This window comes from Felis catus, chromosome D2 (assembly GCF_018350175.1).
Source record: "Felis catus isolate Fca126 chromosome D2, F.catus_Fca126_mat1.0, whole genome shotgun sequence".
Lineage (NCBI taxonomy): Eukaryota > Metazoa > Chordata > Mammalia > Carnivora > Felidae > Felis > Felis catus.
The window spans coordinates 54,912,582-55,399,949 of NC_058378.1; the positions used below are offsets into that span (position 1 = coordinate 54,912,582).

Below are 487,368 nucleotides of genomic sequence, written 5' to 3' on the forward strand. Positions count from 1 at the left end.
TTTTGGGCTGAACAAAACTGACTTTTGCCAGCCGCCCTTGGCAAGAATCTTCAGCCAAAGCACGTTTCCAGTTAACAAGCTGTGTGTGGTGAGGTAAAGACAGGCCTTAATGACTGCACAGGCTGATGGGAACCACATCTGCTAAGGTTCTTAGATGTCAAGGAACAGTGACGAGTTTTTGCTGAGCACCGGCTATCCTGTGTAAAGAAAAAAAAATATCAGAACACTCCTAGCCACCTGGGAGCCTACTGTACAAGAGAAGACAAGACACCACCAGGAAACCACTCAATCTGGGGAGCTCTCAACCCATGTCTCCTTCCACTCTCACTTCATCCTGCTGCTTTGCAAAGAAGACTAGACTAGGAGTCAGGCTTCCCAGTCTCTACATTAGCTTACCCCCTGATCTAGGCAAGATAGTTCCTTCTGACCCTGTAAAGTAATAAAATGACTTTTAATTGAGCACATCTAGTCCACTATGCACTATTCTGTATTTGTGCTGAGAGTTTTACATGCATTAACTCACACCACACAACAACCCCAGGAGAGAGTTATAGTACAACCTTATGGCAGAATACCATACAACCATGAAAAATGAAAAAGTACAGTGACACTGACACATGAAGATGTACACAATACTTGACTAAATAGAAAAGTAGCTTGAAAACTACTTTTTAAACATTTTTTGGGGCACCTGGGTGGCTCAGTTGGTTGGGGGTCCGACTTCGGCTCAGGTCATGACCTCGCGGTCCATGAGTTCGAGCCCCGCATCGGGCTCTGGGCTGACAGCTCAGAGCCTGGAGCCTGTTTCAGATTCTGTGTCTCCCTCTCTCTCTGACCCTCCCCTGCTCATGCTCTGTCTCTCTCTGTCTCAAAAATAAATAAATGTTAAAAAATAAATAAATTTTAAAAAATAAACATTTTTTAATTTTTAATGTTTATTTTTGAGAGGGAGACAGCGAGTGAGCAGGGGAGAGGCAGAGAGAGAGGGAGACACAGAATCCAAAGCAGGCTCCAGGCTCTGAGCTGTCAGCACAGAGCCCAACACCGGGCTCCAACTCATGAACCATGAGATCATGACCTGAGCTAAAGTCAGATGCTTAACCGACTGAGCCACCCAGGTGCCCCAGGTTGAAAACTACTTTAATACTGTAATCCCATTAGAAATATTTCTTATGGGATTACGAGTAATTGGTTGGGTTTTTTTTTTTTTTTTTTTTTGCTCGTCTATATTTTTCTGATTTTTTTTCATAAACATCTACTAAATTGTTTAATTCAAATAAAACAACGGGTGCCTCGGTGGTTCAGTTGGTTAAGCGCTCAACTCTTGATTTTGGCTCAGGTCATGATCTCAGGCTTGTGAAATCAAGCCCCATGTTGGGCTCTGCACTGAGTGTGGAGCCTGCTTAAGATTCTCTCTCTCCCTCTACCACTTGTGCTTACTCTCTCTAAAAAACAAAAACAAAAACAGAAAAAAAGATTCTCTCTCCCTCTGCCCCTCCCTGCTCATGCACATGTGTTCTCTCTCTCTAAAAAAATAAAATACAATAAAATAATTTGAAAATGAAAAACCAGATTCTACCTGTGGAAATTTTATCTACAGGCAAGGCCATCCCTGTAAGTGGGAAAGTGTCTTGAGGAATCTTGTGGTCTGTCTTCAAGTCATCCCTCGGATATTGAACTCTGCTGGTTCCAGTCTGTGTGTGTGTGTGTGTGTGTGTGTGTGTGTGTGTGTGTGTGTGTAAATTTATTTTTTTGAGAGAGAAAGAGAGAGAGAGAGAGCGTGCGCAAGTGGGGGGGGGGGAGGGGCAGAGAGAGAGGGAGACACAGAATCCAAAGCAGGCTCCAGGCTCTACGCTGACAGCACAAAGCCTGACGTGGGGCTCAAACTCATGAACTGCAAGATCATGACCTAAGCCAAAGTTGGATGCTTAACTAACTGAGCCACCCAGGCACCCCTCTAGTCTGTGTGTTTATGAGACAAATGGAAAAATAGTGTAAGGACAGGAGTGAAGAGAAGAGGGAGAGCAGAAAGAAAGAAAAATCCTACTATCCTTCAAGACTCATCTCAAATGTCTCCTCCAAGAAGTGTTCAGGTCATGGTCTAATAACATCTTAACACTGAAAGCCACCCAAGAAATCAGCAGGCATAACTGTGTCAATTCATTCTTGTCTCCGCTTCACTGATTTACCTGAGTCACAGACCCTGTGCTGGGATGGTGAGACCTGGCTCCCTACCTCCCAAAGGTAACCCCAGAGGAAGCAGAGGCCCAGGTCCGAGGCATAGGGAAGGCCAGGTGCACAGTCTGTGCTGAGAAGAGTCCCACTCTCAGTTTATTGCCATCTTGAAATTCATTTTTTAACAAGGGGCCCCACAGTTTCATTTTGTATGGGCCTTGTAAGTTCTGGGGCCTGTCCTGGGGGGAGAAACACCAAGGCCTTCTCTGTGTATCAGTGACCAAGCCTGGAGAAAAGCTCAGGGCTTTCCATTTTCCATCCCATCTCTTATGTCACACACTCATTCCTGGTTCCCAGGGAAATGGGGGCACTTCTGCCTTCCAGCCCTACAACATTTCACTTTTTCCTTTGTCATGGAATTTACCATATTTGGCATGAACTCATATACATATGTGTATAGTCCTATTCCTCATCCTCTCTACTCACCAGATTATAAATTCCATGAGGTTCTGGCTTGTGTCTGCTCATCTCTAACAATGCTTAGCGCTGTGCTTTTACACACTGTTAAAAATGTACTTAAACTTAATTTAATCTTATTAGTAACTCCTCACTTTCTCTTCATGTGCATCAGATTATTCCCAGCAGTCCTTCCACTGCTGGAGAGAAATAAAAATATCAGGCAGAAGAGTCGATCATAAACATGCTGTAGGATGTTTATTCCCTCATCCCCCAAGCAGGCTGTAGTGTGAGGAATTAGGGGATGAGGGAGGAGGATTTTGCAGAGGATAGCCCAGAGTTGTCAGCCTTTCCTCCATCTTTAGAGTCATGCAGACTGGAGGAGAGGGAAATAAGCAACACGATCTAGAGATGGCAGTGAGCATGGTGGTTGAGCCTGTGGACAGAATTCTGGCCCCAACACCTAATATGGAACTCTCATGTAAGCTCTTGGATCCCTCATCCGCAACGTGAGGAAAACACAGCCCTCCAAGGGTCACTTGTGAGCTGTAGATGAAAGCATGCATATAAAGTGCTTACACACTGCCTGACGAGTGAGTACTTGGTAAGGGGATATTTTTACTAATATAACTAGGAAGCCAAGTTGTGAAAGATGCTTTCCTAAAATGCGTTGGCTTTGTTAACTTGTTTCCCCAGTTACACAAAAGAGGGGCCATTATCATTTTCAGACATATAAGCTGGAGAACACCAGGAGGGGAGGCAGAACAAAATAGGATGAGGGAAAGGGAATTATGTATCAAAGAGTTTAGCTGATACATCACTAAAGCCCTGGTGACCATTTGTACCTAATTTCTTTCTTTCTTTTCTTTTAATGTTTATTTATTTATTTTGAGAGAGAGGGGGAGTACACATGTGAGCAGGGGGAAAGGCAGAGAGAGAGGGGAAAGAGAGAATCCCTAGCAGGCTCTGCATGGTCAGTGCAGAGCTCGATGTGGGGCTCGAACTCACAAACCATGAGATCATGACCTGAGCTGAAATCAAGAGTTGGATGCTTGACTGACTGAGCCACCTAGGTGCCCCTGCACCTAATTTTTTTGGTAACATCTTGAAGAAAGTGAAGCAAGTAGTGGAAAGAGCAAAACATTCTTAAAGAATAGATTTCTCTTGTTTCTTGCTGATTAATGACTGAGAAAAATGAATCTATACTTTCATGCCTCAGGGCACAGAACTGACTTGGAAGATTGTGGAATGCCAGACCCAAGAATTCCATATTCTTTGGAGGTCGGCACTGGCAGATGCTACGTTAGGGAGGTTTGGTGAGATGTGTAGAGGTTGGTCAGGAAAAGTCTATGGGACCAGGTGGAAACAAGAGGAGCTGTAGGGATCACTGTACTTGAGAGGCAGGGCCGAGATGAGTTTGAACCAGTAACCCCAAGTGTCTCGAGACGGGCCTCTGTTTATCAGTCTAAAGCCACTTGCTCCAACATATCTGGTGTTGTTGCTTGGATGAAAACACGTGTATGTAATAGAATCCCAATTCTGTACAATTGTATTTGACCAAGTGCATAAGGTTTGGTTTTGAGATTGTTTTATGCTAGTAGTCAAAATAAGACATTTAAAATGTTGACCTAGGTGGACCTTTGAGAGAAATCACAAGTACAGAAACACACTTCAATCCACTGTCACTGAATTAATGGAAGAGCCTGCACTAGGTCAGGAGTTTGGGAGAAGGACAAGAGGAGGGGGCCACCTGACTGGGCAGGGGATACACTGATTAGAATACTCTGGGTTTACTTTAGAAGTCTTACTACTCTGAAGTAATTTCGTTAATGAAGGGTTTATCTGAGGGAAGTATTTTTAGGGTTGGTGGAACCCAGTTGCCAACTCTTAGACATTTCTCTGAGAATGAAAAGGAGGAAGCCAGGAAGGAGGAGTGAGGAAGGAGGAGGAAAAAGAGGGTGACACGGGAAGAGCAAGAGAAAGTGAGAGAGATAGCAAGTGAGGGGAAAAGACAGCATGGAATGCCCTGAGGCACAAAAAATGTATACAACTTCAGAAACAGGGCAACTAGCCTCACTAAACTATTGTAACCTTAACAAGGTTAAAAAATCAACAACAATGGTGTTAACAGAATAACTGACATTCTGGGAGCTGTTGGAAGCTTGTCAGGGGTGACTGGAAGAGTTCACTGAAGGAACTCATTACACAGGGCCAAATTGAGTCACATGGGTGCCCTGGGAAGGTTAATAATTCTTTGCCAGCATTTATCAAGAGGAGATGCCGAATGCTGTGTGGGGAAAGGGCAGAAGAGAAGATGGCAGGAGTGCCTATCAGGTGTCAGCCCCTTCTCTGTTACCTCAGCAAATCTGTTCTGTCCCCAAACTTGCCTTCCCTATCTCCTAAACCTGTCTCCTAAACCTTGACCCTTACCTTGACCCACTTTTGTGAACAGTGGTTTAGTGACCACCTCTAGTCACTATGCCATCACCTTAGGCATCTTACCACCTGCATCTCCAACAGGCCGAACCAAGCAATTCATCCTGACATACGTGGCTCTCTGTGACAGGAGGTCTGGGGAAGTCGCCTATTTCCTGCGATGTTTGGAGCCCTCTTCAAACTGGCAACTTCAGCAGTGTTCACACGGCCTACCTGTCTATCTGGCCCTGTAAGAAGGAGGAAATCTGAAAGAGTCATGTCCTACAGCCAAGGAATTGAGGGCAACTGGACTTTATACAAGAGAGTCACGGACAGAGATAACTATCTCTTCCCTTGGTCAAAAGAACCAAGGACTTTTTCATTTGACCCTAATCAGAAGTAGGGAATAACCAGAAAGCCTATTAAAATGAGGTTCCCAGAATCTGTTGCCACCTCCAAAGAAGGAGGGTTATTCCTGGTGAATACTGCAATAGGGGGAGAGTAAGGACCCCCGAGGGGTCAGTGGCAGCCCTTTTACTGAACTCAATATGCCTCCAAGACAAGCCTCAATGGGGTCAAACAATGTGATCCCACCAGTTGGTATTCAAACCATAAGCCACACCACTCTTTGGTTCCAGAATATACTATACCTGGATTAGAGTTTCTAACACCCAGATGGTTCAATGAGGGTGGGGAGAAGAGCCAGCCAGGTAGCCCTGGGATTGTGGGAAGAGGACTCTCAAATCATTCAGTTAACCAATATCATGTGCCCACCGTGTTCCAGGTCCTCTACTCAGTGTTGGAAAACCAGAGAACAATGACAGCACCTTATCCTCAAGATGCCCACAACCTCCTGGGAGAGACGAATACATATACAGGCAATTACAAGACAGTGTTCCAGAACAATTTTTTTTTAATTTAGATATAGGGGCGCCTGGGTGTCTCTGCCGGTTAAGCGACCGATTCTTGGTTTCAACTCATGTCTCGCGGTTTGTGAGTTTGAGCCTTGCATAAGGTTCTGCGCTGGTGGTGTGGAGACTGCTTGGGATTCTCTCTCTCTCTGCCCCTCCTCTGCTCTCTCTCTCTCTCTTGAAATGGATAAACATTTTTAATTGAGATATAATTCATGTACCAGAACATTTATCCTTTTAAAGTATATGATCCAGTGGTTTCAGTATACTCATAAGGTTGTACAACCATCACCACAGTCAAATTCCAGAACATTTTCATCACCACAAAAAGAAACCTTATATCTATCAGCATTTCCCTTCTCCCCTCAGTCCCTGGCAACCACTAATCTACTTTCTGTCTGTAGATTTGCCTATTCTGGACATCTCATATAAATGGGATCATACAATATATGGCCTTTTGTGTCTGGCTTCTGTCACTCAGCATGTTTTCAAGGTTCATCCTTGCTCTGGCGTGTGTCAGTATTTTGTGTTCCTTTTGATGACTGGCTAGCCTTCCACTGTACACATTACCACCATTTGTTCATCCTTTCATCAGTTGATAGACATCTGGATTGTTTCCACTTTATTATGAATAATGCCGTTATGAACATTTTTTTTGTGTCGGCATATGTTTTCAGTTTTGTTGGGTATATACCTAGGAGTGGAATTGCTGGGCCATATGTTAACTCTGTGTTTAACTTTTTTTTTTTTTAATGTTTATTTATTTTTGAGAGAGAGAAAGACAGAGTGAGAGCACGTGCGTGGGTAAGGGAGGGGCAGAGAGAGGGAGACAAAGAACCCAAAGCAGGCTCCACACTCAGCGCAGAGCTTGTGGCAAGGTTCCATCTCATGACTGTGAGATCACGATCTGAGCCGAAATCAAGAGTCGGACACTTAACTGACTGAGCCACCCAGGTGCCCCTTGATGTCACATTTAAAAAAACATTTTTTAAATGTGTATTTATTTTTGAGAGAGAGAGAGAGAGAGTGTGAGCAGGGGAGAGGCAGAGAGAGAGGGAGACACAGAATCTGAAGTAGGTTCCAGGCTCTGAGCTGTCAGCACAGAGCCCGACACAGGGCTCGAACTCACAAACTGCAAGATCATGACCTGAGCCGAAGTCGGACGCTCAACTGACTGAGCCACCCAGGTGCTCCCCTGTCTAATTTTTTGAGGACTTCCAGGTTAATTTGAATTAGGTTTCTGGTATTTTAACTGGCAGAGGCCAATATACCCTGCCAAATGAAAGGCACAGGCCCCTTTATTTACATGTGTATTATTACTTTATATATTTCTATAAAATTTTTCTCAGGATAAATATACTACTAATCACTTCATACAGTGTTGAAAATATAGAAAACCTTAGGAAAAAAATGATAACCACCCATATCCTTACTGCTTGAAGCTACCACTATCCCCACTCAGCCTTTTTCTTCTGAATCTTTTTTTCCCCTCCGTATACTTTTTAGGAAGCAATATCATGTTGTACGTTCAGTTTTAGTATATTCTGTATTTTGTATTTTATATTCTGTTTTTGTCTCTGACCCTCATGTTGTAAGGAGTTCAGCGTTCATTGTTTTATAAGCTAGTCTTCAAATTTATTTTATGTGTTTCTTTTAAAAATGTTACCTTTATTCTTCTTACCTTTGGAGGGGGTCTGCGGTGACAGAGAGAGAGGCATTTGGGGAGGGAGATATCAAGGTGGATACATGGGAGAGAAAGAAAAAAAAAGGGCCTGGATGACCCTTGTTTGCTTTCTTGTGGCTCCATATTTTATCTTGCCCGGTTGCAGAGAAAATTTAAGGCACTGCTGCCTTTGTGGCCTCAGACCAGCTCTCTAGTCTCTTCTTCTGGTGGTGAAGGCTACAGCAATGGCTGCTGTTCATGTGCTCCTGCCCCTGAGGCTGAGCCGGGGCTGGCTTCTGCAGGCTGCAATTCAAGATGGCCAATTCGCAATCCTAGCAAAATCAATCTATTGGAAATTAATGAGGCACAAATAGTTCATGCACTTTGAGGCTGATCTGCCAAATGAGATAAACAGGGCTCAATCAGCAGGGAAAATCAATGATGCAAAAGTGCATTTCAACCTCCCGTTATTTCCCCCTGGGATGCCCACGACATCACATTCTATTGTTTTGATGCTTCTGTGGCAATTCTTGTCTAAGCTTCTGTAGGCCAGGCCAGGAGAGCTCCCTCACCCGGGGTTTCATGCGCGCAGGGGTTGATAGATGCCAGGATCTGGTGGCTATGACAGAGAGGCCTGGGCAGACAACATGGGAGAAATGAGGACTTCCAGTTTTGTAAGCAAACACTAACCTCTGTGTTTCTAAGACACCCCCTCTAACAGGTGATATAATCAGCAAGGAACATAATTATGAACTCTCTGAAAGAGAAAATGACAAAACTATTGTGTTAGTAATTCACACTTATATAACATAAACTATACAGTGATGTTTTTAATATCCCAGCATTTTGTGCCACCAAGTTTATTTTTCCTTAAATATTCTCCTGGTAAGATATGATCATTGTGGGGGCGCCTGGTAGCTCAGTCGGTTAATCATCTGACTTCAGCTCAGGTCATGATCTCATGGTTCATGAGTTTGAGCTCCGCATCAGCTCTGTGCTGACAGCTCAGAGCCCAGGGCCTGCTTTGGATTCTGTCTCCCCCCGCTCACACTCTGCCTCTGTCTCAGTCTCTCTCTCTCTCACAAAAACAAATAAACATTAAAAAAATTTTTTTGTAAAGATATGATCATTGTGAAAAATTTAGAAACTATTGATGAACAAAAATAAAGAATTAAAAACCGGGGCGCCTGGGTGGCTCAGTCGGTTAAGCATCCGACTTCGGCTCGGGTCATGATCTCGTGGTTTGTGGGTTCGAGCCCCGCATCAGGCTGACAGCTCAGAGCCTGGAGCCCGCTTCAGATTCTGTGTCTCCCTCTCTCTCTTTCTGCCCCTCCCCCGCTCACACTCTCTCCCCCTCTTTTTCTCAAAAATAAACACTAAAAAAATTTTAAAAATAAATAAAACCTCTCCATTATAATTTTATGTATATCTTGCCAAATTTCCTTCCACGCAGAATTATTAAAAAAATAAGACCAGGTGACATATGTCTGTTCTATAACTGTTTTTTTAAAAATTTTATGGGGCACGTGGGTGGCTCAGTCAGTTAAGTGTCCAGCTCTTGGTTTCGGCTCAGGTTACGATCTCGCAGTTTCGTTAGTTTGAGCCCTGTGTTGGGTTCTGTATGGGCAGCGCATAGCCTGCTTGGGATTCTCTCTCTGCCCCTCCCACACTCACACTATCTCTGTCTCTCTTAAAATAAAAAAATAAACTTGAAAAATTATAATATATTGGAGTTGCTTACTCTAAAATGGCCTTTTCCACAGTGTCATGATGTCACTTGGGAGGGCAAGGCCCCCCCCCCTGCTGTCCTGTTCGTTTGGAAGTCCACTTAGTCCTTGGTAGGACTGACTGGAATGGTTTGGGTCAGGGACCTGGGGAAGGAAATCGATAACACAAAGTCTGATTCCAGACCAGGGGTGACCTGTAGGAAGGGGGGTCCAGACAAGGAGCTGCATTCGATAGCCTTCGCCGGTCAGCTAGCTCCAAGGCAACCACTAGGGATAAAAAACAACCCATTTCCCCTGCAGGGTCAGCAGGTTAAACCCAAGGGTGTCCAGAAAACTGAGGATACAGGTTAACACCTAAAACTCAGTGTGACCAAGGAGGCTGAGGGTGAGGCCGTTCCAGGGTTCCGGAGAACCTGTGGACGGTCCAAAGTACCTGACTCTCTCCTTGGAAGCAAGGGCAGGATCAATATGCATCAGCCTCCGTGGCCGCCAGAGTGCAAATTCAGCAACTATTTGTTAAATAAGAGAGTGATGGTTCTCCTTCCAGTCATGCTTCTGGTGTTAGCTTAGATATTCCCTCCTCTGGAGAACAGGTGAAAATGGCAATGTCAGTCCAGACCGAGGCAGCGGCCTGAAGATCGTCACAGAGATTGTCAAGTACGAGACGTGTGAGAAGAGAACAGAGGGTCTGGGAATGTGCGCAGTTTAGGCACAAAGCTAGAGCACAGTGGCCTTGTAAGCCAAGCTCGTGATTTTCAATTTGATTAGCCAGTGAGGAGTCACCAAAAGTTTTTAAATAAGGGAGTGGTACGACAGAGGTGGCATGTAAGAACAACCTGTCTGGTGGCAGCAGCAGGGTGAATTAGCACCAACAAAGGCCAGAGGCAGAGCAACCAGTTGAGAAGTGACTGTAATAGTCTGGGTATGAAGTAATGAGAGCTAGCACTAGGGAGGTGACTATGAGAATGGAAGGGAAGAGACGTTTCATTCATTTACTCATTCCGTCATTCGACAAATGTTTATTAATCACTGAGAGCCAGAAACTGACTCCCTGCTAGGCACAAAGTAGCCAAAGATGATCCCCTAGGTGACTGATATCACCATGTTGGCATTAAGAGAAATAGAGAAGTCCCAAGAAAGACCTAGCGTGGGCATCTAAGAAATAATTCTGATTTCAGTTTGATGGCACACTAGGACAGGAAGATGGAACTATCTAGTAGGCAGGTGGCAATGTCGGACTTGAGCTGGAGAGGGCAGTGAAGGCAGAAGATGGACACGAGGGTGCCTCTGTGAGGAGAGGGGCTGCAAACCTGTGGGAGTACTGTGACTTAGGAAGGTCTGAACTGGCCTGCCTGAGCTCCATCCCAAGCTCAGAGCAGAGAAAGAACACTACAGACCTGGTAAAAAAAACCTGCTGCTTCTCTCCTGGGATTCCTGACACTATGGCCGCATCACACATGCTGAGGTGAGTTTTCAGAAGCCGATTATTTAAAGCCTCCAGTTGGACTCCTGTTTCACCTCTGGTTTGAATAGTGTTCTTTCCCCTCCTGGCTAGAAAAGGGTGTGCTGCAGCCAGATGGTAAACTGTGAACAGAAATAAACTCTTCACATGTAGCAAGTATATTTATATCCAATCCTATAATATCACTGCAGGCATAATTATAGCCAATCCTATAATTGCGTTGCGGGTATCAGCACCAAAAACCAACCAAATGTGCTGCGGAGGCCAGGAAGACAGGGCTATTGGGAGGGGGTTTGCTAGATCAGCTGCTGCCCCATGAGATGAATGGATAAAAACAGGGCAGGGCTGTTTACAGATCACCAGGGGCTCTGCCAACAGAGGTGGGAGGGAGGTAATAGCTCCATGGGACACACAGCTCACATTTCTCTCAGTAATACAGTATGTTTTTAGTCTTATTTCTTACAACACACACACACACACACACACACACACACACACACACACACACACAATGCTTATTCACTGTATAAGGTTTAGGAAAGTGACAAATTATCCATAATCTCACAATCCCAAAGTAGTGGTGTTAATTCTTTTAGATTTGTCATTGCAGCATTTTATTTTTGTATGCATGTGTTTTGTGTTATACTATAAATAATGTTTTATATCTTGTATTTCTCACTTAAATCATGAATACTTTCCTGTAGCATTAAGGTATATTCCAAAGCATTATTTTAAAACTTCTTATTGTGACATATTCATATGATGGAATAGTATACAGCTATTAAAATGGGTAAACTTGACCTTCATATATAAACAAATAATTCTTAATACAAGATTAATAAGGTTATTTTCAGATTCAGATATACAGTTCAATTTTTGAGAAGTAAAAGATCAACAACAATATTAATGTTGATAATAATGTTTATCAACATGTTAAAGTTGATAAACAGGTAAGAAGTATAGAAAAATAAATGGAAGGAATTTTCTCAGGACAGGGAGGATAGAGGTTGAAATTAGGACAGATATAAAGAGGCTTTGTTTCTATAATTTGTCATTTCTTTGAAAAATGATCTAAAAACAAACATGGCAAAATCTTAAGACATTAAGTCTATGTGGTGATTGAATGTGCTCATTATCGTCTCTGTATTTTTCTGCATGTGTAGAATAGGGTTTTTTTAATTAACAGACTTTATTTTTTTTCTAAAATTTTTTTAATGTTTTTATTTATTTTTGAGACAGAGAGAGACAGAGCATGACCAGGGGAGGGGCAGAGAGAGAGGGAGACACAGAATCGGAAGCAGGCTCCAGGCTCTGAGCTGTCAGCACACAGCCCAACGCGGGGTCCGAACTCATGGACTGTGAGATCATGACCTGTGCTGAAGTCGGACGCCCAACCGACTGAGCCACCCAGGCGCCCCAGACTTTATTTTTTTTAATGCTTATTTATTTTGAGAGAGAGAGAGAGTGCACGCACACACATGAGTGAGGGAGGGGCAGAGAGACAGGGAGAGAGAGAATCCCAAGAAGTCTCTGTGCTGTCAGTGTAGAGCCTGACATGGGGTTTTGATCCCACGAACCGTGAGATCATGACCTGAGCCAGAATCAAGAGTCAGACAGTTAACTGACTGAGCCACCCAGGAGCCCCAACAGACTTTATTTTTTAGAGTAGTTTTAGGTTCACAGAGAAATGGAGCAGAAAGGATGGGGAGTTCTTCTGTACAATCTCACCCTTCTCCCAACATGCACACAGTCTCCCCCATTAGGAACATCTTGCCTGAGTGTGGTGCTTTTGTTACAGCTGAACTGGTATTGGTATGTTATTATTAACTAAAATCCATAGTTTACATAAGGGTCCATTCTTTGTGTTGTATATTTCATAGGTTTTAACAAATGTATAATGACATGTATCCATCTTACGATAGCATACAGAATAGTTTCACTGCCCTAAAAATCCTGTGCTCCACCCATTCATTCCTCACTCTTCCCTCCCTCCACCCAAGGCCCTGACAACCACTGATCTTTTCCCCATAATTTTGCCTTTTCCAGAATGCCATATAGTTGGAATCAGCATGTATGGCCTTTGCAGATAGGGTTCTGAATAAATTATTTTTATTTTTATTTATTTTTTTAACACTTACTCATTTTTGAGACACAGAGTGAGACAGAGCACAAGCAGGGGAGGGGCAGAGAAACAGGGAGACACAGAAATCTGAAGCAGGCTCCAGGCTCTGAGCTGTCAGCACAGAGGCTGACGCGGAGTTCTAACTCACAAATTGTGAGATCATGACCTGAGCCAATGTTGGACACTTGACCGACTGAGCTACCCACGTGCCCCTGAATGAATTATTTTTAAATCAAACATTTAAAGCCAACCACAGTAAAGAAAACAAAAACCACCAGGAATTTCACTATTTTGAAGTAATCACCATTAGCTGGGAACACCATGTATCTCCTTTTCATGTAAATGGTTGCATAGTATCCAATCGATATATTATGAAACCCATGTAATTCAGAATTCTTTTTAAGCTTTCAGGAATGTTTCCTGGCATGGAATATTTTATCAGTGAGCTAACCAATCCTTTACTGTTTTCATTTGTGGCAAGAAGCGTTTCTGGCCTTGGAGAGCCCCTCAAACTAGAAAAGGTCCTTGAAGTCTCTCCAGAGAATTAGGAATAGTCAGCCTTCTAGACATGTGTCACCTGGCAACGTGCTTGGCATTAACTGTGAGTTCCCTGTCGTCAAGGACCATGTTTACCAATGTTCCTCAACTCACTGCAAACTCAGAGTCTAGCACAAAGCAAGACTTGGTGAACACGGGTTGAATGGATCTGAAGTGCCCCTAATTAAATTATTTTGGCTTCATCTTTAAGGAAATTCCTAAAGCACCGAGAGAGCAAACTTCTTCAAGAGCTTGCATTGTTCTCTAGGAACCTAAGAATGGGATCAGGGAGCCCTGCTTTGTGGAGCAGAGCTAGACAGGTGCCATGAGGAACTGGGTCGCTGGGGTTGGGTGGGAACAGAGGGTAGTGGGTGCGTCTGCTGCAAGGCTCTGGCAGGTGTGGGTGAGAACCAGCCCTGCTGCTCTGGGGCTCAACACCACTGGGAGGGATTGCAGTTTTGTATAGGCAGAGGAAGCACTCAGGCTCCAACTTCTCTTCAGTTGGTTCCATCATACCAGTGGAGAACTTGGGGCATGGCATGGGACTTCTAGTTCCTATCTCATCTCAGCCACTTTTGGATTAGTTGGTTCTGCACAAGTGGCTAAGTTGTGATGGCTTCAGCCCCCAAAGGGGCTACAAGAGCACCGCCTGGAAGAGCTGTTAGATGAGGTTATACATGCAAAGGACTAACCAAACCGCCTGGCACTTAGCAAGAGCTCAGTTAATCAGCAGAATGACAACAGCTTAGCATCTGTTCTTTAAAAAAGCAAGGTTATCAGTCAGCAAGAGCATGAGAGAGCCAAGCCAGAAGGCCAGCAAACACTTTCCTCCTAGACAAAGGCCCAGCACACTTCACAAGGCCAAGTATGGTCTGGATTCAAGCGGTAGGGACCACCGAAGCAGGACGTGGAAACACTCTATTAGATGACTCAAAAGGAATTTGGGGTGCTTTGACGATTTCTGCAAGCTACATGCCAGTCTGTGTGAGTTCCCTGTGTTTTTATGTCTGCTCTCAGGTGTACCTGCCCTCAGCTGCTATCTTTTGATGCTAAATCTCGCCATCGTGGATGTATTTTCAAGTGGATACATGGCTTTTGGAGTCACCTAATTCTACTTTCCATTCAATAAGTGGATTTCTATCCATAATATTCCTACATATCTCTAGGAGACACTCTGGATTCCCTCCTTTCTCTCAGTCATTTCCAAGCAAACCTTGTCAATTCCATCTTCAAAACTGATCTTAGATCCCTCCTCTTCCTGCTATTGCCATTGCCATGCTTCTAGACCAAGCTTCCTCCAGCCCTTGCCTAGACTACTAGCCCCAACTGGCCTCCTTACACCCACACATCCAACCCTCCAGTCTCTTCTCCCTCAGGAACCAGGATACTTATTTATTTTTATTAATTTTTAAATTTTATTTATTTTTATTTTGAGACAGAGAGAGAGCACGAGCTGGAGAGGGACAGAGAGAGAGGCAGAGAGAGAGGGAGGAGAGAGAATCCCAAGCAGGCTCTGCACTGTCATCACGGAGCCCAATGCAGGGCTTGAACTCACGGACTACGAGATCATGAGCTAAGCTGCCATCAAGAGTCAGTTGCTTAACCGAGCCCCCAGGAGCCCCCAGGATACTTTTTAAAAGTGTAAATCTGATCATGACTCTCTCCCTACCCGAAGTTGAGTTCCCAGAAGCACTCCCTGAGACAAGGATTCACGAGCAAGTATTTTCATTAAGAAGTGCTCCAGGAGGAACCAGTAAGGGAGTGGGGGAAGCTGAACAGGGAAGCACAAGACACCAAGCCAAAAAGAAGCCTGGAAGCCTGCATTGCACCCAGAACTTTGTTTCTGCTGAAGACAAGGGCCGGGCTTTCACACTCCTATTCTGCTAGCTGAGTCCGGAGCCAAGGAGGGTTAGGAGCTCTCTGTGTATGTGGGCCAAGAGCTCCAGTGACCCAAGGGTTACCTTTGGAACTAAGTTGCAAGAACTGGTCCTTTTAGCAAAAGTGCATAGAAGCTGGGAGACAGGAACACAGAAAGCATGACAGGGACCCTTGGCAGAACACTGACTGGGTCCACTCCAGTTCCTTCCTTTAGTTCCTATCTCAGGTCCTCCTCGTTCATTTCCTTCGTAACACACACCCTGCTTTGTAAGTAGTTTATATAATTATTGGTCTCTCTCTACTTGTTTATTGTCTGTTCTCCCCACTAAAGTGAAATCCCTGGAGTGTAGTGTGTATGTTTGTCTTGTTGCCCTTTGTGCCCCAGTCTCTGGAAAAGAGATGGCACATTGTGGATCCTCCACAAGAATTTGTACGAGTGGACGAATGAACAATGGGAACTTGGTTTGGACATCTTCAGGAATGGGGAGCTTCTACAGAATAAAGTGGCTATAGAAAACCTCAACGGAAAGCCTGTTCCAAGACTGAACTCTACTCTGCTTCCATGTCACAGCAACCGGTCTCCTCCCTGGAACGACTCAAGAGATCATTGCCTCTGCCACGTCAGTCCCTTAAATATCCAATGACCCACCTTTCTCACTTTCTCACTTCTAGACTAATCAACCCAGCTCCTCCAAAGCTTCCTCGTATAACATGGGTTTTACAGGGTTGGCATCCATAATTTTACTAGTCTGAGAAAATTCTCTTTACATATCTACACAACGCATAGCCATCTGTCCCCTACCACACTGAATACACCCAATCCGGGAAGGCAAATTGGGTCAAGCCAGATAAGAATTTGGAGGAGTGAAACTGAAGATTACCCAGCCAGGGCTCCAGAATCAGCACACTCAGGTTTGAATCCCAGATCCACTTATCGTTAAAGGACTGCTCTTGAGCAAAATACTTCATTTCTCTAAACCCCAGTTTCTTCATCCATACAATGGGAAGAATAAAAGCACCTACATAAGAGTGGGAGCAAGGATTAAATTAATAAAACAACAGATGTTAACCACTTAGCAGAGCACCTGGCACATGTTTCAGGCCTGCAAGCTTCCCCAGACTTTAGCTCTGATCCAAGAGCTCTCCTTTTTCCCAATTAAATCCTCCTGCTAACCCAGCTCCATCTCAGACACCTCTGTGCTCCTTCAGTCATGATGAGGCTTGCAGGTCCTGCATTCAGATGTTTTTTCCGGCTATTTTCTCCTCCTCGCTCTCCGCTTCTGGATTCTACTTCTCCTACTCCTTGCTGCTCACCCATATCTACCACATAGCCACTGTCCCTTTCCTTCTTATTTGTCCTTCTTGCTCCCTTAATTCTTTCTTGCTTTTTGTATTCCCCCCCCCCCCCCCCCCCGTTTATGCCATGGAAACCTAACCAGAAAGTCATTGTTTTTCCCCTCCTCCTCTTTCTTCTCTTTTCCATTTTCTATTCTGCCTCCTACCTGGGTTCCACAGAACCAAGAGGAAATGATCAACCTGGTGACAATAAAATCAGTACATGCCACTTCTCTCACCACATAGTTATTTTAAACTACAGGCCATTTTCTATCTGCTTCGGCACAGACTGAGTGGTAAAAACCAAGGTTGAATGAGGAGCCAGCAGCAATGAGGGCAGAAGAAAAACAGGAAGCCCTCTTTCCCCCTCACTTAGGCATATGCTTCTCATTCTTTTGCTTGCCCTCTGCATTGGTACACTACAGTGATAGTTGTCTGTCTTGTTTTTTACTTTAATGGAAATGCCTTTAATGTTTTGCCATTAATTATGATCCCCACCTCCCCATAGGCTTTGCGCTAAATAGCCTTTAGCTAATGGGGAGAGTTCTCTTCTATGTCTAATTTGCTAAGCTTACGTGATATGTCATTGTGGTTACGAGGCTTGAGTTTCTAGGTTGGAAGTGGAGCACTGAAAACCAGGGAAGCAGGGTGATAAGTAGGTTGGCTTGGGAGGTATCCCAGGCATATCAGAAGAAAGAATTGAGGCCGAGTGGGCAGGCTGGGGGACGACGCAGCATCCTGTCCTGAGGGACTGTCATGGTACTGCAAGTGCTCACACTTGCTCTCAAACTGTGATACTGCGATTCAAAGACTCTACCGGACCCTTGAGAGTAGCAATGACAGAACTTGGCTCCAGTTATAGTTCTCATTTCTTCTTTTATTAACTTAAATAAGCAATTCTGGATTTTCAAGAAGCCTTTGGAGCTTCTTGAATTGGAACAGATAACTGAAACTTCATCCCTTTCCACGTGAAAGCTTTTCGGAGGTGGATCTGATTCTGGTTTTCCATTCCAATCAGTTGCGGTGAAAGCCGCTGTTTGTTCTTGCTGTGGGCAGATCAAGCCTCTTTTTCCCCCGTGATGGAAATTCAGGAAGGAAACCAAATAATTCCCAACAGAGACAAGAGCTGACCACAGTACCATCCAAAAGGGCTTTTAAAGATTTCAATCTTGCATGTGAGAACATTGGCAACCAAGGTTGGTTGCTCACTCTACATTGTCAGCTTGACAGAGATGTGGTCCCACCATTTTGAACAGGAAAATCTTATTTGACGGAGAAGACGTTGCAATCGAAACATTGCTGAGGTGCACTTTAACACGGAAAAGCTTCAGTGAAAGTGTTTGTGACAAACATCCAAAATAAAGTACTAAACATTCATAGATATTTCTCAGTAAACCAACCTTAACATTCTGAGGAATCAATGTAAGGAAGGGATGTTCTAAGCCAAATCACACAGTGTGGTATTTACCAATAGTTATTCTCTTCCTATTATATGGTGGCTTTGTGATTTTTTTGCTTTGTTTTTGCCATGATGGATGGAAAATTTGCCAGTCTGCTCCTGGATCACCAAGAGTTGACTGTGGTTGACTTCTTTAATTAGTTCCACTCTTAACTGAAGAGGGGTGAGCAAAGTCAGTGCTTAGCAACCTGTCATAAAGGGAAAATTTAAACCAACTGGTAATGTGTCAGACAGTTTTAGAATAGTCGCAGAAGGTGACAAGTAAATAAAATCTATGAGGAAAAGTTGAAGGAACTGGCATACCTCAGCCTTAAAAAGAGAAGGTGACAGGCTAATACAGTGACTGTTTCTACTCTAGTAAACTAGATCATTGACACACTCCCAAAACACCTTCTGTGCTCAGCTGACAAGCTGCACCTTCTGTGCAGTGGAAAAAGCAATGGACTTAGCTGAGAAGAACGAGGTTTCAGTCCCACTTCTGCTGAAAGGTGACCTTGGCAGTTTCCTTGTCTACCTCAGTTTCCACCTCTGTCAAATTAAAAAGTTGGACCACTTTGGGGTTCCCAGCCATGCCTTCCTTTAATGCTCTCCAAAAGAAAAATGCTTGAACATTTCAAATCATTCCAAAGAAACAGTACTTTTAAATTATTACATAATAAATGCATTTATTTAGTGATGAGAATCATTCAAACATGAATCTCACTAGGAAAAAGAATAATAAAAGAGGTGATGGTGATAAGAGTTTGGGAACCAGGCTGTAAGATACTCTAGTGGAGGGACCACACCTGCTTCATCTTAGAGACCTTAGCAGACAGCACAGCACCCCCTAAAGTGCTCATTAAGTTTCAATCATATGCAAGTACAGAGAGACCCACAGTAAACTACTGTGTACCCATCACCCAACTCCAAGAATCTTTCCTCATGGCCAAACTGGCTTTTCTGTGATCCTATCCAAGTGACTCCTTCCTCTTTTTTTTTTTTTTTTTTTTTTTTTTTGAGAGAGAGAGAGAGACAGAGAGAGACAGAGAGAGGGAGGTGGGAGGTGAGAGATAGAGGGTGAGAGAATCCTAAGCAGGCTCCATGCTCAGGCAGAGCCCAAGGTGGGGCTCAATCTCATGACTGTGAGATCATGACCTGAGATGAAATCAAGAGTTGCTTAACCAACTGAGCCAACCAGGCACCCACCCCTGCAAGTGATTTCTAAACCTCCTCACAGATTTTTTTGATGTAAGTTCCAGACATCATATAATTTCACCCACAAACATTTCAATGTGTCACTCAAAAGGTAAGTATTTTGTAAACACAATATCATCATACCTAAAACAAATAGCATCGATGTCAATTCTGTGTTCAAATTTCCCTGATTGTGTCCTAAAAAAATTTTTTTAATGTTTATTTATTTTTGAGAGAGCACAGCAGGGGAGGGGAAGACAGAGAGGGACAGAGGATGAAGCGGGCTCTGCACTGACAGCAGCGAGCCCGATGTGGGGCTCGAACTCACAAACTGTGAGATCACGACCTGAACCGAAGTCAGACGCCGAAGTCAGACGCTTAACAGACTGAGCCACCCAGGCACCCCCTACAAAAAATTTTTTTGTAAAGATTTAAGCTCTAAAGATTGCAATGGGATGAAATGTATATTAACTTCTGTTTAATCTAGAATCATACATATTCCTTGTGATTTACTTGTTGAAGGAACCAGGTCTCTTGTCCTAGAATTTTCCAAAGTCTGGATATTGCTGGTTGCCTCTCCATAGTATCATTTAACGTTTATCTTGTATTTCCTACAAACTGGTAGTTAGATCAAAAGACTTAATCTGGTTCAGGTTCTCCTTCTCCTCCTTCTCCTCCTCCTCTCCCTTCTCTTCCTCCTTCTTTTTTCTCTTCTTCTCTAGAATGCTTTTTGCATTTACACCGGGAAGGCATATAATGTCCTGTTATCTATCTTTTTTTGATGTTAGCAGGCATTGATGATCACTGCATCGATAGATCCATTATTTCATTAAGATTGCAAAATGTTGGGGTGCCAGGTGGCTCAGTCAGTTAAGCATCCAACGTTGGCTCAAGTCATGATCTCATGGTTCATGAGTTCGAGCCCCACATTGGGCTCTGTGCTGACAGCTCAGAGCCTGGAGCCTGCTTCCAATTCTGTGTCTCCCTCTCTCTCTGCTCCTCCCCAACTAGTTCTCTCTCTCTCTCACTCTCAAATATAAAAAAAAAAAAACATTAAAAAACAAACAAACAAAAAAAGAGTTGCAAAATATTAATATGCTAACTTCGTGTCTTAGCTTCATTTCTTCATTTACTTCTAACAAGAAAAACTCTATATCTGGCATATTTCTATACAGAAAAACTTCCCAATATCAACTATTTCATTATCCTGGCACACAGCTAGAAAAAGAACAGCAAAATAAATGCTATTTCTTTCTTTATTTACTAGTTTCAAAATAATAGGCTGCATGCCCTAGCATCCTTCAAAAGATGACAAAAGAGAGTTTGTTTTTTAAGCACTACTATGAAGTCATGGGTTTAAATATATTTAAGGAGTTTGAGTTTGATGGTTATGATTGTTATGGATTATCCCATCACTGGCCAGTGGCATGGTGGGAGCCTCCAATCTGCTCCTGAGTCCTGTGGACCAACTGTGGTAATTTGGTAGATTCATAGTTCCTGTAGACTCAATTTTGGAGATAATCTCCAAGGTCCTCCTTAGTTAGCACTAGCCTCAGACCAGGAAAATAGGAGCCCTTACCCTTGGCCACACATATTGTATACATTGAAACAAAAAGTATATTTTCTTCTTTTCAGGTCTCATAGGAAAGTTTTCTAAAAGGTAGGTAACAAATTGAATCAGGAAGGGAGGGGACATGTGTGGGCCCAACTGGTCCCCTCAGGCCAGAGGATGAGGGCTGAGGCTGCCAATGAGTGGGAGGGATGAGAGACAAAAGTCACAGCTTCTGCCCTGGGAAATCAAGGAAAGAGTGCCTACTTCAGTTTAAGTTGGAGCCCCAAGTCAACCTAAATGGGTGTCGAGACAGAACTTATCCCTCTCTAACTACCCTCCTGCCCTTCCCCCTTCCCCACTCTCTCCTGGGTTGGGTTGCTGTAGACTTGGGAGGCACTTAGAACTGCCTGGAACTCTTGAATTGAATTGGAAAAGTAAGGTGTGCAGGAGGATAATCCCCTAACTTTAGGGGAGCTTGACTGAGTCAGTCTATATCCTGGGATTGGATGCATCCAGCCACCACCCAGGGGCCTGGGACCAGCTCCTGCCCTGCTCTGGCATGTCTGTGGTACCTACAGCTCAGATGGCATGAACAACCCAGGGAGAACCTTATTACTTTAGTTTCCACATCTCAAAGCAGTGGGCTGGGGGAGAGAGAAAAGCTTGATTGGAGCCCAGGACATGAGTGGGCATAGCTTAATTTATAACTTTTAAACATTTAGACATTTGGACACATGGGACCGTTTGCATTTTTGCAAATGTTAGGGCAGCATTGGTCCTTCTGGCTGGACATTCCAAGTCAGTGTTTGGATGCCCTGAGAAAGGACCTCTAGAGTCTCCTGTCCAGTCTAGTCCCTTGCCCCATTCTTCCTCTTCCTTTCTGAGACATCCTGAAAAAAGACTGTCTTTGGCATTATTGAATTATGAGCATGTTTAGAATTTGGCCTGGGGCTGCTGCTTTTCATTTAAGGTTGGTGGAAACCTGCAGTTTTGGAAGGGCATGGTGGCAGCACAAGGCCCATTTTGGGCTCACCACAGTTTTGTCTTGTTTCAGAAGGGTCCTGATAACCAAGTGTGACCTCCCTCAATTGTCACATCTGTGTGACTCTGCCCCTAGGCCATAGCTGATTACTCTTGGTGCAGACACCTCACCCAAACTCTCTCATCTGAGAAATCCCGATGGAGAGATGCAGAGACATACATTTCTGAAGCAGTCACATCAATGGCATGAGGTGCATGGATGCTAGCTGCTGAGGTGTCTGGAGTTGTCCTAATTCCTTCCTTGCCTAGATCTTCTTTGTTAATCTCTTCCTTTAATTGAGTGACATACTCAACAGTCTTTGAAAAGATTATTTTTTTGCTTATTAGTTTGCGCTAACCCAAGTTAGTTCCTATTGCCTGTGAGTGCATGCGTGCGCGCACGCGTACACACACACACACACACACACACAGAACCCTTAATTAAAACCATTGTTAGAAGGAGCACTGGGCAAGGAGCCAAAGCACCTGGATTCATTCCTTTACCTCTGACACCCCCATCCCTATCATCACATCTCTATCTATCTATCTATCTATCTATCTATCTATCTACCTCTCTATCTGTTTAAAATATGGAACGCTCACGAGTTTGGGTGTCATTCTTGCGCAGGGGCCATGCTAATCTTCTCTGTATCGTTCCAATTTTAGTGTAAGTGCTGCCACAGTGAACACTATCATCACATCTTTAAATGTCAGACTTATTATCCTCCCCTATAACCAGAGCTGAAACTCTAAGTGAAATAGAAATAATAATGATAAAAAGCAATGATGATAGCAATAATAATACCTGTAATTTCTTTTAGCACTTTTATAACAGGAACTGTGCTAGGTGCTTTACTTAAATTATTTTATGAACCGAATCCTCAAAAACAATATTGGCTCAAAGTAGCTTAAACATAAGGAAATGAGTTATTTTATTTGTAACGTGCAGTTCCCAGCAAGGGCAGCTTGAAGCTTGGTTAACTTAGAGGCTCATGATGTTATCAGGGACCCAGGTTCTTTCCACCTTTTTGCTCATTTGGCTCTGGTCTCCAGGGTAGTACCCCTCATGACTGCAGAATAGCTGTTGAATTTCCAGGAGCCACGTGGAACAAGACAAAGTTTAGCAGAGGGATAGTGTCTTCCTTGCGTCTCTTTTTTAAGTACAAGAAAAGCTTTCCAAGAAGCTTCCCCTGGATCATCCCTCTCATCTCAATGGCCAGAACTGCACCATACACACATACCTAATCCAATCGTTGACACGAGTAAGATCACTGCAATGGGCTAGATGAAGCACAATTCAACCCAAGTTGAGAGGGAAAGAAGTGAAACACTCTGAGAAAAAAAAAAATGAGGCCTCTCCCAGCAGAGAAGGGAAGAAACTGCTAGTTAACCAGCAGTGCTTGCTACAAACTTTGTGAGATGCACAGGGGAGATAAAGTGACTTGCCCAAGGTCAGACAACCAGTTAATGGCAGATGTGGGATTTGAACCTAGAGCTGTCTCTAAAACCTGCTCTCTTAACCTATGCTGTGGGAGGCAGTTGTTCTCGCTAGATTCTTTTGCCTTTGAGGAACTTAAGTCACTAAAGCTATCCTGGCTGCTTCTGGAGAAGAACTGGTGTGGGGACTACCAGTCAGTCAGATACAAGAGACTTAGCAACAGAGAAAACTTACCCAGCTACGCGGACACCTCATTCAACCCCTTCTCTCATGGCTTGCTCAATTCTCTTTAGCCACAGTGGGGAGCAAACATAAAACAATGCCAACTAGCAAACAGCAGGCTTCAGTCTCAGATTTCTGGCTTTCTGAGTATCATAAGTGAACAAATATCCCTTTCCATGTCCTTCCATTTTTCCTCTTATGCTGGTATTGCCTCCTTCAGGGAATTCTTCCTAAACTTCAATCATTTGGTTCTGGTAGGGACTTTCAATGACAGTGCCAAGAAGTGACATCAAAATACAGCAAAACCTTGGTTTGTGAGCATAATTAGTTCTGGAAACATGCTTATAATCCAAAGCACTTGTATATCAAAGCGAATTTTAAGAACCATTGGCTCAGTTATGATCACGTGACATTTGGCATAACATACTACTCATATTGCAAGACATCGCTCATTTATCAAGTTAAAATTTATCAGAAATGTTTGCTTGTCTTGCGGAATACTCACAGAACAAGTTACTCAAAACCCAAGGTTTTACTGTAGTTGACGATGGGAAAGTACAGACGCCAACCAATCAGAAGGGAGATTTGCATCAGTAGTGTAGCAGGTCCTGGAGGCCCCTGACTGGATCAGCTCTAAACTCTGGAGTTGCTGGATCATGAGGAAGTCCAGGCTGTCCAGGGAGGGCCACATGGCCATGGAGGGGGAGGATAGGAAACTCAAGAGGCTTAGGCCAGTAGGTATTAATTAACAGGTATGGAAATATTTCTTTTAATCAGTTCTTAATTTCAGATACTGCATTTATCAGTTCTAGAATGTCTACTCGATTTTTATAAGATTCTAATTCTCTGTTGAAATTCTTTATCTTAACATATATCGTGTCCTTTTCCTTTAGTTTCTTAAACATGTTTTATAATACTTATAATAAAGTCCTTGTCTGCTAACTCAAATATCAGAATCATTTGTAGGTCTGCTTTCATAGTCTGATTCTTCTCTTTATTATGAGTCATATTTCCCTGCTCCTCACATGTCTCATAACTATATAAAGGAACCATAAATGCTGTAGATGATATTATTTTCCTCCAGTGGTGATTCTCTTTTTCTTCTGTTACCAGGTGGGGTAAGAGGCAGATTGTCCCAATCTAGTCAGGGATTCAGCCACATGGGGGCTTGACTGCAGCTTTATTAGTCTAGTCCAACACTGGGTTATCTTGTTACTTGGAGGGAGTCCATGCAAGGTTTTGATTGATAGCCTGGCAGGTCTCTGTCTTTCCAACGCTCAAAGCAAATAGAAGATTCAGTCTGTTCTTAGGAGCTCAGGCTCTTTGGTCTCTTGCCCCACACAGTTTAAAATTTTAGCAAATATTGGGGCGCCTGGGTGGCTCAGCCGGTTGAGCGTCTGACTTCGGCTCAGGTCATGATCTCACAGCTCGTGAGTTCGAGCCCCGCGTCAAGCTCTGTACTGACAGCTCGGAGCCTGGAGCCTGCTTCAGATTCTGTGCCTCCCTCTCTCTCTGCCCCAACCCACTCTCATTCTGTCTCTGTCTCTCTCAAAAATAAATAAACATCAAAAAAAATTTTTTTTAATTTAGCAAATATCTTGAAGGGGACACCCATCTTATGTTTGATGCAGCCCTCCTCCTTCTAATAGGACTTTGTTTCCTATGTACTGAAAGTCTGGGAAATTTCCCTGTGCTATTAGATACTTCTAGTGCAGTGTCTCCCACTCCATCTCGGAATTCAGCAAATGTCCCCCGTGGGGAAAACTAAGCATGTGTTTAGAGCTACTCTAGATTCCACTGTTAGGCTCCTCCAGATCACACCGTCCAACAAAAGCTCTACTGACTTCTTCGTCCCAGTAAAAACCTTATGCCTGGGTCAACCTCTATCCTTGGCCTGTGCCCAGTTTTGGCAATTTCCCCAAGGGAAGAAAGTGGTCAGAGATTATCAGTTCATTCAGAAAAGGCTCTTTTCTCTCCAGAATTTTAGCTCATCAGTCCTTGTTGCTACCAAAACTCTCTAATATCTTTTAAAATAGTATTTCTGTAACTTATCCAGCTTTTTTTCTAGTTGTTTCAGCAGGAACATTGAATTGTTGCTACCTACTGCATTCTATCCAGAAAAATAAGTCCTATTAAATCATTTCAAAATTTAGCCATGGCATGGTCCTAAAGGCATATGTGGCTGAATTAGCCCAGATCATGCCATGGCCCCTCTTCTGCATCTCTACTACAGCAAGGACAGGTGACCCAAGTAGACCAACTAAAGTTCTTCTGCACTGGAAGGGGGAGCCAGAACTTTTTTATTTTTGCAGTAGGTGGGAGGTGTGGGACTAAGGCATGAGAATAAGTCTGGAATATTCCACTGGCTCAGTCTTTCATGCTCATGGAAGAAGCCAGTCTCCAGTAGGAGGAAATGAAGTCTTCACGCAGAAAGGAGAAGCATAGGAGCGCCCAGACGATGTTGGAGTCCCTGGTTACCTGAGCCACAAATTTCTTTTTCGCCTGAGCTAGTTCCAGTCTCTTGAGAGGCTGGGCCAGCTTTATGTTTTTGCCCTTGGCTTTATGAGACACCCTAGGTCAATCCTTTTCTTCTTAAGCAAGGTAAATGTGGCTTATGTTACCACCGGTAACTCAAACAGTCTTAGCTAAGACTGCTCCTTTAATGATGGGCGGGTGTAGAAGGGCCGAGTGAAAGGGGTCTCCCTCACTGCACAGAAGGAAGAAATGGAGGATGGGTGGTGATAGTGCTGAGACCTCAGTTTGAAATCATGAATCCTTACCCCAAGGACAGATGGTGCTTCTGGACTCTGGACACCTAGCCCACTGTGGGAGGAACATCAGACTTGCCCAAGTTATCTGAGTCTGTCTGCCAAAGCCACGCTGTTTTATGCTAACCAAACTGGGAAGCTGTTTCCCACTCTCAACAATATTCAACAATGGGAAGGAATGGAAACAGGAAGATTCCTGTGTTTGCACATTTTACCTACTCCTAGGGCTCCTGACTTGCAGATGAGCCTGAAGTTTACACCAGAGGGTAAACAAGATAGCTATTTGGACATCACACACCACTTTGCCAGTTTCCGTTCTCTTGAATTATTTACCATCTAATTGTCTGCATTGAAACAGAATCTGGAAACACAGAGTCAGAGATGTAGCCTTATTTGTGAGTCAGAGAAGGAAAACTAGAGTCCAAAGAAGTACCTGGAGCAGGAAAACTTCATGGCTTATTGAAGTTCTCTTGCTTTGGGAGGGCTGTGAGTACAAAAGGGTAGGGGAACCAGAGCATTAGCTGATAGAGCCACAGGCTGGAATTGTCCTAGAACTAACTGGTTCGGTCTCTCCTGTGGGGCCACAATCCCTGAGCACCAGTCTGGATGTACCCTCTGAGCCTTGATTTCTTGTCTGCAAAAGACAGACTGCAAAGGGGGGTGGGATGGAAAAATAAGCCTCTCTTATTTGTTTGTTTGTTTATTTTTAATATTTATTTATTATTTCTGAGAGACACAGAAAGAGAGAGAGAGAGAGAGAGAGAGAGAGAGAGAGAGAGAGAGAGAGAGAAACAGAGCATGAGCAGGGGAAGGGCAGAGAGAGAGGAAAACACAGAATTGGAAGCAGGCTCCAGGCTCTGAGCTGTCAGCACAGAGCCTGATGCGGGGCTCGAACCCACAAACCACAAGATCATGACCTGAGCCAAAGTTGGACGCTTAACTGACTGAGCCACCCAGGTGCACCCCTCTTTAGATTTAAAAGATGTTATAAAAAACTTTATTTTCACCATTGTACCAATTATTTCCCATAGGAATAGATACTAGTAGCTGTGAAAAAAAAAGAGAAAAATATGCTAAAAATAATTCAAGCAGTAACACAGAAATTTAGAAAAGCTTAGAAAAGTATAATAATAAAACTCATTAGTAGTCTCATTGCTTGATGAGAATCCATCACTCATTATATTTTGATTTATTTTCTTCCAGTCTTTTTTTCTAACCAAATATCTATAATACAATTGGAAAATATTAATTATATTATTTAAATATTATTTAAAAATCTTTCAGGGGCGCCTGGGTGGCGCAGTCGGTTAAGCGTCCGACTTCAGCCAGGTCACGATCTCGCGGTCCGTGAGTTCGAGCCCTGCGTCAGGCTCTGGGCTGATGGCTCAGAGCCTGGAGCCTGTTTCCGATTCTGTGTCTCCCTCTCTCTCTGCCCCTCCCCCGTTCATGCTCTGTCTCTCTCTGTCCCAAAAATAAATAAATGTTGAAAAAAAAATTTAAAAAAAATCTTTTAATTTTAGAAAGAGAGGGGAGAGGGGCAGAGGGAAAGAGAATCTCAAGCAGGCTCCACATTCAGTGTAGAGTTGGTTGCAGGGCTCGATCCCACGACCCTGGGATCACGACTGGAGCCAAAATCAAGAGTTGGATGCTCAACTGATTGAGCCACCCAGGCGCCCTAATATAATTATACTATTTAAAAAAATTATACTGTTATATTGCCTAGTTTTTTCTATTCAACATTTTGTAGTGAACCTCCCCCTCCCCCCAGGTCAATAAATATTCTTTAAACACAAGATTTTTAATGGCTAATTGTTTTCAAATAGTTGGTTGTAAAGAGATCTATGATTAAAATATTATTAGCTAGGATTCAATGGATTCAGTTTGACTTCACATAAAATCTAATTGGGGTACTGTGAAGGATGCTGATAATAATACGGAGTCACAGATTGGATACAGAGGATCAGGAGCAGAGGTGGAAATGACTCTTCACTACCAGGGCAATTGCCCTGGTGAGAGAGAGAACGTGATGGATGGATGGTCAAGGCAAGGGGTGGATGTGAGCAGCCAGGTGAGTGGGGAGCAGATCCTAGAAAACCCGTGACCCTAATCATTGGATTTAGTAATAACTGCTATTGTGCTATTTCATATGCTATTATGGGCTAAAATCTAGAGTCCAAGTGCCACCTTTATATTCGTATTTCCTTCCAGTCTTTTTTCTAAGCATAATTTTTTTTTACATAGGTGTAACCTATACTATGAACATTTTTATTAGTTACTGTTTTTTTTATTTATACATATACAGTCTTCTAGTTTGACTTGTATAAGCTTAGGATAGGGGAAAAGATACTGTATATCAATAGAAAAAGACAATTTATCCATTTACTAGTTAGGGTCTTAGCTACACCAATTTCCACTCAAATCAACATGATTTTGAAATTTGCAAGGGAAACAGTCCACAATTTTTGGGAGGAGAGAGACGTACACATTGTGGAGAAGGCTGATAGTTCCTTTTCCTCATAGGCAAGTATGTGGAGGGAAAAGGGGTAAGTAAAGGCATGTCAGGGAAAGTCAGAGAAGCAACCACACCTGCTCATTATATCAAATGTCTAGAGACTCTCTAAATAATTCAGGGGCAGCCAGCTCCCTCCAGGGGCAGGTGCTGCGGAGAGTTTCCAGACAAGCATCTCCTCTTGCAAAACTGGAGCAGACCTAGGATCTGATTACTTGAAAAGGGGTCTAGTTAGTAGCCATGGCAACCCCCTTCTTCAGCCTTACTACTTACCTTGGGTTAAGGTACAAGAAACTACTACTGCTACAGCCCGCTGTGTTGGGGAAGAGTTCTGAAGCCCAGCTGCCTGGGTTCTAATCTAGGTTCTACTACTTCCTCACTGTGTGACCTTGGGCAATTTACTCAACCTCTCTTATCCTCGGTTTCTGTACTTGTAAACTAGGGATAACAATTCCTTCATTCACATTGTGTGACATCGTATGCAAGGCTCCTACTATAGTGCTGATACACAATAGCTATCTCCTTAGCGGGTCCCCAACCACATTTCCTAGGAAGAGATGTATGGACTTTAAATAAAAGAGGAGTATCCAGAATTAAGAGAAAGATATTCCTTAGAACAAAATAAATATAACAGCTAACAGTTATTGAAGGTTTACCATAGGTTGGACACTGTGCTGAGTGTTTTACATATAATCTCACAAAACCCATTTATGGGTAAGCATTATCAAAGTTCCAAGAAGTTAAGACACTTACCCCAGGTCAAACAGCTAGAAGGTGGTAGAATCAAGGCCCAAACCCTGTTCTGTCTCTTACCTGAAAAACAGCCTGCGTTCTTACCTTTTAGGTAAATTGGTTTCTGGAAGTTATTTTACTGTGCCAGCACTTCATCTCCAGGTGAATCATTTGAGGATGGCAGTGGGGTATAGGGCAGACCTCCTTAGGTCCATGGGGCCAGACTGCCCTCTAGTGTTAGAGGGATCTTAGGGCTAGACAGAAAAAAGAGTGAATTGCTTTTCTTCTGAGATGGCAGTGCACAGTCCTCCCTTCCAGCCTGGAGTGGGTCTGTCTAGTTTAGTGCCTTCCTATTAGCCAAAGAGTTCTCCTAGGAACGGGAGTCAAATAGGTTATAAACACTGGGAGTTAAGGAGAAGAGCTATCTTGGGGTAGGGCAGCAATTCCCTAGACAGCTTAAGCTTTGAACCATTGGACAGAAGGAGTGTCTCCTATTCTCAGCACATGGGACATAATAGGTGCTCAGTGAGTATTCAGTGATGTTTTAAATATCATTCACTAAAGAGGGAGTTCTACCAGCAAGAGCAGTTATAAAGTTGTTCCTTGACTTTTGGCAGAAGCACTAGCAGAAAAGACACTGTAACATGTAACCCACCTTCCACTCCAATAGACTCCAAGAGCATGTTCACGTTCATGACTAGATGAGAATGATGGCGCTCCTCAGTTGTTTAGAAGTGAGTTGGGGTCAGCAAAGATGTATGATCATTTGAGGCTGCCACTCTCATACCAAGACCCTAATGGTCCAAGGGTCTCAGAGAGCACCCTCCCTCCCTTCCATAACTCTGCCAAAGTAGTCTGTTTCACTGGGTGGTCAGGGAGCACCTATAGGCATTGGTCCCAGCTGGGCTACTGGGGAATACAAAGACAGATACACCAGGAAGGGCCCTATTGCTAATTTTGTGGATAATGTTGATGGAGCCTCTTCCCTGAGCTGTGTGTTCAATCCATTGCCGGAATCTCTCCTGACAGGTAGGTGTTAGTCCTCTACTTGTTCCAAATAAGGAAACTGAAGGCCATTTTGGTAAAAGTAACTGTGCTAAGTTCACACAATTTATAGGTGACAATGCAGGTCAGTAGGACTCCCAAATGCAAGTTCTTTCCAATATGTCACTGGACTACTTCTGTGGAATAACTGGACTCCTGTTACTGTTGCCTTTCTCTAAAATTTGAGAACCTCCAAGAGAATTACCCCCATGGAGCCATCAGTTTACAAACAGATGGCTTTTTTAATACTTTGGTGGTCTAGCTCTCTCTAGTCTAATCTCCTGCAGATCCTCAGTCTGTACTCTCTGCCTGGGGCAAGTCTTAACTCCCTTGCTACTCTCCAGGAGTGCCCAGGAATTTCGCCCTTTCTCCATCTCCTACAGAGCAATTAGGCTTTCCCACATCCTACCACAAAACGTGATTTACAAAACTCATCAATGAGCTCAAGGAAACAAAGGAGGCTTCTAGAAAAATCCACTCCTTAGAGGGGGTTTAAGGTAATTGTGACAAACAGTGCTAGTAGCTTACCCAGTGGTTACCATTTTCTCTTCCTTGTGAAGAGGATCCTGATTTTTGTTCAGGTAGGAGTGTGCTCAACTGTAAAGCTGTATTTCCCAACCCCCCCTACAGCTAGAGTTGCCCACATGACTGCATGAAACAGTTCCTCCCTATCAGCCATGTTGTTTAGGTGAATGGATCCCCCTTCCAGTTCCCTGAGTCAGGATAATTTTCCTCCCCTAATTTCCCTTCTTCCTTATCAATAGACTCTTACTTCTTGGTGCTACAATATGGCCAGGTAAAAAAGTCACTTCCCAGCTCCCTTGTAGAAGTGAGGAGGGGTGTCACGAACCAGTTCTGGACAAGCAATTGGATGGGTCTTCCTGGAAAGTCACTTAGATGAGGCAGCTGGCACATACTCCTTTGCCTGAGGTTCCTCCTCCTTCCTGCTATCTGGAACACAGTACCGAGTGTAGGGATACCACTATCATGTGCAAGAAGGCCTTGCCCTAGGATGGAAGAGTGGAAACCAAAAGGAGCCCGAGTGCCTGATGACATCACGGAGCCTTCACCTCAGCCTCAGCCCTGGGATGCCTACCTCCAGACTTCTTACATGAGACAAAAAATGAACTATCAAGTTCGAGTCCCAGTTGTTTGGATTTCCTGTGACAAAGCAACTCAATTCCTACATTTACTACAGTGATGGATTCAGGCCAGTTTAATAAGAGTGGAGCTTAGGACTTTTGTTGGATTGTAGTTTTATTTGATGCCCCCTCCCACCTCCCAATCCCCCAACCCGCAACACAGCCAGCTTGCCGCTGGCAGATGTCTGGAACTGTGGTTCTCAAAGTGTGGTTCTTGGATTGGTGGTGGCAGCAGGAGCTGGAAATTTATTAGACATGCAAATTCTCAGCCCTTACCCCCGACCTACTGAATCAGTGATCTATTCTAATAACACTGCAGGTGATTCTGAGATTCTCAAGTGTGAGAACCACTGACTTATAGAGATCTATAGAGAAACAGAGCCAAACCCTGATCAAATCCTATCTGAACTACGTGTCGACTTCCTCAGTCATATAACCTAATAAATACACTTTCTTTTGTTAAACTAGTTTGAACTGAGGTACTTGTACCTGAAAACACTCCCACAGTTGCTGCCTCATGGGCACTATCCACACAGGGCCCAAAATACTACCCAGAAATGTCTGTTCCAGGTGCATTTGAGAGACAGAACTGAGTAGTAATCCTATCAACAACTGCCCTGAGTCAAAAAAGAGACCTGATTAAAGTCTTAGGCAAGATTGCCGGAGGATTCATCTGAATATGCAAAATCTTCGTGTTTGCTTGGAGATCTGGGAATGGATTTCTAGTTCAGAAGCACACACGCTGCACATATTCTACTTTGTACTGCAGCACTCACGTGTTAAGTGTCTAGAGACCCATGGTCCCTTGCTTTGCTCTCACCCCCTGCATAGAGCAGGCCTGCTCCTCTCGGACAAACAAGGACCACCTCTTCTTTCAGGCAGAGCATGACATTCACCTTCTCTTTCCCAGACCCCAAATCAGGTCTCTGTTGCTCACACTGTTCTCAGTAGCATCTGCCCATGTGCTCTACATACTGAAAGGTTTGATCTCAGGCTCAGTGCTGTTCCTCCTTACTCACGTGGAGGGCAAGCTGGGCTTCTAGTGACCAGATAAAGCGGGGATGGGAAAGTCTGGCTTCTGAAAACTGCTTCATGAGTAACATGAGAAAATTCTGGTTTCTTGTGGAGTACAGAGCCAAGCCCATAGCTGGGCACCCCAAAAAAATCACAAGTGATCAACTTGCGCCTATTGAGCGCTTGCTAAGTGTCCATGCTGTGCCAAATACTTACGCTACCACCTATGACATAGGAGGTGTTATAGTCCCAGAAAACCGAGGCTCCCAGAACCTAAGTAGCTTGTCCAAAGTCACTTGTTTAATAAGTGGCAAAGCAGGGATTTGAACACAGGTATATATATATATATATATTCTTAAAGTGTTTATTTACTTTTGAGAGGGGGCGGGCAGAGAGAGAGAGGGAGAGAACCCCAAGCAGGCTCTGAGCTGTCAGCACAGAGCCCAACATGGGGCTCGATCCCACGAACCTTCGAGATCATGACTTGAGCCAAAAATCAAGAGTTGGATGCTTAACTGACTGAGCCACCCGGGCGCCCCTGAACACAGGGATATTTATCCAGAGTCTTCTAAGATAAAGGGATAGAACTCAAACTCAAACTCAACCCAATTCAAACTAGCTTGAGCAAAAGAAAAGGAAATCATTGAGTCCAGTGGTGGATTTCAGGCACTGATGAAACCAGGTGGGCAAAGTCTCTATTTATCCCCCGGTTCCCTTTCCTGTGTTGGATACTTTCCTCTACATGGAAGGATGAGGACAATTTGTTTTTCCTAATAAGTGCAGTAAAAATTTAGTTCTACTAGCATGCCATTTGGCCAAGTTTAAATCATCATATGCCCAGTCCTGAAGCAATCAGTATAAGCAGGGAAACAGAGTACTCTGACTTATCAGAACCATGTGACTGCCACTAAAAATAGTGAGGTTGGGGGGGGGGGAGGGGCAGATCAGCATTAACCTCCCCTGAATCACAGAGACTGAGTGGGATTACTGCAAAATGCAGGAGATGATTCCACAAAATAAGGGATACATAGCAGACAAATAACACTTACTATAATCTAGTCCTTGGCTGCCCACCTTTCTCTCCATCTAAATACTTTTCTAAATGCCACATAATCTATGTATATACTGTATCACTGACATACTTTTGGCTGTAACAGAAACCCTAAACTCAAGTAAACTTGGCTTCAAGAACATTTGTTATCCCAGAGGGCTTTTTTTTCCCCATTGGTGGGGGAGGTGGGAGCTTCAGAACTGGTTGTTTCAACAGCCTGTTTGTTGTCAGGAGTTGGTAGCCAGGAAAAGGGAAGGCCCACAGGAGGGATTTCAGAATAAAAGCCAAACAAGTAAGTACTGAACACTGCCTAGATGGGGGTACTTGTGAGGCTCTGGCTGCCTCCCAATCCTCCTTTGGCGATCTCTTCACTTTGGGTTGAAAATGGGAGAATGCAGTCTGCTCATGGCTTCTGTAGAAAAAGACCAAGCCTGAGGTTGCTCCACAGGGGAAATGGCCTTGTTGGATGACTGGGCTTTACCAGTGTTTTCCAGCCCAAACCCCATTCCCATGCCCTGCCCTCAGAAGGGCAGCTCCCCTCGGGATTGTACCCGTCTCAGCAGTCTGGGACAGAACACCTTTCTGTACACTGCACGAACTTCTGCCCCACGTCGGCGTATTCGCTGCTGCAGACTTGTGTTCCATCCCTAGCTCTGGACTTCTGCCTGCACCAGTCCCCTGCCTGAATGCCCTGCCCACTCCTTACTCCTGTGACTCATCTTGCGCAGGGCCCAGATCCAGGCCTGCCTCCTCAGTGGAGTCTTCCCCAAGGGCCCTGGCCTTCTTGGGTCACTTTCTATTTTTGACTCCAGGGGTATTTGTTGTCTGGATGGGAGCTGATTGTGGTATTTGCCATACAGTTAAGCAGGACTTTGTTTATTGCCTTTTCAGGCAAGCTATGCCAGAATTCCCCATTCAGAGGGCAGGGCAGGCAGGGTGGCTTGCCAGACCATCTAAGGGTCTGGATGTGAAGTAGAGTTTGGAACGAGTCTGGGAACATGTTCCACACGACACTGTAATTCCTCTGCTCGTAACACATCCTCAGAAGATAAGAAGCATAGAAGTGAGTGCGTATTTCTTTGGGAGGACCCCCACGAGACAAGAAAGCTTTCAACTGCAGACCATCAGGCACCAGGGACCCTAATAAAACAGGAGCTAGATGGAGGGAGGGAGGGTCATCCAAAGTGAACTAAGGATGTCGGCTGGGGCTGTGGCCAAGTGGACGCTGTGTGGACCTTGGCACAATGGCAGCACATCTGTGCCATACGTAGCCGCTCTTCAGTCCTTCCCTTTTCAGTCCTTATGCTCCTGGGCTCCATCTCCTGTTTTCCTTCCCCCTCTCTCAGTCTGGGTCCGTCCTGAGATCTGCCTGTACCGCCTCCATTGACACATGTAGCAGATGGACTCTCCCCAACCAACTTCTAGAGAAGAGCCAGTGCATAACAGCGGGGTGTGAGGACCACGGGGAGGGCAGAGGAAGAAGAGGGCAACAGCAAGTAAGGACGAGAACGTTAACCATGCACACAGGCTTTTCATAAGAACTTTATTTCTCAAAAAGGGGGAGGAATCCAAAGTATTAAAATAACCCTTTAATTTTTGTTTTGGAGGGAAAGGGCAGGAGACAAAGTAATTCATATAAAAATTTCAAGCATGATTGCTATAGGTACTTCTTCCTGGGACTCGCAGCTCCAGGTTCCAACTGCATTCTGGGTAACGCCGGGTCCTCTGGGTCCGGACAGGGGTGAGCATCTGGAATGCTTCCGTAGATTTACTCCACAATAAATACAAAAAGTCAATCTTCCTGGTGGAAATGATTCAGTCCATTTTTGCAACTGTTTCTGATGAGAATGCCAAAAAGGAGAGCTGCCCCTCTTCTAAATTCCAAATCTTTCCTTTCTGAAACTGACTGTAAGCGTGAAGAAATGAAATGTGGAAAGACATATTAGGTGTGATGGGCTCTAGCGCCAACCAAACGCCAGGGGAGACATTACCTCATTGAGGCGATAAAAAGGTAAAAGTGGCCATGATTTTCCATTGCCTTTTATGGGGGGAAGCTGCACCTTTCTGCTTCTATCCTTGCAGGGAACTGGACTGTGAGAAGCAAAGTCCCCGTCCACGGTGGTTATTTTCTAATGTAGACAAGGGTGAATTGGAATACGCGCGTTAGCCAAGAGCGGTGTTGTCACACTGAGCCCAAAAGCTTCGTGGTACACTTTCCCAGAGGCAGACCCTTCTAGGAAGTGGGAGAAGGCATCTGGCTCATCCAGGACACGACGAGATGCTTAAGACCATCTTAACTGTGAAGACCTCTTGAATCCTTCCCAGCTCTTCTCAGTTGGTGTTTCTCTGAGGCACAGGGAGGTTCTCGTGAAGATATTTCAAACTTCCGTGCTCAGAGAAATCGGAGACCACGTGGTCCTGCCCCCGCAGTAGCCACTTTGTAGTGAGCAGTCCCTCCAATCCTACTGGTCCCCGTGCGTGGATCCGTGACGTACTGATGCCCACCTCAGCTCCTGAGAAAAAGCACGGATGAGGCTGCGGCTTCCCCAGCCTCCGCTTCCTGTCCGTCCACCAGACCCACAGCTCTCTCTTCTCCCGACCTGGCACCCTCTCGCCCTGCCCACTCCATCCTCCCCAGACCCGCCTGAGTTCCATGGTCCCTGTCAATGTGCTCTCTGGTTACTATGAATCACAATGGAGTCCCCTCCTAATGAAACACACTGTGTGGGCCTCTTTTGTGCACTTTTATCCCAAATGCATTTTGACAAGACTAGGAGTGCTGGCTCTGATATCTGCTTAGGGTCTGGACTATGTATCACAATTTGACATTTGGGCATTTTTTGAGGTATACAACAATGTCCAGTATAAAGATGAAGAACATTTCCCCCAAACTTTAAGTTCCAGAATGTAAGGGACATGTTCTCAGTATCCCCCAGAATTCTTAGCACATGTACTCATTTGACAGTTACTGAATACACAAGAGGTGACTGCTCATTTTCCTTCTCTCTTGCTCTAGGCCTAGACTTCGGGCATTAAGGGTCTTCCTGAGTCTAGGTGGGCGTTCTGCATGGTACACAGTGGAGGCAGGGTTCCCTTGTGTGTCACAACTTTACTGAGCAAGTACTATGTACAAGGCACCGTGCTGGGCCTGGGGGAGGCAGTGGTGAATAAATGACGTGAGGTGGTGTTTTCATGGAGCTTATACTTTTGTGGGCAAGGCAGCCAAAGAACGGTTCAGCAAATGATTTCATGTGGTGATGGGAGTGCAGGGAAGGGTGCTGTGACAGACCGTGTGGGCAGGGTGGGCTTCACACAGGTGGAGTGGTTCGGGAGAGCCTCCAAAAGCTGAACAGTGACAAGGAGATGGGCAGGGGAGGGGCAGGTGGAGAGGTGGTGCAGGCAGAGACCAGCAGGGGCAGAGACACCTGAGTGGGGATGTGCTTGGGGGTGGTGGCTGGCATGGACCATGTGACCACTGGATTCAAATTCTGCTTTAATAGCGTAGAGACCTCATGACATCGGGCATGTTGCCTGTCTCTCGTGCTTCAATTCACTTGGAAAGTGAGGAAAATAATAGAATCTGTCATGTAGAACTAAGTGAGACAATGCATGTGATATACTTAGCACAGTGCAAGGAATATGTAAATGCTCAATAAACATCACCTGTCACTGTTATCAACGCGCTTCATAAGAATTTAACTCAACCAGCGTTTGAGTGTTTGCTCTATGTAGGCGATGGAGACAATGGACTTTTGCTCTCTGCTATCGTGGGCTTTCAGTTGAAACCTGGGCACCTCAGTCCTTGAAAGTATGCTGCTATTTCTTCTTCCAATAACATGGAATACAAAAATCAGTGCAACTGATATAATTAAATCAAAAGCCCAACATAACAGAAACAGGCAACTAACTATAAAGGGTCTAATGATTAAGAATAACTGAGTAAAATTCTCTTTAACTACCTTCTGTAATTCAATGAGAAGTACTTCTCTAGGCAGATCATCTATTTAAGAGTTCAGAAAGATTAAAATGTTTTATTTTCAGTGTTGAAATAATGCTCAGATGTGTCATAAATGCCTTACTGGAGCTCTGTATAATGGCACCCCTGAAAACCAGACACTGAAAAATCCTTATACTGGGGAATAGAGATTTTCTTTCTTTTTATTAAAAAAAAAATTTTTTTAAGATTTTATTTTTAAGTAATCTCTATACCAATGTGGGCTTGAACTGCCAACCCGGAAATCAAGAGTCGCATGCTCCACTGACTAAGCCAGCCAGGTGCCCCTGGAGGTTTTATTTCTAAACAGAAGGGGAGAGGGTGTCTTTCTGAAGCTTATTATTTCAGAGGTCTGTTTTAGAAGTCACCCTTGCACCTCTGGGCTCACCTGTTTATTTCCAATGCCCAGCATACGTATTAACCCTTCTTATGTCCTGTCCTCATGGGGAACTCCTCACTCTCAGGCAACCTGGCTACGTCTCTTTGAAGCAGTAAGTCTGCCACAGCAGTGCTCTTGAGAGACCTTGGCATGTACACCTGTCACAACCTGTGCATGTGGACATGCTGTGGTCTGCCATACAGTAGTGGGAGCAACCCAGGCTTTGGACTTGTACAAGTTTGGGTCTAAAAGACAGCTGGGTGACTTTGGGCAAGTTACTTCACTTCTCTGAATCTCAAAGAACTATGAAAAAGAAAAGACAAGTACCTACCTTCTTAGCATGCAAAATGCTTATAGACAGGACTTCTCCTGGCTCATTGTTGTTACTATTCTTTCTCATCAACCTCCCTCCCACAATTCTGTCCCTATCATCTTGATCAAGCATGTGACTGTAAAGCAGAGGTGTCTCCTCCACCCTCACTATGCTCTTTGTAACACATAGTGATTCACAAAGGGTCTCCTTTCTCTCATGACCAGAATCTTTCTTACCCAGTCCAAAGCGGTAGCCATCAGAGAAGCGAGTGCTGGCATTCCAGAACACACAGGCACTATCTACGTGCTGGAGGAAGAACTCTGCTGTTTTCTCTGCAGCATAAAGAGAAGAAACCGAGTTAAGGTGACCAACCCATGGAGAACATCCCTCCTTCCAGTCATGCACTGGTGACTGATCGGGGCTGGGCCCAGGCCCCTGAAGAGCTTCTCCACACATTAAACACGCAGACTTGTAAAAAGTCTAAAGAGGAAGAAGGTTAACCAGCTTCATCAGTCCCTGTTATGGAAAGAGTAGCTGCCTGGGAAAGACTGGGTTGGAGTCCAGATCTCCTCCTGTAGACATACCCTTGATGCTGCAATGGCCTGACTATATTATTTATAGGCTCCAGTGTGAGAATGCCTAAGTCTGAATTCCAATTCCACACTCAATAGCTGGGTGACCTTGGGCAGGTTTCTGAAGCTCTCTGTGCCAGAGCAAAATGCAGACTGGCAATATTACCTAGCTCATAGGGTTGTATAGAGAATAAAATGATTTGGCATCCACAAAGCACTCATCCCAGAGCCTAGCACACGTAAGTGCTCAGTAAACGTCAGATATTCAAACTGGTGGTGTTGTGATTCCCCAATAAACCGTCTGTAGATCCTTGGAGGAGGCCATTTACCACTGGCTGCCTTTACTGCTGGGCCTCCAGTGCCTGACACCTACGTGTATCTCTCAGTACTTATCTGTGGAGTGAATGAGTGTGGTGAGCTGCTTCTGCCATTAACCTCCCGAGCCTAGGTTTCCTCAGCTGTAAATGGGTTTATTCCCATAACCTGGAAAGACTGCTGTAGAAGTTCAAAGGTAACACCTGTGACACAGAGGGAGTCCTCTTCAGAGTGGAGCTAACCATCTCTTCCCCACCTCCTCCCCTGGGGCTGCTGTGACAATATAATGTGGCAGATGTGAGAGCACGCAGCAGACCCGTGAATCCAACCAACGCCAGGTATTATCATTAGTGTATTCAGACTATGCTTTCCTGCAGCCAGAAGGGCTGAGAGGTGCTGGACCCCACGGAGACCAAAGCAGAAAAAGCAGGTGCTGCACACTTGAAGCATGTGTACACACGCACACTGACCATTCTCCGTGATGATGACATCTGTGTGTGAGCTGCCATACTTGTGGATGTGGTCGATGGCCTCCTGGACGCTGTCCACCACTTCAATGCACAATTCCAGGTCCCCATACTCAGTTCGGAGGGACTTAACTTCGGAGGGGCTGAAGGTCAGATAGGAGGCGAACTTGGGGCCCGCGTGAATTTTCACCTGGAACAGAGGAAGTCGAGGGGTAACAATATAAACCCAAGAGCAGTCAGTCAGTTCACTCTTCTTCGTCTAGAATCAAACAGCCAGATGAGCCTGCAGGGGAGGAGCCCATGGCTGCTGTGGCCTGGACAACTAAACCAGCCTTCCACTTCCTTTTAGGAGCCGCCCACCACCCTCCAGGATGCTCTGCTTTCGAAAATGCTGACTGGCCACTTGCCAGCAATGGGCCTTCAGTAAAACTGGAGCAGGGATTTAAGCAGGAAGCCTTTGAATGTTAAGAATGTGCAAGGCATTTAACAGGCTACTGACATAAGCCTTGACTGCTGGCATCTTACTAAAATGAACACTTGGCTATAAAAATCCCATTCCCTGCATACGGGACACGTAGTCTTGGGACTCACATGGAAAGGAGGAGATGGCCTGTATATATTTCTACTCCCTTCTCTCTGGATAAGTCCTAAGTGTGCTTCAGAGGAAAAGAGCACTTGGTAACCAACCGCCTCAAACCATGGTTACCTGTCAGATTTCCAACTTTGTCAGTCAGGCCCCAGCTCTAGGCTCAGCTCAGCACCATCCTGCTCCTGGCTGGAGGAATTTAAGAACTGGAGGCTGGTCACTGAAGGCCCCAGTCATAAGTCTGATCCCACTTAGGCTTCACTCTCTGAGACCTCCCATGGCTTGGTTCTTTGGGACCAAGCTTTTGCCTTTGCTCAAGTTACAACAAGCAGAGCATGTCCTGTTCTTGTTGCTCCTGAGGCCCTTCTACCTGCAACCCCACTTTCTCCGGGCCTAGGGTCCAACCACCTTCTTTGTGGACAGGAAACCCATCCCTGAGCCCTCACTCTGGGCAAGTCACCCTGCTGGTTTACCTCCCGCAACACAAAGATGAGGTACACACATTGACTGACGTTGATCTGAGGAATTTCAAGGCAATCTTGACTTGAACGACTAAGAATATCATAGGTTTGTGTCTGAATCGGGACTGGAGGGGTTTATTCCCGGCTAAAGGAGAGTTTCCTCCTGTCTAGTCCAGCCCAGTCCAGTGTAGTGTTTGGCATACATAGGTGCCAGTAATGTCAAGTAAGGCTCCAAACATGAGTGATCACGTGATCTGACCCCATTTTAATTTGTGGTGTATTTTCATTTTCAAAACAATCCTTTCAGGTTCTCACAGGGACCATGTCCATTTACAAGCTGACTAGAGCCTTCTTTTCCAGCTAAAGGATGAAAGGGAAGTGACACACACTCAGGGTCAAAGCAACCAAGGCCAGCAGCCACTTTATCCAGATACTGTGTTTATTTACATAATTCTGAAAGGGTGCCATGGCATCAGATATTAAAGCTTACAATGTGTTCTGCCAGAAAGCTTAAGACTATCCATTTTTGCCTGGAGAGCATCTTTTTTTTTTTTTTTTTTTTTTGTGCAATTAGGAATTTAAGATGGAACATACACTTGTGTGAAACTTACTGGCACTGGTTTTTATAACCTCAATGGAATGGTAATAAAATATTCCAGAGAGAACATCATACAAATTGTGGACTCCCAAATACCACTGTATTAAGTACGTTCATATTGGTTAATTGAAGGCCCTAGTGGCAAGGTGGACACATATAAATTTCTGGTTTGAAAACTTTTCTGCGCAATCTTTTCAAACCAAATCCAACAGAAACGCGTGTTCAGAAACATAAACTTTAAACTATGCCGCCTGAATAAATGGTTCCAGAAACAGTCCTTTTAGTGGGCTGCCATGTGATCTGTCTTATCTTTGACCTCTCTTAGCACTTACCACATTCCACTTTGTAATACAGCTATGTGAGCATGGGTTTCTTCTGTGCTAGACTGTGAGAAGGCAGGGATAGGTTTTACTCCTCTCTGTGTACTTAGCATAGAACTCCGTACACAGCAGATGCTCAAAAGTATTGCTTCTTAAATTGCCTTAAATGGTAAGGCAGCTACCCACAGGCTTCTAAATCTCAAAATGGAAGACAGGAAGGGACACAGGAGTCCTGTGGACTTGTACCTGTTCCACTCTCAGCATGTCAATGATCTGGTCAAATAATGGTGTTCTCAGCAGATCTCGGTGAATTAACAGAGTCTCCAAAGCATTACAGGCAGCTGGATATTCACATTTAGAGTCTCGGACTGAAAGAAGGAAGACAAATAATTGTTTCTATTAACATGCTCCCAAGTCACAGAGGATCTGCTAAATATTCTGCCTGCACACAGCAGAGGCCCCATCTAGCTCACCCAGTCTGGTGGCTTTATCGACGCTGGCTTCTGAATCCACATACATGTGGCAGATCCCCTCACTGTGTCCCATCACCGGGATCCCCTTAGCAGCTTTCTGGATATCTCTGACCAGCTGGGAAGAGCCACGTGGAATAATCAGATCTATCATTTTATCTAGGCGACAAAGATCTTCCACTTCTTCTCTGGTATTCACCTGATGAGGTAGAGAATAAAAACAGAAAAATGTCATCTGACCTCATGAAATACAAAGTAGCAGCACCCCTTTTACGGATAAAAGTCTGTACAAAAGTCTGTACCTCGGGAGAACTAAATCAGGTGCTGTGAAAACTTATTCCAAAAGTAAGAGTCCTGATATCATCTACCAAATACTTAACCAAACACTACACATTAGGTGCTGTGCTCTGCATTACAAAACAGGAGGACATGTCCCAGCTGTCTAAGAGCTCAGAGTCTAGCAGGAAAGATACGACTAGGACACAACGCACTGCAACTCAGGGCATTTAATTTTCAAAATGGTACCAAGGTACCAAGTGCTACCTCTGGAAGTCAGAGGAGCTACAGATTATGGTTGGCCTGGAGGATCACAACGGAGGTGCTGCCCTGTGGCTTCTCCAACCACAGCCTTCAGGACCGGCTGGGTCTTGCTAAGGAGTCCTGCTTCTCCACGGGTGCCGCTGACAAGCTCTCCCCTGGGGTGAAGCCCTGGTTTCAGGACACTGAGATGATGATGGCCTTTTCTCTTCCTCTTGATTTTTAATTCACCCATATGGTCATGTTATTTACAGGAGAAACACAAATACATACGCATGAGAATGTTTGTAACAATTTTATTCTGCATAACCCAAAACTGGAAACAACCCAAAAGTTAGCCAACAAAAGAAAGGATAACTGCAGTATACACACATACATGGAATACCACATGGTGATAAAAAGAGAAAACTACTGCTGGATGTAACAATATGGATGGTTCTCACAGACACAAAGATACACAAAAGAAACATAACACGGAAGAGTGTATTTTGTATGATTCCATTTATAATGAAGTTCAAAAATAAGCGAAAGGTGAATGTGAAAGAAGTAAATAAGGGGCTACTTGGTGGTGGGGGGGCATACTGATCAGGAAGGGCACAAGGGAGCCTTCTGGGGTGCTAGAAGTGTTCCACAGTTGGATATGGCTGGTGGCTACGTATGTGTGTACGGGGATATTTGGATAAAGTCACAGAGTTTTTCAGGTAAGATTTGTATACTTTACTGTATGGATGTTATACATCAATAAGAAGAGCGGTGGGGGTGGGAGGAAACCTGTCTGATTAAGGTAGGATGTGGTAGAGCTGGGATCTGAATCCCTAAAATCTGTGCCCTTTCCACCCCCTGTGGTGCCATAAAAAAAACAAAAAACAAAAAAACCTAATTCCTATTAGGGGGCACGTAATGCAGTGGGTTTATAGACACTGCCCCAGCAACCAGCAGAATCCTGGAATGTCAGAGTAAGTAGGCCTTGATGGAGAAAGAGAAGGATCTGGAATTAGCCCAGGTTCAAATGTAAACTTTACAACAGACTGCGTGATTTTAGGTGAGTTACTTTCACCACTGAGCCTGTTTTTCCCCCTCGTTCTGATGGCACATTCCTGTTATGGGTTATGCGAAGACTGAATGAGACAACGGACGGAAACTGCCTTGCCCACAGCAAGTTTTCAGTAAGCTGTACCTACTACTGTCTAGTTCAAAAACTCCACTTGATGACTGAGGAGAGTGAGACAGTGGTTAAAATAATGAGCATAATAAAAATAATGATAATAGCATGACCTCATTCTTACATGCTGCACGATGGTTTATGACAAACTTTCATAAAATCTGTCTCATCTGACTTGCCCTAAATCACTAAGCCACTGAAGACCCATGTGGACCAGGAAGCCCCTGTTCCGGTCAAGCTTGCCTATAAAAATGGCTTGGCCTTACGTGACCTAAGTAAGCTTTGCTTCAAACACCCAAACGCCAAACTCAACCCCTCTGGGTCTGATGTGGCTCATTCCCAGGGACCTACCAGCTGTATGGCCTCCTTGACTCCATGGATTGAGAGGGCCTCTTGGGCCAAAAGATGAAGAATCCGGTTGCTGTGTGTGGCCTCCTTCCCTCCTTTGAGTAATAAGCCATTACCACTTGCTATAGCCAAGGCTGCCACCTGCAGATCAAAGGGGAGAGAGCAGTGAACCAAAGAGAAAACGCAGTAATAATAACAGCATTCACCGAGCACTTTATATACTATAGTGATTTTTATATAATATAGTAACAGTGTTTGCTGAGCACTTTTATAAGGCCTGTCATTAGGCCCTTATAAGGCCTAATCTGTTCAAACTTCATGATATCCCAGTGAATTAAATACTTGTTTTATCTCCTGCTTTACAGATAAGGACACTGAAGCCCAGAGAAGTTGGTGACTCCCCAAAGTCTCATAGCTTATAACCGGCAGGGCCAGAAGTCTTGACTCCAGAGCCAAAGCACCCAATCTCAGGAACTAAACTATACAGCTTCCTTAGCACCATTAGCAAAGTAACCTAAGTGGCCAGCGTCACATGGCCCCCTCCCCACTTGGGCCCTGGTGGAGGACAGGGAGCTTAGCTGCCTCTGGCTGAGGCTGGGTGGCCTCTCTGGCCACATCTTCCTCTGGCCCTGTAACTATTCTGAGAGCTCTAAATGTTGGTGCTGAGAACCTGGAGCAGACTAGAGACCCGTCAGACCCTGGACAAGCTGTGGTGGAGATTTCTGGGAAAGGAGCACAAGCAGGGAGCACAGGGTGAGCACAGGAGCCTGAAATGCTTTGCGGTGAATACTCCCTGACATGACCTAAAACCAGCTTGTTCACCAAGGACTCCCATACCACGGGATCTGTCCTCAGCCCCTGGCTGGTGCTGGCACACTGCCCCCTCTGGGCACACACCTGTTTGCAGAAATACTCCAGTGAAAAAGCAGGCCACCCAGGAGGAGGGTTAGTTACCCTCTTAAAGCAGAGTTAATGACTCTGACCTGATTATCTAAGGCCTAAAGCTTAACTTTTTTTTTAAAGTTTATATATTTATTTTGAGAGAGAGAGAGAGAGAGAGGGAAAGCACGCATGCACTCACACGTGGGGGAAAGGCAGAAAGAGAGGGAAAGACAGAATCCCAAGCAGGTTCTGCACTGTCAGCATGGAGCCCAATGTGGGGCTCGAACTCATGAACTGCGAGATCATGACCTGAGGCGAAACCAAGAGTCTAGGATGCTTAACTGACAGAGCCACCCAGGAGTCCCCTGAAGTTTAACTTTCTGAATGTTCTTGGGATGAATGAAAATCTTCCCATTTTTATAATGTAATAAAAGGAACTTTACTAAAAAACCTTGCCTGAGCATGTTAATCTCAATTAGTAGCTCTTAATCCTTTATTGGTTTTGTTGCTCATGGACCCCTTATAAAAAGTAATGTAAATCTTCTCTATATAAATGCACTAGCACACAGAACTGCATACAATTTTTTACAATTCATGGATTCTGTGATGCCATCCAGAGTTAAGATCCCAGGTGAGGAACATGAGCTGTAGTTGGCTAGAGAAGAAACCTTTCTTTTTTTTTTTTTTTTTTTTAATTTTTTTTTTAATTTTTTTTTTCAACGTTTATTTATTTTTGGGACAGAGAGAGATAGAGCATGAATGGGGGAGGGGCAGAGAGAGAGGGAGACACAGAATCGGAAACAGGCTCCAGGCTCTGAGCCATCAGCCCAGAGCCCGACACGGGGCTCGAACTCCCAGACCGTGAGATCGTGACCTGGCTGAAGTCGGACGCCTAACCGACTGCGCCACCCAGGCGCCCCGAGAAGAAACCTTTCTCCACGTGAAGTATCCGTTAGTATGGATGAAAGGCAGCAAAAAAACATCACGTACTCATTCCTACTAGCAGATTCGGGTTCTACAGTTTTCACTTGGTATTTCTGCAAACAGGTGTGTGGCCAGAGGGGGCAGTGTGCCAGCACCCACCAGGGGCTGAAGACAGACCCCGTGGTATGGGGTGAACAATCTGGTTTTAGGTCATGTCAGGGAATATTTACCACAAAGCATTTCAGGCTCCTGTGCTCACCCTGTGCCCTATGGCAAAGAGGTGCTGTTTTTGTTTTGTTTTTCTTTAGATATTTATTTGTTTATTTTAAGTAGGCTCCATGCCCAACATGGGGCTTGAACCCACAACCCCGAGATCAAGAGCTGCACACTCTACTGACTGAGCTGGCCAGGCACCCCTGTTTTATGTTTTTAAATAGATATTCTCTTTGAGATTTTGAGGCTAGTGAAAAGAAAAAGCTGGTATCATCCTACTGGTCAGTCTGATGGGAAAATTATCCCCAAATTTTAAAGTGTTTAGGGTAACCAGTGGGACAACCCTCTAATGCCACCCTGTATCAAGGCATGGCTTCTTGGAAAAAATCTTTTCAACACATGATTTCTCAACATTGGCCTGTAATATGTCAAATTCCTTAAAGAGGGTTGCATTCTAGTTTTCATTAACTACTGGAAGTTCTTCTTCCTGAGAGATTTACCTACAGGAGGCCATCTATGACATGAGAACAAAGGGGTGTTTTTCACATGGGTAAAACCAGCTACAAGATGAATGACCTTGCAGTAAGCTAGCAGGGGTTCTGTGGTCAGGGAACACAGTGTCCCAGTGAGTGAAGACATACAGAAATGTGCTCCTGCACTGTGCTAGGGAAGATGCATCTGTTATAAGTGTGACAGGAATAGTAACTTCTATAAGCTTCAGTTTCTTCAACTGTAAAATGGACATATGAATACCTACTTTAGAATCACTGGAAGAATCAATAACATAAATTACTTTAAGAACCACCTGAGAAGTCTCAAAAACTTATCTCTGGGGGAGAAAAAAAGATAAGAACTTCTCACCAAACAAAGAAAAAAAGAAAACCATCTTTGGAAGATTTTGGGTCCTGAAAATATATTCTTTCCCTACCCCAATGGCAGGCACATACCTGGGGTAGACAGTCTGGGCGAGACTCAAAGATGACCAGCAGGACTCCAATTGGGACAGTCACTTGTTCTAGCTCCAAGTTTTTGGCAATTCGGGTTCGACGCAAAACACGCCCCACGCTGTCCTGTGAGGAGGCTGCGATCTGCCGTAGACCGATGGCCAGGCTGTTCAATTTAGATGTGGAGAGGCTCAAACGTTTCAGCAGAGGAGCTGCGAGTCTCCCTGAAGAGGTGTGAGGAACACATGATAAAGGAGTGGCTCTGGACAGGCTGCAGCTGCTTTACCGAACACACGGCACTGTGTTAGGAACAGACACGAATTTAGCGGGTCTTGAGAAGACAACGACATGCCACTTAGTTTTTCTAGGGGGCTTTTGGCAGTATATTTCACACGTAAAGGTATGTACACCAATACCCTCTGTGCCAGCAAATTCAATTCCAGAAATTTGTCATTCGCATGAGCAAACTTGCATGTAATGAGGATACTTGTCACAGTATTTATATAATAAAATCAAATTCTGCTTAAACATTTAGACGATGAACTACCAGGCAGTTATTACAAATATCTATATGTACTGACATGGAAAGCTGTCCAGGATATAGTTTTTGAAGAAGATAAACTACAAAAGAGCATGTATGATAATATCCTATTTATCAAATATTGCATATATGCATGTGGAGATGTCTGGAAGCCATCAAGAACAGTGATGATCTCTTTCTGCATTATTTTAATTTTTTATAACGATTGCTTATTTTTATAATCAGAAGCAATAAAGATGTTTCCTTTTGAAATAAAAACTTAAATAGAATTATAGTAAGTTCACTTTTTTCTTCTTTTTTTAAGTAGGCTTCATGGCCAGTGCAAAGCCCAACACGGGGCTTAAACTCATGACCCTGAGATCAAGACATGAGCTGAGATTAAGAGTTGGATGCTTAACCAACGGAGCCACCAAGGTGCTCCTAATAATGGTAAGTTCATATTCAGAATTTTCTTTAAATTTAAATACAACTGTTTGCATGGTGTGATTCTCTCTGCACACACACACATATTCATATATACACATGTATATGTACCAGGGAAAATCGTGTGGAATCACATATCACAAATCATTACTATGGTTAATGCTGAAATGAGATGATGAAAAATTTCTTTCTTTTTTATAGTCACACCCACTAAGATAAAATAATACAAAGTTTTCTACTTAGGAAAGGAGGAACCTACCTTATATTAAGAAAAAAGCTGAATCATCATTTTACCAACCAATTATATCAACCCGTTTTCTTCACTTTTCCCTATGTGTTAATATCAAGTTTCAAACACAGTGCATGTTAAATGTTACATTCTAGTTTTCCACCTCACAATGCATATTTGCTTTCCATGTTGCCAAAACTGTTGTAATTACTACTACATACTCCACTGAGTTGATAGCTTAACACATTTAACCAGACCTATGTTGTTAAACACTGAGGTTGTTTCTAATTTTCAGTGTGATAAATAACCCTGCTCCAAGAATCTTTACATACAGAGCAGTTTTCTCTTCTTGAAATAGTTTCTTATGATAAATTTCCTGAAAAGGGCTTAGCAAGTCAAAGGGGACCACCACGCTCACGTATAGCCAGGACTTTGTTCGTAAGCCATTGTGCGTCCTTATGAATTTCCAGAGAGAACTGAGGTCAGAAGTCAGACTTCTGCCAATAACTGTGTGACCTTGAGCAACAGCTTTAACCTCAGTGGGTCTTAATTCTTTTACTTTATTTTTTTAAAAAGAAAAATTTTTTTTTTTAACGTTTATTTATTTTTGAGACAGAGAGAGACACAGCATGAACGGGGGAGGGGCAGAGAGGGAGGGAGACACAGAATCGGAAGCAGGCTCCAGGCTCTGAGCCATCAGCCCAGAGCCCGACGAGGGGCTTGAACTCGAGGACTGCGAGATCGTGACCTGAGCTGAAGTCGGATGCCTAACCAACTGAGCCACCCAGGCGCCCTTAATTCTTTTACTTTAAAGAACTGTATAAGATTATCATCAAAGATTTCTTCACACAGAAAGGCCTTACTTAGTAGGTGTTGGCTGCTATTAGTGAAATGTCTAAAATAGTCCTCAGTATTTTTCTTTTTTGTCCTGAAACTGCCATAGTATCTATGGCTCATGACCTGTGGGTACAGAAAAAGCTCCTTTGGAGGGCTGTACTAGAGTATCTGGGAAAGGAGCTGGAGATTGTATACATAATTTGAATACTAGCAAGCTGCCTTTAATAAAAATGATGCATAATATAAAATTTCTTCTATAACAATCTTTTTTTTTTTTTTACATTCCTAAAAGTTTTTATTTATTTATTAAGAGAGAGAGAGAGAGAAAGAGCATGAGGAGGGGAGGGGCAGAGAAAGAGTAAGAGAGAGAATCCGTAGCAGGCTCCACACAGCGCAGAGCTTGATGTGGGGCTCAAACCCACGAACCATGAGATCATGACCTGAGCTAAAGACAGATGCTTAGCCAACTGAGTCACCCAGGTGCCCCATATAACAATCTTGTCTTTAGGCAGACTACACTGTAAGAATTATTAGTAAAACAAAGAACAAAAACCAAAACCAAACGCTTCATAACACTGACTCCAAATCACGTGGTCCTTACCCTCTGCCTCCTCCAAGTCTTTCTTGTTGGCTAACAGGATCTCATCACGCTGGTCCGTCAACAGATCAGCCAGATGATGGATAATCTCTGCTCTCTAGGAAGAAAGGTAAAACAAACAAGCAAATACATTAATCCGAGAAGAACCCATACCATTAAACCTACTCCTCTGAATGAGCCAGGCCTTGCTCCTAAATCCAAAGTCATCATCGACTGAAATCTCCTTACATCCTATCAACCATTACACACCTCAGCTCCCCTCATTTTTTCCTTCCTCTCTCACTACTAATCACCTTCTACTTCTTGTATTTCTTCCTCTTTTACCATTCCTGATTATTATGATTAGCAGACCACGGCGCAGTAGTGGGGAAAAGGCACAATGAATTATACAATCAGTCCCCAAACCCAAGATGGGGGCTAGCATTTTGAATTGGCATGATACATACATCTCTGCATACTCAGTTTCACTGGCTATATAATTTATTAAGTAAATTTTGACAATTACTTATTTTGACAATTTTGACAATTACTTATTTAATGAATTCACTCAAAGGGGAAAACCCAGTCCTGGATGCTTGAAGGGACCTCAATCCTTACCCACCTAGGTTAAAAAGTGTGGCAAATCAGTGTGATCACTGAAGAAGCCAAGGGAAGTGGTTTAGAGAGACAGACTAAGCTCTTCCTTTGCTTTCCTTTCTCTACTTGTAGTTATTTAAAATTTTCTTTTTTCTCAGGCCTAAGTGTTCCCTAGAAAAAATCTAAACACAACATCCTTAACAACACAGGCTTTGAGAAGCCAATCCCCAGCTTCCGTGACTGCCTTGTTTCCAGACCTGCAGTGTCTGCCACTTCACTGTGGGCAGGCCTCTGACTAGAGGGCAGGCTCTGGAGCTTCCATCTAATGGGTAAGTCAGGGGACTCAGATGTGTTAGAATAAGCAGTTTTCCTACATTTCCATGTCCAGTATGTGGCAGGCTTAGGAAACCTCCTTGGTCTCACCATGTTCATGATGTTTTTGATCAAAACATAGTGATAAAAAGCTACCTTAGGCCACAGACTACAAAAGACAAAAGGGAAAATAAAATTTAGAGAGAGAAAAGGCAGAACAAATCTGAATCTCACTTGTAACTAGAATAACTCTGTGGGGACAAGAGGAATGGAGGGGGACATGGCAGCCTTGACTGTGCACTAAGCCTCACAGCATGACTCAGTCTGAAAACCAACCGAACTATTGGCTAAGGTTATTACCTGCTCAGGTTCCAAAGTGGCCAACATCCTTCCTCCTGCTCGAGCCATTTCTCCCTGCTGTTCAACGGTAGGACCTGTAAGAATATTTGCAAACATCAGATCATGGACAGCAACCCAGCACGTGCACAGACTCATAACGTGCACGAAATGAATGCTCAGTGTCTTGGTGTGCTTGCTTCCTAGAGGTCACTCAGACAAATAAAATGGCAAAAGAATACACTAGATTAACTCGGGCATAAACACAAGAAACTTGTCTATATTTCCGGGGTAAGTTACATCTCGTAGAGTTCTTTTCAATTCCACTTTAGCTTATATTCTCTAATGTGTTTGCATTTCTGAATGTAGGTTATATGGCAATATCTTTGCGAACAATTGAGAGTACATACCATGTCTTACTGTCTTAAGTGTCTTTGCATTTCTAGGCCTCTAGCATAGGCCTAGCAAATGTTTCTTAAGAGAATGGATGCTCATATTCTTTAACATAGTGGTTTTAGAGAGAATGGGAAGCCTAGTTGGGCAGGTTCGCTAAACTTTACAAAAGCAAAGCAAAGTCCAATTTTGCAAAGAGTGTCTGAAACAACACCGTACTTCAGAATATCAACACGTCAATTTTGTGATCTCTACTCCTAGAGGAGAGCTCAATCTTCGGTCTCATTTAGGCCATGGTGTGACTACTCAATGAGGAACTACTTACCTGCAGGCTTTACTTCAGAAAAGAAGGTGCCAACTTTCTTTCCCTCCACAATGTCTGTGATGACATGTCCAGACACCTTTGGGTGGGTTCCGTTGGCAATAACCACAGAAGTGCCACCTTGCAAAGCCCAGAGGGCCGCTTTCACCTAATAGGTTAGATCCCAAATAACATTCAGACTTTTGCAGGGTCTAGTCATCCATACTTTAAACTCGCAAAAAGAGAATACAATGTGATAGTGAGCAATTGAAGTATATGCAGGAATGTTTTGAACAACTCAGAAGCTCTGAAAACACACTCAGCCCTTGCTCTCTCTCTCTCCAGCCCAACTCTGGTACGTGCTAAAGATGAGCCAATCTGCCTTTTGTGCTCAGTGTTCAAAGACTCTCTAGTACTAGGACTCACAACTTCTACATTTGACTTACTGTGCCTCGACATAGTGTCCAGCCTGGTGTTTAACCAGAATCTGATCCTGAGTTCTTTTAACTTTTGTAGATCTCTTTTGTAGTTCTTTGCCATTCCTACAATTGATGCTGTATCTTAAGAGTATTACTTTTTAGAACAATTAATGGGAGAGAAAAATTTTTGGAAGATTTCGTAAGAAATAGTTGAGCGGGGGGCACCTGGCTGGCTTCCTCAATAGAGCATGTGACTCTTGATCTCAGGGTTGTGAATTCGAGCCCCATGTTGGGTGTAAAGATTACTTAAAAAAAATAAAAAATCTTGGGGTCCCTGGGTGGCTCAGTCCATTAAGCACCTGACTTATGATCTCAGCTCAGGTCATGATCTCATAGTTTGTGAGTTCCAAGCCCTGCATCAGGCTTTCTGCACTGACAGTGCGGAGCCTGCTTGGGATGCTCTCTCTCCCTTCTCTCTGCCACTACCCCACTCACACTCTCAGTCTCAAAATAAATAAACTTAAAAAAAATTTAAGAAAATCTTTAAAGTAGGGGGTGCCTGGGTGGCTCAGTCAGCTAAGCGTCCAACTTTGGCTCAGGTCATGATCCCACAGCTCGTGGGTTGAAGCCCCACGTTGGGCTCTGTGCTGACAGCTCAGAGCCTGGAGTCTGCTTCAGATTCTATGTCTCCCTCCCTCTCTGCCCCTCCCCTACTCGTGCTGTCACTCTCTCAGAATAAACTTAAAAAAAAATTATATATATATAGAGGGAGAGGGAGAGAGGGAGCCTGCCCTTGACGACTTTATAACATGAACACACTATGTAATATTAATGAAGAGAATACATATACAGACATGACAAAATATAGGTACACAATATGCATTATACCTGTATTTAGACATGTGCACATTTAAGTGTGTATGTGCCTAGTATTTTAGCCATTAGCCCCCAAACAATCACAAAAGTCAAAAGGGTAGGGGCACCTGGCTGGCTCAGTCGGAGAAGTGTGCAGCTTTTGATCTGAGGGTCGTGGGTTCTACCCCATGTTGGGTGTAGAGATTACTTAAATAAGTAAAACTTAAAAAAAAATCAAAAAGGGTAAAATATTGTTTGGTTTTTTTAGCTGTTACAGGCAGTAACAGTATCAGACCCTTACCTTGGCTTCCATGCCACCCATGCCTACTCTTGACTTGGTTCCAAAGGTCACAGACTGCTGATCTCCGGGATAAAATATATCAATGAGCTTTGCATCATCTGACCCTGGGGGGCTGTCAAAGAGACCTAAAAAGTAGACAGGAGTTGGCAGTATTGCTTTAATGGAAGGCATGCCCCCCAAGACAGACATCCCCCTGGGCACTTGCCAACCACTCTGTATGTGACTGATCCAGATGAAGTCTGTGTTCTACCAGCTCTAACCAGAAAAGAGAACAAGTGATCTGTATAGTCCACCCATGCTGAAAAGCAGCAACAGGACTTTCCATACATACTTTTATATTCTGTTTGCCAGCATCATAGCATGTCCATATCCTTGGTGCAACACTTATCAGCCCTGCCCACTCCACTGTCTACTGGGAAGCTGTCCTCACATCTGCCACTGCTACTTAAGATGCTGAATTAAGGAAGTAACTGAAAAAGATGAGTGGCTACTGCAGAAACAGTGTAGTAGCCATATACTATAATGTAACTATTTCCAAGTGGGATGAAATGCGAGACAGGTTTTCATGAACTCTCACAACATCCTTTGAAACAGTCACTAATTTTAATCCCTGTGTTATGGGGAAGTCATTGTGAAGGTTATGCTGAGTCAGCAGAAGAGCATACAACTCTTGGCATTCAGTCTGGACTTATCACCATAAAGCCTATGTCCCTTTTATAGTTGAGTAGAATAACATAAAATATGAGTTACATGAAATGTTATATGCATACAATCCAAGATTAAAAATCTACACCATTTCACTTGTAAACACAGCCAGCTGGAGCCTTGGAAAGAAAAATGAAGGGCCTGTGAAAATGGAGTCACATCAAGGCCTAAGTACAGGGAGGAACTGCCTGGGGTTGGGGACTGGCTCAAGGACATGTGGGCAGGGATGTTTTTGGTTTAAGTTACTACTTTTCCCATGTGAAAATACAGCCCTCTCTGCTTCATATTCTAAATCTCTAATGCAATACTGCTATATGCATCACCTCCAGGAAAAGGGGAGTCAGAGGAGTGAGGGAATCAGGGTCCGGTATAAAATGCAGCAGTGCTAACCATGGGCAGCAATTACAGGGAGAGAAAAACTACCTCTCCAACCTCTGTCCATTGCAACCCAGCACTCCACGGCTCCTGGACTCAGGGATGGAGTTTTCTCAGAAGGCACTACGATATGAGATCACAGGCTTGGATTCTGACGCTATTTTGGTTTCATACAAAAATAACATGGGCAAGGTTATACAATCCTAAGCCAAAGTTTCTCCAGAGATGCTGAGGAGTGCCTAGAGTTCTAATAGTCTGCCTACTCCTCTTTTTCCCTTATAGCAGCTTCTTTTTTTTTTTTTTTTTTTTTTTTTTTTTTTTTTTAAAGTCAGGATCTGGTTAGGGACATTTTCTCCTCTTTCCTTTTTTTTTTTTATTATTTTATTTTTTGGGGGGACAGAGAGAGACAGAGCATGAACGGGGGAGGGGCAGAGAGAGAGGGAGACACAGAATCGGAAACAGGCTCCAGGCTCTGAGCCATCAGCCCAGAGCCCGACGCGGGGCTTGAACTCACGGACCGCGAGATCGTGACCTGGCTGAAGTCGGACGCTCAACCAACTGCGCCACCCAGGCGCCCCTAGCAGCTTCTTAAAGCCACCAAGAGCATATTCAAAATTCTATCATTGTGCTAAAAATCAACATTCAATGGATAACTAATTAAGAGTTAATAGTACAAGCCTGTTTTTTGTACATTCATGTACATTTGCACACAAATGTGGATAGCAGCATTAGTTATAAATGCTCACATGTCTATCAACTGATGAATGGGTAAATAAAATGTGGTGTATCTACATGGTGGAATATTGTTTGGCAATAACAAGAAAGTACTGACATATGCTATCAACACTGATGACCAATTTTGGTGTTCAAGGCTACATTAAAAATGTTTACTAGAGGGGCACCTGGCTGGCTCAGTCGGAAGAGCACGTGACTCTTGATCTCAGGGTCATGAGTTCGAGCCCTTGTTCAGTGCAGAGACTACTTAAAAAAAAAAGTTTACTAGACTCTAGTTGAAATTGGGCTTTATGTATTAATCTCTCAAACTCATGTCTTTTACCTTGCAAAGCAGTATAGAAGAGAGGAAGAGTGTAGATTTTTAAACTGAACAGATTTAGTTGTGAAACCAGCCTCTGGTACTATGTGAATCTGGATACACTATTTAACTGGTGTGAATGTAATTTTTAATTTCTTCATCTGAGTAAGCTAAGCTACCTGCTTTGCAGGATTGCTATAAGGATTCAATAAATTGACATTTATAAAGCACCTAACACAGTATTTAAGCATAGTAGAAATTCAATATAAATCTGTTGAGGGGCGCCTGGATGGCTCAGTCAGTTGGGCGTCCGACTTCAGCTCAGGTCATGATCTCATGGTCCGTGGGTTCGAACCCTGCATTGGGCTCTGTGCTGTCAACTCAGAGCCTGGAGCTTGCTTCGGATTCTGTGTCTCCCTCTCTCTCTGCCCCTCCCCCACTCATGCTCTGTCTCTATCAAAAAATGAATAAACGTTAAAAAAAAATTTTTTTTTTTAAAATGTGTTGATTAACTGAAAAGCATTCATCTCCAGAGTGGCTCACTCTTACCCCAACTTAGCTGTTCCTGTCCTGAGATTTCAAATTTACAGTGGATAAACATGGTACCAAGATTTCTTATAGGTAAAAATACTGACATGCAAGTATGATATATCGAACTTCCCACATGGGCAGAAGACAGATCAACCCATCTATATCTGCCTCTGCTTCCGCTAGGCAGGCCCCCGCCCTTAATCTTGCACCACTAGAGTGTAAACTGGAAAACAAGTCCTGCCAAAGAAACCTGCCTTGGGTATGGGTTGGAAACTAAATAGGTTTTCCTGATCTCCTGGGAATGTAATGGTGGACTTTTGGGATCCTGTAGATTTGGCCTATTTCAGACACAGCTACCATATTCCTTATGGGTCAAAATGTAAAATGGACATAGCTTAGGAAAGTGAGCATAGTGAATGGAGAGTCAAACTGGAGCCAAGAGGGACCCTTCTCTGAGGAAGGGGACAGCAGAGAAAAACAGATTAACACATGAGACCACAGTGGCCCCATAGCTTGGAATTCTGCAGTGGCTCCCATTTAACGTGTCTCATGATTTATGTTACAAACTGAAAGTGATCAAAACCACAATGAAATAGCATTTCACACCCACTAGGATGGCTATAATGAAAAGGCAGATTATAAGGGTAAGTGTTGGCAAGGATCTGGAGAGACTAGAGCCCTCATATGGAGCTGGCAGGAATGTAAAATGATGCAGCTGCTTTGGAAACCAGTCTGGCACTTCTTCAAAAGGCTAAACACATACAGAATTACCAAATGATCAATTCTGCTCCTAGGTAAACAAAAAACATGTTCACACAAAAATGTGTACATGAATGTTCACAGCAGCATAATGTCTATCAACCGATGAATGGGTAAATACAACGTGGTGCATATACACAATGGAGTATTCTTTGAGAAGAAAAAGAAAAGGAATACTGACAGATGCTGTAACATCGACGAACCTTGAAAACATTATGCTAAGTGAAGAAAACCAGTCACCAAGGATCACATACTGACGATTCCACTAATGTAAAATGTCCAGGATAGGCAAATCCACAGAGACAGAAAGTAGATGAGAGGCTGCCTAGGGCTGGAGAATTTGGGGGGAAGTGAGGAGTGATCACTGATGGGTATGGGGTGATATAATCTGGTGACAAAAATGTTCTAAACCTATTGTTAGGGTTGAGCCACTGTATGAATACACTAAAAATCAATGAACTAAGTCTTAAATAGGTGAACTATTGGTTTACTATGGTATGTGAATTATACCTGTATAAAGCTGTTCTAAAAAAACAAAAGTGCCTGGAAATGACAACATTTCAGCATTCAAACTGCATCTCCCAGACTCCCCCACCTTCTTTGAGCCATAAAAACCCTCTGTCAGACCATATGGCTCAGAAAATAAGGGTCTATATTTTTAAAAAATCAGAAGGACTCAAACAAAGACAGGAATTCATGTGCTCACGCATTTAGTATTTAAAACAAAAGTTGGATAAAAGGAAAAGGCATTACTTTGTACCTTCTACATCTGAAAGAACAATCAAGAGGTCAGTTTTCATTTCCACAGCCAGACGGGCAGCCAGGCTATCATTATCTTTAACACTAATAACCTGGAATGCAGGTAAAAAGTCATTAAGTGAGTGAACTACGCAGTTCAAAAAGACATTCACAGAAGCACTCTGCTAAGTTCTGGCAGGCAAAGTTAATGATAGAATGCACAGATGACAGCTCTTGTAGGCCCCCTCTGTCTGCAAAACACTGCGCCTCCTGGCCACCCCACTTCCAAACATGCACCTGGCACACACAAGCCACGCTCATAGCACCATCTGAAATCACTACTGCACCTCACCCTGTTGAATGAGACCCCCTGACTTCAGAAGAGCTTATGTAGCCCCCGCTCCACGAGGCCAGCTTCTCTCTCAATCCTTCCATCTTGTTTATGCCAAACTTCCAGTGTTAGTACATGCAGCATAGCGTGGCGTTAGTCTCCAGCATGCTCAACCCTTAGGAATATTTTACCCACATTTACCCCCTGGAGATCACTATTGGGCTCAGCTGGGGGCACGACAGCATCATTTGTGTTGACAATGGGAACGATGTTCATTCGGAGGAGCTCATGAAGTGTCCCATTAAGGTTCCGGCGCTTCTGCTCATCATGGAAATCCAAGTTGGTCACCAAAATCTGAAAGTAATTAAATGCATCCAGAAATGCAGGAAGGAGGAAAATTACGAACTTCCTAGCAGCAACATACAAAAAATGCTAACAGGAGAGGAGTTAAACTCTAGATTTCTGGATCCCATACACATCGGAATGGAGCACACATCTTTGGATGCTCATCCAATTCTTTTAGAGATGGGAAAAATTAATCACTTGGGATATTAAAGGATGCTCAAGACTTCTTGTAAAAGTACTTCGATTCTCAGAGAGCTACTAAATCTTTTCCATTTACAGGATTAAGAAAATTAACCTATAAGGGGCACCTGGGTGGCTCAAGTCGGTTAAGCATCTGACTTCAGCTCAGGTCATGATCTCATGGTTTGTGAGTTCGAACCCCACATGGGGCTCTGTGCTGACAGCTCAGAGCCTGGAGCCTGCTTTGGATTCTATGTCTCCCTCTCTCTCTCTGCCCCACTCCTGCTTGTACTCTGTCTCTCTCTGTCTATCAAAAATGAATAAACATTAAAAACAAATTAAAAAAAAATTAACCTGTGAACTTTATGGGGCACCTGGGAAGCTCAGTTAAGCATCTGACTCTTGATTTCAGCTCAGGTCACGATGTCATCATGGTTTGTGAGTTTGACTCCCACATCGGACTTTGTGCTGCCAGCGTGGAGCCCGCTTGGGATTCTCTTGCTAGCCCTCTCTGCCTCTCCCCTGCTTGCACATGTGCATACTCTCTCTCAAAATAAATAAATAAACATTATAATTAATGTATGAATTCTAGAGAGATACACTTTGGGGGAAGTGATTAATTGCTAAAATATCTCTGTATCTAGCATCTGATTCAGGGGCTGGCCACAGAAGGCACTGAAATATTTGGTGAGTGAGTCAAAGAATGGTTTGCTCTGTTCGGAGAAGTGTATGAGACAAAATGGAACAGGCCTGTGTGGCCACTGTTGCTCGGCAACTGACCACTGGTGCCGTTAACACAGACTGTGTTTGAGCCTGTGGGATTGGTTGGAGAGATTTATAGAGGTGAGTCTTCAGTCACAAACTGAAAGAAGAGCTGGATGTAACTTAGTTCAGCACAGGGGATGAGCATAAGGTGCTCAAAGGTACAGTGGCGAGCTGGGTATGGGGGTGGGCAGACAGCTCTGCTTCCTTGCTTACCTCAGAGTATTAGGCAATAGTTAGCAGGAGAGAAGGTAACTGAGAACAACAGCAAGAAACTAATGGCAATAAGCCCTGAAACTCATAAATCAATGTTTCAATGAAATCCTTCAAATGTTTAAGGAAGAAGGGTTCTTGCAGGTTGAAGAAGGAAAGGCTGCAGGCAGACTGTCAAGAGGTAAGGTACCCAAACAGTAACAGTGGGAATGGTTAAGCCCTGAGCTAGGGTCTGGCTATGGGAACTGAGAAGATAACAGCAGCCTTAATGACATATAAAATGTAGGTGAGGAAGATAAAATGGTAACATGACTAAAGGAAATAATTCACTCACTCAAAATTTGTTCAGTACTTTAGAAATGTCAGGCCCTTCATGAGCTGCTGAGCTAGAGAATAAAACTGTTGACGGTTTGGGGAAAGTGGAATGGGGCACATCTTTTGTAAGAATAGATCATGAACTCCTTTTCAGGAAAGTCCAGTCCTGCAGGAAAAACAGGACTGGGTCAAACAGAACATACAGATTCTAGCCATGCAGGTGAAAGGTCAAATGATAAAGTAAATGTGTGTAGGAGAGGCAAATAGGAGGTATAAAAGTCCAGTGAAAATACTTGTTGCTCAAATAGTTTAACAAAAAAGGGATAGAAGACAAGAGCCCTAAAGAGAGAAAAGTATGTCTGTGGAGAAGGGCAGTCTGTTAAGATGCACATTAATTCCATTTCTATGAAGAAAAAATAAGCTGCTGTACTTAAGTCTTTAACGTGACAAACAACTTAGTGGAGATTTCCAAAAGCCACTGATAATGGTCTTTACAACAGGATTACTAAAGACAACAAGAAACCATAGGAGAAAGTACAAAGGGCAAAGATTTCTTGCAGTAAGATCCCCAGGGAAGGCAAACATGTGACAGAGAAGGGCCCATGGATGGATGCCTGCTGGAATGGAGGGGACAGAACTCTTCCACATCAATGTTAATGGAAGCCATGGCTGACATGCGGTGACTTTTAAAGCTACTTTCATTACAACAAACCAAAACACCTGAAAAACCATCATACATGGGAAAAAACAAAAGCACAGATCTTAGACCTAAGTTTCCTCATCTGGCCCCAGGCACTTATAAAAAACATTAAAGACTGAAACTGTCATTGGATTGTGGAAAAGAGAGCTGACAATAATGGGTGACAGAAATGAAGATTTCTATTGTATTCATACTAACAGGAAAAAAAAAAATCTAAGACAGTGGGGTCCTCAGCTATAGGCAACAGGTGGACAAGTCCATGACTTTGTTTCAGCTCACTTCACTCAAGGACATTCTGGCACAATACCACAACATCACTGTGGATAACACTGTGAAGATTATGGAGAAAGAGAAGAGCAGCAGGAAATGAAAGAGCAAAACCTGAGAGGATATATACATATAACATCACCTATGTCAAACAACATCTGTGTAAATGTGGGATCAGAGGCAGCAAAGGTGTCTGAAGATAATAACTTGGGGAGTTCAATTTTTTCAGTTGTTTTGTGAAGTGACTATTAGCTGCTTTGTAACATTTACATGTTTCTGGTGTGTAGTTGTATCGATGATTAAAAATACAATTGAAAAAGTACAATGTGGAAAGAAGGCTCTAGAACATTTGGAGCAACCACTAAAAATGTAGAAGTTCCATAAGGACTGGAAACATGGTTGATTTGTTCACCACAGTATCCCCAATGCCTAGCATACTTCTTGGTACACTGTAAGTGCTCAACAAATATTTGCTGAATGAATGAAAACCCACCAAAAGCATCTTTCTTTCCTTCAATGCTTATTAGAAATTTATTGTAGAAGGCAACCAGGTGCAAAGAGAGGCAAGCCACCTGAAGTCAAAGAAGCCCATGAAATAAAGACATCTAACTTTTCTGTCTTCAGGAAAAGTATAAGCACTTAGAGTAGTAGCTAGAAGAATTATCAGTATAGGGGCACCTGGGTAGCTCAGTCGGTTAGGCATCTTACTTCAGTTCAGGTCATGATCTTGTGGTTAGGGAGTTTGAGTCCCATGATGGGCTCTGTGCTGACAGCTCGGAGCCTGGAGCCTGCTTCCGATTGATTCTGTCTCCCTCTCTCTCTGCCCTTCCCCTGCTCACTCTCTCTCAAAAATGAATAAAAAACATTAAAAAAAAGAATTATTAGTACCATAACAAGTACTAATAATTACTGAGAATGACACTACATTAAATGCTTTCCATGTGATTTTCTCATTGACTTTTTCCAAAAACCCTCTCAAGTAGGCACTGATATTATCTTCTTTTTTCATATGAGGAGACTGAAGCACAAAAAAGTTAGACCAAAAGACTTTCTCCAGGTTTCCCAACTAACAAGTGATGGAGTTAAGACTGTATCTTGGCAGTCTGGTTCTAGAGCCCCCCACTCATCACCCTCTTGCTCCACGGCAATCACTCTCACGGGCCCCACACCTCTCTAAAAGGTGAGTCTCTCACCTGGGCGGCACAGATGCTGTACTGGGTAAACATGGCCTCATACAAGGCCATCAGCCCACTCTGTCCGGCGGCTGCACAGGCTCGTGCTTCTAAGACTGGAATTGCCTGTAACACACAAATAGATATGGTGTGACTGGGAGTGAGGGAAGGAGGCCTGCGGACCCCTGTTACAGGTTGTGGGGAAGCACCACTCACCATCTCTTTCAACTGGTTCTGCCCTGAGTGCAGGGCCTGCCGCACGCTCTGAGACAGAAGGATCTCATGGCGCAAGCGTTGCTTGCCAAAGGCCACGGCTCCACTGGTCACCAGCATCATCTCTCGGCCTTGATTCTGTAGCACTGACACCTGACATCGATGAAGGAAAAGTCACCACAAATCACTGTTATCATCTCCTTCCTCTCTTCAGAGAGGTAGAGTCTACCTTACCGGCACAAGAGACTCAGGTAGGGTAGACAGACAATTGGGTGGATCCCAGATGCTGGCTTATGGACCAGCTGGGCTGGCTGTGGAAGAATCACCCAGGTTGTTTGGTAAAAATACAGATTCCTACATGCTGCCTCAAATCTGATGAGGAGGTAGCAGAGATCAGAAATTTTTAATAAGGAGATTCTGGTGTGCAGGCAGATTTGACATCCACAGAACTTGATGGTATCTGTTGGAATCTATAATGCAGAAGGCCTAGTTGTCCCAGAAAAAGAAGTCTAAGAATTGCAGGGTAAACTTAGCAAATGGCTTCTTAGGTTCTAAGGTATAACCTGGGAGATTGAGGCTCTTTCTGTTGTATGTTGATCCCTATGAGTCCCCTTGGGCTAAAGCAGGGACAGATGCTGACCTTGTCCTGCTTTGTCTACCTAGAACTAGCTGTGGTCACTTTGTTCCCTACTTTGGACAGATCTACATTGAAAGAATCAAAGATTCAAGCTGCAAATAGAGTCCATAATCCTAACATGTCCATTCTTCCTGATGTTTGAGCCCTATAAGCTGGCTCAGAAACTCACAAACACCTGTGATAAACCATGATTATAAAAAATAACTTTTTATAGTAGAAAATTTCATACTTAACCACAGTGGTAAAAACAGTTTTATAAATCCCCATGTACCCATCACCTAGCTCCAACAACTATTTCTCAGGGCAATTTCCCACTCTCTAGTACTGCCTTTACAGGTAGCCTCCCCATTATTTTAATACAAACAAATCCCAGGCCCTAGATATATTATTTCATCTATAAATATTTCAGCAGTACTGTAATTGCTAAAAGACAGGGAATATATATGCATAGCCTCCCCCCCCCCAAAAAAAACCACTGTCACCTAAAACATTTCAATTAACTTTTTAATATAAAAGATCCAAGGGTGCCCGGGTGGCTCAGTCGGTTAAGCGTCCAACTCTTGGTTTTAGCTCAGGTCATGATCTCACAGTTTGTAAGTTTGAGCCCCACATTGTCTGTGCTGACAGCATGGAGCCTGCTTGGGATTCTATCTCCCTCTCTTTCTGTCCCTCCCCTCTGCCTCTCTATCCCTGTTTCTCAAAAATAAATAAACATTAAGGAAATACATATATATAAAAGATCTGATCAGTGTTCACATTGACCCAATTTTTTTAGCTTGTCAAATGACTGAGGGGACCAGAGATGGGAAGTTCAAATGAGAGTGTAGTTATTCTTGAGGCCTCCTAGGAGAGTTGGTACTAAGCCTGAGCCTTCATGAGTGGTAGGATTTGCACCAACAGAGGGGAAATGTTCCCTGCTGCTAAGTGCACAGTGTGAGTGGTGCCTAAGGAGTTGTGTGATTCTAAGGAAGGGGAGGCTGTATGAGTGAATTCCAGGTGGGGGACAAGGACAGGAATGAGTACGTCATGTTGGTGGGCCAGAGAGGAAGTAAGCCTGAAAGTGGTGGTGGTCTCACCAGGGAGAATGGGAAATGAAGTGGATCATTTCATTAGGCAAGAAGCCATGTAGAGGAATTGTGGTGGTCTCCAAAGCAGACTGAAGATATTGTGCAGAGGAGAAACTTGATGGTAACAGTGGGAAGACTCCAGTAATGATTTGCTTAGGTCGCCAGATACCCACAGACCTCATGGAAGGGCTTTCTAGATCAGGGCACTACTAATATGCAGAGTCAACTGTCTCATCCAAGGCATCTGACCATGATAGACAGACTCAGGAGCCAACAAAGTGGCCTCCACTGGCTGGCCAAAGATTGCAAGATACGAACATCAATAAAGGTTTGGGCCCACTTGCTTGATTACTTACTGCCTTGAACAATCACCTAAGTGCTTTGGAAGTCCTGATTCTGGCTCCCCAAGGGCAGAGATAACAGTTACATGTCTGTGAAGTCTCTCACAATGTAGCCTTTTTATACATATCTGTTCAACTGAATTGATCTGATGGACTAAATCTGAGACGCTGACTTGATAAAACTGCTTAATACAAAAAATATTGAAAAGAAAATTCCATCAAGTTTTAGTTAGCAGTCACCAACTCATCAGAGAAATTGTTTTTTAAAAACTAAAAATATGGTCATGGAGGACACAGTTGAGTTACAGATAGAATGAAAAAGTTCTAGTTTTATCTCCGTAATGCCTGGATGTCTGGCTTTTGACTCTCGGTCAGGAGCTGGCAAACTATACGCAGCAAGTCCAATCTCACCTGCACCTGGTTTTGTAAAGAAACTTTTTACTAGAACACAGCTATGTCCATTCATTTACGTATTGTCTATGGTTGCTTTTGTGCTACAATGGTAGAGACATGTATTTGAGACAGAGACCATCTGGCCTACAAAGCCTAAAATGTTTACTATCTGGCCTTCTGTAGAAAAAGTTTCCTATAGAAAAGTTTACTGATACCTGCTCTTGGCAAAGATAGGTAGTGGATCTGCAATGTGATGTTTAAAGTCTAAAAGTCCCATGTCGACCCCTAAGGTAAGTTTCTTTACTGATAGTCTACAGTCAGCCTGGCTTATTGGCATAGTCAGTGGGACATAAAATCCCCAATGGAAACTTCTGCTTGGAGCCCTTCCAAAGGTTAAGTAAGATTCCCTGTATAAAGATCTCTTTGTGATTCGATGTGAGACAGACTGTGCAAATAAATACCTTGGGGGGCTTGTGCACAGATGTCTCTTGGACACCCGATGCTTGCTTGTACTCTCTCTCTTGCTGCCTTATATCCTTTGCCTTTAAATGAAAGTCTTACGTGGGTATCTCTGTGGAGTTTGATAAGTCTTTTCAAATATCTGAACTTGGAAAATCTTTGCAATGATAGCTCATATTTATTTCAATATTATTGGCCTAATTAAAAAATAAAAGGCTTAGCAAAACAGAAACAAAAAAAAAAGCTTAGCAAAACAGGAACAAAAAAAAGCTCAACATCCATCTGGATACTCAACCCTGACTACATGTTAGTCACCCAGGGAACTTTAAAAATCCAGGTGCTTGAGCCCCACCCCAGAGACTGAGCGTGAAGCCAGGCCCCTTAGACAATTTTAATGTGCAGGCAGAATTAAGAATTACTGACATGTACAGCTCCTTATCACTAAGAAGCCTGAGGCCATGAAATGCATGAAATCAACTTTACTCCTTGACATCCCCCTTTGCTTGCCCTGGGATGTTGGGTCCACTGGTATCTTCACTGGCAAAGGGAGTTTTCAGATTGTGTTAAATCTATTACACTCAGAGTACTTTTACAAGCTGATAAACCTGAACTGATGGTTAGGGTGGGTTGGGAATAAAGTCAGGGTTGAAAAAGACAAACAAAACTGAACTGAGAGCTTAAAAACTCCATTATTATTTTTGTTCACGAGAATTTTCCATCTTGGCAATTACCTGCTCAACAATAGATGCCAGGCGCCCCAGTGCAAGGCCACACTCATCCCCCCGGGTTACTACGGCACTTCCGAGTTTCACCACGATTCTCTTGGCATGCTTCAGCTCACTGCGGTGGGCAAAAGACTTGCCATGTGTACGACTGAGGGGGACAGTGATAAAGGGGATGTTGCTCCAAGAACGAACATGTCTGATGGCTGAAGGCTGGACACGGTCTGTAGCTCCCAAAGTCAAATGCGAGCAAAAAGAGAAATGTATAACTTCTCATTAAAAAGATAAATATACAATATTAATCAGTTTAGCCAAAAAAATAGCTTTATCATTCTTGATGGAGTAAAATCAGTATATCAAAAGGCAGTATATCCAGCATGTTCTTATTCCAGTATTGTGTGGAGTTTACACCCAGTACAGGTCCCAGATACACTCAAACACTGTGAAGAGTTTAAACAAAACAATCTTTCCTGAAGACATGTTGGCAAAATGTATCAAAAGTCTTAAAAATGTTCACATCTTTTGATGCAGTAACTCTAAGTTCAAAAATTTATTCTGGGGTGCCTGGGTGGCTTAGTTGAGCGTCCGACTTTGGCTCAGGTCATGATCTCACCACTTGTGAGATCGAGCCCTGTGTCGGGCTGTGCTGACAGCTCAGAGACCGGAGCCTGCTTCGGATTCTGCGTCCCGCTCTCTCTCTGCCCCTCCTTCGCTCATGCTCTCTCTCTCTCAAGAATAAATAAAACATTAAAAAAAAATTTTTTTTAATTTATTCTAAGAGACCAACTGGAGATGGAGACAGATTAATCACAAGCCTGTTCATCAGTGTTATACATAATAGGAAAAATCACAAGTGGAGTAAACACCAAAAAAAGTCAGAAGGAATAATGAACTTTGTAAGAATTTTTAATAACATAGGAAAACACTCATGATACGTTAATTCCCCCTACGTGTCTAAATGCATGGAAAAAAGATGAAAATAAATCAAAACATTAATGTTTTTATTTTTTATTGAATTACAGGTGATTTTAATTTTCTTCCTAATTCTTATCTATGTCTTTCAAATTTAAGCAACAAAACACATTGCTTTCATCATCAGGGAAAAAAAAAGCGTGCTTTTGAAGAAATCACACCATTATAAAAAAGAGAGTGAGCCTGACTAGCAAAGACATTAAAGAACAAAGTAATTGGTACTGGCACAAAAACAGACACTCAGATCAATGGAACAGAATAGAGAACCCAGAAATGGACCCACAAACGTCTGGCCAACTAATCTTTGACAACGCAGGAAAGAATATCCAATGGAATAAAGACAGTCACTTCAGCAAGTGGTGCTGGGAAAACTGGACAGCGACAGGCAGAAGAATGAACCTGGACCACTTTCTTACACCACAGACAAAATGTGATGGAAGACCTAAACGTAAGACAGGAAGTCATCAAAATCCTCGAGGGGAAAGCAGGCAAAAACCTCTTTGACCTTGGCCGCAGCAACTTGTTACTCAACACGTCTCTGGAGGCAAGGGAAACAAAAGGAAAAATGAACTATTGGGACCTCATTAAAATAAAAAGCTTCTACACAGCAAAGGAAACAATCAGTAAAACTAAACGGCAACCGACAGAATGGGAGAAGATATTTACAGATGACACATCAGATAAAGGGTTAGTATCCAAAATCTATAAAGAACTTATCAAAGTCAATACCCCAAAAAACAAATAATCCAGTGAAGAAATCGGCAAAAGACATGAATAGACACTTCTCCAAAGAAGACATCCAGATGGCCAACCGACACATGAAAAATGCTCAACATCACTCATCATCAGGGAAATACAAAGCAAAACCACAATGAGATACCAACTCACACCTGTCAGAATGGCTAAAATGAACAACTCAGGAAACAACAGATGTTGGTGAGGATGTGGAGAAAGGGGAACCCTCTTGCATTGTTGGTGGGAATGCAAACTAGTGCTACCACTCTGGAAAAGAGTGTGGAGGTTTCTCAAAAAATTGAAAACAGAACACTACAACCCAGCAATTGCACTACTAGGTATTTATCCAAGGGATACAGGTATGCTGTTTGAAAGGGGCACATGCACCCCAATGTTTAGAGCAGCACTATCAAGAATAGCCAAAGTATGGAAAGAGCCCAAATGTCCATCGATGGATGAATGGATAAAGAAGAAATGGTGTGTGTATACACACACACACACACACACACACACACACACACACACACACACACACATACACAATGGAGTATTACTTGGCAATCAAAAAGAATGAAATCTTGCCATTTATAACTGCATGGCTGGAACTAGAGGGTATTATGCTAAGCAAAATTAGTCAGAGAAAGACAAATATCATATGGCTTCACTCATATGAGGACTTTTAGATATGAAACAGGGAAGGGAAACAAAAATAATACAAAAACAGGGAGGGGGACAAAACATAAGAGACTCTTAAATATGGAGAACAAAGAGGGTTACTGGAGGGGTTGTGGAAGGGGGGACGGGTTAAATGGGTAAGGGGCATCAAGGAATCTACTCCTGAAATCATTGCTGCACTATATGCTAATTACTTGGATGTAAATTAAAGAATAAACAAATTAAAAAAAAAAAGAACAAAGTAATTGGTATGAGTGGTAAAAAATCATAACCAATCCACCTATAAATTTTCTCTCCGACATGGTAGCCTGATTTTAGGTGTCTATAACAATGATTAAAAAACCTGACAGCTTCCTAAAGGACAAGGAGTGTTGGAGTCAGACACTTTCAATCCCTTTGGATATCCGCTTCTAAGCAATCCTTTGCTGATTCTTTCTTCTTGCAACACTACACAGGATTTCTAAGGAAGCAAATATTGCACACACACATACACACATACACACACACACTCACATATATTGCATAAAGTCAAAAAAGTAAAGCAGTAAGAGCTGAATGGCAAGCACTGAATCCCTTCCCCACTTCTCACAGATGTAACTCCTCCTCCTGGCTGCTTAATAATTACCCATTAGCCCTTTCTCTCACAAATTAAGAGACTTTGAGCAGAGCACCGTCACCAGTCAAAAAACTATGTTTCCCAAACTTTCTTGTACAGCTAGACATTGCCATGTGACTAAGTTCTGGTTAATGAGATACATATGAAAATGTTATGGGGATTTCTAGAAATTTCCTTCAAAAGAGAAGTGCTTCCTTCTTCCCTTCATCCATCCAGCTGCTTAGAACACGGGTATGAGGCTGGAGCTCCAACATAATTTTAGACTGTAAGGAAAACATCAAGAACTTTGGAGTAACTAAAAAGGAGGAGTGTGGATGCCTAATGATTTCATAGAGCTATTCTGAAAGCCCTGGACTTCCTCCCTTCTTAGAGAACCTCAGGTTCCTTTCAAAAGAGAGAGGGATGCCTGGCTGGCACAGTTGGTAGAGCATATGACTCTTGATCTCGAGGTTCTAAGTTTGAGCCCCACGTTGGGTGTAGACATTACTTAAAAATAAAAATCTTTAGGGGTGCCTGGGTGGGTCAGTTGGTTAAGCATCTGGCTCTTGACTTCAGCTCAGGTCATGATCTCATGGTTCATGAGTCTGAGGTCCACATTGGGCTCCGTGCTGGCAGTGCAGAGCCTACTTGGGATTCTCGCTCTCCTCTTTCTGCACCCCGTCCCCCAAAATAAATAAATACACTTAAAAAAAACCTTTAAAAAAAAAGAGTGAGAAACAGACTTCTATCCTGTTTGAGCCATTTTAATTTTGGATTTTCTATTATGCACACCTGACCTAACTGTAACTGATACAGAAGAATGAGTGCATAGGCAGAGAGGCAAATGAAGCCTTGCTGATGGATGGTCTTACTCACAGCAAATGGACATTCTCTTGGTGGGACTCCTTGATTACAAGAAGGAAGTCAAGATGAGTAATAGAGGTCCTCAACAGGACTAAACTTTACGCACTTCCTCCTCAAAGAGTTCTCTATGTGTCATTACACGCAATTCATAAAAATTTGAACGAATTACTATAGTAATCATTCCAAGCCACTTTTTGGACCATTCTAAAATGGTACTATTGCAAAGTAACTTACTCCACTCAAATCAACCATTATCGCCCTCCTTTACATTGACAGATTTCCCAGATATCTCTAGACCCACTACCTCTAACTCCTGACCACTAACTTCTCTAACTATAATGTGACTTCTATCATTTTCTCTATGCCGTAACAATGGTGGGTAAAGTGCGCAGAATCTTATTCTCGCGTACCAGAAGATCATGTGTGTTCTCCTCCCCTCTGCTTCCTTCACACACAAATCTTAGAATGAACATTTTTAATGAAGCAGTAAAGAGTCCTTTTTTGTGTCTCTTAAATTACCATTTTTAAAAGTGATTATGCTTCAGCTTTGTGGAGATACAAGATGATATGGTCTTTTTTTTTTTTTTTAAGAACTTTTTTTTAACGTTTATTTATTTTTGAGACCGAGAGAGACAGAGCATGAACGGGGGAGGGTCAGAGAGAGAGGGAGACACAGAATCTGAAACAGGCTCCAGGCTGAGCAGCCAGCACAGAGCCCAACGCGGGGCTCGAACTCACGGACCGCGAGCTCGTGACCTGAGCCAAAGTCGGACGCTTAACCGACTGAGCCACCCAGGCGCCCCAATATGGTCTTTTTTCACAACAGCTTGCAGTCTAGTTCCTGGCACAAAGCTGCTCACTAGGTCCATCCTCTGGGATAGAACTCGGACTCGGCACTTTACTAGACTCACAGGTGAGTTGTCTCTTCCTGCTGTGGGAGTCCCAGGGACTGCAGGGCTGGTTTGTATTGGGGCTAAGTTCTGTGGAGAGTTCCCTTTTTTCACTGAGTTCACCAATACAGGTACTGTGGCTCAGTTTCCAGGGATATTATCACAAGCAACATATACATCTAGGTTTAAGCTTAAAAGCTGTACACATAATAATTCTGGCCTCAATGACTTATAGACAGGGGGTGGTAGAGGGAGAGACTTACTCCTCTTCGGTGTGGATCTGGGATCATTAGCGACTATTTACAAAGCTCTGGGCTACACCCAAGTATCATGCAACCCTTTGATAGCTATCAGGACTAGGACTGATAGCCATTTTTCTTTCCTGTCCCTGAAGAGCTTATCGGGTCCTGGAGAGTGCTGAGCATGGGTGGGGCAGCGTAAGAGGGTACCTTAGGGACACAGGTAGTGACAAGCTTGTCAGTCCAGGTGATCAAATGGCAGAAACCAATCACAATCTAGCAGACCAGGTTAGCATGAAAAAGGTTCCTGACTCACAATCTTTATCAGCAGAGATACCAGCACACCTTGGTGCCAGGCGGTCAAGGGTCATTCTGGCTGCAGCCAAGTGGGTCACAGCCGATCAGAGCTGACAAGGTTCAACAAGAGGAAACAACTATGAATAAGGTTTCAAGCACATCCAGACAAGCTCAGTCACATCCAGTGGATTCTAGCACCAGGGACAGTTCTGTGGGATCCAGGGCTTTTTGGGTTTCCTGTTCAGCAATGCTTGTACTCTGCCAGATTGACCCTACCCTTCCTGGGGGCATTTTTTATGTTCTAGAGTATCACACTTTTTAGGGTCCATACTGAGGACCACGAAGGCCCTGATTAGTTAGAAAAAAATCTAAGATTACCCTGGATGGGTAATCTCTTCCCATCTTCTAAGGAACCTTTAGGGCCCTAGGTTCCTCAGAAAAGCCATCTCCTCCTGGTTAGAATGAGGGGATACTGAGTGTGTGTGTGTGTGTGTGTGTGTGTGTGTGTGTGTGTGTGTGCGCGCGCACGCGCACGTGTGTACATGTGTCTGGAGTGGGGTGAGAAGAAAGTTGTCCATATTCCTCAAAAGTGCCACACACCATACACCAAGGGAAGAGAAGTAAGCTACCCTTTCAGCATTATGCACTGATGCTCAGCAATCAATGAGCCTGTGTTCCAGGCCTGAACAAGAGGGGACCCTGATAGGATTTCTATCTCCCTTCCTGGCCTTCCATTTCCTTCTGTGTTTACATGTACATACTTTCTAACTTTGCTTTTCTTATTTCTTTTCTGCTCTTCTGCTTATCATGTCAGCGAACACCAGGCTCCAGAATCCAGAAAAATCTGGACACAAAATTGAAAAATCTAGGGAAAAGATCAGAAAGTGCCTCTTTCTGTGAATGAGACCAATGAGAATAAGCAATAGTAAAAACTATAAAAATACTGAATATTTAGTATATACAGAGAATTGTGTTAGGTATTCACACACCTTTTACAGAGGCAGAGGATATATAAAAGGACGAGTATAGGTTCTGGAGCTAGACTGACTGGATTGGAATCTCAACCCTTGTGCTTATTTGCCATTACCTTACCTGTTGTAGGGGATAAAACAACTTGATGCATGAACAAAAACTGGCACAAAATAAAGACTCCATAAATATTAGCCGGTATTATAAAAAAAGGTGTCACACTGAATTCTCGTGAGTTAAGTATTATTACGAGTTAGTTGTTAGTATTATCACTCATTTTATAAGTAAGGAAACTGAGGCCCAGAGAAGCTGAGTAACTTGTTAACGTTACCAGACTGCAAAAATGGCCACAATACCTTAAAGCTTCTCCCATCAACAGATGGATTCTGTTTTCCCATCCTCTGACTCTGGGCCAGCACTATGACTTGTGTTGACTACTACAATGTAGCAGAAGTAACACTGCATAAATTCTGAACTTAGGCCTCAAGAGGTCTTGTGGCTTCCCTGCATGTTCTACTTGGGAACCCTGAAAGCATCATATGAAGAAGCCGTATTTAGCCTGCTGGAGGATGAGAGACCACATGGAACAGAGATGATTCATCATCCCAGCAGAGGCCACCCAGATCTCAACAATCAGACCTGAGCCAGTGAGTTCTGACACAGACACAGAACCACCCTGCAGCCGAGCCAGGCCCAACACAAAATTGTGACCTAAATCTACAGTTGTTTTATGTAACTAAGTTACTTAGTAAGTAAGTAGCACAGCTAGTTTTAAAACTCAGGGAACCTGGCTCTAGACCCTGATCCTTTATCCCTTATATTCTTCTTTATGTGAATGGGAAATAGAGGCTTTTTTCCTCTGGATAGTGATAAGTTTGATTAGTTGATAAGTATGACCTCTTACAATAAGATCTAGAGACAGATTACTGATAAGATTTACTTGATATCAGGGAAAACAGCCCCGCAAAACATGACAAATAGCTTTCCAACAAATGCTGCTGGAATCACTAGATGTCCACAGGCAAAACCATGACCTTTGACCTAAACCTTACACCTTCTACAAAAATTAACTCAAAATGGATCACACTCCTAAATGTAAAATGTAAAGCTATAGAACTTCTAGAAAAAACACAGGAGAAAATCTTCAGGATCCAGGGCTACACAAAGCTTAGACTTGACCCCAGACACACAATCAGTGAAAGAAAATACTGATAAATGGGACGTCATCAAAACAAAAAGACCTTTCCTTTGTGAAAGATCCTGTTGAAGGACTGAAACAACAAGCTATGTGTAAACTGGGAGAAAATCCTTCAAACCAAGGGTCTGCCAAGGACTAGTATCTAGAAGGTAAAGGACTCCAAAATCTCAACAATAAAAAAACAATCTATTTAAAAATGAGAAAGAAACATTTCACTAGAGAGGATATAAAGACAGCCAACTAGCACAAGAGAAGATGTTCAACATCATTAGCCATTAGGGAAAAGCAAGTTAAAACCACACTGAAGGTATCCTTTCACACTTATCATGATGGCTAAAATCAAAGAATGACAACATCAAATGTTGGGGAAGATGAAGAGAAAGGTCACTGCTGGGGTGAATGTAGACTGGTACAGCCATTCTGCAAAAAGTGTTTAGTAGCTTCTTATAAAACTAAACATGCAACTACCATATGACCCAGCAATTGAACTCTTGGGCATTTATCTCAGAGAAATGCAAACTCTGTCCACACAAAATCCTGTACACAAATGCTCACAGCAGCCTTATTCATAACAGTCAAAACTGAAAACAACCAGATGCCCTTCAATGGATGAATAGTTACACTAACTGTGGTATACTCATATCATTAAATACTATTAAGTAATAAAAAAGACCCAACGTGGATGGCTCTCCAGAGAATTATGCGGAGTAAAAAAATCCATCTCCAAAGATCACATACTATATGACTTCACTTACATAACATTTTTTGAAATGACAAATTATAGAAATGGAGAATAATTAGTGATTGCCAGAGGTTAGGGATGGGGAGGAGGAGCATAGCTATAAAGAGAAACGTGAAGGATGTTGTGGTGGAAACATTCTTATATTGATTATATCAATGCCAATATCTGGGCTGAGATATTGGAAAAACATGTAAAGGGCATCAGGATCTCTCTGTATTAGTTCTTACAACAGCACATGAATCTATAATGGTCTGAAAATTCAAAACTTAGTTACAAAAAAAAAAGTAATGAACAAAAATAGCCTGTAGAAATTTTTGGGAGAACTACAGGTAACACCTTACTTGAAAAACTTTTAATTACTTAATCAGGCGGAAAAAACTACATAAAATTAATGTGTATAATTTAATGATTCTGTAGATAAGTATATACCAGTGAAACGATCAGCACAATTAATGCCATAGAGCTATCACCTCCAAAAGTTTCACTTTATTGATAAGTACAAACACTTTCACCAGTAGGCTGCTTCCTTGCTTACTGTCTTTGCCCAATTCTGCCAAGTTACTTTTTTTTTCTCCTTTAAAACCTTGCTTGAAACACACTTCCAAACTTCCCATGTATGTCTAAGTTTTCTATGGTACATACGAGATCTGGAGAGGGCTATGGACTGGACCCAGGGCAGGAGACGCTGGCGGAAGGAGACGCTCTGGAACCCAGAGCGGTAGACTTGACTCAACATGATGCGATGTGGTCACTGATCAAAGTATCTGTCGAAAGCAGTTTTAAAAAAGATGAAAATGAAAATAAGACACAATTAATTTTATTTTCTTCCACTTCCTCATACTCTCAGAGCAAGAACTGGACTCTTCTGCTCCAACTCCTCTGTATCAGGGACACTCCCACCTGTTCTGTATGTAGAAAAGAGACAACAAATGGCTCCTTCCCAGGTCCCAACTCTATCCTTCCTTTCCTAGGACCTTAGTTTTTATGTAAGCAAATGAAAACTAAGGATTATAAATGTTCAGAGTGACAAAAAGGTATAATGTTGCTGTATGGATACTTAATCTTCACTACAATTCCTACACGATTAGGGAGTCTTAAACAAACAAAAAACAGATCTAGCATCCAATCAGTGGCCTTCTCTACCTTCCTGCTATCACCTCCCAAAAGAACTCTGTAAACCACATATTTCAAATGTCTGCTTGACCCTAGCTGGCACAAGAAGAGGCTGGAAAGGCCAGAGGCTACTGCCATCTTTTTCCCTCCTGCCCACAGAAATCTAAAGCACACTCTTGCATCCCTGGGAGGGGGTGCCATGCCTGCGAATGACTGGCATTTCAAATGACTATGGGCACATCTTGTGGAGGATGAGCACATGGCTAGAAAAAAACTTGAGCTGGGGATATGGTAGTTATGGGTTATGGTTAGGGGCTCCCTCCTACATATACTCAGAGAATAAGTCACTCATTATTGCAGCTCTCATGCTAAAGAGAATTGCTGTTTTCACAAGAAAGATGCTGCACTCTCTTTGCTTGCAGGCTTCTTTTTAACTTTTGCTGTACAGATTGGATGGATTTTTTCCAACCCTCTTGAATGTGTCTCAAAAGACCAGCAGTCAGCCCCATAGTAAAGTGAAACAAGGAGTGGCATGTGTTGCTCTACAATTTATACTGCCCAAAGGCACAGAAAGAGGAGAGAAGAGATTGGCAGGATACATCTACTGTAAAAGACAGGACATCCAATAGGCATCAGAAAGTGCTAAGTGCTGTCTTTGTTGACTTCAGTTTGTGACAGTCTGGAAGATCCCAAGAGAAAATTATTTGCATTAACACTGAGCATGACAAAAGCCCACGGTCTTGTGTGCTGCTTATATAAATCCCTTCAGTAATTGTTGCTAAACAATTATTTACATACAAATTCTCTAAGAGGAACACCAAACCAGTAAAATAATCAAATTGTGACACTAAAATTCTAGTTCCATCTCCTTCATGAAAACTTCCTCGGCAACCCTAGCATCTGAGGTTGGATATAATTCTACAGATCGGCTTGTAACTGCTTCATGTATTACTGTTGCTTTTCCCAACAGGATCATAAAGTTCCCACTGACAGCATGGTAAACTGTACAGGGAACATAGATTTTGGAGTCAGACAGATTTGGGTTCCAGCTCTGCACTTGCTAGCTGTGTGCCTTTTGGAAGGTTACTCACCTAGATTTCTAAGCCTCAGTTTCCTCTTTTGTAAATCAGGAACGGTAACAGTAAGGACCTCGTGGGATTACTGCGAGAATTAAATGAGACAATACGTGGAATGCGTGGGAGCAGCATATGCTCAACAAATGTCAGCTGTGCTCCTTCTTTTAGGCACTAAGGATGGCCTACCACTTCCTCTTTATTTCCTTCAGGATGTGTCACGAGCACAAGAATTCAATAAATATTCTGACAGACATAATCAGTAATTATACTGACTGTTTACCTCTCTCTTATCTAAGAGTAACTGAGAGCTCTGAATGTTCAAGGTCACTAACTTACTAGGTTCAGCGCTGACCTAAAACCAAGCCTTCCTGGCCTCTCCCCCGTAACACACGGCCTCTGACTGCAATGGATGCGCTCAACAAGCAGACAGCTGATTCCAGGGAGCAAAGGGTACGTTGTGTCTGTGTGTCTAGACTCCATGTCATCCATTGGAAAAAGTTTCCATGTTTTGACTCAGGACATTTCTCAAGTACCTCTTTTACTCGTTTTAAACAGAATGCCCTTATCTTACTGACTTAGAGAACTGAACTTTAGTCCCAACAAACTTCACCCAGGAACACGGGCTTGGTGTAAGGCTCACCACTTCAAGACAAAGACCCGGTGATACATCTCGCCCCCTAAGAGAGCAGGGGCGAAAGATGCGGGGGGGGGGGGGGGGAGGCAAAGGGGGGGGAAGGCAAAGGGGGGGGGAGGGAAGGGGGCGGGGAGTCTGGCGCGCCCTGGTGTGCCACACTGCAAAGGGCGGTCGTGAGCGAACTCCCCCGCTGCTGGGGGCCTGGTTTTGAAAGGGAGGGGGTGACGAAAGCCCAGGAGGGCCGCGGGGGACCGCACACGGAGGCCGCCGACAGTCGGCGTGTGGCCAATTACAAACCAGGGCACATCACCAGCAGCGAGGCAGGTGCACTGGAAGCTGGCTCCGGACTCGCGGAGCGAGAGGTGTCCCCCAAGCCTTCGGGCCTCCACTGAAGGAGCCCTCAGCTCCTCCGTGTGGCTGTACTCAAGGGCGGCCGCGGAGGTCGGGTGTCCCAAGCTCCTAAGACCCTAAGGCCTCCCCGCCCGGCCACCTGGGAGCGCCCCGGCGGCCAGCGCACCCCGGGCTGCTCAGCCAGCCGCCATCGGTCGGCGCGCGCCCACACCCACTCGCCGGGGTCGGCCTCCCGCCCGGCAGGAGCCCTCGCAGCCCCCGCGGGCCGGCGCGCACCTTTCCCCGCAGCGGGCCAGGCGCCGCATCAGCCACCGCAGAGGCGCCGGCGTCGCGCCATCCCCGCCGCCATCCCCGCCGCCGAGTGCCTACCTCACAACCAGCACCCGACCCCGCCGCACGGCCGGCACTGCACGCCGGGCCGATTCTGGCGCCGGCTTACTCCCCTTTTGCTTCCGTCCACGTCCCGCAAGATGACGTTACGTCAGCGGCGGTGGAGTAAACGCAGGCCGCGGGGCCTCCGCTGCTGACGTGGGGCGAAGGGCCAAGCCGGAGCTACGCCGCGGCAATCGCGTAGGCGCCTTGGAGAATACGGTCTGCGCTCCACGTGGCGCGCCCCGCCCCGCCCCAAGGCCTCGGCAGACGCCGGGAGGCGGGGCTCCACATCTCCGGTGCACGTCCACGTCCCTTAGGGAACGGGGGAAGGGGCGGGGGGGCCCACGGGGCTTCCCAGGGAGGCGGGAAGGGAGCCTGACTCAGGTAGCTGCTGGTAGGTACCCGTAAGGAGTGTTTGTCAGAGTTGACCTCATCTCCCACGCGCACCTTAAATAGGTTGGATCAACTCGCACATACCTGTATTTACAGAACCCACGCTCTTTTGCTGTTTAAATGCGAAAATGTTGTCACTGTGATAAAATGACTTGCCCCCTAGTCGTTGGGGGTTTACCCAAGGGTCCCAGCCCAATTCTTGTTCAGCAAGGGCATTGGTGAAGTATTGCATTTAAAAAGTAGTAGTTAATCCCTGATAATTGGAACTATTCCAAAGGCGAATGAGGATCTACCCTTAAAATTAGAGTTCAGGGTCTTCCTCTTTCCTACTTGCTGTGTTTTCGTCACAGGGTACGTTTCGTATAGACAAAGGTGTAGGGGCGGGGGCGGGGGGCGGGTAGGGGTTGCACAGCACTTGACGCGGGGCCAGTGACAAGGAAGGCGTCTACCCCTTCTCCAGAACATTGCTGGGCCTCCTTATTCATTTCCTCATTTATTAAACATTACTTTAGGTGCGGCTGGGTAGTTCACTCAGTCCGTTAAGGATCGGATTTTGGCTCAGGTCACGATCTCCCTGTTGGTGGGTTTGAGCCCCGCGTCAGGCTCTGTGCTGACAGCTTAGAGCCTGGGGCCTGCTTCAGATTCTATGTCTCCCTCTATCTCTGCCCCATCCCTGCTCACGTGTGCTCTCTCTCTCTCAAAAATAAACATTAAAAAAAATTTAAAACAAAAAAACATTGCCTACTTTATGTGCTAGGCATTAGCTAGACGTGGAGGCAGACACCCTCCCTTCCCTAGATGAGTTCAGTCTTTTTTTTAAATTTCTTTTTAAGTTTTAGTTTTTATATTTGAGAGAAAGAGAGAGAGCACGAGCAGGGGAGGGACAGAGAGATGGAGACAGAATCTGAAGCAGGCTCCAGGCTCTGAGCTGTCAGCACAGAGCCTGTCGCGGGACTCTAACTCACAAGCAGTGATACCATGACCAGAGCTGAAGTCAGACGTGCAACGGACTAAGCCACCCAGGCGCCCTGATGAGTTTACAGCCTTATAGGAGAGACACATGTTACCAAATGATTACAACACTGTGATTTGTGCTAGAGGAGGAGGTGCCCAGGGATTTCAGGCAAGGCTTTTAAAAAGAGAGTGGACATTCAAATTATGCTTTGAAGGCTAAAAATGAAGTCGTTCACCTAGAAATGGGAAGCAGGATCATATGAGGAAGAGGGAATGCAATAAGCAAAGGCATGAGATGTCCTATGACAAGAGGCTGCAGGTGGGACATGACAGGAGAGGTGTTTGGTAGGGGCCACCTTGCAAAGGGATTTCTGTGCCATGCTAAAGAGCTTGAAATTTATCATCCCCAAAGATAGAGACCCATGACTTTTATAGTATCAGCTGGGGCGCCCGGGTGGCTCAGTTGGTTAAGCATCCGACCCCGGCTCAGGTCTGATCTCACGGTTTATGAGTTCGAGCCCCATGTCGGGCTCTATGCTGGAAGCTCAGAGCCTGGAGCCTGCTTCAGATTCTGTGTCTACTTCTCTGACCCTCCCCCACTCACACTCTGTGTCTCTCTCTCTCTCTCTCTCAAAAATAAACATTAAAAAAATTAAAAAAAAAAAGTACTGGAATGGCACAATGATGAGATCTGTGCGTCAGAAATCAGTGAAGAGGGGTAGAAGCAGAGAGGCTGGTTAGCTAGTGCAAAGGCCCAAGTAAGAAATGATGGCTGGCAAAAAGACTTCAGCAGTGGGCATGGGGAGCACAAATCGGGGAGAGCTGACAGCACTTACTGCTTTAAAGTGGGGGGTGGTGTGAGAAGAGGAGGGATTCTTGCAAATCTAGTGGTACTGCAATATAGCGAGTTAGGAAATAGATGAGGGGAGTTCTTTGAGATGAACAATGAGAACACTGAACATGGATTAGTTTGTCAGCTCTTTGGGTTTGAAGTTGGGTGGAGGATACAAAAATAATAAAAGTGCTTTCTAGTAAGTTTCATCTGGCACTTCGGGTTTTAAGATTCTCACCATGAACTTAGAACAAATTAGGTAACTGTGGGTATAGCTATAGCCATTAAAAACAGTGGCCTTCTCTACTTGGGAAATCCTATTCTAGTTCTTTTAAACCACACATCAGGGGCGCCTGGGTGGCGCAGTGGGTTAAGCGTCCGACTTCAGCCAGGTCACGATCTCGCGGTCCGTGAGTTCGAGCCCTGCGTCGGGCTCTGGACTGATGGCTCAGAGCCTGGAGCCTGTTTCCGATTCTGTGTCTCCCTCTCTCTCTGCCCCTCCCCTGTTCATGCTCTGTCTCTCTCTGTCCCAAAAATAAATAAATGTTGAAAAAAAAAATTAAAAAAAAAAAAAAAACCACACATCACCTTATGGTAATTGCTTGTCTGCCTTCCCTGCTAGAATATAAGCTTTTGAGAGTAGAGAAGTATGTTGCTGGCACATAGACAATAAATATTTGATAAATGGATGAATGAATTTCTTTGGGCTTAGTTAGTTCTAAGTGTACAGATGCACTTCCTCCTACATTGGTAGTAACTGCTATGGGAACCTTGCCACTTTTCTCCAGGGAGGTAGGTTCCTTTCAGGGTACTTTGGAATGGGGCAAAATGATTAACCCATCAGAGATGGTGTTTACAATGAGCATTTTCTGCTCATGAAGTGGGACTAATTATATCTAAGTACATGCTTTATTAAAAGGCAGATTTAGATTCAGATCATTAATATGTTGTGGAAAAAAATAAATTCCCCCAGTTCTCTCTGCCTGGCTTTCAAGTCCCCATATGAGTTCCCATCTTTCTTATCCCATCACAGCACCTATTTTGCCCATTCAGTGTTCCTACTACAGTCATGTTAGTCTCCCCACCCTCTGGCTCCTGGCATCACCTCCACCCTCCCACACTCCCTCCCCCCTATCCTGCTATGTTTAGCTCCAACCTCAGGAAAAGAACCACGTTCTTTGATTTGAATGCTATTTTGCCATGTATGAAAGGTTCCCCCCCCCCCTTTTTAAAACTCACACACAGATAAACTATCACGAGGTGATCACATGTCAGCTTCTGTGTGCTGCTGGAATTAGTACAACAAAGCTCTCAATCAGTTTTATTTCCTCTCACCACAGTGGAAGGAAAAATGCAGAAATGAGTGGTAGGGTCATTTGCTAGTGAAAAAAGGGGGACTAGGATTCCACATTCATTTTGGAAACTGACTAGAAACAATCGCTCTCCCCACTCATGCCCAGGCAAAGAGAGGGGCCGGATGAAATCTATAGACAGCAGTTTTCTGTGAACAGTCAGCTGCTCTCAAGTCCAGAGGGCATCTATTCCCAAGTTCATCCAGGGGACAGCAGGAGCATGTTCCTTTTTATGCTGGGCCCATGTGTGGCTGTGAGCAGGTGGATGAAGATCTTGCAAAACTTCAGTCACGTATAACACAACCTGAAGGGCTGGAGGAAGGGCTCTTGATGTTCTCAGCTTGAGAAGTAGAGAACCTTATGTGTACTTGGTGGTCTGCACAGTCCTAAGCAGAGAGCCAAGACAAAGATATTTGTACTGCTTTTGAAAAATCCCTTCTTTCATACACATTCCTTCAGTTAGGTCCTCTGTTATCCTGAATGCTCTCCTCTGGTCATGAGCAGGTAAGGGCCTATTTTGCCAAGATAAGTAGGCTGTCTCAGAACTTCCCATAGGGAAAACTAAAATCAGATACTTCTTGTTTCACTTGGTCTCTAGCTTGAGAACTCCAAGTACTAAGAGACACAGGATAAGGATGAGAGAGGCTGAACCTTTTTGAGAGTCTACTCCTCTGCTGAATGCTATTTTCAAGGGAAAAAAGAAGTCGAATGGTAGTTTCCAGTCTATTCTGGGTTGGCCCCTTGGAGGCTCTGGCTTCTGGGTAATGTCCACAAAAGTCACAACAGTTGTCAAAGCTACTTCTGTTACTTGTTGGGAATCCTGCAGGAAGAAAATCCAGGACAGGTGAGTGCTTGGTATCCATTCATGCGGCTCTCTAACTTGACTGTTATTATCACTTTTCCTGAAAAAAGACCAAAACCAAATTGCTCTAAGCAAGATATACCTTTTTCTCATATTGGTGCTACATAGTTCTTGTTCTATAATATACAAGGAAATTAATTTCTTAGCAGCAGTCCATGACACCAGAACGGTGAACAGTTACATCTACCTAAAGTCTGAAAGACTGATTCTATAGTTTCCCCCAACTGGGGAGCTGGCTGATATCAGAGAGGCCACATGGCAAAACTGCTGCTGTTACGCTCTTAGCAGCTTCACCTTATCAATTCCCAGAAGGCTCCAGGCTCTGAAGCAGAACACATGTGGAAGGAGTAGTGGCAATTCTATTCTGTCTTCAATTGCAGAAAGAAATGTGAGACTTCAGGGAAAAACAAAGAACTCCGTAATGTAGATAAAAAGCCCATTAGAGTCACAGAATCTCAGGGTCAGAAAGGATCCTCTAAACCACCCATCAATTCAAGTCAAATGAAACAGATGCTCCCAGAAAGGACCTTGTCAAGCTGATTCAAGTATCTGGTCTAATATACATAGCTTTTGGTAGATGTCGTCGTAGCCTGATGACTGGAACATGTTTATCTAAAAAGAATTCCTTTTGTTCTAAGTCTGTGCTTACCAAACTTCTAATTATAATTGGACAGTAAATAAATACCTTGTTGAACCAGAAAGGAGTATTTTCTCCACTTACCTTTGTTTATTCCGATGCTACATATTCTCTACTGTGGTCTTTGGCAACAGTAAATACTAGCTGTGGGAACACAACTTGGCTTAGAATAACCTTTCTAGGTACTTACAAAAATGGGTATGGGGCCAGTGCTGTGATAATCTTGCAGGTCATATTAACTCTTTGGAATCTTTTTTTAAACAGTGAAGTCCATGAGGGACTTGTCACAGAAATAATGTTACTTCTGAGCCACTGAGAGAACCATATATATTCCAGAACAGTCAGTGTAGGCTAAAGCTGACGAGGGAATCCTGATTCCAGCCAGGCATGGAAGACTGGCTGAAACTAACCAGACAAAGAAAATGGGGAGGATAGGGTATAACATGGAGGCACGGATGAGGTAAGGATAGAAAGTGATTCCAGAGTGACACCCCCCTCAGTGTGATCATGCAACTACTCCTTCCCCACCTCAACAAGAGATTGGACAATTACACAAGAGAAATTCTGGATTAGGGACAGTGGGCATAAAGAAGGACAGAGTGATGTACGGAACTAAAAATGGGGAAATTCTTCTGTATAATGAAATCCCTTCCCTCATCTAGTTCCAAGATGCTGACAGATGGGTCTTACATCCATACCCTTCAGTCAGGAATCAAGAGGATCTTTTATGAAGAAAATGATCAGTTCCAGCAATAAGACAAAAAGATAATGACATCTGGCAGTTCTATAACCACAAAAGCAACTGCACCAAACTGTTCTACTGTGAAGGTCACCAGTCAGCAAATCTCACTCATGATGATCACAGAGCTTTCAATGAGCTTAACAGCTTACTTTTATGTTAGACAGCTAGAGATTGCCAGATGTATGGGGGAAGCTTCTCACATTAAAGAGAAAAACTGTACATGGGCGCCTGGGTGGTTCAGTTGGGTGAGTGTCCGACTTTGGCTCAGGTCATGATCTTGCAGTTTTTGAGTTCAAGCCCTGAGTTGGGCTCTGTGCTGACAGCTCAGAGCCTGGAGCCTGCTTCAGATTCTGTGTCCTCCTCTCTCCCTACCCCTCCCCTGCTCACACTGTCTATAAATAAATAAATAAATAAATAAATAAACAAACAAACAAACATTAAAAAAATATTAAAAAAAAGAAAAACTGTATCAAATGAGAATAAACAAACTCAGAGGAAACAAAGAAAGATGAAGATGAGAAGTTGTTAAGATCTTTACTTTTATTTTTTTTTAAGTTTTATTTAAATAATCTCTACAACCCAGTGTAGGTCTTGAACTCATGACCGAGATCAAGAGTTGCAAGCTCTTCCAACTGAGATAGCCAGGTACCCCAGATGTTTAAATATATAGAAGAAAAGGATATTATGAAATGAAACAGAAAATAAGCGCTCCTAGATATTAAAAATGTGAGAGCCAAAAAAAAAAAAATCAGTAAAAAGGTTAAAAAATAAAGTTGAGGAACTCTTCTAGAAAGAATAAAAAAGTAAAGAGATAGATAATATAAAAGAAAAAAAAAATCAGAGAACCAATCTAGTGACTCTGTAACAGATTAACAGGAGTTACAAAAAGAGAGAACAGAGAAAATAGTTGGGGGGGGTCTGATTATTAAAAAAATAGTGAAAATTGAAAATTCTCAGAGTAAAAAAAAAAATAAAATTGTTTGGTATAATTAAAAATGAATGAAGAAAAAAAACCTGTCCAATGGCATAATATTATAGAAGCTTTGGACTACTAGGAGCAAAAAGATCTTAAAATGGCTTCTTAACAGTATTGGAAACTAGAAGACAATGGAAGAATGCCTTCAAATTGTGAGTGAAAATCTAGAATGCCTGGTCAGGTGACCAATCATAATTGATATGATAATGATGATGGTTGAATAAAGCTATCCTTAGACATGTGAATTAAAGAAAAAATGTACATGTGCATTTTTTTTTCAGAGGTTATGAGATTTTGAGCTCCACAAGAGAGTAAACCAAGAAGAAAAAAGTAGTGTCTAGTAAACAGTGAATCTTAACATAAGAAGCAAGAGGAATTCTAGGATGACAGGAAAGGAAAGTTCCATAACAACTGCTGGGCAGTAACTCGTTTACACTACCTCAGGTAATAGAGGTCACCATGAGGAAAACACATAGGAAAAAGTAGAACTGATAACATCATATGGCAAGTTCAACTGTTTAGAAAACTGCATTGAGAGAGATTTTATGGAGATGTTGTAGAGTGTGAGACGTTTTAGCCTTTAGCTCAAAGAAAACTAAAGCAATGATATATGAGGTAGTAATTTCAGAATGAATAAAAAATTTTACAAAAATTTAATGAGTTGGCTCAGCATATTTATAAAATCATAATGAGACACTGAATATTGATTTAATAAAGTATTTTATTTTTGGAGAAATATAGTCTTTTTAAATGTTTTTTTTTTAATGTTTATTTTTGAGGGAGAGAGAGTACAGGTGAGGGAGGAGCTGAGAGAGAGAGAGAGACTGAGGATCCAAAGCAGGCTCTGTGCTGACAGTAGTAGAGAGCCCTATGTGGGGCTCAAACCCATGAACCATGAGATCATGACCTGAGCCCAAGTCAGATGCTTAACTGACTGAGCCACTCAGGTGCCTCTGATTTAATAAAATATTTTGATGTAATAAAATATTTTGATGTAAATAATAAAATATATTGGGAGAGTGGTAGGAGGAGAAAAACAGAACTAAACTCATCTACCAAAACAAGAATTCAATAGATAACCTATAAACTCATGATCCAGGAGGTAATTATTCAATATTGCTTAGAATCAAGGCTAGAGGGGATATAACATTTTAGTTTTTGTTAAGATATCCTCTTTTCTGGCATTTTTTGACTTTAAAAACATGTATTATTTTGATAAATTACACAATTACTAATTAATTTGATAATTTACACCATTATCCAGCATTAACCCAATCTGCAGGGGAACTCTGAAATATAAGGTAGGCTTCACGGTCCCAACAAGTTGTGTTGTCTCAACCCAAACAAAGTAAGGAAGCAAGGGAGGTGAGTTTTTCTTTTCTTTCCCTTTCTTTCTTTTTAATTTGAGAGAGAGAGAGAGTGCCAGTGGGGTAGCGGGGCACAGGGGGGAGGGAGGGAGGGAGGGAGGGAGGGAGGGAGGGAGGGAGAGAGAGAGAGAGAGAGAGAGAATCTTAAGCAGGCTCCATTCTTCGTATAAAGCCCATTACGGGACTCCATCCCATGAACCATGAGATCATGACCTGGGCCAAAATCGAGTCAGACTCAATGGACTGAGCCACCCAGGCGCTCCAAGAGCTGGGATTTTCTATTCCTGTATCCTTCAGTCATTGGTTAAGGGCCATTTGGGAGATGTGTATTTCAAGGCACTTTACAGGTAAAGTGGGTCTAGTAGCATGAGGGCAGTCTTTCACAACAGACATAACAAAACACAACAGAAAGGGGAAGAAAACCTTCGGCATACCCACCAAATTAAAAAAAGGAGAGGGTGAAAAATAGAAAGGTAAGTGCAGAAAGCAAAATTACATTTGGTAGTCAACAGGGTATCACATATAAAATAGAAAAGAAATGAATGGGATGCTCAAACTGAAAACATATCCATTATCCTTGACTCATTCTCCCTCAACCTCTGTATCCAAGCAATCAAGTCCTATCTGCGACACCCCTAAATCTCCTGAACTCTACCTCCTGCAGCCCTCACAGCCTCCACCTGGGCCCAGCTATCAGTGTCTCCTGATGAATTCCCATAACAGTATTCTAAATTTCACCTCAGTATTGTCCTTCACTTTCCATAAGCAGGGATGATGTTTATCTTGTTTACCACACTTTACCTAGAGCAGCAACCATGGTATTTGGCACAAAATAGGCACTCAATAAAGATTTTTTTTTTTTTTTGACAAATGAGTAGAGGTATTTTGGATAGGACACTAATATAAAGTAACAAGAGATAATAAATCATAAGGAAAAAATTATGCCATAGCTATTTAATAGTAAGTACAAATCACTTCGACCCCTTATCCCTCCCACAACACCCTAATTAGGATCCTTAAAGTTTGTGCTTCCTTCCTTCCTTATTTGTTTATAAACTAATATTTCAAATTAAATGCTTACTCTTCATATATTAAGAATATTGCCTCCATAATTGTGTGGAAGTTGGGAACAAACACAATCTAATGGTCCAATACTTAAAAGGAATTTGAATGCACTTATCAGGTCATTGGATAATACTGAATGTTACCGACTCATTTTAGAATTTGTGTTTCAGTACCACATGAAGAACAAAGTTTTTAAGTTCAGTGTGTTATACATAAATTTTGAAGACCAAAGTTTTTCTATTTGCATTTTATCTTTTTTTTTAAGTTTATTTATTTATTTTGAGAGAGAGAGAGTGTGAGCCGGGGAAGGGTAGAGAGAGAGAAGGAGAGAGAGAATCCCAAGCAGGCTCCACAACTGTCAGTGCAGAGCCCCACACAGGGCTCAAACTCAGGAACCAAGAGATCAGGACCTGAGCCGAGATCGAGTTGGATGTTTAACTCTGGGTGGACTGAGCCACCTAGCCGCCCTCTATTTGCATTTTAAAAGTGATGTATAAGCAAAATTAGAGAATTCACTGTTTAGTGAATGTGTAGCAAGGACACGGGAAAAAAAACAATACTCAAAGTCTAGTCATCCCCTTTCTCTTATCAAAACAAACAAAAGACACATAGCCAAGTTAGCACAGTTCTTGTACTGTGGATCCAGTTCTGTTATGTATGGTTAATTTATTTCTGCCTTAAACTATCATATTTTATGATATTTACTTCAGAAATTACCATCAACAATTCTGTTTTAACACTTTGGGAGGTTTAGGAGCTTTATTTGTTTCAATCCAGTTTATATTGAGCGAAATCCTTTGTCCCCAAATAAGATTTACTTTGTAACAATATGAAAAGTTCAGATTAGGTTTTGTTTGGCTTTGGTAATAAGAAGTACACCTGATATATTACTGTATTACATCTTTATAATCACAAATTATATATATATATATATATATATATATATATATATATATATAAAATTTTTTTTTTATCTTTATTTTTGAGAGAGAGACAGAGTGCGAGCAGGGAAGGAACAGAGAGAGATGGAGACACAGAATCCGAAGCAGGCTCTAGACTCTGAGCTGTCAGCACAGAACCTGATGCGGGGCTTGAATTTACAAACGGCAAGATCATGACCTGAGCCGAAGTCAGATGCTTAACTGACTGAGCCACCCAGGTGCCCCTAAACCATTGTATGTTAATCCTCTATGTCAAATCATTACAAATGAAAAGAAACTATCATTATTAGAAATAGAGCCATGAATACCATCCCTTAGATTTATGTTTTTGTAACTACACATTTCATCAGCTAGAACTATGAACTAGAACAAATTCATCTTTGCTCAAGTGTGTAATTCATAACTGAGCTCTGAGAGCTCTTTATTCTACATACAAGAACCTTGTCAGAAACATTTATTGCAAATATTTCCCCCTGATCAGTGGCTTTTATTTTCAGCTTTCCTGTGTCTTTTTAACTTTTTATTGTGGTATAATTTGTGTACAATAAAATGTACACATCTTAAGTGTTTGGTTCAATGAGTTTTGACAACTGTATATGCTGTATAGCCCACACCCAAAACAAGATCTGCAATATATCCATCATTACAGAGGGTTCCCTTGTGTCTCTTTCCAGTCTGTCTCCCAGAAGCAACCACTTTCTTTTATCGCTAAAGATTATTTTTGCCTGTTCTTATACTTTGTATAAATGGAACCTTAAAATATTATTTTTGTGTGTGTTTAGATTCTTTCATTCAAGACAAATGTTTCTTTTTCTTTTTTTTTTTTTTAATTTTTTTTTTCAACGTTTATTTATTTTTGGGACAGAGAGAGACAGAGCATGAACGGGCGAGGGGCAGAGAGAGAGGGAGACACAGAAACGGAAACAGGCTCCAGGCTCTGAGCCATCAGCCCAGAGCCTGACGCGGGGCTCGAACTCACAGACCGCGAGATCTTGACCTGGCTGAAGTCGGACGCTTAACCGACTACGCCACCCAGGAGCCCAAGACAAATGTTTCTGAGACTCATGTATACTGTTTTGTGTACAAGTAATTCATTGTTTTATTGTAAGAATTCCATTGTGTGAATATATCACAATTTTCCCATTCTCCTGATGATGGATATTTGGATTATTTTCAGTTTTGCGCTATTATGAATAAGGCTGCTATGATCATTCTTTATAGGTCTTGTTTTGGACGTATGTTTCAATTTCCTTTGGGTAAATACCAAGGAGTAAAATTGCTGAGTCACAGGGAAGATGAATATGTAAAAGACTAAATGGTTTTACCATTTTCATCCCCATTAGCAATGTGTGAAAACTGAGATTTCATGTTATGTCTTATTGATTTTAGTTACTCTAGTAAGTATTATACTTAATTTCCTAGTGAGTGCTATCTCATGGTTATAATTTGCATATCTCTAATGACTAATGACTTTGAGCAGCTTTTCAAGTTTACTGGCCATTTGTTTATTTCCTTTTGTGTAGTATCTGTTCAATTTTTCCATTTTTAGTTAATTAATTTATTTATTTTGGTCCTTGATTTATTTGTAGGCATTCTTTTTATATTTTGGATATTAATCTTTGGTCAGATAATGCACTGAAAAATATTTTCTACCAAACGATAGCATGCATTTTCATAGAGGTGTCTTTGATTAGCAGTTATTTTAAAGTTTGATAAAGACCTATTTATCAAATTTTTAGTTTTATGGTTTGATATTTGTTTCTTATTCAAGAAATAATTGCCTAATTTAAATGTGCAAAAACATCCTCCTATGTTTCCTTTAAAGCTTTGTGACTCTGGGTTTTATATATAGGTTTACGATGCAAGCATAAGTACTTTTTGTGTGTGGAGTCAATTCATTTTTTCCCCTATGTTCATTCAGTAGTTTCAGTTTTATCCAGTTGTTTCAGTAGCAACTATTTTTTAAAAAGTCCTTTTCTCATTGAATTGATTTGATTTGTGGATCTATTTTTGGACTCTATTTTGTCTCATTGGTCTATTTGTCTTTCCTTAAAAAATTTTTTTTAATGTTTGTTTATTTTTTGAGAGAGAAAGACAGTGTGAGTGGGGGAGGGGCAGAGAGAGAAGGAGACACAGAATCCAAAGCAGGCTCCAGGCTCCAAGCTATCAGTCATCACAGAGCTGAACGCAGGGCTTGAACTCACGAACTGCGAGATCATGACCTGAACTGAAGTTGAACGCTTAACCAACTGAGCCACCCATCCACCCCTATCTTTTAAAAAAAAAAAAAAAATTTTTTTTTCAATGTTTATTTTTGAAGGAGAGACAGAGCATGAGAGGGGGAGGGGCAGAGAAAGAGAGACACAGAATCCTTAGCAGGCTCCGGGCTGTGAGCTGTCAGCACAGAATTCAGGAACTTCGAGATCATGACCTGAGCCGAAATCAGACACTCAATTTACTGAGCTACCCAGGTGCCCCCATTTGTCTATCCTTATACCAGTACCACACTGAGATTTAGAGTATAGCCTGAAATCAATAGTTAAGTCCTCCAACTTTGTTCTTCTTTTTCAAAATTGTTTTGGTTATTCTCTTTGCATTTTCATATAAATTTTAGAATCAGGTTGTCCATTTCCACAAAAATGCCTGCTAGGATTTTTGAGGGTTTGCATTCATTCTGTTAGATTCATTTGGGAACAGATTATCTCAATGCTGAGTCGTCTTCTCCATGAAAATGGTATATTTCTTCATTTCTTTAGGTCTCCTGAAATTTCTCCCTATGTTTTATAGTGAATAGGTCTTTTGCTCTTTTGCTAAATTGGTTCCTAAGTATTTTATATGTTTTCCATGTTATTGTAAATGAAACTGAATAAATTCATCTTTAAAATAACATCTAGTTATTTCTAGGTGTTTTCCTAGTGACTTTAAGAAAGTTTAATTACAGGGGCGCCTGGGTGGCTCAGTTGGTTAAGTGACTGACTTCGGCTCAGGTCATGATCTCGCAGTTTGTGAGTTCAAGCCCTGTGTCGGGCTCTGTGCTGACAGCTCAGAGCCTGGAACCTACTTCAGATTCTGTGTCTCCCCCTCTCTCTGCCCCTCTCCTGCTCACGCTCTGTGTCTCTCTGTCTCTCAATAATAAATGTTAAAAAAATTATTTAAAAAAGGAAGTTTAATTACAAAAGCAGTGAATTATAAAAAGTTAAGACTATTGGTAAGTAAAAATGAGAAATGAAAACACCATATTTCCATCTCTAAGAATACCAGTAATAACATTTATATCTTGACCTACACATACCTAGATCCATATATATATATATTTTTTTTTTTTCAATGTTTATTTATTTTTGGGACAGAGAGAGACAGAGCATGAATGGGGGAGGGGCAGAGAGAGAGAGGGAGACACAGAATCGGAAACAGGCTCCAGGCTCTGAGCCATCAGCCCAGAGCCTGATGCGGGGCTCGAACTCACAGACCGCGAGATTGTGACCTGGCTGAAGTCGGACGCTTAACCGACTGCGCCACCCAGGCGCCCCCATATATATGTTTTTAACCATGTGAAATCACATTGTTCAGGCTGCTTAGAAGTTTCTTTAAAAAAAAAGAAAAAGAACCTCTACCTTTTCCTGTTAGTATTTCTTTCTAAAATGTAGTCCATACTCAAGTTTCCCAACTATTACAAAATGTGATTTACAATTGTCCAGATCAGAATCCAATGCAAAAAAATGAACTGTATCTGATTGTTTATTCATAAGTTTCTTTTAATCTAACACAATCAGATATGGTGATTTCTATTATGATGATTAGAACTTATTCAACTATAAAGCATATTGTAAATATCCATGTAAAGGTAATTTTTCCTCATATAAGTACATGATCTTTAAGAAGTTAGCTGGTACCTGATATTAATATTATGATTTTGGGGGTGGGGGAGAGGGGAAAGTGGGTGATGGGCATTAAGGAGGGCACTTGTTGGGATGAACAATGGGTGTTCTACGTAAGCCAATTTGACAATAAATTATATTTAGAAAAACATAATTTTAGGAGAACTAATGATTTAAATAAAGTGAAGTTAAGGAAATAATTTCTAAAAAAAATAATGAATTATTTATGTACAATACTCTGCTAGATAATGTACACATTAGCTCTCCATGTTTTTTGGGGCCAAATATAAATTTGAGGGAGAAGCCAATGAAAAATTTTAAATTCCCTCAGTATTTTAAAGATGTCAGTGAAATTATCAAGATTTTCAAATGAGCCAAACAGAACTAATACGTTAAAGAATAAATGTGGTTAAACATTATGTATCAGGGAGACACCCCAAGTGGGTATACATTTTAACATATGGAACAATGAGCATAACTTTCAAAAGTTCTTTTAAAAAGGTAAAAAGAAAACAACCCAGTCAACTAAGTAAGGTTCTTCTATAAAGACTATTAGGAAGTACAGAAAGGGGTCAAGTGCTTCTATAGTCTTATCATTCGTTAAGAGATAAAGGCAAATGGTGGTTGATTGATCCCTGAAAAGGAAAGACTTTGGTGATAGAAATTTTACAGACTGTCACAGTGATCCAATGGTGGTGATATTCTCTAAGACCTCAATAGGTAAGAGAAATCCCAATCCAGCCACTTCCTAGTCCTTTCCTTTAAAGCAACTGTTTCTAAAATCAAGTATATTTCATTTTTATTTAATTTAGTGTTCTTTACCTTTCCTAGTATAGATCTTGGCTTGGCTTCAAGAAATCAATAAATCCCTTGAAACTATATAAAGAATATTGCATGTCTGTGCATTTTTCTAGTAAGTGAATAGCTTTCAACAGATTCTTAGTGGGGTCCATAAGATTAAAAACCACTAAAACAGATTGGGAGCTTGACTGGCAGTTATTCTAGCATATGCTATTTGACAGAGATATAAAACACTGCCAACTTTCAGTTATAATGAATAAAATAAATTAGTAAATAAAACAATACAATTAGCTTTAAAACGTAGTCAGAGATGTATTTTCTTTTTTTCTTTAAAAAATTTTTTTTTAACCTTTATTGATTTTTGAGACAGAGAGAGAGAGCATGAACGGGGGAGGGTGAGAGAGAGAGGGAGACACAGAATCTGAAACAGGCTCCAGGCTGAGCTGTCAGCACAGAGCCTGACGTGGGGCTCGAACTCACGGACTGTGAGATCATGACCCGAGCTGAAGTCGGACGCTCAACCGACTGAGCCACCCAGGCACCCCCAGAGATGTATTTTCTAAAAGTGTTTTTCAAATTGCAAATTATGACTCATTAGTGTCTAGCATTAAGAAAAGAACAGAACAGGGCACCTGGGTGGCTCAGTCAGTTGAGCGTCCGACTTCGGCTCAGGTCATGATCTCGCAGTTTGTGAGTTCAAGCCCCGTGTTGGGCTCTGTGCTGACAGCTCAGAGCCTGGAGCCTGCTTCGGATTGTGTCTCCCCCTCTCTCTGCCCCTAGCCCACTCGCATTCTGTCTCTGTCTCTCTCAATAATAAAAAATAAATAAACATTAAAAAAAAAAAAGAACAGAATAAGCTACAACAGAATAGACAACATCACATTGTGCATTGCATAAAAACATTGTTTTATATTTCATTTTTATATATGTGTGTGCTAAAAGGTAGGTTGTTGTAAAATACATAGAGACTAGTAATTTCAGTTGCTTCTGTGGAAGGGGCAAGTTTCTCAAGTCAGCCCTTAAGGTGAAAATTTTTGTATAGTCACAATTCCCTTTGCAAATCCTTTAAATCATCCTAAGTAAAGGCACATGATTTGGTATAACCCATACCACGTCCAGTAAGTTCAACACAGTTAATTTTTGCACCATGACTGGAAGAGATACTGTCTTCAGTTATACATGAATGAAGCACAACTGAAGTTTTCAATTGTCAACCAATTAGACCAGTTAGATGTGACTGACTGCAAAGTGTGATTTTGTAGAGGGGGCAAACTAACCCAAAAAGCCAACTTCTACTAAATACTAGAAAAAAGATAATGATTAAAATATCTAGATAAGAGATAAGCCACTGGGTAGCTTCCATGCCTAGGAGAACAAGAGATTCAGAGAGAAAAGAACAGTCCTGTGGGTATCTTTCCAAACTTGCAAATAAATACAGTTTAGAAAAACAAAACCATATGTTCAGTGCAGGATCTCTAACTGATTAAATGAAGCTTATAGAAGTAGTGCTTTGTTATTCAGTAATACAGAGAAAAAATGGAGTGCCTTCACTAACAGTTTCTGGTAACCTGAGTTTTAACCCCATTTATAGGCATAGAGAGCTAAGGTACTCAACTCTGTCGTAAGAAGGAGCTACAGATATTTTACTTCTGGCCTACATGCAGTCTCTAGTTCATTTCTTTTCTGGGATGCAAATGCAATGACATATAGATAATAATTTCAGTGAGTTTTAAGTATCATTAAAAGTTGATACACTGGCATGCCAATTTATATGTGAATCAGTTCACCAGATCTTAATCATTTCTCTGTTTTTGCAATTTTAAAGCTAAGGATTATATACTAAAACCAAGGCAGATGTTAAAGTGGCTTAACACACATCATAAACAATAGGTATATGTTTACTGCACTACTAAAATTATTTATCTTAATGGAATGCAATCAACTAAGAACTGATGACTACAAACTAGCCACAGCAATATCTCTTTAAGCAATCAACAGGCTCACAGACTCTGATAAATGTGTGACTATCATACTGAATGCACAGTTATGGAAAATGTTCTCTGTGCTTAAATCAACTGGTATAGTAACACTGGTATGATAATTTTTTTAAAAAGTTTATTTATTTATTTTGAGACAGAGACAGCATGAGTAACGGAGGGTCAAAGAGAGAGGAGACAGAAACCTAAGTAGGCTCTTTGCTGCCAGTGCAGAGCCCAACAATGGGCTTGAACTCACAAAATCATGAGATCATGATCTGAGCCGAAACCAAGAACTGGATGCTTAACCAACTGAGCCACCCAGGTGCCCCACACTGGTATGATAATTGAAATGAAATTAACCTATAAGATAGTCTGGGTTCAGGAAATTAAAAAAGAAAACTGGGGAAAAATATATACACTATTTATCATGACAACATGCTAATTTCAATAATCAGGCAGGGAGGTTGACTTGAAAGTTGTATCAGCTCTCTCTAACCAAATGTTGGCTGGTAGCATAAATTGGCTCTCAATGTTAAAAAGTGACCCGCTTCTCATATAGCTGGTAAGACCATCTAGGCATTTCAAGGCTTAGCAGTACTTTATGAGCCATAACTTACCTTTATAGACTGGCACTGGTATAGGAATCGGGCTCCTGACACATGAGCTTGTGGGTTGGACTGGAGGCCTGTATATGCCCACAATACCTGGATCTCCAAGGAAACTGGTATGACACAGCAGGAAGTACAATGCATAGCCTGTAGAAGGGTAAAGAAGCATCTGCTTGAATTGCTGATGGTTGCCTACAGTCAGTTACCATGCATTAAGTAGCCATTGTTTCTTAAAAATTATACACAACAAAGGAGGTAATAGGACTTAGAGAAAGAACACAAAAGTTCACAATAGACCATACTATTGTCCTTGATCTTAAAAAAATTAATATTCTAAAATGGAAATAACTAATATAGAGATTAATAAAATGTGAACCCACGTACAAGGGTTATAAGAAGTGCTCAGTAGCGGTGCATAGTCAGTGCTGTGGACTGCTAAAAAAAAGCCATTTCTGGCTGAGGATGGCTTCACAGGACTGGGATGAGTAATGTGTGACTGGAAGAAATGGTGATTAAAGGAAAATTCAGGTAGAGAGATGGCACATAAAGAGGTGTGGAACTAGGGGTGCCTGGGTGGCTCAGTCGGTTGAGCGTCTGACTTTGGCTCAGGTCATGATCTCACGGTTCATGGGTTCGAGCCCCACATCAGGCTCTGTGCTGACAGCTCTGAGCCTGGAGCCCGTTTCAGATTCCGTGTCTCCCTCTCTCTCTGCCCCTCCCCCACTCATGCTCTGTCTCCTTCTGTCTCAAAAATAAACATAAAAAAAATTAAAAAAAAAAGTGGTGTGGAACTAGACCAGCACATGATGTCATGGAGAGATATTCACTGATTAATTTGAATAATAGTTACTGAGTGTCTTCTATGTGCCAGGCATGATGGAGGCACTGGCCTTGAGCAGACCACTTGACTAAAGCAAAGGATTTGTACACAGAGCAGTGAAAGGTAAAGGAAGACATTTCAGGGTTAGATTATGAAGTCCAACTCCAGGAAGATTAATTCCAAGAGGTAAGAAGGATTGCCGGAAGTGAGGACATCAATCAGGAGGTTACTATAACCTAGCAGACACAAGGCACTATCCTCAAATATGCCTTGTGCTTTCCTAGCTTCACACCTTTTTAGAGTAAGGCTCAGACACTGGCAATAATAATATAGGAATGGGGGAGACAGACAGACCATATTTAAGCTTACTTTATTCAGGAACTAACAAACTGTTTCCCAAAGTGACTGCATCATTTGCAGTCCCATCAATAATGTCCGAGGGTTCCAGTTTCCACACACCCTTGCCAACACTCATTAGTGTCTCTCTTTTAAGAATAGCCATCCTCATGGGTGTGAAGTGGTATCTCGTTGTAATTTTGCATTTTCTTAATGGCTAACAATGTTGAGTCTTTCATGTGTTTGTCCCAAATATTTTAAAACATCTTTCTTTTCATTTATTCTACATTAGGAATACTTTCCTATGTTGTCAAATGTTCTTCAAAAATGTGATTTAAAAATACAAATTGTAGGCTTAAGGCAAAAAAAAAATAAATAAAGAGTAGTTCCAGTATAATCTGAACCTTGTCACTAACCATCCTCTTCCTGTTCTCAGCTACAATCACCCCAAACCACACTTCCTCTGTAGGGCTCTGTGGGAGATTTACAAGAACTCGATTGGACTTCAGTTGCCCAAAGCCTGGATCAAGTACACGTGTTTACTTACCCCAAGACTTTTTAAAAGGAAAGAAGTATATAAGGAATAAAGTCATAATAGTGCTGCAGAAGAGAAAAGGGAACTTTCAAAATAATCTCTAAAGAGAAAGGCATTTCAAAGTCTGAACCAAAACTGAAAGGTTAAATAAAAAAAGTAAATTGATATCTTTCACAATATAAGAAAAAAATACCACAAACAAAGTCAAAAGACAAATGACAAACTGGGAAAAAATATCTGCAAATCATACCAAAAGAGTTCATTTCTCAAATTTGCAAAGATTTCCTATAAGCCATAACACAGTAATTCAATAAAAATGGACAAGGAATATAGATAGATAATAGTGAATAAAATACAAATTGTTCAACCATATATCAAAATACTCAACCTTACTCACAGTGAGAGAAAAATAAAACTACACTGAGATACTAATTTTCACTTATGAAAAAAGATTAAAAATTTTTATGACATAGTATTAAAGAGGGTTAGGGGAAAAAAGCAGTGTCACAGATGAATGATGGGACTATAAATTCATGCAACCTGTATGGGGAATAAATTGATAATATTTATTAAAATTTTAAATGCATATACCTTTGATCTAGCAATTCTACTTCTAGAAGTTATCATATAGGTTTATTCTCTCATGTATGAAATGTTGCCTGAACCAGGATATAAAATGCTGCATTGTATATAACAGCAAAAGACTGAAAACAACTTGAATGTCTACCAAAAACGCTGCATAAATAAATTATGGCTTGTCCATGTAATGGAATATTATGCAGCCATACTGTGCAAAGAATGAGGAAGCACATTATGTACTAATATAGAACACACTCTATGATCAAGTGAGAAAAGCAAGGTGTAGGACAGTGTCTACAATGTTATATCATGTGGATAAAAAGAGTACAAGAGTACATACTTGTGTGAGCATGCAGTATCTGTGGAAGGAAAGAAACTAGTAATTTCAGTTGCTTCTGTGGAAGGGAAGAGCTGTCTGAGACACAGATTTTTATTTTGTACTTTTTGAATTTTTAGCCAAGTATATGTATTACTTATACAGAAAAATAAACAAAATTTTAATATATACATTTTAATACTTACTCATTTCTTTGAGAGAGAGAAAGAGACAGAGCATGAGTGGGGGAGGGGGAGAGACAGGATGGAGACACAGAATCTGAAGCAGGCTCCAGGCTCTGAGCTGTCAGCACAGAGCCCATTGTGGGGCTTGAACTCACAGACCGTGAGATCATGCCCTGAGCCGAAGTTGGTCACTTAACTGAATGAGCCACTTGGGTGCCCCAACAATTTAAAATTTTAAAAGAAAAGAAAAGAAAATTAAAGGTACAGCTGAGACTAAAGTGAGAAGATGGGGGTTAGGCAAAAGAGGAAGAAGACAGAATAGGATAGCAGATTTACTTATGTCACTTGAGCTGGAGTCCAGAAACACACTTGCTGGCACTGATCTAGTGGGCCACCAGGAAAAGTGCAAACAGAAACAGCTAAGTGAGTTTCCTTCTAGGGAAGGGGGTGTTAGGGTTTTCACTCTTCATTGAATACCATTATATACACGGTTTGAATTTTTAACCTATTAATGTATTTTTATTAAATATAAATATGTAAACTTTTGTAACAGAAAGAAAACACAATTTCAACCTCAAAGAATCTGTGTTGATCAAACATTCAAGAATATAAGAGAATACCTGAAATATATACTTTCTCTTACCATAAGTAAGGTTGATTTTGAACCACAGAACAATCTCTAGATTTTCTACCTTTAAATTTTTTTCCAAGTAAGGAAAGTAAGTTAGGTATAAACCTAACCTGAAATAATAACTTCAAATGGCATGATTTTTTGTAGTCTTCCTTTTGTGACAACCGCATTATCTTCCTTCTATGAGGGTCACATCATCTATGGAAACAGGGCTAGTTTTAATTTTAATATCCACAATTTTCAAACAAAAGGGGCAAGTGAGTTTCTGTGAGAACGTGTATTTCTCTCCTTACTGAAACATTGCAGTTCCTGCTGAGAATCCTTGTCCACTCTCTCTTTTGGGCTGGGTCAGCGTTACCAAAGATGGCAACATGTTCTGGGCTGGTTTTTCCATGAAGAGTCTGATAAATTTCCTGCTGTAAGTGGCTGCAGTCCACCTTTTTCAGCCTGAAATGAAACACCATGGAGGCTGGAGTTCAATGCTAACATATTGATCCAAACGTTAAAAATAATATTATAGGAGCACCTGGGTGGCTCAGTTAGTTGAGTGTCCTACTTCAGCTCAGGTCATGATCTCACAGTTCATGGGTTCAAGCGCCACATCCGTTCTGAGCTGACAGCTCAGAGCCTAGAGCCTGGAGCCTGCTTTGGATTCTGTGTCTCCCTCTCTCTCTGCCCCTCCCCCGCTTACACTCTGTCTCTTAAAAATAAATATGTTAAAAAAATTTTTTTTTAAATATTACAAAATAAATTGGAAGAAATAATCCTTATTAGTAGGTATAAGAGACTGTCAGAAAACTTTTAGCAATATTACTATTATATAGATTATAAAACTACTACTAACTAGCATTGTCATTCAAAATATAAAAGTTGTCCTTATCAACATATTCCCTACAGAGAGAGGCAAAATTGTGGGAAATGATGTGGAAGCAAAGAATTACCTGAGCTTGCATCCAGATATTGCATTCACTCCAAATTGCACTTCATGTTTCTTAACAGAGCAGATTCCATCACCCTGGCTCTGCAAGAGGGTCATCTGAGGTGGAAAGTGATGGTCAAGGAGAGTGTAACAGAAGAAAAAGAAGGCAGATTGGAAAATTTATGCTCTTATTATTCCTTTAACACTATATTTTACTATTATCATAACATTGTTCGAGTTACAAATTTGTTTTTTCCCTCTAGTAGTTAAAAAACACAAGAGACAATTACTATTTTCCCCCAAATGTCTACCCACACACCAGTATATAACTATTTCCTTAAAACAAACACCTTCAGCTTTTGGTAGCAACGGCTTTGAGAATATAATGTATTAATGGTTTGGTAAAGGAAGTCCTGAATTCCTAAAAAAATCAGGGGACCTCAGAATTGGCAAACCCAAAAGATCAGCAGCTGCAGCTTTTCTGCAAGAGACTACCCAAGTCCCAAAAAGGATACAGAGTGACTTTTATCACCAGTTAGGGCCAAAAGTGGCTTCCCAACAATATAGCCAGGATTTCCACTTCTAGGACCAGTAAGAGAAGCAACTGTGCTCTGTTGAAAAGCCTGCACAAAGAGCGAAGAAAAGTCACTTGCACAGAAAAGCACGCTCCACTGTGTGGCTTCATACCCTTCTCCAGCACTGAACAATCTGGCTCCCTCACACAGTGGAGCATTTTGCAGAAATTTCTACTCCCCAACATCTTTTACTTTTTCATTCACTACAATAGGTCCCAAGTGATCTGCGTATTGAAATTCACTGTATGCTACTCCTACCAAGGATTACAACCAAGGATCTACCAACCTTTTGTTTCTCAAAAACTTTTATCAGTTAAGGAATTTAAACTTAATTTAGAAATATCTTTTAATTAATATAGACGTTCCAGTGATAAACTGTGAGAGACATGAGACTTGATTGATCATTTGAGGGCAGAGTTGAGAAGAAACCAGATTCTGCTGGGGTCAAAAGAAAGTAGAAGAAAGCCAAAAGAGTGGGTGATGGGCATTGAGGAGGGCACCTGTTAGGATGAGCACTGGGTGTTGCATGGAAACCATTTTGACAATAAATTATATTATATATATATAATAAGAAGAAAGCCAAAAGATCGTGATCAAGATTAGAAAATTAGATTAAGTGGGAAATGAATAAAATGCTAAATGTCATCACATAATAATTTGACATGTTTATAAATACATACAGGCAAAAATTCATTATAAGCACCTAAATAGTACAGAAATATAAAGAGTAAAAGTAAAAAACAAACAAAAACTTGCCAAATGCTCAGATATATAAGAAAAGCTAGTTAAAAAATTTCTGTGGGAGGTTGGCTGAGTTTATGATTCAAAGTGACTATTTAAAAAAAGAGTTTGGATTTGAGACTAAAGTCCTGCTTCATTGGGGCCAGATAGAGAGTCACAGAAACTTTACTGGATAAATGTTGTTGAATCTCTATCACTTGTAGTTAAATTATGGAATAGCAAATGTTGAGGCCTCAGTTGACAGACTGAACTAGGCCTTCATATTCTTAATCTATTTTGCATGCATCAGAGAAGCCCAGGAACTATTTCTAACCCACTATTTCTTGCCCTCTCAATCCACTATAGAAGAAGGGCCCTAACCCTGAAGCGAATGAGGAAATGTTGCTGTAAGGAAGTGTCTGGCTCCACAGTCAGGTTGGTTTGTCCAAAACTGACAGAGACTTTCTGGATTCCAAAAGTCCCATTGGTCTCTATCTCATAGATGACCTGAAATACAAAAGTAAAATCAATTAATAAAATTTATTTATTCACTCATTTATTCATCTATTTAGAGAGTGCATGTGTGAGAAGGGGAGGGGTAGAGGAAGGAGAGGAAATCTCAGGCAGGCTCCATACCCAGTGTGGAGCCTGATGTGGGGCTCAATCTCATGACCATGAGATCATGACCTGAGCCAAGAGTTGATCGCTTAACCAACTGAGCCAACCAGGTACCCCTAAAAATTATTTAATGGGCCAATTATACAGAAGATTTTCTGTCTTTAAGAGTTTTATTATAACTAAATGAGTGTACAGCATAGTGAATACAGTTAACAGTAGTATATTTATATTTGAATGTTGCTGAGGGTAGATCTTAAGTTCTCATTGCAGGAAAAAAATGTGTAACTGTGGTAATGAATATCAACTAAACTCAACTGGTGATCATTTCACTATGTGTGTGTGTATGAAATTATCATGTGGTGTACTTAAATATGTACACCTAAAACATTTTAGGTACCTTGTGTACCTAAAACTAATACAGTGTAACATATGAAATTATCATGTGGTATACCTAAAACTAATACAATGTAATATGTCAATTATATCTCAATAAAAGGAATAACTGAACGAGGGAAACTAAACAAGTAATCTTAAAAATGCTAAACGCAAATACCATGAAAAGATAAAGTAGACTTCATATTATATCTACACATGCAAAAAGATACTGGATCTTTGAAAGGGTTTTGAAAGGGTTTGAAAGGGTTTGAAAACCCTTTGACAGGGTTCATGGGAGAAGTGAGTTTATGGTAAGGATCGAAAGGGAAGAAAAATGAGTTCTGATTGTGTGCAGAGAAGATGAGTAGAGAGGGGAGCATGGAATGGACACCAGGTTTACTTGATTCTCCCAATGTCTGAGGATGAATGAAGATAGTAGCTGGAAATGGAAGTCATAAGCAATTGAAGGTAACCTTAGATTTCTGACTTTAAAATGATGCTTAAGACAAATCTTCCTTCTGTAGCTTGATTAAAAGGGAAAATAGAGGGAAAGAAGTGGAATCCTCTATTTCAGATTTTCAGATGATACTAGTTTTTTTCAGGAGAAGAAAATGTGGTATGAACTATAATAAACTGCCAATAGGTAAAGGTAGAAAAGTCAGAAGTAATCTTAGTCTTTTGGGTGTGAAATATGGGAGAAAGGCAGCAATGGAAACTGAAACATGGTAGGAGGAAGGTGATGGGCTCAGCTTTTGACATGTTACGTTCCATGCACAAAAATTCCTGTGGGGTTGGTCTGGTACTTAATGGAAGATGAGGCACCTCTGGTAATGTTGATCAACAACCAACAAACAGTCCAGAATCTGAGATCAGCGTCCTTACCTGGGAAACCACATTCTGACAAATGTTTCCAGACAAGAGAGGAGAACCAGCCTGTGAGACAAGGGTTACAGGAACCTGGAACTAGCAAGGAGAAGTAAATCAACTGAGATTGAAAGCAGTATTTTCTCTTCTAGCTACATATTATATTGAAATGAGTATTTTTCATTTTTCATCACCACTTTCCTCTCTCCTTCCCATTGCCAGCCTACAACTTAAGATTAAAAAAAAAAAATCATTTTAAATCAGCACTTCTCAAAACGTATTTCTCAGGTCCTTAATTTTACTGGATATAAAATAAAGGTTCTATGGTCAAATAAATTTTAGGAATACTATATCTGGTATTCCCCTTAGAGAGTACCAGGGTCCTCTAGCACATTAAAGACTCCAAGAAGACCCCTCTAAATATAATGTTTAACTTTACTTAACCCAATGTTTCTGAAACTTATCTAACACCTTGTGAATTTTTATTTCATGTGATGCTTATTAATCATAAGGAACTTACATGGGAAAATGTTTTACGTCCACACCTAACAGTTTGATACATCACACACAGATTTCCTTTCACAACTACAATCTAGACTGAAACTGCCTCAGATGCAAATGGACCAAATAGTCTCCTTATTTTTTCCTGATAAACAACGTCATACCTTCGTATTCTGCAGATCAGTCATACCTCTTGGAACCTAGAATAAGAGAACAGCAAGAACCGTGAGTGTGCATAGACCTCAGAGAAAATTTCCAGGGGCTTGTGGTTTCACATGTGGGGAGGAAAAATTAACATATTAGAATGATTCTTCTCTTCCACCTGACTCTTCTTTTTTTTTATTTTTTTTTTTTAATAATTTTTTTTTAACATTTATTTATTTTTGAGACAGAGAGAGACAGAGCATGAACGGGGGAGGGGCAGAGAGAGAGGGAGACACAGAATCGGAAGCAGGCTCCAGGCTCTGGGCCATCAGCCCAGAGCCCGACGCGGGGCTCGAACTCCCAGACCGCGAGATCGTGACCTGGCTGAAGTCGGACGCTTAACCGACTGCGCCACCCAGGCGCCCCACCTGACTCTTCTTAATACTAAAATGCCATGAGTAAAGCTGAGGGGAGATTGGACTGTGACACGCCTGCTCTGAGTAGAGCTCTACTGAATGGCAAAAGCAAGAGGTTTTGGTGAAATAGTGAAATGATATCCCCTCCCACCGTCCAAGCCAATCCCATTAGCCAGGAGGGTAGAATCTCTTATCTTTGGACGTATATCCTCAATTCTTCCATCTTTCTTTAGATGACAGGGTTTTTGGGCCCTCTGCCTTTTTTTTTTTTTTTTCCAACATTTATTTATTTTTGGGACAGAGAGAGACAGAGCATGAACGGGGGAGGGGCAGAGAGAGAGGGAGACACAGAATCAGAAACAGGCTCCAGGCTCTGAGCCATCAGCCCAGAGCCCGTCGCGGGGCTCGAACTCACGGACCGCGAGATCGTGACCTGGCTGAAGTCGGAGGCTTAACCGACTGCGCCACCCAGGCGCCCCCCCTCTGCCTTTTTTGTAGCTCTTAGGCATTCTGACTTTCAGTTCAGGGCTTTTCCCACAACCCAATGGTGGGAAGCATGTTGACTTGGAGGGTAGGGACACCACCTTTAAGACTGTGAAGTTATAATAAGAGGCAGCATTGAGGGCTGGATCCAAGGTGCAGCTATTTGTCAGGTTCTTGAAGAAACGAGCACAGGTTGTACTTTTACTCTCCAGGAAACCTTAGAACACAAAGAATTAAGGGAGTGATAAAAAAGAAAGTCTATTTTCTTTTTATTTAAAACAACTTTTTTTAGGGTTTTTTTTTTTTTTAAACAATTTCTAAGAAAGCCTATTTTTCATTTTTATTTTATTTAATTTTTTTTTTAAATGTTTATTTTTGAGAGAGAGAGAGAGAGAGAGAGAGAGAGCGCGCGCGTGAGTGGGGTAGGGGCAGAGAGAGAGGGAGACACAGAATCCGAAGCAGGCTCCAGGCTCTGAGCTGTCAGCACAGAGCCCAAAGCGGGGCTCGAACCCACGAACTATGAGATTGTGACCTGAGTCGAAGCTGGATGCTTAGCTGACTAAGCCACCCAGGCACCCCCAAGAAAGCCTATTTTAAATTGAACAAAAATGTTGGCACTTTTGTTTTGGACTCACCTGCAGGATTGCTCTCAGCACAGAGCCCCCCAGCACCAACTCCGGCAGGCTGCCTCAGCAAGCTGATTACAGACCACTTGGGGAAATATGTCAAAATGGGGTCCCCAGCCTGAATAAAGTACAGTAGAAATTTATCCACAGTGAGATTGGACAGAACTCTACCAGAAAAGAAAAAGTAGAAACAAAAATTAACTCAATGACTTGTTAATATGGACAATACTGCCTTCTAAAAGAGTTGACAATGGTTTACCTAGTTGCAGCGGGGTACCTCAAAGATACCCCGTCAATTGTCAGCTATGAGGGAAAAACCACACCAAACAATCCCATCCCTATCCCCAGGCTCACCCTGTAAAAAGGTGGTGGCGACTGGGTTTGGAATGTTGAAGTGAATGATTCGCCTCCAAACTCTGTAGCCAAGGCCTGGAAGTTGGTTGCATTGACCTTTTGGAGCTTCTGGAAATAGTTTAATCTTGCTAGAATGTTGTGGTTTTTTTTTTTTAATGAAAAGGGGTTTAGATAAAAGAAAAACATTTATTTTAAAATATCTGGCATGCCAAGTAACTACTTAAAAAAATATTATTGGGGCATAATATATACATAGCAAAGTATGCAAATGCACTCATCTTAAGTGTAAACTCAAAAGATTGTTTACATATTTATATACTTTTATTCCCGCTACTCAGTGTAAGCTATAGAACATTTTCCCAGAAAACTCCCAATCAATAACACTCCACTTTCAAAGAGAACAAGTGTGATTTTTATCGCCTTCTATTTTATGTGTAATCTGTTGAAGGAATTATTGTTTTACTATTGACATCTAAGATAAGAATATGGCCAATGAATACCAGTCAGTTCCATGTCCTTAATGCCAGGAATGTGAGTGATTAGCAGACTGCGATGAAGACAGGAGGTTCAATAATGTTCACATTTGCCCCATACCAGATGAGACTCTAGTACAACAAAAAGGTACTGTTTCCGTGAGAACATGGCAAAGCTAGAGACAACATTCAATTTGTCCTCTCCTTCCTGTTTCTTCTTCTTTTTTTTAATGTTTATTTATTGTTGAGACAGCGAGACAGAGCATGAGTGGAAGAGGGGTAGAGAGAGGGAGACACAGAACCTGAGGCAGACTCCAGGCTCTGAGCCGTCAGCACAGAGCCCGACGCGGGCCTCGAACCCATGGACTGAGAGATCATGACTTGAGCTGAAGTCAGAGGCTCAACTGACTGAGGCGCCCAGGCGCCCCATCCTTCCTGTTTCTTCTAAACCTCAACTGACCAGTCCTGATAATAATGTTTCCACCTCTCAAGTAATTGGCTTTATGTTTCCCTCCTTTCACTTCATAATGTCTACATTTAAAATTTCAGACACTCCAAAGGGGTATATTTTGTAACAATTCTATAACTTATATTAAACAAACATGTAAATCTATCTAAGTTCCTGTAGCCAGCTCCTTATGTCTAACAGGGATGACTGAAATTAAAGTTTTGTACAGGTTTTCTGATCCACAGCCAACAGGGCAGAAGAAACTGCAAACGTTCACTACTAAGAGAAAGAGAGGGAGAAGGTGGAGAGGTAGAAGAGGGCAGATGATGGAAATTCAACAGAAAAAAAAAGTTAAAAAAAAAAAGTCATGTTAGGTAACATGAACAGCCAATACATTTCTACTCACAGTTGTTCACAAGGACACAAAACTGCCTTACTCCACCTGAATCCATGAAAACTCTCGAAGGAAATGGGGAATTACTCCTGAAGATAAGAGAGTTGTCCACACACATCCAACTCGAAGACCTGAAAGGAAATAGGACGAAGAAGAGATACATTTAGAAGTGGAGGGTTTGGTCCAAAGGACGTGCCCCATGGATGTCGGTCAATGCCTAAGAGAGGCCTCCTTGGGCATCCATAGGACAACACAAAGGTCCTATTCTATCGGAGGGTCCTACTCTAGAGAATCCGAGGAGTAACTTCACTCCTGGGAAAAACCAAGGTAATTCTCCTTACAGAAGTGGAAGTGGGGGTGGAAGGCAGGAAGGATAACTCCTCCTACTTCCAAACATGACTTATTACAATTAGACCCTACAGGGTCTCAATCTCCTTTAGGATTCTACCGGCACACTGCAGCTCACCTCACGCTGCCCGGAAGGCAGAAGGAGAAAACTGTCCTCGGATGGAGAAGGTAGCAGTCCCTGTCGCAACAGCAATTTATGTCGCAGGTACCAGGAGTCAAGTCACAGACACAGACCGGTAAGGCTATGAAGGTAAAGCAGAGGGAATGGGGTGAGGATTCCCAAACTTCCGAGCGCGAATTCCCATCTTGCGACAGTCCCACTCCTCACTTAGTGGCAATCCACTTTTTCCACAGAATTTTAGATCTAAGGCAGTGGTTTTCCATCCCCACATCTCCTCCCCTCACCTGGGAAGAGGTCTACGGTCCCATTCTCAGGTGCAGAGGGGGTCACAACCGTAGGGCCCGCCGTAGAGATTCCAGGCACAGGCCAGGGAGTTTCAGATCCCTCCGAGGAGGATTGAAGGGTCCCTCCAGGCGACGCTGGCCCCACGTCCGAAGGGGTGGGGGCAGCCCCTGACGGAGAGGAAGGCTGAAGCCAGACGCCCTCGGGAACCATCAGGAAGAACACCTGCAGTAGCATGAGCTGCGAGATGCACATGGGGGCAGTCAAGACCCCCACGAGTTTAAAGTGGGTTTCAGCGGTCCCGAGGCGCGTCGGTGGAGGATGGTGGAAGGAGTCGCATCGCATCTGACGTCTTCCGCATGCACCTGCTCATTGGCTCACGGCTATGGCCGAGAGTTTTTCAGCCAATAGAAAGCGGCGTTGTTACAGCTCTTTTAACAGCTGTTAGTGTGCGCCCTCCTCCTTAGGCCGGCCGCGCCCCGCCTCCGTCGCTTGGTAACGGCCAAACTCTCGGAGGAGCCCTTGCCCCTTCTCTCCGCTAGGTGACACTAGAAGGTCAGCGGAAAGACAGGTGGCTCGGAGTGTGGCGCCGGCGTCGCGGCCCACAGGACTGGGGCCTTCCTCGATAGAGGGAAACCCTAGAGGCTGGAACGAGAATTGTACATCTCTTCCACCCGGGGTTCTGAAGGTGAGAAACTCTTTCTAAGGAAAAATAATGATCTCGGGGAAGAAAATACACTGAAGTTCATATATACCTTAAAAAAAAGTCACCTCTAAATATTGTATTTTTTGGAAACAGAAAGATTCGGCTTCTTAAATTTTAACATTGAGAAATATTAAAAAAGTTAAACCTCAATAAATGTTGTAATCGTTACCTGTGGACTGTGTAGCTGTTATTAGAAAAAATAAAGAAGGGGGTGAGAAATGGGGTAGGAAAAAATGTGAGAAGCGAGGGAGAGAAAGAGTAAAGAAAGGAGAGACAGATTTTCTAGAAGAAGCAGGGATGGAAATAGCCAAGGGAGAGAGAAGAAAAATTAGTTTTTGCTATGATAGTCGCCACTTTTTGTAGCCCTCTTGGGAAAGTTTTGGTCTTTCCCAGGAGTGGCAGTGTTTTCTACTCATTCTCTGAAACACCATCTGATAGAACGTTCTGCAATGTTGGAAATGTTCTCTATCTGCATGTTCAGTGCTATATATGTGGCTATATATAACAGGCTATATGTGGCTGCTGTTCCCTGGAAATGTGGCTACTTTGACTTAGGAGCTTAATTTTAAATTTTTCATTAATTCAAAGTTAAATAACTACATGTGATTAGCAGCTACCATTTGGACAGTGCAACTCTGGATGATCAAAATCTTGCTCCAGCTAAGACCCAATGTTCTCCTCAGTCTGCACAGGTCTGACATCTGTATTATTTCAGTTGCTTATTTTGGAGGTAGAAACAGATCTGGTAGGAGTTACTTAAAATCTGGTATACTTACCTAACCTCTAGCCACTACCTCCTTTTCCAGGTGAAAAACATAGGCAGATAAATTTTAGGATCCCTGACCTTTCTCACATTCTCTGACAAGGTATTGATATTCTAATGTTTTGAAGTCAGTAGCTAAATGTGTGTCTGGGTATAAATGTTCTCAAACGTATTTTTATTTAGTTATTTACTTAGTTTTTATTGAAGTGTGGTTAACATAAATGTTACATTGGTTGCAGGTGTACCACATATTAGTTCAACAATTCTATACATTATCCTGTGCTCACAATGGTAAGTGTAATCACCATCTGTCATCCAACAACATTACGATATTACTGATACACCCTATGCTGTACCTTTCATCTCTGTGACTTATTTATTTTATAGCTGTAAGTCAAATATATTTTCATGTGATCGTGTGATGGACTGATAGAAGAAACATGCATATTTGTGTTTGGGCATAAAGCATTTATCTACCTTATTAGTAATTTCTGGATGAAAGGGCAAAGTTTAGATCATTCAAATTATATGTATTTACTAGAACATAAACACAAACCAGGGGGTTTTGTCTCTTTTGTTCACTGATATATCCCAGGCCTAGAATGGCACCTAGGACATGCTAGATGTGCATTAAATATTTTTCTTTTCTTTTTTTTAATGTTTATTTATTTTAGAGAGAGAGAGAAAGACAGAACATGAGCAGGGGAGGGGCAGCAAGAGGGGGAGACACAGAATCCGAAGCAGACTGCAGGCTCTGAGCTGTCAGCGCAGAGCCTGATGTGGGGCTTGAACCCATCAACTTTGAGATCGTGACCTGAGCTGAAGTCGGACACTTAACCGACTGAGGCACCCTAGCGCCCCTAAGGTTTATTTATTTTTGAGAGAGGGAGAGAGAGAATGCAAGCTGGGGAGGACCAGTGAGAGGGAGGCAGAGGATCTGAAGCAGGCTCTGTGCTGACAGCAGACAGCCTGATGCGTAGCTCGAACCCACGAACCATGAGATCATGACCTGAGCTGAAGTTGGACGCTTAACTGACTGAGCCACCCAGGTACTCCTAAATATTTTTTAAAAGAGTGTTTTGTTGAACTCTTTAGATTTAGCTCTGAATATTTAGAGTTTATATTATTTTGGGATTGCATGTGTTTATATAAAATTTCTATTGTACAACCAATTGGAGATTATTTTAGATTTACAATTTTGGAATTTACACTGTAACATCAATGGTAAATCAGTGATAAATTATTCCTGAATTTATTAGTATTGGCAGAAGAGTCTGTTGATTGAGTAATTTTAGGGTGGAGTACAGAGAAATAACATCTCAGGATCTTTCTTTTTTTTTTTCTTTTTTTTTTTTCACCTCAGGATCTGAGTTGCTCTTTCTTATTTTTAATTTTAGCACTTAACAAAGTTTTTAAAATAGCTATTTTTTAAAAATACTGTTTTTTGTTATAGTTGAGCAAAAATATTATTTGTGTTGTTACTGTTATATGTTAGTAGGAATCTGTAATACAGAACTCTCAATTCTTTTGAGATCTAGTATTAATATCTAAAAGGTAATTTTCGGGGTGCCTGGGTGGCTTGGTCGGTCGAGCGTCTGACTTCAGCTCAGGTCATGATCTCACAGTCCATGAGTTCGAGCCCCGCGTCGGGCTCTGTGCTGACAGCTCAGAGCCTGGAGCCTGTTTCAGATTCTGTGTTTCCCTCTCTCTCTGCCCCTCCCCTGTTCATGCTCTGTCTCTCTCTGTCTCAAAAATAAATAAACGTTAAAAAAATTTTTTAAAAGGTAATTTTCATGAAGGAAAATGAAATTTATTCACACGTGTCATGCAGATGCCAGTTTTAGCATGGAGACCATGCTAAATTGAAATAGCTTAATATGACATCACTTCAGAACCAGAGATTTCCACATTAGATCATATGATACTAGCAGGTGTCTGTGTTTGGTATTAAAAGAGTTCAATATGTGCTTAAAAATTTAGCTGAGATTGAATCAAGATGGCCATTTGAGAGCAAGTTCTTGCCTCTCCCAACTCCTCCCTTCTTTCCCAAGTCTAAGAATTACAAACAAGTTACATGGGTTCACAAACTCATGTGTATCCATGCACATACTTTGACATTGAAAAACATGAAGGAGTGCTATCAATGGACCAGACATTGTGAGAATCCTTGAAAAAATAGGAAACAGATGGGATTGGACTGAAGGTAGACAGACAAAAGTTGCATAACATAGGCTTAATGCAGAAATGCGGATGGGTTTTGGGGATATTCTATGTACAGAGAAAAAAAACTATTGGTATCAGTAGGGTCCTTGAACAATGTGTGAGTTATTGATTGAGGTACGGCTATAGAAGAGACAGGTGGGGCAGCCTCTCAACCTTACTCCCACTCATACATGCAGTGGATGGCAAAAGGACTTGTTCCTAAAGGGAACAGGGACAGTCCATGTAGGTACTTTTGCTGAAAAGCTGTGATGGCTTTTGATATCTGGGAGGAAGAGGGAGGCCTCACATCTTAAAGACTGATACTAGCTCACCTTGTCAAGCTGCACATGCAACATTCCTCCACAAATCCTTGAGGCAGAATGCAAAGAGAAAATCTATAAATAATATGCATTAAAAGACATTACCTTCAAAAGAGAATAATAAGACACACGTCACTTTTTACAGAAACGTGGAAAGCTATAAAAAGTTAAATAATGTCTTAGAAGGAGCTAACCTAGTATTTTATACCCAGCAAAATATCCTTCAGACATGAAGTTAAGATAAAAATGTGTTTAGAAAGCAAACATTGAGAAAGATCTCCACCAACAAACCCACACAAAAAATTGCTAAAGGGAATTGTTCAGGCTAAAGGAAAAATGATCCCAGATGGAAGCACAGATGCAGGAATAAATTAAGAGCAAGGAAAAAGATAAACACAAGGTCAATATATAAAACTCAGTTGTGTTCCTATATTACAAATATCATCTAAAATTTTTAGATGATAGAGTTTATAATAACAAAACTAAATACTTAGGAATAAATCTAAAATAGTGCAAGATCTCTGCATATCAAACTGTATACTATTTCTGAGAGGAATTAAAGCCTAAATAAATGGAGAGCTACACCAAATTGATGGCTAGGAAGACTTACTAATGCAAACATGTCAGTTCTTCCCAAATTGATGTGTAGATTCATTTCAGTCCCAGTAAAAATCCCAGCCTTTTTGGGGTAGAAATTGACTGGCTGATTTCAAATGTCATGTATAATTGCAAAAGGCCAAGAATAGCCAAGAGAATTTTGAAGAACAAAGTTGGAAGGCCTACTCCTACTATGTATTACCTCTTATTATTAAGACAAATAATGTTTAGAACAAAATGGCATAGCTTTGGCTATAAGATAGACAAATAGACCAATGGAAAAGCATGGAGTCCAGAAACGGACCTACACATATGTGGTCACTTGATCTGTGACAAAAATGGTACTATAGTGCAGTGAGGAAAGGGTGATCATGTCAATATGTTGTATTGGGTCAATTGGATAGTCATACAGACAACAGTGTATCTTAACTAGCTATACATACCCAAACATTAATTTCACATAGACTGTAGACAGTTAACAATAAAGTTAATAAAAGGTAACATTGAAGAATATTCTCATGATCATAGGGTAGACAAATATTAAACTGGACAGAAAAATAACTGATCATAAAGAAAAAGATTGATTAAATTGTATCTTATTAAAATTGAGAACTTCTCTTAATGCAAAGACATCATTAAGAAAGCAAAAAGGCAAGATTCTAAATTTGTTCCCTTTAAAAATATTAGCTATGAACATGTGTTGAATCATTTTCATCAATTTGTACTTTAATTTTGGGAAAAGTGTAGATTCACATGAAGTTGTAGGACATAATACAGAGAGATCCTGTGTACTCTCTAAAGGTAACACCTTGCAAGACTACAGTACACATCATCAGAATATTAGCATTGATATAATCCACTCATCTTCACTTTTTCCCAGTTTTACTTTTAAGCCTATATGTGTGTCGCAATTTTATTACGCACGTGGTTTCATGTTTCCAACACCACAGAGCAGTTCCCTCAGCACAAGGATCCCTCCCATTGTCCTTTCATAAACATTCCGTCTCCTCCCCTCCCACTTCCTCTCCCCAGGATCCTTTTTTTTTAACCATTATTAATTTTTATAATAATCATGATTAAAATAACTATAATTTGAACAGCAGTTCACAGCATTGATCCAAGTAAATAAAATAAATAGTATTTACATTTCTAATAGAAAGTAAAAGTTTGGTAGCTCTGGAGGAACTAATTTCCTTGCTTACTAAGAGATTAATAAACAATGCAAACATTATAGAGGAAAGAAATATGTTTTCACTTTGAAATCTTAAAAAAAAAACGCTTCTTTAGTTGTTTGTATTAATTGCAAGCACTGTACTAATTAGACACTGATTACCATTCCTAAATGAAACTCATTTGTGATAACCATCTTTTTCTTTACATTAAAGAAACAGAATTACATGCTATCTTTTTCTTCATATTAAAAGAAAAAGGTCGTGATCTCATGACTTAACATTTTGAGAAATACCACCAAAAAGACGATACTAACTTAGTAAGTCCCATCAGTCGAGTGCCTGCTTGCCTACACTCCCACCAACACTGAATCCTTAATAATTTTGTCACTCAGACAAAATTTATCTTTCTTTTCTTTGATTATTGATGAGGAGGAACATCTTTTCATATGCTTACTGGCCATTTGCATTTCTTGTTGGGATTTGCGTTTGCCTCTTTTTCTTTTTTTAATGACGAAAGTATAAATAACTACCATCTCATTGTACAAAACTTAAATGACCCACAAGTAAAAGAATAAAGAGTGACACTTTTCTCCATTGCATCCCATCATGTTCCATTGCCCACAGTTTTGTGGACATCTATGTAGTCTCCTTCCAGACATCTCCATATGAATATACATATAATACAAATTCTATTTTTAAATAAATCGGATCATATATATGTACTGTTCCACAACTTGCTTTTCTTTTTTTGTCTCAAAAACAGATCCTGAGATCTTTAAATTTCTTTAATGGTTGAATAGGATTCAATACTACAAAAACCCCATTATTTAATTATTCCTTTATTTTTTCTCTTGCTATTACATTGCCATAGCAAATATCTTTTTCATATATTTGTGTGCTTGTGTGTGAATTTCTTTGGATAGAGTTGTATAAGGTAGATTGTTGGGTCAAAGGATGTGTTTTCTGATAGCCTTCCCAAAGGTCTGTATAACTTACTACTTCCACCAAATGTATGGAAAGTTCTCATTTTCCCATATAGCCTTACCTACACTTGATAACTTTTATCTGATGGGCAAAAAAGAATAAAAGAATTATTTTGCATTTCCCTGGTTAATGGTGAGGTTGAAGTTATTTTCATGTTTATTGGCCATATAGTTTTATCATGAATTGTTTCTTCATATCCTTTACCTGTGGAAGCTTTTCCATTGGGTTATGTGTGGATATATGTTGTTTTTTGTTGAGCATCTCCTTCCCCATCCCCTGGTAACAATTCTTATTTATTGTGGGAACCCATTTCCTGTGGCTTAGATGATGAGTACGTGACCAGGTCTGGCCTTCCAGTGTCCTGCAGCTCCTTAGCCACAGTGATTAAAGAACGGGCATGTGACTCAAGGTAGGCTAAAAAGAGCTCTCAACAGAACTTGTGCTGGGACTGTTGAAAGAAGTCTCTGCAGAGATCCCATGAACTAAGGACTATGGAAGCCTGAATTTGTACCATGTGGAGAGAGTCTGAGGAGAAACCAGAGGCTAGCAGTAATGAACAAGAACTAAGTTCTGTTGTTATTTTTCTGGAGGCCCTAGATCCCACTGGGCCAAAAACCTGCCCTGCTTCTGAACTTTAAAGTTTTGTGAGCAAATAAAGTCCCTTAAGATTATTGAATTTTTCTGTCCTGATTAACATAGGTTATTTGTATTTTCTTATTGATTTCTAGAAAAGCTTGTGATTTAAAATTCTAGACTTATACTTTACACATTGTATAGGTTTTTTAAAGAATGTTTATTTATTTTTGAGAGAGAGACAGAGAGCACAAGCAGGGTAGGGGCAGAGAGAGAGAGGGACACAGAATCCGAAGCAGATTCCAGGCTCTGAGCTGTCAGCACAGAGCCCGACATGGGGCTCGAACTCACAAAGTGTGAGATCATGACCTGAGCTGAAGTTGGCCACTTAACCAACTTAGCCACCTGGGTGCCCCTACACAGTGTATAGGTTAATAAAATTAGCATGGCCTTCCAAAAAAAAAACCAAAAAAGGGCACCAGGTATTTAAATCATAACATATTTTAGTGGCTTACCTATATTTACATACTAATTGAAACTCTCAAAGACCAATTCACGTGACTATTTTAAATATATTAGTAAATATTTAAACTAGAATTTCTACTTGAAAATAAACTAGAAATTAAACAAGCATTTAAACTAGAATTAAACTAAAATCTCTGTTCTAGCATCTACTGATTATCTTTTTTCATTCAGTTTGTGGTCTTTTTGGTTATTGGCATGATGAATGATTTTTGGTCAAAACCTGGACATTTTTTAATGTTTATTCATTTACCTGGAGAGGGAGAGAGTGCATGTGCACTCCCAAGCAGGTTCCGCACTGTCAACACAGAGCCCATCGTGGGGCTTCATCTCATGAACTGAGAGATCATGACCTGAGCCAAAATCAAGAGTTAGATGCTTAACCGACGGAGTCACCCGGGCACCCCCAAACCTGGATATTTTGGGTGTTTATAAGACTGTCTTATTTAAACCTTCTGTTTTAGCTAGTTCACTCTGACACTGCTCTGGCAGTGGAAGTGGGGCTCTGCCCCATTATTGACAAATGACAATAGAAATCTGGTTCCTCACTTGGCTTCCGTTAACACTGGAGGGGGTGAGGGAACAGCATTGCTTGCTATTTCTGGCATGGTGGTGGGTCAGAGCTAGCTTCCTCCAAATTTGGGATATATAAAGCAAAAAGAAAACTCAGGGAGTTCACCACTATGTCATTTCTAGGGACCCAAGGTCCCTAGCCAGTCTGCCTTCTCTCCACCTTTTAGAGTTTTCTTCCTCATATACATATAATGTCCAGGGTTTTTAGTTGTACTTACTGACAGGAATATGGTAAAATATATCTATCTTCTCTAAAGTACGGGTATAACTTATTATAGAAAGGAATTGCCAGTTCCTTCACGCTGTTGTAACTAGAAGGCCCTCTTTCTTCTTTTGTTTCTGAAATTGTTTTTCCTTCTCTCTACTTTTATATTTTCTATCACTGGTTTAATTAATAATCATTCTCAATGATATAAGTTAAAAAAATGTAACTCTATTCAAAGCATTCAAGTTATCTGTCGGTGTGTAACAAACCATCCCCAAATTGGATGGTACAAAATTACAACTATTTTAGGGGCGCCTGGGTGGCGCAGTCGGTTAAGCGTCCGACTTCAGCCAGGTCACGATCTCGCGGTCCTTGAGTTCGAGCCCCGCGTCAGGCTCTAGGCTGATGGCTTGGAGCCTGTTTCTGATTCTGTGTCTCCCTCTCTCTCTGCCCCTCCCCCGTTCATGCTCTGTCTCTCTCTGTCCCAAAAATAAATAAAAAATTAAAAAAAAATTACAACTATTTTATATTGTTATGGATTCTCTGGGTCAGGAATTTGAACAGGGTACAGCAGAAGTGGCTTTTCTCTGCTTCATGATGTCTGGAGTCTGAGCTGCCATGACTCAGATAGTTGGGGGAGACTTTCATGGCGGGGGTGCAGAATCATCTGTAGGTTTCTTCACTCACTTGTCTGGTATTTGGGATGGGAATATTTGAAAGCTTGGCTTAGTTGGGACTATTAACAGCAATGCCTGCATGTGGTCTATTTTTTTTTTTTTTAATGTTTATTACTTTTTGAGGGAGAGACAGAGTGTGAGCCGGGGAAGGGCCGAGAGAGAGGGAGACATGGCGTCTGAAGCAGGCTCCATGCTGTCAGCACAGAGCCCCGGCACAGGACTTGAATTCGTGAACCATGAGATCATGACGCTTAACTAGCTGTGCCACCCAGGCACCCCATGCATGTGATCTATTCTTATGGCTTACACTTCCTCTCAGTATGGCAGCCCCAGGATAGTTGGACTTTTTAAATGGAAACTCAGGGCTTCAGGAATGACTGTTCTGGTGAGCAAGGCAGAAGCTGCAGAACCTAGTCCGAATTCACCTCAAAAGCCATGTCGTGTCTCTTTCACTGTACTCTGTTGGTTGAAGCAGTTATAAGCCCATCCAGAGGGTATATGAACCCCCTACCTCTGTATGGGAGGTGTGTCAAAAACTTTGAGTCCAATTTTTACAATTGCCACAAAAAGGATATGAAACTTAAATATCTTGTTATACAAAGCATATATGTTTAAGAAAATGTAAAAATTTTTTAAATTCAGTGTCTTAAAAAATTATTTTTCTTCTAATATATTAAATATTATTTGCGGGGCACCTGGGTGGCTCAGTCAGTTAAGCGTCTGACTCTTGTTTTTGACTTAGGTCATCATCTCATGGTTTGTGGGTTCAAGCCCCGCGTCGGGCTCCCTGCTGGCAGTGCAGAACCTGTTTGGGGTTCTCTTTCTCTCCCTCTCTGTCTGCCCATCCCCTGCTTGTGTGCTCTCTCTCTCTCTCTCTCTCTCAAAATAAATAAATTAATTAAAAAGTTTAAAAACATTAAAAAATTATTTGCTAAATGTAAAGGCAAGGCAAAAAATAATAATGAATATCAAATTTTAATTTTATTTAAATGTAAGTTTTATTTAAATGTAAATGTAACTGTAAGTCAGTTTTTAAAAAGTTAATTAAGTCTTGCTAAATATTTCTGTAAGCCTGAAACTATTTATAATTGTAGTTTGTCAATGAGAAGAATAGGCATTGTGTCTCACATAGGTTATATCTAGACTTATATGCATACAAATTTAGGGTATAATTATCAAGTATATATGTTATATAATATTTAATTCTTCAGCTGCCTGTACAACTGTTATAAAAACTGTACTAAATTATGAATGGCGGATATGAAGAGTTCGAGAAAACGAATACTTTGCTCTATTGGCAAATATTTCACTATTCAAAAACTGTATTGCAGTCATGGTATTTGAGAGGAAAGAATTATAATCTATTTTTCCCTAATTATTTTCCAGCTCAAATCCTCCCCACACTATGAAATAATGCCCATTTCTTCTTCTTTTTTTAAAAATGTTTATAAGTTTATTCATTTTTGAGAGAGAGAGAGAGAGAGAGAGAGAGAGAGAGAGAGAGAGAGAGAGACAGAGCATGAATGGAGGATGGTCAGAGAGACAGGGAGACACAGAATCTGAAGCAGGCTCCAGGCTCCGAGCTGTCAGCACAGAACCCGATGTGGGGCTCAAACCCACAAATTGTGAGATCATGACCTGGGCGGAAGTCAGATGCTTAACCGACTGAGCCATCCAGGTGCCCCAACAATGCCCATTTCTGATATCAGCAGTGCCTCAGTCTTCAATTCTTCATTTGGATACAGTCATCTTTTCTTTCATGGACACAAGAGAAGGTACATGGCACAGTGTTTTTCTGGAGCCTGAATTGTGTGAAGCACAGCAGCAAATGTAGAACATTGTGAGTTGCCCAGTGCCATCACTGAGCCCCTGGTCCTGAGTGACAGAAGTGACCATGTAATTTTCACTAAATTTTCTGGTTTATGGGTCCCTGTAGGATGCAGGACTAGGGCAGGGGCCCCTTGCCTGGGTTTGAAGGTGGTGCCACTTCTCTGGGAGCATGAACTTTTAAATTTTGCCTGTCTGTCTGGTCACTCTCACTGCTAGCTCTAGTTCAGAGTTTATAATCTGGGAAGCTTTCAAGAACATAATATTCCTTTAATAGTGTTTCCACAGTAAATTATGACCATGTTAAGGTTCAAAAGTTGATGGAATGCCAGTTTGTTCCCTGGAGTGCTTGGTCCAAGGAGTCCAGTCAAATGGTGGGATTTGTTTGGACAAAATGTGGAGCTCCAACACCTGGTGATGTGATCACACTTGGTACTCCCAAAGTTTCCTGACTTTTAGATTTGAGTTATAGTTTTGGTACATTGAATTTTCTTATTTATTTGAGGGGGAAAGGATTCATTTAACCAAGAGAAACTCTTAATCAATGAGCCTTGACAACCTCCAAAAGGTGAGGCCTCCATTTAAATTTACTTTCTAGAAATTTCTTCTCTATATCTGAGAATTATAGTAAGAATTCAGTCTAGAGATGACTCAAGATCTTTGCCTCCTATTTGCAAGTTGTCTAGGAATTTCCTCTGGATAACCTGTATGCAATTCATACTTCATAATCATAAAGATTTATTTTAATTAATACCCATTTCTTTGTTGAAAGATTTCCTTACTAGTTAATCATCCATAAGAAGGACTCAGAATGTGTTATAGGGACAGTGTAATCTCTCTAACCCCTCTCTCACCATTTATCGGTCAGATCAATATTTATATTCATATCAATATTTATAATTCATTTAAGTACAGGCATTTCCTTCTATTTTAAACCTAGAATCTGTTGTTACTTTTCTCATGGCTGTTTACAACTAATTGTGAAATAAAATAACTTGTCCACTCACAGTTAAGGAAATCTAAGATATTAGCAGGCAGGTAGTAGACATATTTTTATTTTGACTGGGGCTCTCATAGGAAAAAACTCTAAAGGCTTGATCTATAAGGGAAGCAATCTTAGAGTTCTTTCTAAGTCAGTCTGAATGTACATAAACTTTGTTTAAACCAAAAGCCTGACTTATGGCCCACCAAGCATACATTATACACCTGCTTTGTAAATGAGTAGCCTAAAGGAAAACCATCTTGTCCTTAAGATATGGATCAACATTCCTACCTGCTGAATTCCTTGATGTTAAAACTTGTGATCCCCGCCTATATGTGCATCTATAATCTTTTGAGATTTTAAAAGATGTAAAAAAGGGCATAACCCTGCAAAAACTGTTCATTCTCTTGAGCACTTTCTTTCCTGTGATGAGTGTGTTCCCTGGGCAGCTGTCCTAACTTGAATAAAACTCTTTTTTTTTTTTTAAATTTCAGAGATTCTAAAAGGTTTGTTCTTGTTCATTTTGTATTGACTGCAGCACCCTAAAATTAACATCAAAATAACATTATCTATCTATTTGATTACCCCTAGCAGTCTGATGCCAAAACCCAAATGAATTTAAAATTTCCATATTTGGAGTGACAGTTGTATAAATATCAGAGAAGTCACATAAACATTCTGTGTAAATTAGATTATTTGAGTATTCATTCCATCCCCCCCCCCATTTTTTTAATGCTAATGTAAGTTTTTGTTTAGGTATTACAAACTGGAGCAATCTTTAACAAGTTTAGGAATATAAAAATAGTAGCTTACTAAGGCTATCTAACCACTGAATATATTTAATTTTATTTGAATTCTCAGTTCTTTCCCAGTATTTCTCTCTCTCTCTCTCTCTCTCTCTCTCTCTCTCTCTCTCTCTCTTTAAACACGTATTAGATATTCTAGCATTTTAAATAGGAGTTCCTACCAATTAATATTTCAGATAAACACAAATATGGACAGTGAAAATTACCTACATGGAAAATGGCTTGTCATATTCTAGAGAGTTTTAAAAATTAGTTCCTTTAGCCTTACTGGGAGGTGGATCTATGCAAAAACTTTCTTTCCTTGAGTGGTGAGCCTGAGCTGTTAGGCTTCTTACCAAAGTTCAGGAGGGCAACATCTATTTTCTCAAGATGGTGTGATAATGGGGTATTATAATGTTCCTGGTGTGAAGCAAAGAGATAACAGCCAGAAGCCTAATTAAAAAGAGTTGACTTGCTTTAAGGAAAAGGGCAAAACCTTTTCCTTCCCTCTACTTTTAAATCTTCTGGCTCCCACCCACACGAAGACTTAAAACAATAGAGCCAACAGTAAGAATGACACCTTTATGTTAACTCTTATGAAATATCTTCTTTTTGTTTTCTTAATGAAACATTTGTCTCCATCTTCCTCTGCCTTCTTCCTGTGGGTAACAGCTGACAAATGCTTGTTTTCCCAGTGGTGGTACATTAAAAACAAACAAACAAACAAACAAACAAACAAACAAACAAACAAATCCCATCTCTTCTCCCTTAAAGTTCCTTTTGTTAAAAACTTTAAGCCAGCCAAATGAGGGACTACACTGTTACACTGTTAGGGATCTTAAGGCAGTAAAGTTTGATAGCCCTAAAGGAAATATTGTCTTTTGTTTCAAGATTTTTTCTGGGTTGGTGATATCTTAATTCCTGATTTGTAACAAGGCAGAAACTCTGAAATCCCCATTTAGGAACAATAATTATGATTTCATTAATTCATTAATTTCTTGGATTTGATGATTTCACATAGAAGATGTTCTGTCTAAACTTAACAGAAAAAGTCATGGGGGAGGGGAAAAATAGTTACAAACAGAGAGGGAGGGAGGCAAACCATAACAGACTTAAATACAGACAACAAACTGAGGGTTGGTTGGAGCGGGGCTCGGAGGAGAGGAGAAAATGGGTGATGGGCACTGAGGAGGGCACTTGTTGGGATGAGCACTGGGTGTTGTACGTAAGTGATGAATCACGGGTATCCACTCCCAAAACCAAGAGCACACTGTATACACTGTATGTTAGCCAACTTGACAATAAATTATATTTAAAAAAAAAGAAGATGTTCTGCCTAGCACTCCTTACTATAAACGAATGGTATTTTGTCATTAGGCCTATTTTCTACGTTACAAGGGAAGTGAAAAGAGAAAGGACAAAGAAGTGTGATCTTGGGCATAATTACTGGATCATCAGAAATGTTGAATCACATAAAGATAAAAGAGGAAGTGGTTAAAAGAGTAAAGCACACTGTCAAAAATAAAAGGAAATAACTACTGAAAAGAAATGACTGTCAGATACTGATATGCAATTAATTGGATGTAGTTTTTTTGGTGAGGGATTAGTGGTAAGAAAATAATTGTATGAAAATACTGTTAGTTATTTATGCCCTGTTTCATTTAAAAAAATGATGGTGATAGATATTTGTGTGAATGTCTTCCTAGTAGAAAAAAACACAGTGTAACACAATAGTGGCCTTTCCTTCCTGAGTGTGTTTAGAAGTGACGTTGCTTGTCATCTGTCTGGAACAGGGAGGGTATACTAACACTTCACATTTGTTTTATTTTTTTATTTTTTTAAATGTTTGTTTATTTTTGAGAAAGAGAGACAGACAGAGTGTGAGGGGGAGAGGGACAGAGAGAGAGAGAGGGAGACACAGATTCCAAAGCAGGATCCAGGCTCTGAGCTGTGAGCACAGAGCCCAATGCGGGGCTTGAACTCACAAACCGTGAGATTATGACCTGAGCCGAAGTCGGACATCTAACCAGCTGAGCCACCCACGTGCCCTAACATCTCACATTTGTAATTACAGAGCATTTCACATTCTTTGAATTTTTACAATAACTTCATTAGATTGATGCCTTAACAAGGAAACAGCCTGAACTAAGTGACTTGTTCAAAGGGGCATCGTTCCTAATTATTAGAGCCAGAACTAGAACTTAAATCTCTTCTCAGTTAGGTAGTGCTTGAACTCATTTCTGCTGCTTGAACTCACAGATAAGTTTACCAAGGTCCTTTCCAGTCACAAGGTCTTTTCTTTGGTTTTAATAAATATACAAATGTATCACATTATGTTTATAGTCAGACAGTGCTTTTATAGTCACATAGTGTAATATTTTAAAGTCAAATGTGCTTTTAAATATAGGAATTTGGAAACAGTGGAAGGCAGATGTGCTGGGCACTCTTGGCTCTACAGATCTGCTGTTCATTCTCCTCCACCCTGCTCTGTGTCCTGAGAGTGAACTGCATCCCTGGGCTTCTGGTTAGGTTCAGCAGGAGATGGGAGGGTGGGGAGAACAAGGTTGGGTATTTATTCCTCAGCTTCTTTCCCTGCTGGGCCAGATTGGCATTAGCTATCCTCTTTAACTGAAGGTGTAGCCGACCCTGTGGGGCCCCCACCCATGTACCCTCAGTCCTCACCACTCTTTATACATGGTGGTGGCTATTTCCTGTGTAAACACCTGCCACTTTCTGCCTGAGACCTTTTTCTGGCCATGGAAGCATGCACAGCCCATGTACAACCCAGTGCAGTTCAGTGGTGCTGGACAGTTGATACCCCAGGGAGCAACTCTTAACCAATGATATGTGGGAATTGGTGAATTAACATTGCAGCCTCCTTTCCCCTAGTTGGGAAAACTCTGGGCTGTGGTCTTTACCATCTCCCAGGGGTTCCTATCAAGACTGAGCCCTAATTGCACTCAGTGGTGATCTACTAATCCATTCACCTGGTATTGGCCTCCTTCCCTGTCCTGTCTCACTTGCCCATCTCCTTCCAGTACCTCCTGGGATTGCCTCCTAAATAAACTATTTGTGGTGGAATCTTAGCTTCAAGGTCAGCTTCAGGGTGACTTTAACCCAATATAGAAGACATGGTTCTTGTCAGGCAGCCATCTCCTACAGCCACAGCTTACTCTGTGGGTTCCAAGAACCTCTTCCTTCCTCTCCTTGACCTTCAGACCAGATTTAGTCATGGATACCCATTGTTGCTAGCCCCAAGGTGATTCACCACTCTATGTACACACAACTGCAAATCAGGCTGGGCACTGTAATCTTTATGCTGGGTGGCTAAACAATAGATATTGTTTTAGTTAGGAAGAAAATTATAATAAGAAGAGCGAACATCTTACCCATCTGCCACAGAGGCACACTTCAACTTCAAAAAATTTTTGAGACAGACTGTGAGATAATTAAAGATTTAAAACAACACTAATCAGGCCAGCAATGATTACAAAGCAATGGCTACCACCATAATGTCAATTAAAGCATCAGGGTTATCTATAGGTTGCTCTTCAGGATGATTGCTGTTTGAGAAGATCTGGCTCTGCTCTGGCTCTTCTTGGAGGCAGAGTTCTTTCAAAGTCTCTGCAGTGCCAATCTGATGATGTGCTAACCTAATACTCTTAGTTACAGCAAAGCTGCTCCCACACCCAGCAGCCTCATGTACTTAGTTTCACATGTCAGGCATTGCTGTGACAGTATTTATTCTCAATTGTGGCAAAATAAGTTTTTTTTACACATCAACAAAAATTTGGAGGGATTTGATTTCTTGAGAACATGGGGGAAAATCCCCATGTTACATATGTTAGAGGAATGAAATGAGTAATAAATAGTCCCTGCCCTCCAGAACTCCAAGTCTAGCAATGGAGGGTGGGGTGAAGACTGAAGGGAAATTTGGGGTGGGAAGAAATCACCACCAGTATTAAGTGGTAGAATACTTTAAGATGTTAATTATTGTGGGTGCCCAGTCCTACCCTGGCTTGTTGAAATTACACAAGGTGCTCTGAAACCTAGGGTAATGGGGAAGAAATAAAGGGGTACCCTTGAGGGCTAGGAAAGAACAGAAATTCTGGAGCACTGGGAAGGGGATGGAGGTTGGTGGGCCATGGGTAGTAGGGGCCCTTGCTTATTCCATGGTTGTGTCCTGGTTGTTAAGACCTCAGAAAGGGTCGCCTTATGGCACCTTAGGGAGGCTCCACTCTAAGTACCAGGGCTTCTAGCTGAGGCACAGCCCCTTTTCAGCCCTACCCCACTCATGGTTAACATTGGAACAGATAGCCTGTCACATTTCAAGGTTGGGCAGTGAGAATAACAAGAGGTTAAGGTAGGTGAGAGATTAGAAGTCCTTCCACAATTTTCTTTTCATTTTTTAAAAATTTTGTTTATTTATTGGGAGAGAGAGAGGGAGGGAGGGAGAGAGAGAGAGAGAGAGACAGAGAGAATAATGGGGCACAGGCAGAGAGAAAGAATCCCAAATAGGCCCCACACTGTCACCACAGAGCCCAACTAAGGGCTTGATCCCACGAACCATGAGATCATGACCTGAGCTGAATTCAAGAGTAGATGCCTAACTAACTGAGCCACCCAGGTGCCCCACCTTCCCCCATTTTCTGATACATGCACTTCTGTCAAATTCTGGTATAAACCAGGAAGGTAAGGGAACCTTAGTAATGATTGTGATGGGCTTTCTTGCCAGCTCAGAGGGTGCTAATATTGGACTTAAATTTATGTAAAGAAAATAAAGATAAGAAAAATGTTTGGATACCTAAATGTCATGGCTTAAGATTGAATCTGTTCCATGCATATGTAAGACAAAAAGTAGAATATGACAAGGGTTCCACAGGAGGCCAAGCATTATAGCATAGTTACAATAAATCATGGCATATTTTTAGCTGTTTGTGAGGACTGCAGTCTCTCTCTCTTTTTTTTAAAGTTTATTTATTCATTTTGAGAGAGAGAGAGCATATGCAGGAAGCAGAGAGAGAGAGTGAGAGAGAGAATCCCAAGCAGGTGCTGCACTGTCAGTGCAGAGCTGGACGCGGGGCTCAAACCCACCAAGGGTGAGATTATGACCTGAGCCAAAACCAAGAGTCAGACGCTTAACCAAGTGAATCATTCAGGCACCCCACTGCAGTCTCGTTTTCACAGTTTTGATTTTTATTCCAGGCTAGTGCAGTTAAATAGAGGAGGGGGTATAATTATTTTCCTCACTGATTCTGTTCCAGCTTGCTCCGTTTCGTAACACAAAGTGTAGTAACAAATAATTGTACATGTGGTAAAAATTTATGTGTTAGTCAAGTATTGATGAAGTATTTTCTGGTAATTCTGTCTACTTTCCCCTAATCATTATGTATCATTTGAGAATATGCATCATATTCTGTAAAATCCATGTTATCCATCTTCTAGATTATAGAGGCAGAAAAAAACTGTTTAGTTTGCAAGGCATTATGGCACAGAGAGTGCACATCCCTTTGCTCCCCCATCTCCTCCTCCCACAGACACCTTTCTTAAGCGGCAGCTTTCTCTTTGTCATTCCAGAGGCTTCAGAGCAGAGACCTCTATGCAATTTCTGTTTTTCCTCAAGAAATTATGGCGAACAGTCGAGTGGGTAGGCTTAGAGACATTTTCTATATATAGTCTGTGTATCCTTGATTTTAAAACACTTGATAAAAACAGATTTGTAATGTTTTGAAATTCAGAATGTGTCTTGCAATCAATGTCAAAAGAAATCTGTCTGTTTCCAGGCAGAACTGTAAGTTTTGCTGTTTGTCATTGTGCACGAGCATGCCTAGTGTTGTGTGGAAAGTATCTTGCCATCTGGTTGCCAACTCAGATGAGTTATTTGTAACAGTACTTTATGCAGGTGAATTTTATTTGTACATTTTATTTTATTTTATTAAATAATTTTTATTTTTTACCATAGGTATTTGCATCTTTTTTCTTTTTATCTTTTCACTTATCTCCTACCTCCCACCCCCACCTCTGGCAACCACCAGTCTGTTCTCTGTCTCTATGGGTTTGTTCTTGGTTTTGTTTTAGATTCCATATACACAGGAGGTCATACAGTATTTGTGTTTTGCTGTCTACCTTATTTCACTTCACGTAATGCCCTCGAGGTTCATCCATGTTGTTTGTTACAAATGGCAAGATATAATTCTCTTTTATGGCTGAATAATATTCCATTGTGTGTGTGTGTGTGTGTGTGTGTGTGTGTGTGTGTGTGTGTATGCACATCTTCTTTATCCATTCATCCACTGATGGAGATACTTAAGCTGCTTCCATATCAAGGCTATTGTAAATGGTGCTGCAATGAACATGGGGGTACAGATATCCTTTTGAGGGTATCCTTTTCATTTTCTTCAGATAGATAGAAGTGGAATTGCTGGATCATATGGTAGGTTTATTTTTTTAATGGTTTTTTTAAATTTATTTTGAGAGCGAGAGAGAGAGAGAGAGCGAGCAGGGGAGGGGCAGAGAGAGAGGGAGAGAGAGAATCTAGAGCAGACTCTGCACTGACAGACCCTGACGCAGGGCCTAAACTCACAAACTAAGAGATCATGACCCGAACCAAAATCAAGAGTCAGACGTTTAACTGACTGAGCCACCCAGGCACCCCAGTAGTTCGGTTTTTAATTTCTTGAGTAATTTCCATACTGTTTTCCATAGTGGCCGTACCAATTTACATTCCTACCAACAGTGTGAACAAGGGTTCCCTTTTCTCCACACCTTTTCCAACACTGGCCATTTCTTATGTTTTTGATGGTAGCCATTCTAACAGGCATGAGGTGATGTTGCACTGTGATTTTGATTTGCATTTCCCTGGTGATTAAAAGATGCATTTTCCATGTACATGTTGTCCATTTCTATATCTTCTTTGGAAAAATGTCTCTTCAGATCTTTTGCCATTTTAAAATCACATTGTTTTTTTTTTTTCTTCTTCTTCTTTTTTTTTTTTTTTTGCTGTTGAGTTGTATGAGTTCTTTATATATTTTGGATATTAGTGCCTTATCAGATATGTGATTTGCAAATATTTTCTCTTATTTGGTAGGTTGCCTTTTCATTTCATTGATGGTTTCCTTTACTGCACAGAAGATTTTTGGTTTGATGGTGTCCCGCTTGTTTATTTTTGTTTTTGTTGCCTTTGCTTTTGGTGGCACATTCAAAAAATCATCACCAAGGCCAACGTCAAGGAGCTTATTGCCTATGTTTTCTTCTAGGAGTTTTATGGTTTCAAGTCTTATATTCAAGTTTTTCATCCAAGTTGAGTTAATTTTTGTGTATGGTATAAGATAGTGGTTGAGTTTCACTCTTTTACATGTGGCTGTCCAGTTTTACTAGCAATTTCAGGTGAATTTTAATTTAATTCTAGACTCCCATTTGACTTTTAAAGATTATAATTCAGCAAACCTAAACTCTTTTTTTTAATGTGGAAGATTGCCCATTATATGTCAAACAATGAATTTAAAAATGGGGGGTTGTCACATACTTTGGACTAGATAAGAAGACTTTCAGAGTGGGAAGAGATTGTGTGACCAATTCATGTGCTGAGGAGTTTTACTTTGGAATGGCACGCCTGTTAAAGGGTTCTAGCTAACTTGTTCCCTGAAAGTTTTTATGAAAATGTTTAATATTTAGTGCAAATAATATAAAAATGTATAAAGAAAAGTCAGTAAACTCCTTTCCCACTCCTCCACCCATTTCTACTCTCTCGTCCCCTAGAAGGAGGATCCTTCCATGTCTTTCTTTATGTTCATGCGTGATGTGCCTATATAGATTTTTGCAATGATATTATGCTAATCCCAAGACTCCCTATAGTGGATTTGTCAGGGTTGCATCCACAGGTCCTCAGATCTCTTTACTGTTTCTGTGTGCGCTGGCTCCTGGTGTAATCACCCTCCCCACAGCCTGCACCTGGGTTGCCTTGTGGGCAGCCCTCAGGTTGCTGGAACATACTTTGCTTGTGTTCATAGGAGCCCAGAAGCATGTAAGAATTTACACCTCACCCACTAGCCTTGGCTATTCACTGATAAATGCAAAGTGTAAACTCTAGCTCTCCTGCTCCCCTCATGAATATAATTGAGTCAGTCATTCAGGTAGTTTCCTGACTTTGTTTTGTTTTGTTTTGTTTTAGACACTAAACACAATGCTAAAATGTACAGCTTTGTACATATATCCTCTGCTCGAGTGTACGGAGTTTGAACTAAGCCACTGCACACTACTGAGATAAAGTGGTAAACCTCTAAGTCTGCAGAATGGTCTAAGGGAGAGAACTAGGCAACAGAATTTTGATTCTTTCCTTCAACAAATATTTACTGGTCTTCTTTCATGTGCAAGTTCTGTGTAAGGCCTACATGTTCAGTAGAGAACAAAACAGAAATGGTTTCGGCCCTCTTGGAACTTGTGTAGTCAGGGGTGGGAGGGAGACATTCAGCAACAATCTCATAAGTAAATCTTTGCAAATTGAATAAATGTTATGAAGAAAAAATTGAGTGGTCTGCAAGAGTGTAACTGAGGGACTTAGATTGGGAAATCAGGAACAACTTCTCTGGGGAAGTGAGTTATTAGAAAATAAAAATAAAAAAAATTTTCCAATGTTTAGATTATTTACACAATCCTAAAATTCATTCTAAGGAATTTTTATTTTACTTTGTATTTACTTGAATTCAACAGACATGAAATTGACCTTTGCTTCAACTTGCAATGTCTGCAGAATAGCCATCTTTTTGCTGAATTCTTTGAAACTGCCTTTGCTATCTTGTCCTCTCAATCCCTTCCCCTGTCCTTTCATGTTTATCTCATTTAAAAAATTGTGATAATATTTCCAAGGTGGCATTTTCTGACCTTCTAGCCCACCTCTTTTCTGGCCCACATCAGGCTGATATATAGAGGGAGATTTTTGGTGAAGCAGTAAACAACAGGAGATCTATAAATATGAAAGATGGTCATACTGGCAGGAGAAGGTGCTGCGGTATCTGGAGGTTGGAATCCTACTACTACTACCACTACCTAATCCTACTGCTTCCTTGTAAGAGGAATACACCTGATGTAACTCATTAACTCGTGCCTGGGACCTCCAGGATAGGTGGAAAGGGAAGGGAGTGAAAATGAAGGAGACCACAGAGAGCAGGAGAACGCTGATGCCACGATAGTCCCTGACACAGTGTAGGTGTTCACTAAATATTTGTTGAGTAAATGAATGCATGAATGATGCTCACTGGAGTAAATAGCGCATGAACTGATTGATCAGCAGCCTCACATGAAAAGGCAAGGTGCTGTTTTGCATTAGGCCCTGGACTCACTCACTCACTCTGTGAACATGATGATCTAGTGATTAGAATGTTTTCTGGCAATTCCTGTGCCTAGGTTTCTAAATGCTAAGGGGTCAGGTAAGAACACATGCCATCCTTTCTCAAGATGGGGGAAATTTCAGATATGAATGAGATAGGGGAGAGGAAGCAAACCCAGGGCACAGGCAGGGGTGGGTGCTGGGACTGAGCATCCAGGGTTGAGTTCATTTGACATGATCAGACCAGAGGTCACTGTCTGGAGGCTAAGATAACATCATCTTCCTGCACCAAAACCGGATGCAGCAGTCATTTGTCTGGGAACCAAGGAGTCCTGTGTCACCAGAGTCGTGAAAGGCTGGTTTGGGCAGGGAAATGCATAACCCTGTTGGTGACAGCCAGGGCTCTTCTCACCTTAAGTAGGCTGGACATAATCATAATGACTTCTTGGGTGTTTTGAGTGGCTACCCAGAAGGGTAAGATGTGAAGAGGATCTGATTTATATTTAATTTTTTAATGGCAATTTGAGAGAGATTGGAATAGCCACTCAAAATCAGCTATATATTAAGCACATATGCAAAACACTAGACTAGGTGCCGTAGGATATGAAAGGATATGGATGAGGAGGAGAGAAAAAGAATTTGGAGTCAGACTCAAGAATTTGAAGTCAACTCTAGGTTATATACATGAGATATATTACACATGAAAAGAAGCTGGCAATGCAAGGCATTGAGCAAGTACCAAGTAACTCGGCACTTGTGAGAAGAGAATTATGCTCTCAGAATTTGGAGGAGGGAGGCTTAGCTGGAAGACTGAAGATTTAAGGTTTGAACTAGATCTTGAAGGATGAGCTGCGAGAACCACCTAGGCTAAGTCTGAAAACTACTATTATCTTTTCTTGCTCTCCTATTCATCCAGGCTCTGCTGGCCCTCAGTGGATGAGGGGCCTAATGTAAAGGAGAGCAGGACTTTGCCTGACTTTGCCTTTGTCTCCAGGGCTTGTCACCCCTGGCTGATCTCTGCAAAGGCGGAGGCAACATGCAAGCTTCCTGCTATAGACTGGCCTGGTATTGTGGGCTATTATTGTCTTCAAAAACTGGGTGTGTGAGCCATGCTGCTAAGGTCTTGAGCATAAAATTCTAGAGGCTATGTGTTCTTTAAAAATTTCCCCTTCTTCTTAGGACCAGTAATGTTCAGAAATTCAAAGACAGAGACTTATGCCCTTGGGAATCTTTGATTCGTTAGCAAGCACAACCCTGAACACTTAGGGTTGGTGAAGTGTGGTACATTTTTCTTAACTCCAATTTTTTCTCAATCTCAGAGCTACTTTCATTTGTCTGGCAGTGTCCCCATATAAGGGGGCACTCTGGAGAAGTGTAAGTATTTTCCCTCCTTTTATTATTATTTTTTTCAAATTCTGGAACCAGCTGTCACTTACTCCTTCCTGCCCTGCCCTGGTCCCAGAGTTTCTGACTTCTCCCTAGAGGCACTTATTGGAAACTTTTTGAGCCAGTGGAGAATCAACTTAGAGGCTTTTCTACTTTTAGACCAATGGGAATATTGTGTGTCATGGATGGAAAGATTTGAATACTACAACTATCACATTGAGGCTACATAACAAGGCTAGTTCCATGTCTTGGCACACAGCCAGAGTTAACTTTGCTTTGCTGGATGTAGATACAATGAATTCTGTTTGACCAAGAAATCATGTGTAACAAATGCTTTTGCAAAACCTTGTCCATTTAGCAGTTACTTCAATAAAGATGTGCTTCAGCAAGGGGTTTTTGTATAACAGCTGTGTTTAAACACCTATCTTAACATCTTAAAAAAATGAACTTTTTATTTTAGAACAGTTTTTTGATTTATAGAGAAGTTGTGAAGATAGTATAGAAAGTTCCCATATACTTCATACCCAGTTCCCCCCATAATTATTAACATCTTAAATTAGTATGGTACATTTGTTACAATCCATGAACCAATACTGATACATTATTATTACTAAAATTCATACTTTATTCAGATTTCTTTAGTTTCTGTATAATGTTCCCTTTCTGTTCCAAGATCCCATATTTCATTAATCCTCATGTCTTCTTAGGCTCCCCTTGAATGGGAATTTTTTTTTTTTTTTTTTTTTTTTTTTTTTACTTTCCTTGTTTTTGATGACCTTGACAAATTTGAGAAGTACTGGTCAGGTATTTTATAGAATGTTCTTCAACTGGGATTTATCTGACACTTTCCTCATAATTATACTGGGGCTATGCAGTTTTGGGAGGAAGACCACAGAGATGAAGAGCCAGTTTTATCACATCACACCGAGGGTATGCACTATCAGCATGACCTATTACCGTTGGTGTTATCTTGGTCACCTGGCTCAGGTAGCATTTGTCAGGTTTCTCCACTGTGAAATCACTTTCTTCTTCCCTTCCCATGCTCCACTCTTTGATGTAGTAACTATGTGTAGCTCATGCTTAAGGAATATTAGGCCCCATCTCCTAGAGGGGAGAGTATCTACATAAATTATTTGGAATTCTTCCTGTCAGAAGATCTGTCTATTCTCCCTCATTCATTTATTCAATAATTTATATCAGTATAAACTCATGAATATTTATTTTATACTTTCAGTTATAATTGACTACAATTTTATTTTGTGCTCAAATTCTTCCAGTTTTGGCTATTGTCTCCTGTGTCAGTTTGATCTACACTGTCACTGTGGGGTTTTTTGATCACTCCCTTACTTTCTGGCACCACAAGATATTCCAGGCTCACCTTGCGTATTTCCTACCCCAGTCCCAGAATCAGCCATTTCTTCAGGAGTTCAAGAGAATTGTGTTAGAATACAAAGATCTAGGGGCTGGCTGTGCTTCATGCTACTTGAGTATCATTGGTTAGAGGCCCTCACAGCTGACAGAGCGAGGAAGTATCTATGTACTCTGAACCTTGTGTATATACACAACTGTAAATATTGCTATATTAAGTAGTCTATATGTTAAAGTAAACTTCATGAGTTCGTACTGATGTCTCCAACTATAGTGCATTACCATGTGGGTCATTCTAGACACCTCCCCTTGCCTTGTAACCTTCCACCCCAATAGTAGGGCCACTGACTCCTACTGTCGTCCATTTACTTAAGTGTTCAATTCCAGTATACATGTACAGCGAGCTGTCTCTGAATTATAGAACCAGTAGCCTCATGGGAAACTTTATCAAGTAGAGTAATGTATTTTGTATAATTCCTTTTGCTTTTAGTATTGCAAACTTCACTTCTTTCCAAAGTCAGCACCCCTTTCTCTTCAAGTCATACTTCACCACCCATTCCCCTCTCTCAACATGGCCCCAGTCCCACAGTTGCTGTTGAATATATAGAATTGCTTTAAATTTGGGGAAGAGAGGTAGAGAGATCCTTTGTGCTATAGGATGGAAGGGACTTCTGCTCTGATTCTCCTCAGGTACCCTGGGTTTACTTCTGAAAAACAAAAGGATGATGTTGGAGGGGAAAAAGCAAGAGACACCAAAGAGAAGATAATGTTTTCTTTAATATAAACATAGATCTAGCATATAAGTGAATAGGAAAGGAAGACATACTTGTTGAGTGCCAGCCATGTCCTAGAGTCTCTGTTAGGAGTGAGTTCTTATATTTTTTTTTTCCTTTTCCCCGTACAGTAATATAGATTAAATATACAGATATAGAATCTATGATATAGATTAAAAACAAAATCTTGTGGTGCCTGGGTGGCTTAGTTGAGTGTCTGAATCTTTATTTTAGGCCAGGTCATGATCCCAGGGTCTTGGGATGGAGCTCCACACTAGGCTCCACACTCAGTGTGGAGCCTGCTGGATTATCTCTCTCTCTCTCTCTCTCTCTCTCTCTCTCTCTCTCTCTCTCTCTTCCCATCTGTCCCTTTCCCCGTCTTGCGCCTGCTCTCTAAATAAATAAATAAATAATAAATAAATACCTTTAATAAAGTAAATAAATAAAACCAAATTTTTATTTTGCATATAAAGGAACTGAGGTGCAGAGAGGCTTCTTAACTTGTCTAAGATCACACAGTGAGAATTTGAACCTAGATCTCCTTAACTCTGAAGCTTTGGCAGCACATCAAAATCATCTAGGCCTTTGGGGTGCCTGGCTGGCTTAGTCAGTAGAGCAGCCAACTCATGATCTCAATGTCTTGAGTTCAAGCACCAAGTTGAGTGTGGAGTCTACTTAAAAACAAACAAGCAAACAAACAAACAAAAGTTATCTGGGCTTTTAAAAAAGAAAATAAATAAACAAACAGAAAACCTTGCCTGAGCCCTATCCCAGACCAAGTTGAATCCCAATGTCTGAGGGTAGGGATGGGCATTAGCATTTTTAAGTGCCCCAGTTGATTATAATGTGCAAGCCAAGGTTGAGAATCATGGCTCTGCTTGGAGAGACAGTCTCTCTCCTACTTTTCTCCTAAAAGAAGGGAAAGGGCATTCTCTGAACCAATGTGCATTCTAAATACTCTCAGAGGATCCACCTCTATTCCCTATTTCCTACTCCATACAGGGGTTCTTATCAGCTCTGAATAACTGCTAGCAGGAAGACAGAGTCAGAGCAGAGGTTATTATGGATGGAAGAGAAGTAGAGATTCAATCCAGTAAAGTTAATCTGTGTTTCTCTTCTCATGAGACATGTATGCATAGTGCTGATAGATTGTCAAAGCACAATGTCAAATAGTGTCAAGAAAATTTAATATGATTTTCAAAATGTGCAGGAAAATTTTGTTTGTTGAATATTCATACACCAATACCAAATAGTACTGACTTAATATCTTGGTTTATATGGAGTGAAAGAAGATGGAGCCTAAGTCTATTGCTGGTGGACAAAAATGTATGAGTTCCTGAGATTAGATCTGTAAGATATCTAAGATATAACATTGTACCACATGATTTTCAAAGTACTATAATGTACCATTCCTATCAATTATAAAAACCCATTCTTTTACAGTCTCCTTTTAGCCTTGAAAGCAACTATAGCAAGGAATATTTTAAAAATATCAAAACGGCATTAATGCTTTGAACACTGTTTCAAATATTATGAAGAATATTTTATTTTTTTTAATTCAAAAAAATTTTTTTAAATGTTTATTTATTTTTGAGAGAGAGACAGGCATGAGCAGGGAAGAGCAGAGAGAGAGGGACACACGGAATCCCAAGCAGACTTCAGGCTCTGAGCTGTCAGCACAAAGCTTGACATGGGGCTCAAACTCATGAATGGCAAGATCATGACCTGAGCCAAAGTTGGCCACTCAACCAACTGAGCCACCTAGGTGCCCCTATGAAGAACATGTTAGTATATTCAAATATAATAAAAGCTAAATGGATAAGTGCAGGTATTCTTGGAGTTGGCAAAACATGTCATTTTTCTAATAGTTACCCATGACATTTATTTTAAGATACATAAAACCAGAGTACCTCCTAACATGAATTTTATCAATAGACTTTTGTTTTATTTATTTTTTAAATGCTTTATTTATTTTTGAGATAGAGAAAGAGAGAGAGCGCTCGACTGCACGCAAGTGGGGGAGGGGCAGAAAGAGGGGGACAGAGGCTCTGAAGCGGGGCCCTGCACTACTGATAGAGGTGAGCCCGATGTGAAGCCGGAACTCACGAATTGTGAGATCATGACCTAAGCAGAAGTCCGATGTTCAACTGACTGAGCCACCCACGTGCCCTCAACTTCTGTTTTAATGAAGAAGTAGAAACAGTGTGGAGACCAAAATGCCCATCCTCCACCCCGTTCTACCAGCCACCTTCCATATCACCACCTACCAGTAACTCAGATGCTACCATCACTACTCCGATTTCTGTGATTCCTGATTGCTTGGTCATTGTTGGGTGGATAGAGAGTTCCTCAAGTTGTCAAACCATACTGTGGATATTGCACATTAAAGAGAGTGCCTGATTATTGTGCTACAAACTGCACAGCGAATATATTTCTTTGGTTTACACTGGTGTAACAGCTTTTTAGCTTTGACCAGTTTGTTGTTCGGTTACTTTTATTTGTCTTGCGGATGATCTCTTTCATCTGACTATTTGCTCCTCAGATGAAACGCTCAGCCTATTTTGTCATGATCATCTTGCCAGATTATAGCAGTTTTTTCCATTGAACCTTGCTATCTTTCAGTCCCAAGCCAGTTTTGCATTAGGGTTACTAACTCAGTGAATATTCAGCCATGTTCTTTAAGACCCTGGAGCAATTCCCTCGTATAATTATTGCACATCATCAGGTAATCTCCCACGTTTTGCCCAAGATTTTCTTTCTTTCTTTCTTTCTTTCTTTCTTTCTTTCTTTCTTTCTTTCTTTCTTTCTTTCTTTCTTTCTTTCTTTCTTTTTTAGTAGTCTCCACGTCCAGTATGGAGTCCAACGCAGGGCTTGAACTCACAACCTTGAGTTCAAGAGCTGAGCTAAGATCAAGAGTCAGATGCTTAACTGACTGAGCCTCCCAGGTGCCCCTGAGATTCTTTTTTATCAGAAAATTTCAAACACACAAAGTGGAGAAAATAGTAAATCAAATTCGCATCTAACTTCTGCAGCAGTCACCTCGTCCTTACTCTTGTTTCAGCTGTGCCTTACCTGTTCTTCCTCTTTTTGAAGTGAATTCAAGATTTCTTTTGAACATATTTCACTATGTATCTGCAAAAGTTAAGGATTTCTGAAAAATTATAGACACAATACTATTAAACACATTTAAAAATGAATCATTCTTTGACTTTAGAAAATAATATCCAAATAGTGTTCAAATTTCTTCAGTTACCTTGGAGTTTCTTTTAAATTGGTTTAAATCAGGGGCGCCTGCGTGGCTCAGTCGGTTAAGCGCCCGACTTCGGCTCAGGTCATGATCTCGTGGTCCGTGAGTTCGAGCCCCTCTTCGGGCTCTGTGCTGACAGCTAAGAGCCTGGAGTCTGTTTCGGATTCTGTGTCTCCCTCTCTCTGACCGTCCCCTGTTCATGCTCTGTCTCTCTCTCTCTCGAAAATAAATAAAAACGTTAAAAAAATAAAAAAAATTGGTTTAAATCAGAATTTCAAGGTCCAGATAGTACATTTGGGTTAGTATATCATTTAAATCTCTTTTATTCTGTAGGTACCTCATCCTCTTTTGACTTTACTGCAATTTATTTTTATTTTTTAATTTTCTTAACATTTATTTATTATTGAGAGAAAGAGAGACACAGAGCATGAGCAGGGGAGGGGTAGAGAGAGGGGGCGACATAGAATCTGAAGTAGGCTCCAGGCTCTGAGCTGTCAGCACAGAGCCCGATGCGGGGTTCAAACTCACGAACTGCGAGATCGTGACCTGGGCCGAAGTCGGCCGCTTAACCAACTGAGCCACCCAGGCGCCCCGCCCCCCGCTCCTCACCGAAATTTATTTGTTGAGGAAATTGAATTGTTTGTAGTATTTCCTCAAGATTAAATTATACTGATTGTTTTCCTGAAGTGTCTTCTTACATGGTTTTCTATGCCCTATATTTCCTGTAAACTGGTATTTAAATTGAGAGGCTTCAATTTTTTGGCAAGACTACTTCAGAAGGTGCTGTGTGTTCTTCCATCAGGAAGCCTTCAATGAATGTTTGTACCTCCTTTTGTGATGTCAGCAGTCATTGATGATTATTACCTAGCTTCATCACTTAGATGTTTATATAATGATGATACTCTAATGCTATCAATTTGATTCTTTCATTATCTGGAATACTTTAAGGAGAAACTTTCCCTCATCAGTTATTTGGTTGTTGTGTGGTACAGTTTTGTGCAGCAAAGCATATTGACTGTTGGTATTTCCTCCTTTTATTTGTTTTCTGAATAATGAATTGGTTCCAAAGATGAACAATGATTCCTTTAGATTATCATTATGAACACATAGGTATCAACATATCTGATGTGTTTCCATTCTTATTGCTGTTCAAAGTTTTACTACTTTGGCTAGTAGGAGCCACTTGAAGTTGGTTCCTGAGTCCTTTTGACACAACCCTAGTAGTTTTAGATAGTACCTTTGCTTTCTGATATGACAAAATATTCCAATCTCGTATACTTCCCACCTTAGGCTTGGAATCAGCCATTTTCCCAAAGAATTTGGTTCATTGTAGTAGAAAATAGTATTTAGACATCACAATCTTGTGCTGAGGCAGAAGGTAATATTTAGTAAAGACCTATAGGGAATGAGGGAAGGAGTTGTGTGGATATTTGGGAGAATAGCATTCCAGACAGAAGGAACAGCAGGTGCAAAGAATATGAGGCTGGAACAGAGGGAGCAAGAAGAGGAAAGTAGTGGGAAAGAAAGAGGTGATGGGGAGCAGGCTAGGGAGGGCCTTGTAGGCTATCTGAAGGACTTTAGGTTTGCTTGGCATAGATGGGAGCCATTGGAGGGTTTTGAGCAGAGGAATGAGGAATAATCTTTTGTTTTAACTGAATCACTAGTGCTGGGCTGTTATTGGACTGAACAGGCTTCAAAGCAGAATCTGGCAGACCAGTGAGAAGGCTATCACAGTAAACCAGGTGAGAGGTGATGTGGCTAAGGCCAGTGTGGTAGCAGTGGAGATGATAAGGAGCCAGGTGCTAGATATATTTTGAAAATGGAACTCACAGAGTTTGCTGAAGGATCTGACTTGGAATGTAAGGAAAGAGGATTCAATGTGACTCCAAGTTTTGTGGCCTGAGCTATAAGTGAAATCATAAAACATCATGATAATATGAGTGGCATCTCTTCTGTGGGTCAGTGCTGTGTTTGGGGGAGGGACAGTAGAGGGGTCAGGGAAAGCCCCACAGAAGACTAAATACTTAAACTAAGTCATGAGGTATATGTAGGAGGACCCATGAGCAAGAGGGGAAAGAGCATTCTAAACAGAGGGAGTGACCGAGGAAGTAGAAGGTTAAACTTTGGAAGAGGTGCGTGTCTTGCATGAGTACAACTTATGTAAATGCAGAGTCCTGAAAGGACAATGGGTTTGGAATTATGATTTGGTTTTGGAGTACAGGGATCTATGGCAGGAAATGAGTCTAGAGAGGTAGAGGGGGACCTTATATATTTCATGATAAGAATTTGAATTTTGCTTTATGGATGATAAGGAGACTAGGACTTTTTAAGCCTGGGAATGTCATTATCAGGTTTATACCTCAGAAAGATCATGTGGGCAGTTCAGTGAGAGAGATTGAAGATAAAGAAAAAATGAAACTTCAATCATTTTGAGAATTCATCAAAGATCACTTTATCATTAAAAGAAAGAGAAATATCTTCACTTCTTCCTAACAACTCTGTCTCTGAGTGCAGTTTTTACTTTCTACCTCTCATTACAAGTAACACGACCATGAGCAATTATAACAATTTTTTAATTCAGATTTAGTTTTTAAGATAAATTCTCAGGCCTTTGGAAAGACACACACAAATCCCATCTGTTTTGTAATTATTCTTGGATGAATAACACTGAACTATATAGTGTTTTCATATGCCAAGGAGGGTGTGACCACCAGACAGTATGTTTTAACTGCTGTATGTTTTAACAGAACATGTTACCATAAGAAGCATTTGATATTTAGTCAAAGGTTCACATAATATGAGTTGGGGGCTAAAATCATGGTTCTATTACAGCATATTGAATTTGGATGAACTTCACATTTTTGTGAAGAGCTAGTTAACATAATGAGATTTTTATCTCTTCTGGTTGAACTAGAAGTTGAGTACTTTACTCCTGATAGTTTCTCTCTCTGTGATGACATTAACAAAGAAATGAGTCATTTGTCAAAATGACTTTTACTCAACAATGTGATGTCCAAGTAAAACAGATAGGAGTTGCTTTGATTTTATTTTTGTTTGAAATAGAGGACTATTGCCACAGTGCCCAATGTGGAGCTCCCCTTGACATGTTCGGTGTTTGTTTGTTTTTCCCACGTAACCCCTCACCCACTCTGATCTTCCACTTGATCATTCCCTTCTCCTTCTAGCTTTGACGGTCTGTTTTCCATTCTATAGTTCACAGGATGTTTGGGGACATGCTGTTTTTCAAATCTTTCTTCAAAACAGTGATACCAAACAATCATTAAACCCATTATAAAAATTGTTGATTTATACAAATATCTCATTATCTTTCTTAAAAACAATTTTATCATATAAGACAAATATCAAACCAATATTCCCTGGTAGAGATGGAGTCTAAACTGGCTCTGGAAGGCATCCATTGGATTTTTCATTTAGCATAATTAGTTAATATAAATGCAAAATCATGTAACTAGGGACCATTAGTAAGATAAAAGAAGAGTTTTGTTGGACAGAATCAGATTTATTAAAAATGAAACATTTATTGAGCACATACTATGTGCCAGGCAATGTGCAAAGTAACAGAGATGCCTGAACTGGAAAGGCAGCCCTTGCCTTTATTAAAGTATCATGGAGAATTTATTTTCTATATAGAGTCAAAAACAATCTGGAGGGAGGAGTTCAGATGGTGGAGTAGTAGGGAAACCCTGGGCTTGCCTTGTCCCTCAAACACAGCTAGATCAGCATCAAATCATTTTGAACACCTAGGAAATTGATCTGCAGATTAAAAGAACAATCTGCATAATTTGAGATAGAGAACCTGGAAGGCTTATTTTAACAAATCAAAGCACACCTAGTTAAAGGTCCAAACACTCCCCACTGCAAGCAAGGAGGAACTCTGCAGAGGACTGACCTGGGGGAAAGAGCAGCCAAATCACAACAGCAGAGTGCACACACCATACACCAGAAACACTTCTTGAAGTGTCAGGCTCTGGACAGTGTATGACCCCTTCTTAATATAGTATTACTTTCAGGAGCAGGAAACATAACGAGCTTTCATAACATGCAAAAGACAGAGACCTGGACAAAATGACAAGACAGAGGAATTCTCTCCAAAAGAAAGATCAAAAAGAAACCACAGCCAGAGATTTGTTCAAAACAGATATAAGCAATATATCTGAACAAGAATTTAGAACAATAGTCATAAGAATACTAGCTGGGCTTTAAAAAAAAAAAGAGCTAGAAGTCACCAGTGAACCACTTGCTGCAGAGATTAAAGACCTAAAAACTAGTCAGGCAGAAATAAAAAATACTATAACTGAGATGCAAAACTGACTGGATGTAATCACAAGGATGAAAGAAGCAGAGGAATGAATAGATGACATAGAAGACAAAATTTTGAAAATAATGCAGCTGAAAAGAAGAGGGGGGAAAAACTATTAGATCATGAATATAGACTTAGGGAACTCAGTGATTCTATGAAGCACAGTAATATCCATATCATAGGAGTCCCAGAAGAAGAGCAGGAAAAGGGGGCAGGTTTATTCGAACAAAGTATAGCTGACAACCTCCCTAATCTGGGGAAGAAAATAGGCACTCAAGTCCAAGAGGCACAGAGAACTCCCCTTAAGATCAACAAAAACAGGTCAACACCAAGACATATCAGAGTGAAACTTGCAAAATACAAAAATAAAAAGAGAATTCTGAAAGCAGCTAGGGACAAAAGATCCTTAATCTACAAGGGCAGTCAGATAAGAGTAGCAGCAGACCTGTTTACAGAAACTTGGTAGGCCAGAAGGGATTGGCACGACATATTCAATATGCTAAATGGGGAAAATATGCAGCCAAGAATACTTGCAAGACTGTATTTATCCAGCAAGACTGTCATTCAGAATAGAAGGAGAGATAAAGAGTTTCCAAGACAAGCAAAAACTAAAGGAATTTGTGAACACTAAACCAGCTCTGCAAGAATTATTAAAGAGTACCCTTTAATCAGGAGAGACCAAAAGCAACAAAGAATGGAAAGGAACAGAGGCAATCTACAACAACCGTGACTTTACAGGAAATACAATGGCACTAAATTCATAGTACCCTGAATGTAAATGGACTAAATGCCCCAATCAAAAGACATAGGGTATCATAATGGATAAAAAAAAAAAACAAGGCCCATCAATATGTTGCTTACAAGAGACTCATTTTAGACTCAAAGACACCTCCAGATTGAAAGTGAGGGGATGGACATCAAAAGAAAGCTGGAGTAGCCATACTTTTATCAGACAAACTAGAGTTTAAGCCAAAGACTATAGCAAGAGATGAAGAAGGACGCTATATCATAACAAAGGGGTCTATCCAACAAGATTTAACAATTATAAATATTTATGCCCCCAACTTGAAGAAGCCAAATATATAAATCAATTAAGAACAAACTTAAAGAAACTCATTGATAATGATACCATCATAATAGGGAACTTTAACACTCCATTTACAACAATGAACAAATCATCTAAGCAGAAGATCAACAGGGAAACAATGGCTTTGAATGCCACACTGGACCAGATGGACTTAACAGATATATTCAGAGCATTTCACCCCAAAGCAGCAGAATACACATTTCTTTTTGAGTGCATATGGAACATTCCCTAGAATAGATCACATACTGGTGCAGAAATCAGGCCTCAACAAGTACAAAAGGATTGAGATCATACCATGCATATTTTCAGACAACAATGTTATGAAACTTGAAGTCAACCACAAGAAAAAATTCGGAAAGGCCACAAATACATGGAGGCTAAAGAATATCCTACTAAAGAATGAAGGGGTTAACCAGGAAATTAAAGAAGAAATTACAAAAATACATGGATGAAAAAGTGAAAACACAACAGTCCAAAACCTCTGGGATGCAGCAAAGGTGGTTGTAAGAGGGAAGTATATAGCAATACCAGATCCTTCTCAAGAAGCAAGAAAAGTCTCAAATATACAACTTAACCTTACACCTAAAGGAGCTGGAATAAGAACAGCAAATAAAGCCCAAAACTAGCAGAAGAAGGGAAATAATAAATATTAGAGCAAAAATAAATGATATTGAAACTAAAAAAACAGAACAGACCAATGAAACTAGGAGGTGGTTCTTTGAAAGATTAACAAAATTGATAACCCCCTGGCCAGACTTATTAACCATCAGAGAGAGAGAGAGAGAGGACCCAAATAAATAGAATCGTGAATGAAAGAGGAGGATCACAACCAACACCAAAGAAATACAATTATAATGCTCATATTATGAGCAATTATTTGCGAACAAATTTGGCAATCTGGAAGAAATGGATAAATGCCTAGAAACATATAAACTACCTGAAACAAAACTAAAACAGGAAGAAATAGAAAATTTGAACAGACTCATAACCAGCAAAGAAATTGAATTAGTAATCAGAAATTTCCCAACAAACAAGTCTGGGGCTGGATGGCTTCCCAGGGGAATTCTATCAAACATCTAAAGAAGAATTAATACCTATTCTTCTGAAATGATTCCAAAAAATAGAAACAGAAGGAAAACTTCCAAATTCATTCTATAAGGCCAACATTACCTTGATTCCAAAACCAGACAAAGACCTTAATAAAAAGGAGAATTACAGGCCAATATCCTGATGAACATGGATGCCAAAATTCTCAAGGTACTAGCAAATCGAATCCAACGGTACATTAAAAGAATTATTCACCACAATCAAGTGGGATTTATTCCTGGGCTGTAGGGGTGGTTCAATATTCACAAATCAATCAACATGATATATCACATTAGTAAAAGAGAGCATAAGAACCATATGATCCTCTCAGTAGATGAAGAAAAAGCATTTGATAAATATAGCAAAGTAGGGATAGAAGGAACAGACTTTAATATCATAAAGGTCATATACAAAAGACCCACAGCTAATATCCTCAATGGAGAAAAACTGAGAGCTTTCCCCCTAAGGTCAGGAACACAGCAGGAATGCCTGCTCTCATCACTGTTGTTCAACGTAGTACTGGAAGTCCTAGCCTCAGCAATTAGACAATAAAAAGAAATAAAAGGCATCCAAATTGGCAAGGAAAAAGCCAAACTTTCACTCTTCACAGATGACATGATACTCTATGTGGAAAACCTGAAAGACTCCACCAAAAAATTGCCAGAACTGATACATGAATTCAGCAAAGTCACAAGATATAAAATCAATGTTCAGAAATCTGTGGTATTTCTATACACCAATAATGAAGCAGCAGAAAAAGAAATCAATGAATCAATCCCATTTAAAATTGCCTCAAAAGTCATAAGATACCTAGGAATAAACTTAACCAAAGAGGTAAAAGATCTGTACTCTGAAAACTATAGAACACTTATGAAAGAAACTGAAGAAGGCACAAAGAAATAGAAAAACATTCCATGCTCATGAATTAGAACAAATATTGCTAAAATGTTCACACTGCCCAAATCAATCTACACATTCAATGCAATCCCTATCAAAATAACACCAGCATTTTTCACAGAGATAGAACAAACAATTCTAAAATTTATGTGGAGCCAGAAAAGACTTCAAATAGCCAAAGAAAAACAAAGCGGGAGGCATCACAATTCCAGACTTCAAGCTGTATTACAAAGCTGTAATCATCAAGACAGTGTGGTACTGGCACAAAAACAGACACGTAGGTCAATGAAACAAAGAAAGAACCCAGAAATGGACCCACAACTATATGGTCAACTAGTCTTTGACAAATCAGGAAGAAATACTCAACGAAAAAAAGACAGTCTCTTTAACAAATGGTGTTGGGAAAACTGGACAGTGACATGCGGAAGAATGAAACTGGACCACTTTCTTAACCATACACAAAAACAGATTCAGTGGAATACTACTTGGCAATGAGAAGGAATGAAATATGGCCTTTTCTAGCAACGTGGATGAAACTGGAGAGTGTTATGCTAAGTGAAATAAGTCATACAGAGAAAGAGAGATACCATATGTTTTCACTCTTATGTGGATCCTGAGAAACTTAACAGAAGACCGTGGGGGAGGAGAAGGGGGAAAAAAAAGTTAGAGGGGGAGGGAGGCAAACCATAAGAGACTCTTAAAAACTGAGAATAAACTGAGGGTTGATGGGCGGTAGGAGGGAGGGGAAAGTGGGTGATGGGCATTGAGGAGGGCACCTGTTGGGATGAGCACTGGGTGTTGTATGGAAGCCAACTTGACAATGAATTTCATATTTAAAAAAATAAAATAAAATGCATTCAAAATGGAGGAAAGTCCTAAATGTGAGACAGGAAACCATCAAAATCCTAGAGAACACAGGCAGCAACCTCTTTGACTTTGGCTGTAGCAACTTTTTACTAAACACATCTCCAGAGGCAAGGAAAACAAAAGCAAAAATGAACTATTGGGACCTCATCAAGATAAAAAGCTTCTGCACAGTGAAGGAAATAATCAACAAAACTAAAGGGCAACCTACGGAATGAGAGAAGATATTTGCAAATGACATATCCGATAAGGGGCTAGTATCCAAAATCTATAAAGAACTTACCAAACTTAACACCCCAAAAAGAAATGATCCAGTGAAGAAATAGGCAGAAGACATGAAAAGACATTTCTCCAAAGAAGATATATAAATGGCTGACACATGAAAAGATGCTCAACATCACTCATCATCAGGGAAATATAGATCAAAACCACAATGAGGTACCACCTCACACCTGTCAGAATGGCTAAAACGGACAACTCAGGAAACAACAGATGTTGATGAGGATGCAGAATAAGGGAACCCTCTAGCACTGTTTGTGGGAATGCAAACTGGTGCAGCTACTTTGGAAAACAGTATGGAGTTTCCTCAAAAAGTTAAAAATAGAACTACTCTATGATCCAACAATCACACTACTAGGTATTTACCTAAAGGATACAAAAATACTGATTTGAAGGGACCCATGCATCCCAATGTTTATAGCAGTACTATCAACAATAGCCAAATTATGGAGAGAGCCCAAATGTTCATCAACTGATGAATGGATAAAGAAGATGTGGTATATATATACACAATGGAATATTACCCAGCCATCAAAAGGAATGAAATCTTGCCATTTGCAACAACATGGATGGAACTAGAGTGTATCTTGCTAAGTGAAATAAGTCAGCCAGATAAAGATAAATACCATGATTTCACTCATATGTAGAATTTAAGCAAAACAGATGAATATGGAGGAAGGGAAGGAAAAATTAAAAAAAGATAAAAACAGAGAAGGGGGCAAACCATAAGACTCTTAACTATAGAGAACAAACTGAGTTTGCTGGAGGGGAGGTGGGTTGGGGGATGGGCTAAATGGGGGATGGGTGTTAAGGAGGGCACTTGTGATGAGCACTGGGTGTTATATGTAAGTAATGAATCACTAAATTCTACTTCTGAAACCAGTACTATACTAGATGTTAAGTAACTTGAATTTAAATAAAACCTTTAAAGAAAAAGAAGTAAAACTCTATAGTGGTCACTAATTTAGTAGTTTATATGAAGAAAAATGTCTTATGGTATAATTGCATTTAGACACAAATTCTCATGCTAGAGAGGCAACGTAGAAAAAGCATGAAGTAGGAATCAGAAAATCCTATCTGCTCTCTGCTTTGTTATTTATTCGTTAATTCAACCATCTATCAAACATTTATCGACAGCCTACTCTGTAGAGCAACTTTATTACGTGCTGGGGAGCATGGTAGCAAAAAAGAGAGACCCCTCCCTGCTTTCTTTGTGTGAACATGAGCAGATGGCATAACTTTTCCTCCTCTCTAACCTTGGTTAGACTAGATGTCTGTGTGATCTGTTTTCAGACCTAAAATGCTAAGGTTTGTGACAGCCATGTGGAGGGAGAATTTGCCCAAGGAGCGAGCCTTGGGCCTTGAGTACTTACCTTCCTCTGGGAGAATTAGGTCTTTTCCTGATTTCAAAATAACATAAATACACAATTTGAAAATGTTTTGGTCAGCCTCTTATCTGCATTTGACTCATCTTGGCAAACAAAGCCTGAGTGTGGCAGTTCATGCTGCGAAGACTTCGGAGGTGGGACGTTAAAGTTTGGAAAAGGTGGACGACTTGCATCAGTACAGCTGGATAGCGGTTCCCAGCCTCTTCTGCCTTCCCACCAATAATGTGGCTTCTCCTGCCACAGTGACTTTTCCTGCCACAGCATCCATCCGTGACAGGACTGTTGCTCTTGTGGTCTAATGAGCCTGGGAAAGGGATTGCTCTTCAGCCGACCAGAGGTAATCAGCTTTATGGGGCAGGAAGAACTGTTCTTGAGTTCTTCTAGTTTTTCTAGTGGGTATCAGGTAACAAGCTTCTAGTTATCTGGCTTCAAAACTGCAATAAGTAAATAGCTTTTTTGCTTGCAGCCAAGATAACATTTCTCGAGAGAAAAAAATGGATTTCTGTAACAAAATGAGAGGGAGAGCGAGATACTTGAACATACATAGCTTTAAGAATGCGAAAAATGACCACCCCAACCCGGTCAAATCTTCGTGTGCTTTAGGGAAATGAGCAGCGGGACTCAGCCAATCTATTCTTTCCAGTCAATGAAAGAGACCTAGGGTTTGAAGTTCCTTCCGAAACGGGGCCGGCTAATTTAGCCCCTCCCACAAGCCCGAGGGTCTGTTATATCTCGGTTCCTTGAGTACCTCTCTCACTGAGACCGACCACAGCAAGCAGAAGCTGAAAAAAATAAAGAGCAAAGAGGAAGAAAACAAAAGCTGCCAATTATGGAAGATAGAAAGGGTAAGAGCAAATTGATTTGATCTGAATCCTTAAGAACAAACCAAAGAAAAAAAAAAAAAAAGAAGGAAAAAACCCCCAAAAACCCAGACCAAAAGCAAGTACTTGAAAGAGCAAGAGGCATAAATCCCCAAATGAACTTTCCCACCCTCTCCTTCAGAGAGGAGGCAGAGAAAGAACTTTGGGAAACTTTTTAGGAAGCAAAGCCCCGGGGTTTTAGTGAAGGGTGGCTCTTGAGTAAGCTGGAAGGGCTTATGAATATTCATGATCAATTTGCATTCAGCTCTAGTGTTTTAGCGGCAAATGACTCCTTCCATCCCTTTGCGGTTTTAAGAAGCAGCTGCCTCATTTATAGTCCAGAGTCATCTTGCTTCGGGTCTGTACCTCAGCGAGTTTGCTTGAAGATGCTGGGCTCTGTGTGTAGGAGATTTGTTTTGTTCTCAAGTTTCCTGCGTGCTTTCCTGTTGTTAAATTAGCCAAGGGTTCTCTGCCAGGAGTTAGATAGAGAAGTTAATGTGGCAAGAGGCTGTCACAACAGGACCTCACAGTATGTCTTAAAAAAGACGAACCGCTTCTTGGGATGTGTGTATATGTATGGTGTGTGTCTGGGTGGGGGTGGAGTGAAGGGGTGGAGGGGTGAACAGTTTTATCTTTAAAAAGCAAGGCATATCTGGGTGACTATATTTAGATTTTGTCTAAAAACTGTAAGAGCAGCCTAGTTTGCACAGATGGTGTGCACTCTCTGTCTTTTACCTCTTTTGGGCATTTTCTGCCACGATGGAGAGCCAGCTGCTTGCCAGCCCATGGGAGTCAGGGAGAGTCTCCACAGCAGTGTGGTTATGTAGGGTTGCAAACCTTCTTCTTCATCTCTAATTTCTGATAGCCCCACACGTTTTTATCACATAGAATGCAGAGCAATGGGATGAGTAGTCAACGGGTTCTTAATGATAGTGATAAAAGCTATTAATGTTTACTAAGCCTTTACTCTGTGCCGGGAGCTATTCTAAACACATTACCTGTATTATTTATTCCTCACATCAACTTAAGAGGTGAGTGCTATCATTATCATTCCCATTTTCCACGTGGTGGTGATATAATGAGAGTGTTGCTTGCCTTGGGATCACACTGTTAGTGAATGGTGAATTTAGATACAGGTCGTTGGACTCAGGGTCTATAGGCTTTTTTTCTATACTCTCACTGTTACACCTCCTGAAGGCTCTGGCTACTACGGCCACATGTGGTTGATTCGGAGTCTGCAGAGCTTTGAGCTACTGGGAGAAATGATACTGATGAAATCTCAAGTCTGAGAAGGAATCTGTGCTTTGCTATCAATTCACATACATTTTCTCACTTGGTGCTCATGGCCATTCTCTATGATAGACCCCAGGTATTGTTAGTTTTACCCTTTACAAAAGGAAGAGAGTGGGACCAGGAGGGGTTATGTGACAGTAATCACACAGCTAGTTTTTCCAAGTCCAGACCAGAAATACCCTCCCTCTGGTTTCCCTTCTAACCTGCAGAGTGAGCCCAGTCATCTCTGAACTTCGGTCCCCACCCCCAGCCACTTTCAGTTCCCCAAGTGACCTTGTTCCTTTCCGCCCTCTCAGACTGTTACATGGCACTTGCTTCTGCCTTGAAGGCCTATCTGGCCTTCTCCTTCCCCTTCAGTCTGGAGCCCCACTGCCTAGATTTGAATCCCAGCTCCACCATTTACTAACTGAGTGCCTTGGTTTCTTCATCTATAAAATGAAGAGAATAATAATATCTACCTCTTAGCGTTATTATAAAGACTAATTGAGGAATTTATGCAAAATTCTCAGAATAGGATCTGACGTATAGAGTATGTGTTCAGTAAATGTGAGCTGTTGCAATCATTCTTTCAAGCTTTATCTTGGTTACCAACTGCCACTTCATGCCTTCTCCTTCCCTTGAGCCTTAGAATAACCCCTGACTTGGATGTTTCTACACCTCCACTGCTTACGCCTAAGCTGGTGCTCATGATACTCATCCATATTGCTGTCCTCTGCATTTCCTCCCCCTTACCCTGATTATAATTTCTTTATTCACCTTTGGATTGGCAGTGTCTAGTACAATGTTTAGCACATAATAGGAACTCAGCAAATATTTAGCAAACTAAGTATTATTTTTTTAGCTGATGTCTATCCAAGAATCAGAAGGCTAGTTTAAAAGGGGACCCTATGACTCTTTTCTGATTATTGTGGTGCGTGGCACCATGAGCAACAAAGTCTCCCGTGACGCCCTGTATGAGGCGGTGCGGGAAGTCCTGCCCAGGAACCAGCCAGCCCAAGCACCAGGAGTTTTGGGAGATGGTGGAGCTGCAGGTCAGCTTGAAGAACTGTAACCCTCTGAAGGACAAATTCTTCTTGGGCAACGTCAGGCTTACGTCCACTCCCTGCCCCACATTCTCTGTATGTGTTTTAGGGGACCAGCAGCACTGTAATGAGGCCAAGGCTATGGTTATTCCCCACATGGACATTGAGGCATTGAAGAAACTCAACAAGAATAAAAAATTAGTCAAGAAGCTGGCCAAGAAGTATGATGCCTTTTTTGCTTCAGAATCTCTGAGCAAGCAGATCCCACAAATCCTGGGTCCAGGCCTGACTAAGCCTGGCAAGTTCCCTTCCTTGCTGGCCTACAATGAGAACATAGTGGTCAAAGTAGATGAAGTGAAGTTGGCCACATGAAGACGACAGATGATGAGCTTGTGAACAACATCGACTTAGCTGTCAATTTCCTGGTGTCATTGCTCAAGAAGAATTGGCAGAACCTCCTAGCTTTGATACTTCAAGAATACCATGGGCAAGCCCCAGTACCTGTACTAAGGCACAGTTTAATAAACCCTAGTGCTGCCAAAATAAGTAAGTAAATAAAAAAATAAATGAGAAATAAAAGGGGACCTATGAGTTTTCAGTAGAGTTCCCGCTGGTACATACCGCTCTTTTATTCACTCTATTAAGATACCCCCCTAAGTGAATACGCCGAGAAACAAGATGCATCCCTTCTAGGAGGCTGTTCATCAGAGCTGATGTGGCCCCATGCCAGGGTACCCAGGTTGGCCAGTCCAGCTCTGGCAGAACTTTAGCCCCCACTCCCCATTCAGCCAGGGGCCAAACTGGAGATTTCAGATGCCTCATAGCACAACCTCACTATCTCTGAACAGAGCATCTGGTTCCAGAAATAGTGCCTCCCCAGCCCCTTTTAATAGCAACCTTATAGTCCGAGACAATGTGTTCTGGTAATAGAAGAAAAACATACACTGCAGAGGTTGGCCCTGAGTAAAATCATAAAGTACGTTAAACTTGTTTCCAGCACCCTCCCTTTCCTCTTCCTGGCATACCTTCAAAGCAATTTGACAAATATTATTGTGTGTCTACCATTTGTAAGTCCCCATGCCAGATGGGTGAGATGTAAACAGTTTGCTCACAGTCTAGTGAAGGAAGACAGACATATATACAACCAACTCTAACTGAAACCAGACTCTGTGAAGTGTTAATAATAAGAGCTAACATTGATTACTATGTACCAGGCACTGTAATTTTTATATGCATTGTGTCATAGAATCTTCACAACAAACCTGTGATATTGGTTTCTGCATCTCATAGCTGAGGAGGGAAGTCACTTGGCCAAGGGCCCAGAGATAGTATAGGAAGAGGGGACATTTATTTTATTCAAGTGTAATTAACATGTGGAGTTATATTAGTTTATATTAGTTATATTAGTTTTATTGATTCAACAATTCTATACATTACTTGGTGCTCATGATGATAAATGTACTCTTAATCCCCTTTACCTAGTTCATCCCCCGCTCTGGCAACTACCAGTTTGTTCTCTGAATTTAAGAGTCTATTTTTGTTTTTCCCTCTTTGTTTGTTTTGTTTCTTAAAATCCACACGAATGAAATCCTATGGTATTTGTTTTTCTCTGACTTATTTCGCTTAGCATTATACCCTCTGGATCCATCTATGTTGTTGCAAATGGCAAGATCTCAGTCTTTATTCTTTTTATGGCTGATTAATATTCCATTGAATATATATAATGCCTCTTCTTTCTTTATTTCATTTTTTTAAGTAAGCTCCATGCCCAACATGGGTCTTGAACTCACAACCCTGAGATCAAGAGTTGTGTGTTCCACTGACTGAGCCAGCCAAGTGCCCCTACCATCTCTTCTCTATTCATTCATCTATTGATGGATGCTTGGGTTGCTTCCATATCTTGGGTCTTGTAAATAATGCTGCAATAAACATAAGGGTGCATATATATATATTTTTTTCAACGTTTATTTATTTTTGGGACAGAGAGAGGGAGAAGGAGAGGGAGAGAGGGAAGGGCAGAGAGAGGGAGAGGGAGAATCCCTAGTAGGCTCTGCACTGTCAGCATGGAGCACAATGCCGGGCTCAAACTCACGAACCTTGAGATTATGACCTGAGCCAAAATCAAGAGTTGGACACTCAACTGAGTGAGCCACCCAGGTGTCCCTGGTGCACATACTTTTAAAAATAGTGTTTTCATTTTCCTTGGGTAAATACCCAGTAGTGGAATTACTAGATGATATGGTAGTTCTATTTTTATTTTTTGAGGAAGCTCCATACTGGTTTCCACAGTGGCTGCACCAGCTTGCATTCCCACCAACAGTGCATGAGGATTCATTTTTCTCCACATCCTCACCAACACTTATTATTTCATATGTTTTTGATTTTAGCTAATCTGACAGGTGTGAGGTGATATCTCATTGTGGTGTGATTTGCATTTCTCTGATGATGAGTGATGTTGAGCATCTTTTCGTGTATCTGTTGGCAATCTGTATGTCTTTCTTGAAAAAATGTCTATTCATGTCTCCTGTCCATTTTTCAATTGGATTATTTTGTTTGTTTGTTTGTTTGTTTGTTTGTTTGTTTTGGTGTTGAGTTGTATAAATTCTTTATATATTTTGGATATTAACCCCTTGTCAGATGTGTCATTTGCAAACATCTTCTCCCATTCAGTGGGTTGCCTTTTTGTTTTCTTGATGGTTTCCTTTGTTGTACAAAAGCTTTTTATTTTGGTGTAATATCAATAGTTTGATTTTGTTTTTGTTTCCTCCGCCAGAGGAGACTTTGAGTCACAGATTACCTATGTCATTGCAGGATCATGGGAAATGTCATTCATTCATTCGTTCGTTCATTCATTCAGCCAGGGGCCATTTATGTCTTCAATAAATGAAGGGTTTATTCGTTTATTCAATACATGGCCTAGAACAGGAAGCTAACCTCTAATTTGCCATACAAGAAAGAAGTCTGAATTTATCGCACACAAACTATTATTACTAAAAAGGCCCTGTGAAGAGTTTCTAAATATTGCCCACTTTTTCTCCATGGCTCCAAGTCTCCCTGCTTTTATTCCCTGTCTCCAACCTGAGAAGTACTGGAGAAGTATTGTCTCTAGAACCCTTTCCTGGATGTTTGGAGTACCATGGAGTAGGGGTAGCAGGGACTCAGGGCTCTGAGACTGGGAATAGTGTGCCTGGGGCATTGTACCCACTCTGCAGAAGTGAGGTGGGAATGATTCTAGGTGCAAAGGGGGGAAGTGGGTGCAGAGAGGACCAGTGGAATTTCTTTAATTTGGAAAATTGACGGAATTATGAGGAAAAAAGAAGCTGTTGGAGAAGAAGGCAGAGGAGAGTTTGTGTAACATGCTTCCATCCTGTTGTGTTTGTGCTAGAATATCAACATGACTTTAGAGACCCAGGAACAATGGCAGTACATGTCCTTCATAAAGAAGTGTTTCCTTTTGATTCATAGAAGGGATGTGGACAATTCTTTATGACCGTGAGAGTGTAAGTAATATGGCACATGCCCGTTAAAGAAAACATGAAAATATAGATTAGGGGAGAAAAGAAAAACAATCATTCCCGACAATATCTTGGTGTATTTCCTTGCAGTTCCTTTTACTATGCCTGTGTTGTTTCTCTTTTTGCATTTTCTTGGCTAGGATCTTGAAAAATTATGAGATGGCATTATGATTGTTAGGCTGTACATACAGTTTTAAAGCCTGGATTTTAGCATAGCAGTGAAGCACGAACATTTCTATCTTAGCCTCGCTCTGTTATCATAATTTTTATGGTCCTATAATTTAATAATTTTCCTGTTATTGAACATTTAGGTTGTTACCATTTCCAATAAACGTCTTTATGCATAAAGTTTTTCCATACGTAGGGATGCATGCTAGGATAGATAGAGTCCCAGAAGTAGAAATACCAGATTAAAACTTGTAAATAGTTTTTAAAGTTCTTGATTACTGTTGCCAAGTTGCTTTCTGTAAGGGTGGACATTTCATGCTTCCACAAGCAGCTCCTGTTTTGTTGCATCCCTGACAGCTTTGGTGTTTTTTCAAAAAATAATCTTATCTACTTTTATGTTGTTTTAATTTGTGTTTTTTAAATTTTGTTATTAATTTTGAGAGAGACAGAGAGAGCATGAGCAGGGGAGGGGCAGAGAGAGAGAGTCCCAAGCAAGCTCTGCACTGGCAATGCAGAGCCCAACATCGGGCTCAAACTCATGAAACTGTCAGATTGTGACCTGAGCCAAAATCAAGAGTAGCACGCTCAACCTACTGAGCCACTCAGGCACCCCGAATTAGTATTTCTTTAATTACCAGTAAATTCAGTGTTTTTTAACATAATGTCCTTCTTTTGTATACTGTTTATATCCTTTGCCCTTTTATTACTTATTTGGATTTTATGTTTTCAATTTAATTTATGTGAGCTCTTCATCAAATAAAGATATTCAAGTTTTTCTGCCATATTCACAACAGTTTTTCTGAGTCTTCCCTTAGTGTTTTTTTTGTACAAAGACTTATAGCTGTAAATAGATCCAATACACATTTATCAGTGGTGCTGTGGTTTTCAAAATAGTTTGATACTGCATTTTTATGGTCTCTTTAACCCAGAATAATATATATTAAGTTCCAAGTGATTGTTATTTTTGTTTAAACTATTAATTTTAATTAAAATTTCATTTTATTTCACAATGGATAGAGAATATGGCTTTATAATTTCTGAGGTTTCTTTGTACTAAAGCATGTAGTGAATTTTTTGTGAATGCTTATAAAGGAGATATATTCTGTTTTTAAGACATAAGGGTGGGTATTTGGACAAGAAGGTGAGAGGAAGTTCTCAGGTGACACCTGAAGCAGCTGAGCCTCGTATGGCTAGGAAGTATGCAGTGGCTGTGAGTGAGAATTACCCGGCCTCTCTGTTTCATGTAACCATGGCAGGTTCCAGGAGGCCAGAGCCAGGATGTGGGACTGTTTGGCAGGATTTAAGAGGTGGGGTCAGAATCACTGAACCATAAAACTGAAACAGTATGGCTTAAGTGGATAAAGACTCAGACACATGCACAAAAAGACACCTGAAGTGATGCGTCATCAGTAAAATAATTTTTTAGGCTTTGTGCTCAAAAGACAGGGTAGATAGGACCTGAACAACCCTTGTTTCCAGTGAACAGGGTTAGTTAACAGAAATTAATAGTGCAGTACTCATATTTTCAACGTTTTTTATTTATTTTTGGGACAGAGCGAGACAGAGCATGAACGGGGGAGGGGCAGAGAGAGAGGGAGACACAGAATCGGAAACAGGCTCCAGGCTCTGAGCCATCAGCCCAGAGCCCAACGCGGGGCTCGAACTCACGGACCGCGAGATCGTGACCTGGCTGAAGTCGGACGCTTAACCGACTGCGCCACCCAGGCGCCCCGCTTAATGTCTTCTTTTAAATATATATTTTTTAATTTATTTATTTGGAGAGACAGAGAGAGTGCACGGGAGGGGCAGAGAGAGAGAGAGAGAGAGAGAGAGAGAGAGAGAGAGGGAGAGAGAGAATCCTGCTGTCATGCTGTCATTGTGGAGCCTGTCACAATTGTGGGGCCTGCTGTCATTGTGGGGCTCGATCCCACGAACCATGAGATCATGACCTGAGCCAAAATCGAGTCAGATGCTTCACTGACTGGGTCACCCAGGAGCCCCTGTGTTTTCTTTTTATTGCTTTCTTTTGGTGAGTTGAGAAATAGATTTTTTTCATAGAAATAGAGCTTTTCCCCATAGATTTACTTTCTTTTTCTTCTTTTTTGGTCAATATAGTAACCGAGGTAAGCTGCAAAGATTATAGCTCCTAATCTTTAGAATTCATGCATGTCCTATTGAAAAAGAGTCTTCAGAGATGTGATTAAATTAAGGATCTTTAACTGGGGAGAGTATCCTGGATTAGCCAGGCGGGCCCTAAATGCAACCAATATCCTTGTAAGAGGGAGGGAGTGGGGGATTTGTCACAGAAGGCAATGTAACCACTGAGGCAAGATGCTGTGCCTCTGGCTTTGAATGTGGGGGAGAGGGCCACTAGCCAAGGAATGCATGGAATGGAGTTTAGAAGATGGAAAAGGAAGAACGGCTCTGCCGACACCCTGATTTCAGCCCAATGAAGCTGATTTCAGACTTTGGACCTGTGAAACTGTGAGAGAGTAAATGTGTATTTTGCTTTAAGCCACCAAGTTGGTGGTAATTTGTTATGGCAGCTGTAGGAAACGAATACAGTAAGTTTTTAATGCGTGGAAGTGGTGGTGACTTTAGTTAACCTACAGGTTCCGTGTGTATTGGACCACCTGCTGTTCTAGTCACCTTACAGCTGTTAACTCAGTTCTCAAACAAGTTTTGGAGATCAGTACTGTTTACTGTCCCTGTCTTACAAATGAGAGACTGAAGAAGTGAGTTAGCAAAAGTCTCTCCATTGGTCAATGTTGAAGTTGAGATTTGAACTCATAGTTGTTGATCTTACTATTATTTTGAGATATAATTCACATACCACATAATTCACCCACTTAACATCCACTTTTCGGTGTTTTTTACTACGTTCACAGAATTGTGTAGTCATCGCTACAATCAATTTTGGAACATTTTATCACCCCAGAAACTCTGTACCCATTAGTCGCTTCCATTCCATCTCCACATACCGTTTCTTCCCCAGCGTCCTTTCTGCTAAAGTTTTGCCTCTTCTGAACATTTCCTATCATATATTCCACTGTATGGATAAACCACATTTTATCCATTCATCACTTAGTGGATATTTGAGGTGTGTCTACCTTTTATCATTATGAATAATGCTGCTCTGAGCATTCATGGACTAGTTTTTGTGTGGATCTATGTTCTTAATTTCTCTTGGATATATACCAAGAAGTGGGTCATATGTCTATGCTTAACCATTTGAGGAACTGCAGACTGTTTTCCAAAGTAGCTGCATCATTTTACATTCCCACCAGCAGTGTGTGATGGTTGCAGTCTCTCTCCATCCTTACCTAGCCCTTTTTATTTTTTTTATTGATCTTTGATTATAGCCATCATATTGAGCGTGAAGTGGTGTCTCGTGGCTTTGATTTGCATTTCCTTGATGGCTAATGATTCTGAGCATCTGTTTGTGTGTTTAATGGGTATTTGTAGATCTTCTTTGGAGTAGGAACCTTTGTCTAATCCATAGTCATGAACATTTGCACTTATGTTTTGTTTGAACGATTTTCTGGTTTTAGCTCTCACGTTTAGGTCTTTGATCCATTTTGAATAATTTTTGGATGTGGTATGAGGTGGAGGCCCAACTTCATGTGAATATCCAGTCGTCCCAGCACTATTTACTGGAAAGATTATTCTCTTCCCCAGTGAATTTTCTTGGAGCCTTGTTGAAAAGCAATTGACTGTAAATGTGAGGACTCTCAGCTCTATTCTGTTGATCTGTATGTCTATCTCTGTGTCAGTTCCACCCTGTCTTGATTACTATAACTTTGTAGTAAGTTTTGAAATCAGAGTCAGTTCTTTTTTTCAAGATTGTTTTTACTATTTGGGGTCCCTTGAATTTCCATATGAATTTTAGGATCAGCTTGTCAATTTCTGCAAAGAAGCCAGCTGGAATTTTCATTTTATTCTCCATGTATCCTTTATGAACCATTGGCTTTTAAAAAAAAAAACTTTTTTACATGTATTTATTTTTGAGAGGCAGAGAGAGAGAGAGAGCACAAGTGGGGGAGGGACAGAGAGAGAATGAGGCACAGGATCCAAAGCAGGCTCCAAGCTGTGCACAGAGCCTGATGCAGGGCTCGAACTCACAAACTGTGAGATCATGATCTGAGCCAAAGTTGGACGTTTAACTGATTGAGCCACCCAGGCGCCCCATGAACCATTGGCTTTTTAAATCCAAGTTGAGTCTCTGGAGTTTTCATGGAGGAATTTATATTCACATTTATTTTACGTACCATTCTTGTTTTATTCTCCCTGGTGTTGAATGTTTTCTCATATTATGCTTTTTGCTATATGGACTCTGCACTTTTGCTTATTTATTTTTATATTTCTAGAAAGCTGTGGATAACAGATATCTTATTTTTTTTGTCTGTGGATATATTAAATGAAAATAAAAACATTCCTGAGCTTAAGTTTATCTTAATATCAAAGTAAAAACAAGAGTAATTGTGGCTGTGTTATGAAAGGTAAGAATTTAAGAGCTTTTGCTTCCCTTGGTCTTCCTTTCTTATTTTAATTATTTAATTTCATAATATTATAAATTCCAGTATCTAAAACTATATTAGGCATTTATTTAATAGGTTTTTCCTTTTTTATTTGGATATTAATAATTATACTCATCCCTCCATGGATTTAATTGGTTTCAATATAGTTCTTTTCTCATTATGCGTTCAATCCCATCCTTGAGTTCTTAATTTTGTTTCTCTTCATAATGCTCTAGTCAGCATACCAAAGTAATTTTTTAGAAAGGGCATCAGTGTGGTAAGAGGGTGACAATTTGTCTAAATATAGACATCTTATCCCCTCCTGTACTTGGAAATATTCTTCTACTGTCTTGAGGTGTCTGGTGCTGAGAAGTTTGAAGACAGCTGTTTTCCAGCCCTAACGTTCTTCTGTTCTCTAGTCCTGACATTTATACTTCTTACAGCAAGACAACTGAGTACAGACTTCCTTTCACAGATTTTGCCTAGAATATGGTAAACCCCCTTGATTGCCAAATTCAGGACTTCTTTAGGAGCAAGAAAGATTTCTCTTGGCATAACTCCTATCAGTGTTCCTGCTTTGTTCATTTTTTCCCTCCAGGACCTATTATTTGGATCTCTAATCTCTGAACACCATCTACTTTTCTCTCTCTCTTTCTTTCTCTTTCCTTTCCTTCATTGTTTTTTCTTTGTATTCTGAGAGTGTTTTCCTACAATATGCTCTACATCACTGATGCAATTTTCCTTAATTATCTCCAATATAAACTTTTCATACAGCTGCAGTGTTTTTGGTTACCATGAAAACTTTTATCTTAGTCTGTTCTCTTCTCATAGCAACATCCTCTTGTATCTAACTAAAAAATAAACAAGGAAAGATTTCTCTCTCATTCTTGCATCATATCTATTTTAGAGGCAAGCTTTTCCTTCATCGTTCTTTCTACTTTACTGTAAAATTTATTTAGTCTAAGGCCTTACCCTAAAAAAAAAAAAAAAGATTCCTTTTGTATGTGTGTGCAAATGAATGTGTGTATTTTTCACCTTGTTCTAAAAAGAATTGAAGGAAGTGTTGGGGGAGATTCATCCTAGCCCAGTGTTAGAGATGATTGGAATGCATAGTCTCCCCTTGGCCCCCTCAAATTCCCTTTGGATCCTGGAAGAATGCAGTCACTAAGTGCTAGATCCCCTTCTACATGTGGGAAGATATTTCAATCCTCTAGCCAAAAAAAGCTAACTCAGATCCAGGAAGGAAGGCAAATGTCCTGTCACTATTTAGTCATGTTTGAGAGGACAGTCTATAGTTGTCAGAATTCTCTCAATGTTATTGTCCAGAGGCATAAAGACATCCAGGAAGGACCCTTCTTAGGACCTGTTTTCTTCTCTTGTCCCTTCCCTACTGACAGCAAATTTATGTTGAACTGAAGAGTGAGCAGCTGTTCCACTGCTTAGTGCCTTGCCTGAGTAATGCCTTTTTTTTTTTTGGAGATCAATTCTAAGATCTCTTTATACTCATGGTAGACACATGGCTGCCAATTCACAGAGGCAAAAACAAACTCAAACAAACAAAACAAAGCGAGACAAAACAACCAACCCGGGGCTTCTCAAAGAGTTACCCTTGCCTCTCCCATCACACTCTGCTGCTCTTCTCCCGTAATGTGCGTTTGTTCTTTCTAAGTTAATGGGTGTTTAGGAGGGCCAACTAAGGCCTCTACTTACTTGTGCCTGGTTATGCTGCCATGTCTCAGAAGAGATGATGCTGACCATTAGTGTCATGTCTTAATTCGAATACAGCGGCTTTTCATTTGGGAAAAAAAATCCCATTTCTTTTAAGGCATAGTTGTAGATTTTCACAAAAATGTGGGAGTGTGGCAAAGTATTTTCACTTATGTTACCATCATGCTTGGTGGTCATGAGACTTGGCTTTGTGAAATCATTCTGGCAGCAGTCTAGTGAATGAACCAAGATTGGTGAGCGATGGAGGGAGACTCGTATTGGGTTTCTGCAGTAGCCCAGTAGGCGAGAAGTGATGGGGACCTGCACTAAGGCATTGATGGTGCAGGGTGTGGGGGCAGGGGAATGAATGGGAGGGGCTGGATTTAGACAATTTTCTGAATTATAGAGTCTGAAGTAGAGAGCTAAGTGGTTTGTTGGGAGAGAAGGAGAAAGAGATGTCAAGACTTATTCTCAAGTTTAGATTTGAATGATTGGGTCAGTAAGTGCTTATAAAATAAGGCTAGGAAGTGGGGAAGGAGAGTAGATTTGACAGAGGAGGAGAGAGATAACAAGTTCATCCTGGCACATGCTGAACACGAGATGGTTATAAGACATCAAGCAGAGATACTATGTTGATTGCTGGAAATTTGGGTCTAGAGCTTAGAGAGGTCTGTCCAAAATCCAGAGATAATGAGAGTTGGAGTTGGAAAGGATGGTCATGAATAAATCTCCCTGGAAAGGGTAGAGAATGAAAACATAAGAGGATGAAGAATGATACCTAACAAGTACCAACGTTAATAAAGGGATGGGAAGAGAAAGGATTTGAGAAAAGAGATTCAGAATCTCTTCTGGTATTTGTGCTTTCTGTTGCTTATTTTGGTAGCTGAGTGCCTTTTTTTTTTTTTAATGTTTATTTTTGAGAGAGAGACAGAGAGACAGAGTATGAGTTGGGGAGGACCAGAGAGAGAGGGAGACACAGAATCTGAAGCAGGCTCCAGGCTCTGAGCTGTCAGCACAGAGCCCAATGTGGGGCTTGAACCCACAAACTGTGAGATCATGACCTGAGCCAAAGTCAGCCGCCCAGGTGCCCCATGAGTGGTTTGCTTTCTTACATTCCTGCAGGGTTGCCTTCTCCACACCATCGTGATGTCACAAGTTTTGGTTAAATCCATATGCAATGTTTCCTTTAGCATGATTAATTATTGTTTGTGCCTCAGATGTTCTTTCCTATAGGACTTTTTATTTTTACTGACATTAATAAGGCCTCTCACTTCTTTATATGCTTAGTTCTCAGTGTCTCTCTATTAGTAATCCTTTTTTGCAAACCCTTTGATACACTTTCCTACGTAGTCAGTAATTTTTCTTTTTTGTCCTTCTTTTCTTGTCTGTTCTTTTTTAAAACCTCCTCTCTGAACCTGTTGTCCTATCCCCATCTAAGCTCATTACTCTTCTAGACTGCTGCATGGTTGTCTTCCTGGACTTCTTCCCCTGACCTTTCTACTGTTGATTTTGATTCTCCGTTTGTACTACATCTTTTCCTTTTCCTAGGTACACTACCTCATTTGGGTGGAGCACATCCTTTGGTACTTCCTGAGAAAAGGTGCATTGGATTAAAAATGAGGCCTTTGTGTCTTTTGGATTTTTGAAGTCTGATGCTATTCTTATTCCCAATTATTTTTATGCCACTTGTTCTTCCCACCCCACCCTCTGTTTTCTAGGAAGCATTTAGAATTTTTTCTTTATCCCTTATGTACTAAACATGTATAGTGATGTACTTTGGGGTGTGTTTATTTTCACCTATTGTGTTGGGCATTCAGCCCCTCCCATCTGGCAACTCAGGTCCTTTAGTTCTGGGAAATTTTCTCATATGGTTTCTTTGATAATTTTCTTTCTGTGGTTTTCTCTGATCTTTCTTTCTGGAAGGTGTATTAGTCAGGTGCTGTCTCTCTTGTATTAATAATTTTAATTTCTTGTGTTTTCTCCCCATCCTCTTTGGCAGTCAGCTCTACCTTCTAGGATATTTTCTCAACTTTATCCTTAAAATTTCAAAGACATTTGTCAAGTTCATTTTTCAGTTATTGTAGTTTAAAATTCTAAAAACTTGTTTTTATTTTCTAATTGTTTATTTAAACAAAATTGTACTCTTTTGGTCTCACAGATGCCATTTTTTTCTCATCTCTGTGAGGATAATAATTGAAATTTTCCCCTCTGTTTCCTCTGGGCTTATTTGTTTTCATTTTAGTCTTTCCCATTGAAGTCTTTTCCCACATATTATTATTATCTTTACACAATTCTGTCAGGTCAATGTTATTATTATCCTCATTTTATGGTTAATATGTCTTAGAAAGTATATCACTGCTTTATTTTTCTTACCAGGGATGTCTGAAAAAGTTATCAGAAACCAGCCAAATCCACAGTCCAGTGTCTTGATCAAACTGAATTCTCTGTTGAGTCGTAGAGTCTCTGCTTGCCCTCCTATACTTTACTTTTCCTAAATGCCAGATAGAGTTCTCTTACTATATGAGATAGATCTGTTACAAAGATTTGCTCTTTTTAAAATTTAACTGAATGTTTCTCGTTTCCTGCATCTTCCTTCTGCCATTTGCACTGGTACTTCCCTCTGAGCCATAGAGGTGGACCAGATCTAAATCCCTTTCCGTGGGATAGTCCCTCAGATATTTGAAAGGATATTGTCATGACTCCTCCGTGTCTGCCATTCCCCAGCTGAAGAGGCCTCAGCTTTCCTACTGTATTTCACTGTTTTGTCAAGTTCCAGTTGGCTAACACTTTTGTTTTTTGGGAAGCTTCAGATCAGTTCTAGGCTGTTAAGGTCTCACTTTAAGTATGTTGTCTGAAACTTAATACAGAGTCCAGATGTGCTTTGAAAGCCTGAGCCTTGACTGGGGTCCTGTCACTTTATTCATGTGTCCTGCAGTTGGTTTAGTTTTAACTTAAAAGAGTGTCATATGTTCTAACATCTTTTCCTAGTAGGTTATAGTTTTGATAAGCATCTCACAAATTTTAATTTCTGAGACTCTGAGCTGCTTACTTTTACTTACTTCCTTTTGATTAGGGCTATGAGTATGTTGTCCTTCTTGGTTATTGCTTTTACTACTTAGGATTTCCTTTATAAGGCCAATTGCTCTTGACCTTAGATATTAACCCCAAATGGAGGTTCTAAGGTGATATTAAAAAATGGAAAGATCTTGTTAATGTAAACTACATAAATAAAAACTATCATATGCAAATTTGAAAAGGAAGATACAATGTAAACAGGAGTTTTCCAGGTACCATGTTAAGCACGTTGAACCCATTACCTCATTTGACCTTTACAAAAATCTTATGACATGAGAAATACTGTTATTCCTGTTTTAAAACTGAGGAAGTGAGGCCAATACCATATAGCTAGGAAGGCCAAAGGTGTGATACAGTCCTAGAAACGCCATGCTCAAGGCTGATAATGCTATTACCTAGAGAATTGAAGCTCACACATTACATTTTGTGCTAATTATAGCTAATATTATTGAATGGAATTATCTTATATAACCTACTGAGGTGTATTACATCTGTTTCTTTTAACAGAGCATACCAAGGATAAAAACGTTTATTTGACAGATCAAGGCGATGACATTGACATTCTGAACGTTAATTCTTACAGTTCTTTAAGAGCAGGGATTATTCATACTTTATATACCTTATTAATACTTATATATATCTTATACATACTTATGTATATCTTATATATCTTATAAAGTCTTATTCATACTTTATATATCCAGTACCAAGCACATTCCAGACAATCAAATGTTATTCAAATCAGTGCAAGCGTGAATATATAAATGAGTACATAATGAATGGATGAATGAAATTATAAGATATCAGTGACTAGTAAAGTTTTTAGGTCTATTAAAGTTTTGAGGCCTATTTGCCCCATACATCTTCAATAAATTTGTCCCTGTATAAATCTTCAATAGGTTGCTTTGCTTTATGAGCTCATATGTTTGCTCTTTGTAATGTTTTCATCTCATTGTCAGTGTTCTAAATGGAACATCCATAGATATGACATGTACCTGAAGCTCTTTGTAGATTGGGAGAGTAAAAGGAAGTTGCTGTAGGTAGCTCAGGTCATTATGTCCAAGGGAGACAAAGTCATGTTTGATCCAGACCATGGGTGTATTCAAGGGCTTTGATCCAAGGTGGGGGTCCAGCTGCAGGGGCATCTGGGAAGTACATCCTTGGTCTGTTGCCAAGTCATTGGGCAGAATTGTCTGTCTGAGGTCACTGGAAACTGAATTCAGATCCTACATGAAAGTAGTGGACTGAAACCAGCATACAAAGTCACTCCCCTACCAATTTGGTCAACATCTGTGGTCTGACTCTAATCCTAAGGTGGAAATGAAGCAAGGACCAGGAACTGGGTGGCCAGACTCTAATGTACTCTATGATGAATTTACCTAAGGAGGTTTGCCCAGATTCTCCCAAAGGGGTGGTTAAATTTTTTGCAGGACACTTGACCCAAGGCATGGAAGCAACGTGGGTTTTCAGATGCTCTCCCATTATGGTGAAGAAATTCCCAATATACTGTAGGAATTAGGTGGAGTTGATCCTCAGGAGATAAACCTATTGTGTCTTTACCAGAGTAGGGCAAAGCTGGACAGGCACGAACAGAGAGGGACAAATTGCTAATGGAACTTTTGTGAGTAGGAGCTTCTGTCTCTCCTTTGAAACTTCTGCCCTCCAATTTATTGTCTGTCTCAAAATACACTGCTCGGGGGGTGCCTGGGTGACTCAGCTGGTTAAGTGTCTGAATTTTGATTTCAGCTCAGGTCATCATTTCGTGGTTTGTGAGTTTGAGCTCTGCATCGGACTCTGCACTGACAATGTGGACCTGCTTGGGATTCTCTCTCCCTCTCTCTCTCTGCTCTTCCCCTGCTCATGCTGTTTCTGTCTCTCTCAAAATAAATAAGTAAACTTAAAAAAATACATTGCTCTGAACTGAAGATAATACTTCAGAGAGAGTGCAATGAAGGCATTGATTTGCAGGGAGTGGTTCATAAAAGGACTTACATTGTGCCAAGACCTATGCTAAGTGCTTGACTTTCACTATCTCATTTATCCCTACAACAACACTTTTTGACCCATCAAGCTATATATAGAGTATTTCCACCACTCAAAAAGTTCCCTCATGATTCAGTGCAAATTTGTTTACTTTTAATTGATTCATTGAGTAAAGAACTGGAAATCACTATGGGTGGTACATTCCCTTTCTGCATCACATTGGAAGTGAGATGTTGACAAAGTGGGTGGGTGGGTATGTCCAGAATGGGAAAGGATTCAGAGACCATGTTGTATAAAGAACATGTGTCAAAAGAAATAGTGACATGAATATGACTGGTACTAATATGGTAGTTCTAAGAAAAATTGGAAACCTGCGTTTGGTCAATCAAGGTTAGCCAAATATTTTAAGAGACTTTCCAATATTGGAGGAAAGGGTTATTATAGGGCCATTTGGGGGAAGTCCGAGGTCTTAGGACAGTCATGAGCAGAGAGGATATGAAGGAGGGAGAGAGAATTTTCCCTGTTGTGTTAGTGACTGCATCCTGCATTAGTTCATCTCAGCTTTGTTTTTTCTTCCCACCCCCCCCCCCCACAGTCTTTCCATTATTTTATCTGTTTATGAATTGCTTCTCTAAGAACTCTTAAGTCTGCCTGTTTAACTCCTGGTCCTCTGTATCACAAATTCTACTGGTTTCAGGATTCTTGGATGATAGTAGGTGGAGGCATAAAGAATATTCAGGATAAAAAGACATGGGACTGGAAGTAGAAGACTTGGTTGAGTTGTACACCCAGTAGCATATAGGTGGGGCAAGTGTCCTTGCTCTTCAGCCTCAGCTTTTGCATACTTGTAAAATGGAACTCTGTGGTGTGTGTGTGTGTGTGTGTGTGTGTGTGTGTGTGTGTGTGTCCTAGGGAGTTTCTCTGAGGATCAAAAAGAGAGGGAACATAAATGTGTTTGCAAACTGTTGTTGAGATAATTGAAATGTAAAGTTTTCTATCACTATTGCCATTGTGACATTACCATTTGCAAGACCTCCTTTAATTTGGAAGCCCCTTAAGCCACAATGATTTGTGTAGTGGGGTCATTACTGTGTTGGAGCCTTAAATGGAGACTTTATCCATGATTTCTGAAAGGTCACCCACCCCAGAGACACATGTGAACAGAAAACAAATTTGTTTGTTAATTGGTTTCAGTTCTGTTGGCTTCAAATAGAGATCTCTGGGAGTCCTTGGCTGGCACATCAAGGGGACATTTCGAAGGAAATCTGTATGAGACCTCAGAGCAAATAGGCACTCAGCTATTTCCTTTCTAAAAAGGAAAAAAATTCTGCTTGTTTGGGTGCATGAACATATGTATAACAGCTTGCTCTAATCCTTTCCCCCATGCCTTGTTCCATTTTAAAGATAGAACAATCTAACACCCCAGTTTTTATATTATCTTCCACTTTAGGATTTTCACAGTATTTCTGGAAATTTTGCCTAAGCAGCATTACACCTTCTTTATTTCACAGGTATGCATAAAAAAGTAATATCCATTAACATTCTTCATGGCATTTTGATGGTAGGAAAAATATCTGAGTTTATTTTTAGGGAAAATCACATGGCAGAAAGAATAACAAATATTTGTGGTTGCCTTGGGAACTCAACTTCTAGATATTATGATTATGGAAAGGAGGAACAGATTTGGAGCTGGGGCAATTGGTTACCAAGTAATAGAACAGCAAGAGAACCTGCAAGAGAGTTAGAAAGAAGTAGATCTATGTAAAAAAAACAGGTGCCTTGTCAATTATTTTTTCTTTTTGTCTATCCTGCCTTCCTGAGAGAGGAATGTGATGGGATGCTTAATATAACCAAGTGATTTTCTTGTTCTCTCTCTCTCTCTCTCTCTCTCTCTCTCTCTCTCTGTGCGTGTGTGTGTGTGTGTGTGTGTGTGTGTGTGTGTGTAAAGGTCAAGTTACCAATTTGACCTTTTGCCAAATTGTCCTCAGAGGAGAAGGTTTCCAAGGGGAGGCACTGGAGCCAGGAAATCAAGCTTTTTGTATTCCTGGATCTTTCTTGGAACAGCTCATTATGTGTGACATTTACAGATGTAGCCCCAGCTGCTCAGGAGTGTAAGTTCCTCAGAATACACATGCTTTATAGGAGCATTAAAAGTGTCCTATGTGTTGGGAGGAGCACTGGGTGATGTATGGAAACCAATTTGATAATAAATTTCATATTAAAAAAATAAAACAATAAAACTCAAAAAAAAAAGTGTCCTATGCTGCTTGTTGCCAGCATTTCTAGCACTGATACTCACTAGCAGCTTGTTCCTCTGGCCAACCTCAGAGACAAGGGGACTTCTGTGAGCTCTGATGTCTTGTGCAGACAGTGGGACTAACTGTGGGGTTTGAAGGCCTGGAAGAGGATTCTAGTTTCATTCCCCAGTCACTCCAAGGCCTTGGTGGGCCCAGGATATGGAGGTTCTGTACTTGTATGGCCTTCTGAGTTGCATACGGCATTTGACTTGCTGTTCCCCCAGAAAACATTTGATGTACACCCCAAACACTCAGGGCCCGTTGGAAAGCACCCCTAGGCCTAATACTCTTTCTCTTGGAGCTGGCAGACAATGGAAGGAAAGAGTTACTTGGGGAAAGAAGTAAAGCTGGATGTCAGAGTGGGGTTAGGATTCAAGCATCAGGGTCTACAGGGCTCCAAGACTCTCGCCACTCCATTCCCACAGGACAAGATAGTGATGGGGTGTGTTATTGGGAGTTTAAGCCTAAGGGAGGGATATGTGTGAGGCATAGGTGACAAGGACTGGGTTAGGTTATCTGGGGTGATAGGGGCTGACAGGCCCATTTGGAGAAGTCAGAAAACACAGGTAACAGACTCTATTGCTGCATATAAGCTGGCAGGAACTGCTTTGATGAGGGCATAGTGCCAGCCCGCATGACTGGGCAGCCACTGTGGAAGTCATCCTCCCTGATTTCTCTTCCATTGCCAAAACTCAGCTCTTCTTTGATTCTGTCTCTGTGTCTCCTGCTGCACAGGATGCACTGGCTGGAAAACTCCCTTCTATTGTCACAAATTGTATTTGAGAGGGTTTCTTGTTCCAGGCCAACTCCACTGATCTCCTAAGAAAAAGAGGTAGAGCCGAATGTTCAAGCATTTGGATGAACCAAACCTCCAATCCTAGTTCTGCCTCTTACTAGCTATATCATCACCACAGGCAGGTAACTTAACTTTTCTGAGTCAGTGTTCTCAACCAGTACAATATGATTAATTTTGTATTGGTTTGTTCAGAGGGCTAAATGAGGTAATGCAAGCCCAACCGTGGCTCAAGCAGTGGTTGTTGGCGTAGTCTATTGTGGCCAAGATCATAAGGTCACAGGACATGAAAAGCAGCCACAAAACCCAACCTAGACATTTATGAGGCAGAAACCACCTGTGGTGGCCTTCTTAGAAGATGGCTATGTTAACTGGCCATACTTGACTGAAGGAAGTGGTAGGTGGTAGGTGGGGGGAGGGGTAGGAGGAGATAGAAAAGGGAAGAGTTAAATGAGTGTCAGTTCCTCCTAATAACGAAGAGCATAGTGTTCCCACCATCACACAGGCTTGTGCTTACATTCCAGCTCTGCACTTACTGTGTGACAATGAGCACATTACTAAACATCTGACCCCCAGTTTCCTCAAGTGCAAATTGGCCTAATGATATCTATAGTGTTGTGAAGATTTCATGGATGGTGCACGTAGTGTTTAGCATAGTGCCTGGTAACCAGCAAGCACATAACAAATGGTAACTGTGAGGATGAAACAGAGTTTTCCAGTGCTGCTCTTTCCATCCAAGGAGGCAGGAAGGAGACAGGGTGGGTACTTGGTAAAACTGGGTGCTGGTGAAGTGGATGTGGTATCTGAGAGCTTCATTTCTGGACCTCTCTTCTATATCCTGAGCCTTATGTCCTCCCACCCTGCTGCCCAGTGCCTGGGTGCTGCCAAAGTCCCTTTCCTCCAACCCATCCCAAGGGATAGTTTGTCCCTTGCCCTCCTCCTATACTGCCTCCAAACCCATGTTCTTTCTATTCAGCTTTTCCACAGCCAGGTTTGGGGAACACAGTCCATCTCAACATTTCACGTTAAGGTGTGAAGAACCACACAACTCCCTTCCACTTTAAGGCCCCAGAGTATTTCTTTACTCCCCTGAATTGGAAATGAGAATGAGAAGCAGTGGAGTAGAGAGTGTACTTTGAGCCCAAGGACTTCCATATTGCCCTGCAATATGGAGCCTGCAAGACAAGCCTGGAGGAAGGGCAGAATCAGCAGGGGAGGGAGAAGGTGTGGGTTTCCCTAACCTCCCTACAGCATCCCCTTTCTTTGCCTGAGAAGGCAAACCCTAATTCTAGAACTTGAAGCTGATGTTGCTTTCCGAAGAATAGGGTGACCCAGGACTGATACTCACCAAGCCAGGCTCAGTCCTAGATTCTAGCTTCCAATGTACTGTCAGCAGCAAAACCTGGTTCCCAAACCACCAAGTCTAGTGAGAAAAAGTATCAGCAAATGGTGAAGTGACAGGAATCTTTGTACCCACCCTAGACTTTTCTATCATGAGAAAAAGAAGAATCCTGGAAATTTGGGAAATTAAAACACTTTTCAACACCATTTACAGATGTAAAAAGCCTCTGGTTACTTGGGTATTGCGCATTTGCATATTTGATTTTATACATTGATTCAAAATGAAGTTATGGCCTTGCAAGCTATAATCATCATTATCATAATAATCATAATCATTGAATTTACCGTTCATATGGGAGTTTCTTAAAGATTATTCAGTTTAATTCTTTTAGCAACTCCATCAAATAGGTAGTACTGTTAATCCTCCTTTTTTTTTTTTTCAACGTTTTTATTTTATTTTTGGGACAGAGAGAGACAGAGCATGAACGGGGGAGGGGCAGAGAGAGAGGGAGACACAGAATCGGAAACAGGCTCCAGGCTCTGAGCCATCAGCACAGAGCCCGACGCGGGGCTCGAACTCCCGGACTGCGAGATCGTGACCTGGCTGAAGTCGGACGCTTAACCGACTGCGCCACCCAGGTGCCCCAATCCTCCTTGTACAGTTGAAGAAACAAAGACTGAGAATGTGACTTACTCAAGATCCCAGCTCCTGTAACCTCTGGGTGTTGTTTTGCTGTTGCTTTTTCATTTAGGTAGTCTGCTGCCAACTTTAGAATAATTCATGGAAAGGTGTGAGGCTATGGCTCTTTGGCTTTTCCAATGTGAAGCATAATAAGCTGCATTAATTTCCAGGAAAAGGGCTGAGAGAGAAAACAGGAGAATACATCTATGATTCATTGATACAACTTTTAAGGAAATTTGATAAGTCTAGAATTTCAAGCTTTCTTTTGACCATCTTCATTTTTTTTTCGAATCAAAGTTTAACCTATTGAAATAAATATACTTTTACTCTACCTAAACATGAAGCTCCACATGTCACAGGGCTTAGAAGGGTGGGTCTCCTAACTGATTGGAGGCAGTGAGTTCTATTTCTTATTTAAAGTCATAAATGTTTTAGAATAGGGAGGGAATGTTAAGATATTGTTTGTATGAAAATACAAAAGCATGAGATTGGAAGCTTGTTGCAGGGCTTTGGATGAGAACAAAGGAGGGAGAGTGAAAACCGACATTGTTGTATGAGTATAAGATAAAACCACCCTAGTCAGGTGGAAGCTTTGGATGAAGTATTTCTATTAAAAAGCAAAGACAGAAGCAAAATAAACTGTGAATGGAGTTTTCCAACTAAAGGAGGTCTTTGCAAACCAGATATTCTAATAATTAGTATTTCAAAGATACTATGCCAGCTTGGTCTTGGGGAAGTTGCTTAATCTGTTTCATTTGCGTTTTCCTTATCTGTAAAACAGGAACTAAAACAGTAGTTAACTTATAGTTCCTTTAAGAGTATTAAATGAGAAAAAAAATTTTTATGTGGTGTGCCTAGTACAGTGCTTGGCATGAAGATCACAGTAGATGTTGGCAACACTTTCCTTCATTACCCCCCACCCAAACCCTTTCAATTATGAAAGTTTGAAACACTGTAACTTTACCTAGATATTGATTGGAAATCTAATTTTCCAAAAATATATGAAAAATTCTTAATATTCCTCATAGATACTTTTTGCAAGTTAGAGGAGGATTTTAGTGCCCTTCTTCCATCTTCTTTGATTTAATTCTGATTCAAAAGAAAGATATGGCTAAGAAGTAGGAGAAATGAATAGTTGATTTAGGCATTAATAATCTTGAAGGAGGAAAACAAGGCAACCAGCACTTGGCCTCAATTTTTAGGAAGAAGGATTAAAAAAAAATCAGAAAAATGATAGGTGAGATCTCATGGTTAGATTTGCTAAAGAATATGGCTCAAAAGGATAGGAGTCTGAAAGTGATATAACCAACTAAATGAGCAATCAGATTATGTGATCAGAAGTAATCTTAATGGGTAAGGGAAGTGAAAGGCATTTAAAATACTTATTTGACCAGAGGGACCTTGATAAGGAGTTTAGAAATTAGGGGTGAGTTTAATTTTATTTTATATATTTCTCCATTTTCTCAAAATTTCTATGATCACCATGGCTTTTATAAAATAAAGTCCTCCCCCCCCCCACCCAAGGATTTGTACAATATAGAAAAAAGATGGCAAGTAGTCGAGAAGAACGTTTAGAAGCTAGGAGAATTCTTTTAAAAGTAGCATCCCTTGGGCTAAGTATCACTTGGAGATGAGGCGTGCAGGAAAAAATGCCAAAGATAACAAAAAAAGTTATTTTGATTACGGTTCAGTGCAAGACATGAACAGGAAGAGGGATTCACAATGGTAATGGATTATGCGAAAGAATTGGAACCTCTGAACTTCTATTTTGCTTGAGTCTAGAAAGATGCAGTTCAATCAATTCAAAGTGAAACATACCTCATTAAGAAGTCATTGAAACAGATGAGAAGTTATTAAGAGAGTCCATGATTTTTCTAAATGAATTTAAAGAACTTTATAGGCATGATGGTCTTTAAGTTCTCAGAGTTAGTAACCTAAATCATAAAATATGGGGAGGATAGGTTCAGGAAACTCCACATGAGGTTGATTCTTGGCACAGTCTTAAAATAAATATGGAAGATTTGTTAGCAACTAAAAAAGAAAGCCCCAATCACTTGAAACTGGCATGGATTTATTAAATCAAGTTATAGGGGCGCCTGGGTGGTGCAGTCGGTTGAGCGTCCGACTTCAGCCAGGTCACGATCTCGCGGTCCATGAGTTCGAGCCCCGCGTCAGGCTCTGGGCTGATGGCTCAGAGCCTGGAGCCTGTTTCCGATTCTGTGTTTCCCTCTCTCTCTGCCCCTCCCCCGTTCATGCTCTGTCTCTCTCTGTCCCAAAAATAAATAAACGTTGAAAAAAAAAATTTTAAATCAAGTTATATCAAATTGCCCCAATTAGGAAGATGCCCCAATTAGGAGGATGTTAGAGTTAATGAATTTGGAAGTCTCTCAAATTCATAGAAATAGTGTATTTTATTTCAGCAAGAGGTTCATAAAATTTTTTATAGAACATTTAAAACAAAACCAAAAAGAATAATATACCTCTATATACCCATTACCCATCTTCAACAGCTATCAATATTCTGAGATTTTTGTTTTCCCTGTTGCTCTCCCCTCCACCAGGTCTTTTTATTGTTGGTATTGGAATACTTTAAAGCAAATCCCAGATATAATATCATTTTACTTGTAAGTACTTCAGTATGAGAAAAATGTATAATATACAACAGTATGAGAAAGACATATGACGACGTCTTTCATGATATGCTTAAAGATGAGTTGGAGAAACATGGATTGGATAAGAACGAACTCAGAGGATTGGTATTAGTGTGAATCATGGCTAAATCATGTTGACAAACGGTTTGAAATCCACCTTGAGGAAAGGTTATAGGGGAACATACCACAAGGTTCTGCACTTGTCCCAGTATTATTTGGCACATTTTATCAATGATTTGGATGAAACCATAGGAAGCACATTTAGCAAATTTGCCAGTAATACACAGCTTTTAGTGAGAGTGCAATATATTACATAAAAGAATCAAGTGTCATCAAACCAGAAAGATGGGCTGGAGCCATAAGGCTGACATTTAAATGATATACACACCCCAAGAGAGAATCCTGACTTGGAGATAGTTTGTGTGAAAAAGATCTGTAGGTTTTACTGGACCGCAGTTTTCAATATGAGTATCTAAAGCAACTAGTCATACTAGGTGGCAGCAATTAAAGTTAAGTTTCCAAATCAAGGATATAATAACTTCACTCTCTCTGTAGTACTATTCTCAGTTCAGAGCAGTGTTTTGTCTTAATTATTTTTAATGTTTATTTATTTTTGAGAGAGAGAAAGACAGCACAAGCAGGGGAGGGGCAGAGAGAAAGGGAGAGACAGAGTCCAAAGCAAGCTCCAGGCTCTGAGCTGTCAGCACAGAGCCCAACACGGGGCTCGAACCCATGAACCATGAGATCATGACCTGGGCCAAAGTTGAACCGACTGAGCCACCCAGGTGCCCCCAGAGCAGTGTGTTTTGAGAGAGACATTAACAAACCAGAGGGCATCTAGTAGTGGGTAATTAGGGTGACATGAGATCTGGCAAGGTGAGACATGAGATCTGTAAATGTGGTTAATGGAACTGGGGTTATTTGTCCTCAAGAATGGGAAACTGAGTATCTTTGTGGATTAAAATTGTTAATGAAGAGAAGTAAACATACTGCATTGCATCATAGCTTAAAGCTGAAATCAGTGGGTGGGAGTTAGAATGAAACAAAACTTGCATCGTGATAAAGAGCTTCCTAGAGATTAGCCATGTCTGCCAAAAGCATGCACTACATGGACATGTATTTCTGTCAGTGGAGAAGGATACTGCAGAGGTTAAATACCCAGCTTTCAAGAATTCCGTAGAAGTAGATTTTCTGCTTAGAAGCAATTTGAAACCTTGGCTGCACATTAGAATTACCTGAGGGGTTTTGAAAATGACTAGTGCCTGAGCCCTAAGCCCAGAGACTCTGATGCAGTTTCTCTGGATGGGACTGGAAAAAGTTCTAGGAGATTCTCCTGTGCATTTGGGGCTGGGAACCTTGGAGTGCATGAACTCTAAGCTTCTTTCCACTTTGAGATTTTTTTTGATCTGAAAAATATGTACCACATTCATGGAGTATTAAAAAGTCAAAATGGTGGAAAGCCTAAAGATGACAGTGAAGTCAGACACAAAACTGAGCTCAGGGAAGAAAAGAGAATTGATTAAGCGAGACTGAAAGTGCCAGAGGCTACGAGGAGAGAGTGCATCTTAGAAGAGGGGGTGCCCCTGTCTTTGGTAAGAAGGTAAGAATGAGGCTGAGTGAGAATGGTAGAGGGGATGAGAGCATGACTAAAGAACATGGGGGTCTGAAGAAAAAGCTAAATTCAGGATGGTCCCGGGAAAACTGGGATGGTTGATCATCCTAAAATTGCCCCCTGGCCCCTAAATGAGGACAGCACAAGAGACCTTTTCTTATCTTAGTCCTCCCCCTCGCAGAGTGAAGCTGTGTTGTGTATACATCTGAGTGGGTCATACTGGCATAGTGAGCATCAGCAGAGGTTACAATGCATGCTCCCTCTAGCTGTTGGTTCCTGTCACGGGGTCTTGCTTGCCGGGCATCTTGCTGGGGTGCTAGTGTTGGGCTCACTTCCTTTGGGCTGCCTGCGAATCCCTTACCCTACCTCTCTCCCAAATCCCTGCTGAAACCTCTTAGAGTGATTTTGAACCTTGTTTCTCTGAAGAGCTTCCTAGAAGTTCCCTCACTGTTATTTCAGTCCCCCTCTCACCATGATGTTAAACAATCTCGAAGGTGACTTCCCAAATCTGGCTGGCTTCAGGGATAGTGAACAAGGGCTGCCTTTAAAAAGTAGGCTAGATGGGGCGCCTGGGTGGCTCAGTCGGTTAAGCGTCCGACTTCAGCTCAGGTCACGATCTCACGGTCCATGAGTTCGAGCCCCGCGTCGGGCTCTGGGCTGATGGCTCAGAGCCTGGAGCCTGCTTCCGATTCTGTGTCTCCCTCTCTCTCTGCCCCTCCCCCGTTCATGCTCTGTCTCTCTCTGTCTCAAAAATAAATAAACGTTAAAAAAAAAATTTAAAAAAAAAAGTAGGCTAGAGGGGCGCCTGGGTGGCTCAGTCGGTTAAGCGGCCGACTTTGGCTCAGGTCATGATCTCCTGGTCCGTGAGTTTGAGCCCCGTGTTGGGCTCTGTGCTGACTGCTCAGAGCCTGGAGCCTGTTTCAGATTCTGTGTCTTCCTCTCTCTGACCCTCCCCCATTCATGCTCTGTCTCTCTCTGTCTCAAAAATAAATAAACATTAAAAAAAAAATTTTTTTTTTAAATAAAAAGTAGGCTAGAGGTAGCTGAGGGATTCCCTATTAAGAACAGGCTAGAGGCATGCTGCTTTCACGATCTCTTTCTCATCAAAAGAGAAATATGGGTGGGAGATGTTGAGTCATTTACAAAAATAGCACAGAGGAAATCCCTCTGAAATCATAGGAGAAATGCCCAGAGTTGTGCTTTAAATATAAAGAATAAATTGGATGGTCTTCACTGACTGTACCCCTAGTACGCCTCACAAGTGCTGTGCAACTATTTTTTTAAATATCCACCATTGACTAGGGTGTAGTTAGAGTGCATTATGAATTAAAGCAGTAGTTTTCAAAGTATGATTCCTGGAGTAGCCACAGCAGCGTTACCTGGCAACTTATTAGAAATGCAAATTCTCTGGCTTCACCCAAGACATAGTAAATCAGTAACTCTGAGCATAGGGTCCAGCAGTTTTGTTTTAACAACACACGTAGGTGATTTTGAGTGGGTTTATGGTTGAGAACTGGATTACAGAAACTGTGTCTTTAGAATGTTCTCTAAAGGACTTGCCCAGAGCCTGCCCTTTGACGTAGGCAAACTGCAAGCCAAAGGAACTTCAGTTCTAACCACCGAGCCAGGGTGGGGGTGGGGTTAGTATTTTGCTTAGTAAAATAGGTCATGTGACAGGAGAGAAAAACTACAAACAGGGAAGAGTAAAATCAAATAGAATCAGAGTGATAAAGCAGTGGACAATCCAATTAATTCATGTCATTACAAAATTCGAAAGTCATTATTCAAATGACTATAATTATGAATACATACCTACATAAAAAGGAATTGTATGATATGAATTGGATTTTTAAATATGCTGTATTTTGTTTCACCTTGGAGATGTGATTTATTGTGAGAACATTATATAGTAGGTTCTGGTCAGTCCTCAATTGAAGGTCTATGTTGACAGGAAAATGGAAGAAACGTGCTGAATTTTAATAATTCAGCTGATTTAATAATATCAGCTAAAAGATAATTTAGCTGCTACAGGTTTATTTTCTTGGAGTTACTTGGTAAAGAATCACAGATACCAAAAATGTGAAAAAGTTACGATCTTAATCATAACCATATCAGCCACAACAATAACAATCATAACTACAATTGCCATTTATTGAGTGCCTATACTGTGTGCACACACTGCTGTGTGCTTGGCACTAGGGATGAAGTTGTGGACAAGCAGACATGGTCCTTGCCCTCTGAACCAGTGGTTCCCAACCTCGGCTACACATTAGATGTACCAGGGAGCCATTAAAAGATTGCAATGTGTAGGCCCCACCTGCAGTAATCCTGATTTAATTTGTCTGGGGTGGAACGCAGGAGTTGGTATTTTCTCCAGTGAATTTAATATGCAGCCAGCATTGAGGCTGGTGTGGTGGAATACTTACGTATGTAGATAATTAATTACGATAGCTTTAAGTGATAGAAAAGTTTCGAGTGTCATGCAGAGTGCCTGCTAGAGTGAGTTCACAAAAGGGTTCCCTGAGGCGTCCTTGAGGGAGTCACTTTCAGTTGGGATCTGAAGGCTGAGTAGAAAATAGCTAAACAAAGGAAGTGGGAGGAGAATGTTCCAGGCAGAGTAAAAAAATTGTGCCAGGACCTTGTAGCAGGGGGAGAGTGGTGAAGTGAGGCTGAGGGGAGGCAGAGTGAGGGGAAGAGTGGTGATAAGAGAGTCTAGAAACCCAGAAAGGGTAGAGCATGCAGAACCTATGGCTTGCATGAAGGTTTCTGGTTTTTATTCTAAAGTAATGGGAAGCTCTGAAGTGTTTTAAGTAACTAGTGGGTGATGTGATCATATAGGCACCTTGAAAAGATCACTCTGGCTTCAGTATAGAAAGTAAATTGTCGAGAGGCAAGAGTGGATGCAGGGAGATGAGTTAGGAGACTGCTGTGGGAGGTGGTGGTGGTTGGACTAAGGAGGTGGCAGTGTGATGGAGGGGGATGGGGAGGCATCAGAATCTTTGGGAGGCAGGACCCAGGACAAGACACAAAGTCTCAGAAAAATTTCCTGAATAAATGGGTTGTTTGGGTGTGAAGGGTGAGGGTGAAGAAGAAATGGAGGATGATGCTGTTCTTGGTATCACAACTGGGTGAGATCTCAGTAGAGATGTTCACTGAACTATAAATGTTGAACTATGGGAAGTCGGAGGAAGAACAGGTTTGGGGGGAGGGGAGAAACATGCATTCTGTTTGAGTAGAATGGGTTTGAGGTGTCTGTGAGTCATCCAAGCTGAAAGGGCAAAGAGGGAGCCAAAAAGTCAAGAATATGTATATCTGGACTAAACATAAGTTAAACTATTTCCCACACATTGACAGTAGTAACTGAGGCCATGGGGTCCGTTGGGATCACTCTAATCACTCTTTTCATACAGAGCTCACTACATCTTCACATCAACTTCCCAAAGTAAGTGATGGATGTTTTAAAAATTTTAGTCTAGAAAATGAAGATTTAGAAAGTTAGAAAGTTTAGAAAACCCAAGTCACACAACTAGTAAGATGCAGAGTTGAGAGTTTATCCTATGAGATTATTACATAGTCATAAAAAAGGAGATGCATTACTACTTAATCATACTCTCTTTAATCAGAATGACTCATTGCCAGAGACAATGTAGAGTTAACTTGCTTAGAAAGAACCAGCCAAATGTGGAGTTCCTTCTATTAAAAACCTATCATTTAGGGCTATTATTCTTTGTAATTTAGTGAGAAAATATTCCATGGAGTTTATGACTAAGCACTGGGATCCAGATTTGGGATTTACTACCCAAACATTTGTCTTCTTGCTTCCTACAGTACATGCAGACTGAAGTTGAGGTTTCCTGGCAGCTCACTAAAAATAGTCAGAACCATGGAGTTGAGAAGTAAAACATTTGAAATATTCGAGCCCCCCACCCTTTTTCTTGATGGAAAATGTTGTATACTAAAAATTCAAATCAATCTTATCCATTCATTTATTCAACTGAACTGATAGATGGAGTATTGACATAGGCCAGACCCTTTGCTGGTTTCTAAAGATCTAAAAGATACTCTGGGGCGCCTGGGTGGCACAGTCGGTTAAGCGTCCGACTTCAGCCAGGTCACCATCTCGCGGTCCGCGAGTTCGAGCCCCGCGTCGGGCTCTGGGCTGATGGCTCAGAGCCTGGAGCCTGTTTTTGATTCTGTGTCTCCCTCTCTCTCTGCCCCTCCCCCGTTCATGCTCTGTCTCTCTCTGTCCCAAAAATAAATAAACGTTGAAAAAAAAATTTATAAAAAAAAAATAAAAAAAAAATAAAAAAAAAATAAAAGATACTCTGTGTTCTCAGGGCACTTATTCTCATGGAGGAAACTGACACAAGTTAAAGGCCATTGTAGCACTGTGCACGGGTGCCATGAGACAGATGCAGAGGAAGGGCCAGAGGCTTTCAGGAAGACTTTCTGGAAGCAGTGACACATAAACTGCTTATTCTCTCTCAGCCTCCATTTCCCCAGAAGATAGTTAGATAAAGAAGTGAGAGGAAAGAATAGTGTTTTAGACCGAAGAAAGAAGCAGAAACATTGTGTAAGGCATAAGGATATGAAAAAGGGCCAGTGTAGAAACTAACACCTTGAAGTATACCGGGGGACATGGCCTCCAAACTGTTGTTAAAGAGTTTTGCTTTTATTTTGAGATATTGCTCAGAGAATCAGAAGTTCACACTGGTGGGATTGTAGAATCAGGTTTGCATTTTTAGGATGTTCATGCTGGCTCTAAAGTAGAAAATGGACTGGAAGGGGAAGAGCCTGGATATGAGAGGGCCTCTATAGAAGCTGTTGTAGAAGTCCAGGCAAGAAGAGATAAATGAAAGGATTTGAGAGATATTTAGTGGGTAGAATCAATAAAACTTGGAGCTTGATCAGAGGGAGAAGAAGGAGTTTAGGGACACTGGTGGTATGGTGGTGACCTTCACTGAGCAGATTACAGAGAAAAATTAGTGTGGGGAAGACAGTTAAGTTTTAAACGTGGTGATTTTGGCTGTAGAACATTAAAGCAAATATGTCCAGTAGGTGGCTAGAATTACAGATTTGGAGCTTAAGAGCAAGTTCTGGACTGGAGATAATAGATGAGAGAGTCATCTCCATACAGATTAGGGAGTCATCTCCATACAGATTAGGGAGTCATCACCCTTGAGTTGAGTGTATGTATATAAAATGAAATGAGCCAAGGTTCTCAGAACACTATGAAACATCCCTATTCAAAGGGTATGGTGAGAAAGAAGAGCCAGTAAACCAGGGGTCAGAGAAATAGGAGGACTATTACAAGAGAGCCTGGTGTCATGGAAGCCAAGAAAGGAGAGACTTTATGTAGTAAGAAATTAACAGTGTCAAAGTCTATAGGAAATGTAAATACTGAGAAGCATCCATTGACTGTTTCTGTGAGTGGCTTTAGTGGGATGGTGGGACAGAAGCCAGGTGTGGTGGATCAAGGAGGGAGTAGGTTGTGAGGAGGTGGAATTTAGGAATGCCCAGAGTATACCGAGAAAAAAAAAACAAGTTAGAGGAAGTCACATCTTAAGAACTGCTGGGGCATGACGGGTCAGGTCACTGGAGATGCTGGAGGGAAAGAGCTGGAGGCAAGAGAAGTGGAATGAACATACCAGTAACCATATAAAAATCTAAGAAGAGAGGAAGTGGCCTTTCCCCACCCAGTCCTGAGAGAATAGGTAGAGGGTGGGCCCAATAGTTTCTTTGTTATCTAACTTAACTATCCCATCCCTAAAGATGGGTCTACCAATGTGTCATTCCCAGAGGTCAGTTCTAGGCAACAAAGACTTTCCCAAAAGGTGGAGTAAAATTTTCCTTTTCAACTCAAGTGTTCCCCAGAGTACTTGGGTTTTCAGGAATTTCTTTAAAGAGTTTGAACTATTTTAGCCATAATTTCCAAGGACCATAATGTACGCTTCCTTTTTTGTGGTATGCTGAGGTAGAGACACTTTCCCTTTCATTCAGAACAATATTATAACTCCAAAGAAGAGAAAGCATATGGAATCACTCTTGTCTGCTTTGGCCCCCCAAGTCTGTTTCCTTGTCTGGCTGCACTCCTCCTACCTCTGTAAGTCTAAGCAAGTAAGATAGCAGACTGTATGGGTGTGAGCAAGAAGTCAATAGAATGTGCTGTACACATGCCTTTGGTGGTCTCTGCGTTGCATCCATATTCTACAGACAGCCTGTATCTTAAAGGGAAAGACAATCTATTTCGCTTTACGGAATAAAAAGAATGACAATCCCATGAAACTCAACATGCAAATGATGAGTGTATAAGGCATAATACCCACTGATTGTTTAACAATGATCAGCTCATTTTTTACCCTGTTAGTTGTGGCAAGACAGCTTGGTGGACATGAAATCATAGTCAGGGAGGTTAGTCTCATTATCTTAGAGGGGTCATCCTTCATCACTATGGAGAAAGAACTTTCAGGGAAGTGGCATACTTGATTCCATGGCGAAGGCAGCTTTCCCCCAGACCATGCTGGAGACACACCATGCTGTCTGATTCTTTTAGTTGCCATTTCACTCCTCACAGATGACTCCACCTCACCATATTTACAAATTCTTTCTTCATTCAGGGTACAAAATTGAGTAGGACACCACTTTCTTAGTTGTATTCTGGATTTGAGGAAATACTTAAGTCACAGGACTGAACATACACTTAAGATAAAAAAAAGTGTGGGCAATTTTGGTAGGACCTGCTCTCATCTGGTTATGTGTTGGTCTTACTAGTTTTACCCTAGAAGGACACCCCTTTCTCCAAGATCCAGGGACCTTTCTGTAACCCCTCCTGCCTTCCGCCTCCCTAAGTGAATACAGAAAATAAACTAAAAAAATCTGGGGGACTCTTAGGTTGTCCTTCCCAAATATCAGTTGTATCTGTTACACCCTTGACAGGAACTAGATACTTATTCAACTTAAGATTGAGTTCTCACATAAGTATCTAAAGTGCAGACATTCTGTGTTGCTGGTTAAAGAGAGAGCCAGCTGCTTAATACTGATGATCTGTGATGGTTACCAGAGAATTTAGAAACTTGACTATATCTTATCCAGAGAGGTGTTCCCTCTTGTATTTACATAACAGCAGAGGTACCTAAGAGGAGATGCCAAATTTCCCTCAAAATAAAGCTCTGAATCCACCCAAAGTTCTGCCTCAAAGAATACAAAAGAGATTAAATGACCTGAGAAGAATGAATGAGTGGGGATCCAGAGGTGGCTACTTGGCCTCATCAAGGTTGGTCAGTGGGTAGCAGGGTGGCAGTGAGCAGAGAATCCGTAAAGTCAGCATCAAACCACCAATGCAAAACTTCCCATTTACTCATTCCCTAACTTCTGGGCTCCTAGCATCTTTGCCACTTTACTCTAAACTGGAAACCCTCTGTAAATATTTCTTCTTCAACTCAAAGCCTCTGGGTTTTCAGGAATTTCTATTAAGAATTTTAAATTACTCAGGGAAACGAGGAGGGAAGGGGAAGAGGAAGGAGGAGAAGGAGGGAGGAAAAGGAGAGAGGGAAGGAGTAAGGAAGGTCATGTGGTAAAATATTTTAAGAATTGCTTGGTGCAGAAGGGAATCAACATGCAGACCTGGGACTGCTGTCCTTGAGAGGACCTGCTTGCTGGGTTGAATCCCTTTGATCGTGTCTGGGGGCTTGGGTTTCAGAAGAGTTGTCACCATTCTGAGGATTGGTGGGGATGGCTTGCTGTGCTTGTGCTGTGCAGGTAGCGTGGTTTGTGCTGAGCCCCTGCTTTCCTTCTGGGAAAGGAATTCCGTCTGGAATATTGGTGTATGCTGAATTGAAGGTGCCTATGTATCAGCTCCCAGTGATAGCCCTGGGCACTGGGTCTCTGGTGAGCCTCCCTGGTAGGCAATATTTCACATATGTTGTTCTAACTCATTGCTGGGGGAATTAAGTATGTCCAGTGGTCTCCACTGGGAGAAGACTCTTGAAAGCTTGTACCTGTTTTCCCTAGACGTAGTCCCATGCTTTTTTTTTTTTTTTTGTCTTTGCTGATGCTTCATATCCTTTCACTGTAATAAATCTTAAGCCATGAGTATGACTATATGCTGAGTCCTGAGTCCTAGCGAATCCATATTCTTCCAGAGATGTCTATGCCTTTATCCAATGGGAACATACTGTACATATTGCTCCACATTTTGCTTTGCATATATAAAATATTTTGAAGACAGTTTGTATCAACATTCGTAGATCAAAATCTTTTTTTTCATGCCTGAATATTATCTGCTGTGTTTTAGAATTTTAATATCCAGACCCCAATTAATGGACCTTTGTCATTTTTAGTCTTGCTATTACAAATCATGCTGCACCAAACATCCTTATACATTCATCTTTTCATATATTCATAAGTATCATTAGCAGGTTAAATTTTTAGAAGTAGAATTCTTAGGTTACAGGATATGTACACTTCACTCTTTCATACATATTACAAAATTGCCACCCACCAAAGTTGTATGAATTTTTACTCTCACCAACATGTAAGAAATGCCTGTTTCCCCACTTCCTTGTTATTTCCTTGTTGATAAATAGACTTTCTCTATTGAATTTCCTTACTGAAAACTCACCCTTGTTAGGTATACAGTTCTATGAATTTTAAACAAATGTATATAGTCATCTAACTACCCCCACAATCAAGATACGGAGTATTTCCATGATCTCAGAAAGTTCCCTCATGACCTTTTGCATTTTGTAGTCAGTCCTCTGTTCCTGAACCTCTACCCATTGATCTGATTTCTGTCCTTAGTTTTGCCTTTTCCAGAATACTGTATAAATGAAATCCTACAGTATATAGCCTTTTTGAGTCTGGCTTCTTTCACCTAGCATAATGCTTTTGAGATTCATTCATGTTGTTGCATTTATCAGTAGTTTATTCCTTTTTTGTTGCTGAGTAGAATTACACTGTATGATTGCGTCATAATTTGGGTACATTCACTAGTTGATGGGCATTTGGGTTATTTTGAGTTTTGGGTGATGTTACAAATACTTAGGTACAGGTTTTTGTGTAGGCTTATGTATTAACTCTCCTTGGATAAATACTTAAGAGTGGGGTTGCCTGGTCATATGGCAATTATATGTTTAACTTCATAAAGGACTGCCAAACTCTTTCCAAAGTGGCTGTGCCATTTTGCATCCCCAGTAGCAATATGAGAGTTCTAGTTGCTCCACATCCTTGCCAACATTTGGTATTGTCAGTATTTTTTTGGGGGGGGGCATTCTAATAAGCATTTAGTAATGTTATCAAATAAAAAAAACTTTTCTATTCTGATAAGTGATAAAAGTTATCCCATTTTTTCATTTGCATTTCTTTAATTAAGGACACTGAAAATACATTTAATATATTAAGAATATATTTCTTTGAAGTGCCTATTCATGGTTTTTGCTTATTTTTCTATTAGATAGGTTGATCATATTCTTAATGATTTTTAATGACTCTATATATTAAGGAAACTAACTGGTTCATAGCTGTTACAAACATTTTTCGTACTTTGTAACTTTTTACCTTGTTTATGGCATATTTTGCTGCAGAAATATTTTTATGTTGCTTCTGACTTTTATATCTCATGGGTGCAAAGATGTGGAGATAGAAATGAGAGAATTTATGAATGTAAGGTATAGAACACAGGGGACTGTAAGTCTAGGTAACCTGAGTGAGTCAGTTTACTCCACCTTGCCTCTGACCCCCTACTCTGGTGATATATGGCCAGTACAGATTTTCATAGTCTTTGTCACTGGCTGAAACTAACCAAAGCTTATTGACAAATGCAGCTGCTCTGAGAAAGGGCAGAGTCCCCAGGGTGCATTTCTTCAATTCAGTTGTGGAAGAGGATTCATTTAGTGAAAGCAATGTGCTTAGTGCAAAGACCATCAATACATGAGATTGTTACACTTGTTGGCTGGGACACAGGGAATTCCTGTCTGCAGTCTCAGTGATGTCACTTTGCTGGAAACAACCCTCTTCCTTGCCAGCCCTATACTTGAATATGGGATTCCATGATGACCACAAAGACTTATTGTGCTCCATGCAGTCTATGGGCAAAATAATTCAGGAGAAGCCAGAAGGGGTGTGGGTGAGGTGGTAGATGGTATGGTGGGAGGAAGTAAGGAGAAGAGCGAGGAAGGAGACTCCTTTGCTTCCTTATTTCTCATACATAGAGCCCCTATTGGCATTTGATTTTTGCAGTCATTAACAATTTTTCCAGTCAGGCACACCAAATGCAAAGTCAGTTACTTGCTGCTAATCTGAAAAGAGCACAGCTCACAGCAAGAGCCTTGGAGAGGGGAACATGGGGGTGGCAGAATCCAATTTGCAGGAAGAGCTCAGCACCCCTACTCGCATTTCCACTGCCTGAGTGTCCCTAGCTGGGCTCCTCTTGCCCAAAGCTGAGCCTCAGATGGGGCTCACTCAGGACCAGCCAAGCCACTTTGTTAAGATAAATGTGCTCCTTTTCTAAAGAGTTGTGGGCTGAAATTAACCAGCTAATTAACATTTCAAAGATTAGGAATAAATGATCATAAATAGAAGCAAATAGCTTCCTCTGAAGTCTGTGGTTCAAGGGATCAGTAGGACAGGGCATGGGTAATTTACTCAATTAATCATCTCTCCCTCTCTTTCCATTCCCATCCTCCACCTCTCCCTTCCCCTCTTATTCTCTGGATCTGTCTTCTTGCCCATGTCTCCCAAGCCTGGGTCAATCGTGTTTTCCCTCCCTCTCCTTTGCCTTTTGCCCTTTAACTAACTAGTCATCATTGAGGCCTTTCAGTTTATTTTTAGCATTTGTGTATTTGTTGACATTGTACTGACTTCCTTGACTTAAAAACACAGGAAAAAACCCCACCAAATTAAACAGCTTTGTCCTCAAATTTGACTCTGGATTTATTAATTGGGAAAATATGGGGGGTGTGAGATGAAATATGATCTTTCCATTTGAACAGAACTTGGGGTGTGTTCTTTTGCATTGAGTCAAGGAACGAAGCTGAGTAATTAATTTCTACATGTCCCTAATGCAGAGCAATGGCTGAGGCAGTGGAGTGGACATGAGAGACTTGGATCGAAACACTCTCTGCCATTTGCCACATGTCTGTATGTATGACTTTGAGGGGCACCAGGGTGGCTCAGTCAGCTAAGCGTCTGACTTTAGCTTAGGTCATGATCTCATAGTTTGTGGGTTAGAGCCCCATGTCAGGCTCTGTGCTCACAGCTCAGAGTCTGGAGCCTGCTTCAGGTTCCTCTCTCTCTCTGCCCCTCCCCACCCCCCCAACAAACCAACAAACCAACAAACAAAATGTATGACTTTGACCAAGTCCCCTTAACTTCTTGGGGAATTACAATCTCAGCCTCTGCTACTTAGCTCCAAGCTTCTGACTCCTAGGGACCAAAGACTCTATTTTAAAGGTAAAACATTGTCTGTTTTCACCTGTGACAACAGTCCAGACCACTCTTATAGCCAAATCCTTAAAGTCAGTCACTTTTCACTTCTGGATAATGGGACTGGCTCCCACATACAGCACCAGTACTATGTGCCAAGCACTGTACTAAGCCTCAGTCATGTGCTGCAGAGTAGGACAGTGGTTAAAAGCCTGGCCTCTGGGTCCAGAATACCTGTGCTTACTTCCTGGTCCCAACATTTACATCGGTGTAACTTTGGGCAACTTACTTAGCTTCTCTGTGACTCACTTTCCTCACCTGTAGAGTGACAGTAATGATGATAATAGTACCTACCTGTAAATTGTGAGCTTATTTAGAAAAAGGGTCTTTGCTAATGTAATTAAGGATCTTGAGTTCATTCTGGATTTAGGGTGGGCCCTACATCCAATCACTGGTGTCCTATAAGAGAAAAGAGAGGGAAATGTAGCACACACAGACACAGGGGAAAAGGCCATGTGCAGGCAGTGATTGGAGAGATGTAGCCACAAGCCAAAGAATACCAGGAGCCACCAGAAACTGGAAGACGCAAGAAAGAAATCTCCTCCAGAGACTTTGGCCCTGTTGACACCTTGATTCTGGACTTCTGCCTTCCAGAATTGTGAGAGAATAAGTTTCTATTGCTTTAAGTCACCAAGTTTGTGGTAGTTTGTTGTTGATAGCCCTAGGAAATTGATGCAGATGATAATAGTACATCTACTTCAGAGGATTGTTGTGAGGGTTAAATGGGTGGCTATATTCAAAGTGCTAAGAGCAGAATCTGGAGTACAGTGAAGGCTCTTGAAGTATAGGCTGCTATGTATTGTTTGCTCATCGAATCTTACCTAGCAACCCTATGAAGTAAGTACTATTATGGACCCCATTTTGCACATGAGGAAGTGGACACTCAGAGAGGCTGAGCAAAGGTGAGCTTGTCTGGGCTCTGCTATATCTTGAGCCACTCTTCAGACGTTTGTGGAGTTTAGCATTCTGCTCATGGATCATGGTGACTATTGGCTCAGTGAACCCTCATGATGATGTTCTCTCAGCAAAGATTCTCTGGTCCTGATCCACCAAGGCCAGAAGGTATAGAGAAGACCTCCCACGTGATAGTATTTATTCCTCCTGGATCCATCTCACCTGGTCTTGGCACAGTCTTTTCTTCAACAGAGCCAGGTCTGCCTATATTTGGTTGTGTGATTGTGCTGTGACCTGACCTCATTGGGGTAGCCTCAGCACCTCATCACAAGAGGCAGGTGTGTGCTGCCTAAAAGGCCACATCCTCCCTTTCCAGGGACTTTAAAGGCCCTTGATGATTTCTTATTTACCTTACGGTGCTGAGTGTAGATAATACAAATGACTAGAAATAAGTCAGATCTCTTAGAATAAGGCAAAACCTTGCTGGAACCTGCAAGGTCCTATAAGCAAGCAACCCAGTTACCCACCTGACAATCTTTTATTATTCTCCCCTGCATCACTCTTCCAGTCACACTGACCTCATGACCAGGCACTGTCTCACCCTCAGGGCCTTTGCACATGCAATTCTGGTTGCTTTAAATGCTCTTGCTCAACAGGTATGCATGCTTTCTTTTCACATCTTTGACTGTCATCAATATCACCATCTCAGAGAGACCTTTCATAATAAACTTATCCTTTATCTTCACCTTTCCTGCTTTTTTCTCCTCCTTCCTTAGCCCTTATGGTTATGTAATATACTCTAAATTTTACTTATCTTGTTTATTGTCTTTTCTTCCAGACTAGGATATAAGCACCATGCGGATGGGGATGCTTATCTGTTTTGTTCATTGCTGTAGCATAGAGCCTAGGGCAGGTCTAGTGCACAGTATAATACATTCCATAAATATTGAATGACTAATTGAAAAAACAAATGAAGCATAGCCCCTCCCCAAATAGCTATAGACCCCCCAAACAAATGGCTCAATCCATTAAGTATCCAGAAGCAGCACATGGAGAGAGAACTACTGGAACAATTGAGCTTTGAAGCATATGGATGGGAACATAGCTTCCTATTGAGCTTGATTTTATTTTTTTAATTTTTATTTACTTTGTTATTTTATTTTTTAAATTTACATCCAAGTTAGTTAGCATATAGTGCAACAATGATGTCAGGAGTAGATTCCTTAATGCCCCTCACCCATTTAGCCCATCCCCCCTCCCACAACCCCTCCAGTAACCCTCTGTTTATTCTCCATATTTAAGAGTCTCTTCTCTTTTGTCCCCCTCCCTGTTTTATATTATATTTGCTTCCTTTCCCTTGTGTTCATCTGTTCTGCGTCTTAAAGTCCTCATATGAGTGAAGTCATATGATATTTGTCTTTCTCTGACTGACTCATTTCGCTTAGCATAATACCCTCCAGTTCCATCCACATAGCTGCAAATGGCAAGATTTCATTCTTTTTGATTGCCGAATAATACTCCATTGTATACATATACCACTTCTTCTTTATCCATTCATCCATCGATGGACATTTGGGCTCTTTCCATACTTTGGCTATTGTTGATAGTGCTGCTCTAAACATTGGGGTGCATGTGCCCCTTCGAAAAAGCATACCTGCATCCCTTGGATAAATATCTAGTAGTGCAATTGCTGGGTCGTAGGGTAATTCTATTTTTAATTTTTTGAGGAACCTCCATACTGTTTTCCAGAGTGGCTGCACCAGTTTGCATTCCCACCAGCAAAGAGGTGGTGACAAAGAGAGGTGACATTCCTCTTTCTCCACATCCTCACCAACATCTGCTGTTGCCTGAGTTGTTAATGTTAGCCATTCTGACTGGTGTGAGGTGGCATCTCATTGTGGTTTTGCTTTGTATTTCCCTGATGATGAGTGATGTTGAGCATTTTTTCATGTGTTGGTTGGCTATCTGGATGTCTTCTTTGGAAAACTATCTATTCATGTCTTTGGCCCATTTCTTCACTGGATTATTTGTTTTTTGGGTGTTGAGTTTGATGAGTTCTTAGAGATTTTGGATACTAACCCTTTATCTGATATGTCATTTGCAAATATCTTCTCCCATTCTGTCGGTTGCCTTTTAGTTTTGCTGATTGTTTCCTTCGCTGTGCAGAGGCTTTTTATTTTGATGAGGTCCCAGTAGTTCATTTTTGCTTTTGTTTCCCTTGCCTCCAGAGACTTGTTGAATAAGAAGTTGCTGTGGCCAAGATCAAAGAGGTTGTTGCCTGCTTTCTCCTCGAGGATTCTGATGGCCTCCTGTCTTACATTGAGGTCTTTCATCCATTTTGAGTTTATTTTTGTGTATGGTGTAAGAAAGTGGTTGACGTTCATTTTTCTGCATGTCGCTGTCCAGTTTTCCCAGCACCACTTGCTGAAGAGACTGTCTGTATTCCATTAGATATTCTTTCCTGCTTTGTCAACAATTAGTTGGCCATACGTTTGTGGGTCCACTTCTGGGTCGTCTATTATGTTCCATTGATCTGAGTGTCTGTTTTTGTGCCAGTACCATCCTGTCTTGATGATTACAGCTTTGTAATACAGCTTGAAGTCTGGCTATTGAGCTTGATTTTAAAAGAGACAAGGAAAAAGAAGTGGAGAAAGAGGGGAATAGAATTCTAAGTGATAGAAATTTCAGATTCTCAGGAGAAGAATCTGAAGATTTATTTATTCATTATACTGGGAATATGGCAATGAACAAGCCAGAAGAAAAGTCCCTGCACTCAGGATATTTACATTCTAGTGAACATGATGTCAGGCAGTATGATCTTGAAGAAAAACATCTGCTTCTTGGAATGGTGAGATAGAAAGGGCTTACATTTCCAGAGGGTTGAGAGGTCTAGGTAGATCAGTATGGCTTTCATCTGGCAGCCCACAGGAAGCTACCTTAGACTCTTGATCAGGAAGAACCATGGGAATGTCAGTTATGGGAGATTTCTGCAGCCATACATGGATGGATTCTGATAGGGAAGGGCACTGGAAGGGGTGGAAGGTATAAGAAAGGTCTGTCGTAGCAGAGGTGGAAGTGACTGGACCAGAGTGGATATCACCACAGAAGAGGGTGGGTCTAAGGCACCTGGAATGAACTGAGAATTGAGAAAGATCTTAAAACCCTGAAGTGTGAGAACAACCTAAATGTGTGTCACCAAGAACAACTACTTGATGGAAAAGAAGGGAGATAGGAGAAATGGAGCAGGGACTTTGATGCTGGGATTTGGGGGAATGGTGGGGCCAGATTAGGACCAGTCCCTTGAACTTCAGTGACTGTCCTGTCACTGGGCTTTGTCAATGCCCACATCAAGGGCCACAGCACTCTACTGGTGTTTACTCACCAGTGCTTGTCTGTGTTTGCTCTTCTTCTATGTGATGAGCCAAGCTTAGTCCGGATGTGACCCATCAAATTGGAAACGGTCTGAATCTAGTGAGTCACACAGGATCTGCAGAGTAAAACTTGGGTTGTTTTTGCCTGAAAGCCACCACATCTGCCAACACTCCAAATCTTTTTATTCATATAGTAAAATTTTAAGATATTACATCTTTGATATCATGAAGTAGAGATGCCAGGATTTCTCTGTTCAGCAGAATTTTCGCTAAGGACAAAACTAAATAAGACTGATCTTCACTTTAATAGGATGCTAACTATAGATGTCAGGATGGCTGTTGCATAAGAATAAAAACATCATTTTTTGTTTTTGTTTTTTTTCCTCAGACATAGCTGATTGGCTTGAAATCAATCGGTTTTCTCAAAGCTTGGGTTTCCTTCAGTTTTGTGTCTCAAGTGAGAGCTGAACTTTCTACTTGGTTCTCTCATCTTAAATAGAAACATTTCCCTGCTCACCATATGAAAGGGGAAAATGGAAAGGAAGTAATAATCTTGAATTTTCCAGTATAGTGAGACAATTCAAAGGAAAACAAACACAACACTTTGCCATTAGATATTCTGATATAAAATGTTTCTTGAAATTGGTTTTTGAAATCGTATTTCACATGGTGTGATAGAAACCAAATTTCTGTTATCCACAAGGCAAATTAAGGGCTTTTCAAGGAGTCTGGGAGACACAGTCACTGTGAATTTTCCATAACAGGATTTGATAAAAGCAGTCATGACATCTGAAAGGTTTCTGGGGGCCAGAGAAGAGGGGTAGTAACCTAAGTGGTTCCCTTTTTATGAGCACAACACAGCTAAGTCCCACCTGGACCCTTGTGTTTAGTGGTACATCTAGGACCACCTCCTAAGAAGAGTCTGGCTTCCTGCATGTGATCAGGGCTTTGGAAAACTACCTGCCATAATCCATAGAAAACATGGTAGTATTTTAATTACTCCTCCCTGGGAATCTAGCCAGTTACATAAAAAACAAACTGAGCCAGGGCGCCTGGGTGGCGCAGTCGGTTAAGCGTCCGACTTCAGCCAGGTCACGATCTCGCGGTCCGTGAGTTCGAGCCCCGCGTCGGGCTCTGGGCTGATGGCTCAGAGCCTGGAGCCTGTCTCCGATTCTGTGTCTTCCTCTCTCTCTGCCCCTCCCCCGTTCATGCTCTGTCTCTCTCTGTCCCAAAAATAAATAAATGTTGAAAAAAAATTAAAAAAAAAAAACCAAAACTGAGCCATTATTTTTTTGGTTTATTTTAAAAAACGTGTATGAAAAGTTCCTTAGCTTTCTCTTCAAGTTCTTTTTCTTGTCTTATCTTTAATAAGAATATGATGAAAGTCTTCAATACGTTCTAATAATATGGATGTCATCGAAAACCTGGGTAAATGTGGGAAAGTATATTTCCAACTGTTCAGGAATAATGATGTTAGTAAATAATCTCATTAGGAAATGGAAGAAACAGTCACATTGAGCTGTTTCCTACTTCAGGGCTTTTGCAGTTGCTGTCCCCTTTTTCTGAAATGTTGTTACTCATTCTCATAGCTCAACATCCAGGTCTCAGCTCAAATGTCACCTTCTTGGAGAGGCTTTCCTGCTTCAGTTTAATTCTCCCACCACAACTTTGCTGCATATCCGAATACTTAATTTCCATTAAAATGTAAACATTCCTTAGTTTAAATTTCTTCTTAGCATGTATCATGACCTGAAGTCACTTATTTGTCACTTCTGTTCTGGTTTATTTATCTCCCCAGCTAGATTGTGAACTCCAAAGAGTGGGGACCTTGTTGGTCTTCTCCACCACTAAGATTAGTGCCCAATGGATGTGGAAGGAAAGTGAGAAAGCAAAATTGTCATATTTATGAGAACAAAACAACTTAATAGGTAGATTTTTTGGGAACAGCTTGAGGGAGTAGAGCATTCAAAATTCAATTAAAGTAGAAACATTGCTGCAGTGCACTACCCTTGGTATTTGATTTGTAATTGTTCATCCAAAGTGCTGCTTGTTACGAGTTGTGATTGTCAATATCATAACTTTGGGAACTGAGGCAGGTAGTACCTAGGGGATGCTCTTTTCCAGACTCCAGAACCCTGGCATCAAACAGACTTCTGTCATACCAGTTATATTAGGATGTTTTGGCTTCAAAGTATTAAAATATTGACTTTAACTGGGCCAAAGCATAAGTCTCATGGGAGGACTGGATCAGGATTTGTTGTTTCACCAGTACAAAATGCCATCAAAAACTTAAGTTCTCTCCATCTCTGTGTTCTGCCATCATTGGATGTCATCCTATCCAGGCAGGGCAATGTCTGAGGAAGACGAGAATGCTGCCTTTCTTTTCCTGAACTTGCCCCAGCAGCCTTCCTCTAGGATCTCATGGACTATTTTTGGGTACATATCCATTGTTGAACTAGTCATTGGTGAGGGAATGAGATTATGCACAACAATCAGGCTTGACCCTGAGCTGGAGGGTTGTATCCTTTTCTCATGAGGTATGTGGACCGCTTAGAGGAATGGCAAGCATCTGAACAAAATTGAAGTTCTTTTGAGAAGGGAGAAGGGGTGGGGAGAGTGCTGTATATTTCATCTATTGTTGCTGTGTTTGGAAGCAGTAGCTAATGATTTTGTTAAAACTTTTTCTCCTAAGTTTTGTACTGTTTGGTCTGATGGGTAAAGATTGGTCAAGATACTAGAGGTTGATGAGCAGACTGGAGACCCATGCAGTTACAATTCTTTGGATTAAATCCAAGCTTCTGCTCAAAAGCTTAAGGAGGAACTCCTGTTTCAGTATGCAGTAGCTGCTGCTAATCAAGAGGGAAACCCAGAGGGAAAGACTCAATTGGGCTCCTCTTTCAGCTGTTTTAATCCCATGCCCTGTCTTTAGAGAAGTGCAGTCTCTTCGGTAGAACCCATCTCATTTCACGTGCTTCTTTATTGCTTTATCCTATCCTTCTTCTTCAAAGTCTAAGAAAAACATTTAGGGATAATTTGGGAAGTTGAAAGAGGAAGAGAGTGAGTTGTTGGAATGGAGGGAGTGGGCAGCATTCCATTTCTTGTTCACTTCTGCTATATGCTGTCTTCATAATGATCAAAGTAATTTTTGCCTTTTATCTAATTCTTTGCTTGGAGCTTTTTTATGTCCCATGACAGGTTAAGAACAGAATAGATGAGATAATGGGAATGATGGTATGTTCAAAACTCCACAGCCTCTATGCTATTACCAATTACGACATATAATGTGGCTGAAATGCAAGGGGATATCAAGCCAGAAAATATCTTGAGGTAGTGGGAGTTTCATGTTTGATGATATATTCTGAATACTTTTTAACATCTTTTTTTTTTAAATACTTTTTAACATCTTAAACATTTTGTGGTATATTTGAGAAATGAGGACGATTCTTGCTTTTTTGTTATTTGTTACTTGTGTCCTGATAGACCTATATGACCTATTAAACTGCCAATTTGGGATTCTTCTGTCTCCTCATTCCTTATCTGACCACTGACCCAATTCTGTCCATTCTCCTTACCAAAGCCACTAATTCAGTCTTGGTCCTCATCACAGAACAAACAAATCCTTTTGTTCTTGAATTATTTACCTATTACTTTGCAAGTGTTTTATGAATAAAGATGGACCTTTATCTATCTTTGATGTCTCCAGATAGCTAGCACAAAACCATACAGAAAGTGGAGGAAAAGTCAATGTTTGTTGACTTCTTATTGATATTTCCTTTTCTGCTTTTGATTTTAGAGTCTGAACTGAAGAGTTTTTGTTCTAGAAATATACTGATCATCCTTGGCTTCTCCTCTATCATGGCTGTGATTGCTTTGATCGCTGTGGGGCTGACCCAGAACAAACCATTGCCAGAAAATGTTAAGGTAAATCAAATCTTGAGGGGGTCTGGTTGGGGATGGGCGAGGGAAGGAAGTTATGGTAAGTCAGAGCTTTCAGGAGGAGTGGAGGTTCTGGCAGGTCAGGAGCAAGTCAATATCCATTGAATTAAGGGGGTAAAATGGAAACAATGTTCATTCTGGAAGAGAGAATGCCTTGAATCAATTACTGGTAGGAAGAGAATTGTGTTTATGCTTGTTCAGCAATAATTATTATTAGTACTTTAACAGAAACAGATACTTAATTCACTACATCCAGATATGCGCTAGTATTTTGTGGGAATATTTTGTGCTGATATTCTCTGATCTAGTACTATCTCTACTTCTTACTCATTGTTTCATTGTGGATGTGTCACAACACTGTACTCTTTGTTCTTCTTATTCAATTACTACTGTCACCAAAATAATAAAATTTATTAGCATTGTATAAAGCACTTTGAAGGTCAAAGAATGTGGAGAAGATCTGTTCCTCATCTCCAAAATACTAAAGAAAGAAGCAAAATCAGTTTTAAAAATGCAAAGAAAATATACATGTATCGAATATAGTAATTTGAAATGAATTCATGGGTGGACAGATTTCTTGGGAAATTTCCAACATTTGAAGAGCTAGTTAATATCATTGAAAATAAGAATGAAATTTTGCCATTTACAACAACATGGATGGCACTAGAGTGTATTATTTAAGCGAAATAAGTCAGTCAGAGAAAGACAAATATATAATTACACTCATGTGGAATTAAAAAAATTTTTTTAATGTTTTTATTTATTTTTGAAGGAGAGAGAGACAGAGCATGAGCAGGGGAGGAACAGAGAAAGAGGGAGACGTAGAATTTGAAGCAGGCTCCAGGCTCTAAGCTGTCAGCACAGAGCCCAATGTGGGGCTCGAACTCACAAACTGTGAGATCATGACCTGAGCCGAAGTCGGACGCTTAACCGACTGAGCCACCCAGGTGCCCCACTCATATGTGGAATTTAAGAAACAAAACAGATGAACATAGGGGAAGAGAAGGAAAAATAAGACAAAAACAGAGGAGGCAACCCATAAGAGACTCTTAAATACAGAAAATAAACTGAGGGTTGCTGGAGGGGAGGTAGGTTGGGGGGATGGGCTAAATGAGTGATGGGCATTATGGAGGGCACTTGCTGGGATGAGCACTGGGCGTTATATGTAAGTGACAGAATCAATGGGTCTACTCCTGAAATCAATGCTACACTGTATGTTAACTAACTTGAATTAAATAAATAAATTTTCAAAAATAATTAGGGTCATTAACTCTGTTGTGATTTATTTCTGCTTCCTTTCAAACTCATCAAAGTAAAATTTCTAAAACATGAATGTCTCATGGGTGCCTTATAATGTGGTCATTATTTAATCTGTTAAGTAATAAGCATATGGTAAATGTAAATTTATGTTGTAAACACACCTTTTTAAACTTTCATTGAAATTAATCTCCAAGTAAATAAAACTAAAATGGCCCAGAATATATCAATATGCTAATGTTGTACATATTGGCACGTATGTACATGAACTGTACATATGTTCAGAAGTTAACTTGACCATGGAGGCTCTGGAATACATCTTCAAAAGTATATTTTCTTGTATTTGAAGTTACTAAACTGTGAGCCCAGAATATATCAATATGCTAATGTTGTGCATATTGGCACATATGTACATGAACTGTACATATGTTCAGAAGTTAACTTGACCATGGAGGCTCTGGAATACATCTTCAAAAGTATATTTTCTTGTATTTGAAGTTACTAAACTGTGAGACTGGAAAGATGGATGCATATGCCGGGCTTCTAAAACTTTTGCCACCCACCCAAATCAGTTGCTGTATGGCAGAGGCCTGGATATTACATTGGCATTCCTTTGCAACACAAACTCAACTCAGTGGAACTGTGTACAGCAGCCCCTTTGTCAGCACAGAAGGCTGATATTATCTCATTGTCGATGGTCTCTTGCCTTTTAATGTTGAGTGATGTCGGCTCTCTTGGCAAAACTTCACTCACAGTTGAAGTCTCGTGACATCTTGGTTCTGCTATTTGTTTACCAGCTCCAAAAGTACATGCCTTCTTGATTTGACCTTTTTACATGTTCATTATTGCATCATTGGAGAGGGGGACTGTCTAGGAGGCAAAATCCATGACAGACCTGAGCTCCGTGTTCCCAAAGAATACTTCTGCAATCACAGTGGTCACCATTGACTCTGTTGTGATTCTGTGTTGTATTGGACCCACAAAATGGAACAAAGTCTTTAAATAAAAAGTATGAGTATTTGAAGAGTAGGCACTGGCATATGAAAGGAATCTTTATAGCAATATCACTGGTTTATTTAACACAAAGATCAATTTATATATGCAAGTTAGCTATTTATTAAGGTCATACATTAATTTTAATAAGATTGCTGGCATATACTGAGGGCAAAAGTATTTTAGGCACTTGTCTTTGGTGATGGCTTTAAGCTATGTATGCTACCCAATTTGATAGTCATTAGCCCTATACAGCTATTTCAACTTAAGTTAATTAAAATAAAAGATTTTGTCTTTTAATTGTGCCAGCCACATTCCAAGTATTTAATAGCCTCATGTGGCTGGTGGCTACTAAATTGGACAGTGCAGACATAGAACATTTCCATTGCTGCAGAAAATTTAATTGGACATTGCTGCTTTGGAGCATACTCTTTGATAATATCTCTTAAATCATTCAAAACTAAGTTTGATGAATAAGGTGTATGATTAAATATTATATAATCTAAAATAAGGAGCAATAAACGAGACTCTTTTCTTGGGTGGTTTGTAAACTAATACCAGGATCATCCCAAATATCATGAGCTACTTGAGTGCTTTGAGTAGTTTGTTGGAATCAGTTTATTTCCTTTCAAAAATGATTTAAAGAATAACACTTATTTTGATATTTGTACCTGGTACATTTGTTTAAAAATGTATAACATCAAACTTCTGGGGAAGATGTGGAGTAGGAGGACCCTAAGCTCATCTTGTTCCATGGAACAAGATAACACCTACATCAGTGTAAGTAACCCAGAAAGTGATCTGAAGACTGGCAGAACAGACTTTCCACAGTTAAATGTAGAGAAGGGGACCACATTGCAGAGGGTAGGAAGGGCAGAGATGTGTTTAGAAGCTAAATGGAACTGTGCGACTGTCTGTGGGAGGGAAGAACAATACAGGCATGGAAAGGGGAGAGGACAAGACTCTCACACCAAGCACCTCAGGCACGGGGATCCTGCATGTGAAGCAGGGGCCTACACCTGGAACTTTGAAAATTAGTGAGCTCAGTTCTGGAAGAGCTGGGATGGTGAGAGGAAACTAAGTCCCCAGCCTTAAAACGATAGCACAACAAACAGCCCCTGGAGATACAACCTAGAAGCAGCAGTTTGAAAATCACCTGGGGTGTGCAGGAGGGAGATTTGTTTACTAATCTCAGAGAATGTGCTTGGAAGGGTAGGGATCATTGAGAGACTTCTCCAGGAACAAAGGAGCTGGTAGATGCCATCTCCCTCCCCCACCTCCCAACATAAACACATGGGCACCTGTGAACCAGCACTGTTCCAACACTAGCTAACTTGCTAACAGCCTGCCCCCACCCTTGTGTTCTCCTGAGGACATGCAGGTGTCTCACTCCAGGTCTATCACAACAGACCTTGCTAACACAACCCACCCTGCTCCCAAGTGCTTCTTGGGATCCACTCCCTCTAATCCAGCCAGCCTTGGTTCTGGTGGCTACAGGTCCCCTTCCACAGCAGACCTACACAAACCTTGCTAATGCTGTTTGCCCCAGGCCCCCAGCCCCACATTCTTCTGTGTACCTGCCCCGTCCAATATGCCCTTGACCAGAGCCCATCCAAAGTGGTGCAACAAGCCTAGCAATGTGTAAGCAGCCCTGATGACCCAGCACCACTCCAAAGTGACTCCTGCCCCAGGGAGAAAAGATAACCACACACACCAGTCTGCCTGCAGCCCTAGCAGTGGGCTGAGGCAGATATCTGGTCTGACTGTGGGCCCCTTCAACCAATGAAAGTCTCTCAGAAGACAACACAAGAAACACCCTGCAGTTTGTGCTAATGCATCTCTGGCCAACCCCTGGTCTGACTCAACTCAAGCCAAAGGTGGCCCCAGACTGGTCCACTAATAGCACAGGGACCAAACCCTGACCACAACAGGCAAAGAGAGCCATCGCAGACAATTGGACTGAAGTAAAAAGTGGCTCAGCAGGGCACATGCATCACACATAGGAGACACCCCTGAAGTGCCAAGTTCTGGTGAACAGGGAACACTGCACGCCAGGGCACTACAGGACCTCTTCTTTATAAGGCCATTACTTTCAAGTACAGGGGATGTAGCTATCTTTCTTAACACAGGGAAGAAAAAAAATGCAGAGAATTAGATAAAATGAGGAGACAGAGGAATTTGTCCCAAAGAAAAGAACAGAACAAAATCACAGCAAGAGATAACAAACAGAGATAAGTAATATGCCTGACAGAGAATTTAAATTAATGGTCATAAAGATACCCACTGGACTTGAGAAAAGAGTAACACCCTTAACAAAGAAATAGAAAACAAAAAAAGAACCAATCAGAGATGAAGTACTCAAATTGAAATAAAAAATACACTAGATGGAATAAATAGTAGACTAGAGGAAGCAGAAGAATGGATCAGTGACCTGGAGGGCAGAGTAATGGGAAGCCATCAAGCTGAATGGGAGAAAAAAATAAAAACAGACTTAGGGAACTCAGCAACACCATCAAGCATAAAAACATTTGCATTATAGGGCTCCCAGAAGAAGAGAGTGTAAAGGGGGGCAGAAAATTTATTTGAAGAAATAGCTGAAAACCTCCTGAATCTACGGAAGGAAACAGAAATCCAGATCCAGGAGGATCTCTTTGAGTGGTAAGGAAAGATCATAGGCAGGAGTAAGAAAAGTAGGAAGCAAGAACCCATGAACAGCGAGATCATGACCTGAGCCAAAGTCAGACACTCAGTTGACTGAGCCACCCAGGTGCCCACAGAATACACATTCTTTTCAAGTGCACACAGAATGTTCTCCAGAATAGATCACATATTAGGCTACAAAGCAAGTCTCAATAAATTAAAAAATACTGAAGTCATACCATGGATCTTTTTGGACTACAACACTCTGAAACTAGAAATCAACCACAAGCAAGAATCTGGAAAGAGCACAGATATATGGAAGTTAAAGAGCATGCTACTAAACAATGAGTGGGTCAAAGAAATCAAAGAGGAAATAAATACATGGAGACAAATGCAAATGAAAACATAATTGTTCAAAATTTGGGGGATGCAGCAAAGTTGTTCTAAGAGGGAAGTTCATACCAATACAGGCCTAACTCAAAAAACAAGAAAAATCTTAAATAAACAACCTAATCTTACACCTAAAGGAGCTAGAAGAATAAGAAACAAAACCCCAAACGAGTAGGAGGAAGGAAATATTAAAGATTAGAGCAGAAATAAACTCAGTGGCAACTAAAAATGACAATAGTGGGGTGCCTGGGTGGCTCAGTCGGTTAAGCGGCCGACTTCGGCTCAGGTCATGATCTCACGGTCCGTGAGTTCGAGCCCCGCGTCGGGCTCTGTGCTGCCAGCTCAGAGCCTGGAGCCTGTTTCAGATTCTGTGTCTCCCTCTCTCTGACCCTCCCCTGTTCATGCTCTGTCTCTCCCTATCTCAAAAATAAATAAAATGTTAAAAAATTTAAAAAAATAAATAAATAAAAATAAAAATAAAAATGACAATAGAACATATCAATGAAACCAGAGCTGGTTCTTTAAAAAGATCAACCAACTTGATAAACCTTTATCCAGGCTCATCAAAGAGAGAGAGAGAGAGAGAGAGAGAGAGAGAGAGAGAGATGACTCAAATAAACAAAATCAAAAAATGAAAGAAGAGAAATACCAATACCACAGAAATATAAAGGATTATAAGAGAATATTATGAAAAATTATATGACAACAAACTGGGCAACCTAGAAGAAATGGAAAAATTCCTAGAAACATAGCCTCCCAAATTTGAATCAGGAATAAATAGAAAATTTGAGTAGACCTATTACCAACAAAGAAATTGAAACAGTAATCAAAAAACTCCCAACAAACACAAATCCAGGACCAGACGGCTTAAGACGTGAATTCTACTAAACATCTATGTATGTAGGTATGTGTGTGTGTATTTTAAAGATTTTATTAAATAATCTCTACACCCAACGTGGGGCTCGAATTTACAATCCCAAAATCAAGAGTCACATGCTCTACCAACTGAGCCAGCCAGATGCCCCTCTACCAAACATTTAAAGAGCTAATACCTATTTTTCTAAAACTATTCCCAAAAATAGAAGAGGAAGGAAAGCTTCCAAATTCATTCTATGAGGCCATCATTACCCTGATACCAAAACCAGATAAAGACACTACAAAAAAAGACAACTACAGGCTAATATCTCTGATGAACATAGATGCAAAAATCCTCAATAAAATATTAGCAAACCAAATCCAACAATACATTAAGTCATTCACTACAATCAAGTGGGATTTATTCCTGGGCTTTAAGGTAGTTTAATATTCACAAATCGATCAGCATGATATATCACATCTGCAAGAGAAAGGATAAAAACCATATTATCATCTCAATAGATGCAGAAAAAGAATGCAACAAAGTATAATATCCATCTATGACAAAAACCCTCAACAAAGTATGTTTAGAGGGAACATGCATAAACATAGTAAAGACTGTATATAAAAAGCCCACAGCTGGGATGCCTGGCTGACTCAGTCAGTAGAGCATGTTACTCTTGATCTTGGGGTTGTGAGTTCAAGCTCCACTATGGGTGTAGAGATTACCTAAAAATAATATCTTTAAAAAAAACCCCACAGCTAACAGCTCAATAGTGAAAAGCTTTCCCCCTAATGTCAGGAATAAGACAAGGATGTCCACTCACCATTTTATTCAACCTGGTACTAGAAGTCCTAGCCACAGCAATCAGACAAGAAAAAGAAACAAAATGGTATCCAGATTGGTAAGGAAGAAGGAAAACTTTCACTATTTGCAGATGACATGAATACTATATATAGAAAACCCTAAAGACTCCACCAAAAAACTACTAAAACTGATAAATGAATTCAGTAAGGTCAGAGGATACAAAATCAATATACAGAAATCCATTGCATATCTATACACTAATAAGAAGTAACAGAAAGAGAATGTAAGAAAAAAATCCCTTTACAATTGCACCAAAAAAATAAAATGCCTAGGAATAAACTTAACCAAGGAAGTGAAAGTCTTGTACTCTGAGAACTATAAAACACTGATGAGGGGCGCCTGGGTGGCTCAGTCGGTTGAGCAGCCAACTTCGGCTCAGGTCATGATCTCGAGGTCCGTGAGTTCGAGCCCCACGTCAGGCTCTGTGCTGACAGCTCAGAGCCTGGAGCCTGTTTCAGATTCTGTGTCTCCCTCTCTCTCTGCCCCTCCCCCGTTCATGCTCTGTCTCTCTCTGTCCCAAAAATAAATAAACGTTAAAAAAAAAATTAAAAATAAAAATAAAAAAAATAAAACACTGATGAAAGAAATTGAAGATAACACAAACAAATGAAAGATATTCCATGCTCATGGATTGAGAGAACCAATATTGTTGAAATGTCCATACTACCCAAAGCAATCTACAGATTTAATGCAATCCCTATCAAAATACTAATAGTATTTTCACGGAACAAGAACAAACAATCCAAAAATGTGTATGGAACCACAAAGACCCTGAATAACCAAAGCAATCTTGAAAAAGAAGAACAAAACCAGAGATATCAGAATCCCAGATTTCAAAATATACTACAAAGCTGTACTCTTCAAAATGGTGTGGTACTGGCACAAAAATAGACACACAGATCAATAGAACAGAATCAAGAGCCCAGAAACAAACCCATAATTATATGGTAAATTAATCTTTGACAAAGGTGGCAAGAATGTGCAATGGGAAGAAGTTTCTTCAACAAATGGTGTTGGGAATACTGGACACATACATGCAAAAGAATGAAACTGGACTACAAAAAAGAAACTCAAAATTGATTAAGGACCTAAATGTGAGACCTGAAACCATAAAAATACTAGAAGAGAACACATGCAGTAATTTCTTTCACATCAGCTATAGCAACATTTTTCTTGATATGTCTTCTGAAGCAAGGGAAACAAAAGCAAAAATAATCTATTGGGATTTCTTCAAAATAAAAACTGCACTGCAAAGGAAACAATCAACAAAACTAAAAAAAGACAGCCTACTGGGTGGGAGATGATATTTTCAAATGACGTATCTAGTAAAATGTTACTATTCAAAATATATAAAAAACTTATACAGCTCAACACCAAAAAACCAGATAATCTGATTAAAAATGGACAGAGGACGTGTACAGACATTTCTCTAAAGAAGACATACAGATGGCCAACAGACACATGAAAAGATGCTCAACATCACTTATCACCGGGGATGTGTCAATCAAAACCACGAGATATCACCTCACACCTGTTAGAATGCCTAGACTCAAAAACACAAAGAACAACAAGTGCTGGTGAGGATGTGGGAAAAGGGAACCATTGTGCACTATTGGTGGGAATGCAAACTGGCACATCCACTGTGGAAAGCACTGTGGAAAACACACACATATATATGATATATATATCATACATATGGAATATTATTCATCCATAAAAAGAAATCTTGCCATTTGCAACAACATGGATAGTGCTAAAGATAGAGAGTATAATGCTAAATGAAATGAGTCAGGGAAAGACAAATGCCATATGTTTTCACTTATCTGTGGAATTTAAGAAACAAACAAAAAAGAGACAAACCAAAAAACAGACTCAACTATAGACAACAAACTGATCGTTACCAGAGCGCAGGTTGGGTGGGGAGATGAGTGAAATAGGTGAAGGAGATTAAGAGTACACTTACCATGATGAGCACTGAGTAATGTGTAGAGTTGTTGAATCACTATATTCTACACCTGAAACTAATATAACATTGTATGTAACTATACTGGAATTAAAATAAAATAAAAATATATAACATCATCTCTTTATGACCATACCTTACTTAGCAGATCTTTGTTCACAGATTCATGTATCAACAATTATGTATTAAGTATTTGTGTTGGGCACTGGGCTACACAATTGGGAAGCCAGTATAGATATGATTGAACTTACTATCTGGGGAAGGAAACACATTTAATAGATGGCACAAATTATTAATTATAGTTGTGATGAATGCCACCAAGTGAAAGCCAGGCAGTCTTCCTTGAAAGAAATCACATTTACAATAATGTTTGAAGGATGATTAGAAGTTAGCTGAGTTAGGGGTGCCTGTATGGCTCAGTCGGTTAAGTGTCCAACTTAAGTCATAGTCTCAAGGTTCATGAGTTTGAGCTCCGTGTCGGGCTCTGCTGACAGCTCAGAGCCTGGAGCCTGCTTCAGATTCTGTGTCTCTCTCTCTCTCTTTGCCCCTCCCCCACTCATGCTCTCTGTCTCTCTGTCTCTCTGTCTCTGTCTCAAAAATGAATACACATTAAAAAAAACACCTTTTTTTTTTTTTAAAGGAATGAACATACCTTACTTTTCGAAGTTAGCTGAGTTAGGGGCACCTGAGAAGCTCAGCCGGTTAAACATTCAACTCCTGATCTTGGCTCAGGTCTTGATCTCAGTGTTGTGAGTTCATCCCCCAAATTGGGCTCTGCACTGGGCTTGAGTCTACTTTAATAAATGAATGAATGAATGAATGAATGAATGAATAAATAAATAAATAAGAGGAAGTTAGCTGAGGTAGAGATGGATAGAGAGTATTCCAGGCAAAAGGAAAGCAAGTCCAAGAATCTCACAGATAAAGATGGTGAGAGAGGTGGTGCAGTCTGTTTCTTGCAAATCAGGTTGAGGATTTTAGTTTTAATCCTAAGAGCAATGGGAAGGACAGTAACATCAGATTTGTGTTTTGCAGAGATCACTCTGGCTGCAATGAAGTAGAGGGTGGGAGGATAAGAGCAGATGTAAGAGAGTAGGCTATTACAGTAATTTGGAAGGGGGAGAAAGAAGGTTTTGAGTTAAGTTTCTGAAGAAAAATGTTTTTGTTTTTGAGGTCTTGGACATCCAAGGAGAAATGTCAAAGCAGTTGGATAATCAGATCTAGACCTCATAAGAAGAGGTGTAGACCCACACTGCTTATGAGAAGTATAATGCAAGCCACATTTTAATTTTTCTAGGAGCAGCACTTTTAAAAAGTAAAAAGAGGTGAAATTAATTTTAATAACAATGTAATTAATTAAATGCATTAATTAAATTTTAATGTAGTTCAATTCATTACATCCAAAATATTATTTCATCATTCCATCAAAATAATTATTAATGAAACATTTCCCATTCCTTTTTTAATGCTATTTTCAAAATCCAATGCAATTTTTAACTTAAGTCACATGTTAATACAGACTATGGTTGGCCCTTGAACAACATGGCTGGTTAGGAGTACCATTCCCTGCCACACAGTCAAAAATCCATGTATAACTTTTGATTCCCTAAAAACTTAATTGCCTACTCTTGACCAGAAGCCTTACCAATAACATGAACATAAAATATGATTCACACATATTTTGTATGTTGTATTATATACTGTATTCATACAATAAAGTGAGCTTGAGAAAAGAAAACTTTACGAAAATAAGAAGAGGGCACCTCGGTGGTGGTTCAGTTGTTAAGCATCTGACTTCAGCTCAAGTCATGATCTCACAGTTTGTGGATTCAAGTCCCCACTCGGATGAGCACAATCCCTGCTTCTCTGTCTCCTCTCTCTCTCTCTGCCCCTCCCTCACTTGTGCTCTCTATCTCTCTCTCAAAAAGAAAGAAAGAAAGAAAGAAAGAAAGAAAGAAAGAAAGAAAGAAAGAAAGAAAGGGAGAAAGAAAGAAAGGGAGAAAGAAAGAAAGGGAGAAAGAAAGAAGGAAAGAAAGAAAAGAAAGAAAGAAAGAAAAAAGCAAATCATAAGAAAAGAAAAATAAGATAAAAAACAGAGAGGGAAGCAAACCACAAGAGACTCTTAAATACAGAGAGCAAACTGAGGGTTGCTGGAGGGGAAATTAGGTCAGGGGATGGGCTAAATGGGTGATGGGCATTAAGGAGGGCACTTGTTGGGATGAGCACTGGGTATTATATATAAGTGATGAATCACTGGGTTCTATTCCTGAAACCAAGATTGCACTGTATGTTAACTAACTTGAATTTAAATAAATAAATTTAAAAAAGAAAATCATAATAAGGGAAAATACATTTACAGTATTGTACTGTATTTACTGAAAAGAATCCATGTATAAATGGACCTGCATAGTTCAAATCTGTGTTGTTCAAGGGTCACCTGCAGTCAACATTTCAAGGGCTCAATAGCCACAAGGGCTATTTCAAGGGCTGCCTTATTGAACAGTATGGGTCTAGACTAAAGATATGGTTCTTATGTCATTGATGTATTGAAGTCCTAGAAGTATATGAGATTATAGGAAAGGGGTAAAAAGCAAGAAGAGGGCAAGGACCAAGTCCTGAGGAATTCTATCATTCTAATATAGTGCTTGCAGTTTAAAAATAATTTCCACTTTTTCTTCCAGGACTGCTCTAAGGAATGAAAGATTATCCTCATAGATAAACAAAATGAGGGCCTTTGAGGTTCTCTTGCACAAGGCTCAGTATCTCATGGGTTACCGCAAGAATTAATTGGGATAAATAAATGCAAATGTGAAGTGCTGAGCAGGAGTCCTGGCCCACTGTGGACACTCAGCAATTGATAGATCATATATTATCATCTTTGCAGCCTGTCTGCCTGGTGACAAATTGCCATTTTATCCCTGCTTCTTCCCATCTAACCCACCCTTGTCTAACCCAGCCCAGGTCAACCCTCCCATTCTGCTGATGCAGTCCTGTCATCTTCCTACCTAACCCAGTTTGGATTCTGCCTTAATGGAGAAGTAGTGGCCTCATGCCCACGCCACATCTAGAAAAACACAAGAACTCCTTCTCGTACTGATGTGTTGTTTACTTGCCCAGCTACTGAGGTGGTAAGCATGTTGAGGACAGGGCCTGGATTTCATATGTCGTTGCATGCATTTTATTATTCATTCACTCAACTTATTCACTTAACAAATAGTCATTGACCATCTACTCTTTTTTAAAAAATTTTATTTATTTTTAATTTAATTTATTTTTAAATTTACATCCAAGTTAGCATATAGTGCAATAATGATTTCAGGAGTAGATTCCTTAATGCCCCTTACCCATTTAGCCCATCCCCCCTCCCACAACCCCTCCAGCAACCCTCTGTTTGTTTTGCATATTTAAGAGTTTCTTATGTTTTGTCCATATATGAGGATTTTAAGATACAAAACAGACCATCTACTCTTATTTTAGGTCCTGGGTATATGCCAATGAGCAAGACTGGCAAAGTCCTTACTTTCATGGAGCTTATAGTCTAGTGGAAGAGATAATCATTAATCAAATAATCACAAAATCCATGTTAAATTATAACCAGCACAGCATCTGACTTGGTTGCCTCATAGAAGTTTGCTGGCTCAATGAATAGAGTTACGCAGGTAAAACTGCCTCCTACTTGGATGTGAAGAGCATGTGAAGGACCAGATTGATGGCAAGATTTGTCAACATGGGAGGCAGGCCTCTGTCTCCAAATCCCCTGGAGGCCAGGGTTCCCTATTCCACCCCCGTCCCCCCAGCCCCAACTCAGTTTGAACCTTCAGGTTGAAGGGTTTGAAAAACCTACCTGTTGAATATGCATTCTGGGACATTCCCATGCCCTTAAAGTCTGGGAACCAACTGTCCCATAGATATGCAATGATGACTTTCAAAAAATAGGCCTTAGTGAACTACGTGCCCCCTGGGAAAGTGCCTTTATCCTAGTGGACCTGGATGGGGAGGTAGCTTTTCAGATCTGCTCAGTTCATCACTTCCTTAATTTCCTGCTCATTAGTGAACACTGGCATTTAGCGAGTTACCAGATATTCCTTATAGCACAAACATTCCACATTCTGGCACACACAGATCCCCGCAGGGTTCTCTCAAAGGCACCAGACTGACCCAGTACCAAACCACATGCCTTCGTTAACAGCTGCCACTTCTGTGGAAAGCCTGCTGGCTCAGGGACCAGATGGTTTTGATTTCAGTCTCAGATCTGCTACTTTCTGCTATGAGACTTGGGCAAGTAGGATTCTCTCTCTATGCCTCAGTTTCCTCATATTAAAATGGAAGTGGTTGTGAGGATTATAAGGAATAATACCAGTGGCTCACTTATCAGAGTATCTAGCACATCAGAAGCCCTCGTGGAGACCAGCTGTCCACACTACTTTGAGGGAGATGAGTTCTAGGGAAGGCTGTTAGCTGCTAATCTGTTAAGGTTGTTGAGCCTGTCCCAGTATATCTGCTTTTTCACAGGGAATTAAAGTGGTCTTTTTCGTTAAGCATTTGTGATTGTGCGATTGTATCTTTTTATGGAGAATTTGGAAGGATTTGCTCCAATTGTCAATCTCAAATACTCCCGGAAAATGTCTATATTATTTGTACTCCACTGGATTTTAATGTTGTCTTGTTTAAAAAACAATCCCTGGTGATGGATGGTGGTGGTGTTTGCACCAAAGTGTGAATGTACTTAATGCCACTGAACTGTACATTGAACGTACACTTAAAATGGTTAAGTTTATGTTCGGTGTATTTTACCACAATTAAACAAACAAAAGCAATAAAACTTTGGTTTGTATTGAAGGTCTAGTAATTCCAATTAAAGGGGAAAAAAAGGCAGAAAATGGTCTCCAATTGTTTATAGGCCCTGCCGGCATTGCTGTAGCTAATGGAGACCTGATTTGTTTATAGAGTACTAGAGTCAAGTTCAAAAGGATTAGTTTTGTTTATTCAAAAGGGCTCACTGAAACAGACTGAGGAGGCTGCTAAAAGTACAACTAAAGCTACAGAGACTTTTAAGAAAGATTCTAAAGAACCAGTATGTTTGAAATGACCAAGAGAAGTTAATTATCCCATGGCTGCCCATATTACCTGGCTTACGGGTTTTTTTTGGGTGGTGGTGGTAGTGGTGGTGGAAGTCAACCCCAATGGCACTACTTTATATTGGGCTGTGAATATTAACTTCTTTTGAGACTGGAAGGAGTGCAGGAACCATATAATTCTAACCCCCCTCATTCATTCATTCGATACAACAATTGTCTGTTGATTCCTTCTTTGTGCCTAACACGTGGTAGTGTATAATGTGGTGGATGCTGGCTATACCATGGTAAGCAAAATAGAGCTGCCTGAACAATGTACCACATCCTTATGGGGAAGACAGACATGAAGCAAATAGCCGCACAGACATGTAGTACACGTCATGGTAAGTGCTGTCTTTAGAGCAAAAGTACAGATACTCTGAGCCATGGATTCGGAGGGTAGAGTCAAATCTGAGAAGGTCAGAGAAGGCTGGCATCTCAGGTGAAGGGCATTCTGGGCCAAGGCTGTGGAACAGAAGCTACCTGTCCTCCAGGGAATTGAGGGCTGGTCAGTGTCATGGCAGGTGCTTCTGAATGAGAAGACTGAGGTTGAATATCTCACTTCTGCAGAGTCAGGAATACAAGTAGATCATCTGATGCTCCAGTTTTCTGTTTACCCCCACATCTAGGGACATTTACTCAGACTCTTGGACTTGTGACATTTGTGCAGGTAGAATTACTTCCATCTTAAGGAGAGTTTTGGCCCACCTCCACATGACCCCTCTCGGTGGGCTCAGGGTCTGTTGTCACCTGTACCTCCAGGTCTTCACCAAATGCCCTACATTGGCCTCTCCATGAACCAAGCAAGGTCATTTTTATTGTTCCTTTTTCTTTTTTTTTTCTTTTTCTTTTTTTTAATTTTTTTTTAACGTTTATTTATTTTTGAGACAGAGAGAGACAGAGCATGAACGGGGGAGGGTCAGAGAGAGAGGGAGACACAGAATCTGAAACAGGCTCCAGGCTCTGAGCGGTCAGCACAGAGCCCGACGCGGGGCTCGAACTCACGGACCGCGAGATCATGACCTGAGCCGAAGTCAGACACTCAACCGACTGAGCCACCCAGGCGCCCCAGTATTGTTCCTTTTTCTAGAGCACTGCTTCTGTTCACTCAACATAGCTTAGGAAGATTGGTTATGATTTTAAAATCGTGGACATGATCAAAAACTAGCCTAAGATAAAATTGTATACAACAGTAAGATTTCAGCTATATAAAAATTTATGCATTTAGGAAAGACTGGAAGGAGATAAATCAAAATGACGGTGATGTCTAGTTGGTAGGATCTTAAGTATCTTTTTACGCCTCTCCCCTTCATTTCCTAGATGCTATTTAATAAATATTTAAAATATAAAGTAATATTGAAATAATACTAAGGGAATATCGTATCTCTTCATCATCACACAAATCTTTGGTGTTTCTTTAATGTGAACAACAGACTCACAGGGGCTTTTAGAAGTGTTTTAAATATGAGCTACAGAAGCACTGGGTAAGAGTGATAGGATGCCACAAGACAAAGCATTTGTCAAAGCATTTCTGTTGGGTGGAGATTTTTATTTTAAACAGAATTCTGTTGTCATGGAGTCTAGGGAATGCTGGCTCAAACAAAGTTAGGCAAGTTTCTCCACCACCAGACTTCTGTGAAGCATTCACTACCTAGTGGGTTTATGAACCCAGGAGAGAGAAAGAGAGAGAGCACATTCAGCTTTCCCCAGATTTCTGGGAAGGTTTATTTGCCTGGATCCTTGCAGGCTTTGTGCTCGCTGGAACATGCACTGGAAATGCTGCTGTGAAAAAGAAACAAAAGGCGGTGGCCACCTGGGCCCCACATGGGTCTCTAAGGCCTTCACTATCTGGACTTGTTAGGCAAGTTGTCAAATTGTACCGGACATAGTTTCTCATCTATCAAATACAAAGATTAGATGGAATGAACTTCTAGCTCTAAGATGGGAATGTGTAAAAATGCTGACAGTTTTGTAACAATGAAAGGCAGACTTCCAAAATGTTCAAACAGAATGTTCATACAATCAAGCTTTATCTGTCCCTCAAGCAGCAAGCGATGCCAATTCTTTACTCTGCAAACCACTTCCGAAGACAAAAAATATTTGGCACCGTTCAAAAGATTAGCATTCCAGTCTGCTGTATACACAAGGTGAAATGTCCTCAATGCCTGTGTTACAGTATACACTCCACCTTCTCAAACACTTGACAAGCGAAATGTAGTGAAAACAATCGTTTCTTAGCCACCTCCTTGTGTAAGGCCTTCGAGAAGCAGGCTGATAGAAGTAAGGCTGATTCCTTTGCTTTACTGGAAGAGTGACCTTCATGTCAACAAAGAATAGAATGTCCTGATTCCAGATAGAGGCTGCGTGCTGCTGCTGCCTTGATAGATTTTATCATCTGCTGCTGTGTTTGGAACATTTTCTGGCGGGAAGGATTCACGGACCCTGCTAGGGAACAACAGAATTTTCTGCTGTGCAACCTCTGAGACTCTTTCTCCACTCTAGGAGGCTTCCCATGGTTCCAAAGGCCCCAGACCCCAGGCATTCCCCTCTCTGCCGGCAGTGGTCAATACCTAAGTCAATTCGTGGTCTCTTCTCACTGCAAGCCTGCTTGCAGAGGAGTCTGTCCAGCTTGCTTTCTTGCCAAGCATACAGGCACTTTTCTTTTTAAGGGCATAATGCTCATTGCCACAGGGAGTCCTGCTGTGTGTAACTAAGCTGAGAACACTGTGGAGGTTATGGAGGGTCAAGGATCCTCCCACTGCTGCACACTGATACTCCCTAATCTGGAAAAACAGAATAAAGCTTGACACCTCAGCAGAGTCCACTTGTAGCTCTTCCCAGTGGTCCAGGGAGGTCTCTTGAATCCTCATTCTTGTCTTCTTTTCTCCCTGGAAGTTCTTAGGTTCTTACCAAGTAATAAGACAGTGTGAGAGGATATATATAAAACAGCTGCTGAGCTGAGCATTATCAAGAGGCAGACCACACTTTGAGGTCCACAGTAGCAAAGTGTGATGAGAGTGATTGGCTCACATTTTAGAAATGCTTCCTCTTTTTCTCTTCCTTCTGCTTCCCCGTTTGCTTTCCTTCATGTTTCTCTCTAGTATAGGGCTGATAAATAAAAGTACATGTGCTGTCATGCTCTCCTCACAAAATCATGGCAGACATTGTTATTCAATCATGGCATTTTTCCTGATTGAACTTAGGGATGTAACCAAAGATGAAGATGAGATGATCAAAAAGGGCACTCGGGGGCTGCCTGGTGGCTCAGTCAGTTAAGCGTCCGACTTCGGCTCAGGTCATGATCTCACAGTTCGTGCGCTCGAGCCCCGCATCGGGCTCTGTGCTGACAGCTCAGAGCCTGGAGCCTGCTTCGGATTCTGTGTCTCCCCCTCTCTCTGCCCCTCCCCTGCTCATGCTCTGTGTCTCGTCTCTGTCTCAATAATAAAGAAATGTTAAAAAAATAAATTAAAAAAGGCATTCGGCAGTCTACTCCTAGGTCGATATCCAAATGAAATGAGAGCTTATATCCACAAAATGACATGTGCAAGAATGTTCCTGGCGGTTATATGCCCAGTAGTCCCAAACTGGAAACAACTCAAATGTCCACCAAAAATAGAATGGATAAAAATATAGTGCATGCAGTAAAAAATGAAATATTCCACAGCAACAAAAAGGATGAACTATTGCTGCACACAGTCTGGAAGCATCTGAGAGACAGTATAGAGGAAAAGAAGCTACCCATAAAGGAGACACACAGTGTGAGTCTCTTTACCGCAGCTCAGAAATAAGCAAAACTCACCTGTGGTGATAGAAATCAAGACAAAGGTTACCCTCAGGAGAAACTGACTGAAAGGGGCACTAGGAAGCCTCTCAGGAGTAGAAAATATTCTGAATCTCGATATTGGTGGTGGTGTATATGGATGTGCACATATGCAAAAATTCATTGGGATGCACACCTAAAATCTGTGCACTTGGCTGCAGTTACCCCTTGTTAAAAGCCTTTAATAGGGGATCAGTTTGAGAGCTGTTGTTCTGCCCTTGCTCCTGTGTTTGTCTGTATATACAGCATGAGGTCTTGGGTGTGACTGTGATCCAAATCCAGTCTCTGTCACATATTGGCTCTGTATCTTGAGTAAATTACTTAACCTCTTTGTACTTTAGTTTCTTACCTCTATAGCACGGATAAAAAGAGTACCTACACTACAGCACAGTTTTGACAGCACATCTCCCTGGTACATTTAACATACTCATGAAATGTAATGTGAGGACTTTGTTCTTTCCCCCTTTCTCCTCTGACCATCTAGTTCTTTCTCATACTGACTTCTCCCCCTGTCTTCCCATCATCTTTCTTCCTTTATTCTTGCTTTCATACCCCCTAGATGCAAAAGCCCAAAACATGAAAATACATATTTTAAAAGTTTTATTGAATACAATATATAGTTATATTCATAATTAAAAAGCAAGCACGCTTAGTATTTTCCATGTGTCTCTTCCAAAGCCCAGGCCACATACCAGACCAATTAAACCACATATCTGGGGATGGAACACGGGCATCAGTAGCCTCTGAGGCTCTCTAGGTGATTCTGACATGATTCCAGTGTGTACATAAGTTTGGGCACTGCCGGTTTCATGGCTGTCTGTTCCATCCATATTGTCTTAGCTGCTTCAGCATATGGTTCTGATTCCTGGCTGGCCATTAGAATCACCTGAGAAGCTTCCAACTCATACTGAGTCTCAGGCCCCATCTTGGGTAAGGCCTGGATATTTCTAATGTGCAATCAGCATTAAGAGCCACTGTTCTAGAGGGATTGGTATCCTGGTAGGTCTTGTGATCAGGGCGACACCAGGCATACCCCCTCCACCCCCATGTCTGTCTTGAATTAAAATCCTTCTCTTCGTTTTTGAAAACTCCTATCTTTGTCTCCTTTCTGTTGCAAGCTGAGTATGGAGAAGAATATTGTAATGCTGATAAATTCTTGATATGTTTTACTCTCAGTATGGGATTGTGCTGGATGCAGGCTCTTCTCACACGAGTTTGTACATCTATAAGTGGCCAGCGGAAAAGGAGAATGACACAGGGGTGGTGCACCAGATAGAAGAGTGCAAGCTGAAAGGTAAGATGAAGGAGAAGGGGGGACGGGAGACAGTGGGGCATGAGAACATGAGGAGAACATACATGAGAACATGTGTGGCAAGTGGAACACATGAGAAAAAGGAAGTTGGGTAAAAGAACATAGTGGAGCTGCTGTTGTTGCTATTTTATTGTCATTATAAAAATAATATTGAAATCAGTCCTTAATGATGGAGCCCTTGAGGAAGAAACAAACTTAAAAACCCTTGAGTAATATGGTAGCTCCCATCACCTGGACACTTCTGTGTGCCATGCACCAAGTGCTGTAGATGCATTATTTCATCTTCACGGTCTCCCTTTGACATATGGAATATTAGTCCCATGGTTTAAAAATGAGGATCAGGTGCCTGGGTGGCTCAGTTGGTTAAGTGCCCAACTCTTAGTTTTGGCACAGGTCATGATCTCATGGTTCATGAGTTCAAGCCTTGTGTAGGGCTCTGCGCTGATAGCACGGAGCCTGCTTGGAATTCTCTGTCTCCCTCTCTGCCCCTCCCTCACTCATGCTATCTCTTTCTCAAAATAAATAAACTTTAAAAAATAAAATAAAATAAAATAAAATAAAATAAAATAAAATAAAATAAAATAAAATAAAATAAAAATGAGGGCATTGAGCTTAAGAGAGGTTATGCCACTTGTTAAGGTTGCTTTGAGCTAGTAATTGATGGAACTGGGGTTCAAATGGAGATCTGCTCAACTTTGAACCCACGACTTCTCCAGTGGTTCTCAAATTTGAATCTTTAGCAGAGCCCCCTGGAGGGTTTGTTAAAACACTGATGCTGGGTTCCACCCCCAGAGTTTCTGAGGTAGTAGGTCTGGGACAGGCCCCAGAATTTGCATTTCTAACAGGTTCCCAGGTGATGTTGATGCTGTTGGTCCAAAGAATTGTTACTCTTAATCTTGGTCCCCTAAGCTACAGCTTGGAAGAAATTTTCAAAAGCCTTTAGTTTTCACATAGGCACGGAAGGCCAAAATCATAGACTCCTAGGCCTGGAAAAGGACCTCGTGGATCATTTCAATCTTGTTCTCAGAGAAGGAAGCAAAAACCTGGAAGACTAGTGACTTATTGGTAGCAACAGAACCAGGAAAAGAATCTAGGTCTCTTAACTGCACTCCAGGCTCGCTGCTACTTTGAATCACCGCATTACATACTGACTTTTGTTCCTAGTTAGTTTTCTCCTAAGGTCACAGAACAGGTTAGAGTTGTCCATTCAGCTCCTTCCACTCCATCCACCCAATACCCCAACATGCACTGAATGTTACCACACTGCACCATCCTCTTTTACCTTTATCTCTCTTGGCCTTTTGAGTCAGGGGCCCATTGTATATTTTTAGTCAGACAGGTAATCTAGCTCCAAGAAGATTGACTTTTACTTTGATGGCCTGTGGGGTCCCCCAATTTTCAAAGTTTTCCAAGAAAGTGGTAGAGAGGAGATGTTTTCAAGAGAGCAAGTCATTTTACCCAGTAGCTTGATGTCCTCAGATGTTGGCCTCGTCCATTTTGAGACAGTACTTTAAGCATTTCTTAAAGCCCAAATCCCTCATTTTATTGACTTCTAGTTAATTCACTGCCTTCCATTTTTTTAAAGCTTTAAAAATTTTAATTTAGTAGCTTTTTTAATTTAGTAGCTACCTTTCTTCTGAGACTCATCCCATGTGTGTCTGGCCTAACACGCGCAGGGCTTTTCCCTTCTCAAAAGAGAGAATTCTCTTTAGATGAAAGTTGAGTGGAAAGCCTCCAGTTCTTGAAGGCTAGCCTTTTTGAATCAAAACGGTTAGCTGATAACTTAGAGCTGATTTTTCATTACTGTTAAGTAAATAGGCTCTTTTAAAAACCTGTGAAAGATATGGATAACATATCTGACCATTAGCTTTAATTCACATTTTCACTAAAAAGCACTGACGGTGTAGATGTTTATTTTAAAGTGAGCTGAAATTGTTAAGCCTAACTTCAAAAAGCTTAAGGAATCTTGGCTCTAATCCTCTTCTTAGCAACAGTTAGTTTTGCTCTAACACTGGAAAAAGAGTTTCACTAGGGGGACTTGGTTTCAGAGTGGAAAAATCTCTGAGGAGACACATATTCTAACAAAGGAAGAAACTCCACTTCAGAAATTTTAGGTACTGGCCATGATCACATAGCTAGTTAGTAGCGGTTCCTGTCTTTTCAGTAAAAGCCAGTGTACCTTGTGCTTATTTTAACTTTTCTAGGCATTAGTGTTAGTTACAACTTTACAGAAGAATCATCAAAAAGCAGCTCTCTAGGGTAGCTGTCTATGAGATCCCCATTAAACTTTGAGAGAACCTGTAAGGAAGATTACGCAATTGAATGTGAAAATTGCGCCATCCAGTGGCAAAATTATTGAACAGTGGACAGACCCAGTCTGAGGCCTGAAAATAGATCTTATCAAGGCCAGGTTCAGAGAGTCACCCTCTAAGTACACCAACTTAATATATCGTAATATATCACATCATATATAACTTAATATATCACACCAAAAAGCTGTCTTCTTTGATGGTCTCTAAAGACACCAGTGTTTTGCTCTAATGTTATCAAAGTGTGTCCTGTACTTTTAAAAAAGATTGTCATCTGCTTCTACATCTTTCCTTAGGTCCCGGAATCTCAAGATATGCTCAAAGATTAAACGAAATAGATGCTTATCTGACTGAATGCATGGAAAGAGCCAGTCAAGTGATTCCAAAGTCCCAGCACCAAGGGACGCCTGTTTACCTGGGAGCTACGGCAGGCATGCGGTTGCTCAGGTATAGCAACAGGTGGGGACAAAGAGGGCTGGGGGTTAGGCTTGGCATTGTGAGAGCCTCTGAAGTTATGGGATAGTGCCACACCTCCCTAACACCCCAAATTTAGATATCCTGAATGGCAACACTTTAGAAAGAAGATCTCAGGAAGTGGGTAAAACTCCCAAATTCTTAGTATGTGTAATGGTGAAGCTTAAAGTATGATTTTAAAAAGTCCTCTTGCCCGTCTGCCCCCAGAGAATTCAAGGGGGCAGGGGCACAAAGAGAGGAATGTTGAGCCTCTGTACTCTGGGATTTGAGACTACCAATTTAGCTATCCAATATCTGGGAGGAGGAAGACCAGAGGAGACCCACAGAGGTCCCAAGACACAAATAGTCACAACTAGCACATCTTCATTGTTCACCACTGAGTACCCGTGTGCGTTATCTTTTGTTCGTTCATTCATTCATTCAGCATGTTTTGCCTGCCTACTCTGTCCTGGGACATGAAAGTAGGTGACTCAGCTCTCAAGGAGATCAGAGTTTCGATACAGGCAATCAGTTCTTCAACAGAGGAGTGTTCAGAGATGCTGTGGGAGCACATTTGGCCCTGCCCAGAATGGGAGGAGGAAACACAGGAACTGATTCATGAAGGACAAGCTGGAGGGTGGGGGAAGGGCACATTAAAGGCAGAGAAGATGTCACGCATTCTATTACCTGTGTTTCTCCAACATCTGTTATGTGGCAGACACTGTTCTAAGTGCTGGGGACACAGCAGTGAAGAGGACAGAGTCCCTGCCTTCCTGAAGCTTGCGTTCTAACAGAAGTGCAAATATAGGGATGAGTGAGAGACCAGGGCATATTCAGAGGACCATAAATAGTTCTGCATTGATAGAACATAGACTGCATATAGTAAAATAATAATAATAACAATAGTAATAATAGCTATGAAGCAGCTTGTATTTGTTGATCCATTACTATGTTAGCGCTGTGCTTTAATTTAATCATTATAACTCTTTGAGGAGGTATTATTGGCTATTCTTAGCCAGATAAGGGAGCTGTGGCATACACGTGTAGAGTAACTCACCCAAATTCACACACGTGGTAAGTGGGAGGATCAGGATTCTAAGTGGAATTCTGAAGAGGCAGGGTCCAGCGCATGAAGTGCCTTGTGGGCCACACTGGGAGTTTGGTGTTCATCTGGGAGATAATGCGTAGCCGTTACAGGATGGTACACAAATGACGACACTGGAAGAGAGGTAGATTGGGAGGGAGGAGAACTGGGGATGAGGCAGCCACAGGAAGGGTGTGAAGCTATTCAGATGAGTGATGAGAGGATTCAGCTGTGGTTGGAAGACAGCATTCTCTGACCTAGAGGCTCTCAACATTGTGTAGTCTAGATCTCAGAAGCAGATGTATCCCATCTTCGTTATGACAACCCTGGAAGATTCCTTCTTTAGGTCCCAATGTCTCAAACAGACCCAAGAACTGAGATTCAATGTGAATAAGATTTTTTTTCCCAGTCTGGCTCCAATGGAGGTTTGGTATCTGTCCCAGGACATTTGCCACCTGGTGTCTACTACAGCCCTAATTAAAAACCTCAAGCAGAGCCTGACTCTGGAACTAGCTAGAAGCCACCAGCAATGGCTAATGTAGCATTCGTCATCTATAGGTGTGGTGATAACCAATATCCAGCCATCACCGCCCCCCAAATTAAAATTACTTTGATAATATCTTGGAGCCAGGGAGCAACAACAAAAAATGGTATTTTAGGAAGATCAGTCTATGTAGGGACTGGAAGGATTTGGATTTGGAAGGGGGGGGGGGCAAAAGACTAGTTCTGCCTCACCCAAAAGGAGGGCTCCTCAGACAGCTGTGTGTGTGGATCTCTATCTCTGTTTCTTCCAGTGAGTTATGGTTCGCTTCCTAGGAGTGTTGCTGGAAGCTCTGACTGAAATGAGTACCTGTAGTTATTCAACAAAACCGGTAAATTCAGCTCTTCTTTGTGCAGGATGGAAAATGAACACTTGGCAGACAAAGTCCTGAGTATGGTGACCAAGAGCCTCAACAACTACCACTTTGACTTCCATGGTGCTAGAATCATCACTGGCCAAGAGGAAGGTGCCTATGGCTGGATTACTATCAACTATCTGCTGGGAAAATTCACTCAGGTGATTATCTCACAGCACCCAAGGCAGGTAGCTCCCAGGAGGTCAGTGCCATTGCTGTCTCAGGCAGGATTTGGATCAGTAGCCAGAATGAATGATGGATGAATGGATGAAGTAATTTATCCCCACAATTGCAAGGGTCACCAGCGGTATTCTGATAAATTTTAGTATAAGAACGTTTCCTCTTGGAGGATGAGGAAATCATACCTTCACCTTAGGGAGACAGAGAGGAAGTAAAAAATCTGTCATTAAAAATAAAAATAGCAAATATTTGCCTAGTGCTGTGTGTCTTGTGCTGTGCTAAGCACTTTCCATGTACTGTCTGATTCCATCTTCAGAACAATATGAGGAATTCCCTCATTTTAGAGTCTCAAATTGAGGCCTAGAGAAGGTAATTATTCTGTTCCAGGTCACATAGCTAATGAGCAAATGAGTGGAGACTTGAACTTGAGTCTTTTCAGCGCACATTCCTTGTTCATAAACACTCGCTATGCCACTTCTATGTTGCTGCAGTCTGAGCCCTATCTTCAAAGTCCCTTAACCTGCTGTTGATCTTATCCAGATTCAGGAGCCTTCAGTGACCTTTGTGTCACCTTATGCCCCCTTTTCTTCACCTTAGAAAGTCCCTGAGTCCAAGATATAGTGTGAAACAAAGGTGTCCAGAAACTGCTACCACTGATGACTGTACTCTCTTTCAGAAATTGAGCTGGCTCAACCTGAAGCCAAATGGAGGCAATTCTCAGGGAACCTATGGAGCTTTAGACCTTGGGGGAGCCTCTACACAAATCACTTTTGTGCCCCAAAACGAGAGGATTGAGTCTCCAAGCAACGCTCTGCACTTTCGCCTCTATGGCAAGGACTACAGCGTGTACACGCACAGCTTCTTATGCTATGGGAAGGATCAAGCGCTCAGGCAGAAACTGGCCAAGGACATTCAGGCAAGTTTAACTGAATCCAGACCCACCCTCCCCACATCTGGGCCACCAGCCCCCACATCCTGTTGTTGTCTCTTTCTACTTCAGTAATTGGTCTGAACTTGGTTACTGTACTTTCCAAACCTTTTCAAACAGGATATCTAACTACATCTGGTCGACCCCTGTGAATCGTCCCATCCAGACATCACCTCCTGTGTTTGTTTACTGCACTGTCTCCAAGGACACAACTCAAATCCTTTCTTGGCAAATAATTTCTCACCCCTGTGGGCTTGACAGTGAAAACTACATGCTAGAGTATTGTTGGGGGATTGTGCAACTTATAAGCTCTTTAGCACTTTTTAGTCTCCATTTCCAACAAACTGCAGAAAACAGGGCTGTTAGAAACAACCTGGAGAGAAGGAGAAAAACATTCAGGGAAAACAGAATTTATCCATCAACACTTCAAGTCTTTTCCCCAGACGCTTTTTGTTTCTTGAAGGCAAGAAAAGTTAAACATACTCAAAATCATGTGAGTACCAGGCACGCCCTGACACACACAGCAAGGATGTCACATCCAGCTGAGTCTTGTCTCCCCTAAAAGGACAACCAGTTCCCTGCTCTCCTCCAAAGCTCTCACTCTGGTTCTCAGAAGCACTGTCAATAAGGCACCTCCCATTGGAATAGGAGCTACTGAGAGATACCTACTGAGCCCCAAGGCTCTACTAAGCCTTTTTTCATACCAGCCCCCTTTCTTCTCTTGAACATACTGAGGTGTGGGTATACAGTCATTTTGGTACTCCTGGCTTAAATGCTCTAAGGCATTTTCAGCTGTTGGAGCTTCTGATTTTTTGCTTGAAAGTGGGGATGGGGTGTGGGCAGACTCCTCCTGGAGAACTACCCCAGCTTGGACTTGTGAGAGCCTTGGGAGTTTTCCTTATGAATCTTTCATTTGTACTAAGCACTGGGGACATTCCAAAATAATGGCATTTCTTCCAGCTTGAACTCTATTAACTTTCTATGAATAGTGAAAGTTCATTTACATCTGATACCACTTCTGGTGCCTATTATACAAATCTGACTATTCCTAAGGGTGAAAAAGGCATGGCAAGGGTATATTGATGCCAGCGCTAACATATTGTAAAATTCCTACACATTAATGAAGGCAGAGTGGTGCTTTTGTACCCAACATATTTGCACATGATGTCTTCATGTGATTTTTCCATTCAGGGTACAAATGGAATCCTCAGGGACCCATGCTTTCACCCTGGATATGAAATAGTAATGAATGTAAGTGAACTTTACAGTGGCCCCTGCACCAAGAGATTTGAGATGACTCTTCCATTCGATAAGTTTCTAATCCAAGGCACTGGAAACTATCAACAATGCCATGAAAGCATCCTTGAACTCTTCAACACTAGTTACTGCCCTTACTCCCACTGTTCCTTCAATGGGATTTTCTTGCCACCACTTCACGGGGATTTTGGGGTAAGTTGTAAAATAATAAGGTATATTGATTAGGATGATTTGGGTTGCAAGTTATAGAGTATATGTCTACATGGTGTTTAAGTAATAGGATTTATTTTTCTCTCATATGATAATAAGCCTTGAAGTAGATAATTCTGGGTTAAGTCTTTGTTTTAACAATGTTAGGACTTGGATCAGCTTTCTTATTATCTTCTTGCCCTTTTTTGTGGTGCTAAGATGGCAGCTTCTGTTTCATATGCAAAACTAAAGCAGGGGAGGAGGAAGTTTCTCTTGCATACATTTCTGTCCAATTTTGCAGAAGTGCCAACAACTGTCTTTTCAGATGCCACTGGCCAGAATTTGATGAAATACACACTTCTAACCCATCTGTGAACAAGGGGGAATGGATTACCATGTTTGGTTTAGACTAATCATTGTTCATCCTTGGAAGTAGAGAGTCTTTCTTACACATATTGTGTTCCTCTACATGGGTAAAATCAGGAATCTGTAAGCCAGAAGAACGAGCTGGCTGATGGATAGGCACGCCCATTGGGATCTGCCATAGGTGGCTTCGTGAATGTCAGAAGAAGGAGAGGTAGCAGTTAGATGTCTTGGCTAAAGGTTTTCCTCTATAAACTCAAGTAGAAACTTAGGAAATCCCAAGGAAATATTGAAGATAGTATAATTTATACTACATTTTGATCAGCTGGGGGACTAGTTGAATCCAAGCTCCAAATTGCTTTTTAATTACTCTAGAATAAGACAAAATATTTGAGCAGAGGTAGAAGAGGTGCTGCTTGAACTACTCATAATTCAGATTTCATATTTTGGTCCTGGAGACCAAGCATTATAATCATAGTTTAGTAATAGATTGCAAAATTAGCTACCATCAATTAAGACTAGTTATTAACTAATTACTTAATTACTTAAGATATCACTCATAGAAAAAAAAGGACTTTTATCTGCCTTCACACTCTTTCTCCCTTTCCCAGAAAACAGATCAGCATATGAGGAGAGAGGTTCAACTCTCCTATGGGACTCCCGCAGGAGAGCTTCACCCAAGGTCTCCTGGCTCAGCCCAATGTCACAGAAAGAACTCCCTGGATAGAGCACAGGCCCTGTAGTAAGAGTACCTGCTTTAAATTCTGGATTTGCCACTTGTCAACTATATGAGCTCTTCATTCCCACGGTCTCTGGGAAAACAATAATGGGTGGTACCATGGATCCAGGCTTACCTTACCCATGGCCCAGACCATAGTTCCTCCTCCCCTCAAGGTTCCTGAGGGAAATAACGTACAAGAACAATGCCTGGCAGAGTAAGGCTTGGTGATTAGTTAGTTCCGAACCTAAATTTGTTACCAACTAGAACCTCACCTGGATGCCCTAAAGCTGAACTGGCACTGGCAGCCCATATTGGACTTTTCTGAGCTAATGCAGTTGCCTTGGATCCAACTGCTGGAAGATAAAAGAGGGGGACACAAAAAGGAGGAAGGTAGCGAGGGGTGCTGGGGACAGCCAAGGGCCCTTTCCATTCCAGTCACTGATAGGAAGTACATCTGGAGGAAAAGAAATGTACTGTTGTGTACTGACTTTTTAACTTTTCTGAAAGTTTCACCTCCAGGGAAATATAGCCCAATTCTTGTCTTCAAGCATGAGCAAACCCTTTCTACTTGAGGGTGGTGGTGGTGGAATTTCTTGCCTTTGAATGTGATTCTTCCAACCAGGTAGGGAGAAGCGGAGTTGAAGGGGTAGAGGAGACTTGAGTTCCCCTTGGATGCCTTTTTGTTTGGTCTCTTTGTCCCTCGCTGAAATTGTTCTCCTTACAGCCTTCTGAACCTCTACTTGGCAGTCTCCTTAGATTAGCTCATTGTTTTCCTCTGAATGAGATCTTTTTTCTCTGAATATAGCCCTTAAGGTCAGCACTGTACCTGTACCTATTCCTGCTTTGGCAGTTTCTGTTACAGAACTTTTTTTTTCCCCTCTGTAATTTCTCCCTAAAGCCTACAAAAACTTTTTTGGTCTGCTTCCTCATTTATAAAATGGGGACAGAATTACCTGTCTCCTTGCTAGTTGTGTGTGATAAGCCAGACAAGTGGTGGTGGACTAGTAAATGTCTAACAACCAGCTCTCTGGGGATGGAGGGGCTAAATTGTGGCATTTGCCAGTTTACATGGTAGTACTCCTACCATGGCCCATTTTAATCACCATAATATCAACTGGCCCAAAAAACTCTTGAAATTTTAACAATTAGCTCTTGTGAGTGGATAAGAGCCACCTCCAGCATATCACCACCAGTAGCAGAAAGCTAATGTACCCTAGCACCATGTGGGCCCTTAGTAAGGTTAGCCCTTTGTCCTAATGGTCCTCACCCTCGGCTGTTATACCTGCAGAAGTTCCCACTGCCAAGTTCCTCATCTGGAAGCATAACTATTTGCAACACAAAAATCCAGTTGCATTCCAATTATTTCCAGGACCAATTAGCCTGGGTATTCTCAAGCCACAGAGAATTTGCAGGGAGGGAATGTTTGCCACAATTACATTCAGCGCTGGTGATTTAATTCTTACTCTTTAAATAAGGTATTAAAAAACTGTCGATGTTGTTTTTCTCAGTTTGACTACATTGGTTGCTAGACAGAATCCAATTTGTAGGCAAATCAGAAACACCAAAAAGGAAAAGGGAACATCTGTAGAGAATTATTTATGAGGCAATTTAGAAAAAATTTTTAAAGATCACATTGTATCATTTATATAAACAAGAAAGAATGTAAAACAAATTCAAGAGGGAACTGGAATTAAAGAACATTAAACACTTGTTTGTTTCCCTATGTATACATACACTTGTGGGGGGGGGTGGTGTGCGCGCGCGCGCGCGCGTGTGTGTGTGTGTGTGTGTGTGTGTGTATTTAGCTCTGAGCTTCTGAGTAGCCAAGGGGAAAAATAAGACATAGCAAGATACATAGTTTTCATTATACCCAGCATACTGGGTCCCAGGACAAAGCAGAGCTATTCGACAATTGATTCCCAAGGATATTTTATAAAGGAGATTTCATTAGACAATGTCTTTGACCATATTTTTTTTAATTGCAATTTCTTATAGCAACTATAAGCTAGAGGCATAATATTAAAAAGCCAACTCAGTCATAGCAATTCTGTAATGGACTGAGGCAGTAGGTCTTTGATAGATACTCAGCTTGATAGAAGGGAAGAATTCAGAGTAGCTGGAAAAGGGGGAGACATGTATCTTTCAAGTCCTCTTCCATAAATATCTAAGCTGGAAACTGGAAGATGGGGAGCTGACCTTTTGAGACTATATGTTCTCTAAAGATGGCCTAGAATGTTACTATTCTCAGTTGCTGTTTCAATATGGGCCCACAGGTTATAGACACCAATCAATTAAAGGTTTATAAAGTAAGGCTAATTCCTAACATGGAGATTAAGAAGCTGATCACAGATTTTGACCTCAGTAGTACAGGCCATCCCCCTTAGTACCTAAAGGCAAAGTCAGGAATTCCTAGAACTAAGTCAGCATTTCCCTTAATAATTGCCTTTAGGTCCATTCTGGCAACAGAATGTCTATCTGATGTATGGAGTCTCCTAAATCATACCCCAAGAACAGAATCAGAATGATTTTTTTTCTTCCAGACTTTTAAAGAGTCATCTACCACAGCCATAGGAAGAAACTTGGTGATGTATCCTTGAACCATCTGATTTTGAGCAGTGTATCCTCATGAGGTATTAAAAGAAGAAGGTGGTTTTGTCATTCAGTATTATTCTTGGGATTATGAATAGAAGCATTCTTTTTTAAAAAAAACTTTTAAAATGTTTATTCATTTTTGAGAGACAGAGACATAGTGTGAGTTGGGGAGGGGCAGAGAGAGAGAGAGAGGGAGACACAGAATCTGAAGCAGGCTCCAGGCTCCAAGCTGTCAGCACAGAGCCCGATGCATGCAGGGCTTGAACTCACAAACCAGGAGATCATGACTTGAGCTGAAGTCGGACACTCAACCGACTGAGCCACCCAGGCGCCTCCCCAAATAGAAGCATTCTGAATAGGGTTAAGATTACTTTTTAATTACATAATATAAATAAATAAAGGAAAAAATACTCACCCTAAACGTTATCATCCCATCCCATCTCATCAGCACTTAATTTTTGTGAGTTCAATTCCAATGCATGTTTGTATAAACAATATTCCACCCTAGAAGAGACTTTTCCAAGGGATGTAAGAGGCAAGCTTAGATATTAAAACTCACCTGAGTGGGTTTCTGAAGAGCATATACAGCCAGGAAAACTATCAGTTAGGCCTTGACACATGAAGACTTTCAGAAAAGATTGACAGATATATAAAATGAAAAAACAAGTATGAATTTGAGTATGAATGGTTCCTGAGCAGAAGAGAAATAGATGACCTTATTCTGGAGCACAACTGCCCAAGAAAGAAAGATGAATAAACATATTCCCAGCTCAAACAGCAAGCAGGATTTGCCCCTGATTCTAAGACTTGAACTCTATTGTGGCTACAGAGAAATAGTAATTTCTATAGTCTATTTCTATACGGAATATAAAAATAACATTATGATCTGAAAAAAAAATAAAAAATATGTAAAGGAGATGACTTCATCAGGATGCAGGAGACTGAAGGGGAAGGACCCAGAAAGGGAAGCTGGTCAAACATCTAGAGCCAAGATGAAAAGCTAAGACAGGTGTTTCTCATAATGATCCATAAACAGATTCTGACAGTCACATTCAGGTGCGTGTTAACAAGGCTTTTCTTCCTTAAGGAATATCAAAACCAGACTGCGGATCGGGTCCAGCCAGGACACCTAAACTATGAGCAGTTTGCTGAAGGCGTCCTGCAGGGATAAAACATTAAGAAAGCTAACTCTTTATCTTCCCAGTTCCTGTGGACATAGATGTGGCTGAGGAGATTAAGGCTGAGAGAGTTTAAAACATTACTTCAAATTTGATTCAGGTATTTGTAATAGAAGGGCATATTTGTATTTATTTTATTTTCTATTCCTTATATAATGGCATTATTTCACAGTTGCATATTGCTTACTTGATTCTATTTTGAGAGAGGACTCTGAATCATAACCTGCACAGTCAGGTCAACAGCTGGCAGCAAAATATAAGGGTTGTCTAGACCAGCCATGTGTGTGTGTGTGTGTGTGTGTGTGTGTGTTAAAATGTACATAATAGAAAATTACCATTTCAACTACTTTCAAGAGTACAATTCTGTGGAATTAAGTACATTTACATTGTGCATCCATCACCATCATCTACCTCTAAAACTTTTTTGTCTTCCCAAAAACAAACTCCACTCATTGAACAAAACACTAATTCCCCACTCTTCTTCCCCTCTGCTCCTGACAATCACCATTCTGCTTTTAACTGCTCTGAATTTGACTATTCCAGGTACCTCGTATAAGTGGAATCCTATATTTGTCTTTATGTGACTGGTTTATTTCACTTAGTATAATGTCTTCAATAGACCCATCATTCTTAACTCTTCAGGGGATCACAAGACTCTTTGGAGAATGTGTTGAAAGCTAAGGATCTTCTAAGCAGAAAAATGGATGCCCAAATTTTGCATACAGTCTAAAAGATATCATGGTTCCTTGAGATGGACCTTTGAGCCCCACATTAAGAACTCTTAATCTAGAACAAAAGGTACCTAGAAGCCAGAGATTAAAGTAGAACCACAAGCCCAAGCAGGGCAGTGGCTTGGAATGAATGTCACACAAGCGTTAGAGGTGAGTCTGTTTAGATGGATGGGAAGCAAATGTAGACACATGTGCCAGAGGCAGATGATCCTGAAACTGATACTATGCCTGTCTCTAAAATGCTTCCTGCCAGGGCAGAGCAAACCTAATATCTAGTAATACAAGCAGGTCTGCCACACTAGAGAAGCGAGTTTACATGTGTAGTCAGGTGAGAACAAGGAGGGTAGGAGAACATGTCAAGTGGTCAGTTTGGGGTGGAATCTTGAGACTAAACTGTAATACTTGGTCCTTCTGTGACTACAAATACTTCATTTAATCTTTATTCCAAAGTACTATCAATAGGTTTTTCATTGGATCTTTGGAAAATGATTTGACAAGCCCCCTTCCTTCCTTTATAGACAATTTTGGCTTTGGGTTAATTTTCTGGATTTGTTTCCCTGGAAACGTGATAAAGATGGGAGTGCCAGTTATATTACTAGGCAACCGTTGTTCTTATGAAAAAAAAAAAATGACCCCTGAAACAAATTGCATCTGGACTGGAAGAAATTAGAAAATGAACAATACCTACTCTATGGACTTCTCTAATCTGAATAAAGGCTCTGTATATGTGGAGTATGTAACAAAAGGCTTTATTTTTATAGCACTTATTTATTGTCCATCATACCATCTGCTACTTGTTTGGGTTGTGCTGTCTTCCACTAGAGGGCAGGGATTTTCATCTATTTCCATCACTGCTTGGAACATAGTTGTTATTCAGTAAATAGTTGTTGAATGAATGAATGAATGAATGAATGAATGATATGCAGCCAAAAGTCAAGGAATAGGTGGAATGAAAAAAAAAGACTATTGAATTTTCCAATTAGGAGAGATTTTAAGGAGCATAGTTTCAGAAGCCATGTCAAAGTAAACAGAAAGCTCCCTGCGAGATGTTCCAAAGTTGGGGGAGCAGGGAGGAGGGTTGGTAATTGATATCACAAAAACAAGAAGAAACTTGAGAGAAGAAAGACGCTGCACTGAAACCAGCTAAATTAAATTGAACAGGAATACATGTATTGCATTTTTGTATAGATTAAAAGTTGCACAAAATTTGGCTGGCTGGCATGGGCATGGTCTTTATAGGTTGACATGTCAGTCTCCCCCACTGTGGGGAAGAAGAGAAGGATGGTATACTTTTTATCTTTTTATTTCTAGGCCTGCCAGAATGCCTGGAATATTGTATATTTCAGTAAGAGCACTTTAGTATTTGGAATATTCTAGGGAGATGACCAGCATGCACAGAATGGAGGTGGAAAAGCATGTAGCATGTTCAGAGACCTATAAGTACTTCAATTTGTTTCCATGTGGGCAGGCAGGAGACTTGCCTCTAGTATTCCAAAAGTTTTCCCCCAAGCTTAAAGATAACGTTTTGATCATTAGATGCCTTTGTCTGAGGTTTATGATCTGTAAACTCAGTTGTGTGTAGTACAGGAAAATGATGGTAATTTTAGGAAGATTAAAGATGAAGATATGGTTCAGGGGTTTGGAAAGAAATAATTCCAGGCTTTGGAGGAAATGAACAACCCTGTTTGAGGGGCTTATAAAGTACCATTTTTGAGACTCAAAGAAAATAGAGCATATTTTAAGCTTTAGGGAAAAATTATCTCCTACAGTTATAAAGTGTTAAGAGTCTTTTTGAAAGAAGATCTCATAAGATCTGTATAGATATTTTAAAATTTTTAGGTCTGACATACTTGCAGTAAAGTGTGTACATTTTAAGGCCATAGCCTGATAGTTTTTAAGGACTACACCTGTGAGTCCATCATCTAGATGAAGATATAGAACATTCCCAGCATCCTAAAAGGTTCCGTTATCCACTCTCCCAGTTGACACACTCCCTCTAAAGATACTTACTAGCCTGACTTCTATCCGGATAGATTAGTGTTGCTAATTCTTGGAATCTTAGTATGTATTCTTTTTTGTCACACTTCTTTCACTCAGTATTGTCTGAGATTTATCTATGTTGTTGCATGTAACAGTAGTTCATTCTTTCATTGCAATGTGGTATTCCTTTCCATGAATACACTAAAACTGGGGTGCCTGGGTGGTTCAGTCAGTTAGGCACCTGACTTCAGCGCAGGTCATGATCTCAGGGTTCATGAGTTCAAGCCCCGAACTGGGCTCTCTGCTGTCAGTTCAGAGCCTGCTTTGGATCCTCTGTCTCCCCTTTTCTCTGCCCCTCCCCCCTCTCAAAAAATGAATAAACATTTTTCAAAAATACACTAACATTTATCTATTCATTCTATAGTTAATGGACATTTAAGTTGTTTCCAGTTTGGGGATATTATGTACCACTTTATGAACACTCTTTTAGTGCATATTTCTACTCACAAAATATATTTACCTTATGACCAAACATTTTGCCCTCAGGAAATTCTCTCAACGCAAAGGTTCAAAGATGTAAGTATATTGTGGCATTATTTATCATAGTGAAATATTACAAAGCCTAAATACTCATGAATAGGAGATTAAGTAAATTATGATATAGCTATACATAGTAACATTTTATATTTATTTACATGGGTAAGGTAAAATCTACAGGGAAATTTGCCCATGATGTATTATTATCAAGTGGAATGAAGTAGGATTATAAAACAATGTGTCTAGTATGATAACATTTAGGTAAAAATATATACATATATTTTAATATTTTACATATATATTTGCTGCAGGGATTAAGCAGCAAAATTGTTAAAAATTTTTAAATTGTTTAAATTGTTAAAATTGTTTCTCTCTAGGGAATGGTTAGATGAAGGGGAAACTTTTACTTACTTTTTATTTTTTTAATGTTTATTTTTTAGAGAGAGAGAGAGACAGAGTGTGAGCAGAGGAGGGGCAGAGAGAGAGAGAGAGACAGAATTGGAAGCAAGCTCCAGGCTCTGAGCTGTCAGCACAGAGCCCAGTGCAGGGCTCAAACTCATGAGTGGTGAGATCATGACCTGAGCCGAAGTAGGATGCTTAACCCACTGAGCCACCCAGGCACCCCAGGGAAACTTTTATTTTTAACTTGTAATAATTAAATTCTATACAACAAACATGTGTTAACTTTCTAATAAGCCAGAATTATTAAGACATATGTATTTTGAAGGGAAAGAAATGAAGAGGGTAACTTTCATATATTTAAAAATAAGTAAGAGTAGGATTGAGATGCTAAGGGAGGTTTCTGTAGTTCAGGCAACAATCTTCAAGAGTCTATGGCATGCAGAGCTTTGGGGGTAGGTGGTGGCATAGACCGGGAGTTCCTGACGACAAACTGAAGACTCAATATTTTGCATTATCCGCCTACACAAATTTTCTATTTGTTAATGTTTTTCACAATAATTTACTTATCTAAAAAGCAAATGTCATGCCTTAGCAAAAGCAAGAGGGTTTTAGATGCTTAACTCATTAAGCCTTTTGCTGGTAGAATGAGCTCTAGGGGTAATTTCAGAAAGTGTTCTGAAATGTAACAACTTAAGGAAATATTAATTATAAAAATTAAGACATGCTTATTATTAAAAAATCAAACTATACAAAAAGCTTAAAGATCCAACTATATGTTCCACAAGAAACTCACTTTAGACTTAGGAAACTCGCATAGGCCAAAAGTGAAGTGATGGAAAAAGATATTCCATGCAAGTGCCAACCAAAAGAAAGCAAGGGTGGCCATACTTAATCAGACAAAATATATTTTCAGTCAAAAATTTTCACAAGAGTCCAAGAAGGATATTATATAATGATAAAGGGCCAATTCACCAGGAAGATACATTAATTATAACTATGTATATACCCCAAATCAGAGCACCTGAGTCTTTAAAGCAAACATTGATAGAACTGATGGGAGGAAGAGACAGCAATATTATAATTGTAGGAGAGTGCATGAGCAGGGGAGAGGGGCAGAGGGAGAGAGAGAATCTCAAGCAGGCTCCATGCTCAGCATGGAGTCCTATGTGGGGCTTGGTCCCACAACCCTGGGATCATGACCTGAGCCAAAATCAAGAGTCAGATGCTCAACTGACTGGGCCACCCAGGCGCCCCAGTGCCTCACTTTCAATAACAGATAGAACAATAGCAACTTGAACCACTCCATAGACCAATAGACCTAACAGGCAAATACAAAACATTCCACCCAAGGGCAGCAGAATATATATTCTTCTCAAGTGCACATGGAACATTCTCTAAGATAGATCACATCTTAAGTCACAAAATAAATCTCAATGAATTTAAGAAGACTGATATTATACCAGGTATCTTTTCTTTCTTTCTTTCTTTCTTTCTTTCTTTCTTTCTTTCTTTCTTTCTTTCTTTCTTTCTTTCTTTCTTTTTTCTTTTTATAAAGTTTATTTATTTTTGAGAGACAGAGAGCACAAGCAGGGGAGAGGCAGAGAGAGAGACACAGAATCTGAAGCAGACTCCAGGCTCTGCACTCTGAGCACAGAGCCTGATGCAGGGCTCAAACCCACGAACTGCGAGATCATGACCTGAGCCAAAGTCAGATGCTTAACCAATTGAGCCGCCCAGGTGCCCCACCAGGTATAAAATTCCCCACAATGGAATAAAACTATAAATCTATAGCATAAGGACACTGGAAAATTCACATGTGGAAATTAAATAACACACTTTTGAACAACCAAAATCCTCAACAAAATACTAGTAGACTGAATTCAACAGTACATGAAAGGCTCATACACCATGACTAAGTGGGATTTATCCCTGGGATGTAATGATGGTTCCACATACAAAAATCAACTGGTGTGATATACCATATTAACAGAATTAAGGATGAAAACCCACATGATCAGCTCAATAGATACAGAAACAGTGCAGAGCCTGCTAGAACTCACAAATGGTGAGATCATGACCTGAGCTGAAACCAACTAAGTGCCCCAATACACAGTTTTTTAAAGACGGGATTTTTAAAACCTGTTCCTCTCTCTTCTCTTCTCCTCCCTCAACGTTCTTTCTCCCTGACTCTTCCATTAAAATTATAGAGAAAATTAGTTACCCGGTAGCTCAGAAATGCACATCAGCAGCAAAGCAGCAGCAACAAAATGATACCTCTTTCAGGAAGGAAGCAGCTTTGGGGGCAGGAATATCACTTGGTTCGTTAGTTTACTCAACAGAGATTTCCAGGCACCTTCACTACGGGTTCAGCCTTCTGGAGAGTGAGTCAGTGTCCCCCTGTGTTGGACACAGTGCAAAACTGCATTTTCTGTTGCAGGCATTTTCAGCTTATTACTATGTGATGGAGTTTTTAAACTTTACATCAGAGGAAACCCCTACTCAGGAAAAGGTGATCGACAGTATGGAAAAGTTCTGCTCTCAGCCTTGGAACGAGGTAAGTGACTAGAAATAGCAGCTTTCAGTATTGCCCCATGCTCTTGACGTCACAGAGGATGTAAGTCTGTTCTTTAAGTCCTGCTAACCTGACCAAGATCCAGCAAACATGTTAGACAGGCCCAGAGGGTGCTCTTAGGTAGGAGTGAGTGCATCAGCCATTTCTTAATAACTGGACACACAGTGGCTTAAACAAACATGGTCTTACTTTTCTCACGTAATACCAAGTCTGGCAGTTGGCAGCTGCCGGTATGGGGTCAGCAGTTGCCTCTATCTAAGCCATTACTTCTTCAATTCTGGTTTTGTTTTGGTTTGGTTTGGTTTTAGTTTATTTATTTATTTTGAGAGAGAGAGAGCACAAGCAGGAGAGGGGCAGAGAGAAGGAGAGAGAGAGAACCCCAAGCAGGCTCCACACTGCCAGGACAGAGCCCAAAGTGGGGCTCAAACCCACGAACCATGAGATCATGACCTGAGACAAGATCAACAGTAGGATGCTGAACCGATGAGCCACCCAGGCACCCCTTCAATTCTCTTGTCATGCCTATCTTCTCATGGACACAAGTTGTGGCTTCAGAGATCACAGTTACGTTCAAGGTCAGAAGGGTAGAGCCAGATACATCTGTTCCATTTTTCAAGAAACTATAAGCTATCCTAGAAGCTTCTGAGCAGTCTTTCTCTTACTTGTTAGCCAGGACTGGCTGGGAAAGCAGGGTGCAGGATATTAGGACGGGCTTAGAGCCTTAGATCCAGTGTGAGGTACTCCCTGGACTGGGCATGTTGTCACACATTCCCCTTCCCAGCCCCCAATCAGAGTTGTATGAGCAAGGAAGACAGGGAATTCACAGAATCTGCTATAAATGCCGTTGTGTTAAGACCCTTTCTCCACTGCCCAGGTCCAAGGTATCTCCTACTTTTTCATAAATTTGAAGCACAAATTTTTTCTTGTCTGAAGCACTGAGTCATTCAAAATCTAGTACTTCTTTTTTTTTTTTTAATGTTTGTTTATTTTTGAGACAGAGACACAGCATGAACCGGGGAGGGTCAGAGAGAGAGAGGGAGACACAGAATCTGAAGCAGGCTCCAGGCTCTGAGCTGTCAGCACAGAGCCCGTTGCGGGGCTCGAACTCACAGACCGTGAGATCATGACCTGAGCTGAAGTCGGACGCTTAACTGACTGAGCCACCCAGGCACCCCCAAAATCTAGTACTTCTTGATGAAAGTTTCCAGGGAGGAGAGAGGTATGGGGTCTACTCTAATCAAAAAAGATCATCTAGGGGTAGGTCAAAACAACAGCTGTTTTAAGTTGACAGGGTTGCAAATGTGAATGGTGCTTTCATTCTGAAGAGGTGTAATTAATTAAAAATTGGTGCTCTTCTCCTTGGCACTGACCAGAAAAGGAAGGAAGATTGTGCAAGAGGCTCGGACTTCTCCCTCATATTCCGTCTGAGTTAGAACAGGAAGGAAGGGTATTCAGAGCTTTCTGAAAGAGCCCCTCAAAATACCTCAGCACTTTACAGCTAACAAAACACTCAGGGGAGCACGTATTACTATCTCATAGAACCCAGTGGAGGAAAAGCTTGCATAACAGACCCTAAACTGTGAGCCCCTGCATCCGCTAAAGGAGTGCAGCCCCCTCCTAAGGCCCTCTGGAGAGGCCAGCGCTCAGGCCTGGCTGAGCTGGGCCTTTCTCCTCAATTGCTCAGCTCCGATGGTGAAAAGAGGGCCATGGAGAGGTGTCTGTTGTACATGTGTGATATTTCCTTCACTTCACTTCCAGCTGAAGACATATTTTGGTGATGTGAAGGAGAAGTACCTGAGTGAATATTGCTTTTCTGGAGCCTATATCCTCTCTCTCCTTCTGAATGGCTATCATTTCACAGCTGATTCCTGGAAGAATATTCATTTCATGGGCAAGGTAATTTGGGTACTTGCTGGGTTGTGGGCTGATTGGGTGACTGAGGCAGCTTTGGGCTTGAAAGAGGTAGGAGTCAGCCTGTTAAGTTTGGCCTGGTGTCCTGTTCTACCATTCACCTGTAACCCAAGCTGACATTTTGTGTCAGGCCCTCCTATGTTGACCGGCCAGTTGAGGATAACCTATCTAAGGAGCACTACCTGCACAGAATCCTTTCTGCTCATATAACAGTGACTAATTCCTTATAAAACAAACAGTGAGATATTAAAGTAATGTAACAGAATTTCAGTAGACTCATTGATTCTGTTTGCTGACCTCAACATCCATCCCAAAGGCCATCATCCCAAATGATTATCCCAAATCATCCCAAATGATTATCATGGCTTCTCATCAGGGCCCATCAAGATTGAGTAAATTGAAAGCTTAGTGTAAAGAAGGAGATGAGTAACTGTGAATGGGGGTCTTTGCTTAGAAGTCAGGTTAGCGTCAGCCTTACAGAAGCAGCCTCACGGCTGTGCTTTACCAGAGCGCCACCTGCAGGTATCCAGGCATAGAGAAACATTTACACTGATGGGCAACTCTCTACCTTTTCGACCCATACCCACTAATGGCAAAACACAATACTCCTTTTATTAAATATGGTGACTTCAAGCCAAGCAAAGCATTGAAGCACAGGGCTGTAGCAGCCTTAAGAATACTGTTTTCACTATTCTCTTGTCAGTGTTGACCTTGCTAATTCAAATGCAAATCTTTTCCTTGTTTTAATATCCTGGTCTTTCATTTTGTCACAATTTATTTTGTCTCTCTGAAGGATGTGTTTATGTCAAATTTATGAGTGATTTCTATTCTTTGAACTTCGGTGAATGAGCTAATATGTCTAAACCCCAGGTGGTAACTTCTCTGAGCCTTCCTTGACCCTGCCCCCGCCCCTCCACCCCCATAAAGGGAAGTCAGATAAGGTTCCTGTCCCCCACCAAGAGAAGTGGACCTTTTACAAACTATTCTCAGCACTGGTAAAGGTTTGGGGAGAGGAGCATTTCCACATGGAAATTGGTTGGAATGTGAATTGGCACAACCTTTCGGGAGACTGTTTTGGCAATATGTGCTAAGAGCCTTAAAATACACACATCATTTTATCCAATTACTCCATTTCTAGGATTTATAAATAATTGGATAAAGTGAGTAAAAGTAAACATATAAGGCGGTTCATGCCAGTGATGATGCCTTGAGACATGAGCTATACAGTTTAATTACATGTTCTGTACGAAAAAACATGCACAGAGAAGACTTGGGAGGCCGCAGCACAAAAAGGTAATAGCAGCAACTTCTGAGTGATCAAGTATAGGAAGTTTTAATTTTCCCTTTTAGGGTTTTCTGTACAACCTCATTTTCCCACCATGACCATGCACAACTCATGTAATAAAAACATTTTCAAAATTATTTATTATTCATAGACTATCTGTATTCCAGTATGTTTTGAGGTGACTGGAAAATATCCAAGATGGCAGGCCCAGGGCGTGTTTTTATCTTTAATAAGAATCCTTTCTCATGCATATGTACAGTCTTCCAACTTCCACAAAGTAACACAGACTTGCTGGGATTATTCCCCAGTCTTTCCTCTTTGAATCATAAAGATGTCCTGGTTACATATGGATGAAGTTCCTGGGCCTGACATAGATGGTAAAGACCAGAAACAGTCTTTATTCTCTTCTCTTTTGACCAGAGAACTTTGTAAGTTCTTCTTGGCAGAAGCAGGAGAATTGAGCAGTTATTCACCAAATTCCCTTCTGAATTTCAGGAATGTAACAGTGAGGCTCCCCAACTCACCTTAATCACATGCTCTGGCTCCATTTTCCCCACAACCATATTCCCAGCTTAGAATGTAAACACGATCCATTAAGAGAACTGGACACGGCCCTCTCCACCTGCTGCATCAGTGTTATGGATGGGATTGTGTGAAAGCTCATCTAACCCTCTGGCCAGAAACAACAGCCTTTCCCCCCCTTGCAGATCCACAGCAGCAGTGTCGGATGGACTCTGGGCTACATGCTGAACCTGACCAACATGATCCCCGCTGAGGAGCCGCTGTCCACACCTCTCTCCCACTCCACATATGTCTTCCTCATGGTCCTCTTCTCCCTGATCCTGGTTGCAGTGGCCATCATAGGCTTGTTTATCTTTCACAAGCCTTCATATTTCTGGAAAGACATGGTATAGCAGGAGCAGCTGAAATCTGCTGGCTGGAGTGAGAAAAAAACTTGCCCAGGGAGCATTTTCCTCCACAGTGGTGTTCAAAGTCATCCCTCCTTGCTCACCAAGGCCAGTCTTGACCAGCACGGAGCTTCCCTGGCTTTTGCTGCTGCCTTTCCATGGGAGGTATTCACCACCACCTGCCTCAAGGACTACCCTGCAGACGTCGTCTCTTTTGTGAGTCCTTCCCATCTCCCCTTTTCTCTTTTGTACTCTGTGCTTGTGTAGGTCTGGAAGACCTGCTGCCTTTCATGATCTTAGCTCTATAAAAGAACAATCCTGACTTTGTCCTGAAGAACTGAGGGTCCTGCGTCCTGCGCTGGGAAGCTGCGCTGGCTGAAAGAAGAATCTCAGGAACCGGTTCAGCTGTACTCACAAAGACCCTTTCTTTCTCCTGTTGCCCATTTATTAAGAACGCCATACAATGCCTCTGGAGAGGGCAAACACACATCTCATTCCCAGCCTGCTGTTTGCACAGGAGAATTTTCTAGACGAGACAAATATGTGCTAGAGCCAAAGAGTCTCGCAAGGGAATTTATGTGCTTGTGTAATTAATACAATACTTGAGCCAATCCAAAACAGGGATGTGGATGAGTTACATGTTCCTCGGTGATGCCAAAATGCTACAGAACAGGACCCCCAGACTAGAGATTTTTTTTAAAAGCTGACGTGACATATAAGCATTCAGATATAAGGGCATACTACATGGTAGGTAAACATGTCAGGAAGAAAAATACAATTACTATGAAGAATTTGGAAAATGCAGCCTTCAGTATATCTATTGGGCTTTTATTTTTATTGTAATAAAAATACATATAACATGGAGTTCACCATTTTAATGTGTACAATTCAATTGCATTTAGCATATTCACAGTGTTGTGCAACCATCACCACTATCTAATTCCAGAATATTCTGCCCACCCAGAAATTAGCTGGAGACAAGACCACCCCTGGGTGGGTTCAAACCATCAACCTTCTACTTAATAGCCAAAGATGCTAATCAATTGCACCACAAGACGCCCACTGAGTTTTAAAGCCACTCCAGGCCTTACTGTCACAGGGTTTAATTTAGTGAGAGCTACAGCATGCCTTTTCACTGCCATGGCATTTACTCATCAAAGTGTGCCAGGAACCAGGTCTGAAAGTGTTGTTGCCACTCCTGTCACACAAGAATGGGATCTCTTTACTTATTCCATGGACTATTTTGTGGGAGAAGCAGCAGCTATGGACCTTGTCACATAAACGTGAAGAGACCCTGTACTTTCTTCCTTTAATGACTGCTGTAAGAGTTACCTGTTGAGTAGCGTGGAGTGGTGACGTGTTACTCTGATGTTGTCCCAAGCTCCCATCTCTGGATCTGGGGACGACTGTTGAGCTGATGCAGGGAGGAGGTGGGGTGGGGGAGGAAAAGCTTTCCCACAAACTGGAAGCCAAATGCCCTTATATGTCTTGGATAACTAAGTCATTTTTTTTTTTTTTTACAACATCCAGGTGAATACAAGCTTAATAAAACTGAGAACAGGAACTTTCTCTTTTCTGCTACTCACAATTGAACTTGTTGTACTTTGATTAGGAATAAGAAGCCAAGTTTGGGCACGTTTAAACTCTTTTTATTAGTCGAAGTGGCTCTGTTGTCACAGCTAGTATTTATGGAGCATTTGTTGTGTCCCCATGTTCTGTGCTTCCATGCATTACATCCATTCTCTCATTCAATCCCTACAACAATCTGAAGAGAGCCACTACCACTCCCATTTCACAGAAGCAGACTGAGGCTCAGAGAGGGTAAGTCACTTGCCCAAGTGGCTGACCTAAGGCCTGCAATGCACTTAGCCATTATTTTCTCTCCCAAATATACTAGACTGGCTCTTTATAACTTCTAAGGACACACTTAACTCTGTATGAATACAGGGATCACAGGCATGGTAGAAAGGAAAGTAGACACATGATCTCTTCCCTGATGGACCTGTGATTTAATATTGCTTTAAGTCCACAAAGTCTGTCATGGCGACACCGATACTCTGTTCACATACTTTGCATGGTGATATATGTGGCATACGATGCTAATCAAGGATTCCCCATATTCCTGGCTTCTTAATTATAGTGCTTGCTCACTGCATAGCAGTTCTGCATCAAATAAATAATAGTTGATGATACCGATGAAAATAAAAAGTCATATAACTAGAGCCAACAGCAGCTCCTTTCTTCCTTATGTCTACATACACAAAGCCCTGTCACGCACATGCTCTATTCTGATTCTTAAAAAACCCCATGAGGGCATAAGTGCTATTTCTATTTTATAAATGAGGGTCACACAGACGAGTAGATGGTAGAGTGGATATTCAAATTCATGTATTCTGTCCCAAGTTTATTGCTCTGTCTTTTCTATAAGCACCGTCCCTTGGCAAATTGGAATTATAATCCACAATTTTCCTTCAATAAACATGGAAATCTTTTCTTATTCCATTTCTGTCTTGCGGCCTGGGTCCAAAACAAGTGCATTAAGGTATTCGGGAGCCAAATTCCACTTGTTTTAAGTCTCAAGTCATGGAGATGATCAGCAGGCACAACCTAATCTCATTTCTGTTGGAGGGAAAGATGGTTTTGTGGCAGATTCAGGAATCTGCTTTGGGCCATTCTGTATGAGAAAGGCTAAATAAAATGGGTCACTGTCAACTGATTTTAATACTGAATTGGCCGCTGGTTATAAATGATTACCATTCCTTCCTGGCCCTTCACCTAAACTTAGTTCCGCCATTCCTTTAGAAGGTGGGAAACTTTTTTTCTGTGGACCACATCAGAAATGGTTACTTCTGTAGACAAAAGAATGAAGTGTGTGTGTGTGTGTGTGTGTGTGTGTGTGTGTGAGAGAGAGAGAGAGAGAGAGAGAGAGAGAAAGTTTTCTCCTTATCCAATTCTTTAATAAGAAATATAAAATGCAATATAAATAAAAGTGTTTAAAAGTATACTTCATTTTAATGTTGTATCAGTCAAAATCTCTGCAAGTAAGAGATGGTGCAAAGTAGGGAACTAAGAAGAGTTTAAGAAATTGACTGTATCCAAGGTATTATCATTTCAACATGTAGTTAATATAAAAATCACTAACATTTGTTTTTTCACATTAAGTTTTGAAGCCCGCTGTTGTGCACTGCAGTTACAGCACATCTGAATGAGGACCAGCTATGTTTCAAGTGGTCAACAGCCACGTATGACTAGTCACTACTCCACTGGACAGCACATGTCTAAAAATACGTTCAAGGCTTAAAAAGACACAGGCAAGAATCCTTTGTCTTTCTACTGAGGGGGGATTAAAAGAAACAGCTATAGACACTGTAGCATCTTGCTATTATTTATTATATATGAAGTTAAAACATTATTCTTAAACATCATTCTTCTTTAAGATCTCAGCTCAGAATTTCACTTTATTCCTCAGGTCTTGCTGCCTTTTTTTGTGAAGGCAGAGATGCCTGTTGTTCAGGCCAAGATGCCTGATGAAAGACCTTCGGGAAGTTTAATCTGGATTCAAAGATGACACAAGATAATTTTGATGATTATATCCTATAATCAAATTGTAAATCTGAATATTAAAGGTTAGTTTCTTAATAGCTCACAAAGGTTACCACATTATTGTATTAAAATTACTGTTAAAATATATTCTTATTTATCGTCAGCTTTAAAGATGAGCTGAATTTCACCCAGATTGGTCTGGTCTCTCTCTGATTCAGGTTCTAATAATCATTATCTCGTTAGAACAGGACAGTTGCTTATAGTTAGTTGTGCTCGCTAACCATGATTCTTTTCAGTTTGTGTGAGTTTTATCTTTTAAACTTGTAACAACCTTAAAGTTTGCATGGCTTACCACAGTAAGCCCATGTCCATGATTCTGCATGTCCATGGGTTGATTTTCATGTCCTTGGGTCTGCATGTCAGCTGGGCAGCTCTCCTCCAGGCAGTTGGTCTGGTTCAGGCCTGCTCCAATGTATCTTGCATTCTCCTACGAGAAATGAATGGCAGGGACACAAGAGAGTAAGAGGAAACATGGGAGGCCTCTTATATAGCCTTGGCCAGGACAGGCCCCTGTCCCTTCCATTCACATTCTATTGACCACAGTAGGTCATGTGACCAAGCCCAACATGACAAGTTGGAGAAACACTGGGAGGAATGGCGAGGTCATAAGGCAAAGGACACAGATGATGGATCCCAATACACAAGAGGAGTGAAGCAGGGGGCACAATGATTGAATCCACCACAGTGTCTCCTTAAACTAAAACATGAAGTGTGTTTTCTATAAATTATAGTCTACTTATCTTGTCAAGGAATATTCTTCTTTAAAAATGTCATTACTTTCAAGTAATTGACAGTCAATCTGCCACTTCTTTCCACAGCCTCAATCAGGATGCTCTAGCTTGCAAATTAGCCATATATTCCCAAATGGTAGATTTCCTAAAAGAACATGTGTCTATTTTCCTCATTTTATGTGTTTAGGACAATGTGTAGTTAACTACCCGAGTTTTTATTTGTATATGAACTGTAATACAACTGAATATAATTGGTTTTTATCACAGGTATGATGGATTTTTTAGTAACGGGGAAAGGAGTACCTCCATGAACCTTCTCTTTAGAAAACTGGCATTTAAGACTATACATGTGACAGAAGCACTGCTATACCTTTTGTGTTTCTCTATTTTATTTTTTTAAGTTTATTTATTTATTTTGAGAGAAAGAGAGAGAGAGCCTGGAAGGGGCAGAGAGAGGGAGAGAGAATCCCAAGCAGACTTCGCACCATCAGCATGGACCCCAATGAGGGGCTTGAGCCCATGAGCTGTGAGATCACGAACTGAGCAACAGAGCCACCCAGGCGCCCCTTGCATTTCTCTATTTAAAATTTTTTTTAATGTTTATTTATTTTTGAAGGAGAGACAGAGGATGAGCAGGGGAAGAGGAGAGAGAGAGAGGGAGACACAGAATCCAAAGCAGGCTCCAGGCTCTGAGCTGTCAGCACAGAGCCCGACATGGAGCTTGAACTCATGAACTCACAAACCACGAGATCACGACCTGAGCCAAAGTCAGACGCTTAACTGACTGAGCCACCCAGGTGCCCCTACATTTCTCGATTTTAAATTTAAGTTGATACAGTAGTGGCATCACCCTCATCAGCACCTGAGTTGACTTTTTATTTTAATATCCCTATTGAATGTGTGTTGAAGAGCAAAGCTCACCAGAGAATATGGATCAGTCGATGACAAATGAGACACAGTCACCTAAGAAACAACATCATTCCTTATAATGAAGTTCTAAGAAGAAAGGGGAGGCAAGCCTTGAGAGCTAGGTAAGGAATGCTGTGACCTAAACCATACTGGTTCTCCTCCTAAACCTGCCCTGCCTGAACTGTATACTTAAACTTAAAGCCACTTAAAGCCACTACTGCCTCAAGTAACCAGGATAAGAATCAACTTCATTGGGGCGCCTGGGTGGCGCAGTCGGTTAAGCGTCCGACTTCAGCCAGGTCACGATCTCGAGGTCCGTGAGTTCGAGCCCTGCGTCGGGCTCTGGGCTGATGGCTCAGAGCCTGGAGCCTGTTTCCGATTCTGTGTCTCCCTCTCTCTCTGCCCCTCCCCTGTTCATGCTCTGTCTCTCTCTGTCCCAAAAATAAATAAACGTTGAAAAAAAATTTTTAAAAAAATCAACTTCATCAACAGCACCTGCACACTTTGCCACGGCAACATTTTTCATTCTGATTCCCCTTTCCAATCTTATTATCACCCCAGTAAAGACCTGATACCAGGAATGGTGGTCACGTCTCCAACCTATTAAAGCCAGAATAAGTTTTATAAAAAGCAGGTTTTGGATGCCTGGATGGCTCAGTTGGTGAAGTGTCTGACTCTTGATATCAGTTCAGGTCATGATCTCGTGGTTCGTGAGATGGAACCCTGTGCTAGGCTCAATGCTGACAACATGGCGCCTGCTTGGGATTCTCTCTCTCTCCCTCGGCCACTCCCCCCTTCAAAATAAATATATACATATATATTTAAAAAGGAGGTTTTATCACATTGCTTCCTAACAAAATTGCTGGTGGCTTTCCATTGCCTACAAAATAAGGTCAAACTCTCCAACAGACATTCAAGCTTTTTGATCCATGCCTATAAGCTGTCTCCAGGCTTACATTCCACTCCACCCCTCTGACATTACCTACACTCCAAATACGGTAGACTGCCTCTTCACCCAACACTGTTCAGGTTTTTGCTCAATTTGGAACAGCTTTGCCCCACTCTACCTTCAAAGCTCAGTTCAGATGCCTTCAGTGAAGTCTTTTTCACATCTCCAAGTCAGAATAAACTTCTTCCCTGTGCTAGGGCAGCCCTTTCCCTGGGCCTGCATTAGAATACTTAGACCAGGGGCGCCTGGGTGGCTCAGTCGGTTGAGCGTCTGACCTCGGCTCAGGTCATGATCTCGCGGTCCGTGAGTTTGAGCCCCGCGTCAGGCTCTGTGCTGACAGCTCAGAGCCTGGAGCCTGTCTCGGATACTGTGTCTCCCTCGCTCTCCGCCCCTCCCCCATTCGTGCTCTGTCTCTCTGTCAAAAATAAATAAACATTAAAAAAAATTAAAAAAATAAAAGAACACTTAGACCATTCTATTTGTTCTATTCGGTGTCTGAGTTAAGCTCCTCAGGGGAAGATACGTGACTTCTTTCTTTCTGAAAAGTTGGCCTCAGAGGTATTTTAGCAGGAACTAAGGTAATAGTCCTAGTTAATCTCTATCTCCACTGCCAGGAAGTCTGGTCCATACCACTATTTCTGCTTCGGTATCCATATTTTTTAATCTTTGACATGATCTACGTCTTCCGCCAGCTTTTAAGGACCAGCTCAACTCCTGATTCTTTGGTGGTGCCTCCTTGGATTACCTACATTGAACTTTTCCTTCTTGGACCATGCATTTAGTTTCTGTATAGCTCACCACACAGCACCTGATCACACATATTACTTAAGTAGAATTTTAAGGATTAGAATGCACCCTAAAAGTCATGCTTATCAAAATGTAATGTGTATGTAACTCACCTAAGAATTACTACTAATTTTTTTAAAGTTTTTATTTATTTTGAAAGAGAGAGAGAGAGACAGAACGCGGGCATGAGCAGGGGAGGGGCAGAGAGAGAATCCCAAGCAGACTCTGCGCTGTTATCACAGAGCCTGACAACGGAACTCCAACTTACGAACCACAAGATCACGACCTGAGCTGAAATCAAGAGTTGGCCGCTTAACAGCCTCAAGCCACCCAGATACCCCAAAATAGATATTAATTTTAGTTAATCAAAAAATGATTGCATAGGTCTGCGGTGAGGCTGAGGTTCTCCATTTCCAACAAGCTGCCTGGTAATGCCACTACTTTAGCATTCCATGGAGTTCCTTCTGCTGACTCTCAGATAAGTGGTCATCTTCAGCCTGAATGCCATTTGGCAGCCTGTCCCAGTGGGCCAGCTCAAGTGCAATTTACAAAGCTTACTCTTTCTCTTACACAACATTCCTCAAGGGTTTCTTTTTGGGTCAGTTTTCCATGCCTCTGGAGATTTCTGTCTGCCTTGCTATCTGCCTTTGGGGAACAAATGCCCTGCACTCACTGAAGGCCTGGTGTGCCTCAGAGAGATTTCTCCCAGCTCTTCTGCCCTGTATCAACATTCATAGATCAAAATCCTTTTTCTCATGTCTGCATAATATTATCTATAGTGTTTTAGAATTTTAATTTCCAGACCCCAATTAATGTACCTTTAGTCATTTTTAGTCTTGCTATTACAGAATCAAGAATGTTCGTGAGATAGTGAAGAGATGGTTTGTTGTAGGAAACAGAGAAGAGTATGATGAGAATGGGGCCAGATTAAATTGGGCCTTGAAGAATATGGAAAGGAGTTTAGATGAAACACATTAAAAACAATGCAGAGGGCAGAGAGAACTGAAGTTTTTTTTAGGAAGGACCTGGAATGGGTATGAAAATTACATTTAGGCACAACTGGTCAAAAAAGAATAAAAGAGACGAGCTGCTGAATAATCAGGTAAAAGACCTGGAGAATATGAGACACGTTATAGAAGAAAAAAATCTATAGGTTTTAGCCCTTGACCTGATATAGGATACCAGAAAGACAGAGATGACTCAAGGGATTTGAAGTTGACTGACAGGCTTAACAGTGGTGCTTTCAGGAGAAACAGGAAAGTGAAAGAGTTTGCTAATTTGTATTTTTGGGAAGGAGTGGTGTGGAAGTAAAGAAATGATTATGTTTGGTTACATGTATGTTGAAGTATGACATGGCAGCAAGATATCCAAGACAAAATGTCACCTAATCAGGGAAAAAATGACAGATGACACCTTTGATGGCACCAATCCAATTGAACAAGGTTCAAGAGTTATTTTCCTCTACAACAAGGTTTTAGGGGAGCCTGGGTCACTCTGTTGATTAAGTGACTGTAGGAGGGGCCAACAGGAGGGGAAATGGGTACAAGGTTTCTTTCTGAGGGAAAGAAAATGATCTGGAATTGGTGGCAATGATTACACAACTCTATGAATATATTAAAAACCACTTGCCTATATACTTTAAAAGGGTGAATTTTATGGTATGTGAATTATATCTCAATATGTTAAAAAAGTAACTTAAAGACCAATGAAAGAAAAGGCTGAGTTAAATTGGGGGTCAGCATAAAAGACTCTGAACTATGTGCTCATATGTTCCCAATGTCAGAGCAAGTAGGAGAAAGCAAAGCTGCCATGCATCTGAGGTCATATTAAAACATAGCATGGGTTTCAAGTATTTTGAATTTTTTTTTTTTTTTTTAGGAAGTACTACACACAGGATATGACAAATTAGTAAAGGAGTGCTGATTTCGGGGGGAAGTACTAAAAAGTTATCCATCTTTATTTCTGGATTATTTTGGATTTGATTAAAAACAATTTTTTTATTAGTTTTCTTTATTTTTGAGAGGCAGAGAGAGAGAGAGAGAGAGAGAGAGAGAATGTGAGTGGGGGAGGGGCAGAGAGAGAGGGAGACACAGAATCCGAAGCAGGCTCTAGGATCCCAGCTGTCAGCACAGAGCCCGATGCAGGGCCCGAACTCACAAACCGTGACATCATGACCTGAGCTGAAGTCGGACGCTCAAACGACTGAGCCACCCAGGCGCCCCTGGATTTGTTTTTTAAATAGGTCAAAACCTAAAAACCAAAAATAACATTAGGATTAAAGATATTTTTGCTCAAAAAATTTAATCTTGTCAAATTTTTTTTCAATAAAATAAATTGAACCATTGAAAAATTAACTTGGCAAGAAAAATAAATGAAGTGTGCCATACACTACAACATAGGTCAATCTTAAAAACATTATGCTAGGGGCGCCTGGGTGGCGCAGTCGGTTGGGCGTCCGACTTCAGCCAGGTCACGATCTCGCGGTCCGAGAGTTCGAGCCCCGCGTCGGGCTCTGGGCTGATGGCTCAGAGCCTGGAGCCTGTTTCCGATTCTGTGTCTCCCTCTCTCTCTGCCCCTCCCCCGTTCATGCTCTGTCTCTCTCTGTCCCAAAAATAAATAAACGTTGAAAAAAACCAAAAAAAACAAAAAAAAACATTATGCTAAAGAAGCCAATCACCAAGGGCAGATACACCATTCCATCTACATGAAATGTCCCGAGCAGTCACATCTATGGAGACAGAAAGGGGATTAGTGGTTGCCTGGGAGGTGGGGGTGGAAGCTAGGGGAAAGAGGAGTGACTGCTACTGTGCTTGGGTTTGGGGGGAGGGAGGGGTGATGAAAATGTTCCAAAATTGTGGTAGCAGCTGCACAACATCATGAAGATACTAAAAACCACAGTTTACATTAACCAGGTGAATATGAATAGGTGAATTACACACCAATAAAGCTGTTATTTAAAAATTAATTCAAAATACTCCCTTCCACTAGAATGAGCAATTAATAATTACATGTGTGAAAACGTCTACTGTTACTTCCATAATGTCAAACATTTGCTGGAAACTTACAATTCACATATTTTTATGAAGAAAAGCATAACATTAAGTAAACATGGATCACATCAGTCCCAATTCATCTCCTTACATGATAAATAAGAAAATAATTTACATATTCCCTTTAAAAATACTTTAAAGACAATAAATTGTGTCCCAGGTAGAGGATGTCCAATTGGCATCACAGTGCTCCACCTGCAATGAAAATAACAATTATAATAAAAATAGTTTAATAACTCAAGATGATAAAGAAATTATTCTTTAATAAATAGGGCCTAATTTGTTGGTTAGTTGCTTTCTGAGTGCTATCATGTATGAAATTTTAATTTACTGCTTCCTCCCTCAAAAAACACAAAAATAATGGAAGGTTTTACATATGTACAGCACTTCTACAGTGAATAAGGTAGTATTCATTCCTGATATAAACTTTCAATACCCAAAACAATATTTTGTCTTTGTTTTTCTTGGATAATAGGTAAAAGAAGGAAAATAGTTTATGAATTTTACATCATCATCACTGATTTATACTAAGTGGTAATATGTATTAAATGTAGGAATAATCAAAGTAAAACATGAAAACCTACAGTGTTTTAGTAAGCAGGAAACAAAGTCACTTCTTCAACATTATTTTGGAGATGTCTTGTTTTAATTTCTGATTAATCTTGAATTAAGAAGTACAGTTCATTGGGGCGCCTGGGTGGCTCAGTCGGTTGAGTGTCTGACTTTGGCTCAGGTCATGATCTCGCAGTCTGTGGATTCAAGCCCCACATCGGGCTCTGGGCTGACAGCTCAGAGCCTGGAGCCTGCTTCAGATTCTGTGTCTCCCTCTCTCTCTGCCCCTCCCCCGCTCATGCTCTGTCTCTCTCTCTCTCTGTCAAAAATAAATAAACATTAAAAATTTTTTTAAAAAGAAATACAGTTCATTAACTTTAAACATCTTTATAACTTTTTATGAAAAACAAAGTAAAGAAATTGGTATTAAAAATAATTGTCATCTAATGATTTCCTGTTATTTTTTATGAATTCTAATTTTAACACATGAGTATTTCTTAAAATGAGCATTTTAATGCCCTGCTTACTTCTCCAGCTTCATTGCTGTTCCATTTTTTCCTTCCCCAGTCTGGCTTCACCTGGTTTCCTTTCCTCAGTCCTCCCAATGTTCCATGCTGTTCCTTCTGCCCCTTCTCCCATGTCACCCCTTCAGTCATGCTCAGCTTGCAGCTCCTATATCAGTTCTCAGGAAAGTGTCTATCATCCATCCACCTATTCTCTTTAGACATACCTTTTACCTTCCTTCCTGGCACTTAACAGAGTTTGTAACTACACACATGATTATGTGAATTTTTTTTCTGACAAATCGTGGTTTCTCTCTTGACCATTAACTCTGTGAGAGTGACCATGTCTGTCTTTCTTCACAGTACAGTACCTGCCATACCACAGATACTCCATAAACATTAAATTAATATGGAATAAGTTTGGCTTCATAAAATCACTACCTAATGTACTGATTAGATGTGATTAACAGCTGACTTATCATTAGGAATAATGACTGTCAGAGGTAGTAGGATGACATTCAAATGCTGAAAGAAAAATTCTAGCCAACCAAGAAGTCTATATCTAGCAAAACTATCCTTCAAAAAGGAATGATTACTATGTTCCAGTAGTCCTTTGCTTTGCAAAAACAGAAATTTGATTTTGATAATTTATCTAGAATTGAAAAATACAGTTTCTCAAGTTTTTAAATACAATCCAAATGGCACCAAAATCCAACAAAGCAATGATGTTGGATTAGGCTTCTTTCTCTTTAAAAATTAGAAAATAATTTCTATCAAAAGTAAATAAAAGGCCTCATCTCTAAATAAAAGGCCTCATTTTTAAGTAACTCATTAACTCTTAGATTTTTGCTTGTGACATTTCTAGAAGATCATTTCTTTGATGGAATTCTTCATTGTGGAATAAGATACCCATGAATAGTTATGACATTTATTCTTTCCTCGATAGCATAACTCCACCATTATGAATGATATTCAATTATGACCATGATAATTCTATAAACATGTTCATCTTTGGTTTTGACATCCAGTTGGAAGCTGTTCTTTTAGCATTAACTATACAAGGAAACCATATGAAAGGAATTTTAGATCATCTGCTAATACTGCAAACATTACTATAACATGCACTTTTTTCAATTCATTTATTTCCACAACTAATGTTTCCACAATAACATAAATGATGGAATCGAAATAAACTGGTGCTTCATTTGAATTATCTAGTCAGCTACTTTTTTTTAAAAAAGTGAGTCTATATACATTCCCAATTTTTGCTTCTGGAATGCAATACTTTTGGGTTTCTGGTTTTCAGACAGATAAAATTTTATTGAGCTCCTAAAGAAGGCAGAAATCTTTAGCGTACACTATACAAAAAAAAAAATGCTTACAGAATTCTTGGACACATTGTAAGATAAAAGGCAATTACCATTGCAAAATTAAACAATTTAAAAAAAGGTAGAGACTATATGGAGAAAAACTATAGTGTTCTTAGCACTACTAACAGATCAAGAAGTTGTTAAGCTGTCAATCATTCAAGCTATGTGAATGGATGAAAATACTAATTTAAGATTATAGAGGCAGGGACAGAAGGATGTTATAGACAATGTCTACTAGAAAAATCTTTCCACCTATTCAAATACTACTCTGTTGTCAATTTCATTTTTTTTCAGGGACTTCCCCCCCCCCCCCCCCCCCCCCCCCCCCCCCCCGGCATACACAGCTATAGCTGTCCTTCTCATGGCGGACCCTCTGGTTTTGTGACAGCTCTGAAAAATGGGCAAATGAGTGGAGGAAGACATAGTATAGGACTGAGAATCACAATTATTTTGAATATGAATGTAGTGGCTTGAGATGGAAAAATCCTCAGTGTGATTACTTTGTCACGACATGTATAAAACCCATCAGGGCTCTTACAGCGATGCACAGAATTTTACTTGGAAAAGAGACTGGATGCAAAATACAATCACCAGGAGTTGCTGTTATAACAGAGGACAGTTTCTCAAAAAAAAAAATAATAAGGCAGAGAGTTTAATTAAATTGTATTCTAGGGGCGCCTGGGTGGTGCAGTCGGTTAAGCCTCCGACTTCAGCCAGGTCACGATCTCGCGGTCTGGGAGTTCGAGCCCCGCGTCGGGCTCTGGGCTGATGGCTCAGAGCCTGGAGCCTGTTTCCGATTCTGTGTCTCCCTCTCTCTGCCCCTCCCCCGTTCATGCTCTGTCTCTCTCTGTCCCAAAAAAATAAATAAATGTTGAAAAAAAAAATTTTTTTAAAAATTGTATTCTAATTGGATCAAATAAACAGCACATTTCTGAAAAACTCATGTTAAAATATTCTATAATTTAAAAGGGCAATTGTACATTTTTAAATTGTTTTCCAAATCTATCCCAATTAGAGTATCTCTCATCTGTAGCCCTATATATTTCTTCTCTTTCTTAAAAAACAAAATAAAACAAAACAAAAAACTTTGGGAAGAGGGGTCACTGGAAGGTAAAAGTAAGTCTATACCTCCAGACAAGAAAACTGCTGTTTTAGAGTTACTGCTACTAGTTTGTTTAGAGGCTTTAGTTTACAAAGCACTTTCACTGTCACATTTCACCATAATCCCAGGTGGGAGGTAGGACACTGAAAACTATGATCACCCAGGCTGTTCAGATACTAAAACTACAACTCACCAAGTGAAGGGCCTCTAAGCATATTTAAGTGGAGTCATCTTATGAGGTTCATAATAGGGCAGGTAACCACCCTTTTTGACAAAACAGTCCTTCACAGCACCGCCTCGCTGCACTCAATATGACGTTTTATTCTGGAAACAAGTAATATAATAAACTTCAGTTCTTTCCTCCCATTTACCCTTTACAGCTGGAGTTACAAATTCAAATGCCAGGCAGGCTGACATACCTAAGTAAGACATGTCCCAAATAAAGATATGATTTAAAAAAAAAAAATCAACGAAACTAAGTCTTGGTGCTGCGGAGGCTACAGGGGGATGGGACACTTGGACTGAAGAACCGGAGAGGCTTACTCTTCACGGGGAAGACCCTGCAAATCACGGACTATTGCCATGTACAGATCTGGTTTCCTACATCTGATTTTTCAAGAAATCTCGATTTTCATGTGAAGTTCCTGATAATGACAGCAACTTAACAAAATTAAAATAAAATAAAAATAACTTAAGTACTTTGGAAGTGAGATTGGGACTACTAAACGGAGATATCTGCTAGACCAATACTATTTCCCTTTAAACCTGAAAATATTTAAGTCTGATATATATATATATATATATATATATATATGTGTGTGTGTGTGTGTGTGTGTGTGTGTGTATACACATACATATACGTGTGTGTGTGTATATGTATATATATATACATATTTTTTTTTAATCCCCCCTAAACTACAAACTGTCCAGTATTAGATCTCAAATCCTACACTGCCTCCTTTTAGCCTGTTGTATATTCAGGCCAATATACTTCATAACACTTAGGTGTAGTTATAATACATCTCAGTAAATACACGCTATCAGCGCCCCCATCCGCGCCATCCGCCGCGCACACCGGCGGGAGGCCACTCGACGCACGTTGACTTTGGAGAAGCGGTCTCGCGCGCACGTCCCCCAGGACTCCGGTTGTCGCTGCGGACCCGTGCGCGCCGGGAAGCTCGCGGCAGGTACTCACCCGTTGGGGATACGGTTCTTCACCATGACGAGAGAAGTTCAGGGCTCCCACGCGCCAGGACAACCAGCTCTCAGGCTTCTTCCAGAACAGACCCTCAGGCAGCTGCGGCCACCGGAGCGCGCACTCAGCCCGCAGGTGATCAAAGCCGGCGTTCCTGCAGGAACTATAAGCCAGGGCAGGAGTGACAGACTCCGACGCCTCAATTCGAGTCACAAGCCCAGGCTGCGCGTGAACAGACGTAGCGCACCGAAAACTCCCGAAGACTCCCGAAGGCGTACGCTCTACCCCTCACGAGCCGCATCGCGCATGCTCCTGGACCGCCTTGACGTCAGTGCCCGAGGAACGAGCGCTGGGCAGGCGGCGGGCGCGGTGGTCGGGATCCTTGCTGGGCGGTTGGTGACCTTCCCAGAGTCCGCAATAAATGGCGTGTCCTCGTAACATAACAAGAGTGCACTCTCCATCCAGGTGAATGTCATACTGCCTGTTAAAGCCCCCTGGACCCCACTATCTTGTCTGTTGGAGTCCTGCTCTGTGGGCAAAACCAGCGGCGGCCCCCAGTAACCAGAGACCCGCACAGGCCGCTAGAAACTTGTAGTCCCCAGAACCTGGCCGACCTGTCAATCATGCCCTTTGGGAATTGAGAGGGTTGAGAAACACTCCCATTTTCCAGCATTCGAGAGTCGAGCTTGATTTGCAGCAAATCCAAGACCATGTTATTTATTGTCTACTATGTGCTGAACATCTTGTTAGGATTGGTGGTGGACGGATGAGTTCGTACCCCAGCTCTCATCCTCACGTTATGGTAGGCAGAAAGCTGAACTTGCAAAGTAGGATGTAAGAAGAAAAAGTGCAATCGTAAGTGCTCTCTCTTCAAGGTCACAGAAGGGTCAGAGTAACAATTTCCTGGAAGATGCGGGGTTTGAATTAGGCTTTGAGACGTGAAATGCTCTAGATTAGAGGAAAACTGCAAAAATCAAAGGATGGACGTGGCAGAGAGTGGCAAGAAGAGTGGTCAGGCTATAGTGGAAGGTGTATGTTGGAGAGTGGGAAGCAGGGCTTAGCTGAGGAGGCAGACCAAGTGGTCTTTTAGCCTCACTTTCAGAAAGGGCCCCTCGTTTTGACTTTCTCTCGGACTGAAACTCAAAGCACAGGCACTGCGATATGTTGTCAGTTTTAAATAAAAGACAACATCACAGGACTTACCTGTGTCCAGTTTCTGGACCTACTATTGCTCTATGAATTAGTACATTTTTTATAAATCCTGTAATTAACTTGGGAGTAGCAAAATTACATTACATTGTGTGTGTGTGTGTGTGTGTGTGTGTGTGTGTGTGTGTGTGTGTTATAAACTTTCAAAATATGCCATAGTTTTTGTAACCTGTTTTGGCATTATTCAGTTTTTATGTGCCTGAAGACTCAAGGGAAGTGAACCCAAATCTTTCTTGACTTACAGGAGCAGCTTACGATGATTTGGGGGCTTAGTCCTGTGCAGTGGATGATTCCATTTTGATGCCTTTCCAAGACTTCTATATGAATTCACAGAAAATCTTTGTTAGGCCACTTGTTCCTAGTTTTTTCTTTTAGAAAATAAGATTATAGTTAACTAAAAAGTATTTGTTTTCAAATTTGTCAGGTAATGAAACACCTGGAAGCCATGATGCTTTTTGTAACATCTTGTGAAATAATGCTGTTATATTTAACCAATTGTAGAATTTTTTGTTAAATTCCACCTTTTCCACATCTTAGTACCAGTATATTTGCCATATATTTAATAAATTTTGATGTTGGCAAAATGCTATCCATTACCTTAATTGTATCATAACTTTGAGTGAGGTTTTAAGTTTTTTGCATACCATCATAATGCAAATCGAAGAAGTCTGGGAAAGCATTATTTGAGAAACACTGCTATACGGGAGTTCAAAAAGGACTGATCAGACTCTGTGACAATCGATGAACTAAGAGATAAAATTGGATTTGAGACTGAATTCAGTTCCTCTAAAGAAGGAAGATGGATTAAGACATTTGGAAAGATTTCCAAGAGCTGGGAGAAAACTAAAGGAAAAACAAACTTCTAGTTAGTTCATAATTAACCAAAGAAATAATACTAGGTAACAGAATATGCATTTTGTGACTATTCCATATGCTAGAGGTTTTTTGTAATTTTATTCTGCTAACACTCCTGAAATCAAATGGCATGTGACAGAAGTAATCAAAGGGATTGAGTGTTAAATTTACACACAACATAAAATTTCACTTCAGGAATCACCTTGGTGATAAAGGTGTAACTGGATAAATTGGCAGAACACAGAGATTTCTAAATGCTAAGCAAGTGGCATTTATACACATAAATTGCCTTCTGTTTGCTCTGGATCAGAAAAGAATGAATGAACTATTTGATTTTAATTCTCAGGTTTTGACTATGGACCTCCAGGTCATCTTATACAAAAAAAAAAAAAAAAAAAGCTAATCCTCAATTTCCTTACCCTTTAGAAAGAGCTTTAACTGCAAGAATTGTAAATTAGCAATAATCTTGAAGAGAAGATTGGGTTTAACTGTTGGAGCCAATTTTTTTTAAATTTTTTTTTCAACATTTATTTATTTTTGGGACAGAGAGAGACAGAGCATGAACGGGCGAGGGGCAGAGAGAGAGGGAGACACAGAATCGGAAACAGGCTCCAGGCTCTGAGCCATCAGCCCAGAGCCTGACGCGGGGCTCGAACCCACGGACCGCGAGATCGTGACCTGGCTGAAGTCGGACGCTTAACCGACTGCGCCACCCAGGCGCCCCGGAGCCAATTTTTTTTTAATATGAAATTTATTGTCAAATTGGTTTCCATATAACACCCAATGCTCATCCCAACAGGTGCCCTCCTCAATGCCCATCACCCACCCTCCCCTCCCTCCCACCCCCCATCAACCCTCAGATTGTTCTCAGTTTTTAAGTCTCTTATTGGAGGCAATTTTTTAATAAAGAGGAGTGAATTGCCGTAAGAAGGTATGAGTCACAATTTTCCCTTAGGCAAATTTTCAAAAAGCAAATGCAGTTTTTTCCAGATCTTCAATTTTATCTAATATTTTGTCTATAATCATTTATTTATCTTATGGAATGATAAATGAACCAGGTTAGAAACATCACTAAGTCTGCAAAACAATATCTGGTTAAAAATTTCTCATATGATAAGTTTTTTATTTGATTTATTGTAATTTAACTATCTGTAGGATGTGTTGTCGCTAATGTTTCCCCAAGCTTAGCAGATACAATTTACAGGTGTAGGCATTGGTAAGCCAGATATTGATTTTAAGTTCATTTTAGATGTTCTTGCAGAATGCAAAGTAAGTTAAAAATTGTGTTCCTGACATCATATTCCTGTTGTGCCTAATTTAGGTATGTTGTTAGGAAGAATTTTAAAGATGCTTTAAAGAATCTTAAATCTATTTCCTAAATGTCTATTTACTGATTAAACAAAGAATTTTGCTAATTTAGACTTCTGTTCTCTTCTATACAGTATTTTTATTTTTTTATTTTTATACAGTATTTTTAATCATCTTCTGGATGTCTCACCTGAATGTCCTATAAACATCCATTAGTAACACCCAAAAACTGAACTTATTGATTCCCTACTCCACCTTCATTCCTACATTGACAACACTTGGAATGATACTTCTTCTCGATGACTAAAACCAAACACCTAGAGTCCTTGATTCTTCCCTCACTTTGTCCTATGTTTAATTGCTCATGAGATTTTGTGACTTATACCTTTTAAATGAATCTTTCTCCACCCTCCATTCCCACTTACATTTTTTTTTAGAGAGAGAGAGAGACTAAGAGAGAGAGAGAGAGAGAGAGAGAGAGAAAGAATCCCAAGCAGGCTCCATGCTCAGCAAGGGGCCCAACGTGGGGCTCTATCCCAAGATGGTGAGATCCAGACCTGAGCCAAAATCAAGAGTCAGACTCTTAACTGACTGAGCCACCCAGGAGCCCCACCCACGTCTATTTTTGATCCAGATCTCTCGTATCTCTCACCTCCACTATTATAATGGCCTCTTAACCAATCTCCCTGCCTCTGGTGAATATCTCCATGTTTAATCAGATATTTTTTCTCACTAAAGTTTTATAGTTTGGGAGGGTTCCCACATATTTTAATTGAAGTTATTCCTAGGTATTATGAAAATGTTTTTGTATTGCTATTATGAAAGTGTTTTTTTCTGTCATATAATATATAGGGAAGCTATTAACTTTTATATACATGATCTTATATTCTGCCACTTAACTTTCTAATTGTGTCTAAACTTTTTGATTGAGTGTCCTGGGTTTTCTACATATAAAAACCTATCCTCTACAAACAATGATAACTTTGTCTTCTCTTTTCTAATAGTTATACCTCTTCTTTTACATGTCTTATTACATTAACCAGCATTTTTACTGCATATTAAAAGTGATGGCATATTTCTTTTAGTTTCTAGTTAAATTTAAGTAGCATACTTTTAAATATCACATCATACTTTCAGTAATATATCATCCTTAAGACTATTTTCTTATTTATTTAGAAAGTAGAAATGAAAGAACCATCATGAAAAAGATCTCAAAGAGGAGAGAAGATACGGGAAAAAAGGTAAGGGATTGATGGAGTTTATAAGGATCTTGATTATACTAATAGCCCAATTATAAATGTAGGATAATCCTGAACAATGTGATATATTTGGTTCTATATTCAAGTCATATAGTTCATGTGGAGACCACTTTCAGGCAAATAGGCTTGAGCAATGAAACACAGACAGGCCCATCAGGCCACCGGCCTCAAAATATCCAGAGGCCTTAGCTGAAGGGCTACTTACAACCAGGCACAGTTACTAAAAGGGAAATTCCATACATTGCCCCACCTCTTCACCTTCCCTCTTTAAAAACAGCCCCCTCCCACTGCCTCATGGCAAACAGCCTCTCCTCTACTGTCTTGTGCGCCTCCTCCTTGTGGGGAGTCAGTAAACTTCTAGCTCCTTTGTTCTGCCCCAAGTGAATTCTTTCACGTTCTGCATCACTGGCTTTTTCCGGATGGTCACCCCACATTTGGGGGCCCTTATCCAATTGAGAGACACCATAGTTCATATGTTAAAAAAATAATAAACTTAAGAATGAATTGTACTCTTTGGTCAGTTAATTGTACAATAGTATTAGAGGTGAAGTATTTATTTGTTTATTTATTTATTCTCTTATATAAATGTTAATTCAATTACCTGTTTTCTCAGCCAGCAGTCCATTGCTGCTTTGCTCAAAAAAAAAAAGTTTTCTTTTTTTAGTTGGTGGATTAAACATATATAGGACCAATATCTACATGTCTTTTGGAGTAACTTCAGTTAAGATTCCTGTTTTATCACTGCCTTCTAGAGGGAAGTTAGAGAAATGTGCAGAACCCTGAAATGCTGGATGAGTTTATTAGGAATTAAAGCGAGACCTCTATCAGTCACTTGCCAGGGTTAATATTCCATCCCACCTTGAAGGATTGCTGTTCCTTGGTCAAGAGTAGAATTAGGTATTTTTAATTTATTTTTAATTTATTTTTAATTTATTTTAATTTATTTTTAATTTTTAATTGTGTTGAGGAAGATACTAAAGGTTTAATAAAAACAGAACATCTTAGTTTATGTTGGACTCATTCAGTAGTTCTTTAAAAAAAATTTTTTTTAATGTTTATTTTTGAAAGAGAGAGAGAGAGAGAGACAGAGTGCAAGCAGAGGAGGGGCAGAGAGAGAGGGAGACCCAGAATACCAAACAGGCTCCAGGCTCTGAGCCTTCAGCCAGAGCCTGAAGCGGGGCTCGAATTCACAAACTGTGAGATCATGACCTGAGCCAAAGTCAGACGCTTAGCCGAAGTCAGACGCTTAACTGATTGAGCCACGCAAGCACCCCTCAATACTTCTTAAGTGTGGTCCAGGAAGCACTGGTAGATTTTGAAGTTCTTTCAGAAACTCTGTAGACGAGGCTCTTACTGTGATAACGTCTTTTATTTTAGTTGTAATTTAAGGAGTCTTTTGCCATTGTATTTCTTAAACTTGAAATGAAAAACAAACTCATAATCTATCTTGTCCTAAAAAAAGACTTAACATTGCTAGTATGGTGTAACTTCAGAATATTAAGGCCTAAAAAACTGTAAAAGAAATAAAAGCTCATTTGAACATATTGAGTTTTTGATAATGGTAAGATATTCAATCAGAAAAACCAGTAGGCAGCTAGAAATATGATATTCAGGATAGCAGTCAAGATTAGACAGAGATTTGGGAAGCCCTGGGAATGCGTGCACACATTCTCTGAGGCCTTGGAATATGCCCACATTTAAGCTATGAAGAGAAGTGTGACCATTGAAGAATACACGGGATAAGGCACCAGAGAGGTAGAAGAGTGGAGAACAGTGACATACAAAGTTTTCAGAAAATAAAGGTGCCCAACATCATCAGAGGCTATAGAGTAATCAAAGAATAGCTAACACTGATAGTGTTGGGTTTCAAAGTATTTTCATATGTCTGATCTTATTTGACCCTCCTAAAAGATATGTGAAGTTGGCAATACGTGAACACTAAGAACTTACCCATTGGATTTTATCATTAAAACGTCCTTTTGGATATTACAGAGTGCAGTTTCTTAATTTAAAATCCACCATATTTAAAGAGCTCATATCAGTTGATAAAAAGGTGAAATTTAAGAAAACAGGCAAAGAATAAGACTTGGCATACTAAAGGTGATGACTTTCAAAGGGCTGATGACCACATGAAAAGATAAAACAAAAAGATGCAAGGTAACCCCCCACCTCAACTTCTTTGCAGATACCAGAAGATAACAGTACAGAAGAAAATATAGACAAGCATCTCCAAAAAGCTTCTCAATAAGTATACCACCACTCTGATACTGTTGGTTTCTGTTTTTTAAAGATGTACATCTACATCTAATTCTCAGGTTTCAGCTGGGAACCCAAGTTTCTTAAGAGATGGGTTCAAACAGAAACGAAACTACTTGGATAATGCAAGATGGGCATAAGAAAATACATAGTAAATATGTGTAATAAGGCCAAGTTTTGTTTTCTAACCCTTTTCACAAACGTGGAGAAGCCACTAGTGCTTGAGACTGTGTTAGACCGTAAAGATACATAGATACAGAACCTGCTTCGGGAAGGTGTAGAGCTCAGGGAGAAACGCAGATAAATATGGTTGAACCCTGGTCATCCATCCATCAAACATTTATTGAGCACCTACTTGGTGGCATCTGCCGTTCTAAGTTCTGGGAGTAGAGTATAAAACCAACCAGCAATTTTTAAATTTACCAAGGAATACTGAAGTAAGATTCTCATGACATACAGTGATTTAGCTTTATACTTAGCCTTTATTTCCACCAGCCTCTGTGCAACCTTTGAGTACTCAAAGGAGAAGAAAAAGACAAATGCTAGGTCAAATAACTAATAGGCCCTCCATTTTCTAAGGTACATAGGACAGCACAACCCCTGTCCTTCTCAGGCCAACTGGTGGATTGTCGGGTGGATAAGCAGAAAATTACACATGGGTTGGAGTGCACACAACACTGGAATCTTCTTTATACCCTATGTTTCATATCCCTAAGAGCTGGCAGAAGTGGGGGGTTGGTAGTATTATATTGACTTTACAGAACCGACATTAGTAGTTAAAATGGGTACCTAGAAACTTATCTCTCTTCCTTTCAGATTCCTTTTTCTCCAGTTTAATCAGATTGAAATAACCTTGCTTTGTTATTTGTATATTCTGCGGGACAGTTTGTATAGAATATGACTATTCTCATGCTTATCTGAGCTTGCTTTTTTTTTTTCTTTTTTTGCCTGACTACAAAGAAAAACTCTAGCCGATAGCTGAGGATACAGGAGCTAGGGGAAAAGTCACAAAAAGAAACAAAATTCCATCCTGTTTTTAGTCCAGATTGAAAAAGAGGGAAGGGACAACAGCCATGGTCTTAGGTTCTGAGCTCACATGGGGCAATGACCGAGTCTTCATAATTGTCATAATCTTTAGAAATACATGCAATTTAGCTATTTAGTAAGTACTTTTGCCACTATTGCTATTTAATTATGTTATAAGAAAGCGTTATGGGGGCGCCTGGGTGGCGCAGTCGGTTAAGCGTCCGACTTCAGCCAGGTCACGATCTTGCGGTCCGTGAGTTCGAGCCCCGCGTCAGGCTCTGGGCTGATGGCTCAGAGCCTGGAGCCTGTTTCTGATTCTGTGTCTCCCTCTCTCTCTGCCCCTCCCCCGTTCATGCTCTGTCTCTCTGTGTCCCAAAAATAAATAAACGTTGAAAAAAAAATAAAAAAAAAAAGAAAGTGTTATGAACTCTATATTATTATGTTGACTTCTTGGTAGATTTAGATGCAGAAGAAAATCAAAACGTAATAGAAATGTCGAGAGGCAAAGTAAGAGAAAAACTAAAAGATGTTCAGGTAATGCTTCTTTTTTCTTTCCTATTTTCAGATTTACTGTTTTCTGCAATATGCATCATAATAAACTTTTCTTTGTCAAAAAAGAGTGAAAATTCAGCCTTAATATATAGCTCCTTAAATCCCAACATCTTCAAGTTCTTTTCCATGCTTTTTTTCTTCAAACCTAAAGCCAAGAAAAGTTGAGTTGGTCATGCTAGATGACATCTCAAGGGAAAACATGTATGTGTTTGTTAAAAGAAAAAAAAATGAAAAAAATAAGAAAAACATTGAGAAAATTTGATTTTTATCCCTTTGGACAAAAGACTTATGAGCACAATCGTGGCCGTACTTGTGAAGATTAACTTTTCCATACCACTTATTTATGTTGTGTTTCAGATTAACCAAGGCGAAAAATCTTTAACTCACCTACTCATTGATGATAAGATATCTCAATGGCCTAAGGTAAATAAATTTTCTTACACTTTTTTTTAATTTGAGAGAGAAAGAGAGAGTGCAAGCAGGGAAGAGGGGCAGAGGGAGGAGGGAGGGAGGGAGGGAGAGAGAGAGAGAGAGAGAGAGAGAGAGAGAGAGAGAGAGAGAAAATCTTGAGCAGGCTCCATGCTCAGAATGGAGCCAGATGCTGGGTTCAATCCCACAATCCTGGGATCATGACCTGAGCTGAAATCAAGAGACAGACACACAACCAACTGAGCCACCCAGATGCCCTGTTTTTACTTTTTTTTTTTTTAATTTAAATTCCAATTAGTTAACATACGGTGTAGTATTGGTTTCAGGAGTAGAACCCAGTGATTCATAGCTTCCATATAACACCCAGTGCTCATCCCAACAAGTGACCTCCTTAATGCCCATCATCCATTTATCCCATCCCCACCACCTCCCTTCCAGCAACCTTCAGTTTGTTCTTTGTATTTAAGAGTCTCTTACGGTTTGCCTCCCTCTGTTTTTAATCTTATTTTTCCTTCCCTTCCCCTATGTTCATCTGTTTTGTTTCTTAAATTTCACATATGAGTAAAATCATGATACTTGTCTTTTTCTGACTGACTTATTTCACTTAGCATAATACATTCTACTTCCATCCACATTGTTGCAAATAGCAAGATTTCATTCTTTTTGATCGACCAGTAATACTCAATTGTATATATATACCACATCCTTCTTTAAAAAAATATTTTTTAATGTTTATTTATTTTTGAGAAAGAGAGAGACAGAGTGCGAGCTGGGGAGGGGCAGAGAGAGAGAGGGAGACACAGAATCTGAAGCAGGCTCCAGGCTCTCAGCTGTCAGCACAGAGCCCAACTCAGGGCTCGAACCCACGAACTATGAGATCATGACCTGAGCCAAAGTCAGACGCTTAACTGACTGAGCCACCCAGGCGCCCCATACCACATCTTCTTTATCCATTCATCAGTTGATGGACATTTGGGCTCTTTCCATAATTTGGCTATTGTTGATAGCACTGCTGTAAATATTAGGGTGCATGTGCCCCTTCGAATCAGCATTTTTGTATCCTTTGGATAAATTCCTAATAGTGCAATTGCTGGGTCATAGGGTAGTTCTATATTTAATTTTTTTGAGGAAACTTCATACCGTTTTGCAGACTGGCTGCACCGGTTTGCATTTCCACCAACAGTGTAAGAGTGTTCCCCTTTCTCCGCATCCTCACGGACATCTGCTGCTGCTTGAGTTGTTAATTTTAGGCATTCTGACACCTGTGAGATGGTACCTCATTGTGATTTTGAGTTGTATTTCCCTGATAATGAATGATGTTGAGCATTTTTTCATGTGTCTGTTAGCCAGCTGGATGTCTTCTTTGGAAAAGTGTGTATTCATGTCTTTTGCCCATTTCTTCACTGGATTATTTGTTCTTTGGGTGTTGAGTTTGATAAATTCTTTATAGATTTTTGATACTAACCCTTTAACCAATATGTCATTTGCAAATACTTTCTCCCATTCCATCAGTTACCTTTTAGTTTTGCTGATTGTTTCCTTTGCTGTGCAAACTTTTTATCTTGATGAGATCTCAGTAGTTCATTTTTGCTTTGTTTCCCTTGCCTCTGGATATATGTCTAATAAGAATTTGCTGCGGCTGAGATCCAAGAGGTTGTTGCCTGTTTTCTCCTCTAGGATTTTGATGGCTTCCTGTCCCACAGCTAGGTCTTTCATCCATTTTGAGTTTATTTTTGTCTGTGGTGTAAGAAAGTGGTCCAGGTTCATTCTTTTGCATGTCACTGTCCACTTTTCCCAGCACCATTTGCTGAAGAGACTGTCTTTTTTTTTCCATTGGATATTCTTTCCTGCTGTGTCAAAGATTAGTTGGCCATATGTTTGTGGGTCCATTTCTTGGTTCCCTATTCTGTTCCATTTATGTATGTGTTTTTGTGCCAGTACCATCCTGTCTTGATGATTACAGCTTTGTAATACAGCTTGAAGTCTAGAATTGTGATACCTCCAGCTTTGCTTTTCTTTTTCAACATTATTTGGGCTATTTGGAGTCTTTTCAGGTTCTGTACAAATTTCAGAATTGCTTTTTCTAGCTCTGTGAAGAATGCTGGTGTTGGGGCGCCTGAGTGGCTCAGTCAGTTAAGTGTCCAACTTTGGCTCAGGTCATGATCTCATGGTTCATTATTTGAGCCCCGTGTTGGGCTCTTAGCTGATAGCGCAGCACCTGCTTCAGATCTTCTCTCTCCCTCTCTTTGCCCCTCCCCTGCTCCCTCTCACTCTCTCTCTCTCTCTCAAAAATAAATAAATGTTAAAAAAAATGCTGATGTTATTTTGATAGGAATTGCATTGGACACGTAGATTGCTTTGGGTAGTATAGCATTTTAACAATATTTGTTCTTCCAATCCATGGAGTGATTCTCTATTACTTCTTCAATTTCTTTCGTAAGTTTGTATAGTTTTCAGCATACAGATCTTTTACCTCTTTGGTTAGGTTTATTCCTAGGTATCTTAGGATACCTTCTATCCTGACTTTCTTGAGGGTTTTTATCAAGAAAGGATGCTGTATTTTGTCAAATGCTCAAAACCCAAAGTCTTAAAGGACCTGACACCACGTGGATCCATTCCCCTCCTCCAGAGTAGAGCTTCTCCACACGGTGTCTGACACCCTCTGTCCCTGAAAAACAGCCCCCCGCCTGCACAGTGCACAGAATCTATGGAGTAGCACTGCTAAAAGTAGCAAAGGTTATACCCCCTGGATGCACCTCTGTGACCTGTTGATGAAAGGTCTTTGGCTGGCACCCTTAGGGTCTTTTGTCCTTGGGGAGGCAATAAACCCTCTTCCAAAAGTACTCCAGGAAAGGGAATGTTCTCTCACAATGCACCCCAGAGATCTCTGTACCACACTATGCACTCAGGGGATAGCTCCCTCCTCCCCAGGAGCACATGTCACAGCTCTGCTCCAGAGAAAGTTGCACACTTCCAAAACCTCAGAGTTTGAGCTCCAATTGAAGTTTGTGGAAAAAAAAAAAAAAACCCTGTGGAAAACAAACACACTGACAGACAGACAAACAACCCTGTGGAACTCAGCACTTTTTGCTCCCCAGTCTGTGATCCAGAGAGGTTTTCCTTTTGTGAGAAATTGATGCCACACTTTCTCAATCTCTCTCTCTCTTTCTCTCCCTTTGGTCTCTCCATGGAAAGGGTTCCCTCCCCTCCGTGGCGCCACTGTTTTTCTCTCCCCCAATTCGCTTCCATGCACCTCACACCTACCATGCTGTCTCCCTCCAACTGTGGAGATCCTTCTGCCAGTCGGCAGGTCGATTTCCTAGGTGTTCCAAGTGATCTGACCACAATACAGCTGTATTTGAGGCACAAGGAAAGTCCAGGGTCCCCCATCTTAACCCCTCCCTCTTTACACTTTTTAAAACAGCTTTATTGAGATATACTTTATGTTGCAAAAATTCACTCATTTTAAGTGTATGATTTAACGATTTTTAGTTAACTTACAGAATTATGCATTCAAAGGAGGAGAAATTGGCTTCTAAGACTCTCCATACCAACCACTAGATAGAAATATCTGCTCAGGAAGTTGAGGATTTTAGCAAGTGGTTTTGCAATGAGCAGAGATGAAGGGAAGTAAAGTGTATACTGAAAATTTAGATATGCAGCATTGTTGCAGGGTGAATTTTTTATTTTTTATTTTAAAGTTTATTTATTTATTTTGACGGGGGAGAGAGAGATAGAGAGAGAGAATCCCAAGCAGGCTTTGCGCTGTCAGTACAGAGCCTGAATGTGGGGCTCGGTCTCATGAACTGTGAGATCATGACCTGAGCTGAAATCAAGAGTCTGATGCTGAACTGACTGAGCCACCCAGGAGCCCCAGGGTGAATAACTTTTAAAGTTAATGTGACAGTTGCATTGTAGATACGAACAAGGTATAAAGTAAACTTTGTATTTTACATATTTTAAAATTATTTGGCTTCTAGTAACTATGAGTTTTACTTTTTTTTTAATGTTTATTTAGTTTTGACAGAGAGAGAGAGAGAGAGAGAGAGAGAGAGAGAGAGAGAGAGAGATCATGGGCACCAGCGGGGGAGGGGAAAAGAGAGAGGGACAGAGGATCTGTAGCAGACTCTGTGCTGACAGCAGGGAGCCCAATGCAGGGCTCCACCTCATGACTACTGTGAGATCATGACCTGAGCCGAAGTGAAGTCAGATCCTTTAACTGACTGAGCCACCCAGGCGCCCCTGAGTTTTATTTTTTATTATGGAATTAATTCCTCTCCCAAATCTCCCTACAAACAGTTCATTTTAATATGTGTGTGAGAAAGAAATGGTGATTTACATTTAAAAGATTCAGACTTGACAGTATTGAAAAATGAGAGCTTATTTATCAGCAAACTTATAACTAAGAATATGCCTCTTTTAATACTTTGAACTACCTATAGCCGCAAAGGCTGTAGATGCCCTGCGGTGGTACTCGTGTGTTAGAACATCAGAGCACCCAAAAACTGGGAGAAAAAAGAGTTTGCCCTGTGCCTTCATTTTGGTCAAACTATAAGGTAATAGTATTAGTACTCTTAGTAGTGAAGAGATAGTTTGGGAAACAGAAGAACTGGGCTCTACATCATTGTTTCTTATTGCAGTTACCAGAACCTTCAAAACAAAACCCAAAAAACTTAATGAACCAAACAGACTCTTGGTGCTCCTTGCTCACGACTAAGATAATAATTAGTGTTTACCACATTACACAAAAGTTTTTCTTCCACTTAGAAGCAGAAAAAAGTATTTCCACCCTGAATACCGGTTTACCATTGTTTAATCCACAGACTGAAGTCTCATTCGATGAAGGCCTTTGGTTTTTCATGCCGTGTGGTGACAAAGGCTCCGATTCAGGCCGGTGTTCAGAGCAGGTTGGATTTGTTCCCCTTCCTCTTGTGCCTCAGGACAATGAACTCTTTATTAAAGGCATAGAATGAAATGCTTGGATGGGAGATGAAATTTTTATTACTGAGTCACCTTCTTCTCTTTTAATTAAGAATATGTTCAAAATAATAATTCTAAACATTGATTGAGTGCTTACTGGATGCCCAATGCTGTACTGAATTTTTAATATGGACCGTATCATCCAATCCTCATCCTAATCGTGTGAGGCAGGTGTTACTATAATCTCTATAGGCAAGGAAGCTCAGGCACAGAGGGTTAAACATCAATAGAGCTGGAAGCACCGGCTTTCCCTCCAAAACCCGTGTTTTCTTTTTCTTTTGTTGTTCCTGTCCTTCTCTCCAAGTGTCCCACGCTGTTCTCCATGATCTCCATTACTCTCTGTGGATAACTGATTCTCCCTCCCTCCCAGTCTGATCCAGGACTCTTGTAATTTGTAGCAGTTCTTCCGCTTCTCTCCAAACTCCTCAGCCTCCTGTTACTCCCTGGTGGTCCTCTCCTCCGGTACCAGTTAGTCTCACGAGTCTTTCCCCATCTCCTGAGTGTCCATCCCCCCGCCGCTGTCCCTGCCTGCTTCTGTTCTACCCTTTCTCTAACTCCTCTCTGCCTTCAGTCTCTGCACAGTTTCCTTGGTCCTCTCCCCCAGCACTACTGGACCCAGTGTCTCTTGACACCCCTCAGCTGTTTTCTAATCCCTCAGGCTTCAGGAGTCCCTCTTGGGCACCCATTTGCATTCTGATTTACTTCCCTTTCCCTTCCATCCCCGTTTCTCTGCATCCTGCCCCGGTCCTTTCGGTCCTTCTTTGTTATTGTTGTTTTTTCTACAATAAAAAGAGCTTTATCTTTTAAAAGTTTAAAGAAAGTATGTACAGTATTTTTAAAAATTCAGAAAACATGTGGAAGAAACTGAAAATCACAGGAAATCCCACTGCTCTGAGATAAACCACTATCATTTTTCACATCTTTCTCTATTCTTATGCCCATACTTGCATGGACACGGGCTTTTATATGAATAGAATCATATTTGTAAATGGCCATTCCATTTTCCAGTTGCTCAGCTGAACCTTGGTGTCATCCTTGGATCCTCTTTTATGGATACGGGTATTCTTTTATTTTCCCAGAAAAATTCATTCTTTAACCCATACTATGAGACTCTGGGAGGTCAGATGACTTGGCGGCGCATGTACATGTTTGAAACTCATTTATTCAACACTCATTGGAACATTCATTGAGTGCCTAATGTGTTACAGGAAGAAGATAAATAAACAAATGACAATATACCTCACATCCAATTCATCACAAATCCTATTGGTTCTACCTTCAAAGTATCCTAGAATCTGACCCACTTTTCACCACCCCCACTGGTACAACCCTAGTCTAAGCCACCATAACCTCTCATCTGGATCACTGTCAGTGTCACCCTCTGTTTTCACTATTACCTCAACAGGCTATTTTCCGTGTCATACAGTGGGCAGAGTGATCCTGTTAAGATCTAAGACCATGCTTTCGCTTACACCTTCTAATGGTTTCCTATGTCACTCAAAACAAAACCTCAAGTCCTCCAAGGCCTATGTGACCTGGCCCCCTTGGTACCTCTCTGACCTCATTGCTCACTTCTCTGCCCTTCTCCCACCCAACTCCAGACAGATTGACCTCCTTCTTATTCCTCACAGCATGCTCCTGCCTCAAGGACTTCTACCTTTGATTTGTGTAGGAAGATTTTCCCTTATCCTCATGCTCTCTCTCTCTCACTACCTTTGGGTCTCTGTTCAAGTGACACATAATCTAAGATACTGTGTCTGACAACTCTGTCTAGTACCCCCACCCACCTGGCCTGGTATTCTCTAACCCCTTATCTTGCTTTTCTGTTTCTCAACATACTTGTCACCACCCAACCTATATCCCTTATCTATTTGTTTATTTTCTTCCTGAAACGTATTAGGCACTCAGTGAATAGTCCAACGTATGCTGAATAAGTTTCAAACATGTGCATGCTCTGCCAAGTCATTTGATGTCCTGGAGTCTCACAATATGGGTTAAAGAATGCGCTTTTCTGAGAAAACAAGAGAAAGGCCAGCCAGCAGAGTATACCAGGGTCAGGTGCTCTGGTTATGGCTGCTTTCCTTCTTGGAGGGCAGGCAGGAGAGCAATTAGGTCAGTGAGGCAGACCAGCTACTTGGACTTCAGTGAGTCCGGGTTTAGGATTATTTAAATTTTTTTCAATGTTTATTTATTTATCTTTTTTTGAGAGTAAGAGGCAGAGCACGAGTGGGGGAGGGGCAGAGAGAGGGAGACACAGAATCCAAAGCAGGCTCCAGGCACTGAGATTTCAACACAGAGCCTGACCTGGCACTCAGTCTCATGAACCGCGAGATCATGACCTGAGCCAAAGTCAGATGCTTAGCCAACTGAGCCACCCAGGTGCTCCTAGGTCTGGATTGTTGAGAGGAGCTGTCTGGAGAAGCCATTGCCCTGATGACTTCCTTGTCACATAGAGAAGAAAGCCACTGTTTTGTTGGGGGTTGAGTTTCTTCCTGCTGGGAGAAAGGGGAGTCCTGGTCCCAAATATATTGTCTGGACAGCCCAAAGTGAGGTCCAAGGTTATTTTCAGACAGTTCTGCCTATCACACCACAATCAGCAAGACATGTTCCTGTGACATGGGGGGCGGGGGGAGTCAGTGATATCTCTTTTCTACCACACCATACTCAGGTGTATCCATCTACACTTATGCATGGAAAGTTAGGTGGATGCTTCTGACCTCATACTCCCTGTCACATAACACCTAACAGCACAGACCCTGCTCTGCTGTGAGCTGCACAGTAAAGACCAGGAAGGTGATCTGGTCACCTTCCTGAATGGTGAAAAAAAATGCAATTTAAGACTGCATGGCCTGATGTCTCTGGACTTTGCCCTACAACTGAATTCTCAGTGGTTGAAATATCATAATCCAGTATCTCAGGACATTCTCCATGAGAGAGGAAGGGCTTGAATTATAGTTCTCTTCCAGTAATCTTTCATTGTGAACTGCAAAGAAGGGATAGAGAAAAATCATACTGCATATTGTTAAGCCTTAAATGAGTTCCTCTATGTTCAATGAAATTTTATTATAACAGTTTCAGCTCGAACTTGAACTAGGTGGCATGGAGCAGAAAGACAATTCACAGCAAGGTCCCAATACATCTCATTTATCTATGTATTAATCTTGGGGACAACACATTTACTTATTTTTCTTCTTGGTATTCAACAGAGATCAGTAAATGACAGCTATCCCAAACACTTTTCACTTGATGATAATTTACAAAATTTTGCTGAAGACCAAGGTGAAGATTTTATGCAGGAAGTCATTTTTCCAGATTTACTTGAAGTAAAAGCTGCTGAATATGAAGTTGATCAAGAACAAATCAGAAAACAACAGGCAAACATTTTTGTGCCAAGTAATTCTCCAGGTAAAATTCCTTACAATGAAATATTTAAGTCATGAATGAATCATATGGTAGAATAATAGCTTTTTTATGCTGGATAGATACAAACTACCGAGCTAAAACTAGAGCAAGTTTTCTGTATTTGTTCCTCATGTCTTCTCGGACTTTAAGGAAACTGGTTAAAAGAGCTCATTCATTGTATGTATACATTTAGACTTCCTGCTAGACTTTAGTGGTAGGGGATATGATAATTACCTTTTGCTTCTTGTTTAGTCAATACCAGTTTAGGATTTTGGACTTTAGAGTAATATCAAGGTTTTGTTATGAAGTGGCCAACGAGCGTAAACTGCCAAAAGATACGATGCCACGCATTTTAGAAGATGAAGGATTCTATATTCAGAGAAAACCAAAAATCCATAAAAAGACCTGCAACAAAATGGAAAATCGCCTACTTACTGTAGAAGAGGCAAGTACGCCAGCTACCAAGTTACATCACTCATTCAGAGCATGTGACGTTTGTTTTTAGCGAAATATCTTATTACTCTGTTTCTTGAATATTTTTGACAGGGGAAGAGTTGGTTTGAAGAAAGTGGAGAAATTATGTCATTACCGTCACCCATCAGACAATCGTGGAATTTCAGGCTAAACACAAGCAAGGGATCTTTAAATCCAGCACTAAAGACCATATACAGAAAGGTAACCGGCAAGTTTATTTGTAATGATGGTTAAAAGAATTCTTGTAGTATCAATGGTAACTTATGTCTTTGTGGTGTTAATTCACCCCTTATTGATATTAGTAAATCTAGTAATAAATGGCAAAACTATGATGAAATGTAAAATAGTCATGAAAATTATGTTTTTGAGGAATATTCAGTGATGTGGGGGAAATGCTCAAAATAAAATGCCAAGTGAGAAAAAAGCAGAATGCAAAGTTATATGTGATCCTAATTTTATAAGAATAAAGAATAAATGAATCAATGAATGACTAAGTGTACACATACATGTGTAGATATATTAAAAGTGGAAAAATATATCAAAGTTAATAATTATCTCTTGTAGGGCATAGGATTATTTTTGCTTTATTTCTCTGTTCTAAATTTTAAAAATGAATATATATTATAGTCAAAGAAACAAATTTTATATGTATTCCAAGACATTGTGAAAATTAGCAGTCCATCAACCTAAGAGAAGAAATACTTAGACAGAAATAGTTACATTTAAAAATTGGTTGGGGCGCCTGGGTAGCTCAGTTGGTTAAGCTTCCAACTTCGGTTCAGGTCATGGTCTCACAGTTAGTGAGTTTAAGCCCCACATCAGGCTCTGTGCTGTCAGCGCAAAGCCTGCTTGGGATACTCTATCTCCCTCTCTCACTGATCCTTCCCCACAGGCATGCGCACACACTCTCTCTCTCAAAAATAAATAAACATAAAAAACTTGGCCCAAAAAATTTAAATCAGAACTGTTTACAAGACTCAGTTGCCCATTCACTTGCCTTAACTATTCCATCTATAAGAGATTTGGCTATAAGTAGATACAAAGTGGAAATAATATTAAAAATACTTACAGGGTGTTATTCTTTACTCCCTCTGTTGCTTTGCTCTTTTTTTTTTTTAATGTTTATTTATTTATTTGAGGGGAGAGGGGCAGAGAGAGAGGGAGAGAGAGAATCCCATGCAGTATCTGTGCAGGGTTTGAACTCACAGATGGGAAGATCATGACGTGAGCTGAAGTTGGACCCCTAACTGACTGAGCCATCCAGGTGCCCCTAAATTATTTTTTATTTTTAATTCTTTCTGTCACTTTCCGTCTGTCACCTGATTTCTCTATTTTTCTAATTCTGATTTATGTTCTTTAATGTCATACAATTTTTCTCAATACTTTTCGCTCATTTGGAAGTACATTTCTATTTTTATCTGTTTCTGGATGTCTTTGTGTTGTACTTTGTCAGTGGGGATAGTATTTTACTGTTTATTCATTATTCTTATTTCTATAGATTTAATCTTGAGTCTTTTTTCTACTACTCATTTTAATTTTTTTTTTTCAACGTTTATTTATTTTTGGGACAGAGAGAGACAGAGCATGAACGGGGGAGGGGCAGAGAGAGAGGGAGACACAGAATCGGAAACAGGCTCCAGGCTCCGAGCCATCAGCCCAGAGCCTGATGCGGGGCTCGAACTCACGGACCGCGAGATCGTGACCTGGCTAAAGTCGGACGCTTAACCGACTGCGCCACCCAGGCGCCCCTCTACTACTCATTTTATATTAAATTAGTTTTCCTGAACTTTTAGAGAAAAGGCTTGGCTTTCCTAGAAAGCTTTTTCTTTTTTTTTTTTTTTAATTTTTTTTTCAACGTTTATTTATTTTTGGGACAGAGAGAGACAGAGCACGAACGGGGGAGGGGCAGAGAGAGAGGGAGACACAGAATCTGAAACAGGCTCCAGGCTCTGAGCCATCAGCCCAGAGCCCGACGCGGGGCTCGAACTCCCAGACCGCGAGATCGTGACCTGGCTGAAGTCAGACGCTTAACCGACTGCGCCACCCAGGCACCCCAAGAAAGCTTTTTCTAATAATGTCACAGAACTCTATTGTTCTTGTGTAGGGTTAAAAAAATATAGTGGCTTGATTTCTGAAATTTCTTGGCTGTGTTTCTCTTCCTAGATATTTTTCTGTACCTTCTCTTTCTGTAATCTCTGTGATCCCCGGCCTTTTCAATTTGTATTCCACTCCTAGCAGTTTCTCTTTAGTATGAAGACTTGTCCTAAAACTTCTTAGGAAGTAGGTGCCTCTAAGCCCCTGTAGTCCTTAGCAAAACCCCTTGCACTCACCCACAGTTGGAGTAGATAAAACCTCTTCCAATTTTACCTCCTGTTTCTGAGTTGGGATGCTGTACTTTCTGGTGAATATCTGTTGGCCCTTTGGGGTTCTCCTGCCGTCAGGGCCTTCAGTGGCTTCATTGCGCCTCTCTTCCACACAATCACCAATACCATGCAGGTCTTTTTACTGTCAATGGTTTGTCTCCATCCACTTATATTTTGGGTTTCACGGAGGATTCTTGAGATCTAGTTTTGTTATGGATCTTGTCCATGGATTTTGAGCTTTGCTATCTAGTTTCTCTGCCTGTTTTATTTATTTTTATTATTTTTTAAAATTTTTTTAATGTTTATTTAAACATTAAACATGAGAGAGAGAGAGAGAGAGAGAGAGAGAGAGAGAGCACAAGCAGGGGAGGGGCAGAGAGAAAGGCAGACACAGAATCTGAAGCAGGCTCCAGGCTCTGAGCTGTCAGCACAGAACCTGACGCATGCCTTGAACCCACGAACTGAGAGATCATGACCTGGGCTGAAGTTAGATGCTTAACTGACTGAGCCACCCAGGCATCCGTCTCTGCCTGTTTTAAAGGTAGAGATTTGGGAATATGTAAAACTATATTGCCATGGAATTCCCAGAATCACCTGTCTAATGAATTCTTAATTTCAGATATTTTCAGTATAATTTTAGCTTTAAAATGTTCTTTTGACATTTGATTCTTATGTATATATTCCAGTTTTCTTCTAGAATACTCCCATTTTTTTCATGTATTTTCCCTTTAACTCTGTTTTTTAAACTTTTACTCTATTTTTTAAAAGGCTTTTTATTGTATCAAAGCATGTATGAAAAGTTATAAAAGCTCTAGATTATATCTTTTTTTCAGAAAGGTTCTGTCCTTTGCTTTGTTAGGCATATTGAGTGGGGATAATAAATCTTAACCCAGTTTGAGACTTTATTGATTTCAGACTGGGTTGCAGTTTTGTTAAGGTTCAATCTGTATCTGTATCCTCTGTTTACCTAATCTCTTTCCTGCTTGACTGAAGAGAGTGGTATTTTCTTTCCTTTTTTTTTTTTTTAAATCAATTGCTAACACATATCCAAATGCCTAGCATATAATAGACACTCAATGAGTGCTTGTATTATTTGTAATGCAACCTCAGTAGATGTCAACTTTTATAGTCCTAGTATACATCAGAAGAGAAAGACATCAGCTGACTGCCATAATCTTGGAAAATATTATTTTTTGCACGGTGCCTGTCACACCATGAGAGACTGGTAATGTCTCTGCCCTATCCTAATTTATAATATTACACATTTACTGACATTTTTTAAATGAGCTTTCCATCCCCAACACACATACACACCCAACATTGCAATATCTTTCTGTTTTTTCCAGTTTGGTTACTATAAAAATCCATATCCATTAAACATAAAAATGAAAGAATGAAAGAGGGAAGAGGGAAAACCCCTAGACTTTATCTCTTCTTGTTCTTTGCTCTTATGTGGCATAGCATTTACACCTTATAGCGACAATATGTTTTATCTAAATATTGCTGAGGATAAAACACAGATATTTTGACATAATTATCTGAGATGATTCTTCTTAGGGAGAGAGATCCTTGAAACAACTCATAGTTTGCTGAATGAATGAACGAACAATTGTATGAAAACAAATATATGCAAAATGTATAATTTTTGGAGAAATATTAACCACCATCCAGATTAACCTTTGTAACCACCAGATTCCCAAGTTGGAAACCACTGGGCTGAACAAGTACCTTTTTCCTCAAATGCCTGTGTTCTCGCTTTATCCAAGCACAATTTCAGTATCTCATGGACTCTTAGACTTGGAAGTAAATGAAAATGTCACTTCACCAAGCATCTAAACTGAGTATTCAAATTCATTCTGTAGCATCCTTAACAGATAATGTTCTGGAATTTGTGTCAGCCAAATGCTTCTGCCTGCTTTCCCCTTTTATCTTCTCCACATTTGTTACTCAGCCCAGCTAGCCTTGGAGGCAAGACTCATTTGGGGTTTCTCACCAGAATAAAAGAAATATGAGGGCGACTGAAGCACAGGTAATAGCTGCCCAAATACCAAAGTCCTGTCTTTGTTCTTGCCTCTGCCAGATTCCTCTACCCCAGGACTTATTTGCCTGTTTGCTGAGTAGTTTTGCCTGACCATTTGACTCTGCCCTTTACTCCCTCTTCCAACATTCCTCTTATGCGTTTGCGCAGATTTTATACTTGTCGCCAGCTTGGATTTTTTTGCATTTATCCAGCCTTTGATTTATTGTTGCCTAGATCTTTGTGCTTTTGGTCTAACACACTTACCTATTTCTAGAAGTTCTCTTAATCCTCTGACTTAACTGACCCGTGATGAATCTGCTCAATAAAACAGGCATCTCTAGCTTAGGAACTCTAATTTTCAAAAGTTTATTTATAATTTGGTTGCTTAATACCAAAGCCGTTTATTTCATTGGTGTTTTTGCCTGGTAGATGACCATTTTATTACCAATTAACTAAATCTTATAAGTGGAATCAAGAACAGGTTTTCTTCTCTGAGTTGGTCCTTACATAGAACATAGAGACTTACAAGATAAGGATAAAACAAAACAAAACAAACTTTATGGCTCTTCTCTTGCCTCCCCTCAGGCCAGTGAGGAAATAGGGGAATATTCCTGGCTCAGGAGAGAGTAGATAGGGAGAAATGTAGGCATCATACTGGTAACCTACAGTCCTTGAGAAGCACTGGGTCTGCCACACCAAGTCAAAGGTACAACAGCAATTTTTCAGTGTAACAGCGATTGTAATAACAATGGCACAGACTGGGAAGCACAACCTATTACACCAGACTGATCCAGAAAGAGGGCTCGAGCTCTCCTTTTTAGGTGGATGCAGTCATGGATCTTATTGAGAGTGGCTAGGCATTCATGAACTAGGCTATCTATGCTGAGCAACCTCTTAACTCTCTCAAATTACATCACTAAAAACTAGTCACGTGCATATTCAAACACATGTACTTAAATTCAGAATAGTGTACTAAAACATAATTGAATCATTTGGTATATTGGTTAAGGTTTACAGACTTCAGCTAATTTAGGGGCAGTTTGGTTTACACGTGGAGACAATCTCATATATAACAAAAGATGGTCTCCTTGTTAGGTAGCATTTATTTTGAGGGTCCAGGCCCCTCCAGGGGATTTTCCAGGGCATTACCAATATATTCACATAAGAACAATGTTTTAATAAGGGTTTACCACTTAACTCTGGCCCATGGATGACTATTAGAGATCATCAGGTAGTCGAACTATTGACCCAACAGACCTAAACTATTAACCCAACAGACCTAAACAGACCATTTGTCATAATGTTTCTATAGGAAATCATTGTGGGGCTTATAACTTGAAAGTCTAACTTCTACCAGCACACAACAATAAGGTATGTGACACTAATTTATAGAAAGAAGATTAAAATGATGCAATATAAATATATTTTATGAAATCAAGGGCCATAATCAATTTCAAGGAAAAAAAAGCAAATTATTTATTGCTTTCCTGTATCCCTTCATTTTCTTACAGTTAATGTGTTACTTTTATAAGGAAAAATCACTTATAATTTCAAAAGACATACAAAGAATAAAGTTAACATTATGTACATATTTCTCTTTAAAAGGCAGTGAAACCTGATCTGGAAAGCTCTATGAGGAACAAGATGGAAGGTCAAAGGGAAATGTATCAATTAGATCTTAACATTGTGGGTTTGCAGTTCAGCCATCATCCTCTCTTCAATCAAGAACAAGTGTTATGTGCTAGGCTGCTTCAACTTTATGAGTGTTTTCAGGACAGGCAGCAACAGAATTTACCTCAGCTGCTTTATGAGAAGGTGAGAATGGTTTTTATTCTATTTATAGAGTTGACCATTTAATATTGAAAGAGAAAACAAGTCATGCAGAGCCAGCTATCACAGAACCGAAATCAAGAGTCAGATGCTCAACAAACTGAGCCACCCAGGTGTCCCTAGTCCTGCCCTGTCTTAATTACTATATTTAATTGTTAAATTATAATGCAGTAGGACAAGTGACTCCTCATTTTTTCTAGGATGTTTTTGTATGCTCTTAAAGATTTGATCTTCCATGTGTTAGAATTAGCCTGTCAACTTCTATTTTTAAAATTCTATTACCGTATTTACTGTGATTGCATTATATTATTATATTAGTTTCAAAAGAAATTTTATCTATAAAAATTGTGTTTCCTTATCCAAGACTATCATATGTCTTCCTATTTGTTGAGATCTTCTCTGATTTCTTCCAGTAAACGTTTATATTAATTGATTCTAGTCTTAGAGTTCCTACAAACTGTCCCTGTGACAGATTTCTCCTATGCATGTTTAAGGGTACAGTTTCCTCCAGTTTTATTTCTCTAGAGATATTCTCTATGGATATTTCTGCTTTATACTTTCCTCAGTATATCTTTTTCTTTTCATTTTATTTTTTCTTGTTTTCCTATGTTATACATTTATTTTTTATAGAGAGATATAGATATAAATGCAGTCATAAATATACATATATAGATATGGATGTGATGTTGGCAGGAGATATGGACAAAGACAGATAAACATATCTTTTCTGTAACCATGGAAGAACCCCAATGTAACTGTGGAAGATAAGGTAGATTCCTGTGCTCAATATGCCATCTTAATTGGTTGGCATTTTTTTTACATTAATTAATGAACTGATTAGAAGGTTCTAGGCATAATGTTTCTTTCTTTTTTTAAATTCATTTTGAGAGAGGGAGAGAGAGGGAGGGAGGAAAACGGAGAGAGGGAGAGAGAGAATCCCGAGCAGGCTGTGTGCTGTCAGCACAGAGCCTGATGCAGGGCTCAGTCCCATGAACTGTGAGATCATGACCTGAGCTGAAATCGAGTCAGATGCTCAACCTACTGAGCCACCCAGGTGCCCATAGGTATAATGTATTGAGGTTATTTTCAGTTCTGCCCCAAGGTACTTATATGAAATATATTTTGGAAGATAAGACAGTAATACACAAAAGGTTATACAGTTGTGCTTCTGCTGCACACACCTGGACCTTCAGAGAAATTGGAGTATTGGTGACAGTGGATGAAATGCACTAAAAAGCTCTTTTCTTTGTTGTAGCTGATAGCACTGAGAGACGCTACCAAATTAGCAAGTGAAAATTTGGAAATAAGTCAGCTAACCAAAAAATCTTTACAAGATTATTATTGGCAGATAAGGTAGGTTTTTGACTATTCGTGTATTTCTCAAGCATTTATTAAGAAACTCCTTAGAGTATTGCACTTGCTATGGAAGATATAAAATAAGAAAAATACAAGGTCCTCACTCTTTAGACAGCTACAGAAATGGTTCCAACCTTTCCTTAAGACCCAGTTTTGAAAAAAAAAATTTGTGTAAAAATATTTCATAGAAGTGTCACATGAAAGTAGTTGTAATTTACACATCCATTGATTTGAAAAAAACACATGCTAATTAAAAACCACCATGAGTTCACTAATATTTTTTGGAACATATTAGCCTCAGGTGTTTGTATATATTTGAGAATTAATCCATGTATACGTATGTACAAGATAATTAATTCAGCTAAAAACATTACTCAAAGAGCATATAGATTTAAGGATCCCTGTAAAAAAAAAAACATGCTGTACAAGTTGGGAGCCATCAGCTTATAGAGTAGTTGGGAAGATAAGTTAGGAAAGTATGAAATAACTAAATAAAGTACGTCTCAAGGACACTCCAAAAGCAAGAAATCTCACTGGGAGGTACTTATTGTATAGAAAGTTCACTTATGCACAAAGATAAAATAAATGTCTAGGGGCGCCTGGGTGGCGCAGTCGGTTAAGCGTCCGACTTCAGCCAGGTCACGATCTCACGGTCTGTGAGTTCGAGCCCCGCGTTGAGTTCGAGCCCCGCGTTGAGTTCGAGCCCCGCGTTGAGTTCGAGCCCCGCGTCGGGCTCTGGGCTGATGGCTCAGAGCCTGGAGCCTGTTTCCGATTCTGTGTCTCCCTCTCTCTCTGCCCCTCCCCCATTCATGCTCTGTCTCTCTCTGTCCCAAAAATAAATAAAAACGTTGAAAAAAAATTAAAAAAAAAAATAAATAAATGTCTATATAAGAGAGTGACTTGATAGTTAAAGAATTTCCCTCACTCCCTGCCCATTGACCTGACATGGTTCTACAAACTCTAGAAGCAACAGTCAATTTAAATAATTGGTTTCCCAGAATAATCTAGTTAAACACAAACAATGTTACCTGAGAAAGTTGATATATACCTTGCACAAGTCCTGGCACATAATGAGTTCTTGATAAACATTACTTGAATGAATGAATGAATGAATGAATGAATGAATGAATGAATGAATAGAAGCCACCAGTATTTACAAAACCATAAACTGGTGTTATTTATAAGATTAACTAAAATTAAAGGCAAAGAACAGACATTGGCACAGAGCAAGTAAGCTTTAATGAAGAAAAGAGAAAAGTAGGCTTTAGATGGGATCTGATGGTGGTAGATAAGGGCCTACCACTATGCACGTGTGCACGTGTGTGTGTGTGTGTGTGTGTGTGTGTGTGTGTGTGTGTGTCGGAGGGTCATTGAAGATATCATTGGTTTATCAAAGCAGAAAAAAAGCAATGTAATAGATTTACATTCAGGAAAATTCTTAGAGTGGTGTTGAAATGCTGCAAAGAGTAGTTTGTGGACATTTGAAAAACAGTGTTTCCATTAGAAAAGATATATTTAACCTTTTATGACTATCTAACCTTTTATGTGCCTGATACCCACAATGAGCTGGTCCCCAGGATAGAAAGCTGTAAGTCATTCATGAACCCCCTTCTTGCCTCTCCTCTCATCCCTCACCTCCAAACAGTAAACATTCCCACTGATTCTGCCTTATTTCAGGTGCTTATCTCATAGCCTGACTACTCAGTTTCCTAGAATACCCCTCTTTAAGCCATGCTCTGTATTGAAACCAAAGTGATTTTTCTAAATAAATAAGCCACAATTAGTGGTTTCCTATTACCTTCACAATAAAATTCAATAGCTTTAGTATGATCTGTAAGGCCCTATGTAACCGGACTCCTGCTTCCCTCTCAAGTTTCATGTTAGGGGATTTCTGCTTTGGAATTTCATAGTTGAGTGCCCTAAATGGACTATGTTGTCTAATATCTAAGTATCCTTGTTTTAATGCCTCTTGTTTCTAGAAGGTTCTTTCATTGTTTTCTACCTGACACTTAGGCAACATATGCATTTTATTCAATTTCAAGTTTCTCAGGGAGGCTCTTACTTGCCCATTAGATTAAATTCTTTCTCTCTCTCTTTATTTTGTATATTCACATGGTATTTACATATTCCCCCTTTCATAATATTCATTATATTTGTAATTACTTGTTCTGCATTTTTCCCTGTTGGGATATTAGTTATCAGCACCCAAAATATTCCCTACCACATAATAGGTATTTATTATGTGTTTGTTGATTTGAATTGAGTGTCACATACTCTTAAGTTTTCCCCTGCTATTGTCTTTTAGCTCTTATTTATGCCCACACTCTAGCTGTGTGGACTTCTGTTATAACACCTATAACATTTTATTGCATTGGTTAGTTGACGTGTCTGTAAGCTTCTTGAACCCAGAGAGTATATCTGTTTATCTTTGTATCCCTCTTAACTAGCACAGTGCCTGGCATGTAGTAAGCATTCAGTGAATATTTGCTGAATGAATAAATGGCAATGGGCTTCTATTTCTGGTAGACTAGATTTCATGAATGGCCCTTTTAATGAAAACAACTAAAAATGTCTGATAAAATGTGAATGTTATCTTTATAAACATATTCCCAAAATGGCAAAAAGTAAGGAATCTGCAAAAACCAAAAACAAACTGAAAGGAAAAATCATAAAAATTAGAGAGGGGTAAAGCCAGCTTTTATGCTGAGGATATTTGTTAAATATTAGTAACCTTGAGCTATCATTCAGATGGCTTCAGGGAGTACCAAAAGTAGAAGATAAAGAAAGCGAAGGTCAACTTAATTGGAAAGTCTAGTAAGAGATCATTCTATAATGGGTGTTAAACCTCATGAAGGGGGAATATAAAGAGGATGACAAAAAAATTTGTCTTGGACTTTGTCACTAGGCAGAAGGGGGAAAATGCTCCTTTGAAAATTCATAACCACAATCCAGCATTCATACAGATTTATAATCTGACTTCATAGTACTTATGTGATCTAAAATATCAGATTTAGAACTGAATTTAAAATAGTCCCAGATTAGTAGTGACAGCAGACAATTGGCAAAGCCAATAAATATTCTTTCTGGAAGAGCACAAATTTAACCTTAGCTCAGAGATTTTCACAGATTTGGAATTCTAAGGAACATGAGCTTACAGTAAAAAATGAATCAGGAAGTATTGAGCAGCAATAAAGGTGGTAAATATGCAGGCAATTCTCAGTGAACAAGTGATGTAATGGTGTCTCATGTGTACACAAGCATAGAGAGAGTTCAAATGTATCACTTGTAGAATGGAGTAAAGAATGGAGGAGGATAAGAGTAATTAAAGATATTTGCATTGTTCAGAAGGAGAGTAAGGGTAAAGCTTAATATTAGACTTTAATAAATCAAGGGCTCAGATTTTAACTTACAACATCTAAAAGAAAATACAGCTTTCAAGTCAATAGGAGAGGAAAATGAGACAATAAAGGAATATTCAAACAATCCAAAAGAAGACAAGAAAAGAGAGAAAAAGGAACATAGAAACATATGAGACAAGTAGAAAACATAAAAGTAAATGGAGTGAAACCTAAATATATCCAAATGAGCTAAGTGCTCCATTTTTGTCTAGGTTGGTAGACTGGATTAGAATTTAGAAAACAAAATCCATGGGGCGCCTGGGTGGCGCAGTCGGTTAAGCGTCCGACTTCAGCCAGGTCACGATCTCACGGTCCGTGAGTTCAAGCCCCGCATCAGGCTCTGGGCTGATGGCTCGGAGCCTGGAGCCTGCTTCCGATTCTGTGTCTCCCTCTCTCTCTGCCCCTCCCCCATTCATGCTCTGTCTCTCTCTGTCCCAAAAATAAATAAAAAAGGTTGAAAAAAACACTTTAAAAAAAAAAAAAAAAAGAAAACAAAATCCATATGGAACAACCTAAGTGTCCATCAATAGATGAATAAAGATATGGTGTACACACACACACACACACACACACACACACACAGGCATAGACACATACACACATATACCACAGAATATTACCGAGCCATAAAAAAGAATGAGATCTTACCATTTGTGACAACATGGACCTAAAGGGTATTATGCTAAGTGAAGTAAGTAAGACAGAGAAAGACAAATACCATGATTTCATTTATATGTGGAATCTGAAAACAAAACAAATAAATGAACAAAAAGCAGAAACAGACCCATAAGTACAGACAACAAACTGGTGGTTGCCAGAGAGGAAGGAGGTAGGGGATGGACAAGACGGGTGAAGGGGAGTGGGAGGTACAAGCTTCCAGTTATGGAATGAATAAGTCACAGGGATGAAAGGTACAGCATGGAAAATACAGTACTAGTGTATTGTACTAGTGTTGTAAGGTGACATATGTTAGACAAATTTGTGGTGAGTATAGTATAAGTTGTAGAATTGTTGAATCATTATGTTGTACACTTGAAACTAATGTAACATTGCGTGTCAACTAAATTTCAATAAATTTTTTTAAAAGGAGGAAAACCAAAACTAAAATCTAATTGTGTATTATTTATAAGAGACTTATCTAGATCATAAAGATATAAAAAGTTAGGGAATAGAAATAATGGGAAAAAGTACCATACAAACACTAACAAAATAAAGCCAGCATAGCTATATTAATATAAGGTAAAATAGATGTTTAAGGCAAAAAGTTTTACTAGGTATAAAGAAGAGTACATCAAAATAATGCAGTTTAATTAAGATGTATTTATATATATGCATACACACATATACACATATATGCATATAATAATATGGCTTCAAAATATATAAAGCAAAATTGATTAGAAGAGCACCTGGGTGACTCAGTTGCTTAAACATCCAACTTCACCTCAGGTCATGATCTCGCGCTTTGTGAGTTCGAGCCCTGCATTTGGCTCTGTGCTAACAGCTCAGAGCCTGCAGCCTGCTTTGGATTCTGTGTCTCCTCCTCTCTCTGCCCCACCCATGTTCATGCTCTGTCTCTCTCTGTCTCTCAATAATAAACGTTAAAAAAAATTAAAAACAAAAACAAAACTTAATACAAAAACTCTTGCAACCCAATTTAACGCATGAACATAGTTACAAACATGCTAAACAGAATTCTGTCCATTAATACAGTGAAGTTGTTGGGGCCATTCCAGGAATGCAAGGGTGGGTGACTTAACGTTAGAAAGTCAGTGTAATTTGTCATACTAATAGTGTGTTTGCAAAGTCATAAAACAGAAGAGGCATCTTTAAAAACTGTAGATTACCAATATCCAAATCATATGATCACTACCCCATCCAGCAAAGTACCTCTAAATTTGAAGCAATAGTTTCAATTGTTGATCTGGAAAAAAAGTATAATAAATACACTGCAGAATGGCCAGAACATCTGGAAAAGTCTGGCTTTTAGCAGGGCACTTTTGAATAGTGAAAAATCTTCCAGTCGTAAAGGAATTTATCTCTTAAGTGGAATTTCTATAGCTATATCAAGACGTGGGTAAAATGCAAAAAAAAATCATAAGGTGGGGGTATCCAGAACAATTCATCAGTACATTCTTCCAGGCCATTTTTAATGATTTCTATTAATGACCAACATATTTTTGATCTACCATTATTGTTGTAGTAATACAAAACAGCTTTATGATTTAGAAAGAGGAAAAGACTTCTCCCTATTACACAGTATATCACGGACTTGGAAACAAATAAAATCCCTCCGACAACAGCAAGGGTTTACAAGCACCCCAGTAAAGTTACAGTTTCAAAGGTGAGTGGCTACTCTGTTTGTTCTTATAAGTCTCCTGAGGAACCGGCCATGAATAACTGGACATTTACAGTAACTGGGAGAAAATCCAGAAGCTAGACATCTACTTGATGTCGTCAACAAAGGACTTGTATTTTGAATACATGAACAATCCTTAAAACTTAATGAGACAACTTGATTTCTTAAATGGGCAAAAGATTGGGGTGCCTGGGTGGCTCAGTTGATTAAGTCAGACTTCGGCTCAGGTCATGATCTCATTGTTTGTGGGTTCGAGCCCCGCGTCGGGCTCTGTGCTGACAGCTCAGAGCCTGGAGCCTGCTTCAGATTCTGTGTCTCCCTCTCTCTCTGCCCCTCCCCGCTACTCACACTCTGTCTCTGTCTCTGTCTCTCTCTCTCTCAAAAATAAATAAACATTATTAAAAAAATTAAAATGGGTGAAAGATTTGAACACTTCACTAAAGAAGGCAAATGGATGGTAAATGGACACATGAAAAGATGCTCAGCATGGCGTGGCATGTCAGTAAAGAAATGTAAATTAAAACCACAGTGGGGTAACTATACACCATTTAGAATGGCTAAAATCCGAAACAAGACAAAATTAAAATGGCAGTAACAAATATTGATGAAAATATTGAGCAGCAGGAAGTCTCATTCATTAATTGCTGATGAGAATGTAATTAGTGCAGCCATTTGAAAACAGTTTGGCAAAAAAAAAAAAAAAAAAGAAAGAAAACAGTTTGGCACTTTTCTTACAAAGCCTCACATAGACCCAGCAATCATACTCCTAGGTGAAATGTATAAGTCATAAAAACATGGTTAGTGGAGGAGATGGTTACAGTTCAAATCTGTATTTACTAATCACTTAAGCTGTGTGTGAATACATTGAAATAACTAGTTCCCTCCCCACAACCCATGTCTTTTTCAAAACTAAGAAATTAGTGTAACTTCAGCCTATTAAGAAAGACATTTACTTTGTTGATTTTTTTTTCCTGCTACAGTGGTTTTTAATGAAAGTGCTTCTTGTGGTTTTTCTTTTTTTTAATTTTTTATAATGTTTGTTTATTTTTAAGAGAGAGAGAGAGAGACAGTGCGACAGGGGGAGGGGCAGAGAGGGAGACACAGAATCTGAAGCAGGCTCGAAGCTGTCAGCACAGAGCCCGACTCAGAGCTCAAACTCACGAACCCCGAACCACGAGATCATGACCTAAACCATGAGATCATGACCTGACCTGAGCCTAAGTCAGAAGCTTAACCGACTGAGCCACCCAGGCGCCCCAGCTTCTGACAGTTTCTGAACCTAACCCAGCATGAAACATTTTCGTAGAGTTCTGAATTCACGTAAACTTGCTGACTTGCCTCCATTCCTTTAAACCAGTCTGATATGCCCATGCATTATGAGCCCCTGGGCGGAAAAGGAGAGACAGAGGTGCCATAAGTTTGTTCAGAACAGCAGTTCTAGACCAATACCGCCTGCTCACCACTCACTTTTACTCTCACTACTAATGTTCTTGGGGTGTACAATTATTTGTTGTAAGAGATTGGTCGTGTGTGTGTATATGTGTTAAGAACACCTCTAACAGATCTCACATAGTCCCATTATTTCTGCTTCAAATAATTATGTTTATTATCAATTAGGGTAAAAATGAATAAATGTGAAGAGCAAAACCAAGAAGAACTGTTAGAAATGTCTGAGACTCAGAAGAAAACTGAAGGAAAAGCATTTAAGAATGGGGATAAATGGGAGGTATTTATATTTCAAAATAACATTCAACTCCTCTTTGCTGGTTATAACATTTAATTGTTTGGTAGAATAGGAAATCTTGGTATTTGTAACAGTTACCCAACAAAATGACAAACCTAAGAAATAAAAGTGTAATTTCAAGAATTCTTGTCTTAAGCAGTGAACTTATATTGTAAATTATATATTTATGTTTTGGTTTCTAGAGCCTCTCATACTTAGCTTCAGAACTTGAAGAAACAGATATTGAAAGAATAAGACCAATTACCTTGATGCCACAACTTTCTTTCACTATAGAATTAACAAACTTATCCAAGTGTTCACTGTAAGCATTTTAAAGGATTATTTCTTCATTATATATTGTCTGTTGTGTTGTTTTAATAATAGTATTAGACTAATAGTATTAGAGTGAGTACCAGATGCCAGGCACTTTACTAAGGTTTTAAATACATTTGCACATTTAACTGCAACCATATCTCGGTGGTATTATCCCATCGTAGATTTGGGGGGAATTTATGCTTATGAAGGGTAAGTTGCCCAGGGTCACCTAATTCATGACTCAGGTAGGACATAAACCAGTTTGGTTTGGTGATTGTTTTTTGTTTTGCTATGGTACTAATTTTTGTTCAGGTGTAGATAGCCACTGTAGAAAATAAGAGTATGTGGTTGCCCACCTCTTGCTTCCATAAGTATTCTGTATCTGGAGGAAAATTTTCTGCTTTATACAAACTTCTTTCCTTTCCAGTTGTGGTTTTTTTCCTTGAGCTGTGTTTTCTCCCTATTCCTAGGACATTCATGCAAAAACAGATCTCATACAGATTCCCATTTCTCCCATCTCTGAGCCCATGGACCTCATCTCCTTTAAAGGAGATGGATATGGCATCTTGGGACATTGAACTAGGTCCAACTTTTCAACATCTCTGCCCCATGGGACACTTTGTACCAATTCATCTTTGAGTATTGTATGAATGTGCATCATTTAATACAGCGTTGGAGGGTAGTAAATGCCCGATAAATATTTATACTTATGAAATGAATGGATGGATGATTACATTTGAAATGAACATAAAGAGTAGCAGACACAAAGACACAATTACCACTACCCTCTTTCTGACTAGCAAAGTGCAGCAGTGAAGCAATGCTTTATTTGTTCTGCACCTACTTCCAAAGAGGGCCTGAGATAATTATTATGTAAGACAGGCATACAAAAGGACCATCTAAATGAGGATGAGAGAACAAGAGCCACAAAATAGAAGTTAGAAGTAAAGAGTGGGAAGAGAAGGAAGAAGATATATGTGCTGGAAAACCTAGGCTAAAACTTAGTGGAAATCAAGGCAAAAGGAAAGGGGACATGTTCTGTCTTTTCAAAGCCAATGCTATTATGGGGCACTGCTGTCATTATTCCTTTAAAATGTCCAGTTGAATAAGGATTGATTCTCTAGAAAAGAAGAATATACCGGTCTCAGGGATAGAGATGAAAGGAATACAAGGATTAAAGAAGAATTATAAAGAGTTTATACGTGACAAAAAAGGCAAGATTTCCCAAAGATAAATATAATCCTGAATTAATGGATTTTCATAATCAGTTCATGAGCTCATTGTTAAAACTACTTTCAGAGGGCAACATTAAAAAGTAATTTGTAAAAAGTAAAAAGTAATTGGTAAGATGCTTAGAAGAGGCCAACAGGAAGATAAGAAAAATAAGTAATCTTTTGTCTCCTGAACCTCTGAAAAGGTTACAGAGAACATGGGCAGATATGGAGGCTGGGAGATGCTGGGCCCCTAGGACGATTACGGTGGAGAACAGAAGGGCATGTTATGTTTCATCCCAGAGCTTATCTTCCAACCAGTCTTCTCCCTTCTGAAAAAGAGAAGCCCTAAACATCATTAGGTCAGTTGCCTTGCAGCTGAGAAGATAATTCAATAAATGTTGGTTGAATGAACAAATGAATGAGTGGCCGGAAGACTCTCTTTAGGAGTTTCATATCACTTAAGGGATCAGTTTAACTTCCCAGCAAGTGTTTCATAGAAGCCCCAGGGAATCTGGCTTGCCTCTCTGGTCTTTGGGGTTAGAGAAAGAACGCCCTAGAGAAAAAAGAGTGTGCAGCCTAAAGCCTAAAGGGGTTTATAAAGACCTTTAAGAGGACACAGCAACTCTGTTGACTTAGAGCTGCCTCACTGAGGTTATTGAAAACATGGTGTATTTCTTTTAAAAGTGTGTCTTTCTTCTAGAAGTTAGAAAATATTTTTGAGTTTTTAATTCAAGCTCCCCCCCCCCCATTCCTAAGTCCCTCAGTTTTCTCCTCTTAGGAGACTAAGTTACAGTTTAGTAAAATAAATAGCAGAGTGATATATAGTACCTTGACTTTACTTCTTTCTTTATTTTTAAGTAAATATCTTAAAAAAAATATTTGAGTAGGAGAGGCTATTATCCACACATAGGCAAGCATTATTTGGCTCAAAGATAGCATTAAATGGTTTCAAAAAAGGTCATACTTTAACATGCTTAGGTACATTTTGAAAAGAACAATATTTTGTACCTGTCTTGCTTTTCAAGGATCCTTTAAATACTTATTTAATTTTTAGGCATGAACAAAAGAGGAGAGCCAAAATTCAGAAGCTTAAATATTTTATTAAAATATTATCCAACGATAAACAGGTTTCTTGCACGTCCGTTTCTCCCCTACAGTTTGATTTTAAAGTCATGTTTCAGCAAATTTTCAATATTCAGATAGTATGTTGGCCAGAAACAATTTGCTTGGAGGTATGCCATTGTCATTTACTTCTGTATCTTATTTTATGTCATACATACTTTTATATTTCTTGGTAGCTACTGTTATATGTGACAAGTAATTTCTGTTTAGAGATGATCGATCTGTATGAGTAGGCAAGTCATTTATAAATAACGTATTTGTAATTCAGCAATAGTCTTTTATACTACAAGTATAAATTATTTGATTTGTGGTTGTTCTAAATATTTCCATTCTCTCCTGCTGAAATTCCTACCAACCCTGGATGTGCAGCATTACTATTCACTTGCTAGCAAGGTGTAAGGCAATTATTTAAACTAAAATGGGTAACATAGCTTTTGTAAGTGCTGTTTGATTTCTCCAAATAGTCCCAACCCTGACTTGGTGATTTCAGTCTTTTGCTGAATTTGTAAGTAAGTATGTATGTATGTATGTATGTATGTATGTATGTTATTTATTTGTCTGTTTGTTTATGTTTTGGATCCCTTTAAGAAGCTGATGAAAGAACATACATATAACAGACTCCTAATTGCTGTCCAAAGGTCCCATCATCAGAACCCCTGCACTAAAGGAAGAAGAAAATAGGACAATGGAGAAAAATTAAAGACAGTAAAGGAGTCTAGATAGGAAGTCTTGGCTATTATGGGGGTTAAACTTGCAACTAGACTTGAAAGGAAAGTTAGGAGGGAATAAAGATTTGTGTATATGAGCATGGGCTGAGGTTTGAGGAGTGAGGAAAGAATTACAATTATAAATCTAAATCAGAGGTATGTTTACAATACCTAAAATAATTTTTTCTATCTCTGCTCAGAGGCTACCTTCATTTTGTTTATCTAAACTTTACAAGTTTCTATCATCTTAAAATGCACCTCTGTTGAAATTCCTATTTTAAAAATATGCTAAGATATATACTGACTATACTTTCCTGTTGTACTTAAAATAAATTGTGATACAATAATCTAACCACTTGAAGTTTAAAACTTGCCCCCACCCAAGTAGACAAATGTGTATTTTGAGTCCTTCATCATCATACTACCACTTAGAACATGATCTTAACAAACTAAAAGGCAGGGAAGGAAGGGAATCTAGCTAGGAATAAAGTGCACCATGAGCTACTGCAAAAATTGCAAAATAAATCTATTTATTTAGATAGCCTAACAGATGCTAACCTACATTTTGAATTTAGGAACTCCTTGCCGTTCCTCTTTATTCCTTTCTCACCTTAGTCAAACTGAACTGCTTGTTTTTTTCCCCATACATCCTTGCCATTTCCTACCTCTGAGCTTCTGAACATTCTAGTTCTTCTACTCACAAGGCCCATTTTCATTCTTGACACTCCATCCCAGCCACGCAGTGGTCCAGAGCGCTGCCATCGGGGGACAAGGCTCTACCAGGAGACTTCACAGAGGTGGAACTCTCTACCTTTACAGTTACTACCCAGGATCTGGTCTCCAGCCCTACAGTCTCAGAACCTGAATTTGACAGTCCCGTGAGAATACGTCTATATCCCCTAAACAAAACACAAGACTGATGTGTAAAATCAAAATGCCAATTTTACATTTGAATATAGTTATCAGTGCATCACCTCTCTTCAGGTAGCCAATTTACTGAGTTGCAATAAGAAATTTCTCTCATAGACCTGAATCCTATAAGGCCATTAACTACACCCCTATAAACTTTTCTACATTAGGGATGCCTTTGTCAAGGAACTAGTGTGCTGACTTATATTCACTCTTACAAGGACAGTGCTAAGATGACCGGAAAAAACATTTGCCTCTTTGACTCTCCTTTTTCTCTACTTTTCTGGTTAACCACCCATCCTTTTGATTGACACGTTCTTATCTTTCAGGAAGCATTTTCTCCCTCCTTGATTTCCTTCTTCTTTGAGCACCTATCGCTGTTTCCCCAAACACTGGCAACACAGTATAAGTCAAAATACGATTTTTCTAAGAAACCCGTTAGGTTTGTAGTTATGGCAGTGATGGGATTGTAGTATAGAACAGCACGCAGAATCAGAAGTCCCGGGTTTAGTATGGAACTGTCTACTCAGCACCTCCCTACTCCTTCTTCTGGGACTCTTTCTCCCTCCCGTACCTCCTATAGCTTATTTAACTTGTCCTTGGACTCCATGAACCGATGGATCTCCCCTTTTGTTGAGCAATTCAACCTGGGTTTCTATCATTTATAATAAAAACTAATGTAGTTTCATATAGAGACTCAGTTTCTTCATTTATAAAATTGGAAGAATAATGCCTATTTCCTATAATTTTTATGAGGTTTAAATGAGATAAAGAACTTTAAAAGTGCTATCCAAAAGCAAGTTATTCAGATATTGTGTTATATGTACCCATATGCTCAGAACTATATTTGTAATCCTTTTATTCAATTCATTTTCTTTGAAACCACTAAAAGGCATTGTATTCTTAAGGACATATGATTATTTCCTTTTCTTATAATCATGTGAATGAAATGCTATACCTATTTTATATTCTAGTATTTTTAAAAAAGAATAAAAATGTGTTAGTGAAGATTCTTATTTTAGCTTTTAGCTTTTTTTTTTTTATTTACTTATTTATTTGGTACTTCCAGTGAGCTATCAACTGTTTCTTTTATATTTAGGTTTATGAAGTAAGTCAAAGGACAAACTTACTGGCAAAACTGTATTTACCTTTACCTAACAGCACAGAGGTGAAAAGCAAAACTGTTTTGGAATATGTAGAGTTTAGCTCTGATGAGCTGGTCACACCTGCATATGGAGAAGTAGGAAGCAGTAAGTTTATTTAAAACGTCCCCTTCCCCACCTCTATTCCCTTTTTGAACTCTGTATCCCACGCGACCCTGGATCATTTATGTGAGTAAAGAATGCTGTGTGTACGGTATCAGGTTTGAAATGTGTTAAGCTCTCCTTTCAGATGTTAAACCAAGATTTTTTACACTTTGTCTTGAATCATCAGATCTTTGGGAAATCTAAAATTTGGAATCAGCACCTGTGCTTTTCCTAAATTATCTGAAACAGGAGCACGGTGCTCTGTGGAACAGGAGTCTGATCCTGAGTGGAGAGACTGCTCTGCTTCTACCTCTCCTTCAGTGAAGCCTAAAGAAGCTCCAGGACGTGTTGATTTGTCTTTGAACTGAATAGGGAAGGGAGAGAGAAGGAGGGAGAGAAAGAGAGAAAAGGAGAGAAGGGATGTATTGTTAAGCCCCCTGGAGACTGAGAAAGAAAATGGGTAAAGGGAGAAGACTCGGGAATGTAGGGAAAAAGGACGGAGTAGTAGCTGGTTTGGTGCTTGACCTGCTGCCAGTGTCCTTTCCTTCTGGAAGCCACTTCCAGAAAGAATGGTTAAGAAAAGTTCTGGTTGTAAGGAGAAGACAGTAGAGACGTTCATCCCTAGGTTTTCCTCTCTCTTTTGTAGTCTGTTTGAAGTCGTCTGCCTTGAGGTACCTTAGATGGGAAATGAGGGAGAGCTCTAAAATTAGAGCCTGGGGTCACTACAGAACAGCCTTGGGTTCCACAGGTAAAAGTCAGGGGAAAACATCTACAATGTGTTAAACTCTGTGCTTTATTTAAATTGCATGTTTTTAATGCTTTTTATATACAGATGTGCCTTTTATTCTTGAGGGAAATGCAACTGAAGAACTTTGTCTTTTGACATCAGGAAAACTTAGCTACTGTCTATCATGGGCTTTAGACGAAAATGGTATTCCTCTGACACCCAAGTCGCAGTCCTTAAGATCTGCTTGCTGCAGGTAATAAACTTATTTCATTTTATTTTATTTATTTATTTTTTAATTATTATTTTTTAATATGTAATTTATTGTCAAATTGGTTTCCATACAACACCCAGTGCTCCTCCCAACAGGTGCCCTCCTCAATGCCCATCACCCGCTTTCCCCTCTCTCCCCCCCCCCCATTGACCCTCAGTTTGCTCTCAGTATTTAAGAGTCTCTTGTGGTTTGCCTCCTTCCCTCTCTGTAACTTTTTTCCTCCCCCTCCCCTCCCCCTGGTTTTCTGTTAAGTTTCTCAGGATCCACATAGGAGTGAAAACATATGGTATCTGTCTTTCTCTGCCTGACTTATTTCACTTAGCATAACACTCTCTAGTTCCATCCACGTTGCTACAAATGGCCAGATTTCATTCTTTCTCATTGCCGAGTAGTATTCCATTGTATAAATAAACCACATCTTCTTTATCCATTCGTCAGTTGATGGACATTGAGGCTCTTTCCATAATTTGGCCATTGTTGAAAGTGCTGCTATAAACATTGGGGTACAAGTGCCCCTATGCATTAGCACTCCTGTATCCCTTGGGTAAATTCCTAGCAGTGCTATTGCTGGGTCATAGGGTAGGCCTATTTTTAATTTTTTGAGGAACCTCCACACTGTTTTCCAGAGCGGCTGCACCAGTTCGCATTCCCACCAACAGTGCAAGAGGGTTCCCGTTTCTCCACATCCTCTCCAGCATCTGTAGTCTCCTGATTTGTTCATTTTAGCCATTCTGACCAGTGTGAGGTGGTATCTCAGTGTGGTTTTGATTTGTATTTCCCTGATGAGGAGTGATATTGAGCATCTTTTCATGTGCCTGTTGGCCATCTGGATGTCTTCTTTAGAAAAGTGTCTATTCACGTCTTCTGCCCATTTATTCACTGGATTATTTGTTTTTCGGGTGTGGAGTTTGGTGAGTTCTTTATAGATTTTGGATACTAGCCCTTTATCCGATATGTCATTTGCAAATATCTTTTCCTATTGCATCGGTTGCCTTTTAGTTTTGTTAATTGTTTCCTTTGCAGTGAAGAAGCTTTTTATCTTGATGAGGTCCCAATAGTTCATTCTTGCTTTTAATTCCCTCGCCTTTGGAGATGTGTCGAGTAAGAAATTGCTGCGGCTGAGGTCAGAGAGGTCTTTTCCTGCTTTCTCCTCTAGGGTTTTGATGGTTTCCTGTCTCACATTCAGGTCCTTCATCCATTTTGAGTTTATTTTTGTGAATGGTGTAATAAAGTGGTCTAGTTTCATTCTTCTGTATGCAGGTAATAAACTTTTATGAAATAATACCAATCTTCAGCAAAGCATCACACAGAATCTATATCTGTAAAAGGGAAAAAAACTCTAGCAGTGGTTAGAGCAGGTCAGTTTATTTGGACTATTTATTTTTATTTGCATTTACATGTAAGTGACTGTATCTTTTTAATGCTTAGGTTAATAGCTACATGGATGATGACAGAGACGGTTCCATAGCTCTTGCAGGCAGGGGCCAAGTACTCCCAAGGATTTTATTTGTGAAGCCTTTATATCTCCCAAACATTTTGGATTATGAAAGAATCATTTATGCATTATCAGTTTGCTAGAAGAAAAATCCTAGAAATCTTATTCATATCCCAGGACTTCTTTATTTTTTTTAAGTTTATTTATTTTGAGAGAGAGTGAGAGAGACAGAAAGAGTGAGCACGAGAGTGCAGGGTAGGGGCAGAGAGAGAGGGAGAGAGAGAATCCCAAGCAGGCCCCATGCTGTCAACACAGAGCCTAACATGGGGCTTGATCCCTCGAACTATAAGATCATGACCTGAGCTGAAATCAAGAGCTGGACGCTTAACCAACTGAGCCAGCCAGACGCCCCTATGTCCTAGGACTTCTTAGAGAAATTGGGATTAATTTCTAGATTATACCACAAAAAGGATTGCTAGAATTAAGTACAGTAAAATTCTGTAAAAATGATAATACTGGTTTATATGTTTGCTGCATTTAAATAAAATAGTAAATGTAAGCGGCAAGTGGTTTCCATCATTTAAAAATTAATGAATGATGATAACAAAAAGATGGTCTTTTTCGCCTCCCCATCAAAACACATATTTGTTATTATTTTTAATAGTATGGAATTTTTATGTGTTTTTTTAAGTTTATGTATTTATTTTGAGAGAGAGAGAGAGCACACACAAGCAGGAGAGAGGCAGAGAGACAGGGAGAAAGAGAGAATCCCAAGCAGGCTCTGTGCTGTCAGTGCACAGCCTGACGCAGGGCTCAGATTCACAAACTATAGATCATGACCTGAGCTGAAATCAAGAGTCGGTCGCTCAACCAGCTGAACCACCCAGGCACCTCTAAACACATATTTTTAAAGGACGTAGTTATATATCCAACTATAGGACATTATGGAAAAGTCAGAACTGTGGAGACAAAAAAATATCAGTGGTCTCCAGGCATTAGGAGGAGGCGGGGATGAATAGGCAGGACACACAGGATTTTTAGGGCAGTGAAACTACTATCTATATGATATTATCACTGTAGATACCTGTCATTACATGTTTGTCAAAACCTATGGAATGGAATGTATAACACCAAAAATAAACCGTAATGTAAACTGTGGACTTGGAGTGATGATGATGTGTCAACCATTGATTGTAACAAATGCAAGTCTTTTATTGTGATGAATGTACTAAATTATACATCTGTTAAAGGATGTTGATAGTAGAGGAGTGGCATTTTTTGGGGGGTGGGAGCGGGGGTAGGAGATACATGGAAACTGTGCACTTTCTGATCAGTCTTGCTCTGAACCTAAAACTCTAAAAAGTCTATTTTTAAAATAAAATAATTTTTAAAATTTAAAACATTGCTATAAATAACGGGTTAAACAGGAAATCAAGACTGAAATTAGAGACTATTTTAAAAATAACAATGAGATCACTGTGTATAAAACCAGTGAGATATGGCCAGAGTGACAGTAAGAGTTCAAAAATGCTTTCCTTGGCAATAGTTTTAGAGAAAAAAAACAAAGTGTCAGTAGCACTCAGCAATTGATATTGAGGAAACTGAGGTCAAGAAGTTTTAAGAAGAGGCTGAAAATAAGAGAGACAGTAGAATCAAAGTATAGGTTTCTTGAAAGTTGAGGCAATCTTTATCTTCCTAGAACAAGTGATGAAATCCATAGAGAAAGAGCCAGAATGTACTAGAAAGAGTATGCGATCCTTCACAGAAAGAAGATGTTGAACCAGAATGCAAGTGAATAGCTATAGCTTCAGAGAAGAGGAAATATCTCTTCAAATCAGAGGAGACAGAAATAACTATGTAGACAGAAACAAATTTTAATGATGTCCTTGTTTTGCTGAGTACACAAGGTCATCTCCTTAGAGACCTGAGTAAGGGCATTTTAGAGAAAAATGGAAAATTAATAAAGGTAATTCATTTGGAGCTAGTGAGTAACCTTTTAATACTCTGAACCATTATTTGTTTTTATTTCTTAGTTTTTCCCTAGCATAGTCCCCACTGCAGCTATTTCCAATCTTTGCCTCATCATACTATTCCTTGCTTTTTTTCTTGGAGTCAAATGTTTGTTCTCCTTACTCTGAAGCTTTTATACAGGTAATTTGGAACTTTGTCCCCTTTAGGATCCTGATGATGTATTTATATCCCTTTTTCTTACATTATCTTTAACTATTCCATTTCCCTAAGCTGTTAGTCTTTGGTATCCAAGAAGCCTTCTTTGTTTTAAAACAAAGAAAAACCCAGGCATTTGATTAAACTCTGAAGACCTGTCTTGACCATTTTTCCTGTCCAAGTCCTCATTTGTATGGTCTACTCATCTTTGTGCTTTGCCTCCACTTTTTATTCACACATTCCCTCTCTAACTTAACCAATTTATTCCTGAATGCTACCAGTGACCTTCTGGCCATATTCACTGGCCTGTCCATATCATTTCACTTCTTGAAGCTTTTTCTCTGATGGCATCTGTGATGCTGCAGGTAGCAGTTCCTTTACTTGGGAACTCAAGTTTACAAAAGATTGAAAGCAGTTCTGTGAAAGATCAGGACAGATGACAGATTTCAACAGGAAGTGAATTGCAAGAGAAGGTTTCAAAGTCCAGAGTGCTCTCTAAAGTAGTTAACTTGAAGTAAAACTTTATAGCTGGGGCCTCTGTGATCAGCATGATTGGTTCCAGAACTCTTCTCTACAGTTGTGGGTGCTCAAGGACTGGTGCTGAGAAGGTGTTCCAGAAGCCTAGGATGGGTGCTCCAAAAAGCAAGGCTGACTTGTGAGAGTCAGAGCGTGGAACCAAAGGAGATCCAAAATAAAGGCTTCATTTATTCTCTGATTTACTCATTCATTCATTCATTCATCAATGAGCTGGAGATGAAGCAGTGAATGAAAAGAAAATCTTGGCATGTTTTAATACCACACTGAGCACATCTCTCTAATCTCAGTGATTGTTGTCTAGAGTTTTGGTTTAACACATTTTTAAAATATGAAACAGTTTTTCTTATGCTCATTAGTTAATTTACTTTTCTGACATGATTGACTTTTGTATTTGCACCTGTTTATCTTTCACACTTTCATTCTACATTTACTTTTCTTACTGAAAATTTGCTCCTTTAATGATTCTTCCACTCACTTTCTGTGGCTAGCAAATTTGTTTAGTTATTGTATATATTTATTTAGTCCTCCTACTTCTTTGAGAGAGAGAGAGAGCAGGGGAGAGGGCAGAGGGAGAATCTTAAGCAGGCTCCCTGCTCAGTGCAAAGCCCAGTGCAGGGCTGAGTCTCATGACCGTGAGATCATGACCCAAGCCAAAATCAAGAGTCTAACACTTAACCAATGGAGCCACCCAGGTGCCCCCTTTGTCCTCATTCTTGAATAATAGTTTGGGTGTAAAATCTGAGGTTGATTTTTATTTTATTTTCCATTGACACTTTGAAGCTAGAATTGCATAATTTTCTGGGATTTATTATTCCTGTTTAAAAGTCTGCCGTGTTGGTGTTTTGTAGACAGTCTGTCTTTTCTCCCTTAATAACTTTACCTTTTTTTTAATTTTTTTTTTGGCTTAATTCATAGAGACAAAAGCCAGCAGTTGAAGGGAGGGAGGAATGGGGAGTTGTTGAGTTGCTGTTTAACAGAGTTTCTGTTTGGAATGATAAAAGTTCTGGAATGAGATAGTGATGGTGGTTGTACAACACTGTGAATATACTTAATGCCACTGAATTGTGTTACTTGCTTGGCATTTGGTTGTGGAGAAGGAAATACAGGTGACAGGGATTTTGCCGTAGCCCACAGCTGAACACCTATGAGGTAACTGGAAGAATCACTGTAGCAAAGGTAGGAGATGTTCTGAGGTCTTTATTACTGTCCATGAGGCAGAAATCATGGGTAAGTTTCTCTCCTTAATCTATGTAAGCTTTGCCTCGGGCTTTGTGACCTAGGCTAGGGCTCTTCCTAGGAGAAGGAAAATTTCCTGTGAGAAGGAAAGTTTCTTACATGATAACGTCAGGGGTATTAGGCCCTAGAGATCTCTTGTGACAAAGATATCAAAACAGTTCGAATACAAGGACAGAAATAGGAATTAAAGAAAGAAGAATACTCATACTTCACCTATTTGTAATTGTGTTTACATCCTATCAAACCAGGCATTGGCTTAGTTAGCCATAGCTTCTAAAGATTCATCAGAGAAATATGAATAGAAGCTGATGGAAAGTAGACAATATAAGATAGTGTCCCTGTTTGGATTAAGACATTATTTAATCTGAGTTAGAACTGTATTTCTGGACTCCCAGTTTATGGACTGGAGCGTTTCTTGAGTTACTTTATGGAAAGGATCTTAGAGATTTTCTGGTACAAATCCCTCTAATTACACATGATGAGGCAAATTATCTATGAAGAGAGAGATGAAATAACGGATAATTGATGGCTCCAAAGAAATCCTTACTGTTTGGGGTTGAATTTCTTTTGCACTTAGCCTATAGCTGAGGCCACCAAGAATGAATTATGAGTCTAGATTCCTATAGCTCTCCAACTTCTCCAGATGGCCTCATATGAGCAAAGATAGTCTTCTGGCAGAATATGTCCCAGTATTACTCTATATTATGTTTCAATTGTAAAGATAGAACCTAAAGATTCTTTTTATATTGTGGACTTTATTAATTTTGCTAAAGCTAACATCTTGATTAAATTTCAATATTGTGCGTCCTATAGAAAGAAAATATTTAACAAGTTACTTTCCTCAGGGTTTACAAAGTACGTTCAGTAAGCACTATTCACTTGGGCATCTACTATGTTTTAGCTACTACACAGGGTGGAGATGGCAAAGATGGATATTTATAGCCATTACTGTTAAGAAGCTTATTGTCTCTTAAGGAAGGTGGTAGACACATTGATCAACAAGCTATGATACAAGTTAGAATGTGCGAAGAACCAGGAGAGAGATCACACCCAAATCTTCTGTTTTATCCTTAAATGCAGGGGAAGGATAAGTTTCATCTTTAACTACCTGGAATGGGTAGGTTTTACCCAGCATAACAGACACACAACCTGTATATAGTATGCAAAGTCACCAAATACTTTTCTCTATGTTAGTGTGTTAAGGAATGTAGATGCAAGAGGCGTTCCTGGAATTCCAAGGCTCATTAATGCACGGAAGCTTTTTGAATGGGCAAACGAAGTAAAAATTGATCCAAATAATCCAGAATATTCTGATTTAATGGAATTTGTCATGGTAAGTTATAGCAAATATCAATACTACAAATATATTCTATTTTGTAAGCTCTCCTCCCTCATACTTCAAAGTTTGCTGTATATTTTTCTAGGCACCACGAGGCATGTAAAGATAATTCTGGGGACATATAACTTTCAACCAGTTTACAGTACTGTAAAGGCGATTAGAAAGTTAGCAACTGAAATAATTGCTAGTGGAGACCTGATGGTTGGTACTCTGCCCTTCCTTAGCAGCCTGCAGTACACCCTACAGGCTAACCTTCAAGCTAACATCTCTTATGTAACTACTGAGGACCAGTGGTATTATAGATGCCAGAGGTATAAAGATGATTTATAGACACATTCTTTCCCTCAAAGGCTCCATTATCTGTTCACTTCTCTTTCTTATAGCCATCTGAACTGCTCTGTGTGCCTCAAACGTGCATTCTTCATACCTTTATGCGTGTCATTCCCTCTGCCCAGAAGGGCACCCATGGTGACTGTCTCACCTACCATGCAAGTCTGGTGAAGGTTTCCTTGATAACCTCAGTTAGATACCGGCCCTTCGTTCTTTTCGCTCCTGTTAACTTTTTTTTCTTCTTATAACTTCTATGACTCTGATATCATTCTGCCTTTTACTGTAGTTATTCATTCTGTGTTTTATTTTTCCTTGTAGAACTACAGCGAATAAATCTTTGGCAGCTAGCTCTCTTCTTTACATGAACCATGTACTCACATGTGCATTTATAGGCTAAAACAATGCACAGATCGTTGCAGTTAAGCTTCCCTAGATCGGAGCTCCCCAACTAACGTGCTCAGTTGGTTACAGGTGTACAGAAATTTTGATCCTTTCTCAACAGTTATGGCAACCAGATATAAATAGTCTCCTCTTTTAACCCAGTGCGCAATACGAGTATTTTCATTTTTCGCTCAAGTCACAACCAGGAAAAGGTTGGGAAGCCATATATGCTGGATTCTGTTTTTCCTTTTCTTTCTTTCTTTTTTTTCCCCCAGATTCTATCTCTTGTATAGATTCATTGCTCCATTTCCTACATCTATGGAAACTCTCACATCTCACAGTTGGGCAGGGGGAGGGAGAAACAGTGTTTTGAAATAATTCTTAAATTCAAAAAAATTAATATTTTCAGTAAAGACTTTACATTATTTATGTTTTATAGTACATGAAACATAAAGGACAGGACATTCCAAAGTATTTTCGTCTTGAACAGATGCAAGATGAATTTAACTTTGTCTCTGAAGAGGAAATGGAAAAGAGTAAACGTTTCCAGCTATTGCAACTTAGAAATGCAGGTCAATTAGATGTTTTCCTTCTGCAGCAAATGCCTCTCTATGATAAAGAGATTCCAGATTTAGTCTTCCAGGTACATGGTTTCTATTTGAATATGACTTATTGTGTGATAGATTAATATTTTTGCTGCTTTAAATCTATCTTATTTTTTCTTTTTTTTAACTAGTAAAATACGTTTCCTTTAAAAGTAGGTTAAAATAGGTTTTTTAATTTCACTTGGGTTATTATCAATCAATGAAAAAAAAATGAATAAATTCTTTGATATTTGTTTTTGTCCTGGGCTGAAAGGAAATTGCAGTACACCACTTAATATTAAATATAGTAAAACTTGTTTTAAAAAATAATGTAGGGGTGCCTGGGTGGCTCAGTTGATTAAGCATACGACTTTGGCTCAGGTCAAGATCTCACAGTTCGTGAGTTCAAGCCCCACGACTGGGTCTGTGCTGACAGCTCAGAGCCTGAAGCCTGCTTCAGATTCTGTGTTACTTGCACTCTGTCTCTCTCTCTCTCTCTCTCTCTCAAAAATAATTACACATTAAAAAAAAATAACGTAAAGAATTCTGTATGCTTGTTTTTGTTGCTGCCACTTAGCCATCCTTTAGCTTTTATACCCTAATTTAGAGTATATGCAAACAAATATATACAAGACTCATTACATTTAAAACTCAAGTTATAGGGAGAGGTTGGGAGACGAGAAGGCACCACCTACACACCCACTGGATGATTAGATTGAGTTTCAGATGTAATCAGCCAGGGATGCAGAAACATACAGAAGCAGAGCAGAACATAGGACAGGACACCTGCAACAAATTTTGATGCTGGTTTTTCCTGGGCTTTGGAACCCTAATGGGGATTAAGCTTCTTGTGACATGTCCACACAGAGTAAGGTTTTGCCAGAGTTAACAAAACAAAATGAAACAAACAAACAAATCAAACAAAAATCCCCTGTACACAATAGGCAAAATTTACATAACTACTCTAGGAGAATTAATACTTATATGGTAAATGCACTTCCATTTAAGGGAACGTTTACAAACTTTGGACTCTTCTGGCTCTTGAACCCAAGTCAAGGCCATATTATCCTTCAAGAAAAGAAATAGAGCCAGCACCTAAGTGTCCCTGAACAAATTCTCTGTCTCCAGCTTTCTAGCATTCTGGAAAAAACCTGTTCCTTATAATCGGTCCCGTGAGTATGATTCAGTGACCCTACTGTCTGTGTGGTTCTGAAACTGAGTTGGTGTAAGGATCATGACCAGAAATCTGTTTCCTCATAGGCTCCTAGACAAATATTATACTCAGTGGATAGACATCAATTTTCCCATTAATCTGAACAACATAAGGATGGCCACTATTATCTCTACCAGTAAGAGCCAATACATTAAGACAAAAAGAAGAAAGGAAAGAAGGAAATTAGAATTAGAAAAGACAAACTGCCTTTGTTTGCAGAAAATACATTTGTCTTCATGGAAAACATAAGAGAATCTACAACAAACTATCAAAAATAACAAATTTGTTGAATATAATGTCCATATTTTAAAATGAATAGCAATTTTGTTAGAGCAAAAAGAACATTGTGCCTCTACAATGAAGAAATCTAGTTGTCACCATCTCGACTCAGTGATCCAACTTAATCTTATTAATTGTGGTAGACAGAATAATGACTCCCTAAGGATGTCCACTCCCTAATCCCCAGAACCTGTGAATATGTTCTGTTACGTTGTTTAAAACAGGGAGATTATCCTGGATTACCTGGGTGGACCTAATCTAATTATATGAGCCTTTAAAAGCAGAGAAATTTTTCCAGCTGGGAGGAAAAACAGCAGCAAGAGAAATCAGAGATTTGTCAAGAGAAGGATTCAACATGTGGTTGCTGGCTCTGAGATTTAGAGACCCACCTACCTGTAAAGACTGGAGATGGGTCCCTGGAAGCTAAGAGGGGGCCCCAGCTGACAGCAGCAAGGGAATCAGACCTCAGTCCCATAGCTGCAGGGTCCTGGATTCTGCCAACAGTGTCAGTGAGCTCGGAAACAGATCCTTCTGGAGCTTCCCAATAAGAACCTGGCTGGCCTACACCTTGTGAGGCCTGGGGCAGAGAACTAGAACCTCACACCTACAAAACTGTGAGAGGATAAGTTTCTGTTGTTGGAAGCCACTTAATCTGTGATAATTTGTTACAGCAGCAATAGAAAACTGATATACTAATAAAGGACAGCCAGATATTGCTGGCCCTTACATGATACAGTATAAAATACACAACATTATAATGAAGTATCCTTGCCAAATATGTGTAATCTGATTCCAATTAGGACTTTAGATGAATTTGTTTACAAGAGATAGGAGGACTAGAGAAACAAGCTAAGTGGCACCACTGAAACAATCAAATTTGCAATGTGGGACAACTGTTTTAATCTCTTTAAAAAGGCAGAGTATTCTAGATTAAAAAAGACTAAAGGGACAACCACAGGCAACATGATCCGTAATTAGATATAGATTTTGAGGGGGGAAAAATGGCAATTGGTGAAATTTGACTATGGGATGAGTATTAAATAATACTGGGAAATTGTTAATTTTGTTGTCTGAGATTATGACATCGTGGTTGTTAGTCCTTAGTTTTTTGAAGATTCATGCTGAAGTATTTATTTAGGAATGAGGTATCATGGTATCTATAATTTATTTTGAGATATTTTAGCCAAAATAATAAAAATAATAAAAGAGATTAAGCAGATGTGGCAAAGTACACAGTTGATCCTGTAACAACTTGGGGGTTAGGAGCGTCGAACCCTGAGCAGTTGAAAGTTTGTGTATAACTTTTGACTCCCCTCAGACCGAACTAATAGCCTGTTGTGGACTAGATGTGTTACCAATAACACAAAGCATTGATTAACACATATTTTGTATGTTACATTATTATATGCTGTATTCTTACCATAGAGTAAGCTAGAGAGAAAAGAAAATGTTATTAAGAAAATCGTAATGAAGAAAAAATATATTTTCAGTACCATACTGCAAAAAAAATCTGTATCTAAGTGTGCCTGCACAGTTCAAAGCCATGTTGTTCAAGGATCAACTGTAATTACTTAATCAAGAAAATGGGTATATGGATTTTAACATTCTTGGTAATTTTCTGTAGGTTTGAAAAATCTGAGGAGAAAATAAAGACAAAAATAAATAGCATTCTATACATCAGTAAAAACCTACTAAAAATGTAACTTAATGAAGATACCCCTTCAATGACAATAAAAACTCTAAGATACTTAGGAGTATATTTAACAAAAAGATGTTTAAAAACTTAGTGGAGACAAATATAAAACATTTTGAATGATGTAAAAAAAATCTAAGTGTTCACTGATAGGAAGTTGTAAATGCCCACATTGTAGGATGCTGGTCCTCCCCAAGTTAACGTGAAAATCTAGTAATACAATCCCAAACCAGTGAAATAGAGCAGAGGGCCTCCAAACAGACTTATCATGCATGTGTGGAAACTTCTATGTTTGGCAGAGGTATCGTCACAAACCAGTTGGAAAAAAATGGACTATCTGTTAAGTGGTTCTGGTCATCTCTGTAGAAAGAAGTAAAGTCAAATTCAAATCTCACAAAAGGAATACATACCATGTGTAATGAAGATTACACGTGAATTATGTTACCTATACTGGAATTAAAATAAAAAACTTCATAAAAAGGAAAATGTGAAAAGCAAAACTTAACTGAATATCTTAATCTTGGGGTAAGAAAGTATTTCTTAAAACACAAAAAGTATAAATTAAAAAGGAAAAGCTTAATAAATTTGATACTAAGATTAAAACCCTACAGATTAAGAAAATATATTTATAACACATATAACAAAAATTAATATCTAGATATAATATTTAAGTAATTCCTATAAATTAATACTTTAAAGAACGAAGTGATATGAAATATTTATATATTTTTAAGTAAAAGTTACCAACCAACAGAATTAAATTCAAGATTTCTTGCAGAAAATTGGAAGAACAAATAAGTTACTTTCAGATAAAAGAATGTTCATTGTAATATAGCTGAAAGTTATAAAGTATCTACTTCATTATTTTTGGGTAGTGTTTGGTGATACCCATAATGTAAAACAATTTCCATGTGCACTAAGGATGTATCCCACAAATGCAGATATAACAGATGCAGATTTATTCTAAATTATATAGATGACACAGCCTGACAATCTTATACCAACTGTTGGATGTAAAATTAAAGTTATCATTAACTTTTTTTTTCAATATATGAAATTTATTGTCAAATTGGTTTCCATACAACACCCAGTGCTCATCCCAAAAGGTGCCCTCCTCAATACCCATCACCCACCCTCCCCTCCCTCCCACCCCCCATCAACCCTCAGCTTGTTTTCAGTTTTTAAGAGTCTCTTATGCTTTGGCTCTCTCTCCCACTCTAACCTCTTTTTTTTTTTTTCCTTCCCCTCCCCCATGGGTTTCTGTTAAGTTTCTCAGGATCCACATAAGAGTGAAAATATATGGTATCTGTCTTTCTCTGTATGGCTTATTTCACTTAGCATCACACTCTCCAGTTCTATCCACGTTGCTACAAAGGGCCATATTTCATTCTTTCTCATTGCCACGTAGTACTCCATTGTGTATATAAACCACAATTTCTTTATCCATTCATCAGTTGATGAACATTTAGGCTCTTTCCATAATTTGGCTATTGTTGAGAGTGCTGCTATAAACATTGGGGTACAAGTGCCCCTATGCATCAGTACTCCTGTATCCCCTGGGTAAATTCCTAGCAGTGCTACTGCTGGGTCATTGGGTAGGTCTATTTTTAATTTTTTGAGGAACCTCCACACTGTTTTCCAGAGTGGCTGCACCAGTTTGCATTCCCACCAACAGTGCAAGAGGGTTCCCGTTTCTCCACATCCTCTCCAGCATCTGTAGTCTCCTGATTTGTTCATTTTGGCCACTCTGACTGGCGTGAGGTGATACATGAGTGTGGTTTTGATTTGTATTTCCCTGATGAGGAGCGACGTTGAGCATCTTTTCATGTGCCTGTTGGCCATCTGGATGTCTTCTTTAGGGAAGTGTCTATTCATGTTTTCTACCCATTTCTTCACTGGGTTATTTGTTTTTTGGGTGTGGAGTTTGGTGAGCTCTTTATAGATTTTGGATACTAGCCCTTTGTCCGATACGTCAATGGCAAATATCTTTTCCCATTCCGTTGATTGCCTTTTAGTTTTGTTGGTTGTTTCCTTTGCTGTGCAGAAGCTTTTTATCTTCATAAGGTCCCAGTAGTTCATTTTGCTTTTAATTCCCTTGCCTTTGGAGATGTGTCGAGTAAGAAATTGCTGCGGCTGAGGTCAGAGAGGTCTTTTCCTGCTTTCTCCTCTAGGGTTTTGATGGTTTCCTGTCTCACATTCAGGTCCTTTATCCATTTTGAGTTTATTTTTGTGAATGGTGTAATAAAGTGGTCTAGTTTCAATCTTCTGCATGTTGCTGTCCAGTTCTCCCAGCACCATTTGTTAAAGAGACTGTCTTTTTTCCATTGGATGTTCTTTTCTGCTTTGTCAAAGATGAGTTGGCCATACGTTTGTGGGTCTAGTTCTGGGGTTTCTATTCTATTCCATTGGTCTATGTGTCTGTTTTTGTGCCAATACCATGCTGTGTTGATGATTACAGCTTTGTAGTAGAGGCTAAAGTCTGGGATTGTGATGCCTCCTGCTTTGGTCTTCTTCTTCAAAATTACTTTGGCTATTCGGGGCCTTTTGTGGTTCCATATGAATTTTAGGATTGCTTGTTCTAGTTTTGAGAAGAATGCTGGTTTAATTTTGATTGGGATTGCATTGAATGTGTAGATAGCTTTGGGTAGTATTGACATTCTGACAATATTTATTCTTCCAATCCATGAGCACGGAATGTTTTTCCATTTCTTTATATCTTCTTCAATTTCCTTCATAAGCTTTCTATAGTTTTCAGCATACAGATCTTTTACATCTTTGGTTAGATTTATCCCTAGGTATTTTATGCTTCTTGGTGCAATTGTGAATGGGATCAGTTTCTTTATTTGTCTTTCTGTTGCTTCATTATTAGTGTATAAGAATGCAACTGATTTCTGTACATTGATTTTGTATCCTGCAACTTTGCTAAATTCATGTATCAGTTCTAGCAGACTTTTGGTGGAGTCTATCGGATTTTCCATGTATAATATGTCATCTGCAAAAAGTGAAAGCTTGACTTCATCTTTGCCAATTTTGATGCCTTTGATTTCCTTTTGTTGTCTGATTGCTGATGCTAGAATTTCCAACACTATGTTAAACAACAGCGGTGAGAGTGGGCATCCCTGTCGTGTTCCTGATCTCAGGGAAAAAGCTCTCAGTTTTTCCCCATTGAGGGTGATGTTAGGCGTGGGCTTTTCATAAATGGCTTTTATGATGTTTAAGTATGTTCCTTCTATCCCGACTTTCTCGAGGGTTTTTATTAAGAAACGTTGCTGAATTTTGTCAAATGCCTTTTCTGCATCGATTGACAGGATCATATGGTTCTTATCTTTTCTTTTATTAATGTGATGTATCACATTGATTGATTTGCGAATGTTGAACCAGCCCTGCATCCCAGGAATGAATCCCACTTGATCATGGTGAATAATTCTTTTTATATGCTGTATCTATTTATATGCTGTATCGATTTGCTAGTATCTTATTGAGAATTTTTGCATCCATATTCATCAGGGATATTGGTCTGTAGTTCTCTTTTTTTAATGGGTCTCTGTCTGGTTTAGGAATCAAAGTAATACTGGCTTCATAGAATGAGTCTGGAAGTTTTTCTTCCCTTTCTATTTTTTGGAATAGCTTGAGAAGGATAGGTATTATATCTGCTTTAAACGTCTGGTAGAACCTGGGAAGCCATCTGGTCCTGGACTCTTACTTGTTGGGAGATTTTTGATGACTGATTCAATTTCTTCGCTGGTTATGGGTCTGTTCAAGCTTTCTATTTCCTCCTGATTGAGTTTTGGAAGCATGTGGGTGTTTAGGAATTTGTTCATTTCTTCCAGGTTGTCCAGTTTGTTGGCATATAATTTTTCATAGTATTCCCTGATAATTGCTTGTATTTCTGAGGGATTGGTTGTAATAATTCCATTTTCATTCATGACTTTATCTATTTGGGTCATCTCCCTTTTCTTTTTGAGAAGCCTGGCTAGAGGTTTGTCAATTTTGTTTATTTTTTCAAAAAACCAACTCTTGGTTTCATTGATCTGCTCTACAGTTTTTTTTTTTTTAGATTCTATATTGTTTATTTCTGCTCTGATCTTTATTATTTCTCTTCTTCTGCTGGATTTAGGCTGTCTTTGCTGTTCTGCTTCTATTTCCTTTAGGTGTGCTGTTAGATTTTGTATTTGGGATTTTTCTTATTTCTTGAGATAGGCCTGGGTTGCAATGTATTTTCCTCTCAGGACTGTCTTCGCTGCATCCCAAAGCGTTTGGATTGTTGTATTTTCATTTTCGTTTGTTTCCATATATTTTTTAATTTCTTCTCTAATTGCCTGGTTGACCCACTCATTCGTTAGTAGGGTGTTCTTTAACCTCCATGCTTTTGGAGGTTTTCCAGACTTTTTCCCGTAGTTGATTTCAAGCTTCATAGCATTGTGTTCTGAAAGCATGCATGGTATGATTTCAATTCTTGTATACTTATGAAGGGCTGTTTTGTGACCCAGTATTTGATCTATCTTGGAGAATGTTCCATGTGTACTCGAGAAGAAAGTATATTCTGTTGCTTTGGGATGCAGAGTTCTAAATATATCTGTCAAGTCCATCTGATCCAATGTATCATTCAGGGCCCTTCTTTCTTTATTGACCGTGTGTCTAGATGATCTATCCATTTCTGTAAGTGGAGTGTTAAAGTCACCTGCAATTACCACATTCTTATCAATAAGGTTGCTTATGTTTGTAATTGTTTTATATATTTGGGGGCTCCTGTATTTGGCGCATAGACATTTATAATTGTTAGCTCTTCCTGATGGATAGACCCTGTAATTATTATATAATGCCCTTCTTCATCTCTTGTTACAGCCTTTAATTTAAAGTCTAGTTTGTCTGATATAAGTATGGCTACTCCAGCTTTCTTTTGACTTCCAGTGGCATGATAAATAGTTCTCCATCCCCTCACTCTCAATCTGAAGGTGTCCTCAGGTCTATAATGAGTCTCTTGTAGACAACAAATAGATGGGTCTTGTTTTTTTATCCATTCTGATACCCTATGTCTTTTGGTTGGCGCATTTAGTCCATTTACATTCAGTGTTATTATAGAAAGATATGGGTTTAGAGTCATTGTGATGTCCGTAGGTTTCATGCTTGTAGCAATGTCTCTGGTACTTTGTCTCACAGGATCCCCCTTAGGATCTCTTGTAGGGCTGGTTTAGTGGTGACGAATTCCTTCTGTTTTTGTTTGTTTGGGAAGACCTTTATCTCTCCTTCTATTCTAAATGACAGGATTCTCGGCTGCATATTTTTTCTGTTCATCACATTGAAGATCTCCTGCCATTCCTTTCTGGCCTGCCAAGTTTCAGTGGAGAGATCGGTCACGAGTCTTATAGGTCTCCCTTTATATGTTAGAGCACGTTTATCCCTAGCTGCTTTCAGAATTTTCTCTTTATCCTTGTATTTTGCCAGTTTCACTGTGATATGTCGTGCAGAAGATTAATTCAAGTTACATCTGAAAGGAGTTCTCTGTGCCTCTTGGATTTCAATGCCTTTTTCCTTCCCCAGATCAGGGAAGTTCTCAGCTATTATTGCTTCAAGTACACCTTCAGCACCTTTCCCTCTCTCTTCCTCCTCTGGAATACCAATTATGCATAGATGATTTCTCTTTAGTGCATCACTTAGTTCTCTAATTTTCCCCTCATACTCCTGGATTTTTTTATCTCTCTTTTTCTCAGCTTCTTCTTTTTCCATAATTTTATCTTCTAGTTCACCTATTCTCTCCTCTGCCTGTTCAATCGGAGCCATGGTTGTCTCCATTTTATTTTGCAGATCATTAATAGCATTTTTTAGCTCCTCCTGGCTGTTCCTTAGTCCCTTGATCTCTGTAGCAATAGATTCTCTGCTGTCCTTTATACTGTTTTCAAGCCCAACGATTAATTTTATGACTATTACTCTAAATTCACTTTCTGTTATATTGTTTAAATCGTTTTTGATCAGTTCATTAGCTGTCGTTATTTCCGGGATGTTTTTTTGAGGGGAATTCTTCCGTTTCGTCATTTTGGATAGTCCCTGGAGTGGTGTGGGACTGCGGGGCCACTTCCCCTGTGCTGTCTTGAATAACTTGCATTGGTGGGTGCAGTCAGACCTGATGTCTGCCCCCAGCCCACCACTGGGGCCACAGTCAGACCGGTGTGTGCCTTCTCTTCCCCTCTCCTAGGGGCGGGATTCACTGTGGGGTGGTGTGGCCCGTCTGGGCTACTTGCACACTGCCAGGCTAGTGGTGCTGGGGATCTGGCGTATTAGCTGGGGTGGATCCGCAAGGTGCACGGGGGCAGGAGGGGCAGGCTCAGCTGGCTTTTCCTTAGGATATCCACTTGGGGAGGGGCCCCTCTTCCGTGGGCCTCTTGTCTACACTTGCCTCTGGAGAATCCGTTCTGCTAGTCTTCTGGCGATTTTCTGGGTTATTTAGGCAGGTGTGGGTGGAATCTAAGTGATCCGCAGGACACGTTGACCTCAGCGTCCTCCTACACCGCCATCTTCCTATCATTAACTTTTTAAAGCTAGAAGTTAAGGGGCACCTGGCTGGCTTAGTCAGTGGAACATGCAACTCTTGATCTTGGGGTTGTGAGTTCGAGCCCCACATTGGGTGTAGGGTTTACTTTAAAATTTTTTTTAAAAATAAGGTTATAAATTAAAAATTAAAGTTATTGATACTATACTATTTCCTATATGTTTTATTTTCAGTGATTGCCAGGTAAATATATGCATAAAGAACATTTCTCAATCATCTTCACATTTTTTCATAATTTCTCAATCGTAATTTTTTCCTCAACATTACTCTATTTTAAAAGATGAATGGACTTTATCCTAGAAGCAAACAAAAGAATCAAAAGCTCTTCTTAGCTAATGCTCAGTGATTTCCAGCGTCTCCTATCCATGAACCAAAGTGAACATTTAATATTTTATTGTAGTGTATCATAGCTGAACTCTGTGACATTGAAGAGGTGAAACTAACTTAATTCTCTGTTTAGGAATATGAAACTCAGATAGAGAAGGATATCCCCATTTCAGATGTCAATTCTATTACTGCACAACGGATTAATTCTGCCAATTTTCTGAAAAAGGTAACAATGGCAAAATAGTATCATTAATATGTTTGCATTCACTTTTGTGAAATCCTCCTAATCTCCTTTTCCATTCATTGCTTGCAAAAATTAGGAGTGAAAAATAGTGGCACCATTACCATTGTAAATACTTAATCTTCAAATAGAAACTGTTATTTCTTTAAATTAAATTTATTTTTTTGTAGATGAAAAAGTTGATAATGAGAAGAATTGTTAAAGTTAGCAAAGTTAACTTATCGGATGTTGTGGCTGATTATGAAGAAATTGTATCTGCAAGGTACATAGTAAAAATTATTATTTAAATATGAAATATAAAGCTGTAAGATAATGCCTTCAAATTTCTCTATGTTCTCTGTTCTAATATTAAGTTACATGCAAAGGATGCATTTACAAAGCTTGAAGTGAAATATAGTGACTTAAAATATATTATTAATTTTTTTAATGTTTATTTATTTTTGAGAGAGAGAGAGAGACAGAGTGTGAGCTGGGGGAGGAGCAGAGAGAGAGGGGGACACAGAATCCAAAACAGGCTCCAGGCTCTGAGCTATCAGCACAGAGCCTGATGTGGAGCTCTAACCCACGGATCACGAGATCATGACCTGAGCCAAAGTTGGATGCTTAACCAGCTGAGCCACCCAGGGGCCCCATTTTGTTATTTTTTTATTAGGTTTTTTTTTTTTGGGGGGGTTATTTAAAATTGCACTTTGGACATATCTATATGATATGTATTTTCAGTTGCATAGCATTTTAATTTTTTTAATGTTTATTTTTTGAGAGAAAGCACAAGCCAGGGAGGGGCAGCGAGAGACACACACACACAGAATCTGAAGGGGGCTCTAGGCTCTGAGGTGTCAGCACAGAGCCCGTTGTGGGGCTTGAACCCAACAGCCATGAGACCATGACCTGAGCCGTAATTGGACGCTTTAGCTGACTGAGGCACCCAGGTGCCCCGGTAGTATTTCAGTTTTTAACCCTCTCCTTATTGATCGTTTTTAGGTGAGAAAGAAAAAGAAAAGAAATACCTTTGTCCCAAATTCGTTTTGTCCTAAGATTTTCCTGTCCTGGAACTGCTACTGGAAAAGTCACTGCTGGCAGCACCACACATTAAGCCTACAATCTCCCCCTTTCAAAACTGAATCCTCAACCATACATGGGTGCTGTGATCCACAGACAGCAGTTGGGGGAGCCTTTGGCTGAACTCAATTCTTATATCATTCTGTCTCTGAAACTTAGCAGTGGGACCGGTACTATGCATGCCATGTTTCTGGGAACCCTCCCTGGGGCCACATGCAGATTCCTAATGTTACTAATAAGGCTTTAAATTGGTTTGGATGCAGAAATCTATTGTATTTTATTTTCATTTTTTTGGGAGGGGGGAATGCGTGTGGCCATAAAGCTATAATTCAATGGATTTGTGTTGGCAGCCTGTGTAACTAACTCCTGTCTCAAAGCCATGCAGAAAAGTTGAGTGTCTAACCACTTTCAAGAGAGCAATTCCTGAAAAATGAATAATATTCTGAAAGAACATCATGTTTTGTGGAATTACCTCTCCTTGTCTCTTCTTGGACCATGTACCCAAAGGGCATGGAGCAATCACATTTTCTCATAACATGACAGTGAGCATAGCATCTCTTCTATGCTCCAAAAAAGCTTCTTTCCTTCGGTTTAAGACAACTCTGTATCCGCTCCACAATGGAGAACATATGGGTTCAGAATAATGGCCTTATTTACAATAGTTAACTTTAAAAATTGATGTCTTTTGGGGTGCCTGGGTGGCGCAGTCGGTTAAGCGTCCGACTTCGGCTCAGGTCACAATCTCGCGGTCCGTGAGTTCGAGCCCCGCGTCGGGCTCTGGGCTGATGGCTCAGAGCCTGGAGCCTGTTTCCAATTCTGTGTCTCCCTCTCTCTCTGCCCCTCCTGCTTTCATGCTCTGTCTCTCTCTGTCCCAAAAAAATAAATAAACGTTGAAAAAATAAATAAATAAATAAATAAATAAATAAATAAAAATTGATGTCTTTTAAAACAAAGTAATCTTGTGTATATGCGGATGATCACTTTTTTACTCTTTAGCCAGTTGACATATGCAGTTTGTAAGATTGTTGAACGACAAAGAAAGTTAAAGCCTCAGAGGAAAGAAAGGAGAAAGGTGGCCGCACAGACTATCTGTGATGGAGATATTAAGATTCTTGTTAGAATACTGCGGGCTTACAATATTCCTACCAGAAACACAACAGTTAATAGGTAAGACAGTGTGCACCAGTTTTTACAGTTGCAAAAGCTCTGTCTTAAATATAATTTCCAAACTGTCCTATGTGTAAAACTCTGCACTTTATTAATGCTCCATATACAGAAATGGAATGAAAGCTGAAGTCTTCATTTGGATAGTCATACTGTCATTGCCATGTCTTAAGAGTTTTCAGAAGTTTGAGATGCACAAAGTAACTTCAGCATGTGTATTTTGGGGTGACATATCAAATAAATACCTTTGTCCCTATTCCCTGTTGTGGAAACTTGTGATGCTGCTCTTGCCAAGGGCACTGTTCTCTGCACTGGCCCCTCTTAGTATTGAAAGTAGGCTCTGTCTGAGACTTGTCATTTTGGTTGACCTCTGCAAAAATCAGATCTTACCCAACTCTTCTGCAGGCACTCTCTGTGTTTTATTTATGTTTCTTGAGCCAAGGATATGTGGGGCCAGAATAGACATTGCCATTTAGTGACCAAATTAAGGCATCATGAATATTAAATGCTCATGTATATTTAGTGTATCCTGAATATTGAGTGTCTTATGTGTTTAGTCTCATGTATGAATCGTATATTATGGATATTTAGAACCCAGGTATCTCAGGAATATTAAGTATCCCTTCCTATGTTTAACACCTATGTGCTCTTTTTGTCTTATGTTAACCACATCCCATGATTTCTACATGTGAAAAAATATTTTGCTTACTAGGTACTAATCTATAGATTATCTATAAAACCTAATTTATAAAACCTCTCAAAAGTTTTTCCTATGTTTTATAAACAACATCCTTATTTATCCAATAGAACTGATGTTCTCAAAACAAATGCACATTTCAAAGGCTAACTTTTATGAAATAAGGACATCATAAAATCACCACCATTTTCTGTAGTCATCAATTTGTAAAAGACAGAATATTATAATACCTAAAACAGGAAGGATATAATCTCCATGTATCGCTTACCTTATTTTTCTCCTTTGCAAAGTCCAGTGAAAACTTATCGCAAACTGGATCCAATACATAGTTCCGCACTTAGGAGCCAGTCTTCCAGAATAGTGATTATCAAATGTTTAGCTCTAACCACCTATGATAAGAAGATACAAAGCAAATTTTCAGATCCAGGGTAACTGAATTCTTTATCTCCATGAACATAGGCAAAACGCTACTGATTCCCACCAACACTAATGTTAAAATTTACCTCTAACTCGTTTTTCCTGAAGAGCCTTGGATCTGCCCACTTATTTGATATCATCCGTATCTCACCTCAGACATAAGGAAACAGTCAAATCAGTATCTTCAGATGAGATCTTAAATGAGGTAAGTATTTAATAACACTTCTATAAAGTTCAATTTTGATTATGTTTGCCCTGAATTGTGACTGGCTGCTATCTGGCCTCTCCATCTCTAGCGTCTTGAGCTTCCAGTTGACTTTCTATAACGCAATGAACGTGCTCTTTATAAAATGTAATCCTAACCAATTCATTCCATGCTCCCCTGCTCTCAGGGCCTACAGAATAAGGTACAAGCTCCTTTAGAATACCTGCAAAAATCTGTGATGATCTGGCCCTTACCTACAAATCAGCCACATCACTCTCCACCCCACGACAGTATCATATCATATCATATCATATCATATCATATCATATCATGTCATGTCATGTCATATCATATCATATCATATCATATCATATCATATCATATCATATCATACTTCTACTTCTAGAAGGTCTCTTGCCCTTTCCTTTACCTGGAATGGCCTCCACACAGCTCCATGTTATTGGCCACATGAAACTTCCTACTTAACATTTCAGAGCTCAAACATGTTTTCTCTGTGAAGCTCTCCTTTTCCTTACCCCAGAAAATTAATCATTGGCCTTCCTGAGTAACTATTCTACCTTGAATATATTTCTTTTATTTTTCACATTTCATTGCAATTTTATTTGTTTACCTGTTTAACTTCCCCTGACAGGCTATACAATCCTTGAAGGTAAGTTCCATTTATGTTTTGATCCTAGAAAAGTACCTGATATTGAATAGGACCAATAAATATTTATTAAATGAATGAACCACTACTGGCTGTTTGAAAACCTGGAAAAAGTAAGCCATCCAGTTGTCAGTCAGTAACCAAGTAATGTCCTAGCCTTCTCCCTCTTACCAGCTTTATAAAATATTTCAAAAATCTAGTCAGTGTTTATTATGTGTTTCAGGGTACTATATACCCTTTTGTGGAAGTTTCCTTTCAACACACTGTATACCGAACCAGTACTGCAAGTGGATCTCATCCATGCTGGAACGAAGAAATTAAAGTAGATTTTATGTAGGTTGGAATCTATTTCTCTTCAGCTTCTAAAAACGAGCAATAACAAAATTGTTCTCTTACGCCATTTATCAAAAATAATGATTGAGATATGATTTATTTTTTAAGCTTTTAAATTATGAAATAATTTCTTAGATAGGCATGAATATATATGCAAATGTAAGTTCTGAGGAAAAATGATAGTATGAATACCCATGTATTGGCCATCCAGCTTAAGTAAAATATGACCATTACCTTTGAAGGCCAGGACCTCATGGTATTCCCTCTCCTTCCCCCTGGAGGTAACAACCACTAATCTGTGTTAACATTCCCTCTCTTTATGATTTTATATCATTAATATTTATCCCTAACTATGTATTATTTACTTGTGGATGTTTATATAAATTGAATCGTCTTTTGCAATCTTGTTTATTTGCTCTCAGTTATTTTGAGAGATTCATCTGTGTTCATACTCCTAGCTTTCCTCTCTCCTCCTTCCTCCCTTCTATTTTCTTTCTTTCTTTGCTACCTCTTCTCCCTTCTTCCTCTTTTCTTTCCTTCCTTCTTTTATTTTCATTTCTAGATAGTATCCTACTGGACTAAAATGCCATAATTTTTTCTACTTTTTCCTGGTGATACACATTTTTCTTGTTTTAGGCTTTTTCTATTGCAAGTAATGTTGCTCTGAACATTCTTGTACTTGTCTTCTGGAGCACACGTGCAAGAGTTTCTTTTTAAGACAGTAGTGCTCAAATGTTTTTGTGTCTTAGAATCACCTGTATGGCTTCTTAAACCATTGCTGGGCCCCACCTTCATAGCTTCTAATTCAGTAGGTCTGGGGTAGGTCTTGATGATTCCATTTCCAACAAGTTCCCAGGTGTTACTGATGCTACTTAGTGAGGAGATATTTTGAGAACCTCTGCTCTAGGATATATGTCCAGGAGTAGAATTGCTAGGTTATAGTTGAATTCAGCTTCAGCTTTACTAGATAATACCAAACTGTTTTCTAGTGACTGTACCAATATACACTCCCAATAGCAATATACAAAAGTTCTATTGTGTGTCGTATCTTCAGTAATATTTTGTACCTTTAAAATTATGTTTTCCAATATGATAGATCTAAAATGATATTATCATTGTGGTTTAAATTACATTCCCTGTTTTCTAATGAGATTGAGTTTTTTCCCCATTTTAAAAAAATCAATAGACTACTTTTTAGAGCAGTTTTAGGCTCACAGTAAACTTGAGTAGAAAGTGCAGAGAGTTCTCATATACACCCTTCCCACAATACACACACATACAGCTTCCCTCAGCATCAGTGTGGTATGTTTGTTACAATCCATGAACCAATGTTGACACATCATTATCAACCATTACTTGAGAGTTCACTCTCATGTTGTGCATTTTATGGGTTTTGGCAAATGTATAAGGACATGAACCCACCACTATAATATCATACAGCATTGTGTTACTGCCCTAAAAATATTCTCTGTTTCATCTATTCATCCCTTCATCCTTCCCCTGGGACCTCTAGCAACCACTGACATTTTTACTGCCTCCATAGCTTTTTCCCTTTTCCAGAATGTCATTGCATTAACCTATGGGTAGGCCTTATCCAATCAGTTGAAGGCTTAACAGGAAAAAGACTTACCTCCCCCTAGGGAGACTCAAACTGCAACTCTTCCCTGGGCCTCCAGCCTGCTGGTCTACCCTGCAGATTTTGGACTTGCATACCCCACAATCACGTGAGTCAGCACTACAGAAGGTAATTTGCTTTACTCAAGGTCTACTAATTTGTTTTTAATGTAGAAATAACACTTCACATGAATCCTACCCCGTTAACCTTTAAAGTGTGCAGTATATTACTGTTGGCTGTAGGTACAATGTTGCACAGCAGATCTTTAGAACTTACTCGTCGTCTTGCTTAACTGAAACTTAATGCCTATTGATTAGTAACTCCCCATTTGCCTCTCCCAGGCCCTGGCAACTAACATTCCACTCTTTGATTTTTTGAAGTTGACTGTTTTAGATGTCTCATATAAGTGGAATTATTCAGTACTTGTCTTTTGGTGACTGGTTTATTGGTTTCTTTTAGTTAGCATAAGGTCCTCAAGGTTCATCCATGTTGTCGCATATTGCAGAATGTCCTTATTTTTTAAGGGTGAATAGTATTTATTTCATTGTGTGTGTAGCACATTAGCTTTATCCATTCATCTGTCAACAGACATTTAGGATATTTTCGTATCTTGACTATTGTCTGCGCTACAATAAACATAAGAGTGCTAACATCTCTTTGAGATCCTGATTCAGTTCTTTTGGATAGATGCCTAGAAATGGGATTGCTAGATCAGATGGCAAATCTGTTTTTAATTTTTTTGAAGAACCTCCATACTGTTTTCCATAGCAGCTGCATTGTTTTGCGTTCCTACTGGCAGCGTGCAAGGATTCCAGCTTTCCACATCTTTACTAACACTTGGCATCTTTCCTTTTTTGTTAAAAACAAAGCCAAAAAATTTGTCCAGGTGTGAGGTGGTATCTCATTGCTGTTTTGATTTGCATTTCCCTGATTATTAGTGAGCATTTTATTATTGGTTAACAATTATTGAGCTTTTTTTTTTAAAGATTTTATTTTATTTTATTTTTTAAGTAATCTCTACACCCAGCTTGGGGCTTGAATTTATAACCCCGAGGCAAAGAGTGCATGCTCTAGTGACCGAGCCAGCCAGACGCCCTGAGCACTTTTTCATATACTTGTTGGTCATTGTAGATCTTCTTTGGAAAATGTCTACTCAATTTTCAGCATATTTTAAAATTGGATTATTAATTTATTATTGAGTTGTATAAGTCCCTCATATGTTTTGGAGATTAACCCTTTATAATACATAAGGTTTATAAATATTTTCTCTCATGCCATACATTGCCTTTTCACTTCGATGATTGTTTCCTTTGCTGTGATGAAGATTTACATTTTGATATATTTCCACTTGATTATTTTTGTTTTTATTGCCCGTGCTTTGGCGTCATATCTATGAAATGAAATCATTGCCACAACATATGCCATGAAGCTTTTCTCTTGTGTTTTCTTCTAGGAGCTTTACAGTTTTAAGTCTTTAATTTTAAGTCTTTAATCCATTTTGAATTGATTTTTGTGTGTGGTGTAAAACAAGGGTCCAATTGGACTATTTTTGCATGTTGATAGTTTTATTGATACCATTTGTTGAAGAGACTATTCTTTCCACGTTGTGTATTCTTGACATCCTTGTCAAAGATCGGTTGACCCAATATAGATGCGGGGATTTATATCTGGGCTCTCCATTCTGTACCATTGGTCTGTATGTCTGTCTCAATGCCAGTACCATAATATTTTGATTACTGTAGTTTGTAACGTATTTTGAAATCAGGATGTTGGATGCCTTCAGGTTTGTTTGTCTTTCTCAAGATTTATGTTTGATGCTAAATCTATGTAAATAGGCTTTTGTTACTGGAAATAAGGTACATTGATCAAGACAAATTTGAAACATAGAACTTAAAATTGTTCTCTAAACTCAATAAGCAATTTTCAGTTGTCACTTCCTATGTATCTTTAGCTCTCACTGGGGTGAAAGTAATATAGAGAACTGGCAACTACATCCATTATCAAACTCCTTTCTCTTTTCCTGGTGCCCTTTCCCCCTTCTCCTGCCAATCTTGTTCATCTCCCTCAAGTTCTACAGATCATGTGGTTCCTGACTATTGGCATGGTTCTCTGATGGTGTCACTGTATTAAATAAAAAGATTTAGGAGAACACAAAATTGTAAGATAAATAAACTTACAAGTGAACCGAAGAGAAGAAGGCTGTAGAGTATTTGCAGTTACAGCAGCGAGATAAGCCAGGAACACATTTAGAGAACAACCAAGTAGATCAGAGGATTCAGCTAAGGCACAACCATTCAGTTACCCACTTTTCGTTCCATGACATACCAGAGCTCTGTTCCCTTCTCCACAGGACATTTTAGTGAATAAAGACCACATGCAAATGGGATAGATAGTAATAATAAATACATAGTAGATAGTTATTAGCCTTGTGAGCTCTACTGTGAAGGAGAAATTGTGAAATATGAGTAAGTTTTGAGTAGAATACAAAATGCAGAACAATGCAGGACTTGAGTGATTGAAGGAACATGCTAAGTTGACACACTCAAAAATGTTTGAGGATAACAGTTATCATTTCTCCTACTAGCGTAGTGCTGTAAGTATTCATGGCCTCCTCTGTCCTGTCATAAGCCTTTGCAACATGAACTCTGGAGGAGTAGGGTAGGGAAGTCAGCTTATCACTTAAAAATATAAGGAAACTTCAAACTGTTCTGTAATCTCAACTTACATTTTGCAATTGTCACTGACTGTAGGTCTCAGAAAGGTACAGAAACTGTCAGAGATCCTTTGAAATAGTTGCTTCCTTAGCAACAAGCTTCAATAATATTATCGGTGGCAGTTGGTATAGTGAAATGAGTTCAGGTAGGAGCTCTGTCATTTGCTCAAGCAAGTTATTTAACTTCTCTGAGCTGTTAGAAGTTTGATCATGGTCAAGATTCCATGCACAAGCTGGAGCTAAGAGTGAAGAAAGTTCATTGCTTGTGGTATACCACACTCTCCTTTCACTACCTCCAGAAATGTATCTAGTCAAGTAAACCATCAACAGACAGCTTGCAAATGCATTCCTCTGTCCCAGTTTCTAGTTGGAGAAAATAAATGCGGGAAAGAAAAAAAGCTTTATGGTTAAGCAGTCGTATTTTTTAGCTGACAGCAAAAGAGCAGTTTAACTGTATGTGGGAACTAGCAGAAGACAACAGAATTTAAGATATTTGGACAATCTTAATGCACCATACTTTGGATAATTTGTTTGCAATGGATTGCTGTAGTAAATTCCTGCTTGACATTGAAACACTTTTAATGCAAATTACCTCAAGAGAGGTACAGGATAAATTACAAAGCACATACTGGCTTAAAGGAAGATAACAGTCATCTGCAAAACACATAGCTTTTTCTTAGCCTACACTTTGTAAAAGAAAAGAACACAGGTAATTACATGGTTCTTTATTAGTAATGCTCTTATAAAACAAGTTAAGCAATTTATATATATATTTTTTTATTTACAGCTCACCAGGACATGATTATAGCTTCTCAAGCTTATCTAAAATAAAAGATAATATTTATATCAACATTTTTGATGAAATGATTATTGAAAAACAGGTAATTTAGAATAATTATAACAATCAATGGTGAACTAATTTTAAGGTCAGACTGAATAAACCCTAGTAACATCTTTGTAAATTTGCTTTTAGATGCAATGTCTTTTTCCAACATTTTCTAAAAAGAACTTGGGGCAACTTGAAATAAAATCAGACATGTGACAAGTCAGTTAAAAAATATCAGAGATCATAAACCACGTATGAGAGGCTAAGAGAAAAATTACCAGGTATACTCACAACAGCAAAGAAAAGATCTTTCCCCTCCCCCCGCCGTTCCCGAAACCAGCCAGGGCGTGCCCAGTTGTAGTCTGACCTAAAGGCGGGAACCAATCAAGTTCTGCTGAGTGGTTTGAAATAAAGGCGGGAACCAAACAAGTTCTGCTGAGCGTTCAAATTTAAATGTCAACCAATAACAGCTCTGTAACCTCAAAAAATCCCTAACTTGTTTGTGCCTGTCTATAAAAGAAGCTGTAAGATCCTTGCTCGGGGCCTCTTAGCGACATCGGCAACGAGTGCGTGGAGGACCAGGTTCGAACCTGCAATAAACGACCCTTGCCGCTTGGCTTTGACTCTGGACTCTGGTGGTTTGTTTTCGGGGGGGTCTCTCGAATCGGGGCATATCACATAGAGGAGGTGGAGGGGGTAAATATACCAAGATTTCGGGAGAAGTAGGTTTCTGCAATTTAACATTACATTTAAATGTGAGCTTTCTGGGAGCCAAGAAAATTGAAATGAAATGAAAATGCATTCTGTATTTCTCACTGCCTGATCAAAGAAAACATACCACTTCGGCAAAAGACACCAAAATTATTCACAGGACTAAAACCCAGTTCTAGTCAATCAGATTTTTTAAATTACTGAATGTCTTCATCATAGATACGCAAAAGCTCCTAACAACGCTTAGTGTAATCTCTCAAATAAATATTAGCTTCCTTCCTACTAAACTTGGCACCAGAAGTATAAAGATGCATATCCATTATACCTCCTCTCTTGGGACTCTGATTAAACGCTTTATTATAAATGCTCATCAAATTCTATGGCCGTGCTGTTGAAGGAGCAATTAATTCTATCTAGGGACTGGGGCTCAGAGGGAGAGAAGTTGAACTAGACCTTCAAGTATGGTTTAGGAATGAGTCTTCTATAAGAACTAAGAAACATAATGTCAATGTGTTCCAATTCAGTTTTCCAGGAGATGGGACACACATTCTTATTAAAATAGTTTCTATCAATTCTTCATAAATGCTTCATAAAAGGTAAAATATTCAACAGTAATTTGGTGATGGCTGTTCTCCAAGGAGTTAAACTGAGTAGTTTTCTGATTAAACTGATAATGAAAGAAAAAAAAAAGGAGAGCTTGGGTGGCTCAGTCAGTTAAGTGTCTGACTCTTGATTTCAGCTCAGGTTTTGATCTCATGGTTGGGAGATCAAGCCCCGAGTAGGGTTCCATGTTGGGTGTGAAGCCTGCTTAAGATTCTCTCTTTCCCTCTCCTTCTGCCCCTCCCCCACACATGTGCACACATGCTCATTCTCTCTCTCTCCCTCAAAAAAATAAAAATAAATTAATAAATTAATAAATAAACTGATAATGGGTGGAACTTGCGGAACCCAAAAAATGCCTAACAGACTTTCTCTCTCAGAAGTGCGTTATCTGGTTTGACTGGAATTGAATAATATTTGATTCATAGTTAAATTCTTGTAAGTGCTTTGTGTTGTTATTGAACAAAATCCATATGCTTTAAGTATCAGGACATATGTGACAACATGAGCCTGCTATTTAGGAAAGGAAAGGGCCTGGCCTATGTTCTTGCCTTCCTCTCATGCACTGGGTTACAAGGTAACTACAGGCCAAAACATTCCTTTTTCTCATAAAAGACCCCACCTAGGCTGAGCCCCAGGATGACTACCCTGCTGAAAGAAGGTGTTGGTGTATCATCAACCACTGTTCTTTAGAAAACAGTTTCTTCCCATGCTTCAGTTTTCCTCTTGTCCTTGTGTATTTTTTCTTCCTGCTGTCAACTATTTCTTACTTCCTGTGGGTTCCCCCTTCATTAGTTAACTTGTTAGCAGGAAGCTGAGGACTTGGAAGTCTCATAGAAATGTGGCCTATTTTTAGCACTGGGGATGAAAGAGCTGGGCTCTTTCTAAGACGAATTTGGAACCAATCTCTCTCTCATAGGAATGGAAATATTTTAAGACCATGAATTTATCTCTAGAGTATCTTAGACCATGTCTTTCATATTAGGTTATTTTTATTTTTTGTTATTTTCTACGTAGTATTATTTTCTCTTGACCTACTAGTTATTTAATAATATGTTTTTATATATTTTCAAATGACTAATGTAACTTTTGATTTCAAATTCTAGTTTTATTGTATTGTAGTCAAAGTGCTTTTATAATTTTTAATAATCAGAACTATGATTGTTGAAAAACATAACTCTTTAGAACTTTTTATTTTTGAGGTTTAATTTTAATTACATGCTTTTCCTAGAGTTTACAAACCACTTCAGGTAAGTTTGAATTATTCAGAGGCAAGAGACTCAACCTAGGATTTCTTAATTAAATTTGTATTGACAAGCTTATTCTGGCAAACATTTTGCTTTCTATCCAAGGGGAAATAAATAGTGGAGACAAAAGGCTAAAAAAGTAAAAAATGTCAGTGCTTCAGATCATGAAACCAAATATTGCTAGTATCACCCTAGAAGCCTCTTTTGTGCTCTATCCAAATTCCTTCCTCCCCACGAGTAACTATTTTAGCTTCTAACAGCATAGATTAGGTATCGCTTATTTTTGAATCTTGTATGATTGAAATCATACATTATGCATCCATCTGTGAGTGATTTATTTCTCTCTACACTGTGTTTGTGGAAGTCATCTGTAATGATGCTCATTGATTCTCATTGCTGTATGGTATATTGTTGTAGGAATGTACCTTAACTTTTTTATGCATTCTACTATTGATAGATGATTTGTTTCTTTCTAGTTGTTGGCTCTTATATTTAACACTGATATAAATATAATTGTACATGTCTTGGGGACATCTGCATTTCTGTTGGATATATAGTTAAGAGTAAAATTGCTATTTCTCGGACTGTGCATATGCCCAGCTCTAGTTGTTTAATGCCAAGCCATTTTCAGAAGGGTTGTGTCAATTCCCACTTCCCACCACCAGTTTATGAGAGTTCTGGTTGATCATATCCTTGTCATTACCTAGCATTGTCTGATTTTTTCATTTCAAACACACTGATGAAAGCAGCCATATCACCTTACGGTTTTAAGTCTCATTTTCATGATAACTCATGAAATTGAGCACTTTTTTCTATGTTTATTGGCCATTTTGATATCCTCTTTTGTGAAAGGTGTGTTCAAGTATTTTGCCCATTTTTTTTTCATTGATTTTTAACAGTTCTGTGTACAATCTGGATATGAGTACTTTGTCAGATATACATTTTACAAGTATTTTTCCCACACTGGCTTGTCTTTTTTACTTTTTTACTTTTTAGTGTGTCTTTTGATGAACAGAAAATCTTGATTTAATGTACTGCAATGCAGTCGTGGTACTTTTTTGGTCCTCTTTAAGAAATATTGCCCACTTTAGATCATGAAGATATTATCCTGTTTTTGCTTCTAAAAGTTTAATCGTTTTACCTTTCACATTTAGATTTAAAATCCAACCAGAATTGATTTTTATGTGTCTGTGAGGTAGAGGTTCAGGATTATTTTTTTCCCCATAAGTATATTCAGTTGACCCAGCACCATTTATGGAAAAGATCATCCCTTCCCCCACTGCATTATAAAGTCACCCTTTGTTATGAATCTGGTGACTGTATAAATGTGGGTTTATTTCTGGACTCTGTTCTGTTCTATTAGTCTAATATGTATCCTTGCATTGATACCACACTGTCTTAATTACTAAAGCTTTGTCATAAATTTCGATATCCAGAAATCTAAGTTTTTCAGCTTTGTTTTTCTTCCTCAAGATTGCTTTGGCTATTCTTAGCCCTTTGTATTTCCATATAAATATTAGAATCAGTTTATTGCTTTCCAAAAACAAGACAAAACCTGCTAGTATCTTTATTAGGATGGATTGAATACATAGATCAATTTAATTAGAATTGACACCTTTATAATACTGATCTTTCCAATCCCACATACATGGTATATGTCCCCTCTCCCCCTTTAATTTTCTTTGTATTAGTCAGTATTCTCCAGAGAAACAGAATCAATAGGATAGATAGATAGAGATATACATGATATATAGATATAGATATATCATATATATGAGATAGATATAGATATAGGAGATTTATTTTTGGCTCATGGGATTATGGAGGCTGAGATATGCCACAATATGCCATCTGTAAGCTGGAGAGCCAGAAAAGCAAGTGCTATAATTCAGTTTGAGTGCAAAGGCCTGAGGACTGAGAGACTGCTGGTGTAAGTTCCAGAGTCTGAAGCCCTTGAGAACCGGGAGCTCCAATGTCTGAGAGCAGGAGAAGATGGATGTCCCAATTCAAAAAGAAAGAGAATTTGCCCTTCCTCCACCTTTTTGTTCTATTCAGGTCCTCAGAGGTTGGGATGATTTCTGCCCACATTGGTGAGGGCTGATTTTTACTCAGTCTATTGATTCAAGTGCAAATCTCTTCAGTAACACCCTCACAGACACACCCAGAGAAAGTGTTTTACGTATGTGGGCATCCCTTAGTTCAGTCAAGTTCGCATGTAAAATTAACTATCACAATTTCCTTTTCCCAATTTGCACCATGATGGGGCTTAAGCATGCCTAGAATCAATCATAATATTCTAAACAGACCAAAATGATTAATTTCTCTTTGCACACAGATGGATGGTCTCTTTTTTACTTTAACAGGATGGCCTGTTTACTTCTTTAATGACAAGTTCCTAGAAGTGTAAGGTAGGCTCTATCCAAGGCCAAAGTGAGGATAGAAAAAAAGGGAAATCAAACCAATCTTACCAGTCTTGCAAATCTAAAATTCCCATGATAAAGCTGATCAGGACCTTGGGAAAAATAAACAATCTCTCAATTAGCATAAGAAATATAACATTCCAAGCAGTCAGAGTTGGTCTATCAGTGCAATCACTTCTCAATATAGAAACCTTTCTTAGAAACTGAATGGGCCTAATAAACTTAAACAAAAGAAAGAAAAAAGGAAAGGGAGGAAGGAAGGAAAGAAGGAAGAGAGAGAGAGAGAGAGGGAGGGAGGGAGGAAGAAAAAAAACTGAACTGGGCTCAGAAGACTACTAAGTAAATCAGAGAAAACTGAATTGCATGGTCTTCAGGGCTTAAGTTGAGATAGCCTTGGGGGTTACCTTTTCCTAATTGGTACCATGCACTTAAATTAACTTAGTCATGTCAGCAAAACCTGCTTGTTTTTGATCATGTTCTATCAACCATCAAACTTCTACTCTAAGCCTGCTTTTCTCCCTGATCTACAATCTATGATGCTATTCTCCTCTGAATGTGTCCTCATCATTTCAACATATTTTCACTACAATTTACCATCTTAAAATGTTGTTAGTGGTGGTGATGTCTTGGGGGTTGAGTTAAAGTAATTTTTATTCTTTTCTCTATATTCTTTAGTGTATTTTCAAAGTTTGCTGCACTGAGCATATCTACTACAATAATGTAAATAGCTGTACATAGGCCATAAACTCCACAGTGGGTCATTATTTTGCTTTAAATAGTCAAGTGTCTTTTAAAGAAATTAAAAAGAAAGAAAAATATTTTCTGTTTACTCTGGTTTCTTTTTAAGAAGAAAAAATGATTTTTTATACTTATGTGAAAGTTTGTGAAATTATTAACCATGTGATTAAAGTAAGTAACAAAAATTATCTCTATTAACAGGATCCCTATTGCAAGAGCTGCAGTAGTTATTCACATATAAGAAAGAATTGGCTCGGGTCCATTGTCTTCCCTTTCTCTGCTCTTCTGCAACAATCTGAGGTAATGGAAAATGAGTATTTGCTAACTATTCTAAGTTTTTACCTTGGCTAGTAGAAACTTACTGTTATCTTTGAATTAGATTCTGTGATTACCAGGTTGGTAGGTCAAAGCAACCCTGTTTTTGAGTGCCCCTGGGGTGTTGGAGTATTTAAATATTCTAGCTGTCTCTAGAAAAGGAGACACCCACAAATTTATTTCTTATATGTTTAGAGTGTTTGATGATAAAGAATAATACATCTAGGGGTGCCTGGGTGGCTCAGTCAGTTAAGCGTCTGACTCTTGATTTCCACTCAGGTCATGATTCATGGATCATGGGATCAAGTCCCACGTTGGGCTCTGGGCTGACAGCATGGAGCCTGCTTGGGATTCCCTCCCTCTCTCTCTGCCCCTCCCCTGCTTATATGCACACATGTGCTTTCTCTCTCAAAATAAATAAATAAACAAACAAAAAAATAACACAGCTAGCCTTAGGTCTTGAAACAACGTTAACACTTGCATATAATAGTTTTTTAGGATCAGATTCACAAATGTTCTTTGATTAATGATAAATGATTCATGGTGTTGCTTTGTGACTATGGGTTCTAAGAGTTTCACCTCCTCAGCATTGCTTATTGATAATGGTGAGACTGATGATTAGCACCTGTCTCTGTGATATCCCCACAGGGCTCTCCTGTTGAGTTGTGTAGCACAAATAATGCCTACATGACCAGAAAAATAGAAAAAACCCAGCCTAGACTCTCTTTGGGGCTTTGTTAGTTAGTTATAGAGCTATGCCATCCATAGAAGTTTCAGAAATGAATTTTGTACCTCAAAGAGCTCGCCGTCTATAGAAGAAAACTAATGCTATAGTGCTTTGATAGGGGCACAAGACAGATACCGTGAGAACATACAGTAGGGAGTACCTTACTCTTACTGGTTTGGAGAAGTGGGGGTATTCACAGGGGCCAGGGGTGAACAAGAGGGGTATGAGAAGGAGAAGGAAAGGTCAGAAAAGTATTTACCAAAGAGATAACTTTTGAATCAAGTCCTTAAAGATGGTTGTCAAACAAAAGAGGGCATTTGACTCAGAAGGAACTATGTGTGTATTATTAGAATTGCATTCAGCCATTTGCCACAGAAAACCTAACAATGAGTGATATGAGGGGTCTATTTATCTCACCTAAAAAGAAATCTAGATGACAGTGCAGCAGCTCAAGAATATCACGTTACATATCATGTGGCTGTCATCCTCATAATTGCAAATTATTCAGTGCTCCTCCAGCCTCGTATTCATGTTGCAGATGAGAGCAGGGTGAAGCAAGAAGGGGCAGTGCGCTTTCTCAGAAAACGCTGGCAGCCTTCTTCAGTTATGTGACTTGGCCACTATGTGCCTGTCATATTGCCACCTGAAACTGTTGGTGAGAAAGGAGAAGAGAGTAGACATTAGGGAAGAGAGTAGAAATGCCTGCATAATATGTTATCACGAGGGATGTCATGAGGGAGCATGTTGCAAGTATCAGGACTGCAAAGAAAGAGCAATAGAGGGGCGCCTGGGTGGCGCAGTCGGTTAAGCGTCCGACTTCAGCCAGGTCATGATCTCGCGGTCCGTGAGTTCGAGCCCCGCGTCGGGCTCTGGGCTGATGGCTCAGAGCCTGGAGCCTGTTTCCGATTCTGTGTCTCCCTCTCTCTCTGCCCCTCCCCCGTTCATGCTCTGTCTCTCTCTGTCCCAAAAATAAATAAACGTTGAAAAAAAAATTAAAAAAAAAAAAAAGAAAGAGCAATAGAGATTTAAGTTGTTGGGGTACAGGGCTTCCTACATCTGTAAATCTCCTAGTATCTCTCAGTCTCAGGCTGGACTCCAGGATAGAGAGGTAGTTAAGAATGTGGGCTTCAAAAGTGGGCAGACCTCATTAGCTGTGTGAGTTTGCACAAATTACTCAAATTCTGTAAGCCTCAGTCTCCTTATCTGCAAAGTGGGAGATTAGAGGAGTATTTACTTCATTGAATGATATGATCTACATCAAGCACTTAGCATAGTGCCTTGCACATAGTAAGTGTTCAGTAACTATTAGCTATTACTATTAGTTATTATTATTGTAAATCAGCTCCTACCTCTGTACATGCGCGCGCCCGCGCGCACACACACACACACACACACACACAAAATTCCTCCTCCTGTGGACCTGTGGGTTGTCTTTCCTGCTGCTTCATTTTTTCTTCTCTTTCTAGACCCAATATAAAATGTACCCAGTGTAACATGGTCTTTTAGCATCTTCTCTGAGCCTGAATTAGATCTTCTAAGAACTTCTATCACTCTGTTAGGGCAACTTGCATCCTTGCTTCATCCCTTTTCTACATCTGCCCTGTCCACATAGTGCATGTTAGACAGGGACCCAGGGTGTGGAGGGTGTGTGTGAACAGGTCACCATGGAGAACCTGATCATCCTTGTGCAGGTACATACTGGTAGAACCCGCATGTGCGTACCCATGCAAGTCTGTTTCCTCCTCGGGAGAAGACTGGGACAAGCTGTACTGTATTTGACTGATGTGTATGTTTGTCATGAAGAATCTATTATATTGATATATTCTTTCAGATTAGCGGAACATTTCAAGTAAATACTCCGCCAGTTTTGCTTGGGTATACTTGGAGTAAGACTCATGCGTCTCCTAAAGAAGATTATAATGGGCAGAATTTTAAAGAATCTACCTTCTTAAATATTTTTGCTACCATTGAACCTCAAATATCATATGTCACCTGTAATCCAGAACTAGACAAGGTAGGTTTTGCACTGAATTGTTTTTATAGGTACTATTAAAGAAGTATAAACTTGTTTTAAAAGCTAGTAATAATTTCAAAGTGGATAAAAATGAACATTGGTTCTTGGTATTTTCCTGTGGGAACAATATGGAATAATATTGAAATATTTTAAACTTGATTCTAGTTTTCAGATGAAACAGATGTTTTCAAGAGAGCACAGATTTTTAAAAAAAGTTGTCAGGCGATGTTTCCCAACCGAAGAGTCGCAGCTACTGTCTTTAATGGTGAAGGGATACAGATCTTAGTAACAAGATATATCAAGGCATTAAACCCACCTCAGCAACTCCTGGATGTATTTCTTCATGATTCTAATGCAACACTTGTAAGATATGTATTTTAGTAGCTTTATTGATATATAATTCACATTACATATCATTCACCCATCTAAGGTATACAGTTCAGTGGTTTTTAGTGTATTCACAAAGTTGTGCAACCATCACCATAGTAAATTTTAGAACATTTTGTTACTCTATATTTATTTTAATTTGTTTATTTTTTATATTAACTTTGAGCATAACTTTCTTACTAAAATTGTTTTGTTTTTAAAAACAGTTTCCTGAGAGAGAAACCATCTGTGTTACAGTATGTCCTCTTGAGCCCCAGATGGGAGAAAATATTTCTTCCTGATCTCTTTCATTTCTACCCCCTTGGACTAGAGAGTCACTGTTGCTACGCCAGTTCATGTGACCACACTAGCTTTGTAGTGTTTCTACCAAACTTTGGAAAATGACACAGAAAAATTCCTTTGACTTTAGGCAAAATTAAGTTATGTGTCTGGGGGCGCCTGGGTGGCTCAGTCGGTTGAGCACCCAACTCTTGGTTTCAGCCCAGGTCATGAGCTCACAGTTTTGTGAGTTCAAGGTCCGCCTCAGGCTCTGCACTGGCAGTGCAGAGCCTGCTTGGGATTCTCTCTCTTTCTGCTCCTTCCCTGCTCATGCTCGCTCTCTCTCTCTCTCTCTCTCTCTCTCCCCCAAAATAAATCAATAAACATTTTTTTAAAAGTTATGTTTCTAAAGGAGTTGTGTCCTACAAATGGCTTCTCAAAGGGTTGCTTCTCATTGTTATGTGGGAATGAAGAAACTATGTTATATTTTTCTCTGTAAACTGCCATCATAACACCTCCTACCCCATCCTATGTGACTTCCTTTATGCATATCTATTTACCAGCTGACAAGAGAAACATACTCAAAATTGAAGTTCATATAAAATGAAGATTTATTCACTATGGACTCAAAAACTCCTACCACTTTGAGAAAGGAAAATATGAAATCAGAGCTATAAGTCTCCTCTTTGAGGCAAAAAAAAATAAGCTTTGCTTAAAAGGCATCCACAAAAAATCACTTATACCTTTTGTTTATTCAGGTTTGATTGAGTCAGTTGGCTCACCTCAGAATATTTGTATTATTTTTCCACTATAAAGCTCCTTTAGCTGCACTCTAGGATGAAATAAAATATCCTAACTTAGGTTGCTTTTTGCTGTGCTCTGCCTTTCCATCATGAGTTTCTTTCTGCCTATGTTTTCTGACACCCAAAGTCCAAAGAGATAATAATGCTCTAGATTTATACCAAAAACCATCTTCGCAGGTCTTTTGTTTGTTTGTTTTTTATTTTAGAGAGAGAGAGAAAGAGAGCAGGGGAAAGGGTCAGGGAGTGAGAGAAAGAGAGAGAGAAAGAGAATCTTAAGCAGGCTCCGTGCTTAGTGTGGAGCCCAACGTGGAGTTTGATCCCATGACCCTGGGATCATGACCTGAGCTGAAGTCAAGAGTCAGATGCTCAACCAACTGAGCCTCCCAGGTGCCCCAATCCTTTTTTGTTTTGTTTTGTTTTTAAATATAACTCCTAGCAACTTTGCTTATGAAGGACTATGAATCATGAAGTCAAAAACATGACCAATGTAGGAGGTCATTAGTGCATAAATGATGGCTATTATAAATCAGTGAAAATGTCAGTAAACTTTCTGTGTTACTCATTATTTATTTGTATCCCTTTCTACTTTCCTATTTTAGTCCGAGTCCTTGTCTCTAGCCCTGTAGGGGGAACAATCCACAGTATAACTTCTGTTGTTTGAGAAAGCCAGCTGTACCAACATCTTCCTGCTCCAATAACTTGTAACAAGCTTGTATTAATAAAAATAATTCTAATAGATTTGGAACCTAAAAGTAAATCAGCTTTTGCTATTCTTCAATATATTTTTAAAAAATTTTTAACAGTTGTAATTTAAAGTATATAGGTAATATATATAATGTTTAAATTTTCTAGAATTTATTACAGTGAAGTGTAGTGGTTAATGGGCATCCTCTGGAGTCAGGCTAACTTGGGCTTGTTCCCAGAGATTCCATGCACTGTGTTAGCTGTGTGACCCTGGGCAAGTTATCCTAGCATGCTATGATTTTTTTTCCTCTTCTGTAAAACAAAAATAATAATAGTATGTACTTCATGGGCTTATGGGATACACTAAATGTGATGGTCATGCATGTAAAATACTATGCCCGGTGATGGGCATATAGTATGCACTTAATAAATGTTAGTTAATATTATTCTAGGACCTCATTGCTCGCTTTGTATCTTTGATTCCTGTTGTGCCTGATGTTCTGGATGAAAATGATGGTTTTGATATATGGATGACATCAGAGGTAACAAATTATGTTTTATAATTCAAATATATAGTATTTCTTACTTTTCTCTTAAATAGATTTTTAAAAATAGTATGCACATATGTAATACTTTGCTTTGTGAAATTTGACATCATTTGATAATTTAATACATCATAGGCAGCTCTATCATAATCCATAGAAATAATTCTCAAGATGGGGCGCCTGGGTGGCTCAGTTGGTTGAGCGTCCGACTTCAGCTCAGGTCACGATCTCGCAGTCCGTGAGTTCGAGCCCCATGTCAGGCTGTGGGCTGATGGCTCAGAGCCTGGAGCCTGCTTCCGATTCTGTGTCTCTCTCTCTGCCCCTCCCCCATTCATGCTCTGTCTCTCTCTGTCTCAAAAATAAATAAATGTTAAAAAAAAATTTTTTTTAAAAAGAAATAATTCTCAAGAGGAACAATCTATTCAACGTTATAAGTGGTAGCTCATGAATATTTTCATCCAATGGAAATTCCAGGAGTACAATATTATGACATCCTCCAGACAGAACTTGGCTTGTCACTATGGAGCTGGACAGACACTGAGTCTAGGGCAAAGACCACCCCTTCTCAGAAGCTTTCCCCAATCTCCCCACATCTCAATGAAGAGCATGCATAGCAATGCTCTTTCCTCAGCACTTCGATTAAAATTCTCTTTAAACTGGTCGCCAAATAGAATAGAGGCCCCATGCAATATTTGAGACATATTTATACTAAAAATTTATTTATACTAAGTGCAGATTTAATTGGTCATCCTATGTTTTCCACAAATCTGGCAACCCTAAGTAGAGCACTTTTTTCAGTGCTCTTGTATTTAGTTGCTTATATATTGACTCTACACCCACACTCTGCACATATACATCCCAAGTTTAATCTCTTTGAATGAATAAGTAGACTTGATTATTATTTATTTTTATGTAAAGTCAGCAAGCATTCAACAAATATTTTTGATTGAAAATTACTAGTATGATAGGAGCCTTAGAGAGGGACACTTTCCATCTGGAGCCAATGGTCCTGATACTTATCTAGAATGTTTTAGAAGTTAGAGTTGAGCTGAAATGGATTTAGGGGGCACAGGGCTAACTTAATAGGTCACTGTCTTTTGGTAAGTGAGAACAAGGGAGACACAAGCATGTGGTTCCAGTGATTCAGTAATTCCAATCTAGTAGAACTCAAAGAGGTCATTAACTGTAGACTCTTCTGAGACTCTCTCATCTAATCAAAATGTGTTCATGGGTATTATAATCCTGCAGAACATTGAAAGAGCCTCTAAAATAGCTAAAAAATAACCATAAAAATAACCATTCAGGCAAATGCTAGTACTCTCGAGTCCCTCCCCACCCCCAACCACCAATCCAAATAATACCCATTACCGAGAGGTTATTACAAGTATGGGATTCCTCTCGGCTAATGTCTTCCCACTGACATCAACTCTTTGGCCATGGGATGCCCATGATATATAACTATTAGACTGTCACAGGACAAGTGTTATTTTCTCCTTCCTAACACACAGTCTGTGGAGAAAAACAAACCTTGGTTCAAATCCCACTTCAACCACTTAAGAGCTTTGGGACCTAAGATAGATCATTTAGCTTCCTTGGACCTCGACTTCCTCATCTGTGTCATACAGAGGTTTTGAAAGGATAACATATATGCAGGCATCTGGAACTCCGTATGTTAGTTACCTGTTCTCACCTGTTCTCTCCTCCTCTTATGAAATCCAGTCAGGGCAACCTCCTTGGCCTGACAATGAAGACCACTCATACTCTGCCCTTCACTCTTCTGTTCACACTTTTCTTTCAGAGGAGCCATGTTACCATCCTCCCTAAACTCCATCCCTCACCACCATGTTCTGCTAGTGTGAACAGATGTGACCATATCAGTTATTAAAACACTGAAGTGCTTTCATACAGAATGGTAAATAGTCACTTCCTGAGATCCCACATCCCCCACCTCCCTGGCCACTACAGCCCTTTAAAGAGGACTGTACTGAACTGGAAGGCACGCGTCCTGTCTAAATGTTGCAGCTGCTATTCAACAACAGACTTGCTGTATGAACATTTGGGCCCGTTTATGTTGTTAGATCTTCTGATTTTTTTCAAGGGAAGCCGGAAATGTAGAGTTTTATATGAGATCTCCCAATTTTAAAAAACATTCCAGGGCCAAACAAAAAACACACCTTTAGAGTAGAACTAGGTCATAGACCACCAGTCTGCCACCTCTGTCGTGCTTTTACTCTCTTGCAACAACTGTTTTACTAGGCACCCTATATTTGACTACACCCAGCCCCAACTGTCCAGCTTTTTTAGTTGAAGATGTTTCAATCATCTTCCTGACTGGGCTTCAACTCCAATCTCTTCCTCTCTGTGACTTGAGAGCACTCTATTGGTACATGACAGTGTATAGCTCCATTGACCAAAGGATCCTTTCCCCTAAAAACTCTATGGGATTTCCTATCACATGAGGTTTTCTTAGAATATCAGTCCATATGTCCCTGTTTGCCCAGGGCAGTTTAATATTTGTCCTTAACAGAAACATTCTAGATTGGATGATAAACTGTTTGGTCACTTGCACAGTATCCACATTAATTGCCCCACAGTAGAGTGACCCCTCTATTCCAAGCTAGTGTTCTCGCCAGTGTTTTCAAAGGCAGAAGGTACCAGACCTTGCAGCTTTGCGGTCAGTCATCCCAGCGACCTGGCAAAAATATGTGTGTTTGAAGCTGGAGGGAGGAGAGGGGCCCAAGTCTGTTGGATGCTTGCATTACTTATCTTTCTCTTCCATTTTCTTCTGGCCTTGTTGCTTTTCTTTTGCCTTAGCGCTGCATCAGTTTGGCTATTGGGAATAAGGAAGAGCATGCCATACTGCTCTGTAATTTCTTTCTGTATTTTGGAAAGAAAGCTTTAGTCGTCCTGGGGACTTCAATGTTGGAAGTAAGTGCTGGTGTTAATATTTACATAGTGTAAACAAAACTAATCAACTTTCAGCTGTAAGTTTAAAAGACCTCAATCCCAATTTTCCTTCTTTTCACAAGCTAATTGGGGAATTTCATGGGCAACCAATGATTTAGTTAAGAGGATAATGTTGGTTCATCCAAATGACCACAGTGTAAAGAAAGGCTTTCCTTTCTTTTCTTTGTAAAACTGTACTAATAGTAGTGCTACTTCATGGGGTTACTAAAATGTTAAGTTACATAGTGACTGTGTGGCACTGAGAATAGCACCTTGGTCCATGGTGAAAACTCAATAGTCACCACTTGGTGGTGGTGGTGGTGGTGGTCTAACAGTTATAGTGATGGCTGTAGGAGTTATTAACCATCACTACCACTATCATCTTTATAATTTTCTAATACTATATTTAAAGATCCTTAAGAAATACTTCTCCTTATTCTTCATTTCTCGCTTTTTAGTCATACAAGAAGTGGGCCTGCAATTTGAATTTACCTACTGACATTTTTACACCTTAATTATATACTCCTGCATTCATACCTCCAGAACACTATCTTCCTTTGGACTGTTTTTATTTCTACCACGAATATCTTGATGAGGGTCAAGATTTCCAGTCTCGTTTTAGGCTTTGTGTTGTGATCACTGATTTCTCTATGTTTCCTTGGCATGGCTTATTATTTCTTTTAGCAGGCTAAAAGCTCGTGGTTAATTTCCCCCACGATCCCCCTGTGTAGGTTTAAGTGCCACTAGATGGCAGTAAACAGTCAACAGTATTTCAACAAATATTTGCATTTATGCCTGTGAGTCAACACCGTGGGTGGTAGGTACTTCGGCTGTGTGTTTCACCTCAGCTCTGTGGTTGAGGCGAAGCCTCCCCCTTCCTGAAAAGAAACCAAGCACAGTGATAAAGAACAAGAGCTTTGGAGAGACCAGGCACAGTGTTAAGAATATGTGTTTGGGGGTCAAAGAGCAGTTGAAAACCCAGCAATGCCATTTACTAACTGTATAGTCTCAGCCTTGTTTACTTACTTTTCTGAACTTCAGTTATCTTCCCCATAAATAGGACTAATGAATGCCGTGTATGGTTACACTACACAAGCCCTTCAACCCCTGACTCTATCTGAAAGATGAGCATAATGATCACCCCTACCTCAAAGAATTTGGAGTGAATGCAAGTGAAAAATTTAGTGTGAATGCTGAGCATGGTGCCTGGTGCACATACTCCCATTAAGTGTTCAATAGTCTTTATTATTACCTGAAATTGTTATTCTTTGCTAATAAAACTTTGCACTTAAAAAGGTATGTTAAGAACAGAATAATAACATAATGACTACTTTTATTCTTCAGATGGTCCCCTGTATACTTTCTCTCTAGCCTCCAATGCCAGATCTTATGCTCAAAATTAACTTAATGACCTTTTAACTTCACTTGGCTTTTTCAGAGCCTTGGGCAAGTGTCCATTTCCTAAATTCAGTCCCCAAGTATATTCCACTCAAAGCAGGGCTGGCCTGTATAGTGCTTTTGTGTGCATTAGACCAAAGTGTCCCTACCTTAAAACACTTCAGGGGCGCCTTGGGTGGCTCAGTTGGATAAGCATCCTTCAGCTTGGGTCATGATCTCGTGGTTCGTGGGTTCAAGCCTCGCATCGGGCTCTGTGCTGACAGCTCAGAGCCTGCTTCAGATTCTGTCTCCCTCTCTCTCTGCCCCTCCCCCGCTCACACTCTGTCAAAAAATGAATAAACATGTTAAGAAAAATTAAGAAAAAAACACTTCAGTGCTAGCTGTTGGGAAATTGTCAAAACATACTGATTTTTCTAGAGCAACATGTTTCATTGCTGTGAGGGTAAACCTTACAGGGCTGCACATGGCAGCACCAGCTCAAAAGTTCTCTCATTTGAATCCTCATGCTAGCCTGGGCCTGAGGAGTTCTAGAGCTTTAGCTTTTTTCCTTTTCAAAAAGACTTTGAAGACTCCCCCCAAAAAGACTTGTAGAACTCAAAGATATCATATACTTACATTACAATTTCCACATACAAAAATGAGTTGAATCAACCACCTGCCAAAAATGACGTTAACCATCTTTTTCCTCACACAGGGGCAAGTAGCTTATGTATTAACTCAAGAAACTGATGAATATTTGCTTTGGAATCCGTTAACTGGGCAATGTCATAAGCAGTTTGACCCATTTTGTCCCTTACAAAGTGTGGACTGTTTGTTTGATGATGGAAATGTAAGTATCTGGGGAAAGAAGTCTTATTTGGAGTTAATATCCTCAAGAGTCAGGCAGTTCTCCTCTACTCCGGCTCTACATTAGAACCATGTGGACTCTGAAGAAAATACAGATGTTCAAGTAGAATCCCTGGGTTATGGAGCCAGGGATTCTTCAATCCCTAAAGTTCCCCAGGTCATTCTGTAGTGCCTCCAAGGTTGAGAACCAGTGATCAATCTAATGTTCACATGCCCTTGGAATCTCTACCTCCTACCTCAGAACCTCCCTGGGCTTCTACCTTCGCTGGGTAGTAGGGCTGTAAACTTTTTCTCCATCCTAACCAGTAGGGGCTTTGTGCTCCCATGTGCCTATACCGATTTTATGTTAATGTTTTAATAGGTCTGGTTTAATATTCAACAAAATAATACACCAATGGCTGTACATTTTGACTATTCAAAAGAAAGTTTCTGGAAACAGTTGCTTCCAAAAGATTTCCAAGGGACAAACGCACAAAGCATACAGGTAAACTAAATTCTTCTCAGGTGTGTCTGTATGAAAGTTACCATCGGTTCTAATCTTTACCAGTTGTGCCAGCTCTCGTTATGTTTATACAGCTGATTGCAGACTGAGTGATTTGGCAATGCTAATAAAATCTAGTTTTCTCTGCCATCCAGCCTGAGTTTGGGCTACTCCTATCATACTCCTCTACTTGCAGAAAAGAAGAATTGAAAGAAGGCATCATCTTCAAAGTGAATGTAGATTTTAAAGGGGAAAAATGTAAATGTTTATTCTAAAACTGAAAATATCATGTCAAGATGGTGTCGTAAGTTTACCTTGACCTAGCCCTCTGCTCCACATCCATGGTAATGATAAAATATAAAGATTGAAAAAGAAAAGGTTTACCTGGGCTCCAAACCATGACAATGATCTCATGGAGGAGAAACAGGACAGAATACTAGCAATGAGTAGGGCTGAATGAAGGACGGCAACAAGGTCTGAAAACGGTTCATGAAATCCAGGGAACCGGGCCAGCCTCACTTTTCGAGGCTAGGGATTGGGATGGGTCCCCCTGCGTCACTACTCTCAAAAGAAGACGGAGAAGAAAAGCTGCAGACCCAGTGCCAGGAGAACCGAGGCAGCGGTGGAAGCACAGACCTGAGGTCAAGAACGACGGAATTACCAGGTGGCTCAGCCAGTGGATCTGTGGTGCACGTGACGTCCCTTTGTGAGGGACCCCAAATTCCACTTCAGTGGCTGTTTCTGGATCAAGGCCCCCGGCATGGCAAGGTGCAGGCAATTACAAAATCCATAAACTAAGAGCTATGAGCCGAGAGGAAGTGAAAGTTAAAAGAAGATAGTGGAAATATATAGTAGAAAAATAGGCAGAAAACAATTCATAGAAGCAGAAACTTGAATGCTCAGTCTCACTCACAATCAGGAAAATACAATTTAAAACGACAAAGCACCTCTTTACATGGTTAAGATTGGCAAAAAAAAAAAAAATTTAAGTGTGATCATACCAAGTGCTGGCAAAGAGGAGAAGTGGTGGGAGGGTAAATTGCCGTAAGTGCTCTGGAAAGCAGTGTGACGAGATCTGATAAAGCTGAAGATGCTCAACCTTTGACCCACCAGTTCATCTTCTCAGCATATATCCTAGAGGAGCATGCACAGGAAGACAGCCGAGTACAACAGTGTTCTTTATAGAATTGCTTGAAATAGGAAAAAAAATGAGAAAAGAATTCATCAACCAGAAAAAGAATACATGAGTTGTGAAGTACTCATAGTATGATTTCTTCTACGTAACAGAAGAAAAAAAAGTATGACCCAACTTACACTAGTTCTCAACTTGACTGTACCTCCATTATATCAGAGTCGCTGAGGGTGGGACATACACACCCATGTTATTTAAAGCTCCCCGGGTGATTCCAATGTGCAACTGAGGTTGAGAGTCATTGATCTAGAGCTATGCATATCAACAGGAATGAATATAAAACAAAGTAATGTCAAGCAAAATGAAAAATATATGAAATGACACGCATAGCACAAAATCACTTCTATGAAGTTTGAAAATGATGTGCTGTTTATGTATATATAGACACATATTGATGGTGTAAAATCATTCCTAGAAATGATACATACCAAATTTAGGTTAAAGGTGACCTTTGGAGAGAGGAAAAAAAGGAATGAGGTCGGGGAGCAACATACAAAGTACTTCAAGTCTGTAATGTTTTACGTCTTTTTAAAAAATCTAAAACAAATATGCAAGAATGCAAAGGTGAGATGTAGCTAAGTGGTAGGTATGATGGGTGGATTTTCATTACCTTGTTCTCTATGCTCATCTATATATTTGAGCCATTTCACAAAATCAGAAGGAATGCATGGAAGTTACAGAGAGGGGATCATACAGTACCAAACTGTACAAAGAATGTCTCTCCCTTTCAACATCTCTTTCCCACTCTCTAAGAAATAAACACTGTTAGTAGTTACTTGTGCATCCTTCTAAACATTCTCCGTGTGATGCAAGCATGCGTATATATGTATACATATTTCCTGTTGTAAAGTCATTTTAAAGAAGGGGAAGTGTAGTTATCTCTCTAGAGCAAACAACATTTTCAGCATCCACAGGCCATGCCTTGCTTTTCCCATCCCAAAGTTGCAACTGATGTATTGCCGCCTCTGGCAGCGAGGTGACATATTTAGAGATGAGGGTTTTTTTGTTTACTGTTAATCATTCTATTAGGGCTTCAGTGAAATGTTGCTTGTGTGCCTGAGCTATGTGAGGCATCAGTACCACAAGGCAAACATGTGTCTCAGTATTGCCAGGACTTGTGTTCTCAAGGAGGAAAGAGAAGGGAGCAGGCAATTGCAGGACAGAGTGGTAAATGCGATCACAGAAGAAATGAGTGTGCTTTTGGGAGCGTGCAGCAGAGGGCCTGAGGGGAAGGACAGCTTCTGGGGCTTCCTGGGTAAAAAGCAGTGACCAGCAGAGTGAGGAAGGTGAGCAGGAGCTGGCCTGGAGGAAGGTCAGAGTAGAGAATAGTCCCAGCAGAGGAGAGGACACAGCAGACATGACGACCAGCAGGTGCAGGCAGGTGTCTGTCGAGGAGCTAAAAGGCCAGCTTGGCTGCGGCCAGGGGGTGAGCAAGACAAGCTCAGGAGTGAGCAGAGTCCTGGTAAGGACATGGGCGCCTGTCCTCAGGACAGTCAGAAGCTAACATCACTAAGGCAAGGGCTGCCGTGATCAAAATTGTAGTTTTTAAAAGCCACTCTGCCCAAGTATGGAAACAAAACCTTTTGTCATGTCGAATCTATAAATATAAAACCCAGTATTGCATTTGACTTGCATCTCTATTCTTTCTTGTGGATTAATGGCCCTCAATCTTCTGTCTTGCAACACACATCCCAAAATAAACCACTATCTGTGGTGAACACTTGTTTTTTGTCACAATTTGAGTGTGTAAGATGAGCATGTGGGTACTCAGAGATGAAGTTAACAGGGAGATCCTCTTGAAGTTTTAAAAGATATGAATTCCCTGAAAGAAAGGGCCTTTGCCAAAGAAAGCAAATGGACTAACACCTCATAAACTTATCGAGTTAACGTTAACCCAGGCCTCTTTTTCAGGCCTGAAGGTGGCCTAACTAATCCACTAGTTACCTGACGGAGGGAGGGGCCGGGGAGGGGAGTGGGGGCCTTGGAGGGTTACACAGTGGTTGGTGGCAGCAATAAAGGCATTCAGTTTACCTGTGCTGTCTGGGACAGCTGGTGGCCCTGCAACATGACATTGGAGTTCATAGTTACCTTTTTCCAGTGTCTCCCCTCTCCTGGAGGAATCTGTTGTGGGGGAACTCCCTGTGCCTGGAACTGTTGTCTAATCTATCCATGGTGGCATCAGAACCCTGGCAGATTGCTGGGCCTTGCCCTGTGAGTTTCTAATTCAGCGGGTACCACATGGGGGCTGAGAATTTGTATCTCTAACAAGTTCCCAGGTGTGAGGTTGCTGGTCCAGGGGCCACACTTCTGGAACCACCGGCTTAGATCATCACCTGACAGACTGAATCTTCTCAATCACTCTTGAAATATTCTAGCCCCTAGAGGTCTGAAAACTGTTGCCCTCTTATTGCACAAGCCTCCTTCCGCCCATCTCCCTATCTCTACAGCTACCTCTATTTCTCAGTTCAGGAATGCTCAAAATAAAAATGCCCAAGCCCAGCCCCTCTGTCTTGTCCATGTGAGCCCTGCAGGGAGGGACATGCACACAAAGACCTGGCTCCTGCCAGCTGGAAGAAAAGGATATTCAACCAAAGAAGGAAGATAACAAACCATGTTAAAAGAGTAGTAGGATGGGGCGCCTGGGTGGCGCAGTCGGTTAAGCGTCCGACTTCAGCTCAGGTCACGATCTCACGGTCCGTGAGTTCGAGCCCCGCGTCGGGCTCTGGGCTGATGGCTCAGAGCCTGGAGCCTGTTTCCGATTCTGTGTCTCCCTCTCTCTCTGCCCCTCCCCCGTTCATGCTCTGTCTCTCTCTGTCCCAAAAATAAATAAACGTTGAAAAAAAATTTAAAAAAAAAAGAGTAGTAGGGCGCCTGATTTGGTTCAGTCGGTCGCGCGTCTGACTCTTGGTTTGGCTCAGGTCATGATCCCAGGGTCATGGGATTGAGTCCTGTGTGGAGCTCTGCACTGAGTGTGGAGCCTGCTTGGGATTCTCTCTCTCTTTCTCTCTCTCTCTGCCTCTGCCCCTCTCTCCTGCTCATGCCCCCTCTCTCTCTCTCTCTTTCAAAAATTTTTTCAAAAAATGAAAGAGTAGTAGTAATAATACCTGATTTTATTGAATGATATGTGCCAGGCTTTGCATATATTACTTTATATCAAAATCTTCACAAGACCCTAGGGAAGTAAGTACTATTATTGTCCCTCTCTTAAAGATGTGGTATCGGAGACTTGGAGAAGTTAAGTGACTTCACCAAGGCCACAGTTAATAAGTGGACGAGACTAGTGCAGGTGCCAAAGATTTTCTGGTATAACCAATAAGCATGTCAAATGTTTGTTTGGATAAATGAATGTGGCCAGCAGACCTGTCTTACCCAGGAAAAATACCTTGTAAATCCACTCCTCATCCCGCGCTCTGGTGAAGTAATACTAAAATCAAAGGAAACACTGTGATCTGTGTTTTACCTTTGTGCTTCTGTGGTGGAGTGCTTTTGCCACATGAAAGTGGTTTGGGTTCCCCTCATTATAATTAGCACTCCAGGGGTGACTGTGATGTCAAAGTGGTCTCCCTAGAATCTTTTATAACTTTCAGTTGTCTATGTGTTTCAGCCTGAGGAAATAATTTATTGTGAGACTAATAAAAGCATGATAGAAGATCTAAAGAACAGGTATGACCTTTATTTATATATTACAATTACTACGTTTTCTCCCTAATCTCTTGCTCCTTTCAGTTCTCCAACCCAGGCTCTCAAAATACCTATTAGATTCAGCAATAGAAGCAAGAGATGGAGGTTATGGTAAGTGTCTTCCACTGAGTCTTTGACTTTTGGTCCGTGCATCAAAAAGCAGTCCCTCTGCCATTCCAGGACACTCCTTACAAAGGACCATCTAAGTTAAAAAGTGGTTGCCTCTGGAAAATATTGTAGGGCTACTGCTGGGAAGTTCTCAACACAGACATCTGTTGAAGTTATGGTAACAATAATGCAGTAACTAATACTTCTTGAAAGGAAATGAAGGTAAATGGCCCACCACTTGGAGTATGGAAAAAACATCCAAGTTGGGTGGTAGAAACATCAATATTGTCCCTCATTGGCACTCCCCACTTCCCCAAACACACACACACACACACACACACACACACACACACACACACCCCAAGGAATTGTTCAGTCAAGCTGAACAAGTTTGTCAAAGTCACAAACTTTACAGCAGGGCTTGCTTCTACTCCAAATGTGTCAGAAGCTTCTAGATCTTATTGTCTCCAGTGACTCATGCTGACATAGCAGGCTGCCATATAAGCCCCTACCAACTAATCAAAACAAAACATAACAAATAATATTGCCACTCCCTTCTGTCACTAGTACACAACTCCCACCCCTTATTTCCTTCCTTCTTCCCCAGTTCTTAACAAAAAAAGGAAGCAATGCAGTAGAGAAATGATTCCAACTTCTGGTTTTCATCAGAATCACTTCTAGAACTATTTTAAAAAATAGATGCCAGGATCCCAGACCAGACCTGTTGAATCAATACCTGAAGGTGAAATATGTTGATAAAGCCCTACCAGTAGTTCTGATGCTTAGCCGCTTCTGGGACTCTGCAAACTCCAAAACTACTCAGTCACACTACAGACTCAGCCAGGAGGAAATGCCCAGTGGCTTTTTGTTTTTAAGCACACAGTGATTCTGTGTAAAGATGAGGCTTCTCAAGGGGGCCCCGTCAACCAACGTACACTGTCCCTGGAATAATCTACCAGCAGGCACTGTTGTAGGGGCTGAATACAAAGGCACAAATCTCTGCCTTTATAGAGTGTACATTCTAGCGGGGGAAACTGATCATCATACTTACCAGTCTGTGCCTCATTTCCTTCCAACCATGCTTGCTGTATTAACTAATCTAATAAATCCATCCCTGCTGACATCACCCAGACCAGATATCTGAACTTTCATAAATGCAGTTTCTTGGAAACACAATATTTTATGACAGAGGAGGGCCCTGGAGAATGGGGATGTCAGTCCAGTGATCAGACAGTAGACGTTGTCACATCACCCCCAGTAGGCAGCTGTCTACACACAGGTAACCAGAAAAGAGATGTGCCTTTGAGATCCAACTGTTGGCTCTCCTGGGAAGCTTCTTGCTTTCCCAAGCCAAGCAAGTGCCTGCTCCTCCCCAACTTGATTAATGTGAATGATGGTAGATATCCTTAGCCATGAAGGTCTGGTTCATCCTAAATAAAATTAAAAAAAATATTCTTGCACTTGAGTAAAGTGACAACACTCTTATCACGTTTATTACATGAATTGTAATTTGTCATAAAATAACCTTTGCATTTTTACTTTAGGATTGAGAGGACTCTGAAATGTAAAATGATGGAATGGCGACCTAAACAGCCAACACGCTGGAATCGACAATGTACTTATATTTTGCAAAAAATCCTTCCTAAGCTAGAACTTGGCACTGGAAGCTTTGTTTTGTCTGAAGAAGAGGGTGAATTTGAAAGGCTACTCCAATTTTATTGGGTATGTGTATGATTTAGTGCATTAATGACATTTGTTGTATCTATGTTGTTAATTGCTAGGGAATAGTAATCTTCAATATCCCTGAAATGCTTTTTTATCTTGATCCTAGACAACAGATGATAAGGCATTAAAATACATTTATTTGTAGACTAAGCAATTTCAAATAGACTGAACAACTATTACCATGACCACACTGCATGACATTTTCTTGATATGTTTTATGTTATATAGCCACAAAGTTTGGAAAAAGAGATGAACAAAAGAAAGTCACCTGTAAATAAGAAATTGAAAAATGATCTCTGGATGGTAGTAATAGACTAGATCCTCTGTCCTTGGTTCTGGGCAAGAGGACTCCAGGCAAGCTTTGATACCTTTCACATGCAAAATACTCCCAAATTTCTGTATCCAGCCTGGTCTTCTTTCCTGACCTCCTTTCTTATATATTTGCCAACACATTTGTCATCATCTTGGTTGGTTAAAAGGTATCTCAAACTCAACAAGTTTATAAACAGACATGGTGGGCATTTGGTATATTGTTTTTCTCCTACCTACCACCAGCTCTTGACATCCTGTCACTGACTCTTCCCTGTGAATTGATCCAATGAGTTTTTGAAAGCCCCAGCCTCCCAAGAGTGAGATTCTTTCCCCCTACCATCTCGTAGACTAGACATTTTCTAGGGAAACCCTCTGAGAGAAGAAGAGAAGGAATCTGTCTGGAGTTAAGTACTTAAGCTGTCAAAGAGGGATCTGTGGGTGCTATTTATTCATGAATAGGGAGGAAGTTGCTTTTATTTGCATTAAAAAAACAGAATTAGTGGTAAACAGATAAGCAAAGCAATATAAACCAAGGTTAATATAAGCCAAGGTTTAAAACATGTACTTTCTTTGTAAAATTATCTACTTAGTAACACATAATCATAACCCTGAGCTTAATCTTGTGGTTTGGATTCAAACCCCGGTTCAACCATTTATCACTAGTTTTGACCAAGTTACCTAACTCCTTTATACTTTCCACCCCACTGGGCAAGATAAACAGGGATAAAAATAGTTAATCTGGTTTGTGGTTCTGGTGAGGATTAAATGAGCTGCTACTTACCACAGCACCCAGCACTTAGCAAGTGTTCAGCAGATGTTTATTATTATTTGTATTACATGTGACAGGCCTTGTGTTAGGCACTGGGGTTATGACAGTAAACAAGACAGATACAATCTTGTGCATTCACAGAAACTACAGGCTAATGAGACAGACCAGAAAACATGTAATTGCAGTCTAGTTTACGAAGTAAGTTAGGGAAGGACAGCATCCTATTGCAACCACATGGGAAGAACACATGAACAGATTTAAGGATCAAGAAAAGCCTCCTGAAGTAAGCAATCTAAGGCTTGAAAGAGGTTTCTGATTGTTATCTGCATCTTATTAAATAGATAATTTTACATAGGACCATATGGTCCTTTACATTAAAGGACCATAATCCTTTAATCCTGTCACACGGTTGTCACTTAATAAATATAAATTGAATCAGTGTTAAATAAATTCTTCCATAATGCTCACTTAAATACCTCATTTGTAGGACCAAATTTGGCAGTTTGCTATTCTAGAAAGGGTGCACGTATTTGGAGTGTTAAGTGTGAGGGCTGTGGTATCTGGCTTTGTTCCTCTCTCTCTGGAAAGTGGGAATTATAGTAGAACCTAACTCATAAGGTTATTTGAGGATTAAATATGTATGTGAAGCATTTAGTACTGTTCCTGGAACACAGTTGATGAAGTTTTGGGGGTGATAGTGGGGTCTGTGGGGTCCAGAGGCAACGGCCAAGAAAGAATTATTGAAGATGTCTTTGGTGCAAAAAGGTTATTTTTTAAAGCATGGGGACAGGACCGGTGGGCAGAAAGAGCTGCCCCAGGAGCAGGAGGAGAGACTGGTTATATACTCTGGAGTGGGGGAGGTAGAGTCCAGGGGAAGTTTCCAGTGAGATTTTCATATGCTAAAGAAGACTCACGAGATACTGGAGGCCTAGCTATTGTCAAGCTAAGGTTGTTTTTCCCTCTAGCAAAGCATTAACATTAAGATAGCAGGGAGTTCCTGGAGAAACATTTTACTCCGCCAGCCTCAAGTGTTTGTCAGTGGGCTGCAGGTTATAAGGAAATTTAATTCTATCTACCATTTTCTTCTGCCTTTGTTTCCCACATCAATTGTAAGCACCTAGAAAATAACATTACGTCGTGACTACCATTTTTTGAGGCTTCTGTAATATTTTTGCATACAATAATTCCTGACTGCCTACATGCCTGTAGCATGGGTTTACATGTTATTCTGTCTTTTGTCTAGGTCACAGGATTTCCTATCCAGATGCCATACACTGATGTGCAGTCAATTATTGACGCTGTGTATCAAACTGGAATTCACTCTTCTGAATTTCCCCAGACAGAATTTGCTCTAGCTGTATACATTCACCCATACCCAAACAACATATTATCTGTGTGGGTCTATTTGGCTTCCTTAGCTCGACATGAGTGAAAAGGAAGAAGGAAAAAGGAAAAAAAAAATATATAGGCTATGGGCCCCTCGCCCAAAGCAATCAAGACTTTTCCGGTACTTTAGATTTTGCTACTTATCCTCAAATCCAGCCAAATGTGAGCCTGATTGTTGGTTCTCTTATAGAGTTAGGCACCATGGAGACCCACTCCCTGAACCTTTGAGAATGAGTCTAGATGACCTCCCGACCTCTTCAAGGAAAACACCAGTCAGTCTGGTGGCCTTTGGTCACTGTCTACAGTGGGTCTTATCATGGGAAAGAAGTAATTCTGGCCCCTACCTTTTAAGCCAGAATTACTCAAATCGTAGGCCTCACACCAGCTCAACTGAATCACCTGGAGAGCATTGTTGAAAATGCAAATTCCCACATCCCCCTAAGACCTACTGAATGGGAACCTTTGGGAGTGGAGCTCCAGAACCCACATGATTTTAAACAAGCTCCCTAGATCATTCTGATGACCTGTTAAGAGTGAAAACCCTGCCTTATAGAATGTTGTCATTACCAAAGTGAGGCTGGTACTTTTGATGCGGGTTCTGATGCAATTCCAGGTAGAAGATATTCAAGTACAAACTCCAGGTCATTGCCTCTCCAAAGATTATTTCACTGGTTAAGAGTAAAAGAAAAATCTGCCAGGTGGGGCTGAGGGCTGAGGTCAGCTTCTGGGGCCTCCTAAAAGTTTTCACTTGGCATGCTACTGACTTGAAGTTCTTTCAGCTCCTAGCATTTGGAAGGGCTTCCCAAGAAACTCTGTCTAACATGCTTTCCCGATCCTGTGAGAAAGGGAGAAAATGGTCTCACCAAATCTCAGCGCTCCTTTTCTCCTTAGTGAGGAGCCCGCCATTCTGCCTCTGGCACTTTTCTGCTGCTTTCCTTTCCCAGTGACTCCAAGGAGGCCTGTCTAGATCCTAAGGAGCCTTGAGAGAGAGTCGGCAGGGATCTAAGTCAGAAGCGCTGTATTTTCTTCTATTTGGTTGTTCTGTGCTTCACTGAGAAAAGTATTTATACAGTTTACTTAAATGTTGCATAATTACTTACTCTAAGAAAAAGCCAAAGGTACAGATTTCCAAAGGTTGATGAAAGCTTTTTTTGTATGAGGTAAAAACGGGAGAAAGAAAATTCACCTCTCCCACAAGCTGGAGTTTCTTGGGTCACTCTCACAAGCAGAGAGCCCCCCAAATACATCCCCAGGGAATCCTCAATCTGAATTCTGTCCTGCAATGCACCTGCATGGGCTGGTGCCAGAGAAGACTTCATTTATGTGCAGTGATGTTAGTCTTGGACGAAACTTGTGACTACCTAAGTAAAATAGTAGAGATGTGGGTGAAGAGAACGCTTTTTCTCCAAGGTTAAAACCTAAGTGTGTGTATCCCCTAGCTGATCAGAATTTTTTTTCTTATTTGAATGTTCTATGAAGTTTTGTTATTAGCAAGTCAACCATATTGATTGGGGTAGCAGTAAACGATGTCTGTGGAAAGACAATGTTGACAAAAAAATACTGAACTCACGCAGTTCATTTCTGTGGTACCTTCAATATTTACATAACTATTTTGTTAGTCATTTATGGTTTTCAAATTGATAGGTCACTTAAGAGTTAGGTAGAAAGTGTTCATAGGCAAGCATAGAGAACCCTTCTGTATCATATGTGTTTTTTTTGCAGGTGTATGGATTTCTCAACTAAAATTTTTTCCCTAAAATTTTGAAACTGTGTAATGAACCATTTTTTCATTTGTCTATTTTAAAAATATGTGATTTTATTTTTAAATTTTTATTTTAATTCCAGTTAGTTAACATACAGTACTTTATTATTAGTTTCAGATGTACAATATAGTGATTCAACCCTTCCATATATCACCTGTTGCTCATCATGTCAAGTGCAGTCCTTAATCCCTATCACCTATTTAACCCGTTCCCGCACCCACCTCCCGTCTGCTAACCATCAGTTTGTTCACTATAGTTAAGAACCTGTTTCTTGGTTCATCTCTCTCTCTCTCTCTCTCTCCGCATTGCTCATTTGTTTTGTTTCTTCAATTCCACATATGAGTGAAATCATATGATATTTGTCTTTGTCTGACGGGCCTATTCCACTTGGCAATATACTGTCTAGCTCCATCCGTGTAGTTGCAAAGGGCAAGATTTCATTCTTTTTTTATGGCTGAATAATAAATATTCCATTGCATATATATACCATATCTTCTTTATCCATTCATCAATCAATGGAAACTTGAGCTGCTCTCGTATCATGCCCATTATAAGTAATGCTGCTATAAACATCAGGGTGCATGTATCCCTTTGAATTTGTATTTTTGTATTCTTTGGGTAAATACCCAATAGTGTGGTTGCTGGATTGTAGGGTAGTTTTTTGTTTTTAAATATTTATTTATTTTTGAGAGGGTGGGAGCAGAGAGGGAGACACAGAATCTGAAGCAGGCTCCAGGCTCTGAGCTGTCAGCCCAGACCCCAACGAGGGACTCAAAACCACAAACTGCAAAATCATGACCTGACCCAAAGTTGGAGGTTTAACCAACTGAGCCACCCAGGCTCCCTGGGTAGTTCTATTTTTAACTTAAAAATACATCATTTTATTTTTTTATATTAAAAAAAATTTTTTAATGTTTATTTTTGAGAGAGAGAAAGAGACAGTGTGAGTGGAGGAGGGGCAGGGAGAGAGGAAGACACAGAATCTGAAGCAGGCTCCAGGCTCTGAGCTGTCAGCACAGAGCCCAATGAGGGGCTCGAACTCACAAACTGCAAGATCATGACTTGAGCGGAAGTCGGACACTTAACCAACTGAGCCACCCAGGTGCCCCTCATCTTTTTATTTTTAATGTACCTGTATAATTATATTTGGAGTGAGTTTTTTATAGATAGCATACAGTGGTTTATTTTTTAAATACCTTCTGACAGTCTCTTTTTTTAATTGGCATAGACCATTACATTTAATGTCATTGTTTATGTTTGGATTTAGATCTACCATTTTTCCTTTCTGTTTTTGTTCCACTGTTTTTCTTTTCTACTTTAGTAGGTTATTTGAACATTTCTTAGTATTGTATTTTAATGTATATGTTAATTTTTTTGCTGTATATTTTTTATTATTTATTTTTTTTTTCAACGTTTATTTATTTTTGGGACAGAGAGAGACAGAGCATGAACGGGCGAGGGGCAGAGAGAGAGGGAGACACAGAATCGGAAACAGGCTCCAGGCTCTGAGCCATCAGCCCAGAGCCTGACGCGGGGCTCGAACTCACGGGCCGCGAGATCGTGACCTGGCTGAAGTCGGACGCTTAACCGACTGCGCCACCCAGGCGCCCCGCTGTATATTTTTTAAAGAGTTCTCTGGGGATTGTACTATACATACTTAACTTTGCACAGTCTACTTAAAAATCTGCTTCTACATTTTACTACTTTAAGTGCATTGTAGAATTATCACCACCATATAGATTTCTTTACACTTCCTCCTTTATATATATGCCTATATACACACACATATATATAAAATGAGATTTATATATTATGTGTATAGTTTTCATATATTTGTGTATTTATTTATATATTTTACATTTTATTTATTTTTGAAAGAGAGAGAAAGAGAGAGAGAGCGCATGCGCACAAGTGGGGGAGAGGCAGAGAGAGGGAGACACAGAATCCGAGGCACACTCCAGGCCGAGCTGTCAGCACAGAGCCTGGCACGAGGCTCCAACTCACAAACCTTGAGATCATGACCTGAGCCAAAGTCGGACACTTAACCGACTGAGCCACCCAGGTGCCCCTATATTTGTGTATTTAAATAGAAAGGAAGGGAGGAAGGGAGGAAGGGAGGAAGGGAGAAAGATTTATTATAAAGAATTGACTTATGCAATTATGGAGACTGAGAAGTCCCAAGATCTACAGTCAGCAAGATATCGTGGAGCACAGGAGAAAAAAATGGTGTAAGTTCTAGTCTGAAAGCCAGCAGGTTCGAGATCCACAAAACTCCGGTGTTTCAGTTTGTCTGAAGGCCAAAAAAAGGCCTATGTGCCAGCTCAAAGCATTAAGGCAGAAGGAATTCTCTCTCTCACTCATAGGAGGGTCAGCCTTTGTGTTTTATTCAGAACTTTAGTTGATTAAATGGGGGCCACCCACATTACGAATGTATGCTATTGTGATATAATAAACATGCATTTGGTCTTTGTCCCAAGTTCCTGATAAAAGACCTTCTAAAACCCTTGGAATTTCTTGAATGATAGGAATAAGAAGAGTATCTTCTAATATTTATAAGAAGCTCTTTCAAGCATACCTGAGTTTATACTAATGATGTGACTCTTGGTGGACCCCTAGATAGCTTCTGGATGGAGGCTGGAACCAACCATGTGATTAGGGGGTTGGAACTATCAGCCCTATTCCCTGACCTCCACGGAAGGAAGAGGGGCTAGAGATCGAGGTAATCGCCAATGGTCAATGGTTTGATCAATCATGCCTACATAATGCAACCTTCATAAAAGCCCTAAACAACGGGGTTCAGAGAGTTTCTGGGATGATGAACACACGGAGATGCTGGGAGGGCAGCATGCACAGAGCAGGTATAGAAGCTCCAACCCCTTGCCCATACGTTACCCTACTCTATCTCCTCCTCCATAGTGTATCATTTATAATAAACCTGTAATAGCAAAGTCATTTCCTGAGTCCTGTGAGCTGTCCTAAAAAATTACCAAACCTGAGGAGGGAGTCACGGAACTCTTCATTTATACCCAATCAGTCAGAAGTCTGAAAGCCCCAAAACTTGCAATTCATGTCTAAAGTGGGGACAGTCTGCTGGTACTGAGTGTTTGTAGGATATGGCACTACTCCAGGTAGACAGTGTCAGAACTGAATTGAATTGTAGGACACCCAATTTGTGTCTAGAGGGTTGGCAAGTGGGTTAGTGTAAGGTTGTGAATAAAAACATTTTTATTCAAACAGGAGGGCAATATGCTTTACCCAGTCTACTGATTCAGATGTGATGTGCATCTCATCCAAAAATACCCTCACAGACACATTCAGAATAATGTTTGTTCAAATGTCTGGGCAAGTTGACACATAACATTTAACTGTCACAACCATCTTACCTGGAAATGGAACATATAGCATTTTCAAATTTGGAATACCTCCTTGTTGATTAGAGATTATAAATGTCTACATATTCTGTGCCCTATTTTTAAAAATAGCCTTGACAACTCTCTTTAACATTCTGCATTCTACTAAAACAGTTTGGAAACGTAGTCAAGGAACTCTTCCATGCCATGTTTATAACAGGTGTGATTTACCTTTTTATGACCACTCCAACTGCTAGGGGGTGAATACTTTAGAGGATAGAACTAGTGGTAATACAACTCATTAAGAAACTATCGTACAAGCCCAAGTAAGAGATGATGGTACCTTGGGCTAGGATGTCGAGAATGGACACAAATAAGCTGTACTGACTTGAACAGCTCCTCCCTTCAAAAAAAATTTTTGTCTCTCCAGAAACTTAGAATGTAATCTTATTTGGAAATAGAGTCTTTACAGATATGATTAGTTAAGACACGGTCATACTGGATTAGGGTGGGCCCTAAATCCAATGATTACTATCCTTTCAAGAAGAGGAGAGGACACAGACACAGAGGAGGGGGTGCTGTGAAGAGGAAGGCAGAGATTGGAATCATATAAGCCAGGGAACACCAAGGTTTGCCAGGAGCCACCATAAGCTAGGAAGAGGCAAGGAAGGATTCTTCCCTAGAGCCTTCAGAGGAGCATACTGACAACTTTATTTGAGACTTCTGGCTTTCGGAACAATGAGAGAATGAACTTTTGTTGTTTTGAGCCACTCGGTTTGTGATAATTTGTTATGGCAGCCCCAGGAAACTAATATAGTAGTAGACCAACCCAAGACATATTTTGGGGGTAACCAACAGAACTGCAGTTATGAAACATACTTCTGAAGTATCAAAACAAGCAAAGAACAAAGTGTAAGACTTTTACTGGAAATAATTCATTCAACTTCAAGTTAAATGTAGTAGACTGAACACAATTTACTCTACTCCCTCTCAAGTGGACCACACAAGTGAATAAAAGCCAAGAAACTAGAAAGTAGATAGACGCATGATAAGCAATTTACCAGACCACAGGAAGCTGAAAATGAAATGCCTATAGATTCAGGGATGTTGGGACTTTTCAAAGTCAACAAAGAACCTCAGAAAACCCAGGACCTGCGACACTTTAAAGATGGAGGTAAGTGTAGAGATACGAGGTGAGTTAAAAATAGCAGGCTCAGTTAAAAGTCTTTAAAAGGAATGGCTATACCAAAATATCCCCTTCCTCATCCTTTGTAGCCAGGCAACTCTACTTACCAACACTAGAAGTCTGAAAGCTTATCTTCTAAAGAGGTTGAACTGTGGGGAAGGAGAGGGGGTTCTACTGAGAACAGAGAGATCGTGTGAAAGTGTGTTCACTGTATGGTGAAGACAGCCTTCCAGGCTGCTTCTCCATGTAGCCTCCAATCCCCTTGGCAGAAATGAGAGGGCTAGAAGGCATTAACTAGAGCATGAATTCAAAATTGTGAGGGGAAGTGATTTCCGGGTTAGAATTTCATATCTAGTCAAATAACCAAGGATGAGGGGAGAGTAAGGATACTTCCAGATATACCAGGTCTCAAAGATTTGCCTCCCAGACACCCTTTCTCAGAAAGCTGTTGGGATATGTAAGTCAAAGAAAAGAAAGACACGTGATCCTGGGAATAGGAATCTAACCCAGGATAGGCAGCCATCAGCTCTAGAGAGAATCCATCAATATTGGAGCTAGAGTGTCAGCATTAGATGGATCCAGGGGAATCAGTCAAGAGTGGAAAGATAAAGCCAATAGATTATCTGATAGGCTTGACTGTTTCGAAAGCTGAATGGAGACATTTTACAGAGCTATTGGAGGATGTAGAAAACTTAAGACACAGACTTGAAGAAAGCAAAGAAAAAGCATCTAGGAAAACAAAAAGGAAAGTATGATTATAGGAGACCATGTGGCTGCACAGTGAACAATGTGTAGTCATGACAATGAAAACAACTGAAAATGGATGTAACCAAAAATGTGTTAAAATTATATATTGGGGAGATGAAGGAAGGGGGAAATGTGTGTGTGAAAGGTAATACAGAGCATCTAATTTTTCATTAGCCAGGACAGTATACAAATGTATTTTAAAATGACAAATTGAAATCATAATATAAGCATGCCATTTTGAAAGATGATAGCAAACACCGTGAGAAATAGCTAAAAGAGATCAAAGTGGTTACCTTTTGGAGTAGGACTTGGGAGTGGGGAGGGAGTGCTACAGGGAATGGTTGCTCTCCATTATATGCCTTTTAGAAATATTGGACTTCTTAATTGGTGTACATACACGAATTGCCAGGATACATTTTCAATTTAAAACCTTTCAAACTGGGACACCTGGGCGGCTCAGCCGGTTAAGTGTCCAACTTCGACTCAGGTCATGATCTCACGGTTCATGAGTTCGAGCCCTGTGTCAGGCTCTGTGCTGACAGCCCAGAGCCTGGAGCCCGCTTCAGATTCTGTCTTCCTCTCTTTCTGCCCCTTCCCCACTCGTGCTCTCTCTCTTTCTCTCTCTCTCTCTCTCTCTCAAAAATAAACAAAAAAATAAAACCTTTAAAACTGGACAATGATCAGAGCTTTATAAAGAGTGTTGGGCCTCTTTCCTTACAGAAGACTGTCACATGTGTGTAGCAAGAACAAAGAACCTAAAATGTTAAAGTCAGAAGCAATCTCAGTCATCGTCTAGTTCACTATATTTATTTTTGAGAGAGGAAGAGAGAGAAAGGGGGGGGGGGGGGACAGAGGATCCGCGTGGGCTCCACACTGACAGCAGAGAGCCCGATGTAGGGCTAGAACTCAGGAACTGTGAGATCACCACCTGAGCCGAAGTCAGGCATTCAACATTCTGAGCCACCCAGGAACCTGTTTTAAACATTTTTTTAAGTTTATTTTTGAGAGAGAGAGAGAAGTTCACTTTATAGATAGGAACATGAGTCTCAGAGGAGACAAATTACCAGCACTCCACTAGGGAGCAATAAATCAAGAACCAGGAACCAGAGCCCAAGTCTTCGGGCGTCCAGTCCTTTGTGTCAGTGGAATCCAATGGAGCCACTGAAAGGAATCCTGGATGTTCTATTACTGAATGTTCACCAGAATATATCGTGTGACAAAGCTAGGTAGGTACACAACAGAGGGCATAAAGTGTGATGATGTGTGCACAAAATGGAGCATGCATTATGTATATGCATGGTTAGAAGTACTTGGCTATTTCTGGAAGGGTACAAAAAAAAATAGAGTTAATGTTGCCTCTAGGAAGAACTGAGATTAGGGGAGAAAGGGAGATTTGCTAGTCCCTCCATACAGTCTTCTGTTTGAATGTTTTACCTTTTGCATGCATCCATTTAAAAAAAAAAATTAAACAATTTAACATCAGTGGCCTTTTACTGACTAAAGTTCCTGAGTTATAAAAGCATTGCAGAGAATCTGGTCCTATCCTCATCTTTGCATAATCCATTTTGTGCCTTAGGCAGCAGGCAGGCTGGACCCTTTGCAAATTTCCTCACTCTGCTCACTCTGTAGAAGTTCTGCCTCTTTTTTTTTTTTTTTTTTTACTTCCATCCTTTCATACCATTCCTGGCTGCTGCTTCCAAGCCTTCCAAGTCTTTCCTATTTCTTCACTCCAAGCATACAAGGACCTCCATGTTCATTCCAAACGTGCCTTCTCCTTAGGGCCTTTGAATTTGCTGTTCCCTTTACCTGTAACCCTCAGCCACCAGATACACTCACGTTCCCTTGCTTCCCTCAGGCCTTTGCACACCTCACCTTATCAAAAAACAATGTCCAGTCACTGTCACTTTCTAGTCTCTACTTCTATTTCTTTTTCTTCACAGAACTTGTCACCACGTGGTGTTTTGTTGTTGCTCACTTACTGTGTTTCTCTTTCCCCTTTAGAAAATAAACTGTATGTATGAAAACCAGACTTTATTTCGGAATTAAGTACATACCTAATTGTGTCCAGCTTGCCCCAAAGGAATTAATGAAGAAATCGTAATAAACCTGAATTTACACTTTAGGGAGTTATAATCTAAGTTATATATGTATATATAGACAAACACACACACACAAATCTATAAAATGCATGAACATTAAGGTCCTTTCATCATAGGAGGCAAATCCAGAAAATATGAAAACTGTTTGTGAACAAATACCTCCCAGTGAATAACATCCTTAAAGTAGAAACCACGAGAGACAACCTACTTATTACACTGATGATTTACAGTCTGTGACCTATTTTTCTGAAAAGGTCCTTAAATAGACCCTGCACATTTAAGTTACTGGGATGCCAAATTATTGTCATAAAGTTGCTTAGTGCACATGAATTAGAACCTGAGGAGGTAGGTACTATTTAAACAGCATTATAAATGGGATGGAGCTCTTAGCCTGATGTGTTCCTCTCCTCTCCAGGGAAACCCTGCAACTGAGATAGGCTGGGGCAGCCTCTCCCTGGACAATGCTGCGCTGGGCTGGGTTCTGCCCATCTCTGCTTCTGGGTTTTCCTTGTCTTGCCATTACTTCCTGTAGCTCTCTTCTGGGCATGAGCGTGGTCTCACATGGTTCGTATACATATCTGCGGCTGTTCTTCAAATTTGTCAAGATGTCAGTGTGATAAGTAAAACTGATTTATATAACATACATTCATCACTTTATAGTATCTCTTTATCATGCATCTTTGGGGACAAAGAATTCAAAGTAAAAGGGGGAAGCTTCCATGATTTATTTTTTAATATTAAAAGAGGTTGCTCTGCATTCTCAGAAAAGTGAGCATCACTGTCCTGGGTTGACCATGCACTTCTGTTGTGATAGTCTACCAAAAAGGTTAAAATACAATTGATTAGATTTCTGCGAATCATATTTCAGGTCCCACATCACCTTACTTGGTTTTGGAGTGTTTCCACAGTTTTGTAGTTTCCGGATTTAAGACCATAGATGATTATTTACGTCCATTTTCAATCTGACAAACTAGGTTACTAAAGGTAAGCTCAACTTTATTCAAAGCTGTCGGGAATCTCTAAAGCAAAGGAAATGAGGGGAGAAGGTCAATTAGGTTTCTGGAAGGAGTGGGTCTCGAGGTGGAACTTAAAGAGACAGCAGAATCTCACAGAGAAAACGCTTTAGGTGCTTCGGCAACGGCCAAAAACATTTACGGGGGGGGGGGGGATTGGTAATGCCACTGAGCAGATCCTAGGATGTAAAACGGGGCTGTTATGATGTGAGATAAAACAGATTGAATCCACATTGCAATGAGTTTTAAAACGCCAAGCTGAAGCTTCCGAACTTTCCTCCGCGGGCATCGGGAGCCATCGAAGGTTCTTAGCAGGTGAGTGGCATGACCAAATTGACTACCGGAACGAGGATGAACTTTGTAATTTCTCCGGCGCCTTCTGCCCGCCGCTCGGGCGGGCCTCACGGTAGGTGGTGGTGGAGCTGCCGGGCAGCTCCAAGCACCGGGTCGCGCCGGGCCGGCGGGGGTTGACGCCGCCGGGTCCCGGTTGGGGCCTCCGAGCCGCAGCCAGACGCTGCACCTGGACCCGGCCCGGCCGCCGATTGGACGGCTCGGCGTGACCCGGCTGTATCGCGAGACGAGATTGGCAGCGGCGGGGCCGCATGTGCCCCCGCGCTGGCTTTGTACGCCGAGCCGCCTGCCGGTCCTTTAACAATGGGCGGCGCGAGCGCCCCGGCGCTGGGCCCGAGCTGAGGCCGGCGCTTTGCGGCCGACTGTCCGCATCATGAGCGGGGCCGGCGTCCCCCGCACGCCGGCGGGGCTGGGGCTGTGAGGGCCGCGGTTCCGGGTAAGGGAGGCCGCCGTGGGGACCGGCAGGCCTGTGCTGGGCGCGGGGCACCGGACCCGCCCGGCCCGGCCTTTTGTTCGCCTTTCTGGGGACGCGCGGTCCCGTGCGCTGCTCTGGACGAGGTGGAGGCGGCCTGGGTGCGTGCCGGGCCCGGTGGGGGCCGCGGGGAGGCCCCCCAGGGGGGAACGAGTGCCCGAGCGGCTGCCGCTGGGACCCGGGGCCGGGCGGGTATTCGTCTGCTGGTTTATCCGCGGGAGGTTTTCGCCTCAAGGGATTTTCGATTGGTGTCAGTCTCTCCGCTGCCGGGGCCGGCGCGAGAAGTCGAACCCGGGACGCGGGGAGCCCCCAGTCGGGCCTCCGCCTCCAGCTTCCCTTGCGCGCACCCCGGGCCGCGCCTTGGGAACTCCAAGTTGGTCCCCTTTGCCCGGCACCCAGGCCGGCAGTTCTCAGCGCGAGCCCGCTCCTCCTGACTGGGTAGCTCGGGCCTTACGCGCGGCGTTGGGGAATTGGTTTGGATCGGTGCTGGCTTTAGGTCGAGTCCGGTGAAGAGGAGCAGCCACCCAGGGTGGCTTGAGGTCACACCCCTCGGGGAGGGGGCGCTGAGGGTCGTGTGGAAGGAGCCGGCCTTGACCGCGTCTGGGGTGTGTCTTACAGACTGAAGTTGCCGCGTCTGGCCAGGCGCGTCGCCGGGTCCCATGGAGCTGGAGGGGCAGTGGTGGCGGGGACAGCTGGCCGCCGACATTCATCAAGCGCTTCGATACAAGGTAATTTCGGTGCCCGATTTTTCCATTCAGTGTTTTGTGCCAGTTAGTATAAATCGCGGCTCCCTGGGAAGTCCGGTCACTAGTTTCCAGACCAGAAAAGGCGAGTTTGCTTATTTGCTCGAGGTTAATTAACTCCTGGGTTTCTTCCCTGGGATGTATCAGAAGAACCTGTAACTTAAGTGAGGGTGGAGCGTGGTATTTGGGAGAGGGAAAGTGGAACATGAATTTGATACTGTTTTTAAACAGATGTGTGTGCTGGCTTTTATTGGGCAGAGTAGCCCTCGTTCTGTAGTTGCTGTTGCGTTCTGCTGTTAGGTCACATCTGTACATAAATTCCCCAGCCTGTCCACTAACCTGCCTGCTATAAGACTTCGGACAAGTTACTTAATTTTCTCTTTCCCAATTTCCTCATCTGTAAAATGAATAATAATACAATGAGGCTTGTGGGGAGATTGTGAAGATTAAATGAGTTATTGTGCGTGTGCTTTACAACAGTGCTTCGGGCATAGTAAGCCCTAAGAAAGAGGTGACTGTTGTTGTTTTTCCCTGAGACACCCCCCCCCCCAGATTTGGGGGCTGTTCAAAATGCCTTAAGGTAGGAGTTAGCTGCTCCTTCCAGCTAACTAAAAGCAGAAAGTAGACTTTAATACATATGGCGGGGGGGGGGGGGGGGTTCGGTGCAATTTTCTGGCACAATGCAAAGTCTGTGTATTGTTCTTAAGTTAACAATTTTGCTCTTATGTCACATCTCAGTTTAACGGGTCATCTCTGCCTCTGATAACCAGAAGAGAGACCACATCCAAAACTGTCCCTAACTTAACTCAGTTTCACCCTGGATGGAGAGGGCCGTTTGTTATGTACAGAAAATGAGAAAGAAGCAAAACAACTGCCTCTTTAATAAAAGGGATACTATGGGGCACCTGGGTGGCTCAGTGGGTTAAGCCTCGGACTTTGGCCTCAGGTCATGATCTCACAGTTCATGGGTTCAAGCCCCGCCTCAGATTCTGTGCTGACAGCTCAGAGCCTGGAGCCAGTTTCACATTTTGTGTATCTCACTCTATCTGGCCCTCCCCCACTTGTGCATTCTTTCTCTCTCTCAAAAATAAATAAGCATTTAAAAAAATAAAAGGGTTACTGACTGTTGGAGTTAAAGTTCCTGGGATGTTAATGAACTTGTATCGTCAGTTTTTTTTTTTTTTTTTAAACCAGGTTAACTACATTAGAAAACCTAATTCCGACTTAAATTGTTACAACTGTACCTGTTTCTAAGGTTAGAGATTTTTTTTTTTTTTACATTTATTCATTTCTGAGACACAGACCGAGTACAAGTGGGGGAGGGGCAGAGAGGGAAGGAGACACAGAATCCGAAGCAGGCTACAGGCTCTGAGCTGTCAGCACAGAGCCTGACTCGAGGCTTGAACTCACCAACCGTGAGATCATGACCTGAGCCAAAACCAAAGAGACGCCTAACCAACTGAGCCACCAAGGCGCCCTTGGTCTTTTAGTTTTAAATGTTCTCCTTTTCTAAATGTCAGCCCTTTATCCCTCTGGTATGTGGTGAAATTAATTCTTTGATGTTAATGATACTTTTATTTTTTTAGTGACATAAAACTCAAAAGATTTTCCTTAAAAGATTTCCATGGTATGGAAATTATGTGTAATTTTAATCCGAGTGATGACATTGAGTTAATTTTGTCAGTTGAGGTTGGAAGTGGATTTTTTCCAGCACGTTTGTTAAATACTTTGTGTATTAGGCTCTAAGGAGGATCGAAGGAATAAGACACAAGCCTGTACTAAAATTGCTTATGAACTATCGGAGTGTGGGGCCTGAGGGAATGCCACTGAAAGTTACCTTGGGTCACCTGTGGCGTGCTACCCTGGGTTGTCTTATTTTATCTTTAAGGCCTGTGTAAGCCACAATTGACACAATAGTCACACTTTGTGAAAAATTTATTAATCGGTAAATATGTTTATTGGTAAAACTTGAATCTTGTGGAACTGGAGAGACCCCTGTTTGTAGTATACCGAAGTCAAGAAAAGTTAAAATGAACTTTTCTTATAAAAAAATTAATTCCAGATTATTAATTTAGTGATTTAGTTGGATAGTCATGCTTATTTATTTATTCAACATATATGAATACCTGCAATATATAAGGTACTATGCCAGGTGTTAGAATGGTAATAGTGGATGAGACAGACATGTCTGCCTGTGTGAGGTCTAATCTCAAATAACTCAGCATCTCAATTTAGCTCTTCCTTTGCACAATTGCCATTTAGACACAATGGAAGGAATTATCTGTTTAGATCCAAGGTGTGTGGAGTAATCGTTGCTTTGACCAGCAGCATTGCATCTACTAGGGAAGGGTAAAAATTACAGCAAATGGGAATTCCCTTCAACCCCAAATGCAGCTGTTCTGATTTTTTGTAAAATATAACTATTTTCTCCTCCACTTCCCCCAAAAAACCCTATAAAGCAGCTGTCTTCTTATACTTCTCATATTGGTACCTTCTCATATTGTTATGCTATGTATACTAAAATCCTAGGATGGCTGGGAAGTATTTTCAGGAGTGTCTATGACAGATGGGAACAATGCTAGCTTGTGAAAAACACTCCAAAAATATCCCACAGAGTTGTATTTACAGTTGTGAGTACTGCTTCTATGCCTTTATTTCCATCTTGGCTGGACAGTAGCCCGTTCTGAGAAAGGGATGGCATTTAGGATGGTGAATGGACTAGTACTTGAGACTGGAGATGGAGACGACCTGCTCAGGTCTCCGTGCTTTGGTCCCGTGAGATCCTGAGAAGCAGATGGGAACAAGAGTGTAAAATTCTGGAATATCAGGAATAGACATTATAAAAAAACTTGTAAGCTGAGAGAAGCATAGGTCATTTTTTCATGCTTACATAACTGTAGTATCTGGATGAAGAAAACTGAATCTGACAGCCATCTGGTAAGCACTTGTAGTTACCATTTAAAATGATATAAAGAGAATGTATTAGACACACTCTTAAAAATCTGTTGGTCCTTGGTGTTCTTGCCTTTGTTTTATCCACACTTAATAAGTTAACATAGTGAAAAATAAACTCCACCAAATAAAGTGTTTTCCAGCTGTGTTTCCCAGTGAGTCTTTAAGACCTGTTCAAGCCTCTTTTATTTTATTTTTTTATTTTTTATTTTTTTCAACGTTTATTTATTTTTGGGACAGAGAGAGACAGAGCATGAACGGGGGAGGGTCAGAGAGAGAGGGAGACACAGAATCCGAAGCAGGCTTCAGGCTCTGAGCCATCAGCCCAGAGCCTGACGCGGGGCTCGAACTCACGGACCGTGAGATCATGACCTGGCTGAAGTCGGACGCTTAACCGACTGCGCCACCCAGGCGCCCCTCAAGCCTCTTTTAAAGAAAGCCTCCCCTGGCTTTGTTTTTTCCCAGCACTCCATCTCCTGAGCTGGGTTAGATCTTCTGTCTCTCTGTTCTGTAATAACTTGTGATTACTGTATTATATTCTAATAATCTTTGGTTTATTAGACTACTATATATATATATATATATATATATATATATATATATATATATATATATTAATGGATTTCCTGATATCAAGCCATCTTTGCATTCCTGGAGTGTACTACAATTGATGATGATGTATTCTTTGGATATACTACTAAATTACATTGGCTAACATTTTGTCTAAAATTTTAGCTCTTATTGGTTAGGCAGATATGTAAGTTCCATTTTTGGTGTTTGTTTATTGTAAAGTTTTTACAACATAAAATTTTAACTATTTTTAAGTGGATAGTTCAGTGACATTAGGTATATTTACATTGTGTTACTTTTACCTCTACATCTGTAGAACTTTTTCATCTTAAACTAAAATGCATTTTATCAATTCATATACTGAAAGGTTGTTTGTTTCTACCTTTTGGCTTTTGTGAATAATGCTGCTAACAATAGAGAGATACAAATATGTGAGTCCCTACTTTCAGTTCTTTTTGGTGTATACTTAAAAGTGGAATTGCTGGATCATATAATAATTCTATGTTTAATTTTTTTGAGGAATTGTAATATCGTTATTCAGTGGCTGTACAATTTTATATTCCCACCATTCCAAATGGGTTCCAATTTCTCACATTCTTGTCACCACTTGTGTTCTGTTTTGGATTTTTTTGAGAATAGCAATCCCAGTGGGTCTGAAGTGGTATCTCGTAATGGTTTTGATTTGCATTTCCCTAATGATTAATAATGTTGAGCATCTTTATATGTGTTTATTGGTCATTTATATATCTTTGGAGAAATGTTTATTAAACCTTTTGCCCATCTTTAAGCAAGTTCTTTGTTGTTGGATTGCATGTATAAAAGTTTTTTATATAATCTGCTTATTAACCTTTTACCAGATATATGATTTGCAAATATTTTCTTCCATTCTGTGGATTGCCTGTTCACTCTGTTGAAAAGAGTGAACTTTGCACAAAATTTTTAAATTTTGATGAAGTTTAATTGATCTTTTTTTTTTTTTGCCTGTGGTTTTGAGGTCATATCTATGTAATTTCCTGCTATTATGATACCTATTAGGTTTAATATTAGTATTATGCTGATCTCATGAAATGAATTTAGAACCTTTTTATCTTTCTGCTTTCTGTATGTTCTGGAAATACTTTAATAGTATAGAAAATTTCTAATTTTCGAAAAATGGCTCATGTAATTCTGAGATTGAACAGCAATGATGGGGAAAATTTTAGGTATATGAAAAGGTAATGGCAAATGAGAGATAAAACTGCTCAAATGGAAACATGCTTAGAAGATCCTAGTGGATGAATACTAGTCTCTACCTTCCACGTCTCTGCAAGTATAATAGTATTTGACCTACTAGGAGCATATTCACTACCTGTTACCTTCTACCCCAAAGCTTTGAGCCTCCTAAAGGGGGTGTATATGTGTGGTGTGGTTGAGTTTTTGGTAGCAGTGTTTTTCTAAAAACACGTGGTAGGGAAAAAAGGATACAAAAATCTTGCTGGAATATATCCCTTCTATAATTAATTCATGAAACACCTATAACTTCTCACCTCACAGATGTTTAAAAATAAGGAGAAAAGTTTGGTTTTAAATTTTAAATGCCATTCATTATGGCATTAAACTTTTTCAAATTTGTGTTTCCTTCAAGAAGTGTTTTAGGCACTTATAACACTAATATATTGGGGGCAAAAGTTGTCTTTGCATCATAGGGATACTACTCCTACAGGCCATGTTACACTAAATGTTGTTCCTCTTGATTTAGGAGCTGAAGTTGCCTTCCTACAAAGGCCAGTCCCCTCAACTAAGTCTCAGAAGGTATTTTGCTGACCTGATTGCCATTGTGAGCAATCGCTTCACTCTCTGCCCTTCTGCCCGACATCTGGCTGTCTATTTGCTGGACTTATTTATGGATCGGTATGACATCTCCATCCAGCAGCTGCATTTAGTTGCACTTTCCTGTCTGCTTCTAGCAAGTAAGTATGAACCTCATCTACATGACTAGAAGTTTCCATTGTTTGGAATAAAATAAATTCATATAGAGGTCAGTGAAACATCACCAAATTGCATTCATTCCAGTTTACTAATATCAGAAAGTTTATGTTGAAAGTGCTTCTTGGCATAATCATTCTTAACTAGACATTAAAAGACTAGCTCTGAAGTCTTTTAAAAACTTACGTGCTTAAGCCCTACATCCTGAAGATTCTGATACAAATGTCTAGGCCACTCCAGATCTATTGACTTAGAATCTGTATCATGGGGCTTGAGTTCCAAAGCTGATTCTGATGTACCTTTCCATTTGAGAACCATTGCCTTAGGCTTTCAACCAGGAAAAACTGACCCACAGTAAATAGTTGGCATTGGGTAGACACAGTTTTGGTTGTCGTCACAACCTGGGAGGGTGCTACTAGCCTCTAGTCTAAAGTAGAGGGCTCTAGTAAGTAGAGGGTGCTACTAAATATCTATGATGCACAAGGCAGCCCCCCCCCCCCCGCCCCGTAAAGAATTTCTGGCCCCAAATGTCAGTGGAACTGAGGTTGAGAAACTCTGTCCAAAAGGTACTATAGTCTTGTATTGTTAGAATACCTTCTACTGACTACATAATGAGTTGACTTAATGAACTGAAGGTTCACAGGCAGCTTCTACAAATGGGAAAGACTTTTTGCAATAGGCCTGGCTCAGTGGTGGCCTGCAGGGTAGACTCTGATAAATCCTGTTTGTTACCTGATGAAGAATGTACTGTTGGGTCTTTTGGTGGCTCTTTCTCTTAGTTTCTTCCTGTAATTCATTTCATTGTTAGTATCTTGACTGAAGAGAAAGAGGGTGAGTAAAGGAATTAAAATTGGGTTTTTCTTTTAGTAATGTCATTTACAGTAGAAATGTAATCCCCACTTCAGAGTACTTTGTAGTAATACCTACTGCCTTCATTTCTAACCCCCTCTTGAGGGTTTGGGATCTTATGTGGGTGCTGTCTAAGGAACATTCCCCCTACATGCTACCACCAGAGTTCTTTGTAGAACAGTTTTGTGCTTTGACTGAAAGTAAACCTAAAACCAAATGCAGGCCTTGTGATACCATTTCTGGCACTAATTTCTTCTCAGATTTTCATTTTCTTTTTCTATTTCTGTTCTTATTACTATTCCTTTGATCTGATAACCTCCTGCGTATTTCAAATTCTTTGTGGACCACACTGCATATAAATAAACACAGCCCCGGGGGTGACGTAGCACTCTTTGTGGGTTAAGGTAGAAACTCTTTAACACTTAGAACCTTGCATCTGGTCCCAGCCACCTTTCCAGTCTTATCTTCCCTCCCTATTCCCATACACCTTGAGCCAAATTCTTACCAGAATACTATTTTCTGAAAATCTATATTTCTCCTTTAATCTGTTGTCCTCTATGATCCAGACACATCACCTGCTCCTCTCCCCTCTATCCAGAATGCTGGCGAGGTAATACTTGTACGTTTATAATTAACCTTTAATTTAACCTTTAATTAAAGTTTCATTCTCATAAGCAATCTCATGTACAATTCTGTATGTGTTTCATCACTGGCTGTGAAGCCCTTTGTGCTTTCGTAGTTGGCATAGGATTAGAAAAACCCACACTTGATACATTGGATGTGTGAGGATTCACAAATGGAATGGCTTCTTATCCTACAAAATGTTAGTTTATAATAGGATCAGTTTATAATAGACACTGGAAATCACATATGCAAGTTAGGTTATTTTTAAAACTTAGGATCGTTCATGAAAAATGATATTGCCTGTTGTGGCCATCACTGCTTTTACCACTACCAAACCTCATCTTGCTTTATGCCTGAGATTCTTAAAAGTGTGGTGGAAACCAAGTAGGAGATTATTCCTGGTGAACTGACTTACATTTGTGACTTACTTGACTTTACTTAGTGGTAACTTATCAAATGAATTAGGAGTTACTCAACTAGATATTCTTTTTTTTTTTTTTTTTTAATTTTTTTTTTTTTTTTACTTTTATTTATTTTTGAGACAGAGAGAGACAGAGCATGAATGGGGGAGGGGCAGAGAGAGGGAGACAGAATCAGAAGCAGGCTCCAGGCTCTGAGCTGTCAGCCCAGAGCCTGACGCAGGGCTCGAACTCACGGACCGCGAGATCGTGACCTGAGCCGAAGTCGGATGCTCAACCGACTGAGCCACCCAGGCGCCCCTCAACTAGATATTCTTAAACTACATGTTATTGCTAAAGTTTCCTGGGGATTCTAGTTGAATAATCTAAGATTTCTGGCCACCATGCAGTGTTTAGCATTGGTGCCAAGTTCTTGAAATTTCTACAATTTGGGGAAAAGATACTTTATTTGTGCACCATCTTAGGTTGATCGAAATGGAGCTTTTAATTGTTCTTGTTTTTTTAATTACCTCTTACTGTTTAAGATTATGATCAACTTATTGAAGATGATTTTTGCACATTTTCAAGGAACTAGGCTTTAGGATTTGTATTCCTGTGGCTTAAATATGAATTGTCGATCAGCTATTGCTGAGCGTCAGATACCTCCTCCCTTTGTTCTGCTGGCATCCCCTAACCTCTCTTTGCCTGTTTTTACATTGTTCCTTTTCCACTGGATAGTGAAGAGAGTGAGATAGGTATCCCCCAGGGTCTCAGCCCCTCCAAGTAGGCAGTGGTCAAGAGTTTAAGCTGTTGGCTGTATCCTTGGGTCAGGAATCAAAGAGACCCTTAGTAGTCTGTCTCTACTCTGTAGGTTTGCTGCTACAAAAGTACTTAGGATGCGTATAAACTGGTAGCCTATTTTTAGTATCTGGTGTCTGTTTTTAATTTGTGGAGTACATTCTAGTGTTTCTTAACATTCTTACACTTTTCTTATCTTTGGCAGCTCTCCAGTTAGGTTTCATAAACTTTATTTAAGTCCTGCCTCTCTCCTCCCAGAGTGATTGAACTTTGTATGCTCGCCTTCCCCATCTGCTCCCTGCTTTAGGGTGAGCAGCCTGTTGCGTAAAAGTGGAGAACAGCTTGCAGCTGACAGGACTGGGGGACGGTGGATTCTGCTTATTAAATAGGATGGGAGGCTGTCAGTAGTTTGGCCAAAGATGGAGCACAGCTTGTGAGTTCCAGGTAATATCTGTACCCAGCTGCCTGTATGTCTGCACTGTTGGAGCTGGGAAGAAAGGTCCGACAGGCTGTTTCTGATGAAACAGCGAGCTGTATGGTGTTTTAGAGTAGGGATTACGGTGGTGAATTTCGTAGGTTTGAATCTGTTGTCAGCAATATGCATTTCAACAACCCTTAAGTCTGAAGTTACTTGTCTGTAGAATGAAAATAAAGACACTTAACTGACAGAGTTGTTGTGAGGATCAAGTAGGGTAAGATGTTTAAAAACACATAGGAAATTGAAACATAAATGTTAGCATCATAATGATTAATTCTTCTATAAACTCTTCTATAATCTTTAGTCTGACTCCCTAGCTCTAAAGATTCTAGCTCTTTCCAGAAAAGTCTGTGCTTCATCCTGGGAAATTCTTAAATTCTAACTCTTTGTCTTGTATACCCTGGCTTCCCTTGGCTTCTGTGATCAGCATTGAACTTGTAGAGAGCACGGAAGCAGTCTTGGATATGAGGCTTTTGATACTTTGGTCAAGGTCTTGTGTAACTAAGAAATGATCTCAAAATCAGGATGAAGCCAAAAGTAAGATAGGCTATTAGTAGTGAAAATCTGTGACAAATGCTTATTTCTCCTTGCTTACCAGTAATGGGTTGATAAAACTTTTTAATTGGTTATCTGAAAAGTGAAAATTTTACTTCCTAGTTGACTTGATTTACATCTTTTTAATACAAATAGTTAAATATGAATAGAACCTTTTTTAAATATGAATAGAACTTTTTTCCCCCTATGAATTGCCTCTTCCTGTTCCTTACTTGGTTTTTCTCTTAGGTTGGTAGTCTAACAAATTTGTGAAAATTTTAGTATGTATCAAAGATGACTTTTTTCCTGCTCAATAATAAAAGAATCGAAATGTCTATTGGCAGAGTATACAGTGACATAGGATCCTGGCTCCTTCTGCCATATACCTACCATTCACTGCTGGCTTTGAAAATGTGCTGGTTTCCATAGCTGATCTGAGCATTTCCTATAAAGGAAAGAAAGTCCGATGTTTTGTTTCTGTGGCGTCTAATTCTTTATTTTCTGGGAAGCAGATGTGAATTTCCTGTGCCCTTATTTCCTGTTTGGGGCCTTTATCAATATAATCACATGGCTTCTGGTATTTCCTTTCAATTGAAGAAACTGATCTTTGTGATCTGTATGTGGTATTGCAGATAAGTAGATTTAAAATACCCATGCACATAGCTTTGAGCACAACAAAAATGATGGTTATGAATGCAGGTACTCACTGACGCTGTCACACATTTTTAAGTCTTTTAGTATCTATGTATCGGAGTATATCACTATATATAATGAAAAAGTTCCAAAAAACTTAAGCCTGAATAAAATCCCAAGTATAGGCATTATGCAGTACACAGGTTGTTTTTAACTTTGCAAGTCAAGGTACAAAGGCTTTCTTTTTACACTTGTAACCGCCAAGTACTTTATAAATTCAGAAACCCCATAGATTTTTAATAATACAGAATTCTGCCTATTTTGATAGTTGTTGTCCCCATATAACCTAGTGCAATACTTTGATCTAGAAGTACAGATTTGGGAATTCAAACATAAGTCTTCCTTTTGGCTTCCATTTTTGGTTTGGTTCAGCTTACTTGACCTTGAATGAATCAGCCAACCTCATTGCCTTCGTTTTTTGAGCTTTGAAAATGGTCTTATACAATTTTGTTTTCAGTGTTGAAAGTTTCAAAGAAATAGTATGAAACATTCTTGATCCTTGAATTAAACAGTGAGTTATAGTGTATTAATTTCTTCAAAGGAACTTCAAGCATGATGTAAATAAACACATTAATTTTTATGATATTCCTTTGAAGTACACTGAGGGTGTTGCTGTTGCTATACATATGGCAGGGTACTTTGAAAACCTTAATGATTCATCCAGAGGGATTGAACTAAATTCCTGGGATACTCTCCACTCTGACAGTGGAGAACAGTGGGTTCCTTTTCCGTATCTTTATGCAGTGATGATGCTGGATGACCAGCTTGTAAAGATCACTTTAGTGCTCTCAGCCCTACTGAGTATACCATTGGAAACACTTGTGAAATTCATCTGTATGTGATTTGAATTGGGAGGGGCTATCTAGATTCTTTCAGAGTCTGAATTGTACATGGTTTTTTGATCACCTCCTACCTGTAGCAATATATAGTTAAGAGTAATTTAGATCTAAAGATGCTCAAAATTTCTGAGGCAGGAGAAAAATTCTCTTTGGACTTCACCTCTTCATTAAGTCATGAGCTTTGACTCACCTGGCATAAGAGACAAAACCTACCCCAGGTCCCCTCCCCCTTAAGCCAGACCCAAGGTAGCCAGCAGTACTTTTTCCCCAGCCCTGGGCAGACAGACTTGAATAGCACCACTGACTCCCGTCTGCTGAACATCTGGGCTGGTGACCATTACCATTTGTTGTAGCACCTCAACACGTGATATAAACCCATCCTTTCTTGGAAAAGAAACTTCACAGAGAAGCTTGTGTGGTTTCTGTTGCTTTGACAATCTTTCTGGCTCTTCTCCAAAACATGTTTTTAAATGGATAAAATAAAATTACAAGATTTCCAAAGAAATCAAATATGTTGAAATAGTTCTCAAATGGGGCGCCTGGGTGGTGCAGTCGGTTAAGCGTCCGACTTCAGCCAGGTCACGATCTCGCGGTCCATGAGTTCGAGCCCCGCGTCAGGATCTGGGCTGATGGCTCAGAGCCTGGAGCCTGTTGCCAATTCTGTGTCTCCCTCTCTCTCTGCCCCTCCCCCGTTCATGCTCTGTCTCTCTCTGTCCCAAAAATAAATAAACGTTGAAAAAAAAGTTAAAAGAAAAAAAAAAAAAGAAATAGTTCTCAAAATAGTAAAACAAAAAATTTCATATAGTAATATGTAACATAGTCTAACAACTATAATTTTGAACAAGTATAAAAGCTTTTGTGAGAAATCTATATGATAGATTGTATTGCATACAATACAATTAGAAATAATTGCAATATTATATGACTGTTTTAATGTAAAATAGAACATAATAGTAGAAGGTAGAAGGCTTTAGTTAATAATTTCCTGTCTTCTGTGGACCACCATGGAACAAACCCAGAGAGATTTGAAGACAGTTCTTTGGTTCTAATGCTGCATCTTGAAAACCATACTGGTACTGGATAGTTTGAATTTTTTCCAACCATAAGTTCTAGAGATAACTAAAATGAATGATTTATATACAGTAAATTAAAGTGTAAGATGGTACATTAATAATCTGTAGAAACATTATTCTGGGGCTGGAGAGGGAATTCTATTCCTCAGCTGCACATTTAGATGAGTATTTCCTGAAAAGAAGTTTATGTCTTAGAATAATAAGGTACAGCCATCAGAATGTCTACTCCTACTTTGTAAGGGGATACAAAAGTAAATATAAAGTATTCTCCTGTTCCTTTTTTGGTAAGAGACTTACCTAGGTTTTGTTTGAATTCAGAAGAGGAGGCTTTTCAGTGTAATGAGAATGCTTCTTAGGTATTCACCCAGTTTTTTCTCCCACTGTCTCTCTGGAATTGAGATTGTGCTGAAAATAAGCCAGAATGAAACACTTGAAGTTTTTTTTTTTTTAATTTTTTTTTTTTAACATTTATTTATTTTTGAGACAGAGAGAGACAGAGCATGAATGGGGGAGGGTCAGAGAGAGAGAGAGACACAGAATCTGAAACAGGCTCCAGCCTCTGAGCTGTCAGCACAGAGCCCGATGCGAGGCTTGAACTCACAGACTGCAAGATCATGACCTGAGCTGAAGTCGGACGCTTAACCGACTGAGCCACCCAGGCGCCCCACTTGAAGTTTTTATGTATTTATTTTTGAGAGAGAGATGGAGAGAGCAGGGGAGGGACAGAGAGAGGCTCCCAAGCAGGCTCCACCTGTCGGCACAGGGTCCAATGTGGGGCTTGATTTCACAAACTGTGATATCATGACCTGAGCCGAAACCAAGAGCTGGACACTTAACCGACTCAGCCACCCAGGTGCCCCTGAAGCTTAGCTATTTTGATTTCAGATAACTCCGTGACATGAAATTCTTTAAACTTTCTTCTATTCTAAAATAAAAGCCTGTTCTCCCACTGACCACTGCTGTTCCCCCCCTTGCCAAAAGAAGTTTCCTGGAAAAGATTGTGCTGGTGATTTGAGAGTTATTTTTTCATTGGCACATATGACTATTTTCATTATACAGTATGACATAGATCAGAATGTTTACATGTTCCATTTTTTGTTTAGAGGCGGGTAGGGAGTAAGGGATGGAGGCACCAGGAGAGAATACTGCAAAATATGAGAACCAGAGTTCTGGCACACTTGTTTCTGCCCAAGAGAGGAGAAAGAATGTCTCTGGATCTAAGTCTTTGCAGTGAGACAGCAAATCCCATTGAAGTGACCAGACCTATAATGATCACTTGTATAACATTTTGTCTCTCTGTCTTACCCCTCCCCCCTTTTCTTATAAGGTAAATTCGAAGAAAAAGAAGATAGTGTGCCTAAGCTGGAACAGCTCAACAGCCTGGGTTGTATGACTAACATGAATCTAGTATTAACAAAGCAAAATTTGCTACATATGGAACTGTTATTATTAGAAACCTTTCAGTGGAACCTCTGCCTTCCAACAGCTGCCCATTTCATTGAGTATTATCTCTCTGAAGCAGTACACGAAACAGATCTTCATGATGGCTGGCCAATGATTTGCTTGGAAAAAACTAAACTCTACATGGCCAAGTATGCAGATTACTTCCTGGAAGTATCTTTGCAAGGTGAGTCATTGTGGACGCCAGTAAGTGACTTGTGAGCTTGTAACTTGTGTATTCTGTTGCTTAAGTTCATTTTTGATGTCTCCACAGATTATGCCTTTCTAAATTATGCACCTTCTTTAGTAGCTGCTGCGTGTGTGGCTTCTTCAAGGATTATACTTCGTCTTTCTCCAACGTGGCCTACAAGATTGCATCGTCTTACTGCTTACTCCTGGGATTTTTTAGTGCAGTGCATTGAACGGCTATTGATGTAAGCCTCCTTACCTCGTGTTTGTGATTTCTCAATACTTTTCTTCATGTACAAGGCTATAAAAAGAACTTCCTTTTTTTTAAATGTTTATTTTTGACAGAAAGACAGAGTGTGAGAGGGGGAGGGGCAGAGAGAGAGGGAGACACAGAATCCCAAGCTGGCTCCATGCTCTGAGCTGTCAGCACAGAGCCCAACGTGGGGCTCAAACCCACAAACCACAAGATCATGACCTGAGCCAAAATCAGACGTTTAACTGACTGAGCCCCCCAGGTGTCCCTCTGAAAAGAACTTCTTAAAAGCACAGAGCTTTTAGGATTTTGGCTCTGACAGTTACTAGCTGCCATGAGCAAGCCATTTTATGATTAGTACTTGGCAGAAAGCTGTACTTTAGCTGTTTTCCAGTGAGAGGCTGTCATTGCTGTCATGATTTGGGGTACATGATAAGGAAAGGAGCTGCTCTTACGTGAGCTCACAACTCCTCAGTCCAGGCAAATCTTGCCCTTTTGCCCACTTCCACATCTTGAAATTGTAGGGCCACCAGATGTCACCAAAGTGGCAGCCACATTTAAGTGCTTATTGTGGAAATATTTCCCAAGCTGGAAATAGGCCTCAGAGCTACCAGCAGCCAATTCCCAAGGTTTGTGTCAAAGGAAGGAGCCTTTAGAAGGATAAGAGTAAAATCTCACTGTTGTTAAAATTATGGTTACAGTGACTGCTACCTGGGCAGTGGGGCAGTCCATGGAGTCAACTGTTGAAGAGTTGAAGTAACATTATAATTTTTTTTTTCAGTGTTTGTTTGTTTTTGAGAGAGAGACAGAGCATGAGCCAGGGAAGGGGCAGAGAGAGAGGGAGACACGGAATCCAAAGCAAGCTCCAGGCCCCGAGCTGCCAGTGCAGAGCCCAATGGGGGGGGCTTAAACTCAACAACTGCAAAATCATGACCTGAGCCGAAGTCGGATGCTTAACCGACTGAGCCACTCAGGCGCCCCGAATTGGAAGTAGTATTATTGACATTTTTCTTTCTCTCTACGCAGCGCTCATGATAATGATGTGAAAGAGGCAAACAAACAGAGAGGACAGGCAGGATCCCAGCCAGCACAGCTGAGTGTGTTCCAGTCAGCTTCTCAGCCCTCGCGGCCAGTTCACTTTCAGCAGCCTCAGTATCTCCATCAGACACATCAGACCTCACTGCAGTATCGCCATCCTGTAGCGGAACAACCAAGCTGTCAGCAGATTGTATCCACCACACACACCTCATCTTACACACTACAGACGTGTCCTGCTGGCTTCCAAACTAGTGTTCAGGGCCTTGGGCATGTGCAGACTGGTGTTGGGATGTCACTGGCAATACCAGTAGAAGTTAAGCCCTGTCTGAATGTTTCTTATAACCGGAGTTATCAGATAAATGAACATTACCCTTGCATTACTCCATGCTTTGAAAGGTGATTTTATGTGAAGGTAATACCTGACCCAGACTGTTTGTGACTTGAAGCTCTGGGGCAAGCTTTTTGTAAACTTCTCTTCAAAAGGAAAGGGATCCAGATTGCATCAGAACTCTTCAGATACCAGCATCTGCTAGGAAGACTGAAAATCCCTCTCAGTGCGCCACGAACACCTGGGAGGAGCGAACAAACACCGCAAACACTTTAACAGTATGTATATCAAATCCTGTTAAAACACATCCCTATAATGACAAAAATTTTCAAGCCCTGGCTGATGGTCCAAATATTTCAAAAATATTCACTACAACAAAATTTGGACAGACTCCAAATCGCCATTTTGAGATTGGCCTGCGGTGGGCTCTGGGCCCAGTGTTGGCTTATATGTCAGAGACTAATGTTTATCTGTGGACTTGCCAAACGGTCTTTTTATGAAGGAAAGTTACAGTATTAATTTTTGAAGAAGTCCTTTTTTTTTTATTCTGCAGTTTTGAGTTCCATTTTTGATCCACAAATGAATTTTTTTACTAAGTTTAAACTCATGAATTGCTATTCTATACCAATCTGCAGTAAAAGAAAAAAAATTTTTTTTAGATGATTCTATATAACTTCCTATCACAATATAAGTATCTGGATTCATGTACTAAGATTAAGGATGGATTAGATCTCTTAAAATCATGGTCATAAGTTTTTCTTATTTTTTCCCCCTAAGTGATCAACCTCATATCTTTAGAATTAAAACACATTTAACTCAGGGAATTTGTACTACTTGGAAACACTTAACTGTAATGCAACATGTTTGGGGAATGTTATAGTATGAACTACCTTTATAACATAGGTTAAAATACTCTTGCTAGGATGTGTTTTCAAATGAGAACATAATTGTAGCTTAGAACGAATGAAGTGGTTCCTATCATTCACGATACATACAGAGGTTTTGCATTTCTCGGTGCAATCAATGATTTATACTCAGAATTGATGTTACTCTAGAGGTTTTTTCAAGGGAAGGCTTGGCTGTAAACTGTCAGTACTAGAATGAAGTCCTGTAGGTTTATTTTGAAATGGAATGTGGCCAGGGTAGTTCTCAGGTTGTGCTAGAGCAGCACTTTGTTACGTGGAAGACAAGTTTTATAAGCAGCCTTTCAATCCAGCCAGTCAGTGTAAGCAGGCAAAGGAACTGATGACTAAATTTCAGTAGCCACTTTCATTACATCAGCCCCAGAACTGCCCTGGGACATTTCACTGTATTGGTCATGAGTGAAAACAGCAATAATAAGTCATTACAGCAAGGGCAATTTGGGGGAAAGAATTCAGAGGGAATAAAACGTAAAAAGAAAGAAAGCATTGTAATAACTGAAACTGTATACATTGTGCTCTTATCTGTGGGAGAACAGAGATTTGGTGGAGGGAAGCTTTCTGATTTAAAAATTAGTAAGGTGTGTCTTTTTGTTTTGTGTGTGTGTGTGTGTGTGTGTGTGTGTGCGCGCGCGCGTGTGTGTGTGTTTTTAAAGATAGCACTTGAATAGAAGGGAAATTGCATGGCAGGTGTGACTGCCACAATATGCATTGAAGACAATATTATAAATGTGTTGTGGGTATGCAGCAGGAGTCTCAGTAATCAAGCCAATGGCTTTTGTTAGGAAAGGAAGGGACTCAACGCAGTAGTGGACTGATCCAGATGGCTCCAGTGGATAAATGTGGGTGGGTGGCTTCTGCCAGCATGAATTCTTAAGAGAATGTCCTTTCCTTAAAAGAATGGTAACTTGTATAATAGAGTACATAGGGCATGATGTGAATTTATTAGTCTGGTAGATTAAAAACCACTCAGGTAAGAACACTCACTCATGGCAGTTTTGAAGCATGAAAATTGTTTTCTGAAAGTATCATCACTTTTCCTCTAGAAGGCTGCTAATTGGATTTTGGTAGTTCTTACCTCAAGAGAGCTTGAATTATTTGGGGGAAAGTGGGTTCAAAAGAGAATATATCTTTCACATTCAGAACCCAGCACCTGGAGTCCGATTTTCAGTATTTTAACTACCTCAATAATGCTATGAATGTAAGATACTGGGATAGAGATCCCAACTTGAAACAACAGCCGGTGCCTATGGTAATTTAATGTCTTGTCAAATGCTTTTATTGATTGGTTTAAATGTCATTCTTGTTATAGAAGAGTATGCCTTTTTAAAAAACTTATAACACTTTCCCAGTTTATATTTAAAAAAACTAAACACTGGATTAATTTGGGGGGGGGGGGTAGAATAAAATAATTAATTGGTTACTATTGCTGCATACCCAGGATGGGGTGGGTGGGGTGATTGGAGAATCAGAACTATTTTTAAAACATTAGGTTTCAATATAAATACAACTCACAACTGCTAGCCTTGGGGGACGGGGGTGGGGGGAGTTGTGTGGGTTTTGTTTTGTTTAATTTATTGGTTAGTCTTTAAAGTAGGTCTTTTTTCTTTCTTTCTTTTTTTTTTTTTTTGAGATTACTGGACCATCATTAAATGTGTACTGTGAAGAGATTAATGATATGTATAAAGGGCTTTACCAAAGTCCACTAAATAAACACTATTCAAGTACAGACTGCAAACCAAAATGTATCTGTGTTGTGACATTAATTGCAAATAGCGAGTATGGTGCTAAATTCTACACCAATGGAATTAGATGAGTGCTATGCACTTAATTTTAAAATAAATCTAGTTTTCAGTAAAATGGCTTTAGTGTTTTGTTTTAAATATAAATTTGATATATATTTGTAGTTTCAGTGAACCATGTCATTGTATTAGTCAGACTTGGAATCCTAATTATATTTACTAAAAGCCATCCAGATGTAGAGTATAACCAAAGTGGTAGGAAACGTTTGTGTAGTAATTATGTATTCCATACTGAGCATCAAAGCCCACAAAAGTATATCGCACACAGCTTTTGGACTTTTGAGCTTAAAATCAGTGTATTAACAATCGCAGCTTCTCATTTATTAAACAACACATACTTCAGAAAATTTGAAATCTGATCTCAGAAAAGTAGGGACACAAAACAGTCAAGGGTGTGAGAGGGAGCAGGGTCAACAGTGAGTGATAGTGGTCTGTTCACCTAAATATATCTTTTGCCACTTAATTAAACTTAAAACTCAGGTAGAAATTGTTTTGAAGAGTAAAATTTTAACAGGTTTGTATGTGTGGATTAAGAATTTCCACTCCTAGGGGCTCCTGGGTGGCTCAGTCAGTTGAGCATCTGACTTCAAGTTGGGTCATGATCTCACGGTCTGTGAGTTCAAGCCCCGCATTGGGCTCTGTGCTGACAGCTCGGAGCCTGGAGCCTGCTTCGGATTCTGTGTCTCCCTCTCTCTCTGCCCCTCCTCTGGTCGCACCCTGTCTCTCTCAATAATAAACATTAAAAAAATGAGAGGAGTATATATTATTTATTTCCCCACTGCTAAGAACAAAAGATTGTAAAAACCTAAATGTCCATCAATAGGGGACTTTGTTTTACTATTACAGTGACATGTAAAAAGAACAAAGTATTACTATAAGCTGATATGGGCAATCTCCACGATATATCAAGGCAAAGGTAATGCTACCATTATGCTAATACTTACAGAGTAAGTAAGAAGTAAGGCTTTTTTGTCTATTGATGTTCGTGGTCATTTGTGGTTTTCTCATCGGTCAATATGGAAAACTTGGAAAATAAAAAATATAAAGCAAAATGGCATAATTTCTCTTGGCACTTTTCCTATATGTATACATATATATACATACATATTTACATAATTGGCATGTTGAATATGTAACTTTGTACTCCACAATATATCAACAACATTTTTCATGAAATTAAAATACATCCAAATTAAAGTATATATGTTAGAAGGGTTGTTAGTATTCAATTATATGAATACAATATATTTTAACCATTTTCCAATGTTTTGAAATGATTAATAAACTAATGAACATGTATTTTACCACTTTCCCAACAATGACCAGGGTGTGTGGGTTATAAGGCTTAAGAGTGTATCTCAGAGACCAAAGATCTAGATTGCTCTCCCAGGAATATTCTTTCTCTTGTATGAAAGCAACGAAGAATATAACAGAAAGGACCAAATATTTGCATAACCATTCACATGATTTCTGCAGTACCTTTTCCTCTAAAGCCCATCCACTAGGGATCAAGGAGTGTACTTATGCCCAGAAAGCAACAGGTGTTATGAGTAGAGGTACCCCAATATCCAAACTGTTTCAAGTACAATTAGTGTAAAAGGACATAATTACATTAATTGTATTACATTAATGTATTATACTTAATTAATGTCTATATCAGTGTATGCATTTATTATATTTTTAATGTTTACTTATTTTTGAGAGAGAGCGTGAGCAGGGAAGGGGCAGAGAGAGAGAGACACAGAACTCAAAGCGAGCTCCAGGCTAGACGCCGGCAGCACAGAACCTGACACGAAGCTTGAATTCACAAACTGAGATCATGACCTGAGCTGACCTGAGCTGAAGTCAGATGCCTAACTGACTGAGCCACCCAGGAGCCCCTCAATGTATGCATTTAGAGTTCACAGAGCTTCCTTAGTTTCACTTGAAAAATTTTAAGAAATGTAAAGGGAACTACTAGCTTCATGCTATAGATGATGAAAACGAAAGCCCAAAGATTTTGATTGTTCAAAGTCACAACAGATTAAAGCCCAGGTATGTCATCTCTTGTGCTTCTAGGAAATTTGACAATCTTCATATTGGCTACAATCTGAAAGGAAGGGGGAAGAAAGGATGAGATTTTTTATTTTCTGTATGTTGTTCAATTCCTCCTAGTTGTAGAATGTTTAATGTTGAAACATGGAAAGTCACTGAATCCAATTTTTTTTTCTTCTTTTTTACGTTTTATTTTTTTAATTTACATCCAAATTAGCATATAGTACAACAATGATTTCAGGAGTAGATTTCTTAGTGCCCCTTACCCATTTAGCCCATCCCCCCTCCCACAACCCCTCCTGAACCCTCTCTTCTCTATATTTATGAGTCTCTTCTGTTTTGTCCCCCTCCCTGTTTTTATATTTTTGTTTCCCTTCCCTTATGTTCATCTGTTTTCTCTCTTAAATCCTCCTATGAGTGAAGTTATGTTTGTCTTTCTCTGACTAATTTCATTTAGCATAATACCCTCTAGTTCCATCCACATAGATGCAAATGGCAAGATTTCATTCATTTTGATTGCCGAGTAATACTCCATTGTATATATATACCACTTCTTTATCCATTCATCCGTCGATGGTCATTTGGGCTCTTGCCATACTTTGGCTTTTGTTGATAGTGCTGCTATAAACATGGGGGTGCATGTGTCCATTTGAAACAGCACACCTGTATCCCTTGGATAAATAACCTAGTAGTGCAATTGCTGGGTCGTAGGGTAGTTCTATTTTTAGTTATTTGAGGAACCTCCATACTGTTTTCCAGAGTGGCTGCACCAGCTTGCATTCCCACTAACAATGGAAAAGAAATCCTCTTTCTCTGCATCCTTGCCAACATCTGTTGTTGCCTGAGTTGTTAATGTTAGCCATTCTGGCTGGTGTAAGGTGGTATCTCATTGTGGTTTTGATTTGTATTTCCCTGATGATGGGTGAGTGATGTTGAGCATTTTTTCAGGTGTCGGTTGGCCATCTGGATGTCTTTTTTGGAGAAGTGTCTATTCATGTCTTTTGCCCATTTCTTCACTGGATTATTTGTTTTTTGGGTGTTGAGTTTGATAAGTTCTTTATAGATTTTGGATACTAACCCTTTATCTGGTAACGTTGTTTGCAAATATCTTCTCCCATTCTGTCAGTTGCCTTTTAGTTTTGCTGATTGTTTCCGTCGCTGTGCAGAGGCTTTTTATTTTGATGAGGTCCCAATAGTTCATTTTTGCTTTTGTTTCTCTTGCCTCCAGAGACATGTTGAGTAAGAAGTTGCTGCGCCAAGATCAGAGAGGTTTTGCCTGCTTTCTCCTCGAGGATTCTGATGGCTTCCTGTCTTACGTTGAGATCTTTCATCCATTTTGAGTTTATTTTTGTGTATGGTGTAAGAACATGGTCCAGGTTCATTCTTCTGCATGTCGCTGTCCAGTTTTCCCAGCACCACTTGCTGAAGAGACTGTCTTTATTCCATTGGGTTTTCTTTCCTGCTTTGTCAAAGATTAGTTGGTCATACATTTGTGGGTCCATTTCTGGGTTCTCTATTCTGTTCCATTGATCTGAGTGTCTGTTCTTGTGCCAGTCCAGTTTTCTAATTCAGCATTAGTGGGTCATGAAATCAACTTAATGGATCACAGTCAACAAACTGAATAGAAAAGAATGGAATAGAATATATGAATGTACTGCCCTAGTAAAAATAAGGATTGTTTTATTAAACATTTCTAACTCCAAGTGGCAGGAAAAAAAAAAAAAAAAAGCTTGGAAACACTGCTTAATCCCATGTTCTCAAACACCAGGTTGCCTAAGAATCGTCTAGACCTCAAGTCCAAAAGACTCTGATTCAGTAATTCTGGAATGGGAATCAAGAGCCTGCATTTTTAGAAGGCACTATAGGAGATTCTGATGCAGACAGTCTTGAGGTTGTGCTTTGAAAAACTATGCCCTATATAATGCAGAAACAAGCTCTTCTGTACATGCATGTCTTCTCCAGAAGGTTCCCAAGACACCAGAAGACATTCTTTTGCCGCAGAAAACCACCTCAGTACAAAAGTGCAGGGTTTGGTGGCATGTGCCCACTAATTACAGCCATGTTCTTGTATTGGTCTGCAGATTGTTCCCGTACCTGCCTCCATTCTTAGATATTAACTACTAGGCCAGCGACATGTCTGAGAAGGGTGATAACCATGACTAAGATCTGGATCTCTTACATCGTTAAGTGGCATATGAAGGGAGCTGGTGTCAATAATGTGTCCTTAAGTGTTCTTTGACCTTGATTATTCCTAATTGCTAATACTTTAACTAAATCCTACTACACTACTAGGCCCCAGGATTTGGGCTTGGCATTGGAGGGAACACAAAGATGACTGTCCTGGACGTCTTCACCCCATCCCAACACACAGAAAGCAAGAAAGTGGCTCAGCAAATATTTTGTCTTTGCTTTTTGCAGAGGTGCCTCGTGGGTTTCAGATACCAGGGAAGTGGCTTCTTATAATCTGAGATGATGGGACTACACCCTCCAGTTTCACACTTTTCTTCCTTCTTTCACACACCAAAGGGAAACGTTGCTCATGTCTTTAAGGAAATATATCCTCTACTGGTCCTATTATCAAGGCATCACAAAATAATATGTCATCCTAGAAACCATGGTCTCCAAAAGGTTTTGAGAAACACATAACGAAAGGATTGGGCATGTGCTGGAGTATTGGCAATTAGTACATTTAGGAAGACTCATGTTTTACTGATATTCCTCCCAGTGAGGTGCTAAGTAAAAACAGTCTTTGGATTATAGAGAGGCTTAAAGCCCTCCCTTATTCACAAATCACTTGAAGGTAGAGGCGCCTGGATGGCTCAGTCTGTTAAGTGTCCAGCTTCAGCTCAAGTCATGGTCTCCCGGTTCTTGGGTTCAAGCCCCGCGTCAGGCTCTGTGCTGAGTTCAGAGCCTGGAGCCTGCTTCGGATTCTGTGTCTCCCTCTCTCTCTGCCCCTCCCCTACTCAGGCTGTGTGTGTGTGTGTGTGTGTGTGTGTGTGTGTGTGTGTGTGCGCGCGCGCATGTGTGTCTCTCTCTCTCTCACTTTTAAATCTAGTTGGTTCAAAGACAACTTAACTTAATTTGATCATCTTTAAAAAAATTTTTTTTCAACATTTATTTATTTTTGGGACAGAGAGAGACAGAGCATGAACGGGGGAGGGGCAGAGAGAGAGGGAGACACAGAATCGGAAACAGGCTCCAGGCTCTGAGCCATCAGCCCAGAGCCTGACGCGGGGCTCGAACTCACGGGCCGCGAGATCGTGACCTGGCTGAAGTCGGACGCTTAACCGACTGCGCCACCCAGGCGCCCCTTAATTTGATCATCTTAAAGGATGTTCGTCAAAGCATTTAACATAGTAATTGCTGGCTAGTGGGACTGTCGATTTTAATTTTCTCCTTTATAACTTTGTGTTCTTTTTCTATAGTACATATGGATTACTTTTACAATTGGGAAAAATATATTTTGTATATCTTTTTAGAAATCATAAAAAGCATCTCAGATAAGGTAGACTGACTTCTTTATGTGTTTCAAAGAAGTTCTAGATGAAAGACTTAGTAAGTACTCATGCAGGTTTCTTTTTAATAGGATCCCATTCTCAATGCTCAAAGATGTATTACTTAACAGCAAGTAAAGAACCAGAAGGCTTTCCAGAATGGCCATTTATTGATTCAAAAATTGTAATACATCTACTTCACAATAAATCAATTCATTCTCTAAGTATAGACACTCTAGGTGACCCCAAACTTATACAACCCAGAGATCTCTGGCTAACATAACAAGAACACCCTCAAATAAAGCCTTTGTGAAGATGGTGATGTTTTTCCGTTTTGGCGAGAACACATTTTCAGCATAAAACAGCTTTGGAGGACGGGAGTCCAACAGGCAAACATGTGCTCCTACTGTTCCCACAAAAGCAAAGCAGTTTTGCCAACTGTTAGAAACATGATAAAATCATGGCATATAAATTATGTAAACAAAACATGTTCTATTTGTTCCATAACAGTATAAAATCATGTTAATTTTCATCCAGATAGAAAGGCTTTAACCCTCTAAATCCAAATAATCTAAGGCCCTCATTGCCACCCAAATATTTAAAAAAAATTTTTTTTAATGTTTATTTTTTAGAGACAGAGAGAGAACATGAGTGAAGGAGGGGCAGAGAGAGAGGGAGACAGAATCTGAAGCAGGCTCCAGGCTCTGAGTTGTCAGCACAGAGCCCAACATGAGGCTCGAACTCACAAACCACGAGATCATGACCTAAGCTGAAGTTGGATGCTCAACTGACTGAGCCACCCAGGCGCCCCCCACCCAAATATTTTTGATGTGGTATGCCTAAACTTTTGGGATGCCCTCTTCTGACCTTGTAAGAGTTTCCCATGTATGTAGATAAGTATTGTCTAAATAATAGACAGTGAGTCAAAGATCTGGAATAAGATTAGGTCTATCATGAAATCCTTTGGAGATGGTCAACCAAGGCTCCACTCACATGTTACCACTATCAATTTTTTTAAAGCTCAGGTGTAGAGACAAGCATTTAGGGGAGGAAAAAAAAAATTATTTAAAATAATTAAACCTATTTATTTTGAATTTTTACTGAATAGCAGGGTAGAAAAAGCCCACGCTGATGTTTTGTTCACCAAAGCATTGTTATCACCAGAAATAGAAGAAACCTCATAATCTGATCTAGAACTTTGGAAGAGAATGGAAAATAGAACATTACAAGAGATCTGAAATGGTAATATTCTAAAGATTTGGGGGGTGACATCTTTGTCAACACTAACAGGAGTTTTCACTGATTGTATTCAGAATCGCTGGACTTTAAGGTCTGTTTGTTTTTCTCTTTGTAACTTAAAAAATATCATTGCTCCACAAAACAACTCCTAAGGAGGTAGCTGGGACTGAGGCTAGTGTCTAATTTAATTCAAGAGCTTATTCTAGGGCTCAGAGAATATCTGGATAGGACTGTGGACAAGGAGTGTGTGGCACAGCCTGCATTACTTGCCTCAAAACCCGTTCAGCCTCAGTAACAGAACCCAAAAGTTTAGCTGGGCGCATGGTCATGAAGCGAAAAGGACTTTCCCAGCCTCCCTTTCATTGAGGTATGGCCACGTGACTAAGTTTCAGCCATGAAATGTAAGTGGAAGCATTGTTTGGGACTTCCGGAAAGTCTCCTTTGCTTTTATTATTATTTTTTTAATGCTTATTTATTTTAGAGAGAGGGAGAGAGACAGAGCACTCGCGGGGGAGGGGCAGAGAGAGAGGGAGACACAGGATCCGAAGCAGGCTCCGGGCTCTGGGCAGGACGGAGGGCTCAAATTCACACGCTGTGAGATCATGACCTGAGTGGAAGCCAGATGCTTAACCAACTGCGCCCCTGGAAAGTCTCCTTCAAAAGTGAGGGGGAGAGATATGCCCAAGGACACACAACCAGTAGGTTGTGGAACTGGACTCAAACTTCTCTAACTGTGTGATTTTACTGCATCCTAAGGACATAGTGAAATCTTGTGAACCATCTACAGCAGAGTTTGGCAAGCGTAGGTTTGCAAGCTAAGAATCATTTTTACCTTTGTAAATGGTTGAAAAACAATCTAAAGAATATTTTGTGGCAATTTCAGGGTCTATAAGTAAAGTTTCATTGGAACACAGCCACATTCATTCACTTACATGTTGCCTCTGGCACCTTTTACAATGAATGACAGGGCTGAATAGTTGTGACAAAGTTGCCATGACCTACAAAGACTAAAATGTTTATTATCTGGCCCTTCACAAAAAAAAAAAAAAAAAAAAAGAAATGTACTGATCTGTGACCCACAGAAAGGGAGGAGGTATGGAGTCAAGAGAGTGTGTGGCTAGGTAGGAACAGTGCAACTCTGGTAGCCATTCTATAAGTTCAAGTGGGCCAGAGATGAAGTGTCACTGCCTAGTAAAATCAGGTGCTCATAAGCATTTGTTACGTGACAAAACATGTAAGTATGGCCAACAAGCACATAAAAAAAGATCCACAGAGGGTATTATGCTAAGTGAAATTAGAGAAAGACAAATATCATATGACTTCACTCACATGAGGACTTTAAGAGACAAAACAGATGAACATAAGGGAAGGGAAACAAAAATAATATAACAACAGGGAGGGGGACCAAACAGAAGAGACTCTTAAATATGGAGAACAAACAGAGGGTTACTGGAGGGGGTGTGGGAGAGGGGATGGGCTAAATGGTTCAGGGGCACTAAGAAATCTCCTGAAATCACTGTTGCACTATATGCTAACTAATTTGGATGTAAATTAAAAAAAAAAAAAATCTACAGCACCAGTAGTCATCGAAGAAATGCAAATGAAAACCACGAGACACTACCACACACCCACTAGAATGGCTATAATTAAAATGACTACATATTGGTGAGAATGTGGAGTAACAGGAACTCAGATATTGCTGGTGGAAATATAAAATGGTACAAACCCTCTGGGAAAACAGTTTGGCAGCTTATTATAAATTTAAGGATCCGCTTACCATATGACCCAGCCGTTCCACTCCTAACTATTTCCCCACAAGAGATGAAAACATATATCTGAACAAAAGCTGGCTCCAAACTGGAAACATTCCAAATGCCCACTAACAGGTGAATGGATAGACCAATTGTGGCATATCCATACAGTGGAATAATACTCAGCAATAAAAAGAGACAAACTACAAATACATCAACAACATGGTTGGACATCAGATACGTAATGCCAAATAAAAGAAGCCAGACTCCAAAGAGAACCCTTTATATATGGGTTCCCCACTTTTTGAAGGTTTGTGTTACACTACTTTGCTTTTACGAAAGACTTACATCAGTATGTGTTTTCACTAACCGAAAGAAATCCAAAAAGGATATTCACTTTGATGGGAACGGCAAAAAGCAAGTAGCATCCAGTGCTTGTTTTGCAGTAGGTTATAGAGGCAACATATACCCCAAGTAGTGAAAGTGGCCCACCAAGCTCCCTCCCCAGGAAGTACACGAACACCTCAGCATCAAGCTGCCACAGCTTCGAATTGGATCTGTGAGCACCTGTGCTTTACTTCAATTTATATTGTGCATCCATTAGCAAGATGTATCCTTCTTGGGTCTGGGAACACTCAGACAATCTTCCATATTTATTAATGGTAAATGCTTCTTTGCTTTACAACATTTGGCTTACGAAAGCTTTCAGAGGAAGCTCTATTTTCAGATAGTGGGGGAAATCTGCACTTGTATTTGCTTAGAACTCTAGGAAAGACAGGTTTATTCCACACTGACAGATCCTTGTCTCATGGGTGTTACTCTCAATGGTTGCTTGGGTGGGGCTTGGGTTGGGGAGGTTTAGTGGGAAAGGGCACCCAGAGACCTTTTAGGGTAATGCTAATGTTCTAGATCTGGATTGTAGTGGTGGTTACACAGGTGTATGTATTTGTGTGTGTGTGTGTGTGTGTGTGTGTGTGTGTGTATTTATATATATATGTATATTTATATATATGTATATGTATATTTATATATATATAAATTTTTAAAAAGGGACCCACATCTTCAGGACCCAATAACAGGGAGGAGCACTGATGCTAAGCATCACCATGAATCCATGCGGTCATAGAAATCCACATGGAAGAGAAGAACAAAGATAAAAAGGTTACTTTCCAGACAGAGTTTTTCTGATCCTACAAGGAAGTGGCCTCAAACAAAGTCTTCTTTGTAGGCTCCTTGCCGTAGGGCATTTTTGAGCCAGGAAAAGCCCAGCTTTTATCCTATATCAAGGGTTGCAAAGATCCTAGAAATGAGGCCTTTAGTACTCGGACCTTTGGATTTCTCTAAACTGAATAAAAATTATGAATACCCTCTTATTCAGTTTCTCTGAAGTTTCCAATCAGCAAGTTACCCACTTGGATTCTTCAACTGGGAAACAAAACACATTTACCTGCACTAAAAATGTAGTCAGTTGGTTTGATCTAAGTCCCTGCAGGAAACTTGATCCATCAAGGTAACTGGACCGAGTCAGTTGGAAGTTCAGGATGTAGTTGCTGGCAATTAAGTCTGCTTTAGTTTCAGCTAAAGTAAAGTCGTCGTCCTTCCTCATAAGAAACATACTAGCTGCTCAGAGTTGAAAGAGTAACATTCTAGCCAATCTGAGGTGTAGGGACAAAGTTCAATAAAATCGGCATCTGATTTCTCCTTTTGGGTAAAATTTGGATGATGGGGAAGGTTGTGACCTGGCCACTGAAATTAGAGAGAGATGGAAGAAGAATGGTTTTATCTGGGAATGGCCAGATGGAGCAGACGGTTCTTGAGGAATAAAAGAAGGTTCTTGAGGAATAAAAGAAAATCTCTGAGTCTCCTTCCACAGGAAGCCTGAAGCAATACCCAGGAGAGGAGGATTGTTAAGGGAGCCAAGGAGGGATTCAAGTAACAAAGTGATCTGTATTTGCAAGTCTTTCCAGAAGAGGGGGAAGGCCACTTCATTTTGCCTCTCAATTGAGTTAGAATTAAAAAGAAAAAAAGTTTTTTTTAAATACCAGTTTCAAATAACAACCAAGATAAATCCCTGAGAGAAATCACAACGGAATATAATGATTCTAGTCCTAAGACAATGAGACAGGTAAGGAAAACACCCTCAAAGGAAGGTGCTTGGGAAGATGGGAATGATAGAGAAATTTACGTTTCATCTAGATTCTCTGAACCAATTGTGCAAATCTAAGATAAAGGGTGGGACCCTTATCAGTGATCTGTGGTGGGTGGTAGGAAAGAGGAAAAAGGGCTTAATGTAAGTCTCCTCAGGAGTCTTACACAACTGCAGAAGAGAATGGAATTTATAAAGCTATAAATTGAATCTATTCAGTCTAGAATTCAACTGAGTGAGGGTTTCAGGTTTTGGGGCAAGTCCTCAAAGTAGCCAACAAAGTATAAAGAATTAGTTCATAATCAAAAGAGGCTATGAAGACCCCTGGCAATATGCAATGGGCAATGCCAGAGCGGGAAGCTCAAAAACGGTTCAGAGATCATTTCAAAGGAGAAAGCGCAAAGCTTGTAAGAAGCCAGATAAATTGGCAGAATGCTGCAAATTATGGAAGAAGCAGTGGTGTAGCTCTGGATGTGATGCCTGGAGCTGCTGCAGCCATCTTGCTCAGCTTGATGTTAACATCATAATGACACTTTCTCCTACAACACAACACAAAAGATGGCAGAAAGAGTTGGAAAGAGTCTGTGTCCTTGATGACATCACTGTGCCAATGAACAGAGGCAACCACCCCTGAAGTCTTCCCTGCACTTGGAGTTCCTGTTGTAAGAGCTAATTCTGCTGTTTAATCTTTGAGTTTGGGTTTGTTACTTGCAGCCAAAAGCATAAGAGATAGATTCCTCTGTACTACTTCCTGTACTCGCCTTCATGCGGCCAGATATTTATACATTTTCTTGTGTTCTCTTCGCTATTCCATCTTTTAGACTTCTGAACAATCTCAGGTAAAAGATTTTTTTATGCACTTGTGTGCACACACACACACACACACGCACACACACACACACACATACTCATTTTTCTGAAGGTTAAGATGTTTCTATTTCCCATACGTTTTGGAAGAGGCGTGTTACAGTCATGGCTCCTACTCCTACAGTTGCTGGTGCTGTGAAGGTTATGAATGCTACTGAACCATATTTTGGAAACAAGAATAAAATTTTAGCTAATTATACCTACCAATGTGGTGCTGTAATCTATGAATGTCTTAAGCCACTTAAGATGAAGCAACTGTACATCTTACAAGCTCAGATGTGTAGGCATAGTAAGTGTCCCTGTTAATTCAAAGCTTGCTGGTTGCCCTCAAGTGACAAATGCAACAAACCTTCACTATCACAGGAAATGTGCTGGGGAATTTTCCTGCAATTTTACCACAGGTATTCATCTTTTAGGAATTCTGTCTAAATTTGCATTTAAATTAAATGCATTAAATTAGAGATGAGTACAGTTACAGAAGGGATGGGGTAAAAAAATCACTTAGAATATTGGCAAAAGAATGCTCCATTAGGCCATCCAAACAAGCTAAATAATCTCAAACTTGGTTATAAAAATTAGTTTTACTCTTAAAATTATAGAGGTACTTTTCAATCTGGAGGCTGTCTCAAAGGTCCATGACTCAATTTTCTCAAACTTGAGGCTTTAGTTGTTCATATTCTGTGTATATAATAAGCTTCAAGGAGGGCCTAATCTTCTATGTCCCAGTGTGGTCCTCCATAACTTTTTAAAAGCATATATATATATATATATATATATATATATTTTAACCAGTGATTCTTATTTCACTGCCAAAAGGAATAATCAAAATTTAGTTTCTGCAAACTATAAGCAAAATTTATATCCAATCTAACCCAGTATTCATATCTAAGATGAATACCATGTACAATCAACTTCTTCCCTTATGTTTCCATCACCGACACTCTGGCCTGAGCTACCATTATCTCACACCTGAATGACTGGACTTCTCACCTCCGCTCCACTCAACGCTTGTCCTTTCTTCCAGCTCAAACAAGGGGATCCTCTGAAAACTCAAGTCCGAACTCAAGCCTCATCTCCTCATTCTCTCCCCTGTACAGCCACCCAAACTTTCTTCTCATACCTCTTTCCTGACTGTTCTTTCCTATCATAGATTCTTGCACATTCTAGCCCTTTTATCTGGGGAATACTTTCCTTCCTTGTACACGTACACAACATTCAGTCAGTCTTCAGCCTGAGCACTATTTTAAGACTTCCTTAGCACAGTCAAATTCTCTTGTTTTAGACTCTCATATAACCTCATACTTCTTCCTACTACCTGTTAAATTTGCATTTTTATATTTCTCTGTGGTTGTCTGGTAACTGGTGGTGTTACATTAAACTTTAAGCTTTATGAGCAGGGGTTTTATCTGCTTTTACTCACCATTACATGCCCAAGGTTGGGCACAGCAGTGGAGGCTCAACGTATTTGTTGGATGAAAAAATAATTTTGGCATTTTCTTTCGTACACAATAGTCTCAGAAGAAACATGAGTCTTATCATTTGTTTGTTTGTTTTCCCTGGTTGTTTTCAGTGATCAAAGGAACTCAATATGGATTCTTTGGCTAAAAGATTTGTCCTTTAGGGGTGCCTGGGTGGCGCAGTCGGTTAAGCGTCCGACTTCAGCCAGGTCACGATCTCGCGGTCCGTGAGTTCGAGCCCCGCGTCGGGCTCTGGGCTGATGGCTCAGAGCCTGGAGCCTGTTTCCGATTCTGTGTCTCCCTCTCTCTCTGCCCCTCCCCCGTTCATGCTCTGTCTCTCTCTGTCCCCAAAATAAATAAACGTTGAAAAAAAAAAAAAAGATTTGTCCTTTAAAAACATGTAATGAGAAGAAAGACCTGGACCTTCTTAGCACCCATCCCTTTTGGAGGCTGGTGGTAGACTATGGATAGCATAAAAAGATACTGCCAGAATGCCAATGTCCTATTACTTGTGACCACAAGATATCAACACCAGGACCATTTCCTTCTCTTGTCCCTAGAAATAGTTTCATCAAGTGAGGAATTACTCAGCCTCCTGCTTGTCCCCTTTTCTGAAGCTGACATCCTACTCAGCATTTGAACCCTAGTAGAAGCTAGAATCCTATTCAATCTAATTTCAAAATAATGATACCAGCTCTATCTCTTCATTTTCTCCTTTTAAAGGCCGTGTTAAGTTGCTTTCCTGAATTTTATTCTTGTGACACCAATCAAGGCATAAAGGAGTGGGGGTTGGTGGGTCGGGAAATAGTGCCTTGTTCACAAATGTTAGGTTGAAGGACTGGTTTAATCTTAACATCTCAGAGGAAGTATACAATGGTTACAAAATCTCTCTTCTGGGAAAAGCTGCCTTCATTTTCACTTTCTGTGCCCCCCTTCCCCACTCCCCCCCCCTTTTTTTTTAATGTTCTTGTAAAAGATTCTACTAAAATAGATTGGAAGTTCCAAGGCAAGTTCTCTTAATCTGGAGTGATAAACAAGATTTAGCAATTGTGAAACCCTTGAAAACATATGCTAAATTTTGAGTGCATGTTTTGGGAGTACATTCTTCCGGAGAAAGACTCTGGGTTTTATGTCAGATTCTGTCTCTAGCATCTAGTACAGTGCCTGGCATGCAACAGATACTTAATAAATATATGAGTAAGGAATGAGAAAACGAATGAATGAGATGCCCTTAAAGACACTGAGAAGGAATGGCTACAGAAGTAAGTTATTTGATTCAAGGAAAAGAGTAGTGGCAGAGAAGCCAAGGAAAAAAAGATTTTATGAAAAGGCAGTGGATAAACTGCCGTCTGTTGAAGAATAGTCAAGTCAGATGAGGTCTGAAAAGTGCTCAGTGGATTTAGAAACAGGGTGGCAGCTGGAGACCTTTAAAACTGATAGCTTCCTTTGGGGTAAAATATTGCAGTTGGTTGGAGAATAGGAATACAAAGTAAGGAACTGTGGATAGAGACAACTCTTTCATAAACCACGGAGAATGATGAGTCGCTATAGGAAGGTTTTAGTTTTTTAAGATAGAAAAGGCTTGAAAATACCTAAATGCCAATGGGAAAGAGCCAAAGATAAGTAAAGGAACAAAGGTCCGAAGAAACAAGACTGGGAAGGGATCCAGAGCTTTGTATCAGAAGAGGGTCATCTTTTCCATTGTGAAAGGAGGAAAGAAAAAGAATGGGTACCAATTAAGCAAGTGAGAAGGTTTGGTGGTACTAATTTGAGAAAGATTGCATCTTATGGGTCCTATTTTCTCTGAGATAATGAGAGGTAAAATAATCTGCTGAGAATGAAGGGGTACAGGGGTGGGTGGATACAAGGGGAAGGTCTTAGGTGAGCAGAAATTTAAAATAGCTCCTGTGGAGAAAGGGAAACAGGGAAGAATTGCCAGGCAAAATCATGAACCTGTATTTGTTGTGCTGCTAGTGTTCTCTGATGGGTGCTTTTTCTCTAGGAAGTCTTTTAAGCAGAAAGCGGTTTCTAAGAAGAATCCCTACTCACTAGAAGCTAGTGAGCCTTCTCTAGAGGCTTCTCTCTTGAGACTGAGTAACTCAAATTCAGGTTCAGAACTGTGAAGATATCATTTCTGTATTACATACAGAAAGTATGGTGGCTTTGATATTAAAGGTAAGAAGTCATTGATATTATTTTAAATACATAGAATATAAAAGTTTGCCTTTTAAGTACCTAAGAATGGCAACAGGAAAGGTTTTTTTGTACTGGGAGCTAAAAATCACTGTTAAAACCAAAGCCCGAAAATAACTACGAGAGGGCCACATTGGTAGGCCCATTAACTGGAGCAATCAGCTCTCAAGAGCTTTATCCTGTCACTTGATAATGTCAGGGTCAACAAATCCATGACAAAAAGAGGGACATCTTGAGAAAGAAATCCCAGAGGAAAAACTGGTGAGAGTGATTGTCCCCAAAACAGATGGAGGACTCTCTCCTGTCTACTCCATTGCAGACAAAGCCAAGTTCAGTCTCTCAAGTTCAGTAGTTACCTGGTCATCAAGCAGAGGGGATATGTCATGTCCAACCCCCAGACTGATGCACATTCTCTCTGCAGTGTTCCTCTCCCTTTGGCTACAGACATCCAGAAGTAGCCGGTGGCATTAGATACCTCATCATTGTTCCTCTATGCTTCCTGCCTTGGCTTGAAACTTACCATGAGGGTGGGTACTGAACCAAGGGCTAAGACAAGTACTTTCTACACTCTCCATCTAGCCAAACCCACTCTGTCCCTAAAACAGTTCAGCAGTCCAAACACGGAAGCAGAGGAGACGGTTTGGAAGGAAGTCTAAAGTGATCGTGAAGAGCATGGTTCCTAGGAGCAAACTGCTTGGGTTCATATTCTAAAGATACTACTTAGAGGATAGAAACTGCTTTAGTTTCCTCATCAGCAAAATGGAAATGATAATAATGCCTGTCTCGTAGGGCTGCTATGCAGATTACAGGAGACAATCCTGGTAAACTTGGAGAATTGTCTGGAATACAAGAAGCACACAGCATATGTTAGCTATTATCATCTCTGACCTATGGCTGGGTTTTGCTGAGTAGGTTTAACAGAAAGACAAGATTGCAAGAATGCCATGGTTGAAATGATGGAAGTGAAAAGCAGAAGAAACTGATAGAGTAGCACAGTCAAGGGCCTGGAGTTCTTGAAGTTGAAATCATTCCGTTAGAGGAAATTAGCAGAAAGTAGAAGAGTTTAAGTTTTTTTTTTTTAATGTTTATTTTGAGAGAGAGAGCGCGCATGAATGGGGAAATGGCAGAGAAAGAGGGAGAGAGAGAAATAGAAGAGTCTAAGGTTTTTTTTTAATGTTTATTTTGAGAGAGAGAGAGAGAGAGAGAGAGAAAGAAAGCACAATCAGGGAAGGGCCAGAGAAAGAGGGAGATAGAATCCCAAGCAGGTTCTGTGTTATTGGTGCAGAGCTTGACATGGGGTTTGATTCCAGGAACTGTGAGATCATGACCTGAGCCAAAATCAAGAGTCAGATGCTCAACCGACGGAGCCATCCAGGTTCCCCTATTTTAAACTTTTAAGGGTGAAGTTGACATAAGTGATGACAAGGTCCAGGGAGTGGGTAGCTTTATAGAAAAGGTGAGGACATTGAATTTGAGGAGGTCAAGCAATCAAGAGGCCAGGATATTAGCTGGGTTATCCACATGGAATTTTATGTAACCTGGCATAAAGGTGGGACTTGGGGAAGGGAGAGAAACTGCAAGTCAGGTACCAAAGTCTTTGGAGAATGAAAGGAAATGAATAAGGATGAAACACATGGACAGAAAAGGGCCCGAAAGTGGTGCAGTCGGACTGTGTTGAACATGCATAAAGATCAGAGCCCAGGAGTGAGGAAGCCAACTGCTCCTTATGATGCCGACTGAGGCTAGTTGGTGGGAAAAGGATGATAGAGCCAAGAATGCTAAATATTTAACATTGCTTAGGAGAGTCTAGTCCAGTGATAAACTGTCCTATCCTAACACTGTCTCTGTTGAGGAACACAGCCCCCCAAATGTTTAGCGTGCTTCCTCAAAGGAACCTGGCTATCCAAGGTGTCACAGTTCTATGAAGCCACTCTCCTCCCTCTTAGCATGCTCTAGACCTCAGAAAGGATCACCCGTGTCTCTCTCTACCCTGTACATACTCTCCTCACAGTACAGATCATCCTTCATTGCACTTACATGTTTAAATGTCACTCTCATATAGATACTTCCAGGGTTGTTGCAAGATACAGTGATCTTTTCATGTCTGTCTCTCAGCCCTGGGCAGGCATTCATAAATGTCATTTGTGAAACAAGAGACTTCTCACGGTTACCAAATTGGGAGGCAGAGCATAAAAAGAATTTTCTATTAAAATGGGTCATCAAGCCTTAAGCTTTTGATTATAAAGAATGATTTTCTGGTGCACCTGGCTGGCTCACTTGGTGGAGCACCTGAGTCTTGGTCTCAGGGTGGTGAGTTCAAGCTTTGCAACAGGTGTAGAGATTACTTTAAAAAAAAAAAAAAGATTTTCTAATAAATATTAGAAAGGAGATGTAATATTTCTTCACCAACTTGCACGATAACATTTCTGAGCACCCTATATTAGAAGAAGTCATGGTTGAGACCTCAAAGGGAAAAAAATCAGGATCTAAAAAATAAGGTTGTGAACTTGTAAAATTCTTTACCTTCAATATACCAAACTAAAACCGATAATGAATTAGCAACATTTTATTTGTATTCCTTTTCTAAAAACTTTTGAGGAATTTACTTGCTGTACAGGTTAAATGTGACGCTTATAAATCCACTTTTGCTATAGGTAAATAACCTGAGAATATTTTATTTATTTATTTTTTAGTTTATTTATTTTGAGAAAGAGAGAGGGGGAGAGTACATGTGCAAACAGGGGAGGGGCAGATCCCAAGCAGGCTCTACACTAACAGTGCAGGGCTAGATCCCATGAACCACGAGATCATGACCTGAGCTGAAGTCAAGGTGGGATGCTCAACCAACTGAGCTACCCAGGCGCCCAACCTGAGAAGGTTTTAAAATTTTGTTTCTGGGTTACTTTCAAGTGTCCCGTGCCTGATTTTATTATTTTGATTCACTAAGATTTTATACAAATGTCAAACTTTCTAAATCATATATATTTGACATAAATTCCTAAACATGTGGAGAAAATATACAAAACAAAATAAATGTATCCTAGGATTTTATTCTAGATGAAGTCACATGAAGTCATAATTGGCAGGTCAGCCTAGTTGGCAGCCCAGGAAAGGGATAAGCGGCTTACTAGGATTTATTTACAGGGAAGCAAAAAGATTTTGTTTTAAAGATGGGAAAATAATAGAAATTTTAAAGAAAAACATTATTTTGAGGTGGTACAAAGCATTACCATTAGGTACTTTAAAAAATCCTTTAGAGTTTGAATTCAAAGAACATATTTGCTCCAAATTTAGTGATAAATATCAGTCGTCCTTCAGTTCTTCAAAATGTACAGGAATATTTAATCAATATACATAAATTTCTATAAAAACCTCATAAAATTAATTATTTTATTTGAACTCATAATGTCCTGTGAGCCCTTAGCCTTATTCTCCTTAGAGTTTGGGGATTCAGGAAAATAGACATTTATACAGCCTTTGCAATGAATTAAGTGAACACTATTCCCTCCTCATTACTGCACAGGGTGTAACTCATAAATGAGTAAAAACTGCATTTTCTATGAAAAGATGCCCTGAGAAAAGCAAACCGATAGTGGAAATTCAGAGAAGGTAGTGGTTAATGTTCATTCAGTAATAATATAATGTGATACAGGGTTTCATTTTAGCGGCAGAGATTTTAGTAGCTATGTAAATTCGACTACCAAGTATTTGGTCTTTAAAAGTTGGGTATGCAAGCATGTAGACTTTCCAGAATTATGTGAGGAAAACTGTAGCTATAGTCATTTATAGCTATAGAATTAGAGATTTTGAACATTCTAGATCTATCCATCATGAATATAAAATAACTGTCTATGTCTCATTTTAGATAGACCATTGTGTTTTTTCAGGGTATGATATTTTTGATTTTCCCAAATCCTTTTCTGATGATATTTCACATGTTGTTGGTTTTTCTGGCCACAGCAGAACACTTAGCTGATTATCTCCCAAGAACTGTCTACAACTCTATAATAATTCCTGTGTCTCCTTCGTAGTTCTAACTGAAAGTACAGCCGTCATCAGACATACTATAAATATAGTTGGGATAATCTCTTTAGTTACATTATCTTACACTTAGCCACCTCAAAACGCGAACACTTTTCTGCCTGTTCACACAGTTTCAAAATGTCTTTCAATTATAGTTTTTTAGCATTCGTAACTCAGACACATTAAATACTATTTGTGTATTTAGAAGGATGGTATGGTTAATCACCTCCAGAATACTCATCAAAATTTAATGAAGATATCAACATTTTCCCAACTTTTGTTAAAATAAAAATCTCTATATATTAACCAATGTTCCTATACTTTTGCTAACTAAAAAACAAAAACAAAAACCAGTTTGATTCCTTGTTTAAAAGTCTATATGCCAGCATTTCAATTTTTACTATACCTCTTCAAGGAACAAAATGTACCACACACTTGATGACAACCAATAACAACGCACAGAAAAGATGTTTGTAAACAATGACCACTGTTATTTATAAGAGTATTTTCCTGAATGCAAAAAATGTTAGCAAAGTATTTTTTCACTGTTAATACCACACTATATTATGTCAAATTCAGGTCAAACACAATTTTTTAAAAAGCTGTATTTATAATGTGAAGATTTGCTTAATTTGTTCAGCAAATATTTACTGAGCATTTACTACCTGCCAGGCATTGTTCTGGGAAGTGAAGATTTAGAAATGAAAAAGACAAGAATGGTTCCCACTTTTCCATTACCAAGAAGCTTATTTTACCTTGGAGCATTCACATTAAAAAATACATAAACCAGCAGTAAAGTATTAGATTGTCAGAGATGTCACAGAATTGGGGTTGAAAGGAGCTCAGAGATCATCTACTATGTATATATTACCAATTCCAAGAAGCACCTTATTTTACATTTTGATGCTGCGAAAACAGCCACATCTTACAACGTGGTCAGACCAGGCGGTGCTCAAGGGAGAGCTGTCACTGCCTGCACATGCGTGTCAAAACTCAAGGAACAGGTGTCAGAAGCTTGGAAGACAATATGGGAGACAGTGGTGAAGGCATTCTTAAGGATTCTTGATGATGCAAGATTCAATTAAATACAATAGTTGAAAGTGTTCGTTTCTTATAGGAGAGGAAAATGAAATTCAGACAGGTTAAATGACTTGCACTAATTTACAAAGCAGGGTAGGTAGTATGAGTCCAGGTTCTGAGTTCTATTCTTATTCTTCTACCAAAGTCTTCAGATATATGCAGAGAAAGGCTCTAGAATATGGTTCTAGTTTTAGGACCATGGGCAAGGAACTTTATCCTCTGACTCAGTTTCTCCATCTGTAAAAAACAGTTTAACAGACCTAATTCATGACATTGTACTAAGTAAGATAATGTACGTACAGGACTTAACAGAGTTTGGCATACGGTAAGTGCCAAAAACTATCTGAGAACAAACTTCACATTTGGTAGGAAATTTAAAGTGACCAATTATCCTACAAATATTGCTCACTATACCAAGCCCACATCTAGTTATTTAACTAAAATACTGAAAATAAATAGACTGGTCAAATATTTGAGCTGATTAATAAAAAATTTCCACCTTAACAATGCTTTGTCCAGGTCTATATGGTACTATTCCAAGAACCCAGTAGACTTACCTGCAAAAAACCATAGAAAAAATAAGAATTGACACCAACTATGATTATCAAGTTACTAAGGACTCTGATATATATGAATGCATTTATAAACACAACCTGAAACAACATATATATAAACAAGGAAAGAATATTCAAAATGCATAAACAGTTCATTTATTTTTGCTTTCTATAAAATATTATTACAACCATATATATTAATACTTGTACAAGAACCACAAGTTTTGGAGGTTAAAATGTACCTACCCTAGGAGGACATGATTTGGTCAGAAGAGTGAGAGTACTGTTCATGATCAATATATTCCTTTATATGTTGTAAAGCACTTTCCCATTCATTATCAACTCAGTGCCTTGCATATAGTATATAATTGTAAAAATAAATCCCAGGTGCTTTCTAATGCCATTTGTATTCTGTTCAAACAATGGCATGTTTAGAGAATGGTTAAATATCTACATTTCTTTTTTAGGTCTTTCTGGTCAGCTCTTCTAATTTGGGGAGTTTAAGTGAAAATCTAAATTATAACACACCGTGTTATATACAGTCAACCTGCCTTACATGTTAGTTTCTATATTTTTGTTATAAAAATAACATTCTATATGTATATTTCACATCATGAGTTTATTACATTCTATATGTACATTTCACATCGTGAGTTCATTACATAGTTTCAACTGAGATTCTGAATGCAACAGATATACAGTTAAGCAGTTAAAAAGTAATTTTAATTACTAGGAAATGTTAACCAATCAACTCACATTTGTTCTGGTTTCACCCGGAGACAAAACTGGAGAGAACTAACCTAAACGAATATATCTATATTTAGAATTATTGTATTTGCAGAAGCCTCTCGCAATTAAAGTCTTATCACGAGGTACAATTCCGGTGTCTTTGTGTTTCATCATGACAACTACGCAGTAGCAAAGTGCAACAATTTTCTGAATATTTTAAATATTATTTTATTTTCTTATACCCGTTAGTGTTAAGAATGCTTTTAAGAAATCTCACAAGCTCTAATATGTTATCCAACTTTAAACCTTAAAAGAAAAATAACCCAATATTCAACATGTGAAGTTTCCCTATTAATTCTGAAATTTAAAACTAACATTATTAGTTTGCTTATGTTTGGGATTTTTAAAGACCAGTCACATCCCGGATATTATTCGAGGGTCAAAGTCTAAAGCTGAGTATGGTTGGGTTGGCAGGGAACAGCCCGATGGCCAAATGTAAGAGCCCCACGGCAAGGTGCATGTCGGGCAAAAAGACCAGGAGCAAGACTCCAACGGGCACGGCAGCTCGAGGGCACTTAGTGGGGCGCCCCAAACCTCTGCCGCCCCCAATTTCCTAGCGTGCCCCGCCTCTCTCCGTCCTCGCCTCCGGCCCGCCCCTTCCTCCCGGGCTAGCCCCCGCAGTGCCCGCCCAACTCCAGGACTACGCGGAGAGACAGAAACCAAAACCCGGCACACACGGAAAGCCTGGGTAAGAAACGAGGCCCCACCCTGCCAAGAGGGGCGGCTCATTTAGAAGCACTTGGCGGCAAGTTAACAGGAAGCGCGGAGGCACATTTTTTAGGTCTTTTGGAGGACCCTGCCGCCTATAATCTCATCTTTGTCCTTTGACAGGCCTCCTTAAAGCCCCAACTCTGAGCGCTTTCTGGGCAGCTCTCGACTCGAACTCCACTGCGGCCCCTCACTGATGGCAGCCATGTTAGTTGCATCCGGGTATGTCGAGGAGCCCCGACCAAAGTCTCCCGGAAGTGACGCGAGCGCGGAGGGATTCGCGTTCGGCTGAGGTGAAGGGGCTCCGGAAGCGGGTGCGGTAGAGACGGTGACAGGAAAGGTTGGGTCTTATTCACTACCGAGTTCTTGTATCAAGTTTTATGTGTCATGTGTTGTGCTCGACATCATCATTGCCGTGCCATTTAAATCCTTTCTTCCCAACAGGCCCAGGAGGAAGAAATTTTATCCTTTCCAGTATGGAGACATTAAGGGTCGCAGAGGGCAAGTGAATTGTCTAAGGTCATTCAGCTTGTATTGATCGGAGCTGGTCTGACCCCCTCAGTTTGGCTGCGGAGCCTGTCTTTTAAATCTCCGTAATGCCTACGTTTAGCAAAATCCCAATCTCTGGTGCTTGCATCCTGGCAGGTCGCTTCGGCAAGGGCGTTCACCTTCAGCTCGGCAACATTTGCCCATGGAATGGTGCCAAGCCACCGTGGTCTTTGCGGTGGACACAGACCGAACTGTGTGCCGGGGTCACCTAAACTAACCCAGTGCCCTGGGATCTCACTTGGTCTCCTACCCCTTGAGTCTGCACATGCAGGGTTCTTGCTGACCTCGACCGCAGGTTAGCTGTGGGGATTGGGCACTGACTGTTGGAGCTGGGAAACATTTTAACTCCTGTCGGGCACTTGTAAAGTCCAGACTGTTCAGACCATTCCAGGCCTGTCATCATCGTCCAGTCGGTCTTGATAAAGGACTGACAGCTATTATGTTGGGTTTTCCACCAAATCAGTTGTTTCTCTTGGTTTCCATTTCTTTAGAATATGACTGAGAACCAGTACTTTGATCTTATGTCAACATTAACTATAACCAGCTTTCAAATACTGAAGTGTGAATAGCCAGTGAGATCTTTTTTTCTTTTTGCTGTGTGTTGTTTTCTTTTCTTTTTCTTTTTCTTTTACAGAGAGCCCACCAGGTGGGGAAATAGCCACACACACCCCAACACCTCCTTAGAATGGGAACTCTGAGACCCCTGGGTGTCAAAGGTCCCAGGGCCACCGTGTCCTCAGGGAAGGACAGAGCCCAGTGCTGGATATCATGGGAGCGAGGCAATATTTTTGTAAAAATAAATTATGTATAGAAAAAAGCACTAAACAAATACATCAGAATTAAGAATGATAATATTTGAAGAGTGGCCACTTAATTCTTTTCTTTTCTTTTCTTTTTATTTTTTATATCTGCTACAATATCTTTTTAATATAGGGAAATAAACAAATTGACCGCAGCAAATCGTTTTTAATTGCTTGCGATAATGAAGACAAAGACATATTGCCAGATTTTGACCAATGACAGTCCTTGACACAAATTACAGGAATTCTGTTTGGAAAAGCATTGGTTTTTGTCAGGATGTTATCAAAATACAGTTTGGGTATTGATGTTTTTCACACACCTTTGTATAAAAATATCCTACAATCAAAGTTTTTCTTCTAAGAGAAAGAGAAGGATTTGGGGCACTTGAAATTCTGGAGAACAAGTGTAAAAAGCTATTTTTATTCTGCTTTCTTTGGGGTACAGCTTTAAGCTATTTATCAGGTTTAGACTGTGCAAAATAAAGGTTTCATTCTCTATTTCTGTATTCTGCTTCCCGCTGTTGCTCTTTAGTGACCTCTCAAGGAGTGGCACAGAAATACAGTGAGAAGAATGAGAAGGGATTGGGGAGGAAGAAAATATAAAATGTAGGGGAATAAAGGAAAATGCTGATATTGGGGGATATTGGGGTTGAGGTTGCTTTGTAGTTCCAAGTTAGCACGTAACAACCTTTTTATCTAAGTCTTGGCACAAGACCTGTTGTCCACTCAAATAGATTTGCATATACAATGTTCCCACTCACACATTGAGCACCCACTATGATAATTCTTACCAAAATTTCAGCATTATACTCCTACAAATTAGACATATATTTTGACAAAACCTAGAGTGTTCTGAACAACAAAAAAAGTAAAATGCCATAGATTCCCCTGGGGTTCCTTCTTACCATATCATTCGTTCATCCTGTAATTAGTAGCATAACTGGATACTGGAGTGGGAGTGTTGCCTGCAGCATTGTAATACAACAACTACGAAACATCAAGTGAGGTCCTGACAAGATGCATGTCTTCAAAGGAAGTATCTTTTTAAAAAAAATTTTAATGTTTACTTTTGAGAGAGAGAGAAAGAGACAGAGTGTGAGTGGGGGAGGGCAGAGAGAGAGAGAGGGAGACACGGAATCCAAGGCAGGCTCCAGGCTCTGAGCTGTCAGCACAGAGCTCAATGTAGGGCTCAAACCCACGAACCACGAGATCATGACCTGAGCCGAAGTCAGATGCTTAACTGAATGAGCCACCCAGGCGCCTCTCAAAGGAAATATCTTGATGTTAGTTTGGGCCCTCGGAGAAACAGTTAAGATGAGATTAAGTGCGCAAGAATTTGTTAGAGGAAACAGTTGTGAAAGAGAAAGGAGAGAAGGCTGGGAGAGCCATCAGACTGGTGCAAGTCTGAAACTCTGTGAAGGAGGTCGGAGGAGGTTGGTGGAAGTGTCTCAGGCTGCTGAACAGTCTAAGGAAGATTTGGCAAGGCTGTTGGGAATGCTCAAGCTAAAACTGCCATCAGAGGAGTCCTCCTAGGAAGGAGTCTGCCTTATTATCCATGCTGCATTCAGTCACTGGCTGGTGCAGCCCATGGAAAGCTTGCTCTTTGGTGCAAATGTGGCAGAAGATTTCAGAGGGTAACCTCTGGGGCCCTTGGTCAGTTTTGCTCCCTGTATTTGGTAACCACAGTCCAAAAACTCGCTTTTCAATTATTGGAGATTGTCACCAATTTCAAGGCTTAGAATATTATAAAAGAGGTGACTTCATGAGGAGTTTTGGAGAGGGCCATTGTTATGCTTCCTCACTCCCCGTCAATTGTACCGAGTGGGGCTCCAAAGGCACTACTTAGGGAACTTGATATGTCTCCCTTGGGTTTTGAGAAGTACAGTAGTGCCTGACTCACATCTGAGAATCCTAAGGTAGGAGAAATGGGTCAGTGAGAAGTTTGGGCAGAGGAATAAAGAAGAGTTGCTATGTTGGGATCAGCTGTCACTCCCATAGTTTGTCAGGGGAAATGATGTTCGAGTGTTTCTCGTGCACCAAATGTGTACCACGTGTGGGAATGAGAGAGCTGGCCTGGGGCTCTTTTGAGTTTATGTGGTGTGGATTATCAGAAAGTCTGGGGCTATAGAAGGAGCAGAATGGGGGAAATAGAATGCATTGCCCATCTAGGATGGCCAACTTGTCTAAGTTTGCCTGGAACTCTCCATGCTTTAGTACCAAAAGTCCTGAGTCTCAGGAATCCCTCGGTCCCAGGCAACTCAGGATGGTTGGTCATTCTGCATGTCACAGGAGTTGCAGTCAGAAGGCATCCCAGCACGGAACCTCCAAAACCCTCCAAATCACCCATAAGAGTAAGAGGTAAGTTGAAATTTCAGGCAGGTCCCGAATATGAGAAGCCAGCTTATGATTGTCAGTATTGAAGTGGATATTGTCAGAGGGTAATTGGAAAATGATGCTAAAGCAGAACCTTCTTTTCCACACCTTCCCTTTGGAGTGTGTATAGGCTGCTCAGGCTGCCATAACAAAATACCACAGACTGGGCGGCTTATACTACAAAACTATTTCCTCACAGTTCTAGTGGCTGGAAGTCCAAGGTCAAGGTTTTGGGCAATTCAGTTTTTGGTGAGAACTCCCTTCCTAGCTTGCCGATGGCCACCTTCTTGCTATGTCCTCACATGACCTTTCCTCAGTGCCTGTGTGAGAAGGGAGGGAATGGGAGGGATTTTTGGTGTTTCTTTTTATAAAGACACTAATTTATAGGATCAGGGCCCCACCCTTATCTTATTTAACTTTAAGTCTTCAGAGGCCTCATCTCCAAATACAGCAACATTTGGGGTTAGGGCATCAACATATGAATTTTAAGAGAACAAACATTCAGTATATACCAGTGTGACTCTATAACACAGAGATACTTTGGGGGAGGGTCATGAAAATATTAGGCCTGCTTCATGCCTCATACCTTTATGGAGAAGATATGCTATTGTGACTGTAGCCCTGTGTCTTTGCAAGAACAAAAGTAAGCATATTATATTTAGAGCTCGTTTGTAACACTTTTTTAGAGCTCTTCAGACATTATTCTAATCATGTCAAGGTAAAGCTGAACCCCTCCAGGGCCTTTTTTTTTTTTTTTTCCCCTGTCCTGTAGAGCAGAGGAATCCTTTTTAGGAAGGATTCCTAAAATCCTTTTAGGAAGCAGAGCTCGTTTTTAACTCTTCAAGGCTTTAGTAGTTGGACCTAGGTTCAGCCATGAGCACAGAGTAATAGAAAGCACCAAAATAAAAGTCGTTATGTTTTTAATATGACAAGTTTATTTTTTTCTTTCAAGACATCTGGTGAAATTATCTTGGGATTAGTATGGTGATTCATGGGATGAGGATTCCAGGCTCCTCCTACCTTATTGCCCCACTGTGTGTGACTTCCATTTTTCAAAGTAATTTCCTGGTCCAAGATGGCTGCAAGAGCACCAGTCATTCTAGTGAACAGGAAGGATGGAGACCTACAAAGAACGGCACACCTCTTCCATTTAAGGACAGTTCCCAAAAATTGTACACAAGCTTCTACAAGAGAAGCTGGGAATAGTAATACTTTTTTTCCTAGTGGGTCAGTGCCCAGCCAAAAGTTACGAGATTTTATTACTCTAGAACAGAGATCAAAAACTATGGCCCATGGGCCAGTCATGTGTTTTTATAAATAAAATTTTATTGAAATACAACCCTGCCAATTTTACTTATTGTCTATGGATACATGTTTTGTTTGTTTGTTTGTTTGTTTGTTTAAGCACTCTTTATATTTTTAAATTTCAATTCCAGGGTAGGTAACATACAGTGTTATATTAGTTTCAGGTGTATAATATAGTGATTCAAAAATTCAATATATTACTCAGTGCTCATCAAAATAAGTGTACTCTTAATCCCTTTCACCTTTCACCCACCCCTTCACCAACCTTCCTTCTGGTAACCATCAGTTTGTTCTCTAGTTAAGAGTCTGTTTCTTGGTTTGCCTCTCTCTTCTGCCACCATCCCTCTCAAGCATGATCATTTTTGTTTTGTTTCCTAAATTCCACATGTGAGTAAAATCATATGGTATTTGTCTTTCTCTGACTGACTTATTTTGCTTAGCATTATACTCTGTCTCTATTCGTGTCATTGCAGATGTCAAGATTTCATTCTTTTTTATGGCTGAGTAATATTTCACTCTGTGTGTGTGTGTGTGTGTGTGTGTGTGTGTGTGTGTGTGTATCTTCCTTCTCCATTCATCAGTTGGTGGACACTTGGGCTGCTTCCATATCTTGGCTATTATAAATAATGCTACTATAAAAATAGGGATGCATGTATCCTTTTGAATTAGTGTTCTTACATTCTTCGGGTAAATACCCAGTAGTGCAGTAAGGTGATTGTTGGATCATAAGGTACTTCTATTTTTAACTTTTTGGGGAGCCTCCATACTGTTTTCCAGAGTGGCTGCACCAGTTTGCATTCCCACCAACAGCACATGAGTGTTCCTTTTTCTCCACACTCTTGCCAACACCTGTTGGTTCTTGTGTTGTTGATTTCAGCCATTCTGACAGGTATGAGCTGATATCCCATTGTAGTTTTGATTTGCATTTCCCTGATGATAAGTGATGATGAACCTCTTTTCATATGTCTGTTGACCATCTGGATATCTTCTTTGGAGAAATGTCAGTTCATCTGCCCATTTTTTAATTGGATGGTTTGTTTTTTGGGTGTTGAGTTTTATAAATTCTTTATATATTTTGTATGGATACATTTTTAAAAAAACAGCCTTATTGATATATAATTCATATGCTATAAAATTCAGTCATTTAATCTGTACAATTAATTGGCTTTTAGTATCTTCACAGAATCATGCATCTAGCACCCAAATCAATTTAGAACATTTTTATTGCCATGAAAAGAAACCCCACACCATTTAGCTATTGTCTTTGAATTTCCCATTTCTTCCCCCCCACCCAAGACCTAGGCAACTAGTAATAACTTTGTGTCTCTACAGATTTACCTCTTCTAGACTTTTCATATCAATGGAATCCTACAATATGTGGTCCTTTGTGCCTGGCTTCTTTGACTTTGTATAATGTTTTCAAGGTTATTCTATTTGTAGCATATATTAGTACTTCATCAGTACTTCATGTCTTTTCATGGCCAAATAATATTCCATTGTATGGCTATACCCCTTATTGTTTATCCGTTCATCAGTTGATGGACATTTGAGTCGCTTTGAAGAGGCAATAATCCTTTATTCTGTTAAGACTGAAATAAAACAAACCAGCAGGTAGTCTACTCCAATATATTAACAATTTTAAAACATTACCTTATGGATTTTTATGGGACTGACTGGGCAAAAATATTCTGTAAAAATATTGACAATCTAAATAACTGTGATTAAGATTCAACCAAGGTTTATGAGAAATGGTGCAGTACTACAACTATTGCCAGTCCCTATTCAGAGTTACATACAGCTCCCAAATTGTTTGTGGAAGACTTCTCAACAATGCTTAAAGATAAGCTGTTGCCTATAGATTATGTGAACATAAAGATATGAGTGTTCTAGAAGACAGAGTCAGTTACCCTAATGACAATGTAAAAGTTTTCACCATGTATGTCCAACGCTGGAATCTTACATCATTTACATTATTATAAATGTATTCTGTTGAAGTGAGAGAATTCAGAGCCCCGGTCTAAATGTCATGTATGTGCTTTTTTACAAACTGTCTCCATTACTACTTCCTCCTTCACCTCGGACAAACTACAGGAAAGTGCTCTACAGATGGTTCTAAGAAGTCTTCGATGAAGCTAAAGAGAGCAGATTTCTCTAGTGTGTCGCCACCATCCCCCTCTGGAGACTTGGGAAGCAGAAGGATAGCAGTGAGACAGAGTGAAGCTGACATGCATAGAGAAGCTGGGGTAAGAGACCCATGGAAAGAGATCTGACAATTTTTATATCTTTGTTTCTGGGAGTTTCTGAGACCCAGTATCCTTTCCGCCCTTTCAGTAGTTGTGTGTTCAAGTTTTCCTTTCATTACAAAGGATATCAGACCTTCATATTTTTCTAATAAATCTATCTTTTTCAGACCAGTTTGTTTGTTTGTTTGTTTGAAACCAAAAGACTCAATGCATACATGATTATTGCCATATATATATATGACAAGAAGTAGGCGGCTTCTCTTTCTTTTTAAAAAATTTTTTTTTCACATTTTATTTATTTTTGAGAGAGAGAGAGAGAGAGAGAGAGAGACAGAGCACAAGTGGGGGAGGGGCAGAGAGAGAGACACACACACACACACACACACACACACACACACACACACAGAATCCGAAGCAGGCTCCAGGCTCCGAGCTGTCAGCACAGAGCCTGATGCGGAGCTCAAACCCACGAACCGTGAGATCATGACCTGAGCCGAAGTCAGTTGCTCAACCGACTGAGCCACCCAGGCACCCCGGAGGCTTCTCTTTCTTAACAATTTGTTTAGTATCTTCCCATATTATTTCTAGACATCTTACACATATGAAATATCCCTTTATATTTACTTTCATTTACATGTGACTGTTTTACTTGGCAGTGTTGTGGAATTCTTTCTATGTTAAGATATATAAAATGTACCCCGTCTTTAAAAAAAATTTTTTTAATGTTGACTCACTCCTGAGAGAGAGCATGAGCAGGAGAGGGGCAGAAAGGGGGAGAAAGAGAATCTGAAGCAGCTTTCATGCTGTCAGCACAAAGCTCGATATGGGCTCAAACCCACAAACTGTGAGATCATGATGTGAACCAAAGTCAGATACTCAACTGACTGAGCAACCCAGGCACCCCATAACCCATCTTTTTAATAGATGCATAATATTCCATTGCACGGTGTGCCCCAGTTTATTTAACCAAATAATTGATGAATATTCAAAGGATATTCCCAATTTCATAAGTATTACAAGACAAAGATACAAAATTCATTCATCATTTATTAATTCAGCAAATATTATTGTGCCCACACTATGTGCCTCTTTGCCAGGTAAGGTAATTTCTGCAGTTTCTTTTGGTGTGGAGGAGAAGATAAGCAAGTAAACATAAATGTGAACTAAATAATTTCACCTACTAGTACGTTCTGCGAAGAAAAGAAAACGTGGGTATTTGATGAAGAATGAAAAGTGTGGATGTAGCACTTCTTTCTGCGGAGGATCTCAGCTCTTTCTAAAGGATGACATTTGGCCTAAATCCTGAGTGATACAAAGGAACCAGCCGGGTGAGATCAGGGCAGAGGGAGCACCAGAGCAAATGTCCTAAGGCAGTAAGGATTTGGCACTTTAGAGGAAAACAAATGAGGTCAGTTTATCAGTCACAGTTGTTAGTTACAATCAGTAGAAACCAATGTAACAGTTTAAGGAGAAAAAGAATTCACTGAAATATACTAGGCAACTCACAGAATCTCTGGGATGCTCAGAGAACCTATCTTGGAGACTGTCTGACAAGACAAAGTCTCAAAATCCCATCACAGAACTGGTGTAGTGGGGACGTTGGTAGTGTGACTACTGGTTGTAGACGCTATGGCTTGCACCAACGACAATATTACCACTGCTGGCTCTGAAATTCAAACCTACTTGCCACCATCCCCCTACCCTTATTTGCAGTACGTGTCTAATTTAAAGTCTGAACAAGTGACTCACTAATGTAGACCTTATATGTGTATTTTTGCACGTCTATATTGATACTTCTATAGACTCAATTCATAGAAGTATTGGATTTAAACAGAAACACATCAGTTCTTTTTCTACTGAATTGTATTCCCTAAAATATGATAGTAATTTACACTCCCACCAACAGTATATGAGTATGCCAGTTTCTTCAAAGCCTCATCAATTCCAGGTTTGTGTTTTAGAGTAGTTTTGTAAAGCTGGACACACCTAGACTTGATTCTGGCTCCATGACTTAGTGATTGTGTGTCAGTGGGCAAATTTATCCATTCTCTGGGTTTCATTTACCTCGTAGTTATAGTATGGAAGTGATAACCATGTTGCTAAGACTGTTAGTTGTCCCCTAATACTCATTCTCCCCTTCTATATTCATAAGACCCCAATTTTTAGTTAGATCCAGAGATGTCCAGAATCAGTACCAAGTTACTAGCTTTTCTTAGTCATAGCCAGCATCAAAATCTGCAGAATGGGGTCAGCTGTTTGTAAGAAAATACTGGAAATAATAGGCACTTTTTAAATGTATTTATTTTCAGAGAGAGAGCACAAGAGGGGAGAGGCAGAGAGAGAGGGAGAGAGAGAATCCCAGGCAGGCTCCACATTGACAGAGCAGAGCCCCGTGCAGGGTTAGATTTTACAAACCGTGAGATTATGACCTGAGCTGAAATCCAGAGTTGGACACTTAACTTACTGAGCCACCAGGTGCCCCAATAATGAGGCACTTTTTACAAAAATTATATGTTACAAGCATTCTTTATGATACAGAGGATAACACTGTGTAGAAAACTTCAGATATTTACACTTCTGAGTTAAGAGATTTGAGAATAGTTAGACTCTGAACATGAAGAAAAAATTTAAATATCTTAAATTATTTCTTTTGCTTACATATCTCTTTTATATATATTTTTTATGTATTGACAAAAGTGGCATATAATTCAATTCATGTCTGAATGAATCAAAAAGTTCTACTTCAATAAATACACAATAAAAATTCTAAGTGATAAAAAAGTATTGTCACAATTTAATTGGAAATGTTTTTTGTATTCTTAGATTCCATTAAAATATAAACAGTAATGGTTTCAAATGTTAATTCTTACTTTCTTCTATAGTAACAGAACTCTCAAATTTAGTAGGACATAAGACTGCCAAAAGTAAAGATTCAGGCTTCATTGCAATTAGGTCATGTGACTTAGTCTGGCCAATGAGACATAAGTATAAGAGATGTCTGCAGATCTCAAGTCAAGACCGTATGGTACTGGCACAAAAACAGACACATAGATCAATGGAACAGAATACAAAACCCAGAAATGGACCCACAATTATATGGTCAACTAATCTTGGACAAAGCAGGAAAGAATATCCAGTGGAAAAAAGACAGTCTCTTCAACAAATGGTGTTGGGAAAACTGGACAGCAACATACAGAAGAATGAAACTGGACCAGTTTTTACACCACACACGGAAATAAATTGAAAATGGATGAAAGACCTAAATGGGAGACAGGAAACCATCAAAATTCTAGAGGAGGACACAGGCAGCAATGTCTTTGACCATGGCTATAGCAACTTCTTACTAGACACATTCCGGAGGCGAGGGAAACGAAAGCAAAAATGAGCTATTGGGACTTCATCAAGATAAAAAGCTTCTGCACAGTGAAGGAAATAATCAATAAAACTAAAAAGCAGCCTACAGAATGAGAGAAGATATTTGCAAATGACATAGCTAATAAGGGGTTAGTATCCAAAATCTATAAAGAACTTACCAAATTTAACACCCCAAAAATAAATAATCCAGTTAAGAAATGGGCAAAAGACATAAACAGACATTTTTCCAAAGAAGACATCTAGATGGCTAACAGACACATGAAAAGATGCTCAACATCACTCATCATCAGGGAAATACAAATCAAAACCACAATGAGATACCACTTCAAACCTATCTGAATGGCTAAAATTAACAACACAGGAAAAACAGATGTTGGCAAGATGAAGAGAAAGGGGGACGCTCTTACACTGTTGGGGGGAATGCAAACTGGTGCAGCCACTCTGGAAAACAGTATGGAGGTTTCTCAAAAAGTTAAAAACAGAACAACCCTCTGACCCAGCAATTGCACTGCTAGGTATTTATACAAAGGATACAAAAATGCTGATTCAAAGGGGCACATGCGTATAGCAGTGCTATCAACAATAACCAAACTATGGAATGAGCCCAAATGTCTATAGACTGATGAATAGATAAAGAAGAGTTGTATATATATACAATGCAATATTACTCAGCCATTACAAGGAATGAAATCTTGCCATTTGCAACGACATGGATGGAGCTAGAGTGTATTATGCTAAGCGAAATAAGTCAGAGAAAGACACATGATTTCACTCCTATGTGGAATTTAAGAAACAAAACAGATTAATATAGGGGAAGGAAAAAAAAAAGAGAGAGGGAAGCAAACCATAAGAGACTTTTAATGACAGAGAACAAATTGAGAGTTGATGGAGGAAAATAGGTGGGGGGATGGGATAAATGGGTGATGGGTATTGAGGAGGGCACTTGTTGTGAGGAACACTGGGTGTTGTATGTAAGTAATGAATCACCATATTGCAACCTGAAACCAATTTTACCATATATGTTAACTAACTAGAATTTAAATAAAAACTTGAAAAGGGGGAAAAAAAGAGGAAAAGTTGTGCCCTTTCCTTCTCCCTCTCCCATACTTACTGATAAGAATCAAGATATAGTGATGAACCACGTTAGGGCATAAACCAAGGGTAGCAAACTAGAAATGACTGAGCAATGAGACAGAAGGAGTTTAGTTACCTGACACTGTAAGTCACCATACCAATCCTAGATTTCTTAAATCTAGGTTGTTATGTAAGAGAGAAATAAATTGCTGTCAAGTATATACTGTAGTATCTTAGATCTCTATAACAGGAGCTGAACTTACAACCTAATGAATATAGTTCACTTACTTGAATTGTGGTGAATATTATTAAATTAGATAATGTATATAAAATACTTAGTAGAGGCATGTAATAAATGTGTGCTAAAGTAACTTGCCTTAAAGTCTCAAAACAAGCCATGGCAGGTTTTAAAATTTAATTAAATTTCTGTTTTTCCTTTATTTGTGCATTTAGTAAACACTTACTGAGAATTTACTATATTCCAACTACCATGTTTGACTCTTGGTACAGAATGGAGAACAGATATAATAATATATAGTAATAAAATACAATGAAAAGCCAGGTGCTACAGTATAAGTGTTTACTCTCCAGAAGCTGGTCTTGAGATGAAGCAATATGTCTGATGTTACTGGGTAGAAGTGAGAAGCAACCAAACATAAGAAACTCAGATACCCAAACTGGCAGCCCATCCTCACCCTGCTGCCCATTGTATACCACAGGCAATAACCCTAAGCAACTTGCTTTCATCTCTCCCACCAAGAAGGCTGCACTGAGGACTAGTAGGAAATCACAACTGCAAGGATGAGTTCACGGTCAATTGTCATGAGTTACTTAAGGATTGTAAACTCTGAAAGAAAAACCAAATAAGAAAACTCACACTCAGTGAAAGAACTAATAACGAATAAATAAAATTAATATTCTTAGATAATAAGGTATTTGATACATAAAGCAAGAACAAATGGGTTTTTCAAAAAATACTTACATTTTTAGAAATGAAAAATATAATTGCTGAGAATAAAAGCTCAGTACCTGGGCTGAACAACAGAGTAGACATGGCTGAAGACTGGGGTAGTAAGTTGGTCCATTGGGCAGCAGGAGGGAATGATAATAAGAAAGATAAGAAGAATAGCTTTATATATATATATATATATATATATATATATATATATATATAGCTTACTATCTTCAAAGCACTGTTCTAACCTATTTACTGATCTAAAATTCATATAATTCTCATAATAAGCCTGTCAGGAATGTGCTAGGATTATTCCCATTGTATTGATGAGAAACATATGGCACAAAAGGACTATAACTCATCCAAAGTAACACATCTGGTAAATAGAGCCAAGATTTGAATCCAGGGTCTGGTTTTCAGAGTCCATATTTTAAACTCTAGGCTATACTGGGATGATGGAATGTTTAAATTAAATATTAAGAAACAAAAGATCAATTGAAAAACATTAACATCCATGAAGAATTTCAGGAGGAGAGAATACAGGGAATAGAGGGAAAGAAATAACAAATAAAAGATACGAATCCTTAGATTGAAAGGAGCCTTCCTAGTAGAATAAATAAGACATATTGAACATAGTATGGTGAAGTTTGGACAATTTATAGTGAAATTTTAGAAAATCAAGGATTAAAAAACAATTCTAAGAGAGGAGATCTTAACTGTGCTCGCAAAAAAAAAAAAAAAAGGGAACTACTATTTGAGATTATAATAGAGATGTCAATTACCTTCTTTGTGGTCAACAACTCATAATGGATACATATATCAAAACATCATGGTGTACACCTTAACTCTATACAATTTGATTTGTGAATTACCCCTCAATAAAGCCTGGAGAAGAAGAGGCAATCCAAAAAGTTATCAGAGATAACCTACAAAAGGAATGAGAATCATTGAGGTCAGATTCTCATCAGCAATAGTGAAATCAAGAAGAAAAAAACCCATGAATCAATATCTTCAAAATGGTAAGACAAAGAATTTCAAACCCAGAATTCTATACTTAGCCAAAGAATCTTCCAAATTCAGTGGTGAAAATTATATTTTAAGACATCTCAACAACTCAGGAATTTATCACCTACAGATCCTCTCTGAGCAAACTGTCAAAGGAGCACTTCTGCAAAGAAGAGTGAAATATAAGAAAAAAAGGTGGGCATAAAATTTATTATTAAGTAAGTATTGTTTGTAAAGAACTTCTTAATGTTAGTCTGATGTATATGCTCTAAATAATACTGTTATCAAGATTGAGTTTTCCAAAACTGGACATAGGAAAGCATTATGTAGGAAAGTAATGCTTTCAGTTCCACATGCTTTTCAGAAACTTGTCATTCTTCATCATGATTTATTTCTCCTCCCTTTGAAGGTGGGCAGGTTTGTGATTGTTCTGACCAGTAGAGTGCACAGAAGTAACACTTATGCAGTTACACATAAGCAGTCACTTATGACTTCTGAGGGTAGGTCATAAGGATAGAGCTTCATCCTAGCTCTCTCTTATGGGAAGTTGACTTTGGCAAAACCAGCCACCATGCAGCACAGAAGTCCAAACTAGTTCACAAAAAGAGGTTGTATGGAGAGGCCTCTATGGAAAGGGAATGCACCTCCCAGCCAGCATCCACCACCAGACTTCTGAGTAAATTAATTATCACATGAGTCTAGTGCCCAGTCTTTGAGTCTTCCAACTGAGACACCATACATTCTAGAGTAGAGACAAGCCATCCCCTCTGTGCCCTGTCTGAATTTGTGAACAACAAAATCCATATGTATGGAAGTTGGTGTTTTTTTTTAACATTACATTCTGGGGTAATTTTTCCACAGTCATAGCAACTGAAACATGTCAGTATTGTAGATAGTATATATAGGAAAAGATACAAGGGAAGTAAAAGCATTTTGTCATTTTCATCAAATATTTTGTGAACTCTACACTTGATAGAAGAAAGAATAAATTTAATGAAGTGTCTAATAATTAAGGATAGTTATTAAATGAAAGATGCAGATTTAATTTTTTAAGGCTTATTTATTTATTTTGAGACAGAGGGGGAAGAGAGAGAGAGAGAGAGAGAGAGAGAGAGAGAGAGGGAAAGGGGCAGAGAGAGAGAGAGAGAATCCCAAACACTCCGTGCTGATCGATGCGGGGCTCGATCTCATGAACTGTGAGATCATGACCTGAGCTGAAATCAAGAGTCCAGCGCTTAAATGACTGAGCCATCCAGGCACCCCCAGATTTAATTTTTTAAATCAGTTTTATTCTGTTTATAAGAGATATCTGGAAAAATGTCATAATGAAAGGCTAAAAGTGAAGAAATAGGAATAAATATATGAGGAGACCTAATCTAGCAAAGATAATATCATAGTAGAGTTTAATGTGAAATTATTAACAACAAAAGAGACAATTTCTTAATGATAAAAGTAATCCATCATCAAAATCATGACCTTTGCTTTGTCCAACTTTATAATTCAACATGAATGTAGAAAAAACAATATAATTAAGAGGAAGAATAAGCAATTTCAAACCACCGATAAAGATCTAACACACTGTTTCAGAAACTGGTTGCTCAACCAGAAAAAAGGTTTATAAAAATGCTTATCTAAATTTATATGTAAATTTAAATAAATATATGTAAAACTTTGCATCCAACGTAGAAAATGTATTCTTTTCAAGCATGCACAAAGTATTTACAAAAATTATATATTGAGACACAACAGAATCTTCAACAAACACTTTAAAAACTGATAATACAGAGACAGTGTTCTCTGACCCACATGAAATAAAAATAAAAATCAATGCAAAAAAGATAGTTTAAAAATTAATTTGGAGGGGCTCCTGGGTGGCACAGTCAGATAAGCCTCCAACTCTTGATCTCAGCTCAGGTTGTGATTTCACTGTTTGTGAGATCGAGCCCCATGTCGTGCTCTGCACTGACAATGTGGAGCCTGCTTGAGATTCTCAGTCTCTGTCTCTCTGTCTCTCTCTCTCTCTCAAAATAAATAAATAAACTTAAAAAATTAATTTGGGAAACAAAATCCTCACTTCTAAACATCTTAAGGTCCAAATAAGAAATCAAAATGGAAATTATGAAATCTTTAGAAATGAAAGCCAGTGAAATCACTACTTATAAATGAGTAGTGACATGAAGCTAGCTAAAGTGGAGCTTAGAGGGAAATTTATACTTTTTACATATGAGAACACAAGAAATATGAAAAATAAAGTGAGCACTTAACTCGCAAAGCTAAAAATAATTTAGAGTTAGCCCAGAGAATATAGAAGAAAACAATAATATAAAAGTGTAATTTAATTATTTAATAAAACAATAAGAGAAACAAATAATATCACCAAAAGGTTTTTTCTTTTTAATAGTAAATAGATCAGTATAAAAAGGTAGAGAAAGAAAGAAAGGATTTAGCTCCTAGGAGAGTAATTTGAATGGCTACATTCAATAAATTTATGAAACTTACCCAAAATACATTATTTTCTAAGAAAATGTAAGTCAAAAAATCTTTTAAAAGCCTGGTCAAATAATCATTCAAAAATCATAATCAGTATTAAAATTTCTACTCTCTACAATAAAGATGTCATCTCTACATAGGTTTATAAGTAGTTCTGACAAACTTTCAAAGAACAACTAATCACTGTCTTATACAATCTGTTGAAAACATAACTTAAAAAAAAAAGAAGAAGAAACTACTCAATACTCATGAGGCCATATAAAATCAATGAAAAAAATTATAGGCAAATTTCGCTTTTGAGCATGGATGTAAACACACTATACCAGCAAATTGAATCAAACTACATACTAAAAAATACATCCAGACCAAGTTCACATCAGAAATTCAACAGTGGTTCAACAACTAAAAATTCTATCATTGTAACTCACCATACTAACATATCAAATTGGAAATATGACCAGTCAATAAATAGGGGAAATTGTTGATGATATTCAAAATCTATTCATGATCTTAAAAAAAAAAAAACTCTTTAGCAAACTAGGATAAAGAGGTAACTCCTTGGGGCCCCTAGGTGACTCAGTTGGTTGATCCTGATTTTGGCTCAGGTCATGATCCCAGCGTTGTAGGAATGAACTCTGTGTCAGGCTCCACACTGAATGTGGAGCCTGCTTAAGATTCTCTTTCTCTCTCCCTCTGCTCCTCTTCCCTGCTCACTCTCTCTCTTAAATTAAAACAACAACAACAACAACAAAAAAGGTAGCTCCCTAATGTTGTAACTGATGTCAATGCAACCCCTCCCAAAAACATATTAATCATTACATTTAGAAGTATTTTCATCAAAGTTAAGACACAGTATGGATGTATGATTTTTTTTTTTTTATCACTACTACTCAAGATTCTACTGGAGACCTTAGCCCTCTTCAGATTGCCTTCACATGCATTTAAGATTCTTCCAGGTCTTTCTGGCCTGATAGCTCATTTCTTTTTATTGCTAAATACAATTCTACTGCATGAATGTGCTACAGTGTGTTCATCAGTTTATTCACCTTTCGAAAGACATCTTGGTTGTTTCCAGTTTTGGGCAATTATAAATAAGGCTTCTATATAGACATTCATGTGTAGACTTTGTGTGAACCATAATTCTTTCAATTCATTTGGGTAAATACCTTAGGAGGACAATTCCCAGATTGTGTTGTAAGACCATGTTTAGCTTTGTAAATAACCGCCAAATGGTCTTGGACAGTGCTGTGCTATTTGTATTCCCATCAGCAATAAATAACTCTCCTCCACATCTTCCCCAGTATTTGGTGCTGTCAGTTTTTGGATTTGAGGCATTCTGATAGGTGTGTGGTGGTATCCTATTTTGTTTTAATCTGCATTTCCCTAATGATATATGATGTTGAAAATCTTTTCATGTGCTTATTTGTCATTGGTATATCTGCTCAGGTGAGGCATTTGTTCATAGTTTAGCTCATTTTTTACTTGTTTGTTTTCTTATTGTTGAGTTTTAAGACTTCTATGTATATTTGAATAAAAGTCTTTTATACAACTTCTACAAAAATTTTTTGGCAAATATTTTGCAATATTTTCTCCCAGACTGTAGATTGTTTTTGCATTGTTTTAACAGGATATTTTGCAGAGTAGAAGTTTTAAATTTTAATGAAGTCCAACTTAATCAACTTTTTCTTTTATGGATCATGCTTTTGGTGTTGTATCTAAAAAGTCATTGCCAAACCCAGTGTCAACTAGATTTTCTCCTGTGTCATCTTCTAGAGTTTTTATACTTTTGCAATTTACATTTAGATCTATTATCCATGCTGAGTTGTAGTTGTGAAAGTTGTAAGCATCTTTGAAGCTAAAGAACTGAACAGAGATTCAGTAGCTGCAGGGTGCTAGGGAGGCAGGATGGAGTTAGAGATTGGTAAAGGTGGAGAAAATGTCTAAATGCAACAGACCTTTAGAGGAAACCACAGAAAAGCCTAAGTATCTAAGCTTTAGCTTAAAGCCTAAAATATCTAAGAAGTAATGGCAAAAAAGTAAATCATCTTTAATAAAGCCTAAAAGCAAGCCTAGACAGGATTAAGATGATCTATTTGCACTATATCTATGTGCCAGAAGACAACTTAACTGGCTCAAGAAAGAGATAGTGTTATTCCAAACCTTTACATTTTTAGTGCACAATGTCTGGCATCCAGTAAAAATTATTAGGAATGCTATAAAAAGGTCCACATAACCAAAAAACCATATTAGAAGCAGATGGTAGAAATATCCCCACAGATGGTTCATATACTGGAGTTATCAGACAGAGAACTTAAAATAACAATAATTAATATAGTTAAGAAAATGGTGAAAAATATGGAGAATTTCAACTGGTACTTAAAGCCTATTGAAAGGATCAATTGGTTATTGGGAACTGAAACAAATTATAACTAAAATCAAGAAACAAATGCATGACTTTAATAAGAGATTAAACACATCAAAACAGTTTAACTAGAAGTCATATAAGTAGAAAGTATCAAGATTAAAGTACAAAGAGAAAAGAATGAAGAATACAGAACAAGGATAAGAATATATAGAACATGGTGAAATGTTCTAACTGTGTGTAAATCTCAGAAGGGAAGGAGAGAATAGAATAGTAGCAATATTTCAGAAAATATTGGCTGAGATTTTTCCAAAACTGATATAAGGTATAAAATCACATATAAGAAGGTGCAAGGATCCTAGGTAGAATAATCACAAAGAATGTAATGCTTGGGATCATCATGGTCAAAGACTCTCCCGCAGCTCCCCTCCTCAAAAGAATCATAAAAGCAAACTGAGAAAAATGAGATGTTATTTTCAAAGGAGCAGCAACTGACTTTTCAATGGAATCAGTGGAAGTCAGCAGGCAATAGATTGATACCTTTAAGCTGTTGAAACTATCTATAAATTATGCTAGAATTCTAGGAGCACCTGGGTGGTTCAGTCGGTTTGGTGACTAACTCTTGATTTTGGCTCAGGTCATGATCTCATGGGTTCATGAGTTTGAGCCCAGAATCAGGCTCCACGCTGTAAGTGCAGAGCTTGCTTGGGATTTTCTGTCTCCCTCTCTCTCTGCCTCTTCCCCACTCACTCTCTGTCTCTCTCAAAATAAATAAACATTAAAAAAAATTATGCTAAAATTCTATAACCAGCATAAATATCCTTCAAAAGTAAAGCAAAGTAACAAAGTTACCAAAATAAGGACATTTTCAGCAGCTCCCCTCCCTCAGCAAAAAAGCTGAGAGAATGTATTGCGGGCAGACTTTCACTTAAAGAAATACCTAAGGTGGTTGTTCAGAGAAGAGAAAAATGGCCCAGATGGAAGAACAGAAATGCAGAAAGGAATAATAGTACTGAGAAGGATAAATATGTGGCTATATAAAAATGAATGTTGCCTTTACAAAATGATAATAATAATTCTTCGGGCTTAAAATAATATATAGAGAATGAAAACTATGACAACAAAATGATTTAAAATGTGTAAAGTTCTTTCATTGTTTGTGATGAGTTAAAATTACTAATTGCAGAGAGACTCTAATCAGTCTAGAGTGGATAATGTAATCTCTGTGGTAAACACTCAATGAGCAAAAGCTGCATAATCAGGAAAGCAATAAGAAAAAATAAAGAATAAAATAGTGGAGTCATTTAAAAGAAGAAAAGAATTAGTAAATGCATTAGTAAACTGTGAGATAAGTCAGAGGAAAGCATCAGGAATGAGGTACAGAGGGACGCCTGACTGGCTCAGTGGGTAGAGTGTGTGACACTTGATCTTAGGATCGTTAAGTTCGAGCCCCACATTGGGTGTAGAGATTACTTAAATATAAAAATTTTTTTTATTTTAAATTTTTTTTTTTAACGTTTATTTATTTTTGGGACAGAGAGAGACAGAGCATGAACGGGGGAGGGGCAGAGAGAGAGGGAGACACAGAATCGGAAACAGGCTCCAGGCTCTGAGCCATCAGCCCAGAGCCTGACGCGGGGCTCGAACTCACGGACCGCCAGATCGTGACCTGGCTGAAGTCGGACGCTTAACCGACTGCGCCACCCAGGCGCCCCAAATATAAAATATTTTTAAAAAAGAATAAGGTACAGAGAGGCAAAAGGGTGCAAATGTATAGAAGAATATAGGAGGCATAGTAAATAAAGTGAAAAGGTATTCCATATTGTCTAATATATGCATAATTATGGTTGTAATTCCAGAAAGAGAGGCAAGAGAGAATGGGATAGAAACAGTGCTTGGAGAGATCACAGCTGAGATTTTCCCAAGGTGAAAAGTGCTCCCCAGCCTCAGAGCAATCTCCGCTGATGTCCACCTTCTGGTATTCTCCTCCCATGTGTAGCTTCCTCCCACAATGTAGAGGGCTTAGTTGTATAACAATAAGACGCTGGAAATGAGGGAGTGTGACTTCCAAGGCAAGGCCAGAAAAGACATGAGCTTTCTCTCTTGCTCCCTCAGATCGTTTTCTCAGGGAAACTACCATGTCTTGAAGACACTCAAGCAGCCCTATGGAGAGACCCATGTGGCAAGGAACTGAGGTCCACAGCCAGCAACCAGTGTATGCACTTGGCAGACACGAGAAGCTACCTTGGAAGCAGGTCTTTTAAGCCTCATTAAACTTTCAGATAACAACATTCCTGGCTGACATCTTATATATAACCTCAGGAAAGACCCCCAAGTCAAACCCAGCAAGGTAAGCCACTTTGAAATTTCTCACCTACATGAGCTATATGAAATAATAAATGTTGATTGAATTATGCCACTAAGTTTGGAGTGATTTGCTATGCACAAACAAACAACAAATACAGATAGCTGAGCCTGGAAGTGGAGTCTTGCTATAACAAAAACATAAAATATGGAGTAACTTTGGAACTAGGCAGTCAGTGGTACCTGGGTTAGGGAAAGCATGAAGACCCTTTATGTGTTTGTTATAGACACCTGATGGCCTTCAAGGAGACAGCAGGTGAGGACTTAAATGAAAGTGAGAAAAAAGTCTCCTGAATGTTGAAAAAAGTGGATTCTAGTTGTATGGAAACAAAGTTTAGCAAACAGTTGCCTATAGTAACATGGAAGTTAGAAAATATACCAGAAGAGCTATGTGATCCAGCTAAGGAGAATTTTCAGGCAAACTATTGAGAGTGCCTTCTTTCTTCTTAAAAAAATATTTATTTATTTATTTATTTATTTATTTATTTATTTATTTATAATTTATTTTCAAGTTAGCTAACATACAGAGTATATAGTGTGCTCTTTGCTTCGGGAGTAGATTCCCATGATTCATCACTTACATACAACACCCAGTGCTCATCCCAATAACTGCCCTCCTCAATGGTCATCACCCATTTTCCTCTCCTGCTGCCCTCCCCATCAACCCTCAGTTTGTTCTCTGTGTTTAAGAGTCTCTTATGGTTTGGCTACCTCTCTGTTTGTAACTTTTTTTTCCTTCCCTTTCCCCATCGTCTTCTGTTAAGTTTCTCAAATTCCACATATGAGTGAGAACATATGATGTCCATCTTTCTCTGACTGAGTTATTTCACTTAGCATAATACCCTCTAGTTCCATCCAGGTTGTTTCAAATGGCAACATTTCATTCTTTTTCATTGCTGAGTAGTATTACATTGTGTATATATACCACATCTTCTTTATCCATTCATCAGTTGATGGACACTTGGGCTCTTTCCATAATTTGGCTGTTGTTGATAGTGCTGCTATAAACATTGGGGTACATGTGCCCCTATGAACAGCACTTCTGTATCTTTTTTCTTATAGTAAAATATAAGAAGGGAGACATAAGCCAAAGGTAAAATATTTTTAAAATCTGGGGGAGAAGAGTCAGAAATCATTGAATTAAAAACTCCCAGCCTCTCCAAATGACACAAAATGCTAAAATTAAGAAATAGCTTCCTAGCAAGGTTCAAATTCAAGGCACTTTAAAAAAACATGACCTAACAATGGACTTAAAAGTATTACTCTAAAAACCTTTTGAAGGTCTCAGATGATGTCTTAGTGACATTCAGTCAGAAGATAGGGGTTATATGAAACTTAAGTGTGTTTCCCCTCAACAGTATCAGCAGAAGCCAAAGGTAAAGAAGGGCTTACCTCAGACAGATTTGTGGTGTGTCTTCTGTCTAATGGAGTAAATTCCAATAGCATCCACAGCATAGCCACAAAGTTATAAAGATATTTGTATTGGCAGAAACACCATTAACTTGGACTTAAAGAATCAGAGACAGTAACAAGGAAAAGAGCCTTTGGATTCTGAAACTTTTATAAGCAGGAAGCAAACTGAGGAAATCGTGTGACCAAAAATAGTGGTATGTTTCATAAAAAAGAAAGATAACTCAAATGTAAGAGCCAAGAGCCCAAATGGAGGAGCCATGAAACAATGTGAATCATGTCTGTGCAAGAGTGGAAATGACTTCTAATCAGAGATCTTCTAAACTTTGCCCAGTGAGATTTCAGAATTGCTGTGGACCATGTGTTGTGCTCATTTTCTCCTTTCTGAACAAGAGCTTGTATAGCAGTTATCCTCAGCTATACCAACCATTCTATGTTTGGCATGGAAGGGGCAGATAACTTGCCTCTGTAGTTCACATGACTTCAAATGAAAAGGAGCAGTACTCAAGGCGATTGTATTAAGAACCTACACTCATGACTCATGCACACCTGGACCTGATCTAGATATAGAATTTTGGACTTTGAACTCATGGTGTAATGAGATGAATCTTTTGAGAATGAGTATGTTTTGCATCTGAGAGCAAAAGAGGGCGGAATGTGGTAGCCTGCCACCCAGATGGCCTCCAGTGATTCTTGTCTCTCACTATTAACACACTCATGTAGTCCCCTCCAACACTGAATGTAGTTGAATATATAACCAATAGGGTGTTATAGAAATGAGGGAGTATGACTTCTGAGACTATGTCATGAAACACACTGTGCCTTCCATCTTGTGGTCTCTTGGATCACTTGCTTTAGTGGAAGCCAGCTGCCATGCCAGTAAGGGCACTTAGCTAGCCCTATGGAGAGGCCCACGTGACATTACATTGAGATTATCTGCTAATGACCAGCATTTTTTGCTTACTAAGCATTTGAGTGAGACACCCTGGGAATAGATCCTTAACCCTAGTCAAGCCTTCAAATGACTGCAGTACTGGTAAGTCTCCTGACTGCTATCTCATGAAACATCCAGCTAGAAACATCTAGCCAAACTTCTCCTGGATACCTCACCTACACAGCCTATATGAGATAATAAATGTATTTTGGTTTTGTCTGCTAAGCTTCAGGTAATTTCTTGCATTTATAAATAGCTCATACATGAAACATTTCTAAAACTGAGGGTTTTTGTATTTAAAAAAATGAGCAGGATAAATATAAGAAAGAAAATCATACTAAACACATAAGAACTGACTGCTGAAGTCCGAGACAAAGGAAAATTATCTCCTTACAAAGATTTTAAGATACATTAACTTCAATGAAACAAATATTGGATAGATAGCTGTGACTTTGCAATAGGAACAATGGCAGCCAGAGACAACAAAGAAAATTTCGGGGGTGCCTGGGTGGCTCAGTTGGTTAAGCATCTGACTTCAGCTCAGGTCATGATCTCACAGTTCGTGGTTTAAGCCCCACATCAGGCTCTGTGCTGACAGCTCAGAGCATGGAGCCTACATCAGATTCTGTGTCTCCTCTCTGCCCCTCCCTGCTCCTGCTCTGTCTCTCAAAAATAAAAATAAACATTAAAAAATTTTTAAAAAGATAATTTTGACATAGTGCAAGAAGGCAATGACCAACCTAAAATTCCATACCAAACAAAAATAAGGTGAAATAAATATATCTTCAGAAAAAAACCTGAAAAAAATTAATCACCAGCAAATCCACTTAAAAGACATAATAAAGGGTATTTCTTGTAGGCAGAAGGAAAAAGATCCCAGCTGGAAGCTTGAAGTTGCAGGACATTAGAAAGCAAGAAATTTGAATCAGTTATAAAACAGTAATGACAATGTACTTGGGGGTTTAAAATGTAAGGAGAATTAAAATACATGAACAAAAATAGCACATAAGTCAGGAGAGATGGGATTGAATTGAGATAAAATGTTCTCTATTCGTTGTCCAGAATAAGAATAAAGTACTAATATATAGTAGACACTAATAAGTCAAGAGTGAATAAAATAAGCTGTAGATAAAGCACTTAAAGAATAAAGAATAAATTAATACCAATCTGTTAAAAGACAGAAAATAATAATAAAACAATCAATTCAAAAGGAGAAAAGAGAACACAGAAAAGGTAGGACACATAAAAAACAAATACACAGTAAATTTAAATTCACAAAGGACCATGAGAATACACAAGAATTTGAAAGAATAATAAGGGAAAGTAGAAAGAATTTCTCATCATATACCAAGACATATATACAGTATTAAGAGAGTGTTCTTTTGATATAAGTATAGAAAAATAGAACAATTGGCCAGAAGACAGCCCGTAAATAGAACACATTCACGTGGATACTTGATAAAGGAAAAAAAAAAAGTTCTGTAGAACAGTAGTGAAAGGTCTGTTTTTTCAATAAATATTGTTAGATATCTTGGTGGGAAACACGGGGTGCCTGGCTGGCTCAGTGGGTAGAACATGCAACTCTTGATCTCAAGGTTGTGAGTTCAGGCCCTGCATTTGGGATGTGGAGCCTACTTAAAAAAAAAAAAAAGAATCATGGGCCTCAATGGCGAACAAATGAAGCAACTACTTCTAAAAGTACAAATTAAGTAATAACACTTCTAGAAAGTAATATATGAAAAACTCTTCTTTTTTGGGGGTGGGAACACAATTTTTTTTAATTGAGATATGATTGATATATAACATTATGTTAGTTTCAGGTGTACACCATAATAATTTGATATGTGTATATATTGCGAAACAATTGCCACAAAAATTCTAACATTTATTACCACACATAATTACACATTTTTTTCTTTTGATGAAAACTGTTAAGATCTACTCTCTTAGAAACTTTCAAATATTCAATACAATATTATTAACTACAGTTGCCATGCTGTATATTACACCCCCAGGACTTATTTATATTTTAACTGGAAGTTGTACCCTTTGACTGCTTTCATCTACTTCGCCCAGTCCCCGACCCCCATGTCTGACAACCACAATACGTTGTATCTGTGAGTTTGGTGGATTTTTTTTTTTTTTTAGTCCCACATATAACTAAGATCATGCAGTATTCGTCTTTCTCTGTCTGACTTACTTCACTTAGCATAATGCCCTCAAAGTCCATCCACGTTGTCACAAGTGACAAGATTTCCTTCTTTTTAATGGCTGAATAATATTGCATTGTATATGTATACCACATTTTCTTTATCCATTCATCCATTAATAAACACTGAGGTTGTTTCCATGTCTTGGTTATTGTAAATAATGCTGCAATGAACATGAGGGCGAAGATATCTTTTTGAGTTAATGTTTTCATTTCCTTCAGATAAATTCTCATAAGAGGAATTGCTGGATCATATGGTAGTTCTCTATTTCATTTTGGGGAGAACCTCCATACTGCTTTCTATAGTGTCTACACCAACTATATTCCCAAAAAAAGTGCGTAAATGCTCCCCTTTCTCCATATCCTCACGTAATTCTCAAGCAACATAAAAAGACCCTAACTCTAAAATTGGACTACATTAAAATTTAAAAGTTCTGTTCATCAAAAGATACCACTAAAGGAAATCCTACCATTTGTAACAACATGAATGAACCTGAAAGACATTATGCTAAGTAAAATAAGTCAGTCAAAGAAGGATAAATACTGCATGGTTCCTCTTATGTGAGACATCTAGAACAGTCAAACATATAGAAGCAGAGAGTAGAATGGTGGTTACCATGGGTTGAGGGGAATTGTTCAAGGAGTATAAAGTTACAATTATTCAAGATGTGTAAATTCCAGAGATCTGCTATACAACATAGTGCCTATAGTTAATAGGACAGTATTAAAAATTTGTTGGGAGTGGATTTCATATGAAGTGTTCTTACAACAAAACAAAACAAACCACAAAAGAAACACAGAGAGACCTTTTAAGGTTATGGATATGTTTATTACTTTGATTGTGGAGATAGTAACATGAGTGTATACATATGTCCAAACTCACCAAATTATATACATTAATTGAGTGTAGAGTTTTGTATCCCAGTTATACTTCAATAAAGCTGTGGGAAAAGGGAGACTGAAAACAATCCGTGAAGGATGAGACTATACTCATGACACATTCCATCTACAAAGAACTCATATCCAAAATACTGTGTCTAAAGAACTCCTTTAAATCAATAAGACATACAACTAAACAGGAAAAAATGGCCAAAGACTTAGACACCTCACAAAAGAGAATCCAGTTAGCCAATAAATATATATATATATAAAGGTGCTCAACTCATTATGAAAGGTAGAATACAAATCCAACCACAATGACGAGTATTAGTGTACCTATGAAACCACTAGTACTCTCATACATTCCTGGTCAGAATACAAATTAGTATAATCACTTTGGTGATGATATGGCAAAATGTGCTAAAAATAAATATATATGGGGCACCTGGGTAGCTTAGTTGGTTAAGTGTTGGAATCTTGACTTCAGCTCAGGTCATGATCTCATGGTTGTGAGATCAACCCCCAGTCGGACTCTGTGCTTAGTGTGGAGCCTGCTTGAGATTCTCTCTCTCCCTCTCCCCTTGGCCTTCCTCAGCTTGTGCTCCCTCTCTTAAAAAAATATATATACACAATCATATGATGTAGCAGGTCCGCTCCTACATATATATCTAACATAAATGTGTGCATATGTGCGGCAAAAGGCATGTATAAGAATGTTTATAGCAACATTATTTGTGATTATCCCACACTGGAAGCTAACTGTCCATCAGCAAGAAGGATAAATATATCTGGATATATTCAGACACTGTAATAGTTCACAGTTATTTAAAAATTACTATATGTTTGCAAGAAAATGGATGCAAGAAAATGGATGACATGTTGAATGAATAAATTCATACAAGTACACATCATACTGTGTGATATCATTTATATAAGGTTCAAAAATGAGGTGGCTAATTTACGGTAAATATAAGTCAGGAAAGTGATTAGTTCTTGGTAGGGGAGAGTGTGTAGAGACTGGGAGAGGCTATGAGGGGGTTTCTGGGGTACTGACTTTTTTTTTTTTTTACATCTGTGGTGATTATATAGGTGTTTTTGCTTTGAGAAAATTCATTGCACTATACGTCTGTGATTTTTCTACTTCTTCGTATTAGAGAAAGCATTTTGAATGAACTCACTCTTCCTAAGACAACGACTACAGAAAGACACCAGTTCTTGGCAGCCATGTTATGGCACGTGCCCTGACAGCAATTGCTGGCTCTGCTACTTCCTTATCCCTGGGGAATCATGTTTTCCCTGGTCTCCAGTTGAGTTTCTTACTTTTCCACCAGATCAGCAATATTTTTAAAATGGTTTTGAAATTGAGGTAGCATTTTTCAGGACTGGACAGGGAGATGCTTCTCTACACATATAATTTACGAAAACATTGTTTCAGAAGATGTTAAATCTATTTTCTCTGAAGGCAGATTCAATATGACTTTATGAAAACGTTGGTACTTCTTCTAGAAAAGCTGGCCATTGAAATATGATTCTATCGAAATACAACTATTACTACAAATGTGACTATGGAGCTTATGGTGAAAACACTAGCTCTGCAAAAATCCTCTCTTTCCAGACATAGGCGCTGCATTAAGATATTGAATTAAACAAATGTTTGTGTCATCTCCATATTCCTCCAGAGGAGAAAGGAAAAGACAATCACTGTAGTTTTTATTTTAAAATTATTACTCCAGGTCAAAGAATTTTCTTAATGACTGGAATATGAACAGGGCAGCATTAAAATCAATATAGATAATTTTCTGTGGACTCTTATTTACTTGAGATAAATTAAAGAATATTAAAACTTACTGGAAGTGTTTTCTTGGAAACAAAATGGTAACAGTACTACTAATGAAAAATATAGTCTCAGAGTCATCAAATAGAGATGGAATTATTTGGCCATGTAGGAGGATAGAAGAAAAGATTTGACATGAATTGTAACTACCTTCTCACTATTTCCCCATCCTCATATACAATCAGAGATATTTAAACAGCTGGAAAAATGTACACAAAATATACCTACAACCTAATGATGTCACCAGTGACACATGGTTTTTAGGATTTCGCTTTCCAAAAATTGCTAAATGTTACTTCATTTTCTGTTTTTCATTTTAAATCAAGCTTTTATCCCTTTTGGAGTAGTGTTTAGGTATTTTTCAATAGCTTATTATTGGTTATTGCTCAAAAATGTATATTCAGATGATAGGCTGGTTTAATGTTAATAAATTTTTAAAATTGTGTTTTGCATGCTGTTTTATAACAGATGAAGTATGTTTAATATTTAGTTTTCCTGTTTTCAAAATTTCATTGATTTTTTTTTAAGTATCTTTTTTTTTTTTAATTCTTTTTTCAACGTTTATTTATTTTTGGGACAGAGAGAGACAGAGCATGAACGGGGGAGGGGCAGAGAGAGAGGGAGACACAGAATCGGAAACAGGCTCCAGGCTCTGAGCCATCAGCCCAGAGCCCGACGCGGGGCTCGAACTCACGGACCGCGAGATCGTGACCTGGCTGAAGTCGGACGCTTAACCGACTGTGCCACCCAGGCGCCCCAAAATTTCATTGATTTTGAAAGTTGTAAAGAAAATATTCATCCTACTATCCATATTTCAGTGTTATGTGTAGTGAAATGCAATACTGTTTATAGTGTCATTTTGTCCTCATTTTGGAATCATTAGGTTGTATGGTATTGATTCTAGGATATGTGTTAAGATGTTCTTCATGTCTTAAATTGTGTTCAAATTTTGTAAACACCCCATTTGTCTCTTCTTAGCTTTTAAATGCTGGAATGTAAAATTAGACCAAGCTTGCTGATTTCACTATTCAAATCTGTATCCTTACTAGTTTTTTTTCTGCTTGACCCATCAGTTTCTAATAGAGATATATCAAAATCTTCCTCTATGATTGTGGATTCCTCAATGTTTTTCTTTTAATTGTTAGTTTTTGATTTATAAATTCCAATCCTCTTTTGTTATGTATAAGTTTAGGATTGTGTTACCTTCTTGGTGGATTGTTCCTTTTACTATTAATATGTAGTGATACTTTTACATTTCTTTTTTTTTTTAATTTTTTAATGTTTGTTTATTTTTGAGAGAGAGAGAGAGAGAGAGAAAGAGAGAGAGAGAGAGAGAGAGAGAATGAATGAGGGGCAGAGGGGCAGAGAGAGAAGGAGACACAGAATCCAAAGCAGGCTCCGGGCTCTGAGCTGTCAGCACAGAGCCCAACGTGGGGCTTGAACTCACAGAGTGCAAGATCAACACCTGAGCTGAAGTCAGAGGCTTAACTGACTGAGGCACCCAGGCACCCCTACTTTTACATTTCTATATAGCTTCTATCTTTAAATTCTATTTCAGACTCATTAATATTTTAAGCCTATCTTCCTTTAGTATTTTCTTAGTGTATCTTTCTATCCTTTACTTTCAAACTTTCTGTATGGCTTTAAGTTTTCTCTTGTAAACACCATAGAGATGGTATTTATTTTTGTGATGTATTCAGAAAATCTATCTTCCGATATCTAAGCTTGATCATTGAAATGATTATTGATATACTTAGATTAATTTTTGTTTACCATAGTACTTGCATTTTCTATTTATCAACTTTTACCATTATATCTTTTTTTAAAATGTTGAATTGAACACCTTTACTGCCTTTTGATTCCTCTCTTGGTTTGGAAACTATAGAATATATGTCTATTCTTTTAATAGTAGCCCTTCGTTTTTAAAGTACATGTATAAAATTTTCTGATATCTGTAATTACTCAGTATTTCTATTTTCTGAATATAATATGACTTTATTCATTGAATACCAAGCCTAACTCCAAATCCTGTAATTGTATAAATTTCCAGCCTCAACTTTTTTCAAAGATAAGAAAATGTTTTTTTAAAGAGTTCATTAATTTACAGACATATTTTGTAAGTTTCAGAACTCACTGTTTTTGTTAAATCTCATACCTTCCCCCAGGTTTATTTATCTTCTGGTTGAAGTTCATTCTTTTAATAGTACTTTTGTGGAGGATATATGGGGAGTAAATTAACTCAATCTTCATATGATGGCAAGTATCTTTATTTTGCCCTCATTATAATAGTTTACCTGGTTATGAAGTCTAAGTTGATAGTCAATCTCTCTCTCTTTTTTTTTATAATTTTTTTTTAACGTTTATTCATTTTTGAGAGACAGAGAGAGACAGAGCATGAGCGGGGAAGGGGCAGAGAGAGAGGGAGACACAGAATCCGAAGCAGGTTCCAGGCTCTGAGCTGCCGACACAGAGCCCGACGCGGGGCTCGAACTCACGAACTGTGAGATCATGACCTGAGCCAAAGTCAGACAGACGCTCAACTGACTGAGCCACCCAGGTACCCCAATAGCCAATGTCTCTTAATACTTCAAAAGGTTAAGCTATTGTCTTACGGCATCTACTATAGTATTGAAAAATTTGTCATTAGTCTGTCATTCATATTTAATCTGTCTTTTGTAGTTGAAAATTTTAAACAATTTTCTCTGTACTTTTGACATTCTTAAATTTCACTATGGTGTGCCCAGGTATGTTTTTTTATTTGTCCTACCGAGTGCTTGTAGTACATTGTAAAATGAAGAACTCTTACGTTTCTTCAATTCAAAAAAATGGGCAGCTTTTGTCAGTTCAAACGTGGCTTTTCTACCATTAACACATTTGCATACTTCTGGTACTTTTCTAATAGATATGTGTTGGAGATAATCTATCTCTGTGTATATTAACTGCTCTTTCATATATTTTAATGTATTTAACCCCCCTTGCTGCATTTTGGGAAAATTGCTCAGTGCTATCTTCACATTTATTCTCTTTTCTATCATAGCCACTATAGACTTTCCCCAGGCTGTCACATATTATTTCAATGGCTATTCCAGGATAGTTTAATTGTATTTTTAATTGATGCTTTTTATTTATTTATTCATTTTTAATTTTTTTAATGCTCATTTATTATTTTGAGAGAGAGAGAGAGATTGAGAGAGAGATTGAGAGAGAGCAGGGTCCAGGCTCTGAGCTGTCAGTACAGAGCCTGACTCAGGGCTCGAACTCACAGACTGCAAGATCATGACCTGAGCCAAAGTCAGACGCTTAACCGACTGAGCCACCCAGCCATCCCTAATTCATTCTTTTTAAAGAACTCAATCTATTTGAATTTCATTTCTTCCTGCTTCATAATTCTTTGCTTATTCTTTTTTTTTAATGTTTTTATTTATTTTTGAGGGAGATAGAGAGCAAGTGGGGGTCGGGGGCAGAGAGAGAGAGACAGAAGACCCAAGACAGGCTCTGTGCTGACAACAGACAGCCTGATGCGGGGCTAGAACTCACAAACCATGAGATCATGACCTGAGCCAAAGTTGGTCACTTAACTGACTGAGCCACCCAGGTGACCCTTGCCTTTTCTTTTTAATAACATTATTCCTTCGTTTACCTTTTTGAGGCAGTTTATTTCCCCCCAGAGTGAATTTGCATTCTGAAGTTTGATTTCATAGATTACTGTCATAGCATTAGATTACTTTATGCAATTTGGAATTTAATTTAATTCAGTGGGAAGTTTATCTTTTGTTTGTTATTCCCCTCCCCTCTCCTGTCTCTCTTCCCTGTCTGGTTATTTTGAAGCTGTTTTTCTCAGCCTATCCAGCCCATGGTGAACAAGATTTTATATTACAGATTGTAGGTCTTCTATACGATTGGGGCTGTCACAATTCCCTATAGAGCCAATGGAGAATTTTGTTTTGTTCCTGGGTCTTCTTGGGCTTTTCTTGTTCTTTCTCCTGACTTACATTTCCTATTTCCTACTTTCTGTATCTTCCTCTTTCTTGTGAGGAAGCAATATGTTAGAGAAGCATTACTTTTTTGGTAAAGAGTACAAGAGAGGTAAATTTGGGAGAATTTCCCTTTCTGAAAATGTTTTGAATCCACTCTCGTGTTTAATTGATAGTTTGACTGATTATAGAACCCTGTGTTGGAAAATCATTTTTTAAGTATTTAGACTTTGGAGGTGTTACTCCATTGTGGTCTAGCTATTTGTGTTCTCGTTGAGAAATCTGACTCTATTTTTATTCACAATCTTTTGCATGTGATTCGCTTTTCTTTTCTGAAAGATTTTAGGTTTTTTATATCCTGAATTTTACAATGATATATCTTGGTGTGGTCATTGTGGTGGGCATTCAGTGAGTAAATTCAGGATGTAAGTTTATGTCCTTCAGTTCTGGGACAAGTTTCTTGTATTATTTATTTAATAATTCTTTCTTGTTTCTCTTTTTTTTCATTTTCTAGAGCTGCTATTAATTGAATGTTGAATTTTAATTTTTTATGTTTTCTATTTTTTAATTCTGACTTTTTTTTTCTATTTTGGAGAGACTTTTTACAATTTTATTTTCAAAACTATACTATTTTACAGCATACTTTAAATTTTCAAGAGCTCTTTCTTAGCCTCAGGATATCCCCTTTTCACAGTATTTCTATTCTTTCATAGATGCAATAGCTTTTCTTATTTATCTGAGGATATTATAGTTGCTTTTGTTTTATTTTGCTTTCTTCTCCTTGCTGCATCAATGCTCTTTCTTCAGAGTTACTTTCCTGTTTTTTTTTTTGTTTTTTTTGTTTTTACAGAAAACAATCTATATATTTTTAGAACCTTTTCTTGAATTTCTGCTTATCCTTGGCTCCTTAAAGTTTATACTTAAAAGTGAGGCAATTAGCGACACCTGGGTGGCTCAGTCAGCTAAGCATTTGACTCTTTAAAAAATTTTTTTTTCAACGTTTATTTATTTTTTTGGGGACACAGAGAGACAGAGCATGAACGGGCGAGGGGCAGAGGGAGGGGGAGACACAGAATCGGAAACAGGCTCCAGGCTCTGAGCCATCAGCCCAGAGCCTGACGTGGGGCTCGAACTCACAGACCGTGAGATCGTGACCCGGCTGAAGTCGGACGCTTAACCGACTGCGCCACCCAGGCGCCCCCTTTTTTTTTTTTTTTTAATTTTTTTTTTTCAACAGCATTTGATTCTTAATCTCAGCTCAGCTCTTGATCTCAGGGTCTTGAGTTCAAGCCCTGCGTAGGGCTCCACACCAGGTGTGGAAAAAAATAAGTAAAAGTGAGGTGATTAAAGATTTACTGGATTGGTTATTAACCATTGGACTTTATTTTGGAGTCTTAGAGTTTTATTGGCAAAACCCTAAATGTTCATCTCTATGAGTGTTCTTCTTGAATTCTATCATTTCACCAGAGGGGGAAAAGGCAGTGGTATAATTTCATATTGGCCTCTTTTTCATTTAAATCTTTTGGATCTTTGCCTTTGTTTGGAGAGCCAATTTGCATATTCCTGGTTTCTTGAGTTTGAGAAACATTGTCCATCTTGGTGATAGGATTAGTTGAAGTGAAGACCTATTCTCCATGGACACATTTCTTACTTTCAGTTGATTTACTTGGTAAATGCCAAACTGTCAGGATAATGTCTTCCTTTTCTGTTGTGGTCCAGGTTTCCTCACCTGTTAGGAAATCTATGAAATAAAAAATAGCTTGTTATGGGGTCTCCTTCAGCTTCTCTCTTCACTTTATGCCAACTTTAAAAATACTTTACTCTGGAAAATGTAGAACTATAATGCTGTAAGCAATTATAAGTATATAAATAGAATTCTGCTGTTATTTCTCAGGTGGCAATTCACTTAATCCCAGAGTATAAATCATGATTGGTTTAAATCAGTCACAACAACCCTGTTTTGCTTTGCCATTCCCTTTGTTCTAAAGGGGAATATAGGACTCAGTCTTGGCCAGGGAAACATAAGAAGGTTTTTGGAAGAGATTTTTCTCCCTGATAAGAGAAGACAGAACTTTTTGGCTTCTGTCTTTTAATATTTCTACATTTTTCAATGATTTCTTGTTCTTGCTTTGTATACTATCTTCCCCAGTATCTTTAAATATAGTTAGCATGTTTATTTTATTTTATTTTATTTTATTTTATTTTATTTTATTTATTTTTTTATGGTAGGCTTCTTCCTTAGTTTTCTTTTCTTTTCTTTTTTTCAATATATGAAATTTATTGTCAAATTGGTTTCCATACAATACCCAGTGCTCATCCGAAAAGGTGCCCTCCTCAATACCCATCACCCACCCTCCCCTGCCTCCCACCCCCCATCGACCTCCAGTTTGTTCTCAGTTTTTAAGAGTCTCTTATAGCATGTTTATTTTAAAGTCTAATCTGTTTTAATTCTTTTCAGATGGTATATGTTATTTGGTTTGATACCTTTCTTTTGGTTAATTTTTCTTATGAGTCTTGGGAGCTTGAGTTCCTCTTTCAGGTGATGTGTGTTTGGGTCAGATGAAAAAACTGAACCCTAGTTAACGTGTGCCCATTAGTGTGTGTCCCTTGGTGTGTGAATTACTATGAGAGGAAAGAAAGAACCCCAGAGCTGAGAGACCACATGCCCAAAACCACTGCTGAACACTGTTGCCCACCCACTCAGCCCATTACATCATGAGCAACTTTTTCCTTTTTGTTGATTAGCCTTCAGTTCACCACAATAATTCTTGTTATTGCCTTTCTTTCCTACTATTAAAGAATTATTTAGTTTCTCTGAACAACAGCAAGGCAAGTCAAACATTTCTGAGATGATTTGCTCTTAACAGATAAGATTTCTATCCGTTTTCCTTTATCGCTACAGTGATGATTCAGTTATCACTAAATTGAGATATTTTTGACTGAAAATGTAAGAGCTAGGGAAAACAGGTATAAATGAGGGCTTTTTGGGGGGAAAACTGAGTTATATGATCCCTCTATTCAACCTTATGCCTGAGGACAGAGGCAGGTATTTGTATCCTCTGGCGCTAGGAAGATGTTCTGAAATATTTATTGAACTCTGGGCCACTTTTGTAATTTATATTGTGATAGTGTCATCTATCTCCTCCATCTGTCTGAGGCATTCTGAATCTATTCTTATATCAATCCTGGCTCTGGTTTTGTATATTCATCTCCATGCTGTCTTCTGTGTTTTCAGCTTCCAATTGATACCTTTCCATATATATCTATAACGTTTTCAAATAGAGCTTTTTCTTCTTCCTTGCATTTAATACTTTCCTCTTAAACAAGTTATGCTTTTCCTATTGCTGCATTATACTCTTTACTCCTACTCTATCCTGGCTCTCCAGGATTACCTCACTGCCTTGGAGAGTCCTGATATCAATAGAAACAAGGCACGTAAAGCTAATTTAAATGAGTTACTGTTTTTTTTTTTTCCATCTTAAAAAAATTTTTTTTAATGTTTTTATTTATTTTTGAGACAGAGAGAGACAGAGCATGAGCAGGGGAGGGGCAGAGAGAGAGGGAGACACAGAATCTGAAGCAGGCTCCAGGCTCTGAGCTGTCAGCACAGAGCCCAACGTGGGGCTCGAACCCACAGACCGTGAGATCATGACCTGAACTGAAGTCGGACGCCCAGCTGACTGAGCCACCCAGGCGCCCCTTTTTTTTCCATCTTATAATTGTTTCTCATTTACTTCATCAGGCATTCTAGGATATACTGCAAAGATTTACATATCCCCTTAACTTCCACTCCCCCAACAAACAATATTAACAAAACATAAACATCAACTTTAATACAACTTCAGGACCACTGAGGCACTATATATAGTAGTATTAAGGAATATGTTTATTTAAAACAAGAAAATCTGGGGTTTTGTTTTTGTTTGAAGGGAGAAGTTAGAAAAATTTGCAGGTGGATGCAACTTGGAAATTTTAGAGTAATGATTCAGATGATTTACTCTTACAAGTTCTTAAGTGTAATTTATTGATGTTAACATGGTCCGGTGTCACAGGTCTCACAGAAATTAGAGTTACCCTTAAAAAAACTTTCCAAAGCAATCAAATCAACTTATATAGTATTTAATCTCTACCAAACAGCATGCACACACACACACTCCAAAAAAAAGCCTTATACTTCTTTATTCTTTTAAAACATCAAATAATGAAATGTACTATACTTATGAAAGTATATACAAAATAGCATATATAACATATATGTGTACCAGATTTGTTTTCTTAAAAGAAATATAATTAACAAGCATTACATTTCCTCTTTTTATTCCTCTAAAGACTTGAATTATCTGTGCCACCTGCTCTCTTGCCCGCAGGATACAGGGATTCTTAAAAAGAATTTGATGTGATTGGGGATAAGGAGAAATACCCTAAAATATTTCAGTGTAGTTTATATAGTTTAATGTTCTTCATTGATGAAGATAGTATCCACTGAAAGAACTAAGAAAGAGTGACTATATCTTTAGTAACAATTTAATAAAAATAGCAGCATATCTAAAGTCTTAATCATCTAGGAAGTATGAGTTGAGAGGAAACTGGCAGGGATACCTATCCTAAAAAGATCATCACCTGTTATATTTGAAATCCCAGTTTTGGAATTGCTCTGTTGAATCATTAAATCTTTTAGATATTAAGAATCTGCTACTGAACGAGTTACTCCTTGAGAGATCACATCTTATTTATTAGAAGCACAGTTTCTAGCGCATGGTAAGGGGTTCAAGAACATATCTGCTGAATGAATATTAAAGAACAACCATGCAGAGGACTTTGGCTCAACTCAACTAACACTTGTTTGATGGCTTGAAGATAGTAATCAACCTATGGTATTCTTGACCAGAGAGTGGGACCATTTTAAGCTAGATTACCAGGTTCTTGGCATCTTTATTTTTTCAATTTTGGTTGTACTTGATTATATTATTGGAAGTAGGGAGTCTGGACTTGAGAGATCAGCAAAAAGGAGAGAGCCTTTTTCAGAGACTCTTGCTCTTTAAATATTATTTAATTCTTTAGTTACAATTGTAACAGCTATCCTTTATATAATATTATACAATACTTATGACATACCAAGCTATCTACAACTAAAAGCACGCTGTTTTTGTAAATATACTGTATATATTTATGTAAATATATGTATGTATAGGCTTATTGTAATTTTATTACAATATGGCATTACCTATGATTCAGAGGTGTGAATCCCTAAAGTGAAATGTAATTCCCACTTGTATACTATTTTTTAGGAGAAAATTTCACTGCCTTGAAGTGATCTGCTTCCTGACACAATCACCATTATTTATATATTTAAAAGGAGAAAGAGGTTTGTAATCAAGATGGAAACTATCACCTCCATCATCACTTCTACCATGGGTACTGTGGGCGCCATGGAGTTGATTTCTGTCTTCAATCTACCAACTGTTATGTATTGCATAATTCTGTGCAACTCAGAGATTAAGTGCCCTCAGCTAGTAAATAGCAGATTTAGGTGTTCCGAGGAATCAACAATTTACAGCATTAAATTAACTCTATCCCCGATAACTATCCTTCTCAACTACAAAATATTTTCTTAAACTATGATTCCATTTTCTCTGCTTTGTATTCTTTCTTTCTCTCTCTTTTAACATCTTCTTTCCTTCCTTTCTGTTTTACTCTTTTTTTTCTGTGCTAACCCAATGTTCAAAATCCAAAAAGTGGGCAAGAAAGTGGGTGGAGGTTGTATGATATGGATGACGAAAAAGGGAAGAGAGAAGTTTGTGGTTGAATGATACCTTATTTACTTTAAAAAAAAAAACAACCTCACACATATTCCAGTTCTTCCATATCATATATACAGTGTGCAATGTTTTCAGATGAACATATATGTATAAGCAAAAATGAAGTTAATAATGCAAATACTGTGGAGGAGAGGGGTGCAATTTCTTAATTTGAAAAACAAAAAAAAACAACAATTACATCAAAACACAAAACAAACAACTCTGTCATCTTCCAAGCTATCATCTTTTTTGCTATTAAAAATAAAAACTCCTGATCCTTTCTTTACTCTGTGATATGTATGCGTGTGTGACTTGCATGCAAATGAAGACCAGAGAGAGGGGGATGATGTTTATTGCAAAATAAAATCCATTTTGTAAACATGTTCTCTATCTGATAAGGGCCTCCCTTTTGGTATTTACAGAAGATTTCTCCTTGTGTATTTTATACAGGCATATGAGTACAAGATATAGAAGTACATCTAAGGTGGATTACTGCTCATTTTCGTTTTCCAGGAGGCATCGTGCAGACCAATAGATCCAGTGATAAGAAATTTCCTTAAGGACAAGGAGGATTCCTCAGTGTGCTTTTTATTAAAGAATGCAGAAAATCTTGTGTCTGGCTACAGGTTGACATTTTCAAAGCATACTCTAAGACAATAAAAAATGTTTATGATAAACATTAAATTTTTTTTCAACGAAGACAACTCGATTGCAGTTTCACTTTTAATATTAATATGTTGATGTACACCTCTGCCCCAATCAGATTTTTTTTACAGTGTTTGCTATATATATATATGTATACATTATATATATATGTATATATATATATGAAGGTATATATATGTAAGTTTATAATATGTAAAAAGTGAAATTAATAGGTCGGCTTTCAGAAATGCTCTACAAGAGACAAGGGGAGCCATTCCGGCCTTTGGGAAAAACCCAATCATAATATTAATTGGCCTCTTTGTCCAGCTCAGTTGTGTGATGTTGTGGAAGGATTCCTTTGATGGGAATGAAATCTCCCTTGTTGTAACGACAGTTTTCAGATCAGTTATTATATATGTGCACGTTTGGAGTTCAGTATGTCTTCCTGAGGGTCTTGGGCAGCTTCCTTCATTGACGTGGGCTGCAATGGCTGCTAAAACCTGGGAGTCAAAAGCAACGAGGAGGAGACGCCATTTGCAAAGCCGGAAATGATTAAAATCTCAGGGTTGAGACCATTCCCAGTTAGTAAGGGCTTGCCAAGACCACAGTTCCTGCTTCTGGTGTCTACTCTGAAGAGCACAGAGTAGAGGTTTGTCTACCCCAACATGGGCAGTAGGATCTCTGCAGCTGCTGGAGAACACAGGGGGAGGGTGAGTCACTGGCGTGGCAGGCATCGGGGAAGCGCGCTAATTTGAGAGGTCAGCGGCAAGTCCAGCTCAATGGCCTAGTCTCGCCAGGCTAAGGCGCGAACCCTGCCGGCCTCCGTCCTCTTCCGCTCGCTTCAGGTACTGCCCGGCGGATCCCTCCGCCGCAGCGTGCGCTACCGGTAGCGCCGCGATCGGCTTTTCGGCAATACCCGGATGGAAGCGTAATGGCCGCCATCGGGGACTCGCAGGCAATGGGGACCACGACAGGTATTCCCTATGAACGGGGCCGCTCAGACTTGTTAGGATGCCGGGACTTCTAGATGGCCAGCCAGGGGGCAAAGTGCGAGTTTGGGGGGGTGTCAGGGTCCCCTGAACCGGCTCAGGGATCCGCCTCTCGTGATAGGAAGCGCCTGCTAAATAGTCCCGGCTATTCGGCGCTTCCGCCTAACTTGCCGCAAAGTTTTTCTAGAGAAGTGGGCTCTTTTACTCGGCGCTCCTGCAGGCTGCTAGAGCTAGCCTTCTGTTTCTTAGCTGGGTTTGCACTACGTTCGGGCTCTTTGAACTCCACACTCTCCCACAGCTTAGGAGCTGGAGCGGGAGCGCGGCGACTGTGTGCCTCCGCGCGCCCGAGGGGAGCCGAACCCCGGAGGAAGGGGCGGATCGGGCGCGGTGTTTGGGACGGAGCGGGGCGCGCGGCGCTCGAAGCACCCACTCGGCGCGTTCCGGGGCTGGTGGAGACAGCATGGGCAGTCCTGCGGCCGCACCCCTCGAGCTGTAGATTCGCAGGCCCACGGCAGCCCGACTCGACGGCGTCCCCATTGTGGGTCCAGTTTGTGGTCATTGGAGGTCTTTTCTTGCAGATACGCACAGCTCTCTGGCGCGCGCTCTCTCCTCCAGAGTTGGCCACAGGCGCCCTTCCTTGCAGACCCCAACCACACCCAGTGGCAGATGGATTTCTTTGTAACTGGCTTTCTCACTTGTAGGGTCCATTTTGAGTCTATTCTTAACATGGTGTCCTCATTGTCAAGTAGACAGTCTCTTCCTAGATGGATATGGTAATGGAATATATGTAGGGTGAATGTATATGAGGTAAAATGTTGTAACTTAGGAAGAGCAACAAAACAGATGTGGTAGCTTTAAGGTTCAGAATACAAAAGTTTAGGCTCAGTTTTCTTTTTAGGTTTAAATTTGGGGCGTTTAGTGTTTGTGATCTATTTTAGTGAAAACATTCGTTTAGTATGTTTGGATATCAAAAGTCTAAAAAAACACCAGAAAAATAAAATAAGTCAATATTTAAGGAATTCGTAAGAATGCTTGAACTTTGTGTGGCTGTAGCAATGGTGAAACAAGACGCCAAACTGTACATCAGGGTAGGAATTTCATTAACTAGAGCGTCTGTGTGTTAGGCCTAGTTTACTGTTTGTTTTTTTTTTTCTCTTTTTTCTTTTTTATGCAGCAAGGGATCGGATTTGAGTGTACTCTAAAATTAGTATCCTCAGGTTGAACAGATAGAAACCACTTAAATCGACGCAATGGAATACCCTGACCTCTTTTAACTGCAAATCCGTAGAAATGGATTATCTTTCAGCAAAACTATATGTTTCTGATATTCATGAAGAAAGGCATTGCATTGTATTAACATTTTTCAGGCGTTAGCATTTCATGAGTATGGTAAGCGTAGTAGACCCCGTTATTTTTGTTAAAATCCTCATAAATAAGATGATCCCCAGGTTTAGAAAATTGTTAACAAAAGGGAAGGGAGGGATAAAATAAAAGTATCTAACCTATATTGCACATCCAAATTTTTCTTTATTTTTTGCAGTGAAAGTAAGTATAAATACCAATTCAAAACGTTTTAGATATGGTTTTATGGAAGGGTAAAAGGATCAACAACCATGATGAATACCGACTATGTGCGTTGATAATGTATGAGCTTTTAAATGGTTGAGATTTTTTTATCATCACACTTAAAATCCTATCCTATTCTCTGGTAATAGTATGTTGCGGTCCCAAGTTTTTATATCTTGAAGCATTCCAGAGGATATATTTTAGCATAAATACACAATTTGACTTTAAAACATACTTTAAACATGTCATTTAATGTACTTTTATTCTTTACTTTTCTGTTTGGAATTGTTCTTATTGAAGCAATGTTTGCTTTAGATCACTTAATACAACTTTTTTTTTGATGATAAAAGACTTGAGGGTTTTTTTGCTTAGTTCCTTTGGGTACTCTACTAAAAGTTTTGTGATAAAGCACTATATAAGCAGAAGAAAAGAATTGTAATAAAGTTGAAGTTTTTATTAATTATCTGATCCCAGGTGTGTAGAGGCTATGAATGTTTCAGTTCTACATGGGGTATTGACTTTACATGGTCAGCAATATACATGGGATACTAGCACAATGAGTATTAAGAGGTAGTATTTTGGTAGTAGGATATCTGGGGTGGAATCAGATCTAGATTGTTCTAAGATTGTGATATTGGGCAAGATTCATTTTCCTGGTCTTGTAATAAATGAATTGGATGGAGTCTGAGCTCCCTTCTAAGCTTTGAGTTTTCTGATTTTTATAAATTTATGATGTTATCATGGAGTAGCAATGATGGGTTATTTGCCTAAGGGCAGAGAGGTTTTTTTGTTCCTTTCAAGTTTAAACACATAAGTTGAATATGAAGCATAATTGAATCACGAGTATAAAAAACATTGTACTAACAGTTTATGCAGTCAGTTTTAAACTCTTGGTCTTCATTTCCAGATATCGTCTCTTCTTTTGACCACTGTTCCTGATTGTGGCTTTGTTCAAGCATTAAATTGCGTGCCTTTTGTTCCTTGAAGAAGGAGGTATGGTAAAGATTGAAGTATTACAGCATGTAGTCTATTAAGCAGTAAGTTAATATGTTTTGATATGGGACAAAAAAATAAGAGTTACGAGTTTTCATAAGTTATAGTTTTATGTTTGGCTTAAATAAAAAATACAGGTTTCCTTTTAATGTTGGCAGAAAAGGTAGTTTTGGTTTCCTAGTTTGTTATTTAACATTTCATTAGAAATCTAAAGATAATTTAAGCTGTATTTTTCTAAACATAAAGACAACATTAAGGGCTTCTGGGTAATGAACGAGGGAGACATATATGGTAGGAAGATGTTTTGAAGTTGTATAAATGACCAGAAGAGTGTTTGTGTTTTGCTCTGGTAAGTGTAAAGTAATGCTCCTAAAAAAACCCCCCGATATTTATATCATGATTAACGGCATCTACATTATGAATCAGGAAAGATATTTGGGAATCACTGTGGAGTTATGACTTGTTTCCTGAAGGCAATCATCTGAATATCCTGGTGTGAACAAAAAGGAGGGGGAAAATCTGCCATCGAATCCATGGTATTGTAAGGAAAGCTTTGCAAACTCAGTGGAAAATATTGTACCCTTGTACAAAAATACAGTTTATCTACCGTGGAAGCACAGTTTTTCTTGCTGTTTGTTTTGGGTAGGTACTGGGATACCACAGTATTATAATTCCCCTCACCAAATGCAATAAGTATACCCATAAATATAACTCTAAATTAGAAATAAGATTATGTACGGGACACCCGGGTGGCTTAGTTGGTAGAGTGCCCGACTTCAGCTCAGGTCATGATCTCACGGTTCATGAGTTTGAGCCCCATGTCAGGCTCTGTGCTGACAGCTCAGAGCCTGGATCCTGCTTCAGATCTCTCTCTGCCCATCCCCAGCTCACTCTCTCTCTCTCTCTCAAAAATAAATAAACATTAAAAAAATAAGATTATGTATATAACTACTAAAAAAGTGGAAGAGGACTATACCAACTGAAATTATTACTTTACTTATCATAACCATGTTTTGCCATGAGTTTTACTAGCAGATGGTTTTCTTTTCAGGGTCATTTTTCACAAAGGCAGGAATGTTTTATTTTATTAGAAGTTAATATCTAACAACTACAGTGAGTACAAAGCAACAAAGCTTAGATACCAGGTTATTATTTATGTTCATTTGTATGTGTAATTTCTTCCTACATAACAATTGTTTGACCTCTAACTGAATTAGGTTTGCATGGGTACTGTGTTGTTTTCTGAATAAAGTAAATGCTGAGTGCTAAGAATTTTCTTTACTGTGTTTGATCCAAAATTCTCAGAAGAAGTTACACAATGAAGAGTGAAAACTTCAAATGTAATGAAGTAAACAAGAGGCTGCTGTATGATGACTTACCAAAATGATTTGGATTATTCCATCTTGAAAAATTGTGAGCAGAGTCTGACTAAATTTTAAATTTACTTTTTATTTTTTTAAGTTTACTTACTTATTTTGAGAGAGCACGTGAGAGAGAGAGAGAGAGAGAGAGAGAGCGTGCAAACAGGGAAGGGGGCAGACAGAGAGGGAGAGAGAGAGAATCCCAAGCAGACTCTGCACCTTCGCAAGGAGCCTGATATGGGACTCGAATCCATGAACCATGAGATCATGACCTGAGCCAAAACCAAGAGTCAGGCGTTTAACTGACTGAGCCATCCATGTGTCCCTGACTAAATTTTAAAATCGTGATCGGTATGACTGCATGAAATAGGTATCAGAATTAAGTTGCATGACTTGAAGCTTAGGATAATTAAGTAGGTCTCACATGGGTCTTATTTTAAGAAGTGGTAATAGCCAAAAACAAATATTGGCTTTGTGGAAAGTCTAGTAAGTGCAAAATGTGGTAAAATCATCACCAATTCCTAATTAAAATTGGGTTGTTAGAGGTTATAGCTGGTAGAAAAAAATTAGACATATATATGTTTTTGTTGACCTTGAACAATGTGGGGGTAGGTAGATTTCCAATTCCATGCAGTTGGAAATCTGTGTGTATTCTTTTGACTCCCCTAAAATTTAACTGCTATAAGCCTTCTGTTGATTGGAAGCCTTACTGATAGCATGAACAGTTGAATAACACATACTTTGTATATGTGTTAGAGGCTGTGTTCTTAAAATAAATGAGGATAAAGTAGGCTAGAGAACAGAGAGTGTTATTAAGAAAATCATAAGAAAGAGAAATATATATTTGTAGTACTGTATTGAAAAAAATCTGTGCATAAGTGGACCTGTGCAGTTCAAAGCTGTGCTGTTCTAGGGTCAGCTGTATGCTAATTTGCTCAACTCCGTATGTCTTCATTTGGGGAATCATCTCTTCGCCTATCATGTGTGGTTGATAGGCTGCCTGTCAGTCGTATACTATTATAACCCAAACCTAGTCATCCCTATTGCAACAGTGATTGCGTATTGATCCAGCAGAGCCAATTAGAATCCTGTGACATTGATGTATGAATGCTAGGAGAAAGATGCTCCCTTTTTTCTGAAGTTATTAATCTGGGTGTTAGTAGGATTCTTATTTATTAATTCAGATTAACTCTTATTAATCTGGGTGTTAGTAGTAGGGTGTTAGTGCATTCTTTCCCACATGTATAAGAACCCCATCTGTAGTAGGAGAAAGTGAAACCATAAATAAATGGGAGATAGGTTGAGGTAGCATGCCAATTTCAGTTCTAGGGACTGTGGTATGAGATATCTATGGTTTTGTTTTGATTCTGTCAGCTACCCTGGTGTCCTTTCCAGTCCCATGAGCCAAAATTTTATATATAAATTAGTTTGAATTGGATTGCAGCAGAAAATGTTCTGATGAATATTTGGCCCTTATGAATTTAAGGTCTATAGCTTCAAGTTGACCACGTCCATCTACAATTTGCCCTTTTCTTCCACCTTATGAAGAATGCCCATTATTCATTCATCATTCATGTATACATTTAGTCCTTTATTCAACCTACAAACATTTGTTGAATGTCTACTATGTACAAGTATGTGCAGCTGCCTGGATAGTCAAGGATTGTACCTACTTGCTGAGGATGATGGACTTCCTTTAATGTAGCACATTTTTATATACTTAGGTTACACAGGTCAACAAGAGTGTGTTGAGAATAATCAGTGCTGTGCTCAGCATTTTAGTAATATGAAAGAATAAAAGGAATTGTTTGCCTTCAAAGTGTTTACAGTTTAGTTAAGGAATCCAGATTAATGTGTATGAAATGACACAAACAACAGGTAAATGCATATACATTCATGTAGTCTGGATATTAAATCTGAGTTCTGATAGAAAGGAAATTAGTGAGGGCTAGAAGGTTTCTTCAAGGAGGTATGAGTGCAAATAGGTTTTAACTTATGAGTCATTTTGATAGGCACAGAATAATTGAGGAAAGGATGGAGTTGAAAATGACTAAGGACTGATCCAAGATAGGGAGGAGATTGGTTTGACTGTAACGGTTTGTATTTTGGGGAAATGAGAGGTAGTGATAATAAGGTTGACTATTTTAGGTAAATCCATGTATGAGGCATTTGGAAAGCCAAACAAATTTTATTTTCTGTTAAGGTGGAGATTGCTTTGAATAAAATGTTTATATTTCTTTGATGCCATTTTTGTGATGCTAAGGTGCAAAATAAGTGTAATCAAGTGATGTAAATTTACTTGTTGTGGAAAACATCTTGTTATATTTTCTGCCTTGGAAATTTTTTATTTTTATTTAAAAAAATTTTTTTTAACATTCATTTTTGAGATAGAAAGAGTGAGCGTGGGAGGGGCAGAGAGAGAGGGAGAGACAGAATCTGAAGCAGGCTCCAGGCTCTGAGCTGTCAGCACAGAGCCCTATGCGGGGCTCAAACCCACAAACCGTGAGATCATGACCTGAGTCAAAGTTGGAAGTTTAACCGACTGAGCAATGCAGGCACCCCTGCCTTGGAAATTTTTTAAAAACAATCATTAATTTGCGGTGTTGTTCTGTTTTATACATATTATACACATATATATAAAATTGGTTTCTTTCTTCTTACCTGCCCCTTTTTGAGAGATCCCATAGTAACAGTGGCATAACCATACCCTTCCTCTAGAGAAACAGCCAGTTCAAAACTAACGTTGCAATAGATGTAAAAGCATTCTGAAAGAGATAAGGAATTAAATTAATGTTTGATTGCTCACATAACAATTGTTTTGAGCTCCAGATACTAGGAATGACGTATAGGTTAATGTGTCATTCTTTCATTAAATGCTGTTGTTAACTTCACCTTTGTTCAATAACCAGTTAGCTGATATTCAACTCAAGAGAATTAACATTTGGAACATTCCTGTATACCAGGGTTGGCAAACTTTTGCCGTAAATGGCCAGGTAGTATATATTTTAGGCTTCGTTGGCAGTATGATCTCTACACCTATCAGCTGCTGTTGGAACACGATAGCAGCCATAGACCATATGTAAATGAACAAGTGTAGCTATGTTCTAATGAAACTTAATTTACAAAAAGCAGCAGGCCACATTTGGTGCACAGGGTGTTGGTGTGGACCACCTGTCATAGATTTAATGAGACATTTTATGCCACAGCTTCTCATAATCGCATCTTCCCACTATCCTCCTCTCTAGTAACTATGGATCAGTTATCTTTATTATTTTCTAAGTTTACCTCTCCTACTTGTTCACTTTTTTTTCCTTCATCATCACTTTTTATCTTTCTGTTATATCATTTTCATAAGCACGTAATCATACCGTAATTTCTCCCAGTTTAAAAAAACAAACAAAAAATAACTCCATTTCAATTCCTTTGTCTCTTGGCCTTTTATAGTAAAACTCCTTAAAAGGGTTGTCTCCCTTTTATAGTAAAACTCCTTAAAAGGGGGCACCTGGGGGGCTCAGCTGTTTGGGCGTCTGACTTGATTTCAGCTCGAGTCATAATTTCACAGTTTGTAAGATTAAACCCATGAATTATTGTTAACATGTCTCTGCTGGTGATGTGGAGCCTGCTGGGGAATTCTCCCCCACTTTCTGCCCCTCCCCTGATTGAGCACGCTCTCTCTCTGTCAAAATAAATAAACATTAAAAAAAAAAGTTATCTGTACTGCATCTATATCTCCCTTTTTTTCCTCCCATTTTCTCCTAAATCCATGCTAGTCATCCCTTCTATATAACCCCACTGAAACCATTCTAATCAGTGTCACCAATGGTCTTGACATTAAGTCCAGTGGCCAATTCTCAGTCCTCATCTTACTTGAGAGAGTTGATCAATACCTGATCCTGGAAACACATTGTTCACTGCTTTCAGGACACCACTCTCTTTACTTACCTCATTGGTCATTCCTTTCATCCTTACCAGCTGGTTCTTTCTCCTCTTTTTCCTCTAAATGTTGTAGCATCTTGAGGCTCAGGCCTTGGACTTCTCTCTTTGTGTACTCACCCCTTGGTGATTTCATTCAATTCTATATACATAAATACATACACACACCAGTGATTCCCAAAATTTTATCTTGCATCCAGACCTCCATATTCTGTATTCAGCTACACATCCACATTTCCACTTGGCTGTCAGCTAGATACCTGAAATTCCACTAAAACTGAACTCTTGATATATATTCTATACTTATTGTTCCCACTCTGTCTTTTCTGTATTAATAAATAGCAGTTCATTTCTTCATTTGCTGAAGTTGGAACTTTGGGAGTTAGCCTTGACATGTCTCTTTCTCACAGACCAAACGGAGTCTGTCAGCATATCCTTTGGCTCTGTCTTCACAGCATATCCACGGCCTAACCATATCACATTCTCTCCACCAAGCCACCATCATCTCTGACCTGGATGTTGTAGTGTAATTATCTCCAAAGTGGTCTTCTTGCTTTTACTCTTACTTCCTTCCCAAATACTTTGTTCTTAACATTGTAGCCAAAGTGATCTCTAAAAAATAATTCAGCTTATGTTACTTCTTTACCCCAAATGTTCCAGTAGCTTCTCATCTTGTTTATAGTAAAACCAAAGTCCTTGTAGTATCCCTCAGGCCTTGTGTCAGTTCCCTCATTACTTCTTTGACCTCATCTCCTACTGCTTTCTTCCCTGTGCTGTTTTCTTGTTCTAGGCCTACCGACCTTGCTCTTCTCTGAACATGCTAGGGACGCTCCATACTCAGGGTGTTAGCACTCATTATTTCTTTTCTTGGAATGCTTTCTGCCTCAGCGTTTTAAGATCTTGGCTTAAATAAGACTTTTTCAAATGAGGGCTACCTGACTTCATATTTAAAATTGCAACTCTGATTCTGCCTATTTTTCACCACAGGTATTTATCACCTTTGAATATGTTACACATGTCATATGTAATAGGAATTTACTTATCTTGTTTATTATCTAAATAGCTAGTAGAGTGTTATGTCCATGAGGGGAGGGGTTTTTGTCTGTTTTATTCATTGCTGTATTCTCAATACTTAGAACAAAGATTGGCACAGATTTGGTGCTAGCTACATGCCCAACACTATGCCAGATGCTGGTGGTATAGCAAAAAACATGACAGATGTGTTCCTTATACTTACGCAGTTTTTATTTCAGTGGTAACGACAGATAGAAAATAAACTGTCAAATATATAAAATATTGCCAGAGGAAAAAAAAGTGTTATAAAAAAGAAATACAAGGAGCTTAGAGAATAATATTTTTCTGGTTGAGAAGCAGCGCTTTATATGCTGGGGAGACCCTTCTGAGGTGATGACATCTGAGCTGAGACCTAAAAGATGAGAAAGATCTAGGCATTTGAAAACTAGGAGAAAGATCAATTCAATTCAAGCAGGGAACAGCAGGTGCAAAGGTCTGAGATAGGAAAGGAGTATTTGAGGAACTGAGAGGCTATCTGTGGTAGCTTGCTGGAGTGCATTTACAGATGAGGAAATTGGTATGAGGTGAAGTTTAGGACAGAGGTCCAGGACCAGATGTCACTGCTCCTTGTAAGTCTTGGCAGAGATTAAATTTTGTTTTAAGTGCTTTGGGAAGCCACTGTAGATTTTAAAGCAGGGAGCGTTGTGATCTATTTTATATTAAGATCACGTTTGCTCCTGTGTGGAGAATGGATTCACAGGAAGGTGGTGGGCAAGAGAGAAGCATGAATGCCAGTTAGGTTATTTTAATCCAAGTTATAGATGGCAGTGGACTGAGAAGATGGTGGTGGAGGTGGAGAGAATTCAAGATGTATTTTGGAGATAGAATTGACAGGACTTGCTTATGGATTAGTGTGGGAGTAAGAGAAAGAAGGCGCAGAATGATTCCTTCATTTCTGGGATGAGTAACTGGATGGATTGCGGTGCCATGTTACTATGGTGGGGCAGCCTGGGAAGTGGAGTTTGTTTCTGTCCTTGAGGCAGGTGCTTTATAGAGCCAGAGAAAAATGAAATCGTTTATATTGTTTTGAGAAGCAGAGGGGAAATGGATTACATGTTGATACATGTTCTCCCATTCGAATAGCCATAAATCTTGATTCCCCCCCCCCCTACCATGTGTTCCAAAATCTTAAGTAAACTCTGCCTACTCTGAGTTACTGCCACAACAAAATGACAAAGAAGAAAGGCACGAGAGATGAAATAACCTTTCTCCTTCCCATACTAAATTTGGTGGTCTTTATTTCACTTTGGATAGATTACTTTGATTTTTCTCCCAATTCCTACATATTGAAAATGTGATTTCTGACCACGTGAGAGAGAACGTGCACGTGAGCATGAGCTTGTGTGTGTGTCTTAAATCAAATTCCATTGCAGCAAAAAAAGTTTACATGATCTGTAACGTTTGCTATTTGCTATAAAGTCATTTAATCTGAAATCACAGGAAGTCAGATATTTGGGTTGCAAATAAAAGAATGAGTCGGGAGTGTGTTAGGACCCTGTGTACCAATCATCTTGACTTTCGTGAGGCATAAATGAAAAATATAAAATAGAACTTCTCTTTAAGGGAGGTAAAACTTAAAAAATGAAATGATGTAACTATAAAGCAGTGTAATGAAGTGGTGAACAATGGCTGTACTTTAAATGGATATGCAGAGAAGGGAGAGATTAATGTATATTGCAGAAGGTTTCGTGTGCCTATAGGAGGTAGAATTAGACAGGAAGTTTGACTAGTATGGAATGAAGATAGAAGGGGATGACAAGCCTGGTGAGAGGAAGCAGGATGAACAAAGATAAATAAAAGTGTATGTGTAGGTAGTGGATAGCATCTTAGATATTGGGCACTGTACCTTATGGATAATGAGCAGTCATCATCTCAGTAATAAGAAATAAGATTAAGGGGTGTTTGGTGGCTCAGTCGGTTAAGTGTCCACTCTTGATTTCCGCTCAGGTCATAAACTCGAGGTTTGTGGAATCGAGCCCGTTGTAGGACTCTGCGCGGACAGTACAGAGCCTGCTTGGGATTCTTTCTCCCCCCACTCTCTGCCCCTCCCCTGCTCATGCTCTGCCCCTCCCCTGCTCATGCACAGAGAGAGCATGACAGCTCTCTGTCTCTCTCTCTCAAAATAAATAAATAAGCTTTAAAAAAAAAAAGATGAACCTGAACTGCTTCTGTATTTTAATTTTTCCATTTTGTACTCCTTCATAATTGTATCAGTGTCACTAGCCTACCTGAGTGGTACATGGCTCACATGTATTCTCGCATTTTGAACATTTCTGAATCTGTACTTCCTTACATCTGCATATTTAACTCTTTATTTTTCTTTTCTGTTTGTTTATTAGGCCACAAAGATTTGGAGGGAGCTGGCTTTTATTATGTGTGCATACGTATACAATATGTATGTGTATTTATACGTATATACATATATATATACAAAATAGATACACATATACATATATATGTATTATATGTGTGTGTATATATATATATATATATATTCTACAAAATTTATTCTTTCACTTGTTTAAAATATGATAGGTATTAGGGGCGCCTGGGTGGCTCAGTCGGTTAAGCGTCCGACTTCGGCTCAGGTCATGATCTCGCGGTCCGTGAGTTCAAAACCCCGCGTCAGGCTCTGTGCTGACCACTCAGAACCTGGAGCCTGTTTCAGATTCTGTGTCTCCCTCTCTCTCTGACCCTCCCCCGTTCATGCTCTGTCTCTCTCTGTCTCAAAAATAAATAAACGTTAAAAAAATAAAAATAAAAATAAATAAAATATGATAGGTATTATTAGCCCTGTAGGTGAACTTTTTAAAAACTTAAAAAACAGCTATAAAAAAAACTAAGCCCAGAGTGTATGTTTCAAGTCATGAAAAGATTATTGTTTTGAAGGCATTATATGGTTTTGCTTTGAAAATATGTTTTAGGGTTTTTTGTGTTCTCTTCTAGATCCCTTTTAGACAGAACGTTACATTTTTTCAGTAAGCTCTACTGATGCATGCTGCTTTTGTTTTACCTCTAGTTATATATTCATATGACTGTTTTGAATTCAGTTATCTCTGTAGAAAAAATTTGGTGATTCAAGGAATGAAATTGTTATACAAAATAATGACTAATTATATTAGTCTTTCTATCTGTGTAATGTGACAAGTTAGGTTACAGAGCTACATGCTAAGTTACAAATGGGGCAAAGCTAAAATCAGAATTTTTTAGTTCTTTGTTTACTGTTTAAGCAACTGGAATGTAATAAAGAACATATAGATTCTTCCTTTTTATACCATTTCAATAAAGCTAAAGACTGTAAAATGTCTTTGCTTTTTAGTCTGTTGTAGACAGCAAATGAAACTCTAAGAATGACGCTTTTTGATTTATTCTATTCAAATGTTCTTTATCCTTGGTGTTTTACTTTGGGAATCATCTTTTTAAAATTTTTCTGTGTGTTTCTTAATATGCGAACACTGCCAGTTCTGTGGTTCCTTACTCTTTATGTGGATTGTCACTTAGTTCTCTGATTTTCCAACTTCTATTTTTACTGTCTCCAATATATCTTGCTTTCTAGTAGCATTCTAATAATATTTCTAAAATAGTGCCTTTATAACTTCTCTCTGCTCATGGGCTAGCCATGGCTCCTGGTTACCTTTCATTTCAAGTTCAAATCTGTCCTCTGTAGTCTGTTCTCACTTAACCTCCCTATTATACATTTTCTCTGTGATCTCAATCCTGCAGTGCCATGAGAGAAAAATGCCTTTCTTCAGTGTTACTCCATTTTTCTGGTCTGGATAGCCTTTGCTCCTTTCTTGCAAGTTTAAGTCCTTTCCTCTTTAAAGGATCATCACAAAACCTACCTTTCTGTGAATTAAATGCAGTCAGCATTGATCTATCAATTTAATGCCTTAAGAGTCTTTAGTTACAAGTAATAAAACTAGCTTAAGCTAGTTTAAGTTAGGGTAATCTGAAAAGGAGGAATTTATCTTAAGGATACAGATTTCCTAGAATTCAAGGGCAGGAATAGACGCAGGCCGCAGTAAAGCCTTGGTGGTAGTAACATTGCCCTCTTGGTTCACTCTGGAGTACTTACGAAAGCTGCTGATTCTCTCCCTGCTGTTTGGGTACGTTTGTCTTCTGTTATGCCATGCTGTCATTCCCTAAAAGAAATTAATATGTTGTCAGTAGTTTAGGACGTATCTTTCTATAGATTTGTCTGTGCTTATGCAAACATACCCTCATACTATCTTTTCTCCTGACATGAAAATGGGGATCTTTCCTCCTAATTTAAAAATGTGTCATATGCCGTCATCTGCAACTTCCTTTTTTAAAAACAAACAAAAAAATTCACAATGAAATCAATTCAGTATGTACATCTTTTTGTTTATAATGTTTTCGTGTGGATGGATGTTGCATAATCATTTTCCCACAAATGAACATTTAAGTGATACCGATACATATGTTGTACTTTTATTTATGTAAGATGGATTGTTAAAAGTGCAGTTTATGGGAGTATACTTAGACAATGTGTAGGAAATTTATTATTTTCAAGGAAAATATAAATTGCCTAAAGTGGCTCAAGCAGTGGAAACCCTGAAGAGCCCAGAAACTGTAGAAGAGCTTGCAAAGGTTGGAAGGCCTAAAATCTAAAGAGGTACCAGGCCCATGTGGTATTTTTGGTGCAATCGTGTAATTTTAAGGAGTAGGCAATTTTCATGTTTAGTGAACTAATTCCAGAGGAGATGAAATTGTGGAAGTTATTCCGATTTCATTTTACATATTCTCCATAATGCCAACATCAAAACTATTAAAGATAGCAGAAAATTCTGAATAAAATTTTGTCAGGTCAAAACCAGCACTTTATTAAAGAAAAATATGCTTAACTGATGTAAAAACAGTTCAACATTATACTTGCTGTTCATTTCATTGTATAGTATACAGGTTTCCTTCACTATCTGAAACAAGAGTGGTCCTATGAAACCTTTTGTAGGCTGAAAATGGTATAAAGTGAAGAAACAATTACCATTCCTTTAGGTGGAAAAGTTTTGGGTGTTCTCAGAGCCAAAAAATAACCTTAGTCTTAGGCTTTCCTGATATCTTGAGGCATATCTTGTTGGTGGAGGCAGAAATAATTGTGATAAAAGCACAGATGCTCACAAACACAGTTCAAAGCTATGGCCATGTTGAATGCTGACATGTTGATTTGTAGTTCCTGGGGAAGGAGCTTGGTGGTGCCACTCACTGTTTGGGGTGTGCGCTGCCTCTCTAAGAGCTCGCTGCAAACAAAGGCTGAAAGCTGTTTCTGCTCTTTACCTTTTTTTGTAAAACCATGTCTTTTGGTCAGCAAAAACATACTAATGTAGGTCTTGTAAGTGAAGTGGCATAATGCAAACTTTTTGAAAAGTGAACTTTCAAAAAGCAGGGGATACCTGTATAAAAAGAAATAGTTGAATTTAGGTCGTTACAGTTTTTCCTATTTCTTTATCTTTTTTCTTTTTAAAAAGTTTTTATTATTTTTTTAGTGTCTTTCTTTTAACAGTGTATTGAGATCAGGAAGCATATTGGTTGATTACCATTTGTTTTCTATGTAAAATACGTAAAACTTTTTATGAATGTATAACTGCATTTGTAATTGTTACTCTGGTAGTGCCAACTTTTTTACTTTTTTAGGTAACATCATGGCTCACAAATTCTTAAATAAGCAAAAAATTGCTTCTCAATAGCATGAATTTATATACCATGAGTGACCTCTAATAGCACGCTTTTATATTCTTTGAGCATTATGTTCGCCTCCAACTTTATGGCTGTTATACAGTCTTTTCTGCAGAGGTGTGATTGGGTACTTGTGTACTGATGTGAGGAGTGTAGTGTTGAATGATACCTATTTTGTTTTGATTTCCACCCTTTAGTGTCTACATCCCACAATTTTGTGCTGGCATCAGGTTTGTTCAGAAAAAACTCAGTTGGTTTATGGCAGAATTCACTTGCTTTGTTTGAGAATTTCAAAATTTTCGTGGCTTTGTACCACTTTTTGATAAAGTTTCATAACTGTGGTCTAGACGCAAAGAGGTCATTCTCCTCACATCAAAATGTAAGCTGTTTGCTTATGCTGTGATAAGGAGGTATGCCAATGTGGAGGCCGTAGTGATCCAAGGACAACATTTTAAGAAACAGTGACTTAGGATACACTAGTAATCACTATAAACATTTTTATGTGTGTATTCCTGACTTCTTACTATGAGTCTGTATGGGTCTATGTCTCTTCTCTATACATTTATTAATTTTTGAGCAGATTAAACCCTAATATGTCTACTGTTTGTTTCTTGTTTTTTTTTTTTCATTGAATGCATCGTGGATCTCTTCCTATCAATAAATGTAGGTTTGCAGTATTGTTTTTAAAACTGAATAATATTCCATTAAATGAAAATACTATAATTTATTTATTTTACTATTTTCTTTAATCTTTTTTTTTTTAAAGCTTATTTATTTTGAGACAGAGAGTGCGCGCACACACACAACTAGGGGAGGGGCAGAGAGAGAGGGAGAGAGAATCCTAAGCAGGCTCCCCACTGTCAGCGCAGAGCCTGATGTGGGGCTTGATCTCACAAACCATGATATCATGACCTGAGCTGAAATGAAGAATTCGACACTTAACTGACTGAGCCATCCAGGCTCCCTGTGAAAATACCATAATTTACTTATTGGTGGACATTTTGTTATTTTTGATTTTGTGATTTTGTAAGCGATGCTGCAATGAGCATGATTATTACCTTTAAGATACCTTTCTAGAAGTGAATCAGTAGTTCTATACTTGCTTTCCAGTTGTGTATAGATTTATATTTTCTTGTATATTACAAAATATATACTATTGTGTATGTAACTATATGTAACATAACTATGAATTGTTTATAATAAATATAAATGAATATATTACATAGCAAACTGTTCTTTGTAAAGATTGTATCATTAGTATATCATAGTGACTCTGTTACTAGAAAATGAAATTTTAAAAACGAAGGCATACAAAATACAAGTCAAAATGTTTATTATTCGATTCAACAGATATGAATTTAACTCTGTCAATTTGCTACAGTAGTTTCTAAATGCTTACTCTCAGTTTCCATACATACGTCGTCATGGACTAGTGACAGATGTTTTATGGACCATCGGCAGGACCATATTTTTAGTAGCACTATTTTATTTTGGCCTAGGAGTCAACGTAGAAGGGGGCAAAAGGGGCTGGGTGAGGTTTATATTTCATCCATATACGGTCATTTAATCCTCTTGCTTTTGATATGGTACCCACTCTCTCACCTGTGTCTGGTATCCCCTGTTTAAGAGAGTGTGTTTACTTTTTGCAGAGAATAAACTGCTGCTGTGGTGGGGAAATAGCAGTTACCTAGCCTGGAGTGAGAAAGGGAATCTTGGCATCGAACCAGAACTCAAGCAGCTTTCTCCAAATTTCTCTTTGTTTTAGCTTTCTCCTCCCTTCTTCCCATTTCATAGTTACTTTGTACTGCCAGTTCCTAAGCCTTTCAAAGATTCAGAGTGTAAAATAGGTTAGTTCTTAGCTTTTGCCACTGTCTGTCTGGGATTCAGTTTTCTTGGGTCTGCAGGGTCATTTACTAATTTTTCTGCTTTCCAGCATTTAGGAAGTTGTTGCTATTGTCATGTTTCCTGTTTCCTATTAATTTTTCTTTAAGGACTCCTTACCTATTTGTCATGTTGTGAATGTTCCCCTCCTCTAGTTTTTTTTGCTTTTCTTAACTATTAACAAAATATTTACTTTTATTTCTATTTTGTAGATTTTGTTCTTTTTTTTTTTATTAAAAAAAAATTTTTTTTTTCAACGTTTATTTATTTTTGGGACAGAGAGAGACAGAGCATGAACGGGGGAGGGGCAGAGAGAGAGGGAGACACAGAATCAGAAACAGGCTCCAGGCTCCGAGCCATCAGCCCAGAGCCTGATGCGGGGCTCGAACTCACGGACCGCGAGATCGTGACCTGGCTGAAGTCGGACGCTTAACCAACTGCGCCACCCAGGCGCCCCTTGTAGATTTTGTTCTTGACAGATATTTCTTCTATAACACATTATTCCTTTCTTTTAGTCCTTGTTTTTCTGATTGAAATTTGATTTTGCTGAAGTATTTACTTGAAACTTTATTCCAGAAAGAGTACATGTATAGCGTATTCTCTAAATCATTTTGCACATCTAAAATTGTGCTTTTCCCTCATGCATTTTCCTAGGTATAGAATTAATTCTTTGGTTAATCAGTTTTCCTCAGAACTCTATATATTCTAACATTTAGCATTATGACTAAAATGATTAATATTAATTTCTGCTTAAAGTTGGCATTGTTGATGAAAAATCAGATACCTTTTTAGATAATTCTCCCTCTACCTTTTTTTTTGTAGCATTTCATTTTTTCTTTTTAAACTCAAAAATTTGACTAGGATAAGTTGTAAACATTGAGGTTTATATTCTCTTCTCACTAATCTTGCTTGGCTTTTGAGGAACTTTTGATTTTGAAAATTCAGGTCTTTAAAAAAAAACAACCCAAAACTCAAGATTTTTTTCTTGTTTTCAAAATCATTATTTCTCTGCTATCTGCTACTTTTTTCTCTCCTTCATGACAATATGTTCTTAGTTTTCTTTTTTTAGTATATCATCTTAGTTCTTGCTAAAATTGCCAATTACTACTTGATTCTTCCCCTCTAAGCCTTCTTTTTCCTGCAGTAGTGGCTTTCATGTAGTTACTATTTTTCATTGCCGAATGGGGGAATGAGGAAGGGTTTCTCAGTGCTCAGTTGTTTTCTCTTTGTTGAGCTGTTTCAGCTAGTGATGTTTCTGCCTACTCCCCTCCCCATCTTTTTTTGTTTTTGTTTTTTGAGAGAGAGAGAGAATCTTAAGCAGGCTCCACACTCAGTGCAGAGCTGACATGGGGCTTGATCCCACAACCCCAGGATGGTGACCTGAGCCGAAATCAAGAGTCGGATGCTCACCCAACTTAAGCACCCAGGTGTCCGGAGATGAATTCTTTAAGAATGAACCAATTTTTTTTTTTCAGTTTTTTAGTTAAAAGGAGGTGGAAAGCTAATGTAATTTTTTCCTGACAGCTTAGAGATAATTTACTTATGTCGATAAAGGACAGAACTGTTAAACAGAGGAAGATAGGCATGGATAGAGAGGAAGATTTATCTTTGTTCAGAAATAATTTTCTCTTTATATCTTTCTCAACAGCTGGTGCTAGCAACTCCCAGCTCGGCCCCTGGACCTAGCTCAAAACTCTGGATTCATTCTCTTCCTTCCTGTACCTCAGCCCGAGCTTTCTGTCTCCCCAAAGGGTACCACATGATCTTCCTCTCAAGTCCTCACTTCCTCGAATCCCAAGGTATGTAGGGAAGGAGAGGCTGAATTATGTCCTTTACTTTCTTACGGCATAATAGATGCTTATTATATGTTAGTTAAATGCATGTCCCCTAGTGAAATTCTTCCTTGAGAGTGGTGCTTGGCAGTGAATTAGCATTTGTATTCACTCTCCTCTCTCTGGACTCTATCTTAGCAAACACGTTGCAGTATGTGTATGGAATCTTTTTCTAGTTTCTTGTCATTTTGTAGGTCTTTATTGTATTTTTTGGTTTGTGTTTCAGTGGGCAGTTGGAAGAAGGAAATCAAACGGCTTAAGTTGCCACCTTGATGCAGGAAACTCTCCAGGTTACTTGAAAGGGCCAGGCATACTTTATGCAAATAGTATTATTTCAAGGCTTGATGAGATGTTGGTTAAGTCTTATGAGGTAGTAATATGTAGAGAGAGGACAGTAGTTTCAATGGCAGATTTAAAATCAGTAATCTTTTTGGTAAGGTAAAGATTGAACTGTAGTGAAAAGAGCATTAGCTAGTAGGTTGGAAGATTATAATTCCTCATTCTTTTTTTTATGTTTTCTGATGTGTTCACAACACAATACATTTTTTTGCCCGTAGGTGGTAACCATATTGTAATTTGCTACCAGGTGTCGTCTTTGATTGCTTCCGCATACTTAGGTTGAACATAGTTGAAGACAAATAGATTTTCCCCATTTCAAATTTGAGGGTGAAAAACCCCAAACTACCTAAAATACACAAACCCCCCCAATGCTGTATTGTACATGCCATACATTAAATATAAAAAAAATATTGATAGTATTGATTACTTAGCAGTTACTAAACTTAAGTAAAAGCTAAGTGGATATCTTGATAAGGTGGTCCGTTTTATTAATTGTTTTGCCTATGAGGAAAGGATGTGCACTTTAATGGATGGAATTTGTGAACTCTGTTTTGGCTGCCATGTATCCCACTTAATTATTTTCTATTCTTTGTGTCCTGGAACGGTGAGGTTGCTGAAATGTCAACTCTGAACAAGCAATGTATTCATGTATATGTCCTGCCTCTTCCTTTAGACTGTAAGCTGCAGTAGGGTAGAGACCATGTTTTTGACTCTTTCCATAGCACCCAGCAAAATGCCTCACAATCACAGTTGTTATTTATTAGTAAGTTTTGGTTGGTTGAGTTGTTTAAAATCCTATTTTTAAACTGGTTGCCAGACTCTGGGGTATGTGTTATGTTATAAGAAAAATTTTAAATTGTACAGATATTTTGAAATGGAATTGATGATATTTAGAAATCCTATCAATCTATTTTTAGCATTACCTATATATTTTTGGACACATGTACTGTTACCACAAGAAACAATTTGCCTTTTATAATAAAACCCACGATATAGTCTCCTCTTGATTACATGTATAATAGAAAGGCTTGAGTATGGATGGTCCAGAGTGACCATAATATGATATTTAGGCAAATGGGGAAGAACCATTATAGGTGTTCTTAAAAGTTTCACATGTTTGAATCTCACCCTCAGATTCTGGTATGGGGAAAACTCCATAGGTGATTATGATGCTGGTCACTGTTGAGAATGTGACAGTCTGCAGGGAATCTTCTCAGTTGGTGTGGAGTATCCACCAGGTGTCGTGAACTTTCTTCTGGCCATTTGTTAGTTTTTCTTACTTTCGAAGGAAAAGTTTTTACATTTAGCTTTAAATAATATAGTAAATTTTTAGTAAAAATTTTAATAATTTACTGAGTTAGACAGTCTGTAAAAACATTTAGGAAACCAGTGTGTGCTTTGGCAGCACTTATACTAAAGTTGGAACAATACAGAGAAGATCAGCATGGCCCCTGCGCAAGGATGACATGCAGATTCGTGAAGCGTTCCGTAGTTTGTGCAGTTCCCGAGTGTCCTACCACCCACGGCAGATTAACTCTGAGGAAATGATATGAGTCAGAGGATGGTGTATAGCACTGAATAGTGAAATTCTGATTTTTCACTATTAAAAAAAAATTCAGTAGACTGGTACCCTACTAATGAATTATCAGTTTAGTATTTATATATTGGAGACTACTAAAGAATGTGTTTTTTAGACCCAACCAAAATTACTAAGTGTGAGAAATATTAAGAGTCTCTTAATATGTAATGCGATGTAACTTTTATCTATGGTTTCTTAATAAAGGACTTCTGAAATAGTAATGTTTCTTGTTACTTAGATTAATTGAAAACATTTTTAAAGTTTTTATTTATTTGATCTCTCTGCCCAATGTGAGGCTTGAACTCAACTTCGAGATCAAGAGTTGCATGCTCTTCCAACTAAATCAGCCAGGTGCCCCTAGATTAATTGAAATTTAAAGCTGAGACCTTTGAATAGACATTATGGGTGAAGCTCAATGTGATTTACACTTTATTTTCTTTAGTTTATCTAGTTTTCTGTTACTCACAATATATATTTAAGATCACAAAAGTAAGAGAAGACAATTTTTCCAGTACACATTTTGCTATTCTGCTGAACCTTCAGTATTCAGATTTCAATCTCACCGATGTATTATCACATCTTACTATTTTACTATTTTTTATTCCTTTGCAGTTTGACTCATAATGTGTCATTCCATGGTCATCACAGTAGTGATAGCTACAATTTATATAGCACTTTACAGGATACCGTTACATATATTTCCTTATTTAATCTTTACAACAACCCTGTGAAAGGGGAAGTGCTAATTTTTCTTTCTCACTTTATAGATGAAGAAACGAAGACAGAGATTGAGACTTGTCTAGAGTAACACAAACCAGTAAGTGTTGGAATTAATGGAGGCAGGTAGTTAATGGGTGCCTTCTCCTATGCCAGGGGCTTTCCTTGCTGCCATGTACCTGGGTTCTAGGGACAAAGAGCCAAGATGGTCAGGAACCAAAAAGGTAGTAGGTGGACTTAATTCGTACCCCAGCAAAATGTGTTATTCCTTCTCATTTCTCTCTCTCTCTCTCTTTTTTTTTTACACCATTTAGTAGTGATAACTTGAAAGAGCACATAATATCTTTTTGTTGTTGTTAGATCAGTGAAACTTATTTTAAACATAAGTTATCCCTGAGGCACTAAGGAAGTAGAAAATCTGGAGGGAAGTCTGTTGAATTTCTCAGAGGGTAATAGCTATAGGGTCAGCTAAGGAAGAGAGAAAGTTACTAGTACATGTGTGTAATTGGAACTGAAATTTTTATGGCTCTCATTAAGATTTTTCAAATCCTGTTTAAAGATTGTAATATCAATTTCATATAGCAATCTTAGAGCTTAAGGGTGCTTATCCAGTTGTGGTTTTCTTTAGATGACAGAACCGAGGTGCAGAGAAGTCGAAGCCTGCCTGGTGTCCCAGAGAGTGGCTGCAGGTAGAGCTTGTAGCTGCTGACTTCCTGATTAGCGCCAGCTCTGCTTCCAACTCTTACCTCTTGGTAAGCTGTCCTCGAAGTACTCCGCAGTCTTTTCTATCTCTTTTTATGTGTTTGATCGACATTGGCATTTTGTATCAAAATGAACTTTAAAATTCATGAAAATTACTGATGCTTACGTGATGAAAATTCAATTCTTTGTTTGATTTCAGGTGAGTTAATGTGGGAAAAATCCTCGTATTTTGAAGATGTCTTGCAACAGTATTGTTTCCTGTTTAAGTTACAAGTAACTTCAGTTTTTAGAGAAAAAAGAAATTGGGTTTTTTTGTTAAATCATGCCATCTGAACAGAAACAGTTATTTTTTGATGAAAAACAAACTATTTTAAAAAAAGATTATGATGTGAAAAATGAGATAGTTGATACTATTAGATCAGTGCTTAGGCCAAAAATTTCAGAAAGTCGTTTTCATTATGAACTAAAAAATGTGAAAATCGATTTGCCGAAGATAAATATTCCAAATGAAGTCTTTTTGAAACATGAAGTTGACAAATACAGAAAGTTATTTCAGCGTCAACCACAGACTGCAAGAAAATCTATCAGTATAAAGACTGTAAGCTGTGTAGAGGAGTGTATGCTGCTCCAGAAGTCTGAGAGAGTTGAAGAAGAGGGTTTAAGAATGTCGGCAAAAATACTCAATTTCAACTGTTTAAAATGCCGCGATAGCACTCGATATAGCCCAAATGATTTACAGAAACACTTTCAGATGTGGCACCGTGGTGAATTACCTTCATATCCTTGTGAAATGTGCAGTTTTTCAGCAAATGACTTCCAGATATTTAAACAACACAGACGGACACACAGAAGCACTTTAGTAAAATGTGACATTTGTAACAATGAGAGTGTGTATACTTTATTAGACTTGACAAAGCATTTTACATCCACACATTGTGTAAATGGTAATTTTCAATGTGAAAAGTGCAAATTCTCCACCCAGGATGTTGGCACATTTGTTCAGCACATTCATAGACATAATGAAATCCATTATAAATGTGGTAAATGCCATCATATATGTTTTACCAAAGGAGAGCTTCAGAAGCACCTTCACATTCATTCTGGTACATTTCCCTTCACTTGTCAATATTGTAGCTATGGTGCCACTAAGAGAGAGCACCTCGTAAGACATGTTATAACTTTGCACAAAGAACACTTATATGCGAAAGAGAAACTGGAAAAAGACAAATATGAAAAAAGGATGACAAAGACTTCAGGACTTAAGCTGATACTGAAAAGATACAGAATAGATGCATCAAGGAAGACATTCTGGAAGCGCAAGAAGATCAACAATGGAAGCGACCGAAGTATAGAAAAAAACACTCAAGTGCTAAAAAAACTGAACAAAACACAGGCTAAATCTGAAGACCAGAGCCATCTTGTTCAAGAACATTTAAATGAAGAAAAGGACGAAAGACCACACTGTGAGAATAACGATAAACCTGCTGAGTTAGGGTCAGAAAAGCCAACTCTTCTGTCCACTGGGCAATATAATAGAGCTGAAGAGGGATCACATTCGACTCTAGGTTTCTTGAAGACTGCTGTACAAGGACCTACAGTGTTGATGGTGAAAAATAATAGAATAACGATTCCTGCTAACTACAGTGCTGATTTTATGGGTTTTAAGATGGTGGATGGAAAACAACATATTGTAATAAAATTGTTGCCTACCAGTAAACAGAATTTATATTCACCAGGCTCACAGCCAGATGCTGCAAAGGATGGTACTGGCAATTTGCAGCCCCAGACACTGGACACTACTGGATTTTTAGCAGGAGTAACAACTGAGTTAAGTGACACCGTTTACATGAAAGCAACTACTCCATTTTCGTGCTCATCTCCTCTACTTTCAGGGAAAGTCCTATCAGAAAAAGAAATGGCTTTGCTATCTCAAACGGGTAATATGCTTCAAACAGTGGATGATGAAAAAAGTGTGTCGTCTTTGTCAGCATCAGGATTGGTTACAGCATCAGTGAATTTGGCCACAAAAGTTGAAACAAAAGATAATATTGACTTATGGGGAAGTTACATTCCTCAGAGTCACCCTGAGATACCAGGTGCTGCCATTAGAAGTCCAGATAAAGTCAACTCTGCTACCAAACAAAATGCATACAACAGCGGAGATATGCATAACTATTGCATTAATTATGTCAGCTCTGAGTTACCTGTTGAATCTTCCAACCACGGATCATTACCCTTTCATAATTACTCAAAAGTAAATAATTCTAATAAACGTCGTAGGTTTTCAGGAACAGCGGTGTCTGAAAAAGAACCCTCATCAAGCAAAACGGTTGTTCAACAACCAATAAGTGAATCGGTTTTATCTTTGGTGCGAAAGGAGAGCTCAAATCCAGATAGCATGTTAGCATCTCTTGGCCTGTTAAATACTAAAGATGGAACTTTAAAAATGCAAGCTGAAATTGAAGAACAATGTGTGTTAGAAAAAGGACAAAACATTGACGGACAGAACTTCTACACTAATGAAAATCAAAATTTAGAGAATGTGACTGAAAAATCTAAGTGGGATGACATTTCTAATGTTGAGTCACCTATGATGCCTAGAATCACATCTGTTTTCTCTCTCCACAGCCAACAGGCATCAGAATTTTTGCCCCCTGAAGTAAACCAGTTACTTCAGGATGGGTTAAAAACAAAATCTGATGTAAAACAGGACTCTAGTAAGACTCCAGATAAAGGCCTGCCACTTCATTGTAATCAGTCCTTTCAGAAACCTGAGGGAGAAGGCAAAATAGTTGAATCTTCAAAAGACTTCAAAGTACAAGGCGTCTTCCCAATTCCATCTGGTGGTATAGGGATTAATGTGCCTATAAATGATCTGAATTTAAAGTGTAGTGGAAAAGAAAAACAAAATCTGTCAATATCACAAGATGTGAGAGATTCAGAAAAGGCACCTAGAATTTCAGGTATTGGCACATTACTTAAGACTCAGTCAGATGCAATAATAACACAGCAGCTCGTAAAAGATAAACTGCGAGCCACTACACAAAATTTAGGTTCTTTATATAGGCAGAGTCCACTTCTAAATTCAGAACCAAAAAAAGCTATATTTGTTCAGACTCCAAAAGGCTTTTTTGTACCACTGCACATTGCTAACAAGCCTGGATTACATGTTGTTTCAGGAAGACCACTTCCATTGGTTAACACACAAGGTGTACCTGCTTCTCTTCTTTTGAACAAGAAACCCGGGATGATTTTAACATTTAATCATGGGAAACTTGAAGGTGTTTCCACTGTCAAAACTGAGAGTGCTCAAGCTTGTGGAACTACAGCTAAGGAGCCTTGCAGAACACCTTTTTTAAAGGTGGAACCAAACAGTAATTGTCTGACACCTGCACTGTGTTCCAGCATTGGCAGTTGCTTGAGCATGAAAAGTAGTTCCGAAAATACTCTGCCGTTAAAAGGCCCGTACATTATTAAAACGTCAGCAAGTTCTTCAGTGAAAGCTGTTCCTACTCCTAATGTAGCTTCTGAGCACCAGGGCACCAAGTTGAATATTTTGGAATCAGTAAAACAGCAGAACGAGATTTTTCCCAAACCACCTCTTTATACCCTCTTGCCTGATGGCAAACAAGCTGTTTTTTTAAAGTGTGTGATGCCAAATAAGACTGAGCTGCTTAAGCCTAAATTAGTCCAAAATAGTACGTATTATCAAAACATACAGCCAAAGAAACCTGAAGGAACACCACAAAAAATATTGCTGAAAATTTTTAACCCTGTTTTAAATGTGACTGCTGCTAACAATCTGTCTGTAAACAACTCTGCATCCTCATTGCAGAAAGACAAAGTACCATCTAATCAGACTACAGGAGGAGAGCAGAGAGAGCCAGAATCTTCTAGAGATGCCTTACCCTTCTTACTAGATGATATGATGCCAGCAAATGAAATTGTGATAACTTCTACTGCGACATGCCCAGAGTCTTCTGAGGAACCAGTGTGTTTCACTGACCGTTCAGATACCAGGGTGTTAAGGTGTAAAACAAATTGTACAATTGAGAGAAGCTTCGATAGAAAAAAGACTTCCAAAAAAAATTTTCCAAGAATAAAAACTCATGTAAGAAGTAAAGATTCTGAAACTGCCTTTGTACCTAGAAACAGGAACTGTAAACGAAAGTGTAGGGATAGTTACCAAGAACCTCCAAGAAAAAAGGCAACATTACATAGAAAGTGTAAAGAAAAGGCAAAACCTGAAGCTGTCCGTGAATCGTTTGGATTTAGCAGACCGAGGCTTTCAAAAGATGCAGTCAGAACTTTGCGGCTTTTCCCATTTAGTTCCACACAGCTTGTGAAATGTCCTAGGAGAAACCAGCCAGTTGTAGTTTTGAATCATCCTGATGCAGATGCCCCAGAAGTAGTAAGTGTAATGAAAACTATTGCTAAATTTAATGGACGTGTACTTAAGGTTTCATTGTCAAAAAGAACTATCGATGCTTTACTGAAACCGGATTGTGGTAATGCTTCACAAACAATTTATGATGATTTTTCCAAGAGGCATAAAACATTTAAACCTGTTAGTTCCGTGAAAGAAAGATTTGTGCTAAAATTAACACTCAAAAAGATGAGCAAAAACAATTATCAGATCGTGAAAACTACCTCTGAAAATGTTCCAAAAGCTAAATTTAACTGTTGGTTTTGTGGTAGAGTATTTGACAATCAGGATGCTTGGGCTGGTCATGGGCAGAGACATTTAATGGAAGCTACTCGTGATTGGAATATATTAGAATAATTTACTGTAGTTACCAAGGAACAGAGAAGTAAAAGGGTCTTAGAAGAAAACAGTGGGTTGAATTACCTTAAGGTAATTGTCTACTTCAGTATATACCTAAAATTGAACATCGGAAAGTAGGCTGTATTTCCATGGGAGACTAGAAAAGTTTTATGTGTGATAGTTGCAAATGCTGTCACTGCACACATAAGCTTTGAAAGAAACTAATCACAGCACAGATGTACCTTGATTTAGTTTTTTTTAAGTGTGTTGTTGGGAAGTTAGGGCTAAAGAAAATTTTGATAAAACAGTTTTCCCAGTTTAGTTATTTAGGGACTCTTAGTAGAGGGTAACGGCTGACAACTGCATTCCCTCTCTTCTTCCACCAGCCTTAGGAATCTGATAAGTGTAGCTCCTCTGAAGATGGAGAGAGCTCTTTCACCATGGAGCTGAAGGAGTTCCTCATCATTTGTGAAGATACACTAAGAGAGCTTGAGTAAAGAATTTAACTTTACATCTGCTCGATAGAGCTGTTTTGAAGGGTATTAGGTTCCTTAGAGTAACTAAGTACAGTTATACCTCTTGATGCTTGAAGAGAGTTTTTGGCAAGTACATCTTTTTTTCTCTTATGCTGTGTCCCACATCAAGGATTGGAATACCCTCCCAAGGTGATTTTCTTTTTCTAAATGGCTGTGTCAAGCACTGTAGTAGATGAGAAGCCTCAAAAGAAGAATTAAACTCTCTGGGTCTAGTTTGAAGTCTAGTGAAGGAACTTGAACATTTTTCTGAATTTGATGATAATCTCCAGTGATTCTCTTGCACAGAACTATGCTTATTTGATTTAAATTGTTTGTCCCTCTTAAACCAAATGGCCCATTTTTGACTTGGTTGCCATGCATTTAAAAAGTGGACCATAGACGCACTTCCAAGGGAATGGCTTTTCTTGAAAATAAAAAATTATTCTCCAGAAACCATATTTTGAAACAAGATTAGCAAAGCAAATCAGATTTTTGCTGTTTAATTACTGTTAGGTGTCTAAACATGTACTCTCTGGGACAAACCATTTTTGTTAGCACCTTTTCAGTATGATTGACAGCCCAAAGCAGATTCTTTACTGTTTGTTGGCAGTTGAAATAAAGAAGCATTAATAGTGGATTCAGTGACAGTGCATAAAATTTCAGGACAGATTCCTAGGGGACATACCCAGCAGGTAGGGTTTTAAAATGGATATTCTCATGACAACGACAGAATCATTGACTGAAACTTCACCGTGTAAGTTTGGATCAAATTTTGTTGGATCATTGGATAACGGAGTCCTTGTATTACAAATTACTGTATAATTTTTGTTATATTGTTACTACAAGTGTTACAACATTTTCATTGACTGAAAACTTCAGGGCTTCTTTTCTGTATATAAGAAAGAATTTAAACCTGTACATATTTTTGTACCTTTCAGTTTGTTATGTAAATTTTGCACAGAAAATTTTTGACATAAAAAGTTTATTTTCCTTCAGTTTAGTTCTGTGCATGCACTAATAAAACTGGTTGTTTAATTTAAAAGGAATATGTAAGACTTTACCCATGTCCTTTTCTTGGTTTTTATTTTAGATGTAGAATTTTTTTTTTTTTGGGTAAATTCATTTTTCAGGGATTGAACACTATTGTTAGCAAGTGCCTAAAAGATGTGAAACAGTTTACATATGTCAACTGTAACAGTAGGTCCCAAATGGGCCCATTCCCCCAAAAGTTTTATTTTAAAGAAAGCCATACATAGATGCTTCAAGCTATCTTGCTATGCACATTATACATGTACTTTTTTTGTGCAGTTTGTCTACTTTCCTAGTGAAGTATTTTTTGTATAAAACCTGTTATAATTGTGTTTCTTAAATTGAGCCTAAGAATGGAGTTGATTGGAAATATACAGTATATATTAATAACATATATGGTGTTTAAAGAATGATAAGCATTGTTAATTTCTGTAATGAAAATTTTCTTCAATTAAATTTATCTTAAGTTTGTGTTTACACAGTAATTTTTTTTACTGTACTGAAGTCAAATGGGAATTTTATTCTAAAGGGAAATACTTCTATTTCAAAAAAGTTTGTTTCCTTTTATGCTAGGGAACTGTGTCAAACAAATAAAGTGTGGATTTGCCCCCCCAAAATCATAGATGAAACTTTGTTTGAGAACAAACACTTAACACCATAAAGTTACTATAGTTATGCTGATGAGGAAAATCATAGAGAGGCTTATGCTCTTTAGTACCCTCACAGCAATAGACTTGAAATGCTCTGCTGTTCTGGGTAGATGTATTATAACTCATTGCCTTCCATGAATAGAGAAGAGAGAGCAGCAACTATCATGCCAATGTTTGCAGGATTATAAAAACACATTTCAGAATAGCCAGGCCGGTAAAAATCTAATGTTGTGATGCATACTTTTTGCCTTAAAGTTTTAAAAGCCATTTTAAAAAGCTTCATGCCCCAGATACTCTAGTTAGCCCCTTTTCTGATTTGTTAGGTTATTCTGAAGAAGGCAAACTTCCTTGGAACCTCTCTCTTGTGGAGTGGAAAATCCAAAATCAAAACCCACCATCCTTTCTTTTCTCCTAGCTGAAACTGAACTAAAGATTGTTCTCTATAATAGGAATAGCCACTAATTTGAGGTTGTGACTACACTGGAAGGGTTTTATTTTTGCAATCCAACTTCTTGGTCAGGAATTTGTTTCATTTTTCCCTAGTTGTCCATCTCCAAGGAAATGGACCTATTTGCATTCGATTGAAAAAATAGTTTAACTTTCAAAGAGTTTACCTTTCATCTTACTAAGCACTCAGTGTATTGAAATGTGATATATATATATATATATATATATATATATATATGAATGATATATATATGTATATACCTATATATAAATGTGATATATATACATATATATATACACACATACATATTTTTTTTTAATGAAAAATTGTGGTTTTGTTAAGGGGTCAGCAAAGTTTATCAGTAAAGGGTAAGTTAAGCTAGTAAATAATTTAGGCTTTGTAGGCCATTTAGTCTCTGTATAACTTCCTAAATGAGCCATGAGCTGAATTTGGCCTACCAAACTGTTCACTAACCCTTGTTTTAGTTCTCTCAAAGGTCTGCCCTTAGAGTGGGATTTTTAAAGTTAGTAACAAATTTGGTGCAGTTTTTTTGTGATGTACACCAGCTGTATAAAAGTTACAAAGTATAAAAACTAAAGTATGCATATAAAGTTACCAACATAGATGTGTTTAAAAGTGAAGGGAATGTAAATAATGAAAAGGATTAGTGGTTGAAATGGATGGGCCATCTGTGTGCAAAGGGTCATGTAACTTATGGAGGGTTTAAAAATGAGATCAAACAGTTGTGAGAATTTATGTTCAGGTTAGGTGAGAAATACTAGTTCTTTAAGTGATTTGAAATAGCTGTTAAGAAAAGTAATGAGTTCTTGGGTGGGGGGAGAATGGAGGTGAGGTGAAAACAATATTAATTCCATATAGCTAATTTACTGATCTTTTTTCCATTGTCTCCCCCCCCCCCCCCCCCCTCCTTGACATCTGCTTTTTTAGCTTGGGATATGAACCATTTCTGTTGGGGTATTGGCTCTGTTCCTTACTTCAGCAATTTCCTAGCATTCTTATTTTCAGCAAAGTGCCTTGACTCCATTCGGGATCTTATCTGGTTGAAACTTGCTGGGGGAATTTTCAGGGCATTATTTGTTCTTAGTTAAGAATGTAGAAAGAATTAGCTAGTTCTGCTAATTAGCTAGTTAAGAATTAGCAGAAAAATTTCCCTATAATGCAGAGTTGAAATAGGATCAGCATGGTTGACTTTAGTGTTCATTGGTTTAAGTATGTTCTTAATTGTACAGTTGAGAAGTAGCCAATATCTTGGAAGAGGTGTTTGACCAAGTCTTCTTTGAATTATTTGTTTTTAGTTCCGTCTTTTGAGCTGCTGTTAGTAAGTGCCCCCAACGTAACAATCTTCTTTCTTTGAAAAGTACATATCCTTATTGTGACATTGTAAACGTTTGAGTAAACACTGTAGGAAGAATGTTAATATGTACATCAATTTCAAATATCATGATTTTTAGTCAATGCCAAGAATGTACTTAACATAAAAATGCTCATTCCTAGTAAAGTCATTTTTGCTTTTTTAGAATTCTTCCTTAATACTTCAGAGTCCTTTAACCAAAAGTGAAGGTAATGTTCAGTTTGTGACTGAAACTGCTTCTTTCAGTTAAGGTGCTTGTTATCATCAATTACTTCATAAGTTATTGCTAATGTAAAAAGACAGGAAAGCAAAATGAAAAACTTGGAGACCAAAATACTATTTACAAATAACTTCATTTCAATATTTTGAAAATCCAAAGGAGTACACTGAAAATTAGCTTTTCTGAACACTTAATAGTAATCAATTGTGAAAAAAATAAAAGAAGACCCATTTATAGTAAGAGCCACAAAATAATAAATTTAAAAGTTGTGTGAAGCTGCCTAAGGAAAATCCACAAAACCTAACTGGGAGATACACAGTGTCTCTGGGTATAAGATGAAATATACCGCTGTTTGGTAGATCCCATTTTCCACACAGGTGTCCCACAGAAGGCTCATATCAAGTGGGAGGTGGCAGTTGGTGGGGCCCACTGTACCACCCTCAAATCCTGCAGCGTAAGGAGAATCAGGGCAGGAGCCGCTCTTAGGTGCAAGTCCCCCTTTCCTACACAGCTGTGTTGCAAGAGATCTGCTCTGGTGGGCTGGGCATCTAAACGGCTGCTTCTATCTATCTCTTCTAGCTTTCTGGAGGGCAGAAGAGCTATTATTCTGTGCACACTCAGCCCCTGATGAACATTAGCAGATTCCATCCTCCCTGGTTCTGGGCTATAGAAGGTCCATACTGAGAGGTGATAGACGATTGTCACCCATGTCCTTCTCTAGCTCCTGGCACAGCTACTTTGCAGGGAAGAACTAGGAGACGTTGAACAAAGAGCCAGTTTCCTATACTCTGCCCCACCCCCACCCCCACCCCAGCATGCTCCATAGCACAAAGGCACAGGGGTTCTGTTCAGGGGAAGGTTTGAGTGAGCTTCAAAGACTTGACAACACACTTGACATTACCAGGGGCCTAACTTTACCTGGAACAGACTGGAGCAGAGCAGGTATAAACTGCTAATGTAAAACAAATCATATAAAAAATTTAAAACAATAGAACAAGCAGCTAGCAATAAATGGAGGCTAACCATTGCTGGTAATACCAATAAACACCAGCCAGAAAGCGTAAAGACAAGATCAGGGAGAGAGACAAAGAGAATGGATAAAACTACAGACATCCCTTGTGATCAGAAATAATGTGTTTATGTTCAAGCCTGCACCACATAGAAGCGACCAGACAGGGAACATCTGGGCTACAAGTCCAGATGACAGAATGTAGGGCAAAACTTGTCAACTCCTTAGACAGTCAAAGCAGACTCCCAGCCCCACACGGAGCCAGTGGTGATGGGGGTAAATCTCCCTAATTCAGGGGTCTTAAGCATAACCTCATTAATTAGTGGCTGGTTATAAAATGATGCTGACTCAGAAGCAACCCGTAGGAAGTCAGGCTTAAAGATAAAAATGAGAGAGAAACAAGTTGGGCAGTAACATCAGAGGCTGCACACTGTGAAGGGATATAAACTTCATGAATTAGTCCAGCCAAGTCACTAAACAAAACTAAGCCAGGAGTGAGGAGGAGAACTACTATGCAGAGAACCTACAATATGTTACCTAAAATGTCCTATTTTCAACACAACATTATGAGACATTCAAAGAAGCAGGAAAGTGTGACACGGGCAAAAGCAGTCAATAGAAACTTCCTTTGAGGGATACCAGATGTAGTGTAAGTGTTAAGCAGCAATTATAAATATGTTCAAAGACCTAAAGGAAACCAAGTTTAAAGAACTAAAAGAAACGCTGACAGTGACTCATCAAATAGAAAATGGAAATAAAAAGATAGGAAATAAAAACTCAAAGAAAATTCTGGAGTTGAAAAGTTCAGTAGCCAAAGTGAGACTTTTCCTAGCGGGGCTCAACAGATTTGAGCTGTCAGAAGAATGCACAAATCTGAAGATAGATGGGGAGAGATTATGAAATCTGAAGCACAGATGGAAAAAAGAATGAAGAAAAACAGTCCTCCTCATACTACATACACAAAAGTTAACTCAAAATAGATCATAAACCAAAATGAAAGCAAAAACTAGAAAACTCATGGAAGTAAATACCGTGACCTTTGTTTAGGCAGTCTTCTTAAATATTCTTAAACAAACAAAAAGAAATCAGGAACTTTAAAATGTATAGAATTTTTATTAGAAGAGGTTATGAGCTGATCTATTTCATCTAGTTTGGCTGGTATCAATTTCAGTAATAAAAACTTTGTTATACATCATTCCTCCCCTCATGCTATTATTGTCACAAATTATATCTTTATAAGTTGGGTGCCCATCAATTATTGCTGTATGCATTTTACTTCTAAATTGAGAGGAAAAAAGTTAAAAAATGCATTTGCTGTCTTTTATAATTACCATGATCAGTTCTGCATGTCTTTGTATGGATTTGAATTACTGTCTGGTGTCCTTTCAGCCTGAAGGACTCCCTTTGGTATTTTTGTGTAGGACACGTCTGCTAGCAATGTTTATTTGGGAATGTCTTAATTTTTTGCTTCCCTTTTGAAGGATAGTTTTGCTGACCATGGAACTGGTTTGCAGTCTTTCCATTTAGCACCTTGACTATGTCATTTTACTGCTTCTGGCCTCCGTGGTTTCTTTAGAGAAGTCAGCTGTTAATCTTATTGAGGACCTTGTATGTGATGAGTCACTTCTCTCTTGCCGCTTTCAAAATTCTCCCTTGTTTTTTTAAAGTAGTTTGATTATAGTATGTCTGGGTGTACATATCTTTGAGAACTTGGAGTCCCTGGAGTTTCATGGATTCGTAGATCAATATTTTTCAACAGATTTGGGGAGTTTTCTTCAAATATTCTTTTCGATGCTTTCTTTTTCTTCTCCTCCTGAGACTCACATTATGTATATGCGTTATGCTTGTTGACTCTTTCTTAGGCTTTCATTTTTCTTCTTTTTTTTTTTCTGTTCCTCAAACTGGACAGTGTCAACTGATTTATCTTTAAGTTTATAGATTCTGTCTTCTGCCTGCCTAAATTTGTTGCTGAGCCCCTCAAGTGACATTTTCATTTCAGTTGTTACACTTTTCAACTCTACAATGGAAAAGTTCTAGAATTAAAAGTTCGTTTCACAACTTCTGTCTATTCATACTCTCTATTTGGTTGAGACATATTTACTTTCCTTTTGTTCTTTAAACATGGCTTCATTAAAGTCTTTGCTTAGAAAATCCAATGCCTGGGCTTTCTCAGGATTTCTGTTGATTGCTTTTTTCCCCTGTGTATGGGCCATATTTTTTTCTTTGCATAACCTTGTACTTTTTTTTGAAAACAGAACACTTAAAATATTATAATGTGGCAACTCTGAAAATCAGATTGTCCATCCCCTCCTCCGTCCCAGGGTTTGTTTTTATTGCTGCTTGTTGTAGTTGTTTATCTAGTAACTTTTCTGAACTAATTTTGTAAAGTCTGTATTCTTTGTCATGTGTGGCCACTGAAGTATCTGTTATGTTAGCTTAATGGTCAGCTAACGATTGGACAGAGATTTCCTTAAACACACAGAATGGAAAAGCACCCAGAACGTTTGCCAGGGACTGTGTTTTTGTGGTGCATCTCCAACACTCAGCCAGACAGTTTTCAACTCTGCCTTAGCCTCCACTACTTTGACAGAGCCTCCAGGTTAGTCAGAGATGACAGTTTTGGGGCTTCTCAGGGCTTTGGTTAGCACACACACAGCCCTGACCATGCATGTTTGTCTTCTAGATTCCTAGGAATATGTGGTAACTTTACGGAGCCCTTAAGGACATCTCATTTCCCAGCTGTCCTCCCTAGCTTTTTTGATCAGTCTGTTGATTGCCTCAAATGTTATCTATCACCTCAGGCAGCAGTAACCAAAACATTGGCCTGTTAATGTTTCAACTTTGCCCCTAGGTAGCGGCTTTAGCTCCAGGCAAGCTTCAAGTCAGACAGAACCAGTCTTCCAGGAAGCCACCAGACTAGCCGAAACAAATGATTACAATTCTTTGTGACTGACATCTGTTCTGTTCTGTCTATTGCCAGGAATGGGACTTGTATCTTCAAGGCCACTGCTAACGTCACATTTAAAGGTGAAAGACTGAAAACTTTCCCCTTAAGATCAGGAAGAAGAAAAGATGTGCACTCTCGCAGTTTCTATTACACATAATACTGGTTGTTCTAGTCAGGGCAATTAGGCAAATGAAAGAAAAAACATCCAGATAGGAGAGGAAGATATTAAAAATATCTGTAATTTTAAATGACATGATCTTGTATGTGAGAAATCCTAAGGAATCCACTAAAATTTTTGTAATCAATTCATGAGCTAAGCAAGGGTGCAGAATACAAGATCTATAGAAAAATCAATTCTACTTCCATATGTTAGCAATGAACAATCCTAAGGGAAATTGAGGAAAAAAGATCCCATTTATAGTGTCATCTAAAGGAATAAAAATAGATTTGGCAAAAGAAATGCAAGACTTTTACCCTGAAACTATAAGTCATTGTTGAAAGAAATTAAAGAAGACCTAAATAAATGTAGAGACATCCTATGTTCATGAATTGGAAGATTTAATATTGTTAAGATGGGAAGATTCCCCAAATTGATCCACAGATTCAATGCAATCCCTGTCAGAATTCCAGCTGCCATTCTTTACAGAAATTGACAAACTGATTCTAAAATTCATGTGAAAATGCAGGGCATTCAGAATAACCAATAGCTAAAACAATTGTGACGAGAAGAATAAAGTTGGAAAACTTATTTTCCCATTTCAAAACTTCTACAAAACTACTGTAATCAAGACCGTTTAGTACTGACATAATAACCATACAGGTCAATGAAATAGAATTGAGAGTCCAGAAATAAACCCATATATTTATGGCCAATTGATTTTTGACAAGAAAGCCAAGGCATTTCAGTGTGGGAAGAATAGTCTTTTAACAAATGTTCCTGGGACAACTGGATATCCATGTGCAAAAGAATGCATTTGTAAACCTACCTTGTATCATACATAAACTCAAAATGGATCACTACATGTTAGAGATAAAACTATAAAAATAATTAGAAACGTAGCTGTAAATCTCTGTGACCTTAGGTTATAGTTTCTTAAATAAGACACCAAGAACACAGCAATCAAAGTAGATAAATTGGAATTCATTAAAATGAAAAAATTGGGTTTCAAAGAACTCAAGAAAGTGAAAAGAAAACTCACAGAATGGAAGAAAATATTTTCAAATCACATATCTAATATGGGAAATGTACCCAAAATATATTAAAATGATTGTGATTCAATAAAAAGACAACTCACTTAAAAATGGTCAAAGGATTTGAATAGATATTTCTTCAAAGAAGATACACAAATAACTAATAACCACATGAATATATGCTTAACCTTTTTAGTCATTAGGGAAATGTAAATCAAAACCACAGTGAGATAGAACTTCACACTCTTTAAAATGGGAATAATCAAAAAGACAATAACAAGTACTGGTGAGAATGTGGTAAAACTGAAACTCTCATACATTGTTGGTCAGAATTTAAAATGGTGCTTTGGAAAATAGTTGGGCATTCCTGAAACTGTTAAATATCATTACCACATGACATAGCAATTCCATTTCTAGATATAAACCCAAAAGAAATGAAAACATTCACTCAAAAACTTGTACGTAAGTGTTTAGAGTGGTATAATCCATAACAGCCAAAAAGTGGAAAACAGCTCAAATGTACTCAACTGATGAATGAAAAACAAAATATGGTATATCTGTATTATATATTATTTAGAGATAAAAAGAAATGGAGTACTGGTACCTACCATAGCATGGATGAACCTTGAAAACATGCTACATGAAAGAAGCCAGTCACAAAGGGCACGCATATGGTATGATTCCATTCCTATGAAATGTTAAGAGTATGCAAGTTTATAGAGACATAATAGCTTAGAAGTGAATTATGATGGGGATTGATGAAGAATGGAGAGTGTTTGCTTATGGGTATAGAGGTTTGGTTTTCTGTTTGGTTTTGTTTTGTTTTTAGAGCAAGTGCAAGAGGGGCAGGGAGAGAGAGAGAGAGAGAGAGAGAATCCCAAGCAAGCTCTACCCTCAGCACAGAGCCTGACATGGGGTTTGATGCCAGGACCCTGTGATCATTAGCTGAGCTGAAATCAAGAGTTGGACACCAAACCAACTGTGCCACCCAGGTGCCCCTGGAATTTCTTTTTGATGTGACAATGTTCTAAACAGATTGTGGTAATGGTTGCACAGGTCTGAATGTATAAAACCCACTGAATCATATAATTTTAAGTGGGTAAATTTTATAGTATGTGAATTATATCTCAATAATGCCATGAAAATTATCAACTAGTAAAAGTTGGTTAACCATTAGAAAGGGAAAATTGGATGCTAAGGAATATAGAAATGGCAAATGTAGAAATTACTATTATTTTTAAGAGTGAGAAAGAATAAACAAGAAAGAAACTAAGCACTTAGAATAGGACGACCCAACCCTTATTCTGAGATTCAGACCTTTTTGAAGAGGTTGTAGCTACCACCGGTACGTTCAACTGGCCAATAATAAAGATGGTGCTGGTCTTAGCTGGTCTGTAGGCAGTAGCTGTGAAACTCATTGGAGGGTGCTGGTCAGCTAGAGCTCCTCTGTTGCAAACAATCTGCTGAGCATTATAGAAACTCACTGGCAGGTGCTGCCAGCCTTTTACTGGTCCACAGGAAGCTGCCCCACTGAGTGGCAGAGAAACTCACTAGAGGGTGTGGTCAAGGTGGATCCTACTAGGTGGCTAAGAGAAATTTGCTAGTGAGCACTGGTGGGCTAGAGCGAGTTAGCAGAAACTGGCCTGTGGGGCAGCAGAAAAACTCAGTGGATGATATCACAAGCCAGAACTGGAACTGCTGTGTGGTTGAGAAACTCACTAAACAGTGAGTGTCACTGGGCATCCCTAATCCACTGATGGGAAAAATCACAATGGAACTAGGAAGGAACCACCAGTGAACTTCTTAGGGATACTTGTTACCCTCTTACCAGTGCATTTTTCTTTCTTTCTTTCTTTCTTTCTTTCTTTCTTTCTTTCTTTCTTTCTTTCTTTCTTTCTTTCTTTCTTTCCTTCCTTCCTTCCTTCCTTCCTTCCTTCCTTCCTTCCTTCCTTCCTTCCTTCCTTCCTTCCTTTCTTTCTTTCTTTCTTTCTTTCTTTCTTTTCTTTTATGTTTATTTTTGAAGGAGAGAGAGACAGAGGGTGAGTGGAGGAGGGGCAGAGAGCAAGCGAGACACAGAATCCAAAACGGGCTCCAGACTCTGAGCTGTCAGCACAGAGTCCAACGCGGGGCTCGAATTCATGAACCACAGGATCATGACCTGAGCCAGTCAGACACTTAATCAACTGAGCCACCCAGGTGCCCCTTACCAGTGCATTTCTGATGGCCTTGGTGAACACACTTGTTTCCTGGAACATAATTTTATGGTGGGTCTTCTGCCCTTCATACATCTACTCTGGCATGCTTACTTCCCTGAGTCTTAATTTCTGTCTCCACTATCTTTCATAGCAATTCAGACATTTTAGCCTCAATCAGTAAAGGCAATCACTTTCTCTAGTCTCGCAGGAGCCACCCAGTGAATTTGCACCACCTCCTATGGGTCTTGCCAGGGTGTTAAATTCTGTATCCTGAGAAGTGCCCTTAAGTTAATAAATTATTTCTTATCTAGTCTTATATTCTGGCTCGTTTGCTCAAGAATTCTCAAAATCTAGTCCTATGGTACTCCCTCAGCTCCTGCCAGTACGTGGTGCCTAATTCTTTAATCCCCTTCAGGGTTTATTCTTTTCTTCCCTCAGCAGGCCTAGCACATCCATAGCTGGTTCAGGCTGCAATATGACTTTAGTTATTGGTCTAGCAGCCAGGACAGGAGATGGAGCATATCCTAAAGGAAATTTCTGTTGTCGTACAGGGAAGAGTCCTCTGCAGTGCCTTCCTACACAGGCAGAGTCATAGTTCTTAATGAGAGGGGTACCTCTGCAAACTCTGAAGGTTTAGAGGATTCTGGAAAACCAAATAATTGTTGGCATTCACAACCAACAATGAATTTACTACCATTCATCACCAGATATACTCACCCCATCTATCAGGGTCCCAGGTTTTTGAACTAGGACTCTGAAACTGGCATAACGGATCTGTCTTGGTTTAGAATTAAATTATCTTTGCAGCTCAGGAGCTTTATTAAATCCTGAGTTTAGTCTTCAGCTTTTTGTTCTCTCTCACTGCAGGAGATTAGCAATTGGGTTGCTACTTTGTACCAGGCATAGTCCGTGCCTCAAATACCCCCCAAAATGGGGTCCTCACTGCCAGCTGGGTGGTGAGTAATCTAGTGGTGAGTAATCTTACTGCCTACTTTCTTGGATTACTAATACTAATTCTGTCAGTTTGGTTTTCTAGGGAGAAGATGCTGAGTTTGGAGTGCAAGAGGTTTCTGAGCAGTAATGCCTGGGAAAAATTAAAGGGGAGAGAACAAGACTGAGTAAAAAAAGCCTTGAAACCATAGTACAGACACTGGTGAAAGAAAAGGGTTTGTGAGTGGAAGTAGAATTGGGTATAGAAAGCCTCAGACTGCCATGCATTGCTGATAAAGTCAGCCAACTCAGTGACTGTATTAGGTCAAAGACTTTCTATTAGAGGAGTTCCATGTTGAGCAGAAATGGCAAGACTGAAGACTGTCTAGGGAGAGCATCTACTTGACTCAAAACCCAAGGCAGATTTTATTTTATTTTTTTTAAATTAAATTTATTTAATTTACATCCAAGTTAGTTAACTTATAGTACGACAATGATTTCAGGGGTAGGTTCCTTAATGCCCCTTACCATTTAGCCCATTCCCTCTCCCACAACCCCTCCAGTAACCCTCTGTTTGTTCTCCATATTTAAGAGTCTCTTATGTTTTGTCTCCCTCCCTGGTTTTGTATTATTTTTGCTTCCTTTTCCTTATGTTCATCTGTTTTGTGTCTTAAAGTCCTCATATGAGTGAAGTAATATGATATTTGTCTTTCTCTGACTAATTTTGCTTAGCATAATACCCTCTAGTTCCATCCATCTTACAAATGGCAAGATTTCATTCCTTTTGATTGCAGTGTAATACTCCATTGCATATATATACCACTTCTTCTTTATCCATTCATCCATCGATGGTCATTTGGGCTCTTTCCATATGTTGGCTATTGTCAGTAGTGCTGCTATAAACATTGGGGTGCATGTGTCCCTTCGAAACAGCATACCTGTATCCTTTGGGTAAATACCTAGTAGTGCAGTTGCTGGGTCGTAGAGTAGTTCTATTTTTAGTTATTTGAGGAACCTCCATACTGTTTTCCAGAGTGGCTGCACCAGTTTTCATTCCCACCAGCAGTGCAAAAGAGATCCTCTTTCTCCGTATGCTCGCCATCATCTGTTGTTGACTGAGTTGTTAATGTTAGCCATTCTGACTGGTATGAGGTGGTATCTCATTGTGGTTTTGCTTTGTATTTCCCTGATGATGAGTGATGTTGAGCATTTTTTCATGTGTCGGTTGGCCATCTGGATGTCTTCTTTGGAGAAGTGTCTATTCATGTCTTTTGCCTATTTCTTCACTGGATTATTTTTTTTTTGGGTGTTGAGTTTGATAAGTTCTGTATAGATTTTGGATACTAACCCTTTATCTGATATGTCGTTTGCAAATATCTTCTCCCATGCTGTCGTTGCCTTTTAGTTTTGCTGATTGTTTCCTTCGCTGTGCAGAGGCTTTTTATTTTGATGAGGTCCCAATAGTTCATTTTTGGCTTTTGTTTCCCTTACCTCCAGAGACATGTTGAGTAAGAAGTTGCTGCGGCCAAGATCAAAGAGGTTGTTGCCTGCTTTCTCCTGGAGGATTTTGATGGATTCCTGTCTTACATTGAGGTCTTTCATCCATTTTGAGTTTATTTTTGTGTATGGTGTAAGAAAGTGGTCCAGGTTCATTTTTCTCCATGTCACTGTCCAGTTAGTTGTTCCAGCACCACTTGTTGAAGAGACTGTCTTTATTCCATTGGGTTTTCTTTTCTGCTTTGTCAAAGATTAGTTAGCCATACGTTTGTGGGTCCATTTCTGGGTTCTCTATTCTGTTCTATTGATCTGAGTGTCTGTTTTTGTGCCAGTACCATACTGTCTTAATGATTACAGCTTTGTAACACAGCTTGAAGTCCAGGATTGTGATGCCTCCTGCTTTGGTTTTCTTTTTCAAGATTGCTTTGGCTATTCGGGGTCTTTTCTTGGTTCCATGCAAATTTTAGGATTGTTTGTTCTAGCTCTGTGAAGAATGCTGGTGTTATTTTGATAGGGATTGCGTTGAAGATGTAGATTGCTTTCGGTAGTATTGACATTTTAACAATATTTGTTCTTCCTATCCAGGAGCATGGAATATTTTTTTCATTTTTTTGTGTCTTCTTCTATTTCTTTCATAAGCTTTGTATAGTTTTCGGTGTGTAGATTTTTCACCTCTTTGGTTAGATTTATTCCTATGTATTTTATGGTTTTGGTGCAGTTGTAAATGGGATCGATTCCTTGATTTCTCTTTCTGTTGCTTCATTGTTGGTGTATAGGAATGCAACAGATTTCTGTGCAGTGATTTTATATCCTGCAACATTGCTGAATTCATGGATCAGTTCTAGCAGTTTTTTGGTGGAATCTTTTGGGTTTTCCATATAGAGTATCATGTCACCTGCGAAGAGTGAAAGTTTGACCTCCTCCTGGCTGATTTGGATGCCTTTTATTTCTTTGTTTTGTCTGATTGCAGAGGTTAAGACTTCCAATACTCTGTTGAATAACAGTGGCAAGAGTGGACATCCCTGTCTTGTTCCTGACCTTAGGGGAAAAGCTCTCAATTTTTCCCCATTGAGGATGATATTAGGGTTGGGTCTTTCATATATGCCTTTTATGATCTTGAGGTGTTATCCTTCTATCCCTACTTTCTTGAGGGTTTTTATCAAGAAAGGATGCTGTATTTTGTCAAATACTTTCTCTGCATCTATTGAGAAGATCACGTGGTTCTGTCCTTTCTTTTATTGATGTGATGAATCACATTGATTGTTTTGCAGATATTGAACCAGCCCTGCATCCCAGGTATAAATCCCACTTGGTCGTTGTGAATAATTTTTTAAGGTATTATTGGATCCGGTTGGCTAATATCTTGTTGAGGATTTTTGCAACCATGTTCATCAGGGAATTTGATCTATAGTTCTCCTTTTTAGTGGGGTCTTTGTCTGGTTTTGGAATCAAAGTAATGCTGGCTTCATAGAAAGAGTTTGGATGTTTTTCTTCCATTTCTATTTTTTGGTACAGTTTCAAGAGAATAGGTGTTAACTCTTCTTTAAATGTTTGGTAGAATTCTCCTGGAAAGCCATCTGGCCCTGAACTCTTGTTTTTTGGGAGATTTTTGATTACTAATTTGATTTCTTTACTGGTTATGGGTCTGTTCAAATTTTCTATTTCTTCCTGTTTCAGCTTTGGTAGTTTGTATGTTTCTAGGAATTTGTCCATTTCTTCCAGATTGCACATTTTATTGGCATATAATTGCTATAATATTATCTTATTATTGTTTTTATTTCTGCTGTGTTGGTTGTGATCTCTCCTCTTTCATTCTTGATTTTATTTATTTGGGTCCTTTCCTTTTCTTTTTGACCAGACTGGCTAGTGGTTTATCAATTTTGTTAATTCTTTCGAAGAACCAGCTTCTGGTTTCATTGATCTGTTCTACTGGTTTTGTTTTGTTTTGTTTTGTTTTTTGGTTTTGGTTTTGATGGCATTGATTTTTGCTCTAATCTTTATTATTTCCTGTCTTCTGCTGGTTTTGGGTTTTATTTGCTGTTCTTTTTCCAGCTCTTTAAGGTGTAAGGTTAGGTTGTGTATCTGAGATTTTTCTTCCTTCTTTAGGAAGGCCTGAATTGCTATATACTTCCCTCTTATGACTGCTTTTGCTACGTCCCAGAGATTTTAGGCTGTGGTGTTATCATTTTCATCAGCTTCCATGTACTTTTAAATTTCCTCTTTAACTTCTTGGTTCACCCATTCATTCTTTAGCAGGATGTTCTTTAGTCTCCAAGTATTTGTTACCTTTCCAAATTTTTTCTTGTGGTTGATTTTGAGTTTCATAGCGTTGTGGTCTGACAATATGCATGGTATGATCTCAATCTTTTTGTACTTGTTGAGGGCTGATTTGTATCCCAGTATGTGATATATTCTGGAGAACATTCCATGTACACTGGAGAAGAATGTATATTCTGCTGCTTTAGCATGAAATGTTCTGAATAGATCTTTTAAGTCCATCTGGTCCAGTGTGTCATTCAAAGCCATCGTTTCTTTGTTGATTTTGTGTTTAGGTGATCTGTCCATTGTTGTAAGTGGGGTGTTGAAGTCCCCTACTATTATGGTATTATTATCAATGAGTTTCTTTATGTTTGTGATGAATTGATTTATATATTTGGGTTCCTCCACATTTGGAGCATAAATGTTTACAATTTTTAGGTCTTCTTGGTGGATAGACACCTTAATTATGATATAATGCATTCTTCATCTCTTATTACAGTCTTTATTTTAAAGTCTAGATTGTCTGATATAAGTATGGCTACTCTGGCTTTCTTTTGTTGATCATTAGCATGATAGATGGTTCTCCATCCCCTTACTTCAATCTGAAGTGTCTTTAGGTCTAAAGTGGGTCTCTTGTAAATAGCATATAGATGGATCTTGTTTTCTTTTCCATTCTGTTACCCTATGTCTTTTTATTGGAGCATTTAGTCCATTGATGTTTAGAGTGAGTACTGAAAGATGTGAATTTATTGCCATTATGTTTCTTGTAGATTTGAAGTTTCTGGTGGTATTCTCTGGTCCTTTCTAGTCTTTGTTGCTTTTTTCTTTCTTTCTTTCTTTCTTTCTTTCTTTCTTTCTTTCTTTCTTTCTTTTCTACCCTCAGAGAGTCCCCCTTAAAATTTCTTTTCTACCCTCAGAGAGTCCCCCTTAAAATTTCTTGCAGGGCTGGTTTAGTGGTCACGAACTCCTTTAATTTTGTTTGGGAAACTTTTATTTATTTATTTATTTATTTATTTTTTATTTTTTTCATTTTTAAAAAGTGTTCTTTAATAGATGCAATCAGTCAAGTCAACAAATATTAATTGAATATTTTTTTACACAAGAGATTGTGGAACATGATCAGAATAACATATTTTCAAAGATTTTAAGAAGTTTATAATCTCTTTGTAGTTCATAGGCATATAACCAAATGAATGTAACGCTAACTAAATGTAAGTTCCACTCTGACTTGGAACAATGAACACTTATTAAGTACTTATTATATGACAGTGATATATTGTACTTGGGCATTACATGACTTATATGTTTGATTTTCTTTTTTCTTTTTTTTTAACATTCTTTTTTTTTTATATATGAAATTTATTGACAAATTGGTTTCCATACAACACCCAGTGCTCATCCCAAAAGGTGCCCTCCTCAATACCCATCACCCACCCTCCCCTCCCTCCCACCCCCCATCAACCCTCAGTTTGTTCTCAGTTTTTAACAGTCTCTTATGCTTTGGCTCTCTCCCACTCTAACCTCTTTTTTTTTTTCCTTCCCCTCCCCCATGGGTTCCTGTTAAGTTTCTCAGGATCCACATAAGAGTGAAACCATATAGTATCTGTCTTTCTCTGTATGGCTTATTTCACTTAGCATCACACTCTCCAGTTCCATCCACGTTGCTACAAAAGGCCATATTTCATTTTTTCTCATTGCCACGTAATATTCCATTGTGTATATAAACCACAATTTCTTTATCCATTCATCAGTTGATGGACATTTAGGCTCTTTCCATAATTTGGCTATTGTTGAGAGTGCTGCTATGAACATTGGGGTACAGGTGGCCCTATGCATCAGTACTCCTGTATCCCTTGGATAAATTCCTAGCAGTGCTATTGCTGGGTCATAGGGTAGGTCTATTTTTAATTTTCTGAGGAACCTCCACACTGCTTTCCAGAGCGGCTGCACCAATTTGCGTTCCCACCAACAGTGCAAGAGGGTTCCCGTTTCTCCACATCCTCTCCAGCATCTATAGTCTCCTGATTTGTTCATTTTGGCCACTCTGACTGGCGTGAGGTGATACCTGAGTGTGGTTTTGATTTGTATTTCCCTGATGAGGAGTGATATTGAGCATCTTTTCATGTGCCTGTTGGCCATCCGGATGTCTTCTTTAGAGAAGTGTCTATTCATGTTTTCTGCCCATTTCTTCACTGGGTTATTTGTTTTTCGGGTGTGGAGTTTGGTGAGCTCTTTATAGATTTTGGATACTAGCCCTTTGTCCGATATGTCATTTGCGAATATCTTTTCCCATTCCATTGGTTGCCTTGTAGTTTTGTTGGTTGTTTCCTTTGCTGTGCAGAAGCTTTTTATCTTCATAAGGTCCCAGTAATTCACTTTTGCTTTTAATTCCCTTGCCTTTGGGGATGTGTCGAGTAAGAGATTGCTACGGCTGAGGTCAGAGAGGTCTTTTCCTACTTTCTCCTCTAAGGTTTTGATGGTTTCCTGTCTCACATTTAGGTCCTTTATCCATTTTGAGTTTATTTTTGTGAATGGTGTGAGAAAGTGGTCTAGTTTCAACCTTCTTCATGTTGCTGTCCAGTTCTCCCAGCACCATTTGTTAAAGACGCTGTCTTTTTTCCATTGGATGTTTTTTCCTGCTTTGTCAAAGATGAGTTGGCCATACGTTTGTGGGTCTAGTTCTGGGGTTTCTATTCTATTCCATTGGTCTATGTGTCTGTTTTTGTGCCATGTTTGGGAAACTTTTAATCTCTCCTTCTGTTTTGAATGACAGCCTTGCTGGATAAAGAATTCTTGGCTGCATATTTTTCCAATTCAGCACATTGAATATATCCTGTCACTCCTTTCTGGCCTGCCAAGTTTCTGTGGATAGGTCTGCTGCAAACTTGATCTGTCTTCCCTTGTAGGTTAAGGACTTTTTTTCCCTTGCTGCTTTCATGATTCTTTCCTTGCCTGAGTATTTTGTGAAGTTGACGATGATATGCCTTGTTGATGGTCGGTTTTTGTTGAATCTAATGGGAGTCCTCTGTGCTTCCTGGATTTTGATGTCTGTGTCTTTCCCCAGGTTAGGAAAGTTTTCCCCTATGATTTGCTCACATAACCCTTCTACCCCTTTTTCTCTCTCTTCATCTTCTGGGACCCCTATGATTCTGATGTTGTTCCTTTTTAATGAGTCACTGATTTCTCTAATTCTTAAATCATGCTCTTTTGCCTTAGTCTCCCTCTTATTTTCTGCTTCATTGTTCTCCAGAAGTTTGTCCTCTATATTGCTGATTCACTGCTTTGCCAAGGTAGATTTTAAAGGAACTAACAGTTGAAGGTTGTCAGCAAATTGCATTCTTCACAGCTGAAAGCCAAGTTTTTTCTTAATGGGAGAGCCAAGGAGTACACCTCCACACTGCCACCCTGGGGTAATGTCAAGTAGTGTGACATTCATGTCTCTGGAGTCCCAGAGGGGAGGAGAAGAAGAACAGGCAAAATATTTGAAGGAGTAATGATTGAATTTTTTCCTAAATTTTATGAAAACTATAAATCCCAACATCCAAGAAGCAACATGAAGCTCAAGCAGAAAAAGAACAACAACAACAACAACAAAAAAACACACCAAAGCACATCATAATCACATCCTCATAATCACAAGTGATAAAAAGAAAATGTGAAGAGTGGCTTGAGAAGAAAGAACATACTTTACATATTAGGAATCAAAGATAGAATTACTGCAGACTTATCATCAGAAGCTACATAAGCCAGAAGACAGTGGAATGATATATACAAGGTACTGAAAGGAAAAAGAAGTCATCCTTGAATTCTTTAGCAAAATTATTCTTCAAAAAGATAAAACAAAGACTTCACAGGAGAGAAATCTAAAATAAGTCATCACCAGAAAAATTGCACTATCTTAAATCTTACAAAAAACTCTTCAGGTGAAAAGAAAATGATGCCAGATGGATATTTATCTACACAAAGGAATTAAGAGCACTGGAAATGGTGAGTATATGAATAAATATAAAAGACTTTCCCTTCTTTGTTTAGGTTCTTTTAAGGAGAATTAAACATTTAAGGCAAAAAATAACATTGTGTTTATAGTATGTAGAACTAAAATGTGTAAGAGTAGCACAAAGTCAGGGAAAGGGAAGTGGAGATACACCATTGTACTTGAAGATAGATTGTGACAAGTAAATGATGTATATTGTAAACACTAGAACAGCAATTAAAAAGAACAAAGAAATATAGCTAATAAATCAATAGTGAAGCTAGAATAGATTTAAAAAGAAGTTCAACCCACTAGAAGGCAAGGAAAATGGGAGAGGAAAAATATGCAGGATAATTTGGAAAACAAATAGAGATAGTAGATTTAAGCCCAATCATAATTATAATTACATTAAATACAAATGATATAAACATTCCCATTAAAAGTTAGAAATTGTTAGGATAAAAATATGTAGACTTGAGAGACAAAAATGAAACTAGGGATAAAAATATCTGTTCATTAAGAAGATGCAACAATTCTAAAATTCTATGCACATAATACAAAAGCTTCAAAATATATGGACCAAAACTGACAGAATTACAAAGAGAAATTCACAAATCCACAATTATAGTTAGATATTTCAACTCTCTGTCAGTAGTTGATAGAACAACTAGGCAAAAAAAAAAAAAAAAAATTAGATTAGTAAGGACATAAAAGACTTGAGCAACAATACCAAACAACTTGAGCTAAATGACATTTATAGAACACTCCATCCTGTACCTTCTTTACAAGTATATATGGGACATCCACTAGATCATTCCAATTTTCAATAAATTTAAAAGAATTGAACTCATGCAGACTGTATTTTCTGTCTACAACAGAATTCAATTGGAAATAAATCTCAGAAAAAGATTTGGAAAGTCACCAGATATTCAGAAATTAAATAGCACTTTCCTGATCAACCAATAGTTTAAAGAAAAAAAAATCACAATGGAAATTTGAAAATGTTTTGAAGTTAATGAAACTGAGAAAACTGTATTAAAATTTGTGGGATGTTTTAAAGCTGTGCTTGGATGGAACATTTCAGCTTTAAACAGTTATATTAGAAAATAATAAAGGTTTAAACTCAATTATGTAAGCTTCCATCCTAGAAAGCATGTAAAGAAGAGCAAATTAAACCCAAAATAAGTAGAAGGAAGGAAATAATAAAGGAATCTGTGGAAGTCAATGAATAGAAAACAGACAAACAATAGAGAAAATTAATGAAAACAAAACTTGGTTCTTTGGAAAGAATATAAAAATGATAAACCTTTAGCTGGACTGAAAAAAATGAGAAGATATATATTATCAACATCAGGACTGAAAGGAGGGACATTATTACAGACCTTAGAAGGATTATATGAGAATATTAGTATCAAGTTTATGTAAATTTGGCATTCTATTTGAATTAGATAAATTCTTTTGAAGACATGAATTAACAAAATACATAGAATAAATAGAAAATCTCAATAGCCTATATCTATTCAAGAAATTGCTTTCATAATTAAAAACCTTCACACAAAGAGAACACCAGCCCAGATGCCTTCCTGGTGAATTCTATCAAACATATTAGGAAGCAATAGTATCGGTAATATACAAATTCTTTCAGAAAGTAGAAAAGAGAACATTTTTATGTCATTTATGAGGTGATCATTCCCCTAATACTAAAACCTGACAAAGACATTATAAGAAAACGTCCTTTATGAATGTATATGCAAAAATACCTAACACTGTATTAGCAAATCAAATCCAGCAATATATAAAATGGACAATATATCATGATTAAGTAGTTTGCTTACTCCAGGGAAGCAAAATAATATATTCACAATACATGTATTTGTCAAGGGAGTTATATCCAGAATATATAATATATTCATATAAGTTAATAAAAAGAAGACAACCTTTTATTTATTTATTTATTTATTTATTTATTTATTTAACAGAGAGTGTGTGTGTGAGTAGGGGAAGGGCAGAGAAAGAGGGAGAAAGAATCTTAAGCAGGGTCTATGCTGAGCCTGATGCAGGGCTTGATCCCATGATCCTAGGAACATGACCTGAGCCGAAATCAAGGGTCAGGTGCTTAACTAACTGAGCCACCAGGCGCCCCTTTTGTTTCTTTGTTTATTTTTTTGACAACCCAATTTTTCAAAGGGGCAAAAGATTTGAACAGACCTTTAAAAAAAGGAAAATATATACACATGAAAAGATGTTCAATATCACTAGCCATCAAGAAAATTCAAATTAAAGCCATAGTGAAATACTATTATATACCTGCTAGAATGATTAAAATGAAAATACCTATAATGTTAAGTGCTGTGTAGAGTGTGGAGAAGCATAACTCTTATATATTGTTGATGTCACTGTAAAATGGTGCATCCACTTTGGAAAACACTTTGGCAGTTTCTTACAAAGTTAAACACGCACTTTCTGTGTGACTCAGGATTACTACTCCTAGGCATTTATTTACTTAAGAGGAACTAAAACATATGTTCACATAAAGTCTTCCACACAAATGTTCATAGCAACTTCAATCATTTCAAAACCAGAAACAATCAAATTCCATCAATGAATGAATAGAAAAACAAGTTGATGTATATCCACATATTGGCAAACTACTTAGCCGTAGAAAGAAACAACTAGTGATACACATAATGGTATGGGCGAATCTCAAAAACATTGTGCCGACTTCCAAGTCCTGGAGTATCTTTTTCTGGTGTTTCCTTCCTTTCCCTTCTTGGTCCATTCATACTAGGCTGGAACCTCAGCACTTCAAGGCCTAGGTTAGCCCAATGGCCACTCTGTCTGCCTCCAGCCTTTCACTTTTCAACTGTACCTTGTCAGAACAATCTTCATAAAACACCACTTCCTTATGTCATCATAAAAACCAAACAAAAATGTAAAACAACTAGGGTTGTGTTAACATTTAACACAGTTCTTCTAATACCCTAGCCTCCAGAATATTTTCTAAGATTTTTTTACCAGACAAATAAAATAAATTTTCCTAAATTTGAGCCCATATGTGAATGTAAGTCTTCTGTAAGTTCTGATACTCTATTCAATGAATTGCCCTTGAGACTCTTAGAACTATGTGGTCAGGAATTAACACAGGTCAGCTCTCCCTATAGACTTTTGTCTTTTGGTCAGAGGCAGTGCCAGTCTTCCAGGTATCCAGGCTTGAAACAGTAGAGTCAGTGGGGACTCATATTTCACCCTATTCCTCTATGCAGTCAGTTAACTTTCCTGTGTTAATCCTTAGACGTTTCCTTTACATCTGTTTCTTTATAGGGCTCTGGTCACTGCCAGAGTTTAGGCCTATGTCTTCTCACAATGGCTTTACTGCAATAATCTTCAAATTGTGTCTTTTGCCTTTAGACTTACAGTGGGGTATTTGAGGCTTCAGCTATGTCAATAGCATTTGTTGAGACCTAGTATGTCCTAGGTATTTGTATATATTATTCTCATAAAAAACCCTGCAAGGGAAGTAAGAAAAACAAGTTCATTGAGTACTTTGTTCAAGATTACACGGCTAGTGAAGGACAGAACCAGCAAGATTAAGACATAGGCCTAAGTGGCCCATGTATAGGTAAGAAAAAGATAACAGGTAAAATTTCATTTTTTTTTTAACATTTATTCATTTTTGAGAGACAGAGCATGAGTTGGGGAGGGGCAGAGAGAGAGGGAGACACAGAATCCGAAGCAGGCTCCAGGCTCCGAGATGTCCGCCCAGAGCCCAGTGCGGGGCTCAAACTCACGGACTGTGAGATCATAACCTGAGCTGAAGTCAGCCGCTTAACCGACTGAGCAACCCAGGTGCCCCATAACAGATAAAGTTTTAAAGTTCTGCGTTTGTCTAGGGGGAAAAAGGGGGAGACAATACATTGGAGGTAACAGGCAAGTGCTTTTAAGTAGGGACTTTTATTTTACTTACATGATTTTCTCTCCAGGGTTATTCTAATTGTCTGCCATTATTTTGTAAAAGGCGAAAGATTTATTCGATCTGAAGAGAAACCAGAGTATTGTCTGCCATTATTTTAAGTGCATTTATCATCCTGGATAAAAGTTCTATTTGATATTTTTATAAAACGATGACTCCAATTTCAAAAGATACTTGAGTGGCTATTTGGTTGCCTTCAAGGTCTTGAGATTATTTGTGCATTTCATGTGTCTGACATGCATACTGACAGACATACAGCAGACTCAGTGAATGTTGGCTGGTTGAGTGAAAGAATAATAATGAACACTTTCAACTTTTACAACATTTAGTTCACTCATTTAACCAACTCATAATGTAGGTTGCATTATCATCTCCATTTTACAAATGAGGACACCAAGACACGGAACTTGCCCAAGTTCACACACTCTATTATTGGTGGAGCATGGATTACAAGCAGAGATTGAGGCAACTCACTCTCAAGCCCCTGCATTAAGCCATAGTAGTATCCTGCTTCTTGGCTCATGGGAGAGTTACATCGCTCAGGTTGTTAGTAGAATAGTATATCCATCTTGATGCTTCACATTTTAAGATGTAGGGCAAGGTCCTTAGCCTTGGATCTTTGTACCCATGGTCCATTGACAGGCCCTAGGGGGCCATGGATCTCATGAAATTTGATTAAAGTTTGTGTGTCCCCATAAATGCATATTTCCCTGGGGGCAAAGACCCATACCTCTCATCAAATTCTCGAAGAATTTTGTGATAACTACAAGATTAATCACCATGGACATAAAGAAATATTTGGGAATTTCTTGAGACAAAATTAAAATTATTAAATGCTCAAAGGTACTTAATAGGTCAGTTTATTTGAAGGATTGTCTACATTTTATTTCTGCAAAGGAGACTTTGGTTAGGGGACTAGAAATTAATATTTATTAGGCACAACTAAATGCTAGGTATTAAACATATATTAGCTTATCTTAGTTCTTGTACCATTACCAAAAAGATGCTGTTTTACAATGTAGAAACTGAGGCTTAGAATGGTAAGACACATACCTGATAACATACTGGTAAGTGGTAGGACTGGGGTCCCCAGAGCTAACTCTGAAGCCAGTATCACCCCACTTCATGGTTAGACACAGCTGCTAAGTGCCAAGGGCATTTGGTACAACTAACCTTGCTGGGAGACAGGTTTTTAGTGATTTCCTTGCAACCCTGCCTAGAAATAGTCTATCATATGGCATCTTAAGTCCATTTTGAAGGACAGAAGTTCAGTCTGGCTTTAAGATCATGTCTCATGTGGCCTCATGTCTCATTTACATCTCTACATTCTGTTCTCTGGGATTCATTCCCGTGTAGGCAAGTTTGTCACAGCTGCAGTGGGAGCGGTTTAGCTCCCAGAGTGCGAGGTGTCTGAACCACTGATCTGGATGACTGGTCTGAGCATACTTCAGGCTCCTCGTGGCCACAGGCCTATGCTTCCCATCTCTGTTGTCCATTTGAATATACAAACAGTCCTCCTCCTACTTCAGCTGCAGTGGACTTTGCAACATCCTTGAAACACAAAACAGGAACTCTAGTGGTTTGTTTCCTTGAGCTGCTATACAATGTTCTTCTCCTTGACTGGTGGCTTTTATTCTACCGCCTGGTTTGCCTGAAAATCTCCCTATGCAAAACCACTTGTTTGTCGAGCACTGCAAATCACAGATACGGCCTTTGAGATCTCTTGAAACTTTTCTAGTCTCACAGAGTAGCCTATACCACCGGTGCAGGAGGGTTCTAGAGAAGTAGGTACGGCCGTCCTGCAGTGTGCTCTTGTAACAGGTGGAAGGGGGAAAGATTGCTGTCTTGGATTGAGTGTTTCTCCAGCTTTGGAGAGAAGTGGATCCTCAGCAGAGACTGGCTTAGCTCCCAGAAATTCTCCCAGTCTCTGCTCCAAGAAACCTACCCTAGCAGTGCTGAGTATCAGTCGACTGGATTAGGATGATCTCATGGCTATGCTCCTTCACCTGGCTGGAATAGGCTACCTGGGGGAACAGAGTGGGGGCGGATCAGAAGAGGATGTTGTGGAGCCAGGATCATCGTGGTAGCAGAAGGAATTAGTGAACATTTACTTAAGTAGAAAACCATTCCATATAACACTGAGGAAAACTAAAACAGAAACCTCATACTTCACACTACAAATGGATGATTTGTTTTACAAAAGATAAATCCAGTTTTCTTTAAATTGTGAATTATCTCTGCTAACATTCTAAATGATTTTATTGTTTTCCTAAAAGGAGAAAAAAAAACCTTTCCAAGTAAAATTTCCAAAGCCCATTTATATTTGATTTTATTGTCAAAAATGTGTATAGATTGTTTCCTAGG

General features: G+C 39.7%; 6 protein-coding genes, 4 long non-coding RNA genes, 3 other non-coding genes and 1 pseudogene across 63 annotated transcripts; 7 read left to right on the forward strand and 7 right to left on the reverse strand.

Annotated features, from left to right (window-relative positions):
* Positions 1-22,469: 22,469 nt before the first annotated feature.
* On the reverse strand, positions 22,470-22,575 carry LOC111557148. The gene has a single exon (XR_002737007.2). It is a non-coding gene; the product is annotated as a U6 spliceosomal RNA (small nuclear RNA).
* Positions 22,576-35,331: 12,756 nt separating this feature from the next.
* ALDH18A1 (aldehyde dehydrogenase 18 family member A1) lies at positions 35,332-77,590 on the reverse strand. 5 transcript variants are annotated; one of them, XM_019813600.3, is made up of 18 exons: positions 77,389-77,590; positions 74,488-74,609; positions 65,679-65,902; positions 62,054-62,203; positions 61,859-61,963; positions 58,085-58,237; positions 57,575-57,665; positions 53,412-53,536; positions 51,861-52,005; positions 51,167-51,240; positions 49,922-50,015; positions 47,294-47,514; positions 44,331-44,468; positions 42,284-42,479; positions 42,057-42,178; positions 39,849-40,035; positions 38,728-38,823; positions 35,332-36,318 (listed from the first exon to the last, which is right to left on the reverse strand). In XM_019813600.3, exons 2-18 carry the CDS (start codon positions 74,579-74,581, stop codon positions 36,137-36,139), a joined length of 2,397 nt encoding a protein of 798 aa, XP_019669159.2. In that variant the 5' UTR covers positions 74,582-74,609; positions 77,389-77,590; the 3' UTR covers positions 35,332-36,136. The 5 variants fall into 5 exon arrangements, with proteins under 5 accessions (XP_019669159.2, XP_006938093.2, XP_019669158.2 ...); XM_006938031.5 differs by having other exon boundaries at positions 58,079-58,237; positions 65,679-65,899; positions 77,389-77,589; XM_019813599.3 differs by having other exon boundaries at positions 58,079-58,237; positions 77,389-77,589.
* A 3,274-nt stretch (positions 77,591-80,864) lies between these two features.
* Positions 80,865-107,204, reverse strand: TCTN3 (tectonic family member 3). 5 transcript variants are annotated; one of them, XM_011287502.4, is made up of 14 exons: positions 106,844-107,201; positions 106,557-106,680; positions 106,103-106,221; positions 104,776-104,903; positions 104,431-104,539; positions 103,897-104,012; positions 102,917-102,952; positions 102,270-102,344; positions 100,776-100,901; positions 99,615-99,722; positions 99,122-99,216; positions 98,474-98,627; positions 94,788-94,925; positions 80,865-81,742 (listed from the first exon to the last, which is right to left on the reverse strand). In XM_011287502.4, the coding sequence occupies exons 1-14, from the start codon at positions 107,184-107,186 to the stop codon at positions 81,506-81,508; spliced, it is 1,908 nt and encodes a 635-aa protein (XP_011285804.3). In that variant the 5' UTR covers positions 107,187-107,201; the 3' UTR covers positions 80,865-81,505. The 5 variants fall into 5 exon arrangements, 4 of the variants coding, with proteins under 4 accessions (XP_011285804.3, XP_011285803.3, XP_011285805.3 ...); XM_011287501.4 differs by having other exon boundaries at positions 102,270-102,350; XM_011287504.4 differs by having other exon boundaries at positions 81,682-81,824; positions 102,270-102,350; positions 106,844-107,202.
* A 127-nt stretch (positions 107,205-107,331) lies between these two features.
* On the forward strand, positions 107,332-238,366 carry ENTPD1 (ectonucleoside triphosphate diphosphohydrolase 1). 12 transcript variants are annotated; one of them, XM_045040492.1, is made up of 11 exons: positions 107,332-107,529; positions 108,550-108,601; positions 192,806-192,933; positions 212,025-212,142; positions 214,766-214,916; positions 216,904-217,063; positions 217,759-217,998; positions 219,202-219,459; positions 230,398-230,514; positions 232,291-232,428; positions 234,436-237,138. In XM_045040492.1, the coding sequence occupies exons 3-11, from the start codon at positions 192,868-192,870 to the stop codon at positions 234,640-234,642; spliced, it is 1,455 nt and encodes a 484-aa protein (XP_044896427.1). In that variant the 5' UTR covers positions 107,332-107,529; positions 108,550-108,601; positions 192,806-192,867; the 3' UTR covers positions 234,643-237,138. The 12 variants fall into 12 exon arrangements, 11 of the variants coding, with proteins under 11 accessions (XP_044896427.1, XP_006938097.2, XP_044896428.1 ...); XR_002736887.2 differs by lacking the exons at positions 107,332-107,529; positions 108,550-108,601 and adding exons at positions 185,764-185,899; positions 237,799-238,366 and having other exon boundaries at positions 234,436-234,852; XM_006938035.5 differs by lacking the exons at positions 107,332-107,529; positions 108,550-108,601 and adding an exon at positions 146,401-146,595.
* Positions 146,602-150,389, forward strand: LOC109492606 (annotated as a pseudogene).
* Positions 165,450-186,841, reverse strand: LOC109492608. 2 transcript variants are annotated; one of them, XR_006587191.1, is made up of 6 exons: positions 185,864-186,841; positions 185,042-185,146; positions 179,626-179,923; positions 169,016-169,181; positions 168,329-168,403; positions 165,450-167,006 (listed from the first exon to the last, which is right to left on the reverse strand). It is a non-coding gene; the product is annotated as an uncharacterized LOC109492608 (long non-coding RNA). The 2 variants fall into 2 exon arrangements; XR_002146534.2 differs by lacking the exon at positions 179,626-179,923 and having other exon boundaries at positions 185,864-186,837.
* LOC123380861 lies at positions 238,009-249,797 on the reverse strand. Its single transcript, XR_006587190.1, has 2 exons — positions 249,387-249,797; positions 238,009-238,666 (listed from the first exon to the last, which is right to left on the reverse strand). It is a non-coding gene; the product is annotated as an uncharacterized LOC123380861 (long non-coding RNA).
* On the reverse strand, positions 244,676-245,468 carry LOC109492607. Its single transcript, XR_002736889.2, has 2 exons — positions 245,249-245,468; positions 244,676-244,859 (listed from the first exon to the last, which is right to left on the reverse strand). It is a non-coding gene; the product is annotated as an uncharacterized LOC109492607 (long non-coding RNA).
* Positions 249,713-345,343, forward strand: CC2D2B (coiled-coil and C2 domain containing 2B). Of its 16 annotated transcripts, XM_045040481.1 has the most exons (35): positions 249,796-249,851; positions 253,935-253,999; positions 256,203-256,265; positions 257,757-257,833; positions 258,209-258,274; positions 263,104-263,187; positions 266,467-266,665; positions 266,971-267,107; positions 267,209-267,337; positions 273,125-273,334; positions 274,605-274,702; positions 280,307-280,447; positions 282,080-282,188; positions 282,389-282,507; positions 284,769-284,946; positions 287,552-287,702; positions 288,532-288,679; positions 295,266-295,404; positions 296,561-296,764; positions 306,898-306,990; positions 307,176-307,267; positions 309,061-309,231; positions 310,451-310,547; positions 311,438-311,547; positions 316,663-316,756; positions 322,619-322,717; positions 325,291-325,473; positions 325,639-325,836; positions 328,058-328,147; positions 330,965-331,078; positions 333,189-333,323; positions 333,702-333,824; positions 338,618-338,676; positions 340,347-340,524; positions 342,852-345,343. In XM_045040481.1, exons 4-35 carry the CDS (start codon positions 257,792-257,794, stop codon positions 343,038-343,040), a joined length of 4,179 nt encoding a protein of 1,392 aa, XP_044896416.1. In that variant the 5' UTR covers positions 249,796-249,851; positions 253,935-253,999; positions 256,203-256,265; positions 257,757-257,791; the 3' UTR covers positions 343,041-345,343. The 16 variants fall into 16 exon arrangements, 15 of the variants coding, with proteins under 15 accessions (XP_019669160.3, XP_044896417.1, XP_044896419.1 ...); XM_045040483.1 differs by lacking the exon at positions 263,104-263,187; XM_019813601.3 differs by lacking the exons at positions 256,203-256,265; positions 257,757-257,833 and having other exon boundaries at positions 249,713-249,851.
* Positions 345,344-353,801: 8,458 nt separating this feature from the next.
* Positions 353,802-372,519, forward strand: CCNJ (cyclin J). Of its 4 annotated transcripts, none has more exons than XM_023240787.2 (6): positions 353,802-353,939; positions 354,594-354,703; positions 359,979-360,189; positions 367,819-368,118; positions 368,206-368,365; positions 369,400-372,519. In XM_023240787.2, the coding sequence occupies exons 2-6, from the start codon at positions 354,635-354,637 to the stop codon at positions 369,809-369,811; spliced, it is 1,152 nt and encodes a 383-aa protein (XP_023096555.1). In that variant the 5' UTR covers positions 353,802-353,939; positions 354,594-354,634; the 3' UTR covers positions 369,812-372,519. The 4 variants fall into 4 exon arrangements, with proteins under 4 accessions (XP_023096555.1, XP_023096557.1, XP_023096558.1 ...); XM_023240789.2 differs by having other exon boundaries at positions 368,239-368,365; XM_023240790.2 differs by having other exon boundaries at positions 368,242-368,365.
* A 16,410-nt stretch (positions 372,520-388,929) lies between these two features.
* Positions 388,930-402,237, forward strand: LOC109492610. 2 transcript variants are annotated; one of them, XR_006587193.1, is made up of 3 exons: positions 388,931-394,776; positions 394,920-395,136; positions 401,915-402,237. It is a non-coding gene; the product is annotated as an uncharacterized LOC109492610 (long non-coding RNA). The 2 variants fall into 2 exon arrangements; XR_002146537.3 differs by lacking the exon at positions 401,915-402,237 and having other exon boundaries at positions 388,930-394,776; positions 394,920-396,651.
* Positions 396,035-396,123, reverse strand: LOC111557194. The gene has a single exon (XR_002737050.2). It is a non-coding gene; the product is annotated as a small nucleolar RNA SNORD88 (small nucleolar RNA).
* A 31,828-nt stretch (positions 402,238-434,065) lies between the features above and the next one.
* ZNF518A (zinc finger protein 518A) lies at positions 434,066-462,820 on the forward strand. 12 transcript variants are annotated; one of them, XM_045040499.1, is made up of 7 exons: positions 434,211-434,348; positions 436,837-436,922; positions 438,228-438,335; positions 452,514-452,664; positions 455,383-455,432; positions 455,961-456,084; positions 456,234-462,820. In XM_045040499.1, the coding sequence occupies exon 7, from the start codon at positions 456,357-456,359 to the stop codon at positions 460,815-460,817; it is 4,461 nt and encodes a 1,486-aa protein (XP_044896434.1). In that variant the 5' UTR covers positions 434,211-434,348; positions 436,837-436,922; positions 438,228-438,335; positions 452,514-452,664; positions 455,383-455,432; positions 455,961-456,084; positions 456,234-456,356; the 3' UTR covers positions 460,818-462,820. The 12 variants fall into 12 exon arrangements, 11 of the variants coding, with proteins under 11 accessions (XP_044896431.1, XP_044896434.1, XP_044896435.1 ...); XM_045040500.1 differs by lacking the exon at positions 438,228-438,335 and adding an exon at positions 454,171-454,274; XM_045040498.1 differs by lacking the exon at positions 434,211-434,348 and adding an exon at positions 434,762-434,901.
* On the forward strand, positions 454,430-454,532 carry LOC111557225. The gene has a single exon (XR_002737072.1). It is a non-coding gene; the product is annotated as a U6 spliceosomal RNA (small nuclear RNA).
* Positions 462,821-487,368: the final 24,548 nt, after the last annotated feature.

Bases quoted from the DNA above. Each gene is read 5' to 3' on its own strand.
- ALDH18A1 (XM_019813599.3), bottom strand. From the start codon at position 74,581: ATGTTGAGTCAAGTCTACCGCTCTGGGTTCCAGAGCGTCTCCTTCCGC. The intron at 53,537-57,574 runs GTACAAAGTAAT...TCTACTTTTTAG, and splicing joins TGTTCTTTCAGATGTAGAAG to GTCTCTTTGACAGCCCCCCA. The intron at 51,241-51,860 runs GTAAGTAGTTCC...ATATTCTTACAG, and splicing joins TTCTGAAGTAAAGCCTGCAG to GTCCTACCGTTGAACAGCAG.
- TCTN3 (XM_011287501.4), bottom strand. From the start codon at position 107,186: ATGCGATGCGACTCCTTCCACCATCCTCCACCGACGCGCCTCGGGACC. The intron at 99,723-100,775 runs GTTAGGGCCCTT...CTCTTTGTGCAG, and splicing joins ATTTCCTCATTCGCTTCAGG to GCTTTTCAACAGAGCACAGT. The intron at 94,926-98,473 runs GTAAGGAGAGAA...ACCCTTCTACAG, and splicing joins GCAGGAACTGCAATGTTTCA to GCTATGCATTGTACTTCCTG.
- ENTPD1 (XM_045040490.1), top strand. From the start codon at position 185,755: ATGATGATGTTCTCTCAGCAAAGATTCTCTGGTCCTGATCCACCAAGG. The intron at 214,917-216,903 runs GTATAGCAACAG...TTCTTTGTGCAG, and splicing joins GCAGGCATGCGGTTGCTCAG to GATGGAAAATGAACACTTGG. The intron at 219,460-230,397 runs GTAAGTTGTAAA...TTTCTGTTGCAG, and splicing joins CACTTCACGGGGATTTTGGG to GCATTTTCAGCTTATTACTA.
- CC2D2B (XM_019813601.3), top strand. From the start codon at position 253,958: ATGAAAAAGATCTCAAAGAGGAGAGAAGATACGGGAAAAAAG. The intron at 311,548-316,662 runs GTAGGTTGGAAT...TTTTATTTACAG, and splicing joins GAAATTAAAGTAGATTTTAT to CTCACCAGGACATGATTATA. The intron at 331,079-333,188 runs GTAAGTGCTGGT...TTCCTCACACAG, and splicing joins TGGGGACTTCAATGTTGGAA to GGGCAAGTAGCTTATGTATT.
- CCNJ (XM_023240787.2), top strand. From the start codon at position 354,635: ATGGAGCTGGAGGGGCAGTGGTGGCGGGGACAGCTGGCCGCCGACATT. The intron at 368,119-368,205 runs GTGAGTCATTGT...ATGTCTCCACAG, and splicing joins CCTGGAAGTATCTTTGCAAG to ATTATGCCTTTCTAAATTAT. The intron at 368,366-369,399 runs GTAAGCCTCCTT...CTCTCTACGCAG, and splicing joins TGCATTGAACGGCTATTGAT to CGCTCATGATAATGATGTGA.
- ZNF518A (XM_045040496.1), top strand. From the start codon at position 456,357: ATGCCATCTGAACAGAAACAGTTATTTTTTGATGAAAAACAAACTATT.